Genomic DNA, 476,114 nt, shown 5'->3' on the forward strand with positions numbered 1-476,114 from the left:
GTTATAGTCACTGACTCCGAATGAGACATCAGAGTTACACTTGTGTTTTATATTTAAGGAGCTCAACAACAATCTTCTATCAGTTTTATCACTGCAAGCATTCAGCTGACTGGATGTGATTGTTGTGTACAGCGACATCTACTGGCCGAGGAGAATAATACTGCTGCAAGAGAATGACCAGATTAATCTGACATATATATAATAATTTGTTGTAGGGCTGTAACTTCTGATTATTTTCATTAACAATTAATCTATTGATTCAAAATAGCCCATTGTTATTTCTCAGAGGCTTGAAATTTGGTATCTTAGTTTTTATGATCCTTCTGTTTTGTATTTTATGCTATTGTTGCCGTTTCTGGTTTTTATTTTGTCTTATCTTTTTTTTCTTCTGGAAATTGCTGTATAAAAAAAGTGTACTAATTTTCATATATTACTCAATATAAATTACTTGTTTTGTCCAACTAACACTAAAAAAACAAATATCTAATTATCAGTGATAGCAAAATAGAGAAAAGCAGCAAATCCTGACATTTGAGAAGCTGAAATCAGTGAATGTTTGACATTTTAGCTCAATAACCAACTAAAACAATTATATTGATAATCAAAGCTATCTGTTGATTGACTTATTATTTCAGCTCTAATTTCTTGTGCAGCATGAAGATTAATGACACCAACACCATCACTTATTAATTTCACAACAAATAAAATTTATTCAATTATATATTACAAATATGTACAAGTCATGTAACAAGTAAATATTAAAATAGACATTTTTTAGAACTATCGTTCAAAAAGGCATTATGTTGAAAAAATAGGTTTTGTTGTGATCTCACATTGAAACTGTAAAAGTATGTGTTTTTTTATTCCCTTGGAAGCCACAACAGACTTTAATGTGCGCGAGACACAATGGACAACACATGAGGAGTGAGGCCGCAAAAAAGGGACGTAACACAATGGCGCAAAAAAAAAAAAAAAAAAAAGCTGGAACACTTCAGTAAACCTCACAATTAAGTCCACAGTACAGCTTTTAGGAAAAAAGTACAAACAACGCAACGCATGCACAGCATTTAATTGCCAAAGTCAAAAAACACCAGCTGTGGCGTGGAGCTCCAGATGAGGAAGGAAGAAACAGTAAAAACAAAAAACACAACAAAAGCCAACACATGCTTAAAGAGTTTAAGCCAACGACAACGAGAACATCACGGACGAAGAGGACACTTGATATAAAAACCAACTTTGGTCCATTAAAACAGGAGACAGAACGAGTTTACAATCAAAATATCTATTATTTTTTGTTTTTACAAGTTTAAAACAATAATTACATGACTATTTACAAATGCACAATTTTTATGTATAAAATAAGTTAAAAAATTAAGAGCACAGTCTGTACACAATGTCTGAACACTCACTTTGAAAACAATTGAACTCTGTCAGTTGCTGTTGGATGAGGAGCAGTAGCAGGTGGTTGCTTCTTGTTGCAGCTCCCTGCGCCGCCCCGGCCCGCCCCGCCGTTTGGTCTCTGCTCTCTGGGCTTCATCTGTGGCTTGGACCGCCTTCTTCTCTACGAGGAACAGTCGGTCTTCGCTCCTCGCGGTGGGCGCGCCGGTTTGGACTGTAAGAGCGCTCGAGTCAAATTGTCTCTTTTCTAAATGCTCTTTTTGTGTTGCCGCCACATTCTAAGTGCTTCACATTTTTCTTTCCTTTCCCTTGAATGTGTGGGCTGCCTCTCGTGTCTAGTGATACGGCCGCCGATGTGGCAAAGCGCGTCTGTCCTACAGCTCATATTGGGGTGAGGTCAAAGTCGTCGTTGACCTCCACGAGCGGGATGTAGAACTCGGAGATTTCGAAGATGCTGGTGGACTTGTTGGTGGCAGGGTCCAGCTCCTGCAGCTTGAGCTGCCACTCCAGACGCTGCACGGCGTTCAGGGCCGCCGCCTCGTGCTGCTGCCTCATCAGAAGACACGTCTGTGGAGGGAAAAAGGTACATTATTATTATTATTTCATCCAACCAGATGTTCTTATGAAGATCTAGAATGTTTATTTTCTAAAGGTAGATTTGGTCAGGAAAGGAGCACAAAGATGAACACAAAAATGTACAAAAGCTACCAAAACTAGCAGGCATCAGGAGAGCACAGTTTTGTTCTCCATCCTGCTGTTAGACCTCAAAGAAACCGAAATATAAAATTCCCTCTTTGTGTTTCCTTGCTGAGCCGCGGTGGAGGGATAGTAACAGAAAGAGGGAATTTCACACTAAAAAGGCTGCAACTCGACTAGAGATTTGTCCACTGCTGAAGCCTCCTACATTGATGAATATATTGTTGCTAGGGCTGTCAATCCATTAAAATATTTAATTTAATCTATCGTGTTCATGTTGTACCTGGTTTCATAACCTACAATTATATTTGATTTAGGGCTCTCAATCGATTCAAATATTTAATCGTGATTAATCGCAAATTAATCACACATTTTTATGTGTTCAAAATGTACCTTAAAGGGAGATTTGTCAAGTATTTAATACTCTTATCAACATGGGAGTGGGCAAATATGCTGCTTTATGCAAATATATGTATATATTTATTATTGGTAATCAATTAACAACACAAAACAATGACAAATATTGTCCAGAAACCCTCACAGGTACTGCATTTAGCATTAAAAATATGCTCAAATCATAACATGGCAAACTGCAGCCCAACAGGCAACAACAGCTGTCAGTGTGTCAGTGTGCTGACTTGACTATGACTTGCCCCAAACTGCATGTGATTATCATAAAGTGGGCATGTCTGTAAAGGGGAGACTCGTGGGTACCCATAGAACCCATTTACATTCACATATCTTGAGGTCAGAGTTCCAAGGGACCCCTTTTAAATTGGCCATGCCAGTTCTTCCTCGCCAAAATTTTGCCGAAGTTTGGAGCGTTATTTAACATCCTTTATGACAAGCTAGTATGCCATGGTTGTTACCAATGGATTCCTTAGGTTTTATAGTTTCATATGTTACCAGTATCTTCACTGTAACTTAAACTGAACTCGCTACAACCTTAAAAACCGTAAGTTACGTTAATGAATTAAAGAAATTAGTGGTGTTAAAACAAATTTGCGTTCACGCGTTAACTTTGACGGCCCTAATTTTTGCACAAAACCAAGACTGTAAATTTTGGCCCCCATCTTACGTTGAAACAGATCTCATTATGGCCAGTATGAACAGGAGGAATGATTACAACAAACTAAACCTGTATCTGCAAAAACAGCAATCATTTGTATAAAAAGGAACCTCCCAGTCGTAAACAACAGATGGACAAAGATATGTGAGGTCTTCCCTGAGGAATACGGGGGAGAACTTGGGAAAAATGGATCACCTTCTTGGCAAGCAATGAGGACGCCGTCCTATCTGGATCTGAATACACCCAAGGGCAATATGGACAAACACAGTAGTATATAGGTATAATGTAAACCCCGCTTGGTTCCCATGCTTTGTTTGTTTTCCTCCTTTCTTTTATAAAATATATTTAAATTGTTACAAATCTATCTCGATCAGGATATATATCACGACATAGCATGTTTTCTGGTAATTCAATAAATAAACAGTTTATATGAAATAACCACATGGTAAAGCCTATTTTTGTTTTCTCCTCTGTAACTTACATTCTTGACAAATGAAAGTACAAGAGTATTTTCTCAACATAACAGTTTTAAGTAAAAATTAAAGAGAAAAAAGAAAAATATAGACCTAGCCTGTATCGCGATAGAAAGGACAGAGAAATATATACAATAGACATTTTTTTATATAGTTTTGACGATGTATATCTTCATATTGCCGCCCTACTCTGAGCTAGACCATCGCAGCAGAATCTTATCAACTGTTCTTTGGTTCATGTTAAAGATCATGGAAATGTGGACATTTCTGATAAATCCTGTTAGAAGAAGCTACCAACCATACCGTGATTAAATCAAAGGAACATAACGGGATAACCCAATAATCTGTGGTATCCAGAGTGTTTACATTTGTAGAAAGGGAGGACCCCAGAGGGAATCAAACTGAAAACTCTTTCAGAAACTCAGTTTACGTGCACAGAGAACAACATTCGTTGTTATTTCTGTCTTTATAGTTGTCAAAATAAACCAGGGAAACTTGTACCTCAACTGTTGAGAGTTGAGATGTCTGTCTGAGGCAAATAAACATGCACTTTTGGTTGTTAATGTCTGAAGTTCAAACCTTCCTGTCTTCAAACTTTTCATCCATAGTTGTTGGATGTTTCCTGATGCCGAGTTTATTATCTGAGGCAACTGGAGCCTCCTGGCCTTCTCGATTCCTTTTAGCATGAAGTAAAATAACGAACGCTGTCCTCGACCAAAGAAAATTCTCAGTTAACTAACACTCATAATTTTGTTTGATTTAATCGACAGATCTGTAAAACTGAGTTTCTCGACAAAGAATCACACAAAAGCAGCACTTTAAATCTGGTGTTTACAAGAGATGTGCTCATTACTTTCTTGTAAATAAGTCATTCAGTATGAAAAAAAGCATAACAGATGACTAATCGTCTTAACAAATCTTAGTGGACGAAGACCAAAATGACAGATTAGTCGATTCATCAACTAAGAGAGAGCAGCCCTAGAAATAACTACATGTAAAAGTTGTTTATCAGCAACAGAAGAATGATTACTGCCAGAACTATTTCTTTTCTCTGTATTAAAAGCTCAGTAAGAGAAGGGCCGCACCTCTTCATACTTTCTATCAGGCTATGAGACACCACAGGTGGAAAGAAACGGCCTGAAATATCCCTGTTGAGTTACAAGACCACCAAAGGGTTCAAGTAAACAGCTCCACTTGAATAAGAACTTAGCTGGACTGTGAGGCCAAAAGCTAAATGAATCTGTGCAGGTAAACGCAGGTTCAGTGACTGCTGGGTATGAATTTTTAAACTCCAGCTACGGGGGCTGCAGCCTTCAGAAAATGAAACCGGGTGTTTTTGTAAATAAATTGCAACCTTTCATGCAAGAAATAAACAATTTAGCCGGGGGCAAAAAGGGTTTGGTATTCATTGGTAAACATCAAAGATCATTCCTTACTCTATAGTGAGTTTAAAGACGAATTCTTCACTACAAATACATCTCGTTGCTGAATGGAGGTGGAGAGGGAAAGCAGACCAACAATCACAGCGATCTCACCTTCAGTTTGTCGAACTTGTCGTCAACGTCTTGTAACCAGGACATAAACTGCCGGGCGTTGAATCGGTCTCTCACTGACGTTTTGCCATCATCATTCTGTGAACCAAACACACAACAACTTATCAATCTTACAGTATTTCTGCACATTGTCAATAGGAAGTGACTGAAAACTAAACACGGGACTGATGAAGAACCTCTCGGGTAAACAGATGCCACCTACCTGGACGTCTTGAGGCATGTTGTACACTTCAGCATCCAATAACACTGTACAGGCACTGAAAGGCAGAGTCTGATTGGCTAATGTTCTCGCTGCCCGGTAGTGGACTCGTAAGACTTCCTGCTCATTTGAAACAATCAGTTTTTCCTGAAGGGGAGGAAGAAAAATAAGTCCAATTAATACTGTAAATCCAATATTATATGTGGTAATAAAATGCCATTAAGTATGTTGAGCTCTGATATCCTTTTTAAGTCTTCAAGAGGGCATAAAAAACAAAACACACAGCTTCAAAATGTCAAGAGGCTTTCCAAAAAAGGGATTTTTTTCCATTTCAGCTGCTACAAGTAGCACTAAAAATGTCCACTCGACCAAAACAAAGAGTAAAACTACGAACCCTTTCAATGCTGTGCTGTAGTCGTAGCTTCATACGGACCACCTCTTGTTGTTTGAACATCTCTTTCAGCTGATCCGGTAATGATGGAGGTGGAGTTATCTGTTCAAACACAACAACAGTAGAGGGAGACGGGTTAAAACACTTTTTATCAACGCTGCAATGAGACGTCTGATGAGTCACCATGCAGATATCAGACACAAGGATAGATTCATTATGTCAGTTTAGTTTCCTTTTCTTTACTTTGGACTGAATATTTACATGACACTAAATAAACAGCAGATATTTCAACAGCTTTTGAAACTCCTAAGTAGATTTGGCTTCTTTTGTTCACTTGTAGCTCAGTTCATTTGATTCAGACAGAGGGAACAATTATATATTGTTCTGTTCACTCTGGGTTTTTACAAACAAAACCGAGAGGAGTAAACATGAAGAAATAGAACATTTATCCTGCATCATCAGTCCTACATGGACCCAGTAAGGAAATCTTATTCGGGTGACTGACAGCAGGTCATGCTTGAATTTACTGAGCTTTATGGGTTTATTTATCTTTCAATCAAAATAAACCTTTTGATTGTCGTGTCGTTTTGAATCTAACGAGCTAGAAAACGGCGCCAAAACAATAAAGAGTGGTTTCCTAACTTTAGTAGGGGCCAATTTATGTTGGTATACCATGAAACTAGGGCTGCAACAACTAATCTATTATAAAGAATAGTTGGCAACTAATTCCACTATCGATTGGTTGGGTCTATGCTATGATGCCCGGCACATGCTGCGGCAACGTCTCCTAAAGTGGGAGCAGTAAGCCAGCCAATGCGGCATCTTGTGTAGCTCACGTCATGAGTTACAGGAAATTATGCCGTCTCCTTTGTCTCTGGAGTAAACATTTAAAAAAACGGCAGAGGCAGAGACGATACAGCGGAAAAAAAGTGTATGACCCAAGTTGTCAAAAGTATGGGAGCACTTTACAGTAAAGCCTTCAAAGAAGAACGTTAGCTGCAGAATGTGTAAAGCTGATCTCACATGGCAGTAGGGCGGAAACTAACGTTTATTTTCATTGTCGATTAATCTGTCAATTATCTTCTCGATTAATCGATTAGTTGTTTGTCCTATAAAAATGTCAGAAAATGGTGAAAAATGTTGATCAGTGGTAAGGACGTCATCCAAAGCCCAAGATGACGTCCTCAACTGTGTTGTCCACAACTCAAAGCTTTTTAGTTTACTGTCATTGAGAAATAAAGAAACCAGAACACTCACATTTAAGAAGCTAGAGGCAGAGAATTATGACTTCTTTTTCCTTTAAAAATTACTCAAACTAATTAATCAAGTATCAAAATAGTTGCTAATTAATTTCATACTTGAAAACCAGATTAATAGTTGCAGCTCTAACTGAAGACTTGTAACAGGTTTTTGTTTTGAAAAAAATGTAGAAAGTGCTATGTGCACTTTATAAAAAAACTATATTTTTTTGCACTCCTGATGTAGCATATGTTTGTTTGTTTTTATTTGCAAGTTGTTTAAAAGCGCGCTGTACAAGAAGACACGGAATAAGTTTTGTTCTTTAAATAAAATGCTGGAAATAATTAAATGTCGATTTTTTATTTTTATCCAATTAATAATCGACAGATTAATTGATTATCGAAATCGTTGTTAGTTGCAGCCCAAATTGAGTTTTAAAAAGAAAAAGAAATAATGAACTCACTGTTGGTATGCAGAGCTTGCTGAGCGGGTTCCCATCTAAGAGGTAGGATCCGTTGAAGGTCACATATTCGTCATAATACTGCGGTGGCTGGGGGATGACGCTGCACAACACTTTGCGCTTCTCCTCGATCTTCCTTCGGATGTGCAGGAACTCGTAGTACGGGTTGGCCCTCTCCGTCTGGTACGGCTGAATCTCCTCCAGCTTCACCGAGTCCACGATGGCAGCCAGAGACTGCTGGCCTCTGTCCTTCTCCTGCTGAGTCGCGGAGTACGGCTGGGAGCCCGACGCTCTCGGCATCTTTCTCTTGCGTGGATGGGGAACGTGCATGTCCACTTCCTCGTCTGTGGAGCGGACCTTGACCTTAGCCCCCGAGGAATCAGAATCCCGGTCTCCAGATTGTGGAGAGGAGCTCCCTGAGGCGCTGCAGGTGCTGCTGCTGCTACTGCTGCTGTCAGTCTGAGCCGCCGACTGGACGGCGCTCTGACTCTGCTCTTCTCCAGCTGAAGACGACTCTGGTTTCTCATCGGCAGGCGTCACCTCCATCGGCTCGGAGTCGGCCTCTGCTGTATATTCAGAGGAGCCCTCTGTAGCCGCGCTGCCATCAAGTGATGAACTCTCAGCTGTAACAGAAGCATAAGCGCTACTGTTGATCTCTGAGCTCTGTGGGACGTCAGTCGTCTCTTCAGCCTTGTGTTCAGGGCTCGCATAAGACGATGCTGGAGGTGTACTGTCCTTTTTCTCCATCTCAGCATCGGGACCTGCAGTATCACCGGGAGGTCTGTAGTTCTTCCAGTCTTGGTCATTTACATCCATTTCCTCTTGAGGACATTTGGACTCAGTGCTCGTTTGGCTAAAGCCTGGTAAGGACTCCGCTGCAGTGGAGCTGGGAATGTTCGAACTGGTGGAGGGTACAGGACTTCCTCTACCCTCCGTTCTCTCCGTTTCCATACTCTCTTCTTCTGCTCCATCGGCGCTCTCAACAGGTTCGTCTTTAAGCTCAGGAACATGCGCGGTACCTGATTCTGTCTGCGGCGCGCTCTCCACGCCAGAAACAATGAGTGGTTCCCTCTGCTCTATTGTGTTTGTGAGCTCTGGCGGCTCAGCAGATAGACAAGCCGTAGGTGTCGATGGTTGATCTGAATCTTTGTTACTACACTCTGAATTCTCTGGCAGACACTGGGTGTCCGTCGCCACAGGGGGATCAGAGGAGGGAAGAGTTTTCTGCTCTGTTGACTCTGTTTGAGAGCTACTACACTCTGGAAGTGTCAGGCTTTTACTCTGAGGATCACCAGGAGGGCTCCATTCTCTCTCCGTGGCTGAATCAGGAACTGAATTCATACATTGTTGTTGGCTCTCCTCTGTTTCTGCCGAGCTCTCTCTTGTTCCCAGCTCCTCAGTGGGCTGGCTGGGTTTTGGAAGATTCTCAACAGCTTTACCTTCAGTCGCTGAGTTGGCATCCTCGTCCAGAATGGCCCTGAGGTACGGAGATTCGTGCCTGCTGGGCAGCAGCGTCCGATTACTTTGCGGCACATCTGGAAGACTGTTGCAATCTTTATCGTGAACGGACGGCGATCTGGTGGCTTGAATGACGAGGGAAGACTGGAGGAACGCGGGCTGAGAGTCGGAGGCTTCCAGGTTCATGTCAGAGTCGTACTCGGCGTGTCTGGGCGTTAATGTCGTCGCCTGACACGAATCCTCAGAGCTAGCGACGGAAACCAAGGACACGGACCTGGACATGAGTCCGCAGCGTTCACTCTCTGGTCGGGGCGATCTGGTCAGACAGTTTTCCACGGCTGACATGACCTTTGCGCTGATAGACGGCAGACTCTTTCCATCAAGCGACATTGTTCTGGGGCTGGCGCCGTCCTTCAGGGATTTATCTCTGCTGTGGACATCAGACGCTTCAGAGCTTTTTGAGCGCATGAGCTCCTTACTCAGGCACGGTTCGGCCTTCGTTCTGTCTTTAGGCTTGGACTTCCCCGGATCTGCCAGAGGCCGCTGTTTGAGCCTTTCCCTCTCTTTTTGTTTGATTTTCTCCAGGTGTTTGCGATGCCACTGCTCTATCTCCTGGTCCTTCAGGCTGAGCATGCGCTCAAAGCTGGTCTGCATCAAGTCGTCATTCACAAGCCTTTTCTCTTTGGGCTTGGCGTCTCGTGTCGCTGGCGAGGCTTTTGATTTGGCCTTGTCTGCATCCGTCTCGTTGGCTTTGGCCTTGCTGATTTTAACCTGCTGGGAGCGGTCTTTGTGCCGGTCCTTATCCTTGTGCTTATCTGAATCTCTGTCCCGGTCTCTCCGGTCGCGATCCTTCTCCGCTGTTCTCACAACTTCCTCCTTTGATTTTGAAGATAAGGACTTGCTGCTCTCGGACAGATAGCTCTTCTTCTCTTCTAGAAGTAATTTCAGATTGGAGTTTGAGGAAAGAGCTCCATCTTTTATTTTGTCTCTCTTCTTCTTGTCACAGTCCTTTTCTTTTGAACGATCAGATTTACTATGATCTGTGGTCTTCTCCAGAGGTTTTCCTTTCTTATCAGAGTTGGCGCGTTCCTTTTCTCTGTGATCCCCAACGCTGTGTTCTCTGTCCTGCCTCTCCCTATCAGACCGCTTGTCGAACTTATCTTTATTTTTCCTGCTGTCCTCATGCTTTTTGGTTGTGGATAAAGATTTCAGTTTCTCATTCTCTTTGTAGTTTTTATCTGCAGGCGAGTGGGAAGAAATGGCTCCTGTTCTTTCTTTTTCCTTCCAGCGATCCACTGAGTTCTGTGCTTCAGCTTTGTCAGCGTGCTCCGTTTTAACCTTTTTTTCCTTGTCAGGATGCCTTTTCTCCATTTTCTCCGAATCCTTCTCCTTTCCTGGGAGCCTCTTGTCAGTTTTCTCGCGTGAGCCTTTTTCAGAGAGCTCCAGCTGTTCTTGATCAGCTGTGATCCCACTTATGGGTTTCTCTTCTGTCTCTTCTTTCATGCTATTGCTCTGCAGCGACTCCTCAGGAATCCGCCCTGAGCCGTGGCAGTCCACTCTCTCGTCACGCTCACTCGGCTTTGAATCCTTTACCTTCTCCTCTTTACTAGCGGCCTCCTTCCGCTCCTTTTTCACGGCCTTGTCTTTTTCTCGCTCCTCTCTCGGCCTCTTTTCCTTGCTGCTCGAGTGCTTCTCCTTCGGGTTTCTCTCATCTTTGACAGGGGAGGAATCAGAGGTCTTTTGAAGTGAGCTATTGTCTTCACCTTCCTTTTTCACTGGCAGATGTTCATCTGTCTCATCACTTTTGAAGAAATTCTCTTTCCAGAACTCTCTGTCAAACTCCAAATTCCTGTGGCCGTCTTTCCTGGCTTCCTTCTGCCTGTGGCGGCTGCGCTCAGCCTCGTATTCCCTCCTGTGTTTGTCTTTCTCCTTGTGTTTAAGTTTATGCTTCTTTACCACTTTGCCGTCTAAGTCGGTCTTCCGTAAGGCACCTTCAGCGCTGTCTACGCTGTTTCCTATGCTGCCGTCTTTGTAAGGACTCGAACGGCCGTCGTCGCCATCTCCACTGGAGTCTTTCTGTTGATGTTTGCTCTTTTCCTTGTGCTTGCACCCCTTGGTGCTGGAGCCTTCAGTGCAGTAGTCTGCCTCCGTGTAGTGGTTGTATTTGACAGCGTCCACCGGACACGAGCTGTCACTGATGGAAATGCACATCTTAGTATTTTCCTGTTTGAGTGGCGTTTGTTTGTCTGTCAGGCTGTGGTTCAGTTTGGGAGATTTTATGGACGACAAATGGAAGAGGTGGACGGATGAGTCATCTTTAGGACTGAAAGACATCTTGAAGGAGTCTTCCTCCCGACCCTTTTCTGTGCTCTCGGACACGGTCGCCAGAGAGAGGACCAACGTTTTGCTGTTCTCTTTCCCATCCTCTTGGTTTTCCTTGTTTTTATTCTGGCTTTTGCTCTTCTTCTTGACTTTGCCCTTGTCCTTGTCCTTTTGCTCTGCATTCTCCTTTTTAGACCTTGTATCGGCCTTGAGGCTCTCTGAGCTCTGAGAGCAGGTGGGGGAATTCCTTTTCTCTGAAAGGCTCTCCATTTCGTCGCTGGAGGTATCAGAGCTGCAATGGACACGAGCAGTCTTCTGCTTCTTCGACTTTGAGGAGGAATCCCCTTTTCCACTCTGCTTCCCTGCCACGTGATTCCTATCTTTCTCCTCCTTCTCCCGCAGTTCCCTCCGGAGGATGTGTCTGTCGTTCAGGGCTTTACTGAGATCCTCCTCCTCTTCCTCGTCCTTGAACTCGTACTCGTCCAGCCCTGGCACGGACGATGACGCTTTCGTGGCCGGTTTGCCGTCTGAGTCCTTTTCAGTGTCAGAGTCCTCCAAGTTGTCGTCCACACTGGATGGATTGACAGACGGCGGGTCTTCAGACTCTGCAGGGAAGCGAAGATCAACTTTAAAATGAAACAATGAAAGTCAATAAAGCAGTTAATAATAGTTTAATACAACATAAGCAGTCATTGAAGATTACATGGTATGTGTAAATTCTCTGACAAGTTCAATTATATTATTTCTTTTCCCATGGTGGAAAAAGAAGAAAAAAGTACTAAACCGATAACATTTTTAGTAGACTGCCAAAACTATAATATATTTATGAAACTATATGTAGCTCCATCTGGTCCCTCTACACTGAAAACACATGTACACATCATGCAGTGAGGCGCAGCGGATAATAAATGTCTAGTAATATTAAAGTTAATGTGTTAATATGTGACTTTAAATGGGAGGTCGGCCAATCGCTCCAGCATTCTCTGCATACCTGAAGTGCTGTCTTCTTGGTCCGACAGTGGCACCTCTCCCTTTAATAGCTGCTCCAGCTCCTGAGAGTCTGCAACGTCCACCGGCCGCTCCCCGCACTTGTTGGCCTGGAAGGCGTTACCACCATGGCGTAGCAGCAGTTTCACAATCTGTGTAAAAACACAAGAATTAATATTGAGAAGGTTGTAGATGAACATACAAAACAGATATGGTTGGATGTAAAAACAGAGAAATTGGATTTGAAATTGTGACAAGTACTGTCCTTTATAGCATTCCAATTCAAACTCATTTTTGACACAGTGTGACCCTCAATATTGTTTCTACACTATTTAAGATCATTGATTGGCTCTATTAGAAGCTTCGGCCTAGAATGGGTTCAACCTGCAGCGCGCTCGCAGTGCTCCTCTGGTCACTAGCGGGAACGCCGTGACCAGAGCGATCACCGCCGCCGCTCTGTCTGCGCTTAGCGTCTCTTCTCCTCATTCATCCCTCTATGTGTGTGCGAGTGTAGACGTACCTCAAGGCACGTTTGCGGTCGCTCTACCCCTAAACGGACGCATTTTGAGGGTGATGTCTCTGCATATTACGCATCTCCTCTCCGGCAGAGCCCGGCTCCTTCTTGACAAGCTAGTATGACATGGTTGGTACCAATGGTTTCCTTAGGTTTTCTAGTTTCATATTATGCCAGTATCTTCACTTGAACTTTAAAACCCGTTGAGTCCGCTACAACCTCTGAAAGATCTACTGCGTTAATGCGTTAAAGAAATTAGTGGCGTTAAAACAAATTGGCATTAGTATCGGGTTAACTTTGACAGCCCTAATATCTACATTACATTTACTACATGTACTATGGGATATTTTCTATGTCCAGTCTGTAAAAATTTCAGACATGTCAAACCTGGGAAAAGACCTTCATCTGAATTTTTAAATGTGTAATTTACATTACTGCAGCAGGACAAACTTCAAGTGAGGCTCTTACATCTGTATGTCCGCTGCTGGAAGCGTCATGGAGCGGCGTGTCGTCATCCAGACCCTGCGTGTTCACCTCTGCACCAGCTGCTATTAAGACCTTGGCCACGTCGTAGTAACCGAGATTACAGGCTTCATGAAGAGGAGTCCAACCTGATGAGGACAGAAAACAACAACACCACCAGAGAGTTTAAAAAATTAACTAATTCAATTCAGATTATGATAGATGTTTTCTCAATTTTACATAAAATAGATTTATGTTGGGATCACGCAGGAAGAGAGATAAAATGAAACCAAACAAACCATGTGCACAGATGGTGGTAAGATGCACACTAATGTCCGTTTTTATTATCTCATCATGAGATATCACCTTCGAATAAGCAGCTGTTACTCAGCTGTTGTCGGCTTCAGTCCATTAATAGCCGCCCTACAGACACAATGAAAGCTGTTAAATGATCACATCCCGGGGTGTCGTACCTGCAAAGTCTTTGACGTTGACGTCAGCTCCCAGGCTAATGAGCTCTTTAACTTGCTTGGCGTCTCCCCGGATGGCTGCCATGTGAAGGGGAGTCTCCCCTCGCTCGTTCCTCTTGTTGACCTTGTCCTTCTGTCGAGACGAGGCGCTGCTGGGGACTTTCTTCTGCGCGGGGGTCGTTTGTGAGGGGTGACTGGGGGTAGAGTCTGGACACGGGCACAGAGAGAAAAGCACTTAACTGATGCTTGAAGCAGAAGCCTGTCACAGGTTGAGATAACTACCTGAATTAATGTGCAAGGCACTGGATTGAGCCTGGATTGAAAGACTGTGCTTATATGGGTCTGTGTGTTTCAGTAGGTAATTATTATAGGAACAGTTCAACATTTTGGGAATAAATTTGCTTGCTTGCTGAGTTGGATGAGAAGATCGATACTAATGACATATATGTAAAGTAACTTTGAAGCTACAGCCAGCAGCTGGTTAGCTTAGCACGAAGACAGGAAACCATGGGAAGCAGCTAGTCTTGGCTCTGTCCAAAGGTAACAAAACAAATAGTCCCACACAAAACCACCTGCAATTTTTGTACAGATTAAATAAACGAGATAAATCACTTTAATTAGTGAGCTTTAGAGGTGCCTGTAGGTGGATTTTGTTGCCATCTAATAAAGCCAGGCTAGCTGTTTCCCCCGGTTCCCGGTGTTTATGCTAAGCTAAGCGGCCACATGAGAGTGGTGTCAAACTTCTCATCTAACTCATTGCATAAGCCCATAAGCAAATGTGTTTATTTCCCAAAATGTCAAACTGCTCCTTTACAGAGCATAGCATTTCATTGAGCAACCACTTGTTTTACTGGAAAGCTGAAAACCTGTGCTTACATAACCATTGTGTGTGTACCGATTGTCCTCGTCTTACAACTACTCAGAACCTTATTTGGCCAAAAATGATGTTTGAATATTTGTTCTAAAAAACACACAGGTTCGAACTATTCAAATATCTGTTTTTGTGCATTATGTCCATGACACCGTGTCATAACTGGCCTGGTGTGACGCAGCACAACATTTGAACTCAACCTTTGTCGGACGCTGTTTCTATTTATTCCTGTTGCTCCCTTTGAAAGTGCCGAAAGTTCATCAAGTTGAAATGAGGAGTTATCTATACGATATCTCCTTATTTCACTACAAACACCTAAATAAGGAGGCAGCTGGCTGAAGGGAGATGACCAGGAGATCGCCTGAGAGTATCCTTATTGTTGGCTATATTGAATGTCATTTACGATAAACATCACAATATAAAACGTGTGTTTTCTGTTAACAAAGTACAAATGTCGGAATCTTTTAAGTGGTTACGTTTCTAGTCTGATCTCGAGCGCACAGCTGATAGGTATGTGGTTTGTTGACGTAACGTAAAGCTTATTGTTAGGATACGGTTTCCCTCTCTCTGGCCAAGGTCTCTGTCATCATTACGGTTGTTGTTGAATTATTCCTCGTTCAACTTGCCCTAACATTACATTTAATTTTGAATAATCAAAGTGACATTGTGTGACTCCCATCATGCGGTGCATTCAGTGCACCCGAGTGCTGCTTTTTTTCACAATTAAATATTAAGTTTCATTTTCAAATAATCTGTTTTTCTTACTATTCGAACATATATTTGAATTTAGAATATGCGTTGACAGCCCTAGCGGACGTTAATGCCAATTTTTAAGAAATTCCCTCCAGGATGAGATATCACATTCATGAGAATGGGTTTGTATGCTCCCGAAGGCTGCGCAATCAGTGTGTGAATGAGTATTTAGATTAGAACCATGATGAGCAGGTTGGCACCTTGTATGGCAGCCTCTGCCATCAGTGTATGAATGTGTGTGTGTGAATGGGCGAATGCTGACAAGTAGTGTAAAGCGTTTTGAGAGGTCGGAAGACTAGTTAAGGCGCTATATAAATGCAAGTCCATTCACCATTTGTATGACGGACAGACAACCTGAAAACATAATGCCTCCGGCCATGGTTATCGACCGCACTGAGGCATAAAAATTATCTCAACTTCCCTGGTTGCATATTTGATGGCAACAGCAATATCAAAATCTTGAAGAACAGCTTTCCTTCCAGTCAAGCAGCAACATTAAACATGACACACTGCCCTATTCTCAAACAACCTTGAAATATTAGAGAGCATGTTTGTCAAGACGCTCAGAGGCATGACTCATCCAACAGTAAATAAACTCTTGAGGATGTGGTTAAGGTGAGAGGGCAGGCACACAAACCTGGACTGTTGGCAGTCATCTGCATTAGGAGAGCCATCTGTTTGCGCTCTGACAGAGGATACCCAAACAAAAGGTTGGGAGCCTGGGACTTCTTGCCCCCGGCCTCCTTTTTCACCTTCTTCTTGTCTGGTACATCTTTTTCTGCAACACAACCAAGAAAGATTTTAGAGAACGGTCCAAAAAAGCCCAGCAGCAATTTCATCGTTACAGTGACACCGTTTTCCTCTTTCCCTTGTATCTGTTGAGAACGCGGAGAAACAGATGACAAGCATGAGGTTTGAGAGGGAAGACATAAAAAGACAGCATTCTCTTAAAGCCAGCCAAGTGCCCCCCCCCCCCGTCTCCGTCGTTCGTTATAAACACAGACATGCGTGAGCTGTTAACGGGGGGCAGATGCAGGGCGAAAACACACACGCGTGCATGTGTGCATGTGTGTTTACAGCAGCATAGTGGCGCAAAAGTGGGTGACTTGTAGAGGACACGGGGGCTGAGGATCGGGCTGCAGCGATTACCTGCGTATATCCTGCAGGGAGGCACTAATCTCTCTCCCCAGGTCTCACTCGACTGGCCTGGGTCTGAGTCATCTACAGTGCAAAGCAGAGAGGATGGGAGGGGGGGGAGGGGAGAGGAGGGAGGGGGGAGCAAGGGGGGAGGTGGAAGGGTGGGAAAGCACTGCATTAACGCTCACTCTCTCTCACCCTCCTCCTCTCACATGTACTCAAATACAGACAGGCACAAAGGCACACTCTCACTCCACGCACAGATTATGAGTCATGGCAACACAGGAGACAGGAGAGAAGATCCGACGTGGTCAGTGGAGTCGTTGCTTCCCCTTTTTCCTACAGCTGCTCAACACAGGACCTGAGAGGGAAAAGGCTGCTGGAAGGCAAAGACGCCCTCCACGCTAGTTTAGCTTTATAAACTGTGCGACATAAATTGAGTTTAAAATTGAGGGTTCTCGTCTGTTCGGATGACGCAGGACCACACAATGAAATGCTCTACAGAGGAGATGAAGGCAAATCTGCAGGACCTCAAACTGTCTGTAAAACACATTACTGTACTTCATTTACTGTAATTATGGCTCCATGATGCACTAACCTATTTTTACTTTCTTCGATCTGATGTAAACATACAGTTAAACTTCTAACTAAATGACAGAAGCAGAGTAGTTTATTTACACAAGTAAAGAGGTAAGATTAAGACTTCAAGTTCACAACGTCTCCGACGTGAAGCTGAGCAGTTGAGTGAAGCATTTTATCTTCAGCATGAGGAGTTACCAGGAACTCAAATAGAGCAGTTATCATCGCATATCTGTTCACAACTGCACAGACAATAACAGGTCTTAAAGGAGAAGGCTTCTGTTCTATATTTTGGTATTTATGTCTTATCATTTATGTCAACAAATTCCAGAAATAGACCAAAACAAACAAATGTTTTATGGTGCTTTCACACCTAATCCATCTGGTTCGGTTAAAACAAACTCAGGTCTGTTTGCCAGGTTAGTACTGTTCGTATTAAACAAACCAATGATAGGATTTTATGATAACAGATATATGATTATAGCATGATTTCAAAAGCTAAACTCTTAATAAATCCATCTGCTGATGGTGAAATCTGTTCAGGAAGTGATCTTATTGAGCTGTATTTAAAGCCATGTATAGAAGATGTTAAAACTGCTGTGCTTGTATCCGACTCAGTGTACTTTGTCAGTTCATTAACTCCATTAAAAAGTGTGTGATAGTGATGCCTCAGTAATAGACCTCATGCACATGTCCGTGCGCTCCTCGACGTTCGCACTATGCGTTTGCATCAGTCATCTGGGAGCGTGAAAACGGGCTTTTGTAGTCCTGTCTCCACCATTATTCATCATAACAGGCGGTCGATATGCAGTCTAATAATACTAATAATGCTCATAATCAGTTATTAATCAAAGATCATAAATATACACATCTCAGCTTCCAAGCTAAACTGGACGACAGCGGAGAGTTTGCCTTTAATACAAACTCTTATTGGACAACCAGACGGTAGGATAGACAGAAGCGTTGCGCTCGCCTTCTCCTCTTCATTGCTTCCAGTAGGTGCAAGCATACATTGTTATCAAGCTGTTGCTTGATTAAGAGCAACACAAAAATGGCAAATACTGCGCTGAACAGACGATAGATATCCATCTTCAGGGAGCTGATCAAACAAGTGATGTATTCATTACTTTTGCGCACATCACATAGCTGCTCCAATTAAATGCGTCAGCGTATGTAAACACCAGACTGCATTAGACCACATCCCAACAGTTGACCTGAAATTTTCAATCGGAATGATTTCAATCAGAATGAAATAAAGTGTGCACATAAGCGCTGCTATTGCTTTGTTTTTGATAGTTTTTGGACAACAATGGAGGTTTTGGCTGCACAGACAAAACTTGTTAGTGGGATCAATTCATTGTTGGTTTTGGCCTATTCATAGGATTTGTTGACGCTGATGAAAAAAGTCCTGTAACAAAGGGTTGGGTTTCCTAATTTTTTATTTTCACAAGAAAGTTAATAGCCACAACTTAAAACATGACTACATTTAGAAATATTTGTATCCATATTTCTGTGTTCCCATTTTTTTTTTTTATAAACACAACTTGCTTTGTATTTCGTTATTCAACACAACAGGCCACAAATTCATCAACACGGTCAGATTTTGATGCTGATACGAAACAAGTGGAAACCCGTTTGACCTATAGACAGTCCCTAAAGCGTTCGACAGCAGGCCACCAGGGGGCAGTGTGAGGACATGGCAGCCAGCCAGCAGCATGGCTGCTGAGAGAGGAGCAGGGAGGAGCAGCAGCAACAGCTCTTACCGGTGTCTGAGTCTCGCTCCTCGGTCCGGAGTGGACTGTTAGTAAAGGAGAGCTTGCGCTTCATGGAAGACTTGGTTTTCCCTTCCTTCCCCAGCAACTCACTCCGGTCCAGCTTCGGAGTTTTGGTGAAAGGGGACAACTTGTCTTTGCTCTGGCAGAGGGGAAAAGGAAATAAAAAAAATACAAAAATCAGGCATTTCAAACACAGCAAAGGTGTGGCCACATCTGTGACTCAAGTCTGTGTGTGTGTGTGTGTGTGTGTGTGTGTGTGTGTGTGTAAACAAAACAGTCGCTCCATTTAAAAAGCTCTGTTAACTACCTCGACAATAATAGGATTGAGCTTACCATGCAGGTAGTATTTCAGATGAAACTAAAGCTTCCTAAAACATGACACTAACCTAACAAAGTGCAGATGATTATATTACAGGCTCAGTGTGGTGTCTCTGCAACATACTGTTTTGGTCCTGCAGGCAGCAGGTTTGCCTGCATGACTCAGTAAAATCTTATTCCCAAGGCAGGGGCTATGCCAAGTGAAGAGTAGCAAATCAGGACTGACGAGTTTTTTTCTGTTTACACACAGAATAAAAATACAAAAGAGCAAGAAGTCTATTTCAATGGTAGGAAGCTTGTTGAAGTGTGAGATTTTTCACAACATTAATACTAATAGACTTAAATGGATGACTTCCCTTAGGTCTGAAAAAAACTATGAGACAGACAAGCTGCCCTTTACACTATTTTTTTTAAATTTCAAGTTGAAAAAACATGTCACACATACATTAGATGTTATGATACAGAAAAGAAAGCAGAAAATAAAGCTAACGACATATTGAGGATGACTTTGCAGGTCTAACAAATTCAACAGCGATTTCACAAGCCAACATTTAGTCTGTTTTAATCAAACTCTAGTGCGGTTCGTTTGGGCGGTTGTGAATGCAGTAGGGATGTCCATAATTAACCGTTTAAACGTTAACCGACATTAAGCATTTTAACCGATTAACGCTATCGGTTAAAACGGTTAAAAGAAATGTTAATAATTAACTCAAAAGCTGAGCAGCTCAGAGGAGGGGCTGGTCACTTTAAGGAGAAAAGCCGGTCCGCTAAAGTTCTGCCGGGCAGACAGACACACAGCTGACAACCTGCTAAACTAAACTAAATGTGCGGTGGAGACTTTTACTGGGAAAGTGGCTGCATGTCCGCGATACTACACGCAGCATCGTAGCTGCTAAGTTAACGCTCCCGGACGGGTGAACTGGGGACTCCCGTCAACGAATATCTGTTGTGCTCCTGCAGCTTGTACACCGCTGAATGCGAGGCACAAATCTTGTCGGTTAACGGTTAATAATCGGTTAACGATAATGCAAAATAAATGTATTATTTAGAAAAGTCATTGGAAATAAACTGGAGAAGGAATTTGTGCGCACAGCAGATCAGTGCCGAGTCAAAGTGAAAATACTTCGACAGCAATATATCAAAGTCCGCGATTCCCTGCATAGAGTTCGAAGCTCTTAAGACAAAAAAGATGAAATCCCTCTTTCGTAAACCCCCCCTGAGCAAATTATTTTTCTATTTGGTCCGCTTTAATTTGTGCACTGTGAACCCGAACCAGACAAAATAGAAAACAAACCAAAAGTATTAATTTCACTCTGATCCGGGCTTGCCAAACAGACTATGGCTTGTGAAAGCGCCCTAAGACTCTATAAGTATAATTTATAGGTCTAATTTACTGAAATAGATAAGAGGACTCACAATGAACTACATACACTGAACACAATCCTGTTGATACACAGAAGAACGCTCAATGCTAAACACAAGTTCTGCTACACTTAGGTTGGTTATTTTTCTTGTCTTGGCCATAATTAAGCTAAAAACACAACAGCTCCCACTTCACAAGACAGAACATGTTAAATTTAATCCCTCCCACATGCAGCTGCTATTTGCTTTTATGGATATAACTTTGTTTTTCGCTGCATCAATTAAGAATAGTTTGCATGTGCATGGATAGCTGGATTCTTCAGAAAAGACAAAAAGTAAGGAAGGGTGGGGGAAAAAGGAGGAAAATACGCATATGCCACCAGTGATAGCACCCACTGTATCAAGCCTAAACATCACACCAGTAATATCTGTATTATCACAATGTCTTATAATTTTAGTTACCGGGTTCTTGCACTCTGATTTGCAGACAAAGCTTTTTTCAGTACCAGCACTTTAGTGAGCTGCACTTTGGTGCAGTAAAATACATTTCTGGCAGGAGGAAAAATGTCTGCAGTGTGGTGCTTCTTTGATCTCAGTGAAGCAATGTGCCAGCTGTGCAAAGCTGAGGTGTCTGGCAGTGTTGAAAGTAGAGGAGGGTTAAGATGAGAAGCACTTGTGCCTTAAAAATAAAAAGCAGACATGAACTGTCTCTCATTTATGAAGAAAGGGATAAATAAGTAGTGTTGGTATAACAATATGGGAGATGTTTTTAGATTACTGGTGAATCACATCTGATCAAATCACATTAGCATCATTTTCAACATATACAATGTATGGCTGTCGGTGCACAGTGAGCTTTATGATGCAAACAGGTACAGAGAATAACGTAGCTCGGAGGTTAGATGTGCTCCCTGCCAGCACCCAGATGTGTGCATCTAAAACTCATCTACAAGTGTTACAGCGAGTGGATAATGAGTGTGTTTACAAGTCTGGGTAGGAAAACTTCACCATGATGAATCAAGAGGTGACCAGGTGCAAACTATCTGAGGGTAGTTCTGACTAAACAGAGGAAACTTGGTAAAAAAAAGTCAATCTGCTTTACCATTTTTGCATTTCGTAGCCCTCCATGCTAACAGTGACTAAGCCAAACTGCTAAAGTTATAGCCACTGTGTCAGGTAAATAATGACAAATCGTACTCATACTCAAACACAAGCCAAGGGTTAAGATGACGGATGGGGATCCAGAACATCTTCTAAATGAACCTTGAGGTGAGATTGTTTTTTGTCAATTGCTGTTTCCAAGCTCAAGAATGAACTTGAACCTCCATTTTTACCCCAGCATGGACAAGAAGACGTCTCTGAAGTGGTCAGAAAATTGGAAATCTTAACATCTACAATTAACCCTTCCCTAAGCCCTTACCTATAACGGCCACTGTCCAATCCTATGTTAGCAACCATAACTAGGCTCAGGAGATCTGTCAAGCTTTCAGCAGTGTGTATGGAACCTGCAAGACCGACAGCCGATATCCTCAAAGTTTAGAGGAGGATTCACTTTTGGAGAGATGTCGGATATGGATTAAACAGAGCGGTATAGATTAAAAGACCTCACTCTCATCTGAATCCATGAAGATCAACAAAAACTCCTTCGTTTGCTCCACGGTAAGACGCTAATAATGTTAGCTGGCTTAGCACATTAGCAAACAAAGTTGAAGGTTGAATATTAATTATTAAATTTGTGTGATGCAGCGTATGGATCAAGCACACATGTGTGAGCAATATCCTGGTGTGCTTTAAACAAATGGAAAAGTGGGATAATTTAGTTTTATATTAGATAATTTAGTTTTATATTAGGTAATGAAAGCTATAGGGAGTCATAACTTCGCTTGAAAAAACAATATATTGATTTACCCTGCTGTGCAGGAACATTGTTGTTGATTAATTTTAATGGCCTCTTCATTCACAATACTGCGCCAACAAATTAGCCTATACGGTGAATGTAGCTCTCAATATTGTAGGCCTTTCTGTCTTCTTCTGTCTGATATTACAGAATGAGACCATTATTTCCTTTGGAATATCTCTCACTGATATCATTAAGACTGCCATACTGAGATGCTGGGTGTGAAAGCTTGACAGGCCTAGCAACAGTAATGAAGTGGGGAGGGGCTTAGCGAAGGGTGAATTCCATGACAAATGATGAAGATCATGTGATATGATCTCCATCTACTAAAATAAACTGTGAGGTAAGATTATTTTGTCAACTGCTGGTGTCAAGATCAAGAATGAATTTTGAGCCTTGACCTGGGATCTCATGTTGCGCTACATATCTGTACAGTTTAGATCAGAATTAAAAGAAAAATAAGCCAAAATTCCATGGAGCTCTATACAGTAAACATTGATTATATTAATTTAACGTGGAAGGAGGGCAAAGTGAAAACACAAAAATAAATGTAGTACACTTCATGCTCCTGCTCAAGTGTTGTCTTTAGTGCTATTCTGTGTCTGTGCTCTCATACCTTCTTCCCCGCCTGCTTATCCACCATGGCTCCATCTTTGTCGCTCCCAGGTTTGGCCATGGTGCGGCACCTGACTAGCTGCGACAGCTACAGCACAGTAGGTTCATCATGCACCTGGAGACAGAAAACAACAGCTATGAGAAGGATTTCAACATTATATAACATCACGATCTGGGTGGATGACCGGCCGTAGTGTTTCTTTAGACGAGGCCTCCCCTCCTAGTTGATTAGTCTACTAATCATCCGTTTTAGACTTATTTAACTAAGATTTCTGTAGTCCATTATTCGTTATTTATGCTTTTTTCATGCTGAATGACTTATTTCTAGGGCTGTCCTCGACCAAAGAAATTCTTAGACGACTAAAGGCCCAGACACATCAAACCGACATCAGAGAACTAGCACTGACGAAGGCCGACTGTCGCGTTGCCTCACTTAACCATCGTCTTGGCCTAAAAGTTGCACTCGAACACACCACAAACACTACAGCCAACGGCCAACTACCACGTACGTTCTGCGCCTGCGTGAGATGAAATAACTCTCCATACCAGCAGGTGGCGCTCGTCTGTATTTGTCATTCAAAAAGTGAAATCGTGTATTGTAATGATCAGATGAGATGAAAATGAGCCCTCTGTGTTTGCCCTCTTGATTTTGCTCGTTGGCTTGCTTTCCTCACTTCCGTTTCTCTTCTTGTGCACTGATTCGCTTAAGCTGAACAGCCAATCTGAGTGATTTCTCTCACCGACCAGCTCCGTTGCCGATTCAACATGCTGAATCTGCTAAAAAGCCTCCGACACGGGCAGACTAGAGCCAACGGTGCGGGACACACCGCAAAAACTAGTCCGACAGACGCTCACCGATACCCTGAAAGGTGTGTCAGGGCCTTAACATTACGACTAATCAATTAGTTGATTTAATCGACAGATCTCCACAAAGAATCACCCAAAAGCAGCACTTTAAATCTTATGTTTACCAGAAATGTGCTCATAAGTTTCTTGTCATTCAGCTTAAAAAAAAGAATAAAAAAACCTGACTTATCGACTAAAGAAATCGTAGTCGACTAAGACCAAAACGACCGATTAGTCGACTAATCAACCAAGAGGGGGCAGCCCTACTTTGAACACAGGCAGTGACGCTGGCAAGAACAAGAGGCATGTTTAACTACAGGTACAATTAAATTCTTCTCAGAGTGTGTTTAGAGACTCAGCTTTCAGCAAACGTCTGCATCACAGAGGAAACAAGAGCCAAGTACAGAAAAATCACTTAACCCCAGAGAGGAGCGGAGTGGCAGCGCATGAAACGGCGCTGCTACAAAATGTACGTCAGCTGTGTCTCAGGATGTACGTTGAGTGGATCAGTAATCAGGGATTTTTATTGAAATTTCCATTCCACTTCTTAAGACAGACCCTGAAAAACAGGCAGGAAACAACTACACAAGGCAGCATGAATCACAGCTTTAGGGACTCTTAAGCTTCTGAGAGGAAACGCCCCCCCCGCTTGTTGTCACTATGGTCTACTCATCAGTGTAACCAAGCTTCTCTCTGATGTGGTTTGTGTCAGCGTAGTAACACACGCAGCAGAGTCAATGGGGGCACTGTGGGCGCCTGCAGTGACTGGAGAAAGTGTAACACTCAGCTGAACATGCGCATGAAGCCGACGATGGAATGTGTCAGTTATCTTGTCACATGAAGAGTTTTCAGTCACAAGATCCCCTTTCTCGTGTACTTCCAATGAACTTTCCCCGCTTCTTTTTTTACACACTCTCACAAACAGCATCTGATTTGACAGAAATAGCATTTCTTGAGCCTAATGAAAGTACCGCACACAGTAACCTGTATATTATTAGACACCTGAGAGCCACTGATATGTTGTGAAGCAGCCTCCAAAGTGAATGGGACAGCCCCATTTACATTTTTAGTATTACAATTATTCACACAGCAAACAGGATTTCTACTGGGGGTGATCCCCATTGCTAAAAAAAGTACACATTTTCCAAACACTTCAGGGGATTTCTTCCAATCAGTAGAGAGTTTCCTCTATCAGGGCTAAGTGCTGTTTTGATTAAATAATTGAAGTAATTAATTGATCCTTCGCTCTTCTTTTTCTTTCACTGGTTCCAGCTTCCAAGCCGATGGTTGGCCATCAGACAGTTTGGGGCTGTCAGTGAGCGGCCGCCGGCCTAGTTTTTGTGGTGTGTCCCACACTGTCCGCTCTAGTCTGCCGGTGTCTGAGTTTTTTCCGGACGATTCAGCATGTTGAATCGGAGGTGGCGCCCGTCGGTGAGAGAAATCACTCTGAGTGGCTCATCTTAAGCGAATCAGTGCACAAGAAGAGAAACGGAAGTGGGGAAAGCTTCTCATTTTTCATCTTCATCTCATCCAATCATTCCAACACACGGATATAAGTCATTCAATTTCATATAATTTAAGACAAAGGAAAGCAGCAAATTCCCACATTTAAGAAGCTGGAACCATCAAACTTGCTATATTCTTTAAAAACGCATCAATCTCCAACCCATTTTACCTAGCCAGGTTTCCAGAAACAGCCAGTGATCATCTACTGTTTATATCTACATAGGCAGCCATCCTGTCATTTGGGTCTCTGTGGCTACAACAGGGACTGGAAAGCAATAATCCTGTGAGGCTAACCTACACACCACACTACTTTATGTGCAGTACATGTAAGATTAGCAATGGGTTTGCTAACCAATGTAAGATGTAAACAAAGTATTTTCGAAATGGAACAAACATAAACGTAAGTGGTTGCTTTTCAATTCCAACTAAGACAGAAAGACTCAAAAGGGCAGAAGTACTGTTGCAAGCAGTTACTGGACTAAAATATAGAGCTTATGACTTGATAATCAAACATGCCAGTCCTAAAAACAGCAGTCAACAGCGACACACTACACTGCCGTGACCGTACAATCAATCCATATCCAAGTATGAAACAAAATCAAAAGCATACTGTTGCTGTAGCTAAATGGATCATAACAGACCGCAGGCCTTCAATTAAGAGATGTCATCAAGATAACAAGCACGTTCTGGCATTTCATGCACGTCGCCTTCACGTGAGGGACAACTATGTGGTGTATCGAGGATTTATGTGAAAGCCACAAGTCTTACAAGTTTAAGCAGCTAAAGCACTTCAAGATAAAAGGTGTTAACAGAGAAACCTGTTTTGCGGGTGAAAATTTTAAATGTGTGTACTGTCAAGTCTCAATTTAACTTCCTTGTGATTGTTGTAATGTATAAAGTAGGGCTGTCAACGTTAACGCGATAACAACGTGTTCACGCAAATCCTTTTAAACGGCACTAATTTCTCAATATGATATGAAACTAGAAAACCTAAGGAATCCATTGGTACCACCATGTCATACTAGCTTGTTGTGAAGAAGGCTAAATAACGCTTCAAACTTACACAAAATTTTGGCTAGGAAAAACAGTCATGGCCATTTTCAAAGAGGTCCCTTGACCTCTGACCTCAAGATATGTGAATGAAAATGGGTTCTATGGGTACCCACGAGTCTCCCCTTTACAGACATGCCCACTTTATGATAATCACATGCAGTTTGGGGCAAGTCATAGTCAAGTCAGCACACTGACAGCTTTTCGTCGGTGTGGAAGTTTTGATGTGAATGACATTAGGGTTAATGTGGCCCGGGAAACGAAAGTTTGGGGTCCCCTGTTGAAGATGAGTGAGTGACATTAGGGTGTGTTGTTGTATAGATATGTTGCACCTGTTTTCTTGTGAAACATGTTCGATAAAGTGGGATAAACAGCAATTAATTCTCAGTCTGATTTTATTTGTCCAGTAACCTGGAGCACTTTTATTTTGAGATTTGTTTGAGAGAGAAGGTTCTATAACTTGGTGCAGTTTTAGAGAAAATGTATGTTATTTAATAGTAGGGCGGCAAATAAAGATTATTTTCATTGTTTTTCATTGATTAATCTGTTGATTATTTTCTTGATTAATCAATTAGTTATTTGGTCTATCAAATGTTAGAAAATGATGGAAAATGTCTATCAGTGTTTCCCAAAGCCCAAGATGATGTCCTTAAATGTCTTGTTTTGTCCACAACTCAAAGATAGTCAGTTTACTGTCATAGAGGAGTAAAGAAACCAGAAAATATTCACATTTAAGAAGCTGGATTCAGAGAGTTTTGACTTTCTCTTCTTAAAAAAATTACTCAAACCGATTATCAAAATAGTTGCTGATTAATTTAATAGTAGACAACTGATCGATTAATCGTTGCAACTCTACTTAATAGTCAATGTTTTCTTATGAACATACAATTGAATTTCAATTTTTCATTAAAGAAAAGTTACAAAATGTTTGTGTATGCTGTCAATTATAGCTCTAAGAAAGAAAATTGGCAGGTCAGACTTTTAAAAGATCAGAATCGGCCAAGAAAATTGCAAACGGTGCATCTCTAGTTATTTTGTGTGACCGAATATGCACTTAATCATCAAGCTTTTGATATTTAAATACTACAACACTATTAAAATGATTCAACAGCTGGGCATATTTTAACAGTTACACGTGTCCTTAGCCTTTCCAGATAGCAGTTTTACTGGTTCTCAGAAGCTTTGACTTCTCAGAAGGAATCCAACATTTATGTTTCTTCAAATACCTTTACAACCTTTGCTGATCCTAAGTAATAACACAGTGTTGACAGGTATCGTTTTTCCAACACGCAGCCCTGCTGCTCAGCTGAGGCCAGTGAGAGGTCCATCATTAGTCAGCAGATAGCCGGTATGCAGCAGCACCGTCATTCAGGCGACTGAAAGGGAGAATTGAGCGGCCCACAGTGAACACGTTGGTGTAAAGAGGCTGGTGTAAGGGGGGTATTAAAGCGGTATGGACAGCCCGGGACCAGACCAGAAAACAAACGCTGACAGGACTCCAATCTGACCCAGAGACGAGGCGAGGAGGGTGTGACTATAATTACAGAGGTATTTGGGCACTCGCCAGTTTGGCATTCTCATTCACTGCCATTTCATGAGCAGCTCAGGGCTGAATAAGCCCCTGCAAGCTCTGCCATTAACCTTGGGCTGTTTCAAGTCTACATCAAACCCTGCCTTCATGACTACTACAGCTCACAGAGACTAAGATTAGTTTGACATTGGATCCCATACAGTTAAAAACAGTGATAGCAACATTTATCTAACCCACTCAATGAAGCAGACTATCAAACTGCAAATTTGTGCAAAAATCACGACCGTAAAAGGATGAGAGATGTACAACAGACGAGATGTGACACCAGAGACACTCTGGATGGCTGGTTGCCTTCGTCTCAACATCAGCGATGTGGTAAATAATTCAGCAGTCAAGGACAAGACACTGAAGAGACAAAACAGAATATAATAATAGGGCTGCAACTGATTATTTTCATTATTGATTCATCTGCTAATTATTTTCTCAACTAAAAGAAAAAAATGTGAATGTGGAAAGAATTGTGAAAAATGTCCGTTATGTTTTTCCAGAGCCCACGGTGATGTCTCCAAATGTCTTCAGAACATCCCAAAAAAACAAAGATATTCAGTTTATGATGGAATAAAAACAGGGAAAAGCAACAAATGCCTACATTGGAGATGCTGTGACCAGAGAATATAAAACATTAAATATCTAAAATAGTTGCTGATTAATTTTCTGTCATTTGACCAATCGATTAATAGTAGACCTGACACAATTAGTCAATAGATTCATCGATTTACAGAAAATTAAATCGGCAACTATTTCAATATTCGCTTATTCACAAAAGTAATTTTTCAAGCACAAATAACCCAATTTCCTTTGTTCCAGTTTCTGTGAGGATTTTCTGCTTTTCTTTCTCTTATGCGATAGTTAATTTAATATCTTTGGGGGGTTTCTTGGGCTGAATTGGATATCGGTCACAATGGGGCCGTTTTATTAAATTCAGTTCTATGTTTGTATACTATATAAACATTATATACTGGAATTTGAAAGTTTTGACCAATTTGTTGCTGAATTAAAAAAGTTTATTCCTGAATTGTAATTCATGTTAATTTTGAAGATTCTTTTGCCAAGTTATTGGTGAATTTATTTTAATGATAAATAACAATTCACTAAATGTATATCTATGTATTTATTTGTTGCATTTTGTTTTACAAAGTTAAGAAAGCAATGTTTAAGTCAAACCTGATATTGCCTTACACATAAAAGAATGATCCCAGTCACTTCCACACAGTGAGGCATACAGCTCATACACTGGTATCGGATTGGTACTTGGTATCGGTCGGTACCCAAAGCCCAGGTATCGCTATCAGGACTGAAAAAGTCGCATTGTTGCATCGCTAATTTCAATGATGTCACATTAAAATGTGAAAACGTGATGGGTAATTTAGAGACCAAACAATAACAGCATAATTGAGAAAATGAGATTAAAATTGATAGAAAAATTAATCATTAGTTTGCAGCCCTCAATAATAAACTAAACGTTGTAGCTCTAAAACATACTATCCTTCTGTCCAGGTCACTGAAACCACATGCCAGGCTCTGTTTGCCATGTAGCCACATTACTGTAACAGTTTGAGTGGATGGCCAAAACATGGTGGCCATCAGGGCTGGAGGTCAATATACTTTTCAGATTATGAGACTTAAAAATATAACACAGTTTCTAAATTATCCTCTTTAAGCCTGGACATGACAACCACTTATAATAAAAAATATGGGTCTGAATTTTTTAAATTATAAATATCCACCTGCACTGACTGTACTAAGTCAGTAAAATCCCAAGTTAAGTGTACTGGCTGCACTGCTGGTCCCTCTGAGAAGCAGATGTCTCTGTATTTATTTATAACCTGGTGCTCCTGCACTTTAACTCCACTGGTTCCTGACTAACAACAATAACAACCATTTCCCTGTAGTGCTGGAGCATGTTGGCCCTGACAGCAGAGCGGCTGCTTCAGTGCGTGTTCTTGCGTGAGTGTAGCGGTTTGGGGGTTTGTGTAGTTGGGGGTGGGTGGTGGTGTAGCTGGGATAGATGAAGAGCACACACAGTACGGTAACCTGATCCACAGACTGCATGATGGGACAGGGAGGGAAGGGGGCTAAGAATAGCACGGAGCCTGACACACAGAGCGCAGAGTACGCCACCACCACAAGAACTAGCAGCAGCAGCAGCAGCAACATTACTCCACTACAGCTTCCAGAGTACTGCCTGCTGTGAGCAGCTCTCACACACACCATGTGGAAAATGCATGTGATTTTCTCCTGGTCTCCCATGTGGCTGCACGTACGACTGCGCACACAAAGGAACCTACAAGAAAGCAAGCTCTGAATTCATCACTGTGTATAAAATGTTATAGACCAGTAGAAATAAAAACAAAGTGGATTATTAGCAAGAATATTTGAAATCTACGTTAAATCTAGAATCAGGTTTTCCTACAAAAGGAGGCAAATCCTGCAACGTATTCAAGGAGACGCACTATGCCTGCTGCGACAGTAAACACCCGGTCACGTGGTTGTGGTCCTGTATGCCGTCAGGCTAAATGATGGGGGAGGTCTCTCTCAGCTGCGCATCCACTTGCAGCCTTCGTCTCCTCCGCCTCCTCCTCCGACTACCTAATGAGTAGCAGGACAAAGCCAGGCGCAAAGGCCCCATTACTGACACTACGGGAGAGGGGCAGAGGAGGCAACAATACCACGCAAAGAGCCAGCCATCTTCAACATGATCACACACACAGCGACTAACAGCATACATGTTTGGACCAATTTATGTGCCTGCAATGTATAAATACCTCGCACTGTGTACGCCAAATCTGTTATGTGCCCTAGAAATGTCCAGTCCAATTATTTTCCACAAAATAAGAAGATAATCCTATTCATCAACATGTCAGTAATCCAAATTATTGTTAAAATCATGGAAAATGTATCAATTCCATTTTTTTAATGATGACTTATTCATTCAATTTATTTATCATGTAAAATCTGTTTGTTCTTAATGTCTTTATAAACTGAACATGAGGTTTGTGGCTGTGAGATTAAATAAGCAATTTTAAAACAATAAATTAAAAGATATGGTAACTTGTGGTGCTTTTATTTATGTATTTAATATTTAATGGAGCAAAAGATTTATTTAATAAAAGAATACTGGATTAATTACTGGTGGAAATATGAGTTATTTCCAGCAACAAACCCTGTCACTAACCAGGCCAGTTGTTGCTGTGCTTGTTACACTGTACATGGCATCAGGGCTGCATCTAAATATTATTTTCATTGTCGATTAATCTGTTGGTTATTTTCTTGATTAATCGATTAGTTGTTTGGTCTATAAAATTTCAGAAAATGGTGGAAAATCAGTGTTTCCCAAAGCCAAAGATGATGTCCTTAAATGTCTTGCTTTGTCCACAACTCAAAGATATTCAGTTTACTGTCATAGAGTAAAGAAACCAGAAAATATTCATATTTAAGAAGCTGGAATCAGAGAATTTTGCCTTTTTTTTCTTAAAAAATTACTCAAACCGATTAATGAATTATCAACTACTCAATTAATCGGTGCAGCTCTACATAGTATAGACCAGAGTACCCGAGTAAAATGCCCATAATAAAATGCACAATATGACAAACCTGAAAATTACTATTAAAATATACAACAAAAATAAACACACATAAGCCTCATCTATTTGTTTTATTTGCAGTCATGCAATCCTTCTGCCTTAACCACCTACCAAATTCAAAACATTTTAAAGATTGCATGCACAGAATGAGTGCAGCACTCCTCTTCCCATCACTGGGTCATCTGAACTGATTTCGACATGGACAAACAAACAGCAAGTGACACTGGATGCCTCAAGGCGTCTGTTCACCTTTCACTACCCTAACCCCAGACAGACGAAACACGCCTCCTCCAACCACAGTGTCTGGCCTTCGTTCCAGTGGTTGTTTGGTTGCATAAATGAGCCAGCCGTGTTCCTGGTAAGAGGTGGAGAGCTCTGGTTCAACCTCCCCCACATGGGAAAAGCATGGGCTACCATTGCCAATAATGGTGAGTAAATGTATGAACAGACAAGACAACTGCTGCCAAAATTTCACAGAAGCTGATCAATGTTATCAAGACACCAGCCACCCGTACAGATGGCATTTGGTGGTCAAAATTAAACCACCTGGTAAAACTGTCAAAATGGTCATTTTGATGAGAACATGCTGTCGCACAAGTGGACCAAATGGCTAATTTTCTGCCTGATCTGCCATACATCAAGCATATTCTTCAATTTAACTAAGGACAAATCATGTTAGTTTGGAAAAAAAATACTTTCCAGACACCCAATTTTCTGGCTTAATTCACAATAATCCAAGCATTAAGCTGTTGTAAGGCCCAGACATAACATACTTTATGTGTCCTAAATGTGTATTCTTATGTAAGATTGAGTGCTGAACTGTTTCACAGCCTTAGCCATCACTTAAAAGCTTCCATGAAAACAGGAATAGCCCTAAATTTACAAGGGAGAGGCTCAGGGCATGGCTCGCACACAAATGAAACGCCTCATAAAATAGCCTACTGTTTGTACGCGAGAGGCGTAAATAGGGTTAACTTTACTGGCAGGAGAATAAGGCTCAGCCCACTGAAACACGCCCATAAAAATTGGTCCGAGAGTCTTAAGAAGCCTTCCACCGCCGCTCTGAATGTAGGTTAATGATCAGATACCCAAGCAGCAGACAAGAACAATGAAGCCTTTACTGACGATTATGGGTTAAAACGGAGGGGAGGGGGAACGCGGGAGGGATTAGAGCAAAGGTTAGGACCTAGGCGTGGGTCTTATTTCCAACACCACGTCAAGCTCACATGACTGGACCAAACACTGGAGAACTGTTGCTGTTCAACTTCCAAGTAAACTTCGATATCAACAGCAGAAAATCAACAGTAGAAATGGAGAAACCAATTCATAAATGACGTGCTTATTTCATTCTATTTGTGTTATGTAAACAAAAAGCCTAATTTCTTAAAGCCCCCCCTCCAGCCAGTTTAACCTCCTGTTTTTTGGTAAATGTTCTTTCTCATGTAGAGCGTGGGGATGTGGTTAATAGTCAGGCGTAATTCATTACCATGACAACCAGATTGCATCGTTTTTCAACCCAGTTTAGTTAAATTTACTGTCTACCAGACCAAAAATGAGACAAGAACTAGCGCAACATGCCGACTCTCTCTCGCTCTCTCTCTTCTTTACCGTCTCCTCCTGTCGAGGTGGCCGCCTGGCTGCTGCTGCACTGAGGAGCCGCACTGCCGCACGCCGGCCACAGCGCACCGGGGGACGGATAGACATGGCGTTTGAAATGCAGTTTTGGGGGTGCTAACACCGACCGCTCTCGCCTCAGCTCCCAGCACCGACACCGCTCCGGGCTGTACTGTGATTCGTTTATTTCTCTAACGAGACCTTTCTCTTGAGCTGAAATTTATGTGCTCCCCGTTGTCCGGACCTGTTAGAAGCAGGCAAATCTCCAAAACGGCATCTGCTGCTTTCCGTTAATTTATCTCCAGCAGGAGGAGACGGTAAAGACGAGAGCGAGTGAGAGAGTGTGTTGTGATAATTCTGCCGGTGAAATTTCATGTGGACTAATCCATTGCGTTGATTGCACCCGTTCTCGGCACACACAAATGCCATGGTGAAAATAAACACACAAACTAATTAAATGAAAACCCTCAGTTAGCTAATGCAACAAGTTGGGCTAGCTAACTACACCTAACTAGCTAACTAGAAAGCATGAGTGCGCCTGTGTAAGTTTGGAGGATGATGTATGACTTGCAGCTTCTACTATAGTCATACGTCATATACCCATTTTAGCATCAACCTTCCTTTTCTAACTTTCAACACAAAATTAAGTTATTTGGCAAAACAATTTGGTTAATCAATTAGGAAATGATTCAAAATATATGAAATATCATAGAAATGCTAAAATACACTGGAGGGCGGATTAAAAAACTGGTCACTTTTCAACTCATGGACTGAGAAGAACACAAGCACCAATAAAATGCGATGTATTAACTCAAAAAAGTGATTTCATATCTTTTGCAGCTAGCGAATTAATACGATGCTTTGTCATCTTTGTCACTGAAGCCACCCACATGACTATACAACAAAACACATCTCTAAGGTGTCACAACCTCACGGTATACCCAATCTGCCGGGTTCAATATCAGCAACTAGCAGGCCTCGGTCTGAAAAATTAACCCATGGAGGGAAGTGTTGTCAGTTTTCATCATGACATTCAAGACATGAATCCATCTACACCTGCCACATCCTATTAGGTTTGATGAAATGTCGATCCGATCGCAGGCGCGACACATGGCTGCCAGAGCTGTGCAAAAACCACAGCTTTGCAGTGCCAGAGTACCCCTCGGCGAGGCCGGCGTGTAAAGGTTGACACAGCATCTCCGTCTTTAGACTGGAAGGAATACACTGACTACTGAGCAAACAAAGTCTTTGATCAGCAGTCATGCAGCATGAAGATTAGTAGCAGTTTCATTTCAGTGCATTCACCACTGGGCTTTAAGATAATGCAGATAAACAAGTTACACTCTCTACAGAGCACAGTCAGCAGGTTGACTTCTACTACTTTATTGTGCACATTAATAATAAAAATGTCAACACACGGGTTGAACTTCTCCCCGTGTTCTTGTTGCACAATGGTACACTGACCAAAAAGATCATTTGCCAATAAAAGAGTGTATGCTCACTACCAGGGAAGAAAACAAGAGGAAGGAAATTCCATTTTTAACTGGTAAATACCAGCCAAGCTCAGCAAGAAATAATATGGGCTGTATTTCTATAGCTTAGACCATTTAGTTAAATACAGTGGAAACCGCTTATAGTGATCACGTCTGTTCAGGTCAAATTGATCACTATAAGTGCTATCTAATTGACATTTGTATATTTATTACATAAATACAAAGTAATGAGGCGGACGCTTCGCTATTTACTGGCTCGCTTCTTGTGCCTTTTCCCTCACCACGGGTGAGGCGTTTCCGTTCTGGCCGACTCTGCAGCGCAAGCGTGCATGCAGATGAACGTTGCCCCTTTCCCGGGACTCGTTGCTCTCTCACCCGGTAGTGGCATGGAGGGAGACAGGCGCCGGTCTGCATGTGTGCCGCAGAGCCGGTTGAGGGGCGTTAGTCTAACATAGTTTTAAAATGTTTTTTCCATATGTTGTATGAAAAGACCCAAAATGAACACTGTAAATAGATTACTGGATTACTAAATAAATTATTTAAATAGCGTTTGTATAGGAATGATTCTGTCCCAAGTTTTTGATCCATATAAGTGGTTGATCACTGTAACCGTGATCACTATAAGCAGTTTCCACTGTAAAAAAGAAATGGTATAGAGCTGCAACTAATGATTATTTTCTTTATTAATTAATCTGCAGATTGTTTTCTTGATCAACAGATTAATAAATTTGTCTATGAAATGCCAGAAAAAAAGCTGATCACGAAGACATTCACAAAGGTGACGTTTTCTAATTGCTTGTTTTGTCCAACCAAGTCTAAATGTCAAATGCATCTAATTTATGATCCCAGATGACTAAAGAACCAAACATTCACATTTGAAAAGCTGGAACAACAGATTTTTTTCACTTTTGCTTAAAAAAAAGAAGACGATCAACTATCGAAATTGTTCCCACATAATTGTGTGTCAATTAACGAATCGATTAATCAACAGATCATTTGAGCTCTACTTTGGTAAATATTTGCTGCACTTCTAAATTTGTCCGGTTTGACACTACAGTCTTAATGCACAGGAAAAGAGGAAATAGTCCCTTGCCCGGAGGTAACAAATCATTCGCAGCAGTCATTTCCAGCCACACTAGCATTTTAGAGTTGATGTATTTCTATAGTCAGCACTGCATCAGAACCAGCACAGTCATATCAATATCTCTATATTGATTTGGACTCTCAGGTATTATAGAATATCACAGCTCACATTTAACACTCAAGTGCACTAAGTGTATGGAGACTCAATAAACCCCATTTCAGATACACAAGTAACCTCCTATTTTATTGTAATTTAGATTATGTATTGCTGAGATGGCTGATAATAGCAAACACTAATCTATCTCAGTATACCACCAACCCTGGTCTAAATATATGGCCAAAACACTATCAAACTGTAATAAGTAAAAACAATTATAATACATGACTTAGTAACTAATTGAACTGGAGGGCTTTTACTGTGACGCAGCTGCAGCCATGAGTCATACCGAATTGTTAGGTAAACATAGCCACTAAGGCTAACTCTGTTCTAACTAAATGTTGTTCCAAATCTAGATTTGAATATTTTCCAATGCCTTTTTGTCAGGAGGGAGAACAGGCCAGAAACAAGAGGAATGCTCTTATCTGGACATGAGAAAAGTAAGACCATTGGGAAATAACTACTCCTACGTCATGCAACAACTAGATTAGCTGATGCATAAAGATGCTAAATGGTATTTCAACATCATGTTAATAATAATAATATCATACAAACATCACCTAAGCTGTTGTCTCTCTTTCAACTGCTGCATTTTGCACTGCACTGACAACATAAACTCCTGTTTAAGAATATTTTAAATCTAGCTGAGATCTGTCAACATCCAAGATATCGGTTCATTTCAACTCCTTTCTGTGTGAACTTTAGAGCCTGTTTAATGTTGAGGAGTTCTGATTTCATTATATTATATTTTTCATATTAAACTTTCAATGAAACTAGAATATTTGCATTCCTCTAAACTGAATAGTAATATGAACCCAATCAACAAACGCGTTAAACACTGTTTCATTTATTCAGTCTCTTAATGTTTGTTTATTAAAGTTTAAATGTTGGTAAAAAAACTTTGAAACTGTCATGTGTATGAACTGTGATACATATTAATACATTTCCCTAGCCTTACTACTACTACATATGGATTAATAACATCTGAACAAAAGATAATACTGTAATGTCAAATGTTTTAACTCTGTTCTTAATAATGGTTTAAGTGGCAATAGACAGCTTTTTTGCTTCAACTTATCATTATGAAGTGAACGTTGACTGCACAGTGTAGTGGCTATAGAATAATGACACCATCTGCATTTAGATTGGTCCCTTATAAGCCTCGCTTTCACTATGCAATTCCGTCTGCCTACGGGTACGATCTCCCGGGAAAACGAAGGCTCAATTGACGGCACAAAGGAAGTGCGCCAACCATTGCGCAACCAAAACAGACTGACCTTCAGTTAGCGGCTGTAGCAATTTGAATTCAGCCAGTGCAAAAAAAAACAGCTACGGGCGTAACAGCAGCGCTGGGTCCATCCTACAAAAAGTTTGCTGATCCGGCAAGGAGCGGCCCAGGATCAGCAAACTTTCTGTTGCTGCCGTTACACAGGTTACACCCAGCGCTGCCATCTCTGAATTCAGAAGCAGCAGCTGCTTACTGGGGTGTTTTACTCTGCCTTTATCATAGCACTGAGATCTGGGTTTCTAGTTCAAGTTAGGATTTTAACAATTGTTTCTTGCTTTGGACATTAGCCAGGCTGCTAGCGGTAGCCCTGTTGCTAACTCTAATGCCAGCAGCCAGAAAAATTAATGAAGAGCTACAAGGAAGCCAGGAACAGCCAGAAATAAACCTCTATGACTGATTGTCCGTTTGATAATCTTAACAAAGAACATGTTTTTTTGCAGTGGCCTTTCTAAAATGAGCAGTGGTGGAACTTACTGTATACAGTATTCATTGTATTTTCACTTGGAAATAGCTGATAAAACACTGAGTCTAAAAGCAAATAATCTAAAATGTATTCTTAAAACAAGTTAAACTTGCTTTCTTTCTTGATCATGTACGCAACTGATTTGAAAATGAACTATTCATAGATGTGACCGTGCTGTTTTTAGTAACCCATACCACTGGCAATGATTAACAACATTTCCAAAAAAAAAGATTCCAGTCAAAAGGTCAGAAATGTTCAATTCTACACAGAAAGTGGGATGCAACAAATCCAATGACATTCACAGAAATCGTCCAAATACTCATTAACCTATTTTGCAGCAGGAGGGTCCTTGGCCCTCAGAAAGCATAGTCACTGTAACAGCCCGAGTAAACAGGATATGATCGCTTTCTTTGGCATCAGTAAAGTGAAAGCAGCACAGCAATGAAGAATGCAACCACATGCTCATTATCAAATTGTCTTTTTCCCCACTAACTGCCAAGGCACACACTTATCTCTCTCACTGCTCATTCATAAAAGGAAACTTTAAGGGCTCATTAATAATCAAAAACCTAGAACATTGTAATGTTACAACCCAGTTTTTCCTTCCGTTCTGCAGCGTCACGCTGTGTCTCCTGCAGGAAGGTCACAGGCTCTCAAATTGTCAGTCCTTAAAAGCACATGGCGAATTATCGAGGAAACATCAGCCATTACACACCGAGATACTGCATTCAACGTCCCAAACAAAAACAACGCTCTACACGCATTCAGCTGCTAGCACATGTTGTGTAATCAGCAGTCTCTACACACAAACGCACACTTGCTGGGCCTCTCGGAGAGGCAGATACTCGGCTGATGGAGCCAACTGCAGATGCCGAGCTAGAGGCACTTCACATCATCAGTCTCGTTTGAACTGCAACACAATAAATGTTGTCTACAACATGAAGTAAAAGTGATACAGAGCAGAATTTTAAGCTGTCTGGAATAGAGGAAACAGATTATTTCTGCCTTTGGCTCTCTGTGTTGTGGGATTTTTTAAATTTATTACAACCTTTCAAAACCTTCAACATAACCAAGTTAGAAGGAATCGTCAACAAGAAAAAGAAGAAGAGTAAAACAAAAACTCTGACAGTTTTGGGGGCTTTCCCAGAAGATACTGCCCTGGGGTGATCACTCAAAGCAAAAAAGAGGAACTACATTCATATTATGCTAAAGGCCAATACTTTCACAGCTTTATTACAGCCACAATTCGTAACAGGCCAGTGTTGCTGATGAATTGCAGCAAGATGGCAGAAGGATTAGACCTAGAAGACACAATAGAAGTCCAAACATCTCAAAGCCAGCTAGCCTCTCATGAGAGGTCTTAAGCACAAAGGGCACCAACTTTAGGAGTCATTATGACTCCTCTCATGATTCACTTGAAAAAGAGCCCAAATATTCAGTGAGCTGAGGCCCACGCTGGAGGAAATTTGTTTGTCCACGATTACTGACTTTAATTTGTGTAATTTCATAAGCATTTCTTTCTTTTTCAGGTAGAATAATGATTACTAAAGACTTTTTTCCATTGCACTGATCTGAATTTATACCCCACCACCTCTACTTCATTGTGAAGGGCATTTTCCTACCCTGCCACCTCTTATTTTCCTTTTCTTAAATTACCTGGGTTTTTCCTGCATAAAGAAATGTTTGGTTCCCCCAAAGAAGTAAAAAGAAGTAAATTTTCTCTGAATGTGTTTAAGAAATGTAACAGCCAACTAACTGATGGTTAAAACTATAAACCAGTGCAAAAATTAACATTACCAACATAAGCCATCATGTTCTGAACAGAAAAATTACATTACAAATACTAACGCATTACAAACACTAACAAAAAGAAACACTTGCATTTTACTACTTTCAACTAGTCCAGTATTCGGACTAGGCAGGCATGATGGGAAATGTGGGCCGCCCCAATCGCTACAATACTCCGCACTGGCAGAGTGCATATCACAGCCAAAGAACGTATATTGCCAAGAAGTGAACGTAAATTTTTCGTTCCATTGCAAGATCAGCGTCCAGCAGCAGACCTACGCCTCCACCATTTTGGACTGAAAGCGACTACCGGACGCCAGTAAAACATAACCTAAAAAGTGCCATACAAAAGTAAAACAAAATTATATATATATAATATAATCATGCCCCTTCAACCAGCATGTTTGCTGCGTTAGCGAGGTACTGTAGCTAGCCAGCTATAGTTTGACAGTACAGTCAGTCAGGCCCACTGTGTGTTGTGCTTGTGCCGGCTGCGCGCTGGTCGCTTCTGCCCGAATGCTAAATCGACATCTACAGAGCAAAATCGCTACCGGCGTTCGGGAGGAGCAACCAATGCCGTCTTGCGGAGGTCAAAGTAAACAAACTACGACGCATGCTCCCAGTGATGCAAGAGGTCAAGAAATTGTTGTTAATTTTTCATTTCTCTCTTCTTTTCTGAGCACCTGACTTTTAATGACTGTACATTTTCTAAATCTATAGTTATTTATAATTATTTAATTCCCAGTGACGCTTACTATTTAAGTGCACTGATTTCATTTTGGACAATAACGTTTTTCAAACTGTAAAATATCCATCCACCATTACATATTTTTGTCACAAGTGTTTGCTAACCACATTGGAGGGATCATTGCTAAAAAATGTGTGTGACTGATCATGCTTAGTGTTGTGCGTAGTCACCCCCCAAAGGCCCATTTGGAGCCAGGAAAAACCATGATTACTAAACTCTGTTGAGGTATGCGACAAACTAGTGTTATACTGGACACAAAGGCAAATGAATAGAAATTATAAATAAAATGGCAAAGCCTGTTATGTCTTATCCATCCTGAAAACTGAAAAACAAATCCATCCCTATGAAAAAGACAACTCCTAAAGCAGAACACAAGGGAATACTGTATGTCCTTACATAATTGTTCCTGCTTTATAGCACCGTGGTCAATACCCTATTCTCTAACTAAGAGGCTTAAAGTCTGTCTGGAAAAGCTAGAGCAGCCATGGTATGGTTTCCCCAGTTACATATACAGTAGGTCCTTTCTGAGCCAGTGTTTACCAAGCCAGGAAATCTGGAAAGGGTTCAAAAATTATTTAGCGAATTTGTCATTTTAGAGTTCCTAGGGTGCTAGGGTATGCAGCAATTTACGAAAAATCATCGACTAGTTCCCAGTGATTATTGAATAGTATTTTTGCTTGGAATGCATGTCCCTAATAAAAACACACAATTCAAATGATTAGGAAATAAATGACTATATTTTTATTTAAATATTTGCTTTGATAAATAAAACACTTAGCATTGGTAGTTTTAATTATGGATGGTAAGCTGCTTAGAGCTAGTAGGACATTAAACAGGTCATAATTCCCTCTATTTTATATTGCTGTGAAAACATCTCCTTCAAACAACTGTATTTATTCAAGTTTCTTGTAAGATCGCATTTGAACACATCATGATAATGCTATAATTTACCTTCGCCCAATACTCGAATACTTTACTGAATAGAGCTTGAACGCGTCATAATGTAATTCAATGGAACCCTGTTAACGTTAGCTGTTAGCTTTGTTATTTAGCCAAGCAGGACTGTCCTGTCCTCCGTCTGTATAAATCCATGAAGCAACCATATGTGCAGCTCCTGACCAGTGAACGAGGTGGGACCACACTGCACACATACATGTTTGTTGCTCTCAGCCGCATGCATGAGAGTATTTAATAATAAGTATTTAATAACGATCTCCCAAAACGCATATTTTTACTGAATTTTAGCCGATCAATCGGAGCATCCCTAGCTGTAATGGCTGTGTTAATGTTATATACTTCCCATCAAACTGTCCATTATGCCTCTCTTGGGGCTGTATTGCTTTTTCACACTCTGTCCCTCTCTCTGCTTGTATGAACATTTGCCTGGACTGCATGTGTATAGCTGATGTGACTGCAGACCCTCCCCTCATCTGTATTTCACGATCTGGCAGAAATTAGAAGAAAGTCTGATTATTGTGCATCCAGACCTGTCACTCAATGCATCCCGGTGAGATCAGAGGATGAATGTTGGCGCTGAATGTCGCCAAGATAGACGAAGAAAATAGTACTTCAAACTGACCAAATCGACTCCCTGTCTGAATGTCATGAAGTTCTTCAGATTAGCACCATAGCAGGTCTGCAACAAACAATTTTCCATCAGTATTTATTATTTAATTTATCCAGTTTTCAATTAATTAAGCTAATATTTTGAATACTGTAAAAAATACTATTATGTCAAGAACACAAAAAAAAATGCTTTCAAAATTACTCTGTCTAACTAGCTGCCTAAAAACTAACTATCCGCGTAGAAAAACAAACTCTTAATTTCACTGGATCATATTTTACTGGAGATCTTGTCACGATCGAGTGGCTGGTTTCTGTATATTAAAATCCCAATATTGATCACGTAGCTATGCAATCTCATTTGTATATGTAGACACTAAAAGTGCATTCCCGTGAGTGGGGAGATCCTTCCATCAAACCAAATGCTCCAAATTTCTCTCCAAGCTGCAGCAACAAATGATAAGATTGTGACACCATGTGACAAATTGTGCACACAGGCACTGTGAGTAACGTCTGAGGGAAAGACAGATGGATAATAGTGAAAGAAAAAGCTTTGGGGGAGCAGCAAAAACAAGATCAAAATGAGTCAGTCAAGGGAACCCTTCTAGAAATGATGAGGAAGAGGAAATTAACATATCCAACACCAATTCAGACAAAAAAACTGTTGCTTGTGAAATTGCCAGTCAGCAGTCAAGGTCACCCAATATCTGGCTATTGACTGTTGTTACATTTACCCTTAAAATGTAGTATAAATGGAGATTTAATGGTGGCATTAGCCAGTTGTCCATGACAGTCAAAGGCACATACTTTGAAAGCAATGCTTTGCAGTAGTTGCAGCATCACATGACACTTCTTTTTGTAATATTACATTAAAATACAATATTATGATAAAGTTATGCAGGATACTGAGGCCTAGTCCACACATACACGGGTATTTTTTTGTAAACTTAGCGTTTGCTATACATTTTTGGCTTTTTGTCCTCACCCAAACAGAGTTTCTGGCTTGTAACGTCAGAGTGTGCGCCGTTATCTCCTTTGTGAAGCGTCACTAATGAAGGAACATGTCGTACAACGGCGGCATAAATGCATCCAGCGCTGGAAGTGGTCAATTAACCTTGCTAACAGGACTTTTTACATGGATATATGATACATTAGGGCTGTCAATCAAATAAAATATTCAATTGCGATTAATCACTTGATTGTCCATAGTTAATTGCAATTTAATCAAATTCTTTTATCTGTTCAAAATGTATTTTAAAGAGAGATTTGTCTTATCAACATGGGAGTGGACAAATATGCTTGCTTTATGCAAAGGTATGTATATATTTATTATTGGAAATCAGTTAACAACACAAAACAATGACAAACATTGTTAAGAAACCCTCACAGGTCTTGCATTTAGCATAAAAAAACATGCTCAAATCATAACATGGTAAACTCAAGCCCAACAGGCAACAACAGCTGTCAGTGTGTAAGTGTGCTGACTTGACAATGACTTGCCCAAAACTGCATGTGATTATCATAAAGTGGGGATGTCTGTAAAGGGGGTGACTGGTGGGTACCCGTAGAACCCATTTTCATTCACATATCTTGAGGTCAGAGGTCAAGGGACCCCTTTGAAAATAGCCATGACAGTTTTTCCTCACCAAAATTTAGCGCACGTTTGGAGTGTTATTTAGCCTCCTTCTCGACAAACTAGTATGGTTTGTACCAATGGATTCCTTAGGTTTTTTCTAGTTTAACTTGATGCCAGTATCTTCACTCTAGCTTTAAAGCTGAGCCCTGTACAACCTATAAAAGGCAATTTGCGTTAAAGTAATGGCAGACAGTGGCAACCACCCAAATTAACTGGACAAGGCTTCAATGTTTTGGTAGCAGCCTCCATGTGGGTTCTAGCTGAGCTGTGTATTCAAAATGATCAATTTCAAGGCTGTGCCATAGCTAAGCAATATGTTTTACTACATTGGTCGTGTAATAAATACTACCTTTGTCAGAGAATGGTTTATCCATTAAGTGTGACACACCAGCCATGTAGTATCATCCATTTGTCGTAGAACACAGCGGATGTGCCATACAGATGGCAGAACTGGTACTAATACGGTAACCAGAATGTGCTGTATCATGACTTAAGTATTGTGATAATATTGTATCGTGGGACCTCTGGAAATCCCCATTCCTAATTTAAAATAGTTAATACCAACAAGGAAAAATTTCGCAACAGGAGTGTACCTTTTCTGTTGAGCGAAGTTGATCAGTCACTAACAGATACTGTAGTTTGTTTAACCGGTGTCAAATATGTAATATATAATATAATAAAACCTGTGAGAGAAAATGTGACAGATACATAGGTGTAAGATGTACCACAATATTAGCAGGACTTTAGAGTAAAATGTACCCCTATAAATGCTAAATTAAGTAGAACGGAATGCCATACTATTTTTCACTGCATTCTGAAGAGCTTTCAGTTCAACAGAGATTTTTATAGAGGTTTAGAGACACAGCCTTTTCTACAGACAAGGCAACATAAACGTGCCATTGTTTCAATGTCAAACATCAATAAGCTGGCAGAAGATTGAAGTGTCAGAAAGCATAACATTCAGAGAGACTGCAGAAAGTAAAGGGATACACCTCGGCTTCAATGACGCAACAAAAAAAGTACTGCGGTACTGATGCTAGAGTACCCATAACACATTGCAAGAACTCTATGGTGATGTATTGAAATATAAAACACTTGTCCTTACCCTATTCTCACACAACACTGTGGGACTTCTCATTCATTCTCAGCCAAATCACCATCTGATGCATTTTCAGCTGCCAAGTACACTTGCAGGATCTTTATACATTCTTATGTCCTTTTTATTTTGGGACTGTGCTTGGATATTGAGATATTTGCACAAACTTATCACGGACACTAAAAGAATACGGACTGAGAACGGCCCAAAAAACCTGTTTGTTTGGTAAAGTGGGAGAATCTGATTACACTGGAACATTAACAAAAAGCTTGCTAATCCCACCACATAAAACTAACTAAAACTGGCTGTGGAGACCATCAACCCTGGTAATAGACACTATGCTTCCACCTGATACGCCATTATACTAATAGGAGAAGAATAAGACACATTTACAAAAAGCAGTGTGTGGTCTCTTTACTGCCAGGGCTATGACAAGAAAAATTTTTTATTGCAGTACTAAAACATCAATTGTTAGCGAACAGGTGAATAATGGATTATTCACTGAACTCTCACCCTAACATATATTATGTATTACTATGTCATAAACAGTGTCCGAAATTAACGTTTTGACTCACCGGCCTAGGGGACTGGTAGATGAAAAAAATCCACCGGTCAAGAACATTTTTAGCAGACAAAATAACGTTTGAAGCAAAATTATTTAAATATATTGATCAGTGGTTAATCAATTCAAGCCTGAATACAACTCAAGAAGTCTTGATCTCAAAATTCTACGGAAGTATTTCCTATTAAATGTACTTAAGGCTCAAATTGAGACTCTCAGCATAGTTTTTTATTACATAACTATTTTGGTACAAACATTCACCCGCCAGTATAGCAGATAGCCTTCCGAGATTTACTTGCCAAACGTAAAATGTACCCACATTTCAAATTGATTTGATTTCAGACCCTGGTCATTACATAATTTGAAGCTTTGGTCTCCTCAAATATCTTAATTGTGGTTTGAGTTTCAGAAACAATACATACATATCAAATTAACAAGATTATTTCTAAAACACATTGTAATTACAGCACCTGTGATTGACCTTTCCTGGTCATCAAGGACTAAATCTGACAGGTAGTAAGTCTTGTGCTTTAGATTATTGATGCCAAAACTTGAATGATGTGTCATGGAAGACTGAAAGTACACCGGTTGTCATTCAACTCTAAGTACATCACCACAGTATCGATTAGTTCCTCCTCCCTGGTTTAAGGTATGATAACGAGTGAAATGACTATGTGTAGCTTCTAGTTTTAGCTGAAATGAAAACCTGCTAAACTCTTCCATGGTACTTTGTTTGACAACCCTGTCATACAGCTTTTTAAAACAAGCTTATGCAAAACTCTGTGAGAACACATGGTGACTAATTAAACAATAAAACAGACTGATGCAACCACCCAATCATCACACAATACATGGGGTGACTTTAACAATAGCAAATGGCCAATTATTAGTGGGCTTTGATGATTTTGAAGCCAATTGGCAATTTTCTTTTGAAATTATGTGGAAGATCTGTTGTATTCAAATACCCCCTGTGACTAATAATGCCTTTAGTGACTGAAAAAATGCAAATTTTACATGGGTACAGGTTAAGATTTTTTTATTGTTGCCTTTTTTGTGGTTATAAGCAAATATTTTTTATGTCAACGTAACTAACTTGTTCTCTTGCGATCATTGAGTTAATGAAATAATCCTTCCACGATCTTGGCATGTTTTCAGATGTACTGTTGACATAAGCCTTTTCTTCTTGAGCGTAATCATTTTGTGATCACAAATAGTGCTTGACATCAGAAAAGCAAATGTTCTCTTGTGATCACAAAAGGAACAAACCGTGTAATGTTGAGATAACAAAATATTTGTTTTAGGGCTGTCAAAGTTAACGCGATAAAAACTCTTTACCGCAAATTTGTTTTAATGCCACTAATTTCTTAAGTGCATTAACACAATCGATCTTTCGGAGGTTGTAGCAGGCCTAGTCAGCTCACTGACAGCTGTTCTTGCCTGTTGGGCCTGAGTTTGCCATGTTATGATTTGAGCATATTTTTTATGCTGAATGCAGTACCTGTGAGGGTTTCTGGACAATATTTATCATTGTTTTGTCTTGTTAATTGATTTACAATAATAAATATATACATACATTTGCATGAAGCAAGCATATAGCCCACTCCCATGGATACAAGTATTAAATACTTGACAAATCTCCCTTTAAGGTAAATTTTGAACAGATAACAAATGTGCAATTAATTTGCCATTAATCATGGACAATCATGCGATTAAATATTTAAATCGATTGACAGTCGTAATTTATTTTTGTACATTTTTTGGGGGAAGAAAACATTATAAATAGTAACCCCTGCCTTCCTATTCCTGGCAATACCAGCATTGTCGTACATTTTTAGGCCGTCTCTGCCTTTGTCTTACAAAGACATTTGACAAGTGTATGTATTTAGCATCCTATGTTGATAAAGTGTTTTTACTGGCCAAATTATCTACAATTTGTTATTATATTGTTCATATATTCGTATTTATGTCAAATGTATTATAACACCATAGCACAAATAGTACCCCCCCCTCTCAATATTAATAGTACACGAATATATATGCATGAAATTAATAAAATACTGGCAATCTTACCACGGTCTAATACTGCTTGTGGTGTATAGGAGGTTTACAACTATCATTTAAAGTGTGTATAAACGCTGTCTCTAGGTTGTTTTTAATTTAAGGTCGACGTTTTGTTGCTTCAGAGCGGTCGCTGCACGGACAGCCATCTAAAAAACAGCCAGCTTTTGTATCAGGCAACACACCCCCAAGATGTCAGAGCTATTGGCTGAGAAGGCGCAAAGCTATGCTAGTTCCTAGTGCGAACTAGCAATACATAACTATATATATGTACACTAGATTTATAATAGTCATTATCCAAAACAACTGTGTAAATAAACGGTGGCGTTAGTTTTAGATCATTGCAGACACAAACACCACCCACCTCACGATACTGTCGTGTTTGCCTTCAATGCACACCCAGTACAGTATGTTATTGAGCGCTTAAATGTTCCAACTTGGTTAGTAAACATAACGTTATGTGCTGAAATGTGTTGCACAAGCACAATGTGCTGCACTCTGTGGCCAACATAGATAATATTCCATGTTTTAATGGCAATATTTAACAGGAGAGCACAGCACAGCCTGAGACAAAAGCCCACTGCAGCCCCCTTCCTTCACTGCCCTCACAACGATCCCCCCTCCCCAGCTCAGCGCTTCATCTAGCTAGCTAGCACAGCTCGTCTCCAGCCTGACACACAGCCTCCTCTCTGGCTGGCTGGCTAACTAACCCAGCTCCGACATTTTCCTCTCGGCTTTCAACAGTCCTCTCGCTTCAACAGGGTTATTAAACGCAGTGAAATTCCAGTTAGCGAAGTACTTAATGTGTTGTAATAACACACGTGGCATACAACTATACCAAACCCACGCAGACACACACACACACAACATTCACACGCAGTTTACTTCACGTTAGCTAACCGTTAGCTTAGCTTAGCTAGCTGTAGCTAAGTAACGTTAACTAGGCTTTTTTTACTCCCTTTACGACCCGAGGCAGTCAAACAAACCTTACCTTTAAAACTGGGTCTCACGTATCCCCACGGACTCATTCAAGGTTGTGCTATATGTGAATATTGCGCAATATAAAGAGTTATTTCCTAAACGCTGAACGTTATAACCGTAGCCTACGGCTGTGTGACGTTCATCGCTGGGGTTTGAAAACATCGCAGCCGTTCGTCGCCCGTTGCTCCCTCCGAGAGAAGAGCCCAGCAAAACATGCAAGCGGCGCTCTGATTGGTCGAGAGAGGAGTCATGTGACCTGCTGAGCCTCCACCGAGCTTATAAGGTCTCCGTCTGCTCTAGTGATGGGAATTACGGCTCTTTTTAGTGAGCCAGTTCATTTGGCTCAGCTCAGAAGAGCCGGCTGTGGCTCAGAGGGTAGAGCAGGTTGTCCACCAATCGGAAGGTCGGCGGTTCGAACCCCGGCTGCTCCGGGTCACATGTCGTTGTGTGAATGAGTATTTAGATTACATCCTGATGGGCAAAGCTGGCACCTTAGCAGTGTGTGTGAATGCTGACATGTAGTGTAAAGCGCTTTGAGTGGTCCAAAGACTAGAAAAGCCCTATATAAATGCAAGTCCATTTACGGCTCTTCATTTTACCACTCCTGCCTTTTATAATTCAGCAAAATATAGCGCTGTTTTGTGTGCACATATATCACTTAAATTATTCAATATAATTATACTAAACCATATAATTTCCAGAATATCGTAATTTTACATGCCAAATTTTATTTTGAAAGATTCTCGGGAGTTTCGAGAGGCGGCGAGTCGCGTCGGACGCTCGTGATTTATATAAAGTAGACTAGCCCCCCAACTTTATGAAAATAAGAAACGGGCGTCGTGACGCTCCGTTCCTCAAATCGCGCCGCCACGCTACCAGAATGCATTGCGCGGCTGCTTACATAGACAATGAATGGGGAGCGTGGAAATGACGAAGCCTGTGGACACGTACCATTATCGTTCACTTAAAAGAGCCGGCTCAATGAACCGGCTCGTTCTTGACCGACACATCACTAGTCTGCTGGATAGACTGTATATATGGGTATGTGTGGAAAACCATTTAAACTCTTTGTTTTTGTCGATGCTGTGAGTAAATCCGCACCTTTAACGTTAAGAACATTCTCTGCGCTTTCACATGTTGTCGGCTTGTGGCGTGTATAACGTATAATTGATGTTTTTTTAGCGACTAAAGAGAGGGAGAAGAGCAGTAATGGGCACTTGACGTCATCTTTTCCGCTGCTGTGTGTGTTGCGGTTAGTGGGAACTTTCTCGAAGAGATCACGGCACAGTGTGAATGGATGTTCCTGTCTTTTATTGTGAGCATGGCTGAATATGTTGCTGTCAATTTCATTACATTAACTGATTATATTCGCCCCGTTTTTAGCCCGCCACCTCATTGTATTAGCCATGTTTGAATTGGTTGCGCAGTGACATTTGCATCATGCTGTATGTGTTGCGCGCATGCGTCATGGTGCATCATATAATATGTTGCAGAGCCTGAAGAGAGGAAGCACGGGGTGGGGGAGGGGCACCGGCACCGGGACCGGCTAGACACCGGAAAACACGCCACCGGGGCGGGATGGAAATGACAGGAGACGTTGTAGGCATGGGGCTGTGTGTTGAAGAAGGGGGTTATCATTACAATAGATTCATTTCAAAAGATATCTGGAATTCATGAATAAGTCAAAATATTAATTCAACATGACTATAACTAAGAGTTTGACTTGTCAAAGTGTTCATTTATACATTATAAATTATAAATAATAATTTGCTTATATAAGAAAAAGATAACAAATAGTCAATATGATTAAGTTAAATATGTAAGTAATTGGTATTGTGATTATAGTTATATTATAAGTAATTAATTGGTATTCTGGATTGATAATAAATGTATATTTTGATAAGGATAATGATATCAGTAATTAATTTATATTTCTGTGTGACACAGATTAAAGGTAATAATTATAGTTTATCATTATAATAGCTTAATTTCAAAAGATATCTGGAATTCATGAATAAGTCAAAATATTAATTCAACATGAATATAACTAAGAGTTTGACTTGTCAAAGTGCTCATTTATAAATTATAAATTGTATATTATAAATAATAATTTGCGTATATAAGAAAAGATAACAAATAGTCGGTATGATTAAGATAAATATGTATGTAATTAATTGGTATTGTGATTAAGTTGTATTATAAGTAATGAATTCTGGATTGATAACAAATTTATATTTTGATAAGGATAATTATAACAGTAATTAATTTATATTTCTGTATGACACAGATTAAAGGTAATAATTAGTTAGAATAATTATAAATAATAATTATAGTTTGATAAATTTAGGAAAATGTAATTAGAGTTTATGTATGGCTCAATAAGGTATTCTACATGTTCGAAATACATTTTGAAATGAAATGAAAATTTAAGATACCAGTAATTGGGTGTTTCACGGTCACTTTTGACTCTCCCAAATTAAAAAAAAATCAACCTCTATGAATTAAAATTTTGAACCATCTGAGAATACATATACACAGGAACACAAAATTACATATAGTGGTTAAGATTTGAATCGGTCATTTTTTTAAATGGTTTTCATCACTCGTTCTTACTAAATGTCCTTACTGCAATATTACAATAACGTTCATTTTATACATTTTCCTTTTTTTAATTTCTATAATATTTTTTTAGACATTTACATAACGAATCTAAATCTATATTTATCAAGCATTGCACTGCACATTTTAATAAAAATCCCAAATTTCATAGCTGGGACTTTAAAAATGCCCATAGTTGCAGAAACACCCATTTACATTCTGATTAGTAAGAGAGTCTTAAGGTACTTTTGCCATTAAGTTGTATTAATAACCGCATTTTTGAGAATGTGAATTGTAAATATCATTTAAGTCAATACTAGTTGAAACACAAATTCAAGATAGCCTACCTCCAATTTAGTTCTGATTTAGGGATATTTTAAACTAGGATGATAGTCAAAAATGGCATTGGTAGTCTTAAATGAATTGCAGAAAGCCTACCTGTAATATGAATTCAGTCAAGCTAATATGTGATAAATTTACTTGATGCAATCTTTGACATCATCATATTAGGAATTCTGACTAGAAATATCTATTTGATTTGTCTTCCTTTTTGTGACCAAGTTTGATTTCAGTTTTTGGGGAATGGACCAGTTTGTAAACACTTTGTGCCACAATGGCACATGATAAATGCACAAGTCTTCAAAATGCATTCGTATGTATTATACTGTATGATTGATAGTCAAGTGAAACCCTTTATAAGCTTGTCAGAGAAAGCTGTCACTAAAGTAGCATTGACAATTGAAACTGCGACATAAGCTTATATTCTTTTACAGCACAGCATCATGTGGTAAATGTAAATAGAATCATATTTTTCTCTAGACCTATACAGTACAGTATGTTAGATGTAGATCATTTTTTGTCAGCTACAACAGTCCAGTGCAGAAAATGGCATCACTAAACTGCAATAATACACCAGGAAAAGACATGGCAGAATATTAATTCAGGAAAATACCATATTATTTATGATACCAGAAAATACCTATTAGAGACCTAGTTTCAGTCTTATGTATTTATATTTCAAGCTCTATTGTCAAGTGTGCCTAATAGAGCTGTAGTTGTTGTCACAGTATAAATCTATAATCTGTACCATTAATTCAGTTATATTACCATGTCATTGTTGGAATCCTGTAAGTGACACCACGACACTTAGAGCACAGGTATATGAACAATTTATTTACACAACGTGTTTGAGTTAAGCATATTATCAGCTTCAGGGACAAGTTGCCTTTGATAAAAGCAGAGGGTGGCCAAAAATGTCTACAGGTCCGCTCTTACACCAAAGCCTGGTCCTGTAGGAGGCTCTGTCAGAGAAGTCAGTCCACCTGCAGGCTCACAGGAGAAACGGCCGTTCCTGTAGAAAAAGGAAAAGAGAATATGTCTTAACGTGCAGTCAGTGCAAATACAATGTTTGAAACAAATTTCATTGACCAACCAGAAAAATGTAATAATTAATTCATGATGAAGTTGTATGTACCTGGGCCCGGGTGGTGGGACTCTGCCTGCTTTAAGTTCATCAATAATGTCCTCAATGTCCTTCGGTAAGAGGTCCTCCTGGAAACAGGAAGAAAGCAGGATAAATGAGAAGAAAGCAAAAAAAAAAGTGCTGGGTCATTCCTGTTATGCAGAAACATTTCCGTCCCCATGAATAACTTCCTCATATTTTCTTTAAAGTGAGTCAAATATTTATAACAAATAGCTTGAATTATAGATTAAAGTCTTCTTTATAACATAAAGAATAATGCACACTAAAAATACTTTTTTTTTTACTTTACATACACGTACTCGATTTTACCATGTCCCCAGTGCAATGTAATCATCTTCTACAAGAACTATAAGCCTACTGCTTTTCTTTGCTAGTGGTCTCGTGCTGGATAATTAAGGTCTTAACAGTTTTTCACATCCTTCAACCTGTATGAGCACCTTCTTACTCCTAATGGAGAGAGTGGGGAAGGTTAGGAGGCAATACTTGAAATACTACTTTTGAAATATCGCAAAGAGCTTATAGGGATTATAGCTAATTCTAAAAAAGCAATAATTTATTAGATAACATCTTAAAGCAGGTTTTACACAGTCAGTCAAATTCATCAGACTTCCTAAATAATCAAATTTCAAAATAACTGTTGTCGGGCGTAAAAGGACATGCAGAATAGTTCTGCCCTCTGATGCTTTTTGCTTCCAAAACTGAATCAGATATAGTAATAGTCAGAATGTCTAAATGTTTATGTTCTACAAAAGATGATGAAACTGTCGGCTCAAATCCATTTCATAAGATAACGTTATGGTTTTCCTAAAGTCAGTGGTAACGGCAAATTCACACCAGGCAGCGGCAAAATGAGGCTCACCGCAATAATTCGTTTTTTCTGCGACCGGGAGGCGTATTCATGTGTTTCAGGTGGGAAGAAATTCTTTTGTAACAAAGGTCAACATGTCACAGGAGTCACAGGATCTTTTTACTGATTGGTTGCGGGTCTTCTCTGGCCACACTTCGCTAAAAGTTAAACTTTTATTTGCCACAGAGTTTAACGGCCACAGCTCGCTGAGCTTGGGAGCGGCTGCTGCAGCTTTTCATAGACATTGCATGGCAGTTCGCCGCAGGCCGCACTTCGCCACTGCTCTGATGTGAATTCGGCATAAAGAATAGCTGAATAACTGAATGACTTGAATTAGTTTATTAACCCAGCTAACCAAAGCAGGGCTGGTTATGATAGATTGTTTTTACACCCAACCAAAATCACACATGTTGTGTTCTTATTAACAACACCAAAAAGGGCTCAGTAACTGCATTATTTACTGTGTTAAGGTGCATAAAGACTGAATCAGACATTTACATTGAAAAGCAAACAGACAGGCTGTCTGTTTGCTTTTCAATGTAAATGTCTGATGTTTATCAGGCGTATCTGTGCAGCTGCACTAACATTGCCTCACTTCTTTCCAGGTTTAGAAGCCCTAAACAACCTGACACACGTGCTTGTTTAAAAACTGTACCACCTTGAATAAAACTAAATGCATGCAATTGATGACAGAATTAATTAATAATCAAAGACTGCGTGTTAATTATTCACATAAAATGCTAAACTCAGTACCACCTTGCTCTTGGTGTTAACACATTGTGTCTGTTCTGCCTCTAATGATCACACCTCAGCAATTTTAGGTGTTACAGAAAATTCGTCCTCTCTCAGTCGCATTTATTTTAATTGGGTCGTTCAGTTGTGCTCAGCTTGCAATAACTAAACTTCCCATGGCAATTGAGTGCAGAAATAGTTTCACATAATGTTCAACCACAAATCCAAAGAGCAAGCTTTTCATATCACATCTGACTCATAAAGTTCATCTTTTTCCAAACTGAGGTCATGCACAAGACAAAGTTGTTATTCCAGCCATATTATTATTCATTTAAGATTATTTTCTGCAATGTTTTCCATTTCCCGTTTATTTGTTTTGAGCCTTAAGGCCTTTAACATACCGTGGGGCGTTAATTTTCATGCAATTATTTCACCTGACAATATATTTTTCCAAACTAATTATTTTTCCAGAATTCACTCAGAAAATTTTGCTTAAAGGGAACTCAATAAAATAGCTTATAGTGGCTTGTAGGCTATACAACAATTTACCTAAGACAGACTGACAGACGCTGCTCTGGGTCAGTAGGATCCCGGTAGTTGGTCGTCTGCCTGCGCAAATCTATTCGAACCTTTTATTGAAAAAGTGTTGCAACTGTCGCAAATTCTCATCGCTGCTGGTATGAATAGTTTTGATGCAAAATATTTGCATTTTCTAGTCATTTATTCATCAAACTCCCGGTGTGTAAAGGCCTTTACAAGTGCCGATTGCACCACACCTGAATCGTCTTCCAAAGAAAAGAAGGTAGCACTCGTGAAATGTGGCTGAGAGATGTTTTTCTCTGCAGACATTCTTTTCAAACTCATTTCAGGCTTTAACCCAATTCTGTTAATTTAGTTATAATGTTCAGTAAAGAAGCCATCTGCACAGAGTAGTCAAACACTCACATAATAGTTGTCATTGATCTGGACCATTGGGGCATTCACACAGGCACCCAGGCATTCCACTTCTATTAGCGTGAACATCTTGTCTGGAGTCGTCTCTCCAACCTTGATACCTGTGGAAAAACAAATAAAGACATGCTTTATATTTAGCTAATCTCCCCTGACAAGCTGCAGATTATCTTACCGAAAGAACAAATATGTTTAACTCAAGCAGTGCTACCTGACATTACACAGCTGTAAGCAGTGCTCAAAGTGGGCTGGCACCTCTACATTTTACTCCTTGGCGTACAGTGACTTTTTCTTGTGAACTGGCTCTTCTCTGCCCTCTCCATATCAGTTTCTCAGGGAGATTCATAATCGCGATTCATAATGGTGCAGCAGCATAGGGCTGGGCAATATATCGATATTATATCAATGTTGTGATATGAGACTAGATATTGTCTTAGATTTTGGATATCGTAATATCGTTTTGTGGCAAATGTGTTGTCTTTTCCTGGTTTTAAAGGCTACAGTAGGGATGTAATTTTCTGAACTTACCGGACTGTTCTAGCTGTTATTTGTCTTTTACACTTAGTCATCACTATATATATCCACATTACTGATGATTATTTATCAAAAATCTCATTGTGTAAATATTTTGTAAGCGCGCGACAGACAGTGAAAGTGATCTATTGACTGTATATTGACACCATACCAGCAAGATTACTACAGTGTCAATGTCTAGACATCTGTAGAAAATTTTACGGACATGAAAAAAGTAAAGATTTATTTTTAAGTCAACACTTCTTGCTTTCATTTAAAAATAAAAACCCTCAAGCGTTTTTTCTGTGGACAGAATTCTTTCATTTGTTAACACAAGGCTGTTATTCTGTAATATTTGCAGGACAATGTTCTAGAACATGCAGTGACTTGCAGAGCTCCATGAATGAATAAAGTACGGGGTTTTAATTGTGGATTATTATTATTATTTTCAAATTACCACACGTTTCTTAACCTTTCTCTGTCTAAAATAAATGGAAATGACATTTATAATGAAATGAAATGGCCATTATAAAAGGTAAACAGCAGCTGCAGCAGCAGAAACGCAGCTGGTCTGATCACCCGACGCATGAATCATGCAGCTGCAAACACGCTGTGCAGTCTGTTCAGGGCGTAACAGGATGAGCTGACGCGCGGCTCGGGGGAGGGGGGTGAGAACGAGGGTGCTGTAATGTATCGATACAATGTTCTCGTCCTTTGTGTAAAATAATTAGTGAAATATTCGTCATAACCTTTTTAAATTTATGAACAAATATAATTAATGAAACTATTAATTACTAATTATTTAAATGTTTTCTGAATCTGCACTTTTGATTTATAGATTATTTTACAGGACAAACACTTCCAGAATTTTAAATAATAAAGTAATAATTTAACTAGTAATAATAATGGTCCAAATTTATGTGAAATTGCATAGTTTTAAGTAAAAAAACATAGAATTTTCTTGGGGGAGGACCCCTAAAACCCAATATCTTTTAGTATCTTTTATTCAATCTAGAAATTGAGAATGAGTCTCTTTATCCTGCTGCATAATATGTAGGAGCATCCTGACTGGGACACTGCTCCTAAAACCTGAATGATGCCCAACTACAGGCTACAAATAACACAAGAAATCACTTTAACTATTAACACTAAACACACCACCATAACCCTATAATGTTCCAGTTGGAATATTATTGGAGTATTATAGGCCTATTATAGAAGATGCATGGCCCAAGTATAATAATATTGCAATAAAACCACAGCTGATTATGACTGACACAGTATAACATGTTTAAAGAAATAATAAATAAATAGGAAGAAGTCGCCAGAGATTGCTGTTACCAGCTGATACACGAGCCAGCATGTGAATAAGAGCAGTACTGGCACTTAATTTTTCCACTTTAAGCGCTGGCTGTAAGGAGAATTATAACACAAATTATAGACTCATTCTTTTGATTGAACAAAGAAATATGATGGTGCTCTATTAAATGCCGCACAGACTGAAGTAGGTTAGCAGTCGTCTGGCTTGACATCAGTATTGTATGTCTTCTTGTTTGCTGCTACAGCTCACTGTTGTTTGAATTGCAGAGACAACTGTATATTTACATGTTTGTTCCCAACCTCTGTTTATCCCAAATACACACAATAAAAAAAATTGTGATGATTGTTTTCGTCTGCGTTTTCATCTCTTCATTGGTGTCCCACCGTAAAATGGAAAATGTCTCTCTTACCCAGTTTGGTTTGGATGGCCTCCAGGATGCTGTCTGAGTTGCAGAGCATGCAGGGTGTTGTCGTACAGATCTGAATGAAGTATTTTCCCACGGGCTGACGCAGAAACATTGTGTAGAATGTCGCTACTTCATACACTCTCATCGGAGCGACTTCCAGCACCTCAGCGACCTGAATGAAAACAATGACAAATATTCAATGAGGTTCCCTTGCATGACACACAAGACATGGTATTACTTTTCGTAAAAATGTTGTCCAACGGATTCCAATTGGCAACACGCAGCTGTAAAACAAATTGCAGATGAATCACTGTACCTTGTTCATGGCGGAGATGGGGAGCCATCCATGTTGCCTCTGGGCTAAATCCAACACTGGGATGGTGGCGGCTTGCTTGTGTCCAGTGGGGTACATTGAAATGATCGCCTCAATCCTCTACAGGGGAAAATACACGTTTTACCATGAATGTGCAGAATAAAAGTAGTTGCATTCATCTTCTGTATTTAACAATTAGACCAATTTAAACTATCAAACGGTTTTCATACAAAATCATTACCTGCACAGATATTTAGAAGAGATCCACTGTAATGTGAAGTTGAATGTAACCAAATAATCCTTGTTTTATCTTGGTGATAATGACAGGGTACTCATGTTTCACTGTCCATTACAGTGGTAAATGCTAGGGCTGTCCCAAATACTGTTTTTTGGTCTGTCTGTCTGTCTCATCTCCCTCGTTTCAGTGCTGGAGACAGCGGCGCTGCCGCATTACTGTACACACAACGAACAGCGATGTCCATCTGAGAATAACTAATAATAATTAATGTTGAATATGAATAGTGTTGTGGGATTATTCCTTATTTCATGGACTATTTTGGGATTTATACATTATCATTACATACTTATATTTAAAAAAAAACGAAGCATTCAAATATTGGTTTGGAGGTTGATTACCATGGCAATGATCGGAGCTTGAAGCATTCGGGTCAGCCCTAGTAAATACCTTTTTAACAAAATATGGATAGAAAACCCCATTTCAGCTTTTTAGATAAAAAAAAAAAAAAGATTTAAAACAAGGATAAAATAAATTGTCTGACTGAAACTAGTGAAATAGTTAAAAGGGGGGTGAGACATCTATACAATTCTATAAAATACTTCATAACAGAATAACATTGTCATGATCATAAAAAACTAAAGATAGGCATGTCTGAAAATTTGTATTAAAGACTTAAATAGACTCTAGGGATGCACCAATCTGACTTTTTCAGTCCTGATACCGATACCGATACCTGGGCTTTGCGTATCGGCTGATACAGAGTACGGATCCGATACCAGTGTTAAAATTAATCAGCTGTACGCCTCACTGTGTGGAAGTCACTGGGATCATTCTTTTATGTGTAAGGCAACATCAGGCTGGACTTAAACATTGCTTTTCTAACTTTGTAATACAAAATGTAACAAATAAATACAGAAATATAAATTTGAACTGAATTGTTATTTATTTTTATTATAATAATAATAAATCATACACCAGCAACTTAGTAAAAAATCTTAAAATTAACAGGAATTACAACTCAAGTGTAAACTATTTTAATGCAGCAACAAATGGGTCGAAACTTAAACAGGAATTAAAACTCCAGTATATAACGTATATAGTATATAAACATAGAACTCAATTGAATAGATCAGTCCCATTGTCACCAATAACCGTTCCAGCTATTTGAGACAGTATCGGCCTGATATCGATATCGGTGCATCTCTAATAGACTCATATCAGCACTGACCAATACAGGTGGGGAATTATCAGATATTGGACGTCACAGATGTCAACCTTACCTTTATGTTCTCCGCAGTGAATTCAAAAGGAATATCTGGGTTGTTGTCAGGAGTATCTCTGTGCTAAAACAGAAAGACCACAGTGTTAAAGGACAGTTAATATTGTTTTCACCAATGATATAATTAATTATCTGTAGTCATATATGAATAACATTTATCAGCCAAAAATATATTTGAATCCTGTTTCAAAAATGGGAAGTTGCTATCCTTTTGACAAATATTGTACAAAATATGATGCCTCCTGGTGAGGCCGTGCATATATTATTTATTTATATATGTCATATAAATTCAATCAATCAATATTACGGATGGATTTTAACTCAACAACCGACCTTTAAGTGAGTAACAGGCGTATGTGCAGTATATGATAATATCTGCTCAAATATGAATATCATTTACTGTAAGCCCACAGGGCAGAACAGGTGCTGCTATCAGGCCGTTGAAAAGACTCAACACAGATAACAATTATTTCAGGTTCTGCACATACTGCCCCCTTGTGAGCAGCAAATATCCTTTGTGTAATTAAGAAAAAGAACAACTTGAAATGTAATGGTGTTTGAAGTTAAAATTGTCAAAAAACAACATTCCCGATTAAAGAGGAGGAGGTTCAAAGACAAGTCAGCCAAACCGATTTTCCTCCAATCACAGATCAAAAGCATCTTTACTATCAAGGGGGCAATGAAACCATGGCATGTTTCCATTACATGACTTTATCACATGGGATGTTTTTGTTGCACAGCGTGGCTCTAATAGGCTCTGAAGGCTATCTGAAGGATAAATTTAGACTGTTTGGAAAACTGATACCTTTGGGATTATTTCAGCAAAAATGGAGCATGTTTCTGAGTCATGCATTAATCACATTTATACATTAGTTTTATTGCCTAATTAATTTAGAAGCGAATACAAATAATATGACCACCTGTAAATAATAGGTTAATGAAGTTTAGGAAACTCAACTGACTTAAGTTTGTGGTTTTGAAAAATGTGTTTATGTTGGTAATCTGGTAAAACACCTATCTCATAAAGAATGATTAAGTTAGATGAACAAGTTAAGACCTCAAACTATCAAATATGGGACACAGATTGAAGAAGAAAAAGATGATTCTGATTTACTCCTGTTGTTTAATCCTGTTTCGTGGGATTCGAGTCCCACATCTGTTTTGTTTACCCATTTAAAACTTGTAAATCATTTAGATTAAATATTGTATATATATATATATATATAACCCAATCCGTAACGTCACAAAAATAAAGAAATAATGGCCTGATGCTTTCACATAATACAAAGGTTATGTGCATGGTCTCTAAAACAACTGGGCTAACCACACTGATAACAAGGCCACAGAGGTCAGCAATAAGGACAATTAACAGATCTAGATCATAATACTGCATATTATTCTGAATGTTTTAAGTCTATATCAGCGGTCCTTCAGTGTTGATTTCAGTTCTCCCTGGTAGCTCAGTGCATTCCCTGCTTTTCCATGTAAAAGAAGTCCCTGATATAAGAGCTAGAATGAAATCTGCCTGACAGAATTGAAAATCCCCCCATTAACCAAACTTTATGACCATTTATCTCACAGACTCTGGCTGAAGCACATTGACAACATGACAATTATTCTGATAATTCTCTATTAAGCTGCTGATTCATTGTGACGCACTATGTCCAGTTCAACACTGAAAGCTAATTGTGAGGTGTTCAACAGGCATTGAACAATTAAGCCTGACAACACCGCCCTCTGTGTCCAACTTCTTCTGCACATCTCTTGACTTTGGCAAAGAAACTGTAACTCACCACATAGATGCCACCAGCTCCAGCGCGTGCAGCAGACCGATGCAGACTCCTGACCTGCCTGGCCTGCAAATAAAGAGAGAAAGAAGACAGATTAAATACCTGGTAGTATGTGAATTCATACTTCAACTTCCCAAGAGAGAGACTTCTGGCGGGTATGTTTCGCTTCAGACTATCTGAAAGAACTGGCAAATGGAAAAGTTATACAAACTAGTAACGTTGTCATTGTCTACCACAGAGACAGTGTGTCAAATCCTTAATTTTCCGTAATTCCGTACTTTTTAAAGCTAGAGAAGAGCTAGTTTATGTCATTATATGTAACTCTTTAAAGCTTCAGTAGGCAACACGTTTTTGGCATCATTGGGCAAAAATTCCATAATAACCTTTCAGCATATTGTAATTCAAGTGTTCTGAGAGAAAACTAAACTTCTGCACCTCCTCATGGCTCTGTTTTCAGGCTTTAAAAAATATCTGACCCCTGACGGGAGACTTTGACCAATCACAAGTCATTTCAGAGATAGGGGTCCTGTTGGCTGTGCTCCAGCTGGGGGGCGGTTCTTGGTATTTCCTCAGAAGATCTCAACATGGCTGCTGGCCGGGTCACAAACTTTTTCATTTCACTGTCAGGATATAGTGACCATTTTATAAAAATAACTTTTTTTTAAATCATATTTGCTCCATTTCTACCCACTGCTGCTTTAACTGTAAGAAGCTTAAACTATCACAACATGGGATACCCTTACATAAACATAGCTTGAGCACTAAGTTGTAAAGGTATGTGTCTAAATAAATGATCCCCCACAATTACACAAATGTGTCTGTTTTCATTGACATTCACACATTTCAGGGGTAGAAATACAGGTCATAAATAGTAATAGTTAAATACATCCTTGATGTACTAATTTGCATCTTTATGTGGCACTCATAATAGGTATAAAAGTAATACATAAAATGAGATAATCATAAAGATTCGTTTCTTATTACTTAAGAAACCCAGGTGGTGTAGTGCAAGCGAGCTGTTCTGTAATGCAGGTGTCAACACTTTCCAGGCTCTGTTGAGAAACCTGATGTATAAATGTATATGTCGGCTAAATGATTCTCAGAACACCATTATCATGCTACTGGCAAATCCTTGTTTTAGTGTTATACGATACCAGTCATCCATGTGGAAACACTAGTATAACTGTCTTTTATAAAAAGTGGCAGTTTCTATTTTAATGTATGTGTTGTTGTTGTTGTTTGTGTTGTATGTTTTGGACTTCGAGTCTGTCAATAAAGATGAATTTAATTGAATAAAAGAATATATGGCTATTGCTGGTTTGTTAACTATCTTTCTTAATATCATCTTGTAAATGTTTAATCAAACCAACCTCCAAGTCCCCAGAAACCACACAGCGTGTAGAGAAGTCTGACATACCAGCAGTGACTGGTATTGATTGATACTAGCATATTGTACAACTAGTTAACAGCATCAGGACACACAGCTAAGCTAGACTTTGATGTTACATCTAAAATCAAAGATATATAATAATAATAATAATACAAATAATAAAGCCAATTGTAACAGGTAGCCTAATTGATCATGTCCAGAGCTACTTCTCTTCATATTGCTGTGTTTGTCCAGAGATCACCTTGGAAACGTGTAAAAGCAGTTATCTAAGTTAGCTCACATGCTAACGCTAGCTGAGCGGCCTGCACGGTTTGCCCTTGTGAGGAGTCACAGCATTTTGTCTCCAAATTATCCTAAAGAGCATTTAACATTTTACCCAGAACCATAAAGATGATCACAAACATACCGTCTGCGATACTGCAGAGCGAATAGCAGCAGACAGAAACATCTTGTGGCTGGATGGAGGTTAGCCGGTCTGTTACCAAATGGACGAGACAATCAACACAAGCGTTCTCACGCTCGACTGAGCGGGTCTGACGTGAGACGCTTACGTCAGACGTCAGTCGCGGCGCAACTGAATCGATCCCAGATTGAAATTTGAGATGAAAAACAAAGCAATGCCAACAACCATTTGGACATTTGTTATGTAACCTGAATGAATGGTAGTTCACGTTGCAGGTTTACTAGCGTTTACTGGACAAATATTACAAAGCATAAAAGAGCACATATTTTGAATTACATATTATTTTTTTATTTATTTATTTTGCACAATTTAAGACTATACAACATAACAAAAAATAAATAGACAAGATTTAATATAAAGAAATAATATGACTACATAATAGTGATAACAAACAATTAGGACAAGATATATATAATAACAAAAATAACAATACAGTAAATATATCAAAAATTCATCAAAATTATATCTTATAATAATGACATGTAATAATCATTGAAATGATAATAATTTGTATTTAACACTTTTAAAAACAATACTATAAAGCGCTTCTTAGTAAAGCAAGGATAAAAGCCAAATTGTAAGACATAAAAGCGAGATGCTAATTGACAAACGAGGATAATATAGATAGGCCTTATTCAGTGGACAAAATTGCATAAAATAAAAATATATTTTTAAGATTGCAAGCAATTTAATTTAATTTGTAATAGGTATAAAAAAAAAAAAAGCATATTCGCTATTCTTTTGTCATTTGATCATTGTTTTTTCAGTCAAATTAAATTGTCCAATTTCTGTCATTCATTTTTTTTAATAAAATATAATGTGCAAAAGGTATTAAACATGGTAATGATAACATATGTAAGTCAGAGAATAAAAGCTAAGCAAGGGTTATAATTTGATACGGCCTAAATAACTCATTAGCAAATATGGACCTATAAAATACTCCAGCTACTATTCCAAGAGCATTTATAGAGACAAAGCCTTGAGGATCAGGGATTTTGTTTACTGGCTGTTAGGGAAAAATGCTGTTTCCTCTTTCTCTCTTTCATCAGAGCACCCATCACCCTCCCTGTCAAATCAAGCCTCCTCACGCCTGCATGAACCCCCAGCATTCATCATGCTGCTGCTGCACACTTCCTCCTCCTCCTCCTGCTGCTCCTCCACCTCCTTGCTTGGAAAAATAATGCGATCAACAGGCCAGGGAGGGCTCATCCAATGAAAAAGTGGGAGTGCCGAACCCTGCGAGCCGATTGGCTGCCCTGGCCCTGAGCAGACTGTGAGAGAGGCTGCAGCTCAGGGATTAGAGGTGTGTCTATATGCATGCTGATTTGTGTTGCCTCAGTACAAGAGGCCTTGTGGTGTTCTTACCTTACTCAGGAGGATCCAGACAGATCAGCAGTGACTCCAGATTAACCCATATTCTGACTCCTCAGATGATATAGGCCTGTCTGCATCTGTCCTTCCACAATGGTTGTTCCTGAATCCCAGGACAAAATGTACTATCCTCCTGATGACCTGAAGAGGGATGCTCATGTGCCTGATTTTAACTCCTATCTGGCACTGTACAGGAAGTCTCTTGAGAATCCAGAAGGTAGGTCAAACATGTCTGTATTTTTAGTGCAGCACTTGCAGAGTTTCCTTGCATTCCACCTCCCTCTGAGCATGACTGCATATGCAAAACCTCTCTGTGTTTATCGGCCCTGTCTGCAGCCCATAACACTGACATGAAATATCACTTTGTTTTCAGCTTTCTGGAAAAAGATTGCTGATGAGTTCTTTTGGAAGAAGCCAGCAACGGGACCAATGCTGCAGTACAACTTTGATGTGACAAAAGGGAACATTTATGTGAAATGCATGGAAGGGGCCAAAACCAACATGTGCTATAATGTCCTGGACAGACTTGTGAGGGAGAGGAATCTTGGTGAAAAGGTTGCCTATTACTGGTAAGCGACAATGTCTGTCTGCCATGAATGATGGCTTTGATGGGATATACTGCATGGAGTTATGCCAGGTATTCCAGTCAGTAGCAACTGTTGTCTGTGTCCCCTAAGCCAACCCCAGTGCACCAAAGCAAACCTCAGCCGGTACAACACAGCGTCAGTGCTTCAACGTTTCTATTATACCAAGAACATTTAACTGGATTTGTTGCAACATTTACCTAGATTTCATATGATTTGGGTATAACACATTTTACAATCTAGCATTACAGTAGATTTTAACTAGCCCACACTCGTAAAAACAAGTTTTTAGATGTTTTATTACAGCACTAAAGTCGACTTCCACTTGAATCTTGCCAAAATCTTCCAATATCAAAAGTCCAATAAGAGCCTATTGGGTTGTTTTCAGAATTCAACTGTTTTCAGTTGCAATATTTTGGATGTAAGCTCATAAATGTTCTCACTGAACTCTTTCAGGCTTCTGACTTCCACTAAAGTCTTTAAATTACTTGTTTAACTTGCAGTGGTTTGCTGCTTACAGTAAAGCCTCCCACCCTCGACAAGTCACCATAAAGGCTCCACTTTATGTTGTTTTGACTTCACATTATGGCACATATTTGCTCTGTCAACAGAAGAGGCGTAGCAAACAACAAATAGTGGTTCTGCAAGCTCAGCAATAACAGGGGTTCAATGGAACTGGACACAGCGGAGGCCAGCCATCGCCCACACAAGTGTCTTAACGCTGTTTGCACTACATTAGAGCACTTATGTAATATGTCTGTGCGTTCGCCATACTGGTTCGAGCATGCCAGATGGTTGTTTTGACGTGTTAAACATTTATATGACTTTAGCTCACACCTTATCCAAACAGCATTTGCAAAGCTATCTCAAATGGTAGGACACTGCAAAAAAGTATTCAAAAGTCAAATGTGTGTCCTTTGTTTGACTTCACTTGTTAATGCAACTATTATTTGCAGCTACAGTATAGAGTCTGATTGAGAAGGTATGACGACAGGTGTTCCGCGGCTGAAGTGTCATCCTTTGAACAATCATTTGTTTTTAACAAAGAGGGTTAATACCCATTCTCTATAGGTTTCTTAACCCTTTCAAGTGCTTATAGGAAGTGGTTTCAGCGTCAACAAAGCTCAACAACACATTTTCTGTCTCATTGGGTGAGTGATAGTAGTAAAAAGAGAAACATCCTGTATTGAATATTAATGAAAAATTAGAGCCTTAGAGGGAATTCATCAGCGGCTTCAAAATGCCCTTTTGAATTGTGAAAGGTTAAAAGCAACCGTTCCTATTAGTTATGCATTAGCTGCTATATCTGTAAGCTGCAAACAAAACAAAACATCTCAATGTCAGGTTTGTCTCAGTGTCATTTTCTTTTTTATCTTTCAGACAAAGGTAGGCAAGGCAACTCTATTTGTGCAGACCGATGAGTGCATCGCATAAGACATCGAGACTAAAATAATAAATTACATAAAATGAATCAAATACAGACAGAGAGAAAAGTCAAGAAAATGAAAGAGCATAATGAAAAAAGACTGAAATGTATGGTGCACAAACTACAACAACAACAGCAACACAAAGTCCAGAGGCAATGGTAAACAACAACTGCAGTGCCGCAGCTAAAAGCAGCTTCACCATGTTTGGATTTTATGAGCGGCGACCTCAGAGGATCTGTGTAGATACTGTCGCGCAAGTAATTTGTTAATAAATCATTTGGTGATTTACAACTGGTTTGTATTAGTTAAACATTCTTTGAGAAGTAGAGTAATGTGCTCAGCTTTTTTGGACTTTTTTATATTTTAAGCAGCCGCTTTTCTGAATGAGTGACAGCTGTCAAAGAGCTTTTTTAGAAAGACCTGAGAAAATCCTATTACTGCAGTCCAGCCTGCCAGAGATAAAGGCCATGGATTAGGTTTTCTAAATCTTGTTTGTACGTGAATTCTATAATTCATGCTATATTTTAAGGTGCTAATAGGCTACTTGTTATTGTTAATGGCCATTAAGATTTAGGTTTGACTTCCTGATTTCTCCTTTGGGTTTTCAGCAGCAGACAATAATGAGGAACACCCCTTTCAGTCATCTTTAGCACGTAAAAAAAACTAGAAATAGCTCCTTGTGGTTGTATTCCTCCGATAACCAGTAAAGTTGCAGTTTACATCCATGTCTGTCCAAAATGTCATCACTTCATCATTTTATCCTTTTAGACATTGTGTGAAATTGTCATAGTTAGCATATGAATTCTTGAGTTGTGTCCAAAAACATGTTTTGTGAGCTTTTTTTGACTTTTGACCTCTGATCACCAAATTCCAATCAGATCATCCTTGAGTCCAAGTGGACGTTTGTGCCAAATTTGAAGAAATTTGCTCAAGGTGTTCCTGAGGTATCGCATGGTTCACATGAATGGAGCGTACGGACAACCCGAAAACATAATGAATAATTGTTTTATACTTTATATTTACAATGTAGGAACTTTTGACACATCCAAACCTTGCTTTGCTCAATGGAGCATTTAGCAGTTGAATTAAGGAAGTCCAATGATTGACCCCTGTGGAACTCCATGTCTGATTTGGTTGGCTCTGATAGATATTTGCACAAGAGGCACAACATGGTATGTAAAGACCTAGACCTGCAGAGTTTCATCACTGTTATCAGTTATTTCACTATCATCATGGTGATAAGGTTGATGCCAAGTTTAAGAGTGTTCTGGCTGCTAATATACTGCCCGCTGACCTGTCAAACATTGTGCCACAGTTTTCCAAACAACTGTCCTGACAAACATCCAAACCTTATATAGACCCAGCAGGAACAGGTTCTCTCCCTGTGAACTCAGAGACCTTACAGGACGACTTCATGTTGTCTGACAAGGGACATTTGGAGGAAACAGTGAATCTGGAGGGTTTCTGACAGTAACATATTTGGGTTGTGTTTCTCCTCTTGTATGTTGTCCTCTCAGGGAGGGGAACTCACCTGACCACCACATGACCATCACCTACCGCCAGCTGCTGAGCCAGGTGTGCCGCTGTGCTAACGTCCTCAAGCAAATGGGTGAGAAATCGTACATCTAAACAACATTACTTAAAATATTAATTTCCTAGTAGCTAAAAATAAAGATGATCCTTAGAAATGACCTGTAACAGTCCAAAGTTTACGTAAAAACAAGAAAGACATGAACACATGCCAAAGTCATTGCTTACATACAACATGTGTCAGCTTGTGGTTTCATAAGGGAAGGATGACATAATGGTAATAACCAGCATGCCGCAACACACCAGATACGGCTCTGTGCGGTATGCCAAATGCACTTCAGACATTCAGTACAGTATCTGGCATCAAAGCTACATCGCCATTGCTGGTTTGAGAACAGGCCTAGATGTGATGATATTGTGTTATCCGAAACATTAACTCTGCTTGTTTCCCTGTTTAAAAGGTGTAAAAAAGGGAGACAGGGTGTCTATCTACCTTCCCATGATCCCAGAGCTGGTCTACACTATGTTGGCCTGTGCAAGGATAGGTGCTGTTCACTCCATTGTGGTAAGTAGTATGATGAACGGCCTCTTTCATGATGCAAATGATGTTTGGTTTCTGTTTCACCCACTTTGGTGAAGCAGACGAGTGGGGTTTACTAGATAAAGATGGAGCATTATTTAAAGTAGAACAGTAGAAGAAGTAGAGGTTGCGAACCGGAAACAAAACAAGTCTGCTCGGCCATCTAACCATCTACGAGAGAAAAATGGAGAGAGGTCTTCAGGAATTTGTTTAAATTGGGCAAGTTTTAATAGTTCTTTCATGTCTGGCCATGTTTCATGCTGTCTGGAGATGAAGACAAGCATTCGCGTTATGGGAATATCTGAGAAGACAGCAGAACCAGCTGATTAGTCATGTGAGATAAATGTTCGCTACGTCAGAATTTATTCGGCAAAGGCATTTCCATAATCCATTTAATGCATCAACTCTTATTCGACAAAGGCAAAACCAGTGAGCATAAAAAAACGTTTTTCACAATTGAGTACATTTTATCGAACTTTGCCATTTTCATACAGCTTTGCTTCAAAATGTGAATACAAATATGTGAATGGAAACACAACTACGGGCTGTAGAGAGAGCCTTTTGCGTTTTTACATTACCTAAAGGCCAACGTAGTTCCACGACACGCTTGGGAAGGGAGGGGTGAGCAGAGGGATATTGAGATGGTTGCATATGCAACCACACCACTAGATGCCACTAAATCCTACACACTGACTGGTCTTTTAATGTCAGCATGTTGTTAAGATTTTATTTCTCAACTACTGTGAGAAACTTCACATTCTCTGGCGCTCCAAACAGGAGTCAGTCAGTTGTTTTATGGTACTATTTAGCCATTTAACTCATATCTGGCATCATGCATAAGTTCCATTCTGTCTCCTCATTCCATCTCAGTTCAAATTAAGTCATTTTTGCATACAGTAGGTTAGCAGTGTTTGCCCTGCTCCTGTAGTTATCAGCTGTTCTCTGTGTGAACACAACACTGACAGCACCTGCACTCAATATATGGGTCAGACATTAACTGGCTGTATCCAGCGTGAGAAGGCATCAGAGCCTTTGCAATTTTGCAAGGAAGCCAACACTATTTTAGCTCAACCTTCCCCATCCACGCAGAGGTTAGTCGCCCTGTTAAAAATATCTCCAGGCTGCTCCAAGACTGGTTCGTTTCATGACTTGCAAAGGCCTGTTTTTGGCAGACTTGAGTGTAAGTGACCTTGTCTGTGTGCTTGGTCATTGTACGTTTTCCAACTCAACATATTTGATATGAACGTCACTTAGCAACATAAGGATCTCTGGCATAGCTCCAGCCTCTTGGATTCTCATGTGACTGTTAATGTTAATCATAAATTAGCTTGGCATGAAATTAAATCATAGATGGAGCCAGACAGAACAGCAAACGCCGCTCACGCAGTGACATTTTGCTGAGTCCAGTGTCCTCAGTGTCCTGATTCATAATGCTGTCATCAACACTGAAACTTAACACTTTGTGAACTGTTAACCTCGGCCACAACACAAGCGTCTGGCTGGGGACGCAGCAGATGGCAATCATATGAAAGAATTATTATAAATATCTGGTTCATTATGTAAGATTGAACAAGGTGACTCCTCTATACATGGCAATGAGAGGGAATCAGACTGTTTGCACTTTAAAGGGAGATTATGTAGCTTTTATTGAACTACAGCCATTTGTGGCCACAAGTAACAATGATAGACTGTATATAAGAAGTGGATGTAGTTACCGTGATGTCTCACATTGGTTTGCGGACTGCTGGTTTGAAGCCTTTAGCTCGGCATTTTGGCCGCCACCATCTTGGTTTTTGATTGACAACAAAAAGTGACACGAGAGGGTGGAGCTAAGCACAACATAACGCTGAATAAGACATTTCTAGGCTACTTAAATGTTCAAATTAACTTTCAAGAACTGAAAACACACTGTGAAAGGGTTAAAGTTGTAAGATGAAAACATGGACAACTCCCAGACCGTACAACACTATGGTAGTGACCTGTCAATCACAAGGTAGCCACGCACCTAAAGCATCCCCTGCTTTATGGTCTATTTGACTCTAAAGGGGACCATCATTTACTAAATGAACATCATGCATTGAAGAATACTTGAAACTAGTGATTGAGACCATAAACTCATGTTTACAATGTTTACTGAGGTAATAAATCAAGTGAGAAGTAGGCTCATTTTCTCATAGACTTCTATACAATCAGACTTCTTTTTGCAACCAGAGGAGTCACCCCCTGCTGGCTGTTAGAAAGAATGCAAGTTTAAGGCACTTCAGCGTTGGCTTCACTTCTCAGACCCCAGAGTCGCGCGCTGGTGAACAACCAAGGAATAATGGTAAAATCTAAAACGTAGTATAACAGTAAGTAGAGAAGTGATGTGAAAAACTTGTACTTCAGGTCAATCTTCACTTGTATGAATAGAACAAACTTGGATGAGCCTCAGTTGTCCTTACTTGAATATATAAGTTTAAGACAACACATATTTGATATCAGAGAGGATCTTGGTACAGCATGCATAGACACAGTCATACTAAAAACTTAGTGTAACATAAGATCACTCAGCCTCATACAGTACGTCCCATGTCATACAGAATTACGTAAACACACTACCTATAGGAAGCAAAACAAGTTGTGTTTAACCCTTGGGTCAGTATTCTCTGCAAGGTCCTCATCTTATCTTAACCTCCTCACATAAGGCACGCCAAGCGCGAAGGGCTCGGAGGCCTTTCAAAATACCAAACAGATGAAAATGAACATATAATACATTGATGATGATATTCAAATGTCTTCATGTTGAATAATTTTACGACTAGAAGAGACATAAAGTCAAGGGTGTGGGTTATTCATGAATGCAACTTGTGTTTGTGCGACGAAGAATGTGTTAATTCTTCTTTCAAAAGCTACGTAGTCTCACTTTAAATGTAAGTTATGAGTCATATCTGAGACAGCAGAGCTTGATTTTTTGATTTTGGAAGAAAGGGTGCATAAACTTTATTGGATTTGACAAATTTTTGCTCAGCGATCTGTTAAAGCAAGTTGCAGCTGTTGGGCTAAAGGTTCAGTCTAGTTTATTACAATTTTGGGCTCTTTGTTGTAGATTTTGGCCATCATTAATATTAGTAACTGGAGTCCATCTTGTGATGGGATCACACCAGCCGTGACGCCAAATCGGAGCAGGGGTGTAAAGTGTAGGGGTACGTTTCCCTACTTCCTACTAGGGATGTAAAACCGAACCGTAAAAAAATATCCGTTCAATGACATACAAACCGAACTATGAGCTTATTGAACCGTTGCACCACTATCAAATACAAGCCTGCTAATTATTTGATGACGTGCCAGAGACATAGAGGAGGCAATTATCTGAAGATAGGCCTACTTGACCATTAAGTAGCCTGCCTTATTTTGTGTATAAAAATCTGAAAATCTGAAACTTCATTCATTACTATCAATCAATCTATTTAGATATTTTGGAGTTCAAACACATTGGAAATGGTTATGTTTTTCCTCTCCCTAATGTGCAAAACAAACCAAACTGAAACCAAAACCCTGACCAAAAACCTCAATAAAACTGAACTGCAGGCTTGTTGAACCGTTGCACCACTACTTCCTACCCCCTATTTCCAGCGCCCTTGCTCGGACCACACCCATCTTCGAACTCAGCCTTCATTTTGATCTCAACTACACACCTGTAAAGTTTTGTGACTGCATCTTGCACGGTTATGACGCTATCGCAGAGACAGAATCTGTCAACAGACATAATAAACACCTGGAAAAGTACTCAAAGTACTTCCGTGTTAGTTCCCGCTACAGTAGGTGTGTCCAGGACCACATTTCGACATGATGACTCACACACAGAGGTGAAAACAATACCAGCGTCATTGTTGTGGCTGGTAACAATACAACATTGTACTGACAAAAGAACACAATGACATTGCTAAAATAATAATGATGAATTTATTTACATAGCACCTTTACAAACTGAGTTTACAAAGCGCTTTGACAGACAAAGCAAAGTAAAAGCAGAATACAAGGTAATATAACAACAGAAAGCTAAACAGTGAGGCCAAACAAAAGCAAGATAAAACTAAAGTAAGATTTAGACACAGATAAAACAGTACAATAGATAAAACAATAAATCCATCTATCTATTAAATAAATACAAATAAAAAACAATAAAAAGACGATATAAGGACGACACCACATAAAAGCCAGTCTATAAAAATGGGTTTTAAGAAGTGGCATCTGACAAGAAACATGAGCAGTTGGAGGATCAAACATAACTTCACATTTAAGGCGAAACGAAGGCAAATAAAATCACTAAACCAACTATCCATTGTAAACAGGGTTCCTATGCAGTATGGAAAAATATGGAATTTGATTTTAGTAATTTCCAGGTCTGGATAAGTATGGAAAATAGAGGAGAGAATGGAAAAATATTTGTGTTTCCAGACTATTGCCCCTATTCCGTTTTCTAAAATTTAGAATTTCCTAAAAATAAATTGATCACACAAGCAGAGTGTTTTTTCATGTTTGGAGCAGCCAGCCATAGAAAACACAGCCTGTAAAACAGCTCTGCCCAAGTGCCTTATAACTACCAAATCTGGACATACGCAACCAAATTAGTTTGAGAACAAGGGTGCTGTCATTTATGATTCACTTTTCATGACCTTATTGTGCTTTAGATTTGCTTAGGTTTCCAAATGGGAAAAGAAAGCTAGATGCAAACTTTGTGTAAAATCGTTCGACGTCTCCAACATGAGGGAGGCGGCAATTGGAAGTCATTTGCAAGGTCAAAAGCACAGTCGTCTTGTCACAGCAGATGTTAAATATGGTCTGAAAAATCTAGCGAGAAGTCTGGAAATTTGAGTTTGGAAAAGTATGGAATATTGAAATGGAAAATGTGGAGGAACCCTGTGTAAACATCCATCACAGTTTACAGACTGATTTACTGGTTCAAATTCAACCTAATGTGTTTACATTCTGGTTTAACCTCCAAATAAAAGGGTTTAGATAATCTGGTAAACTGTTGCCTTGTTTACAGCCTGTCATGTTTCTTGACCTGTTGGACTTTGTTGCCCATGTTGTTGTGTCGTCCATGTTACCAGATCTCAGCAAATACTTTGATGAGTGCAATGTTATCAATAGAAATGATGAACAAAACTATGACATGAAGACCCAAGTTGTAATAAATCAGAATTATCCTCCTAAAGGTCTTGTCTTCTCTTTGCATGTTCAGTTTGCAGGTTTCTCCTCTGAGTCTCTGTGTGAGAGGATCATGGACGCCCAGAGCAGCGTCCTGGTGACGGCAGGTGGGTCCGGCAGCACCAGGATGTGATGCGTTTTAGCGCTCGGGCCGCCGTACAAATGTTTTTCAAGTTGTAAAAAGACATCAGTGTTTAAATACGCCTCTCCCTGCTGGTTTACATCATCTCTCCCTCCATCCCTCTTTAATATACAGACGGTGTTTACAGAGGAGAGAAGCTCATCAACCTGAAACAGATTGCGGACGAGGCTCTGGAGAAGTGCAGTGAGAAGTAGGTCCGGCTGAAAGGCCAAAAGGTTCACAGTTCTCAGTAACCGCCCTTATTTACTCTAGCTGCTTTTAATGGAATTGAACTGCTGGCATATGAGTCACTGGACACACACACGCACGCACACATGCACTCACGCACATACACACAGCAAAGCCCTATCAGCTGTTATCAAGGATGTTGAGGAAACACACTGCCCGGTTTCCAAATTATGGGGTTGCCGGGCAACATGGGGCGCCTAGATTCATCAGGGAAGCCCAAGCCTCTCATGTCCCGTGGCAACATGAGCCTGGGAGGGATGTGTTATCAGGGGTATCATCTCAAAATAAAACCTGTAGTGATATTGTCTATTATAACAACGCCTCATGTGGCAAAACAAAAGTCGAATTCAAATTTTTGACTCAAAACCTCACATTTTCTATATGAAAGAGTTTTCCTGAAACTATTTAACCTTTTTAATATTATTAATTTTCTCCATATTTCACTTCTGCTACTTCGGTCTGTTTTAAGAGGGATCCCTCCTCTGTTGCTCTTCCCGAGGTTTCTGTTTTTTGGTGGAGTTTTTCCTTATACAAGTCAAAGCATAGAGGGTGTCATATTTTGCTCAGATTGTAAAGAGACAAATGTTTCATCTATATTATGAAATTGACAAGTGCAGTTGAAAAATATAGGGAAAAAGATGATGGAGAAAAAAAAAAAGAATGCTTGTAAATTGGAAAACTGTCAAATGAGATGTCAAATTAAACTCTGGTTGGTCCTATGGGAGAACAAAAACATGTCTTAAAGGCTCACATGACATTTGGTATTTTTTAAAATTCATGAAAAGCAGAGCAACACTTTTACTGCCTCTCACACCTTTTTATTTATTTATTTCCTCGCAGAGCGTCAACTAGTGTCACCAAATGCCTCGTCATCAAGCACCACGCACTCAAGACAAAAAGCGGAGCTGCGTGCAACAAACTACAGGTAGATATTGTTTTAAAAATGACCACCTTATGTTTAAAGTGAAAAACATGTTCTGTTCCAATTTAGGGGTCAGAATATGCCTCCAGGGTTAATTACAGTAAGTTTTCTAATTGACATGCTGTGTTGCTGCTTGTATTTTGGAGAATTATTCGAGCAGATGTAATGAGTGATTTTATGTCTTGTACCCGTCGTGGTGCGTTCAGACGCCCTGGGACTCAGACTGTGATGTGTGGTGGGACGAGGCGATGAGAGACTCTCCTGAGGAGTGTGAACCCGAGTGGCTGGATGCTGAGGACCCGCTGTTTATCCTCTACACCAGCGGCTCTACCGGCAAACCCAAGGTAAGACATACAGGTGTAGGTTGAACTAGGGATGTAAAACCGAACCGTAAAAAAATTACGTACAAACCAAACCGTTGCACCACTATTAAATACGGGCCTGCTAATTATTTGATGAGGTGCCAGAGACATAGAAGAGGCAATTATCTGATACTTGACCACAGTAGCCTGCCTTATGTCATATATAAAATCAGTGTTCGAACCATGAGCTTGTTGAACCGTTGCACCACTAGTAGAAACCAGTTGCATATAATAGAAACATCCTAAGCCTCTTTCCACTGCAGGAACTTTCCCCTGGAACTAAGAACCTTTTGAGGAACTCATTGCGTTTGGACGGCAGGGACCGAGGTCTAAATTAAGTCCCGGGGACATTTTATGGGGCCTTTTTACTTCCAAAAGAAGAACCTGTTCGGGAGGTAGTACTTTCTGAAAGTACAGTAACTTTTGGAGGTTAGGCTTTGCTGTAAGCTTCCTGACTCATTTTAATAAAGACCGAAGGAGAAAGAGAGAGAGAGATCACAAGGGCGAGCTGAGAGGGCGAGCAGTAGAAGTGAGAGAGACGTAGCGCGGCGGTGCCGTGAATATGAGAGAGAAGAGAAAGAAGTTATTTTCAGATTGTTTCACGGTGGTTATAAAGCACAAATGAATAACTATCAAACACTCATGATGATTTACTGTGGAGACAAACGCTGATAGTTTCATTTTCCTCCTCTGCATTTCATTCATTACATCCAACCTGCATCAGTAAATACATGCAGCAGTAAATGTCGTCGCAGTAAGGTTTATTTTTTTCCAGCGTGTTTTTTTCAGATGAGACAGGCGGACACACTGAACTGCAGGCTGCAGAGTGTGTTCACTGCTGTGACCACCAGCAGCTCTCATCATGTTGCTTTTTCAGACGTCAGCAGACTAATTTGCCTAATCTTCACAGGTCTTTTTAAACTGCGGTGGAAATGTAGACAACAGTGGGCTGAAGGAACCGTTAAGTTCCTCGAAAAGTAGTTCCAGGAACTAAAAGTCCCAGGAAATTTTGGTGGAAACCCAGTAGCTCAGAAAAAAACAAGCGTCTAATTTTCTGCTTGTAAACTCTCAGTGAAACCACATCTTTTATCTTTGTTTTTAAGATTATTTATTGGGCTTTTATGCCTTTAATGGAGAGAGGAACAGTGATAGTTATGAAAGGGGGAGAGAGAGAGGGAATGACATGCAGCAAAGGGCCACAGGTCGGATTCAAACCCCGGGCCGCTGCGGTAAGGACTCAGCCTTTTGTACATGGGGCGCCTGCTCTACCAGCTGAGCTACCAGGGCACCCGAAACCACACCTTTTAAATCATAGCATCTTATGTTCTGCTCTGATAAGCCTGTAATGGTGTTAACTGTGCTGGCTTTGACATAATCTGCGGTCTCTGCTGTGAAATAGTGAGAATCGATGGTTTTCTAATGCTAAAGGCATGAATGCAACCCTAGAAAGCTCCAAAATTGCATTTGTGTTTTGTATTTTGTGTGCATTATATGTTGTTATTACACAAAACATGATGCTGAGAGCATCAGATGGTCTGACATCATCTGTCTTTGTCTCTCACAGACACACACACACCTACATGCACGTCTCTTCAGCCCCCTTATTTTTGCTGCCTGCTGTCTTTGTGTTGACCATTTACCTCCTCCTTCATGTCTCCGTCCTTGTGCGCGGTACAGGGCGTCCTCCACACTGTTGCCGGGTATCTGCTCTACACGTCACTGACCTTCAAGTATGTTTTCGACCATCACAATGACGACGTGTACTGGTGCACCGCCGACATCGGCTGGATCACCGGCCACTCCTACATCACCTACGGCCCCCTTGCAAACGGCGCCACAAGTGTCCTGGTGAGTCTGAAAGAGATTATTTTATTTTATTAATAAAAAAATCACCATTATAATACACATAGAGGACCCCCTTTACGACCCACTTAGAGATGCATGTGTGCGTGTTTTTTCTCCAGTTCGAAGGTATCCCAGTTCACCCTCATGTCGGCCGGTTCTGGGAGATCATTGAGAAGTACAAAGTGACCAAGTTCTACACGGCTCCGACAGCCATCCGCCTGCTGATGAAGTACGGGCGGGAGCCGCTGCAGAAGTAAGAGCCTGCACTACAAGTGTATCTTTACAACAGGGTTTCCCAGCTTTCATAATGGTAAGGTGAAGAAAGCAAATTTTATAACTGATGATGTGAGTGATACTGAACCTGCCTTTTTTCATGCATTAACACTAAATTGACAAGAATCCTGAAAGGAATATTTCACCCCCAATATGATCATTTGTATATCAATTACCAACCCTGTGTTACCTTGAATTCTTGAAGAAAATGTTTCTCGCATGCCTCCACAGTGAGCAAAGAGTCAAAAGACAGAGAAGAGTCTTTATGAATTGGAGTAAATGGGGGGCCGCGTTTAACAACAAAACTATATAAAAACAACCGTTTACAAACTCTCACACAACTCGTGCAGCATAATCTATAAGTCTCATTTATCCAGTCGTATGCTCACTACTTCCCAAACACATGCATTTTTTCTAAAACAGGCTAAAACAGGCAGATGTGCTCAGGGCTGGCTCTAGCCCTTTTGGTACTCTAGGCAAAAATTCGGCGCATATTTCTTTTTTTTAGAGGGCGACTAGCGCCCCACAGAAGGTGGCGCCCTAGGCGACCGCCTATATGGCCTATACCTTAAGCCGATCCTGGACGTGCTACTCATCCAAAATGCATACGTCTGAGACTTGGATTAAATGAGACTTGGATTATTCTGTATGAGTTGTGTGAGTTTTTTAACAGATGTTTTGATAAAGTTTTGCCATTGTTAATTTAAATTGATTTAATTCATCGCGATTTTCTTCGTTCTTTTTATTCTTCGTTCACTGTGGAGGCATGCGAGTAAAACAAAGTTTTCTTCAAGGATTCAAGGTGACACAGGGTGAGCAACGGATATACAAATGGTCCTTTTGTGGCTGAATTGTTCCTTTAAAATCTGTCAAAAAAACAACTTCAAGGAAAACTCAATTTCTTAGACTGTCAACACTTCCTCCAAAGGTTAGAAGCTTTGAAAAAAATTGCTTTTGATTTCATTCAGTCAAAATCTTCACCAGCTTGTCAGTACAACATAAGAGCTTGGCAAAAAAAACAACAACCCTATCTTCCTTTTTTAAATCTGTTTTGCTTATTCCGGCTGACAACCACTAACCGGAAATGTCTCATGCAGCCTTAATGGAATTTTATGGAAGAAAATTGAAGGGAATACTGTGACATTTTGGGAAATATGCTACCACTCTCTTGTCTGTATACTAAATATGAACCTGGAGCCAGCAGCCAGTTAGCTTAGCTGAGCATAAAAACTGGAAACAGGGGGAAACTGCTAGCCGGGTTCTTTCGTGGAGTCTCTGACAAGACACCAGGAAGTCACATGACCACAAAACAAGCATAGAAAAACAAACACCCATATGGCCAATCAACCAACAATCCATGCAACAAATAAAGTCAATATAGACTATTAAAAGAGTCATAGAACAGTGACCAGTACCACGTAATGATGGAATATATAAGATATCTGAGGGAAGTTTTCTCACCTGTCTCTACCAGGTACGACCTCTCCAGCCTAAAGATTCTGGGTACTGTTGGTGAGCCTATCAACCCGGAGGCGTGGCAGTGGTACCACGAAGCCGTCGGACAGGGCAGATGTCCCGTGGTCGACACCTTCTGGCAGACAGAGACCGTAAGAGATCAGCTGGCATTCAGTTATTTTTCAGAGTCATGATTAGAGAATATCCATTTCAGTCCATGCACTGTTTAGTTCAGAGGAAATACTTTAAAGTTACAGGAAATTGGATTTAGAATCACGTTTCTTTCATATGTATATAAGAATGCATGTGATGTAGTGTGCAAAGCATCTGATGTTACTGAAAACATCAAGTAAAGACTAAGACCTTTTGATTTTTATCATTTTTCTCACGGAAGACTAGATGTCAGGACAGTATAGATGCAATTAAAATCAATGACGACTGCGGACATGACAAAGCCTTGTTTTGTAGGTTGCAATGACAGGTAACGGAGAAATATCCCAGCCATAAATTGAAAATTAGACCAGGATGAGCTGACAACAACTAGAACTGGAAACACTGTAGAGCAGCTCCATCAAGTTCAGACCAACAAGAAACCAAATTAAATACATGGTGAAAGTTTTAGGATGAAAAATCCTCCAAATGTACACCTGTAACAGTCGTGCACTGTCCAACACTTCACAGAAATACACTAACTGCACTAATAACTGTCAACCAAACGGCTTAAAACCCTGCATCTCAACCAGGAAATAAAGATAATAACAAGTCCAATAGCAACAATTAGTTGATGGCAGGACAACATGCATAATTATTACCTACAGACGAAGGCAAAGTTGTTGGTAACGTTCCGTTAAAGAGAGAAAAACCCACAATGGTCACTGAAATAACTTGAAACTGACAAAAGTAATAATAAATAAAAATTCACTGAAAATTAACTAATGAAAATCAGATATTGTTTTTGAATTATGGTTCAGCAGAATCATTTAAAAAAACAAACTAATGAAACTGGCCTAGACAAAAATGATGGTAACATTAACTTAATATTTTGTTGCACAACCTTTTGAGGCAATCACTGCAATCAAGTGATTTCTGTAACTCTCAATGAGACTTCTGCACCTGTTGACAGGTATGTTGGCCCACTCCTCGTGAGCAAACTGCTCCAGCTGTCTCAGGTTTGAAGGGTGCCTTCTCCAGACTGCATGTTTCAGCTCCTTCCACAGATGTTCAATAGGATTTAGATCAGGGCTCATAGAAGGCCACTTCAGAATAGTCCAATGTTTTGTTCTTAGTCATTCTTGGGTGTTTTTAGCTGTGTTTTGGGTCATTATCCTGTTTGAGGATCCATGACCTGCAACTGAGACCAAGCTTTCTGACACTGGGCAGCACATTTCGCTCCAGAATGCCTTGATAGTCTTGAGATTTCATTGCACCCTGCACAGATTCAAGACACCCTGTGCCAGATGCAGCAAAGCAGCCCCAGAACATAACCGAGCCTCCTCCATGTTTCACATTAGGTACAGTGTTCTTTTCTTTGGATGCTTCATTTTTGCGTCTGTGAACATAGAGCTGATGTGACTTGCCAAAAAGCTCCAGTTTTGTCTCATCTGTCCAAAGGACATTCTCCCAGAAGCTTTGTGGCTTGTCAATATGCATTTTGGAAAATTCCAGTCTCGCTTTTTTATGATTTGGTGTCCTCCTCGGTCGTCTTCCATTAAGTCCACTTTGGCTCAAACAGTTACGGATGGTGCGATCTGACACTGATGTACCTTGACCTTGGAGTTCACCTCTAATCTCTTTGGAAGTTGTTCTGGGCTCTTTGGTTACCATTCGTATTATCCGTCTCTTCAATATGTCATCAATTTTCCCCTTGCGGCCACGTCCAGGGAGGTTGGCTACAGTCCCATGGACCTTAAACTTCTGAATAATATGTGCAGCTGTAGTCACAGGAACATCAAGCTGCTTGGAGATGGTCTTATAGCCTTTACCTTTAACATGAAGGTCTATAATGTTCTTTCTGATCTCCTGAGACAACTCTCTCCTTAGCTTTCTGTGGTCCATGTTCAGTGTGGTACACACCATGATGCCAAACAGCACAGTGACTACTTTTCACCCTTTAAATAGGCAGACTGACTGATTACAAGTTTGAAGATACCTGTGATGCTAATTACAGGACACACCTTAGTTTAATATGTCCCTATGGTCACATTATTTTACATCTTTTCTAGGGGTACCATCATTTTTGTCCTGGCCAGTTTCATTAGTTTGTTTTTTAAAATGATTCTGTTGAACCACAATTCAAAAACAATATCTGATTTTCATTAGTTCATTTTCAGTCAATTTTTATTTATTATTACTTTTATCAGTTTCAAGTTATTTCAGTGACCATTGTGGGTTTTTCTCTCTTTAACGGAACGTTACCAACAACTTTGCCTACGTCTGTATATCAAGCTTCAAATACACAATTTTGAGTTTACTGTTCCTTTAAATGTCACTGTATTTCTCCACAGGGAGGTCATGTTCTGACTCCTCTGCCTGCTGCCACGCCGCTGAAACCAGGCTCTGCTGTAAGTGACAACATTGATTATCTCATACTCTGACATTTGCATGTAAATCTTTAAACACAACAGCATCACCTCTTAGGGTTGTACTAAACCAATGCAGAAGATGCAACTGTTTGGCTTTGTGTAGATTATTATCCAAACTATGATCTGAAAGAAACATACAGGAGCTGTTTAATGAGAGAACACAGTTCTCTCACATTAAATCCTCATCTCGTGTTTCAGACCTTTCCTTTCTTCGGGGTCGAGCCCACAATCCTCAACGAACACGGAGAGGAGCTGGAAGGCGAGGCCGAGGGTTATCTCGTAAGTTTCAATTTAATTCTATGAAACTTTATTTATACCCACGAGGGCACGTGTCTGCAGCAGCTCCCCGCCCAGATCAATAGATACACAAAGACACAGACATTCAGAGGCTATAATCTTAAAAAAAAATATATGTGGAACTGATAATAAATACATTAAAGGAACAGTGTGTAACATTTCAGGGGCTCTATTGGCAGAAGTGGAATATAATATTCATGACTATGTTTTCGTTAGTGTATCATCACCTGAAATTAAGAATCATAGTGTTTCCGTTAGCTTAGAATGAGCCCTTCATATCTACATAGGGACCGGGTCGTCTTCACGGAGTCCTCCATGTTGCTCCACCATGTTTCTACAGTAGCCCAGAACGGACAAACCAAAATCTGACTCTAGAGAGAGCCTTTCACGTTTTTACGTTACCTGAAGGCCACCGTAGTTCTCCAACAGGCTTGTGAAACTGCATTAACGTGAGCTGCAGAGTGTAAATCTGTGATACCACCAGTCGCCGTCTGACATCCGTTGCTCCTAAAGTAGTGTTATTATGTTAAAGACGGCCTCTGAGAGAGGTGAACGGCGTTAACCACGATTTTGCACTCGGCGGGTCACGTTACCATAGTCTTGGAAAGGGAGGAGTGAGCAGAGGGCTACTCAGTTGGTTGCAATCTGCAACCACACCACTAGATGTCGCCTAATCCTACACACTGTCCCTTCAATTAATAAATATAAATGATAAGCACCCCAGTTTCATTATCATTGGCTATTCAAACTTTAGTTTTTTTTTAACTGAACAGTGACTTTTTTTTGTAGATTTTCAGTTTGAAGCACCTTTATAATATTTTTTTTAAATGATTAGCATTATAATTAGTTAAATAGGAATATAGATGTGGTGCACTACTAGTAGTTATCTGTTTGAAATTGTATTTTTTTAAATTGTTTTATTGCATTGTCTGTAATATTCTTATTTGCCTGATTTGATTTAACTGTAGTTTTGAATCCTGATTTCCCTATGTAAAGCACTTTGTTTTGAAAGGTGCTGTATAAAAATGTATTATTATTATTAATGGTAACATTAGTATCTTATGTTTTGTAAGTATTTCCTGTGTCTTGTTACAGGTATTCAGGAGGCCCTGGCCTGGAATAATGCGCACTGTGTACAGAAACCACGAACGCTTTGAGAACACCTACTTCAAGAAGTTCCCTGGCTTCTATGTGACTGGTGACGGTATGCAACAAAAACTTATATTACATCTACTGTCTGGACACACAGATTGTATGTCAGAAGAGTCTAAATACCAAAAATGTCCTTGATTTCTTACAAAAAAATACCAAAGAGCCTCTTGATGCTATAAAAACTCTTGTTTAGTTATGCAAGTTGTTCTCTCCTCTCTCTCTCAGGCTGCAGGCGGGATAAAGACGGCTATTACTGGATCACAGGAAGAATAGACGACATGCTCAATGTGTCAGGTACTGTACTGGGTTACTGTCTGATAACACAGCTGCTTCTCAAAACGGTTATTATTAATAAATTTTTACTCTGTTATGTAATATAACAATAACTTCAACCAACATTTGAACTTGCAGCCTTTTGAGATCTTTCATTTTCCTCCCCAGAAACTTTGGGCTCCTTCCTCTCTTATATGTTTAGTCTCTTATGAGTTTGTGTTTCTCCTCCTGTGACTTTCAGGCCACCTGATGAGCACAGCGGAGGTGGAGGCGGCTCTGACGGAGCACCCAGCTGTGGCGGAGGCCGCGGTGGTGAGTCGGCCTCACAAGGTGAAGGGCGAGTGTCTGTACTGCTTCGTCACCCTCAAAGACAGCCGAGAGTTTAACCACACGCTGGTGGAGGAACTCAAGAGACAGGGTGAGAAAAACATCCACTCAAAATGATGGATATTGTGCAAAGATTTGCACTTTTCTGCTTTTCTCTGTTTTATAATATTGTAAATTAAATATCTTTGAGTTTGGGACTGTTGGTCAGACAGATCGACAGATTAATCGATAGTGAAACAAATCATCAGCTGCATTTGCAGTTGTTTTTGTTTTCCATCAGATGTTTCTGTTCTCAAATAACAGAAAAGAAAATATGACTCAATTGATCCCAGGAGGGAAATATTAATATATATTGAAATATCAGTTTATCTCATTTACAGCCTAGTTTATATTATAGTATCTATAGCTGCTACACGTAAGCGGCTACTTTTTGTCTTTTCTATCGCCCTACACTTTGGACTTCTGTTGCGCCAACAACGGACTGTGATCTGGTTTCTCTCCCAGCCTGGCCTTATAGTTCTCACCGTCCTAATTATGTTTTTATCTTAAAGTTTTGCCAGATTAAACAGATTTTAACCTTCGTCTAATATACACAAATTTTAACTGTTAATTAATGACCGTGATCAGTTTGTAACTGTACACACCGATGCACAATTTTAAAAATTAGAAAAAGATAGTAGCAAAATAAAGCTCAGAGAATCCCCGATGTTCATAAATTAGCTGCTCCTTTGAATGAAAGCAGTCGGTTTTAACATTTAACAAGAAGTTATGTTTTAATTTAAGTCCGGCCGAGCTTTATTCTGATTCTTTGTCTGCATTCTGTTGTCAGTGAGAGAGAAAATCGGACCAATCGCCACGCCAGACTTCATTCAAAATGCTCCGGGGCTCCCGAAGACTCGCTCAGGTAAACACCTCTTTAAAACCAACATCCTCCTCCACCTCTACTCTCCTCCTCACTAACATCTGCCTCCTCTTCCTCTGGATCCACTTTAGGGAAGATCATGAGGCGAATCCTCCGGCAGATCGCCCGCAACGAGAAGGACCTGGGCGACCTTTCGACCCTGGCCGACCCGAAGGTGGTGGAGGAGCTGTTCAGCCAGAGATATGAAGCTGCAGCCTGAACAAACACCACTACCACCTCTCTTTCTCTCTCTATCTCTCTCTCTATCTCTCTGTTCTTGCTATGCAACGGTACACATGAAGACAATCACAAACTGCTGGTTCTGGATCAGCGTCTGTGAACTCTTTGGGACTGAATGAAGGGGCTGGGATCAGAAATTTATATCGCTGACACCGAGATGTTTAAATTGTTGTTTCATGTGAAAAGAAAGTGAAATCAAATGTCAGTGGCTGCTGATATATGGGGCTGTTGTTGCTTTGTGTTTGGGCCAAAATGTCAAAATTAGACACAGAATCACTATCTTTTATATTTTCTTAAAAGTATTTTAGCTCCGTGTCTCATATCGTTATGAATCTTGAAATAGAAACATCAGCTTTGCACAGCTTGTTTGTTTGACTGATGTATATTTTCAATCTGTGATACATTTCTATGACCTGAGAATGAAGTGTTTAATCTGTTGGTGCTGTTGTTGCCTTTGTCCTCCCCTAAGCTCAGCAGCTGATTGGCCCCCTCATGTGGCAGGAACCGTCCTCTACAGCTGCTATCTGATGGTTGACTGTAGAAGCCTTTTGTCTTTTAATGATGCTCAGAGGGCTTTGAGTGCAGCAGCTATTAAGGGGGGACAGAGATCGAGAGATGCAGAGAAGAGGAAAAGAGAGGGTTGTTTTATCTTAAGTGCACTGGATTCTTTTGAAATTACAAGCATCAGTGGTCTTAAGAAGGAGGAAAACAGATGAGATTGCAGCAGGTTGTTATGAAAGTATCTCAGAGGGACTGCTCTCTTATCGTACCGTAAACGTTGGGTCATGTACAGTCAGTCTGTGGACTTCCTTTGTTTTATGTTATTTGTCTCCTCTACACCATCACATGTCACATGTGTAGGTGGGGAGGACGAGGAGAAAAGAGCCCAGAAAAACAGCAAATGGGTAATATTACATCATCACCCCCAGCAGCAGAGGAGGGGTTACCATGACAACCTCTTTATCCCCACCTCCCACCTTCTCAAACCCCCTCCTCCTTCCTCTGACCACAACAGCAGTCTGCAGATGTTTTGTAACCCGACGACGTTGACTTCTTGGTTTCACGCACACACACACAAATGTAAAGGAAGGTTTCTGCATCTCTTGACCTTCTTGATGTCATTAAATCCAACAACTATTCTTTTAAAAAAAAGGCAGTCATGCACCATAAGAAAATGTTTCTGTCTAAAACTGTTTTAGAGAGATGTTCATTCAACTATGTGGTCATTTAAAAGGGCCAGTGTGCAGGATCTGGCGGCATCTAGTGGTGAGATGAGGATATCGCAACCAGCTGAAGCCTCTCCGGTTTGCCAAGCGTGTTGGAGAGATATGGTGGCCGACGCAAAAATATGAGCGGTGCTCTCTAGAACTATCTGGAGTAGAGCCATTGCGTAGAGAGTGTGTGTACGTGGGAAGTGAGTGGTGAAGCAAGAGAAAGAGAGCGGCGGCGACGGTTGCGAGTAACGTTATTGACTCCGGCTTAAGCAGGAAAAGTTAACAGAGTATGGTTTGTCCGTTCTGGGCTACTGTAGAAACATGGCGGACTCTGTGGAGAGGACCCGCTCCCTATGTAGATGTAAACAGCTCATTCTAAGCTAACGAGAACACAATGATTCTTATTTTCAGGTGATTATACACTAAAGAAAACATACTTATTAATATTATTTTTCATTTCTGCCAATAGATCCCCCTAAATGTTACACACTGGTCCTGTAAGAGGATGTATAAATGATGCCGTTTATTTATAGATCATTATGCTGAGGAGTTTTTTCACTCTTCTTTATTTATTTATAGGTCACATTTCATCTTCCATATATCAAGAGATAGCCTATAAAATCAGAAGATTATACAAATCAAAACGTCCATCTGAATCCCTACTCTCCACCACAAGAAAATGCTGCTGCAATGAAATAAAAACAACAACATTATGGAAACAAATCAGAAAACACACACATGCACACAGCTTTCCAGTCTGAGACACTAACAAGCCTCCATACATCTATATCCACCATTTCCACAAAAAGTCTCAACAGTTTGACAACACTCAGATCCTTCTCATACAAAGTTCTTTCAAAAATAAAGGAAAAAGGAACTGGTGCCAAAATCAATTCAAAAATAAAGGAAAAAACTACAAAATCAAATATTAGATGTCACCGCGAAGAGTAATAATCATAAACTGAAATATCCTAGAACAAAATACGCTTGTCCTCACAACTAAAACATTTCCACATATGGTAGGAAAAAATGCCCCAAAACATGCACTCACAGTTTTGCTTCTGCAGAGTTAATTTCACAACTGTGGTAACTGATCAGAGAATAACTGAACCTTTTCCTTCCACAACAACAATATAGATACATTTGCAATGTAAGTAATGATATTCAATTATACAGTATAATGATTCTCCTACTGTTAAATGACATTTAAAATATATACTGAGAGGTGTTTCTAATATTTTGTCCAACATATTTCTATCATTATAGATGGATAGATCGATCTTTACGATGCTGGAGCAGTTTATCAATAATTCATTTTGTGTCATCCTGCTCTGATGTGCTGCGTGTCACTTTGTCAGGACTGCTCTGTCAGCAGCGAGCAGCTCCTCCTTCCAGCCATCGATGCGTTAATGTCAGAGTTTGTGAAATTCAATCTCCTTAATTCAGTTACAAACACAAAATCGCTGTGTGTGTTAAACTGATACCTGACGCCGATATTTGGTTGTATAAAGTAGAACAATTGATATCATATATCTGTGTTGTCCCCATTTGATATGATAGATGTGATGTGGTTTTGTTGATTAGACTGTTATCGTGGAATTGATTCATATTTGGCAACACCGGCCCTCAATTCGATTTTTTGTGTTATTTTCTGTTTGATTCTGTTTTCACATCTCAAGACTAAGAGATTGAAAGTCATTGCGTTGGGGAGGGGGGCTGAACAACAGCTATTCAACACTATTCTTTTTTCCATTGAATATCCAGACGTGATCAAATAATTTAAGATGTTGTGTTCCAATTTAAAAGGTACAGTGTTTAGGATTTGAGGCCATCTAGTGGTGTAGTTGCAGATTGCAACCAGCTGAGTACCTCTCTGCTCACTCCTCCCTTTCCAAGACTTCAGTAACGTGAGCCGCAGAGTAGAAAACCGTGGTAACGCTGTTCGCCTCACTCAGAGGCCATCCTTACCATAATAACACTACTTTAGGAGCAACGGAAGTCAGATGGCGGCTGGCGGTATCACGGTTATGCACTCTGCGGATCACGTTACTGCAGTTTTACGAGCGTGTCGGAGAACTACGGTGGCCTTCAGGTAACGTAAAAACGTGAAAGGCTCTCTCTAGAGTCAGCGTTTGGTTTGTCTGTTCTGGGCTACTGTAGAAACATGGCGGAGCAACATGGCAACAATCTGAATATTTTTTTAAATGACCATTTTTGCATAAAAGTTTTGGAGCAAATTCTCTACAAAACACAACATATGTGGAAAAATGGAGAATATTGCAAATACATTTCAACATTTACATGTTTCTGTACTAATCTGGAAGGAGAAGCAGAACGTTATTGTGTGTATGTGAAGCATTGTAACTCCTCTCCAACCTTCCTCAACCCCCGAGCTGCCGGAGGATTACGGTCTAAAATCCTCCGTCATTGTTTGTGTTGTGGTATCACAGCGGCTCACAGAGTTGTGGGACCCGCAGGTTTCACCACTATACATCCTGGCCTGTGTGGAGGCAAAGCCCCACTGTGAGTGACACAAAGATGTGAGCTGTGTGTGTGTGTGTGTGTGTGTGTGTGTGTGTTAGAGGCATGTCCAAAGCAAATTACACAAACAAAAGAGGAATCAAGGAGGCACCAAATGAATGCCGTCTTTTTGTTTTTGCGTTTCAAAAGACAGACAGATGGTCTAACTGAACTTGAATATTTGAAACGGTAGTGTTGTTGAAGAGGAGGCCTTTGAGGTAACCTGGTGGAGGTCAATCACAGGTCAAAGGTCAGCCAAATAACAAAGCTTGTATACTAACAATACTGAACAGAGTGCAACAAATATGGTGCATTTCTTGTATATTTTGAGTTTCCATTGGGAATACTCAATATTATGCTACTTTATACTTCTTCTCCACCGCACTTCAAAAGGAAATATTGTTTGTTTTATTCCACTACATATATTTGGCAGCTGTAGTTACAAAATACTCTACAGATTCAGACATTCAAAAATATGAGTTTATACGTTTGTAAAATACAATGCATTTGTAAAGATTATCTGGTTGGGGCCCCTTGTCATATTATGAGTTGCAGGGGCGTAAGTTTGCATATGGACGGCAGGGACAAAATCGCTTGTTGAACAGCTGCATATTGCAACGCTTCTGGTCTTGTCTGAACCCGATCCCTTTCCCCTATTACCTGCACTGCAGCACACATAACGGTCTAAAGGAGATACTACCATATCAGTAGAGCGCAGAGCAATAACGTCATTCACAGCAGAGCAGACTATAGGGCAGGTCGATTTGTTCTTAAAATATCAAGACTTTATTCTCAATAAATTATGACTTCGTACTTTTTTTTTCAAAATATTAGGCTATATGATTTGTCAGAGATATGCGGGAAATGTTTTGAATGTGCAGAAAGTTTTGAACATGAGCAATCATGTCATCAAAAATGTATCAGTGAGATGAAGAGGTGTCACCAATGGCGTAGCCCAAAAATCAGATGCAGAATGAATTTTTAAGTTATAGCTTTACTAAAACGAGTTACTATTACAAAACAGAACAACCACCACTATCCACCTGCAGCCGTTCTATATTTCTACTAGTGGGAGCTGGTAACCCTACACACACATTTAGAAGGAAAAAGAGTCATGAGCAGTCATTGCGTGCGGCCGGGGCCGGTAGAACACGGAGCGGCAGCTGGCAACGTCACTATTTGAAAGCAATACAGAATGCATGGGAGCCTTACTGCATTATATTCCATTATATTTTGTCACCTGCCACCTGAATTTTGTGTTTTCCTTTACATAATTAAAGACATTTCTATAAATTGATACTGAAATATTCACAGAACGCAGGAAATTAAGTGTTTGAAGCTGTGTTAACAGCTCTTTGGGAATACGACTGCATATGTGAAAAAAAGTTGTATAAAGCCTTTTGTTGCTCCAGAGGGAGCTGTGTGTCTGTGAGTCTGATAAACTGCCTCAAGTGATGTCACTTGAGTCGGCCTCGGTTGGGGCAAGCAAAGAAACAAAACTCTGGTGCTTTTTTGACAATGTCTGCTAGATGGCGCTGCGGTAGCGCTGCCGCCATAAATCAACTTCCCAGTAGAACACTTAAATAACCCTCATTTAAATCTAAAAGTTGTAAAATTCACTAATAGCTGAATCCAGAGTTATTTTCCTCGGCATAATGAACGTGTATCAGACCCACGGGACTGCAGCGCCCCGCAAGCTCATATGACATATCCGGTTCTGCCAGCTTCCTGCTAGCTGTATGCGGCTGTCATAATGGATATATTGGCTGTAATTCATAACTTTTATTATCTTATAATTCACCCATGGGCTGTATGCTGTCAGCCTGTTTCGTGGTGGATGTATTAACGTCTTTGTTCCCAAACAACAGGCTATCAGCCAGTAGCTAGTAGTGCTAGTAGCATGACATAAACACAATTTAATGTAGTTGTAGGCTATTTACGATCACACAGGGCAAAAGCACAGGACACAACCTCTTATACATCCATGGTCTGTGGTCTATTGGACATCGATTTTGAGGTCCTTGACATGAAAAAGATTGAGATTGCTCTCAAAATCTGTGTGCTGGATTTTTCTAACTTCCATTTATGTCCATCGATCACTTTATGCTCCTCTGGGAAGCGGCCGTGCAAAAAAGTCAACAAATAACTAAGTAAGTAAGTAAATAGTTATAATAGTATGCATATTTATAACATTTCTATTGTTCAACACAGGACATTTCAGTAGAGACATTACAATTATGACAATAGAATAGACATGACATGTACGGCACTTTGTAGGCGGACGTTTTACTGGTGTACGGTAGTCGCTTTCAATCTAAAATAGCGTAAGCGTAGCTCTGCTGCTGTGAGCCGACGCTGCAATCGAACAAACTATTGACTTTCACTTCTTAGCAATATATGCTCTTTGCTATAAATTTGAAATGAAAAAAAGAGAAAGAAGATAGAAAGAAGCTCACCAGACCTCTGTAGCTCCTCATCTCTACTCTGATAATACATCTGTACTTTTACTTAAGTATAACTCTAGATACAAGATGGAGTATTTTTAGATTGTTGAATTAGAATTTTTACTCCAGTGAAGGATCTGAGTTCTTCCTCTACCACTGATAAATGTTGAGCTGCTCGTATGTTCTCTAAAAATGTTTCCCTTGCTGAACATATTGTTTGTGATTTGACGCCAGCCTGAGCGACGGTCCTGCTGGTTTAGATCAGGGTTCAAACAGCCGTCACACTCTTCAGCACAATGGGACTGTCTGTTTACTGGCACAATAGTGCATTTCTTGTGGAGCTAAAATCCAACAACAACAACAACAAAAAGAACTTGACACCCAGCCTCTGCCACAGTTTCCCAGCTTGAACACACTGGCAGCATCCAGCGCTCTGGTCAGCGGGCGTCGACAGGAAGCCTTCTCCTCGAATGAGTAATGATGTAACAGAAAGTGAAGGGCCTCCGGGGAACGCTCTCGCTCAATATGAATACTCCTCTGGGCTCCTGGTCGAGCGTGGGGCTTTTTGTATCGTTGGCATGACAACCTCTCAGCTAATGGCACAGCCAGGCCCATTGTGTCGCTCATTGTCTGGTGGAGGCCTTCGCTCACAGCTGCAGGCATGTGCAATTTGGGTTCCAATTTTTTGACAGACTGCACGCTGAACAAGGCAGCGTGGAGCCTCAGAAAGGTTAATTCTGTCAGCGGGACACACGGTGAACGAGGACAGTTTAGTAAAATTGATTAAAATGTGTCTTTATCCATGTCAGATTGTACATGATGGTATTTAACCGTCTGGACAGCCGACCGCTTTATTTTTAAAACGTTTAAACAGTGAACAAAGGATTCATTCACTATTCAGAGAGGATTCATGTATTCTTGATGTTTTAGTTAAATTTTCTAGTACGGTATACTCAACCTGATCTCATGGGAAAGCGTGTAAATAGATATTTTAAGGACATCCCGCATGCCATGATAATACATTTTTTCGCGTATCATTTATACGCCACGTAGTTACTGTCAAATGATCACAGTTAGATTTAGGCAAGAAAATCACTTAAGTTAGGTTTAGGAAAAACATCATGGCTGGGCTTGAAATAAGTACAGAAAACAGGTCACTAACATAACTTCAAAATAACTCAACACTTTGGGAGACGAACACCGGTCTCCTGGTTAAAAATCCTATGTTTGTTGGATTGGATGAAAAAAAACAATGTACTAAATGACAATGTGACAATGATAATGTGGTCTCTCGTAGTAATCATACAACGGTTAGTACGATTTCTTACGAAAAGTTATTTCTCATTTTTTATGCATTTTCCTACGAATGTCCAGCAACACGTGTCAATTTCTGCTCGTTACATACTGTACAGTCTTTTCAAAATAAACTTCCGTCTTCACAGGAAACATCTTGGTTATGTTTAGGAAAAGATCGTGGTTTTGGTTAAAATAACTACAGAAGTGGCATTACTTAAGTATGGAAGTTATGTACAAAATAAATCAACGTTGACTTCTGGTTTCACACAGGGCATAGACATCGGTCTCCTGGATGAAAGTTCTGTGTTTTTTGACCCACCCTCCACCCCGACCTCCTCCTTACGCAGCGTTTGCCACTTTTTATACTTCCTGGTTCACGTGGATTACACTCTAATGGATTTCGTGGCATATATGCGAATTACAGTGCATTACTTTTCGTAAGTACTACTCCTCGTAGTGCTGAACCTACAGAGAATTATCACCTGAATCTGCAGCTCTCCTCGGCTTTACGGAGCTTTATAGTGAGTTTCCACTCATTGTTTAGCTGCAGCTGCAACTTCTTTTTTGGTTCACTCACCACTCTCATAGTGCTGTTTTTGGTTGCAATTTGGAGTTGGTAGAGACCAAAAACAGAGCTAAAAGAGAGTGACTATTGGACTGACATTCGTCAAGTGGACACAAACACGACTCCAAATGAATGCTAATGTTGCTCTGTGACTGCTGGATGTGTAAATAAGCAACTCTTTGCTAACAAGTTTGCAATATCATCTTAAAAAGTGATGATATGTCAATGTTGTGTTCACAACTTGTTTCTACTGCCCCCAAGTGGCCAAAAATCACTTATTCCAGGTTTAAGGTGGTCACAATACATGTCTGTCCAGCAAATATTTGCTCCATCTCCCATTCACTTCAATTGAAAGGGAGAATGTGTCAACATGACACTATATTAACACCTTGGTGAAAGCAAGAAACAACTGTTTTTAAAAGGTTAATAAACCTCGAATTTTTCTGATATGAATGTCATCTTCTTTGTGGTTGGATTGGAGGTGGTAATTTAAAAAAATGGCGGGCGTCTTCTGCTGTAAGACAGACTTTTGCTCTGAAGTCAAAACTTTCAAGGCGACTTACCCTACCAGATATTTTGGTGTCAGGAACACAGAGTCCTAATAAGGCTTGATAGGACACTCTTCTCAGCTGTATAGTCTAAATAAGAGGGTGAATTTCTACATATGAAGTCATGCTTTCTGCTGCTTTTAAACCTGCAAAAGAAACACATCTGTCTAGCTCTACCATGACCACAGATTGGTGTGATATCCTCTGGACTTCCACCCTGCACATCGCTCCCCAGTGTTCAGATCCAACCGTCAGCTGAGTCCTCAGACAGCAGCTGCAAACTCCACAAAACGAGAGGCTCGTCTCATCTGTTTAGTCAAACACGCAAAGATTTGGGAACACGATGGGGAAACTGCTCTTAACAATCTGACAGAGACGCCCAGACAGCCGCTGCTGCATTATTCATCATCGCAGCCAGAGAGAAAAACACCGTTCTTTTTATCTTTTTCAATCACAGTCAAATGGCAGAGCAAATATTCAACAGCAGCTTCATTTAAAGAGCTTGTTTAATGCTGAGGGAAGTCAGACACTCACAGTTTAACTCTGTATACTTTAAAACCCCACCTGAACAAGCTGTCACCTCAGTTTTGGCCAGAAAAAAAACGAATTTATATTGATTATTCTGTTAGAGTTTTTCCCAACAATGAAATTAGATTTTGTCTGCAGTGTTGATTTATTCATGGATCAGCATATTTGGATTTCAAACTGTTGGCTCCTCATGACTCAAAGCAGTTAAGACAATGCAGCGATCCATTAGAAAGTTTCTACAGGTCTGAAACTATCTTATAAGACTTTAAGTGACTTTATATAACTGGTGGTGTGTCCTGTCAAAGACACAACAATCACTTTGGATCAGGAGACATTTGTCCCTGAATGTCCTGACAAACATCCAGTAGCCTCTCTGATGCACCACTTATTTTTCTTATCAGTTAATTGGATCAAGTGACTTTATAAAGTAGTGTGAGTCAACTGTGAGGTGATCAGACATAGGATGAGAAATCACAAATATAATCCTATTTTTATTCCATTTTGCAGTATTGAATGGTATTTAGAAATTTAGGACCATGACATGTGAAGAAGAGGAGGTGACGGCGTAAAACTGAAAATCCTTTTATCAGTTCAACAAAGATGGTGATGGGATGTTAGCGCTTTATTTTGTATTTATCCTTTAATCAAACAGCACTTGTTGTTAGATATAAAATACGTTTGGAGGAGAGGGACTGACCAAACAGCAGCACAAAATAATTGAAGTTGGCACATAAAGAAGATTAAAAATGATATTTGTTTTACATGTTCATAAAGAAATGTTGATTTCAGTACTAAATATTGTGGATTTATATGTTAAAACAGTGATTGTGCAACTCATTCACGGTGCCTGAGAGAGCTCAACACGCTGCTTTACTTAAGAAAAGAGAAGCAAATGAAGGAAACATCTTTACCATATGTCGCATTTAAAAAAGTAATTATACACAAACCAAATTAAGAAACACATTCGCCAATTTGATAATGAATGCACAACACCACTAAATGCTCTGCAAATATAAAAATGCTGCTGTATTGTTTGGACCAAAACAGAGTTACAACACAGAAGAACTTTCCAGGGGAAACTAAAATCTGATCAACATGTGTTCATGTAAAACTCGTGTGCCACACAAGTTATATGAAGCTTTAATCAGGCAACCAAGGTCAAAGGAGCACAACCAGGCAGACAGACGTAGAAAACAACTAGACAGAAAAAGCGATAGCTGAGACAGTCACAGTAGAAAATCTAACAGAGTGCTATGGCTGAAGGGGTGGTATTATACTAGGACTACTACTGGAAATGGAGGTAATGATGAGTAAAAGATGCCAAAAGGTCATGGCAATGACATGTTAGTGTTATTTACGTAGTTTAAAGTGCTTTAAAGTAGAAACATGGGTCAAAACTCCAGCAACACTTAAAGAACTTTTGGTTTGTGACCATCGGGGTCTTCCAACAACAGATACATTAAAACAACAACAGACTAAAGCACAGAAAAAGACTAAATATTCAAGCAGAAGTAGGACAAAGTCTCAAGTCTTGGCCATAAAGTCCAGAGTCAAGTCCGAAATGAAGTCCCAACTTAAGACCAAGTCCTGAACAGGTCATAATGAAAGTTGGAACAGTTAGGCAGTGTTGTAGTCAAGATCACCTAAACCGAGACCAAGTCATTACCAAGACCAGAGTGTATCAAGACAGAATCTATACTTTGAGGGGTTGGGAGTGAGACCAAGTCAAGACCAGTGCGATTCCCACTGTGCACGACACACTTAAGATAAAATGTAGAACATGCAAACCATAAGCACTCCGTTCTTGAGTACTGCTACAACACTGCAGTTGTAGTACTGCAACACAACTAATTTTACTACTGGTCATCCATAAATGACAGATAGCTAACATTAGAAAACGTTTATACAAATATTATTTATACAACACTTAGGATTTTGCGAGTCAACACGAGTCAAGTTCACACTTATACATACTGTATATGATTAACATTTGAAAATCATGTCTAAAATAAAATACAAACCCTAAAAAAGTAAGACAATTAAGGAATACTTCTGGAGATATCCTGTATTTTTCTTATTATGAACAATCCCATAAAAACAACAACAATAAACTGATCCTTTATAACAAATACCGTCTGTGTATCCAAAGCCTGATATATCTTCTTCCTCTGTGTCATAGAGTTGTAGAGAGTCACAGACTGTGTGTTAAAATACATCAATGAGCCACACCGTTGCACTGGTTGACATTTTGCTACGTTACAATGAAAATGGGCACAATGGGTAGTTTATTTTGAGGTAATCCCACATACACCATCCTGCTGCTGTAAATACTGACTAGAGCACCAAATGCACCATTTACACCTGTCTGAGTAACATCTGCTAAAAACTACAGAACCCTATAACAATCAGCATTCATTTTAAGCCTAGTTACAAGTAAAGTTCAAGGGCTACTGTGGTACTAAGACCTGGTCAAGAGAGGCCTTTAAATCCCTTGTGACCCCTCCACAAGAAAGCACTAAGAGGAAACTTAAAGGTGCTAAATGCGAGATTGGGAGCACCTCTATTGCCTCTGGCTCTCAACATGGCGACAGCTGAGCCGGAGACTCGTAGCGAACAGTATAAACCTGGTGGGGAACAGGAGAATGGGTGCTACGCATCCGTCCCAAATACTATTAACTGGAGGAATGTCCACTGGATTATCCACAAGATTTTTCCAACTCAAAAACTGTCTTTCAATGCGACCAAGGAGCTTATATCCAACAACAAAAAAACATGTGCTCCCATCAAAATGCAGAAATATAAACCAGGAAAAAGCAATGCATTGCAAACAATAATCTCCAAAAAGTAATCAAACTCACCGGATGTCGGGTTGAGAAGAAATAATCCGGCCTTGGCTTGGTTTGCTGCTCAATCTTTCTGGTCCTCGTTCAATACACGCTGGTTTCCCTGCTGTCTTCAGTCGGTTGACATAAAACTGAGCTAAATGTGGTTCATTTCCCCAGAAGGCTTCAAACTTTTGGTCCTCCCTCTGTCTTCACAAAGTAAACCAAAATTCCCTCCACAAACAATTCTCCTTCCCTATGTTCCCGGGCCACGCCCCCTACACACCTGATGAGGAAACCAACACCTGACCAGTGATAAACTGTGGGAGGAGACACATTAAAGCAGGGGAGAGAGGGACACAGTACACCAGAGGTTTGACCTGGCAAGGCTTTTTACCATTAAACCCTCTAGAGTTAACACACACATGTTCTTCCCCTCACATCCGTGCAGGTGTCACAACTCAACTATTTTACTGAGAAAATGTAATTACTGAGCCTTTTCAAAATGAAAAATAAACTACACATTTGTGACCTGTTTTTAAAGATTTACAAAGGACTATTTCATAAGCTTTGGTCTTTCCAGAGTGTTTGTCGATTTCTTGATAAAATAATTCCAGCCTTAATTTTGAACAACAGAAAACCAACAAAAAACAAAAATCATAGTTACATTTTAAAAATATAAACACTTTTAGCTCCCCTCGGGTCCTCCAGTGGGCGCCAGGACTTGTCTGTTCTGCGGTTGTCAAAATTAGATTTGCTCAAGTCATAAATAAAATCATAATGACAAACTTACAGGATAATTTATACAAAAGTGTATATAAAACTATTTAAAACAATTTTTTTGCTACTTAGCAGCAAAATCAAATGAAATATTCTGCTTCAATCCGTATTTGTTGGCGTTTAGCCTCTCAAAAACAACATTTTCACTGCGGTCAAAAACCTTTAATGCACACAAAGGGAGGTACGCACCTGTAATAGTGGGGCGGTCTAGCAGCAATCTAACAACACAATAAATTACATTTATTTAACCACAAAAAAAATATTTTGGCTCTTCACATTCGTTATGTATCTGCATTTGTAATCCGTCAAGATGTCATTACTTCATTTATGTCGACGAAACTGACGAGTTATATTCATTAAAGAAAGTTGATTTAAAAAAAAAGACTAATTTAATATGCTGAATCACTTTATTACAATTGAGGATTTTGTTTGAGAATTTATAATTTTTTTTAGGGTGATGATGTCGCAGGGGCTTTTCTTACATACAACTAGAAAATAGGTTGGTAACCAGTGCTCCAGACTGTTTCAACACCTCAAAGGCTGAAAGCTAAAAGCTTCCTCACTTCACCAAAGCTTTTACTTCATAAACAGCAGCAGTGCCACCTACAGAAACATTGATTTCTGAAAATGTCACACATTAAATTTAAAGTGGTTTAAGACTTGTCCTTCTCCATCTTTGCCTCGGGACATCTACAGTATTTGAGCGTGACTTCTATCTCACAGAGGTCACACCCTTCCTGCTTCAGACATTATAAAAGCAGAGTCCAGTGTTTAGAGAGCAGCAGTGTACTGTATGTGTGTGTGTGTGTGTGTGTGTGTGTGTGTGTGTGTGTGTGTGTGTGTGTGTGTGTGTGTGGAGGGACTTCAGGGCTAAATAATTCAGCAGTGGTGGGTTTCTCTCGGGGCGGATGGAAGTAAAAGCAGAGCATCTTCATCTTCTTCCCTCCGCTGACCTGCTCGGTGCCATCAGCCGCTCCCAGAGTGCAGCTGGGCCTCATTAATTATTCATCGTTATAACTCTGTGAAAGGTATACGGAGGCCTTCAGCTCTCTGCGTCTTTATCGCTCCCTCTTTACCGCTCTCCCACAATCAGCTTCCTCTCCCTCAGAGCCAATAAAAGCTGTAAAAGCCAACAGTTTTAAATTTACAGATTTAATTCTTGTGCCGTATTTTCTGCTCAAGACGTGAAAAGCTGAAAATGAGCAGAATAAAGCAAGACTGTGATATTTGTCTCTATTAGCTGGCAGCAACATCACACTAAAGAGGCTGCCGCACCTTAAACATATTTTTTTTCTTTTTATTAAAGGGTTAGTTCACCTAAAATACTTTCATTTACCTCTAGTGGTATCTAGCCATGTAGATAGTTTGGGGTTTTATTTGTCCAGGTATTGAGATATCCGTCTTTTGGACAGTGTTGACATGGGCCTTTTTTGTCTAAAACACACTTATGAAAATTTTTTTACCTGGACCCTATTTTCTAATCACTTCCTATAAGTTTATTTAGACTAAAATCTGGTCTGGGTTCTCGATTGTACCAACTTTTGTACCAACCCTGCAGAACCAAAGGACACGGTTAAAACAAATCTAAAACTGTTGTTTCAACACACTGATTGCATTCACAGTAATGACATTTACTGGTAAAACAGATGACTAATAATCATAGATAGTCATGCTTTTTTCATGTAAAGGAGAACAAAATAGTCTAAACATTATCAGGTCATTGAAAAACCTAAAATTAAAGGGTCAGTTAGCTCCAATTTACAAAATGCACATTTTTTCACTTACCTCTAATATCCAGCCGGGCAGATCATTTTGGTGTCATTTTCCCAGTTTTTTTCCCATGTTGTTAGTGATGCTCAGTATTGACTCATTACGTCAGAAAAACTCAACATTATCTTATCTTTTTCGGCCTGTAAGGTCAGTGGTTATCTTGAGTAATTAAGACATTTCTAGACAGACATGCTGCTGTTGAGCTTTTTGAAAGTTAGTTTTCATGTCTGTCCTCACCATCACCAGGAAAATGACAGCTGTGTTTGTTTTTTTTAACTCTTAAAATGACCGATATTTACGTTTTTCTAACATGTGACCTCTTGTGGTCGTGCAAATAATGTTGTAAAAACCTCTTAGGGAGGAAGTCATGGGGAGGGAGATCTGTTACCAACAGTCAAATTGGTTTCTTTTAACCACGCTCATGTCCATTATCTTTTGCCAAACAATATGAGGTGGTCGCGCACATCCGTAGTATAGGCTGGTGCTGGACCAGTAGAAGACAGCAATGAAAAATGTAGAAGATCCGCACACTGTAGCTCCCTTAGAGTGCAATTTATTAGCACACCTTCGTAAGTGACGTTTCGAGCCCAAGCGTCACTTACGAAGATGTGCCAATAAATTGCACTCTAAGGGAGCTACAGCGTACGGACCTTCTTCTAAGTTTCTCATGATCTCTTCCCAACCTTAAAGGGATACTTTGCCGATTCTCAACCAGCTTTGTAATGTGCTTGGTATACGCAAACTAACAGGGTTGAACTTCCCTCCATATTGACAGAACCCAAGGGAAAGATTTTGCTGGCTCTAGATCTGTTTGTTGAAACTACAGATTGTACTTTTTTGTACGCCTGCCCCCCCACGGCTTACAAAACAACCTGTCTGCCATATTAGTAGTTTTACTTGCTTAAAAATAACCAAACATTAACCCTCAAGGTTGCAGACAAAAAAAACTGTTGATAAAATGTTATTTTGGGAAGGCAATAAGACTTTTTGGTAACATTTTTCAATGCCTGATAATTGCATTTATCTTTATATGTATTTTCACAGCAGACATTTTGATATGTCAAGTAGGAAAAGTACAGGTGTAAATAATCAAATTAAAGATGGCTGAATTCCATTTACCTGCTTCAGGTTCAGGGTCGTTGTAATGCTGACTCACCGTCACACTGTCATGACTCACTGAGACCCTTGAATGAAACAGAGCCATCGTTAATGTCATTAGTAACACCTGTGCATTTCCTACAGCAAAATGTCTGCAGTGAAAAACATCTATTGGCAGATGTTTTATAGGCAGATACCCAACAATTTCAGCACATAAAACCACAAATATGACATAAAATAGCATAATATATGGACACAACTAAGGGCATATTTAAATAAACTAGTCTAGATTTATTTCACTGATCTTTATCTTGCGTGACAAGCTGAGTAACACGAGTAAGGTGACACAGTTATGACCATGATGCAACAGGATTTCACTTCTGGGACGACACAATCTTCTTACTCACATTCACTGTGTGTGTGTGTGTGTCCCCCTCCTGACCCACTGTAATCCTGTGGTCTGCACTGTAATCCACACAGACACACACGCACACACATACGCACACAAACACACACACACAGGATCAGTCTCTGCCAAGAACACAAACTCAGGTCTAATGAAAGAGCGTATAATCTACGATGAGCTGCATCTAACCGTCATCATGGAGAGATACGTTTAAAACGTGACAAGCAGACGTAAACCAGAGACTTTAAATAAGAAGTAGACGTAGTCACTGTGACGTCACCCACTGGTGTGTGGACTACCGCTTTGAAGCCTTGAGGTCAGCATTTTGGGGGTCGCCATCTTGTTTTTTTGGAACCAGAAGTGACTTTTTTTGGAGAGACGGTGGAGTTGGAGAGGAGCGAGGGCCAAGTACCATTAGCAGCTAACGCTAGCTTGGTTAGCAAGGTGCAGCTGTAATTCAGACACGTTCTCATCCCAACTCGTCACATAGGCTACTGACGCTTTGTCGGACCCCTTGGCATCACTTTTTGCTTGCCGTTAACACATGCTTAATGTTGTGAATTAAACAAAAACACTTGTTTAGGTTTAGGAAAAAACGACCCGGTTGTGTTTAAAACTACGTTTTTTACAATGCAAATGTGACTTGACGTGAACACGGGACACGAACGATCAGCTGATTGTAAAGTGAAAGTGAAACGTAATGCACGGGACATGAACAACGATCTCCTGGCTTGTTTTTTGTTGGACCCGTCCAATCAGAAAGTAGCCACACCCTAAAGCATCCCCTGCTTTATGGTCTATTTGACTCTAAATGGGACCATAATTTACTAAATGAACATCATGCTGTATTGAAGAAGACTTGAAACTAGCGATTGTTTACAATGTTTACTGAGGTAATAAATCAAATGAGAAGTAGGCTCATTTTCTCATAGACTTCTATACAATCAGACTTCTTTTTGCAACCAGAGGAGTCGCCCCCTGCTGGCTGTTATGAAGAATGCAAGTTTAAGGCACTTCTGTATTGGCTTCACTTCTCAGACCTGGATGATGATGCAAACACACACACAGAAGAGGATATCTTGTAAATACACATTCATGTTTATTACCATTTAGTATTTACATAAGACTATAGATCGTTAGACATTTTTGATATAGACTTTTCATTTAAAACATTCATATTTTTTTCCACAATCCCTTTTTCTTGTCAAAAGAAAAAGTAATTCATATCCAATAGTAACAACTGTACAAAGACAGCCTGGTAGGTACAATAATTCACTTAAAAATTCTTCTTATTTTAGTCAATGCAAATCATGTGACAACGAAAACAACAGCTCAAGAGTTCCCATCACGACAAGTGTTTTCTTTACCCCCCCAACAGCGGAGCCGAGTGATCACAAATGACTAGAGCTCGTATGTACATGCACTAAAGTGCTAGTGTTCAAAAGGCATGCAAATATTTGACTGATATTTGTACAACTGCCTTCCAAATATGCATAAGGTTATTCATTTTATTTGTCGTCACCCATCTTCTACATGTTTACAGAGCCAAACATTCATCCCCACCTAAAAATAAATACATTAGCATCAGAAATGACATCATGTGTCTCTGCTTCAGACCCGATGAAGCAGTTCCTTTTTTTGTTTGTTTGTTTGTTTGTGTCGACTTTCCTCTCCTTGAAACTAAACAGAAAAGTCAAAGCTTCAAAGGCTGGCAACAAAAAAAACAGAAGAAAAAAAAGTAGCTTGAACATGAATTGATGAAGGACAACGTAAAAAAAAGAAAAGTGTAAACAGATGGTGTAAACTTCATACAAATGCAACAGCTGATATACAGTTTTCACCTGGAAAAAGGTTCAGAACTGTGACTAATATATATATGTATGTATTAAATACATATAGACACATGTGGGGTGATGAGTAACTCAAGTGTGTGCAGGCACCTCTTATGGAAATGTAGTCTTTAAATCTTTTTTTTGATATTACAGTACATTCCAGGTTCTTCTAAAAAGAAGAAGTTCTGGTTCCTCGATGGTCAGCTGGTGCTACTGGGTGGATCCCAACCCCCCCGTCAGGCTCCGTCTCTCGGGAGTCTCTAGATCTGGGGGGGGGGGGTTCTGAGGTACTGGGTCTTTTAGGCTGAGGTGGAGGAGGGTGAGAGGAGGTAGAGGAAGGCCTCACGCTGGCTCCTCGCCCTCCAGGATGGTCTTCCGGTATCCCGGCGGCGGGAAGGTGAACCTCCTCTTCGTGCCCTCGCTCCACTTGGGGGAGGAGGAAGGGGAGCGGGCGGCCCAGCGCGAGGGGGGGCGGCGGTTGGCCGGGCGGGCCGGTCGCAGGAAGCAGGAGTCCAGGGGTGGAGCCACCGGAGAGCGAGGCAGGTCCTGCCAACGACAAGGAGCTGTCAGTGAGGGGGGGCGGGGAGCAACGAGGCCAAAGAAACAGGAAGTGACTTAAACTGAGAAACATAAATAAAAGCAAGTGAAGAAGAGTGAGAGGGGAAGATGTATAAATTATGCTTACAAAAAAAATAAATGATTACTCTTCCACTTTAAACAAAAAGACTGAATGTGTCAAAAAGAAGAATAATGTCAAATAGGGAACTTAGTAGCTTTTATTTTCTCAGGCAATTATTAGACTCCTAATAGTATTTCTATTGTTGTTTGTGTTTTACCAGTCTGTTTACAAGCATTGTTTTAAATGAGTGGAGCACCAGTTTATTAGGTCCACCTGTAAAATCAGTAGACCCTGATGAGGATTATATCATATGGCCGAAAGCACCATAACAAACGGTATGAGTATGAGTATGTGGACCTTGACTTCAGATTGTTTTGTCTACTGCTGTTTCCAAAGTCAAGAAGGAACTCTCTAGATCAACTAGACTGGATGGTAAAAAATAGGGGGAAATCGATACAGCATAGTATCGCGATATTTTGCAATATCTTTTATTATATAAATGATTAACCGGCTGCTATTCTGTCTTTCAGAGGTTGTCGTGGGCACAGTCTTAAAGCTAGAGTGAAGATACTGGTATCATATGATAACTAGAAAAACCTAAAGAATCCATTGGTACCAACCATGTCATGTTAGATTGCCGGGAAGAACGCAAAATAGCGCTACATTTTGGAGAGGAAAAACTGGCATGGCCATTTTTCGGACCTCAAGATATGTGAATGAAATCTCTGAGACGAATGGAGTGAAAACTGTATCTTATTAGGTAAAATAGAAGTTGACAAACTGCATAATTTGCATTTGAGAAAAAGGTAATGAATTGCAATATATTGCGATATCTTATCGCAATACTCAGCATATCGCAAAATGTTTGACTATGACTTTCCCCAAACTGCATGTGATTATCATAAAGTGGGCATGTTTGTAAAGGGGAGACTCGTGGGTACCCATAGAACCCAGAGGTCAAGGGACCCCTTTGAAAACAGACAGTTTTTCCTCGCAAAAAATGTTGCGCAAGTTTGAAGTGTTATTTAACCTCCTTTGCGACAAGCTAGTATGATACCAATGGATTCCTTAGGTTTTCTAGTTTCATATGATGCCAGTATCTTCACTCTAGCTTTAAAATTGAGCCCGCTACAACCTAAAAATCGCAAGTTGCATTAATATGTTAAAGAAATTTGTGGCGTTTAAACAAATTTGCGTTAAGGCGTTATTATCACGTTAACTTTGACAGCCCTACTATATATATATAACCATTGTTAAAACATAATTTCACTGATTAAATTGCAACATTTATTTATGGCGAATTCAATATAAAACCTAAAAAACTTTTACTTTTCAAGTGACAAACATCTTTTGACCTTCAATCCACCAAATCAATACTTATTGGTAACTTTTGAGGCTGCAGTTCCTGGTGTAGTTGTATTTCTAATGTTCTGTTCCCTTAATGTGGGACAAAAGACTAGAGACAGCTTTAAATACAGGTAGTGCAACGCAACGGCTGTGGATGAAACTGAAGAAACAAAACCAACAGCTTCACAAATGACCACACAGCTGAATCAACACTTTTCTGTCATACAGGTGTGCAAAGCTGCTGTTAAGAGGACACCACATGACTGAGATGTACAACACAGAATAATGCAAACACAGGGGTTTATAAATCTGGTTCAAGACTGTGTATGATGCATATTTCTGCTGCACACAGATTAATGGTGAGACATTTATGCATCTGTCCCCCGGATGAAAATAGAAAAAGTGAGAAAAAGAGGTCGATCAGAAGACAGAAACGTGACTGTGGGTACGTTTTCTTTCCCCGTCAGAATGATGTCAGAGTGTGATTGGGTGAATGATCACACCGGGACATCACACCACTGGCCTGCTTCATAAATAGCTCATCTCCAGGCTGAAGGATGGGGGACATCGAGCCCGCAAAGCAACAATCTAGTTCTGCTAAAAATACACGGCGATGAGGCTGCGGTGGCGTGAGAGGATGAACTGAAGAAGAAAATAAGTCAGATGGATGGAAAGACAGACAAACCGGTGACTGCGCGCACACACACATACACACGCACACCGGAAATACAGAGAAATCGTTGGTTAATGGCCGTCTTGTGGGTTAATACAAGATTTCCTTTGTGATGCTAATACATCAGATCACACGACGCCACAGATCATGCACCAGTAATGTGAACAGGAAGTCAGTGAACAGGAGCGGCTGCTGAAGACAGCAACGTGAACAGCTTCACATCAACTCAGTCGATGCTTCCACCTTAAAGGAGAAATCCACCGTAAAACACTTTGGCACTGTTAAAACAGATCATGGGATTGCATCTTTGTGGGCATGTTTTCTTTTTTTTGTCACCATGGATACTTTTTATTTTTTTATTTTACTATTTTATTCTGTCGACCATTTGACTCTCCAGGTACACACAGGGAAGAGTGTGAACAATTGCGCCTGTATCGTGTGTACATACGGATTAATACAAGCAAGCAAGTACATCACAAGGCTTCAGAGGCTTTTTCTTTTTTCCCCAGAAAGAGTCTGCAGCATTTAACATATCAAGTTTGACTGACATTAAAGGATAACTGAAGTATTATTTGACCTGTATCCTATAGAGTGCTACGGGAATGAGTCCTAAAACCAAAGAGGGTTAAAAGGGGAGAGGTCACGCGTCATATCTTTGAGGTACAACACATGCACAATTAAAATCTGGTTTGCACTCGCCGAAATTGAGCCAATCACAACGCACGAACGCAGCTCGTATCCCAGCCTCTCTCAATAGGCCTCGGCTAAAACCCAGAAAAGAGTTCGCTCTTCTGGTTCCCTCGTTTGGAAGTCAGTGTTTTTTTTTAATGTGTTTTTAGTTAGATGCCTGAAATAAGGTCTGTGGTTTACACAAGCTGAAGAGATTTGAACGTTTTGTTCTAAGACATCAAATACATCAGTTAATAATCCATTCATGAATTTTGAAGCCTTTACGTGTCTTAAAAAAGGCGGTTGCTAACAAGTGGCTAAATGAGCCGACTAAACATCGTCACGCCGACTAAATGTAGTCACGCCGACTCGTCAGCCTTTACAGCCTCGTCGTGTATACTCGCGTTCATGCAACCGTGGTGTAGTTCGTTTATAGCCTAACGTTAGCTTTTTACTTCTAGCGATTGCAGTAACGCTTCAAAAATCATAAAAGGGGTGTTCATTTGTGGAGATTATCTTCCATCCATCCATCTTCAACCGCTTATCCGGGATCGGGTCGCGGGGGCAACAGCTCCAGCAGGGGACCCCAAACTTCCCTTTCCCGGGCCACATTAACCAGCTCTGACTGGGGGATCCCGAGGCGTTCCCAGGCCAGAGTAGAGATATAATCTCTCCATCTAGTCCTGGGTCTTCCCCGTGGTCTCCTCCCAGCTGGTCGTGCCTGGAACACCTCCCAAGGGAGGCGCCCAGGAGGCATCCGTGCTAGATGCCCGAACCACCTCAACTGGCTCCTTTCGACGCAAAGGAGCAAGGACTCTACTCCGAGTCCCTCACGGATGACTGAGCTTCTTACCCTATCTCTAAGGGAGACGCCAGCCACCCTCCTGAGGAAACCCATTTCGGCCGCTTGCACCCGCGACCTCGTTCTTTCGGTCATGACCCAACCCTCATGACCATAGGTGAGAGTAGGAACGAAGATTGAACGGTAGATCGAGAGCTTTGCCTTCCGGCTCAGCTCTCTTTTCGTCACAACGGTGCGGTAAAGCGAATGCAATACCGCCCCTGCTGCTCCGATTCTCCGACCAATCTCACGTTCCATCGTCCCCTCACTCGCGAACAAGACCCCGAGATACTTAAACTCCTTCACTTGGGGTAAGGACTCATTCCCTACCCGGAGTAGGCAAACCACCGGTTTCCTGCTGAGAACCATGGCCTCAGATTTAGAGGTGCTGATTCTCATCCCGACTGCGTCACACTCGGCTGCGAACCGATCCAGTGAGTGCTGGAGGTCGCAGACCGATGATGCCAACAGGACCACATCATCTGCAAAAAGCAGCGATGAGATCCTCAGCACACCGATCTGCAAACCCTCCTCCACCCGACTACGCCTCGATATCCTGTCCATGAATATCACGAACAGGATTGGTGACAAAGCGCAGCCCTGGCGGAGGCCAACCCCCACCGGAAACGAGTCCGACTTATTGCCGAGGATCCGAACACAGCTCTCGCTTTGGGCGTACAGGGATTGGATGGCCCTGAGAAGTGCCCCCCTCACCCCATACTCCCGCAGCACCCCCCACAGTATCTCCCGGGGGACCCGGTCATATGCCTTCTCCAAGTCCACAAAACACATGTAGACTGGATGGGCATACTCCCAGGCCCCCTCCAGGATCCTTGCGAGAGTGAAAAGCTGGTCCGTTGTTCCACGGCCAGGACGGAATCCGCATTGTTCCTCTTCGATCTGAGGTTCGACTATCGGCCGAACCCTCCTTTCCAGCACCTTGGAGTAGACTTTACCAGGGAGGCTGAGCAGTGTGATACCCCTGTAATTGGCACACACTCTCTGGTCCCCCTTTTTGAAAAGGGGAACCACCACCCCGGTCTGCCACTCCTTAGGCACTGTCACCGACTTCCACGCGGTGTTGAAGAGACGTGTCATCCAAGACAGCCCCTCCCCACCCAGAGCCTTCAGCATTTCTGGGCGGATCTCATCAACCCCCGGGGCTTTGCCACTGTGGAGTTGTTTGACTACCTCAGTGACTTCCACCAGGGTAATTGATGATGGTCCCCCATCAGCTTCCAGCTCTGCCTCTACCATAGAGGGCGTATTGGTCGGATTCAGAAGTTCCTCAAAGTGCTCCTTCCACCGCCCGATTACCTCCTCAGTTGAGGTCAACAGTGTCCCATCCTTACTGTACACAGCTTGGATGGTTCCCCGTTTCCCCCTCCTAAGGTGCCGGATGGTTTTCCAGAAGCACTTTGGTGCCGACCGAAAGTCCTTCTCCATGGCTGCTCCGAACTCCTCCCACACCCGCTGCTTTGCCTCCGTCACGGCAGTGGCTGCTGCTCTTCGGGCCCGTCGGTACCCTGCAACTGCCTCCGGAGACCTCCGAGATAACATATCCCGGAAGGCCTCCTTCTTCAGTCGGACGGCTTCCCTGACCACCGGTGTCCACCACGGTGTTCGAGGGTTGCCGCCCCTTGAGGCACCTAAGACCTTAAAACCACAGCTCACCGCCGCAGCTTCAGCAATGGAAGCTTTGAACATCGTCCACTCGGGTTCAATGCCCCCAACCTCCACAGGGATGCCAGAAAAGCTCCGCCGGAGGTGTGAGTTGAAGATCTCTCGGACAGGGGCCTCCTCCAGACGTTCCCAGTTCACCCTCACTACGCGTTTGGGCTTACCAGGTCTGTCCAGAGTCTTCCCCCACCCTCTGACCCAACTCACCACCAGATGGTGATCAGTTGACAGCTCCGCCCCTCTCTTCACCCGAGTGTCCAAAACATGCGGCCTCAGATCAGATGATACGATTACAAAATCGATCATCGACCTTCGGCCTAGGGTGCTCTGGTACCACGTACACTTATGAGCATCCTTATGTTCGAACATGGTGTTCGTTATGGACAATCCATGACTAGCACAGAAGTCCAACAACAAACGACCACTCGGGTTTAGATCAGGGAGGCCGTTCCTCCCAATCACGCCACTCCAGGTGTCTCCATCGTTGCCCACGTGCGCGTTGAAGTCTCCCAGGAGAACTATGGAGTCCCCTACTGGAGCCCCATACAGGACTCCATTCAGGGTCTCCAAGAAGGCCGAATACTCCGAACTGCTGTTTGGTGCATACGCACAAACAACAGTCAGAGTTTTCCCCCCCATAACCCGAAGGCGTAGGGAGGCGACCCTCTCGTCCACCGGGGTAAACTCCAACGTAGCGGCACTCAGCCGGGGATTTGTGAGTATCCCCACACCCGCCCGGCGCCTCACACCATGGGCAACTCCAGAGAAGAATAGAGTCCAACCCCTATCCAAGAGTACGGTTCCAGAACCGAGGCTGTGCGTAGAGGTAAGCCCTACCAGATCCAACTGGTAGCGCTCCACCTCCCGCACAAGCTCCGGCTCCTTCCCCCACAGAGAGGTGACGTTCCACGTCCCCAGAGCCAGCCTCTGCCGCCCGGGTCCAGAGATTATCTTGCTGAACAAAATGTGTAAGCATCATAAACGTGTGTTTGCCACAGATCTTGTTTTCTGCAATAATCCAAAAGCCAATGGAAAAATCCCATTGGCTTTTTGTTGAGGGAACCAGGGCGATGCTAACTTCCTGGTTGGCCTACCGAAATACCTCATCCCTGGAGCACTCTATTACGTCAATTACACATAAAAACATGGGAAAATAGGGTCCAGGCTTCTTCCAAGCACTTGAACTCATCATCATCAGTTATAAATAGAACAGAAAAAGTCTTTGCTCCACATCTGAATGCAAAAAGCTGCTTTTGTTGCATATTTTGTTTTTGAAAGGTATTTTGCATAATGTGGGAAATCACTAACTGTACTAAGAGTAGGCGAGGGAGGCACCAGAGGATCCAGAAAACTAACTCATCAAAAAAATGCCAGGCTGATAACATATTGTATAATAGCGTAAGAGTATCTGATGGTGGATTCCCCCTTTAAGCATGCGAAATGGACCAGAGTAAGCAGTTAATATCCACCATAGAGTATATAGAAAGTGATGAGTGTTAGCAGCGGTCTTCTTCAGTTAATCTTTGGAGGACTTGTTAGTGTGAGAGGAAATGGCTAGTGGGACAACTGTAAGAGGGAAGAGGAAAGAAAACACTGTATGAACAGAAGGGTGAAAAAAGTAAAACATCACACAAGAAAACGTCACAGTCCATCCAGTCGCACACATGGTGACAAAAAGAGGAGCACCTGGTAGAAACACAACGTTAGAATAATCCAGATGTTATATTATCAGGGCCGTACAGGGACCCAAAAAACAACCTGCGCTGAGGAATGTGTGAAAAGAGTTGTTTGTGTCATGTTTACTGGTTCACGTTATATGATCAGTAGTCAAGACACAATCTGAAGACTCTTTGAGTCACATGGACTGAGTTTCCTTTAAAGGACCATACCGGCGCTTTTGCAGGATCCATCCCATTAATGTCAGATCATATATAATTTATTTAATTCATTCTCTGTGTGGTATGACAATCAACTTTCTGAAACTTGAAAAAAACTGCTTCAGAAGCGTGCTCCATTATAGTTAAGGTTACAGTTTTTTGTCAAGTAATGTTGTCATCACAGTAGCGTATATAAACTGGGAAAAGAAAGTTCGGAAACTTGTGTTTGGTCGATTATTTCTCTGTTGTTACAATGCTAATTGGCATTGTATTTTAACTTGTAAGGATCATGCATTTGTGGGATGAGCAGCACAGTTGATTATGTGGGTAGCGCCCAAGAAAAATTTGCCAAAATGCTCTGCCAATTGCAGGGATGGTACTGTACCGACTATAGCACATTTGCCATTCTGTAGTGTTGTTCAAATGTTTAGTGAGAATTATTAATCACCATAGTGGACTGAAATTATCCCAAAATGCAGAAAGAGCTAACCAGGATTTAACTTACATCATACATTGTAAAGACAAAAAGAACCCTGATGTACGCTTATCATCATCTTCCAGGTTTGTCTCTAAGAAATAGCCTTGGATAATGTCAGCAGCCTATGTTAGCTATAGTCTGCTCGGCTTACGCATGCTGGCTAATTTAGTGATTTAGTTAGTGATTTTTAACACTAGAATTTACTGCATGAGCAGTGAAAAGTGAACGAGTTCATATCTGACATACTTAACTACCTGTCAACATAGTTTATGACGCTGTAGGCAAGAAGAAGAAGATATATCAAATTAGTTGCTGCTCTCAACTGCAATGGACCTAACCAATACAAATCCAGCTTAAAGGGATAGTTGGGTGTTTTGAAGTGGGGTTGTATGAGGTTCTTATCCATAGTAGGTTACTATTACTTACAGTTGATTACTTACAGATGATGGTCGGCACGCCCCCAGTTTGGAGAAACAGACAGGAGTACCGACACCAGATACATTGATATCCGTTTAAGTGTATGCTATATATAGAATATTTTCAGATCTTTATCTTGCCGTCAGACAGCCGTAACATGGATAATATATGTTTTTCTGCTGTCCCCGTCCACAGCACTGTATTGCTTTGCTCCGGTACTCCTGTCTGTTTCTTTATGCTGGGGGCACGTCGACCGTCATCTGCTGTAAATAATACACCTACCATGGATCATAAGTACCTCATACAACCCCACTTCAAAACACCCAAGCTTCAATGAATGTTCGCTGTAATTGATTACCAACCTCATGCTAGTCTCCTAAAGTTGATTTTCATACCGTACTGGTGGAAAATTTTATTTAAATCTAATAATCTCAAAAATGTATGGTATGACATTGGAAAACAGTAGATGTGATTTATGTAGTTAATGAATTAAAACATGCAAAAAACACCATTATGGTCCTTTAAAAAAAACAAACAGATGATCTATAACAAAGAAACGGAGCATGCGTGCGTTAACACGAAGAAACAGATGCATGGCCGCCGCACAACTTTTGACACCACTCCGATGGCTTCACACACTGTCACTCTGCCGTCCTGTGAAGCATGCAGTAATGAAGAGGGTGAGGAGGAGGAGGAGGAGGAGGAGGAGGAGGAGGAGGGTCTGCAGGGTGTGAGGTGAGAGGTCCGTGTGGCTGGTGAACCCACCACCAAAGGTTCGTAGAGGAAGAGGAGGAGGAAGAGGAACTTACATCACGGAGACAAGCAGAGTTACAGTCCCCAAGGAGTTGTTAGTATGACAGTGTGGTTCTGGATCAGAGCACAGCGGACAGGGAGGAAGAGGAGGAGGAGGAGGAGGAAGAGGAGGGGGAGATAAAGCCCAGAGGGGAGGAGAGAGGGGAGGAGGAGGGAAGATAGAGCGGGAAATGTTAATTGGTCAAATAGGGCAAAGAGGAAGTCTGATAAAGGTGACATATCAAAGGCAGAGAGGTTTACCAGAAGAAATAAGGTGGCTGATTTCAGTTTCAGACCACACAGAAAGTAAACACACACCCATTCACTTTAGACCTGGAAAAAAACCACTGGGACGCTGACCTTCATGTAGACACACACAGGTCAGTGGGATAGTGTTGGAGATAACATTCAATATGAACGGCAACAAATAAACCAAAGTTAAGATAAGATAAGATAAGATAAAGTTTTGTCTACCAGGAGAGATTTTCCAACACTGACTACGTTTACATGCACAAAATATTCTGTTTTTTGTTAGAAAAAGACAATAATCCTACTAAGCTGCTAACATGGCTAATGAAAATTAATATTACACTAATATTCCCATTTACATGCAGCCGTGCATACTCTGATTAACTCTAATTTTTTCAACGTTTTCCAACAGTGGCATTCCTTCGACCACCTTCTTGAAAAGGTCGGCGTTGTGATATTTGCCCGTATCCAAAAACCTGTTGATATCCAAATCTTTCATAATGTTTAAAAGTAGGTGCCTTCTAATCAGAAACGTCAACATTTAAATGGTATATTTTCCTTCCCCCCACTTCTCTGTTTGTATTTATCCATTATGAGCACACACCAAAAAAGCAATATATGACCCGTACCCAGGTCTATATTACGATATTAACATGTTGCGTTCTAAAGTACCGTCGCAATCCATTATTTCAGTCTGTCACGCACAGAAGGCATCACTCAGTGAATGACTGGAGGAAACACACACTCCACTATCATCCATAAAATCACATGTCAGACTCTAATCTGTCAGCAGATGGTGAATGCTTCATGTTAGTGGACACATTAATCAGCATATGTGGGATTATGTTGCTCACTCTTCATGGTATGGTTTCAAATATACAGTACGTCTTTTTGGTACATTGTTTTAATGTACAGATTCAATACAGGATGACCTACTTTTCTGTAGTTTTAATCTGTTTACAGCGGCGTGCCCTTACATACAGTAAACTGAATGCATTTTTCTTTCGGTTTCATCACTTAAAGCTGCGGTAGGCAGAATGATTTTGCATCATTGGGCAAAAGTTCCATAATAACCTTTCAGCATATTGTAATTCAGGTGTTCTGAGAGAAAACTGGACTTCCGAACCTCCTCATGGCTCTGTTTTCAGACTTTAAAAAATCTAGCCCGCGACAGAAGACTTTGGTCAATCACAGGTCATTCCAGAGAGAGCGTGTTCCTATTGGCTGTGCTCCGGCTGGTGGGCGGTGCTTGGTATTTCCTCAGCTGATCTCTACATGTTTCACAAACTTTCTCATTTTACAGATAAACCGTGCACTACAAGATGTTTCTGATAACATTTGAGGAGAGAAATAGGCATTACAGTAACAAAATATTGGTTCATATTTGATCAGCGCTGCCTAGTTTGACCGTTTGGTCGGAGTTCGCGAGTGATTGACAGCTGCCTCCGTTGAAGGAACAACCAATAGGAATGCTCTCTCTCTGAAATGACCTGTGATTGGCCAAAGTCTCCCGTCACGGGCTAGATCTATTAAAGCCTGAAAACAGGTGCAGAAGTCTAGTTGTCTCTCAGAACACTTGAATTACAATATGCTGTGAAAGGTTATTATGGAATTTCTGCCCAATGATGCCAAAAACATACTGCCTACTGCAGGTTTAAACATGACCAGAAAGATGGTATTGTGTGTGTCATATTTTTCCCACAGGTCAGCTGAATGGGTGGTGAAGAGGACCCGACCGACATGTCAGATTTCATTGAATAAAAAAAACAAACTTTTCTTGGTTTATTTGGAATAGAGGAAATCAAATTGCTTCAAAAACTGGAGCCACTTACAATACTGGCTGAACATTTAATTGGAGAGTTGCTGATAATGATTATAACTGTGATCTCATTCAGATCATTAACTTCACTTCTCCAGTTATCAGACACATAAATCAGGTGTCGGTCGGGCCTCGGTGGAAGTTAAAGCACAGAAATAATAGACAAACTACAAGAAAGTCGCTACAGTGAAGAAGAAAGTACAGAAGAAGAAGACACCTTAGAGAGCGTCTACATACAGTCATGAAGCAAAGTTCAGTATTTGTGAAGAGGGTTAAATATTTGACATTACCATTGCATCAGTCAGTGCTTTCGATCTGAGAAAAAAGCAACATTTAGTGATATTAACACGGAAGCTTTTTCTCTGATTAAAGTTTGTCTTCAACCATTACAAGGAAAATCCAAAGTCATAAATATTTTTGCGTCATAAAACATGGGCCCCAGATCAAATGAGTGATGAAGCGATGGATCCAGTGCGTCTGCATATTTACCTCCATACATCCAGACTGTCCTCTGTCTGAGTCGGCCGGCCTGCTGCTGTCTCTGCTCGGTCCTCCGGCCTGCTGCCGCCTCTCCTCCCTGAAGTTCTGCTCCTGCATCTTCTTATTAAGGATGCGGGCGGCGTTTTCAGCCAGCGTGTAGCCCGGCGGGGCCGACAGGTCCTGCCGTATGCTCACCACCTCTGCGTTTTTGTCTCCCTGCGTCTCCACTATCAGCTGCACGGGGCTGGGCGAGCGCCCGCGTGCTATCCGCAAGCACTCGCTCCTGGGGTCGGCGGTGAGGGCCCCGTGAGCGGGGCTGGGCTCGGTGGTGGATGGAGGGGTAGGGCGAGAGCGACTGGGGGACTTGTTGAACTTCTGCATGGCCTCGTAGCCCATGGGGGTGTGGTCGATGATGTTGAAGAGGCTGGAGAGGCCGTCGTTGATGGTGGTATGGACGGGGCTGTCGCGGGTGGTGGTTGAGCGGGCCCACGCCGACTCACTGTTGCCCTTCTGCGGTGTGGTGGGGGTGGGAGCGCGGACGGCGTTGGGTACCTCGGCCTTGTTGGATGTGGACAGTTTGCGCTGAAGCTTGGGCGAGCCGTACTTTGGCGAGCAGCAGGGTCGCTCAAACTTACTCTGGATCACAGGAGAGTACTGAACCTTCCTCAGGCTGCGTGACGGGGAGGAAATAGGCGTGCTGCCACCTTTCGGGGTGAGGCAGCGGTGGGGGCTGCTGGTCAGGTTCCTCAACAGGTCCGTTTGGAGACCCACACTGATGGTCTGGGTGGTCTGAGTGCCTCGCGTGGTAAATCCGTTGGTCTGGCAGGCATTGTCCCGGACGACGGGCCCTGGCGGTGAGCGGATGGCGTTCCTCACAGAGATGGCCACCTCCTTCATGTCGTCACTCATGTTTCTGGAGAGCTGAAGCTCCAGAGAGGAGGTGTAGCCCACCGTGGGGCAGATAGGAGACTGGCTAGGAGAAGTCCTCAACCCCCCGCCCTCCAGGAGGCCACATGCCCACCTCCCAGTGCTAAACACCTCATCTGACCCGCTGGCTCCCACCCCGGCCTCTCCGCCGCCCCTGGCTTTGGTCCCTTTGGCGAACAGGAATTCCGGGTCTTGGGCAGTAGGGCGCTCGGCTGCCCCGTGTCTGGTGGGGCTGTGGAGCATGTGAACCAGTCCCACCCCTGCTGCCCCCGCTCCGTTGCCCCTCAATGGGGACTTGTGGCAGTGCTCGGGGCTGCTCAGGGTGCTGGTGGTCAGGGTGGCGCTGGTGGTGAGGAACCAGGAGGGGGGCTGGAATGGTTCAAGAAGGAGCTCCCCTCCCCGGGCTTCGGGGGGCTTGTCTGTCCACACTTCCTGGGCAGGATCCACGCCGGAGGCGGATGATGGGAAGTCCCAGCCCTTATTGTTGAACTCCTCGATGTACTTGAGGTCGTCCGGGGAAAGAGGCGGGGTTACGTCGTCTTGGCCCAGATCACCGTGGCGAGTCTTGTCGGGGAGGAATGGCGAGCTGTCCATCAACCGCTGGAAGTCGCTCATGGAGCACACGGACTTGGCTCTGGACAGGACACACACACACACACACAAACAGTTCATTAACTTCAGCTGGGACACTGAAACCAAACATCCCATCCCAATCATGATTTCATCTCCTTTAGATTCCCGCCGCAGTAAACAAATCCTAAATATGCGTTTATGTTTTTTAAAAAGCAACTTAATGCTTTTCAATGTTTTAAAACCGTCTGAATTATTTAAAAGCACAGCGAGCTGGATCACTTCCTCGCCATAACAGAAACTTTCAGGGAAAAATCACCGGGGGGAAACTCTCTGTCACTTCAAGTCACAGTTAATAGAATCAACAGCGGATCTCTCGAGGGATCGATGTGTATGTATGAGCAACAAAGATGCCGCAGGAGGCTGAATAATCTGCAGCCAGTCACACCGGTTCTTGGTGATGTATTTACCGTTGACATCTATTAAAATGCAGCAGCTTTTTACAGAATAGTTTACCCGTTAAAACACTCTTTGAACTCCGTTTGACTTGAAGCTTTCTTTCATGTTTTTACCTGAACAGACTCCCGCCGCCCATCTCGTCATCTGGGTTTGCAGGATCATCTTCTCTCTCCGAAATCTCATTCAGGGCCTGAAACACAACAGATAGTTAAATCATGTGGAAATGCGTTCAGTGTAAGATGATTTATAGGCAGTAATGTCAGGAAAAAAAAACTGTAGTTTATTCTAAAATGAGTGATATATGAAAACCGGGAAACCTTCTATAAAAAACAATGAATAAAACCAATTTTTATAATGTTTTGGCGCCATACGAGCATATGATCATCTGATTCAATAAATGAAATTTTCTCGACTGTTCTGGACTAATTCATTCATCATTTCGTCAATAAAATGTCACAAAATAGTGAAAAATACGCCCGTTACACAATGGCTTAAGAGCAATACATAACTTCCTATAGCTCAAAGTGATATATTGAAATTAGGGCTGTCAAAGTTAACGCTAATAACGCCACTAATTTCTTTAACGCATTAAGGCATTCGTTTTTAGGTTGTAGCGGGCTCAATATTAAAGCTTGAGTCAACATACTGGCATCATATGAAACTAGAAAAACCTAAGGAATACTAACTTGTTGCAAAGGAGGCTAAATAATGCTGCAAACTTAAGCTAAATTTTGGTGAGGAAAAACTGGCATGGCCATTTTCCATAGGGTCCCTTGACCTCTGACCTCAAGATATGTGAATGAAAATGGGTTCTGTGGGTACCCACGAGTCTCCCCTTTACAGACATGCCCACTTTATGATAATCACATGCAGTTTGGGGCAAGTCATAGTCAAGTCAGCACACTGACACACTGACAGCTGTTGTTGCCTGTTGGGCTGCAGTTTGCCATGTTATGATTTGAGCATATTTTTTATGCTAAATGCAGTACCTGTGAGGGTTTCTGGACAATATTCGTCATTGTTTTGTGTTGTTAATTGATTTCCAATAATAAATATGGACATACATTTGCATAAAGCAGTATATTTGTCCACTTCCATGTTGATAAGAGTATTAAAGGGACTGTTAGTAACTTTTTAAGCGTATAAATGTACCGGGTCGGGACACATGCGCGCTCGCGTTTGGCAGGAGTCTCTCCTCCTCTGCTTGCCTTCACTCAGACAGGGCGCGGTGTTCTCGCGTACTCGCTCCACCTCTAGACGTGAACGCGTGCTCACTCCACACTGCAGAAGAGTTAGTTTAGCTCTGAGAATATCTAGTGAATGTACAGTGGACGTTTGTGCAGAAATAAATGCTGCAGCTCCTCCAGACCAACAGAGGTTTTCCGTGTCTTGTGAAGTGACGGGGCTCCGCAGCGAGTTACTTTATCGCCTCCTCCTGCGCCCGCAGGGGGACACCGGGAGCCGTTGTCACGGTTCACGTTTCTCTCTGCGGAGCCCCGTCACTTCACAAGACACGGAAAACCTCTGTTGGTGCGCGCTGTGTCAGTGAAGGCAAGCAGGCAGCGGAGGAGAGGCTCCGGTTGCCGGTGTCTCCCTGCAGAGCCCCGGCAGGAAAGGAAAAGCCAACACTAGGATCAGATCTAAATCATGTTCATGGAGAGACCTTCGTCTGCTCAGCTAACATTACTGCCAAGCAGCTGAAATATAGAGTGATATTGTGGTTTAAGCTGACGTGTGTCGTCTCACTGTTTTGAGCGATGCTCGTTCATGTCTATTTAGAGCGAGCACAAGCGCGAGCTCGACGCTGACTTTCGTTGACTTAACGGCCACAGGTGTCGCTGTTAACAAGCATTTCTGAAAGTTACAAATAGTCCCTTTAAATACTTGACTAATCTCCCTTTAAGATACATTTTGAACAGATAAACAAATAGTGATTTATTTTGCGCTACATTAATAACAGTGACTTGTCTTGACTTGACAGATGTTAGCGTGTTACCTCCTTCATGCAGGGGAACCTCTTCTCACTATCCAGTCTGGAGGGTGGAGGGACCTCCAGGCTGCTGAGGGGGTCCAGAGACAGCGCGTCCAAGAACAGGTTCTCCGTCGGGCCTTTCAGCCTCATCGCAGCCCCCTGCTCTTCCAGCACGGCCTCGGAGTCAGAGTGGGAGCGCATGGGGGGAGCGGGGATGGGGGTGGACGTGCAGGGGGAGCGCGGCAAGCGTGGGGACCGGGGCGACCGGGGGGCGTTGCAGGGACTGTCCTGAGGAGAGAACACGCCTCTGTGGTCCGAGCCACCATCTTTGACGTCGATGCCCTCGCCTTGCCTCGTGTTCAGCTCTCTCTGCATCTGCACAAAGAATGACACATACAGATATGAGGTGATCAGTGAGAGAACTTACATTTAAGTTTACATGTCTAAAGTTTTAGCCGATTATACACAAAGTGTTTACACTTAAAGACGTCAATAAATCAAAAAAAGTTTTTATTTTTGTTTTGTTAAAGGGATAGTTCCCCGTCGGAAAGGGCTGTCTGATGGTGAGGTAAAGCAGTGAAAATATTCTTAATATTCACCTTCAACCTTTCTTTTAGGTGGCTAAAATATGCTTTGCTGTACACAGCAGTACATTACTTTGGTTCCATTTTGGTACTCCAGTCTGTTTCTCCAAACTGGGGGCGTGCCGACCGTCATCTACTGTCGGTAATACACTGACTATGGATAAGTACCTCATACAACCCCACTTCAAAACACCCAAACTATCCCTTTACTGGTCTAAAACAGGGGTTTTCAAAGTCTGAGACTGTGGGCCTCCCCTCAGACAAAGCTTGGAAAAAGGTGCCTCATCACCCCCCCTTAGTTTACTTGCTTAGTTTTGCTGAATTCCTGGATGCCTAAGGGATCATGATTATGTTAGTTGATCCCACAGACACTCAAAAATTGATGGTTGACATAAATTCAGACTACTCCTAATACATTAAAAAGGTCTGTTCTAAGGCGTTTATTTGTTTCTGACTCCGGGAAAGTGGGAAAAAAGAGTAAAATTCCCCCAAACTACTTTATCTCTGAACTATCTTTAACCACATCTTTATCATATCACACACATTTAGGCTATTCTCTGTGATCTTCTTTTGTAATATTTTTTCACTTACATTCACTGAGCCTCCCCTGAAACGATTTGGAGCCTCCCCGAGGAGGCCCCGCCTCACACAAACTCTGATCTAAAATATTACAGCCTGGACTGATACTGGATTTATGTGGCCAATACTGATATTGATATTTAAGAGTTAAAATAAAATTGGATTACAACATATCAGCCAATTTTTAACATAAACAAACATTTTGATAAGGATCCCTGAAATGTTTCAGTGCTTTCTAGTAGCAGTTTATGTGAAACCTCTGATTCTAAACAACCTAAAAGATAATCTTTGGCATTTCTGTACTGACCTTTCTTGTTACTTATTGGTACGCCAGTACAGATATAGAAACATATCGGCCGATATATTGGTGCGGGGAATTTATTTGTCCCCTAGTATGGTCCTTTATATTAACAGTATGTTTTTATTTATGCGGTGGCTTTCGTCACATATGAACGCCTTGTTTTCCTTTAAAATAACAAACTGTATTCCTCGACTGTGAGCCACTGAGTAATCCACCTGCACCATCTGAGGTTAAGAGCCTTTCTTCAGGCTTGAGGTTAAAGGAGAACAACCACATCACTCATTCACTTTCACCCTGCAGGCTGAGCAGTTCAGCCGGTGACCTGTGCTTTATAGTTTGCAGCATATGCATCGCTGAATAATGCATCTCTGCTTCCTGCTCTGTGTCTCTACATTCAGCAGCGCATCAGCAGTTTTTTTTGTTGCTGTTTTCAGAGTGTTATTATTCCAGTCCCTGCTTTATATGTTAATACTCTCACACTCATATCATATTAACCAGCTCATGTTCCTATCTCCTGCCCTGAACACCACACACAAGCGAAGGTGAGATGCTGCAGTTCCTCTAATTAAATCTCATCAATTATTCAGTAATCCTGAGTATTCATTGTGTCGAGCCTCAACTATCCTAAAGTACCAAACAACAGAGAACTTAATCGCCTTTGGGTGCTTTGTCACTCCTTCTCTCTCTCGTATCTAACTGAACACACTACACACAAACATGCAAGGCTTAACAAGCAAAGACTTTACATCTTTAAAGGGACTGTTTGTAACTTCTTACACGTATAAATCAATCCGGGTCGGTGTCCCATGTGCGCTCGCGTGTGCCTACGCTGTTCAGACAAGACTCCAACACAAACTACACGGAAGCACCAAAACCACAAAGTTCTATCTAGTGAAGCCCGTCTTGCAAAACAGTGTTGGCCGCGGTCGGAGGACACGGGGGAGACCGTAGCTTTGGTCTCCAGGGCCGGAGTCTCTGCTGTACTCTGCTCCTCTGCTCCTCAGCCTGCCTGCTTGCCTTCACTCACACACACCGCTCGTTCTTGCTCTTTCGCTCCACTCTTACATGCATGTGTGCACACTCCACACTGCAGAAGAGTTAGTTTAGCTCTGAGAATATCTAGTGAATGTACAGTGGACGTTTGTGCAGAAATAACTGCTGCAGCTCCTCCAGACCGACAGAGGTTTCTCGTGTCTTGTGAAGTGACGGAGCTCCACAGCGAGAAAGGTTGTCGTCTCCGACCAAAACTCCGGTGTCTCCCCTGTTCCCTCCGACCGCGGTCAGGAGGATGAGGCAGGAAAAGCCAACACTAGGATCAGCAGTGATTCATGGAGAGACCTTCGTCTGGTCAGCTAACATTACTGCCAAGCAGGTGAAATATAGAGTGATATTGTGGTTTTAGCTGACGTGTGTCGCCTCACTGTTTTGAGCGATGCTCGTTCATGTCTATGTAGAGCGAGCACAAGCTCGAGCCCGAGCAACAGGACGCTGACTTTCGTTGACTTAACGGCCACATAAGTTAACAAGCAATTTCTGATTCTTACAAACTGTCCCTTTAAGTTGTGGTGTATTTTTCCAATTTGATCTGTAAAGTTTGCAAAGAAGTTCAGTTTAAAGTGGTTTCAAGGCTGCAACTTCAGATTATTTTTAATCATCTGTGTTTTTGTTTTTGTTTATTATTTTTCGATTCATCGCTTGTCAATAAAATGTTAAAACTGTTAAAAAATTGTGAAAGAAAGCCCATTTAGGTACAGTGTGTAGGATTTTGCAGCATCTAGCGGTGTGATTGCAGATTGCAACCAACTGAGTACCCCTGCGCTCACTCCTCCCTTTCCAAGACTGCGGTAACATGAGCCGCAGAATGCAAAACCGTGGTAACGCTGTTCACCTCGCTCAGAGGCCATCCTTACCATAAAGCACTACTCTGGGAGCAACGGAAGGCAGACGACGGCTTTGCACTCTGCGGCTCACGTTACAGCAGTTTCACAAGAGTGTCGTAGAACTACGGTGGCCTTCAGGTAACGTAAAAACGTGAAAGGCTCTCTCTAGAGCCAGTGTTTGGTTTGTCCATTCTGGGTTACTGTAGAAACATGTGGAGCAGCATGGTGGACTCCGTGAAGAGGACCCGCTCCCTATGTAGATATAAACGGCTCATTCTAAAATAACGAAAACACAATGATTCTTAATTTCAGCTGATGATACACTAATGAAAACATAGTCATGAATATTATATTCCACTTCTGCTAATAGAGCCCCTGAAACGCTACACACTGTTCCTTTAAGGTGATGTCTTTAAATCACTTGTTTTGTCTCATCACCAATCCAAAAAAAAGTACATGATGAATTATATTAAACAAAAAAAAGCAGCAAATCCAAGCCCGAAACTATTAGTCAGTTGTCAGTAAAGTGATTTGATAATCAATTCATAATTTTCTGTAAGTCTTAACAAGCAAGAAAGCCAAACATTTGATGGTTTCACCTTCTGAAATGTGAAGATTTGCTGATTTTCTCTGTTGTATTTTACTTTAAGGACTTCTCGACTTGGCTTAAAGATTGAAACTGAAAGTTCATTTTTGACCTTGGAAACAAATCAAAATCGCCAGAACAGCTACTAAATAGACCTGGAGGTGTGATTATTTGGTCAAAAATGAACTTTCAGTCTCACCTTTGCAGCTAACATGGACGAGAAGTCCTTAAACATGCGAAAAAATGGAAATTTTAACATTTAAAACTCCATGACAACTGGGCAAACTCCATCTGCTGAGGAAGATCATGTGATACGATCGAAGGCTCCAGTACAGCTATTAAATGGACCCTGTGGTGAGACTGTTTTATCAAAAACGGCTGATTAATTTCCTACTGACTGACTAATCAGATGTCTAGTGAGTGTGAGTCTGACCTGACTTTATCCTTCTCATTCTTAGCATTTTTCTCTGCATCTCTTTCTCCACCTCTTCCTCCTTTTTTCTCCTATAACTCTTCTTTCCTCCATCTCTTTCCACCCCCTCCTCCTCCGTCTCTCACCCTCTCCATCTTGCGGTGGAGCTCCCTCATGCTGCCGTCCCACTCCTGCCGTTCCTGGTCGAAGCGCTCCATCAGTTCGCCCCTCTCACGGCCCCACCTGTTCTCTCCGCTCTGCAGCTTCCAGCGGAGGTCCAGGGATGTGCTGTGGCTGTCGGCCAGCAGGCGCCGGTGCTCCTCGCGCTCCAGGTTCATGGCCCACTCGGGGTCTTCGTCCGGTTCCCCTTCACCTCCCTGAGCTTCACCTCGCACCTTGCCTTGAGCCTCCTCCTCCAGCTGGTCAAAGAGCAAAGACACAGGGATGTTGGGTTGATTAGTCATTATTAAGGTATTATTATGCAAAGAATTAATGAAGACTTAGAAAAAGCAGTGTTAGGAAAAACCACAATAATTAACATGGTTCCACTTAAAGGGTTGATTCACTCAAATTACAACGCAGTTTTTATTTCAATTGAAATGATCCCTATGAAAACAGTTTGCAGTAAGAGTTGTTGATCATACACAGTAACTAGGACGCCGTTTTTGGAAAGAGATGCTGCTGTTAATTTTGCAATTTTCCCAAATTCTATTGTTGGTGTGGAGGTCTAATACTCAAAACCTGGGCAAATAAAACCCAAACTATCTGCATAAAGCTGGAGGTATGTGAGAAAATATGTTTTTTGGATGAACCTCTGCTTTTATTTGAAGGCGCAAACATTTTCAAAAGAAAGAAAAAAGACGACAGTAAACAGAATTTTGCAGACGATAAAAAGAGCCTCTGCCAAACTGGTTTTGCTCCCCTGATGGATCAATATGTTTTTTATAAGTGGTGAGATGCGTCTGAAATATTGTACCCGACATACTAACAAACAATCTTTTGCTCTTCTGATCTTTACTTTTTGATCCTTTAATCTCCTTTAGTCTTTTTGAGTTCAATAAAACTGAAAACAGAAGAAGTCAAGTGTTACTAAATAAATTAGTGTCAAAGCAGATTAAAGAAAACAGCAGAAAACGAGTAGCTTATTATTCTGTGCAGCCTTCTCATGATACCAAACTAACACAATTTATGAACAAGCTAATGATGAAATGGCTCACTGGGTCTGTTGGCTGTAAATACGTATAAAGAGAACCAATGGAAGGCTGCGTTCAGACTGACTTTAGCGGGGAAACGTTTTGACCAGGCTCAACTTTTATTGCAACGCAATATCAGCTACAAGGCTCTACGTTGGTCAATCAAATACATGCAAGCACACATTCCTGGTAGATCAATACGTAATGTGAAAAACGTATTTCTACAGTTTTGTTTGCGAATGGTGTGACAAAAGATACAATAATTGCTGCCGCGATTACTTTCAAGAGCTGTCCTATAGAGTGCTCCAGGGATGACGTATTTTTGTAGGCCAACCAGGAAGTTAGCATCACCCTGGTTCCCTCCACAAGAAGCCAATGGGGTTGTTCCATTGAGTTTTGGATTATTGCAGAAAATAAGCTCTTTGGCAAACAAACATTTATGATACTTGTATGTTTTGTTCAGCAAAATAATCTCCGCAAATGAACACCGCTTTAATGATTTTTGAAGTGTGAATGCAATCGCCAGAATTAAATCACCAACGTGCTATAAACAAACTTGGGCCCAAAAAGAATTTTCCCAAAGACTTGAGACATCTTTTTTTTTAGGTAAATCAACTTCCCAGTGTGAACACTTGAATAGCCCCTATTTAAATCATTAGGTCATAAAGTTGTAAAACGCATTAATAGCTGAATCCAGAGATATTATCCTTTCTCCGTTCCTTTGAATGAGACCCAGACCGCGGCTGGACCGAGGGCTGGGAGGCGGGATTAAAGGAAATGCTACTGCGCCTGCTCTATGAGCTCCATGGATGCGGAATATCGCCGGAAGATCCGAGTACTTTTATTTTATGGCCATTACGGGGGCCCCGCCTCCAGTTCTCTTTATACATTCATGCTTCCAACTTGTAATTTGATTTTCATTCGCTTACCTCTTAGCGTGACCTGATCTACTGTAGCTAGTGGTCATGGATGTGTCAGTTGGCAGTCTCAAAATCTAAATCTACTACTCGGAAAGTTTGAGTTTGAGTATAAACACAACGAGGCTGTAAAGGCGGACTAGTGAGTAGACGGGTTTCTGTGTTCGGTGTGATGACGCTTAATGTCCCCGACAACCTCTGTAGTCTCATTTAGCCACTTGTTAGCAACCACCTTTTTTAAGACATGTAAAAGCTTCAAATTTCATGAGTGGGATATTTACTGACGTAATTCATATTGTGGAACAAAACGTCAAAGTCTCTTCAGCTTGTGTTAACCACAGACCTTATTTCAGGCATCTAATCAAAAACCCATTCAGAAAACCCACTGACTTGGAGACGAGGGAACCGAAAGTGCAAAAATTCTAACTCATTACCGGGTTTCGAGACTCATTCCTGCACCACTCTATGTGCAAACGGATCTGTTACTCAAACTGGACTTCCTGAAGCAACACACCCCCGCCAACGCAGACCTAAAATTCTCCTATTCACAATTTAAGAAACACAATGAGGTCAGGAGAAGGTAGCACAAAGTACCAGCAGTTGTTTTGTAGCTGACAGAGACATAGTTGAAACTTGAGCGAGCGCTGCCCTCCTAAATTTATATTTCAAACCAGTCGCTGGTGGAAGGACATGAACCGAGGATTCAGACGCGCTGCAGAAATCTTCAAAGCTGCAGAGCGACAGAGGGAAGCTACAACAGAGTAATCTTCAGACGGGCTTTGATCCCTCAACGTAATGGTACACACTAGAGTCTTCAGTACTGGAGCTGTGTGAAGAGCAAGCCTTCAAACATCAGATTACATAACTCCCATTCAGTCTTGTTTACTTTTATATTGGGTTTTGAGAACTGTCTGATTGCATACTGGAGAGTGTACAGTAATAGCTGCTGACTGAGGAGCCAAGATGTTAGACATCATAAATATAGACCGTTATTTAAGAGGCGTGACGCGGTGCCAGTGACCAAAGCAGAGACGGAAACATGAGCCAGCCTGATAATAATATCTCAAAAAAGTAATCCACATATAAATACACAGGTGAGGGTAATTTCCAATTTTGCACTGCTCTGCTGGGCTGTGTAATAACCAGGAATAAAAAACCAGCAGCTTAGGGGCATATTTCTGAAGTCTTAATCAGGACAAAGCACAGAGGAGCAAGAAAAGAACTCAACACGGTTTTATCAGAGGAAACTAAGTAAATTAGTTCTCGTCGAGGCCCTCAGCGACCTCTGCTTTGTGGTAGGATATGAACCATGTAAAAGATGTTCAGAGATTTAAAAAGATAATCTTCCTCCTATAAATCAAACCGCTTAATTGGTTCCCAAAGCTGTGGTTTACTTTTTTTTTTTTGGTAATCAGCTATAGATGACAAACACTGCTCTGCTACTGTCGGTTTCAAATTTTATCTTCCAATACTGCGGTCAAGAAACAACATATTCAACATCCTCAAATTGATTGTTTTTCTTTTTTTCCACATTGTTGGCCACCTGTCCTGATCGTGTGCTGCCTCTCAGAGGGAAAGAAAATCTCAAGTTGAAACCAGACACAGCAGACAATGAGGCTCCAGCAGCACCACAAAACATCATGGACTCAATATCCCTCTGAGACACACTGGTGTACCTCTCCTCCGAATGCAGTTGCTCTCACAGCAAGCCTAGTACTGATCTTTTCCTCTACTATGAAATTCAAATCCAACCCAGATAGCATGTGCTAGTGCTAAGTGGAATTGGGGTGTCAGGATACTGAGCATCTAACAACAGGTATCATCTAGCTGTGGTGCAAGAAGTACTCACTTTATGTAAAAGTTGCAATATAACTAAATATATAGTTATATATAGCTATAGCCATATTTCAGAAAAAATATGAACGGTAGTCGACAGCGAGAGACAAATATTTTTTTGATCCTGTTTGAATCCCACATATGATGTTTGTCAATTTAAAAGATAATTTTCCAAGTCAAGAAAGTCTGTTTTTTGTAAAACTCTGTTGTAAGACTTTGAAAATACATAATTAGAAAGACTACACACTCAAAAGTTGCACAGTGACGTCTCTCTCTCTGAAGCTACGATGCCTGTGTGTTTCGTACTTCTGTTACAAGTAAAAAAGAGCACTTCAACAAAGCATTTACTGTGAAGTATAATCCGAAAATGCATTGTTTAGCAAAAATAGCAAAAGTTCTATATACAATTTATATTATGTTTGGGTGAACTACTCCTTTAAGTAGAGTACTTGAGTAAAATGTGCTTTGTTACCTAACACCAGTGTCGTCTAGTCATGATGCCCACAGCCAATATAATAAGGTTAGTCGGATCCTGAACACAACTACATACAGTAAAAACAATCTGTAGCTTTAAACCTAAAACCAAGGTTTTGGCATTTGATAAAGGCGCCGTCTAGAAGGTAACCCACGAGTTGGGAAACTCTCACAAGATGGTTAAGGTAAGGCATTGACATAGACTAGTCAAACTCAAACTGGCCTCTCTGGGCCGAATTTCATCCTCTCAGACCCCTGTGTTCTTTAATGTTGTGCTGGTTTTGGTCAACGAAATAGAATTATTATATTAGGCTATAAACTATTTTATTTCTATAGGGTTGCGAAAAAAAACCCAACCAAAAGTAGAAGTACATTCCTCTATTGCAGGTTTTGAATTAGCATCAGGAGGAATGTAAACAGCAGCAACAGAAACAAAACCAGTGAATTCTCTGGGCGGATAATATGGCTGGCATCTTAACATTAAAAATTCGACATTGTCCATTAACTTTGACTACATCTTAGCTCCAAGTATCACTGATGCAAAGACAGAGTCCCCCTCCCCCACCTCGTCCCACCGGAGTGAACCCTTTGGTCTGAACCCTTAAAAAAGGTTATTTTCCTGGGTGCCAGTGATGAGTTTTAGTATCCCACAATGTTGTAAATGCTATTTTATAAGAAGTTTTTGGGAAAAAACAAATCTTGGAGGCCTTTACTTTAATTGCGAATTGAAATATTTTTGATGTTGACACAAACATCAGTAGCCTCCGTATAAAAATAACTGATATGAGCTTTCATTTACTCTTATTAGTTGAGATGAAGACACTCTGTTCCTAAACTACCAAGAATTTACACTCCCATTAGGAATATAAGAGAGCTGTCTTCACTAAGAAATGCTTAGAGGCATATCGAACAATTAGGAACAATGCTGGATGAATTAGTTTGCACAGGGACAGAATATGCTCATTAGTGCCAAGCAGGTGATTCATCATTTTCTTGTCTTATTGGAAGCTGTCTTTCCTTTTTTTAATCTAATTGTTAAGGGGTGATTATAAATTGAATTCTGTCCATTTGTTTGTCTCTTGAGATGTGGATAAAGACACAACTTCATGTCATTGCTGCACTTTCAAAATGACACTGCTTGGCCCAGGGGGGTAGTTAGAGAACCAAAAAGATTTGTTGTTTTTGACTTGTTAGCACTTTGCCCTGAGTGGGGTTTTTCATCCGTGGAGAAGGCAACATGTTTACTGTCACCTTGCTGCTTGTTGAACGCCCCGCTAGTTTTCTACACCAGATTGTGTTCTGTCCCTTTAAGGCGGGCGCTGAGACGCCATCTGTACCTGGGCGAACTGGCACTTCATCTCTGCCCACTTGACCTCCCAGGCAGCTTTGTCATTGGCGTAGGACTGCTGCAGTTGGCATCGCCGCGTCTCCTCCTCCCGCAGCTCCTCTCGAAACTCCTCCAGCAGCGTCCGCAGGGCCTGCAGCACATGCCGGTTCTCTCCGAACTGCACCGAGAGGATTCACACAAAACAATCATTTAGGTTACAGGTTAATCCAACACACTCAGACACACATGAGCATGGCAAGTTCAGCAAGCTCTGTCCTTATCTTGCTTGTCTCTTGTTTTTATCTGTCCTTTGTGTCTCTTTAAAGCACTTTGGGACGAACCTGCTTGGTAAGTGCTTTTTAAATCAATTTGACTTGAACTTCTCCATCCGGTTTCCCATCTGACTCCTGCTCCTTTTTTATCCTTGTCCTTTCCCAGCTATCCTTCCTTGACCCCTGTCATTAAAGAACTACAATACTGTATGTACACATGGATGGGTGTAAATTAGGGCTGTCAATCGATTCAAATATTTAATTGCGATTAATCTCATGGTTGTCCATAATTAATTGCAAATTAATCATACATTTTTATCTGTTCAAAATGTACCTTAAAGGGAGATTTGTCAAGTATTTAATACTCTTATCAACATGGGAGTGGGCAAATATGCTGCTTTATGCAAATGTATGTATATATTTATTATTGGAAATCAATTAACAACACAAAACAATGACAGATATTGTCCATTAACCCTCACAGGTACTGCATTTAGCATAAAAAATATGCTCAAATCATAACATGGCAAACTGCAGCCCAACAGGCAACAACAGCTGTCAGTGTGTCAGTGTGCTGACTTGACTATGACTTGCCCCAAACTGCATGTGATTATCATAAAGTGGGCATGTCTGTAAAGGGGAGACTCGTGGGTACCCATAGAACCCATTTTCATTCACGTTTCTTGAGGTCAGAGGTCAAGGGACCCCTTTCAAAATGGCCATGCCAGTTTTCCCTCGCCAAAATTTAGCGTAAGTTTGGAGTGTTATTTAACCTCCTTTGAGACGAGCTAGTATGACATGGTTGGTACCAATGAATTCCTTAGATTTTTTTAGTTTTATATGATGCCACCATCTTTCCTTGGTGCTTTAAAAGTGAGCCTGCTTGACCTAAAATTCGCAAGTTGCCTTTGTGGCATTTGTGTTAATGCGTTATTATCGTGTTAACTTTTACAGCATTAGTGTAAATATAAATTTCCGCTCAAAAATCCTAACTTGAAATGAAGTGAAATCCCAGTGAGTAATGCAGTAATTAAAGCTGCAACAAAAACCTGTTGGACGTCTACGGATTTATTTTAGTCCAATTATGATGCAGGGGGGGTTTGAGACAGGGAAGAGAGAGGTGTGTGTGTGTGTGTGTGTGTGTGTGTGTGGGGAGCTGTTTGCGCCTGGTGGTCCTGCTGTGGAGAGTCTTCAGGTCTTGGCAGGAGGCAGTGAAGCACAAAGGAGTCTGTAAGTAAAACATCACCTCGAGGTATCACTACAGCGCCGCCGGCTCCGCCAGCCTTGGCTGAGAACATGATATGAGCTCAGGTGCTAAAAGGCCAGTGCACTTCAATCCAGTATAACCAGGAAACAAAGGGAACTCCCATGAATCATTTTTTCTCGAGGGCAAATACAACCACCTTTATTTTTCTTCTTGTTCTGCTGTTGTGTATAATTTTGAGGTACTTGTACGTTACTTGATTATTTCCATTTTCAGAGGGAAATATACTTTTTTCTAAGTCCTCCATTTTCGCCATGATCCGCGTCTTTAGAAAAATTTGGATGTGTGCCGACAGGCGAAAACCTGCCGCACGGAACCCCCGTGAAGGCCGTGTCTGATGGTGTGACGTCACTTTGGCTGTGCTGACACTTGCGTCCCCGGATGTGGCAAGAATAAATGAAGCTTTACCCTAACCCTAACCAATCTCACTCCTCATACCTAAACCTAACTAATCCAACCAACGAAGGCAGCGAGCACTTGCCAATCAGCGGCAGAGTAGGGCGGGCCATGCCTTCGCTATAGCAGGATTCGTAATTTAGCCACTGGGACGCCCCAAACAGCTAGCAGTCTTCTTCTGTGAGGGTTAAAATCATTAAAAAATAGCTCATTAACGCCACCAGTGGTCAAAAAGCTCCACCGGGTGCCTTTAATCTAAAGGCATTATGTGTACACTACTATAGGGTGAACATATTTTCAAATCCCCAAACCGAGACACTTAAGTGTACCGCATGTTCATGCACACGCATGTATGCGCTTACGCATCCACCAAACCATAGTTTATTTAAAAAATGTATAATAATAACACTAATAAACACAAAACGGATAAACACAAGGTACAGTATTTGTCAGTGTGCACAGGCGCAGGCTGCCGGCTAAATGACCAACTGTGACACATTCTCAGAACTTGATAAACGTCTATGTGAGTGCTGAGAACAATAATATCAATGTTATTATTTATTATTTTAATTGTGGCGAAAAAAACGGGACATTTTAGTGTTTTACAGATATTTGTCGGGACTCAAGACACCCAGCTTGAAACCGGACACACAATCCCAGACAAACCGGGACGTCTGGTCACTACGCTACTACAGCACATCAATGATTAGTCTGGCTGTACTAAATCTTCACAGGGTCTGTCTTATTTATTACAAACAAAAACTAATGCCACCAGAAGATGCTATGATCACATTGTTATATCTTTCCCCGTGGGGATTTCATCCTCTGCGACTCTTTAGGAGCAGCTGTCAGCACCCAGGAGCTTTGGCAAGATGCACTGACACAAGTATTTTTAATAATTCACATGCACGTCTTTTGATGTGGGAGGAAACCAGAGTACAAGGAGGAAACCCACCATGCACAGAAAGGTCCCAGTCCCTCTTGCAGTGAGGTGACAGTGCCAACCAGTGTGCCGTCCAGCTTAATTACATTTTTCCATGGAAAGAAAGTTGTTCCAGATATTTCAAGCTGATCTGAGAACTGTTATGTCACTGTGAGGTCCTCACGTAACCTGTTTGGAGTAACGCTACTTTACATACTGAGTTCCCTACACCAAAATGAGATGAAAGTTCACAACCATTGTGAGGAAAAACATCTCATCTACAGTATTTAAACATACTTACGCACTAACAGTATAATACACCAGCAGCACCAGAGGGAATAATTCTGGATTTTTTCCTCACCGACCTGCCAAACTGCCTAAATCATGTCCAAGTCTTCACTGAAAACTTTCAATAACCTCTCAACGGCTTAACATGCTATTATCTCACTCTGGCTGCACGAGTCATCATCTGCTCTCTGCTGTAGAAGCCATGTGTGCAAATGCTTACTAAAGCAAGTCTGCATTTCTGCTCTCATGCACAAAGCTTAATATAGTCTACTGGGCACGCTTGTTAAAACTGCAAAACTGCTCACAGAGTAAAGCAACAATGTCAGATCACCGTACAAACCACTTTTATGACGTTGTGGAAAAATCAAAACATGGAGACGAAGTAGAGCTCTTAGGGCTGCTTAATAATGCATCCAACCCAAAATGTTTATGTACTTTCTTTAGTTTTATAGAGGGGCAAAGTGAAAGCAGATCTCAACACACGCTATGTCTGGGTAAAAACATTCAGCAGCCTGAAGGACAGAAGCTCCTTTTGTCTCCTTTGCGTGTAACTGAGAGTCCATGTTTCTGTTTCAACAATAAGCACAAAACTGGGTGTCCTCAAAAATAATTACTGCCTCTAACTAGTTATCTAGGCCAAAACTCTCATCTGCATACTGTACCATGCCAAAGAGCTCTAATGAGCGGCTGCCAACATTTGAACACAATGAAAATGAACGAGAGAAATATAATTAAAGGCTAAAGCTAAATGTCCAAAACTCACTCGATACACCAATTTACTAGAGAAAATACAAGTTACTACATTTATTTGTACTACAACTTAACAGTTATAGTGTTCATTATGTGTGTGTATCTACATATGTATACTGTATATATGTTACTGTATATCTCTTTTGTAAATACAGTATAGTATTCATCCTTGCTATTACTGAAATGTTTCTATTGTATTTTACTTATTTTTTTTCTATTTATCATTAATTAGGGCTGTCAAAGTGTAACACGATAACGCAATAACGCAAATTTGTTTTAACGCCACTAATTTCTTACAACCATGTCATACTAGCTCATCGTGAAGGAGGCTAAATAAAAAACTGGCATGGCCATTTTCAAAGGGGTACCTTGACCTCTGACCTCAAGATATGTGAATGAAAATGGGTTCTATGGGTACCCACGAGTCTCCCCTTTACAGACATGCCCACTTTATGATAACCACATGCAGTTTGGGGCAAGTCATAGTCAAGTCAGTACACTGACACACTGACAGCTGTTGTTGCCTGTTGGGCTGCAGTTTGCCATGTTATGATTTGCCATATTTTTTATGCTAAATGCAGTACCTGTGAGGGTTTCTGGACAATATCTGTCATTGTTTTGTGTTGTTAATTGATTTCCAATAATAAATATATACATACATTTGCATAAAACAAGCATGTTTGCCCACTCCCCTGTTGATAAGAGTATTAAATACTTGACAAATCTCCCTTTAAGGTACATTTTGAACAGAAACAAAATGTTCGATTAATTTGCGATTAATCACGATTAACTATGGACAATCATTTGATTAATCGGGATTAAATATTTTAATCGACTGACAGCCCTAGTTGTCATGTATGAAAATGAACCCTGTAAGCAGACTACTTGTTTACTGTAAGCAAATTGTTTAAGCAGCCTTTGTACAGGTATGATTCTGTCTTTTTGATCCATATAAGCGGTTTCCACTTTATATCGTTTCCAAAGCACGATGAAACAAAACTTGTTTATCAGAGCACGGGAAGCAAAATAATGAGCTGGTTTTAAGCTGTTGGAAAGCCGTGTGCAGGTTTTTTCTAAATGATAAGGACCCTCTTATCTCCGCCGTGTAGTATTTTTCACCGTAGGCTCAGGTTAATATGAGTTCATCTATCTGAAAGCTTCTAGGCTGATGAACTCAAAACTTTACTCATGTTAAATAATGCTATAGTGAGTTTATCTTCAAAAATCTATTTAAAAAATAGACAGTGGAGTCACTTTTGTCTTAATACAATCCAGCCAACAACCAGTGGAGGAGCTGAATACCTGTCTGTGATGCTGCAGGTGTCGATCAGGTGACGGCAGAGGGATGATGGGACCGGGGTCGGGGACGTCCCCTGGAGTTTGTGGCAAACACAGTCTGTCGTCTCGATCCGCCTCCGCCTCCGCCTGCTCCATGATCACTCCCAGCTCTGGGATGCCCTCCAACTTCTCAAACTGGAACAGATGATACGGCCATGAAAAGCCTGCATTTTGATTCATGCACTCGTTTTTTTTTTTTGTACCAACACATTCTGTTTCAGGCTTACAGTCGCTGAGCCTTTCCCAGCATGCAATGGGCAGAAGGCAGAGAAACACCCTGGATGAGTTCTACCAGTCCATTACAGGGCTAATATCCTCCATAAACAACCTGTAACATTTACATTCATACACGTGTACTGTCACACATGTATTTAGTATTGGTTTCTTTGGAATAAATGAACCTGCAGTCAAGTCTTGAAGCAAAAATCGTATTTGTTTGTAATTAGATACTCTACTCCCTGTAAGACAAAGGTCAGTAGCTCTCGATTTGTCTTTAAAGAGATACTTGTGAGCCACATATGACCCTCTCTGTCAGTTAGAAGAGACTCCTTAGCAGTGTTATAGTACTCGAGACCGGTCTCAAGACCACTTTATAAAGGGCTCCGTCTTGTCTCGGAATCGATAACATTTCTACTTGTTCTTGTCTCGGTCTCAGACAAAGAGGATTTTATTTCAAAACCGGTCAAGACCACGACTGCGGGGACCAAAATGCCTGTTTATTGTCTGATTTATTTGTTACCATCATTACTGTAATTGCTCATAGAAAACAAAGGAACATCCCACACATAAAATTCACCTCTGCAATGCCTTTATATTATTTTATCAAGACATTTCTCTCATGGTTCACTTATACATACACATATATATGCAGTATATATGGCATTAAACAAGGTGAATGAAGAGGATCTCTATTTGTTTTCTGTGGGTATTTGTATGGGCATGTGGATCTTTCAGATCAGTTTGTGCCTGTGGTCTGCATGTTCCACATTTCATCGTAAGTGTGTCATGCAATGTGGGACGCGCACTGATCTTGACCTGGTCTTGTTCTGTCTTGTTCTCCGTCTCAAGCACAGACTATACAAGAAGTGGACAAAGTCACCGCAACTTCACTCATTGGTTTGTGGGCTAGTTTGAAGTTTTGCCTTTTAAATGTTTTTCTTTACTCTGACAGAATAAATTGCAGCAGAACATTTAAGTTAGATTACTTGAATTCTTTGACTGATTTAATTTATTTTGTGTCAACTTCCATTTCCATTTTATCCAAATAACCAATAGCTGGATTTTTACTTTAATTGTGCTGCGTACACAGAAAGAGTGAGCTGCTCTCATTAGATTACCCTTTATAAATAAAGGTTGAATGAATGAAACTTGTTCTCTATAGCTTTTCCCCTTTTTGTGTGTGTCTTTTATTTATTTCCGATTTCCTCTGACATCTCCTTTAACATCAGAACATTATGGTAATTCTTCCAAGCAAGTCAGCAGAATTGCAGACTTACAGCAAATGTCCATTAAACAGCGGGACGGACCTGAACCCTTGCAGACTAATCAGGAACCAGCATCAAAGTCTGCGAGTCCATTTGAACTGTGATTCTCTCTCATCTTCACCTAGTTTATAAAACTGTGAGACATCGTTTTATTTCTCAATATGAGCAGCATTGTGAAACTGGAACGGTGATTAAGGGCTTTAAAAATAAACCCGACTTGAGAAAATGTTCTGTTGGGATTCAATGTCAAGTCAAGGGCGTGAGGTAAACATCCCGCAAGGTACACGTGGGCTGCTCACTGCTGCACCATCTGCAGGCGCAAATTAGGTTTCACCACAAGATGCTGCATGAATAAACCGATGAGTCAGGACAGAATCGAGAGAAACTGCATTCATTTTAAAATGAAGTCATATCGAATTACATAAAACGTGTAATATTTCACAACAAAGCAAAGTGATGTTTATTGATGATTTGACAACCACAAAAGTAGTTTGTGTTGTTTGTTTAGTATAAACAGGAGGATCTGGGTGGACCGTGTGTCTCAGTCAACAGAAAAAGACTTCACAGTGCCGACCAAACTGCTCTGTTGTCTCTGGGGAAGTGCAGAACTATGAATAATTACCATGTGAACAAAACAAAAACAGCGAAACATAAATCTCACAAATTACGAGTTTTATCAACCGGAAGCACAAGAAGATAACAAGAAAAAGTGAAGCATCGACCGCTGAATCAACAAGCTGAACAAATGGAGTTGCTCAATCAGCCGGGCGACTAATTAACTATCCATCAGTCCGGCAGCCTGGTGGGAAGGACAGGACTGAAGGTGGTTCAGGATGAGTCACTTTTTGGTGTTTTAAGTGTCCGAACCTTAATTATATGTCACACATGTCGGTCTCCTATATTCTGTGTGACATTTGACACACTATCTAAAACCCAAAGTACAATTCTTTAAAACAAGAACCAAAGAAACAGAGGTATTACATCCTGGAATTTAATCTACCATCCAACGTATCCACTGCAACCATTAAGACAACATGGGAAAAACGTCTCCTTTTAGTATCAACTAGAATTCTTTATGGAGGTAGAAACTAAACTGATTAATTCTAATATCACAATTATTTTTATCAATCCTCGATATGCATATATGTCAATATGGAAACTCCCCAGAATCATCAGCAACAACTCATCTTCAAATGATATTTATCGCAAAAGTTCATGTTTCCATGCTTTTCCTTTATTCCTCTATTGGTAAATTTCTGCTATTTTTTCCCCCTCTTTTATCTTCTGCCTCACTTCTGCTTTCCCAAAGCTATCAGAACTCCTCTCATTCACTAATTCTTACATCATCATATCCGGCCAATCTTCTTTCTGGCTGTGTTTCTTGAAACGACACAGACAGAAAGTTGATTATCCAGTTGATTAAAGAGCAGCGGACCAAAATTGACAACATTTTAAAATCAAACTGAAAGAGCTTTTAATAGGTAATCAAAAAAAGCAGGGTTTGGGGTGTGTGTGTGTGTGTGTGTGTTTGTTGGAGGGGGGGGTATGCATTATATATATATTTATTACACGGCTTTGTTGAATACTCGATTCTGATTGGTCAATCACGGCATTCTACGCTCTGTTATTTCTTTAAAGCAGACCGTTGCTATGTATAACAGACCGTTGCTATGGGCGCAGTTCTGATGTCAGACTCTGGCGGACCGTTTTTGTGTCAAAATATTGATTTCTTCAGTAAGTAGCCGTGTAATAAGCTAGCGGGTCATTGTTGTGAAAGAAACCCAGACAGGGCGATGCCGCACCCCGACGCGTCTCTCATCACCCTGAAGGGGTTTATTTCACAACAATGACCCGCTAGCTGTACATTATCCCTTACATATACACACACATATACTGTATATCTGTATGTGTACATACTGTATATATGAGTATGACACCAAGTCACACTGCTGTTCCTATAAGGTCAACAAAATGTTCCACGTAGTTTATCTGTCTGTGAACATGTTCTATATTTGTTCAAGGCCCTTCTAGGGACGTGCATTGGAAATTAGCAATAACTATAAATGCTGTGATATATTGCGTTGGATAATTGTTGTGCAATTCTCTATGTATACTGTATTTGTCACAATCAAATAAATATTAAATGATGTGAAATTGTTTTGATGCTGCTCTTTCCTGTCTTTCTCTCTTTCAGAGTGACCACCAGATCGTTCAGAGGTGATTAAACTGAGAGGTTCTATTGTGCTTCACCTGGCTTTACTCCAGCACCACCAGCATGGATGCTGTCTTACTTGTTGGCTTCATGTTACTGCTTTTAATTTGTGGGTTGTTGGTCTAGAGGTATGATTCTTGCTTCGGGTGCGTGTGAGAGTTCCCGGGGTTCAATTACTGGACGAGCCCTAAAGGCAAAAGCGTGACCTTTTGCTCTATTATTTTCAGTACAACCCTGAACTCGTGGGTACATGTATTTATACTGCTTGCCTCAAGCGCACAATCAAGTACAGTAATTAAGAAATAGCTAAATGTGCCTCCAACTTATTAAACCTCAGTGACTTTGAGTCAATACTTAGTGTAAGTTATTGACTCACCTCCGGCTGCACCGTCTCCTCTCCGGAGTCGTCCTTGTGGCCGAGCCTCCAGTGCGTGAGGATCCACCTGAGCTTCATGTAGAAGACGATGGTGTTGCGTCTGAAGAGGCGGACCTCTTGTTGCAGCATGGCTCTCTCCTGAGGCCAGGGCACCTCATGAGTCTGAAGTCCCTGCAGCTCCAGACCGCCACGCTGGGCCTCCAGACGCAGACGCTCGTCTTCCTGCTGTAGGGAAGGGACATTCAATGTCATTCACATAGTCAGTAAAACTGTCATATTCAAACACTTATTAATGGTAAGTCAGTAGGTGATATGTGAGTAATGTATCAAGTCATTTTTATATATAAATTTGGATATGCTGCTTCATGCAATGTTTGAGTAGGTCTATTGGTTTGAGAGGGACTTTACCAGTCATTATTTAAATAATACATATATTTTATGATAATTCTTTGGTCCAAAAATGTCAGAAAATAGTAGAAAATGCCCAAATTAAGATATTCAAATCGCTTTTTTTTGTCTGACCAACTGTACAAAACCCAAAGATGTTTAGGTTAAGAAAAATAGGAAAATATTTACATTTGAGAAGCATGAAACAGAGAATTTTTCATATTTTCGATTTTAAAAAATCAATTATTTGACTAATTATTTCAGCTTTAAATGATGCTGTATGTTTTTGTGTGCTTGAAATGACAAAAAGCTCATATTTCAAAACATAGACCATACTTCTACATGCCATTTCTGTTTTATTTTGATTAAAAGGATCATTTTGTAAGAGTAGATATCAGAACTTTATTAATCCTGAAGGAAATTCTTGTGCCAGAGATTGCTCAAAAATCACAACATAAGAATAAAAAACAAAAGACTGATTAATATAGTATATAAGAAGTAATACTACCAGCAGTTCCTAATATAATAACAATAAAAGTACAATCAATTTAGTAAAATATGTAGACTAAAATCGAAAAGTCATGATATGCATGCGCATGATATATGTCATGTTGCGAGTGTGAAAAAGAGATTTAGTGTAAATTATGCAACACACTGAAGACAGTGTAACATCAATCTAAATCTAACACTAAATGCAGGTGTGGATATTAAAGCTGAACTTTCTTGCCTCTCCAGTGGTGACACTTAATTATAAATCATGTTCAAACTTCAGCAAAGATAGCAGAACGAGTGAAGTGTGATACCGATGGTCTTGTGTTCATAAATCTAAAGGCGTTCGAACATGGCGTGACTGACTGCGTTATTGTACCTGAGGCAGAGAAACGACAGCTTCCCGCTCCTCCGTCGCCGCTCTCAGCCTTCGTTCGTGATCCAGACGAAACTGGATGTCAGAAGCAGGCGTGTCCCGGAGCTGAACCCACAACAGCACACAGTTACTTTACTGACACTTTGGATAAATTATATCACATATTGATATCTCACTCTCATTCTGTTTAATCACAAGGATTTGTGTATGAGATGATTACGCTTGATTATATTTGTTCTCTTCAATTTCCACTGCAAAACTAAATCTCCCCGAGCAGGACTGAAAAACCTCAAATGAGATCTGACTTTCACACAAGTGGAAACCCATTATACTTTCTTCTGCGAACGTCTCAGGAAGTTATTATAATTTAATGCTGCACATTTTCGATTTGGACTAGAATATTTATTCATTTAGAAACTTCAAAGCTTTTTGATCGAACCTCGAATGCGAGTATATAAATAAAGGAATAGTCCGACATTTTGGGAAAGAGAAGATCGATAGCACTCACATGTCCGAGAGTGGTATCAATCTTCTCATCTTACTCTCGGCGAGAAAGCAAATAAGTGAATTCTCCAAAACTATTTCTAACTCATTAGCGACCTCTTTTAAATTATCAAAAAGTGACTTTAACCTTAATAGAATAGTGACTAGAAACTGTGATGGGAAAATGATGCGGTCACTGTATAAATACTGTACTCTACTAGAGCTGCACGACACCGACAAAACATCTGACGAGTTTCACCTAAATCATGGTTTCTATCGCCAAAATAAAACGTTACTAAAATGTTATTAGTTGGCTTGTGATAGGTATTATTTGCAAGAATGCACTTTAAGAAATAAATCATAAAATGTTATGTGCCAAATACAGCAATCGCAATAGGAACTGAATGCATGTTTTTTTTTACTACAGGTGAAAAAATGCTCGTCGGGAAATGAGATGCTTATGTTTATGAATGTAATGACTCTTCAACTGGTTTTACAAGACATCCCTGTCTGTCCTTCTAAATAAACTCAAAGTGCAGACTTTGACAATATGGAAAGCGTTTTTTAATGCGATTTCTTTCTTCTATCCTGCGTGCGGGGCGTTCACTGTACCCTCCGACAGTAAGTTGAGCTGTTCAGTGTGTTCTGACCCTGGATCACCTCCCTGTCAGCCCAATGTCAAATGCAAATCACACAGGCCTACAGCGCAGCGCTAATCCTGCCATATCCGAGCCGATTTCCCATTCATTCATTTCACCTCACAGATTACACTGCGGCAGAAAGCACAGGGACACACACAGACGAATGTGCTATAACTGTAACTGTAACAGTAATGTGTCACATCACCGCTGCCAGCGATCTGCATTATGTAACAGCGGGCAATTTCTCTATGAACACAAGCATGAGGCAGCGATTATGAATCACAGTGTCCAGCGATTACACAGCCGGTTTATTAAACAGCCGAGTCACTGAAGGGGTTTAACGGATCTGTGCTGCAGCAACGTTACCACTCGCCTCTTTGACTTTAAAGTGTATTGTGACACTTCTGTGTGAGCTGCACTTTTGACATGCGTTTAATCTGCTGAGTCGAGTCATGACGGTGCAGCCGGTAGTGATGAACCGTAAATCACTACAGAGTGCAGACTCAGCCGTGATACACTGAGTGCATACATGCGCCTAACAAGTCGATATGCTGTAGCTGTGCATGGCTGCTGTCTCATTTAGAGGGCAACAAACTGTCCACCAGCAGATATATTTTCTATAACACAAAATACAAATTGCCCTTGAATTTCAGAACTTCTCTGAACTCTGGAGATCTATATGTCATCTACTTTCTACTTGTTTCTTTGAAATCAACCACAAAATGTCCAGGGGCACATGGTGTGAATTTAAAAAGCAATAAGAAAATGTTAAACAAAAATAAATAAATAAAGATCAGTGGCTGTAGGAGTGGATATTTAGTGTGAAAAACAGAGTGAGTGAATGGAGTGAAATTGTGTTCAGCATTAATAAAAAGTGACTGTGGCTGGAGTGTCACTAGACATGCTGGACTGAGCGGCCTTCTGATCGGAACCAATCAAATTCATAATCAGCCAAATTTATAGTTTTTAGTGCCCAGAGACACTTTGTATATATTGGTAGAGATGTGAGAAGGCTCCTTAAGGCACAAAAAGCATCTTAAGAACTGACTTTAAAGTAGGGCTGTCAAAGTTAACGCAATAATAATGCGTCAGTGCAAATTTGTTTTAACGCCACTGATTCCTTTAACGCAATAATGCAACTTGCAGTTTCATATTTAACTAAAAAACCTAAGGAATCCATTGGTACCAACCATGTCATATTAGTTTGTCGCAAAGGAGGCTAAATAACGCTTCAAACGTACGCTACATTTTGGCGAAGAAAAGCTGGACATGGCCATTTTCAAAGGGGTCCCTTGACCTCTGACCTCCAGATATGTGAATGTAAATGGGTTCTATGGGTACCCACAAGTCTCCCCTTTACAGACATGCCCACTTTATGATAATCACATGCAGTTTAGGGCAAGTCATAGTCAAGTCAGCACACTGACACACTGACAGCTGTTGTTGCCTGTTGGGCTTGATTTTGCCATGTTATGATTTGAGCATATTTTTTATGCTAAATACAGTACCTGTGAGGGTTTCTAGACCATATCTGTCATTGTTTTGTGTTGTTTATTGATTTCCAATTAGAAATATATACATACATTTTCATAAAGCAATCATATTTGCCCACTCCCATGTTGATAAGAGTATTAAATACTTGACAAATCTCCCTTTAAGGGACATTTTGAACAGACAAAAAAATGTGCAATTGATTTGCGATTAATCACGATTAACTATGGACAATCATTTGATTAATCGTGATTAAATATTTTAACCGATTGACAGCCCTACTTTAAATATATATACAGGGAAGTACAGTATATAAACTTAATATACTTTGGTGAAGTAATCAGAGATTTTTTAAAAATCTTTTTTTTGTTTTTTTTGTATCCAGTAAATAAACTATAAAGTCAAACTCCTCAGGATTGACCTGTACCTGTAAATGTTGCTTCACTGTAGGGCAAGTTAAGTCTTTCTTACCATGGTGCACTGCTTCTCAGGCCAATAAATAGTTCAAAAACAAACCCCAGAAGCGCCCTAAATAATGTATTTTTCAGTATAATGACCCTCATTCTGTACCAACATTTACTCCGTTTCATTTAAGGTGTGACCGTGAGGTGACAACATTCAAAATGCATTTTGTAATAGCATGACTGTAGATTATTTTTATTCATATATTTGCCTGTATGAAAAATGTAATTAAATTAAAAACGGCATGCTTTTGGGGGCGTCTACGGGCCCTGCAGAGCTGTATTTCACATCCATGGGAAAGAAAGGACTTGTCGCTCCACAGAGAGGAAACCAGATTTGTCTTTGAATCAATTTAAATGATTAGAGAATAGAGTCTAGGTCGACAGAAGGCCTGTGTATGGGGCTCACAGTTGAGCCAGTGTCAACTCAGTCCCACAGGTGGAAGGGAGATGGAGGAGGGAGTAGGCACTGACCTCTGCTCTTAAAGCCAGGGGCCTGTGGTACCTAGTGAGTCCCGTGGCTCCCCTGCTCTGGGCCTGGCTCTGGGGCTCCACGCCTCGCTCCTGTCCTAGACGCCACTCCAGCTCATCCCTCTGACCGGACTGTGAGTGACGTGGGGTGGGGAAGGGGAAGGGGAAGGGGAAGGGGGGGAGGGGGGGTGTGGACGGTGGGTGTAAGGGATTAGGGGGATGGGTGACAGGTGCAGGGAGTGGTGGTGGTGGTGGTATTGGGGGAGATGTGTGAGGTGGATTGTGGACAAAACAGACAGAAGACAACAAACAGGGTGAGGGGACAAGGAAAGAAAGCGGGCCGGGTAAAAAAGAAATAAAAACAAAAGAGAAAATGGGTAAAGAATATAAGCAGAGAGGGGGAAAATTAACTAACAGACTACACGGTGTGGAGAAGAACAAACGGACTAGAGTATGAAGAAAAGCGCAAAGAGAAAGACCAACTTAAAGATGACGGCGTATGAGAGAGATGAGAAGAGAACGAGAATGAGGATGAACAAAATCATGGGCTGAAACATCTGGCGGGAACACAAAGAGGAACAAAGAGAGGGAGTCGGGGGGAGTCGGGGGGGAAAAGAATGCAAAACACTTGTTATGAAGCGCATGCAATGAGGGATACATGAGTCCAAACCAACAGCTGAGAGATACCACGGCAAAACTGCAGAGCGAGAGCTAGCACGCTAAAGTTTTTCCAACACATGCCTGTGCACAGCCGTGTGTGTTGTAGAAGCAGTCAGCTAAGGAAAGGTGCATCTTGTTTTCAGACATTACAGCATTTAAAAGACACCGGAGAAATTTGAGGCTTCAGTCGAGCTTTAAGATGCCATGCTCTAGTTTTTGTAGCAGTGCCCACGTTTTATTTCTGAGTGAGGATTCTTCCTAGCTAGCAGGAACCATAATGCTTCTGGGCCAAAAAGGTATCTACAGAAGTGTGTAGCATTCACTAAGGGAAAAAAATTGGAGACATATTCTCATAATTATGACTTCCATATCTCGTATTTACAACATTAAAGTGAGAACAAGAGTTCGACAAGACTGCGAGAAAACGACTAACACTTTACGAGATAATAGCAAAATAAAAATCTTGTAATTAGTGTGCACGATTCTTTGGTTTCTTCGCGATCAGCATCTTGTAATTGTACGATGAGTTTTGTCACAATTACATGGTACAGAATTCATAATAATTACGAAAAAAGATTTCCAACACTTCACAAGATAATTACAAAATTAATATCGTGATTAGAAGATATAGAAATTGTTATTATGTGTTGTATTTATAATTTTATCGCATAATTATACGATCCAAATTTTCCTTGAAAATATGGAAAATATTGAGTATCGCTAAATTATGTTTGGTGATACTGTATGAATTCTCCAAAACAGTGTATGGATTTTTTATTAATAGTTTACATGCAAAGATTAACTCAGTCAATACTTTATTTAATTTGCAAAGAGATGCACCCTCTCAGTGTATGTGACCTCTCAAAGTAGTGATGATGTTGTATGTTACAGGAACAAATGCAGATCCCACTGTTATATAGTAAAAAAGTTAACTTTTTTTCAGATTGTATGCATATGGCAGTGTGTTCTTTATATTAAAGGGACTATTTGTAACTTTCAGAAATGCTTCTTAACAGCGACACCTGTGGCCGTGAAATCAACGAAAGTCAGCGTCGGGCTCGCGCTTGCTCGCTCTCAATATACCTGAACGAGCATCGCTCAAAACAGTGAGGCGACACACGTCAGCTAAAACCACAATATCACTCTATATTTCAGCTGCTTGGCAGTAATGTTAGCTGACCAGACGAAGGTCTCTCCATGAACATGATTTAGATCTGATCCTAGTGTTGGCTTTTCCTGCCTAAGTGCAGGCTGAGGCAGCGGGGCTCTCCAGCGTGTCTCCCTGCTCTCTCCGCCCGCAGCCGGAGAGAGCAGAGGAGACACCGGCACCCGGTCGGTAACGAGAGGGTAACATAACTATCTGAAGAGCTCCGTCACTTCACAAGACACGGGAAAGCTCTGTTGGTCTGGAGGAACTGCAGCATTTATTTCTGCACAAACGTCCCCTGTGCATTCACTAGATATTCTCAGAGCTAAACTAAATCTTCTGCAGTGTGTAGTGAGCGCACGTTCACGTCTAGAGGTGGAGCGAGACAGCGAGGACGTGCGCGCATTCTGAGTGAAGGAAAGCAGGCAGCGGAGACGAGGCTCCAGCCACACGGGGGCGCGCATATGCGAACGCGCATGTGTGGCGACCCGCTACATTTATACGCTTAAAAAGTTACAAATAGTCCCTTTAAGACAGTTTTCCTTAAAATTAGATTTTAAAAAATTGCAATATATCGCCTTGCTTACAGTATCGCAATATTTTGAATCTTAACCAACCCCTGGATCACGATACGTATCGCCAGATTCTCGCCCTACTCAAGATCCACATCTTTTAATTACGAGATACAGAAGTCATACTTACAAGAAAACATTTCCTACAGTTTACAAAATAATTATGAGATAAATATCTTGTAATTGCGACACACAGCTCTCATTGTTATGAGTTAAATATAATAAAATTATGGGACTCTGAGGAAATAATTGTGAGAAAACATCCACATTTTTCATCTAGTGAAAGCCCTTCTGTACATATTTAATTTTTTTTAAATGGATTATATATACAGGCTGCTCTACAACTTTGATCATCTTCAACAACTCTGATGGACGAAGGCCTTATTGCTTTGAGCAGGTGTGAGTTGTTAGTAAAGTGGTTAGCATTGACTAAACCACCCAGCTTCACCCAGACTAACCAGCGAGTCCTACAGGCAGAGGAGCAAAGCAGAAACAAGTCATTGGATAGAATCAGAATGGAGGCAGCTTCACTCGATTATCTCTACAAAGCAGATTGGCTTCTTGAAGTGAGCAATGTTTGCAGAGCTGCTTGTTCTATTCCAATACGGCGATTAGAAAACCCACCCAAGAAAGATGTCTGCCTGATCATGCAGTACAGAGATAATGAACCTGCTTTGGGAGAGCACACAGTATGTTGACATGTTGACTTACACTAAGCTGCAATAAAACAGGAACAGAAAGCAGGAAGCCAGCCAGCGAGGTTCTTCCACTCACACAGCAGCGCCATGCAACTCTTTTTCTTTTTATCCAACAGAGGTTATTTTAGACAGTGCACACATTTTTATGGTTCGTCTCCTTGGCAACACCGTGGAGTAACCAATCCCACGTGCGTCTGTGTGTGTATGCGTGATGATCTATGTGGTTCAAACATTATAGCTACACCATTTTTGTGTCGTAATGAGTCACGTACGTGATAGCATGGTGTAGCAAAGCTGTAGAGAGGGAAATATTTACTAAACTACATCATGCAGCAGTTCACTATGTCAGGAAAAGCTTTGAATCGAGCCAAATGGAGGAAGCTGCATTTAGTGCTCCATTCATACGAAGCACCCTCTCAAGCACCCTCCTAAGCACCCTCCCCTGGCCCTGGCTGACTGGAAGCAGGGCAGCTGCAGACAGTGAGTGCAGGGAGAAGGAGGCAGGCGGGGCCGCTGGCTATGAGGATGTGCATGGAGATGCAGATGTGAATGTGGCAGCAGCAGGAAGCGATGGTGGATCAGGGGAGGGGTGGCGGTGGCGGTGGTGCCGGTGTGGTAGAGCTGGGTGGCTCGTGTCGGAGCGGGGGTCCTGCTAAATGTCACCCTGTGCTGGCACTGGACCTTTGGAGTCTCTCAATATTTCCTCTTGAGGCTTTACATGATAGGTTTGGATGTTTCAAGTCTATCTAACCTGTCTCATGATGGTCTAATCCCAGCTCACTTTCTCTACAAGTGGGTGACCTGTCAATGCTCGGTGCTTTGGATTTTCTGCTTCACATTGATTAGAAAAAGCCAAAGCTGAAGGATCAAAAAGCAGCAGCACACAAGCCAGTTATCCCTGTGGTAGCTCTTCTAAAACCTCATACTTAAAACCCAAACAATCAGAAGCATCATGAGACCCCGATTTCACGGTCTCTTCATCAAAATCAAGATCAAGCAAGCCTTTGCTCTTCTCCTCCACGGGAGGTTTCTGTCCTCCAGGAACTCGCCTTAGGACGCCAGCGTTACCATTTGACAAGTGACAACTCCCCACCTGTTGTAGCTCGACTCCACTGTAAGAAATGGGGGGCAAAATCTACTGTCCTCGCTCTGCGCAAAAATGCATTTTTAGCCAAGGTTAGGCCAAGGAGTTAGCCGAATGAAGTCAGACATCTCAGAAAGGAAACACTGGGGATTCTGTACAAAAAAGACTTTTTGTAAGAAACTCACTCAGTTTGGCCAACTCACACTACTAAAGCCTCATTTTTACATTGCACTCCTGTAACATTGTCAGACTTGTGATGAACAGTTTTAAAAAAAAGAAGAAGCTTAAAATCAATGCAGCAGAAAAACCAAAGATAGTCTTTTTTTTATTCCATGCATTCTTCTTCCTGGTCAAAACCTGCCACCTTCATTACCCACAAGGCAACTCAACCTCAAACAGTTTGGTCAGAGATTCAGGTGTGTTTTGTTGCATTCACATGGAAACAGGCTGATGGCAATCTCAAAAACCCGTCAACAGATAAGTCTCTGGGGGTAAGGGGTTATATTTCTGGGATTCTGGAATAGCCAGTGATGTAATTTTCCGTGCGCTGCTCATTGTTACAGTCCGATTAGCAACTTGAGATGCGAGACTCGAGTTGGAATTGAGAGACGGCATTTACGACCGAATTGTTTCACAAGTAGCCAGTTTACAAACTCATTTTAAACCAATTAAACGCTCATCATGATCAGACGATGGCCAGTGAGTTCCGAGGTTGCATTTCGGCCAATGTGTTCCGCCTCTTTTTGCTCTCCACACGGACTGTTTACCTGCATTCAACCAAAGCCTGCTCGAATGTGATTGGACAATACTACTCAGACGACAAACAGAAACCAGAACGCTTCCGAGGCCAAAATCGGATGTCACGTTAGTGGATCAGAGATGGATGGTAAAATTAGGTGTGTCTGTCAGAGAATACTGGCAACGGTAACGGAATTTACAACCGAACGTTACGTGGCTCCCTCACACCGGAGAAAGTTGTTTAAGTTTGCAATAGAATATTAAGAGAAAGCCGCATTTTATAGCTAAACGCATTACTAGAATAATTACATTAAATAGTAGACACAAAATCATTTTAAATGACATATTTTAGTCCATCACCATAGCAACATATCATCATGCATGTTTTTCGTTTTGCCGTCTTGCCATTTCGTTCCCATGCCGACCAGAAGGTGGTCTGCAGTCTGCCATCTGCCTGATTCCATGTGAATGCAGCATTATGCTAGTAGCGGCTAACGTAGCCTCGAGCCTCAAGCCTCTAGCAGGGATGAGGAGCTACAGAGGTCTGGTAAGCTCACTTCTTTCTAACGCCACATCAAGAGATTTCTTTTTGTAGTCTTCAGCTCCGACCAAGCTTATCCGACTTCCCACAGCTCCCTCTGGAGCCACAAACGTCTTTATATAACTTTATTCACATATGCAGTAGTGCTCAGACACCTGTAAACACTCTTTGATGAGTAAAATCTGCGCACTTCATACATTTTTTTCACAGAATGAAGACTTTCTCCCCTATTTCTTACAGTGGAGTCACACTGCTGCCACTATGGAGAGGAGGAATGATTACAGTGAGTGACCATCAACTCTCTCAACATACATACGGGCACGTGGATATTGCATTAAGATAGACTTGAAAGAATCCAAACCTAATATCCTAAAAGCTACATTTGCCTACAGCTTAATGAGATTCCCATTGACAGGCCCGGCTGTGGATCGTATGTGTTCTGCTGAAGATGTACGGCGCTGCCACTGTCTTTAATTAGAGTTTTTGCACACAGTGCTGACTGAGGATCTCATTTAGTTTAGTTTGGACTTAAATGGTTGACTAATGACTGCACGCTAAGGGCCATTTAAATCAAACCTAAATGAATTCTCACATTAATAAACACACCAGCGGGTTTTCCCGTGGCTATCTGCTACTTGACAGGATTTTGCAGACTGAAGATTTCTGTCTACTGCTGGTTTAAAGCAATGAAGCCATCTGGTGCGATATTGTTTTGTTTTCAGTGTTTCTTTCTTGCAACGTGATATCGTCTGGACAACCAAGTGGGATGCTTTTGAGGCTGGATGCTAATTAAAAAGTTCTTTTGAAAGATTTTAAATCTTGTTTGCAATGGTCTTCAGAAAATCCCAAGTATTGACTTTTTCCCATCATCTTTCTCCCTTATTATGGATTTTTCTCTTTTTGCAAAAGAACCAAGCAGCGACAGAAAGGAAACATCTAAACGTACAGAGAGGTGTCACCTTTAAAACAGTAGAAAAGGCCACAAGAAGTTCATTGAACCTACCTGGAAGTCCGTCACCAGGTCTCGTCCAAAGGTGCCAATGGGAGAATCCCGGGACATGGAGGTGACTGTGGACAGGAAGCTGCTGGACTCTGTGAGGTTCGGCATGGGCGACAGATCGTCTGTCCTTTCTCTCAGCCCCTCCCCTACATGGTCCAGCTTCTCCATGAAGATGTGCAGCTCCGTGCGGAAGGCCTTCATGCGAGTGTTGATGGTGTCCAGGACCTGCGTGTCTGGTTTGGATCCAGACTCCTCCTCTCCTTCCGGGCTCTCTCCTGTCGTCACCAGCAGCCTGCCCTCAAAGATCAGACTGTCGGTGTCCGTGATCAGCCGGTCCACCGTCTTCCCGAGCCTGTCCGCCTCGCGTTTCACGTTAGTGAACGACTCCCGTTCTTCCCTCCTGCGGTTGGCCAGTTCGGTGGCGCTGAGCTCGCTGCCGTCTGAGGGTTTGATGCTTCCGAACCCTGAGGTGGTTGTCGTTTTCTCAAACAGGTCTTCGGAGTCGCTCTCGCCCCCAATGGGGCCCTCCCTCTTGGGGTGGAGGAGAAGAAGGCGTCCTGCCTCCTCTTCCTCAGCGGCTTCTCGCCGGCCTGCGTCGCTCTCTGCGTCGCTGTCTCGAGGGCTGCCGGTGCGCAGGCCCAGGTGTGCAGCCAGGTCACAGCGCTGGACGTTGGACATGAGGACTCGATTCTCGTACTGAAGCTTCATCACCTTTCCACTCAGCTCATTGATCTGCATCCTGGCTGATTTAAGCTCCTCCACCATTATCCCGCTGCCGTTCCCCCCGTTACCAGGTTTAAATAATCCTCCCTCGCTACCCTCCTCGCCAACAGAGCTGCTGCTGCTGGGGCCGAACTTGAAGCGATTGAGTTCAGATGTCAGCTGCCTGTTGTGGTCCTCAATCTCAGAGATGGAGCGGCGCAGCAGCTCTGCCTCCTCCTCCACAAATTGTAGATGGCGACGTAGCTCACTTGCCGAATCCAGCGCATCACCACCGTACGGCGACGAGGGCATGCTGGAGAAGGGTTCCCGCCCAAAGCAGTCTCTTTCATACTGACAGCGGATGTCTTCGTTTTCCGCCCGCAGGCTGCGGTTCTCCACTTCCAGCTCCACAATCTTCCTGCCCAGGATGTTCGCCTCCTCCTCCACCAGCTTGAGCCGTAAACGCAGCTCCGCCTCTCGAGTGGTGTGAGGACCGCCGCCGGAGCACTCGGCCAGGGGAAGGGGACTGTCCACGTCCCCGTAAACTGACTTGTACTTCTGCAGCTCCTGCTCCAGTTCGTCCTTCTCCCGGCCCAGCTTCGCCATCTTTTTTCTCATCAGGCCGGACTCCTCTTTGGAAAACTGGAGCTGGCACCTGAGGTCTGCACTGTCCTCCTAGCAGGGCGATAAGGATGAGGATAATGATGCAATTAAAGACTTTAAGGAATAAAGCTGATGATATGTCATACTTTTGTTATTGTCAACAAACAGCTAGGTACCATAGTTTTTAGCAAACATTTTCAAACAGTAAAAAGTGCATTTGTTGGGGACTACTTCCAGTGGTGGATTAATCAACCCGATTCGACTGTTATCAGGCCATTAAATAGGTGCTATAAGCACCATAGATGTGGGTCAGTAGGGCCTACTATGTTGTAAAAGTGAAACTTTAAAGCAACACGTTCTAACATATTGTAAAACTGAATGAAACGTTATGTTTTGAACACAATCGAAAAGGCTTCTTTAGGTTTAGGCAACAAAACCACTTAGTTAAGTTGAAAGTGAAACTTAACTCTTGAGAATACAAAGACATCTACACATTGTTGGTTGCTCACGGGATGCGAACCCCGGTCTCCTGCGTGGAAACCCTGTGTATTGTGACCCATGTATTGCCTCTGACCTCCACCCGATAAGAATTTCACACAGTCTATACTACAGCGCCTGACTTCTGCTTCTGTCATAATAACGAGGGTTGGTAGAGGTCACTGTCGTGTTCCTTTATTTCTTATGTCAGTGATCTACCATGTGAATAGATGATAAAACCTAATACTGGGTGTAGTAGGCCCCTATTGACCCACATCTACGGTGCTTATAGCGACCGATAACATCTATTTAATGGCCTGATAACAGTCTAATCGTCCACATTTGGCTGTAGTGAGTATTTACAGTAGCAAGACGGTGCATGTGGGATTGAGTCAACATAAACAACAGTTTGTGTTTTCGTGGTAATGAAGGGACATGTCACCCAGTGCAGTTGTGTGGCTCACTGATGTGTTTCTAATAGTTTTTGGACAACAATGGAGCTCTATAGCACAGAGGATGTATATTAAAAAGAGAAAATATCTCAGTTGTAAAGTAGTAAACCACAGGTGAATGCAAGGTGCTCTTTATCTTTAACTATAGAAGACAGGAAGCCCCTGGGTTTACTCAAGGCACGAGCTAAGGATGTAGTTAAAATGCCTTTATTAGGTTAGGGCATATCAAAGTTAAAAATACAAAAGGAGAAAGGCGATTTCGACACACTGGGTCTTCCTCAGGGCTTGGCTGGAAAGAGAAGTCAACCTGAGTGGAATGTTGTGATTCCTTCCTTTGCGACCCGGCCGCCATGTTATGAAAAGTCAAGCCAATACCAAGCACCGCACACCGGACAGTGCAACCTTTCTCATTTTAAAGCCAAACAGTACACTACAAGATGTTTCTGAAAACATTTGAGGCGAGAAATAGGCATTAAAGTAACAGAAAATAGATTCATATTTGATCAACGCTGCCTAGTTTGACCGTTTAATCAGAGTTTGGTGAGCAGTGATTGACAGATGCTGCGGAGACTGCTCGGCTCTGATTGGTTGTTTTTCTTCGGCGCTGTGAAATCTTGCAAATGACATTAGGAGCACTAGGAGGAGCAGAGGAATATGATTTTTTTTTCACAGATAACCTGTCTCAAGCATTACTTTCAGGATATAATGACAATTTTATACAAGTTTATAAAAGTTTTTTTAATCATATTTGCTATAATCAGCTTTAAGACATGGATACACCACAGCATCAAATTTAAAAATCCAATATGTCTGTCTCTGAAGTAATTTATTAAGATGATCGCCACCTCTGATAGACTGCTCCACAAACTCAATACTCTCCACTTTCCAATTTTAAACTTTGATATGCCCAAAACGAATAAAGCCGTTTAACTACATCCAGTTCATTGTTGGTTTTGGTCTTTTCATGGGATTCATTGACAATAATAAAAATATAGAATATCAACGAGATTATCCTTTAATGCATTTGGCATTCAATATTTTATTGAAGACTTTGAATTTAGAGGAAAAGGACAGAACAATATCTTTTTTAAATGTTTTACCTGACTCGTAGACTTCTTGTCTTTAAATGCTTCTCTGCTTCCTCGTCTCCTCAGTGCAGTCTGTAAAAGAACGAGGAAGAAGGATGTAAAACATGTAATCATATACACCGTTTTTTTAAAATTCTTATGACATTCAGTGGTGCTTCAAGAGGAAAACAGAAAAATTATATAAACCAACACGCAGCACACCGATAAAAGAATTCAATAGTGAGGATCTCTGCAGTTTCTAAGATGCTATTGATATTTCCATACATCACGATGCCAGTGTTTATACAAACAGCCATAATAATGATGGTGCTGCATAACACTGGTGCAGTGCATGTACGCCAGCGCCCCTGATGTGAAACAGACTCTGCAAAAGGCCAGGACGAACATTAATCTACATGGATATCTTACATAACATTTCCATCATCAGGTCAAAAGTCTAATAAAGAAGTATTTACTCTAATGCAGACTGCAGATCATGTGACACGATTACTGTCTGATTCATGCACGTAGTAACGGTAATGGCCTGTAACAGAGGCCAACATCTGGTTACCATGTCAGTCTTACTGCGAGTGAGTGGATGGGCACAACTACTACTGATTTACATGTTGTAAAGTAAATCGTCACTCAGGCAATTCTGCTCAACATTAAGACCAGAAAAACTTGAGAGTAGAGATGATGAGGATGTTCTGTCGTATGATGCACCAGGGCGCTTTAGATCCCATTCAGAGCTCAGTGTGACAGACGTCTTATCCCGGCTCAGATTCAGTGACACATGGCGCTTCCACGGCGCTCTGGGGGGAAAGCATCTGTCTGTCCAGTGGGGAAATCTGTCCGGTAGCTAATACTGTGCTAGGCATCGCACGCAAAGCCCGGATAAAACCGGGTCCTCTGCACGCCAGCTTAGTCTTAGCGACTAATAAAATCATTCATTTTTATCAAGTCTGTGCACTTTCTCTCGCCATCAGCTGCAGCTCTATAAGACAGAGACAAGATGAGAGAAAGGAGAGGTGAGAGGAAATGAGGAGAGAGGGAGAGGGAGAGGGAGAAATCCCCCTCTATAAATGTAGAGTGCAGAGCTTTCAAGTGTGAACCTTTTTTCCAGGAACAGATTGCTGCCCTGTCAGAGTTATTTAAAGGTTCAGATGATCAGTTAAGCCGCCCTCCTTTCTAGGAAGCATAACTTAATATTTCTGATGTCAGGGTTGCAATCGTATTTCATAGTACTCTACAAATCATTTGTGATCATTCTACTAAGGCTGCAGTGAATGATTTTTTAAAATATATTTTTTGGGATTCATTGTTAAAAAATGCAACAAAAAAAGAAGTGAGAAACATCACAATTTGCCAGAGCCTAAAGGTGATCTTCAAATGTCTTGTTTTGTCTGACCAACAGTCCAAAAACACAAAGATATTCAATTCACAATGATATAAAACTGAGAAAATCAGCAAATCATCACATTCGAGGAGCCGGAAGCAGTGAATGTTTGCATTTTTGGTTGATAAATGAATGAATAAATTCTCATTGCATCCCGACAGCAATCAACAAATCAAATACTCTTACGAAAAAAAGAAAAAGGCCTGTAATAAACCCATTGAATCATTTCATTTGGCACGAATGAAATGATTGCACGGGCTACCTGCCTTTCTGCGCACTCTGCCTGGCACTCATTGCGCATCATCGTAGTCTTCCACAAGCTAGTAGCTTGACGGATGTGAGTACTAACAAGAGCCACGTTTGTTGTTCACGTTGATCATGATAATTTTCTCTCTAGATTTAGCAACTTTTGGAGCTAGTGCTGCTAGCTACTTTCATTGGAAGAGAGTTGGCAACACTGGGCTCGTTTGTTTTGGCTGGATCCTTATCAATATCGATATTACCAACCCTATCTTTAAAAAGACTAATGATTATCAAAATTGTTGTTGATAAATCAATTATTTGACTTATATGTACGTCTTTTATTTAAAGCATTTGAACTTTAATTTCTTTGCTGGTTTATATCCCTTTGTCAAAAGGAACAGAACTGATTGTTAACTCTATTGATCCCTTAAACAGATTAATACCGAACATGTCCCCAAAACGGCACACATGAGTATCGTGATTGGTTCGCATGCTAAACGCAAAAGAATCCCACGTGCTGATCCGTTAATGTGACAGCATTCATTTCAGGCATGTATTGTGATTAAACTGTTATGGGAATGTTGCTGATCTGACCTCGTAAGACTGCCATTGTGACTTTTAAACTGCCACTTGAGGGATGAATGAAGTATTTTGAATAGAAGTTAATTCTCTCCAGTAAAGACCTCAGTCAGTGAACAGAATAATTATTATTCATCAGTGTTGCAGCTGCTGCTGTTTAAAAATACAACGGTCTTCTTCTACCTCTCTCTCATTTTTTTAAACTTTGTATAAAGCAAACTCTTCACTGTACAAGCTCTGTTACCAGATAAAATAGACCAGTAGGACAGTGTGAATCATTCATGGCCAGACGGATGGAAAGTGTGAGGGTGAACCTGTTTTGCCCGGAGCAGGAATGGACCTTGACTCAGTCGCTGGCTCTGCGACAGGAAGGGAGCGCCCACTTAGAAACAGCAGCAAAACATGAACATAACCATGTTGTGGGCAGTCATAGTTACAGAAAGAGATGATTTGTGCCTTATTGCCCAGCTCTGTGGCACATTTTACCTTGGATTTTTTTTATGATAAATTCCCTGGCGCACTTAAGGCAGCTTTCTTTTGCTGCTCAAAAGACCGTAGTTCTCTGCTAAAGTGTGCTTAATGATCAATATTTTCTAATTTGCCTTTCATCTACATGTTACTGAAGAAAACACAGAATTTCTGACACATACAGAGAAGAGTTTCAAGCGTCTCTTTCTGCCCTTTTGTTGCCTTCACAGTCTCTTTTTGAAGTTTCTGTGTCTGATCCAAACTCAACCTCTCTGCTGGTACATTCAAAGGCAGCAGTCCACCAGGAGCTGAATGCAGAAAGGTTGATAGTACATGGTGTCTTTTGGGGCAACTCTTGCCTAGCATGGATTACATGATGTGTTTGAAGATTAGTGAGATCTCGTCACGGAACAAACTACCTGGTTTTCCCTTCAAAGGAAAGTAAACAGATATGTCTGTTACCATATGTAACTTGTCAATTTACATTTTTTAGGGTGTCCCAAATACAATGGTGCAGGAATGAATCCTAAAACCCCAAAATGAGTTAGCATTTTAGCACTTCCGGTTCCCTCATCTCAGAGCCACTGGGTTTTTTGTATGGGTTTTTAGTTAGATGCCTGAAATAAATTCTGTGGTTAATACTGTACAAGCTGAAGAGATTTTAACGTTTTGTTCTACGATATAGAATACATCAATAAATCTTGTAACAGGAGAGACTTCAGAGACCAGGTCCAAAGGACACTGGAGCACACGGATTTAAAGCAATCAACTTTATTAAAGACTAACGTATCGACACCAACTTCATCAGAGTCAAACCGATCTGAGACTCACATTCTCTTGAATAACCTCCCCTAATTGGGAATTGATTCAGCATAGGCTGGAAAAAATATTTAAGAGAATGTGAGTCTCAGATCGGTTTGACTCTGATGAAGACGCAGTTGGCATCGAAACGTTAGTCTTCTAATAAAGTTGATTGCTTTAAATCCGTGTGCTCCAGTGTGCTTTGGACCTGGTCTTTAAGTTTCTCCTGTTACAAGATTGCCCTACTCAGTGAGCACCGTACAGGCCTACTATTCCTTGTGAAACGGTTGAAGCAGATCTAACCTCCTTTCTTCACATCAATAAATATCCCACTTGAGAATTTTGAAGCCTTTACGTGTCTTAAAACAGGCGATTGCTAATAAGTGGCTAAATGAGACTACTAAACGTCATCTCACCGACTCGTCCGCCTTTACAACTTCGTTGTGCATTCTTGCATTCTTGCGTTCATGCGACCGTGGTGTAGTTTGTTTATAGACTAACATTACCCTTTTCCTTCTGGAGATTGAATTTACGCTTCAAAAATGATAAAAGTGGTGTTCATTGGTGGAGATCATCTCAGAGAACAAAATGTGTAAGTATCTTAAACGTGTGTTTGCCACAGAGCTTATTTTTTGCAATAATCCAAAACACAATGGAAAAATTCCATTGGGATTTTTGTTAAGGGAACCAGGGTGATGCTAACTTCCTGTTTGGCCTACAAAAACATGTCATCCCTGGAGAACTCTATAGTTACATGTCAAAATGACATGACATGTTGTTATTGTTTACCTTATGGCAAACTGCACCAATGCACCGATTTCACTTCAACCTCGGGAATCCTTCCAATTGTTTTTATTTGATGATGACAGACTGTAATTCACGTTTTACTCCAGTTATTTGTTATTTGTTGCTACAACAGACGTGTGAATCCACGCCCGTCTCAGCTCCCCTCCCCTCCCCCCCCTCTCTGGTTCAGTCTCAGCTTTGTGTCTGTGTCAGTATCTCCAACACCAGTCGTGGTTTAATTCCCAGCCCTGGTGACAGAGCTAATCTCTCTGGGGAGACAGCGGATTAGACGGCATCTTGTGCAAAACTCCTCACAACCAGGGAACCCTGTTTACTGTATGCAGAAGTCAAACAACCGTGTGATCGGAGAGTAAAGAACACTGATCAAATCGTTTGTCTAAGCCAATTACCTACCTGTAACTCAAAATGTTCTTAAAGCTACCATTTTATGAGTAATGTGGCTGATATGGATATATATGTGGACCTTTCATGAAAAACTCACGTTTTCAGTAATTGTGCACATACATTTGGGTATCTGGTGTGCCTACCAACCCACAAACTGTGAAAGCAATTTGAAAATGTGCATGATGTGTCCCCTTTAAAAATGACAGAATTCGTGGAAGTTACCCTCTTAATTGTTTGTTATTAATTACATCTGCTGTCTACAACTTTCATTGTTTTTAGAAACACACTGATATATAGGGAAATCCTTGAAAATAGAACTGCTTGAACACATCGAGCATATCATTGTCTCCTAATGAACTTAAGCATCAGCTATAGCTACACCAGGATGCAACCTTCAGGTCTGAGAAGTAAAGCCAATGTGGAAGTGCCTTAAACTTGCATTCTTTCTAACAGCCAGCAGGGGGCGACTCCTCTGGTTGCAAAAAGAAGTCTGATTGTATAGAAGTCTATGAGAAAATGAGCCTACTTCTCACTTGATTTATGACCTCAGTAAACATTGTAAATATGAGTTTATGGTCTCAATCGCTAGTTGTCCGTTTTTCGTCTTACAACTTTAACCCTTTCACAGTATGATTCGGTTGTACTTAGCTCCACACTCTCGTGTCACTTTTGGTTGTACAAAAACTAAAATGGCGTAGGCCAAAATGCCGAACTCGAGGCTTCAAAACGGCAGTCCACAAACCAACAGGGTGACGTCACGATGACTACGGACACTTCTTATATACAGTCTATTGATTGGACAAGTTGTTACTTTATCAGTTGTTGAAAGCAAGCTGCTAAAATTGTCAGTCATGCTACTGGGAAATAATGTAAATGCACACTAGAGAGAGTAGATTTGAGTTTTAGTTGAGCAACCCACTCATACACCCACAGTCCTAATCACAGTGTACAGGATCAATAAGATTAGCATTAGCACAAAGCGGGGTCACATAAACACTGAAATAGGAGATACAGAAGAGCAACAGAGAGGTTCTAGCTGCAGGGTTACAGGTCTGATCCCTGTAACAGATGGTGTGTCTCTCCATACTGAAGAGCCTTAAAGCTAAACACTAAACCTCAGCCTCCTCCTGAGTCACCACGACCCTTTGACATCGCTTTTTGACACCAATTGTATGGTTATTTTTTCCTTCCTTTCCCTTTATTTCCCTTAAAAGAGAACTCCACCGATTTAGCACTGCACTCCTATAACGCTGTAGGACTCACGATGTACAGTTGGAAAAATTGCACTCCTGTCAGATTTGCACTGAACAGTTAAAAAAAAAGAGATTAAAATTCATGCAGCAGAACCAGGGATATAGTTGCTTTTATTCCATGCATTCATCATCCCTGTTTAAACCTGGCGCTTACTTTACCCACAATGCAACCAGACCGCCAACAGTTCTGTCAGATATACGGGGGTCGTGTCTAGAAGGTAACCCACAAAATCTGATCTGAAATCTGCAAAAACCGTAATGTAACCTAGAGCTGTTAGCTACAAGCAGAGATGAGGAGCTACAGAGGTCCGGTAAACTCACTTCTTTCCATCTCTACATCACCAGATTTTTTTCATTTTCAAACTTGTTGACTTCAGCCCTAACCGACGCTGATTAAAGTGACATCACTTGAGGCTTCACACAGCTCCAATAAAAGGCTTTATACAACTTTATATACAGATTTTAAGCGTAAAATCAGAGGAGTTCCCAGGGATCAATATAAAATAAAATGCTAAATAATCAACTGGATGTTCAATGCAATCAAAAAATGCTTTACAAATAAAAATTAAAAAAACTGATAACTCATTTGTTAGCTTTTAATTTCATTTTGCTTGGGATAATTCATTTGGTCAATGGAATATAATCACGATACAAGATATTGTCAATAGTGCTCGATTTTTACAAATTTTGATAATTAAATGATAATTTCAGTCACTTATCAAGCAGAAATGTAAAACATTTGCTGCTTCCAGCTTTTCAAAATGTGAGGATGATGCTTTCTTTCTATTCTATATAATTGAAAACTGATAATCTTTTTGGGTTTTTGACTGTTGGTTGGACAAAAGAAGGGATTTTTAAAGGATTTTAAGGTGTCACCTTGGGCTCTGGGAAATTGTGATGGGCATTTTCACTATTTTCTGACATTTCATAGACCAAATGAAATGAAAAAATAATGAAGTGATTTATTAATAATTAAAAATAATTTCATACTCGTTAGTTGCAGCCCGAACTGCACAACACTACCAGCTACTGTGCATGACAACTGCTCCACATATTGACGTGGAGATTTCCCTGATTTGAACACACACACTCACACATTTATTTCCCTGTTCCTTGTGTGGCTGTTTTTCTTCCACTTTAACACACAATTGCACTCATGCACACCAACAAAAAGCACTCAGGCACAAACATCCCTCTTCATCATCATCTGAATGCACTGTTCTCACAAGCCTGTTAGCACGGGTTATTGGCAACCAGTCATGCAGTCATGCAGGCTGGCAGGCGGCTCCAGCTGGTGTGGGAGCTGGCTGTAGTACTGGTGAGGCTGGTTTTTACTCCCCTGGGCCTCTGCCAGCCCGCGGGATTAGCAGATTGTAGTTATACAGTCGTTACCCTGCTGGGACGGAATGAACTCGGTGCTGTGGGCCCCGACTGACTGACTGACTGACTGACTGTATTCTCTGGCCTTCTCCTGCACCTCCTTCCTGAACCCACACCCCTTTCTACTTGGTTTTATTCTCCCTTCGTTCACTCTCTCCTCCGTTCTTTCACATTCCCATCAACATGTGACCCGTGACGGACATCTGAAATGTAAGGGGGCGTGTGGTTCTGTCCTTCTGAGAGACGGAGAGACGGTAGTGAGGTCATTGTAGCCACCGAAAAACATCTTCAAAGGCCTCACTTATGGTGAGGGTTATGGTTGAGGGTTAAGATGAGAATCAAGATTTTATTAAGTTTAAAATTGAGGTTGAGGTAGATTTAAGCTTTGAATTTGGATGCAGCAACCCGGGATACAGGTGTCAATTCTGGCACATTACATGCATACGGTCCTTTCAAAATAAACTTCCATCTTCACAGGAAACAACTTGGTTAGGTTTAGGTAACAGGGTACGAACAGCCATCTCGAGTATGGCATTTTTTGACCCACATATCCAGCCCGACCTCCTCCCTTTGTGACGTTTGTTGCTCTTTATACTTCATGGCATCACCCCAATAATTTCTGCAACAACTTATAAGACATAATAGAGCATGTGGATGGCCATCAGATACTTCTATCATAATGTTCTAAGCCCTTGTACACTTTCATAATTTATTTTAATCATTTGATCCATTAATTCCGATTAATGACTAGAACAACTTGACACACAGTGCTAAGCTGCATCTCAAATTAATCTTCAGGTTCCCAGTGTTCAGATGATGTACACCTCTTCTATGTGACATGTACTGTTGACCTGCTATCTCCCCCTAAAGAACCCCTGTGCCCCCCTAAAAAATACAAAAATGAGTCTATGAAAAAGAGGGGTGGAGTGGAAAAGGTAAAATCGGAAATTAGGATTTTGTCTTGGTTAAAGTTAAGTTTAAATTAAAGGTAAATTCAGGGTCAGGATTTGTCTTAAAGTTGAAGGTTAGTAGAGGTGGTTAAGGACGAGGTAAGGATTAAGTTTAGGTACATCAGGATGAGAACATCAGTTCCCACAAAGCCACAAATGTGTATGCATGTGTGTGTGTATGTGTGTGTGTGTGTGTCCGTGTTTGGGTGTGTACAGTATGTAGAAGTAAAGCAATCAGACGGTGACATCTGGAATGTGCATGACGCATTTGACAATTTGTTCAACAATTACCTCCAGCATTGTTCTACTCTGCACCACAATTAGTGTGGTGTCACAAGCCATCCATTACGGTGTGTGTTTGTGATTCCGACATCCATTAGTGTAACTCGGGGGAATATATTCAACAGATGAGTAAAAGCACATCGTTCAGTAGGTGACGTTCGAGGCTGAAAAGCAGAAACATGCTGCTGCAACAATCTCACGACATGATCTTGGAAAGACTGGTGTGTTCACGAGGGAAAAGGAGAATATTGTGTACTCTGACACGCCTGTTTGCGTAAGACACTGAGGCATTTTTGGAATAAGTGCTGGATGACATCGCCCAGTGACATCACCAAAACAAAATCCCCTTGTGGGGAGGAAAAAAATATTTCGGGGGTGGAGGATGAGTAAGAATGGGAACACAGCGAGTGTATTTTCGGCAGCATCTGTACTCAACAGCTTGGCCTATTTATGATTTTGCTCGAAGACCGTAACACAGTGCAGAGAGCGGCGTCTGGCTCTGGTAATGGGATTTAACAGGAAGTGTGGTGTGTGACCAGTGAAACGGGGAGGGATGGAGGGATGACGGGGGGATGGGGGGGAGGACTCGAGCACAAAAGGAGCTGCGACGGGCCGCTGGATGCAGATAAACCCCTTCTCAGCCCTGACAGAGGAGCCTAAGACTCCAGCACAACAGAATAAATATTGCTCACCCGGCGGGAGAGCTCAGAGAGATAAGTCGCTATGAAATGTTTAGAGGCAGATTATATTAGTGAGATCTGGGTGAATGAGCGCTCAATCTGGACTGTAATCCGTTCCAATAAATTAATTAATACAGCACACACACTTGAATGTGTATAAGTGTCACACATGCTCTCATTTTATCATTTAATTTAATTTAATTTTTTCTCCATCCGAGGACACATTTGAAAGCACAAGCGATTTCTTTTAAAGCTCCATGATTTACGGCGCAGTGTTATTTTTATAAGGATGATCAATCTCTGGCTTGCAGCACCTGCAGAAGACCTCTGTACGGTCTAAATATACAGCGTCTGGATACGCTCCATCAGCCAAACATGAACCATGCAACCAACTGGAATTCAATTTGATGTTGAAAATGGTGCACAAACCCTCGTACAGGCTACAGCGAGGCTACTGCGAATAGCTGTGGCAATGATATTTCAAAAAGCCCTAAACCAATCAAAGCTAACTGAGTTAAAGTAATCCAGTAGAGTGCGCTGCTCAGCCGGCGTGCACACGTGTGTTCGTGTGCACACGCGTGTATATCCGCAGCCATCAGTCTCCCACATGTGTCTGAGAACGTGTGGGTGCATGGTTTGCAGTGCCTACTTTATAGTCCTGCTGCATGCGTGTGCGAGGCTTATAGACGTCTGCCAGTGTGTGCATATGTTTGGCAGTGAGACAGGCTGAATGCAGCACTCTCTAAGATCACTCCAATGTCAGGCCATCCCCAGCGGATATGAGCTTCTTGTAAACAGACTCTGGCCTCTCTATCGCCCCTGCATCTTGACATCAATAGCTTTCCAGAGATCGCTTTCCACCTCTCTGGTTAATGTGAAATCCTTATTGTTAGAAGAACCAAGAGAATTATGTTTATGAATGCAGGAGCAGAGCTTTGGACAGGAAGCCAGGCCAGCAGGGACTGCACATCAAACTTCCCACATATCAAATTTTAAGGTTCTCTATACAATATCTAGAGTATTAATATAGCAGCAAACAACTATTTGCTGTGTAAAGATATAGAGGAGTAATGTCTACCTGAGCAGAGAATGAAGTCACTCTTAGACATCACATAGATCCTTTGCAGATGATCTTAGAGCTGCACTAATCAATGTTTTTATATTAACAATGGATCAAATGACTATATTTAATGTGAGAGGGTCTACATAGCTCTACGTAGCTTTTTTTTAGCATTTCCAAGCTCATTGTTTTGCAACATGACCGATCTCATCGGTGTCATGTTTTGTCTGTTTTCAGTGAAAGGCCCAGATCAACCCACTGTATAGCAGACAAACAAAGTTAGCAACCAGCTGGTAAACATAGTGGAGCATTTAGCAGCTAAAGAAACAGATGTTTCCGTCACGAGTTCGTAGAGACCAAAAACAGAGCTAAAAGGAGAGTGAATAATCAACCCGATATCATGGCAAAGCATGTAATAGACCCACCACGTTTTGCCTCGCCGAGGCGTGAATATTACAAACGTGTAATAACATGCAGTACCAGCATGGGACAACATAACCACTCACTCAGGTTTAGGTAACAAAACCACTTAGTTAGGTTTAGGAAAGACGTCATGGTTGAGCTTAAAATAAGTACGTAAACTAAGTAAAATATGTAAGGAAACAAGGTAACATTGGTATGAAAAACATGTAATAAATGTCACTAAAATACCCGTCACAAACGTCACCACAAAACTCTTCACAAACGGCACACATGTAACTTGCAAAACAAAACACCGGTCTCAAACACCGGTCTCCTGGTTGAAAGTCCTGTTGGTTGGACCCATCCACCTCAACCTCCCGCCCACCATAAGCAGGCGTTCTCCCCTTTTATTCTACATCATTACATTGCAGTCAGTACAGACTACATGGCAGAAAAAGACAGGGCTAAAGCATGAACGGCGTTCGTATTACATTATCGTGTCATTCACACGTCTTTCCGTGCAACCGGGCTGTAATATTAGACCTACATTTGTCAGGTGGACACAAACACGACTCCAAATGAATGCCAATGTTGCTCCGTGTCTGTTGGTTGTGTAAATAAGCAGATATTTGCTAACACGTTCGCCATATCAACTTTATAAGGTGATTGGGGTGAGTGTTATGTCTACAGTTTGTTCCGCTGGCCCCCCAAGTGGCCAAAAAAAATCCACTGATATAAAGACATTATAGCTAAGATTGATTTTAACTGTTGCCATATAAAGACAAAAATCCCTCACACTTGCAGTATCTGAAGTGCTCATTTTTGTAGAGACAGCAGGAAGATGAAGCATATTGGTGTCTTTGGTTGCTAGATATCCTCTGATTTATCCTATTTTCAAAGCAATTTATGTTAAAAAGTAGTGTTATTTTATTTTTCTCAAATCACAAAAGCACTCAAGAATTTTTGAGTTTAGTGGGAACAATGAAGAACATCATTCAGTAGTTAGACCATGAAACTAACTCTGCCTGCATTGAACAGTTTATAATGGAAGGAGTCTTTGTCTGTATGTTTGTCCTTCAAGTTTCTCAACAACCGTTCATCCGATCAACTTCACACTTGGCAGGTGTATCGCTGAGCACCAAAGGACGTGCAGTGATGAATGTGATCTTGTTTGGATGAGTGGTTCTTGAGAAAGCTACAAGCAGCAAAACTGGAGGCCAAGCAAATTTACAAATTCCATTTAGATCAACATTTCTCAATAGCAGAGTGTGGAGAGTGTTTCCAACCATGGTCAATGTGCTGGTTTGTGTGTTTTAAGATACCCTACCACATGAAATGTTTAGAAATTTAGAAAAAGTTAATGCATCCTTAAAGTCCCAGTGAAACGAAAAAAACATGTTCCCAGTTTTAATCCTGTGTCCCTGTGTTAATTCATTCATTCATTCATTATATGCCAAATATACAGTATGTCAAAAAAATCAGTATCAGAGTATTTTTCTCATCAAAATTCACATCAAATCTGTGTCTTTTCTCTTCTAATAACATATACAACTGCACTTCACCGTTTGTGGATTGTAGTAGCTAACAGAACAATATGGAGAGATATGAAGATATTTGTGTTTGGATATTAGTGGGTAAAAACATTGTTTTACCCACCCTCTGTAGAGCCCAAACAAAGCTTCAACCAACCTTTTTTATCATTTGTTGTTTAGGTTAATTTGGTTGATAAAATGAATTTGTTTGGGAATTAAATTATATACAGTCGCTGGTTTAAAAGTCCTAGATGTCAGATCCTTCTTCCAGTCCTTGAATGCAGCATAATATTTATGGCTGAAATGTGATAATCATATAATATGGGAAATCCATGATCCGTATCATCGCGAAAATCGAATTAACTGATTGTTGGACTGAGAACTATCTGTCAACCATATTTCAGACAAATTGAATTATACGTTTTCAAGATATCTTGATAACAGAGAGGTGAAAACAGCTTGTTGATGGACATAAAAAAAAAAAGAAAAGAAAAAAAGACCTACAGTACAGTAAGAAGCACACTTGCACTGTAATATACAACAAGCTTGTTGCTGCTTTTGCAGTAAACCTGTGGCAATTATCAGGTGTTATATGAGGTGGCAACAGTGCTGCTATTCTTGGTTGCCCACTAGAGACCTGGAGGCCCTATAGCACATTGAGAAAACATGAATTCTCTCAGGAATCGACACTGGCAGCTATAGCGACCGATGCTGACATGCACAGGTTATACATCATCCTGTGCTGCAGCATGCGCACAATACGTCCGCCTGTGTGTGTATAATTTGATGTGTGTGTATGTGTCTGCAGGAGGTTGTGTGTGAGCAGCGGAGGGTCACTCCCATACTGTTCCTCTTCACTAAGCCGGCCATGCCCTCAGTCTGAGACCCGACATGCATTAAAGAGCAACACAATAGAGCTTTTATGGGGCGTGTCACTCACGCTTTACAAATCTCCCTGAGCAACCCGACAGCTTGGCATGCTGCTCGCAGAAAACACGATGCCACGGCGCCAACTGGCGCAAACCAAACAAGACACAAGATTGAGACAATGTTTAGGTGAAATAAATTGTGAGAAATTCAACAGGAGTTTTTCTACTAATCCCTTGTACAGAACAGAGCAGTTTTGTTGTTTCATGCTGACTTAAAATGAAACAACAGGACACGGTAATTAGCTTCTAATAATAATTAGCTTGTTTAGATCATAAAGACTAAACAATTCAGTGTTCAACAGTGAGTCAGGTTTAACACAAGACCAGCCTTTTGATTAGTCATTCTGTGTGTGTGTGTGTGTTGCACACATGATACATTAACTTGCAGGCAAACTGGTTCTCAAATGCCTCAAGTGCGTAGTGCTGAATCGGCAGATCCCACGGTAAGGAGGGGGCGGGAGGGAGGCGAGGCTACACTTCAGTGAGTGCTCCCATTAGCAGGTTTAGCTCCTCTGAAATGTATAATTACAACCGGCTCCACCTCAAGGTCCCACTATGACACACACATTCATTTTTGTTCTGTCATTTTAACTAAAGCTCTGCCCAATGTGTGTTAAAGCAATCTGCATATTCTGCATATAAACCAACATAATAAATGATGAGGAAAAGCAACACTCCTGTATCACAGTGCTGTGGTGATATATTTGGGACTCTTCCATGATAAGCAAGCAGTAGAAAAAAAGAGGATTAAATAAAGCAAAGAGAGAGGTAGTGAAGGCTCTGTGTTATCTTTGTGAAGATAACAGCATATTAGACCAGGTGGAGACAGATAAGAGGGAGGGCATGTAGAGCCCTCTTATATCAGCCTCAGGAGTGTGCGACCCGCACACATAACTCAGCCTACACTAATAAGGAAAAGAAACGTGTGACAAGCAGCTGTTTCTGCTGCCAACACCAATGAATAATTCTCTCTTAAAATCATGGTAATCTTATAATCCTCAGGTTATTATTTCTTCAGGTTTTTTTTTGCTGATTATTATTATCTAGCCAATGGTTATGAATTCTTAAAATTAAACACTGTCTACTTGCAACCCCTTGTCACTGTTGCATATGTTAATAATGTGATTTTTTCTTCTCAGTAGGGGTGTAAGAAAATATCAATACTCTTGAGTATGACAGTATCACTGTATAGATTCTTGATTTTTAATTAATAGTTTACATGCAAAGATTCATGGCAGATAGTGGTTCATTTTGTGTTGAGTTTTGATGTTGGATGTTTTAGGGACTGTGATAAATGCAAATGCAGATCCCACTGTTCTGATTACATGAAAAAGTTAACTTTTCCTTATTTTCTGTTATAAGTTAGTTATCTTTCCATTCAGTCTTTTACTTTGGAGATTGAAGAAGCTTCTCTTTAGGTGCACTTATGCATGATACACTGTATGTGTTAAATCGGACAAGACGAAAAACTCTTCTATGTTTAAAACTATTATTGAAGATCGTTGTTATACCTTACCTTTTTTAATATTGCAAAGCGTATGTTATTTTGACATTCTCTTATCATTGTTGAAAGATGTCACTAATTTTGCACTGCCTGACTAGGCCAGGTATTTTTATTTTTTATTTTATTCTTTTCATTTTTTATGGGGAATTTGTGACTTTGGGGCTAAGCCCAAACTATTTGCCATGCACATGTACCTTTTATGGCAGCTAATGTTACTTCAGGCTGTTTCTATATGCTAAGACCAAATAAATATTCAATTGCTGCTCAGGAGGGCCTTAAACTGGTCCTTCAATGTCATTATAAACTGCCATGGTAGAGCCCATGATAGAGACGTTTAAGCCAGCTACGCTCAGCATTTGTGTCTCCTGTTTTTTCCTTCATTTTTTGAATAAATACATTTTTTATGCATATGATGGTGTGTTCTTTATACTAGGACAGTTTTCCTAAAATTCAATTTTAAAAAATTGCAATATGTTGAATGTATCATGATACGTATCGTATTGCCAGATTCTTGCTAATACACAGCCCTACTTCTCAGTGTTTGATTTTAATACTTTTTAGAAGCCTGAAGAGGTCAAAGTATCAAGATATTCACAAGAAACGAGAAAATATTTGATTAAAGTCAGAAAACATACAGTAATTTTGTGTCTTTCCTATCCTGTAAATCATATTGAGACCGCCTCTGGTGTATCTTGTGACCCCTTGGAGGGCTCTTTATTAATGCTTCTTCTGCTAGTGCACACATTTTTAGTAAGTAGACCTCTGTGTATAAGAAAAGTCAGTATTAATTAAATACAAATGTTTTTGATCTCAGGTCGGTAAAGATGTCTCTGCTGGCTCGCAGTCAGAAGCTACACTGGTTGGTTGCCTTGTGAACAGTAGTAAAGCAGGAAGTCTCCTCACAGTAATTAATGACCCATCGCCTGGCTGGGCTGCCCATCACTGGCTGCCATGGTAATGGACGGTTTGAGGCAAATCGAAAAATCTGACCTGAGAAAAGACGGACTGAGACGAGGAGCGAGGGCTTCTTTAACACAGAGGATTGAGAAATTGATTCAGTGTTGTTGATACGGTTACATTTTAAATAGTACAATGACGTTAACATTTCCTGCTCTTGATATTCTACAAACAACTCAACTTAATTTGCTGAAAATCCAAGGACAAAAGATACAACACTACTGCTCTGGCACTGTTTGATTAACAGATGTTGTCTGTTAAGTGGAGTAAAAAAAACCCACCAATTTCACAAAAATAAAAAGTGATTGTTACAGTTTACCATTTTGATAAATCACAATTAATGCTTCGCTAAGCTTTCCTTTCACGCACAGCACACATGCAGATTACAAAGATAACGATGGCAAATTTACCATCGAAATTCTCAGTCATTTTTTAAACAATTTTATTTTAGATGGAGACAAAAGCAGGCTTCCCGTTTCCAGCCGTCAACATCGCCGGTTGCTGAAATGACAAGTGTTGTTGGCGGATGTTATCAGCTAGCTAATTAAGCTTGCTAATTAAACGGTGGGCTGACAACGCCGTCTCAGGCTGACTTTTTAATGCTTCTATTTGTTTTAAAATGCAAATCCTGTAAAAGGGATATTTATTATGCTCTTGGCTGCTGCATACATGATAGTCCTTTAGCCTAAGTATAATAATAAACGCTAGAATTACAGCCTCACAGTTGTATGCCTTCTCCACCAACCTGTAAAGTTGCATTTTACATCCATGTCTGTCCAAAATGTCATCACTTCATCATTTTATCTTATTAGACGGGTGAAATTGTCATAATTAGAATTCTTGAGTTATGGCCAAAAATGTGTTTTGTGAGGTCACAGTGACCTTTACCTTTGACCACAAACTCTAATCAGCTCATCCTTGAGTCCGATGTTGGTGCAAAATTTGAAGAAATTAACTCAAGGCGTTTCTGAGATAGTGTGTTCACGATAAGAGAATGGGATGGACGTGAGGTCACAGTGACCTTTGACCACCAAAATCTGGTGGACTCCTCCAGTCCAAGTGAACGTTTGTGCCAAATTCTAAGAAATTTCCACCTGGCATTTCTGAGGTATCACGTTCACGAGAATGGACTAGACAAACGGACGGATGGACAGACAACCCGAAAACATAATGCCTTGCTGGCGTGGAGGCATAAAAACTCTAACTTGAGTAACGTTTGCTGGAGCGTAAACTTCCCCAAATACAGCCAAGAGCAGAACAGGGCTGCTAGCATTAGCCTAAACTACGATAGCATCCACACAATAGGGAAATACTACTGGACACTACTGGATGTGCTAGTCATGAACTAGAACCCAACAAACTAATGTAGTTGTTAACGATGTGTTCCTTGGCCTTGGAAGTAATTCTTGGTTAATACTGTATGTAAGCTAATTAGCTGGTCATGCTAATGATTGCAGCTTATGTTAGAACAGATCCATTCCTTGTACTCTTATTCAGTTTTTGGGGATTTGAAAAGGCCAAAAAAATACACCAAATCTCAAGCACGACTGGCCGTTGTCTCAGCCAATTAGATGGTTAATTGTGATCACTACTCAGGCAATTTAACTACAAACCTGTCTTGCTGCTATTAATCATTTTGTTAACCATATGTAATATATCATCCGATGAAATGAGATCTTTAGACTAGACAAACAGACGAGATGCAGCCACGATAAACAGTGAGCTGCTGTGGCTTGATTTAGCCCTCTCGCTGATGTGGAGGGTTGACAAGTGCAGAACTGGCAACCTCTCTCCCCCCCGTGGCTCTATGAGGGAGCCGGTGGTGGAGTCTAACAGGGAGACGGGTCCCCGACTGCTAGGGGCCAGAAGGGGGAATCGGTGATTGATATTTCTGTTATAAAAGGGACGTCAGGCGGGATGAACATCTGTAAACAAGTACATTGTTATCCGACTTCCAGCCCTGAGACAAGAAGTATTTCCAAACAGCTCCTATTATCTTTTTATAAAGTGTTGGCTGTACTGCATAGGTGGGGTTTCCTGTATTGTGACACAGTGTACTAATTGTAAATATTTTAACCAAACTATTTTCATGACGAAATGTTCAAAAACATACTTGTAAATTAACGTTAGCGTTTCCCCTTGATTTCTTTTATTTACAGGATGGAAAAGCATCTGTAAAAGCATTTAGACCATCACATGAAACCAAAACGTAAAAAATGGGGGTTTTGGAGGTTGAAGCAAGTTTAACAGACTGACACACCTGGAGCTATTTCTGTAAAAACAGCTAGCCTGGCTCAAAAATACGCCTACCAACAGAAAAATGTAAAGAAACTTTGCTGGAACTACAGTATTTCTTGGTGAACAGACTTCCCGAAGTTGTGTTTCCAGTCTTTATGCTATGCTAAGCTAATCACCTCCTGGCTGTAGATTCATATTTAGCGCTCAAATATGACAGTGGTATTCATTTTCTTATCTAACGCTCAGCAAATAAGCATATTGTCAAACTTACAGTAAGGTACAGTGTGTAGGATTTGGTGGCATCTAGTGGTGTGGTTGTAGATTGCAACCAACTGAGTACCCCTCCACTCACTCCTCCGTTTCATTCCATTTCTGCTAATATATCCCCCCAAAATGTTACACACTGTTGCTTTAAAGACCAACAGAGGCTTACCAATTTATCAGTAGGAATATTATGAACCCTCCTTTATTCTCACTGTATAGTCCTGGTTGGAAAATCCTGATTGTCTGGCCCTCAAATGAGGCACAAAAATAAAACAACAAAGATTAACTCTATTAGATAAAAGTGTGGTCATTCATTTTAGTCCAAAGTGACAATAAAAAAAACGTTTAAACTTTATACTATATTAGATTTGTCATATACTGTACATACATACATACAGGACAATACATGAAATGTGACCTCTGCATTTAACCCATCCTAAGCATCCGGGGAGCAACTTGGGGTTCAGTGTCTGGCTCAAGGACACTTCGATATGCGGACAGTAGGAGCCGGGGATCGAACTGCTCTACCCACTGAGCTAAAGCCGGCCCGCAAAAGAGTAAAAGTGTAGGTGGCAGCAATAACCTAAAGGTAAGAAAAGGATAAAATCAACACTGAAACCAAGAAATATGAATGAGCAGCCCGGTTTCCCCTCCACAGACATCACATAGCCCTTGGTGAAGCCGGGAGACGGTAGTGGGCAGCTCCCAGGTGGGAATGTGTGTAGCTATGAATGAGCTGCAGGACGGTGCTGTAAAAGAACATGCAGACTCGGCAGAACGCTTCCCAAGGGAGACACAGGTGACGAAAAAAAGACCGATAAATTCATCTGAAAGGCATTCACTCCACTGCTCTGTCTGGAGGTCAGCTAAAGCACATCTACTCTAAAGAGCTCCCAACAACAGTTCACACCCGTGACTCTAAGTGGAGGCTATAAAAAAAACTAATTCAATGTGTCACGAGAGTCGTCCCGTTGGTGGAGCAACACTAACAGCTATAAATGACACTGTGGCTCAGACAGGCCAGGAGGAGGGAAGAGCTGCCGTGTCATCTGCCTGCAAACTCCGTAGCAGGTCCGCCGAGTATTCTGGGACGGCAGGCTGGCAGCGAGCCAGTGGTGTGTAATGTGCAGAGATAGAGTGAGAGAGCCATGTGGTGAGGGCGAATGTCGCTCTGCTCTCATCATGATGTACAGCGGTGACGGATAAGATCGGAGAGTTGCACTTGACTGGAGCCCCCGGGCAAAATAATGCTGACAAATCACAAGTGGAAAGAGATACTACATCGCCCATGCTGTTCCTGTCATAGCAAATATCACCGGCTCAGACATGTAAAGAACACGGATAAACTCTTTTTTCATATAACCTGTAGCTGGTGCAGCTGAGATTAAGGAGACTTAAAGGATAAAGATGGTGTTATTATATCTTAAAATGTATTTGATTTGACAGATGATTTTGTCCAAAGTGACACACAATGAATCTCTTTGTTGCTGTTAACAAATCCTATGAAAAGACCAAAACCTACTACTGAGTACTACTACTACTAGATCAGTAGGATGGAATGTGAGTGATTGCTGGTAGCTGCTAGATAATCGGCTTTTGCCTCAGTAGACTGTTGGACAATTCAAGACAATGATCTCACACTAATTCACCTCAGTGTGCAACTGTTTTCACTGAGTATTGTCCTCTTTTAATTTGCTTAACTCTGTGTATTTCTCTGTATCTCCACATCATTGCAAATGAGGGAAACCTCAATGATTTCCGAGGCTTAAATAAAGGTTTGAATGAATGAATGAGATGTGTGTTGTGGTTAGAAAGTGAGCGAACGTAAGCATCGTCAGTGACAGTAGCGTCTTCGTTTGCTTATTTCTCTTTACTGGGGAGTTAAAGACGATGATATATATGACCTTAACGTGTGTAGAGAAATACTCAAGATTTGAAGTTTTCATGGGCTTTAATCAACAACCTTGTTTGTAGTTCAAGGCGTCCTGTCAACAGTTTTACAGACGTCCCTTTTATAATGGTTGTCTATGGGGAAAATGTTTTTTGGGCCGCAGGGGGATTTTTTGATGCAATACTGCGAGTGGTCACTTGGCAAAATTGGACGCAAGGCTGAGCAGCGGCGCCGTATCCGGGTCTTATTATACATCCGGGGGCTGATCACACCGAAACGCATTGCTAGAAACACGTCAGCAGAGAAACCCTTGTTTCCCTATGGTATGGCGCGAGTGCCGTGCGCTGTGTTTTTCTAGCGGTTTTTAGACGTTCATAAAAGTTCAAATATTTTCAACTTTTCAGCGCCAGGCGTTGAGTCGCACTGCTCGTCAATGTCACACTTGGCCAAGGCATCCAAATCAAATCAAGCAAGAGGCACGCTTCACTATTTTACCACTGGCTTCCTGTTTTGATGCCGGTAGATGTGGCTAGCTAGTAAGCTAGCTACGGAGTATGTGAGAGGGAAGGGGGAACTCATATCTCATGTCATGATAGTTTCATGTAGGCCACTGTCTACAGAGAGAGAGAGAGAGAGAGAGAGAGAGAGAGAGAGAACATTTTTCTGTTAATCATATTTGATCGCCCAGTTGCACACGCAGCCACGCCCCCAGGCGCACCTCGCTGTTTTTCCCCAACGTGCTTTGCAAAGGCGTTTTTGAAGTGGCGGCGCACGTAGCGACATGCCTCGGTGTGATCAGCCCCTTATCAGTAACATTACCATGACAACATAACTGTTGGCATAAAGGATAAGGCTGATGATATTATACATTTTTATTATTGTCAAAAATATCCCATTAAAGGTCCGACAATCAGTTGGTAAATGGACTTGCATTTATATGGTAAAATGGTAAATGGACTTGGACTTATATAGCGCTTTTCTAGTCTTCCGACCACTCAAAGCGCTTTACACTACATGTCAGCATTCACCCATTCACACACACATTCATACACTCATGGCAGAGGCTACTAAGGTGCCAACTTTGCCCATCAGGATCTAATCTAAATACTCATTCACTCACCGATGGCTATGCCTTCGGGAGCAATTTGGGATTAAGTGTCTTGCTCAAGGACACATCGGCATGTGACCTGGAGCAGCCGGGGAATCGAACCACTGACCTTCCGATTGGTGGACAACCTGCTCTACCCCCTTTCCAGTCTTCTGACCACTCAAAGAGCTTTACTCTACATGTCAGCATTCACCCATTCACACACACATTCATACACTGATGGCAGAGGCTGCCATACAAGGAACGCCATCAGGATCTTATCTAAATACTAATTCACACAGAGATGGCATAGCCTTCGGGAGCAATTTGGGGTTAAGTAAGATGCTCAAGGACACTTCGACATATGGACTGGAAGAGCCGGGGAATGAACTGCCGACCTTCCGATTGGTGGGCGACCCGCTCTACCTCTAGCCACAGCTGCCCCGACTTGATCTCATTACAAGTATTGTCTGTGCATCCAAAACATGATATAGTATATATCTCAACAATGTCAGACCTTCAGACATCCCATATAAGAAGCAGAGGTCAAATATCTTGATAGAATCATAAAGATCAGACAATTGAATTCACTGGATCAAATCTCATTCCAGTGTAACAGTGCAAAACACAATAAGCCTATTTAGTTTGTTTCTGTAAACAGCCTTACATGATGGCTGCCGGGCTTTAATTAAGCCTTTATCTTCAGTTTATTATCCTTCAGGCCGTGATTAGCATCTAGCTAGGGACTGCAGCCATTTCTAAGATCATTTGCTGTTGTTAATTAGCATGAGCCAAGTTGTTTTTCAAGAGTCTGGAGTCTCCATTCTCTGATTGTGAAGTAGGTGTCTATGGTAACAAGGCAAGGATAGATAAAGCCTTATAACCGTATGATCATAAACTTCTATCTGGGACTCTGCAGAGGTAGCCTGGATCCTCCCTCGGGGCGCTGCTTGTTTCTTCTGCTCACTAATGGGAACCAGACAACAGAGCATTATTCTCTTCTGCGACAGGAGCTTGGATGGTGGAGGAGGGTTGGAGGAGGGTGTGGGAGGGGGGATGAGGGTTAAAGGGGGCATATGAGTGGACGGCGGGCCGTCCAGCTGGCTGATAATGAGGTCTTCCTCACCCCCGCACTTCCCGCAATCCAGTACTTCACTGTCCCCTTGTGTGTGTCAAAAGGTTCACAATAGGTTGGTAATAAGAGGGAGGGACCCTCGCCTCTGCACACATGCTGTCTTTTGTGGCTTGAAAATGGTAGGAGGGGAGCCAATAAAGGATTTGAAATATTGCGTCATTACCAAAGCCCGGTGGCGGACCACCGAGCCACCACAGAGCGCTGTAACAGATAACGAACTATGAGCCCAGGTGGCAGCGGAGGCCCACAGCAATCTAGAGGCTCGTTACCTAGACTTGTTATCAGCCCAGATGGAGGGTCATAATATCATGGGGTTTGTGTCCGTAGGTACAGACACCAGGTAAAGTGGTGTTTTCGAAGCTGTGGAGGTTTTCCTCCCTCAGCTGTACTGGATTTCCCGCTGAGAGGAATCACAGGCGTTAAGGAAGTGTCCAACGTTAAAAGGTGCCTCACAGATTCTCTCAGTTCAATGGAAGAAGAAGAAGAAGAAGAAGAAGAAGAAGAAGAAGAAGAAGAAGAAGAAGAAGAAGAAGAAGAAGAAGAAGAAGGCTTCTTCCTTTTCAAACATATAATACTTATTGATTTTATTTGTTACATGTTCAGAATAAATCTAATCTAATCTAATCCTACTTTTGCAAATGTTTTTATTCGTTCTTTTTGTATATATACACTAGTATACCAACGTTTCAATAAAAATTGTTTGAAAAGCGAAAAAAATCACCCACCAAATACCATTCACTAAACTGTTACTTTAAAGTAATTATTATTAGTCATGGTAGGGATTAGTGGTAGGAATTCTATATTATTAAAAAAAACTGGTGATGATAACAAAGAAGAATCGAGACACATCATGACTCATGTCTGCAAAACATAAAACAATAAAGTTTAAGATTCAGGCTGATTTACATGTCTGCAGAGTGCAAAATATGTAAACACAGCAGCACTTTTAAATCTATCTAGATGAAGCTCTTCTCTGGTAGAGTGAGTGAAATATGCATTTTAGTCTTCAGAAGTGTCTGTAATCCTTTTGTAAAGCAAAAGACAATGGACAATGGACAAAGTACCCCATAGCACAATGCAGTCCAATATGATAAATGGGTACTGCAGACAAAGGAAAAAAGGTTCATGAGTGTTGATTGATAGATAATGTAAATGGGTATGTTGTCTGTTTGTTTTTGCATACATTACAGCTCCATATAACACAGTATAACATGTTTTAACATTTTACAAAAGGAGTAAATGCTGCATGTGCTATATTTACACCATATTATCCCAAAACATGCATCATTTTGTGATATTTTAAATGTTTGCACACATTGATGATGCCACTATCATCCCCTATCTGTAATCCTCCAGGCGTGTAATTGGTATTGCTCCCGGTTGTGACCCGGGTCGTATCTGAATCGTCACGATGACCAGGGATTAACCTGCGTTGACTGGCTTAGTTTGAATTGAACATGGGTCAGATAACCCCCGTCAGGCCATGGTCACAGTGTGAAAGAGCCGAGGTATAAGTGTCAAAATCATACGCTATGTGACCCATGAATGATCCTTTAAGTGAGAAGTGGGAGTGCAAGAGATTTTTAAAAACCTGTATGATAGTATAACAGAGACGAGAGAGACAGGAAGAGGGGATTATTGTTCAAAAGAAAAGCTATTGAGAGAGAAGCTATTGCTGTAGTCATCATTTAATAATGACTGCATGCAACGTACAACCCCACAGAGCTGGGAGTGCCAGCATCTGTCTGCCTCACCAGCATTGACTTCTTCTTCTCATCTTCTATATCGAGCAAGCTTCACTTCAAACAAAAGCACGAGTCTATATGCTTCCACAATGCTCAAATTCATGCTGCTACATCTACTTCTATGGAGGAGATGCTCAGGGGATTTCCCTGAGCGTTGGATATTACCCAAAATAGAGCACTTTGAATATGACAGAGGACTCATAGGGATACTGCAAGCTTGACCAAGCACAGCTCTGTGCTTTTTTCAGGGAGCTTATGTGCTCCTAGATTGTAAAAAAAAAAGAAAAGAAAAAAAGTTAAAAGCATGGTGAGTTGTTTGTTGTTTTTGCCATCGTGTGTAGAGCTGGGTATTGGTTTAACATTTCAATACTAGTGGTGGTACCAGACGTGAGTTTCAGTATTACTACCAAAGTAGTAGTTTGATACCTCACTTCCAGGAATGTAAACATGTTCTGCAAAAATATTTTTTTCATTTAAAGCTATACCAATCTCAGAACCCATCGGCTATCGGCCTGACGACAGATAAGCCTCTGGGGGCAAGAGGCAATATTTCTGTGTTTCTGATGTAGCCAGCGGATATCCAGGCAGAGGCTTCCTGCTCATTGTTTACAGTCCGATTGGTAACTTAAGATGCGAGACTGGAGTTGGAGTTGAGAGACGACGTGTACAACTGGATTGTTTAACAAGTAGCTAGTTTACAAGCAAATTTTTAGGTAATAAAAAGCTAAATTATTGCAGACGATAGCCAGTGGGTTCCGCGATTTGTGCTGTATTTCGGTCAATGTGTTCCACCTCTAGGACTGTTTACCTGCATTCAACCAAAGTCTGCTCGAATGTGATTGGTCAATACTACTCGGACTACAAACGGACTACAAACAGAAACCAGAACGCTTCTGATACCAAAATCTTGTCCCGTTGCCTACAGATAGAGATTAAAGCTATACTACTCAATAATACTTCATATTAACAATAAAAAATGTACAATGTTTTAGGTGAACGGTGTCACACGTAGTGACGTGTCCATAGATAACAATCACCTGCTCTACAACTCCCCTCAGGTCTAATGAGCATTTTAGCATCTTTCAGCTCATTGTTTTGGTTTAATGGCTGGCAACTTCACTTTTTTGGTTTACTCTCACCGCTTTCATCAACTGTATTTCAACAAAAAAGCTCCAAAAACCCATCTAACACTACCTGTCCAGCCCCAAATGACAAAGTTATAAACTAGCTGGTGAACATAGTGGAGCAGTTAATAGCTAAAGAGGAGTTGGTAGAGACTAGTGGGCAACCTCCGGTCCTGAAAAGTGAAGCCAATGCGGAAGTGCCTTAAACTTGCATTCTTTCTAACAGCCAGCAGGGGGCGACTCCTCTGGTTGCAAAAAGAAGTCTGATTATATAGAAGTCTATGAGAAAATGACCCTACTTCTCACTTGATTTATTACCTCAGACAACATTGTAAACATGAGTTTATGATCTCAATCGCTAGTTTCAAGTCTTCTTCAATACAGCATGATATTCATTTAGTAAATTATGGTCCCATTTAGAGTCAAACAGACCATAAAGCAGGGGATGCTTTAGGGCGTGGCTACCTTGTGATTGAAAGGTCGCTACCATGGCGTTGTTAACCCTTTCACAGTGTGTTTTCAGTTTATGAAAGTGAATTTTAACTTTTTTTGGTTGCCTAAAAATGTCTTATTCAGCGTTTGGTTGTACTTAGCTCCAATCTCTCCAGTCACTTCTGGTTGCAAAAAAACAAGATGGTGACGACCAAAATGCCAAACTCGAGGCTTCAAAACGGTAGTCCACATACCAATGGGTGACGTCACGCCGACTACGTCCACTTCTTACAGTATATAAAGTCTATGGATACAGTCTATAGTAGAGACCAAAACAGAGATAAAGGAAAGTGAATATTGGACTTATAATCTCCGGGTGGTCAGAAACAATGGCTCTAAATGAGTGCTAATGCTGCTTCGTGACATGTCCGCTGGATGTGTAAATAGGCAACTGTTTATTAACACGTTCACCATATCAACTTTATGAGGTGATATTATGTCAGTGTTGTTTTCACAGCTGGCCAAAAAAACCAAATGAATGCATTAAACACCAGCTTTCTGGACTTATTAAGAATGAAAAAAGAAGTGGTATTATGTGTATTTTTGATGTATTTTTGTGCCGATCATTTCTCAGCCGCCGCCTGCAAAGAATGTATGGATGTGCCTCCTGATGATGTTCAGCTTTCAGTACAGTTTTTAATACTTGGTGCAACAGACACATTTCATTCAGTACCAAAAAGAGTACCATTTTGATCTCTTGACAAAGGATGTGATATTCTCCTGAACTAGACAGCCTGTAGGATCCTCCTTTAGTCTTCTCTGTTGACGCAGCCCTGTTATCTCTGTGCTGCTGTTGGCCAGAACATGGTGACAACCCTCTGTGACTCAGACCGCCTCTGACCCCTGCCACATCAAATGAACTCTGTTAGTCCATCAGACTACAGAGGACCTCACTGACTCCACACACACACACACACACACACACCCTGCGGTCTCATCTATCAACAGGGGTACGCACACTTTTTGACAGAGAGAGCCGTGGGCTGACACTGAACATGTGACCAAGCCTGGATTATTTAGAGATCCAACAAGTGGTGCCTACGTCATCATAGTTTAGATTTAAAGAAGTACTGCTATTAGTTCTGAGGCATCCTCAGAAATCCTGACGATGTACAATATTCAGAACATTAATATAACAGCAAACAACTATTTGCTATGTAAAGACATAGAGGAGGAGTAATGTCCACCTGAGCAGAGAATGAAGTCACTCTCCCTCTGTGTGTGTTATAATCAGACTTTCTCCTTGCTTTGTTGTCATAGCCAGCCACACATGCTTTTAGTGCATTTTCTGGCATAGCGAGCGTGCCCCACTGGCTAGCTCAGGGCCGCTGGTCTGCACTGCTCTCATACGGCGGTTACAGCTGATAACACTTTCGCTGTTGTTTTCACTGTTAGCACCGTTAGCTGTGAGCTGCCGGCTCGCTGTCGCCATGTTGAGAGCTGTGTTGAGGCAATAGAAATGCTACCAATCCCACATTTAGCACCTTTAAAGAAGTTACCAAAAGGCTCTTCTCACGGCCTTTTTCATGTTTTTTTTCTGCATTTTAAAGAATAACCAATTTCTTGATTAACTGCCAAACTTTTCAGCAGATTATTTGATGATGAAAATAAACCCTACTTATAATATTAAGTCACCTCTCTATAGGAAACGTAAAGCTGCATTTGTTTGATTTTTTTGGGCAATAGGGGATAGAACTCCAGAAAACGCTAACAGACAAACAGTCCTGACATGTTATGGCCGTAGAAGGTAATTACGACTAACATGTTAGCAAACAATTGACTCTTTAGAGTCCACCTGATGAATGTAAGTCCAATATTCACCTGACCAACTCCAGAGAAAACTGTCTGGCTCTTTAGCTGCAAAATGCTCCATTATACATTATCAGAAAGTTGCTATCTTTGTTTGCTATTTGAGAGAGTTGGGTGATAATTCTCTGTTGGTTTGTCTACAAGTGATCGCTTTCGCATTACACATTAGATCCATTGTTAAAATAAAAATATTAATAATAGTTTTATTAGGACGTACTTCCCCTTGTACCCCGCATTCGTAGAAATCCCAGTAGGTAGCCCACAAGTGATTCCAAAGTCTTTCCTCATAACTCAAATCAAAACCGACATCTTCCCTCTGCAACCTTTGGCGAGGCCAAAAACTGTTTTGTTGAGGATGACTATATTTCACTGAAGCCCTCAACATACTATTGGGAGCTGTATTTTTTCTGATGGCCTGTCTGTTCCTTGTGTTTGGATGAGAGGTGAGAAACACAATGACTCAGTCTGACTTACAGCCTGCCAAGCTGCTGCCAACCTCCCTAAATATAACTGCTAATACCATTTGATACAGTGAAGAAGAGAAGTATCCAAGAAACCAACGCTGGATGGGCACCGTGCTGTTCTCAGATTGAGGTTAAGCTGAGCAGCGTACTGTGGGATAATGAGATAACACTTTTTTACCCATACTAAATATATTGCCAGTTTGACCACCACTATTAAATAGATTGCCATGATATGTTGTACAGACATTCGTGGTCCTCGGAGAATGAATCCTACTGACTTTGGTGAAAAAGACTGCTGTGAAATCTATCTATGAAATATTCATAATTTGCCATCAGGATGAATTACAATCACTTTGGTGATTTAGATTTTTACATCTAACGTCACCATCCGTTTAAAAATGTAATGTGTCCAATACTTTAGTTCATGACAAAATAACTGCAAGACTAATGCTATTCCCATCAGCCTCGGCTGGACATTAGTAATAATTAGCTAATGTTAGCGTGCTAACACACTAACCAAGATGGTGAACATGGTAGAGCTGCTTACCATCTGCATATAAGCACTGTAATTTTGAGCATGTTAACATGCTGACATTAGCATTTATCTCAAGCACCACTGTGTCTAAGTTAGCATAGACTCTTATACAACTGTATACTGGAATAAGACTTAGTTTTAGGCTGTCAAAGTTAACGCGATTATAACGCGCCACTCAATTTCTTTGAGGCATTAAGGCAACCTGCGATTTTTAGGTTGTAGTGAGCTCAGTTTTAAAGCTAGAGTGAAGATACGGGTATCATATGAAACTAGAAAACCTAAGTTATCCATTGGTACACAAAGGAGGCTAAATAACGCTCCAAACTCACGCTATATTTTTGGCCAGAAAAAACTTCTTTCAAAGGGGTCCCTTGACCTCTGACCTCAAAATATGTGAATGAAAATAGGTTCTATGGGTATCCACAAGTCTCCCCTTTACAGACATGCCCACTTTATGATAATCACATGCAGTTTGGGGCAAGTCATAGTCAAGTCAGCACACTGACACACTGACAGCTGTTGTTGCCTGTTGGGCTGCAGTTTGCCATGTTATTATTTGAGCATATTGTTTATGCTAAATGCAGTACCTGTGAGGGTTTCTGGACAATATTTGTTATTGTTTTGTGTTGTTAATTGATTTCCAATTATAAATATATACACACATTTACATAAAGCAGCATATTTGTCCACTCCCATGTTGATAAGAGCATTAAATACTTGAAAAATCTCCCTTTGAGGTACATTTTGAACAGATTAAAAAATGTGATTAATTAGCGACTAATCACAATTAACTATGGACAATCATGCATTTAATCGTGATTAAATATTTTCAATTGGCAACCCTGATTTTATTCTTTCTTCTGCAGCAGATTAAATGCATATGCATCACCTAAGAGCAAAGCTGGATTATCTTTGCCTTGATGTTTTCTTTTGTTTTTTTACCCTATTTTTAACCATAAACATCTCCACAACGGGACCTGAGAAGGTGGCAGAAACTCTGAACTTGCGGGAGTCATGGACCCAATGCAGGAAAGAGAAATGTTTTTGGGTCTCACAGGCAAGACAAGCATGTAGAAAGCAGCTCCCACGTGTTTGGTGTTTGCTTCCATACACCATGATTCAATCTCAAAATTTGTAGGTATTAAAATAAACCTCATCTCTATATTTACTGTAATTTAGCACGTTATCATAGTTTTACTACTTAAAAACAAATATCTTGACAAAAAGTCAAATGGATATAGAATTTTACCAGCTTTGATACTTTAACTAGTGCTTTAAATCAAAATGAAATGGGAAACACGGTCAAAGATTGTGAAGATTGTGTTTAAGATGACTTCGAATGTGTTTTTTGAAATTGCTTTAAAATGTCCCTTGATGTGTCTGAAGACATTTAAAGACACTTTGATTGCTGCTGCAGCGAATGCTTCAGGATGTTTTATGATTATAAAGTGGCAGCTTTGATACCTCCGTAAATTAGAATACTTGCAAAACATGTTCGTACGGAGGAGGAATTTCATTTTTCATGGGTTTTAAACTTCAAAGGACAGCGCTTGAGAATTATAACACATCACTCCGGGGTTTCATGCAGAATTGATGATTTCTCCGTTTGCTTTGTGTCTATGATAGTTTGTCTTTGGGGAAACAGTCATTGTCTCTAAAATGCTTTGCGACACATCGTAAAGGTTTAGCCTATTTCAAATGTCGTCAAATTTGAGAAAAAGGAATCAACTATTATTATTTTTGTAACATTTTGACAACACAGGTCTGACCTTTTAAACTTTTAATTCGAGTAAAAACATGAAAATCACCTTGATTAAAGTTGTGTGGTGTCAACCTGAATACCAGTAATATTTTATAAGACACCTTCTCCTGTCTATTGTGTGAATGGAGATTTCACAGCACAGCCGCTGTGTGTCGATAAGCTTCATATGGATGCGTGTCACTGCAGCAGATTTCGACTTACAGCAGAGTCCCTACGCGATTCCTCTCCTCACGCCTGCTCTTCTTCCCATTGGTGGAGTCAGACACAAGATATTAACTAGGTCAATGAGATTCCTTCACACTCTTCCAACAGGGAACCACAGCGGAGGAGAGGAGTGAGGGGAGATATGAAGGAGAAGTGAGAAGCAGAGATGAGAAGAGGAGAATCTTCCTCAAAGCCAACACTGAGAGAGAGAAGAGCTCTGACATGAAACAAATCATGCCTGCAGTGACTCTCACTGAGCGTTGTTGACGCCACTTATGAAGAATGCAGGCATTCCCCTCTCGTACCTTTGTAGTAGTGAAACACAGCAACAAAAAACTCGAGGTTGAGGTAACTCTCGGAGATGCCCTCGATTCCTATTTTTACATGCGTGAAAAAAATGCAAATGCTGCCAATACTCTGTTAAACACAACTGTGCTAGCTGACGTCTCAGATGTTTAGAGGATGGCTATTTTCCACGAGAGGTGTTGGTAGGCGGAAAGGTTTCCAGTCCTTATGCAAAGCTAGGCTAACTAGCTGCTAGGTGTGGCTTTATATTTACTGTAGAGATATAACAAAGGTGTCAATTAGAGCTGCAAACCAATTCCCTGGTCCATCTTCTCAAATGTGAAGTTTTTTTTTTTAGGGCAGCAACAAACTATTATTTTCATTATCGATTAATCTATTTTTATTACTATAATCAATTAGTAATTTAGTCTAAAAATTTCCCAGGGCCCAAAGTGTTGTCTTGAAATTGCTAATTTAGTCCAATTAACCCAAAGCTATTCAATTTACAATGATATATGACAAAGAAAAGCATCAAATCTCATTTGAGAAGGTGGATCCTGAAAATATTCAGAATTTTTTCACTATTTTTGGTTAGAAAATGACTGAAATGATGAATTGATTATCAAAGTAGTTGCCTTTTCTGTTGTTTGAGGAATCCATTAATTGACTAATTGTTTCAACTCTACTCTGTTTTAAACATGTTTAGGAGTTAGTTGGACAAAACAAGCAGTTTTTGTAATGTGTGTAATTATGATATTTTATAGATGTTGATATATATTAGTATTAGTTGCAGCCCTATACTAACCATGCAAAAACATTTCTTATATAATTTCTGATTTCTGCCTCCAGGTGAATGAAGTTTTGTTTTGTTCGTCGCACCGACGCAAAAAAATAAAAAAGTAAAAAGTTCAACAATAATGTGAGTTTCCAGAATCAAAGTCCTAGTCACTCAATAATCGTCAGACCTTGCAGTTTTCTTTGGAACTACTTTTTACCAAAGAAATAGTCCCTATGAAAGCTGTCTGCGTGGCTAGATACCACTGGAGGGACATATTTTTTGTAATTTGGGTAACTACTCCCTTTATAGAAAATGATTGACTGCCTGCAAAAATGAGGGTACTCAATACGTAATAATGTAATTGCAGCTGCTTCAAAGAGGAGCATAATCTTACTTGGCACAGTAAAATACTCCTACAACTCCATTGCAGGAGAGCGCCTCCAAAATGTGTTATAAAATATGTTGACTTTGTCTTTTGACTGCGTGCTGTTCTCATGAGATCTGATGTCAGCTCAGTGCTTCTGTATGTCAACAAGCAGCACAAAGGATTATCATTCTGCCGTAATGAAAGATGAACTTATCACGGGGACAGAGAGCACCTAATAAATCACCTGATGCTCGTGTTATGCACGTTGACGTTTCATTAGTTCCGTTTCATTACACGTTATCAGTGGGCCTTTTCTTCAAATGTCAGAGGAATGAAAAATCTCTCCACTGATCGTTGTTTTCCTTCATACTGACCACACAGACGCAGCAGCAGCAGCAATTTGCTCCTCGGGCCGATATTGTAACAACAGAGGGTCTTGTCAACCCGCCCTCCTAAACTGTTTAATATCAGGTGTGTAAGCTGTGGAGCTGTGGTCGTATCGCAGGCAGACAGGGCCTACAGCCATCTGATTACAGCCATTCTCTGCCACTCTGCCTCTTTGTTTTTTTCTCTCTTGCTCTCCCCTCCCATCAGAGTGTGCCGAAACACGCCAGGCTGTTTTATAACAGGCCTTCTTGTTGGATTAATCCATGCAGGGGTGCCAATCTCTGGGCTGGAGTCACAGTGTGTAGCCTCTGATAGCAGAGAACAGGCACAGGCAAAGGGAAGAGATGGGCTTTAAAGGCCAGAGATGTCTAAACTATCTGGGGTCAGTTGTTCTTTTACCAATGTGGTGAGAAAAACAGGAAAATTAACTGACGAAGCTTTTTGTATTCTAAAAATGTGTTACCACTTAAAGCAGCAGTAGGTAGAAGTGGAGCAAATATGATTAAAAAAAGTTATTTTTATAAAACAGTCACTATATCCTGACAGTAGTGCATGAGACAGGTAATCTGAAAAAAATGATGTGCCAAATCTGTGTCCTCCGGTGCTCCAATGGCATCTGCAAGATTTCACAGACCGGAGGAAAACAACCAATCAGAGCCGAGCTGGGGCCTGCCGTCCAGCTGCCGTCTCTGAGCAGCTATCAATCACTCGCGAACTGCGATGAAACGGTCAAACTAGGCAGCGCTGATCAAATATGAATCAATATTCTGTTACTCTAATGTATATTTCTCTCCTCAAATGTTTTCAGAAACATCTTGAAGTGTACTGTTTAGCTACTGTTTAGTACTGTGAACGTTTGTGACCCGGCAGCTATGTTGAGATCAAATTGAGGAAATACCAAGCACCGTCCACCTGCCAATAGGAACACTCAGTAGGAACAAAATGACCTGTGATTGGCCAAAGTCTCCCGTCACAGGCTATATTTATTTTTTATTTTTTTAAAGTTATTTTTTTGGGGGCATTTTCCATTTTATTGAGAGGACAGTGGATAGAGTCTTGGAAAGGGGGGAGAGAGAGAGTGGATGCGGAAAGGGCCACAGGCCGGATTCGAACCCGGGCCGCCGCGGTCAGGACCAAGCCTTGATACATGGACGCCCGCTCTACCAACTGAGCTAACCCAGGCGCAAGCTAGATTTTTTTTAAAGCCTGAAAACAGAGCCATGAGGAGGTGCAGAAGTCTAGTTATCTCAAAACAGACTAAATTACAATATGCCGAAAGGTTATTATGGAATTTTGGCCCAATGATGGCAAAAATATTCTGCCTACTGCAGCTTTAACTGCAGTGGTGATAGTTAAACTTATTCATGCTTTTATTTCAAATAGATGAGACTATTGCAATGCTCTTTTTTCTTGGCCTTCTGAAAACAGTCAATTGAAAATTTTCAACTGATTCAGAACTGCGCTGCCAGCTAGACTTTTAACCAAAACAAGGAAGAGAGAGCATATTACCCCGGTTTTAGCTACACTCCATAGGCTCCCAGTATCTATTAGAATAGATTTTAAGCTTCTTTTACTTGTTATAATCCTTAACAAGCTCTCAGATCTTTTACCGATGGGTTTTTAAATACACCCAATTACTGTATATACTCAGGAAAATAGGCAGCGTATCTTTTTTAAACTATGCTCCATAATTATGAAATACCCTACCAAAATGTAAAAGAGGTGCGGGCTCTGTGAACATTTTTAAAAGACAGCTGAAAGCCTGTTTAATTAATTTGGCTTGTAATTAATTCCATTATATTTATTATTATGTATTTTAATTATTTTTTTACTAATTGTCAAATTTCACTAATGTATTTTAGCATCCACTGTCCTCTTATTGTCTAATTATAATATTGCCTATCTGTCCTTGTCTGACTGTGTTGCATTTGTATTTTTACTTTGAGCTACAGCTCCTGTAAAAAAAGTGCTTTATAAATTACGTTATTATTATTATTATTATTATTATAAAAAACTAAATGGAAGAAGACACAGGTGCCTCAGGTGTAATTAAGAAAAACTAGTAAAAATCCAAAGGAGTGTGGAGAGTTTTCTGCTTTTCACTGCTTTACATTAAACCTGGGTCACGATTTACAATGCCTTATTAAAACAGGAAGGGAAAGCAACAACCTGTCAGTCCAGTTGAACCACATTCTTATCAGTGAAACGTGCTACTTCCCTCTCCTACGAGGTTTATCTCTGTGACTGAGCAACTCCAAGAGCAGAGGGCAGATTCTTACATTCATTCATTGAAATGCATCCCGAACTAAATGTTTGTAAATACTCTTATCATCCCCTGCTACCAACAATAAAAAAGAATAAACAGGTCACCCGCTGTGCATTATGGATTTCACGGGAATTACAGACAAAATGACTACATGGTGATTAAACTACAGGAAGAAATCCCAGACAAAGAAACTGTGTATTTCCATGCAACAAAATGAAAATATTGGGGTGCTGCATTATAAAGCGCGCCTCTGGTAAGGACTGGGGGGAAGAGACATGGCGTCACGTGATGTCGAAGTGCAGATTCAGAGACGGCTTGTGTTTTTCTGGGACAAACCTCGGGGGAACACGAAAAAAAATCTGCAATCATTTGGAGCATCCGCTATCTGAGCCTCTCTCCGACTCCCTCGCCTAATTCTCTGTTTACAACAGAGTCTGTGTCATCCTTTGTATCGCAATACTGCTCAGAATTAAGGGTCTGGAGCCACCACCAGTACTGCAACTGCTGCAACTGCTGTGCAAATTAAAAAACTCCTCATGTGTAGCGTCCTCTCACTTCAGCCTTACAATCATTTTCTTCCGAAAGGTTACGAGTGTCGAGCGACAACAACAAAAACCGGAGCTTGCATTTGCTGCATTAGCACATCTGGAACTAGAATATGGATTTTCTGTCTTCGTCCGAGCACATGCAGCTCAGTCGGGGGCTGATAAGTCGCCTTTAAAAACAACAATGTTGCAAACACAGATAGTTAAGGTCATAAACTGGCTCAGAGTATAGATTTTCAACCAGCGGTAGACCTATTTGGAGAGGCATGTATCAGAGGTCACTGTGGCACAAGCTGGCAATCAAAGCGGCAGCACGTGGGACGATACTAAAAAAAGTATCCAGCTGCCAAAAGAAAGCCACATCTCCATGCTGACTGGTGTGGTATTAGCCTACTTTCTCTCTGCTGCCAGACAGCATGTTACCTGCTGTCAAAATCGATTTAGTCTAAGCAGCTGAACCCTGGCAGCACTGAGAATAGCCTCCGCTCATCTCATTACCTGCAAGAAGACCTTACTCCAAATACTCTCCACTGAGCAACATGAGAGTAACGATGATACAAAAGCTCATAGAGAAAGGTCAGAATTCTACAGCTACACTGTTAAACAGGGGTGCAAATACCATCAGTAGCTCACTATACATATACTGAAGACTCTAATGCCAATTTAATTAATCTGATATGTTTGAACATATTAAAAACAACATGAATTGGAAGTGTGTCTGTACATCCATAGTTACAGTGCAAATTATGATTTTCTATGGTGCAGATTAATCAAAATGTAAACAAATAAACAAACAAGGCTAAAAAATGGGGCTCAGGTGTATCTAAATATCTAACTTTATGACTCTATGGTAACATTGTACTTCCTGTAAACATCACCCAAAGCAGGATGGGAGCTGTGGCAAAATCCATTAAAATTAAAATACTATAAGTACATGTTTGATACTAAATCTCTTATCAAAATGGTTGTTATATCACTGAAACACTGACATTCTCTGATATCATATCAACATATGAAACTGATTTGCTGTCTGTTGAAAACTTTTGGACTTGCAGCCAAAAAAACAACAAAAAACTGCATATATCTTTTTTCATAAAAAGCGTCCTGGATCGTGTATTGTACCACTGAGATACCAATAAATGGTTAATTGATTTCTGAGAAACCTAAATTACTCTGAAAATAACAATATCAAGCCCTTATCCCACTGGAAAATAACCAACTAACACCCACTAACATCTGGCTTTTGTCTTTAGTGGGAAAGGTTACAATCGACATTCATTCCAGGGACAAATTACTCTGCAGTAGTGACGGGTATTTATCGGCTCTAGCTCCGATCGGCAGTGATGGAAACATGACGCCCGGGTGGACACGCTCATAAGATGCTATGTGACGCGCGGTGAAGTGAATATATAATAAAATCAATATAAATAAAATCAACAGGGATTTGGACAATTATTATAATTATGATCACTGTACAAAACATACAATTAATATGCGGTCAATAAAAAACCCTATTTCACTGAGATAGATGTGAAAAAAACAGCCAGTATATTCACTTCTCAAAGCTACCAGACTCCGTTGACAGAAACAGTAATTTCACCTCGCTGATCTATCAAAACACACTTCATTCAAACTCTACAGAAACAAAATAAAACTCATCAAAACTGTCTTTGTTAGACATTCCACTGTTTCAACAATCACCAACTCTGATTTGGTCGGAATAAACCCTTAATTCACAGAGTTAGATGTGACAAGAAACAGACGTTATATGCGCTTCTCAGAGCTTTGAGACTTCATAGACTGAAACAGTTATTTTACCTTGCTAGTCATTGTAAAACACATTTCATTCAAACTCTACAGAAACAAAATAAAACTCATCAAAACCGTCTTTGTTAAATATTCCACCGTTTCAACAATCACCAACTCTGATTTGGTCAAAGTAAACCCTTAATTCACAGAGTTAGATGTGAAAAGAAACAGACGTTATATGCACTTCTCAAAGCTGCCAGACTCCATTGACAGAAACAGTTATTTTACCTTGCTGGTCATTGTAAAACACATTTCATTCAAACTCTGCAGAAACAATATAAAACTCATCAAAACCTTCTCTGTTGGTTTTTCCACTGTTTCAACAATCACCGACTCTGGTTTGAGAGTTTGAAAGAGAGACTGAATAAGCGACAGAAATATATAAAAAAAAGAAGTAACCACCGCAACATTTTCACTGTTTGCTATCCCGTTTGTCTCATCGAACATGACACAGCAGAAAAAAAAACATAAAGTCACACTTGTCTACTGGCAATGGGAAAGGAGGTTATTGCCTATTTTTTAGCAGGTTTTCCTGTGTTTAAAAAAACAACAGATACCAACAGACTGACTGGCTGAATTCACAAAGTATTTGTAAACTCTTTCATTTTGCAGAGCTAAACGGGTGGAAAGAGTCTTTGCTCGAGGGAAAGCTGCTGAACTTCTTTCCAGATAGACGTTTATGGGAACTGACTGGATTTCTTTTTTGGCCTGGAGGTTACCTCTTAAAAACACCTCAGCTGTGAGTGGGAGGGGTGGTTTGCAGCTTCAGGTATTATTGTGTAGTACTTTAGCTCTATCTGAATATCTGTAGTAAACGTGTAGTACTTCCAAAAACGCATCTAACCCACCATTTCTTCTGCAACTATTCTACCAGAATTAAGCAGTAAATAAGGACATGTTCATATATTGTTGTAAGGTGTTAAAAAATAACGTGCATCATTGCACAAAGCAATTGTTTTGAAAGGGCTGTCAAGGAAGTGATTGATGGAATTAATTCACTGCAGTGACCCTGCTGATCAGGCCGGTGATCAACATTGATCCCCTTGTTTATATGCAGGAAGTTAAGAGGTCACAACATTGACGAGTGTCTCGTGGTAGGCTGGAGATTCATCCTGTGCAAACGGTTTCACTGCTATTCTGATGATTACCACAGCTCACTCTCAATACTCTCTAACCAGTATCATCATTCACCACTAGGCCCAAACAGATTCTCAAGATTACGATATTTCTGTGTAGATCTGGACGATTAGCATCTACGGAGATAAAAGCAAATGTTTCCCCACGAGCTGCAACAGCCTCTCCATCATCATCCTCTCACCTCTTTGGTCCTCTCCAGCTCGTTGTGCAGCGCCTGTTTGGAGATCTCCACCTCGATGATATTCTGTCTGAGCAGCTCGTTCTCATCCTCGGCTCGGCTGCGTTTGTCCTCCACGCTCTCCAACTCGTTGTGCAAACGCACCGACACATCTTTGGCCACCTGAGATCACAGGGACGGATATGTTGAAGGACAAACACTTAAAGTTCAAACAGATGATACAAAATGGATATATAAATACTGAATGATATGTGCCTTTAACACACACAATACACTATTTATATATTCATATATGGGCTCAGATCTAAACACCAACACATATGCATGCCCGCTACGGTTAGACCAATTTGGAGACGTCACCTTGGGACTTGTATTAGACAATTTTAACTATTTATGACATTTTATGGACTAAAAGATAAATGATTCATTGATAATGAAAATGTTCGCTAGTTGAAGCCCTAAACTGTCGGAATGAAAAGTTATCTAAGCATTTTTTTTTTATTTCAATTTGGATTTATTACAAATTAATTACTCACTTGGAGCCATCCAGTTTCCTATAGTTTTCCCAACACTGAAAAGTTTCTGTACTCTACTTTAAGAAACTTCTAACCCAGTTAAAAATATATAAATATTTCATTAGTCTGGGTTGAGGGGAGAGCTTTCATGTCTTTAAGATGCTGTTTTAAAGCTTTTACAGGTTGCAATGATACAATTCTGGGGGAATACTTTGCAATACCAAATCCAAATTTATACGAAGATTATTGGTCCGATATGTGGCAAACTCACAACAAGAGCATGCTCAGACTCTTCTGACTCCTCGCATGTTTTAAACAGAGAATACCAACTTCTGCCCTCCAACAGGCGATTTAGAGTTCTTTTATACATGAGTTTTACCTGTTGCTAAACCAAAATCAGTGTGCTGCTAAATGAGATCTGAATCCAGAGGATTTAATGTGATATGTTTAATCGTCACAACTGTTTGAGTGTGTTTTGTAAGTCTATGAGTGTCTTAGCATCTGTCTTATGTGTCTTAAACTGTGTTTAACCTGTATGTCAATTTTTTTTAACTGAACTGCCTGAGGATGTAAAATGAATTTCAGTGTAAACTGACAATAAAGTTATATCGTATCGTATCGCTTCGTATCACATCATATCGCATCTTATCGCATCGTATTAGGGATGAAACTAACGAATATTTTTCATTGTCAATTATTTTCTCGAATAATCTATTAGTTGTTTGGTCTAAAAAGGTGTCCGAAAATGGTGAAAAAATGGTGATCAGTGTTTCCCAAAGCCTAAGATGACGTCCTCAAATGTCTTGTTGTGTCCACAACTCAAAGATATTCAGTTTATTGTCATAGAGGAGTAAAGAAACCAAAATATATTCACATTTAAGAAGCTGGAATCACAGAATTTAGACTTTTTTTTCTTAAAAAATGACTCAAACTGATTAATCGATTATCAAAATAGTTGACGAATAATCAAATACTTGACGGCTAATCGTATCGTTTAGCTTCGCACCATAATTGTATCGTATCGTATCGTTTTGCTTCATACCGTAATCGTATCGTAATCGTATAGTATTGCATCATATCGTATCGTATCTTCTGGTATGAAAATTGGACAATCTAAAAACACTGAATAAAAGAACAGTGAGTAGTTGGCAGTTGTTACTGGTCAATCCTTAATACAACGACACAAACACTCTCACAGACCTTGAGGTCCTGCTCCAGACTCCGGAGCATATCTCCGTCCACGTGGCCGGTCTGTGCGACCCGCAGGCTCTTCTGCTCGGTCTTTCGCAGGCGGTATTGCAGGATGCGGCAGTTCTTGTTGGAGCGGTCCAGGTCTCTCCGCAGCTCCTGCAGCTGGTAGACCTCCTCCTCCAGGTAGCTGTCTCGCACCTCCTCCATCTCCGCCCGCAGCTCGTCCACTTCATCCTGAGAGACAAACAGAGGAATACAGAGATGAAACATAAATACCACCTCCACACACCACGATAATAACGTTGATATCCAACATGTGTGACCAGTTTTCTTTCTTTTTTCACATCAATGAAAGTTGACATTCTCTGCTGCAATTAATGCGGACTCTCGTGTTATCATTCTGTTTTGCAAACAGCAGCAAGTACTTTTAAGTTTTCTGTGTGTAAAGGTCAAAGGTAAAGATGGGTTTATGTTTGCAGGAAATATATACATTTAAATGCCAATACTGTGAATGATGTACTGTTCAATTCTGCAGCAAAAATATTTCTGTTGGTACGCCAGAGAAATATTGTTTAGCAGCTCCAAAATCTTTGTATTTGTGAAGCATTTTTGGTACAAAAAAGCATTTAACCTAGCCAGAAGTGGGTCAAAAGGAGTGAAGTTTTTCCTGAGGGTGGCGTTACAGAAAAGGCTACAGAATCATCAACATCAAAAGCAATACAAAGATAGAAAGTTATCTGCATCCACATATTGAATTATGATATTTTAGCTCCTTCTGTCTATTTCCATGTATGTCTTTGCGTCCTTGTACTTATGTATTTATTATGCATTTAAAAAAAAGATATATTTGCGGTTGGCGCCAGAGGAAAGCTAATGGAGTGTCCAAAATGTTCAGCTTCTAGGGAGGACGAATGATAATAATTAAAATGAACATTTCTTCTGTACAAGTTTTGACTTGAAGTACCTTTAGATGACCAAATTTCCTGTCTACAAATATCTATCAACGTCATGGAAATCCATTAGTTTTAGGGTGTCATGGGCAAAGGGGTTGGTTAAATCTGACTGACAGTGATGCTGGACAAAAACTCAAGGGGGTTGAAAAAAGACTGTAGTACATCTTACTGTTGGAAGAACAGACTGACCAACTGATGTAGCTACACCACTGGGCTTAAAAGACCAGTGTGTAACATTTCGGGGGATCTATTAGCAGGAATGGAATATGATATTCATAACTATGTTTTCATTAGTGTATAATCACCTGAAACTAAGAACCGTTGTGTTTTCGTTAGCTTAGAATGAGTCCTTCATATCTACATAGGGAGCTGGTCTTCTCCACGGAGTCCTCCATGTTTCTACAGTAGCCCAGAATGGACAAACCAAACACTAACTCTAGAGAGAGCCTTTCACGTTTTTATGTTACCTGAAGGCCACCGTAGTTCTCCAACAGGCTTGTGAAACTGTGAGCTGCAGAGTGTAAATCTGTGGTACCGCCAGCCGTCTGACTTCCGTTGCTCCTAAAATAGTGTTATTATAGTAAGGATGGCCTCTGAGCGAGGTGAACGGCATTACCATGGTTTTGCACTCAGCGCCTCATGATACAGCACTGTTGGAAAGGGAGGGCGGAGGGGTATTTAATTGGTTGCCATCTGCAACCACATCACTAGATGCTGCCAAATCCTACACACTGCGCCTTTAAGAGTGGCCATGGATATATCAGAAATTTGATTTTTGTTTTTAATTTGTAGGGCCATTTTTAGCCTTCATTGACTTCTTAAGTTCAAGAACTTTAAACAGTAAACAGGAAATGAAGATTCTGCTCCATGAAAAAGTAATGCGGTTTGCAGTTTGCCTAAACAATAACAGCAGAGGGATGATGTACATATTTCTAATTCAGCGACATAACTTCAAAGAAATATTAGGCATTTCAAGCATAAAGCTAGTATAGAGGAGATGCAATATAATATACTTTTGTCCATTATACTTTCATATGATTACACATACGAGTTCCAGTAAAGCAAGTACTCTGGTGCTGATGATGTAACATCAATAGTTGGCTCTAAGCATCTTATCTCTTGGATTGGATCATTCCCCATCAACATGAAACAACCCAGCCTTGATGGAGGTAGAGAGGGAAAGATTTATCTGTAGTACTACGATAGTTTGTTCGGTAACCTCGAGGGTTTTCTGCTTCTCTCCATCCTGAGGAATCAGTTTGCTCTGTAGATTTCCCCTGGGATGGGTATTCAAAGGGTTTGACTGGCACCTGATGAAAAGACAATTGTATGCTGAGGGGGTGCGGGGGGTGGGTTGGGAATTGTGTGTCAATTAATGAGAAAACTAAATCTCTCCTCATTTGGAAAAGCACAGAGCCCATTGTTATCTGAGGAGGGCCCTGGAGGAAGGAGCGAATGACCTCGCACAGGGTCGGCCCAATCGATGGCCAGGTTAAAATCAGAGCAGCATCCTGGGAGCAGGTATATTTACAGAATATCACTGATGTTTATGGGGAGGGTGTACGCCGAGTCATCACCGGTACTTAGTCATCTCTTTAAGGGTTTTAAGTGTGGATATCTTAATTGATCTATATGTACTCTGGGGAATGTCAAATAAATTGTGAAAAAATCCTCACGATTTCACAACCCAAGATGACTTCTTCAAATAAATTGTTTTGACCAACCAACAGTCCAAAACTCAAAGACAATCTATTTGCTATCAACTATGACAAAGAAGAGCAGCAAATATTCATATCTGAGAAGCTGGACTCAGTGAATGTTCAATAGAAAATTCAAGCTGCAATAACTCATTAATTAGTCATTTTTTAAGGGAAAATACCAAAAATTTGCTGGTTCCAACATCTTAAATGTGAAGTTTGGCAACTTTTCTTTTTTTTATGTGAAAGGAAACTAAATATATTTTGAGTTTACGTCACATCTGGGCTCTGGGAACTTGCGGGACATTTTCATTTTACATTTTTTTGACAATTTAAAGACCATGCAATTACTTAATTACTTGAATTTAGTGTTCAGCAGATTAATCGCTCATGAAAATTAGGGCTGCGACACACGATTATTTTCATTATTGATTAATCGGACGATTATTTCTCAATCCAGCAATTAATTGTTTCATTCTATTTTTTTTAAAACAGTTAAAAAAGGAACCCAAATCTGAGTGTGACATATTGAAATGTTGTTTTGTCTGGCCAACAGTCCAAAGATATTCAATTTACAAAGATATTAAACAGAGAAAAGCAGACTGAGATTGATTACCAGAACAGTCAACAGTTAATTTTCTGTTGATGGTCTACTCGTTTTATCGACGAGTCATTGCAGCTCTAAAGGAAATTTGTTAGTTGCAGCCCAAAAAATCAGTTTCTATGTATTTTATGTATACTCAATAAGACAGGTTAAAATCCCCTTCATGACATATTTTCTCTTCATGCAATCAAAAGAAGCAAAAACACCTAATAATATAATCTAAAATAAAAGTGAGAGGTTGAAATAAATGTGATAAACATGTTTTTCAATGAGCAGTAGTGAAGTAGCAGCGGTGGGGACTCCCAGACGTTTTGGGGGCATGGAGGGCGGGAGGGGGAGGTAGAGGAGTTCACCTCCGAGTCCCAGCTGGCAGACTGACTGACTGACTGACTGAACCCCACACACATGGGACATCTGACTGTTATCAAGTCCTGTGGGATAAAGCCATTACAGCCAGAGCCAGCAAAGCTGATTAACTCTCTTGTGTTTCTACCGAGCCAGAGAGAGAGAGAGAGAGAGAGACACAGACATGCGTGATCAAGTTTGAAATAATACTCTGGGTAACATGCAAATAAACCTGTCTGCCATCGGAAAAAATAAATAAATAAACCTGCGAGATTGTTTGCCGCATTATCTGTTTGCCCCCCCCTCTCCAATTTATGGGGATAGCCTACTTAAAGAAGTGGGGGGAGAGGGAGAGGGGGATCCTGCATGAAATCTTCAAGCAGGATCTTCATGCAATATGTAAAATACAACAATGAAATGTTGGAAATCTGATTAAAAAACTACTGTGCATCCCTGACTACAATCTGTTCACATCATTACAGGAGATGATGTTACTCTCTGTGTCCCAGATGCAACATGAGGGGGGGGGGTGGGAGGGCGCAAAATGTGATGTTTTTCTGTCAAAATAGACTTTGGGGAGATGTCAGCAACACTATTATAAAGAAAATAAAGTCTAGGGACACATCAGGGTGAAGCCACTATCAATAAAAGACCCATCAATAAAGGTCAACCCCACAGGGAAGCCCGGGAAGGGTAAAAAAGACGACATGATGGATGGAGAGGCGACAGAGGGACATCATGGGGATGACAGCTGGGCATTAAAGGAGAGGCGTTTAGATTTTTTAATCATTTATACATTTAGATTATGCTTTCAATCAGTGAGCAGGTGGAAGTTGCTCAAGGACACTTAAAAAAAAAAGCAGGTGATGGTGGGGATTGAACTCCTGTAAAGGAACTGTTTGGGGTCCTCTTTGGGGAAACAGCTGGATAGAGATTAAATGGGGCAACAAATCTTTTAAATGTAGATTTTGAATTATGTTGTTTGTTATATAAAACATATGCAACAAATAGTATTGCCTGCCGTGTTAACTTGTTGAGATAAAATAAGATAAGATAGGATTAACCTTTATTAATCCCCGGAGGGAAATTCAAGTGTCAAAGCAGCAACATCAGCAAACAGAGTGAAACACAGGAGAGGTAAAGGTATACAAAAATTATAAAAACAATAATAGAGATATAACAGATACAGAGTGAATGGGTGAACATAGTGTGTGCAGTCCGTCAATAAATAAATGTAGTATGTGCATATGTGCAGTCTATAAAGTGGTATATAGGATGTGTAGTGTAAAGTAAGTGTAAAGTGCGCCAGTGGTTAGAGTCCAAGATGGTTGCAGATAGTGCATGTTTAAAGGCAGATAGTGCATGTGTAAAGGCAGATAGTGCATGTGTAAAGGCAGATGTGCATGTTTAAAGGCAGATAGTGCATGTTAAAAGGCAGATGTGCATGTTTAAAGGCAGATCGTGCATGTTTAAAGGTAGATAGTGCATGTGTAAAGGCAGATAGTGCATGTTTAAAGGCAGATAGTGCATGTGTAAAGGCAGATAGTGCATGTGTAAAGGCAGATAGTGCATGTTTAAAGGCAGATGTGCATGTTTAAAGGCAGATCGTGCATGTTTAAAGGTAGATAGTGCATGTTTAAAGGTAGATAGTGCATGTGTAAAGGCAGATGTGCATGTTTAAAGGCAGATCGTGCATGTTTAAAGGTAGATAGTGCATGTGTAAAGGCAGATAGTGCATGTTTAAAGGCAGATAGTGCATGTTAAAAGGCAGATGTGCATGTTTAAAGGCAGATCGTGCATGTTTAAAGGTAGATAGTGCATGTGTAAAGGCAGATAGTGCATGTTTAAAGGCAGATAGTGCATGTGTAAAGGCAGATAGTGCATGTTTAAAGGCAGATAGCGCATGTTAAAAGGCAGATGTGCATGTTTAAAGGCAGATTGTGCATGTTTAAAGGTAGATAGTGCATGTTTAAAGGCAGATGTGCATGTTTAAAGGCAGATCGTGCATGTTTAAAGGTAGATAGTGCATGTTTAAAGGTAGATAGTGCATGTGTAAAGGCAGATGTGCATGTTTAAAGGCAGATCGTGCATGTTTAAAGGTAGATAGTGCATGTGTAAAGGCAGATAGTGCATGTTTAAAGGCAGATAGTGCATGTTAAAAGGCAGATGTGCATGTTTAAAGGCAGATCGTGCATGTTTAAAGGTAGATAGTGCATGTGTAAAGGCAGATAGTGCATGTTTAAAGGCAGATAGTGCATGTGTAAAGGCAGATAGTGCATGTTTAAAGGCAGATAGCGCATGTTAAAAGGCAGATGTGCATGTTTAAAGGCAGATCGTGCATGTTTAAAGGTAGATAGTGCATGTTTAAAGGTAGATAGTGCATGTGTAAAGGCAGATAGTGCATGTTTAAAGGCAGATGTGCATGTGTAAAGGCAGATAGTGCATGTTTAAAGGTAGATAGTGCATGTGTAAAGGCAGATAGTGCATGTTTAAAGGCAGATAGTGCATGTGTAAAGGCAGATAGTGCATGTTTAAAGGCAGATAGCGCATGTTAAAAGGCAGATGTGCATGTTTAAAGGCAGATGTGCATGTGTAAAGGCAGATCGTGCATGTTTAAAGGTAGATAGTGCATGTGTAAAGGCAGATAGTGCATGTTTAAAGGCAGATAGTGCATGTGTAAAGGCAGATAGTGCATGTTTAAAGGCAGATAGCGCATGTTAAAAGGCAGATGTGCATGTTTAAAGGCAGATCGTGCATGTTTAAAGGTAGATAGTGCATGTTTAAAGGTAGATAGTGCATGTGTAAAGGCAGATAGTGCATGTTTAAAGGCAGATGTGCATGTGTAAAGGCAGATAGTGCATGTTTAAAGGCAGATAGTGCATGTGTAAAGGCAGATGTGCATGTTTAAAGGCAGATAGCGCATGTTAAAAGGCAGATGTGCATGTTTAAAGGCAGATCGTGCATGTTTAAAGGTAGATAGTGCATGTTTAAAGGCAGATAGCGCATGTTTAAAGTTCTTAAAGTCCTAATAGTTCTCATATGGGGGTCAGATATCATCGGCCATACCTTGAGGTAGTCGTTTTCAGATCTCAGATCCTCCACCTCCCGCAGCAGCTCCTCCTCAGTTACATCCTTGGTGCCTGGCAGTCGGAATTGTGCTCCTGATGAGGGTTTCTCCTGCTTGTGTTTCTCTCCATGCTGAGCCTGAGACATCATGCTGCTGCTGCTTCCCTTGGCGGCGGCGGAGGAAGCGTCGCTTGTGCGCAGAGGAGCACCAGCAGCTCCGGTAGCAGCAGCAGGAGGAGCTCCGGTAGCCGCTCCAGTCAGCGGATTATCGCCTCCCACCTGATCCCTGTCACTGGAGCCGGTGCCGGACTCGGCGTCGCTACTAGCGGCCGGTGCCAGCTTCTGCTCGTCCGACAGCGGCTCGGACGGACAGTCGGACAGGTCGGAGCTGCTGTCAGTCTGGCTGACCCGAGAAGAGCCGAGAAGAGGCGCTGCTCCGGTGGGTACCCGGATCGGGGATCCATGGCTGAGAGGGCCTTGGGGGGACCCCGAGGAGCCTAGTCTCCCCTTCTTGCCTTTAGCGAGGACAGGACTGCTGCTGGTGGAGCTGCTGTCCGGCTTAATGCTGCCGGCTGCTGCTGCATGCTGGAGCACCTTGGTGGGCTTCTTCGCCACAGAGGTCTTACTTTTCGCCGTGGTGGCTGATGGTTTCTCCTTCGCTCCGGTCGTGTTGCGTCTGGAGCTGCGGTTCGGATGGGCCAAGGGCACCGAGGAGGACTGCTGCTGCTTGTTGAATTTGGGTGATTTGGGTACGATGGCAGGTGGCTTGGTGGAGCAGCGAGAGTGCACATCCTTGAGGAAAGGTCTGGCCGGAGAAGGCACTCGGTTCAGTCTCTTCTTCTCCAACTGGTGGTTCTGGTTCTGCGGTTTGGTTTCGCTGCCAGAGCCATTGGAGCTCTCCATCATACACCGACACCACCAGGAGGGCGATGGAGGAAACGATCAATCCACAACAGCACCACCGCGGAAAATCTCCTCTGACATGCGACGGTGTGAGAAAAACAGCCAGCAGGTTGCTCTACTACCTTCTTCTTCTTCCTTGTCGGGCTGTGGATGATGCGCATCCTGCGAGGTGCTTATTGCTTTACTCCATCTCTCCGTGTGCATTCACCAGGTTGTCATTGTAGTCCCCTCTGCTGCCTTGAAGAAACGCTGCAACACAGAATGGGATTACTGGGACGGATGGGGATGACAGACAGGTTGCATCCGCAGACTCGTGAGGCTCCAAGTTAGAAAGAAAAGAGTCAGTCTTAGTCAGATCAGCCCTCTTCTTCTTCTTCTTCTTCTTCCTCTGCAGACCGGCTCTCCATCCCTCTGTGAGTGTTGGGCCCCCCAGTCTCTCTCGCGTACCCCCTTCCCACTCCCTCCTATCTATCTGACATGTAAGATCTGCAATCGCTGCTGCGGTGTGGTGTGAGGAGGGGAGGAGAGGAGAGGAGAGGAGAGGAGGCTCGACGCCCGTGATTTCCTGCGAGGCGCATGCGCTGCTGCCTCCTCACGAGCAACCAGAGCAAGCACACCCCTTATTTTCTGTGGGACCATGCAGGCGGGACCAGGTCTGACACGCTTTGGTGCGCATGCCCTAACGACACACACACTCTGTTGGCTATTGGACACCTTCACATGAGGTGCAACGATGGACTCAGGAGGCACCATCACCTCTTCCCTTTGGGAAACCTTAATACCTCTAAATCACATCCTCCAATCAATTGTTTTTATCCCCAAGACCCCAATCTAAAATATCTTATAATTTTTTTTAATTTATTTAACCTTTATTTAACCAGTAGTAAAAACTCATTGAGATTAAAAATCTCTTTTCCAGGAGTGTCAAGATAGGCAGCACCACAGTTACACGGTTGCAGACATAAAACCAATCATAAGGTATCACAAAACATTCATCAAAATTCAAAACATCTACAGCCAGATGTGCCTGTTTCCAAATCATGAAATAAAACATCACTTCTGCATCATCTTCCAATGATTTGAACCTCTGAAGCGAAAGAAATGCCATTAAAACTGAGAAAATTATCATTTCTGTGTTCCTGGAATCCACTCAAGAACCCCTGGGACGCCACGCACACGCGCGCACGCACACACACACACACACAGAATAAAATCAAGACCATAATCTGGTAATAAATATAGATATCTTTAATTGCATTTCATTAGTTCAAGAATGCCACAAGTTATAAATACCACAAATCTGCTTTAAACATGCCAAAACTGTTTCAAAAGACTTAGAACAGGTTTAATACAAAGTACAGTCTTCCATCTTTAAAGGATACACATTTTCAAATAAAAGCATTTCTTAAAATGTATATTTAAAACACTGAGTAGTATAAGGCGTGGCTATTAAAACAGAGACCACAGGGTTAGTGTCGAATGCTAAAGGGGGGGACAAATGAATAGGTTTCATTCCACGAAACGATATCAAAAGAAGTTTGTCATTTCAAAACGCAGGTGATGTATGGTGGTTTGCTGGCGGATGATCTTATTGCAAGATGTGCTTGGATGTCAGTGACTGTTTTGTTAGCAACATTGTTTTGTTTTGGTATGAAACTATTCATTTGTTAGAATACATAATGTGCCAGTTTAAGTCCACTTTAACATAAAACTTCAACAAAAAAAAATCAAATAAACCAATAGCACGTCAGTTTAGGTCATTTTAAATCAGCTACTCTGAATGGGCTCTTCCTTCCTCGCCCTCAGACTTTAACTTCAATGTGTAAAAACAAAACAGAAACACGCACAGTGCTACAATATTGCATTAATTTAACAAAACAAGACGGAAGAATTAAATGATTATTAATAGCTATGAACACGGAAGGGATTAACATGCATAGCCTAGTCTTTTTGAAAATGTGCAAGTAATGGGATGCACCCCATACTGGTCTGTAACAAACTGCCAAATCATAAATTTAAAAACTGCTGATCTCTTCTTAAAAACACAAACGTCCCCCGTCAAGCAGGATTTTATATGAAGATCTTTCTTCATCAATTTGTTCACAATGTTATGAAACTCAAATCTGCAATAAAAGCCTGTCAAAATGAGCAGATATGAGCCGATCAAAGTTTCCTGAGTCCTTCAAATACTAAACAAACCTTCATGCACCTTTTCCTCCCTAAAAGGCAGACTCAAACATTCTTCTCTATCTGAATTCAGAGAAAAACAAAACACTTTGCAATATTAGTAACAGAAGCAAAACAAAGGCTAAAACCATGTGTGTGTGTGTGTCTACTGGCTACTTACTGTCTGTACTTCCTCTAAAAAGCCAGTAACACACGACACATGGAGAATGCCTTTGTGAAAACACTAATCCCTCAAAGACTACATTACCCATCTCTCCTTGCATCTCCATCCCACTTTAACAGTGACAGTTCGGGTACTTTGAAGTGGGGTTGTATGAGATACTTATCCATAGTCAGTGTATTACCTACAGTAGATGATGGTCGGCAATTGAAGCTGTTGTATCCATCTATGCTCTCTTCAAAACCACCAGACTCCATTGAAAAAAACTGTAATTTTATCTCGCAGAACACTGGAGTTGCTCGTCTACCGTTTCCTCAATTGGATAGTTTATTTGTGCTATTGTGTGACTTTGGTGAATCTGAACTAACCAAAGTCACACAATAACTCAAGCAAACTAACCGATCGAGGCAGCGGTAGACCAGCAACTCCAGTGTTTTGCGAGGTAAAATTACTGCTTTTTTCCAATGGAGTCTGGTTGCTTTGGCGAGAGCATAGATAACAGCTTCAGTCAGTCCCTGTCGGAAACATAGACTGTATAGCTGTCTCACAGCAAGGTAACCCGCTGAAAATATTCTAAATATAGCGTACGCTTAAACTGATATTGATTTTTTTAGGTGGCTGAAATACATTTTGCTGCCGGCCCGTCCACAGCAGGTAACTCCTGTCTGCTTCTCTAAACTGGGGACGTGCCGACCGTTTTCTACTGTAGGTAATACACTGACTATGGATAAGTACCTCATACAATCCCACTTCAAAACACCCAAGCTATCCCTTTAACTGTGAGTTCAGAGTGGCCACCACCGAGGCAGCATCGATCTTTACTAAACTACAAGTCGTGTACTTTCTGTCTTGTCAGCTAAACTATAAGATGGATTGTAGTGCAAAACATTACAATTTATACAAATGTGTGAAATAAGCCGTTCCAGCCACTTTAACACTTTAAGGCAAAGGAATACAAACTGATATGATCCACCACCACACATCCACCTACTGCTGGCCGCATAAAATCTGCACCTTGTCCAGTCGTTACAGCAACACGCCATATTTACATCATGTGCTTTTGTTTACCTCAAGTCAACTCGTCACTTGGTAATAATACCAATTAATAAGAATATAAAACTACTGTACCTAGATCCAAACTAAGCTGAAGAGACGTGAGATATTGTTATCCCTTTTTCTGTAAGCTAATGCAGAGATACCAAACCGTCGGGCAACTCAGACAAACTTAGTGTACAATGATGAGTTTTCATCAGGAAGCTGTAAAGCCCTCAATAATCATCCTCCTTGTAAAATGTGCAACTGCTACCAGAGGGCTCTCTACCTCGAAGGCACCTGCGGGGCACAGCTAGTCTAACGGTCCGAGGAATGAGGTAGTCTGGGTCAAATGTAGTAGACAGAAGGGGTGGTAGGAAGTGGGTGATTCACCAGGCCTAAGTGTTAGTGTAGTTCATGTCATAGTGTACAGTTACGAAACAGGAGAAGAAAGAGGGAAAGATAATACTGGTTGTTGAGAGAGTCCATGCATCTTACATCAGCAGCCAATAACTCCAAACTGCTGCTGTTTGCTTCCCCCTGGTGACCAGATTGGTACTCTGCATGTGTGTGTGTGTGTGCTGTGAATGTGTGTGTGTGTAGGATGGGGGACCACTCGGACTCTCAGCAACAGCGCATGCGAGGAGGCGGCAACTCCGGAGGCACTTCCGGTTCAGGCTGCAGAGACAGGATGCTGTTGGAAAGCTCATTGTTGGGAACTTCCAGAGGCATCTGTTGTATCAGGAAGAAGAGGACAAGTCAGGAAACACAGGGTTAATGCACTTAAAATTCAGGCAGTGTGCTTAAGTTGGCATCCACAGTGACTTATTGAGTGCAACGGGTGAAGAAGCTTCAATTTGTAGAAAAGAAAAATAAGCATTAAGGAGCAAAATAATCACAGTGTCTTGACGATATTCCTGTGGCTGTATGAGGTTTATGAAACAGAGAAGTGCTCTGAAAACAAGTATTCTAGGCAGAACAAGAGCCACAAAGAAATGTGTGTACAAAGAACGGTCAAGTAAAAGTGTACTTTTACTGTAATAACTTTATCTGATGAAAATTTAGAAATGCTGGCGGAAAGTGACGAATTTAGACTTCTCATTTGGATAGAATATTAGCCAATCTGATGGGCTGATATTAGCTCATCACATATGTATCAGTATTGGCACACGTCGACCAATACGTCACAAGAAAGTACAGCACGGAAATGTTAAAGATACGTTTGTTTTGTAATTTAGAAACAGTGTCGCTATTACATAGTTTGTCCTGTTTAACTAGAAAATGTCCTGCTCCGCACATATCTTGGTCACAATTCTTTCATAACCAAATCTAAGGAATCTTTAATAAAAATGGTTGTTCATATTATGCTTTTTTTGTTAAAAAAATGAACATCGACTATGTTTACATGCACAAACTGTTCTGTTTTTTGTCCTTATTTCAAAAAAAGACAATATTCCGACTATGCTGTTTATGACTAATGAAAATGATTATTCTACTAATATTCCTGTTTGCGTGCATACTCCGATTACATATTCAAAAACCTGTTGATATCCAAGTCTTTCATAATTTTTAATGGTAGGTGTGTTTCTCAGAAAGAGACATAACTGGTTGCTCTATGTACTCAACCGTAAGGCAAAATGTGTTGGGTACTCTTAGAAAAAGGGGAAAAAAATCAGGATAGACAGGAAGGCAATCCAGGCACTCCAAAATATTAAAACAAGTGGCAAATGAGGAAGGTAATATATTAAAAAGCCTTTATTATAGTGGCTAAATCATTTATAAAGTTCGTCAGAGAATTCACCCGTTGAAAGCCCTGATGAAGACCTACAGTACATGCCACTATAAAAAAGGCTTTTTAATACATTTCCTTCCTTGCTTGCCACTTGTTTTAATATTTTGGAGTGCGCGGATGCCTTCCTGTCGATCCTAAGTGTGGTTCTCCTTCTTTTCTTTTGGGCATACATCTCTGCTTGGTTTGTGTACAACACACAGAGCTTGCCGTAAACAGGCAAAAGGCCGTGTGTCGTAAACTGCTGTAAAAACCCAGACTGAGACACATATTCTGAATGCGCTTTATAGATGTCCAAAGAATGCTCCTGAAACCTGAATAATATCAGCATATCCCACAGGTCTTAATTGGAAAAAATGCTCCATTCGGAATGAGGCATATGAAATATATATGAAATATTGGTCTATTCGGAATAATAGTGGAATATTAGTGTGCATGTAAATGTGGTCACTGACTAATTCATCGTTATCAGATATTTGGTCAGGCTCTACTGATGGCAAACCCACCTTGCTAAGGATGTCATCCACAAGCTTCAGGAAGATCTCGTCCACATTAAAATTATCCTTGGCACTAGCTTCGCAGAAGCGCATTCCACTTATTCGAGAGCAAAACTGCAACACAAATAGAGAAAAAATTATCTTAACGTCAGCAAAACAATCAATCACCACAGGAGCAGAAGTGAAGCTGAACAAAACAGCTGGAAACTTCATGAAAAAGTCTCCCCTTTAGATTTAATGGAGTTTTTGGATAAGCCTGCTGCTGTGCTACACATAATGTCAGTTCCTGGAGGAGGGCATCCGTGTTATCAGTGTGTCTTTGAAGCACACAAAGTCTATGTTCAGACAATCAACTGGCACACTGAAAGCATCCATCTGCCCTACATTCCGCATTATTTAGGATATTTTAGTTTTATTTCCCTGCAGTCGTAAATTGTGACTGAGCTTTCAAGATGCTCTGCTCATAATACACATTAATGCATCTATTGTTTGTATTACTGCATCTTCTTTTAGAGAATTTGATATCAAATTTATAGAAACAGAGGATGTGGTTTTGTCTTATGATGGTGAATGGGAGCGTTTGTGTGCCGGACCCACCCTCTCTCCCTGCTGTCTGGAGATGATACGATCAGTCTCACAGTCCAGCTTGTTCCCGACCAGGAGAAGCTCTGCTTCCTCTGAGGCGTACTGACACAAAACAGAAAGCAGAGAGGGGACACGTTAGAACGTCATCAGCCTCACATTTTATAAAGGTCAAACTAGATTACTGCAATGAAATGTGTTCAGCATACTGTCCCCATGAAAACTGGTTCTGCAACTAAAAGAGAACTTCACAAAATTGACACCTCGATGTTGTTATTCTAAAAAAATAGACATTTTCTTACACATGGGTTTGTCAACAATTTTATGCAGTGTGATTTAGCAACATAACTTGGAATACAAAAGTTCCACTTTGGTGAATTTACCTATAAAGCTACAGCTGATACATTTTTGTGTGATGTTTGTGTAACGTTCAAAATGAATAAATGCAAGCGACTCGAGACTACAAGTTCTGAATTGAGACTACATTCCAACCGATAAAATGACCATGCTGATATAAACATATCAGTATGGGATATATAACAAGACTCTCTCTTTTGGCTGTTTATGTATCCCTGTACTTGTATTCACTTGTTCTGTAATTACTTTATCACACAATATATATATATTTTTTATTATTTAAAAAACGAGATACTGAAGAACAGAAATGACAAATATATGTTTTGAGTATCACCATTCTATAGTTTGTCCACCAAAGAGAGGTGGCAAGTTTATTTTTCAACTGCAAAATGTCTTTCCCAGTACATTTCTTGTTCACAATTGTTAGAAAAATAAAGGGAACACTATTAAAAAAGTTTACTTATGTTATGAATTGTGTAAAGAAAATTTATATTTTTAAATTCTCAAATATAATATTGGTATTGGTTTAAAAAATCCAGCATCGGTCAGGCTATAATTGAAATATTTTTTCTGCAAAATGACACATTAAAAAAACACCTTATGGCTTTGTACCTGCTGCCAGTGCAAGACAAAGGTAGAACTGAAGGGTCAATATCAGGGGAGGTATGAGTGGCATTTACATTTAATTCTTATGTAAATCTTTAGTGCCAGATGCTTGAGAGAATCCAAGGAATGGTTTTGTCACCGTACGAGCGAAGAGTGTAGCGTTTTAACACTTTCTAACATGTCAGGAAACTGGCATATGATAATAGCAGAAGAACACCCCCAAGAACTACCCAGAAAAGGCACATGTTACGTAATTCCAGCAGTCAGACAGTTTGTTTACCTTGTCTATCATTTTCATCCATTTGGGCAGGTCGTCAAAGGTCTCCTGCTTTGTGATATCATACACTAGCACTATTCCCTTGGCGCCTCTGTAGTAGGCTGATGTGATGCTGTTGAATCTCTCCTGGCCGGCAGTGTCCCTGGATGACATGAATGAAACCCAATATAATTAAAACTCTTGTCTGAATACCAAACAGCTGATTGATTTGATTTGATCAAAGGTATTTTTCATTCTTTAAAGATGACTATGATTAATAGGCCGAAGTTTAAAAAAGAAAAACTAAGATAAACGACAAAAGGGGCAAGAAGAAGCAATTTTGTGACAAGTCATAACTAATTCAATGTCATTAATCAATATGCTAGCAATACATTCATTAGTTAGTATGTACATCATTCATTTTAAAACACTGAATCGTTGAAACATTGTGTGGCTTAAATCTGGTATCCACATTATCATCAGGTATATAGCTAAAACAAAATAGACATCTGAAGAGTTATGTTCCAAAATGAGATGACATCCCATGTACAGTTATAAGCAGTATACAAACATTTCATAAATGTTTACGACAAATTATAATGTAAGCACATACTGTATAAGTGTTTATTAATGTATTTGTCAACAACTAGAACTCCTCCTGTGGGCACCAATACGTGGAGGCTGGTGTATATACAGAAAAATTAAATACAATATAGTAAAAAAAAAAACTGTTGTAGTAATGTTGAATATATTTTCAGAGGAGTTATAATTGATGAAAAAACTGCACATTAATAAACACTTTAAAATGTCCTTATATCTGCTAACAACTACATTATAGTGTTTGCCATTACCATTTATTAAATGTTTAAATACTGCTTATTAATGCTAAGAGTGTTACCATTAACTCAAAATGAGCAGCTATTATAGCTTGATCAATAATTACAGGCACTTGAAATTAAACCACACTAAATAAAGTGCATTTTGAAAATGAACTCTTCATTTTAACAATGTAAAGTGAGCAAAAATATGTTTCGATCTATGTTATGATCAGCTGATCATGTGAGTGTGTGGGTTAGCAGCAGCATGATAAGCAGATTGAGCTGCACTCACAGTGCAGTGTTACTGTACCTTCAGCCAGCTAGTCTCTCCCTGTTCCCATTGTGAGTCACAGTCAGGCTTATGAGCAGAAGAGCGGACAGAGACACAGCAGCAAAATGGCGGGTTAGGTAAGGCCGGGCGTGGTGGCAATGATGGAGCTTGATGTGAGCAGTTCAACGTGAGAGACAAGACACATTGAGGACGGACATCTTGAACGGAGAGGTCGCAGGGCGGGCAGAGGAACGGGGGTAAAACGGGACGTGGTAAAGGGTAGATGTGAAGGGTGGATGGGGTGTTAGTGAACAGGACAGATGCGTTAGTGAAGTAAGCGATGAAGTTCCCACGTTTTAGCCCAACACAATCAATGCAGTCAAACACTCAGTCAGTACAAAAGCTTTCCTAACTGGAACTTGTGGCATGTTAATCGTTGGACAAAAACTCTAGACGTTTTCAAAATGTAATTAAGGCCTAGTTAAAGTCACAAGACACAAGACGTAGAGCACAAGACTTTTTTTCTGGGAAGGATAAACTCTTTTAACATTTCTTCTGAGATCATGACTCTCTTTTACAGATGTTTTATTGACTCTGTTTTAACCTTTAGTATTCTTGATTGGTTTGGAAATCTAAATCTGTCCAACAAGTAAAGACTTGGAAGTTAAAATGGCCAGTAAGATTTTGGAAAAAAGATGTGGAAAAATATCAGTAAAATAAGTATCATGTGTGTTTTCATATATGCGTCTACTTGTAAGTCATTAATACAAATCAGGAGAAAAAGACTAAATGAAAGAACAACAGTACCTGATGTAAGCCAGAATAAAGTGATGGCCAACATATGATAAGAACATGGTGAGCATGATCATGTGCTGCTGCACATGAAGTCATATTCCCACTAAAGCCTCATGTTTTTAATATGGGGCTTCAGATAAAAGAAATACCTCGTGGCAAAACATGCAATGATGTCGTTATTAAAAAATATTATTTACACAAGACATGCTTTACTGTACAAAGCTGAGAGGCAGCAGTAGTTTTTGTTAAAGCAGGCTGCAGGGCGACAGAACAGACACAGGAAATGCACCATGCTGAGGAGTAAAGGAACTGGAGACTTCTGTCCAATTACTCACCATATCTGTAGTCTGATCTTCTTCCCTCTCAGCTCCACTGTCTTGATTTTGAAGTCAACTCCTATGAGGGGAAATCAGAAACACACATGTGGACAAGTGCAAGTACAAGCATTTCCTGTGTTTGTTGTTTTTTTAAGAACCAACAGCATGAAAAAGAAATTGACAGTAATTCATTGAAAAATGTAATGGTTGGTAATTGGTAATCTGGTAATCTGTGATCAAAGTAACACAATATCAGTGACGAGCGGTGTCACTGGAATGACAGGGGACAAAATGGAGCTCTGCCATAGCAGCTGCTTGTGTGTGACTATTTTGGGATTGGATACTATGACTGACTGACTGTTGTTTTGATCACGGGACTGTTTACCCAATTCTCCATATGTAGGGTTTTGAGTATTTTAAGCTGGCAGCATCTCTAACCATGGCACAGCACTTTGTCACATGGCTCTCTTGTTTTCAATAAAAACAAATAAAACCACTTTATTAAAGTGATAATGTGCTTTTATGTGGTAATATATGTAATGTGTCAGCTCTTAATACACAAAAATGGCTAAACATAAAAATGTCTGTTCAGAAATGGAGATGGCATTCAATGATGGCACTTGATGGGATAAGACTATACACTCATTCTAAAGTAATACAAATCTATTTAAAATATTATTGAAAGAACATCTCCTAGCTGAACAGCTCTCTGTGTCTGCTGATATTTAGCCAACATCAAATCATAAAAGGTTTAATGTTGGATAAATACAAAGTCCCGTTAATATTTATGGTAAAAGAAGTTGTTGCTTGTTCTGTATTTTGACATAATATGCTATGGTCCAACCAATAAGGAATCATATTAACCTCTATACTCTGTGAATAGTAATAACTTGAACCTAGGTCCTGTGTTGTGTGTTGGGTTGTGTCTTGAACATTGTTGTGTTTTGTTGCGTTTGATGTTGTAGTCATTGTTGGTAAAGACTGTAATGTGATTGTGTCCTGAAATGTAGCCTAAAACAGTTCAAAGTGATTTAAGTGGACTCCAGGAAGAATAGCTGGGCTTCAGCCACAGCTAATGGAGATAAGAATAAAAGAGAAAAAGAGAAAGATTCTCATTTAAACTAATAAAACAGGCTCATCACCAGCAGTAAATTAAGTTAACTGCAGCTGTCCAGTAAATTAGTTAACTTAATTTCAAGTAACTGTGTTGGGGCTCTAAAATCCCTGCTAGACATCCCATCCAACAGCCTCAAATATGCAACATCCACCCAAAACACTCCTCCTAGACTCACATGTGTTTGTCTAGTTGCTTCATTGCAACATAGTTTACTAGCTAAGACAGTTTAGTTAGCTAGAACAGTGTTGTTGTTACAGTTAGCTTAAGTTAGCTAGCTCCAGCTAGTAGTGTAACCTCTGTTCAGTCCCATTACAGTTATATATAACAATATGTTTATAACGTCTCCAGCTGTTGGTAGTTTATCTCCTCCAGTAAATAGACAGAGCCCTGCTGCTACATGCTGTCAATACAAAGTTGACACAAACAAGTCCCGTAAATGTCTCCTGTCCTCACCTACGGTCGACTTGCAAGCTTCGCAGAACGTGTCGTCGGTAAACCTCTCCATGATGCTGGTTTTACCGACACCACGGGAGCCAATGATGATGATTTGCAGTTTAAAATCAGCGGGTCGTGGAGGCATCTTCCTGCGGCGCGACTGCGCCCCCAGAGCGGGGGACGAGTTGTTGGAGCCGCCGCTGACACCACCACCACCGGCGGCCCTCCGCGGGATGTCATACCTCGGATCCATCAGTAACTACACATTGGTAATCACAAGAGAAACACACAAACTGCGCCTATACTGTTACACAACCGAAACTACGAGCTATTTACAACTTTCTTTGGTGTCAGTAGAAGTTGGTGAAAGTTTGCTCCTCAGTGCCGACAGTTGTTGTTGTTCAGCCATTAGAGACAGGAGCCCTCATGACGTCATCCACCACGTCACTACACACTTCCGCTTCCGGCGCTTCTTTCTCATTTTCTTTATAACTTATCATTATTTTATAGAACAAAAAAAGATTCGTGGTTTGTAGTGATTTTAGGACACATGAGCTGTGAGAAGCACAAAAACAAAAACTTATAAAAAAATTAAATTAAAAAAAACTGACAATAACCTGGTATTTTAATTAATTAATTACTTAATTCATTCTCACTGTGCAAAATCATTTTCCACTTGTGCAATTTTGTTAATAGTCTGTTTATTGTCAATACTGTATATACTGCTCCTATATTTATACTTCCTTCTATTTAAATGGTTAATATTTTTGTTACACTATGTTTAGCTCTTTTTTTACTGTGTTAGCTGATGCTTCTTGTTTTTTACACTATCCCTTTTGCTGCTGTACACTGCAAATTTCCCCACTGCGGGACTTATAAAGGAATATCTTATCTTATCTTATCTTATCTTTAAAAAATTTAAATATAATCTCTCCACCTAGTCCTATATATATACATATATATATATATATATATATATATATATATGTATATATATATTAACAGAGGTACAAACAGAATCTTAAAAGACAAAATCTCAATTGCTTTTTTTTTTAAATATTGGGTATGATGGTGCTATATTGTTTGAATTCATTAATAAAATGCAGGAAAGTTGGCTTCAGACCATTTTTTATTGTGAATATAAAATTTTACAAAAATAATAAATAATTGTATTATATACAGCATGTTATTTCCAATTGTATCTTGACTAAAATATATCATTACATCAAACGTTTCTTCCAACATTCATCTCAAGTTTCTACCGTATTTATCACACATTTTCCAAGATTTCTCCCACTTTATATCCTCAAATGAGGAAGACCAAAAACATATACTGTAGATGAAGGGACAGAAACATAACTGAGTGTATTCCTAATATGTTTGTGGGAGCACTTATCTTTCACTATAGGTCCCACGTGCCACCAGGTTGAGTGACAGCCCTTTCATTTGCATAATGAGGCAGAAATGCATAAAGAAATGTAAAAGGAAATGTGTGAAGAAATGTCTAAAAAGTATGGGTATATAGTATATAAGTTTGGGGAAATACAGAAGTGGTGCAAAGGAAAAATCGTGCATAAATAAATAAATGCATGAAGACATAAATAAATGCATACATTTAAAAATAAATATAAAATGAAAAATAAATGCATACATAAATAAATAAATAAAATTAATGCAAGAATAAATGAATCAAAAAAGTAATACAAATATATACATAAATAAATTAAAGTAACACTTAAACAGAAAAGTAAGTAAGCTGGGGAATTAATATAAAGATAAATAAATAAAGAAGCAAACTAAACCAAAAAATAAAATTATGTCACAATTTATCAATTAATTAATGGCTACATTTATTTTTTATATTATTTTTGCTACATTTAAAGGGACTGTTTGTAAGAATCAGAAATGCTTGTTAACAGCGACACCTGTGGCCGTTAAGTCAACGAAAGTCAGCGTCGGGCTCGCACATGCTCGCTCTACATAGACATATTAACTGTGAGGCAACACGTCAGCTAAAACCACAATATCACTCTTTATTTCACCTGCTTGGCAGTAATGTTAGCTGACCAGACGAAGGTCTCTCCATGAATCACTGCTGATCCTGGTGTTGGCTTTTGCTGCTTCGTTCTCCCGACCGCGGCCGGAGGGAACAGGAGACACCGGCACCCGGTCGGAGACAATAACGTTTCTCGCTGCGGAGCCCCGTCACTTCACAAGACACGGGAAACCTCTGTTGGTCTGGAGGAGCTGCAGCATTTATTTCTGCACAAACGTCCACTGCACATTCACTAGATATTCTCAGAGCTACGAAGTCTTCTACAGTGTGTAGTGTGTGCGCATGCACGTTAGGTGGAGCGAGCTGAGTGAAGGCAGGCAGAGGAGCAGAGTACAACAGAGACTCCGGCCCTGGAGACCAAAGCTACGGTCTCCCCTGCGTCCTCCGACCGCGGCCAACACTGTTTTGCAAGACGGGCTTCCCTAGATAGAACTTTGCGGTTTTGGTGCTTCCGTGTAGTTTGTGTTGGAGTCTGAGTCTGAACAGTGTAGCTACATGCGAGCGCGCATATGCGTATGCAAGCGCGCATACGCATATGCGAGCGCGCATGGGACACCGACCCCGGTGATTTATACATCTAAGAAGTTACAAACAGTCCCTTTAATGACATATTTATTTATTTATCGAGTCATTTATTTATTCATTCATTTACTACTGCTTGAAACTGTACCATAATTCTGTCATATAGTAAATAATTAGTTGGGTCAAGGTTTTTTTTGTTATATAGCCTAAAAACAAATATCACAACAGCCAGTGTTTCGCATTTCTTGGTTAGGGTTAGTTGTATTTTGTCTTCGGCGGCACCCGTAGCCTGCGACATTGGATGACGTAGCGCCCGAGGAGGAGTTTCCTGCTAATCCAAACATCGACGAAGCAACATCACCTATCCATCTCTGTTTATCGATACCAAATCACACCTCATCGAGCTACCTAACAGCATGGCTGCTCAGAAGATAAACGAAGCTCATGAGCACATAGCTAAAGCTGAGAAATGGTAAGTTATGTTATATAATGTCGCTTCTTTCTTTCCCCGGAAGGAAGAACAGTTTGTTGTATTCCTGTTGCTACAGCAGCTAGCTGTAACGTTAAAGGCCACTGTGGTATCTATGCGACACAAACTCAGTGTTTTCTGCAGCGTCAGTTCATTATAGGTGGATTTAATACGCTATAAATGAGCCACAGTGTTTTCCTGTTTTGTAATAGTCAATAAGAGATCTCAATTAATCATTTTTTATGGGTATTTTTAATACCTTTTTTTTAGCCTGTGTTCACAAAAGGGGTCATATACTGTGACAATTAACCAATAAGCCACTACTGTAAACCTTCAGGTCTGATCACTTACAGGTTGAGAGGGAGCAAAGATAGCTTTTTGTCAGATTGACCATGATCCTGTTGTTTGTCAGTGATGGTCTACTATTTTTTATTCACAACTCATTTGTCTTATAAACAAGATTATGCTTTCTTTCATTTCCACTTTGTAAATAACATTTGTACAGGACATGTTGTCATTGTGCTCTGCTCCAGCCGGTACTAATGATCCTCCTCATCATGTTGTTGTAGCTTAAAGACAGGTCTGACTAAGTGGAAGCCGGATTTTGACAGTGCTGCGTCAGAATACGCCAAAGCAGGTAACCTAAAAATGAATTATTCCTTAATATGAAGTAATCATTTCATAAATATCCCACAGTTTTGTATCGCTAACTAACTGTCTTATGTCTGTTTTGTAGCTGTCTGCTTCAAGAATGCGAAGCAGTATGAGCAAGCAAAGGATGCTTACCTGAAGGAAGCTGAATACCAAACAGAAAACAAGACGTATCCTCTCAGGACTCTGTCCACAGTTGCATGACATTACACTGCTGTCTGTTTTTGTAGTTTCCTTAACTTGTCCTGCAGGCTTTTCCATGCTGCAAAGTAAGTATATTGTGTTGTAACCGCTAGTATTAAGCCAGCAGCAAACATTAAAAACACTATTTTATTCTAACTCTCCTCCTTTTTCTTCAGGGCTATTGAACAGGCAGGTATGATGATGAAGGTGAGAGCAGATTAAACATTGAACTCATTAACCGGTAAGGCTTCTGCAGCAGAATTGTAACTGGGCTGTGTTTGCATTTCAACAGGAACAAAAGAAGATGCCGGAAGCCATCCAGTACATAGAGAAAGCCTGTATGATGTACATGGAGAATGGGACTCCTGACACTGCTGCCATGGCTCTGGACCGGGCTGGAAAGTAAGAAATATTAGCCCTTATTTTCTACACTTAAGGAAGTTTGCTTCGATTAATGAAACATTACTCAGCAGTTAGCTGTTAGTCTTATTATCTGACATTGTACCTTCTAGTTCTAATGAAAATCCTGCCATTAAAAAGGGAATACTGATGCAGTGCAATATATTAAAAAGATTTAGATTTTTCTTTAATCTAAAAGCACTTTCTTTCATTATTCACCAGACTGATAGAGCCTATAAACGTCGAGAAAGCTGTGGACCTGTATCAGAAGGCAGCTGGCGTGTTTGAGGTGAAATTGAGCTTCCAACAAACCCCGAATGAATCATTTAATTGATACTGATTTTATTTCTTTTCACTTAATATAACCATCCATGTTTTCTGTGTGTAGAATGAGGACCGCCTGCGTCAGGCAGTTGAGCTGCTGGGAAAAGCCTCCAGACTTCTGGTCAGGTTAAGAAGGTAAAGGAAATGAAGATACGGTGGAGGGGACGCTGATACTAGTCCCCTGTGCTGCCAAACTGTAGGTGGTGGTTGATAAAACACAGCATCAGTTATAGCTGTATATTGTGCTGTTTTTAGCAAGTTGAAAGAGAACTTTTGTTCAGAAACCCCACTTAGATCTCTCAATAATAAAGCTCATTCAAATAGTCAACTGCCACTGTGACAAATGGACACAACAGCCCCAAAGCTGTTTATCTGAGTCTATAAATAATGTTAAACTACAGACAGTACTTGGTTCCTCACGGTGTACTCGTCCTCCTCACCAGGTTGGATGAAGCGTCAGTCGCTCTGCAGAAAGAGAAGAACATGTACAAAGAGATTGAGAACTTCCCAATGTGTTTCAAGGTGGGTTGTTGTTTTTAAATTCTCTGTGCAACTTAATCAAACTGAATATATCATCACAGTCAGCTAGAATTTCCAGTTCGGCAACGTTGTGTTGTCTCTGCGGGGCATAAACGTTGACCTGCAACCTGTATTCCTGTCAGCTCATCAGTTTACCACAGCAGTGTCAACACAGCACTGTTGTTTCAGTTTAAACTAAACATATTGAACTTCTGGACATAATTGTTGGAATATGTCTAGAGTTGCAATGACTAATCGATTAAGTGTCAACTATTAAATTAATCTGCAACTATTTTGATAGTCGATTAATCAGTTTGAGTTATTTTTAAGAAAAAATAAGTCAACATTTTCAGATTTTAGTTTCTTAAATGTGAATATTTTCTGGTTTCTTTACTCCTCTATGCCAGTAAACGGAATATCTTTGAGTTGTGGACAAAACAAGACATTTGAGGACGTCATCTTGGGCTTTGGGAAACACTGATTGACATTTTTCATAATTTTCTGACATTTTATAGACCAAACAAATTGATGGATTAATCGAGAAAATAATCAACAGATTAATTAACAATGAAAATAATCATCAGTTGCAGCCCTAAATGTTCCAAAACACAACAGTATGGCACTTTTTTGAGCTTTTGGACGATTATGGAGTTTTGTGGCCGTAGTTGTTAGTAAGTTGTTTTGGTCTCATCAGGGAAACCATTAATAATAGTAAAAAGTAAAAATACTGAGCAGCAGGCTGGAGGTCCTACCAGATGTTTAGGGGCTGTTCTGGAGCTGAACCTGACCTTTCACCTCCTCTGAATGGAAACTCATCAAAATGTAATAAAACATGATTTATTAGTTGTATATTAATCATACATGTTGGTCTGCGCTTTTCATTCTTTAGAAAACAACTGCTCAAGTGCTGGTTCATCTTCATAGAGCGGACTACGTAGCAGCTGATAAATGTGTCAGAGAAAGTTACAGGTATGTTTTTCTTTATTATCACATTGACATTTTTATAATCTGTGGCCTGCTGGAACTACAAGGAGCCAAAGTTTTGTTATGCATGGCATTAAAACTCTACCAGCAGACAACTGATTTCCTAATAGTAGTCAAACAGTAAACATTCCTGCTTCACAGACAAAAGTCGATCGTATTCAAAGGCTCTCTTGGGAGTTTGTTTACCCTTGATATTTCCTCATGTTCATGGTGTAACACTTAAACTGAGGATCATTACATGGAGTGCTGCTTGGTCCCCACCAGTCTGCCCGGGTACAGTGGAAGTGAAGATAGCGTTGCCATGGAGACGCTACTGCAGGGCTATGACGAGCAGGACGAGGACCAGGTCTACCGTGTGTGCAACTCACCTTTACTGAAGTACATGGACAATGACGTGAGTATTGTTGACTCATAATTACAAATAAATGTGACATTTTTCTCTCAAAAGTCAAATTATGAATGAAAAGAGTAGAAGGGAAAAGCTGCTCTTCCTGTGGAAAAAACTCAGATCCACATTAAAATACAAGGAGGGATTTAAATTACTATCAAGTTCACTGAAAAACAGTAAGGTAATTGCAGCTATAATTATTACTGGGGTGGGGGTAAAAAATTACTCCCATGCGTGCTCCGAATGGGATTAAAATCACTGACCAGCGCAGGTCAAAGTTAAAGGGAAAATTTTCCACCTTTTGTGGATGTCCAATCAGTACTGATGGTAAATGTGGTCAAACAATAAACTCGTCAGTGTGTGCTATATTGACCGAGAAAGCTGAGTTCTCCTGCTGACAGAGCAGTGCCAGCAGTGGCTACATGTACCATGATGCATTGCACGCGAACTTCTGATACCCGGAGGGTCTCCGCCGGCCATATCTTCTTGCAGGGCCTCAGCGTCTCTCCGCCCAAGCCCCCATGAAGTGTGCCGGGCTTTGAAGCAAATTTTCGTAGTGGCCAAACGGTAGAATTACAACTTCTGTGTCCGTCACGTGATGCCATTGGGCCCAAAAGGACTTTTTCCCATAGATTTATATTGGAAAGAGACGTCTGTAACTCGGCGGATACTTTTTTTTTTTTGGTAAATCAACTTCCCAGTATGAACACTTGATTAGCTCTTATTTAAATCATTAAGTCCTAAAAGTTGTAAAATGCACTAATAGCTGAATCCAGAGTTATTTTCCTTTCCTCCGTTCATGTAAATGAGACCCAGACCGAGGCTGGACCGAGGTCTGGGAGGCAGAGTTAAAGGAAACACTACTGCGCCTGCTCCATGGGCCCAATGGATGCGGAAGATCGCCGAATGATCCGGGTACCTTATCACTCGGCAGTCGAGCCATTTTGGCTTCATGCGCCACTGATCAACTCTCATAGGAATGAACGGGAGCCCGCCTACAACACTGTATCTTGTTCTTTTTTATACATCCATGCTCTCTGCTGCATTTCTTTTTTTTTGTTTTTAAACTTTATTTACACAGTGGAACTAAAGTTTAGGAAGTTCAGTTTTTGAGTGGCATTTTTGAGACTAGAAATCCAAACTGAAATAGCAGCTTGTAGTTCTTCCTTGCATCCAACTACATCACTGTCACTTCAAATGACAGTGCTGGATGCAGGAACAACAGACTTTGCAGCTGCAAACTTTCTCGGTCAATATAGCACGCACTGAGGAATTTATTTGTAGAAATAGAATAGGAGCAGGGCGGACATTGAGCTGTGTGCTGTGATCATTTGACTAGTACTAGGGCTGTCCCGAATACCATTTTTGGGGCTTTGAAGCTTCGCTGAGAAATATTTGAATGTATTCGAAGCTTCGAGGAGCAGCGCAGCAGGCCGACATGTCTGTCTGTCTCCATCTCCCCCGTTTCAGTGCCGCACTACTGTACACACACCCACCTCTACACACAACAAGCAGCCATATCTGTCTGAGAATAACTAATAATTATTAATGTTGAATATGAATCATGAATAATGTTGAGGGATTATTCCTATTTCATGGGCTATTTTGGGATTGATACATTATTATTACGTACTTGTTTATACATTTAAAGGGACTATTTGTAACTTTCAGAAATGCTTCTTAACAGCGACACCTGTGGCCGTGAAATCAACGAAAGTCAGCGTCGGGCTCGCGCTTGCTCGCTCTCAATATACCTGAACGAGCATCACTCAAAACAGTGAGGCGACACACGTCAGCTAAAACCACAATATCACTCTATATTTCAGCTGCTTGGCAGTAATGTTAGCTGACCAGACGAAGGTCTCTCCATGAACATGATTTAGATCTGATCCTAGTGTTGGCTTTTCCTGCCTAAGTGCAGGCTGATGCAGCGGGGCTCTGCAGCGTGTCTCCCTGCTCTCTCCACCCGCAGCCGGAGAGAGCAGAGGAGACACCGGCACCCGGTCGGTAACGAGAGGGTAACATAACTCTCTGAAGAGCTCCGTCACTTCACAAGACACGGGAAACCTCTGTTGGTCTGGAGGAACTGTAGAATTTATTTCTGCACAAACGTCCCCTGTGCATTCACTAGATATTCTCAGAGCTAAACTAACTCTTCTGCAGTGTGGAGTGAGCGCGCGTTCACGTCTAGAGGTGGAGCGAGACAGCGAGGACGAGCGTGCATTCTTAGTGAAGGAGAGCAGGCAGCGGAGACGAGGCTCCAGCCACACGCGGGCGCGCTTATGCGAACGCGCATGTGTAACGACCCGCTACATTTATGCGCGTACAAAGTTACAAATAGTCCCTTTTAAAAAAAAAAAAGTTAAACGAAGCATTCAAATAGTGATTTTGAGGTCGAATACCATGGCAACGGCTGAAGCTTCGAAGCATTCAGGTCAGCCTCAACTAGTACAAAAGAAAATGGCAATTCTTGTTAGTTGTTATGGTGACATCACACGTCAGTGGGGCTGTAAAAGTTTGTTGCTCCGCCGCTAGGCCAGCAGCGGAGGAGTCACAGAGCCGAATCAACGTCTGTTAAGGCCAATTCATTCTTTCTTACTTACTTATAAAAGAGACAGACGGCATGGTGGGAATACGCCCACACATACACATAACAGAAAATGTGGTCAATTGTAGTAAGAAGCTGATGAAGAAAATACGTTTTCAGGGTCTTTAAAATCTGATGACTCACTTTATTCCCCGGTGCCTCACACAGTACGCCAAGCTGGCCATTTCCCTGAGGGTACCTGGAGGAGGAGGAAAGAAGAAGAAGGCTGCTGCTGCTCCACAAGGCGGCGCTGATGGGGCGCCAGCTGCCGGCGAGGACGAGGATGACTATGAGGGAGGGTTGTGTTAGCCTTCAGCCTGTTAGCATCTGCTGCTCCACCACTACACCCTCTGTGTACGAGTTAAAAACCTCAACAAAACCCTTTCAGCTCCAGATGTGTGGCTGTTTAATCTTTATTGTGCAAGAAATAAGAAAAAATTTAAATTAAAAAAACCAACAACAGTTACAATCGGTGTTGCAGAAGAGTCGACCCGAGTTTAAGCAGCCTTTTTAATTTGTGTTTTTTTATTTTTGGTGGAGCCTCAGTGTAATGAAAAATCTTCAATATTCAATAATATATGAAAGCCTGTTGTATGTAAATGTCCAATTATTTCTTGTCTCTGTGACGCTGTAAACTTTGCGCTTATTGTTTGCGAGTAGAGTCTTAAGATTGCTATTATAAGTATATTAAAATCAGAAATACTCTAAATATGTCTAATGATCAGTGTATAGGTGTTTATTTGTACAGAGTTAAATTATTCAGTATTCATGGCTGCAGCCTGTTGAAAATACTACTGGAACAATATGCAATCACTTTGTTAATGCATGTTTGAAATAAAGTAATGGTAAATCAAAATCAAAGCTATGAATTTGTGAATATCAAGGCTTGACAATATTGACACTTCAGCATCAGCGCTTATTCAAGTTGTTCAAGAAATTTAACAACAGTACAATTCCTGATGGCGCAGCTTGTAGCCAATTGTGGACTGTTTTTAAGGTGTGTGTGTTCTTCACCTTAAACCAAAAAAAATAGTTATGGTCTTTATTTCCAATTTCCACAGTACAATCATCCAATTAAAGCAACTAAACATAAAAAAGGGACCATGCATTCCCCACTGATTTCCTCTTTGATGCTGAATTTGTGATTTAGCTTATCGCTCATCCTGTAAATGTGAGAAGTTTATTGGGGACAAAATCATTTACATGCCAATTAGAATTATTCTGATACCACATAACTAAAAAGGTGATAAAGGGATTGTTTACATTTTTTATTTGTGCTGTTGTTGCCCACTTCTATCTCCAAAACTTTGCACATGCATCAATAAACATTTCCATTGTGTGGCAGTTTATGGTCTCTGTGCATTTCCTTAAACGAGTTAGCGGAGAGATTTTCCAGACTAACGGCGGCTGCAGACGTCTGCACCAGAATGGCCTCTGACAGACATGAAATGACTGTAGCTTCCCTATGGACCTATTTATCTGTGATGAGGCTAATGCTCTCACCCTGTTAAGCAATATTGAATGCACACACACATTCATGCTTCTTTTGTGATGACCTCTCATTATCTGCGATGCATCTGTGCATTAGCAAGATCAAAACTGGGCTTGAGTGTACATAAACGTCATTGTTGGTGAAAATAATAACTGTTCCTTGTTTGGGTTATTAACCCAATAGATAGCTTAAAGTCATGTGTACAGTATTTACGAAAGACTTCATTAGATCAAGCAATGTGTAAGCTGACATTGTACAGTAGCAGGTCACCACTTTATAATGGTTTATAGTGATAAAATAGATTTGAGGCGTCCTTTCTAGAAGGCCCTGAGGAAAGGGGAAAAATCTGTTTCCTTCAATAGAATATGGATTTAAAAAGTACAGGAACTTAACGAGATGGAGCAAAAACATGCACTAAGGCACTGGTTCCGGTTCTGGTACAGTAAATGAAATTGTTATTTTTAGGATTAGTATTTAAGATATAAACAGGATAAGGTTACGGTGAAGACATGAACACAAGTTATATTCAACGAGGCTTCCCTCTCTGCTAAACAGCCTCGTCCTGCATTAGAAAAGAGCTAACGGAACAATGGCCAAGCGTCAGGGGAAGAAAACATTCAATTTGTCAAAAAAGAAGCCTATTACAGCTTCAGTAGGCAGAATGTTTTTGGCATCATTGGGCAAAAATTCTATAATAACCTTTCAGCATATTGTAATTCAAGACTTCTGCACCTCCTCATGGATCTGTTTTCAGGCTTTAAAAAATGTAGCCTTTGACGGGAGACTTTGGCCAATCACAGGTCATTTCAGAGAGAGTGTTCCTATTGGCCGTCACAAACTTTCCTATTGACTGTCACAAACTTTCCTATTGGCTGTCACAAACTTTCTTATTTTACAGCTAAACAGTACACTACAAGATGTTTCTGAAAACATTTGAGGCAAGAAATAGGCAATACAGTAACAGAATATTTATTCATATTTGATCAGCGTTGCCTAGTTTGACTGTTTAATCGGCGTTCGCGAGTGATTGACAGCTGCTCAGAGACGGCAGGCTCCAGCTCGGCTTTGATTGGTTGTTTTCCTCCGGTCTGTGAAATCTTGCAGATGCCATTAGGGGCACCGGCGGACACCGGAGGACACAGAGGCACATGATTTTTTCTCAGATTACCTGTCTCATGCACTACGGTCAGGATATAGTGACCGTTTTATAAAAATATATTTTAAAAAAAAATCATATTTGCTCCAGTTCTACCCGCTGCAGCTTTAAGTATGTGTGATAACAGGAAAACTCCTCTCTGATGTAATATTCACAGGAAGTAATCTGCTAAAAATTCATCCAAATTGCTTGTTTTACACATACTTCCTGCAGTTATTGCGTGGGTTAATTGTACAGTTTCTCAGTTGTTCTGTACTGTTATTGTTATGCATTGAATATAATATGAAATATACATAAAATATGTCACATAGTCGGGGGTTCTCAGTTTTCTCAATGGTAGAAAAGGGGTTCCTTTACGGAGAAAGGTTGTGAACCACTGCACTAATGTTCCTAAAGCCCAAATTTATAAAAACGTGAAGTCCTGTAATTGTCCTGTCAATGCAACTCATCCTACACTTTCTTAAATACTTACATGCCATTATTGTTATATAATGCATTAAAAAAATGATAGCAAACAAATAAGAGAGAAAATGATGTTAAAATAAAAATAAAGTATAGTAAAGTAGTAAAGTAAGTAAGTTAAAGGAGCTATAAATGAAATTCAGAGAAATTCTGGGCTGGGATTGCCTGCACACGGCTCTCACCTCTGTGACGTCACAAGCACACATGGAGGTGGCTGAGCCGAAATGGCACAGCTAGCAGTGCTAACAATGGTAACAATGCTGACAGATCTAACAGTGTTAAAGAGACTGTTTGTAACTTTTTACAGGTATAAATCTACCGGTCGGTGATGCGGCTCGCATATGCGCGCTCGCATATGCGCGCTCGCATATGCGCGCTCGCATATGCGCGCTCGCATATGCGCGCTCGCGTGTGGCTACGCTGTTCAGACCGCTCCTCTGCCTGCTTGTCTTCACTCACACACCGCGCGCGTTCTCGCTCCACCTGACGTTCATGCGCGCACACTACACACTGCAGAAGAGTTAGTTTAGCTCTGAGAATATCTAGTAAATGTACAGTGGACATTTGTGCAGAAATAAATGCTGCAGCTCCTCCAGACCAACAGAGGTTTTCCGTGTCTTGTGAAGTGACGGGACTCCGCAGCGAGAAACTTTATCGTCTCCGACCGGGTGCCGGTGTCTCCCTGTTCAATCCGGCCGCGGTCGGGAGACGATAACGTTTCTTTTCCTGCTTCAGCCCCGGAGGCTGAAGCAGGAAAAGCCAACACTATGATCAGCATTGATTCATAGAGAGAGCTTCGCCTGGTCAGCTAACATTACTGCCAAGCAGGTGAAATATAGAGTGATATTGTGGTTTTAGCTGACGCGTGTCGCCTCACTGTTTTAAGCGATGTTCGTTCATGTCTATTTAGAACGAGCAAGCGCGACCCCGACGCTGACTTTCGTTGACTTAACGGCCACAGGTGTCGCTGTTAACAAGCATTTCTGAAAGTTACAAATAGTCCTTTTAATGGGGGTTAACTCACACTTACCAGGGCGGAGGGAGGGGAAGAACAGTTGGGAGGGCCAACAGTTTCAAAGGGAGGGAATCACATGCACATGCTGCCGGACCGGCTACCAAAACAAAGAACAGAGAAGCTCTCATTACAACACACAGAGAGGGAGAGAGTAGAAATTACTCCTCTATATCTTTACATAGCAAATAGTTGTTTGCTGCTATATTAATGCTCTGAATATCGCATAGAGAACCTTTAACAAAACAGGGTTGATGCAGCAGGTTTGGTCCTTGGTGGTGGCCATCTTCAAACCAGAGGGTCTCAGGTTCAGTCAGCTGCAGCTGTTTTCCATTAACATCCTGTTGAAACACACAGATTCTCCTCCTGCTCACTCTCAGTCCTTCCCCACAAGCAAACAGCAGCTGAATGCAAAACTCAACACCTTTCCAGATGTTTTATTTGCAGATCTCTGGACCTTCTATCATACCACATTGTCTTAAACATACAGGTACAATTTAACATTTCATTCCACCGTGACCTGTCCCCCTTAAAGTTGTATGTACATGTAATGAAAATTAGTCATGGCAATATTGAAGTTTTTCTATCATGCTACAATGTCCTCTAATGCATAGTTTGGACCATAGGGCTTCGTGTTTCAGCCCTTCATGTGAGGAATCTTTTTTTGTGTCCGCTCGTTTCTTCTTTGATGACTGAATGCACACGACGCACCACAGTGTTCATGAGTGTGAATGTTAAAAACAGCGAGAGGTTCACTAGTGATGTGCAAGAATGCACCACCGAATGCACGTTACCCTGATTCAGAAACAGCCCTCTGCTGGTCTCGACTGAAGCCAAACTGTAGATGATTCAGAACATGGATGATTGGCAATTAATCTCTGTGAGGAAAACAGTCCACAGCGCTGAATGTACTTTCTTAATAGTCTTTCCTGTGCAGTAAACATACTCTGTATCAGTCCATTTGAACAATATCCACATTAAATTTCATGCCATTTAAATAGCTCTCATCTTTTTCTACAATCTCATATTCTTTTAGATCCATCAAAGCCTACATATTATAACATATAACTCCTACAATGAATATCTGTGAAAACAGCTCTTCCTGAGAAAGATATGTAGTTGACAAGAGTTCTTCTCATATAAACAAAATAAGGCAAGTAAAGATTGTCTGATAATGTTTTCTGCGTTGTGTCTCTCAGGAGGCTCCCATGTGGCTTCTGACCTTTAAAAAAAAAAAAAAAGGATGGTCTTTATGTTCATGTTTCTTAGCTAGAACCGGTCTTTTCTCTTGGTCCACATCCTTCAAAAACGTGGAGGAACAAGAGCTCAATATTGCACAGTCCCACAGTCGAAGCGTTCCGGTTGGGAGAAAATATGAGATTGTGCTCATGTGGTCATTATTGTGCACTTATTTGTTGGTGGGAAGCCCTTAAAGATTAATGCTGCAGCCAGTTTCTCTCCGCCTGCCATGCAAACTGTGAAAATGTTAGAGGCAGGCGTGAAGAGCGATGAGGGCATTTGTGTTTAAAAACCTACCTTTTTGTTAGGGATAAGACTTTTAATAACTTAAGAAAATTGTTCTAAAAGATTCCTCCGTCCCAAACTGGACACCAGCTGCTTATTTTATCCACTGGATGCCAAACTGAGCCAGGTTTCGCGAGATAAATACAGCACCGGCAAATCTGTCCTCAATTGTTAATAATATGACTGTTGTTTTTCCATCAGTGAATAGTATAAAAGTTTATAACTCAAGTGTTTTAGTGTGGAGCTAACACTGTCTCGCTGCTATCAGAGTTCAGTGGAAGAGGACAGGGTTGGTCCTCAGCTGACCTGAATTGGCTGCTCACACCGTCAGAGCGACCACTTCCCAAATGAGCGGCTCCTGTCTGAAAATGTCCGACCTTCATTAGTTTACGCTGAGTTTCACTGAGTTTTCTCTCTGGTCCACTTGATCATGGTCTCTGGAGAGCGGTAGAGGAAGATGAGTTTGGAGTACATGTCCTCCTCCAGGTCCAGCTCCCCCGTCTCTCGGACCAGGAAGATGTCGGTGCACAGCTTGAGGATGCGGTCCACGTTGGGCAGCTCCTCGAACATGATGGTGTGGGAAATGCCGCTGAAGAACTCGCGCACGAACTTGCCGATGACGAGAACCACAGAGGCATACAAGCCCATGATCCTAGACAGGAGAGAGAGAAGGGAAATTAAACAACATATAGAATTTGGATTTCTTTAAATGTTACTTATCTAGCCAGTAGATAGCAAATGAATAGGGAGGACGAAACCTGCCAAAATTAAAAATTAAAAAATAAATAAATGACTCAATAAATAACTAAATATGCCATTAAATGATAAAATGTGACATAAATTTATATTTCTGTTTTAATTGGCTATTTATTTATCTTTGTATTACTTCCCCTATCTATCTAATCTTTTATTTATTTTTATTAACTTTCTATTAAAGAAATGTATAAAGAGAAGAATACGTCAATAAATAAGTTTGGGGAAATATATACAAGGGGATGTGCAAAGGGAAAATCATGCATAAATAAATAAATGCAAAAACAAATACATACAATTTAATAATAAATAAATACATTTAAAAATAAATCTAAAATAAATAATAAATTAATTTAAAAAATAAATAAATAAATAAATGTAAAAGTTAATAAAAATGAATAAAAATGAATAAATAAAAGGGTAAATTAAATAGAAGTGTAGATAGATGGGGGAAGTAATATAAAGATAAATAAATAAAGAAGCAAATTAAAACAGAAATATCAATTTATGTTACATTTTTATCAATTAATTAATGCCTACATTTATTTTTAATATTATTTTGGTTCATTTAATGGCATCGTTATTTATTTATCGAGTCATTTATTTTTGATTTTGGCAGGTTCCGTCCTCCATATACGAAGGCTGTGAGCCAGATTTGTACCTACAGGAGATGCTGCAAGTACAGGGTACATGTCTCAAACTGCTAATCTGCTAAACTGCTAATAAACAGGAGGCCTCGTCAGGCATCATTAGTAAGAGTTAAAATCTACAGCATCAGATACTCTTTTGACTATTCTGTATCAGAGTTTATTTAGTTTTTTTAAATCACCACGATACCACATATCACCACATATCACCACATATCACCACATATCACCACATACCCATATCCAGCCAGAAAGCCCAGACTGGGCGGGCTGACTTGGTCGCTGAATACGTAGAGCTCCAGGCCTTCGCCCTTGCTCTTCGCTATCGGGCCGACCTCGGTCTGTTTGACGAGCCACCACTCCTGGATCTGACCCCCGGGCGTATCTTGCATCAAGGTCAAGGTTATGTTCAGCATCTTATGGTCTACAAAGGTAAAGAATAAAATTATGTGATTTAATAAGAATAAAACTGAAAAAACGTTTTGTTAATTTTGAAAGAACACAACAAACACTTTCTATCATCCCCAGTAACAAAACATTGTCGGTAAAAAGGGAAACTTAACAAGTGTATAATCAAATATAAATAAGAAATTTCAAAGGAAAAGAAAATTTAAATATATAGACTTTATAGACTTTATTAATAAACATTATCAGTGTATATGCAATATTTTAAAAACAGCTTCTTCTTTTTTTTAAAGCCATTATGAGTCAAAATATGATTGTGATATTAAATATTATTCTGATGCCACAGGTTTTTCGTTGTAGAGGCATCCATTCCTTTCTGAATCTGGGCCTTTTTTGATACTGCTACTCTGAATATAGTGGCTTTAAATAAACGTACAAAGATGATTCAGTGCTTTAAGAATAGGTGTTTTGAAAAGCTGCATTTTCACGTTAAATAGAGTCTTTTAATTTTCCTTTGCTGTCACAAAAATCAAGTAACAGCTGAACAACTAAAAGTCAGATCTACACAGTGATAAAGATGGAGACGTTTACCTTTATAAAGATGATCGACAGATTTGGCCTCTGAGTCACTGGGGGCTCGAATAAAACGAGGGAAGATATCTACTAGGGTCCTGCAGAGGAAGAGAGGCTGTTACTGCAGTAAAACACAGTTAATGTTACTTAGTTTCTCAATATGTTGGAGCATAACAGTAAAAAGATCTCTTCAATTTTGCTAAAAGATATTCAGGGTTTTATATTATGGTATGGTAGAACTTTATGTAAATGACATGTCAAAAAGAGGAAGCATGTATCTCGTCTTATAGGAAAATTTAAATAATAAATGATAATAGTACATTTTATTTGGTGACACCTTTCACGACACCCAAGGACACCCTTACAAAGATAAAATCAATACTCAAACAGATAAAAACAGCCAAACACAACGAAAACACCAGCGGAGCAAACATAACAAGAGACATTTAGGCAGACACGTATGAGGGGGAATAAAACGAATGACAATGTTCATTTCATTTAGTTCTTGATTATCACATCACAGTGTGTGAAGTGCAGAGAAGAGAGTGAACAGCTGATGTACTCACACATCGCTTTCAGTCCTGTTGAGGATCTTTATGAGCTTCTGCTTTGTGTCTTCGTCTAAATCCGTCACTCGTTTTCCTGACGTTGTTTCTGCCTTGGCACCTAAAGTGATGTTTCTGAGATCACATGAGGAAAAACATACAGAAATTAATCTGAAGGACTTTTTCACCTCATGAAACTCCACTGTTTGTAAGCATACATTTTTTTACTTGACATATTCATTGCTTATTTAGACTAGATTAGATTGACTTTATTGTCCACCTCTGTGGAAATTTGTCTTTGGCTTCTCCCAAGTACAGCACAGGTACATACAATACACATAACACAACACATCCATAAAAACACACAAATATACAGTATACAATATACAATAGTGCAAATGGGCAGGTAAGAGCAAATAATTTATATAAATAATAAAAGAGAGCACATCTTATAAGTGTTTCCTGATGCAGTCATTCTGAGTTCAATGCCTGTATGGTATAGGGAATAAAAGACTTCTTATGCTCCAGCTGGCTCTCGGGACCCTAAATCGCTCAAACTCTGGGTGTAGTGGATGTGAGGTATCTGCAGCCTTCCTGTGTACAGCTCTCTCAAATAAACTGGGAAAAAAAAGTTCGGAAACTTGTGTTTGTTTGATTATTTCTCTGTTGTTACAATGCTAATTGGCATTGTATTTTACATCGTTGGAAAGCCTGTTTATTTACCTTCACAATGATGTCCAACTTGTAAGGATCATGCATTTGTGGGATGATCAGCACAGCTGATCATCCCACAAAAAAATTTGCCAAAATGCTCTGCCAATGGTAAACAGTGCCACAACGCCACTGATTTCTTTAACGCGTTAACGCAACTTGTGATTTTGAGATTGTAGCGAGCTCAGTTTTAAAGCTAGAGTGAAGATACTGGTATCATATGAAACCAGAAAACCTAAAGAATCCATTGGTATCAACCATGTCATAGCTTGCCGTGAAGGAGGTTAAATAACACTCTAAACTTAAGCTAAATTTTGGCGAGGAAAAACTGTCATGGCCATTTTCAAAGGGGTCCCTTGACCTCTGACCTCAAGATATGTGAATGTAAATGGGTTCTATGGGTACCCACGAGTCTCCCCTTTACAGACATGCCCACTTTATGATAATCACATGCAGTTTGGGGCAAGTCATAGTCAAGTCAGCACACTGACACACTGACAGCTGTTGTTGCCTGTTGGGCTGCAGTTTATGATTTGAGTGTATTATTTTATGCTAAATGCAGTACCTGTGAGGGTTTCTGGACAATAATTATCATTGTTTTGTGTTGTTAATTGATTTCCAATAATAAATATATACATACATTTGCATAAAGCAAGCATATTTGCATATTTTCCCCACTCCCATGTTGATAAGAGTATTAAATACTTGACAAATCTCCCTTTGAGCTACATTTGAACAGATAAAAAATGTGTGATTGTACTGGGAAAGTGGCTGCATGTCCGCGACACTACACACAGCATCGTAGCTGTTAAGTTAACGCTCCCGGACGGGTGAACTCGGGACTCCCGTCAACGAATATCTGTTGTGCTCCTGCAGCTGGTACACCGCTGCATGCGAGGCACAAATCTTGTCGGTTAACGGTTAACAATCGGTTAACGAGGGTCGGATATCGGTTAAGAACATTTTTCAAAATGAGCATCCCTAGTGTGATTAATTTGCATTAATGATGATTAACTCTGGACAATCATGAGATTAATCGTGCTTAAATATTTTAATCGATTAATCTTAGTTTATATGTATATGATTAATTGATTTGGCCATACATCAGTCTGCGCAAACAGCCACTTCTAAAAAAGTTCTACAGGACAGTTTATTTTCACAACATCAGTTCACGACTGAAATATAATCCTGAGGGATTTTTCCTGCGGGACCAGTTGAAGATATTTTGTAATCCCATGAGCCAAATGTTTGACATGACCTGGTAATAAAAGCTAACTGACTATACGAAGACGTGGGACCAAGTCACTGTTTTACAAGACCAAGTCCTAAACTTTGAGTTTAGGCGCTCAGTAACGTAACGTTAGTTCTTCATGGTTTTCTCCTGCAATTTGATTGGATGCTGTCGGATTGGTTCAAACAAAGTGGATCTGAGGAATTAAGTGTAAGTGCAAGTCCCAAAAATATTCAACAAAAATAAAGAGTCCAGAGTTCAACAAAAAAAACACCACTTTTCGGAGATTCGGCAATAAACAACAAAAGATTCAGAAATTTGTTCAGTTCAGTTTTTCCCGCACGAGTAAATCCTCTTCCCAAACAAATCAATAAAGTATCTCTCAAAAAGTAAATAAACCCAACGACTCTCCGAAGACTTACCTCCCATACCAGGCAGTTGAGCGTCCTCGTGCACACACTTTTTAAATAACATACTTTTGAATCTTTTGGCTTGATACCTTTATCAAGTATTTTCAAGTGAAAAGGCTCAAGTCCAAGTGAAGTCACGAGTCAATGGTGATAAAGTCCAAGTCGAGTTGCAAGTCTTTTTTTGGTTTTGTGAAGTCGAGTCTAAAGTCATGTGACTCGTGTGTCATCATCAAATAATGTGAGTTTGAGGATTACATATTACATAGAGAGGGAGAGGTATAAATAAATGTTTCCCTTTGAGATGATCACTGACTATAGATCATAATTCTCCCACATTCTTCTCACAAGCATACATGGTGAATGGACAACATGAGGGAGGCGTACCTCTGCACAGACCAGGACAAAGTGATGGGGAATGACTCATTAGAGGCCAACATGATCATCAGGTTGTCTCTGCTGGGTGGACTGATGGTCCACAGAGAGTTGGAGCTGTCTTTCAGCTCTGCGATGACCAGGTCCGGTGCCGTGTAGCCCTCCAACCACTGCAAGGCGTCCTAGCCGCGGCACGAAAACACATAGTGGGAACATTATTTAAAGGTAAAACCCACCGTGTGTGGAATTCTTAACCCACCACAAAGCGGAGTTACTCCAAGTAGTGCTTTTGGTTCAGAGTGAAATATCTCAACAGCTATTGGGCTGGATTGACATAAACAGATATTCATGGTCCCCAGAGGATGCAGTCTATGACTTTGGTGACTTTTCCTCTGCTGTATTTTGACAAATATTGCATTGACTGATATTCAATTTGGTACAGACCTTCATCTTCCTCAAAGGATGAACTTTAATAACTTCCAATACTTTGTTTTCATTTGTTTACTTTGAGCAGATTAAACTAGTTGATTAACTGAGTAAACAACTGACAGAAAAATACAACTAATACAACTATTTTAATAATAGATAAACTAAGGGATAATGTACAGCGAGCCGGTCGTTGTTGTGAAATAAACCCCGACAAGGTTGCTGCGGCACCCCAACGCGAAGTTTGTGTCGCCCTGAAGGGGTTTATTTCACAACAATGACCCGCTAGCTGTCCATTATCCCGCTTATTACACGGCTTGTTACTTAAGAAATCAATAATTTGACCTTTAAATGGTCTGCCAGAGTCCGACATCAGAGCTGCGCCCATAGCAGCGGTCTGTTATACATAGCAACGGTCTGCTATAAAGAAATAACAGACTGTAGAACGCTGTGATTGACCAATCAGAATCGAGTATTCAACAAAGCCGTGTAATAATTATTAATTAATCAACAAAAATGCTGAGGATCCCCTGATTCCAGCTTCTCAATCGGAGGATATATGTGATAATAAACAAAAAAAATGTTTTGGTCTGTTGCTAGCAAAAACTAGTATCTCATCTCTTTGGTCTTTAGGAAATTGTGAAAAGTATTTTTCACTATATTCTGAAATTTGACAGACTAAACAAAGCCAAAAAAACCCTGCTTATTAGCGGGGTTGTTAAAGTCGCTAAAACTGAGAGGTAAACACGACAAACATTACCTGCTAAACAACACGTTTGTGAGCATGTTAGTGTGCTAATGTTAGCATTTAGCTTAAATCACTGCGTACATCGCTGTATACCAGTGTCTTTTTTGACACTACAACTAGAGAGCACCAAAGATGGATCCTTTCAAATTGTACACATAGCGACTTTAAAAATTGGTTTGCAAAAGGTGTAAAAGTTTACTTGGTCGTACTTAAGAGAAAAAAAGTAACTGGATTATGTAATCAATGTAATCTCTACTACTCTTTTTCAATAGATTGAAAATAGGGCAGATATAGATCTTGCATTTCTTTTACTTACATCGTTTTGCTTATAGGTGTTCACAAAGCCTTTATATTGCTCTTCTGTCACATCCTGCAGTTGTTTTTGCTGAGCGCTCATGGTGAAGATGGGCTGTGAGAAGAGGACATTGTTTGTTTTTAGTAATTGCATTGAATCTCTCCCAGACACAAGATCAAACATTAAGCCCTGCAGTCAGAATAGAGAATACTCAAACAACAACCTAGAAAACATGATCACAATCCTCCGGCTTCTCTCTCACAAACTGATCAAAAAGTGTCATGTAAATAAAGACCAGGCCTTAGAATGAATAACAGATTTATTTACTTCTACTACTCAAAGGAGGTAGGGATTTTATTTCATTTTTGAAAGGATTTAGCTTTGGGCAGAGTTTCTTGCTTGTTTCGGCTCATATGATTTGATAAAAGAAACTGTGTCCACACCTGAAAGCCAGCCAGGGTGATTTCAAACGACACATCCAGCGGTTTGTTGACGACTCCGGCTACGGACTTCACGAGGGACATGAAGAGCAGCGGGAACCAGACGATACAGATCAGCAGCGCTATTATCATCCCTCCCATGCCGTACTTCACCACCCTCTTCTTCTTCTGGCCTCGCGGCTGGGGATACCTCTGCAGAAGGATGCAATAAAGGACATACATGTTTTCTAAGTAGGCCTTAGATATATGTATATCTATCTCGATAAGGATATATATCACGATATAGCATGTTTTCTGGGAATTCAGTAAATAAATAGTCTATTTGAAATAACCACATGGTAAGCCTACATTTGTATACTCCTGCGTGAATTAAATACTTGACAAATTAAAAGTACTGAGTATTTTCTCATTTAAGTGTAAAATTAACATAATGGTTTCACAGAAAAAAAATGAATACATATTTCCAGCTATACACTGACTATGTTTACATGCACGCACACAAATACAGAGTAATTAGATTAATAGTTAGATTTAACAGAGTTTAATCAGATTTTCTGAGAAGTTTGAGTTAGTATGGGCTTGTTATTATCCATTTAGAACGTAATTGTGTATCACGATATCTCGATATATGCCTGGAGTATTTTTTGTAAATCTATTCGAATTAGGCAATTAATTGGACCACGGTTATAAAAGTAAAGATGGAACAAAAACTTGCAGACTGACCCAGGGAAGACTGCAAGAGTGCATTATTTACTTTAGTGAGGCATAGAATAAAGATATTTCTAGTGCACTTTTGGGAATATTTTGCACCGCAGACACAATATATCCTTGTTATCTAATACACTGGTTCCCAACTTGGGACCACTAGTGGTCGCAGAATCTTCACGGGGGGTTCCGAGGCCTTCTTGACTTTTAGGGGTGTAAGACAACTATTTTTATATATATATATATTATATATATATAATATATATATATATATACAATATATATATATATTACAGTTGGCCTATATCTCATTTATTTTTGTGAAAAAAACTAAATTAGATTGTTATTTTTAAAGCTTGGATTATTATTTAAGATATAAACAGGATGAGGGCACAAGTTATATTCACAGAGCCTCCCCTCTCTGCTAAACAGCCTCGTCCTGCATTAGAAAAGTATGCAAAATTCATCACAATCACTCATTTTACACAAACTTTCTGCAGTTATTGCGTTCTCTATTTGGGTTAATTGTACAGTTTCTCAGATGTTCTGTACTGTTATTGTTATGCATTGAATACAATATGAAATATCAATAAGATATGTCCCTTAGTCAGGGGTCGTCAGTTCACTAAATGATAGAAAAGGGTTCCCTTAAGGAAAAAGGTTGGGAACTACTATACAACTAATATACAGCTGGTTGCAGAAAGTGAGAGCACAGCTAATCTTCAAATTACAAAGAAGAAGATCCACTTCAACAAATCACAAAAGTGAATTTCAGCATGAATTCCAACATGACAGACTTTAGGCTCTGAGAGCGATTCTTCTACTGATGCCACAATGATAAACACCTTCTCCGACTCTCTCCAGCATTTGAGGATAAAGATGTGAGCGTAGATGTCCTCCACGCAGATCCAGCTGGACAGAGACAGCGAGGTGTCAGTCCAAACCCAGTCCATCACGGCTCGCAGCTCCGTCAGGAACGGCACCAGACGGAAACTACAAAAACAAAAGAAGAGCCTTTATTTATTATTCTGGTAAAATATGAGACTGAAATAAAATCAGATTCAATATCTGCGTTCAGAAAATCGCGCACAGGGAAGTGAAGGGCAGGCATAATAATATGAGCTATGGCTTCAGCCCATGTTTTTGGTCATTGCTATACATGTTTTCAAATAATGATTTAATATTTATGACAGTAAAAGGAAGACTATAAATGATCTTTATATGTTATATGACTGAACAACACTGACTATTGGCAGCCACTACACGTTTTTACATTATCACTTAACAGCCCTTATTCTCTTACAAACGTTTATATAGCCAGACCTCTAGTGCACAAATAGTCTGGAGAAGTTCAAGCACAAAACTGGTTAAAATGTTAGAAAACACAATGGTCTGTGGTATTCATAAAACTATAAAAATTATATATTATATATGCTGGAAAAAACTTATTTTTACTTTAACCCCGAGACCGACGATCCTGACCGACTTTCCGTCTTTCAGAGGCTGTAGCAGATTCAGTTTTAGAGCTAGAGTGAAGTTACTGATATCATATGAAACTAGAAAACCTAAGGAACTAACCATGTCTATGTCTGTGTCTAAATAATGCTCCAAAGTTGGTCTAAATTTTGGCAAGGAAAAACTGGCATGGCCATTTTCAAAGGGGTCCCTTGACCTCTGAACTCTGAAAAATTGGTTCTATGGGTACCCACGAGTCTCCCCTTTACAGACCAGAGCTTTAGACCTTGTTTGTCCAGCTGGAAGAAATTATACTTTACCAGCTTAACTCACCCTTGAAACAGGAAGAGGTTCATATAATTGTGGCTCTTGGTGAGGAAGTTTCCCAAAACGCGGGTGGGATAACCACAGCGGATCTGATAGGCTGACAGCCCGAAGTAGATGCACTTGACAAAATACCACATCTGAGCGACTATGTTCTCGTTGAAACGCCTAGGAGGGGAAGAGAAGAGAAACAGTTTGTAAAATTAAAGGATGAAGGCTTTTTTTTTTTTATTTATAGTCAGAACAAAGACTCAAATATTAAATTTTTTTAGGCTTTGCAAACAAAATAACTTGATTACAAAGAAAAGTATGACTGAACAAGTTCCTTTAAGCTGTAAACCATTCATAATCAAAAGTTTTGAGATGGAGAACACCTTTTAAAGATGCTTTTCTTTATTTGAATAGTAACAGACAGAAGAGAGAGATGAAAAGCATGCAACAAATATCCTAAGCCCTATTTTAAACCAAGGATATTGTCACTAGGGCACCTAAAATATTGAACTTTAATCAAATGAATGCTTTTAGATTAAATGCCAAACATATCTACATAAACATATCTTACTTGTCTGTGACTCCTGGCAGGATAAAGAACATCCAGAATTGGATGCCAAAGACTAGGATGACCTGGAAGATGACTTTGCCCATGACAGACTTTCTGAGGTAGAGGGCCCGGTCCACCACCATGGTCCCAAACTGGATCAGGACCATGACCAGAAAAGGTCCCGGCACCTGATCCTCCGACAGGGATGATGTGATGTCTGCAGCCGAGTGTTTCTAGAAGAGGTGTAAATAAATGTTAACTTCTGTCAGAAGTGATTTTGTTTATGGATTTAAATGTTATTTTAAAACTTACACCGAACGCCCAGAATCCAAACACGATGATGATGAAGTCGACTGTGTCAGCGAGGAACATCAGCACATAGACGTCTGTGACCGCGCTGTACTCTGGGTGGATCAAGTTATAGAAGAACTGACGCATAGGAAGGTAGATCTCCATGAACCTACAAAGAAAATCAAAAGAAATTTTTTTCTTTTGAGCAAAGAAACAGGTGAAAATGGTCCAGGTTAAACAGATAAACAGTCAAACAATAAAATCTGTCAACAGCTATGCTCTTCATTCACAGGACTCATTCAGGTTCCTAAAGTCTGCTCTGAACTGGTTTAAAGAGTTTTTAAGTGCAGTATGCTGGTCCTAACATTGCACAGCAACTGGATTCTCGCAATGTCACAAGATCACGTGAGAATTGCGGGATGACAACTCGCACGAAAATCCATCTTGTCAGGCTTCAAGTAATGCATTTGTGTCCGGCAAGCCAGACTACGGACCAATCAGCAGCCTGTGAGCAGCTACTGGCAGCTATGGGCGTGGCTTAAGTGTGTGAGGCAACATGGAGAAGCAACTTTTGGCTGTTCTAAACAACAACAGATGCTGCAATAGCATCAGTTCTATCAGAACTGGAGAGTATTTCTTCATTGAAAGAAGAGCAAAGAACGGCACTGAAGGCTTTTCTTGTTGGAAAAGATGTTTTTTGTTCTTCTCCCGACTGGCTTTGAGTTTGACTGACAGATGGTTCATCCAATCACCTGCCTAGTATCTATTGAAAGTGTCTGCCCTTTTCCAAACAGTTTCCAATGACGGCTTCTCAGATTGTTCTGTGTAAAAAAACATCTGGCGGGTCGGATTATGATGGTCGCTCCAGCTGGAACATTTCTGCAGTTGATCTAAAATTTGGTCCCTCTGTGAATTCAAGTCATTGCAGCAGAAACTGAGACCTCTCTCTTCTGGCTGATGATATTTTGAGGTAATGATGAAAAAAAAAAAAAAAATTTAAAATGAGAACGTTTGCTCCAGCCGGTGGGCGGTGCTTGGTTTTGGCTCAACTGGTTTAAATATGGCGGCTGGGTGACAACCTTTCTCATTTTACAGCTAAACAGTACACTACAAGATGTTTCTGAAAACATCTGAGGCGTCATTACAGTTACAGAATATTGATTCATATTTGATCAGCGCTGCCTAGTTTGACCGTTTAATCAGAGTTTGCGAGTTTCGTGAGTAGTGATTAATAGCTGCCCAGAGACTGCTCGGCTCCGATTGGTTGTTTGTGTTCTGGCACAGTAGAAATAAAATGCCATTAGGAGCACTAGGAGGAGGCAGAGGAACATGATTGTTTCCACAGATTATCTGTCTAATGTACTACTGTCAGGATATAGTGACCATTTTTGTAAAAATAACTTTTTTATCATATTTGCTCAATGTTACCAACTGCAGCTTTAAGTTGCTGTTTTGTATTGGTCTTTGTTATTTGTATGGTTCACAACAGCCTTTGGGTTGTTTTAAGGCACCATTAAGATTGTTTTAGCATTTCTGTTCATTAGGTTTTTATTGCATAGTTTGTCTGATCTTGTTTGCCTGTAACACATTGTTATTGCGGCTTATCTTAGCCCGGACAACTTTAAAAAGGTAAAAGAAATACTTGTGAGTTGTCTGTCTTATTTTGAGAGAAAATATAAACAGCTGAAGTATCTTCTCGATGTTTACTGTTCTCAACGTAATATGTCAGAAACCACTTGTTCCATCGTGATTAAATCTAGAACAATAACATGTTTTGATCGTCTTTTGCAGCACTTACAAAAATTACACTGACTGGCCTAACGGGAATGCTGTAATTAAAGGTCTAAATTTAGACCTTTGAAAGGTTTTCAGCTGCTCTTTCACCGATATAATTTTTCCATTATTCATCTAGAATACTCGCTGAGCACAGTTCTCATCACTGCCCTCATAAAGTTACACACTTTCTTGTATAATCACAGTCACGACTGTCGGTCAGTGAGCAGCCATGGGGTGGAGACAAAAAAATACAACTTTTATGAAGCAGCTATGCTTCATTGTACCGTTTTATGATGAAAGCTTTTCCTTTGAGGAGCTGCTCCCTCAGCTTCTCCATGATCATCTGTTTGCGGGTCTTCTGGCGGACGCTGGCCTCGCTGCCGTCCTTGTGGCTGCTGTTGTGGGAAGCAGTACTTCCTGTGGAAACAATTTACATTTTGAGCTGTAAATGAAGCATGACGAGGCGTTGAGTCACTCATACAGCCTGAGATAAAGAAAACACAAAGACTTAATCTAAAGGTAAAGACTAAAGACCACAAGACATGTTTTTTGTCACACAATCTGAGAGGATTCCTTCTATTTATTATTGTTGTTATGATGATAATTGAGCTTGCTACAAAAAGACATTACTCTCAGGGCTATTTTTAAGGGAAGAGCTTTACTTGTTGACTTTCCTACATTCAGTCTCATGTTTTGAACCACTTGTGTAGTTCACTGGTTCCCAACCTGGGGGTCCCGACCCCCACTAGGGGTCGCCAAAGCTTCACAGGGGGTCGCGAGGCCTTCTTGATTTTAAGGGGTGTAACAACAGTCTTTTTTAAAAATATACAGTTGGCCTATATTTCAGCATTTCAATCATTTCTGTGAAGAAAACTAAATGAAATTGTTATTTAATAGGGCTGTCAAAGTTTTTGCGATAATAACACGTTGACGCAAGTTCATTTTAACACTACTAATTTCTTTAACACATTAACGCAATCGATCTTTCAGAGGTTGTAACAGACTCAGTTTTAAAGCTCGAGTTAAGATACTGGCATCATATGAAACTAGAAAACCTAAAGAATCCATTAGTACCAACCATGTCATACTAGTTTGTCGTGAAGGAGGTTAAATAAAGCTCCAACTTACGCCAAATTTTGGCGAGGAAAAAACTGGCATGGCCATTTTCAAAGGGGTCCTTTGACCTCTGACCTCAAGGTATGTGAAAATCGGTTCTATGGGTACCCACGAGTCCCCCCTTCACAGACATGACCACTTTATAATAATCACATGCAGTTTTGGGGCAAGTCATAGTCAAGTCAGCACACTGAAACACTGACAGCTGTTGTTGCCTGTTGGGCTTGAGTTTGCCATGTTATGATTTGAGCATATTTTTTTATGCTAAATGTAGTACCTGTGAGGGTTTCTGGACAATATTTGTCATTGTTTTGTGTTGTTAATTGATTTCCCAAAAAAAAAATACATACATATGTTTGCATAAAGCAGCATATTTGCCCACTCCCATGTTGATAAGAGTATTAAATACTTGACAAATCTCCCTTTAAGGTACATTTTGAACAGATAAAGAATGGACTATGGACAATCATGTGATTAATCGCGAATAAATATTTTAATCGATTGACAGTCCTATTAAAAATAAACAAAACAAAAACATAATACAGACAAATAATTGTATTAAAAGTTCCTAAAAATAACAGGAAAACTCATCTCTGATGCAGGATTCACAGGAAATAATCTGCTCAAAATTCATTCAAATCGCTCGTTTTGCACAAACTTCCTGCAGTTATTGCGTTCTCTATTTGGGTTAATTATACAGTTCATCAGTTGTTCTGTACTGTTATTGTTATTTTTTAATGTAATATATATAATATGTAACATCAATGAAATATGTCCCTCAGTCAGGGGGTCGTCAGCTTACTCAATGATAGAAAAGGGGTATCTTAAGGAAAGAGGTTGGGAACCAGTTAATAGACAATAGAAAAAGATCCTCACCTCTCTTGGACCTTGCAGAAGAGTGGAGAGACCGGTGAGAAATGTGTGAGCCGCCACTGGAGCTCTTGCGACGCTGGTAGGTCTGCTGTTGCGGGAAGTGCACCTGGACATGTCCTGAATCAATGGAGGTCCCAAAGTTTATGGATCTCAAGGTGTGAGTGGAGCCTCTCCCCTCACTCATCAGCGAGGAGGCGTGTTCAGACCCCTTCTCACTCTCTGCCTTGTCTTTTTCCTCGTCCTCTGACTCACTCTGACGAGAGGGCTCTCTCTTGTCTTTGGTGTCGTCGTCGTCCCAAAGACCGTGGCACTGGAAATGGAAAGAGGAGGGAAAATGCAGGGATTTGTAAAGACCATATCATATTATATGCCCAGATTAACTGAGAGTCTGATACAGGGAGTGCAGTTGCATTCAAACATTTCACAGCACATCCCAAACTATTACAGTCACAGTGTTTTTTCCCATAAAGGGCTAACAGTGCACTCTACATATATTCTTTCATTTGTTGAGCAGGAAAACTGCAGAGAAACCGATGAAGAGAAATGCTCTAATGTACCAAGATTAAATCTCTTCGCAGGAGGGACACACACATCTAAATTGGGTCAATACTGGCCTTTTATAGCCTTTCAGGGGTTCCTCTTTGACCACAGATACATAATCAATCAGAAATATAATTTTCTTTGCAAATTTTACACATTTTCCTTGTGGTTTTCTGTTGTCTATAAATTAATTCATTATTAATCATTAAGGCAGTAATGTGTTGCAGTTTCCCTACAATTAAATAAGGGGTTAATGTACATCAAAGCCGGTCATTGTTGTGAAATAAACCCTGACAGGGGGATGTGGCATCCCGACGCAAAGCAGAGGGATCTTGCTAAAATTCATAATTTGACACAAAAACGGTCCGCCAGAGTCTGACATCAGAACTGCGTCCCCAGCAACATCTCCAATAAAGAAATAACAGACCGTGGACGCCGTGATCAGAATCGAGTATTTAACAAAAAGCCGTGTAATGAATAGATATAACCACTTAAAAAACATTTCATTAGCGATTTCATTTTTCGATGTGTCCAGAATGCACGTACATGACACAGAATTATAGTAATTTTATGGTATCACATATTTCAAGATACTGAATATCAGCTCAAGGTACTGTATATTTTTGCACAAAAAAGTACTGTGAATGTTGTCCCCCATCACTTAAAGGTACAGTGTGTAGGATTTGGCGACATCTAGTGGTGTGGTTGCAGATTGCAACCAACTGAGTAGCCCTCTGCTCACTCCTCCCTTTCCAAGACTGCGGTAACATGAGCCGCAGAGTGCAGAGGCCATCCTTACCATAATAGCTCTGCTCACTCCTCCCCTTCCAAAACCGTGGTAACGCCGCCCGCCTCGCTCAGAGGCCATCCTTACCATAATAACATTACTTTAGGAGCAACAGACGTCACACGGCGGCTGACAATACCACGGTTTTGCACTCTGCGGCTCACGTTACCGCAGTTTCACAAGCGTGTCGGAGAACTATGGTGGCCTTCAGGTAACGTAAAAAAGTGAAAGGCTCTCTCTGGAGCCGGTGTTTTGTTGGAGCACCATGGCGGACTCCGTGAAGAGGACCCGCTCCCTATGTAGATATAAATGGCTCATTCTAAGCTAACGAAAACACAACGATTCTAAGTTTCAGGTGACTATACATAAATAAAACATAGTTATGAATATTATACTCTATATATTTCTGCTAATACATCCCCCAAAATTTTGCACACTGGTCCTTTAAAGGGATGGGGAACAATATATAGCCTTTATAGAACAATTATATCTATGGGAAGCACTGACAGCCTGATTGTGTTCAATGGATAAAGCTGAGAATATTCTAGATTTTTCTTGAGAACAAATTGCATGAAAAAACAAAAACCAACAATGTGTGAGTCCATTTCACAACACTTTCCGACTTCCCCGACTGGTCTGTGGCACTCATTTGTTTCTACTGAAGAGGTAAATCTTTAAAAACTGGTCTAAAATATCTAGTTTCATTTTTATAAAAGGCTAAATAAATAAAACAGCTTGGTTTTTAGTAAATGCAGGGTTCCCACTCTTTTCAAGAGATTTTTTTCAGGACTTATTCAGTGATGATCTAACTGGTATGACAGACAGGGATCACACCATTCACGAACATGTTCATCTCTGTGGAAGTATCATTTAAAAGACGTACAGTCTATGGCATTGCCTTTGAAGAGACAATACGAGTATTTAGCCGGTGTTTTGGGCTCCCATTCATTCTTTTGACACCGGCTTCCCATTCATTATTATCCGACTCTCTTGCTAAATCTATCACAACATCAGAAACGTGTTTTATTAGCCGGCCTAACAGCCATAAAAAAGATGCTAGCATTGCAGAGTCCTCCACATACTCTCACAAAATCCACAGTGGTTATCTATTCATCTTGATGATGTAAGTATGGAACTTTCAGTTAGACTTGTATGTGAAGATTTACTCAAGATAGACTATAGGGTTCATGTTCATGGTATTAAAAGCAACATTTGCAGGAACCTTCAGAATGGATCTGTGGAAGAAGAGAGCCAGTAACTGGAGCAGGTCGTAGAGGACGTAACCGTCCTTCTTCTCCACTCCAATGATGTTGGCAGGGTGATATGGTTGAGATTTATGGATATTTCTGTTTTGGTTGTGTTCCCAGAAGCCAAACTGGAAGAGGTATTTGAAGACGATGGTGACCTGTAGGGAAAACAAAATGTGTGTCAGGGAAGCTGTCAGGATTAGTCAAAAGGAATTCTGATTTATCTTTTACCTTTTTGTACCTGGGAAATGTTCCTAAAGGTCTCAGTAAAAGCGACACATACCTTTTGAAGATTATTATGGCTGCTAGCAAGAAAACTATAACAAACTGCCCTTCTTACCAACATTATCATTGTTAAAATGAGATCACAAAATGAGATACCACCATAACGTCACCAACACTAATACAAAACTTACATCTTGAAGGATAGCCAACAACATAATCTAATGGTTGACAAAATGATACCACCTGCAGATGTGATTGATCAGTTGATGTTTTGGACATCTTCGTATTGAACTGTACCTCAGTATATATGATGGCAGTCATCCAATATCGCTTGCTGGGCCGGGGCACTGACAGCATGGCCCAGAGGAAGATGGTGGTGGGAAGGACCAGGGTGATACAGGAGGCAGATACCATGTGGTTGATGATGATGACCAGGAAGCACACCATCTCTGAGTGAGCCACCAGCATGTTGTAGAGGGCGTAGCAGAGCTGGAGGATCAGAGGCTGTTTTTGGTAGAATCTCTCTGACTGATCCAGCTCCTCATCATAAAACATCCTGGACAGACACAAAGAGATGGGTTGATTTGGTGTTTGATTATTTTTCTGATTCTAAAATATTACAGAAACAAGAACAACTGGGTTTATAATTGTCTTGTTCTGTCGCTTTGCATTATTCTAAACTTGCAGATTATTCTTGAGTCACAAAAATGCCTGCGAGCATGGATGGATTACTGAACGGCCGAGGGGTTTAAGATATCAGGGGGCCTGTGGGCTTCACTTGCAAAATGACACTGAAACACACAAAGAGATATAAACAACCATATGAACACAAATAAAAAAGCAAAAAGACGCAAAATGACTTCAAAAAGATGCAAAATATCTACAAAGAGATGCAAAACAACAACCAAGAGATGCAAAATGACCACAAAGAGACACAAAACGACGACAAATAGATGCAAAATGACTACAAAGAGACACAAAATGACAACAAAGAGACACAAAACAACCACAAAGAGACACACAATAACCACAAAGAGAAACAAAACGACCACAACGAGACGCAAAATGACCACAGAGATGCAAAACGACCGCAAAGAGATGCAAAACGACCACAAAGAGATGCAAAACGACCACAAAGAGACGCAAAACGACCACAAAGAGACACAAAATTACCAAAAATAGATGCAAAACAACCACAAAGAGACACAAAATTACCAAAAATAGATGCAAAACAACCACAAAGAGATGCAAAACGACCACAAAGAGACACAATACGACCACAAAGAGATGCAAAACAACCACAAAGAGAAGCAAAACGACCACAAAGAAGCACAAAATGACCACAAATAGATGTAAAACAACCAGAAAGAGACACAAAACGACCACAAAGAGATGCAAAACGACCACAAAGAGACACAATACGACCACAAAGAGATGCAAAACAACCACAAAGACTTGCAAAATGACCACAAAGAAGCCCAAAATGACCACAAAGAGATGCAAAACAACTACAAAGAGATCCAAAATAATTCTTTCAGTCTGGGCGTCTTGTTCCGATGTATGAGGGGTGATGGGTCTTTAACATGTCTGTGCCCAGGGGCCTGTTGTCCCATAATCAGTTTCACAAGTGCTCCTCAATCACAGACTGGCTTAGGGAATAGGACCTGAAAGTCTGGATCATATTGCAGTTATCTTTGTTGTTGTTGTGGGATGTGCAGCAGTTTATTTTATTATAATACAATCTAGGTACTGTAGTGAAATTTTAAAGCTGCAGTGCAAGAGGCTACAACCCCAGTGTACATGTATGGTGTAGCTAAGACCATTTGAAATTTTAAGATACCAGTTCCAACAGCATAAAGCATTCAATGAAAACACTGACAGTTTTCGAGACTCTGTAATACAGAAATATTTCAGGAAATACTCTGTAAACTACACAAACATACAACTTTAAGGATGAACTAGGAGCTATTTATTTAAATTAGATGAATATGCAGCAAAGAGTCTGAGACAAATAACTGTGAGGCTTCATGCTAAACAGGTATCAGTTGTTTTTGGACTTACTTGTTGAGCAGCAGTTCGCTGGCAGTCAGGTCAGTGGTCATAGAGGGCAACATGATGTCTGACCTGCTGTCTGAGCGGCTGTCAGAGGTCATAGCCATGCCCCTCCTCCTATCCCGGTCACTCTCGTCATCGCTAACTTCCAGACGGTCGAAGCTGACGGCTTTGCTGTAGCTGGGAGGAACGTCAGCGTCAGACGCTTTGGAAGCATCTGTATCAGGGGTGTAGGAGAGCCCTGCTCGCCCCTCTGTCTGCATGAAGTCCTGATGTCCTCCCCCGTCCTCACTCTCAATGAAGTCCTTCTCCAGGGCAGAAGGGGCAGACTCTGTCTCCTCCAGCCTGAGGGAGGGGCCCTCATCTGGGCCAAAGGAGTCCCAGGGAGCCTCTTCTCTCTCCTGGTCCTCTGGTACCTCTACTCCCTCCTCACCTTCCAGTCTCTCTTGGTCCTCACCCTCCATCTCCTCCGCCTCCTCCTCTTTCTCCCTGGGTTCTCCATCACTCCAGCCACCGCCCTCGGCCTCCTCACTCTCGTCTAGCTGTTGGGATTCCCAGAGAACTTGCCGCTGCTTGTCTTCTCCTTGATCCTGCTCATCCTCCACTTCTTCTATGGTGTCTGTGGTGCCCTGTCTGGAGTAGAGCGTGACGCACTGGGTCGCTTCACTGCAGGGGGACAACAACAGCAGGGATTGTGTCAATCTGCGCTCACTCCTATCTATTCACATGGAAATTAAAAACACTGGATGTCTGAAATAGAATCAGTTTCCTAATTTATACAGACTTATACAGATTTTTATTTTTAAATGATCTGCTCACTTGCCTTCCTCAGTAGGTGCCAGGTGTGCCGATATGCATTCTTATAATGTACCAAACAATATCTATTAAAAGGTGCTGAATGCGAGATTGGGAGCATTTCTATTGTCTCCACACAGCTCTCAACATGCAAAATGCATGTGTGTGTGTGTGTGTGAGCTGCTGGCTCAGCCGCGCCAGCAGCTCATACACACACACATCGGGAAGAACAGACCAGAAGCGATACAATTGCTTTCCATATCAAGGTTATTGGGTGTATTTCAAAATAAAAAATATTTTTTCTGGTTATCTTTGGGTTTTTGACAGGATGTAATGAACAAAAGGGTTATAGAAAAGACATGCAATGGTTCAGCTGAAGTGTAAAATCAACAACAAAAAAAGGATCTGGAGAGATATTCTGATAAAACAGGAGTCAGGAGATGCAATGATCTTCTTCATGTCAGTGACAATGAGAAGTAACACAGGTGGTTATATGAGTGATGCAGAGGCCAGGCACCTGGACACAAAGCTGCTGCCGCTGTCCATGGATGAATTGGACACGTCCAGGCCAATCATCTTAACCAGTTTGGGCCTGGCGCGCTCGCTGGTTTTGAGAACGCACTCTGGCATTCCATCCAGGTCCTCCAGGGTGGATTGGCGAGAAAACAGTGTGGTAGCCTCGGTGAAGGCACTGAGAGATGGTGAGAGTGACATATGGAATGATTAGTGATGAGACGGATGAGATGGATCTATGTTAGGTCATAAAGACAGGGGATTCCCCATATATTGTGCAATAAAAGCATTTAAACCAAACTTAACATTAAAAATGAGCAGGACTATGATCTTGTTTACTTCCGTCACATGATCATTAACATGAGATGCAGCAAAGAATGAGGATGAAATGACTCAATGTGATGTTACTGAACAACCTCACTGCTATCAATGGCTGCCTTAAAGGGTTGGTTCACCCAAATGGCAAAAACTTAATTACCTCTCTGGGTAACTAGCCATGCAGAGAGTTTTGGTTTTATTGGTCAAGGGTTTGAGATATCTGTCTCGGAGATTTTTGTGTCCAATATAATGGAGGTGAATGGAATATTGTTTGCGGAGCTCACAACTTTGACAATGACTTTTTAAAAAAATCAACCGCAACATCTCATTCTAGAAACAATGTCCCGGTTCTGTGTACCTGGATATGCTGTCTCTGGAGGCTGTGGAGTCCTGGCTCTCCATGGGGTAGCCTCTTCGCCTTCTTCGGACCCTGGTGGAGCCCGAGCCTGACTCGTCCTCACTTAGCTGATCCATACTGGCCTGCCTGGACATGTTGAGCCTCATGGCCTTCTGGTAGTAGACGTGGATGCTATCTCTGGACGGCACGTTGCCCTGGAAGGAGGAGATGAGTTAATCATTTACCGGTTCTCTTCATCATCACACTAAAGTACTTCAATTATAAATTGTTAAAAAAACAAGACAAATCCCAATTTAAATACGCACCTTTTTGACCTCTCTGGTCAGCATGCAGCGCTCTATACGCAGCACCGTGGAGATGTCGATGTACTCCCTGCACATGTCATTCATCCACCTGGTGAAGCTGTCCACCGTCGTCTGGAAGAGCACCCAGGTGAACTTTATGATGTTGAACACTCGCTTGATGATGTTGTCTGCCACGACACAAAACACTCACATTAGTTAAACCTTTTAGGCTGCACTAAAGAACTTGCAAATTGGTGGCTCCTTATGTCAGCGGGAAATAGTCACAGCCAAAGAAAGACAATAAAACAAACATACAATAATGATCAACATTGTATGAAGGTTCTTTGTGATTATATTCCTAATTTAATATCTCTAGTCCAGTCTTAGAGCAGGTTAAGACTCCAAGTCCATCTTTTCTTTCAAAATTTCCTAAAACTATTTTCTTGAGGAGAAACCAACCTGGACCACTAGACTTGTCCTCATCTTTTTCTTGCCCATCGGAGGGCTCACCAACATCTACGGTCACATGACCTGCTGGAGTACAGTAAAGACATCTCATTATAGTCGGAAGTGAAATTCATTGCTTCATGTGAGTTTTGTTTTGTCTCTGGAACTTGCTTACCATCTTTCTTGCTTTTTCTGCGTCTAACTCCTTTGGTATATTTTTTCCAAAATTTGCGTTTCTCTTTGCCTCGTGCTCTCAGGGCAGCTTTGGGATCTGTGATCCAGGCGTGATACAGAAACTGGAGAGCAGAGAGAAGAAGTTTAGTATCGATGAAAGGATGTGAAGAAGAGGAGTCACTGACTATGCAAGAGCAACAGAAACAAGAATTAAACATCAATTTAAGGTGGTTTTGCACGTTTTAGTCTATCAATTACAAACCGTGTACGCATTATATTACTACAGACCACTTTCAAAAACATAACCGTAACTTTTAAAATTATTTCAACATAACACTTCAACATAGCTCACAATGCTTCTCAGCAGGCGACTCTTACATAACTTCCTTGAACGCACCAACAAGAAAGCTTTTTCAAAAGAAGTCCATTCAAAACTTCAATAAAACAACAAAGATGATCTGCTGTAATATTCCCCGTGATCTATGTCTATCACAAGCACGCTTTTTATACTGCAGTCTTTATGGTGTGCACAAGAAAAGAGATGGCAGTATTGTCAAGGATTACTTTTTTTTCTGTTAATGCACTGAAACATGCACCAACACCAGTATAACCCAAAACACAAAAAATGTCTTTCATCAGAGGCAACGCCCAAACGTTAACTGCTAATACTGTTCACTGACCATGATAGCTTACGCATGCTCTAAACTCACAGCAGTACACCACACAAAAAGTTAAAAACAGACAGGAAACACTTAACACAACCAATTCCATGTCAGAACGAAGCGTCAGTTCATGCAACCCACTTCAAGCCAATCAGCCAGACGTGACGTATATTCGTCAGCCAGACAACAACATGCAAAAGCATTTCTATTCCAGTTTGTGTTTGATGATTTATGCCAAATCACATTTGATGGTGATGTGGATAAACTCATCTCTCACAGTGGTGTGTGAATCTGTTCATTATGTGGTTATTTCTGCTGAAGCAGAACACCAAACATGAGCTGGAAAGGCAGTTTACTGGCAGTTTAACTTAAAGTGGCAGATGTTCGTACAGAAAGCAAGCTGAGTTAATTAGTTCTGGTGGTGAGTACCTTTCCTGCCTTGACCACATACTGCAGTATAGTTTTAGGCAGCTTAATGATAGACTTGGGCAAAGCCAGAACTGCAGAGATAAACTTCCCAATAGCTCGCTACAGAGAGACAACAGAGGGGGAGAGGATTAGTAGGAAATGATTTCAGATTATTAGAAACAACAGAGGTTAAATGTGTTAGGAGACAGCGAACAAGAGACGATTTGGGTACTGTGCAGGTGAATGAACATTAGTTATCACATTCTCCTAAATGTTAGTATTCACAACCTTTATACTTTTAATCCTTCGTAAAACTAAATAGCAATATAACAAAGTAAACGTCATCCATGAAAAGTCACAAATTCTAAAATGTATTTAAGAAAACTAGAATTAACAGTAAAATTTACACAAGTTTGAAAAGCTAGGTTCACACAAGAAATGTTTGTCTTAGCAATATGCTGTGCAAGAAGTATTTTAAACTCTAAAAGCAATGCTTCCTGTTCTTTTAGTTCATTGAATGTTTAGCATATAATATTTCAATCTGCATGACACTAGTAACTACAACCATCGGATACAGTCGGCGGTGGAAAGTAACTCAGTACATTTACTCTTAGATTATACTTCACTACATTTCAGAGGGAAATAAAATTAAAATTTGCTTTTTACTCCACTACATTTATTTGACAGCTGCAGTTAACAAATTACTTTTCAGATTAAAATTACATTTAAAAAAAACAAAAAACAGCCCGTTCTCACTCCCAAGTCTTGAAATATGGCAGCTTGGTCAGTGGCCCCATGTGTCAAGATGGGTCAAAACACAGAATTTTCACCCAGGAGACCGCTGTTCATGTCCTGTGTGATACCAAAAGTCAATGTTGACTTATTTTAAGTTACGTAACGTACTTAACTTACAGTACGTCACGTACATAGCCTACTTAACGACGTAACACTAAACCTAACCAAGTAACCAACTAAGTGGTTTCCTGTGAGCACAGAAGTTTATTTTGAAAATACATTGTATGCATGTAACAAGTTGAAATTGACATGTGCAAAACTGATTCTAGAGGGGTACGTAGAGCGTCATAGTTTGAAGCGTGGGGCGGCTGACCAAGACGAGTGTGGAGTGTGAACGTGTTGGAAATACATGATGAACTTATAAAATTAAACAGTCAGGGCCTCTTGTCACTTTTCAGATGTCTATGAGTTGTTAGCAGTTCCACCAAAGAGACATTTCCCCTTTAACCTTCTCACTTTAATAAAGAACTGTTTGAGGCCCAAATAGATAAAATGATCTAATATTTCACAAAAAAGGAAAGATTAGACAAAAGTCCTGCAAAAGAATACAAATTTGTGTATCAGAACTTTGTATTTCTTTCCTCTCCCATTAATCAGCTCACGACCCCTTATCTTTTATTTTGTTATCCTTTGGAGGGGCCGGAGCCCTAGGTCGGGAACACCTGGACTAAACTACCTAACTGTATATAAAGCAGATAAAAGTAGCTCCACCTCGACCGGCTACAACAGTAAAATTCTGCTGACATGTTACAGTACAGACTCAATACTTTTACTTTGATACTTTAAGTACATTTAACTGATAATACTTCTGTAAATTACTTAAGTAGGACTTTAAATGCAGGACTTTTACTTGTAATGGAGTATTTTTACATTGTTGTATCGGTACTTTTACTTAAGTAAAGGATCGTCTTCCACCACTGGATACAGTAAATGTAATGGAGTAAAAAGTCCAATATTTACTTACAGTATTGAATACTGTAAACATACTTTAGTCTTTACCTCAGCTGAATGTAACATCCTAATCAATAATAAAAGAAAAACGTAATCAATCCATTAAATAACTGTGATGGAGTCAGAATCACACTGAAACTGATGGAACAATTAGCCACTACTGGAAGTCACCTGAAACGCAGACTTCTTTGGCTGTTCATCATCTTTTTTCTCCTCCTCCTCGTCTTCCTCCTCACTGTCAGTTTCAAACAAGTAATAGTCTCCACTTCTAACCACTGAAGGGGGCAGAGGGTAAAGTGTAGTTACATTCAGTCAAACAGAGGCTGAAGTCATTCATCATTTCTCAACAACATTAAAATGAGGTTCGGAGAAGGTTCCCTTGCTGAAAGAAGATGCAGGAAAATCAAACCACTTACCGTTAAATTCTATTTAATTCACTACATATTAATCATTTAACTGAGTGTACAGTAAGTTACGGAAGCCCTGAGAGGCAAGTGAGAAAAAAAAAATTCTGGTGATACATTTCCTAAGTCTGATCTAAATAGTTTTCTCTCCTGCGTTTATCACTTAAAGATACAGTGTGTAGGATTTCGCAGCATCTAGTAGTGTGGTTGCAAATTGCAACCAACTGAGTACCCCTCCGCTCACTGCTCCCTTTCCAAGACTGCGGTAACATGAGCCGCAAAGTGCGAAACCATGGTAACGCCGTTCACCTTGTTCAGACGCCATCCTTACCATAATAACACTACTTTAGGAGCAACTGAAGTCAGACGGCGGCTGGCGGTACCACGGTTTTGCACTCTCTGGCTCACGTTACTGCAGTTTCACAAGCGTGTAGGAGAACTACAGTGGCCTTCAGGTAACGTAAAAACACGAAAAGTCTCTCTCTAGAGCCAGTGTTTGATTTGTCTGTTCTGGGATAACATGGAGCAACATGGTGGACTCCGTGAAGAGGACCTGCTCTCTATGTAGATGTAAACGGCTCATTCTAAGCTAACAAAAACACAACTATTCTTAGCTTCAGGTGATTGTACACTAAAGAAAACATAGTTATGAATATTATATTCCATTTCTGCAGGTAGATCCCCTGAAATGTTACAAACTGTTCCTTTAAGAATCCCTAAAAAAAAAAAAAAATTCATCTGTGAAACAGGTGAGGGAAAAAGTCTTTGTTGTTGTAATACTTATTTTGTCCACAAGAGGCTGAAGTGCACCACTATCCCATGTTCTAAATTAGATTAAAAGCATTCATGCTTTCTTCCAGGTGAGTTTTACAAATGTACCGAAATGAGTATTACAACAACAAACAAAAACCATTCAGTTTTTTTGCACGTAGTACAAATGTGTTATTTTCGCCTATTGTAAAATGGTGTATTTCAATATTTCTGCATACTGGGGTCCCTAAACAGTCTTGTAATAACATGAAAATACATAAATATATCCAAATAAATCCAAACTCTTGTGGATCCAATGAGCCCAACTGTATTCATGTGTGATGATGTTAGTGAGGCCATTTTTGTTTTAAACTTTACCTTACTGTATAAAATTACCTTTGGTGACCTCTAGGATAATCACAGCCTCATGAAACTTTACAGCCACAAACTACAGACCTAGAGCATTCAGAGGATGGATGGCTTTCCTAGGTAGCTTGACAATAAGGGGGTTTCTGAGCAGTTTCCAGAACAGAAGTGCTCGCCATTTAATCGCCGAAAAATGCAATTCTTGTAGAAATCTCCAAATGTCAAAAGATTTTGAAACCAAATCACAGCATGGCTTTTTCTAAGTTGTTCCTCAAGGTCTTGATGTCTTAATTTTGGAGGGATTATTGATTATTTTATCAATTCTTGAGTAAAAATAAAAGGTTAAATTTAGCACCAAATCTTTGTAACCAATGGTATCAACTCAAAAATTGCTGCAACAACTTATGAAACATAATATAGCATAGGAATGGCCATCACATACATCTATCATAATATACTAAACCCTTATACAGTTTCACAATTTATTTTAATTAATTAATTAATTCATGTTTATTTCTGATTAATGACAAGAACAACTTGACACACAGTACTGAGCTGCATCTCAAATTATTTCTTCAGATTCCCAGCTTTCAGATGATGAACATCACTTATATGTGACATCTACTGTTGACATTTTATCTATCGCTGGACATCCCCTGTCCATCACCCTTAACCCTCTAAAAAAGAGGGTGGAATGGTAAGGGGTTAAGTCAGAAACACAAGAGAGAAAACGATTTAGAAAATGGATCTCCAGTATATTTTTTTTTCTCACTTGCCTCTCAGGGCTTCCGTAATAAGACGCGATATAGACACATTTAGAAATATCAGAGTCGCAAGAGGATGAAACAGAAAATACAGAAAACGCACATCAAAAACATTAGTATGACTGATATAACTATGAGCACAAAGCACAATGAAGGGTGTCTGTTAGAGACTCTTAGTCCAGTAAGCACAATCGCTTTTAAGCAACTCGACAGAGCAAGTGACTCCTGTCTACGGTAGTTAAGTGGGATAGACAAAGCTGACTTATGTCCTTGAGCAGAACCGCAGTGGGCGGGAGGTGAGGGAGGATGCTGGGATATGGAGATGAAACATCAAATGACAAAGAGATAAAATGGAGAAATAATTTGAAAATGTCATGTGGGGGTGGAGTACAACATGAGACATGAGTTCAAACCAAACAGGCGACCACTGTATTGACTAGGAAAGATGCTAGTATTATATCTTTTAAATTTACCACAAAGAAGTTGTCGTTTTATATATTCAATCACTGGTCCAATCTGCTGCTTTATTTTCTCCTGTTTGGTGACCATGTCTACAGGCAAAGAATGAACAAGCCCTTCATCCTTTATTCCAGTACTGAGAATAAAGGCGAGTCGACTTCATATCTTTGCATGAAAATGTTTTACAATGAGTGATTCTCTACTGTGGGCTCTTTAGGTGAGACCGATGATGATGTTTTAAACAATGTCTAGTACAAACCCCAAGACAATAGTCATTTTCTCTTGCTCTAACGTCTCACCGTGTCTATTTAAGGCGACCCTGCTCTGCGCCGATACTGACACGGTTTTATAGATCGTCTTGAAACTGAAGTGCCTCTCCACACAGAGTGTACACGAGAGCTACAGGTAGTAACAAGGGCCCTTAAATAGAGACAGAAAAGGACTAAAGTCTGAATGGAGCACTGTGTGTTGGTGCCTTCAGAGCCCAGGGGCAGTATGGGAATCCTCAGCGTTCTGGTCAAGGACACAAGGGCCACTCAGAGTGGAGGAAGAGAAAAAAGAGGGTTGGGGGGTCAACCTACTGGAAGCATGGTCAACCCACGGCCTCCACCACTGCTTTTTTTTGGTCTTGGCTTTCGTTCGCTGTGCTCCTAAAATTTCACAAATACATCAATGCAACATTTCATAAGAAAATTAATTCTTCTGCAAAGATCAAGGAATATTTTTGTTTTCTATTAAGTTGCTCTTTTGAATCAAATACTAATGCAAATATCATTACACAACATATGTTAATGAATTCAGGCACTACTAGCAAACATATAACCTCAACACCAACTTTTCTAACATCGACTGCACAGAGAGAGAGGCCCCGGCAGCCGTCGTCATACCATCATCATCATCCTCCTCGGGCTGGACCAGGGTCTGTCCTTCTCCAGACTCCTGCGCCATGCTCAGCATCCTCTCCTTGCCCCTCTTAAACTTTTGCTGCCTCACCTTAATGCGCTCCATCCTGATTAGATCAGAAAGGCAGTGAAGAGACACGAAGTATCGACACAGAGGAACATCACTAACAGACTGACCATAAACATCTCTAGGCTTCATATACAAATTAGTGTACGTTATGAAACAGCGGAGTGCTCATTAGACTGAGTGAGTGGATGTTATCAGAGCTTATGAGTAACTCCTGAGGTACCTGTAAGTGGTGGGAATACATTGACTTTATGTAGTATGATATTCTGAGCGATGGCTTCCTGGAAACGACTGAGCCAGGAGCCGCTTTTAATACAGAATCTAAATGGCTTTCTGAATCATGTCTACGTTCTTATGGACTAAAATGAGACTCATCAGAGATATTCATCAATAGATTTAGTGTGATTATATTCTACTGTATGTTTTTCTTTTAGTCAACAAATCCCGTAAAAAGACCAAAACCAACAATGAATTGATTCCATTAACAAGTGCGCTGTGCCATCGAGCTCCATTGTTGTCAAAAAACTATTAAAATCAATGAGACACACTGTTGCAGTGAGGCATGTTTCTTCATTATAATGAACACACACACACACTGTAGTTTATTTTGAGTCGATCCCACATACACCATCCTGCTGCCACAAATACTCACTAGAGCATTAAATGTGCATTAATCAGTTTCTGAAAGACCCTAATAAATGCACACCATGTTCAGTAACATTTGCTATAAACTACAGTGTCCAGCTGTTTTGGAAATTACTGAGCCTGACTATATATTTGTGACCTTTTTTTAAAAGCACATGAGTAGGTTTTTCTTCCAAAACAATGTATTGACTCGTACAAAAATGATCCCTCTCAATCATCACCTATGACCCACGAGTAGGGATATCACAATATCAGAAATTTAGTAGTCGATACCAATACTAGTTCAATTCCCAGAGTCTCGATACCAATTCGATACCATGGTAAAAAACAAAAGTAAAACAACAAATCCCATGTACTTAAACATAAACTCCTTTATTACCATTTGATACTGTTTTTTGTTAGGAAGTTAAACAGGTCATAATTCCCTCTCTATTATCTATTTTATATTGCTGTGAAAACATCTCTTTCAAACAACTGGATTTAGTCAAGTTTCTCGCCAAAAAATAAATTTTACAAGATTACAATGGAACACATCATGATAACCCTAATATTCATTTTTACTGAATAGAGTCTGAACACATCATCATGAAAATGGTAATGTCAATGGCACCACCCACGTTGAAATCGGCAGGACGAGAGCTAATTAACGTGACATCCCTACCTACTAGTGTGTGTGGCGGTGTCTGTATTTGCCCTCTGTCTGTATTTTCTTATTTTGCTGTGTTCGGGGCATTTCTGGGTATCAACCTTTATTAAAATGTAGCAACCAGGTGCCAGATTGTAAGCACGCATCCCAGAGGGAACTACGAAAATGGCGGACACAGCACCAAAAACACCCCCGCAAATATAGCAAGGTGAAACAGCAAGCGGAAAAAAGCTTGTTCCAAAACGAGAGTGAATCTGGGGTTGACTTTCACTCGCTGGAAAGCACTGTACCCCTCGTTGAGCTGGGGAGGAGGGGCCAACTTTGAATGTTGTGTTTACAAACCACAACCGACAAATCCAACTTATCCTGCCTTTTAGATTTACACCTCCAATGCCACAGACAGTCGAAAAGTACTGAGAGAGAGAGACTAGCACATTGTTTTGGTCTTTTCAAGGGATTTGTTGAAAACATTACAACCACAGAATAAGGCCAGCCTTATCCTTTAAATGAAAGAAAATCAGCCAATCCCAATAAGAACAGGGCAGCACAGAAGAAAGCTATTTCAAATTACAACACAAAAACTGCAATAAATCAAATAATCTGAAAATGATGATGAAAAGTGTCTTCCAAAGAGTGTATTTAGAATTTGTCTTATCAATAAAAATCCTAGAAATATACATATTGTTGCTTTATCTGACTCACTGAGATCATGGCTTTTTGTGCATGCTCTTTGGCCTCTTTCAGACACAACTCTTATCTTAATTGGTCCTGGTGTACTTCTAAATAACTGTTTAATCTAATCCAAAGAAAAATATAAATTTCAAAACTTCCCCCAGTATTGCATATTGTACACAAAAACACAAACCACAGCATTGCACCACATGGAGTAAGTGAAATATTTGGAGTCTCACTGTCTCTTCAGCTGCTCCACAGATTTGCGCTCCTCCTCCAGTCTGGCTCTCACCGCCTTCACTATCGTGGCCTGGAAAAGCTCTGCCCCTCTGAAACACAATCAAATGTGTCAGAGTGTGAAGGTTTGATCCTACTTCATTATTTACTGACCAAAAATATATTCCCTCCCTTTGGAAGCTGAAACAATTTCACACAACGGGTACATTGATTCCATGTTTATCTAATTATAACTTCACTATATTGAGAAAGTCAGTCACAAAAGGAGCCAAGTTGAATTTTTTTTTAAATACCATAGTCATGAATTGCACATTTCCTCTCAGGTATGCTTCTCATTATTACTGTAGTTTCTGTATTTGCAAATTAAAAATTCTTAATGTGGAAAAGACACATATTTTTTCATCCTACTAACATGCTTTACATGTTGTTTGCTCACTGAATTAATCTTGCAAGCCTTCGTCCTTATAGCATCAGAGTACTTGTGTCTGTAACATTCTCAAATAAATCAGATTCATAGACCCTTTTTCACAGCAGACTTTTTTAACATGTTACGGGAGGAAAAGCCGCAGCGTTGCTATGTCTAAGCCAGCTCAGAGTCATCTGTGTACCTGCACGCGAGGATCTGCGACGCTCTGATATCAGCCACCACGTGGAGGAAGTAGTAGCTCATGAAGACTCGTCTCTGCAGCAGCAGGAAGGCAAAGCAGATACTGTCCCAGATGATCCCGGCCTCGTCTTTGGGCAGCTCACAATCCTCTAATGACGGGTGAAAGTGAGAAAATGTATGAGTGTAAACTGCCTTCCTCCCACAGTCCAAAGACATGCAGGTTAGGTTCATTGTTGACTCTAAATTGCCCGGAGGTGTGAATGTGAGTGTGAGTGGTTGTCTGTCTCTACGTGTCAGCCCTGTGATAGTCTGACGACCTGTCCAGGGTGTACCCCGCCTTCGCCCAATGTCAGCTGGGATCGGCTCCAGCCTTCCCGCGACCCTGAATAGGGTACGCGGTAACAGATAATGGATGGATGGATGGATGGAGATTCTCATGGATGTTAATGTAGACTGTTAGCTACGGAAGCCGTGAGAGGCAGGTGAGGAAAAAAAATTCTGGTGATCTTTTTTCTAAGTCTGATCTAAATAGTTTTCTCTCCTGTGTTAAGAACAGGTGAAAAAAAGTTTTGGCAGGTGAAATATTTTTTGAAAAGTGAAACTGAAAGTATTTGTTGTTGTAATATTCATTTCGGCCACAAGAGGCTGAAGCCCACTACTACCCCATGTTCTAAATAGGACTAAAAGCATTTGTGTTTTCTTCCAGGTGAGTTTGAATTTTTCCATGGGCGCCAAACACAAAGTATATATATATATATATATTGCGTGTTAGCAAGCTATGTAACATTACTATACCATATAATCAACAAAAGTAAACAAACAAGCAAACAAAAAATCAAAAAGCAAACGTAAACATGAATTTCTGGAAGAAAACATGAACGCTTTTAGTCCTATTTAGAACATGGGGTAGCGGTGCACTTCAGCCTCTTGTGGCCAAAATCAGTTTTACAACATCAAACACTTAAAAAAAATTATCCTGACAAAAAAATCCCGTTTCTTTTTTTTAACTTTTTTTTCACCTGTTTCACAGATAATTTTTTTTTTTAACCCATATGTGCCCACAACTGAAATTTTTAATTTCCTTCGGAGGAAATGTTCTCTGGGCTTGCCTAAGCAAAAATGTGAAGACATTTTCAAAATCGATCAATCCGTTAGGCTGAAAAGTGAGTTTTTCTTATCATACTATATCTAGCCTTTGGGCACATGGGCCCACTGTTTTTGCAATAGACTTGGAAAAAACAGTCGTCCCATATGCCCAAAGACTAGTATGATAACAAAAATGGCTGTATCTTAGAAACTACAAGGAGCACAATCAAGTATTTGGTATCTATCAACTCATAACAAGTTGAATATCAAAGATATACACACATATGCAGTGTAAAAAAACATTTCATATGGAAAACATTTAATAAACAAAATGTTAGTGTTTTTCTTAATTTTTCAAAAATCCTGATTTTGACTATTAATAAAAGTGTGATTTTTGTTGTACTGTTAGATACTTGTCCAAACTATGTCCGTACCAAATTTACAGACTTTTGACCAATCAAAACTAATTTTTCCTCATCATACTAAATATAGTGTTTGGGCACAAATTGGTTAAAGAACTAAAGATCATCCTGGCAAAACCTTTTTTCACCTGTTCTTAAGTCATAAACACAGGAGAGGAAACATTTTAGATCAGACTCAGAAAATGGATCACCAGAAGTTTCTTTTTTCCCCACTTGCCTCTCGGGGGCTATCTGTATTTTCTGATTGTGCATAAATCTTATTGTTTCACTGAGTATTTTGTCAGTGTTTTGTATTCACTGTAAATCCAGTAAGATTAACACAAAGACGGCACTGAGCTTAATTGGCCCTGAGAGATAGGCCTGAAAAATAAACAAGGGTGTGGGTTTAATTTCAGCTTCTTTGGAAACACAATCTGAAGCAGCAAATCAGACCGACGTGCTTTGACTAGTAGTTGCAGCCAAAATGGGGATTTGTGCTCCTCGTAATACTGAAGAGGATATCTCACCTTCTTGTAAAATGTAATCGCAATCATAAAATGCACAAAAAAGTAAAATTTTGAGTCCACTCACTCAAGACTGCACCGAGATCGCCGTTGTATTTCTTGATGGTGCAGGCCAAACTGAGCGACTGGATCAACCAGCACTGCTTCTTCTTTATCAGAGTGTCTATGTAGCCACAAGCCAGGATCTAAGAACAAGAATCCTTTATTATATACTTATACAATAACTTATTTTATATATTATATCTTAAAATATCTTTCTTAACATATCTGATTTCACATAACACACAGGCAGTGTTGGTATAAACTCTGCATGCTGAAATACTGAGGACAAAAAAGTTTATAGTGAATGTGCTCTTCTTTCATGCAGCCAGATGTTTTAAAATCTAAACACTATATCGTCTCATATGTATATTATGTAAGACTTGTCTATCAGTGATCTTGATATATATAATTTGAGATCGACAACTCACAGACAAAACGTTCTTCATGGTGATGACAAAGATGTTGTAGGCGATGAGGAAGTCCCAGTAGTGGAGGATCTTTTTGATTGGTTTGAGCAACAGCTCGCCACCAAAGATCAGGAAGTAGAAGCAGGCCACCAGGTAGCCCATACAGAAGACGCTGATGCGTGTGGTCCCCGTGATGAAGATGATGGTGAGGACAAACCAGAACAAGTAGCTAAACATGATGACCTTCAGCATGTCCAGGTAGGACCTAGAGGACAGTGGTGAAACATAATACGTCAGTGCTATTTTTTTTTTTTTTTTTTAAAGATGACAAATTCAACAGATAAATTGTTTTTCTGATGCTTCGGAAGCTCCAAATGAAGGTTATAGTCGGAAAAAAGTGATCTTCAATACCCAGAGGGGATCTGACATCAGTAAACGCAACATACAGAGAATCCTCGTGCTGCATTCATGCCATGTCAGCAGAAAGGGAATGTGTTCACACATTATTCACATATTAACTTAGCCTAAATTAGCTGTTTAACAAGGCATAAACATACTGTGTATTCTATGTAGCTCCTTTTAAAATATCTGCATTGCTGCTGTAACACATCCGTGGTTCTCCTTCACATAAGAATTCAGAAATCAAAAATTCACAGTTTTCCCGGCTGACTTGTACGGCTTTTTCCAACCAGCCGACGTATTCACATTCTGCGTGACATAAAGTGAATACAGCATCCTGTTTACAAACTTGGCTGGTCTGTGAAGTAAACGTGAAGTTTTAGGAACACTTAGGAAGAGGATTGTATTTTGCTTGTTTATTTTTCATGGTTACTTCTTGTGGGTAGAGAGCATGGTATGTAACAAAGTACATTTACTCAACTTCGGTAAAATTTTAAGGCACTTTTTTTGCTATTTCAATTTTATGCTACTCAATTTTATAGCGTGAGATGTGGTTGAAAGCTTCAGGAAAAAAAGCTAGACAGTGGCCCTTGAGTTAAAGGAACAGTGTGTAACAATTAGGGCTACTGGCAAAAATGTAATATAATATTAATAAGTATGCTTTCTTTAGTGTATAATCACCTGATAATAAGAATCGTGTTTTTGTTACCTTAGAATGAGCCGTTTATATCTACACAGGGAGCGGGTTCTCTCTCCACAGAGTACGCCATGTTGCACCGCCACGTTTCTACAGTAGCCCAGGAATGGACAAACCAAACTCTGTTAACTTTTCCTGCTTGGGCCGGAGTCGATAACGTTACTCGCTCCCGTCGCCGCCGCTATCTCTCTCTCTTGCTTCACCACTCACTTCCAACATACACACACACTCTACACGCTTGCTCTTCTCCCAATGGCTCAAGAGAGGGACATTAGCGTTTTCGCGTCGGCCGCCGTGGCTCTCAAACACGCTTGGCAGACAGGAGAGGCTTCAGTTGGTGGCAATCTCCTCACCTCACCGCTAGATACCGCCAGATCCTACACAGTGCACCTTTAAGAAACTACTCCTCCCAGGGTCAAGAAGGCACTTTCATGCCCACTCTCAATTAGTGCAGAGAAACAGACGTATATTTATAAACCTAAACATTTTGCCAAATGTGGCTTTATTGTTTACGTTTAATAAAAACTTTATTTTGCGTCATTCGACTCATTTGAGATGGAACAAAGTTCACGGGCTGATTTTAGTCACATGAAGCTGGAAGTGAACAGCATGGAGCCCAGCCAGCTGAGCTAAGTCACTAATAAGGATGCATGCTTACCACATAATAAAAGCAAAACAACGTTTCAGCTCATTCTGTAGCTATGTGCATAATCCTCCCATCAATCACACTTAGTGTATCACTTAGTGTCAAGCACACCGGTAAGAGTCTGATCAATGAATGTGAACCAGGGCTGAAACCCGACTCCTGTCACTCAGCACAGGTACATGTACACTCTGCATGACCTGTCTGTGTGTCTAACATGCTAAAAGCATACGTGTGGATCCTGTGTTACCATTAATATGATGTGTGGAGTGCAAACATAGGAAGCAACGTGCATTAATTTGATGGGCCAGGGGAAAACACGGGACCACAACAACAGCTGCACTGTTTAGGAAGCAGCTCTGATGAAGTGGGTTTGGATCGGACGACACGCATTGATGGGCCGGAATAGCTGAGTGAGTGTCCTTCTTCATCAGAGGGAGAAAATACCTTTTCCCTACTTAAAAGCTATTTATTGAGTTAGAGTACAGGGCAAAAGCGTCTGAGTCGCGGAGTGACGGACAGAGTGTTTTTGTGGATTATGGATTTCTCCTCCACCCTGTATCCGTAATTCGATCCTGGAGGGAAACGATGGAATAAGTGCAGAGCTGCTGTGGCGTGGACAGACGGGCTGTACAGCTCTCTTTCTCTCTACTAGGGCTTGTTGATGGACACAGAGTGCGTTAATAAAAGACGTGTCCACTTTGCGCATCAAAACAGTGGAATGTGAAGAGCACATAATCAATGACTGTGGACAGGTCAGGATGCTCTCGCTGTCTTTCTAACTCGCTCTCTATTTCCCTGCCTCTCAAAACCCTCTCTTCACTCTTTTTATTGTGCAAAGTCAGTATCTAGCTCTAGATTCAAATATCGGACGACAGCCAAAATTGTGAATTATGTATACGGCAGGTGTACTGTCATCTGCCTTACCTTTATTTATCTAGTATAAGGGATTTGCTGAGCGAGTATGTTCTTATTCAGCACCGCTCCACTTGAGATTTCTACAGTTACACAGTTAGCAGCCAAGTACAACAACCGTTTTTTCTACTGAGTTGGCCTCTGAACAGCTCGACTGGAGAGGTAAGCGTCTCACTCAACCGTACCTCAGTGGTTGACGCTAAAATTGGGGAGAATGATACCTTTTTTTTTAACTTTTCTAAATTTACCCAACCAGTGAGGGGACTCAAACCTGCAACCATCTGTTACTAGCCTGCACCACTGCCTTTTAGCTAGGACTGCCCCCTCTTAGTCAATTAGTTAACTAATTGGTCGTTGTGGTCTTAGTCGACTACGATTTATTTAGTCGATCGTCATTTTTGTATGCTTTTTTCATGCTGAATGACTTATTTCTAAGGAGCGTATGAGCACATCTCAAACACAAGATTTATAGTGGTGCTTTTGTGTGATTCTTTGTGGAGAAACTCAGTTTTACAGATCTGTCGATTAAATCAACCCGATTACTCGACAAAATCATATGAGTGCTAGTCGACTAAGAATTTCTTTTGTTGAGGACAGCCCTAGTTTTAGCCCAGCAGTGAGTTTAAAGCTCTACTTGGTAACTTGGAACAAAAGCGGTACCCTGGTTCGCAATTGGAGTCTGTGACTCCTTCGCACTTTTTGTTTTAAACAGGCATTAACAGATTTTTTTTGAGCCACTTGGGGGCAGCAGAAACAAGTTTTGAACACAACATTGACACATCACTACCTTTTAAGCTGATATGGCAAACAATTGTTTATTTACACATCCAGCAGTCTCCACCATCTCCTGAGAGAAAGACTGTATCTGTCTCTTGAGCTGCTAAATGCTCCACTATGTTCACCAGCCAATGACTTACTGTTGCTGGTGCTGAACAGGTAGTGTACTGTACAGTGGGTTTGTTTTCACATTGTTATTTCAGACATAATTGTTATTATGAAAATATAGATAATGGCCGCTTTAAACTTTTTATTTTAACAGAACTTTTAAGGAACAAAAATAAAATCTGACACATTTTGGCTGCTAGATCCCAGTGGATCCAGAAACAGATGGAAGGTTAAGATCATTTTTTTCTTAACCATTATATATAGCATTTTAGAATTTAAATTAGTATTAGCATCTAGCAGGTCTTTAACATCTGCCAAAGAAATAAAAAAATGTCATACCTGTGTGCTATCCAATAAACCATAAATCAAAATAGGCATCTCTGCATTGGGAGGACTAAATCACAACAATGGTAAAACATTAAAGGTAATGTTTTACTCTTAAACAAAGCTTTAACTCCACTACACAAGTCTTAATGCTTAAATCCAAACTGCTGCTCCATATTGTGGGATGTAACCCATATATGATACAAATATAAACAGTTTTTAGTAGTGCTGCCTGTTTTGACTTAATTGTCGGCATCTAATATCATTAAGCATCAATTAAGACGGCTACTTCACTTCCTATCCATTTCTGTGTCTTGTTGTCGTCCAAGTTAATGCCGCTTCTGTCGAGCTCTGAATCTGTTTCAAGTGAATCTACTGTAAAATCTAATGTAAGTGTTGAAATACAAGCCTGGGATCCAGTGTCATATACTGTCTCCATGTGGCCCTAAAAGGAATTTAAATGTAAATGTAGTACAACATTAGTATAAGTTGCTGTACCTGCAGTGGATGAAGTCGGGGACGGGGTTGTGGACGCTGAAAGAGGCTGCGTCCAGGTCTCTGCAGATCTCCACGTTGTCTCCGGCCATGATGCGGACTGCCGCCTTGTTCTCATCATCAAAGACCTGCCTCTGGAGAGAGGCACACAGCAGCAACATGAAGTCATCTAGAAAACAAGAGAGGAAAGGAGAAATATAACATATGCTGAACAAAACCTTGTTAATGCTAGAAATTATAATGACAATCATCAGTATCGTAACCACTACATATCTACAAATCAGACCACGTACAGATGAGGAACGATGGATTGGGTTGGGTGCGGAAATCTGGAACATAAAGCCACATGACCACTTTGGAGTCTGTAGTCGAGTTGGGAAACCTCCAGGGATAATCTGAAATGAAAACATGCACCATTATCATCGGCACTATACATATATGTATAAACAACATATAAGTGTCAGGTTTATTTGTGGAGCACTTTTACCAGAACGGTAATACTTTATAATAACCATCATAAATATTGTTAATATAATAAAGTTGCAACTGATGATTATAATACCTTGTTAAATGATTTAATAAATACTTTGTAAAGCATCTATAAACATTATTTAGCTAGATAATTAATACTTTGTCAAAAGTTAATAATTGTTTTCTGGTCCATTAGTAAACATTATGCGTCGAAAGGAGCCAGTTGAGGTGGTTCGGGCATCTAGCACGGATGCCTCCTGGGCGCCTCCCTTGGGAGGTGTTCCAGGCACGACCAGCTGGGAGGAGACCACGGGGAAGACCCAGGACTAGGTGGAGAGATTATATCTCTACTCTGGCCTGGGAACGCCTCGGGATCCCCCAGTCAGAGCTGGTTAATGTGGCCCGGGAAAGGGAAGTTTGGGGTCCCCTGCTGGAGCTGTTGCCCCCGCGACCCGATCCCGGATAAGCGGTTGAAGATGGATGGATAGTAAACATTATTAATTATCATTTCATTGTTTGTTAACAGTAAAATAACTATTAACTAAAGTTTGATTAACTATCAATTTACCATTTATTAATGATGGTTATTGTAAGTGTTACCCTGTATAATAATACTGATACTAATACAATTAATAATAATACAACAACAATAACAATAACAGCAATAATAATATTAATAATAATAATAATAATAATAATAATAATAATAATACACTTTATTTACCTTTCAAAACAAAGTAACAAAGTGTTAACATGGTTAAAACAGGAATAAAAAAAATGCAAGCATGAATTGGAATGCAGTGAAATAAAATCAGTCTATTACAACAAAACAAGTTAAAATGGAAATAAAATACCCAAAATGAATAATAAAAAATAGAAGGCAAAATATTAAACATTTGTTATGGTCACCTTCTCAAATGTAAAGATTTTTCTGTTATTAATATCATTATTGATTCAATGCTGTGGGTTTGGGACTATTGGTCGAACAAAACAAGAAATTTCGAGGATTATTTGGGAACTTATTTTTCACCATTTTTTGACATTTTATAAACTAAATGATTACTCAATTGACTGTAAAAATAAATTTTAGATTAATCGATAATGACAATAGTTATTGATTGTGGCCTAAAATAATAGCAATAATCTGGCCTAGTCGTCACACAAACCTTTACAGGCTGCTGGTGGGATCCCGATGCAGACAAAGTACTGGAAAGTCAGCATGCAGGCCAGGAAGAAGCAGTACTTGGGCCAGATCTCAGCGATGGCTTTCCTCCTGCGTCTGTACATGACTGCGATCAAGGCGAAGGCGTGAAGCATGGCGAAGAAGTCCATACGCTGCCCGATAACGTTGACCCCCAACAGCAGGCACGTCTGAGTGAAAAAAACGAGGAATATACACATGAAGTAATGGTTTTCAGGTAAAAACAGACACTTTTAGCTCTTTTCACTCGTCTCTACCTCGAGTCCAAACTTGTAGAAGAAGTAGTTGATGAAGTATTTGATGAAGCTGATGATGCCGATGTCCAGATGCTGCCGTGTGATATCATGGAAGATAATTCTGGCGGCGGGAGTAGACAGTTTGTTCCTCAGTCTGAAGTATTCCTGATGACGGTAGATGGTCACCTCGAATGCTAGCAGAGCCAGCATCAAGAGGTTGTTCTGCATAGATGGAGAATATCTTTAAATATGTATTCCCTTTCTTGAAAATACATGCTGAGAGTTTAAATAACTGATTGGTTGATTTTAAACATTCAAAAAACATTTAAACTTTTTTCAGTTTCTCAGTTTGAATATACTGTAACCAAAGTTTATCTGATGTGCGTCTCTGATCTTAACAACATTTTCACTTTTTTAACATAATATTTGAGGCCCTTCTGTTGAAGAAAATGCTCTTTCCGCTGATGAATGTTTCCCCTCCTCACCCTGAGGTAGCCCAGCAGGTCAGCAGACTTCTCCAGGCCAACCCAGTTGGCTGGATCCACCGGCCCCTTATACAGCAGAGAGTCCTCCATCTCTTTCTTCTGGTCATCAGAGTAGCTTCCTGGCTGTGGACAAAAAATATAATTGTATAAATGTAGTAAAAATGAATCCTTAGTGTAAGGATAATGTTGAGCAGTATGTTGTGAATACAATGAGTGTCAAAAGGCATGTTCTGGTTATATTCACCATATCGCACTCCTTGGAATATTCTGTGGGGTCTATAGACTTCAGCTGGTACAACATTTTACATACGATGATGACACACGTCCAGACAGTGCAAACACTGGAGGCAAGGGGCCGATACTTGCTGTAGGGCAGAGCGAAGGCCCAGGACGCCAGGAACACATAGTTGAACAAAGACACCTGCACAGGAGACAATACAGGCGATGAGGACAGAAAAAACAGCTCACATAAATCCCTTTTCCACTGACATCCTTCTCTTCCTCATCCTCCTCTTACTACAACAAATAGTATTAATTAAGGCTGTCAAAGTTAAATCAATAAGAACGCGTTACCACAAAGTCGTTTTAACGCCACTAATTTCTTTAACGCATTGCAATCGATCTTTTGGAGGTTGTACCAGGCTCAGCTTCCAGTGGTACGAACCATGTCATACTAGCTTGTCGCAAAGGAGGTTTAATAACACTCCAAACTTACACTAAATCTTGGTGAAGAAAAACTGGCATGGCCATTTTCAAAAGGGTCCCTTGACCTCTGACCTCCAGATATGTGATTGAAAATGGGTTCTATGGGTACCCACGAGTCTCCCCTTTACAGACATGCCCACTTTATGATAATCACATGCAGTTTTGGGAAAGTCATAGTCAAGTCAGCACACTGACACACTGACAGCTGTTGTTGCCTGTTGGGCTGCAGTTTGCCATGTTATGATTTGAGCATATTTTTATGCTAAATGCAGTACCTGTGAGGGTTTCTGGACAATATTGGGCATTGTTGTTAATTGATTTCTAATAATGAATATATACATACAATTGTATATATATCTGAGTATTAAATACTTGACAAATCTCCCTTTAAAATGTGCCATTAATTTGTGATTAACTATGGACAATCAAGTGATGAATCATTAATCTAAATTAAATATTTTAATCGATTGACAGCCCTAGTATTAATATTTTCTTTTGTGTTATATGTTTGAAAAGACTTTTAAACAGCACTTTTCATAAAAAGAGGGTGAAAAAAGTAAAGAATAAAAAAAAAAAGAAAAAAGAATGAACAAATAAAACTTGAGGTCAAGAACCATGAATAAAAGATCATTACATTACATAAATCTAAGTCTATAAAAGTGAGGTTTAATAAGAATTTAAAAGCGTGAGCAGGTTATCCAGGCTCAGTCAGTTTGTTCCAAACTCAAAGAGCTCTGATGGCAAGAAAACCCAAGACTTTTGTTTCCATCCCAAAAACTGTAACAGCTTCACCCAAATACCCCCAGACTATTATCTGGCTCGTCTGTGGTGGGAAAGACAATCCTGGTTCATTTCAAATTGGTTGAAGTTGGCTCAGTGTTGCAAGAGATCAACTTATTTTATACAGCGTATGAGCAATAAAATTAACTAAGAAAATGTGAGCAATGGCCAATGAAACTGTATTTGTGATTATTAATTCAATAACTTCTTGCCTCAGAACTGTATTAAATGAACATAGTTATAGAAGATCGTGACATGATCGTCTTTTATTTACAAACAAATAATTGGCCTCAGGATGCCGCTGTCATTCATTTTACTTGCCGCAAAAAAAAAACATGAAAAAATCTTGGCAGTGTAGCATGTGGTACAATGTAAACCAGATGATGTGAAATCCACTTGGAATCATAAAAAAACACCTTTCATCTACTGTTCAAACATCGGTAACTACATCTAGCATGCACCAAAAAACCCTTCACATCAAGAGCGAAATAAGCAACCACTAATATAAGTAATCTACGTACAAATAATACATGTTGTAAGGTTTTTCCATTTTGGGAGTAGCACAAGGGAAACAGAACGGTGAACTTGCACTTGAAGTTTTGTCTTTAGATTATGTCTTGGATTTAACAATGAAATAAAACAGAGAGATTATAGCCTGATCAAAACTGGATTTTTGAGGCTGATACTCGGGAGTTTAAAAAACCTGATAACAATATATCAGCCGGTAGATTCAAGGCCAAGAAAATGAATTGCAGCACCATCTGGAAGACTTCTATGTATACCACCTGGGATGACGTGCATGCTACAGTGGAGCTAACCAGTGAAATCAAAGTCAATCAACTCAAACATGATTGATAAGTGAGTGTGATTCCCTGCTGTTGTTGTTGTTGTTGTTGTTGTTGTTGTTGTTGTTGTTGTTGTTGTTGTTGTTGTTGCAGATACTGAGCTTTCATACCTCTGTGACAGAGACCAGGACAATATAGCAGGACACGATCTTGATGATGTGGATCTCCAGTAACCACCAGATGAACAGCTGCAGTTTGTGGAAATACTCCAGGAACTTGAGGAAGAGCACAGTCAGACGGTCGACCACCAGGTGCCATTTATTCTTCAGATCTGAAGAAGAAGAGACAACAAAAAACAACAAGACTGAAGAGGTACAGCAGTATGTCCTCTATTTATACACATTATTCCTCAAAGCCTGATATATCTAACCTCTATTGCTGTCCAACAATTAATAAAGGCATGATTCTTCATTACCATAGCACAGCCACAGTAGTTTGTTCTGAATCAATCCCTCATACAGTTCACTGTCCTGCTGCCATAAATACGTATTAACCCACAGGTGAAAATAGACCAAATGTCTATACCAAAATAGACCAGCTGTCATACCAAGCTTCATCTAGAGGTTGTCAGAGAAACATTTGATCACAGTAACCATACATTGTAAATACAAATCAACAATGAAACGATAAGTCCATCAAAAGATAAAAAGCCAAAAATGACAAAAGCTCAGTAATACCAGCTTCTCAAATGTTAATTATGATCTACGCCAGGAGATTATGCGGCGTGTGTGTGTGTGTGTGTGTGTGTGTGTGTGTGTGTGTGTGTGTGTGTGTGTACATTTCTGTCTGTCTGTCCACAGCTAATCTCACATAAACTATCGATTAGCAAATGACAAACTGAATCGAGCGCTGACTACAATGGAGCGTGTCTTCTTATGCCCGTTGGAGGAGAGCTAGTTAGTTGTTAGCAGCCGGTGGGAGTCCTACGGTGTGTTTGGCTAGCAGAGCTAACAGCTAACAGGACTAATACAGCTAACAGAGCTAACAGAGCCAACAACTAACGTAACTAAACACACAGCAGGACTGTCAGTTCCTGTTCAGAGGAAGCATTAAACAGTCAACATGAATCGTTACACAGTGAACTGCAGTTTAGCTGCACGGAGCCGCTGCAGACAGCTGCATAGATTAAAATGAGAGCATATCTGTTGCGTGAGACATGCGAGTGAACGCGTCTGATGCTTGCAGTGTAGACGGGGGGCAATTATGATATGTATTCATTCAATTAAACGTAACAGCAGTGGTCGTTGCAGACATACCTGGGGGAGACCTACACTACTGCACTTTTCTAGTTTTTTTTCTGGTTTTCTTCTTCTATTATACTAAACTCAACCATTGGGTTTTGTGGTATTTATTAGATAAAATTAGATATCTGAAAATCTCACCTTGGCTTTCGGAATTATTATTTGCAGACATTTTTAGAAGCCAAAAAATTAATCACTTAATCAAGAAATAATTTGTATTCGATGATGGAAATAATCAGTAGTTGCAGCCCTACAAATCCTCTCTGGTTCATAGGAAGTATTCACATTAAAATCCAACCAGCAAACATGCAAATTAGGGAAGAATTTAGGTTTTTATTGTGTGTGTGTGTGTTAAATATTAAAATGGGAGTGATGTGTGTGACAATCTGCATTTTAGTGAGGGAAAGAGAAATGGTTTACCATTTTATGGGGTCAACGTCACGGCTAAACATGTGTTTTACATGTATTGTGAAACTGTTAAATGTTTGTTCATGTAATCTTTTTCCCATATGCATGATGTCAAGATGTATGGAAACACGCCTAAAATCTGTATTAACAAGCAAATTCCAAAGTGTTGCTTTAATTACCTGAGATTGAGGACTTAATATTTGGTTTTATATTCTCACAAAGAATATAAAACCTCCAGCCACAGTTTGGTGGTGGGTGTATGTTTTACAAAAGCCGTATTATCTCAGGTTTTAATAGAGGCCTCATTGTTTGGATAAGAAAACTCTGAGAGGGCATAGTATAGCTCGCATAGTTCGCAGCTCATTATAAGCTGAGAGGCCCTGCAGGGTTGTGTTTTATCACCTATTTTATTTTCTGTGTATATAAACAACAGTTTAATTTAAGACCAGTGTGACTGTCTGCGTAAATATGCTAATGGTGCAGTGTTAGTTGGCTTTAGCAGGACGATGTAATGGGTGAAAGTGACCACTTGAGCTACGCTCTGTGTCAGAACAGAAAAACCAGAGGTAAATCTTACTGAACCCCAAAAATCTGCAATACAACAGATTTTTACAGCTTTACTCGGGATGATTAATGGCTGGCTGGTGAGAGTGCAGGCGGCAGATACTTGGACAGCAGACTGAGCTTCTCTAACAGAGCTTTGGCCTTTAAAGATTGTATGCAACATATGTCTTCTGAGCAGACTGAAGAGCTACAGAGAGATCCGAGAGAAAAGGTCTCTGCACTCGTGACTGAAAGTGCTCTGTAGCCGCTACATAACAGCACAGTTTCAGCTTTAAACACAGTGAGAGGAGTAAACATGGCCAGCCTGGCAATGAAGGAAGCTTTAATATTATTTGGAGGAAAACACACAAGATGCTGAAGTACTTAAATACAAGACTGCAGCGTGATCAGCCACGCAGCCTCTCTAGATGAGCAGTTTTATTATCTTATGAATTTGTTTGGATATTAGTTGTTCTCAGGAACACAATTTAGAAAAATTGGGAGCGAGAGTGATGATGTGCAACACATTCAAACCCACATGTTGGCGTGATTACATGATATAGCTGCCAAGTAAACCATCAGGGTGCCTCAATGACACATTGACAGCCGGTATAAAGCGGGTTCTCATCCCTGCTCGTCATATTTTGCCGCTTGGGCAGAAGCGGAGCAGCCTTTCAAGCGTACTATCTTGACGTAGAAGGCTTGTGCGCATGGTTAATGTTATAAAACGGTTGCGGTTAATATTTTAACATGTGTTTAACGCTGTGAAACAGTTGAACAAAAGTACTTGGTTAGGTTTTTAAAAAAAAAAGATCATGTTTTGGGTTAAAATAAGTGTGCTTGTTACATAACTTAAGATATGGACGTAACATCAGTAAAACAACTCAACTTTTGGTTTCACACGGGAAGCAAACACCGGCCGTCTGGGTGAAAGTCATGTTGTTCGTCATATTTTGCCGCTAGGGAAGAAGTTTCCGGCCTCACTTTAATGACGCCGAGCGCAGCCTTTTGCATAGTATCTTGACGCAGAAGGTTTGCGTGTGGTTAACGTTGTTAAATGGTCGCAGGTAGGTGTTGGCAACAAAACTACTTGATTAGGTTTATAAAAAAGATCATGGTTTGGGTTCAAATAAGTGCACTTGTTACGTAACTTAAGCTACAGACGTAATGTCATGTGACACAGTGACGTAACGTCACGTCCCCTGGGTTAAAGTCCAGTGTTTGTTTGACCCATCCATCAACCGTCCCTCCCACTCTTAGTATACTTTCTTGCTCTTAAAGGTCCCATATCGTGCTCATTTTCAGGTTCATACTTGTGTTTTGTGTTTCTACTAGAACATGTTTACATGCTATAATGTTAAAAAAAACACATTATTTTCCTCATACTGTCTGTCTGATTATACCTGTATTCACCCTCTGTCTGAAACGCTCCGCTTTAGTGCATTTCAACAGAATAACGTTGCTAGGCAACAGTTTGGGTACATGTTTGCTTCCTGTCAGCTGATGTCATTCACATACACCGTGTTTAAATGTTTACATTTAAAACCGTGTAATGGTCTAAATATTGTATATTTGTGACATCACAAATGGACAGAAATCCTAACGGCTTGTTTCAAATGCGCAATTATTTGAATACGGGTTGTGTGTGTTTTTCCGTATATTGAGCGTTTTGATAGTTTCACAGTATTTATAAAGCACTTAAAGCTGCTTTATAATATAAAAGACATCTCACTTTTTACAATATGGGACCTTTAATACTACATCTGTTGCTCTGAGTGTCTCATAATGACGCAGATGGGTTTATATTGGACTTTAAGTTGGATACCTGGAGTGTCTCACACAGACACTAAAGGGTGCCTTGTGCGTCGGTATCAAGACGCCGAGGACCACTGCCCAGGCTTCGGTATTTGACGGGCTGGGAGTGAGACCAGGTGTTTTATGTACGAGACAACTGGACAATGACGTTTCTTTCAAACAGAATGCTATTCTAAAGGCGCACTAATTAGTATAGTACCACACTGGAGGACATTGTTTGTTTTTTAGCCCAGAATGCTCAGTTGCTACTCAGACAGCACAGCTAAAAGTGCAGCAGATTCCCATTCAAAAACACAATGCACAAGTACATTGTTTTTGTTACTATTCACCATCTGCTTCTTCATCAAACAGTGGCAGAGGAGGTGTTGGGCATGACGGGGAGAAAGGTAGGACTAGCAAGTTGAGCTTCTAATATAGTTGAATATTGTAGCTTTAAATTACACACTTTGCCATGAATAAAAGCTTTGCATTAGCGTCGGTATCAAACTGATGTCTTGTCTACAAGTTGTCCACTTCTAAGAATTATAGATCTGTAACACGGAAGCAGATTTTAATAGATGGTCTGATTGGTCAATTGATTAATCAAGAAAATACCTAACTGATAATGAAAATAATAGTGAGTTGCAGCCCTATCCTGTATATTCAGTGTCTTGTTGGAGTATGTGGACCTGCTGTGTTGCAGCTGCTCAGTACCTGAGCTCTGCTCGGTGCTCGGCTCTGGCTCCGTCCCCGCGCTGCAGTGTTGGCTCTCCTCCGTGCTGGACTGCCGATGGTCGGAGAAGCTCTTGGGCTTCTCGCCAGTCATGTCAGTGTCATACATCACCACCACCAAGGCCTGCTCCTTCTCCTTCTCCTTCTCCTTATCCTTCTCCTTCTCCGACCTCCACTCTCCCTGCGGCTCCTGCTCCTCTCTGGACAGCGTTGCCTCCACCGAGCTGCCGCTGAGCATGGTGAGGTCTGCCAGGCTGCCATCCTGGTGCACCAGTCTGAAGACATGTGAAGAAGTCATTATTACAAACAGACACATGCATGCAGACTCGCACACACATCTGTACCTCGATACTTATGAGGATCTTGAATGACTTTTGTTTTTTTTACCCACTTGATGTTATTTTTAGGGGCAATTTTTGGAACTACTGAGTAGCAGTTGACAAAAATCTCACTGTACAGATCCATTTAGTAGCTATTCTGGAGATTTCGATCATATCACACAATCTTCCAGTAATGACTGAAATAAAATTAGAACTGGAGAAATGATTGGTGTTGGTGGAAGGGCCTCTAATTTCAAACTTCAGGACTACTTCCTAAACTTTCAAGGGCTCTATTGGTTTAAGTGTCTAGAAACGTCTGACCCTGTCTTCATTTTAAAAAAGTATTCAAGTTAAGTGTTGAGCTTCTCAAGCCTTTTTTAGAGACAGTGGAAAGACGATATGCAACAAAGGTCCCCAGACAGCCTTGAACCAGAGACGTTGCGGCTCATTTTGTTTCATGTTAAAAAGTGACCTACTCCTTTATCATTGTGACTTAGGCCTAGTCCACACGGAAACGGGTATTTTTGTAAACATGTTTTAAAAAAATCTCCGTCCAGATAAAAACGCAAAAACGCAATTGAAGCGCTGTCAAGGCCAGTGGACAGGTTGGGACACACGCACAACAGCAACAGGGTATGTAACGTGGGAGTGTTGCATTGGATAAATAGCAGTGACCTCCGTAGCGCATTCTGACACCTCTGTTCCTCAATGTAGTGGAAGAGTAACTGTACATTTATGTGTTAACATGTTAAAAGTCCTGTTAGCAGGTTATTTGACCACTTCCGTCACTCATGGATGCATTTATTCCAGCGTTGCACAACATGTGGCCTCATTAGTGACGCCTCACAAAAGAGATAACGGCGCACACTCTGACGTTACAAGCCAGAAACTCTGTTTTCGCAGTCCACACGTCAACATTGAAATCAGAGTTTCTGAAAATCTTAACCTTGGCTGGAGTTTTACAAAAGCACCATTTTCAGTGACTTAAAACGCCATTTGTGTGTGGACGAAAGCCCGAGACGCATAGAAAAAGCTACGTTTACAAAAATACCCGTGTACGTATGAACAAGGTCTTAAAAAAACAAGTCCTCCCACCAAAGCAACTTTAACTTTAACCTTACTATAAAATCAATCGGAATCTGATCGTAACGTTAAACAGCAATTTAAAGAAATCAGGGCAGGGAAAAAAGCCACATATGTAATTCAATTTATAGATATAATTTATCATATCTAATCTCCTCACATTTCTATATTTTTGAAAGCATTCTGTCCCCATAAGTATATAAATACAACCCACACTCATACACATGGTCCAGGTGATTGTCAGAAGGCTCCGATGCAAATGTTTGGATGGGAATCATCAGCTCTGTGTCCGCTAACTGAACAGCAGAGCAGCGTTTCATCAGGCATTATAATCGATAAGCAGTGCACATTCTTTCTGCATTCTTTAAAAACAATCAATGTTGTTTGTTTTGTTTTTTGGTGTCTGAGGGATTTTTCTTCTTGCAGCAGAACAATGGTAGCAGCTGAAGGGAGGAATTAATCCTTTAAATTCTTCTCAGGCATGGAGCGAGGTCAAAGGTTGGGTTTTGGCTTGCATGAACCGGCCACATATCAAGGCAAGCATTTCGTTATCCAGTGGTCACACTTACTTGCTCTGTTGAGTGGGAATTTTTTGCTTGATGCTGCTCAGAACAATAAAGTTACACAGAAGTCAAGATGAACAAGTGAGGAGAGAAACCGACAAAGGCAGGCTGAAACTGACACTTGAAATCACTTAAAAACGTCCACGTAGTTTCTATTAAAATGCATGAAAACTGGCCAAAAGGCTCCTGTGGTTTGGGGTAGGCGAGCTTTTTCAGGAAGGGGGTAATTTTCTGGGGATCAGTGCAGAAAAGTGGCAAAGATACTGGAAGGGAAGAACAGTTCATTCAGATTCAAACATGCTTGTTTGACAGTTTGTGAAACTCTTGGAGAGACGTAGAAGGATTTTATTGGGGAAAGGGCTGGGCTGAGTTTGGAGGGGGTTTAAAGATTCAGAAAGATAACAGAGAACCCAAAAAGAGTAGGCTACAGGCAAAATAATAATACACAAAACCTGAAAACGAACACCATTCATGTCAGTAAAACACCTCCGGGAGTAAAACATTTCAGAAGATCATCAATGTATCATCATTGGCAAAAACAGGGTAACAGGGACGAGTCAGTGTGGGGGGAAAGGACGTATTGCAACAGGAAGAGGAAGTTGAGATTCAGAGGTGAACTGGGATGGTGATGGATGCGACATAAAGCGAGCAGATACCCACCTATTCATGATCAGATGGACACGATCATTGACTTTAGCGTGGCTGTGTGAAAAGAGTGTGGCAGAGGAGAGATGGCAGCAGGTCACAGAGAGGAGCAGAGACGAGACGAGAAAAGCAAGCGGCAGCGAAAAAATAACGGAAACTTCACAACAACACGACCATAAAGTTAAACACACACCACAACACAGAGTGTGAAAATGTGAACGTTATAACACGGAGGCACACAATGACAGATGTGTGATGAGAACAGAGGTTATAATGGGTGTTTAACAGGGTGTGTTAAGTGTGATTATCCAGAACAGTGTGAGATGAAAGGGGATGAATGTTTTCACCTCACGCTCAACAAAGATCTGTTAACATGCATACACTGTCAGTTACTATTCTTCAGTATTATTGCTTATCAACTTTCCATGGCGGAACCATGTGGTGATTCAGTTTGTGCCTCTCACATAGTCTTAACAAGCATGTGATAAATTTAAGCACATTTTCCTGCATATTGAGAAAAAATATCTTAAATCTTTTCTTTGTATCCAGTCAAATGTATTTGTTTTTAGTCTGGCTGAAATAGTTTTAAGATTTTTTCCTTTTCTGTTGGCAGATAATTTTGCTTAATTTAAGTAATATTTTCCCAATTTTATTGCTTTTTGTCTTTTTTTTAAGAGCTGATTTTTTGCAGTGTATTACATTTGTGTCACAGAGGGAAGCCGCTGTTTTGATGCAGTGGCTTCTGACTGCATGTGTTGCACACTTTATTGTGTTATAGATGATTAGAGATTTTATACAAATGAAAGATTTCATATTTTGATCTTTGAAAAAATCCACAAGGTTGTTTGAAAGCTATTAACAGGATCATCAAGGAATATTTTGTCTGATGCACAATAAAAAAGATTCTCAAGTCATTTCTCAAATTGCAACAGTATCTTTTATTCCCTTGTTTTTCAAAGATAGCCAGGAATTTATTTCTCAGAAAAACAAAAGCTCAGCTGTTTGACTAAAATATAATAATTCTCATCAGGTATTTTTACATTGACTCAAATGTTAAGACACGAGAGGCACAAACTGGAGCTAATTGTGATGATGTGATCATATTTTATTGTTCCACAGATTAATGATTACGAGCAAGTTGTAATTCAAAACTAACAAAATGAGTTACTGAACTTCTCATTTTAATCACAGTTTGGTCTGATGTATTGTATAACATTTTGATAATTTTATATGTAATTTTGCACACGTTTGCCATATTGTGGAATCTATTTAGTTGCCGAGTGTTGGAGATATAAGACAAAGAGATGTCTACCTTCTCACAAATATAATGGAACTAGATGGCACTCGGCTTGTGGTGCTAAAAGCGGCAAAAAATACATTTGAAAAACTCAACAGCTATGTCTCTTTCTCTTTCTGCGCGGTGATACGGTAAGCGGTTGATAATTTCTGGATGATTTCTGGAAAGAGACGTTGGTGTTAACTATTTTTAACTATTTTTTACCACAAGCCGAGTTCCATCTAGTTCCATTATATTGGAGAGAAGGTAGACATCTCTACAGCTGATATCTCCACTACTCGGCAACTCAGACCAAAACACCCTAGATTGATAAATAGCATTACAGGTAAGAGGAAAAATATACATTTTTGATTTTGGGGTGAACTGTCCCTTTTAAGTGCCTTACATTACAAACATAACCAGTGGATAATTGTAGCCTGGTCCATATTCAGCTGTTTGTTTTCAAACATCCAATGAAACAATATTATTACTTCCTCAATATGATGTATTTTATTTTGAAACAGGATGTTGGGGTGTGACATCACAGAAGACAGCAAGGGATCGAACCAATGGCCTACTTGTTACTGAAGGTCAAATGCTCATTTGTCAGGATTTTTAACACCAACCTGACTGTAGATAAACCTTGCTAAACAAAAAAATGAAGTGACTGGAATTAGATGTGGTTGTGTATGAACAGCCTCCCTGTGGGGCCATCTTACTTTTGTTCAAAATACGCAGTTTGTTTGTAATTCAGCTGTATGAACTTAAACAAATTAGATACAAAAGAACAAAAAGTAAACTTCTCAATGATGGTTTGGACCGAAGAAAACAAACAGAAGGCGTCTCACCTGTAGATAGTGCTCTGCTCTTTGGCCACTACAGCCTGGAGGTCGGTGAGCTGGAGGAAGCGGTCGTGGAAGTAGTGCAGGTGGAGGATACACACCAGCAGGAAGGAAGCGGGAATGAAAATCCTTGTGAACAGCATGGAGACATTAAACGTCTCCAGGCCCAGGTCGTCCAAGCTGCATAGATGGAAAAAGATAGAGGAAATAGGAAAAACATGAGACTTGAACTTAAATCTTTTATGAGGTAACTATGAATGAGGAAGCTCTCAGGTGTTAATGTGTATAACTGATTCAGTGAAACTAAGATTGATGATAAAAGATGAACAAAAAAAAGGTCAATAAAAGTCTAAATTCTCTGAATAATTAAAGCTCCAGTCCATAACTTTGAGCAAATATGATAAACAGTTATTTTTATAAAACAGTCACTACATCCTGACAGAAGTGCATGAGACAAATAATAAAGTAAAAAAAAAAAAAACGTGTTCCCCTGCCTCCTCCTGTGAGGTGTGAGAACAGAAAACACAGCTCTACTTGCAAAAATATAAAAAAAAAAAACTTATCAGTATTCCTATAATGTAGGTGATTCAGAGCAGCTCACCCCGTTTGGTTCATTTTCAACATATTCATCCAGAAGGGCGGCGAGTTGTCAAACTGGAAGGTGTAGACCAGGATGAGGACCAGCATGGTGTACATCACCACTGACATCCAGAAGTACTTCAGGATCCTTCGCCACCATTCATAGTGCACCTAGATAAGAATAATTGTGATTATTATGTTTCAGGGGTTATGAATTCTGTGACATTAACAGCTATAATGCTTTAGAGGACATCTGGATTTAGGGTGACTGATCTCTGTTTACCATGGTAGGGGTTATAAAACAGTCAAGAATACACTTTGGATTATGAGCTTGCTGTACACAAACTGTATGACATACTAAAATTGTCAGCACCTTCTGTCTTTGGGAAATTGAATTTGGAAACTTTACAGCGTCCCACCCATATGCTAAGTTTGGAATAAACACATACAGTACCGCTTAGCAAACAGCCTTTAACAGATGACAGTACTTTTTTGAATGCATCCAATTTGGTTTCAAAGGGCTTTTTAAAAAGCAAAAGAGGTCATCAAACATTTTTAGTCTGAAGATTTGGGCAAATTAAAGAGAATTTATTTTATTTTATGTGAAATGTCTGGCCAGCTCGACAGTCAGGGAGCAGCCGGGATTTCCCTTGAACAGCTTCAATCGTGTGCTTGTAAACATTTTTGAAAAAAATGTTTAACACTGAAGATAACTGAGGGGAAACTTCAGAGAAGCATGTGGGAATGTGTGGCTACATACAGTATGTGTACAAGGCATTTACAATCACCGGCGTGTTTTGTTACCTGGTAGAGCGCCACACAGGAGAGGAACAGCATCATGTAGAGGATCTTGTACATGACGATGGTTCCCTCGAAGCTGACAAAGAAGAACATGCCGCCACAGATGTAGATCCAGTATTTGACCAGCATAGCCATGACCATATTGCCCAGAACCTGCATGATGTCCTGCTCACCGCCCTCCTCGGAGTCCTCTTCCTCTATAAAACACAGCAGCCAATCAGAAACCTCTGCACTAACTGACTAATACTGACTACCTTTCCAGTCAATCAGTCAGCAGACCTTCCTAACTAGCCTATATATACACACATACTGTATATACACATAGTAAACAACCTGTAGTAGGAGGCTGAAGGTGTTTACAAAGACTTTTCCAAAAAACTGAGAACAAGAGATGAAGATGAACACCTGGCATTCATTTTGACCAACAACAGATGGCAACTATAGTTATATTATTTTTATAAGTAATTTTTCTTTTTAAGTTTTGGTGACACTTTACTTACAAGCAGTAGATAAACATTTAATAGAGGGTTTATAACACACTAAAATGTAGTTGTAAGCACATAAAAGGACATTTTCAATTGTTTTAATTGTTTATTAATGTACAGTTTGTCAACAATTATAACTTCTCCTATGAAGGCATATAATATATTATTATTACAACTATGTTTTACTATTTTGTCATTCATTATCTGTTTATATAAACCCTATTAAATATTCAAATACTGCTTATAATTGTTAATTGTTGATGGGTGAAAGTTAAAATAAATATAAAAATAGAGCCTCTATATCCGAGTGTAAATTTACATTTTCCTCGGGTCATCTCAGCCTTCTACAAAGCCTTAGTGGAAAGTAGAGGAGTCTATACATAAAAAAACAAATGAAACAAAAATATAGAAATTTCAGACGGAGAATAGCATAAAATGTGTTTGACACGGTGTACTACTACTAATGGGTATGAAGAGAGTTTGGTTGGAAGAATCAAAACACCCCAGATCAAAAGCAGACAGCTAAAGACCCAGCAACCATGTTGGAGACTCGGTGGCAACCTGGAGGCCAAACATACTGATGTTTTCTGGAGCTGCACTAAACTAAAGCTTTTCTACAATAATGTAAATACAAGTGGTACTTGGATAAGTATTTTTAGTTTTAGTTTAGTTTATTTGAGAGAAAGGACAGAGCAAATTAATAAATACACATTGTATAAAATAATGCCAGAATTAGCCAAAAGACTATTTTTCATTTATAGTTCCTGGCCAAGGCTTCCTAAAATACAATACTGTCGCTGGCACGGAGGCATAAAAAGCTATAACAAGAAACTGGTCTAAGGCTGAGCCTCCAGGGAAAGAACAATGTTTTGAGATATCTATTCAATGGAAAAGCTGACATATCAACTAAAAGTTTTCTTCAACAAGAACTGGGAAAAATAGATAATTTACATGAAACATGATGCCAATAACTGAGAATGTATACATGTCCGAACTGCCCCTGACAACTGTTTTCATTATATTTGTTCAATGTTGTATTGTTTGGTGTTGTACAGTACAGATGCTCATGATGTCCAGAACTGAAAACGCAATACATTTGTTTTTTAATTTTCAGAAATTGAGATTTGTTTTCGGAACATAATGGAAGGTAAAAATGTGTCGACTGCTTGGTAGACTATGAATGAACAACTGAATTTGTTTTGAAAGAAATACTGAAAAGTCTTATCTGACCTTGGCCTTTAGCCCTCATGAACAGGGAGGGTAAAATCTGGATCGCATCAGCATTCTTTCATCATTATGAAAAGAAACTAAAGAGTATAATGTGAGCAGTGTGAACTAACCCAAATAAATCTGAAGGCTTCCAAACAAAGGCCAGATACCTCAATCTTTTTTATCCACCATCTACAAATGTTGAAATAAAAAAATCACCAGCCACTCTCATAATTTCACCAATTTGTGTTAGTTCAGATACCTTTCAAATGATAGTTGTATATTTTCACACGTACAGTACGGGTGGAGCTAGCAGCTTATACTGTAACCTATAATATATTATATACCCATCTTATTTCTACTATAATCAAAACTATAAATAAAAGAAGAGACCAGGACTTACCCTTCTTCTTCTGATCATCCACATGAACATCTGAGAGACCAGCACTGTCTTCTTCTTGTTTTTCCAATCTCTCTGTAAGCGTTTGTCTCAGCAGCAGCCAGAAGCTCAGCAGACACAGGACCTACACACAATAAATAAAATGTTTCGACCAACAAAAAAGAAAAGATGACCTAATAAATCATTGGCATTTACTTTAACTTGCTGAGATCACAATATGGGTGGTCAAAACAACATGAGGAGACATATACATACAAATTAGAATTGAGTTTCTAAACTTTCCGGCACGTGTTGCCTTCATCTGACACTTAAAATAAACTGTAAAATACAAATTGACCCAGGTGTGAAGTATAATTGCATCCCGACACATGCACTGTTTAATAAAACTGTAGTATGAGTGATAATAAACACACCACTGCAAGTCTGTGGTGACCGACTGGCAGATAAAATGGCATTCTAGACAGTTAGGTATTTGAGTCATCCCAAAACATGTCAAAACACTACAAAGCTGACCTTTACATTGAGACTGCCATCTCTTATTTAATGAATTGACTATTAAATAGACACAGTTTGACAGTATGTTCCATTAGCTGCATACAGAGCATATCTATTGCATTAGAAATCCTTGCACATATTAAATCACATTTGTGTTTTCAGATCACAGGTCGACCCTCAATCTAAAGGTCTGTTTAAACGACAGCATACACAGAACGACATGGCGATGGCAAAAACAAGAAAGTTATCGGTCTTAAACTCCCAAACCTTACCTTGGATGAAATTGAGTGGAAAGGGTTGTTCTTCTTGACAAAGAACCCAGAGACTTTCTTATAGTCCATGTCCTCAAAACTCCAAATGTACTGCAGAACTATCAGCAGGTTGCCGTAGGCCACCATGAAGGGGGAAGAAAGCATGGCGTAACGCCTCCGGTCCCTCACCATCCACAGCATGCAAGACCAGAGGAGGAAGACAAACGTCAGCCAGCTGACGTACGTGATGCTCCACGCCTGAAGAGAACAAATCACAGAACATTTAAAACTCTGCTGTTGATGAAGGATTAATGAAGGTAAGATACAAAGATGTGCGGGCTGACTCTTGGCTGTGTCCGCTCAGTTTTCACTCCCTTTATCTACAGAGGCACAACATGATGTATGACATGTCATATATTCCAACAGTAGTGGAAGAAGTATTCAGATCCTTTACTTAAGTAAAAGTACTAATAGCACACTGAAAAATACTCAAATACAAGTAAAATGCCTGCATTTAAACCTCACTTAAGTAAAAGTAATCACAAATTAATTGCACATCGCATCTGTTCAAAATTTACCTTAAAGGGAGATTTGTCAATTATTTAATACTCTTATCAACATGGGAGTGGACAAATATGCTGCTTTATGCAAATATATGTATATATTTATTATTGGAAATCAATTAACAACACAAAACAATGACAAATATTGTCCAGAAACCCTCACAGGTACTGCATTTAACATAAAGAATATGCTCAAATCATAACATGGCAAACTGCAGCCCAACAGGCAACAACAGTCAAGTCAGCACACTGACACACTGACAGCTATGACTTGCCCCAAACTGCATGTGATTATTATAAAGTGGGCATGTCTGTAAAGGGGAGACTCGTGGGTACCCAGAGAACCCATTTTTGTTCACATATCTTGAGGTCAGAGGTCAAGGGAAAACGGCCATGCTAGTTTTTCCTCGCCCACATTTTTTTTCTAGTTTCATATGATGCCAGTATCTTCACTCTAGCTTTAAAACTGAGCCCGCTACAACATAAAAATCGCAAGTTGCGTTAATGCGTTAAAGAAAGTATTATAATAGGCATTAAAACCAATTTGCGTTAACGCGTTATTATCGCGTTAACTTTGACAGCCCTAGTAAACAGTGCTTTGTTTACGTAGCCGGTCTGGCCATGCATGCATGTTAGTGCATATAATATCCAGTGTGTGACCCACTGGCTAGTTAATCGCCACCGTTCTGCACCGCGCTCATACCGCAGTTTTGGTTGATAACGCCATCCCGACCCATGGCCTTCTCACGGAGGCTAAGCACCCACCCTCTGGTTCCCACTCATGTAAACACTGTTATTTCTGTCAGCACTATTGCCATTGTTTGCACCGTTAACTGCAAGCCGCCAGCTCAGCCGCCTCCATGTTGAGAGCCGTTTGGAGGCAATCCCTCAATCATAAAGTGTCTGTGTGTTACCAAGTCAAAGCCAAAGTCCAACTACAAAACTCAGATGTATTTAACTATGATTCATCCAGGAATATTAATTTCCAGTAGTTCTACTGGAGCAGAGGGTTTAACGGTCTTGCTCAAGTGTATCTTAAACAAAGCTGATCAAGGAGGCAGGAGTGTTTGGCATTTACTTACCATGCCAGCAGGTCTGTGGGTTTGAATGTGTTACTTAATAATGTTAATAATGTTCATGTCATGTCAAATTAAACTGTAAATATAAAACGCAAGCTGGAAACCAACAATCACATCTTCATTGCAATGGTTTTAAGCAAGAGAAGGCGTTTAGGGGATTTTATTTTACGTAAATTACATTCCCACTAACAGCCAACTCTACTTAAAGAGAGTCATTTCTGGAACAGTTTGTTTATGGTCAATTTTACATACACAAATGCAGCATAAGCCAGCTTGTGTAGCTCCCAGGTTACACCATCTGCGGGCTGCATTACTCACCATCATGGCTATGAGAGCACAGATGTAGCTCTGTTTCATGACGAAGTGGAAGATTTTGACCATCGCACTGACTCCTCTTTCCTTCATCCCATCCTCTCCTCCCTCAGACTTCTCCTCTCCTCCCTCCAGCGCCGATTCCTCCGGTGGAACACACACCTCATACACACACTCCTTCTTCTCTGGTTGGACACAGAAACACAACTCGCTGTTAGAATAGTGTGGCATATTGAGTTAACCCATGAGCCTCACTTTCAAAAAAGTTACTCTGGTGTCACAAAAACTGCCATAAAAATATTATATATTAATATCATTTTTCAGTTAAATTTTTAACCAACATCAGCCCTGATCATAACTACCAAATATTAATTAATTTTCAGAATTTTAACTCTTTAAATGCAAGTTTGTTAACATAATGCCACCGTGGTTTTTCATGAAAAAAAACAACAACCCACAACCAAGGACCATGCTACTAGCATGGCTAAAAGTTTGTAGTCTCCAAGCCCAAAACAAGACTTTACAAAGCTCCTACAGTAACAGAAGACATTAAACAGCTGGATACACAAGCTGTCAAGTGCCCCCCCACCTCCAACCCCAGGACTAGTAAATTGACTGTGACATGTAAAATCAGTGAAGTGCCCCTTTAAGACAATTCTGTGAATTCAGTGGCAACAAAGTAAAAGTACAAAGAAAGAGTCAAGATAGTAAATGTTGTACAATCAAAAGAAAGCAAATGTCTTTTTAAATACACTATTAATGTCAAAATACAACAAAAAGATGAGAAGACAAATGTTCGTTTAGTTTTTTTTATATCTTGTTCTGTAAAGGTTAATGTCACCCTTCCAGAAACTCGGAAAAACAGCCAAAATGGGAGTTTTGAGTTTATCCACCGGGTTTTAGGAGTTTCTAAATGTGAGTCTCAGAGTTTGTCTCAACCACATAACCTTTGAAGTAAGCAGCTTACTGTAAAAACAACCATAATATGCGTTACGAAATTTCCACATGGCATCAGTGCTACTCTAGGATGTAACATTTCTCTATATTGTGCTTCCTCATCATGTGCCACATGTCATATTTAATTGACGTTGCTTTAAAATGACGGCTCTGAAGCAAGGATGTCTCATTTGTTAAATGCCTGTTGCCTCGACTCCTCTCTCCTTGTGTCTCGTCCTCGCCTCCTCCGCTTGTATCCCTAGTGGGAGGGACTAAGACGCGAAGAGAGGAGGCGAGGAAAGGAATTGAGGATGTACAAACTGAGAAATGCCTGCTTCAGTAACCTCTACGTTATACCATCTGTAACCTGAGAAGAATCTGCTGTGATTTTATCATTTTCTAGTAATTTAGTTTTTTGTATTCTTTCTACAGTAGTTCTACTCTATTTTCATGTCATACAATTTCATCTTTTCAAGGAAATTTAGAGGGAAGACGCAGCTCACCTGTACCATCACTGGGCTGGTCCAATTTATACTGGGGGGTGGAATACAAGTCTAGACAGACTGGTCCGTTCTCAGTTGTGACGAAATCAAAGGACGTCCCGTTGGGCACAGCCTGTAGATCATCGTCACAAATTACAAATAAAAAAGTATCTGAGGAACAGGTTTGTTATGGGATCACACTACTGTACTGCATCCTGCCCCACAAAGGCAAACAGGAGTAACTTAGCTTATGTGTGATCAAATGATTCACCAACTGGGTATTGATTTTTCACTAGATAATCAGCAGGATTATAGATGTGGCTTTTTGTTTCAGTTAGTTTGTTAGCAGCTTAGCTACAACACGTTGGCTTTGTAGGGCAGTACAGGGATTTCTTCTACTTTTCACACTGCACATTCTTTATTTTAACCCGGCACAACCTGCCTTATAACCCAGAGCTAACAAGCATTTTATAAAATAGAAGTCCAAAGGGAGTTACTTGGATATGTACTCTACTTTTCTGTTGCTTTGGTACATATGGAAAATACAAGCTACAGACTTAAAACTTGTTGGGGGTGCCTCAGACAAAATTTGGACCCATAAAATTTAGACTTTTTACTGACTTTTAAACACACTGGCAGAATGACCATTTCATCCAAATCTGTCCTATATTCACCAGATATGTTTCCCTCATTAATGTGTTGCAAAACAATTACAGGTAAGAACATTTCCTGCAGGAATGAGTCCTAAAACCCGGAAATGAGTTGGCATTTTGCACTGCCAGTTCCCTCGATTCCAAGTCAGTTTAAAAAAAAAAAAAATTTGAATGGGTTTTTGGTTAGATGCCTGAAATAAGATCTGTGGTTAACACAAGCTGAAGAGATTAAAACGTTTTCTTCTATGACATAAAATGTGTCAGTAAATATCCCACTCGTGAATTTTCAAACCTCTATATGTCTTAAAAAAGTTGATTTCTAACAAGTGGCTAAATGAGACTACAGAAACATTAATTGTCATCACACCGCACACTAGTCTGCCTTTATGCTGCAATTCATTGTACTCGGAACTCAAAAATAAATGACCTCTGACACAGAAAGGTACAACAGAACGGCCATTCAAGTCAGAATTCCAAGTCGGAAACTCCGGCAACATTAATCTAGTTTGAGGTCGCCGACATAAACGCACCTGACGTCACATCAAAATGGCGGCGAATTTGAAAATGAATTTTTTGCTTTATGTACTGTTTTATGCAGTGTTTGTGTTGTGAAAAATGCTGTAATAATGTTGTAGCTGCTATTTCCATTCTCATTCAGTTGATTTGTACTTGATAGAAGTCTTTGTGAGCATGCGGTACTAGTCAACTCTTCTCGTCTCTTTAAACAGGGTTCCCGCGGATCCTTAAAATGTTATAAATTAGATCAATTAGATTAGATTCTCTAGTTGTTAATTTAAAGATGGTTACTTTATATGCATTACTCTTCGCTAATGGCGCTGTAGTAATTGATGTAGGTCTTCTGTAGATGCTTGTAAAGCTCAGACACTAACATACATACATACTTAAACACATCCAATCATCAATTTGATGCGGGCGTCCATGCACTGGGACGCATTAAGATTGGAAGTCGGAAATACCGACTGGGAATTATCGACTTCCGACTTGCAATGGATTGCAGCATTGGCTTAGTGGTGGTGACGTTGAAGTCATGTGACCGTGGTGTAGTTTGTTTATTGCCTAACGTTAGCTTTTTACTTCGGGCGATTGCATTTACGCTTCAAAAATCATAAAAGTGGTGTTCATTTATAAAGCTTATCTTGCTGAACGAAACATGTAAGTATTGTTTAAGAACGTTTGTTTGCCACAGAGCTTATTTTCTGCAATAATCCAAAACCCAATGGAAAAATCCCATTGGCTTGTTGTCGAGGGAACCAGGGCGATGCTAACTTCCTGATTGGCCTACAAAAATACGTCATCCCTGCAACACAAACAACTTTTTTTTAATCTTCCTGACATCCTTCCTTCCATGTTTCCTACTCTCAGGCACTTGAGCACAGTGGCTTTATGATTACAGCTTGACACCTGAATAGGTGTAGTACAGTATATATACAGTACAGTAGCTCTGGGCTGACAGACACAGTGGGAAAAAATAAGTTAAACATGAACTTTAAAACTCAGGGTTAAGGATAACTCTGTTCAATCAGTGTGCAGTGTGAAAAGCATTTTGCAGTGATTCCTTTTCTTGCAGCAAGACTGAGGGTTGAAGGGCGGTAAGATGCACAGATTTAAGACACATCCAGAGCAGCCCCCACCTCAGTTGTACTGAAGCCATCCAGGGTGGAGAGGAGCTATGGAGGAGAAAAGAGCATACAAGGCAAGGTGTGTTATCGATGAGCTGCTGAAGTCAAAGGCCTCCTTGTTCTTTATAGTCGCTGATAAGCAGGAACAAAGTCGGGCAGCACTACTCTGTAAATCGAGCCCATCACTCATCTGTGTCTGCACACCCTAAAAGCTTTTAAACCTCAGGAGGTGGCCGGTGGAGACAGACTACGGACCTTGATATGGGAGCAAGGTCAGAATGTGTGTGTGTGAGAGTTTGTGTGTGTGTGTGTCTGTGCATTTCCAGCTGAAATCTTTCCAGGGATGAGTCTATTACGAAGGTGAAAGCTCGGCTAAAACAAGATGTGAGCTTGTGAAAACAATCAACAGCTACAGCTTGAGTTCACAGTTTAACAAAGAGTCAATTTTCATATTTATTTCTACTACTATGACACTAAAATAATACAGGACTGTTCCATTCCATCTCATTATTGTTTAACAGCTACACTGAATCAAATGGTAACACTTTCTATGACACCCATGTCTATAATGCATTATAAACATACGTATAATCTGCTTATAGCACTCTATAATTATAGTTTTATATATATATATAAATATTCTAAAATATATATAATATCTATTCTAAAATATTATATATATATTATATATTATATATATATATATAATATATTATTTATAATGAGTTATAACAATAATCATAACACATAAAGAATGTTATAATAATTTATAAGGTCAGGTATCATAATGCTTCATAATTGCTGCTTTTTTTGCAAGGATCATAGTGTATTATAAATCCCAAAGTTGTAATAAATTATTTTTTTTATAATTAATTATAATTGCTGTTATAATGCATTATAGTGTGATTATAAGTTAGTGGTCATTGTTTGATTTAAGTAAATTGAAAAAATATTTTTAAATTTATGCACAAACAACACACAACACTGTAAAATATATTTGACTTTACTTAAAGCAAACAATGACCCCATATAGTAACTTATACTCACATTATAATGCATTATAACAAGATTATAATGTATTACAACTATGGGAATTATAATACACTATGATCCCTCCAAAAAGAAAAATGTCAGTGAGTGACCAGCAATTATGAAGTATTATGATACATGAGCTTATAAGTCAAAACAAAATGCTTTATAATGAGTTATAATTATTGTTAAAAAGCATTAGGGATATTTATTAGTGCTTATAACTATAATTATACAGTGTTATAAGCAGATTAAAATGCATTATAAGTATGTTTATAATGCATTACGGACACGGGCATCATAGAAAGTTTGGGCCCGATTCCCCCCTCCCGACAATCATCAGCAAAGCCCTGACTATTTGATGGTTCTAAAAATTATCTTTCCAGATATTCCTGTCGTGAGGTATGTGAAGAGTGTTTTTTACATCCCCCGATTGGCTCGGAAGTCCATCCTGGCCACACAAATTTCAAATATTAAACATGTTCAATATTTACAATTGGATATCCTGTTGTATGTGTGTGTGTGTGGGGGGGGGACCCCGAGGACAGACGATGACGCAGTCACGTGCGAAAGAATGATGAGTTGAGAACCAAGCTGGCAGAACGCAAAGCATAAAGTAAGATGGACCTCAGGAATGGAGGACCGACTTGTTGATTTGTGGCAACAACACTAGTGTTTATTTAACATGTCTCCATGACTTCATCCATCCATCCTTCCTTCGTGAATATTCAGTACAAAGTAGAAAAAAAAACTAACATCACTAATTCTCTCTGCCTGTCGTCCGCCATGTTTGTTTACAGTGAAGTCACGTTTTTTATAGTCGGGACTCTTGTGTTCATGAATGGAATCTGTTAGTGTGTGTTGTGCTGTTTTGGTCAAATCGTTGCCCTCCACACACTAAAGGAATAAAACTGTTAAATTTAACATAATATGTTGTTATGTGTGGGCTCTCTCACGTTTTCAACATCTGTTAAGATTTGAAAATTCTTTTAGTGTGGGCCAGCCTTTACCCATCAAATTGTTCCAGGTCAACATTAGTTATCAGTTGTAAGAACGCAACAAGGAAATGTGTTATTTGGCATTTTAGCAGCCAAGCTTGTTGAAAAAATAAAGCACTTCAGAAGTTGAAGAAAAATATTCTCAACAGATCTTCATGATATTTTTAAGTCTGTTGCTTTTGAAAAACAATTTCTTAAGCATGTATTCATGTTTTTTTACAAAGGGATCCTGTATACGTGTAGTACAATGGTATCCTAACCAAAGGATGATTACTTCATGACCTGTCCAATGATTAATACTTTGTGAGTCATGTGTATGTGTGTTAACCCTGACGTACGTTTCTCTCATCTGTGCACTGGCGTGACTCCCACCACTTCATCCTCTTCCCGTTGGCCGAGTTATTCGTTCTGATTCCATCCGGATCTTCCTCCTCATACATATCGCCGTCCTTGCAGTCCTGAGAAAACATAGATAAACAGTTTGGATGATACGTATCTTCACCACTAGACTATGAGCTCAGTCCACTATTGTGTAACAGAGATGATACTGTCAAGAACCAGAGTTTTAATCAGCTTCTACTAAACACTGTTTTACAGAGTAGGAGTGCCGTAGCTGAGGAGGAGGTGGGTGACCTTTTAAAAGAGGAAATGAGGTCGTTTTTCTGTAAATCCTCAGCATTTCTTACCATAAATGTTCTGTATTTTATTCACAGTAATATCAGACTATCATGCTTTGAAGTTCAAGGATCTAGTAGAGTACAAGATGCACAAATTATGTACAAAACAAGAAGTAATAAACTTCTTTGCCACATACAGAACATGTTGTCAGACAGAGAGGGGTTATAACCTAAGAGGAAAATGTAATCTAACCACTAGGAAGAGCCTGTGTACACTGTATATATTTTTAGGGTGAATTTATGTAATGTGTTAGATTAAATTAAGTTCATTATTTAAGTCATTTAAGTTATAGAAAGGGGTAGGACCTTATAAATGTTTACTTCTGCCTACTCCTCTTTGAACATATGATATTTATTTAGAATTTGCTGCACACGTTTACTGTTCATTTTATTGGTTATTCTTGTTTTGTTTTCTTCAGTGCTGGAAGAAGTACTCAGATCTTTTATTTGAGCAAAAGTAGCAATACCACAGTGTAGAAATACTCTGTTACAAGTGAAAGTCCTGCATGCAAAATCTTGCTTTAGTAAAAGTACAAAGTAGTAGCATTAAAATAGACTTAAAGTACAAAAAGCAAAAGTACTCATTTTGCAGAAAGGCCCTTTTCAGAATCATATATATCATATTATTTGATTATAATTAATGTGTCCATCACTAAAGTTGCAGCTGGTAAAGGTGGGGCTAATTTGTATTACTTTATATACTATTGGATAGCTTAATAATTTATTAGTTGATTTATATTTTGTATTATTAATTTGAATCTGCAAAGTAGATTGTAACTGTAGATGCCATATAAATGTAGTGAAATTAAAATATTATTACAATAATAATATATTACAATATTAGCCTCCAAATTTTAGTGGAGTAGAAGTATAAAGTAGCATAAAACGTAAATACTCAAGTAAAGTACAAGTATTGCAAATTTGTACTTAAGTACAGTACGTGAGTAAATGTACTTTCTTATTATTCGTTACATGTTCTATCTATCATCTTGGCAGTGTCCAGGTGGCTCAAATATCACAAAATACTGGAAAGAACTGCACAAAAAAGTTATTTACTTGCAGCCTTTAAGACATATTTTCTTCTTAAATTCACATTGGAAAGAGAATTCCACTTGTTTTCAGTGCAATTTCCCGTGTTTCAGGAATTTTGAATGTCAGACAGAATAATGCTGTACTAAAAAACAAGACTCGATCCAAAAAAATTAAAGAAAAAGAGTAAATTGTAAAATATTAGGGTTCAATAACAGATACTTTTTTTTCAATTTTTCAGTAAAATGAGAATTTGATTTAATAAAATCCGTTCATACACTGAAACTTATGCCTGAAGAAGAATTTTAGTTTTCATTATTGGCTGTAGTTGTGTTTCTAGTTCTGGTAACGGTGAAGATATGTTTTCCTTGTGGATTCAACATAATTATTTGTTAATAAAACAAACATGAAGCCCAGACTGCACAATCAAAATGTTTGCTCTATAACTAAATCATTACGCTGACGCTATTATGCAATCGCCATTTTTGCATGTCTTTGTTTTCAGTCTGCAGTCAGATATTGATTCCTCGTGTCTCGTTACTTTGGATACTTTTATTAAAATATGATTAAACTATTCTGTTTTCACAGTTTTTACAGCATTGGCGAACTAATGCTGAATAAACACAGACGATGAACTAAAAGTCAGGCATTAAATTAATTGAGATACTGTAACAGTGCATCCAGCTTTTTCCTGTCTTTTTGGCAAAGACGAGATCCATCATAATCTGGCATCTTCACTATTGAACAAACCTGTCAGCTGCTGATTTATGTTGTAATCATGTTTTATTATTAGCGTCGTCTAAAGTGTAAGAGTAGGTGAAATCACACACACACACACACACACACACACACACACACTCCTCTGTGGAGAGATCAATAATGCATACAGCCCCGCAAGTTTACAGGGAAGTATTGACCCCTCTATAAAAACACTAATCTATAACTCCATTACAGGGCAGAGGAGCTGAGCCTCGAGCTCTGAGGCGAAGGAAGACGGGTTGAATTCAGGAGCGAGTGTCTTCATGACATTTCCCACATTACATGACATTTCATTGAGAACTCCACTAGCTCCACTTCAGCAGTGGGAGTTGAGTCTGTATCAAATAAAGGTGAAGTCTTCAATAACGATTGGATACGTCTTGAGCCAATCAGTTATGAGATACAACAGTCTTTTAAAGGGTCAGTTCACCTAAAATTAAAAAAAAATTAAAATAATTTTGGTATTTAATCAGGCAGATCATTTTGGTTTAATTTACCCAGGTTTTGATGTTGCTGCCACCCCAATAAAATGGAGGTGAATGGAATTTCATTATTTTATGTTAAAAAATATAAAAAAAATGTTTTGTCATTTGTGTGAACTGGCCCTTTAAGTTCAATCAAAATCATGTGACACTGCAGTGGTTATTCAGAGTTAGTGCTGTCACGATATCAGACTTTCACTACAGTTACACGGTTATCGTGGTGGAAAAGAATTCACGATAACGATACTATTGCGATATCTATAGAAAATTAAAAAAAATAATAATAATGTTATCAGTCAAATTCATCTTTAACTTTGTTTATTGTGCATTTTGTCTCTTTTTTGGCAAATGAATTACACTAAAAATACAAATATAGGGAGGTGGATAAAGAATCTGTAACAATAGTTTTACTTAGGTGTGATTTAAGAGGTGCTGGATTATTTACACAATATTATCATATGTGTATTATTAACATGATATAAATATTTCATTTCTAAAATATCACCAATTCCGGTATTTCACCACACACCTATTCAGGGTTTAAAATGTTTGACTGTTGAGTGATTTGACTAACTACAAGTAAGTTAATGAGTAAGTTAATTACAACTCCCTCATCAGGTCAATTTGTGTATATTTAACTCCAGTGTTAATTGTAAAAAAAAAATCAAAAGTCCCCCATACTGTCAATCACTTGTCCTGACTTTATTAAAGGACATGTACACATTTTTTCAAGTCTGTCTTAAAACAATAGTCAAGTGTCCATATGAACACTGAAACAGGTTTTGTTTCTTGTAATAATTCCTCCTGTTTATACTGGCCATTTAAAGAGCCATCCCCAATGTGCTTTCAATGGAAGAGATGGGGGGACAAAATCCACAGTTAAAAAGAAAAATCTAAATTTGGAAGATACTGACTTGATTTGATTTACTCAGAACACTGAAACCTCATACTAACTTCAGATAAGAGTGTATTTTTACTCATGGAGGTGGATTTTGTCCTCCATCTCTTCTATTGAGAGTGTGTTAGAAGGGGATCTTTTAAAGGTGAGTGCGAACAGGTGTAATGATTACAGCAAGCAAAAACTGTTTCAATGTACATATGGGCACCTGAATATTGTTTTAAAACCGACTCAACAGGATTAATTTGACCAAAAACTGTTAATAAAATGACTACAAGTGATTGACAGTGTGTGGGAATTTTAGTTTTTTCTTAGTCAGAGTTTACAATCTGATGCGTCTGTCAATAAGACTTTCTAGTATAAAACTTTACAGTAACTGAACCCAGTTTTAATTAAAATTATAAATACGATGTCACATTTTTAGATACAGAGTGCCTCATCTACAGTGAGTTTCATGTTTTAACATTTGTACAACTACCAAAAATGTATCAACGCTTCATAAGTCGTCAAATTTGGACCAGTGGCATCTGAGTTGTTATGTAACAGTTACATTTACCCCTATAGAAGAGCACTGGAACATGGTGCCAAGATGCATCCTGCCTTCATGCTTTGTCAAAATTAGACCACCAGTGTCTCAGATAACACCTGAGCTACGGCGGACGATCCAGCCAACGATCGATCGTCCTGGAATCTTCCATCAATACAGTTTCTCTGATCACGAGGCCACCTGGCTGCCCATTTAATTCAATCTGCTTCTATTTCTGTTCACTGTCTGGAATTTACTGAGGAGCCGTATGGGGGTGTTGTGTTTGCCGAATTCATCTAGACATCTCTGATTCCCAATGACTGCCTGCATCCACCCAGTTTTACATTAACTGCAAATCCAGCTTTCTCCAAGCAGGAACTCAATCAAGTTTAACAGCACAAATAATAGTTAAATCACACAGTGTTGGCGGGGAGAAAGGCTGAATAATTTTATCTGGAGGTGATAATCTAGGTCCATTTCACTTTTCTGTTTCACTTCAGGGTTGTAATTAAATAAAAGCCCACCCTCAGATGCACTAACTCTTATTCACTTTAGCTGTGATTTTGTGTTTAAAGCTGCAGTCGGTAACTTTGAGCAATAAGTTCTTTTTAGTTATTATATCCTGACAGTGCATGAGACAGATAATTCCTCTGTGCTCCTAATGGCATTTGCAAGATTTCACAGCGCGTCTTGTGTTTTTCCATGATACGTTGGCTAGAATCTTTTGTAGGTGAAGTTATACAAGTAATTCATTATTATTGTTGTAATGATTATTATGACTGTTTATCAATTATTATAATTATAATTATATTATTATTATTATTATTATTCATTATATTAATATATACATTTTGTTATTCAGTATTTATTTATTTTCCTTTTTTCTTTATTTTTTTAGTTACGCATTTATTTTTGAAGAGTGTTCTTCTTGTGTCTTTTGTTTATATGTTTATATGGAAAAGAAGCACAGCAATACTTTGTTCTGCTATCTTGGAAAAATGATGTTTCACAATAAAAACATTTGAAACAGAACAAAGATTTCACAGCGCTGATGGAAAATAACCGAGCTGAGCAGACTCCACGGCAGCTGTCAATCACTGCTCACGAAACTCGCTAACTCCAATCAAACTGTCAAACTAGGCAGCGCTGTAATGCCTATTTCTCTCCTCAAATGTTTTCAGAAACATATTTTGGTGTACTGTTCAGCTGTAAAGTGAGAAAGTCTGTGACCCGGCCGCCATGTTGAAAACAAAAACCAAGCACCGCCCACCAGCTGGAGCAAACCTTCTCATTTTACAGCTAAACGGTACACTACAACATGTTTCTGAAAACATTTGAGGCTTTTGATGGCTGAAACGAGAAAAAGGTGTCATAAAACAATATTGCACATCACAAAACATCAAAAACACATTTTTAAATGATAAAGTCAAAGTTTCTAGGACACGTTTTCCCTTTAAGACCACCTTTACCTCCTGACTAAATTTTCTAGTTATAGTTCTGTTTGTAGGTATAAGGGCTGACCCGAATGCTTCGAAGCTTCAACCGTTGCCATGGTAATCAACCTCCAAATCAGTATTCGAATGCCTCCTTTTTTAAAAACAATATATATATAATTATGTAATAAAAAAGTTTTAATCCCCAAATAGCCCATGAAATAAGGAATAATCCCAAAACAATATTCATATTCAACCGTAATTATTTATTTGTTATACTAAACGGATATCACTGTTTGTTGTGTGTGGAAGTGCGTGTGTGTACAGTAGTGTAGCAGCAGTCCCTGCAGTCCCTGTCTGTCTGAGACAGACAGGGACAGAAGAACATGTCAGCCTGCTTCGAATACATTTAAATATTTCTCTCCGAAGCTTCGAAGCCCAAAAAATGGGATTTGGGACAACCCTACAAGGTCAATCACGTGATTGCTTTTCAGTCAAAATCACCTAATATAATGAAACTGTAAAGCCAAATTATTGCCATACATTATATCACAGTAAATGTCACAAAGCTGTAAACTAAAATGGTCTACTGTCATGTGCTTTAATTGCATTTCTGTCTGCTGTCCATACCGTCAACTGGTCGATGGGTTCCTGCAGCCAGAGGCGGATGAGCGTGGCCAGGGTGTAGTAGAGAATCAGCAGCATGATGGGATTGACAAAGTAGTACCACTTACGCCCCGGGTGCAGAATGATCTTCCATGTGTAGGAGCAGTTGCTCTGAACAATGGGGGAGAAGCCAAATACACTGCAGAGACAGACAGACAGACAGACAGGTATATGAAGACAGGAACTTTTGCCAGGATTTGAGTTATAAAATCAGGAACGTTTAGTATAAATTAGCAGTAAACAGTATACATATGCATATGTTATAGAGGTCAACATTAACAGTCATTCTGCCCTAAGGATGTGATTTCTAAGCAAGATCATACAACTTTATTCCCAGTAAATATGTCTCTGTTATAGAGCTGCCACGATTGAGTCGATTAATTGGTTAGTCGAGCGACAGAAAATTAATTGACTACTTTGATTTTTGATTAATCGTTCATGTTCAAAGTCATTTTTCATGCCAATAGGCCAATATTTGATGGTTCCAGGTTCTAAAATGTAAGAATTTTCTGCGTTTCTTGATCTTACTTTGGGTGTTTTTGGATCAAACAGTTCTGGGGACTCCCTTAGAGGAACTACCCACTGGAGAGCTCCCCAGAGAACTACAAAACTTCAAGGGATTTTTTACTGGTTGCATTCACACCGCCAATAGGAACGCTTAAGTGAAGTAGGCTGGCCGGCGCCAACAAATTCATTACGTTCATTACAAGCTCTTAGCTTTTTTTTTAGTAAGATAAGAATCAGGGCTGTCAAAGTTAAGGCAATAATAACGCTTTAACACAAATTTGTTTTAACGCCACTAATTTCTTTTCAACTTGCGATTTTAGGTTGTAGCGGGTTCAGTGTTAAACAGAGTGAAGCTGTAGAGTGAAGCTGATACTGGCATCATGTGAAATTAGAAAAACCTAAGGAAGCCATTGGTACCAACCATATCATACTAGCTTGTCGCAAAGGAGGTTTAATAACGCTCCAAACGTACACTAAAAACTGTCATGGCCATTTTCAAAGGGGTCCCTTGACCTCTGACCTCAAGATTTGTGAATGAAAATGGGTTCTATGGGTACCCACGAGTCTCCCATTTACAGACATGCCGACTTTATGATAATCACAAGCAGTTTGGGGCAAGTCATAGTCAAGTCAGCACACTGACACACTGACAGCTGTTGTTGCCTGTTTGACTTCAGTTTGCCATGTTATGATTTTAGCATTTTTTTATGCTAACTGCAGTACCTGTGAGGGTTTCTGAACAATATTTGTCATTGTTTTGTGTTAATGAATTTCCAGTAATAAATATATACATACATTTGCATAAAGCAGCATATTTGCCCACTCCCATGATGATATGAGTATTAAATACTTGACAAATCTCCCTTTAAGTTACATTTTGAACAGATAAAAAATGTGCAACTAATTGGCGATTAATTGCTATTAAATATTTTAATCGATTGACAGCCTTAATAAGAACAAATAAACAACTCTACATGACATTATCATATAAACACAAGCAAAATAGCCACCAGGAAAGTACATTTTGCGATTTCATTTAGAATCGGCTTCTTCAGCTCAGTGGTTGGACTTTGTGCTCCTGGGTTAGCTCGTTGAGCAGCGACTCTCACTCCTTCTTTGGCTCAGTGGGTGTGTGTTTATGAATGAGTTCATTTCTGGACTTCACTCTCGGCCCACTGTTTTCTTCCATTTTTAACGTTACGAGCTGTGGTTTGTGCTTTGTGTTGTCTGTTGTTTGCACGGCTGACAGGTTTTTAAAAATGACGGATGCCAGTGCTGCATTGGCTCATATGTTCAACCAAACAACATGCACTTACGTCACTAATGGTTCCTCTTGTGCTGGGAGAGCAACTACTCTGAAATAGTAGCTAAAAAAGTCCCTCAAAACGGCGAAGAACTACGATCAATCCTAGTTCTTGCATTGTGGGCACAATAAAAATGGGGGTTCTTAAAACTATGAAAAAGTTCCTCTTGTCTGAAAACGCCTATTATATTGGGTTTGGAGTGCTGGTTAAACAAAACAAGACATTTGGAGTTGTTACATTGGGCATTTTTCACTGTTTTCTGATGTTTTACAGACCAAACAAATAATTGATTAGATAATAAGCAGAATAAGCAATGATAAAAAGAAACTGTTAGTTGCAGCTTTACTCTGCTTTTCTCACACAGTTTTACTCTCCAACATAAATAATGAGGCTGCTTTAGACTTTATATGTGACAAAAAGTAAAACCTTCGTTCCTTTAATTTGTCCTTGAAGGCGAGTTTATAATTTAACTTAAACACATTTTAAATCTAGAAAAATAGATTGGCTTTCTTGAATTGTGTCCTCCTTCAAAGGCCATTAGAAGAAGCTAAAAAGACATGAATACTCATCCTTAAATCTTCTGTGAACTGGCCCAAAGTCATCAATCAGTGGACTCTTCTCATCGAGATAAGTGTATTGTTCAATTGATTACATTCAATTCAGTGGAGGAGGCCTTGAGTTCTCCATCTTTAAAAGTAATTATCGATTCCAGAAACAAAGCCAGTTTGGATGAGTTGATGCCAACGTTACAAAAGACTGCAGAGTCATGCTGTCTGTGTGCTGGGTGGCCTATATACCAAACATCAGTGGTTCACAACCTGGGGGTCGGGACCTCGCAAATGGCCCCGAGAAAAATCGGAGAGGTGCGAGGATGATTGAAGGGATGAGAAAAAAATCCATATATTTTAAATTATGTTTTATTTTTATTTATTTATATAAATATTTATTAAGTTTTTACTTTTTTCTTGATAAATGCCAGATACTTTCTCTTCTTCAGGCCTAAAAGGAGCCTTTACATCAAACAATCTGAGATGGAAAAGTCAGTCTCATGTCTACACTTAGGTCATAAGCTGTGATGGGGGGGTTAAAAGTAGATATTGTTTCATTCTAAAGATTCACAAGCTAAAAAAGGTTGGAAACAAATGCTAAATACTATCAGACCAGGGTCGAGCAGTTTGTCTAAATAATTTGTGTTGCTACATGTAGTTTGAACCTCATTGGATGATCAGAGTGAGTGAAATTCCCACCGTCTCAGGAGGTGGTTCAGGCATCTGATAAGAATCTCTACCTGGGGTAGACCCAGAATACGCTGAAGAGATTATATATCTCCTCTGGCTTGGGAACGCCTCAGGATCCCCCAGGAGGAGCTGGAATACACTGCTGTGGAGAGGGATGTCTTGACTACCTTGCTTAGCCTTTCAGCATATACCGTATGTGCACATTCTAATTTTTGTCATTTGGATTGTCTATACTGTAATTTTATTATGTTGGTTATTCTGTACACACGACATCTATTGCATGTCAGTCTTTCCAGGAAGAGAGATCCCTCCTCAGTTACTCTTCCTGAGGTTTCTTCCGTTTTTCCCGATAAAGAGTATTTGTGGGGAGTTTTTCCTTTCCTTCCTGTGTCAAAAGATAAAAGGTGTTGTATGCTGTACAGATTGTACTGTAAAGCCCGTTGAACTACGACAAGCACCCTGTATATGTGGCAGAAAATGGATGGATGGAGCTAAGGGTAAGTCCAGTTTTGCTTTTATAATAAAAGGTGTTGCCTCTTTAGATCATTCTTAAGTGTTATTCTTAAAAGTTTTATAAATACGGGCCATGATGTTTGTAATTGGTGGTATATTACGATGATATACACTGGAAATATCAATCCATCCATCCATCCATTATCTGTAACCGCTTATCCTATTTAGGGTCACGGGGGGGCTGGAGCCGATCCCAGCTGACATTGGGCGAAGGCGGAGTACACCCTGGACAGTTCTCCAGACTATCACAGGGCTGACAGCAGGGTCGGCGCCAGAGTGTTAGGGGCAGAAGGGCAATCAGCTTTGACAGGGGGGGCATTTTGTTCACCTCATATAGCCTTTATTAAGTGTATCTTTAACATTATCATGTTTCATGAAAGAAATAAACTGACAGAGAGGCGTATACATACTGCCATTTATGCGCACAGGCGCGCACGCACGCATACACATGCTGTTATGTCCACAAAAACAGGTTATAAACTAACACCGTGTCCAAAGTGGATGCGAGCGTCCGACTATCGCGCTGCATCGCGTAGCATCTGACGCTCTCTGTCCACAATCCGTTAAATCTGCACTTCTGTTACATCATGTAAACAAACCAGGAACATATCAGCTGTGAGCTCCAGATCAGACTGGAGCTGAAGACGTAAAAGATGGGTTAGTAGTACTTGTCATCTTCCTACGTTCGTACTTTTTTTTTTTATCAGAAAACACACGTTTTATTTTGATATTTACTGGAAATAACATAGCCAAGAGCAAGTTGGTTGTTATCTAGTGATCTTCTCCAGCCAGCTGCCACCTTATTATGGTTTCTGTAGTGAAATGAGGAGGTACTGGAGGCTACAGATAACTCCTCAGGCATGCCCTGCGTCTTGCTAGTGCCATGGTCAAAATGTGCACACACACGGGTGCCGAGATCCAGTAAACAGGGAGTTAAACAACACATTAATCTAACAGTCTGACTGATTTCTTCATAACTATAGTTTAAGTTAATAAAGACTAAATGTGAATGTTTCACTCACCAGTTGTTGTCCCTGCTCAGCCTGCTGTAGTGTAACATTAGTCCATTGTTTTATTCCATACTGAACAGAATAATCCAAACAGGTAGAAAAAGTAAGATGTGAGAGGAGCACAGGATGCTTTTTACTCTCTTGGTCCTAATTGTGCTTTAATGCACCAGGTTTGTAGGTCTACATTCTCAAATTTTTTTCTATTGAGCTAGATTGATAAAAAAACAAACAAAAAAAAACACGCAAACGGAGCGGATCAAAACGAGGCTTCTTACTGAAATATTGTAGTGACGGCTCATATTTCCCAGAGTTTCCATAGTTGTATCTTTGCGCTGTGTGTTCGTGTTTTATTTGAACCATTAGTGAGGTGGCTGTTATATTTTTTGACAGGTAGCTCGTAATAAAGTTTCACTAGTGAACTGTATTACATATAACTGCGAGCGGCAATGCCTGTGCTGAACGTGTCAGTAATCAAGTTAATATTTTCATTTACATCTGACCCGTTTTCTCGGCTCATTTTATCTAAACTAATCAGCCGTTCCTCTCAATATGAGTGACAGGATAAAATAGGAACCGTGTATCTGATAGAAGTTCAGACAAAACGTCACGCCGCGCAGCGCCGTGTTGCTGGCACCCAGTTAGGACACTCCAATAGAAAACAATGTAATCGAGCCCGAGTACATGTCCTAGTTGTTTCCTACATGCAAAACTATCACTGTTTTGTGCTTTATTTTGCATTGCAGTGTTAAGTCCTTCCATTACCAAATTTTACTAATAGCTTAGCTGTTATTTCAGTTTAGTTTTTTGTCAGGAGAGAATTCAGCTGAGGGGGCACAGTGACATTTTTGGACGGGCCTGGACCCCCATGGCCCGCCCCTAAAGCCGACGTTGGCTGACACATAGAGACAGACAACCATTCACACTCACATTCACACCTACGGGCAATTTAGAGTCAACAATTAACCTGCATGTCTTTGGACTGTGGGAGGAAGCCGGAGAACCTGGAGAAAACCCACACTAACACTGGGAGAACATGCAAACTCCGCCGCCCACTGGAAATATCAACAGGGAAAATTCACTGTGTAAAGCAACAGCTGACTTGCCCTCATGTTAACAGCTTCAGAAAATATTTGTTGTCTCTGACTTTCTGTTTGATGACATTCCTGCAAAGAAAAATTTCCTTCCGGCCGCTAACCTTGTAATCCAAAGAAAAATGCTCTGAGGCTAAAAATCTGTTTGTACCACAAAGGATGACTCACTCCTCTTCCTCTGAGCAGAACAAAGATCATCTACTCAACAGGAAGTGCGCTGACGTAATCCCAGTGACAACCACACAGATTTAGATGTCTCCTGAGTCTTTTCTGTCTATGCCATGTGGAGGAGAACATCCCCCTCTGACCCCATCACACTTCCTGAAGGGTTTCTTGTTGCAGCTGGGGGAAAGCCCGCTGGTCACATGACTGGGGACTTCCATTGTAAGGAGGGGAGGCAGGAAGTGGAGTGGAAGCCAGGCCTCTCAACAGTCTCACTCAACACGGAGCCGACAGCAAGGCCGAGTCAACTGTCAGCAAGCACAATTAGGGCAGGCACTGAGGTGGCCTATTGTCCAATGAGGGCTGCACGTATTTACGTCCGAAAGCGTTTCCCTCAGACCGCCTGAGGGTGTGCAGAGAGGCCACATCAAAAGCAGAGCGTGTTACTTTTATTATCACATTGGGCCTCAGTTTTCACGCAACGGCGGACATAAATACCTCCGCGCTGTGGAAAGTCAACAACACACGAGGACACGGCGGATGAGGAAATAGTTGGCCTGTTCATGTCAAAAGCTATCAAAGAAGAATCAGAGCCGTGGTAAACTTTCCAAATTTAGGACTTCAAATAACACAAATGAAGAGCCGTTTAATGAAACGACACCCACTCTCCCATATTTATTGCTGGGAACTAAATTAAGCAAATTTACAAGTTAGTATTGAAGCTATGAGTCATCTTTGGTGATAATTGAGCTTTTTACCAGCCGGGACAGCGTGTGGCTGGTATTGTTTTCACCTTATGAGTCTGTGCGTGAGTCATCATGGCAAAATGTCATCCTGGACATCCCTACTGTAGCGGGAGCTACCACAGAAGTGGTTTTGAGTGCTTCGCCAGGTGTTTATACAGTATGTCTGTGGACAGACTTTGTCACCGCAATAGCGTCACAACGGTGCAAGATGCAGTCACGAAAAAACGAAGACCGAGTTTGAAGAATGGGTGTGGTCCGAGCAAGATCACCGAAAATAGGGGGGTTGGAAGTGGCCCAATTTGACATTGTGGCTGCTGTGATCCCATCGCAAGATAGTCTCTTGTTTGGTAATATTTATGTACCAAGTAGTTTTGATCAAATTGTAAATGGACTTACATTTATATAGCTCCTTTTTTCCAACCACTCAAAGCGCTTTACACTACATGTCAGCATTCACACATTCATACACACATTACAGTACATTGATGGCAGAGGCTGCCATGCAATGTGCCAACCTGCCCATCAGGATCTAATCTAAATTCTCATTCACACACTGATGGCACAGCCTTCGGGAGCAATTTGGGGTTCAGTATCTTGCCCAAGGATACTTCGACATGAGGACTGGATGAGCCCGGAGGGATCAAACCTGATTGGTGGACGACTTTCTCTACCTGAGCTGCTAGTGGCTGCTAGATCTGCTTCACTCAACCAGCCAAAAAAAAACAATGGTAGTATATTGAGCGGCCTTATGACCATTTAAAATGAAGCAATGTCCATCTGTAACCCCTTATCACAGGTTATGGCCTCAGGGTGGTGATGGATTATGAGCAGCGATTTTTCCTTTTTTGTCTCATTTCAAAGATTTTTAGTATCCTATTTAACTAGCCTTAAGGACTTTTAGAGGCCTTAAGCGGTAAAAGTGTCCACTATTTTACTAACTTTAAGGACTTTTAGAGGCCCGAAGAGGTAAAAGCACCCAGTATTTCACGACAAAAAAAGCAAATATTGTAACATTTTCTGTATAAAACAGTTTTTCATTCTTTTAATCATTTGGGGCCCCCTCCGATTTATCTTGGAGGGTTTTGACACGATGGCTGGAAACCACTGATTTAGACACTAGGAACTCTCCTCCTGTATAGTTACTACAGCATGCACAGTTTAAATAAACTACTACTGACTGCGCAGATGGTGTGAGAGGGGTCCATTCATTCTAATGAGTTTTCTAACAAGAAGTCCGTCAATGCAGCACAGTAATTACACCTTATCTGCCATCTGAACCAGGAGAAGGATGGGGAGTACACGAGGTGTGTCCAAGGCAGCTTCATCTATACATAGCTGTAAATAGCCTCGGTCCTGACACGCAGCAGCACAGCTTTCAAATGAGAAACCGTGAAATCAATAAAACCCTGCAACACCAAGGGCACTGAGACAACAGCTACACAGAGACAACAGCTACACAGAGACAACAGCTACACAGAGACAACAGCTACAGTGCTACTGGTCAGGTTTTAAAGTAGGGCTGTCAAAATTAACACGATAATAACGTGTTGATGCAAATTCGTTTTAACACCATTCATTTCTTTAACGCAATCGATCTTCCTTTGGTTGTACCGAGCTCAGTTTTAAAGCTAGAAGATTGTGATAGTGTGATGTGAAGATAGTAGCATCATATGAAAGTATAAAAAACCTAAGGAATCCATTGGTACCAACCATGTCATACTAGCTTGTCGTGAAGGAGGTTAAATAACGCTCCAAACTTGTGCTGCATTTTGGCGAGGAAAAACTGTCATGGCCATTTTCAAAGGGGTCCCTTGACCTCTGACCTCAAGATATGTGAATGAAAATGGGTTCTATGGGTACCCACGATTCTCCCCTTTACAGACGTGCCCACTTTATGATAATCACATGCAGTTTGGGGCAAGTCATAGTCAAGTCAGCACACTGACACACTGACAGCTGTTGGGCTGGAGTTTGCCATGTTGTGATTTGAGCATATTGTTATTTTTATTTGAGCAGTTAAAATGCAATTAATCAAGATCAATCATGGACATGCAATTAATTGTGATTAAATATTTTAATTGATTGACAGTTTTTAGTCCCATTTTTCACTTTTTCTCAAAACTGTCTGATGATATTTCAATGACATTTGGTGGAAAGTTAGGCCACTGACTAAGGAACATACTGTAGAAAGTTTTTTTATGCAGACATTTTTTTAATAGTTAATAAGGGGCATCCCGGTAGTTGAGGACTGCTCGTGACTCTCTGTACTATCTCCCTATCTAAATAAACGGAAAATGCAATGTAGTAATAATGTGAGAAGGGGCATGTTTTACATTTTGTACATTAAATTTGACGTTATTACAATTTACTCATGAACATATTGTACATGCATCCCATTATTGTTTATCACTGGGGTTATTTTGCAGATTCAGACCCAAATTTAGATTAAATATTAACATTGTGTACTGTTACAGTAATATAACATTTAGATGATTGTTATTCGCTTAAGTTTTATGACTTATTTTTGCACCATATTGTTTCAGTGAGACTTTCATATTAAAATAAAAGTAAATAATATACATTTATCAGTATTAATAAAGAGTTTATGATTTTAAATTATTAGAACTCTGTAGCATCTCATATGGGTAAATGTTCCTCTTTTCCTGCTGTAGCAGAAAATCACATTTTTGTCATACACCTAGGGTGGTAAGTCTTGATGTGTATTTTTTTAGTAATTAGTAAATAAACAGCATTCTTTGCATTCCAGGTTGTCAGTCAAACAAAGTGAGCTTAGTGACTCGAGGTACTTTCCACTACAGAGTTTGTATTCATTACAACTGTGACTAACGTATGTTGGCAAGATGTGCAACGATGTGGCTTTACTCCAACCGCAGTGTTTCACCGCTGCAGCCACAGACAGCTGATTGTCTCCTTTCTCATGCATAATAAAACAACACTGGTTGATGTGAAGAGCCTAAAAGCTCTGCTTCTGATATTGATGGGCTGTGAGTAGGAGTTTGATATACGTCCCCTCCAGCTGGGTTTGCCTTTTCCTTTGCCTTCTTGTTTGTAACAATAGTAAATATTTATTATTCGTTTAAACAAACTTGCCATGGGCGCAATAAATATCTTGGAGTCAAAGGAGCTCTGGCAGCTGAGCGCTGTCATCACGTCATGTTACTTTCACATTAGTAAGGAGCCAGACAGCATTTGAATGGGCTTGTGCTGTTTAACTAGAGAACGACAATTCATCAACGAGACAGGAGATCTAATGCTGGCAAGTTTAACTTTCTCTAGACTGAGCCATTGCTCACTGCTGTTTGGGAGACAGTTTGTATTTTGTTCTCAAGGTTTGATTCATCTATTTCTGTAGGTAGAACAGCCATCAAGAGTACCAACAAAATCTAATATGGGAAAATAATCCAGATCTACGGCATCTCAGTAAACAGAGATATAAAAAAAAAGGAAGTTTTGATTAAGACTAATGGAAAAATAAGATGACCAATGTTTGAACCTTGAACTAGGCACAAGATTCTGATTTAAAACAAACTAGGTACAGTTTCAGTGACTGGATTCTGTGTCTGTTTTTCTGGGTGTTAACTCTGCATGTGTCTCACCTAATGTATGCATCGTCCGGTGGGATGGTCTCTTGAAAGAACTGGAACTGGTAGAGGTAGAGGACAATGAGGTGTCCAGCGCTAAAGATGGCCATCAGGACGCACATGCAGCTGAAGATGAGTGTGTCGAAGGTCCGGCAGAGGGACCACCAGGTGCACAGGAACAGGAAGATGAAGAAGTAGACGGCCGAGGTCAACGAGGGCAGCATGATACCTGCAAACAGAAAAACAAAGCATACAAAGTCAGAGACAGGGACTGTGGTTTATTTATCAGATCAGGATGATTATTAAGTATCAGCTTTTGTTTTGACCCGAATAGATCACAACACTTCAGTGGTGGTTGGAGGTAAATTGTTAAATTGAGAAAAGTTAACTGAATTATTTTCCCTGATTTCCTAAACCCTACAGCGCTAAGCTTTGTTGACTCTGGCAAACCTCACATATGTAGTTCAAGAAACAAGTTCTAACAATGGTTAAGAATTGAAAAAACTGAAAATACTGTTTGACTCAAATTTGTTTGTTATCCATCAAGCTGGTTTTGCATGCTTTATCCAAACTAAAAATCAAACATTTTTTTTAAGCACAGCAGTGGTTTCCAACATGGGGTTCTTATTTCTTTAAACATTTCCATGTTTATTCATATTTCTGCACACTTGCAGATCAAGATTAGGCTACATTAATATTATTAGTATTATATTATTTGTAGAATTAGATTCCAGTGGCGGCTGCAGAGTGCTGTAAAGTCCAAACATCAAAATTCACAATATGTTTTTATCTAATTTACCTTTATATACATCACATATTTTACAAACTGTTACACCTCTGTCTATATATATACATATTTACTACTTATCTATACATACTACATTCCTGTCTACATATATATATATATATATATATATATATATAAATATATATTTTTAGAACTTCATTATTACATACTACATTCCTGTTCACACCTCTGTGTACATATATTACTTCTCATGCATATGCATACTATATCCTGTTTATATTCAGTTTTCTCATCTGAAATACAGTCTTCAACAAAATTACAAACTTACAAATTTACATTTACATTACTATTTTATATTTACTTATGTTTATATTTATTTTAACTGCACTATTGTATGCCTTAGATTATCATTTTGCTTTTGCATTTACTTGTGGGATTTCCCCTTTTATACAGTATATACTTATTTTATGAGCTTTGTTGAAGGAACCTGAGATCAAAGATTTTCATTGCCAATAACTGCTGGAATTGACATATGACAAATAAAGAACCTTGAAACTTGAATCTTGAAATATTCTGCTTCAATCCATACTTGTTGGCATTGAGTCTTTCAAAAACAAACTTTTCCCCGCGGTCAAAAAACAGTTTGCTCTCCTGCGGCGCACAAATGGAGGTATACACTGATAAGTTATATTCATTAAAGAAAGTTGATTTAATAAAAAAAAGACAAACACTTTTCATCTGATGAATGACTTAATTCAAATTATTTTTTTTGCTTCTTACAAAAACCTCAATAAAAGCTTTGAATGTTAAAAAAATGACATTCAGTACAGCACTAACACATTGGCTTGTTTTAAGTGAACCACTGCAAAGCATGTTTTATTTTGTTTTGCATGTTTTTAAGTCATTTGACAGAAAATACTTGTACTTTTTAGCATTATTGTTTCGTAGCACTGCTTATGAGAGCAGGTTATGTTTTAAGAACACCTTGTGTTGTGTTCAACAGATTGTGGAAAACTGTGAAAAATGTAATTTACATATTTCTCAACTACAGTCTGCAAATCAAACCAACACGACAACTAAGAAGCAGACTTTATGAATAAGATAATGCGACTTACATTTCTTACTTTTTGCAGCTGACTCATGTTTCAACTGAATACTTTTAGAAAACCTTCTGCTTTCAGAACTACACAATAAAAACAACAGTATCGCAACTGAAAAATGTGCCAAAGCATACACTGTAATACTCGATATTCCGATGGTACGGGATGCTATAAGATGAAGGTGCAGATTCACTGTAAAGCATCCAAAGCTGCTCACCTGTCATGCCCAACAAGATGGTGACCACCACCTTCCCCGCAGTCGTGATCAAGTTCCCGATAATCTCCTTCACCTTGGACGCAACCTCCTGCACGTGCCGCAGGATCTTCCTCTTGGTGCTCTCCTTTGCTTCCTCCTCCTCCTCCGCCTCCTCTTCCTCCTCCTCCAGCTCCTCCTCCTCTTCATCCTCCTCGGCCTCGTACCCCGCTTCAAAGTCCTCCTCAAGCAGGATGTTGTCTTCCAGGCTCAGCTTCTCCTCTTCTTCCTTTGGGTGAGATGGATTATAGCGACAGGTTACATTTCAGTGTTGAATGATGAATGGTGCAGTTTGGAGGTCAGAGCTCTCCATGGTGCTGAAAACAGCCTCCTACAGGTAGGACTTGCCATGCAACCCCTGTGCATACTCAAATTTAGCACATCTAAATGTATACTATATATGGTCTGTTTGGCTGCTTGAGACATGATTAGCGAACCATGGCAGACGTTTTCCTCTGGAACCACATGTTGGCTTGAGATCTAATCCAGTCACTTCTTCCTATCTAACCAACTATGTGTCGCTCTTTTCCTACTGTCTCAATAAAATAGAGACGTAATAACAAGTGAGCCATTCACTGTGATTTATATTGAACGCATACGGCACTACACAAAGAAAGTAGCAGGTGGTACTCAGCCTGTTTTGAATCAAACAGCAATTTCAGCTGAGATGGCCCACTGATGGAAATAAAAGCCTGAACACAACGCGGGGCTCTATAGATGAATTCCTGGTGTTTCTCAGTAATGGCGAGCGATGCCATCTGTGCCAGCGTGAGCAGCACAGTCGAAGTGAAAGTGAATGTGGATTTAATTAACACTAAGTCATAAAGAGAAGGGAGGACTTGCCAGCGGATGGAGGCTGCATTCCAAGTCATCAACACTTAAAGGGAACTCTCTATTCACTCAGTTATGACTCCCAAAAGGTGCTACTTCTTTTTTTTCCCTTTGCATACGTTAAGTCCCAGTGAACACACATCGATGTCATGTAACACCTGTCACAATAACTACTTTTGTTGGACGATATTCAGTATTGTCCCAGAAATAATTGCGAGAAACAATATTATTGTCATTTTAAGACTATTTCATGTCACTGATAAAATGATAATATAATAGCATAATAATGCAAGTATACCCTTTCAAAGAGCAATAAACATTTAGTTCTTAAGAATATTCAGATGTTAGAATGTGAAAAATATATAAAATATCCTAATGAAATATGAATAAGATAAAACCATGCAATCAAAACAATAAATAAAATTGACTCTCGGACTTTGTTAACAAAAATTCACATTGTCTGCATAATGCCAAAAGTCTTATAATGAAAGGGAAAACCCTGCTGTTTATTCTGGCAACATGATGCCTAAATTGTTGGTGATATTCTTATGAAAAAAAACAAGCATGTGAACACAACGGGCATTATTGAGGTCAGCAAAAATGATCTAGGTCATGGCCATATATCGTACGATAAGTCGATAGTGTCAAAATGATCGAGGTCATGTCTTTATATCGTATGATAAGCCGTTAACATAAAAATAATCAAGGTCATGTCCATATATCGTATGATAAGCCGATAACGTAAAAATGGTTGAGGTATGCCCAAATATCGTACGATAAGTCAATAATGTAATTATTGGGACAGGCCTATCAATTACAAATATGAACACTCAGAGACCTGAACTGCAGTCTGAAAATGTTGACAAGCTCGTAGTCTGAAAAAGAATTTGTCTTTTCCTGGACCTAAAATCAGTTTGTATAAAGATGTTTCCATTGGGATTTGTGGCCACATTTCCTCTTTATATTTGCGAGAGCATTCTCATTAATAAACCTTTTACTCCTTCAGTTTAGTTTTACGGACATAAAGGTATTCTTGAACACAGTTTTTTAGATGTTTATCCCAATACACACCATTACCCCTTCACATCCTTTGCTTGTCTACTTCAAATTAGGGCTGAAACAACAAGTCAATTAATCTATTAGTGCAGCAGTTTCCCAAACTTTACAAAACCACAACACCCCCCTTTTTTTCATGGCATCCCCCCTTTTGGATTCTCTCCAGTGCTTTCTCTGACAATCACTACTTCTGACTGCTGTGCACCTGGAAAACTCCCACGCTGGAAACCGTGTTGTGTTACTGCCAACCACCAACCGTGAGCGGTCAAGTCAGTAATCTCAGCTTCAGCATAAATGCACATTTACTGTAACAGGGGTTTTAATCATTTCAACGGTAATTGCTTATTTACATTTTAAAATGTATACAGTAAAAGACCAGCTAATGTAAGCAAATGTTGCTTATTGTTTTTAAATGTGGTGAAATGTTATCCACTTATCCTTAAGGCACATCACTTTGTCAAAAAAATTTTTTTTTATCAAGGACAAATACTATGTGCTACAAAATGTGAGGATTTGCTACTTTTGTCTGATTTATGTCATTATAATTTAATATATTTGAGTTTTGGACAGTTGCTTGGATAAAACAAGTTATTTGAAGACGTCACCTTGAGCTATGAGAAATGTAAAAGGCCATTTTTCATACGTTTTCACGTTTTTTAAACAATTAGTTGTTAAAATGATGGACAGATTAATCATTAATATAAATAAACATTAGTTGCAATCCTACTATACTTTACTATATTACTAATAAATAAAGCAATTATTTCAGATAGATAGATGGACGCAAAAGTCAGACACTGTTTTCAGGACATAGCATGTCACCACAAATGAAACCCACTTGTTCCTCTGCTTCGAAGTCGGCGTTGTCCTGGGCCGAGTCCTCAGGCGGCCTCTTCTGGACCAGACTGCGACACAGCAGCCAGATGGACAAGCCGGCCACAAACATGCCGATGTCAGGGATGAACACTCGGATACCGTTCCCCGCATCTGCACCAGTCACACTGGGGACAAACAGGAAACAGAGGACACCACACTGACAGAAAGCAGACACTTGTTTCCTCAAAGCAACAATGAATCCCACTGTCTCCCAAAAATTGTGATTTGGTGCAATCTTGTAAGCTAGGGTCGCAACCAAATGATGGAAAATGGGCCGGAATACAGCAGACTTTACTGTCCACGGACGATCACTTTTAATATGAAACAGTTTTTCTAAGGAATCCTGGGACTTGTGGTTGTTCGTTTAGTTCACTTGGATAAGGCCCACAAATAACTGTACTGTGGTGTGTTTGATTCTGGCCTGGGATATCTGTCGCATGTTACCACCATGACTCTCTGACTATTTAAAGCTTGCAGAAGTTGTCACTCAGCATTATTTCCCTATAATCTGCGTCCATGCAGACTGGAACTGCACTCAAACTCATGAGAATACGGATATTATTGTAGAAATTATACTGCGTCCGAAATTCCACACTAACATGCTATTTAGTAAAAAACAGTATGTGAGATTTTTTATAACAGACATTGACGGACAGCTCTGTATCGTCAATAACGTTTCAATTTAAAGCTTCAGTAGGCAACAAGTTGTTGGCATCGTTGGGCCAAAATTCCATAATAACCTTTCAGCATATTGTAATTCAAGTGTTTTGAGAGATAACTAGACTTCTGTACCTCCTCATGGCTCTGTTTTCAGGGTTTAAAAAATCTAGCCTGTGACGGGAGACTTTGACCAATCACAGGTCATTTCAGAGAGAGAGCGTTCCTATTGGCTGTGCTCCGGCTGGTGGGCGGTGCTTGGTATTTCCTCAACAGATCTCAACATGGCTGCAGGGTCACAAACGTTCTCATTTTACAGCTAAACAGTAAACTACAAGATGTTACTGAAAAAATTTGAGGTTAGAAATAGGCAGTACAGTAACACAATATTGATTCATATTTGATCAGCACTGCCTAGTTTGACCGTTTGATCGAAGTTCGCGAATGAATGGCAGCTGCTCAGAGACGGCAGACCCCAGATCAGCTCTGATTGGTCGTTTTCCTCCGGTCTGTGAAATCTTGCAGATGCCGTTAGGAGCAACGGAGGACACCGGAGGACATAGACGCAAATGATTTTTTCAGGTTACCTGTCTCATGCACTACGTACCGTCAGGATATAGTGACCGTTTTATAAAAATAACTTTTTTTTAATCATTTCTACCAACTGCAGCATACAATGTCACTTTGCTAGGTGAAAATTAATTCCGACTTTGATTCTCACAAACCGTTGTTTTGGTCACATGACGTTTGCACAGGTTACCATGGTTACACGTCTCCAGCCCGCAAGGAGGCTCTCAAGAAATGTGTCCAAAAAGATACACACTACTGTTTAATCACACTAAAGTATGTTGAAGGTACACATATTGGGTATGTAGTGCATAGTTTGCGATTTCGGACGAAGCCTGAATCTTTCAGGAAACTCTACCTGTTCACATGGGAATCTGGATTCTTTCCATGACTCAACTGTTCTTTTAATATGTGTTGTGTTGAATTCTTCAGCTTTTATATGGAGTACCACCCACTTTAATGAAATCAGGCTTGCCGGTTTTAAACGGATTGCCGTTAACAAGTGAGTGAAATTCCATTCAAACAAAAAGGCCATGAGGGAGTGTGGGTTTGAAGTGCGAAAAACATGTTTACTCCCTTGATAATTGCATCCTTTGTTCATAATAAGGTGGTGTGAACAATAAGCTCTCTTTTTCCTCATTAAACTGCATAAAATAAAATGAAATTGCTTGAAACCACTTTAGATTTTCCAGATTTAATGTGTTGCTTAAGGTATGATGATGCCTATTGACATTTTACCTGACTCCAAACACTGTGTGCAGATTAGAATAATTTATTACAAATAATATTTACCCCAGGCCTGGTCTACACACTGTGTGCTTTTCATTAATCCACTGAAATATGACATTGTTTATCTTGTGGTTATATCGCTGTGAGCAAACAAAGCTTTTGTAACATTTGCTATTTGATTAGCCTGCTCACCTCTAACTAAATACCAAAAGGCTTGTTCAAACAGGAAGCTAAACAGTGGCGGCCGACTGTTGTCATGACAGCTACAGTAACGCCAGGCTTCAAATGATCCAGTGAAATGAATTCATGCGGCCTGAGGACAAGTTTTACGAGGTGTCATGATTGCATGTACAATTAAAGCAAATAAAATTGTCCTTGAAATAGCTAGCAGGTTTCAAAACCATTAAAACTCAACTTTTATCATCCAAACCAACTTCTATTCCAGTTTTACAGCAATCACACCTACATCCTGTGTTTGGCCACCAAAGGGTTTGCTTTACATTTCATGCTGAGCCCCGAGTGTAATTAAACTGTTTGTAATAAACAAAACATACTGGTGGTGATTCTGCGGCGTAGGCTGCGGAGAAAAAGCTGACCAAATTATTGGAACGAGTTATGAACCAACTGGTCACTTCAAACAGAACCAATCTCATTCAGGCCTTGAATGGATGCGAAGCTTATAAAAGTTAACAAGTTGAGCTAATCAACATGATGGAAAACGCACACTAGTGCACATAAATAAATAGTCGGGCCTTTGGCTGCAAGTGTAATCTAATCAAGGACGTCTGTTTCCATGTGCTTTATTGTTGTGAAGCTTTGTGCATCCTCACGTGGAAGAAAGAGATGGAAACCGTCAGAGAAGGTTGAGCCAGCAACTGCAATGACTCCTACTTTCCCCTGCTTATCATGTGAGAATATTACAATAACATCATCAGTGCTAAGTCCTGTCCTCACTCGGGCTGCGGGGGTAATTACTCATGAGGCATCGGTGAAAAACTACAACTACGGAGACCACGAAATATGTTCTAAACCATATAAATATTTGGTATTTATAAAGGATTTGAAAAGGTCAAGCTTGAGGAAACCGACGGATCTGTCTGGGTGAAAAGACACACAACTCTGCATTTTCCTCCACACGGGCCGTAAAAGGGAGAAAGCATCCGCCCATGCAGCTGTAAATATTGTATATACTGTATATGATCCCCAACACAAACAGGTAAATGCAGGCGGGATAAAATGTTTATGGCTCTACTTCCGCCACTTACAGTATACTATCCACCGAGGGCTGTTGAGTACTGGAAAAAGGATGTGGCTGAGTTTGGACATTCCCGTACTTAGGAAACCACATCTAACACGATCACGGGGGTGTGAGGAGACAGACGCAGCGGCAAAAGCTTTGAAAAATAGGCCTGTCAACTGATTGTCAGACGTAACTGGGTTTAGCGTTCATCAAGAATCCACACAGGGACAGGTTAGGAGCATTTGTAAACCTTGTCAGATGACGGGCCGGTGCGGCTCAATGCAAAAAGTGGTGTTTAATGTTATTGTGGGGTTGCTATATTTAGGACACTTTGCACGGATGATGCAACCTTCTCCAGTGGAAGAGAACCACATGTCTGATTTTTGACAGGTGAGATAAATATTTTAATTTGAAAGGCTTTAGCTGTTGATTCTGAATTCAGCAAACAGTCCTATCTCTTCCTGAGAAAAGCATCTGGATCGCCCGAATGAGAGAAAGATTCATGATCAGTTAAACAAAATCGACACTTGTGTATTTTATGATGCATGATCGTCAGGAGAAATGTGATTTAGAAACTATTTTTTTGGACTTATACTTAAAGGGATTTATATTCTGAATCTCATCAAGCTTGCTATATGAATCATAAAATTAAAAAAAATATGTCGTCAAAATATAAAACAGTATTTTAGGTGTACATGTCACTTTAGTAAATGCATTTTGTGGAAGTGTTGAATTTGTCATCATCTTACCTCTCGAAGCCAATTTGTCTTATGGATTTCTCCAACGGGGAACCTGGACAAAAACATGAAGTCAGTTAGTGAATATTGATATTTTTTGGCAAAAAAATACACCTTTAATAACATTCATTAAAAACAAAATGTTTTTGTAACAGGTCAAGCAGCTGTTATACAAAACTTTCACACAAGCAAAAAATACTGTATCCAGTATATATCTACAGCTAATACCTGCAGTTTATTATTCACAATTACTATAATATAGAGAATGAAGATCTAGTATGTAAAAGTAGTTTTTATCCTCTGACAAAACCACCTGCTTTAAATCATTTGTAAGAATATTTGCTGAAATATTTTTTTCATGTAATTTTCAGGTGAAGGAAAATAATAAATCTTTCTGTGCTCACACAGAAAATAAAAACATTTCATGTGAGCTTTGTTTCCACAGCTTGGACTGGTTGAAGTGTTCCTGAACGTCACTCCAGCGCTCAAAGAGAGATTTCCAGGTATTCAAACGGCACACTGAGAAAAACTGCCAAAGGCTGACCGGCCTTTGTTCTACTGCCAGAGAAAACAGCACATCAGCTTGTGACTTGAGGATCTCGACTCAATGGCATATCGATATATCCGGCTGTTTTGCCGGAGTATTAAGCAACTAATTAGGTGCTGAAGTGCTGCGGTGCTGAAGTTTCTGGTTTATGGAGCACAGCGAAGAGAGTGAAGATGTTAAAACACACTTCAGTTACAGTAACTCGAAACAGACAGCAGGGAATTACTTCATCTGCTGAGTCACCTGTGTGCAAACTGCTTTCAGGAGGTTGTTAAGCTTAAAATGTGATTTTAGAAAAGAAAAGAAAGACAACTAAACCTTTATTTCAGGATGATGATTCAATATCTCTAAAAGGATTCAGACTATATCAAACATTTTTCTTTTTAAGTGTTAAAAATACTTTCAATCGTTTGCAATAGCAGGTGTTCCTTTTTTAAAAGTAGGTGGATACAGGATGGAGGATAATCGATACAGCGAAAAGCAGAAAACAACTGTCAAAAGATTAATAATAAAAGACTTTTCTCCTAAACGACACACACACACAGCAAGTATCCAGTAAAGGAATGAGTCACACTGTTAGGCACAGAAGCAGGAAACTCTGCATTCCACTCAAGGTGAATAAAACGGTAATGGACTGCCAGTGCAAACGCCGGTGTTTCTTTATTACTCATCAGTGAATAAAATAGCTGCAAGGATAGCTTCCCAACAAAGATGTTACGTGTTGTGTGGTCGGGTTGATGTCGAGGAGAGGAGTGTGAGTGAACTGAAATTTTAGAAATAAATTCAGAAACCATCTGTGAAGGGAGGAACCCACACGACTAACCCCTGACATGACCTCTGACATCCAACACTTCAATCACAGTCGTCCCCCGACTGAACTGTTAAAACACTAAGAAACACATCTACTCCCATTTTAATGTGCTCAGTGACTGAACTGTGCTGCAACACATCCCACACTAGAAGGTCAAAACAACAAATACAGTTCATTCAGTTCAGTTATTATTCTGTGGGTACAGTAATGCATTGTGGGATATTATCCAGAGCTAGGTGATATGACCAGAGTATAGAAGCAAAGATACGAAACTCTGATGTTTTTTTGACAACAGCCGCTGTCGTCATTTTGGACTGAGAACGCTTATTACATTTATAATATTTGATTGTTCAAAACAGGCCATTTCGTAAGAGATATTAAAATGATGACAATAGAATAGAAATAATTTGGTTTTACTTTTGTAAAGCACTTTGTAGGTGGACGTTTTACTGGCGTCCAAGTCCCTTTCAGTCCAAAATGGCGGAAGCGTATCTTTGCTGCTGGGCGCTGGTGTTGCGATGGAACGAACAATTGACTTTCACTTCTTGGCAATATACATTCTTTGATATGCGTTCAATTTAATATCACGATTAATTCACAAATTCACCTCAATGACAAATTTCTTTAAACCCTGATGCCACTTAATTCTAACATCACAGATCATTATTACATATTAATATATATTAATTATAGTTAGGTTGTATTGCATTATTTAACGAATGAAGTATTGTAAATTAGGGTATTCTTTTCATTTCATCACATCTTTACGTATTAAAACAATTTAAGAAAATAATTAATAGAAAAATGATTAGTATTCTTTACTTGATTAAGAATGAATCATATGACTCTGTGTAATGTAGTAGTCGTTAGTAATCCCAAACCCGCTGAGAATTAACACTGAATTTGGCATCTATAAACATTATTTATCTGCTTTAAGCTCTTTGTTTTTGTTTTACAGCCTGCACACAGACTACATTGTTTGGTCTCACTAATCCTCAACCCCAAATTAAACCCTGGGCAGTAAACAATACCAGACAAGACCATTAAATACTACCTGGTGGAGACTGGTGAGGGAAGTCAGCTAGCAAGCTAAAGACTCAGGTGTTTTTCTCAGGAGTTGGTGGAGGCTAAACCAGAAAGGTCAGGAGAAATATGACTCCAATTAAATGGGCGTATTGTTCAGAGTCTGCTGGATGTTTCTAACATGTTAGCCATTGTTTGTCTGTCTGTGGACAGATTTTGTCACCGCGATAGCATCGCAACCGTGCAAGATGCATTCACGAAACTTTACAGATGTGTAGTTGACATTAAAATGAAGGCAGAGTTTGAAGATCGGTGTGGTCCGAGCAATGCGCCGGAAGTACGGGGGTAGGAAGTGCCACCCCCTTACCACCACTTTACGCCCCTGAAAACAAAAATGGAAAGCATATAGTGAACACACTGACCTAAACAAATTGGGGTGGCGGGAGCGAGGGATGCAGTGATACAGATACCGGATCGGATATCGGGCCGATACTGACTCAAATGGCTTGATCGGATATCAGTGACAATGGGGCCGATCTATTAAATTCAGTTCTACGTTTATATACTCAATACATTATATACTAGAAGTTTGATTCCTGTTTAAATTGTAACCAATTTGTTGCTGCATTAAAAAGATTTACACTTGAATTGTAATTCCTGTTAAATTTGAAGTTGTTGGTGTATGATTTATTATTTTAATAATAATAACAATTCACAAAATTTCTATCTATGTATTTATTTGTTAGATTTTGTTTTAAGAAGTTAGGAAAGCAATGTTTAAGTCAAGCCTGATCTCGCCTTACACAAAAAAGAATGATCCCAGTCACTTCCACTAAGTGAGGCACACTGTTTACAAATTAAAGACTGGTATCGGATCGGTACTCGGTATCGACTGATACCCAAAGCCCAGGTATCGCGATCAGTATCAGGACTGAAAAAGTCGGTGCATCCCTAGTGGGAGCTGTTTCAAGCATCAGTGTCAATAAATGTAATGCCATCCAGTTGTATATTATATTAACTATGCACTAAACAGTTTTTGGGCCAAACTAAATGGTAATTTTAAGTGAACATGAGGCACAGGAGATAAAGTTCACTGATGTTGTAGTAATGCCCAATAATCACCCTCAAAGGTTGATAAAGCTCATAGATTACTTGATGCCCCATTTAAATCTTCAGTGTAAAATGTCCCAGTGACCACAGGCAAAACAGAGTCTGTTTCAGTAACTCCCAAGTCCAAACATCTGCAACACCTAACTTCACCCAGCCCAAACTGAGATCACAGGTGTAAGAGGAAACCGATATCATACACGAGGAATGCCAGAAGGTAAAGTCAGGCCAGTCTGACCTTTAGGATGAGGAGAGGGATGCTGTGTCATACAGTTTGAACTCAGCATGGAGACTTCTGGAAAAGAGTGTGAGACTTTCTGCCCGTCGAGGCGAGGCCGCTTTCCACCCCAGCTGAGCACCAAAAATACCTGTCCTCAGACTTTATGTGAACATCATAAAACACCCTTTGTACTTGCTGGGCCGTTAACCTCTCAGCACAGCATTTCTTTGCACTCTCTCTTCTATCTCTGGGGCCTAATGCCAGTTGCCCTTTTCCGCAGAGACTATGAGCGTCAACATTTCAGCACGCCGCGACTGTAATCGGACAATCAGTATGTGGAGAGAGAATTCGGTAAATGTCTCACATTTGGGGAATGGTGGGCAGGGTATGTGTGGATGCGGAGGGCGGTAAAGGTCAACAACGGCGTCTACGGGACTTAATGAAGACTATCCCTGAGGAACTGGTCACAAAACAGCCATTCAACAGGCCATTTATTCCTTATGAGCATGTGAAATATCCATTGCCATCAGATATGAGCCAAATCAAACTTGCAAATCCTTTTTTTATGGTTTGCTTTAACCTTCTTAATCTCCAGATGGGTGGGCGTTGCCACTAAGCACAATGACTGCCAAAAAGTTTAGACAATCACAGGAAAGTATATGCTATCTGGTGGTCTTTGACGGTTAATACAAATGCTCACGACTGTGCTGACTCAACACGGTGGGAACTGCATTTACAAACACAGGAATGACAGATGACTCCAAAGGAAGCCGGCCCCGGCTCATCTGGCGACCAGTCGCTGACCTGCTCTAACAGCTGGAGGTGTTCTCTTTTTTGGAACGGTTTTCTCATTCATACTCAACTCAGTTTACTGCTCTAATGGCGTATTTGGCTACAGCGAATAGGGGAAATTATATGAAGTTATCTGGAGGGAGGATAACCGCCTCACCGCAAAGGACGACTCCTTGTTTATACTTGGCTGCCAAAAGGAAAAGGGTGTCAAGGGGCTTAATGCCAGAAATAGAAATCTGAGATAAGGTATTTACTCAGAATGTAGGCGGCGGATAGACGGGACAAAGAGTAATGTTTGACTTCCTGTTGCATATGCAGCCCAAAAATAAAAATAGGATGAAGCAATATAGTATGTATACAAATCATCACAGCGGTGAAGTCAGCAAGGTGCTGTACAAATGTTACCTTATAAAACATATTGAGATTTTTTAATGACATTCTTTAGAGTCTCTTTAGCTCCATATGAAGTTTTTCATCATGAGCGTGTGACGTTATACTGTATTGTTTCTCCACCCGGTGCCTCATTAATTGTCAAATGACAGCCAGGACCCACCAGCTGTTCACTTGAAAGCAGTTCCTGAGCAGCCCAGCGCTCACACAGGGACTTTGCTGTTAAATGTTGCAGATAATGACTCAAGATGGTATTCATTCAAGTGCCAATGGAGCTTCATGGTATGTAGTCGAAAAATCCTGACTGCTTTGACTTACAGATAGATAACCACAGGCAGGAAAGGCAGATTCTTTTAGTCATAAATATGTTTGTTAGAGCTAATATGGTATTAATGGGAATTTATTTGATGCGACAGTCAAGATAGATTTTATCTTAGTCTGAAAAAATAATAATAAGCAAGGAATCTCTGTCTGTCTGTCTGTCTGTCTCCTGTGAGTATGTCCTTCGCATATCTCGAGAACTGTTCATCCGACCTACTTCACCCTTTGCTGGTGGATGCTGGATACTATTCTTCACTTCCCTGGAGTCAATGAGTGATGAGCGATTCTCGACAATGCTGCAAGCAGTACTTCCTTGGAGCCAGGCAATCGGCCCGCTCCAAACGGCCACATCACCAACGAGCACTTCCTTCACTAGTACATAAAAATCAGTGAACAAACCAATTAATCAATTGGTTGACTGGTATGAAAATTAAAGCTTTTCAAAGTACAAATAATGTTGCAAAGACTCACAAAATACATGAATTTGTTTTACAATGTTAATCTAAGTAACTATTGTTTTAATACAGCAGACAGATAGGAATTTTAATGGTCTCATCACACCAGGGTTTGATCTGCCAAAAACGGCCACTCTTTAGTAATAAAGATTTCCTTGAGTGAATATTTAGTCTACCCTCTCTGAACAGCTCTGTGTGTTTCTACCTGAGGCGATAAGGTCCGTTCTGCTCTCTGAGCAAAGTTGGCTGGACTTCGACGGTGGAAAGCGAGTTACCTCCATTAGAAGGAACAAGTCATTAGAACACAAGGTCAGGGTCTGTCCCGTCTAGACGCATTCAAATTTTACAGTTTGATACACAGTTTCATGAGAAGCCCAAGGCCAACTATTAACACCTTCCCGACACTGAGTCAGTAGCTTACAGTGTTTGCTTTACTGGCAGCAAGAATCTCTTTTTTTCTAAGTCGCCATATGGCACAGGGAAGCTAATTACATTGAGGAATGTGTAACATTCATAAATCTTCATGATGTGACAAAATGCAATAAGAGTGAAGATAATTCTAGAAATTGTGAATCGTTATTAGAGGGCATATTTGACCTTCTCCTGCAAATGGAGCTAGTCTTCACTTAGCTTTTCTGGATGGAAACTTTCCCTCTTCAACACTTTCTCTGGTGATATACAACTCTGTGACACTGCATCAGCTCAGGTCAGAGTTTAAGCACAAGACGGCCTGTGTGATGGATGGGACACACGTGTGCACACAGTCTGTCATAAACATGTGGCCCAACAAGTAGAGATCTCACGGTTTGGGTCTCACATGAGTTCTCAGACTGAGTGACTTGTCAGGGATAGAGGGGGTTGATTTTTTATACAGTATGTACTCAACTGTCCAACCCTTTCTCCTACAAATTAATACTAGGGCTGTCAGTCGATTAACATATTTAATCGTGATTAATCGCATGCTTGTCCATAGTTAATCGCGATTAATCGCAAATTAATCACACATTTTTATCCGCTCAAAATGTACCTTAAAGGGAAATTTGTCAATTTGTAATACCCTTATCAACATGGGAGTGGACAAATATGTATATATTTATTATTGGAAACCAATTAACAACACAAAACAATGACAAATATTGTCCAGAAACCCTCACAGGTACTGCATTTAGCGTGAAAAATATAGCCTCAAATCATAACATGGCAAACTGCAGCCCAACAGGCAAGAACAGCTGTCAGTGTGTCAGTGTGCTGACTTGACTATGACTTGCCCTAAACTGCATGTGATTATCATAAAGTGGGCATGTCTGTAAAGGGGAGACTCGTGGGTATCCATAGAACCAATTTTCATTCACATATCTTGAGGTCAGAGGTCAAGGGACCCCTTTAAAAATGGCCATACCAGTTTATCCTCGCCAAAATTTAGCATAACTATGGAGCCTTATTTAACCTCCTTCAAGACAAGCTAGTATGACATGGTTGATACCAATGGATTCCTTAGGTTTTTCTAGTTTCATATGAGACCATCACTCTACCTTTAAAGCTGAGCCCGCTCCAACCTTCTAAGATCGATTGTGTTAATGCATTAAAGAAATTAGTGGTGTTAAAACGTAACACATTATTATCTTGTTAACTTTGACAGCCCTAATTAATACATGTAAATGAAATGCCACGTGGATAACGTTATTTATTGACATAATGGGGAGAGATTTTTCATGAATGTATCTGAAAAAGTTGCAAAATGTTCATACAACATATCTGTAAAACGTTGACCGACAGCGATTTTATTTTTTTTTCTCCAAAATATCCACTAATGGCAACTAAAGCATGGTTGCATTTGCAATGTTTAAAGGAATACTTCACCCATTTGTATATCAAGTACTCACCCCGCGTTACCTTGAATTCTTGAAGAAAACTTTTTGTTTTACTTGCATGCCTCCACGGTGAACAAAGAATTAACAAACTGATTAAAGTCTTATTGAGTAGAAGTAAATGGGGGGCTGTGTTTAACAACTATTTAAAACACTTCGGACTCATCCGGATTCTTACAGACGAGTAGCTGAGGTTTTTAGTGAAGATGCGTGTGTTTGGGAAGTGAGTATACGACTGGATAAATGAGACTTGGATTATTCTGCATGAGTTGTGTGAGAGGTTGTAAACGGATGTTTTGTTATAGTTTTGCTGTTGTTAAACGTGGACCCCAATTACTTCAATTCATCAAGACTTTTTCTCCTTTTTTTAATTCTGCATGTAAGAAAAACAAAGTTTTCTGCAAGAATTCAAGGTAACACGGGGTGAGTAACTGATATACAAATGGTAATTTTGTGGGTGAAGTATTCCTTTAAACTTCATTTATACTTCTGTGGGACTATGGTAGCTACAGATTTACCACGTGAGAACCGAAAAAGAACTGTGATTGGTCAGTTTGAGCTGCCTGTTTTCTCTGATGCCAGTAGAGGTTGTTAAGAGTTAAGGCAACATGAAGCAAGTTGAAAAAAAAAGGTGAGTCATCTTCTTCTTTTTAGTAACAAACATCTAGCAAAGACATTTCCAAGGCAAACCTTCTGCTCACTAGTATTGTCGCTTTCTATCACAGTGAATGAATCAATGCAAATATGGCAACCGCACACAATAACCTCCTATTGAGACATGAAACAAGGCGGACCAGCACTACCACTGAAAGAATGTTCACACAGTTACTATTAAAGGACGATATGCTCCAATTAATGTACAGTGCAATCATCTAGTGTTGTTTGGGTATAAATAAAACTATAACTCTATACCTATGCCCTCGGGATATACGACGGGACTGCCTTCATTTCCTTGCATCAATTATAAATCCAGCTTTAAGCTTACAGCACTTGATTAAAGTTAGGGAAAGAGGGCGATCTGGTTTAAATATTGTTTAATATAACCGTGCATTCCAATACCCATACTACCATACTGTTTAGTATGAAAGAAAAAGATTTAGTATGACCCAATACATAGTATGTCAAATGCAGTATGCCAAAAATACCAGTATGTCCTACTGCATCTGGTCGTATTTTGCAGTGCGCAAGCCAGCATGCTTTTCTGGTTATTCTGACCCACAATCCTCTGTGCAGCAGAAAATATAATATAATCTATAAAATAAACAAGAGAGAGAGCGCAGACAGATGACCGCTGCCGACAGCTATTGACAGCCGATGACAGCTCACTGACAGCGAATTAACAGAAGCCACAATGACAGACATTCAAGTGTGTGTAGGCTACTAACGTTACATATTTTTGTGACTCGTGTGCATAACTCTAATTTATACCTTAATATAGGCTGCGTTCCAAATCGCATACTTTTTATTTTTATTTCAAATTTCACGCTACGGAATGTGACGGATATATGAGCAAGAGGGTGAAAGGTCATAAGTTCATAAAAATTACTAAAATGTGTCTAAAACTGATGAGCATTTTCCTTTTTAAGACTAAGACTAAATCTAAAATAGCTGCCAAAATGAACACTGGTGTCTTCTTTGGATTTCTTTCAAAAGGTTTGCACAGAGCAAAAACTGAAATCAATCAACTCCATTCTGCACCTTCTTCGTGGATTCTTGACCTGTGTGAGCCGCTTTGATTTCAACATTCACAACAAACATCACCACATTTAGATTCTGGACCATAAAGGCTGCAGTGTACTGTACTCACAGCTGAAGTTGGAGTAGCTATCGTCCACGGCCAGGCTGTTGATGGTAATCTGAAAGATGATGTGGAGCAGCAGGAAGGACATACTGGTGAAGCAGAGGGACTGCAGCAGACGCCCTGTGTGGCCTGGAGGAGGAGAACAGCTACAGTGAGTTCACCACCACCGACACCAACACCACTCACTTTAAGGATTTCCACATGTTATTTCTGCCGTTCATGCACTGAAACCCAGAAAAGGTCTCTTTGCTGGTTATTTTTTTCAAGGCACAGAGAACTTTGTCTGACACTAAGGTGAAATTTTAATACTTTTTGAGTTGTGCAACATTAAAAAGTGCCGGGTTTTTCTGAATTCCCAGTGGTGTTAGAGCAGAGCAAGGAGAACAATGATCCATATTCATGTGATCAGCTTGGGAAGTCTGGATCTGTTTTCAATGAATTAGTAAAAAAGAAAAAAGAAAAGGTGAAGGTGACTGGGAGAGCACCCAAGGGGGATTTTCTGTGGATCATAATACATATCCTGGTTAAGAGCTGGCAACACGACTTTACAACAAAGCTTATTTCTGTTGAAAAGTCAAATAAACATTCTGGTGGACCACAAGACTTCTAACTCTCTCTAATTCGTCGTAGAAGGAGCAAAACCAGCTTCTATACCTGATTTGATTCTTTGGTTTCTTGGCTTTGGTGGCGGTTCATGGTTGCAAGAAATGACTTGGCTGTCCAAGACGATAAGAACAACATATAAGTAGGTGTTGGCTGACAAAGTGTCTTTCTTTAACCCTCTGAGAGCGGCCGACTTTACTGTCTTTCAGGGGCTGTAGCAGGCTCAGTGTTGGAGCTTAGCTCGTCGAGAAGGAGGTTAAATAATGCTCCAAAGTTAAAGCAAAATTTTGGCGAGGAAAAACTTGCATGGCCATTTTCAAAGGGGTCTCTTGACCTCTGACCTCAAGATGTGTGAATGAAAATTAGTTCTATGGGTACCCAAGAGTTTACAGACATGCCCACTTTACAATAATCACATGCAGTTTGGGGCAAAAGAAATTCAATTTTTTTGCATGCAGTACAAATGCTTTACTTTCGCCTATACTAAAATGGTGTATTTGAATGTTTCTGCATACTGAGGTTCCTAAACAGTCTTTGAATTACGTAACTTGAGTATCACTGTAAAGCTGAGACTCTTGTGGATCCAATGAGCCCAACTGTAGCCATGTGTGATGATGTTAGTCCCCATAGGAGCCATTTCATTGTAGTGAGACCATTTTTTTAAAACTTGACAGCACTGTATAAAATGACCTGTGGTGACCTCTAGGATGATCACAGCCTCATGAAACTTTACAACCACAAACTAGAGACCTTGGGGCATTCAGAAGATGGATGGCTTTCCTAGGTAGATTGACAATAAGGGGGTTTCTGAGCAGTTCTCAGAACAGAAGTGCTCGCCATCCAGTTGCCTAAAAATGCAATTTTCACAGAAATCTCAAAATGTCAGATGTTTTTGATACCAAATAAAAAATGTTGTGGTGCTCCTCAAGGTCTTTGTGTCTTAATGTTGTATTTTGGAGGGACTTTTGATAATGTTTATCAATTCTTGAGTGGTAAAAAATTGTTAAATTTAGCACCAAATCTGTGTAACAAATGGTATCAACACAAAAATTGCTGCAACAACTTATGAGACATAATAGAGCATGGGGATGGACATCATGTACTTCTATCATAATGTTCCAAGACCTTATACACTTTCACAATTTATATTAATTTATTAATTCATATTTATTTCTCATTACCTGCCCCACCCCCTAAAAAAGACAAAAACTGGTCAAAGTGGGTCAATGCAGGTAAAGAATACAGCTGTAAGTGGACATTACTGATCCTGGGAGGGAAGGATGAGAGCAGTCTGAGGAGCTGCCACAGCTGTTCAACACATGGCCATTTTATAGTGCACCTACAGGTATTTGGGATAATTTCAGGAGTTGTTATGGTGATAGTTCTCTACAGTAGGATTTCTCGGACCCCCTTGTGTTTGCGAGAATGAAAAATGTTCATCCTCAGGGAAGAACTAGCTTGATGGGACTCTTCTTCGTGACTGTAATGCCCCTTACTGCATCTATTATCAGCCCCTTAAACTGTCCCACACATACGCACGGTTGGCTCCAGTGGTAATTCACGGGGCAACATCTCCATCTCATTAAATTTACTGCATCCTTGCGGGGAACACATAACAGTTTTACTGTAGTGTATTGCACAATATCCTGGCTAAGGTGAAGCACTACTGCTGAGCCTCCAGCCATCGAGGGCTAACCTTATCAAATGTGTGCAACAACAGACCATGGCAGGCAAATTAAATATGGAAGTGAAAACAGTTTGTGCTAATTTCCCATTGTTAACTCCCTGGGTTTTCACAAAGAGGGAAAAGAATGCTTGTAAATACGGAGGTATGAGGACTGTTGGCGAACCTCTGCGTCCAAATGGGTCCGAAGGCTCTGGACAACGCAACCGTTTTGGCTCCGTCACCTTTTTTTTTCCTATTTGTAACACAGCATTTTTGTTGTGTGACGGGCGGCCATCTGTCTTGGTTGCCTGACGCTCATCTTGAATTAGTATTTCGTTTCGTTTCATTATTCATTCTCAAAGCGCCGTCCCAGGAGTGTTTTTTTTAAAGGTTTCTAAAACAGAGCGCATTGTTCAGTTTTAACAGTCGCTGCTTTTTCCCTAATCAATCAGAGAACCGTATCCATTTGACAACATTAAGACCTGATTTAACCACATGCTGTTGCCAAATAATAGTGTCAGAGAGGACCAATGAAATGTTTCCATGCAATCATTTGGTCTTTTTGACAAGTCCCTGCCAGCAGTGGTGGAATGTAACCAAGTACATTTACTCAAATACTGTACTTGAGTACAATTTTGGGTTATTTGCATTTTACTTGACTATTTCCATTTTATACTAATTTATACTTCTACTCCACTACAATTATTTGACAACATTAGTAACTAGTTACTTTTGTAGATTAATACAAAATATAAATCAATAAATAAATGATGATGTATTATTATAGATTAAGCTGCCGGGTAGTAAAATAATTGAAATTAGCTCCACCTTTACCAGCTGCAACATTAGTGATGTTTACACATGAATGCCTCACTAATTATGACCCAGTGATATTATATATATTATATAACATGTATTTTTTAATGGGCCATTCTGCACAATGGATACTTTTACTTTTGGTACTTTAAGTATATTTAAAGTATCTTTATACTGTGGTATTGCTACCTTTACTTAAGTAAAGATCAGAGTACTTCTTCCACCTCTTACTGCCAGACAAAACAAAGTAGAAAACTATGTCAAGTCTTAAAAAAGTATGATAAAGATGGATTAAAAAAACAAAAAAAAGCCGAACTCGGAGATGCGTTAAAGCCAGACACCCTCTTTTAGAAGTCTACTAGCTAAAACATAAACCTGATAAATCATCCATAACATCAAATATTTATACAAATTCATGCAACAGTACTAAAAGACTCCCCAAAGGGAAATTGTCATGTCCGTGCCCATCCAACGAGGCATATAGCACCTACTGTAAAGCCTCTTAAAATGCCTGCTGCCCATATGAGAGCAACTGTTTAGATTTTGTTCACCTCCACTGAGAATTGAATGCCTTCAAGAGGATGTGGAGCCAAATACTGCAATTACGACATTAGAGAGTAAATCACAAACAACAACAACAAGTTGCATAAGATACTGTTGGTCTCCTGTTAGGATTGGAGGATTGTATACTGACATATCCTTGGGCACGCCGCGCTGCTGTGGCTTTTTCAAGCAAATTACACCTAATGAATTATTCATGTCCAACATTTGGTTTAAATTAACTTTCCAGATTTAACTGCCGCATGTCCTTTAAGATTCAACAGACAAAATGAAACAGACCATCAAAACAAAGCACTGAATTTAGCTCAATCCGTCTCCTAACTCCCTCTGAAACAATTCAGAAATGTAGAGTGTGTCTCTTTTCGGCACGATGAGATGTGTTTTTTTGTAAGTTTGGACTGTCAGTGTGTATTCTGGATGGTTTTCATGCATTAATTAAGTGAACGATTTAAATGCCAGGAGGAGGGGGATAACTAACGCTGTAACTCTACAGATTCTGATAATCTGCTCAAGATAATCACCACATAGTAATTACTTTAAAACTACTTTTAAACCTAAATGTATACAATCTGAATTGATAATTTAACAGAACAAATAGCCTGAATGTTGGCAATGCTATCACAATCATTCTCAACCATAACCAGCTGTTATTTCAAATTCTATAAACTGGCCGGGCGCCCAAACTAAATCCCCTTTTCCTTCAATAATCTGACAAATATTTACCTAAATGATTATAGCTTCCAATAATTTCATAATCAACCAAAAGTAATCCTGTTATGAGACCCTGCTCACTGAAACTTCCTCATCCTGCGGCTCTCTCAGCCTCCCTGATGACAGACAGGTGAGGCAGACAGATGTTCTGGCAGGTGTTGCACTAGGAGAATAACTAATACGATCTGCGCCTGAGGCAACTTACATGTGTAATATTCACTTCTTTTGTGTTTCTGCTTCTGTACATGATCACTGATACGGTAAACATAACAGTTTCAGATACCAGATGGTTACCAGATACATAAACATACGCTTTTAAAAAGAACACGAGTGGATGAGCTGAAGATTTAGAGCATTTAAGAGGTTGTTCCGTTGTGAGTTTGGTCAGCGTTGCACTAAACCGCAACTATACTGGAAATATAAAACACGTTTACTGGCAAATAAGACACATATAGCCAAGTGAATTTGTTTTTATTATACAGCAGCCTTTTAATAATTAGCATACAGGGGTTGCTTTCTTTCTGCTGATTTCATTTTGAAACTTGTGCCACCTGTTCTGCCAGGAAACATCTGTTTGGGGGAAACCCCAACTTGCTAAATGCATTCATGTATGCATTCTCAACGCGAAAATGCAAACTTTAATTGAATTACTGTGGACCAAAAGGAATAATGACAACCCCAAGAGGTCGGCCGTGAGCAGCCTCTTTTCAGCTGTTCGCTTGAGATAAATGAGTCTCTTATGTTCCTTATTCAAAATGCAACATCTTTGTTATTACATTATATTATATTATAACACAAACTGGTTATGTGGAAATAAGAGATGTAAACCAGTAAACACTGAAACAACAAATTTGGACCAGATATGTAAATAACATCAACAGTAATAGTGCTAAAACAGAACGTTTGTAACTTTAATGTTGACAACACCAAAATCCACAAAGTTACTGGAAGGTGTTAACGCCTGGATAATCGGAGGGTCTGTAACCATAGGAATGAAAACAGAGCAGAGTATAACATTTTGTTCAAATGTCAGAGTACAACAGGGTTTCATCTGCATAGAGAATTACAAGGCGGACGCCTCCATCAAATTTCATTGCATCTCCAGCTCTCGACAAAACTCTGACGGGTGTCTTCATGGATAACACTATTTTTTAACAAGCGTTAAGCATTGCTGTAAGCGACATTACGCTGATGTGGTGGCGCTGTATCCAAATCAGCATAGTGAACTGGGAGTGGCGTTGCCAAAGCTGTCAAAGGAGAAGAAAAGAGCTGTCTGGTTTTGGCTGGACCGCTGTAAAATGGGAGCCAACCCTATAAACGCTAATATATACTGAGCTAGTGATTAAATTACACCATCGGTTATCACGCTTTCAAAATGAGAAAGGCGTCACAGTGTTTCCGCTGGTGTCTTTGCCACCAAATAAAAAAAAATCATTTAAGAAAACCAAACACTCCATGCTTAATCATGGAAAGCCGACCTGCTGTTCAATGTATTTTTTATAGTTTTATATCACCAGCTGGCATTTATGGACATGTGTGCCTGAACGCCGTCTTACAACGCCAAGGAAATTAAGTTGTTTATTTATTTAATCAACTTTTTTCCCACTTTATTGAATACAAAAGTTCAAACAGACATCTGTAAAACATGATAAAAGCAAATAATTTAAATCAGGAAGTAAAATAATCAAACAAGTTTTTTTAAAAATGATAAAAGTGTCTTGTAAAAGTAAGTGAGAGGAGATTAAATACAAGAGGAGATTTACCTCTGTGTACATATTATTTTTGCCGGTAGAATGAAATTGTTTTAACAAGATATTTAGTATATCAGTATCTGCGGTCATATTCTCAGTCTAAAACAGCTTAACCATGTCATATGATATGCTAACAAATATTACTGAGACCACTACAGAAAATTGCAGATGAAAAGTTAATATCCAGGGAGTCACATTTTTAATAAAATACACTTGATACATGAACTCCTAAAATACGTTTGGAAAAAGTGTTTGCTTGAGCCAGTTGAAGGCATGGTACACATGCACGTGTGTGCACATGATAAAGGCGGCACCACCTCTATCTCATTTGATGCCAGGAAATACCCTGTACAAGCTTAGTGAATAATATAGAAAATAATTTGCATAAGTATTCTTGAAACCATTTATCTATGTCTGTCCGCGACCCAGCCCCAGATAAGTAGTGGAAAATGGATGAATGGACACAGTCAGATAAACCAAAAGGTGCCTTCTTGAAGATTTGTTCCAGTACTTTCTTCCCTTTTATTCTATCATTCCTGTTGGGGGCCATTATGTTGTGCCATATTTAATATGTTGTTTGTACTCTATACCATGTTAACATGGTTCAAAGATAATAAAATCTACCCACGCAGTAAAACCTCATGCCTTCCAATGGGAGAATGAATGGGGTTCATACTGTAAATGACTTTGAAATCTAAATACACACTGAAATAACTTTTATGTGAAATATAAAGTCTTATAACAACATTAAAGATTATTTTTAAGGCTAGAAACATCTTAAAAATGAAAATAAAAATGTTTAAGCAGCCTTAGTTCCACTTGAAGTTTGATTTGTCATGTCTTGTTGGTGTTGAAGTGACTATAGCCCCCTTTACATCTGGCATTAAAATATGTCTCGTGTCCAGATTGTATCTAGATTCAACCTGAAAACATTTACACCTGGTATTAATATGTCTCCAGTGTCCACATTGAGATCCGATCGCTCTATCTGAAAAAGCTGAGAGGAAACACTGGTGGCTGCACTACGCACGGGCTTGCAGCCGGGTACTGACGGAGAGGCGGTGTATGGTCAGCCTCAAAACGCCATCGTTTAGGGAGCAGGGCCCGCAATGTGGTCAAGCACTATACGATTGCAATCCGAAAATTAATTTTAATGCCAGGTGTAAAGGTCCAAAATATATTGAAGCAAGACTACGTTATCTCAATTATGGTTGACACATGTTTGAAGACAGCAGCTATGAGATACATGAACACTGAGCTTTACTAGAAGACTTCTCTCTTTAACTATTGATGAGAGTGTAAGTGGTCCACTTTCTCTGCTCCCTCCTCTCCCTCTCTTCCTCCTTTACATCCTGATTGTTATTTCAGCTGGAGACGAGCAGAGACGGCTCTCGGACTGGATGTTGTTCCCTCCTTCGATATGGGTTTATGTATTATTAAACGCTGCATGTGGTCTCCTACAGAAACCCACATTACGTGTAGTGTTTTGCGGTGAGGGGAGTGCATAAAGGCGCGGCTGAAGTTGGCGACCGCAACGGTCACCTCAGTCTCATAAACCTCAGCCTCAGAGGTCCACTGTGATTTACATTTCTTTTCTTGAACTCTTTTCTAAAACCAAAATACCAAAGAGCTTAAATACCGACCTTCACATCGGCCGAATTAACGAATGACACTTGTCAAATGCACGCAGATCATGGTATTACGAAATTAAATCCATCTTAAGGAATCAGTGGAGCCTTAGGAGCAACTTTTATATCCTCTTTCGATAATTAAAGTGGTTAGCCATTATCAAAAACAGCCCTCAACTCAATTTTCTTTTTCTTTTCTCTAAAGGATATTTTACAGGATTTCTTTTCACAACAGCACAGCTTGTGTCAGTTTTTGTATAATCTATATGGGCATTATCTGTACAAATAAGCCAGACCTAAGCCAAAAATGTTAATTTTCATCAAGTGGATCATCTGGCCTTGATGGATCACGTCTTTCTATCTCAGATCTAGCTGGTCGTGGATCATTTTTATTATTACAGATGGACTCATGCCCGCACTAACCGATATTACCTTTCATGGGCTGAGCTGTGTGCCAAATCCATCCTCATCTCAAGGAAATTCAAGTCCCCTGGAGAAGGGCTGGTTTACATTACAGAGAACACTATTGCAATTCAAACTGGAGGCTTTTGGGAAACAGTCAAGTTTCTCCAGGCGATAGACAAAGCCAAAGCCACTGAACGTGTGAATTAGCAAAGAGAGTTACACTATAGATCTTCTTACCTTGCATTGTTGTGCTTGAGGGCTCTGCGAAGAGTGGGATAAGCAGGAGATAGATGAGGTAGACGAAGGACAGGGCATTGTACCTGAACAGGCAAGCTGCAGAAACAGAGACACAAATGCAGATTGAACAGCAAATCCATCTTTTGATCATAATAAACAACAATCCATTGAAATACCACTAATTCAATAGTGTCTTTATTGCTTTGTGTGCATTAACGTTTTACAGTAAATAAAGTGCAGAAGCTGGCAGTGGTTAACAAGCTGCCTGATCAGGAGTCGTCACTGAGATTAACTAAACGCAGATTTGAGAGAAACATGTGGTGAAACTCATTAAAATGTTCCTGATGTAGAAAAGCTGCTTTTAGTCATGAAAAACCAGTACATTCCTATAACCATACTTTACACTCACAGGCCTCATTATCTGTTCGTGTGGCCTGCATCAAGAAAAGAGCCTGAGCTTAATTTAGTCATTCAGGGAATTGACGTTTGTTGTGAAGTACAGTAATCACCCAATAGTCCTTGGGTGTAAAGAGAGACAATTAACTGACTGAGCAGCCTGCGGTCAGCTCCGCTCTTCCTGCTGTGTAGTGCCTCACAAAGGACAGCTTTATATCATATGGGAAGATTTCATTTTACAAGAATCTCATAGCCTTCCATGGACTGTGAGCATTATTGAAACTGGATCCTTTTTTATGATACAACTCCACCAAAAAAAATCTCTAAAAGTTTTGGAGCAGAGTGGCGTCACGCACCAGATGTCCTTAAAATGCATGATGGAACTCTGAGTTTTGAAAACAGGAAATGTCACGACCAGTGTCTGAAAATAATTCAATGTTTGGTTTACGCAAATTTGTTTTAACCGCACTAATTTCTTTAATGCATTAATGCAACTTGTAATTTTTAGGTTGTAATGGGCTCAGTTTTGAAGCTAGTGTGAAGATGCTGGCATCATGTGAAGCTAGAAAACCTAAGGAATCCATTGGTACCAACCATGTCATACTGGCTTGTTGTGAAGGAGGCTCAATAACGCTTCAAACTTGTACTCAATTTTCAAAGGGGTCCCTTGACCTCTGACCTCCAGATATGTGAATGTAAATGGGTTCTATGGGTACCCACGAGTCTCCCCTTTACAGACATGCCCACTTTATGATAATCACATACAGTTTGGGGCAAGTCATAGTCAAGTCAGCACACTGACACACTGACAGCTGTTGTTGCCTGTTGGGCTGCAGTTTTTCATGTTAAGATTTGAGCATATATAATAATAATCATTAAATCTGCGATTAATTTGCAATTAATCACAATTAAATATTTTAATTGATCGACAGCTCTAATTCATTTTAACTTTTTGTTATATTTTCCCTGTAATTTTTGTATTTCCTACATTCCCTTAATGGGTTAAATTTCATTTAATTTAATTTGTGTCATTTCTGTTTAATGCAGAATTTTGTGTAAGTAAAATATAGACACTGAAACAAACACTACGCTATTTTCTCAGTTCTTTAGTGATTATTTGTTTCTTTCATCAATTGTTTTTCTTTTAGAGCTGCAACAATTAGTCAATTAATCAAATAATTAATGAGCAACTATTTTGATAAAGGATTAATTGTTTAAGCAAAACATTCTCTGGCTCCAGCCTCTCAAATGTGAGGATTTGCCACTTATATTTTATTGTAAACTGAATATCTATGGGGTTTAGACTTTTAGATATGACATTTTCACTGTTTCCTGACATTTTATAGACCAAACGATTAACCAAGAAATAATCAACAGATTAATCTATAATGATTTATAGATTAGTAGCAGCCCAAGCTTGAATTTAATGCACATTTTCAGTATTTAGGATGTGTTACTACACATGATGAAAGTACACTGAATTATGTAACTCCACACACTCACCCTTTCCCGAACACTCCCCCTACACACAACACACACACACACACACACACATATACACACCCCGTGGAGACACATGAAGGAAGTCTTTGAGCTCATGATGAAAGTTAAAACGCTTAAGTGCAAACATGACTTCCAAAAACCATTAATTGATGTATTGATCCGTAACGCACCTCATTTCCCAGAGTCAGACTGACCATCTGTCCTCATCGGTGGCTTTTACCAGTTAAACGGCTCACACAACCTGCTGACTGAACATCAATTAACGCGTCCATAATGAACCGCACTGTAGCAAACACTTACCCATTTCACCACTGAATCCTATGCATGAAGCACAGTTTGAGTTTAACAACCTGAGCTGGAAAATCAGTTCAAATACTATTTCAAATGACATTTACAACTCACTAAAAGAAGTATGCACAAAATATGTAATCGGCCCCCTTCCCGCCTTTCTTTGAACATTTTTAGGTCAGGAGGTAGCGAGGGAACGGAGGGAAGTACACTGTAACCTTGTACAAAATGTGGACACACAGTCTGACCTCCCAAATTTCTCTTCGCGGTTAAATCCACAAGCACAAAGTTTACAACCAGGTCGTCTGCATGAGTTACCGTCTTAGTCACAGAGATCGGCCCGTCTGGGCGGCTACTGGTCTTGAACTACTGAAAAATTACTCTTAACTGTTGAAAGTGGTGCTTTTATTTATCTTTGTGCACTCAATGGACCTATTCATTGACATTTGACTTGGCTCTGACTTCTCCCTTGCTGCAGCTCTACAGTAACCTGGTTTTCTGTGCTCAGATACAGACCAATGAAAACTAACAAAAGTTAATACATGTTATGGGGGGCTGTCATCTCTGAGAAAACCACCAACATCTGTAGATTATGTGATTAAGTTTCAAGTGTGCATGCACAACTGCTTGATATGCCAGATAGTCCAACCACCAATATAACGACATAAAAAATAACTTTTTTCTCCCTTAAGCTGGGCACACATGCACTGTACGATTTTAGAGACGTTGTTGTGTAATTCCTACTCCTACTGTATTAGTAGATCGTTTGCGATGTAAAGCCAAAGCTTATGATTTATGTGCTCACACTGTACGGTCCGATCTTCAGCCACGACCTGAGTGCTCACGCTGTAAGTGTAAAATAGAAGAAAAAAAACACGGCCCGTCGGCCCCTGGGGGCCGTTCTGGCTGTTGACAGTTATCAATAAAGGTTGGTTTGAAGGCTCTGAGGCAGGTAAAGTTAGTTTGCTAGCAGAGGTCTGTACGGGTCACAATGCTAACAAGGCAGAAACGTGCTGCTTTGATCATCTGTGCCATCCTGTCTGCTGAAACGTCTAAAAAAAGAGGCGCCGGCATATATGGACTCACAGGTGGCGAGGAGGACGTGTACAGTATGGCTTGTCCATTTTGCAGAGAGAAGCTAGCTACGTTTTACTATATCTATTGTAAATTTTTTTATTGATAGCTACGCTCTGCTTACTGTAAAAAGAAAAAAGCCACTGACGTCGTGGCTCTGCTAGAAACTGTGCGGGAGCCTGTTGTCGGCTGACCAAAATTTCTGACTTGTCAGAAATTCATCCGACTGTCCGGTGGCCGGTCGGTAGGAGTTAATCGGACCTCAGTCCCCCCTGTACACTTCACGGCAAACGACGCCCGATGAAGCTGAAATTCGGTCCGACTCTAAAATGAGTCGTGTGGCTCACAATTCAGGCCAGAAACGGGCTAAAATCGTACATTGTATGCTCAGCTTTATCCGCTGCAAGGGTCCAAGTACAGAGGGTGTTGTATACTGTGAACAGATTGTAAAGCCCCTGAGGTAAGTTTGTGATATTGGGTAGTATACATAATATTGTCTTGTCACTTTATCATTATTGTTCATCATTTTTTTGTTTCCTTTTCAAACTTTTTCAACAAGTACGTGAGTTCCAGCCAAAGCCTCAGGGGTGAATGACTCACAATCCTTCATTTTTGGTCTCCCACTCAGCAACATTACTATCCACACCCACTTTGTTTTATCTTAATGTAGCATTGAATGAGCTCTAAACCTTCCCATGTTAGCAGCCCAGAGCCTCATTATTCATCTGCTCAGAGTTACAAATCTCAAGAAGTCCTTTTTTATCTATGTGTATCTTTTGTATCTCTATCTATAATCTATCTGTATGACTCTGCTCCCACTGCCTGCAGACACTTGACCGCAGTCTTCCTGACCATTTGCCTTCGCTCTATGACTCACCATCTGAGGATTTTTACGGAGGGAATGAAAATAAACTGCCGTTGTTTTCAGACATCAGATTACTGCGAACCTCCCAGTAAAAGCTATTATTACAGCCACACAAAGCGTACTACACACAAAAGAAGCAGGCCAGTATTAAAAGTGAAATCAAGGCCAACTGATTTCAGAGTTTGAGCCCGAAAACATAAATGTCATGATAGAAGATAAGGTGGTTCGGTGCCTGGCTGGACCAAATACTAGGCGATAACAGAGGAATTTAAACCCCTTAAAAGAACAGAATTAAGAGCATATCAAGGCTATTACCACCACTGTGAGGAGCTTTACTCAAGTTCAAGTTGATGTCTTCATATGCCTTATTTCAGTCGATTAACTATCCAAAGCCCAAAAATGCTCAGGTTACTATCATAGAAGAGTAAAAAATGATTATTTTTATTTGATAGGCTGGATTGTACCTTAAAAGGGAGATTTGTCAAGTATCTAATACTCTTATCAACATGGGAGTGGACAAATGCTTGCTTTATGCAAATATATGTTTATTATTGGAAATCAATTAACAACACAAAACAATGACAGATATTGTCCAGAAACCCTCACAGGTACTGCATTTAGCATAAAACATATGCTCAAATCACCTATACTCCTAGGAGTACCCATAGAACCCATTTTCATTCACATATCTTGAGGTCAGAGGTCAAGGGACCCCTTTGAAAATGAACATGATTGTTTTTCCTCGCCGAAATTTAGTGTGAATTTTGGAGCGTTATTTAACCTCCTTCCCGACAAACTACTATGACATGGTTGGTACCGATGGGTTCCTTAGGTTTTTTAGTTTCATATGATGCCAGTCTCTTCTAGCTTTAAAACTGAGCCTGCTACAACCTCCAAAAGATCGATTGCGTTAATGCGTTAAAGAAATTATAGCCGTTAAAACGATTTTGTGTTAACGCGTTATCACGTTAACTTTGACAGCCCTAATTTTACGTAACTAGACTAACTACACCAAAACTAAATTCCTACAACATTTTCAGAGGTAACTGTTCTGTTTCTGCTTGATTTACAAACTCTAATGTGGTTTTGATTGAAAGTTTTTTTTCCATGTAGTTAGACATTAAAATAGTTTGTTATCACGAGAGACAAGTATGATTTCAGTGGATTAAAATCACTATTTTTACACAACCACCTCTCCTCTGGAGCATCATGATGGCACCATCTGTATCAAGATTTGTAACGTAACAACACGCCATGTACAGAACAACGTTTGTACACATTTATTTTGTCTTATTAAGTCCAAATAAGAAAGCATTATGATTCCAGAGATGCTTCCAGCATCTTTACATCACCTCCCACCTCTGTTTGCTTCGGTGTTCAGTGCTTTACTCTGCTGCAACCTGCCCGACTCAACACATCTGACCTGCAGCTCCGTCTGTACATTCACAATGCCAAGTTTGATATCAGATCAGACACTTGGGAAAGTGCATGCTCATAATCATGTTCACACTCCAAACTCTGCCAGTAAACACATAAACAGCGGCCTGTTTGATCAGCTAAACTGTGGCTGTGTGCAAACGTGTGTGTGTCTGTGTGTGTGTGTGTGTGTGTGTGTGTGTGTGTGTGTGTGTGTGTGTGTGTTGGGTAGGTGGTAGAGGAGACTGTGTACACATGGGCCCAGCAGCTCTGTGCTTTTCAATAGAGGTGCTGTCAGATGGCCAACAGGAAACACAGACTATGTAACGTCAGCGGACAAGTCTTTCACTGGGACATGAGAAAAGAGACGATGTGCATATACATACTGTATACTGCACAGAACATATACAGTAAGGGTAATGTGTATGGAGTCAGATAACATCTGCTGTGCTGCAGTGTGTTTCCTCTCTGTTTATTCAGAAATGACAGGCCAAATAATATATTATTTTTGCCCCAAAAACGCATCAAAGCTGAAAATCTGAAAATATGGACCACAACAAAAAAACAGAAAAGAAATGAAACCTAAAATGATCTTCCAGCCACAAGTGTTACAAACAATAAAGAAAAACACAATAGCTGATGGGTTGACGGTTATTGATTCACATCAGATCCATTCAGCTTTAACTGAAATGAGATCTTTGACTGTCAAACAGAAACAATACAGGAAAGTAAGTCGCTGATCAGCTGATGCTGACGGCAGAAATAACTTCTAACGCCGTCCGTTCCTGTGTACCTTCCCTTCTTTCCATTCTACATTTCCTTCATCCTGTCAGTTGCTGTACAGAGCTAGAGTGAATGACAAGTGCTCATTTGCACTTTGAAAAAACATAAAATATTAAAGGTATGTTTACGATAAAAGGGAAAGGCAATTCTTCCCTCCCTCACAACCGCATTATTAATTCATACTGTTAAAACGACTTTCCACGAATTAATGGAGACAATGCATGGGCCTCACAATTGCTTTTGGAAATAAAGGGGCCGTCGGGCTGTCAAGTGATGCATTATGGTGGTACTGAGTGGGTCTTATCTATAGAAAGCATGCTGTTAGCTTTAAAAGTACCTCAGCCCCATAAGTCTTACACAGACACCACAGTGGAACCTCAGTGGCTGTTGGACGCTAATTATTTTTCACTTGTGGCCTACCACAGACTTACAGCTTAAAGCACAAAGTGAACTGCATTTAATAGAGTCTGCGATGTGTGATCACGCCACCACAAACTCTAAATCAGCGCTTCAGTGTCGTCTTCTTCTTCAGTGAAACTAGTAATATCTGAGACTTTTCCAGTCTGTTCAAAGCTCCTCAAAGTCACTCCTAAATCCAAATAAGCTGACTGTGAGTCATCTCCTAAATCTGCACAGTAAACGGAGAGAATCAAACAAAACATTCACAAACACAGCAACAATAACTTCATCTGTGTAGAGCCCAAATCTTAACAAAGTTACAAATGCTGTAAACAAACCAAAAACCCAAAAGCACCGCTGAATAAAACTCAGAGGGATGTGAAACAACACAAGACTTTTAGCTGTAACACTGTCAATGCGATTTAAATGTTAATTAACAGTATTAACACTACAGCCATATAGTGTATGTCCGGTCAGCAGCTAAACAATCAATAACAAGACTGATTATCATTAATAGGCAATAAGCTAAACTCAGAAACCACACTAGAAACCATAGAAATTAATTTATAACGCTATAAAAAATATACATAACACACTTTAACTGCAATTTTATTTGCTGTTTGATCCACATGGCAACCTAACAGTAAGGAATTGAATAAACTAAAACAGAAAACTGGTTTGTGATTTGATTATTTTAGCATTTCAAACTTTGAAAATAGAAAAAGACTCATTTAATATGTCTGTTTTTTAATATACATCTAAACTAAACATACAAACTGAGACATAAACACTGTGCAGCCTGAGGTTTGTTTCTGTAGTGACTGGATGTTCAGTTGTCGGCTGTGTTTCCTTTAACTAAATCCAATAAAAGGTGACAGCTCGGTGGAGAACAGTGCTGGTACACCACTGCTCTGGTTTATATTTTATATATCATAGCTGGTGTATTAGTTTTATATATGCAGCTGGGCTCAGTTTTAAAGCACACAGCAGTGATGATGAATGAATGAATGAATGAATGAATGTGACCTCCAGCATCAAGAGGTCAATCATCATTCAAAAAAATCTATTACATTTTCACACAATCATTCATTTGATTTCTGCTCTTAAGATACTCAAATACATGAGTTTGTACCTCATATTTTGAATTAATGTCACAGATTTTCATATAAGTGTGGAATTAAACATAAGCTACAGCCTTCCTTAAACGTCACGTATAAGTATTATGAATGAATAAATGAATGAATGTGACCTCCAGCATCAAGAGGTCAATCACAAATCATCATTCAAAAAAATCTATTACATTTTCAAACAATCATTACTTTGATTTCTGCTCTTAAGATACTCAAATACATGGGTTTGTTACGTCAGATTTTGAATTAATGTCACAGATTTTCATATAAGAGTGGAAATAAACATACAGCCTTCCTTAAACGTTACATTTAAGTAACTGATTTATAGGATCATATCAGATTATTAATTGATCAATCACCCAACCCCACCTGACCGCACACACATAGCAACACTATAGGCCAATTAAGAGGAGTAAAAAAAGTGTGGATTAATGACGAAACAGTCCTGGTACACCACTGCTCTGGTTTGTATTTTATATATGATAGCTGGTGTATTAAACTCTATTGCTTTTGTTTGGGCTCAGTTTTAGAGCACACAGCAGTGATGATGAATGAATGAATGAATGAATGTGACCTCCAGCATCAAGAGGTCAATCACAAATCATCATTCAAAAAATCTAGTACATTTTCACACAATCATTAATTTGATTTCTGCTCTTCAACATACATCCAGCTATAAGAATGATCATATAAACGTTAAAAAAAATGTTCATAGTGTGTGAGAAAAGAATCGTTTATATTTTATACCTGTAGTGTAACACTTCTGTTTATATTTATTTATTACATCTACTTTACCTGCTTTATTTGCTTTATAACTGTGTGTGTTTTACCTGTTATATGTTTTACCTGCCTCCTTTAGTCTTGTCAAGTATTTGTTTTAAAGCACTGACCAGAAGTGGCAACTGTGAATCTCGTTGTATTTAATACAATGACAATAAAGCTTTCTATTCTATTCTATTCTATTCTTAAGATACTCAAATACAGGTTTGTACATCAGATTTTGAATTAATGACACAGCTTTTCATATAAGTGTGGAAATAAACATAAGCCTTCCTTAAACGTCACATTTAAGTATAAGTAACTGATTTATAGGATGATATCAGATTATTAATTGATCAATCACCCAACCCCACACACAGAACACTATAGGCCAATTAAGATGAGTAAAACAAAGTGTGGATTAATGAGGAAACTCACCAGCTGCAAGACACAGTGGCAGCAGCAACCTGAAGACCAGCCCGCACACCACCTCAGAGGCCATGGCTCCGGGTTGGATCCAGAGGAGAGTAGCCGGTGGATTATTGTCTCTCTAAGGTTTCTGTTGCATCCCAACAAACTCCTGCCTGCTCTCACTCAAATCCCGGCTGACATCAGACTGATGCGCTCCTCCAGACGGCCACATCAGCTCTCCCTGAGGATACCTGGACTCCGGTGGTTACTCCACAATCACCGAGGCTCACCGTGTCACCGGCAAGTAGTGTCACCATGACTGTTTAGTTGCTCAGATGCGTTAAAGTCATGTTGACGCTGCAGGACTCAGGTGCGCAAAACAGCTGCGCGTAAAAATGCCGGAGAGAAAAGGAGCCAACAAGTCCTCAAGTCCAATTAACCTCCTTTTTTCTTTTTTTTGCACACTACAAAACCACATTAATGAGAAACGTTGACAATATAAGAAAGTGTAATAACACTTGTTTACTGTGAAGGACTGACAGGAATACTCAGAATAACCGGATCGTTTACCTCTTCCCTTTTCTGTCCCCTTGGTGGTGAAATTTGACTTTCTGACTTCTGGTGTGTTGGAGTGAATTCGCAACTAGGAGGCTACAGGATGAGGCTGTGATTGGCAGCAGACTGAGCCAATGAGGAGTCTTCGTGTGGTGACCGGTCCAGCCCACTGGGATAATTGGGAGGTGGGATGCGGAGATGGATGCAAATACCACAAGTATTAAAAGATAAAGTGTCTCAGAAATCCAGTTTTTGTTTAATATTCAATAAAATGTTCTCTGTGGAACAAACTGCTTCTCCACATCAGATCTGCTCCCTCTACAGAGTCTTTCAAAGCACAGCTCAAGACCCACCTCTTTTCTTTGGCTTTTGAATGTACTTGAATTGTGATTACTAATTGGCCTTTTTTTAATGCTCATTATAACAGTCTTTTACTCATGGATTTTATCTTGGTCTCTGTCTGTGGATGTGTGAGATTTTGTTGTCTGCTCTGTTGACCTGTTTTTATTCTGCCTATGTCTGTAAAGCACTTTGGTCAGCTCATGTTGTTTTAAATGTTAAATGTGCTATAGAAATAAATTTGACTTGACTTGACTTGACTTCTCATTATTTAATCTGCATCTTTAAAGAAACAGGATCGCATGTTTTTTATAAATGCCATGAGACTTTCCCTGATCATTTCATCACTCCAGGTCTTCTCTCCAGCTGTCCATTAGTGAGAAACAGCGACGCCTACTGGTTTGAAACCAGTCTGCACAAAGCAGCACAGCCACTTCAATCTAATCCTTGTTACCACAAAACAGGCCTGTCATATTTCTCCTTGCAGGCAGGAAAAAATATTTCTTTTTTTTAACCAAATATGTTTTCAGTTCTTGAAATAATTAAGAGAATTGTAGCAAAAACATCTTTGATTGCATTTAATCCAGTTGTATGTTGAGTAAACAGACGTGTATCATGACTCAAACCTCAACCCCAAAAGTGCTCCGATCTGTTTGTCAGTTTCCAAATATTGGGGACATGTAAATTGATTTGCATCATTGCGGTGTTAGACGTCAGTGGGGATAACGTGCAGAGGTTTAATCCCATCGACAGCTGCTGAAGTGTCCTTGAGCAAGAAAGAAACTGGATCCCATTCAACTGCGTGGGTCCTGCTCTGCACCTGAGCCTGACACCCAAACTTACTTTTCAAGACAGCAGGTATAGTGAGAAAAATGTAGCCTATCCTTCAGGTGCTCATGTTTGTGCATGAAGTATGGAGCTATAGGTGCAGGAGGCGATTAGCCTAGCTTAGCATAATGACTGGAAGCAGTGGGATCAGCTAGCCTGGCTCTCTCCAAAGTTCACAATGATGCCTGCCATAGCTGAAATGTCTTAACAACTATTGATTGATTATAATGCACGGCGCCCAGAGGATGAATCCTAATGACTTTGGCGATGACCTGATGTTTTTTTTTAGCGCCACCAGAAAGTCAAATATATCACTTTTCCAGTGAAATATGTCGACATTTACTTTTTTGCACAGATGTTCTTGGTCCCCAAAGGATGAATCCTAATGACCTAGTGATCCTTTGTTTTTTAAGGAACAGTGTGTAACATTTCGTAGGATCTACTAATAGAAATGGAATATAATATTCACAACTATGTTTTCTTTAGTCTATAATCACCTGAAACTAAGAATTGTTGTGTTTTGTTAGATATACATCGTTTATATCTACATAGGGAGCGGGTCCTTCTTCACGGAGTCCACCATGTTGCTCCGCCATGTTTCTACAGTAGCCCAGAACGGACAAACCAAACACTGGCTCTAGAGAGAGCCCTTCGAACCGTCCGAAACGCTTGTGAAACTGTGGTAATGTGAGCCGCAGAGTGCAAAACCATGGTACCGCCAGCCGCCATTTGATTCCGTTGCTCCTAAAGTAGTGTTATTACTTTACTCTGAGCGAGGCTAACGGCGTTACCACGGTTTTGCACTTGGCGGCTCACGTTACCACAATCTTTGAAAATCTGCAACCACGCCACTAGATGCCGCCACATCCTACACACTGTACCTTTAAATCTATGGTAAAATGCCAGCAGGAAAGATGCCTGACTCTATACTGAGAACCGAAGTAACATTTACATGAGCTCAGTTTTAAAATAATGGGAAGCAATATGTGCCAACATACATAGAAATTTTATATTTTCTAAAGTCTAAAGGGACACAAATTAATCTTCCGCCTTACAAAATATTCTGATTTAAGACATTATGTTTTTGATAGTCCCGATTGCTGTAAAGAGTATTAAAGGTAACCACTACATTTAAACGGAAAAGAATATTGCAAAGGGAATATATCAATGCCTATATTACTGTAAATGTTTTTCCCCTTATTTCCCAGATATCAAAAACACTTAAAACTCCACTTAACATTATTTATCACAGCTATTAAAAGAAACTGCGTTCAAGAAGTCGAGGAGCGCTGACCTCATGTTTACTTGTTGTGTATATTATAAAGAGGAGCTGCCAAGTTTTAGCTGGAGCATTAACATATGATTAAAACCAATCAATTGTGCATGCTTTGATATGTTTAATGACTATATTGACAAGGAAATGATCCACGATGTTTCCTCTGTGTCCTCTGAAGTGCATTAGGCAGGAGGAAAGCAAAGCATGATGGGAGTCGTCAGGGCCGAGCCAAATGACCCTCCTCTGCCTCTAAAAGACAGGGCACTTAAAGCAGCAAAGGTCCTGCCTGGGATGTGATGAATCACCGTTTGGCCTGATCACCGAAGTGGATTTAGTTTATAAAAATAAGAAAATAAACAGCTAAATGCTGCAGAGGGGAAAGCTGACTTTGAGAGTTCATCAACATGCTTGCCGCCAACCTCTCTGCCCCGAAGCCTCACTTTTCCCTGGAAATCCAGACCGCCTGGACGCTCTGCTGCAGCGGTCACGTGGGAGCAGTCAGAGTCACCCTGAACTGCAGCCAGTCATGATCAATAACCAACCTCAAAACATGGCAGCGCTTGATTTGTTTCTGCTGTTTGAAGTCCGGACCTGCTGATCTAATCCCTCAGATGGATGAGAATCTTAAGTAATATTTATCTTTGATCCATTATTCATCCGATTCTTGAGAGGGAGTTATTGACAAATCGTCCAAATGGACACAACAGTTTTATACGGTTTAGTGAAGGTTCAGGTAAGTTCTTACTGGCTGACCTGCCTCACATGAATCTTAGAATTATTATAACAGCAACAGGAATTATTTGTGTGGCTTTATATTAGATCCTTGTTCTTTTGAGGCCTCCGTGGGCATTGTATCGACAAGGGCATGTTATCTTTGGTCTAGGGCAGTTTTCATGTTAATGCTGCAGCATACAGTTTATATTAGACAGTAATGCTATAGTCAGTTTCGGGAAGTCCCGTTGCTGTTTCAACATGACAATTACCCAGCGCACACAGCCAGATCAATAAGGGAGTGGTGTGGTTGCAGATTGCAACCGACTGAGTACCCCTCCGCTCACTCCTCCCTTGCCAAGACTGCTGTAACGTGAGCCGCCGAGTGCAGACCGTGGTAACGCATTTTGCCTTGCTCAAAGGCCGTCCTTACCATAATAACACTACTTTAGGAGCAATGGAAGTCAGATGGCGGCAGGCGGTACCGCGGTTTTGCACTCTGCAGTTCACGTTACCTCAGTTTCACAAGCGTGTCCGAGAACTATGGTGGCCTTCAGGTAACTCTCTAGAGCCAGTGTTTGGTTTGTCCATTCTGGGCTACTGTAGAAACATAACGGAGCAGCATGGCGGACTCCGTTGCATGAAGAAATTGTACATGGTAAATGGACTGCATTTATATAGCGCCTTTTTAGTCATCCGACCACTCAAAGCACTTTACACTACATGTTAGCATTCACCCATTCACATTCATATACCATGCAAGGTGCCAACCTGCCCATCAGGATTGAAGCTAAATACTCATTCACACACCGATGGCACAGCCTTCAGGAAGTATCTTGCTCAAGGACAATTCGACTGGGATCGAACCGCTGACCTTTCAATTAATGGGCGACCCGCTCTACCTCTAAGCCACAGCCAGAGGACCCGCTTCCTATGTCGATAGGGAGGAACACAACAATTCTTAGTTTCAGGTTATTATACACTAAAGAAAACATAGTTATGAATATTATATTCCATTTCTGCTAATAGATCCCCCAAAATGTTACACACTGTTCCTTTAAATAAATGGTCTTCCCAGTTTGGTATGAAAGAAGTTGAGCCCGACCTAAACCCCATCCAATATCTTTCGGATGAACCTGAACGCTGACTGCAAACCAGACCTGATCACCCAACATCACTAATGCTCTTGTGGTTCAATGGGAGCAAATCCCTGCAGCCAGGTTCCAAAATCCAGTGGAAAAACTGAAACCAGAAGAGTTGAAGCTGCTCATAATCACATCGGTTTAATATCTGGATGTCTACATACTTTTGGCCATATAATGTACATCAATGAGTGAATGTTTATTGTGGAGATAATGCAGGTCTCATGAAAATAGTCATTATTTTCCTGAACAGTGTAGGAATCATTTCTTAGATTTGTAAGATATTATGGAAAAAATATTATACAGTTATACACTTCCATTCCAAAATGAGATGTTTGGAAAATGAGTTACAAACGTATTGATAGCACATAAGTAAAATGTATTATTTGTATTATTTTTAATCCTTTACAAAAGACAGTTGGTAACCTAATCAATGCTGATGAAATGACAGCAGCACTTTTACAGACATGATTCTCTAAAGTTTGGAAATGCCTCTTTGATCTTTAAAGTTCACCTTAGAAACAACAGCTGACAAAACAATTTCAACTGAAGGTCAACTTTCAACTACATCACACATCCTCAACAGCAGATTGATTGTTTTTTAGTTTTTTCTCAAAGATGGTCCTTTCTGTCTAGGCTGTCACAGAAACCCTGCCGGCCTAAAATATTCATGTGACTTTGTGAAAATCTTTTCTAAATGCTGAATGTTTTGTAATTCCCCACACTGATCCCACTCCACCAGTCTGCAGCAGCTTTAGCCAAGAAGAAAACAGAAGTGCAAATGAGATTAACGTCCAGATTGCTTCAATATTGATCCGCGAGTGAAATCCAAACTGTGTGTGTGTTCAATATTTACATGGATGCACTTTCCATGCACTCTAAAGGTGCCTCTGCTTAAGTGGGCTTTTTAGTGTCTTTCTGTGGTGGCTGTGGGCAGATCATCTCTTTTGGTATTTATACAGATATACTGTACATCGCTGTACATCGTCTGAAAACCTTGTAACTCCAGTTTGGGTGATGTTCAGGTTTTGACTGCACGCGTTAATTAACCTCCCGTCGGTGTATTCTGTGGTCTTTCTGTGGTCTTTGCACTCATGCAATAAAAATGATGTCAATTATATTGGTTAAACATAGACATACAGTACGTGGCAATCAGGCTGCAAACAAGGCAGTTAATTGTTTAAAACATAACAGTGTTTCTTTATAGCCATTATGTTCGCTAGATGCTAACATTAGCATGCTAACAAGCTCACAATTACAATGCCAACTTGCTAATGTTTAGCATGCATTTGCTAATTAGCACTAAATACAAAGTGCAGCTGAGGCCGATGGAAATGTCATTAGTTTTGCAGGTATTTAGTCATAAACCAAAGCATTGAACAAATTGTAATCTTGACTTGATGGCGCTAGATGAAAAGTCAGGGGATCACTAAAGAGATTACAACCAATCCTGAGGGGGACATGAACGTCTGTACCAAATGTTATGGAAGTCTGTCCAATAGTTGTCAAGATATTTAAGTCAAAACCACAAGTTAAGCTCGTAATGGTGCTAGAGGAAAAGTCAGGGGAACACCAAAGTACGTGGGATTTATCCTCTGGGAACCATGAATGACTGTACAAATTGTCATGGCAATCCATCCAATGGCTGTTGAGATATTTAACTCAAAACCAAAAAATACCAACCTCATGGCAGTCTATCCAATAGTTGCTGAGATATTTCAGTCTCATAAGTGGTGGACCGACCAACATTTCCAAACCCCAGAGCCAAAAAATCTCTAAAAACTGTGTTTTTTCCTTGATAAAAGGATCTCCAAAGAGATTGCAATCAATCCTGAGGGGACCATGAATGTCTGTACCAAATTTCATGACCATCCATCCATTAGTTAAGATATTTCACTCGAAATCACAAGTTCGGCTCATGGTGGCGCCAGAGGAAAAGACAGGGGATCACTTAAGTCAGTGGGATTTATCCTCTGGGGACCACAAATGTCTGTACAAAATCACATGGCAATCCATCAAATAGCTGTTGAGATATTTCAGTCTGGACCAATGTGGTGGACCACCCAACATTGCCAGCCCCAGAGCCAATTTTTTTTTATAAATATTAATTTAATTTCATGGAAATCCATCTAATAGTTGTTAAGATATTTAACTCAAAACCACAAGTTAAGCTCATGGTGGTGCTAGAGGAAAAGTCCGGAGATCACCAAAGAGATCACAATCAGTCCTGAGGGGAGCATGAATGTCTGCACAAAATTTCATGGCAGTCCATCCAATAGTTGATTTTTCACACAAAATCACAAATGTCAACCTCATGGCAGCATTAGAGGAAAAGTCAGGGAACACCAGAGTCAGTGGGATTCATTCTCTGGCAAAATTGAATGGCCAGTTTAGTAGTTGTTGAGCTATTTCAGTCTGGACCGATGGCCATTACCGTCAGAAGAGCCAGGTTGCCAGCTTAAAAACTCAAGCTTCAACTCTCACTATTAAACTGTCCTCACTTGATCTTCACTTCAATCACAAAGAGCAGCCTCTCCATCAATGACAGATGTCATACCTGACATTTAGAGAGGCAAGACAAATGGACAGAGTATTTATCTGCGACGACTGCATGTCTGTCTGGATGTAAGAAACCAGCTTTAGAAGCTATTTTATATTGCAGATTGAAGAAGGATAATGGCATTCATTAACTGATGATTGAAGGTCTGTTTAGTGGTGTCATCAAGGCTTGTATCGCCTCAGCATTAGCAGACAGGAAGATGCTCATGTTAATGCACACATCCAGGATGTCGGCCTCATCATAAAGATAGGTCTTGTATTACCTCTGGGTTGTTTGTAACGTTACATTTACATCCTGAGAGAGTTATAGCACTCAGAATTGAAGAGCAGCCTTATGCTGTTAGGCCATGTATTATTGAGGACTGTTTGTGCGTCTGAAGAAGTCCCAAAGCAGGGATGAGGTTGGCTTTTAACGCTGTAGCAATAACCTAAGAGGTCAAAGGTCATCTGGACTTCATTCCTCTGGTCCTGCAACAGACAACGGTCGCTGTGTTTCACAACACAATGGATGTCTTAGGAGGAGAAGGCGGCGTCTGTTCTCAGAGCAAACACAGACTAAGTGATTTGAGGAGGACCGCAGAGTGTTCCTGTAATTAAAATACAGTTTATAATATTCAGCCCAGAATTATAGCTGTTTACTTTACGGTCTTAACAGTTCATCTAGCAGTTAGTGTTAGGGTTGTTTGGTTACGCTTTCAGAAGCTTTAAATGCAGACTAATAAATTATTAGAGGTTAGCGACTCCTTCTGGGAACACTCAACCTCCCCGTCCTCACTGTCACATATATCATCATTTTCTGATATCCAGAGTCATGATTCAGTATTTGCTCTGTGATGAAGTGATGTTTATGTTTACCTACTTTATCTCAACAGACTTGTACTGAAACCAATGACTTCCTACATTTCTCAGAATTACCTTCCACATCCCCCGGAATACATTGTTTTCAGCTGTGTGGCTTATATGTGAAGCTAGAAAGAGCAATAGCAAAGTAATGGCTTGTAAGCCGGTTGTCAATTCCTTTTCTTTGTTTAATAAAAAAGGCAACAACACAGCATGAAGAATGCTTAATTGCAAGCAAAGGTCCAAAAGTAATATGTACTCCCTATCCAGAATGCCCCCTTCAGAATGGTGTATTATTACACATATTATTATTATGATTGCATTGATGTGTAAGCAGCATTTTAACATAGTTGCTAAAATTTTAACTACTTTATTTGATACGTTTATTTTTATCTGCAAACTTAAGTAACTATCAGCCATAGCTGTCAAATAAATATAGTGGAGTCTAAGTACAATATTTTCCTTTCCTTTTATGATCAATTTCTCCCCTGAATAATGATTGTTGAGTGTCTCTAAACATATACATCAATACATAAACACTTGGTCTTTTATTCCGAGTGACTGACACTAAATTGTAGGGCTGTCCTCGACCAAAGAAATTCTCATCTCATACGATTTTGACGGCTTACTGATTTAATCGACAGATCTGTGTAACTGAGTTTCTCCACAAAGAATCACACAAAAGCACCACTTTAAATCTTGCATCTACCAGAGATGTGCTCATAAGTTTCTTAGAAATAACTGAGAGGGGGCGGCCCTACTAACTTCCTCACCAAGCTGGAAGATTTCGTGATACCAATCCTTATTATTTTTTCAATTATGATTTTTATTGTTTCCTTCACAGACATCAAAAAGGCAGTCCAATGTGTTAATCAATTAATTTAAAAATGAAATTCTCATCTATATAAATAATGATATATAATATATAAATACTCACCTTTTTAGAACTGATTTAAATGTGTGATTAATGTTGTGTGTTTTATATATTATGTCCTTGTTTTGAGTAGCGACATGGAGGAGTGACATGAGGAGTGAGTTGTTGTAGCGACATGGAGGAGTGACATGGAGTAGCGACATGGAGGAGTGACATGGAGGAGTGACATGGAGGAGTGACATAGAGGAGCGACATGGAGGAGTGACATGGAAGACATATAGAAGTGACATAGAGGAGTGACATGGAGGAGTGAAATGGAGGAGTGAGTTGGTGGAGCGACATGGAGGAGTCACATGGAGTAGCGACATGGAGGAGTGACTTGGAGGAGCATTTTAGCTCTGTAAAGTGTCTGATTTTCTTGAAAAGCCCTGTATAGATAAAATGTATTATTAATACTACTACTAATAATATTGATAATAAAAAATGTTTATTAAAAATATAAATAAATAAATAGACAAAAACAGCAGGTATAAATAAACTTCATTATTGCTGGGCCAGACATATGTTAGACCAACAATATAAATAATTAAAACATAATTCAACAACGAAAATGACCCAGAAATGTACTGAAAGTGTCAAATGTAAGGTTGTAATTGAGGTATGCGCTCAATAAAGATTTTTAAGGAGAACATCTTAAACCAAATTGTCACTTCTTTGTGTGTTTTGTTATTCGCCGTCACACCCGTCCATCCTATTTTAGGACCCAGCAGAAAGCATCTAACTGACATCAACACATGAACATCCTTTCCTCTTACTGCTCAGCAGCTTTTACATGAGCTGCTCAGCATCATCGTCAATCTGCAGATGGATCACACAACAAATAACAGGTGAGAGATTTATCTCGTGTTCCTGCTGAGGGTTCATTAGGTGCCTAATGCACGTCTAATCTGATTCTAGTTTTAATCATTAAAAGCACAAACAATAGTGCTTCCCCCTCACAAAGACAGACCTTGATTGAAGTTGAGCCTCACCCTGTGATATAATAACTTTGTTAAGAGCAGCATATTATCCTTGAAAACCATCATCATAAGGCCCTGCATTAGGTGTAATGTGATTGTGACTGGGAACTGAGTAGGTTATTTAAAAGTTTCCTGCTGACCCTACAAAACCTGCACCTGTTCTTTATTTAGAAGACATTTATTTATTGATCACTGTGGCGAAAAGCAAAAAAGAGCCGAGGCAAAGAACTATAAGCACAAACAGTAATATGAAAAGAAGCAGAAATACTTGAAGGAATGCATTATTACCTCCGCCAAGGCCGAAGACCTAGGAAGGGGGCAACGACCTACATGAAACCTGCCCTGGAGGAGGTCTGCGCTCTCCGAGTGCACTTCTAGTTACTTATTTGATTGTCACTGACATTTAACACGGTTAAAAGTGGATTTCAAATGTTTGGGGTGCAAAAAAAAAATCTTTACACATAATTTATATGTGAATAGGTGCAAAGCTGTTGCTTTTACATGTATACCTGGAAAAAAAAAACATTAGCCCATTTCCATTTTCTAGAAAATTTCCAGATTTGATGTTGAATCATGGTCATCATCCTTTGTGTGCATATAATGTACAGGCACCAAATTGTACCTAAGTATCTTCTAATATCTAAGTATATAGTAGCCAGGTTGGACTAATTCATAGTAGGGAGTTACCTATTTCTTTATATAATCTGCAAAACTACTACAAACTACAGCAGTGAGACAAATGAAGTGGAGAAACACAATATATTCCTCTAAAATGTAGTGAAAGAGGGAGAACGGGAAATACTAGAAACAGTTTCAAATATTACTTGAGTATTAACCCTCTGAGACCCAACTTTACTGTCTTTCAGAGGCTCTAGCAGGTTCATTTGTTGTAGAAGGTTGAATAAAATGACCTGTTTTGACTTCTAGGATAATCACAGCCTCATGAAACTTTATTACATTACAGACTTGCAGAATCAAATTATTATTAACTTTATTTATAAGTTTTTCAACAAAGTGACACATATTCCAACAAACACACAACCCGGCACCCTCCCCAGACACCCACAAAGTAAACTACATAAATAAATGTAAATACATAAATAATTAAAACAGTAATAATAATGATAATAGTAATGATAATAAAAAAATAAGTATAATAAGTATAATAATATATAGTAATTACAAATAAAAATAAATACATGTAGAAAATATGGTTAATTACACTTGTATGAAAACAAAGGGACTTGGTTTGTTGTTACAATTAGAACCACCATTAATCTATTATAAAAGCATACATATATACAGTATATTCACATGTGCATATAAAGACATACACATCCACATGTTTCAATACACATATTTAAATATAGACGGACATAGCTATGTATATATTGTACTAGTAAACGAAAAGACGGGCTCACCGACAATGACCTGACAATCACCTGACATATGTCACATGAATATGGTACTTACTCCAGCTCAATTATCCGGCATTTAACATCACCTATTCTCGATCGTAATATTCAGAATAGAAAGGGTAATTCATTCAGATTCAGATTATTAATACAAAATATAGTCAACAAATACAATATGGTGTATTATTATGGGTCCCAGCCCAACAGTAGGCCTATAAATAGTAAAAAAAAGAAAAAAAAAAAAAAAAAAAAAGCCCCACACTTACCAGCTACAAAAAGTAAAGTACACATTAATATAATGTATTTTTTTTTTCTGAAATGGACCATTCTGCATAATGTGTACTTTAAGTATAGTTTGATGCTAAAACTTGACTTTTACTTGTGACAGTATTTCTACATCATAGTATTGCTGCGTTTACTTTTAAGTGAAAATATCTGAGTACTTCTGTTATAGAGAGTGTCAGTAGATGGAAAAGTCAATGCTCAAGTCTCACACTCGTTTGTTAGGCATTTTAGTTGATGAAAAATTAAATTGGAAAAAACATATACATTTTATTTGTAATAAAACTGTGAAGTCACTAGGAATCATCAGCAAACTAAGAAGTTTCATAAATGTTTCTTGTTTATTAACCTTATATTATTCCATGATTTATCCCTATTTGATTTAAGGTAATATTGTTTGAGCAAATACATACCGCTCCAATCTTTATAAACTTTATTTGTTGCAAAAACTATTTGTAAGATTGGCAACTTTGTCAAACTCTAAGGAGGCTTCTGCTCCACTGTTCAGGAAACTGAACATTCTTTCAGTTTATGACATAATGGATTGTTCAATACAGTTTTTTTAAATGAAAAAAACCCAATATATGAATCCTCCCGAGCCTGTGTGATGTGATGTGATGTGATGTGATGCGATGTGATGGTGTGCTGGTGTCCAGTGGAGGTGTTCTCAGGTGCCGACAGGGGGCGCTGTGGGAGCGTGCTGCGTCACATGACGGCAATAGAGATCCAACATGGAGTCTTTAACAACAACCCTACCGCTGCTGTTTTGTTTAGCATCGTTTTCTTTGCATATCAGCTCCTGCAGACTTTTATCTGAGCCTTGTTACAAACCCATCAGAGACGGCAGACCAGACTCTGTCAAGTAAGTGACCAGAAAACCAACATTTTGTTCCAACAGAGACACAGTTTAGAGATTAGGACTCTTTGTTTACCTCCTGAGTGAACTAACATCTGTCTGCAGCTGAGATGTGAGGAGAGACACTCTCTCTTATATTACTTTATTTACCTAACTGATACCCGTGTTTCTTTCAGCATATTTGCAAGTACATATGTACCGTTTTAATAAAGTATCTCATAGACTCATTCAGTGGTGATTTTATAGTAATTAGTCAGTTATAACATGTAACTATCTACACTTACTCAAGTACTGCACTTAAGTACAGTTTGCAGGTACTTGTACTTGAATATTTACATGTTATTCTAGGCCTACTTTATACTTCTACTGCACTATATTTATTTGACAATTAGTTACTAGTTATTAGTGATGCTTACATATTAATGAATCACTAATTAGCCTATCCTGTGATATAATAGCCTGTATTATTCTGAAATGGGCCATTATGCATAATTAGTCATTTTACTTTTGTTATCTTTTATTTATATTTTAATCCTAATGTTTAATTTGTTTTTGTATTTATTTGACCTTTATTTAACCAGGTTAGTCCCATTGAGATTAAGAACCTCTTTTCCAAGGGAGAACTGGCCAAGACGGTCAGCAGCAAGAGCACAAAGTTGCAGACACATTGACACAAATAGAGATAAAATACAATTCACAAACACTAAAAGCACTCAAATTTGCATTAAAAGAGAACTATCTAAAATCAAATGGGTGGACAAAAAGGAACTTTTCTGGGAGTCAGCTGTTCAACAAGGGGGCTAAAAACATTGCCATGTCATAGAGTTTGCTCCTAAAGCCTTCATTTTAGATTTAAACATATTTAATGATACCAGCTCCTTGATATTTAGGTCATTTAATACTTTTGAATTTGCAGAGTCATTATTATTAATGTGGAAAGGCCCATTAAATGTGTGAAAAGTCCTTTCGGTGATCATTACCATTACCTGTAATTGCACCAAATTAAGAGAAGGGTACTCAAAGCCAGCAAATAATTACAATAGATTAAAGGTACTTCATCACTTTATCTATTCATTTCAACTTGAGTCAAGATGGAAGTGGGTCACAAGCTGGCTCAGGGAATGTGATGGGGGGGGGGACGAGTCCACGCAAGGTTATATTTAAATACCAATACATTTTATGAAACTACAGTTAACACAAAACAATGGCATGTAATTAGCAAAGTGAGTCATGAAAGCCATGCATGACTGTGCGTCATGTTTGCTGTGTGGAGCAATTTAAGGATGAGAAACTAGCAAAGAGAAGGCTGTGAATTAGGAAGTAAAAGTCACATGACAACTAGTGGATATGAGACAATATAAAAACAGTACCCACCTCAAAATGCAAATCTGTTTTTTTGCAGGAACACGTGAAAGTGAGGAGTATATTGATCTCAAAATCAAGTGTCTTAACACATCAGAATCAGGTTTATTTGCTAAGTACATACAAGGAATTTGAAACCGGTTTAATGCATCTCTCTCAATGTACTTACACAGAAATAGAAATAACCGCTAAGAACAAGAACAAAGCTGGACAAATAAAGGTGAGGACATGGCCTGCAGCTAGACAAAGCAAACTCACAATGTCTTTACAAAGCTACCAAATGCACACAAAACTGGAATTACCATAAGCGCTACACCAAAGCAGCATACCCAAAGGTTCCTCTAAAAGGCTCACTAGCAAACCAAGTAATCCAAAGACAAACACAAAGAGGAAACCTAGCTACATGAACAAAGCTCAAACAAAAACAAAGCATGAGCTGTAGCGCATACTACCAAAGCTTCAGACAACATTTAAGGAAACTATGTCTTCACATCAATATCGTAGTTCCTCACCTACCAAACCAAATTCTACCATGAACCCATCAACACCTTGAGGCGTGCCAGACTCAAAATCAAGTTAAATCAAAGCCACCACAGAGCCCAAGCTCCCCAGCCCTATCCAACTAGTCACACTTACTCGCCAACTAGTCTTCGGACAGATACTGGTGGTGGCTACTTATGCACTGATTCCACCAGAACAAAAAAAAGTAACCAGAAGCTGGTCGACCATCCAGAAACCAGGGAAATGCTCCCAGACATTGTCTTTACCCACGTTCTCCACCACACTAAGTGATAACTGGTCAGCGTCCTGTTTGAAATCAACCACTTCAGCCTACCAAGGGGATGCATGGCTCCTATCAAACAAGACGTGGCCAAACACTTCCTATTGCAAGCACCAGTACTTTCAAAACAAATTGGTTTGTAAACCAGACAAGGTGGGAACAAATGCTGGTCCATTTGAACAGCCACCAAAATTAACTCCACAAAAGTAATCTAACAAAAAGTTCTTGTGATACTCTCAAATCTCAGTCACAATGCTAAACACCAAAGACACTTCAATCTGTACTCCTAAACTTAGTTTAGCATTAACAAACCACAAAGGTCACAAATCAGATTGGTCAAACAACAATAATCAAGTCTCCTTTGTCACATGAAGGCTAGATTTAACCTGAGCAAACAGGTTGTTATCCCAGACGAGCCCCCATTTGTCACAAACTGACTCAGGGAATGTGACAAGGAGGGAGTCACACAATTTATTAAACTACAGTTAACACAAAACAAACAATGGCGTGTTTAGGTAAGCAAAGTCAATCATGAAAGCCATGCATGGATGTGTGTCATGTAGACTGAGTGAGCACATGGACCAACTTTTATAGCCGGGAAGGGCCCAGGTGAGCTTAATCAAGCTAACGACAGCCCTCCCATGTCAGCTGACAGCCACCAAGACACCAGACAGTGGGAGGGGCGTCACAAATGTCAAATCGAAACAGGATTTTTCTGTGATATTATGTGTTTCTACATAAGCTCTATGTTTCTATATTCACGACAAGAATACTGTGGTTCTTCTTTGTTCTGATTCCTCATGATAATATTAATCTAGATATGAGCCTCATCCTTTTACTGTTTTCAAGACTATTGAATGGAGGCTGGGACACGGTCTTGAGCTATGGGTTATGACTAGGGCTGTCAATCGATTCAAATATTTAATCGTGATTAATCGCATGATTGTCCATGATTTATCGCAAATTAATCACACTTTTTGTTTATCTGTTCCAAATGTACCTTAGAGGGAGATTTGTCAAGTATTTAATACTCTTATCAACATGGAAGTGCACAAATGCTTGCTTTATGCAAATATATGTATATATTTATTCTTGTAAATCAATTATCAACACAAAACAATGACAGATATTGTCCAGAAACCCTCACAGGTACTGCATTTAGCATAACACATATGCTCAAATCATAACATGGTAAACTGCAGCCCAACAGGCAACAACAGCTGTCAGTGTGTCAGTGTGCTGACTTGACTATGACTTGCCCCAAACTGCATGTGATTATTATAAAGTGGGCCAAAATTGAGTGCAAGTTTGGAGCATTATTTAAACTCCTTTGCATACGATGCCAGTATCATCACTCTAGCTTTAAAACTGAGACCGATACGACCTCCCGAAGATCGATTGCGTTAATGCGTCAAAGAAATTAGTGCTATTAAAACCAATTTGTATTAATGCGTTATTATCACATTAACTTTGACAGCCCTAGTTTGGCAGCCGATATACAATAGAACCTCCAGAGTATTCCTCCAGGCCGTCGGTGGCCACCAGGGCACAACTGGAAGACAGAGTGGAGAGTTTCTGAAGGCCTTTAATCTGCTTTTTGTTTTCTTTTCACAATGTTTTGAAATGTGATGATGAGTCATAGAAAGAGCATTTCTATGGGTTCAAATAAGGGTCAAGGTGGTCCAAGGCGGTCCTTTCAAGCTGTAAAAGAACGTCTTCAAATAGAAAGCATTTGTTTATAGTCTTTTATTAAAGATCTTTTCAATAAATAGAATTGTAATTCAGACCCATAAAGGCTTCTAATGACACCCTCCCTGCAGACGTCTCAGTGAAACGAATCAATCATCCCCATGTTCAATGATCGTGCACCAGCTAGTGAGCCTTTCGTCAAGTGCAGGCCAGACCTTTACTGCGCATGTGTTGTACCCCAATGATATGGCGCCATGACATCTCCTCTTTTAACCCTCTTTGACTGTTTTCAGGACACATGCCCGCCCACATGAGTATGTGAAGGTGTCGGACCTTCCTCCGTCCTGGGACTGGAGGAACATCGAGGGGAAGAATTATGTGAGCGTCACACGGAACCAGCACATCCCCCAGTACTGTGGGTCCTGCTGGGCCATGGGAGCCACCAGTGCACTAGCTGGTAAGCACGGGGGGGGGGTGGAGGAGGGAGGACACAAGATGGGATGGATGTAAAATATGTTATATACAGTATTATCATGTGTATTTAAAATAGACTTAGTACAGAGTTCGCTCACACAATATATTGTATAGATATTAGTTTTTATTGACTACACAGTATCACATTAGTGTGGCATAGTGAGCATGGAGAGCAGTGTCCACCCTGCAAGAGAAAGAGAAGACCGTGATCCCGTAGTTTGACCATTTCAACATTTGTTATTGTCATTTTTTTGTCCAAGACCGCATCAACATCAAGCGTGGAGGCGTGTGGCCGTCTGCCTACCTGTCAGTCCAGAACGTGATAGACTGTGGAGGGGCGGGCTCTTGTTACGGAGGAGATCACCTGAGAGTCTACGCCTACGCACACAAGAGAGGCATTCCTGATGAGACCTGCAACAACTACCAAGCCAAAAACCAGAGTATAAAAATATACAATTTCTACCTTTTTTGACTCTGATCACTCTGTCTGCTGTTAAATTTCCACTATATGATCTAAAGTATGTAGACCCCCTGGTCTAAGGCTATCTTTTTGTGTGGGCTACCTCTGGTTCTGAAAAGTGAAGCCAATGCTGAAGTGCCTTAAACCTGCATTCCTTCTAACAGCCAGCAGGGGGCGACTCCTGTGGTTACAAAAAGAAGTCTGATTGTATAGAAGTCTATGAGAAAATGAGCCTACTTCTCACTGGATTTATTACCTCAGCAAACATTGTAAACATGAATTTATGGTCTCAATCGCTAGTATCGCATTTGTTGGGGACTATTTTCAGTTGTGGATTAATACCCATTGACGTGTTTTCGATGTTGTTTTCTTTCTGAGCTCTATGGAACAGAATATAAAATATATTAAAGGCAACATAAAAGATATTTGGATTAGTTAATTGTAGGGCTGTCAAATTTAATGCGTTAATGCAAATTCGTTTTACCACCACTAATTTCTTTAACGCATTAACACAACTTGCGATCTCGATCTTACGAGGATTGTAGCAGGCTCAGTTTTTCAGGAATCCATTGGTACCAATCATGTCGTACTAGCTTGTAATGAAGGAGGTTAAATAAAGCTCCAAACTTATGTTACATTTTGGGGATAAAAAACTGGCATTGCCATTTTCAAAGGGGTCCGTTGACCTCTGACCTCAAGATGTGTGAATGAAAATGGGTTCTCTGGGTACCCACGAGTCTCCCCTTTACAGACATGCCCACTTTATGATAATCACATGCAGTTTGGGGCAAGTCATAGTCAAGTCAGCACACTGACACACTGACAGCTGTTGTTGCCTGTTGGGCTGCAGTTTGCCATGTTATGATTTGAGCATATTTTTTATGCTAAATGCAGTACCTGTGAGGGTTTCTGGACAATATTTGTCATCTTTTTGTGTTGTTAATTGATTTCCAATAATAAATGTATACATATATTTGCATAAAGCAAACATATTTACACACCCCCATGTTGATATGAGTATTAAATACTTTACAAATATCCCTTTAAGGTACATTTTGAACAGATAAAAAATGTGGGATTAATTTGCGATTAAATATTGTAATCAATTGACAGCCCTAGTTGGTTCACGTTACACTGTAACAGTACACTGGAAGTTTAAGATAGAAATTGTATAGAGTAAATTGATTGTTGCACTGATCTGATAAATAATGTTGTGTTTCAGAGTGTGAGCAGTTTAACCAGTGTGGCACCTGCTCCTTCTTCGAGTCGTGTGCTGTCGTGAAGAACTACACTATGTGGAGAGTGGGCGACTACGGAGAAGTTTCTGGAAGAGACGAGATGAAAGCTGAACTTTACACCAACGGTCCCATCAGGTAGAGTAAGTCATCCTCCCCAGTCATTTTCTAATTATCCATCCACCTACAGTACGCCCTCCGTGTGAAGTAAGAGATCCAGCCTGAACTTTTCACAGAGCGAGTCTTCATCATAGTGAAGTTTTTATTAGTAGTTACATATTTTATCATTCTTAAAACCTTTGAGAAACGTAGCAGCAGGAGTGTAATTTGATTTCACTCATAAGTCTTAAAATACAGTCATTTATATGCATTTTAAAGCCTTTGAAGTACCTTATATCTTACATACAGACGTATTCTTCACCGTGTAGCTACTTTAATAAACACAACTGAGCTTTGTGTCACTTAACAATTTTTCTTTTAGTAAAGTTCTGGCTCTGACAGCTTCATTTTGTCTTTAAATTAAATCCATGCAGTATTAACAAGGTCTTAAAAAGTTCTTCCATCTGCTTTTTTTAATACCTGCAGATATGTAAAAGCTTTTCCATGAGCTGTCATTTGAAATGTATGGGTTAATAAGAATTTCAAATTGCATGAGAAATTTAAGTTTGACATTGAGCAAAAAAAGATGACTAGTTGAGAAAAAAACTGAAAATGTCCGTATATAATTTGTACATTATACTGTATCAATTAAAGACCCTGCGGGGGCAAACAACAGGTATGACATCTGAGTGCAGAGTCAGAGCAGAAAACTTACTTTAAACCTGCTTTTACAGCCTGAAAGCACCGCCTTGACCCTTATTTGACCCCATAGAAATGCATCTTCTATGACTCATCATCACATTTCAAAAATAATGTGAAAAGAAAACAAAAAAGCAGATTAAAGACCTACAGAAACTCTCCACTCTGCCTTTCAGTTGTGCCCTGATGGCCACCGACGGCCTGGAGGAATACTCTGGAGGGATCTTCTCTGAGTTTCACCCGCTGTCTTTGCCCAATCACATTATCTCTGTGGCTGGTTGGGGTGTGGCGGAGGACGGGACCGAGTACTGGATTGTCAGGAACTCCTGGGGAGAGTTTTGGGTTGGTCTCTCTCTTTCTCTTTGTCTGTAACACACCCTGGCTATGAATCAGCTCTCTAGCTAAAACGTGCACACCTCACTACTTTACATTCGACTGACTTTGTGTTTCCTGCATGCAGATTAAATAGTATGTATTTTGTTTTGTTTACAGGGAGAACACGGCTGGGCGAGAATAGTCACCAGTGCCTATAAAGGAGGAAAAGGCAACTGGTTCAACCTGGGTATTGAGAAGCACTGTGCATATGGAGACCCTATTGTAACATAGGTGTCTAATTAAACTGATAGAAAGACTCTAATTTTGTCATGGCTCTGTTTTTTTAAACAACTATACATTTACAACAACTAATTTTGATCATTTGGAGAATTAAAGGAATAGTTCAACATTTTAGGAAATACCTTTTATTTGTTTTCTTGTTGAAAAAAATGACAATTATTTGTGTCACGAAGCGGGTTTTTGCCAAATATTTCTTGGACAGGAGCACCAACTTCCTGGAGTCTTAGCTGGTTGCCAGGCAACTGGTTCAAGCCATGAAACAGTTTGGCACACGACTCCCAGTAAAACCACAACGTGTCTTTTGGTTTTGTGCATAGTAAACAAATTAGAGACAACGTGTTAATTAGTGGATTTCAAAGGATGTATTTACCTTTGGACAGAGCCAGGCTAGCTGTTTCCCCCTGTTTCCAGTCTTTATGCTAAGCTAAGCTAACAGGCTGCTGGCTCCAGCTACATGTTTACCATACAGACGTGAGAGAGGTATCGAACTTCTCATCTAACTCTCAGCAAGAAAACCAATAAGGTTAGTTCCTTAAATATTTATTCCTATTCCTTCAAGTTAAAGGAGGAAAGATTAGCTCCATTTTGATGTGTCAAACATGTAATTAGAGCATTCATTTTTCATAATTCACAGAAACACACATGGAAAACCTTGTTATTACAGATTTTGTTAGACTAAGTAAATACAATTTTAGAGCTACATGTATCCCCATACATTTTATAAGCTTAACCACATTCAGACACTGAATTTAAATAGATATTCTAACACAGAATAATACTAATAAATCATTTCTAATGATCTGCTCTTAAATTCAATTTTAAGCTCAAAATGACTCATCCTAATAAAACCCCAGTGTGTTAAAACTGCTGCTTCTTCACTACAGATCCATTATCACACATTTCTAAGGAAACTATTTATTCCTTCAAATGACAGGCAAGCTGAGTCTCACATTTAAATTCAGCTGTGATGAAGCAGCGTTGAAAGGGGAGCTTACGGTTACATTTTTTCTTTTGACCCACGCTGCATAACATCTGCACAAACAGCTAATTTAACATAAATCAAATCTGGTTTGGACACACAGAGAAGCAGCAGATACTTTATTAACCACTTCCCTTTAACACGAGCGGGGTGCCCTTTTTCCTGACATGCAAAACTGACTCATGGAAATATCTTTTTTCTGGCCTTCAGTTGTTGCGTTAATGACAGCATGAATCTCCGTTTCCTGCTGATTTGAAGAAAAGAGGGTAACTGAGGATACTGAGGTCATGACCTTTGTTTGGTAACCTGAGGGAGACTTATTTTATAGACTGATTCAATTATTTTTAGACTCAGATGTTTAATTTTTCTCGATCACAACTTTTATTTCTGTACATGAAGATCTAAATGTTTCAAAGCCTTCTCCACAATGTCAGGAATAAAGTTCTGGTGTTTATTTATTAGTTAATATTTGATAAGGGTTAAGGCTGATGAGGTTCTATTTTATCTGTTCAAAATGTACCTTAAAGGGAGATTTGTCAAGTATTTAATACTCTTATCAACATGGGAGTGGACAAATATGCTTGATTTATGTAAACGTATGTATATATTTATTATAGGAAATCAATTAACAAAACAAAACAATGACAATTATTGTCCAGAAACCCTCACAGGTACTGCATTTAACATAAAACAATATGCTCAAATCATAACATGGTAAACTGCAGCCCAACAGGCAACAACAACTGTCAGTGTGTCAGTGTGCTGACTTGACTATGACTTGCCCCAAACTGCATGTGATTATCATAAAGTGGGCATGTCTGTAAAGGGGAGACTCATGGGTACCCATAGAACCCATTTTCAATCACATATCTTGAGGTCAGAGGTCAAGGGACCCCTTTGAAAATGGCCATGCCAGTTTTTCATTGCCAAAATTTAGCATAAGTTTGGAGCGTTATTTAGCCTCCTTCACAACAAGCTAGTATGACATGGTTGGTACCAATGGATTCCTGAAAAACTGAGCCTGCTACAATCCTCGAAAGATCGATATCACAAGTTGTGTTAATGCGTTAAAGAAATGAATGGTGTTAAAACAAATTTGCATTAACGCATTATCGCGTTAAATTTGACAGCCCTACAATTAACTAATCCAAGTATCTTTTATGTTGTCTTTAATATATATTATATTCTGTTCCATAGAGCTCCATTGTCCACAAATTCAGGTGGAGAAATACTGAATCGTAGCCTAAAAAATTATATTAGCCTAAAATTTGTGCAATTTGTTAAAGGTACAGTGTGTAGTAGGATTTGGCGGCATCGACTGTAGCGATGTGGTTGCAAATTGCAACCAACTGAGTACCCCTCTGCTCACTCCTCCCTTTCCAAGACAGCAGTAATGTGAGCCACTGAGTGCAAAACTGTTGTTACGCCACTCAGAGGCCATCCTTACCATAATAACGCTACTTTAGGGGCAACGGAAGTCAGACGGTACCACAGTTTTGCACTCTGCACTTCACGGTAACGTAGTTTCACAAGTGTGTCGGAGAACTACGGTGGCCTTAAGGAAACGTAAAAACATGAAAGGCTCTCTCTCTCGAGCCAGTGTTTGGTTTGTCCGTTCAGGGATACATGGCGGAGCAACATGGTGGACTCCATGAAGAGGACCCACTCCCTATGTAGAAGCTAACAGAAACACAACAATTCTTAGTTTCAGTTGATTATTCACTAATGAAAACATAGTTATGAATTTGATATTCCATTTCTGCTAATAAATACCCTGATCACTTGTTACACACTGTTCCTTTAACTAGATTTTAAACTCCCCCCCTACAAATTCTCAGAAAACCTACTGGGAATGGTAGCGGAGACCCTGACTGTGAATAAGAGCATGATTTGTAATAATAAAGAGTGTGAATTGTGATTGTCACAAAGGAGAGTCCTTCCAAATTAGAAATTCAACTCATTGCTGTGGGTTTTGTTGGTATTAGTGAATCTCTCAGTGCTTTTCTCCTTCAGCCTTACAGGACAGCTTTTGTTAATCAGTTTCAGGGTTTAAATCAAAGTCGTGCATTTTGAAGGGCAGTTTACATTTTAAAGCAAATACTCTTCATGTCGTCAAAGCCTGTTGTGAGTGGAGCAAAGCCAGGCCGAACATCTGGAGGGGAGCAGGGTTTTGAGTCTCCACCCTGTTTTTGGTTTCTAGAGACTAAAATGATCACAAACAAAGTCTGAAAACTGAGATGCCTCTCCCTTTAATCTTGCTGTCATGCGTCGGTTTCGTCTTTGTGCTGCTGTTGCTGTGCTCCACTTTCTCACTTCTGCAGCTTCCTCATTCTGCACGAGTCAAATGTTTCACTGAACGCCTGTGTCTGCTGCTGGAACAAATAGCTGTAGTGTCAGAGAGGGAGAGGACAGGATGTGAGTGAAGGGGCCTCTTTATTGCATGAGTGAGCAGAAACATACCAGGAACATGCATAACTCAATGCAAACCAACTGGTTTAGCAGGTAACTGGGGGCCATAATTAGAGCAGTTTCATTAGAGCAGCTTCCTGTTTGGATCTAACTCCTCTCTGGTTGTAGTTTCAGAGCTGCACACACTAGCAGTCTCCTGCTGATGAGATTTCTGCTCTTAATCACTTAATCTCATTTGTCCCATAGTTGTTGGCTCCTTTCCATCTGTTAGTATTTGTGTGTTTGTGTGGATAGATGCCAGCTTTTCTTACCACTGATCACATTTATCAATAGTTTTGTTTCTAGATTGATAACTTTTTAAATAACTTTTAATTTAAGTGTTTTTACTCTCTCTCTCTCTCTCTCTCTCTCTCTCTCTCTCTCTCTCTCTCTCTCTCTCTCTCTCTCTCTCTCTCTCTCTCTCTCTCTCTCTCTCTCTCTCTCTCTCTCTCTCTCTGCCAACCATCATCCCTCCACCTCGCCACAAAGCCACCGTCAAGCTGGCAGGTGTGAGCAACAGAAATACCGGAAGTTGGCCGATTTGCGTTTAAATTGAGTTCAACTTGCCACGTTTGGGAGGAAAAGGTGTTACTTATTAACAAAAAGTAAAAGATCCAATTAAAAAAAATTAAATTATATGAGTGTAAATTAATGTTTGTGAGATTTTTTTTTTTTTTCAGGCAGGCCATAGAGACATTTCTTCTCTTTAATATTTATTTTTGTTCACCACAAACCAATGTTTGGAAGTTTATTTTAAATAATAATAAATAATGGTGTGTAAAACCTTGAGCCATAAAATAAATGTAGTGGAGTAAAAAGTACAATATTTCCCTCAGATATTTAGTGTAGAAATTATCATAAAATAGAAATACTCAGGTAAAGTAGCCTACAAATAGGCTATCACTAAATTGTACTCAAGTACAGTATCTGAGTAACTTGTTAAGAACAATTTTGAGGTACTTGTACTTTACCTGAGTATTTACATTTTATGTTACTTTATAGGCTATTCTTCTCCACTACAGTTTGGAAGGTAATATTGCACTTCTTACTCCACTACATTTATTTGTCAACATTACTTTGCAGAGTCAGATTATCAATATAAAATATAAATCAGCCAATGAATTATGATATATTATTATGGATCAAGGTACCCAGTATATAAAGAATGTAGCTAACATTAGCTCCACCTTTATCAGCTGCAACATTAGTGACTCTTACACATTAAAGCAGCAATAATTGCAATCCAGTGAGTGATATATATATATATATATATTTGCAAATCTGTTTTAACACCACTAGTTTCTTTAACGCAACTTGAGATTTTTAGGTTGCAGCGGGCTCATTTTAAAAGCTAGAGTGACGATACTGGCGTCATATGAAACTAAAAAAAAATAAGAAATACATTGGTACCAAGGCAAACTAGCTTGTTGCGAAGGAGGTTAAAGTAAGCTCCAAACGTACACTAAATTTTGGCGAGGAAAAACTGCCATTGCCATTTTCAAAGGGGTCCCTTGACCTCTGACCTCAAGATATGTGAATGAAGATGGGCTCTATGGGTACCCACGAGTATTTTTTAATGCTAAATTTGCATAAATAAAGCATATTTGCCCACTCCCATGTTGATAAGAGTATTAAATACTTGACAAATCTATATTAATATACAAATATATATACAAATATATATATATATATATATATATATACACAAATATATATATATATCACTATTACAATTATTGGTGCATTAATGTATAATCGCTGTATAATATATTTATTATTCTGAATTAAGATTTTGAATGCAGCTGACTTTTACTAGAAACCACTGGTAACCCACAACAAATTTTATTTCATTACAGTTTTGATTCTTTTAAAATAATTACACGTTGGTTATGTTTTATAGATTTTAATTGTCTGTAGTTTCATATTAAATGTGCCCAAACTACAAACAATTACACTGTGCTATTGGCTACTTTTACTTTTAAGTAAAAATGTAAGTGTTTCTTTCACCCATGCTCAAAACACATCATTTTAATATAATTATATATACATAATCCTTATGCTTTGTAGCTTTATTTAGAAAGTACCACCGGATGTGTTGTTTCCAGCTTGACGTGTGGAGCAGAGAGGAGAGGACAGTAGATCTGGTTTTGTTCCAGCGGCAGGCTGCTGCTCCTCTCTGTCTGTCTCTCTCTCTCCACCAGCAGAGGACGGTTTTAACTTTTTATCTGATATTTTTTAAATCAGCTGGACTCTCCACGGAGCTATATATATATTTTTTTTGTATTATCTAGTCTCAGCCTTCAGATCAACTTGCCATGAGGAGCATCCCCCGGCTGCAGACCTGAACAGTCTGTGTACTGGAAGAGAGAGGTAAGATGCCTGATGGACCGCTCCATCACCGCCAGTGCGCCACTTCAGGGCATCCCGAACAGCGAATAACAAAGACATGCCGAGGTTTAGCGCCAGATGGATGGTCGCGCTGCTGCTGATCCTGCTGGTCGGAGGAGCCTTCTTCTACTGCGAGTATCTCATCTACTTCCCCACCATCCTCAAGTGCGCCTGGCCGAAGATCAGCCATGCCCGGGGCGGCGGAGAGGGCATCGACGGCCGGCCGATGGACTCCACGGTCCGGGCCATGGTGCTGTCAGACACACACCTGCTCGGAGCCGTCGGAGGACACTGGTTCGACAAGCTCAGGAGGTAATAAAATCTGCTTTTTCTTTTTTTTTTTTTTGTGAAGCAATCCATCACTCTTCCTCTCCATCTGTGCTCTCTGCAGGAGTGTAAACAAAAACAACAAATAACGCGTATACTTGTTGTGTCTCCATAACGCACAGGGAATGGCAGATGGAGAGGTCTTTCCAGACCGCTCTGTGGCTGCTCAGGCCTGAAGTAGTGTTCATTCTCGGGGATATCTTCGACGAAGGCAAGTGGAGCTCGCAGAAGGTAACAGAGAGCTCCCTTTTCTTGCTTTGTCTGCAAACCCACAGTACTGCTGCTGGTGCTGATGCTGCTGATGCTGATGATGATGAAGAACAGTATGTGGATGCAGAGCAGAGGCCGTCTCTGTTCATCATCATCATCATCATCATCTTGTACCATCCAGGCCTGAGAGGCTGCAGGTTTTTTTGAAGAAAACACCAGCAGCAGCATCAGCTGCAGCAGCCTGCCTCCTCTCAGCCCTCCATGGTACATCATCCATCCTGCTTTAGGAAAAGAAGAAAAAACACCCCTCTGGGAAAATTCTCACACATCTATTACTGGATTGTCAAAAGGGATCCGTCAAGTCAGATAGAAGAAAGATGAAGTGTTGAGCAAGTGCAGCAACCAGAGGGAAAGCCTCATTAAAACAGGAAAAGAGAGCTTGCAGACTGTTAAAAATCTCTCCACTAATCTACTATATGTTTCCCCCACGTCAGCTTGCTCATTCATTTTCACACTTTGGTTGGCACCTCTCCTGTAATTTGTTGGCTGTTTTTGCAAGAGGAAGGAGTCAAAGCTTTGAATTTGCAGAAGGAGAAATTGTGAAAGTAGGTCTGCAGCTCGAGATTTTTTTCATTATGGAGCAATTATTTTCTTGACTGATTGCTTTAGATGTCAGGAAACACTGAAATCTGTTACTAGAAGCCAAGATGACATCTTGAAGTTGCTTTTGTCTGTAATAGAGCTGCAACTGATGATTATCATTGTTGATAATCTGTCTAGAGCCGCAACGATTAATCAATTAATCGATTAGTTGTCTACTATTGAATTAATCGTCAACTATTTTGATAATCTATTAACCAGTTTGATTCTTTTTTTTAAGGAAAAAAGTCTAAACTCTGATTCCAGCTTCTTAAATGTGAATATTTTCTGGTTTCTTTACTCCTCTATGACAGTAAACTGAATATTTTTGAGTTGTGGACAAAACAAGACATTTGTGGACGTCATCTTGGGCTTTGGGAAACACTGATCGACATTTTTCACCATTTTCTGACATTTTATAGACCAAACAACTAATCAATTAATCAAGAAAATAATTGACAATGAAAAGAACAATTAGTCGTAAGCTAAATCTGTCAGTTGTTTTCTTGATTAGTTGATTAGTCGTGTGGTCGACACGTCATAAAATAGCGAAAAATAAATGTAAAAGTAACGTCTTCAAATTGCTTGTTATGTCTGAATTATTGTCCAAAAGACGTTCTGTTAAAGATGATATAAAACACAGGAAAAAGCAGGAAAATTGTCAAGTTTGTTGAATATGCAGGAGCAATCATACTAAAAGTATAGGGCTGCAACTAATGATTATTTTCTTTTTTGGCTAATTGTTTGATCTATAAATGTTCAAAGTAACCATCACAATTTCTTAAAACCCAAAGTGACGTCTTCAAATTGCCCTGTTTTGTCCAAAACACAAATTTAAAATCATATAAAACATGAAAAAAAGAAGCAAATCTGCATATTTTATAACCTAAAAACCAGCAAATGTTGTGCATTTGTGTGTCTGTCAGTCTGCCCTAATTCAAAGTAGCATCAGAGAGTCATTTAGAGACTCATCAGTAGGAAAAACATCACGTAAACCCACAGCGCTGATGTAATTAAAGGCCTCCTGTGTGCCGCTTTGGCCCCTGCAGGTGCAAAAATTGAATCTGGAGTCTGAATCAAAGGCGCCCGGCTCTGCCACCCATGGGGGCCGCTGGGTGACCCTCTGAGATCCCATTAACTCTCATGAGCTTCCCACGGGAGTTCAGTCTTATTAAAGGCGTGTACTGAAACCTGCTTCAGCTGCGTGTTTGTGTTGTTCTCTTTCTGCCTCTCCCTGCAGCACTGGGAGGACGACGTGCGCCGCTTCCACAGGATGTTCAGACACTCCACTGACACTGAACTGGTTGTACTGGTTGGCAATCACGACATCGGTTTCCATTACGAGTAAGAACAAGCTTTACAGCTTTGTAGTCCAACCTTTAATCCTGGATACTTCCCCATCAGGTTCATGTTACCTGATAAAAGATGTGCAGAGTTCATTTAATGAGTCACGATAAAGTAAGGACTTTGATTTGACCTCAGAATACCTCAGTTTGATGATACTATTGGTGTTATTATTCAGTTACGGACATATCTGATGACAGACTTTGACTCTAAAAGTTTTTATAACAAGAGAAAACGACTATCTGCTGCCAAAAAAATGCAAATAAAAGCCTCATACTGTTACATTGCAGAGCCATCAAACACTTAGAACAAAAGGACTTTGTCCACATTGCTTAACCTTTGAGGAAATATTTGATCACGAGCCAATTTTACGGAGATATACTGTACAAGGGTTGGACCCAGTAAAAGCAGTCAGGGACGTGGATATCTGCGAGGACACCGAGGTCATGTCTGATGTCGATATATCATTCATATTGTCAACAAATCAAAAGACTTCATTGCAGTGTAGACCTGAAAGAATCACCTGCACAATATAATGCAAGACTTGTATCACACTAAACAGGTCTTTATGTTCATTTATGAGCCTGCATGATTGTATTGGATTGCATTGGATTGCAGAGATGTTGCGTTTATTGTGTCCACCCCCTGTATGTAACGCTCTTTTTGTTTGAAAAACTTAATATCTCAGGGGAAGAAGCGGTGAAATACAATGAGATGCATAAAATCATCCCACAGTTTTAGTATTTGAAGCCTGTGCGATTCAGAACTGTGGGATTATGCAGAAACACAGCGGCTCATATGTGCTTTGATTGGACGCGTGCAGCAGGAAGTGAGACGGCACAGCTCTTATGTAACAAACAGCGTATGACAGGCAGACGGAGCAGCAGGTTGGGTATTTTTGTTGCCGTGTGTGATGAGCGTGTTGTGTCTGTCTCCCTCTGCAAGGATGGACTGGTTCAAGCTGCAGCGCTTCGAGAAGGTCTTCAACGCTTCCTCCACCAGGATCGTCACCAAAAAGGGAGTCAAGTGAGTGACGTGAGGATGAAACATACATGATGAACCCGCAGGAATGTGACCCAGCAGGATGGAAGGTCACAGGTTTAATCCTCAAGAGTCAGTCTCTGACAGAATAAAGTGCTTTTTAACAAGATAATAGAGCAAACTGCCCCAGAGATCTTAAATATCTGCTACGCCAATGACAATTACATTTATGTTTTTACACTGTGTGCCGACGCAACAAGCACTGCAAACATCTGCTTCTTATCAAGCCATTTTAGTTGTCTAGTGGGAGTCCTAAACAACTTTAAAGTTTGTCCTTGTTTTTATGAAGACAAGTGAAAAAGAAGTATATTTCATTTAGTTTCCAATGCAAATCAACTAGTTTAAGATCCAGACATTCATTTCTTTAAAAAGAAGAAAAAAAGGGGGTTCCTATTTAAAGAGGACCTATTATGCTTTTTTTACAGGTTCATATCTGTATTTTGGGTTTCTACTAGAACATGTTTACAAGCTTTAATATTCAAACAATGCTTTATTTTTCTCATACCGGCTGTGCTGCAGCACCTCTTTTCACCCTCTGTCTGAAACGCTCTGTTTGAGCTCAACCTCCTCCCCTCCCGAAAAGCTCTGATTGGTCAGCTGGCCCACTCTGTTGTGATTGGTCAACCGAACCAAACTCTTCAGACTCTGCACCACCTCCGCCCTAACTAGCTTTGTTTGAGGGTGTGGCAAACTAGCCGATAGGCAGGTATTACGCACCTATTTATCACAAATCATATCGCAATTGCAATATCAGTCAAAAATAGTCTCAATTGGATATTTTTTCAAAATCGTTCAGCCCTAGTTAAAAGTAAAATGTATTTATATTATTATTTAACATATATTGAGAAAGAGGGCTGCACGGTGGTGCAGTGGTTAGCACTGGCGCCTCACAGCTAGAGGGTTGCAGGTTCGAATCCGGCTTGGGACCCTTCTGTGTGGAGTTTGCATGTTCTCCCCGTGTTAGCGTGGGTTTTCTCCGGGTACTCCGGTTTCCTCCCACAGTCCAAAGACATGCAGGTTAGGTTAATTGTGGACTTTAAAATTGCCCGTAGGTGTGAATGTGAGCGTGAATGGTTGTCTGTCTCTATGTGTCAGCCCTGCGATGGACTGGCGACCTGTCCAGGGTGTACCCTGCCTTCGCCCAATGTCGGCTGGGATCGGCTCCAGCCCCCCCGCGACCCCTAACGGGATAAGCGGTTGCAGATGGATGGATGGATGGATATATTGAGAAAGTCATGTAAATAAATCTAAAAGAAAAATAATTCATGATGCACGGTAGACTACAATACTTGTTACTAACATCCAAAATACGTGCAGATTATTCACCAATCAGGAGTGTATGAGGGGTATATGCTGATTACCAGGTCCTCTGGATGTGCAGTCAGGAGTCCACTTCAGCTGTGATTTATTGTAGACGCAGGTGGTAGGGCAGGTGAGGCTGGCACAATCAATGCTGATTTTATCTAAACAGAAAATATATACCATGTATTATTAGTCCAACTTAACATAAATAACCCAAACATTAAAGGTGCAGTGTGTGTCGGATTTGGCAGCATCTAGTGGTGAGGTTGCAGATTGCAACCAACTGAGTACCCCTCCGCTCACTCCTCCCTTTCCAAGAGTGAGGTAACGTGAGCCACCGAGTGCAAAACTGTGGTAACGCCGTTTGCCTCGCTCAGAGGCCATCCTTACCATAATAACACAACTTTAGGAGCAACGGAAGACACATGGCGGTACCACAGTTTAGGACTCTGGGGCTCACGTTACCGCAGTTTCACAAGCGTGACTTCGGTGGCCTTCAGGTAAAGTAAAGAACGTGAAAGGCTCTCTCTAGAGCCAGTGTTTTAGTTTGTCCCTTCTGGGCTACCATAGAACATGGCGGACTCCTTGAAGAGGACCTTCTCCCTGTATAGATATGAAGGACTCATTCTAAGCTAACGATAACACAACGATTCTTAGTTTCTGTTGATTATTCACTAATGAAAACATAGTTATGAATATTATATTCCATTTCTGCTAATAGATCTGCCAAAATGTTACACACTGTTCCTTTACTGTACTGCAAACATAACTGTATTAAAAGCAAGAAAACTCACATTTCCACTCAAAACATTGCTGCCAGTAGAGTCCAGGGTTAGAGCTGATGGCTCACACCTGAACCCAATCCCACACATATAGGCTCTGATCAGGCCAGGCTCCTCCCACTTCCTGCCCCGCCTCAGACAGCTCCACCTCCAGACCTCACAACGCAATACGCTTTCATTCCAAAAAAAAGCCAAACCAAATACTTGTTATAAAACTGGATATTTATGATGAAAATATTTAGTATTAATCCCCATTATAAAGACATGTATTTTAACAATACTGTCCATAAATGCCTAAAAAGTAAATCCAGTAAATACATAATTTGCTTTCTGCAGCTGTACTGTAATGAGAATAGACCATTGTGAATATTGTTATGTGTTGCATTTGAGGATGGTTGCATGCAGGTGTTGATTTTCCAGAAAAGCAGAATTTATTCAGACCGGACACAAAAAACGAAAACAAACCGTTTCATTAGCTTTATCATTCAGGGTTCTCTGCAGACAATTAATGAGAAACAAACCTTTCAATACACAAAACATTAACCTTCATCCATTTTCCCGCAGAGTGAAAAAACTGTTTGTTGTCTTCCAAGGACCTTTTCTACCCTGTCACCTGCTGTCTGTGGCCATCAGGGAGCATCTCTGGAATTAATGGCACTTTAAAGGGACTGTTTGTAACTTCTTACACGTATAAATCACCCGGGTCGGTGTCCCATGCGCGCTCGCATAAGTTATATCTAGTGAAGCCCGTTTTGCAGAACAGTGTTGGCTGCGGTCGGAGGACGCAGAGGAGACCGTAGCTTTGGTCTCCAGGGCCGGAGTCTCTGCTCCTCTGCCTGCCTGCTTGCCTTCACTCAGCTCGATCCACCTCACGTGCATGCGCGCACACCACACTGCAGAAGACTTCGTAGCTCTGCGAATATCTAGTGAATGTACAGTTGACGTTTGTGCAGAAATAAATGCTGCAGCTCCTCCAGACCAACAAAGGTTTTCCGTGTCTTGTAAAGTGACGGGGCTCCGCAGCGAGAAACGTTATCGTCTCCGACCGGGTGCCGATGTCTCCCTCCGATCGCGGTCGGGAGGCTGAAGCAGGAAAAGCCAACACTAGGATCAGCATTGATTCATTGGGAGACCTTCATCTGGTCAGCTAACATTACTGCCAAGCAGGTGAAATATAGAGTGATATTGTGGTTTTTAGCTGAGGTGTGTCGCCTCACTGTTTTGAGCGATGCTCGTTCAGGTCTATGTAGAGCGAGCCCAAGCGTGAGCCCGATGCTGACTTTCGTTGACTTAACGGCCACAGGTGTCGCTGTTAACAAGCATTTCTGATTGTTACAAACAGTCCCTTTAACCAGGTGGCATCAATCTCCCCTCATTTGGAGCCAATTGGTCATCAAATATACTTTGACAAAAGATATCAATCCAATGCACCTTCCCAAGATGCATAAGCAAAACATACTTATTGTTAGTGAAGTAGAGAAACAAGTTAACTTCCTTTCTTTGGAACTGACTAACATCGCAGCAGGGAAATTACCCACAAAGGGGAAACTCGCTCCTTCTTAAAGGGTCAGGCAGGTCAAGCAATTAAAATCCCCGTACAGAAAACCTGTGCGAGCAGAAAGACTGAACACATTAGAAGTATTTCTCAAACATCACAAGGTCACGGCTCATATAATATATATGTTGAGCAGATGAGTGAGAGGAATGTGTACCTTCCTCTCAGCAGACAAACCAACATCAACTCAAGTAAATTACATAAACATTCTGACATTCTTGTTTGATTCATACCAAAGAGACTCTATAACTAAGATGATGCATTACAAGCTCTGCTTATGGTTTGAAATAGTATACACTTCCTGTCTCCTAAGTGGGCGTGGTCATGGCATGTTCGCCTATCCCCCCTTCCCTCCACCTCGTTTGGAAGTGTTGTGAACGTTGTGTGGATAGATGAGAGCAGATTGGGTTATATTTGCATAATTCAGTGGTTCCCAAACTGGGGGGTGGGACCCCTAAGGGGGGCGCGGCAAGGTTAAATATTAATAATGGCATAATTTATTATGTGTATAACCCAACTTATTTATATTTTATTTTGCTAACGTTAGATATTTACACAGCTAACCATATTTAGCATCACAAAAATGAGTTAGCCAGGGCGTTCGCGGGCGTTAGTTGCCACATCTCATGAGAGTGTGTTGCTGAGACAGAGAAAGGTCTCGAACAAAGTTCATTTTCTCCTGATTTGTCCGTAGTGTCTGAATATTTGGAAGAAATAGGCTTGTGAAAAATGGGTCCAATATTTTCGGTGACTATGGGGCGAAATAATCTGAGTTCACGTTCACTTCTCCCATTGGATTTAATAGACTCAGGACCTGCTGCTAGTTTCCTAAAGGGGCGGGGCAATGGCGTAACCCAGATACAGAAACAGGAAACTGACTCTCAGTGCGCCATCCCCTTTCTGAAGCGTCTCTGTTCATACCAAACTGCAACCGGACAAATAACCTTATTCGTACAGCAGTGATGTCGCGTTGTACTGGTGTACAACGCGACATCACTGCTTGGTGTGGTCTTAAAGCGATGCTTTGCTGATTATCTCCAGCTTTGTATCATTACAGTGTTGGGAATATATGCAAATGAACAATGTTTAGCTTCCCTCCATGTTGCCAGCTCCCAGAGCTCCCTGCTCATTTGCGGAAGTACAACCTGTAGTTGTAACAACAGCCCTAGAGCCGGCAAAGCGTCATCCGGTGGACTTTTGCTGGCAAATGAGCTCTGGGTTCCGGCAACATGCATATACGTATGCAAAGCTGGTTGGAAATCGTCTCCTTTTAAGTACACGAGACACCACACTGAGCTGTTATCATGGCTGGTCAGCAGCTCAACAGTCCACCTTTAAACCCAGAGAGGTCAGAGCAGCGATGCTTCATCCGCACCAGATTTAGTGTGAAGGTAATTTCCTGAAAGCACCCAGAATAAGAAGATTATAATATGATGTATTCATGCCAGAGTTACTCATCTATTTTTTTCTCTCTCTTCAGTTTTCTGCTGGTGAACAGTGTGGCCCTGCACGGCGACGGGTGTCCCATCTGCCTGTCGGTGGAGAAAGAGCTGATCAAACTCTCCAGAGACCTCAACTGCTCTCTTCAGGTGGGGAGGAAAAACTTTCACGCTGTCAACCAACACACTCTGCTGCTTACGAAGTGTGAAAGACTCAAGTAAAGTGAGGAAGAAGGAAAAAAAACACCCTTCTATCCAAAAGTCAGTCGTATACCTGGAGCAGGTGTTTTGTTCTTTTTAAACATGCAGCGTTTGTAGATGTTAAAGGTAGTGGCTGATTGTTTTCTGCAAACAGACAGACAGAAGTATAGCGGAGCGGATAACATCAATGTTTCAATCAAATCGTGCAAATAGAGATACAAGCACCACGTTTGGCATGATGATTGCCGAGGGTCCACTGAGCAAATATAAACGATCGGCCACTTGAAAATCCAAGATTTTGGCGGCCATCTTGAAAAATGGCCGCCGAACTCACATGCTGATAATGGTTTCTCTTATAGAAGTTAATCTACCTGATCAATTTGAGTGATCTTGGTGTCAAGTTATGTTTTCTGGTATGCTGGATGTCATTTGATAGTTTTAACAATTTTTAACTGCAATATGGCGGCCATTTTTCAAGATGGCTGTCAAATTTACTTGCGGAGAATGTTTTTTCTTAAAGAAGTGCATGTACTTGGTCAACCTGAATGATTGTGATGTAGAATTAGATGTTTTCTGGTATGCTTGATCTAATTTTTTACAGCTTTAACATCCTCCAATAAGTTTTCCTTACTTTTCGGCTGTCCGTTGAGTCTTTGCTTTGTTGTGTTTGCGGCTTGAGAGTCCACAGTTCAAGTTCTGGCACCTGGTGTTGGATATGGAGCTTGTCATATTCCTGCTTATCCGGTCTTTCGGGGAAGGAAACTTTGGACTCTACCGTGAGGCAACTCTCAGAACTGATCCCTTACTTCGTCACAAACATCAACTACGCCCGATGGCTTCCAGTTCACTTCAGAGACATCACTCAAATCGACCAAGTAGATGGATTTCTTTGAGAGAAACCATTATCGGCCGATCATCTTGGATTTTCAAGTGACCAATTGTTTATATAGGTGTCCCCTCGGGAATCCTCATGCGAAATATGGTGCTTGTATTACTATTTGCATGGTTTTTCCACTATCCTCTCTTCTAGTAGTGGAGGGATATGAAACAAAAAGGATGTTTGAGGACGGGTTGGGAGCTTGTGGTCGGACAAGACGGCTGATGATTTCTTTGTCACTTTTCCGCAGAACTCGCAGTCGGGCGGCGGAGCGATGGACAACTGTGAGGGCTCGCAGCTCTATCCTCCCACACCCCCCGTCATGCTGCAGGTAAACTCCAGGTGCACTCTGCATGTCGTCTCTTATCTGTCTGAAAACACGAAGCAGACGAGGCTCCACTCACTCCTCCTCAGTCAGGGAAAGAATTAGTTGATTTAAGGATACGTCTGTCTTGATAATCTCAAACTCATATGTACAAACTGGCACACTTTCACTATTTTGGGTATCTTCCAAAGTTACTGACTTTTGAGGTTGAAATTCCCTTTTTTTCTTTTTCCGGGCTGTGTTTCCTGGCTGATCTTCACAAGAAGGATAGTCACTCTAATTTCACTCTAAAAAGATGCAGACTAGATTTAATCATCACATTGCTGAAGCTTTGTATTATCTTTGAGGACTGGGGATTTTTGTCTCCCATCATTTACATTAGAAGGGATCTCTTCACAGCCAGGATGATTACTAGTAACTGTTTCAGCGTACACATGTGAGCATGTGAATATTGTGTAAAGAGAGACTTAAACATTTCCAAACTCATCCTTTAACCCCCAGAGACATCCCGACCGACTTTACTGTCTTTCAGAGGCTGTTGCAGGTTCAGTTTTAGAGCTAGAGTGGAGGTACAGATATCATTATGAAACAGAATCCATCGGTTCTAAACATGTCATAATAGCTCGTTGGAAAGGAGTGTAATGAGTGTAACAAATGATGTCAACCCAAATTTTCTGCAACAACTTATGAGACATAATAGAGCATCAGAAAAGCATCATTAATTCCATCATAATGTTCTAAACCCTTATACACCTATTCATTCAAATTAGTCTTCAGGTTACCAGCTTTCAGATGATGTACACCACTTCTTTGTGACATTTACTGCCATCTCCCCCTAAAGACCCACTTTACCCCTTAAAAAAGACAAAAGCGGGTCTATTGTGGATCTCAGAGGATTAAACAATTATTTAATTGGCAGAAATGTAAGCAATGATTTATTGTTTGAACTCATTTATCAAGTAAAATGCGTCAGAACATTAGCTGGTTCCTATTTCTAAAATGTGACTCCCCTCGGTTTCACGTCACTATAAATCACATTTAATTACAGCGCCATCATTTGGCAGATTTTGTCTTGAGCAACTTACATTTTTCCTTCCTACGTTGTGATCAACTCTATAATTATTAGCCAACCCGCTCTACCAGCTGAGCTACGGACACAACATTTGAAGACATTTGTCATTATTTTTATGACAATTAACAGATTAATCTAAAAGAAATTTATCAGTTGTTAGTTGCAGCCCTAAGAAGTTAAACCCCACTGACACACACTGTATCCAATTACTGTTCAAAACCCACAGAACTTTATTTATAATCTTTGTGAAGATCCAGAAGTTTATAAAGATAACACACATGTCAGGCTGAACGTTGGAGAAATGTCTATAAAATCACAAGACATGTAGAGCAGTGATTCTCAAAGTGGGATCCGTAGCACCTTGTCAGGGGGTCCGCGAAATTATTTTCTATAAATTATAAAATTGTACTTTATCATTGAAAAGTGCATATCTACAGATGGGGACCATTTGTGCCAAATAAAACAAGCATATTGTGTCCATTACTCCCATCCACGTTAGCTTTAGGCCAACAGAAACTCTGATATGATTGTGACACACAGCAATAAGTTCATTATTTATAAGTTGAAGCATTTACTGAAAGTCAGCGTTAGACTGGTCATTATAAACATCTGGATTTATTAGGATTATGCCGGTCTTGCTACTGAAACATTCAATAACATTACAAATTTCCCCGCTGCGGGACTAATTAAGGATTATCTCATCTTATCTTAACATGATTCAAACTGAAGGGTGTTTCTGTTTATCAAGTATTTAGGTTGACAAATGTTAGAATATAAATAGTTCTAATGAAATCTAATGGTAATAAGCATTATGCTTAATCAGTGTTAGGATTATGAGGGCGTCCTTGGAAAACATTCTCCCCTGTAAGGGGTCCGCGGTCCCTAAAAGTTTGAGAAGCCCTGATCTAGAATATATAATATTATTACATAATTTGATGGAAAGCTACAGCCGTTAACACTCATTAATCCACTAATCCAGTAATCACTCAGTGTAAACATCATACTGTAGGTTTAAAGAAGAGCTGGAACAGAATAAATATAGATATATATACACTGTGATACTATCAGACAGTAAAGCTACATAATGGAGAAAACCAAAAGGGCTTACAGAAAGTTAAAATTAACAAATTGCCAGCTCTAATGATTATTTTCATTGCTGATTAATTTGTTGATTATTTTTTCATTTCATTGATTAATCATTTGATCTTTGAAATGTCAGAAAATAGTGAAAAAGAGCTCAAAATAATGATAAAAAAAGATATTCAATTATATAAATCATACAAAAGCAGCAAATCCTTACATCTGAGAAGCTTGAACCAGGAAACATTTGTTATTATTCTTTGATAAATGACTGAATGAATGACTAAGTTGGCTATCAAATTGATTGGTGATGATTCATTTTCAGTCGATGGACTCATTATTATTTTATTTAATTAATTTAGCAGGAAGTGTTAATCCAGTTTTCTTGTTATTGTAGCACAATATTTGGTCTAAAACCATCCCACATAAATGTCAATCCTTTCTTTGAGATATCAAAATTGCGACATGTAATTTAAGAATAAAAAAGCTGAAGTGGTGTAATAATAATCCTCCTGTTCTCCCTGTCTTCCAGCACTATCCTCTGTACAGAGTGAGCGATGCCGGCTGCACAGGACTGGACGCTGCACCGCCTGAAGAGCGACACCTGCTGTTCAGAGAGAAGTATGACGTGTTGTCTAAAGAGGCGTCACAGAGGGTGAGCATCTCTGCAGTCTCATCACACTGCCGACTCTTAAAGCACCTCTGGAGCCTCTGGAGCTCTTTCATCTAGTTAAAATACAGTACAACAGCCTGCTGTCAGAAACAGTCCCGTATACTGATGATGATGAAACTGATGATGTAAGCCAGCAGCAACCGGCCTCTTGATAAAGATGTTGGGTTTTTCTCTCCTCAGCTGCTGCAGTGGTTTAAGCCCCGCCTCATCCTGAGTGGACACACCCACAGCGGATGTGAGGTTCTCCATGACAACAAGTACCCAGAAATCAGCGTGCCGTCCTTCAGCTGGAGGAACAGAAACAACCCCAGCTTCATCCTGGTGAGTCCTGCTTTGTTATTCACAGATGATGTGATGGTAGTGTGGGGGAGTTCATTCTTTGTGTGTAAAAACAAATATATAATGTGTAAAAGGAGGACTTCTCACAGTGATGAGCCTACAGAGAATTATCACCTGAGGTTCAGCTCATTGTTAACTGCTTTGATTCACTCTCACCGCTCTCATAACGTTGTTTTCAGTATAAAAGTTCTGATAAACCCACTATACATGTACACTACCTGCTCAGCACCACACGCAAACAGAGTTTTGGGTCACAATGATATTTTGATAGATATATAGAGATATTTTGTAAAATGAAGGTCGCGTAGACAGATTTTTTTTTTTTAAACGGAGGTGAAAATATCCATTTTTAAAAATATCTGTTTACGTGTAGACAGGGCCACAGTCAGCAACTAGCTGGTGAACATAGTGGAGCATTTAGCAGCAAAAAGGACAGATATGTTCCTCAGGAGTTGGTGGAGACCACAAACAGAGCTAAAAATCCTTATCCTCAAAAATGTGTTACTGTGAAGACGATGAAACAATAACTCGGCTATCAAATTGATTGTTGACAATTCATTTTCGATCCACTAATTTTTTATAATTGCTTTAGCACAAGTGTTCAGTTTTGTGTAAGTTTCTTGGCTGCATGTTTGTTTTTGTGGCACAATATTTGGACTAAACTACTCCAGGATCTTTGCTGCACATCATCACTCATGTCAATCTCCATTTATTTAATTTTTTTCTGAGCTATCAAAATTGCAAAACATAATTGAAAAATAAAAATAATCCAGATATTTCCCTCAGGAGTTGGTAGAGACAAAAAACAGAGCTAAAATGTGATATATACGAAATATCTGTTATTCATAATAATCCTAAAATATGCAGTTAAAAGATCAGTTTTTACCTTGAACAGGTATTGTGAAAACAATCTCACCACGAGGTCCATTTAGTGGTGGTTCTGGAGCTTTTGACCATATGGAGGAATGTTTTCTGGGCTCTTCTTGTCCATATTGCAATATGAATATCTACAACAAAGATAATAAGTGATATAATGGAAAGCTCTAGAACAGCTGTTATTATGCCAATTTTGAATATCACCATTGAATTTTCAGGGATTGTATCTTTAAATAGCCAAATTCATTTTTGATTGTGCAGCAAGGAGCCAAATAAAAGTTCACATTGGAAATGTTTGGAGGCCCCCTGGTGGCCGAGGGGCCCCTAGCAGCTACCTCTACCAATATTAACACTGATTATCACCTCTAACCCATTGATCTTCCTTGTTTCGTCCCTCCCAGGCGTCGGTGTCCCCCGGCAGCTACGCTCTGTCCAAATGTTTCCTGCCAGAGGAGAGCACTGTGATCGGCGTCTACTGCTCGGCCGGCGCCTGCATGCTGCTGCTCTTCCTGGCTCACTGTCTGTGGATGAAGGGCCTGCTGCAGTGCCTCAGCCTCTGCCTGCTGGGGAAGCACAAGTCCCTTTGAACCACGTTACCCAGAGTGCACCAGGGCACAGAGCCATGAGAGCAGAGTTCACCAGACTTGGTAAATACTTGATGTGAGGATTTTTTGCAAAATGTGACATTCTCTCTCTCTCTCTTCTGAACGGGTCGAAAAAATCTGTTCGTACAACCTCGATTTGTTTGTCCAAATGTTTTCCGGCAACTGTGAAGGACACAAGTGTATGTTTTAAATCAAAGTTTTAAATCATCACTTCTGATATTGATCATGTGATTAGAGCCTGTGATGATGTGGGGCCAAATTGTTATTAGAGATCATCACTGGTGTTTGTTTTACCTTCCTCGGGGTTGCCAGACGGGTGGAGCTTATTGCACCAGGAAAGTAACCGTCACTGACTTTACAACAGAATTATTAGAGTAGTACACACACACGTGGCATTAAGTAAGACAAATCAAATGAGTACATATGTAAATACTAACTGTCCTGGTCTGATTTAAGCTGGTAAAGTCAGATTTATGTCTCTTCACTCTGATGTTAACTGTGATCTGATGCATCATTTCTCACACACTGTTTGTTTCTGTTGTTGACGTCCGATAATCCACCCGGGTTCCTTGTTTTTATTATGCATATCTGAATATATTTATTGCTGACTTTCTGTGCCAAATGTTTGTGAGGGTTTTTTGCCAAATTGTTGACATTGAAATGTTTCTGATGATGAAGTGTACATAATAAATCAGAATCTTAAGCTCTGTTTTTAGAGAGTTGTGGTTTAAACTAGAGGTTGATAATCATTATTAGGAGGTACTGTATAATCAACAACTAAAGCCATGTCATTCTATGGATGAAATGCTTAATATCATGGGATGTTGACTTTTCAAAACCTGGAAATTGGCTGCAGAGATGGACACAAAGTCATGGTAACAGAAATTAATGTGACTGAAACACAAATGTGTGTTTGCAAACGCAAAATCATGTCAAATAAAAAGAGCAGTAAAAGAAGGACAACATATTTGGGACATCTTCCTGATACTGAGACACAGTTCACATTTGTCTATTTACCTTTTCTTTATGGCTGGACAATATGAAAATGTTTTATAACGTGGTGGTGCTCACTGTAATATCTCTGTTTCTCAGATGGGGGTACTAAGACCTCTAGTGGTGCTTTGGAGTACTGCAAAGGGCATGTGATATCTTTTTTAAATGTTAATTAAAAAAACATATGAGACATGCATAATTCCTAAAATAGTTTTACTATAATACGTTCAATAAAAATGTAAATGTAACTTCAATAATTCATCATTTTATATTAAATATTCCTGTTTTCAATGCAATCATCAACTGCCGCAACAAACAAATTATTTTTTTGTACCAAAATATTTTGCACTGGTTAGGGGGTACTTGGCTGAAAAAATATTTCAAAGGAGACACGTTATTTGAAAAAGTTTGAGAAGCACTGTTTCAGGTCATATTTAGTAATGTCACAAATCAAAGAGCAACAATATTGGATTTTATATGATTTTTGCATCAATATGATGAAGTACCTTAATTTATCAGGTGTTTAAATAACTGGATTCTTCATTATAAACCTTTTCATTTCACTTCTGTTGCTAGGAAACAGCTTTGGTCCAAGTTTACTTCCTGTCAGCTATACTGCATTAACAGACATTGCAACAGGAAATATTCCCGATATCAATTGTTTAGTCTATAAAACGTAAAAAACTGTGAAAATGTGCGTCACAATTTCCCAGAGCCCAAAGTGACGTCTTCAAATTACTTGTTTTGTTTGAGTAAAGTGATATAAAAACAGACTCCTGACATTTGAGAACCTAATAATAAAAATGTACTTAAACAATTCATTATGGCCAAATCATTTTCTGTCAATCAACTAATTGAAGCAAATTATTTCCTCAGCTTTAGTCAAGAAAACAAAAAATCCTGTCCGGTTCTCAATTCATGATCAGAAAATTGATGATGCATGTAGTTCTATAAAATAACAGACTTGTATCCATATTGCCCGCTCCTAACCTCCTTTGTGACGGGGACAGATTTAATCAGTAAAAGATATTCACCTGGTTTCACGTCATCGGTTCACTCCATGAGAAGAGCACAGGAACGTTTTCTACACTCACTTTAGTCAAAGTGACATTCACTGTATCAGGAATAAAGTAATAAAACGTACAATCAAACTATTTTTTAAAATATAATCCCTAGTTCTTTCTAAAGCCTGTGAACACCCACTGGGGTGTCTTCAGTTCGTCTGGTTGATCAGACCTCTACTCAGGACTGTGTGGGCGTGTCCACACTAATTGATTGTCATCTTCCTGAGGCTCCCGTTAGCTTTGTTGCACCTGTTGGGGCGGGACCAATTACACCTTTTTCATTCTTATTGGTAGATGAAGATTTGTGACCTAATAAATTCCTGTCAAAGCTCCACCCACCTTCAGCCTGAGCAGAGGTCTAATCAACACCTGTAGTGGTGTACAGAGGCTTTTAAATCAGACTGAGGGCCGATTCCAAACCAGCCCAAACTCCCTACCCACTTCCATTCTGTGCACGTGAAGGGTCCGCCATATTAAGTGCCATTCCAAACCAATTCACGGGAAGTGGAACTGAGTTGCCCCATCCGTGAGCTGCCCTTACTGGCGACGCGCAACGCCATTTTGTGTTCGTCACAGAACACGATCCAATGTACGTTCCGTGCGACTACAGGTACAAACATTTACTGTAAACTGCTCAAACTGATTTATTATGTGTGTGTATATATATATACATAATTGATTCTACTTTATTGTCATGCAGATGTCAACAACATAAAGTAAATTGATTTTATTCAGGATCAAATATACCCTTATCCAGTCTAGAAAACAGTGGACATGTTTATTAGATTGTATAATGTGTGTATATACAGTATACTGTATACATATATATTTGGTACCCCTATCAGGAGCTATAACCCCATCATTTATTATATCTTCAACTGTGCAATACTGACTTAACAGTGCAATAATTCAGCTGTGCAATAATCTGGTTTACTCCGGCATTAACACTGCATTCATTTATACAGAACATTTAAACTAATATTCTTATTTTACACTATTCTTGCATATTATTTGCATAGGTCCTATTTTTCAGCATTATTATTTGAACTGTTGTTATACTGTGTATATTTCTTATTTATATTTTCGAATGATTTCTCTATTTCTCTATTTCTAGTCTAGAACGGGAGCAAAATGTAACTCAGTTTCTCCCCCGGGGATCAATAAAGCGCTGTAAAGCCGCTGTATTGATACCGTCCACCTTAAAGAAGGCTGCTTCATTGAGCTGTGAGTGGGACTACAAACAGAGTGGGAGGGTGTGTAGGGGCCGGAATGGAATTGGACCCTTGTTTTGTATAAAAGGCCCTGAACACCTGCGCTACACCTGCACAGGTGATTTCAATGAAGTGGTTCGATTAGACCTCTCATCATTGTTTATCTGACGTTTCCCTGATTCTCCTGTGAGCACCAGAAACTACACTTTCGTCATATAATGCACATGGGAGTACTGGGAATAATCCCCAGCATACAGTAGCTCTGACCTAAAACTGAAAACACCTGTGGGGGGCCTTTAGATCAGAATAAGCATGTTGTGTATATCAGGATATATCAGGAGATCTCAACAGGCCTTTTTCACAGCAGATACGTGTCACAGTAGGAAAAGCACAAGTATAAATAGTCAAATTAATGATGGTTGAGTTCCATTTAGCTGCTTCAGTTTCAGGGTCCTGGTATAGTCGGTTTCAATGGAATTACGTTGCTAAGCAAAAGCTTGGGTCCATGTTTACTTCCTGTCAGCTGATGTCATTCACATCCACTGCAACAAGGCCTATTGAAAGAGGCTGGGACACGGGTCATGGGGTATAACACGCGTGCAGTGTAAGTGGAGCTGCGTTGCGATTGGCTCAATTTTGGCGAGTGCAGACCAGATCTTACTGCGCATACTGAGACACATTTGGGAGGTAGTGGCTAGAAGGGAACCAGCAAACTGGGGAAACTCTTGCGAGATTGTTAGGTCAGGCATTGACCTTGAAAAGTGTAGGTCAGGATAGGTCGTCGGGCAGCAAGTCTCGCTGGAGTTTTCGTACGTTTTTGCAGATCTCAGATCAGATTTCGCAATTTGCGGGCTCCCTTCTAGACACGACCCATTTGGGGTGTTTACAACTGTGAAATGGTCCATTTTGCACGCTGTCACCATAAATATAAAACACTGTCATTCCTTTCAGGGACACTTGAATACAACAGAGCCATCTTTAATGTTATTAGTAACACCTGTGCTTTTCCTACTATGACCAGTCAAAATGTCAGCTGTGAAAAAAAAGGCCTATATTTATACCAAAACACAATAAAGATACTGAATGTACCCGGCCCTCCTCACCCACATACTGTACTGTATCTAGCACTGCAGCATCCACAAAAACAAAAAGAACTCAGCAAGGTAACAAATCTGGACACAACTGGACACCAAGATGGAAATAAAGCAAAGTCCTCTAATGTGCCTCTTTATTTAAAGAAAATAAAAATGTCATTTAATCATCCTCCCAGGCCAAACAAGGTTTTTGCACCTCCAGTCAGTTCACTCTCTTTTGGGGATAGACGTGTACTGTAGCAGAAGAAAAGGCTGATGCTGTTTGTACAAGGAGAAGAGCTTGTCTTGTTGGGTGCTGCTCACACATTCATAGTGCCTGTGCCATTGGGTATGGCTCCAAAGGACCAAAGAATTACTAATATTGCACGCTCTCATTTATTCATCTCCATTCTAAACATGCTTTCCTATGTGTGTATGTATACATATTTACCGTATACATACATAGGTATGTACACCTAGGCACACACATAATTAAACATGTATAATTGTACATATATATTTATATAGACCTATAAATTTACATGTACATACATTTATAAAATTTTACACACAACGCGCACTCGCCTCTCGCTCGCACACACGCACGCACGCACACACACACAATGCGTCTGTGAGTCTATGTTTGTTTTATGTACACATGCGCACAGGCACGCACATCAGTACAGATCTCAGACACACTTCATATCGAAAAAACGTTGGTTCCTATTAAAACAACACCAGGTTGCAATTTGGACACTTTCAATGGATTTCCAATGTTTTGTTTAAAGCTGTGAAATTCAAAAAGAAATCAAAAATAATAAAAAGGAGGAAAAATAAAACCAACAAAAGAAAGAAAGAAAAAAAAAAGGCATGGCGCTGCAACATCTGGTCTTCACTGCAGGTAAGTGGTTAATTTGCATAATGTATACAGGTTTTTAGGATTTTTTCCCTATTTTTTATTTTTTACTAAACAGCATTTCCTTTTTTTTTATAAACCAGAAAAAACTAAACTCTACAGAGAAAGTCCCCTACCCGCAGTCTTCCGCTGCTGATAGAGATTGACATCAAGCTGTACAGCGCAGTCGAAAACATACTTACATCTGAGCTCATTTACAGGTACAGCCATAATCAAGGCACAAAGATCTACAAGTAGATTTGTTTTTCTTTCAATTAAGTTGTACAAAATAATATTACATTTTACAGTCTGTACAGGATAATTCAACCTTGCACAGTGTACAAGTTAACAAAAAAAAAAAAAAAAAAAAAGAGAACAATACATTTTTCTCTCCCGTCCCCCCCACCCTCCCCTCCCATCAGTATCTCTAAGCTAAAAGGATGGTTTGTGTGGAAAAAGGAGGCAGGTCCGAGTCCGTGGAGGCAGCAGGGCTAAGGTGCAGAGAGCTCAGTCCCTTTTCCTTCATTTAAATCCTTCTTCGTGTCGTCGTCGTATTTCCTGCCCCCCCCCCACCCCTCCCAACTTTAATCTTTCGCTCCACATGTCTCTCGGCTGCTCGGTGCACCCTGCAGCTCGGCAAGCTAACATCGTGACAGGGTAATAAATATTGTGATGCTACATTGTGTGTATGCTTCCTCTGGAGAAAAAACAACAACAACAAACAAAAAAGAAAAAGAAAAAAAAAGTTATTAAGGAACCTGATGCAAAGTGCATTTATCTCTTCATCCACTCGGTTCCCCTCCGTCCACTCCACCTTTCCTCTCCGGTGTCGTCCAGTCGGCGTCCACGCGGAGAGAAGAAGCAGCTCAGAGGGGGTGACGGGGCAAAAAAAAAAAGGGGGGGCAAAGGTCATGGTGGTGATGCCGGCTTTGACCGGCAGACAAACATAAACACACACACATGCGCTCGCTCACATGGCATTCCTCCTTCTCTTCATCACACACACACACACACGTTAACACACACACACACACACACACTGCCTCTACACTGAGGTCCTGTCGGTGTGTTTTATGTATCCACACCCACCAGTCCAGGTCCAATGACAAAGCCAAAAAACAGAAGGACACAAAGGGGCAAAAAAAAAGAAAAAGAAAAAAGGAGGTAGCCCAAGGCTTAGTGGAATGACAAAAATCAAGGCATTCAAAAGGAAGGATTAAAAGAAAAAGAAGAAAACAAGAAGCGGCACGCAACAACTTTGTTCCCCAACCTTCCTTTCACATCGGTGAAATGGGGATGAATCGGTCTCAGAGAGAGAAAAAAAAAAGAAAAAAGAAGTACAAAAAGCTAAGAAGTTAAGAAGAGGAAGAGGATTTGACACACTTCAGTAGTACTTCATAGTCCTCGACAGGAGGGGTGGTCAGGGGGGTTTGTTGAGGGTTTCTTTGGGGGAAGAGGGGTGAGGAGTAAGGGTGAAGGAGGAGTAGGAGTAGGAGGAGGAGGAGGAGGAGGAGGAGGAGGAGGAGGAAGGGTTCGTCAAGGATGCAGAATGGTGGAGAAAAACACAGAAGGCTGACGGAGGCGGTCTCCCATCACAAGAGTTCGTACTGCCGCAGGTGCATTCTCTGGATGATGTCCCGGCAGTCGTTGAACACCCGCCGGATGTTCTCTGTGTCCACGGCGCAGGTGAAGTGGGGGTAGCAGTAATGTCTGCCGTCGCCACTCGCAGTGCTGATCCGCTGAGGACAAGAGGAGACGGGACAGAAGACGTTAAGGGGATGAAATAGAATCTGAGCCGGGTTCAAGCTCCTCTTGAGGCCACTTTCAACCTTCAACTAGTCTCTGAATTCCTTCAATTCCTTAAGGTGTGCTTATAGAAATAAAATGGGAGCAGAACGGACACTGAACGGTTTTCCGTGGTCATTTGACTAGTTGTGTCTAGAAGGTAACCCACAAATTGCAAAATCTGGCAACAATTTGAAAAAACTCTCGCGAGACTCGCTGCCCGACGACCTATCCTAACCTTAATCATCTCGCGAGAGTTTCCCAACTCGTGTGTGACCTTCTAGACACGACCTATTTGACTAGTACAAAAGAAAGTGGCGATTGTTGTTAGTCGCTATGGTGATAACACACGTCAGTGGGGCCGTAAAGTGTGGTCGCAGCTCGCTGGGAAGACGGCAGACGCAACTCCAAAGACTGATGGCTGGCTAGTTCGCTTGTCCTCCTCCAGAGCGGTGGGGAGTGAGGCGGAGGGACCACTGGCCATTGTTTCCAACCATGTCATACTAGCTTGTTGCAAAGAAGGCTACATAACGCTCCGAACTTGCGCTAAATTTTGACGAGGAAAAACTGTCATGGCCATTTTCAAATGGGTTCTATGGGTACCCACGAGTCTCCCCTTTACAGACATGCCCACTTTATGATAATCACATGCAGTTTGGGGCAAGTCATAGTCAAGTCAGCACACTGACACACTGACAGCTGTTGTTGTCTGTTGGGCTGCAGTTTGCCAGGTTATGATTTGAGCATATTGTTTTATGCTAAATGCAGTACCTGTGAGGGTTTCTGGACAATATGTGTCATTGTTTTATGTTGTTAATTGATTTTCAATCATAAATATAAATGTATTTGCATAAAGCAAGCATATTTGCCCACTCCCATGTTGATAAGAGTATTAAATACTTGACAAATCTCCCTTCAAGGTACATTTTGAAAAGATAAAAAATGTGTGATTAATTTGCGATTAGATATTTTAATTGATTGACAGCCCTAGTTCAGACTAAGTCTGTGATATGTGTAAATAATAAAATAATCATTTGACTAGCACTAATAATGGTCAAAAATGATGTAAATAAATAACACAGGAAAGCACTAACTATTAATACTATGGGTAAATATACAAACACACCACCTTAACCCTATAATGTTCCAGTTGGAATATTATTGGAGTATAAATGGCCTAATATAGAAGGTGCATAGTACAAGTACAATAATAATAGCAATAAAACCCCAGCTGATTATGACTGACACGATATAACATGCTTAAAGAAGTAATGAATAAATAGGGAAGAAGTTGCTAGAGGCTGATACCGGCCGATACACACGCCAACATGTGATTAAGAGAGTACTGGCACTTATTTTTTTCCACTTCAAGCACTGCTTGTTGTGGCACAAATTATTCTTCAGTGTCCAAACGAACAAACACACAAATACATTCATGCAACAATCCCAGAATCTCGCTGGGATGTTTTTCCAGGCAACAGGAGCAGAATTTGGCAAAACTTTCTAGGAAATTCACCCCTCCTACTGTCCCTTCTAGAAAGTGAGATAACTGACCTCCAGGGACAAACAACTACGACCCTTTGTCAGACTAAATGAAACAATGTTGGTTATTAAGCTAAATCACTGGTGCCATTATTATTCCAGTATGAAAGAAAAACACTGGCCAACTCATGAAGGGACAGAAGGGGAGGACATGTGACAAAATATAGACGTAACATCGGGCTTTTCTCAATTAAATGTGATTCAATTTAAGCGTCGGAGTTTATTTTTGACCTTAAAACATAAACCGCGGCGGCGGGGGGCCAGAGGGGCCGTGGCCCGGGTGACTTTTGGAGTCTGATATAATATTTTTATGAATAAAAGCCTGAATTGTATCTGTGTTTTTTCTGAAAAAAATGTACTTCAAACAAACGAAAAGATATTTGTCACCGACACCCACTGACTGCTGCAAATCATTTGACATGTATCTACGTTGTTTCGCAACCATAGACCGCGCTGTTAGCGTGTAGATGATGCGTGTGTAGGTGCGGAGGAGATTTGATAGGCAGAACACGGTTTCTTAGTTCAGTTTCTTATGCTGCGTTCACACTACGAGCGACAAAGCAACAGGCTACCAGTCATGTTCAATGGAAGCCGGGACCTAGAAGCTACACACTGACGCCCAACGTGCTATATATAAAGTTGAGCCTGTCTCAGCTTTTTTCGGCGCTCCAATGACGCGGTGAAGCGTCAGCCAATCATAAGCTTTTGTTTCACCCTGTTCCGTTCCATCTGAAAAAAAAATGCCATTAGCCAGTCCACAGAGCTATTTAACGATATAACTACGTCAATAAGCGCTTGAACAACACTTCAGTGGCTACTGGCCACGCTTGGCCGTTTGTTGTTTTTGTCGCTCCTAGTGTGAACACAGCTTTAGACTACACATCCACACCAATATGTTTAAACGATCTCCATCCAGACAAGTGTTTTAGGGTTGTTTCAGAATGAATCTCCGTCCATACTACCACGCCTGAAAACACATATCACATGACCATTCACCTACACTGGGCATGCGCATACGCCGGTGTAAACAGGAAGCAGCGCTGGACACAGGAATTAATGTGAAGCGCTCGAATAATAGCTTACCTCCTGCACATGTGGGCAGTAGTTGCATTATAAAATGCTTAATTTAACTGCATAACAGCTGCTAACATTGACAACAAGGTCAGCAACGCTTGTTGTTCAGAAGGTGCAGCAGTTTAACCAAAAGCATCCCCTCACCAGCCCATGCATTGATCACATGCACGGACCAATAGTCTGTGGCTTGGCGCATGGTCTTCACATGATCAGAGAGTGCTGTTATTCCAATCACCTTCTGCGCAGATCGCAAGCCTCATTTGTCCTCCAACTCAGCTCAGTATCAGTGTTGCACCTTTCTGGACTCTTTTCTATTTATTATTGATATGGTCTTTCCTGTGCGTCCATGAGAAAGTGAGTATTTGTTATAGTTGTCTATTGTTTAGTAACTGCATCGTTATAATAATTCTAAAGTCACCTGTATCATGTTATAATACTCATACTCGTTTGTCTATAAGAGTTTGAATGATAAGTTGTGTGTTTATGTGTCAACATCATTTAAGTTAGAACAGCGCAGTGAACGGGCATATGCGGCCGTCATTAAGGGACCGTCGCACAATTACTCATATCACCCTCTGTGTGCACTCTGCTCATTGTACTGCCTGAGAGCCTGAGTCTGCTATTTGTTGACGCTCCCTTAAAGTTCAGAAGGCTGCGTTCTCTTCCTTTTATTCCTGTTTTAAACTGTTTAGCTTGCATTGTATTTCATACAATACTGTTTGTTTATTATTACTTCATGTTACTAATACCTGCTCATGTTTTCTATTTTATTTTCTGTATTTAGTAACCACTATCCTCACTATCCTCACTATCCACACTATTCACAAAAGGATTTAAAAAACCCATCTTCAATCAATAAATGAGTGGTATCAAAAAGAGAGTGTGTGTGACCTGGACTAATTGATACATCGTCATCATATTCATGTTCTTACCGGACAACCTGTGGAGATTGTAAATGACATTCATAGAACCATCATCTAAGGGTTCATTCACTCAGCATCACTAAGGTCACGAGTTTGGTATCCATTACACCAACGCCTATTTTACACTTGTAACTCGTTATCCAGTGTTGAAATTAACCACTGGTGGCCGAGGTTCATGTGATGGGGCGTGACGAATCAGGGAAGGACACGTCATGACTGATAAAAACCCAATCAAGAAGTGAACGTGGGTGTCTGCATCATCGTTTTCAAAAGATCTCCGTTTCTGTCCATCCAGATTAAAAAGCAAGCCCGGAGTTTTAAAGCTAGAACGAGGTCAGCAGCGTCTCCGTTTTAGAAGCTCGAAAACGCCGGAGTAGTGTGGACGCTATAGCATAAATTAAGCAAATATGCGTTTTAAAACGAAAACGCATTTGTGTGGATGTAGCCCAATGGCACATGTCCACAGGGGTGTTTTTTATCGCGTGGAAAGGACAGAGGCCGTGGACATGTACCATTAGCATGCTTGCTTGTCGTGACTGTAAAGAGAGAAAGAGAGTCCCGCAAGCTACAAACAGCTGATTTTGAAAGAGAATATATTTATCTCTCTGGGAAAGTGTTTAATTCTTATGCAAGTGCTCTTAATAATCAATATATTCTTTGATTTTGAAACAGTAGCCTTATGTTGTTGTTGTTTTTATTTAGTCTTTCTGGGGCTATTGCATGGTTAAATCAATTGATTTTATTTCATGAAAAAAAATTCCCCCCTCGCAATTTTCAACAGCCCCCTCAGTCACTTCATCCTGGCGGCTGGGACTAAAAAAGTGTTATATAGCATTATTCAACACTCACATATCAGTAACATAGGCCGATGTCTGTTTCAATGCATATGCCCTCCCCTTGTGCATGCTTTAGAAACCGTTTCAACATGTAATGTAACAGTAAAACAACCGTATATCCGCTGAGGAACACCGTGAGACAGCTCCAGATAAAAGCTAGTCGGTGGATCTTGGGTTATAAGATTATTTTGCAGGATGTACAGCAACATGACTGGCTGCTAAAAACTATTGTTCTCCAGCAGCTCATCTGCAGACGACCTGTCCTCGTGGGAAAGCAACAATCAGCAAAAGTGTTTTATCAAGTTCAAAGCGACATAAAATGCACAGTTGGCATTTGTGTTTGGCAGAGTGTAAAACACTGAGTTATGAATTAACGGGCTATTCACGGCTGGACATTCATTAACTTCTCACTTTGAAAACAGTCCAGACGTTCAGCGATATACTTACAAGAAACTCGTCTCGGATGAAGAACTTAGCTCTCGTCACTCTTGGGTCTTCACCGGGTTCAGGAGTTGCTGAAATAACCAGAGAGTGACAGTTTAACGCTGACCGACGTGAAGAGAAAAGAACTCCATTAGTACGCAGGGTGTTTCGGTGGGGCACAAACCTTCATTTGGTATGGTGTAGCGAGCATATTCGGGGAAGTAGTCTTCAATTTTGGATTTTCCAGCTAATACTTTCTCAGCCAGCATGTCCTGCTTGTTCAGGAATAATATGACCGATATAGTGCGTAACCATCTGAAATACAACATTAAAGAAACAGTGTTAGCACTGCATGCAGAGTCAGCGTGGCTCCCAATAAAGCAACAGTTCATTCAAACAATAAATACTTTTTTTTCATGCGTGTGAATACATGAGGAGGGAAATGATGCGGTTTTGCATTTCAACAGAATAAACAACACCTGAATTAAGTTGCACAGAATATTTAGACATAGACCCCCAGTCAAGAGATGGAACAACGGCCCTTTGAACATCAGTTTAGTTGCTATGTCATCAGGTTGTGTTGATTATCGAAAGAGGTGTTTCTTTTGTATTCAAATCCAAACATTGACATTTTGGTCAAAGTATTTATGTTTTAGCGTCAAAATTATATTTCCCCCAAGCCCTTCTAAAAACTTTTTCCAACTTGACCGGACGTAGGTTTCTGCATTGATGACGCTGCTATATGTACATATACTGTACATCCTTATAGTGAGTGTATTAATGTTACATACAGTAACTTAGATGGCAGTCGGCACGCTCCCAGTTTGGAGGAGCAGACAGGAGTACCGGCACAGAAGCTAAGCAACGTACTGCTGTGGAGGTCGCGGTAGTTCCGATCAGAAAAGTCACAACTCCTGCGTTCTGTGAGGTAAAATTACTGTTTTTGTGAAAGGAGTCTGGCGGCTTTGAAGACTTTGATATAACGGCTTTAGTTCTCCGTCGGAAAAGGCTGTCTGACGGCGAGGCAAAGTGGTGAAAATATTTTAATTAAGGCGTACACTTAAACTGATATTGATTTTTTTAGGTGGGCCTTTTGTTAGGCGGCTAAAATGCATTTTTCTGCTGCTTTTGTCCACAGCCACTTTACCTCGCTATCAAACAGCCATTTCTGACGGGGAACTGAAGCCATTATATCGCTCTCTTCAAAGCCGCCAGACTCCATTTACAAAAACAGTAATTTTACCTCCCAGAACGCAGTATACCTACTTCAAAAAATCCAAACTAACCCTTAGTTATTTCCAAACCTAGCACAGCTAACCTTGGCTCAGCTCGTGATAGCATTCATAACGTTATTGATTAGCTTCATGATTAGCTTACTTTGGTAACCTACGTCATTGCGTTTTGCTAACGGCTGAGTGGGCATTTCCATTTGAAAAAACAGAAAAGAACACAGATGGACCCGCCCTTTAACACAGCAGAGAAAGCCCTCCAGGACCCCGACATGTGAATTAACCACTCGGCTCAAACTTCATCCATGTTTCTGACTCACCTGTTGTTCCAAATACTGCGGAAGAGGTCCAGGGCTTCCCGTAGCCTGTTGGTGTTATTGTCTTCCCTTATTACCATGTTGTAGCTGCTGCTGGCCACCACGAAGATGATAGCAGTGACGTCTGGAAGGAGAGGAGAGGAACTACATGAGGACAGCTCTCTGACATCACTTGTTTAGGCTTAACCCCCAAAAATAAGAGGTGACGTGACGCTGAGGCTGGCAGAAAATACTTTAAGAGAGACGAGATATGATAGGAGGAGAGCAGTGTGGCTATTTGATGAAGAACAAGAAGAAAAAGGCTGAAAGTCTCACCGTTAAAGCACTGGATCCATTTTCTCCTTTCATCTCTCTGGCCTCCAACATCAAACATGCTATGGAGGAGACAAAATACTGGGTCAGATTCAACAACACACTCGCTGCTGCCCTCTTTAATCAAAGAGTTCACATTCTAGTGGGACGTCAGGTACATATTGTACTGCAGTTGGCTGGCCTGTGAATGCTTATATTCCACTTTTATTTTTAATGATTATAAGGGTTGTCAAAGCTAACGTGTTAATAACGCGTTAACGCAAATTAGTTTTAACGCCACTAATTTCTTTAATGCATTAACACAATCAATCTTAAGAGGTTGTAGTGGGGTCAGTTTTAGTTTTAAAGATGGTATCATATGAAACTAGAAAACCTAAGGAAACCATTGGTACCAACCACGGAGGTTAAATAACACTCCAAACTTGTGCTAAATTTTGGGGAGGAAAAACTGTCATGGCCATTTTCAAAGGGTTCCCTTGACCTCTGACCTCAAGATATGTGAATGAAAATGGGTTCTACGGGTACCCACAAGTCTCCCCTTTACAGACATGCACACTTTATGATAATCACATGCAGTTTGGGGAAAGTCATAGTCAAGTCAGCACACTGACACACTGACAGCTGTTGTTGCCTGTTGGGCTGCAGTTTGCCATGTTATGATTTGAGCATATTTTTTATGCTAAATGCAGTACCTGTGAGGGTTTCTGGACAATATTTGTCATTGTTTTGTGTTGTTAATTGATTTCCATTAATAAATATATACATACATTTGCATAAATCAAGCATATTTGCCCACTCCCCTGTTGATAAGAGTATTAAATACTTGACAAATCTCCCTTTAAGATCCATTTTGAACAGGAGAAATGTGATCGTTTTGCGATTAGTCACAATTAACTATGGAAAATCATGCGATTAATCGCAATTAAATATTTTAATCGATTGACAGCCCTGATGATTATTCATATAAAGAAACATTTTTTTAGATCATCACAAACGATCTGTTCTCTGTCCTGAGCTAAATCTGCTCCTGATCTCGAGTCCTGGATTCTAATGGGACCAGTCTGGATACATGAATAATCAATTAATGAATAAATAATATGAAGAACAGCATTATTTGCACATATTCCGTATCCTGCGTGACCCTGGCTGGATGTTTGGAAGTCATCAAAGCTGAATAATGAAAAAGGGAAGTCATGTCCCAGGGCTTTTATATCAATCATTCAGGATGATATAATTTGATACAAAGGCCCGTTTCAGATGGTAGAATAAGTCTGTTGTGTCTGCGACTGCGGAAATGGGTCATCTCATCTGACATCATCCAAACAGTTACAAAACATTTACTGGCTGCTCTTATAACAACTGCAACCGATGGTCAAAAACTTCCAACAGGCTCAGAAATCACACCGGACGATCACGGAGGATTCATTTAACGTTTTACTGTTCTTTTCCACCTCAGCTTCAGGCCGCCGAGCAGGTTGGGGTTCAGCGTTTTGTTCATTATTGTTATGAACTAATGTCATTTCAGACACGAGGCCAAGGCATACACAGCAATAACACCCAAGAGGGCACTCTTAACTGGGATTACCGGTACAACAGTGATGCAAAAGGAGGCACAGTTAAATGTTTTCGTTGTCTCAATAATGATTTGACGATAAGCAGAAGCTGGAAAACCTCCTTTTCAGGGATGGCTAAGGGAGTTAGGAGAAGCTGCCGCATATGAAAGAATGTGGACAGGACTGAAGATATTTCCTTAGGCAAAAACATTGCATTTCATGCACTGATCAATTTTGAGATTTCGGGCTTTTTTTGCTTCCATAAAATGTCTCCTTTCAGACAAGTGGAAGGAAAACATCCAAAATCCACATTTAGGTGTTTATTTTTACTACACGTTGTCTATTTGTGTCTGTCGATTTCTCCTAAATTCACCCAAAGTCAGCATTAGAGAATGCCTCATTTGCATATATAAACATAACATTTCTGAAAACTTGTAATACAAAAAATAATTGCCTTAATGTAAGTAATCAACTGGGGAAGTTTCATGGTGATATCTAATACATGTTTTCTCAAAATTAGGTTTTTCTCAGACTCTGAGTCAGAAATCTCCACCTCAGTAGCACTTACATTCACCAAACTATCCAGTTTCATTCCTCTCTATATTCTGAAGGTTTTTACAGAGAGGTTTGTTAAAAATCATTCATATCCTGATTTATATAATATTGTATTCCTTAAAACATGGCGAAAATGTTTTTGTTTTTTTATGGCTGTTGACAGTTTTTCTGATTTATGGAGTGATAAAAAATAAATATCCAAAATCCCCTTTGTAAAAACCTTTGACTCTAATCTGTCAAAAAAATGAAACAAGAATTTGTTCAGATTTCTGTTCTTGAAATGTATGCAAATTAGCGCATATAAGATCATTCCTCATTTGCATATTTAAAGATAACATTTCAGAAATACAAAAAATAATTGCCTGAATGTAAGTACAGTAAGCAACTGTGGAAGACTCATGTGATATATATTAGGTAAAATGTTTAACCCTAGTCACCTGTGTCGGTTTCTTTTATAAAAGGCGGAAGTAAAAGGATTAAGTGAAGCACATTGATGCTTTTGGACTTTCTCTCTTTTTTCTTTTTGTCTTTATTTCTAAGAAATCTACTTCATATTTTGCCAGACCCCTCTTGTTCCTGTTTGAGTAGGAGGTACTGGGATATTTTGGATGTTCTGTGTTTGGAAACAAGCTTTAATTTTCTCTGATTTCTCTGAAATCGTATGCCATAAAGAAGTGCGGCTTGTTCTCCAGAGTTTTTTGGGGAACTTATACGATAACAAATGTATGTAGGCAGTCTTTTTCTCAAATTAGTATAGAAGTTGCTAACAAGCTAATTTGCGAACCAAAAATGTTATATAATTTGTTTTACTTTCGGAGAAAGAGAGTCTTTGACCGTTGTGCAAGAAAGAATAAACTTCAACAAACACACCAGCAAAGGGAAAACACGTCTTCATCCCGTGTGTTTCATGTCCGAGTGAAAGCTGAGCAATACTTACTGAAAGTTCACTTTGTCTACTTGGAACCTCGTCTCGAAAATCCCTGAAGTTAACACTCGGCAGCGTAGCAGGTCCTGTGAGAACATGGAAATAAATCCAACGTATCCAATTCAGTAAAATTTAAGACAAGCAAGCTTTTGGAGGAGATTTCCAAACTATAAACTGTGCACATTGATGTGAGAGGACTGACCTGGTCCGTTGGTGTGTAGTCGTTCTGTCTTACAGAGTCAATTCTGTCCAGGAAACTGTAAAGAGAGAAACAGAACAGACTTAGATTTTTGCACTAAGGTCTATCTGTTTCTGTATGCTGCGGAACATGAAAGTTATTAAAAGCAATTCGGTGTCACTGAATATAAAAACTAGGATATTAATCAGATTAGTCTCCGTAAATACTGATTTCTAAACCAAATAGGCAACCAGAGCTCGTCTCCCAAGGCCACTTTCACCAATCACAACACAATCTTATCGGTTTATTTCAACCTGCAATCTTCATACCATAACTGTTATATCATTCATTAAACACATCTCTCGTGCTGTCTCTGTTCAAACAGTGATTTAGACGTTCATGTGAGCTACACTGGATGCTGCAAAAGGCGGCCGCCATGTCTGACTCCCTGTAGAGGCTCGGCAGGCCGGTGTTAAGGCAGCTGGTTGCCACAAGAGGGCAGGGCTGCTCAGTCTGGGCTATTTTGGTCTGTCTCTAGCCAGAGTGATTACATAAGGCGGTTATTGTGGAGGTTAGACAGCTTGCTGTTGCCGTCTCTTCACTACTGAGAGAGCATGTGCAGCAGCAGCAGCAGCAGCAGCAGCAGCAGCAGCAGCAGCAGCAGCAGCAGCAGCAGCAGCAGCAGCAGCAGCAGCAGCAGCAGCAGCAGCAGCAGCAGCTGGGCCTCTCTGCAGCACAGCAGGCTCAGTACACCGAGGCTGGGGACACACGGTCACACAGGCCCCTGGATGGTCTGGATCACACCATTAAAAGACTCAAACAATGCTGGTCAAAGGGTCATAATGTATATAGACTTATATAAAAGCACTGCTGTCGGGAAAGCACTATACAGGTATTTAAGGTACTACATTATGATACATACTGCATCCTTTCTGTTTTCTGAACTGACTACAGGAGCAACGGCGGACCACACCAGAGCTCCCAGTTAACCAGGGCCCAAAGCAAAAAAAAACCCTTGACAGTACTAGTGGTCCAAATATGTTTGTTAGCATGAAATGCAAATGTGTTGCTCTAAAAAAGAGCCTTAATACTTTTAAAAGTCACAGAAAGGAGGCTAAACGTCTCTCCTGCTCTCTCTCTGGTTGATCACTGGAGCTGAAGAGATTACATTGTTAGATTGTTGATTCATTGATTACTAGTCAAACATCTATTTTGAAAATTGTTTAATTGTTTTGGTCATTTATTTTAGTCAAACGTTTGATGGTTCCAGCATCTCAATTGTGAGAATTTGCTGCTTCTCTTTGTCTTAAATTATAGAAAGATTGATTATCTTCGGATAAACCAAAGAATGAATTGATCAATCAAGAAAATAATTAACAGTTTAATTGATAATGACAACAAATTGTTAGTTGCAGCTCTATTTGTTACCCCAGATCAGTGGTTCCCACCCTCTTTCCGTAAGACCTCTTTTCTACCATTGAGTAAACTGACGATCCCTTACTAAGTGACATATTTTATGAATATTTCATATCATATTCAATGCATAATAATAACAGTACAAAAAAAGTGATGAGCTGCACATTTAACCCAAATAGTGAACACAATAACTGCAGGAAGTGTATGTAAAACGAGCAATTTGGATGATTTTGTGCAGTGTATTTCCTGTGAATATTACATCAAAGATGAGTTTTCCTGTTTTACTTTTAATACAATTCTGTCTGTATTATGTGTTTTTTATTTTTAACAAACTTTCATACCTAATACAGGCTTCTTTTTTGACAAATTCTTTGTTTTCTTTTGTTGTTTTGACTGCGTACTTTTCTAATGCAGGACGAGGCTGTTTAGCAGAGAGGGAAGGCTCCGTGAATACAACTTGTGTTCAGGTCTTCACCGTGTCATTATCCTGATTATATCTTAAATAATAATCCAAACCTAAAAAATGACAATTTAATTTAGTTTTCTTTACAGAAATGAATAAACTGCTGAGATATAGGCCAACTGTATATTTAAATATGAAAAAAGTGGTCTCACACCCCATAAAATCAAGAAGGCCTCGCAATCCCCCATGAAGCTTTGGCGACCCCTAGTGGAAACAAGTGCCCTAGATTATTCCTAAATTAAATCAAAATCACTTCTCAGTACTACGGAGTAGTCCATAACCATGATTGTGACAGCAACACTATTAAACAACAATAAATAAAATGCAAAGAATGGTACAAATGAAATAAAAGACACAGCAGATGAGATAAAGGTGCGTCAGGTATTTCCAGAGGAGAAGAGTTCCAAGCCTAAAGCTGAAGTTGGTGAGTGAATCCAGTATGTAGGACACAGATGTGGACCAAACAGCCCATCTCATCATTCTTCATTTTTCACCCAAACCACCTGTAGCTTCAGGAAGTCACACGAAAGTCGACACGGCTACAAGAAACCTGATGCACGTAAGATCAGGAAGTCAGGTCTTCAGTCGAAGATGGTCTTAATTTTAAATGTAACCCCTAACCCAGCACACCTCACACACCCATGTAGAGTGAATGCTCCATTATGAACCATTAGATAACAGAGACAGCGCTCGTGTGCTCTGACAACGTTTTCATCACACCGACTTCATTTCTGCCTCACACAAAAGGAGAAGTAAGGCTATTTCTGAAAGAGCACTAGACTTTCTCACCCAGAGTGGATGCATCTACTGTATCAGCAGACGTAACAGTAGGGAGGAGAGGAAGGGAGCATTTAAAATTGATTCCCATGAGGAAAGGTTATGCAAAAATGATCTATTTATAGTTTTTATTGACTTGTTGATTAAGTTTTTACAATGTCACAAAAATGACAAATGCACGCCACGTTACCACGGACCAAAGTGGCTTCTAAAAATTGCTTATTTATTATTTTAGTGCACGCTACGCTATGTACTTATTAACCAGACGAGGTATGTGTGCCAAGTCATCTCCCCAGGCTGATCAGGTCTAATCCAGTATGAAAAACATTGTCTGTAACTTACAAACTGACCTTTGGACGGTTGTTACTTTCATTCTGAAGACCTTTGACACCTAAACCTGGAGCTTAAAGACACCCTGATGACCACTAGTAGCACTGCAGAGCAATGTTTTAATAACAGGTGCTCATATTTCTTATATCTCATGCTCGATCACAGTGGTTTCCAAACTTTTTCTGCTTGTTGTGACCCTTTTAATACAAAGCAATATCTCCTTGTCATAATTGCTAATCTACAAGTTCAATCGAAATTTGATATCCCCCCTCTCAGATTGATTCAAGTGAATAATTTTAAGAGGTAAAACTATTTGTATGAGAATTGAGTTTTTTTCTTATTTCTCATCTGGGCAATCCTCTCATTAAAACACTAGATTCAACGTTCCCAACACCCAGGTTAACATGCTTTATACTGACTCTAGAGGGCAGTAACAAATAAATACAGTTGGTGCCCCCACCACATTCAGCAAATCACACCATTAACTGTATTCCTTTTTTCAATTAGTGCTTCCCTGGAACCAGGGCGAACACATCCAGTAAACCCATTAAACTGCACCGTATTTGACAATGTTGAGTATCACAAACACTCGTCTCCCCTGAGCAGACAGATTCACACACAACAACATGAGCAAAACCTCCAAAAAATCTCCAGCTTTCACCCCATCACTGCAACAATGTGGGAGTATTTTTAGTCAGCCTTCCTTGCAGAAACCTAGCTAGGTTATAATTACTGAGCGCTTTGTGACTGCCATGTGACAGAAGTACTATTGGTAGAGCACTGGAGAGCCAAATATAGAGCTCATCATACCCAGCAAGGAAAAAAAGAACAAGGGTCGAGGAAAAAAAACCCCAAAAAAGATAACATTGATTACCGAGTGGCCGTCCGGATAACAGCTTATCAAAAGGTTTGGGTGCAGTTTTCAGCGGCTACGGCTGTTCTGGTCGAGCGCTACAAATAGACGAGCTTGGTTTTCAGGTCTGGTGTTGGTTTCTTCAATTTCCTCCCAGAACTGGCATCAGGGATCGTTATGTGATGTGGTCGTTTTGTCAAATTTGTGGATTTGAGGGATAACACGCCACCGGTTTTTCCACTTTGTTCTTAGTATGTGTACAATACACATATTATGGTTTATTATTTGCCATTCATTTGTTCCTTTTCCACTGTAATGTCTGTTCAAAACCACATTAATCCAGCTGTAACTTCTTTCAATCTTTTACTAGTCCATGACAGTTTGTTCTTAATTGGCAGGTTGAATAAAAAAGGGAACTTACTGCACTACTATCTTGTCTATTACAGTCCCTCTCTTTCTGTCTGCGGGGCTGGGTTGTCTCTGTATTTAGCCAAAACACACTGTACTCGTCCTGCGGGCCAGTCTGTGTTGCTATGTATAGGCTTTGTTGAGGACAGTATCACTTGACTTGGCCTGGTCTTTCTGTGTTGTTGGCCTCATCTTTCCATAAAACACAGACACAGGCATGAATATACACACACACACAGCCAGAAGTACCGCACCCACACACACACACACCAATATGTTGAGGGACAGTTGATGCGAGGGGGGGGCCTCAGGCCTCAGCTCCCACGTGGTCCAGGTCACATGTTGCTGCCCATTGAGCAGAAAAAGGGGGTAGAGGGAAGATGGTGGTAGTGGAGAGGCGGGGGCATTAAAACGCTTCACACCGGGGCTCGGGGACATGGGTCACCCAGCTCCACGGGGGCTTCTCCCTGATCCAGAGCACTGATACAAGCTCCCGTACCATTAGGGTCGCATTCGGAGAGCCACAACAAACAAATAAACAAACAGGCCTAAATACAAATAAACCTACAAAGCAGCCAACTGGTAAAGAAGTGAACCAAACGGCAACAATTTCATCACACAAACTGTATGCATCAAGACAACGCATGTCCAAAAACAAAAAAAAGACAGTTGTGTACAAAAGTAAAAAGACACCGCTGGAATAAAGACTGGAAAAAAAGTCCCCTCCAACAGGCCGTCAACCTTCACACCGACCAACCGCTCCCAGCCTCATGTGCTCATTTGATAATTGGGTTGACTTTTTACAAATAGTGGACCATCTTTAATTAGCAGTGCAGAGGGTCCGATCAATAGTTTCCATATTTTGAGCCGCTCAGGCCAGCGCTCAGGCCAGCATAATGGACTTTCACTTTAGTCTCCAACCGACTGGTGACAGCGCTTTAAAGTACTGCTGGACACGGCAGCAGCAGCACCACCACCACCACCATCACACAACTTCTAGCTGCTAAAGCTTTATTTAAATGGTTTAGTTTGTGCCTATATTTATTTTCCGCTGTCGTATATTTACTGCAGCTCCGTTTTTTATGTTTATTTTGCCATGACCAAGGAGAAGGATTTAAAGTAACAATACATGACATTTATTTTGAATAAATATGAGAGCAAAAGGAGTATGAGCAGCAATATTCAACATTGCTCATTAAACAGGACACACTAAATTAAAACAGGATCACAATATCAACTCTAAGGTTGCATCTAACAATTCCTTTCCTTATTGATTTTAATCGGCCAATTATTTTCTTCAACTTTCGTTCTGTAAAATGTTTGTGAAAATATATATATTTTAAAAAGTAGAGATGCACTGATCCCACTTTTTCAGTCCTGATACCGATATGATACCTGGGCTTTGGGTATCGGCCGATACCGAGTACCGATTCGATACCAGTGTTTAATTAACCAGCTGTATGCCTCACTGTGTGGAAGTGACTGGGATCATTCTTTTATGTGTAAGGCAACATCAGGCTGGACTTAAACATTGCTTTCCTAACTTTGTAAAACAAAATGTAAATTAACAGGAATTTCAATTCAGGTGTAATGTTTGCAGCAACAAATTGGTCAAAACATACGTATACAGGAATTAAAATTCCAGTATATATTATATATATATTGTATATACATATAGAATTGAATTGAATAGATCAACCCCATTGTCACCGATACCCGATCCAGCTATTTAAGTCAGTATCAGCCCGATATTGGTATCAGTTCATCCCTATTAAAAATCACAATACAACTTCCCAGAAGCCAAAGCGATGTGTTCATATGTCTTGTTTTGTCTAACCAACAGTCCAAAACCCAAAGATATTCAGTTTAAAATTATATATAACTAGCAAATCCTTGCATTAGACAAGCTGTATTCTTGCTTTTAAAAATGACTGAATTAACAAAATAGCTGCTGATTAATTTTCTGTCAATCAATGAATCAATTAAATGGCAAAAAAAAATTCAGCACTACTTGTATCATTCCTAAAATGATAAGTCTGTCAGACTGTAATCTAATATTTCAACTTGAGAACTCTTCCTTCATGTTTCATCCGTCTTGCCTCGCAAAACACACCCAGTAGTATCCCAACAAAACCAGCAGCACTACACATCCTCCAACACAGACAGTCGGAGCACTGAGCTGGTACAGCAGCACACACACACACACAGAGCCACGTGCAGCAGGACAAAGTGAAGGTGGAGCTGTGCAGGATCCCGGTCACCTGGTGGAAAGATCTGAGCCCGGGGTTCAACTCATCCATCCAAACAGGAACACTGTGCAGTTTGGGAGATGGATCTGAAACTAGACAAATCCATCAACGGCTCAGTGGGTACTTCCTAAATATAGGAGCAGGAACGGAGACACTCCTGAAAGTCAAACCAAATCTTGTGTAAACAAAAGTGCCTGCTTTATCTCAAAGCCGCCAATTCGCCTTCCAGGGCCGCATCAAGTCATGGTTTTGAAAGGTGTTGTATAAAAATGTGAAATACATTGTAATGCCCTTTTGTCTCTGCTCAGTGTCTACGTGGACCATTACATTACCGCTCCTTAAAATAGACTCAGCCCCCAAATTCAAGCTACAGTGGGAACACAGGGACTCTGTCAGGTCTGAGCCGCGTCCCATGTGGAGCTCCCAGCTACAGTTCTCACAGTGAAAATTGACTGATGGGTTTCTCTAAATAATGTTGAGGCCCAACATCGATACGCTATCTGTCAGCTGCTGAATTAGTCTGCGCCAAAAATAGAAAACAAAATAAAAATAGTCTAATCAACAATATCGAGTAGGTTTCAATGCTCTCGCCTGTAAACAACCGCAGCCTCCATGTCAAATTAGTTGTTCCGCTTGGAAGTCAACCGGTGACCCAGTGAAAATGAGCTTTTCCTCTTTTCCCCTAATCAAAAGTCAATAACCAATGATTAATAATATCAGACAGGGGAGTCTACAGTATCAGTGCAGGTTGCATAAGCCTGAACAGAGCCGTGCTGGCTGAACCGGCTGGTGATTAGAAATTAAATCCACACAGAAGGAAATACATTATCCATTTAAAAAAAAGAAAATTAATTTCAACTCTTATTTTAAGATTTTCAATAAGCAGATTCTCCATCAGAACTCGAGCTGTCGAGGCCTGTGTGCTGTTTGTGTAGTTCCCAAACTGGCCTCCAGGTGGCATCCCTTCCTCCTCCTGCACACAGCCTCTCTTCCACACTGACCCTGCCTGCTTTTAGCAGCTGGGTTCCCATGGCAACCCCAGTCGGTCCATACCACTCCTCTCTCTCTCTCTCTCTCTCGTTCTCTCTCTATCCCCCCGTCTCTTCCTAAGCCAGGCCGCACTTGTATCCTTCCATTCCCAGACTCTCCCATACATCAACACAAAGCAGAGCCGTGCTCTGTGCTAGCTTTCTACATGGTATGTGTGCCACTCTGTGTGTGTGTGTCTTTGGTGGGAGGGCACAGCAAATTTAGGCTTATGAAGACAGATTATTTTAGAGTGCCACCGTCTCGAGCACACAACCCAAAATAAGTCCCATTTTCAGTAAAGGGGAGGAATGTACTGTAGTACGTAAAGAGACACAAAGTCTGTCACAACATGACGACACGGTGCAGTGTCAGTTGTGATAAATCAAGACGCACAGGGTTATAGAGTTGAGAGCTGAACCGTGGGGATAATTGATAAGGATGTTACAAGTCACGGAGCAGTTAATAGGAGTCCCATGAGATGGGCCCGGTTACGGTAATGCACACTGGAAAATGACTCTTTATGGTCAAGTGCTAACTGCAAACTGTGGTGATATTGTGACGGCTTTGTAACGACCCTCCATGGAGAAAGCAACACATCCTCCAACCCCCCCCCCAAAAAATTTTTTTTTTTTAAATCACAGCATTTTTTTTATGCACACTGGGATGCAGCTAGTCAACAAATTACCATGGTAGTTTCTTCTGTCATTTCTGTTACAGCAGCAGATCAGGGGAAATGGATTTGGAGTGATTTGATGTGATGGTGATTAGTGGGATATCTGTACAGAGTAATGAGAGTACAGTGTCATTACTTTGCCAACGAACAGGTGAGAACAGCAGGGTCACATCTTGGTCACCTTGCTATTTAGTAACTTCATATATATAAATTACGCCTAGCAAAGTGAAATCTTATACTTACAGTTAAATTGAAGCACTATGGGCATTACAGAGCTGTCCGTCAATATCTGTTATGAACATGTCAACACTGTTATTGTCATCGCTACCGCATTGCATTGTGGGATATTTATGCCGCCGTAGTGTCCAGCGTTTGCATACTGTAATTTTTCACCAGAAAATAATATGCAATTCATGTACTATTGGTTTTATACTAAGGTTTCGGACGTACTAAAAAAAATCTCACATATGTTTTAAGGTACTAAATAGCATGTAAGTACGGAATTTTAGACGCAACCTATGTCAAACACACCGAAATCTTCTAATTAAATTTGAGTGACATTCCTTTCAACTCAAAATAAACAGGTCATCTCTACTTTCTGATTATACTGGGGTAGAAATCTTAATATACGGGGCTAGAAGTCTGAATATACTGGTGTAGAAGTCTGAATATACTGGGGTAGCAATCTGAATATACTGGACTAGATATCTGAATATATCTGGGTAGAAGTCTCAATATACTGGGGTAGGAGTCTCAATATATTGGGCTAGAAGTCTGAATATACTGGGGTAGAAGTCTGAATATACTGGGGTAGAAGTCTGAATATATTGTGGTAGAAGTCTGAATATACTGGGGTAGAAGTCTGAATATACTGGGGTAGAAGTCTGAATATATTGTGGTAGAAGTCTGAATATACTGGGGTAGAAGTCTGAATATACTGGGGTAGAAGTCTGAATATATTGTGGTAGAAGTCTGAATATACTGGGGTAGAAGTCTGAATATATTGTGGTAGAAGTCTGAATATACTGGGGTAGAAGTCTGAATATACTGGGGTAGAAGTCTGAATATACTGGGGTAGAAGTCTGAATATATTGTGGTAGAAGTCTGAATATACTGGGGTAGAAGTCTGAATATACTGGGGTAGAAGTCTGAATATATTGTGGTAGAAGTCTGAATATACTGGGGTAGAAGTCTGAATATATTGTGGTAGAAGTCTGAATATACTGGGGTAGAAGTCTGAATATACTGGGGTAGAAGTCTGAATATATTGTGGTAGAAGTCTGAATATACTGGGGTAGAAGTCTGAATATATTGTGGTAGAAGTCTGAATATACTGGGGTAGAAGTCTGAATATACTGGGGTAGAAGTGGCACACCAAACACTTAGTCTAGAGATGCAGGTGGCGTGGGTTTCATGTGTTAGTAAATGCTAGTGGAAGCCAATGAAAGCATTAGCATTAGCATCTTCTAAGTCAACAACTTTTTGTTTTTTTACCATGAGAGCTTTATTTGAATAAACAGGGTGACAACAACATATATGTATGCTGCTGGTTTATATATATTATGGTCAACACTTAATAGTTTGGTCAGATACAGTATTAAAAACAAAACACACAGTTTCCATCATTTCATTATTGATCAATCAGACATTTGCTTCCTTGTGTGGTCTATGTAAATAGTGACAAATACCCATCTCAATTTGCTAACGCCCAAGGTCATCAAAGTCCTTACTTTGTCTACAATCACATACAACGACAAAAAAAACACCAAATCCTGACAACCTAGGCATCGGGACAAGGGAATGGTTGACACTTTTGGCTTGAAAAATCACATAAGTGATTTGTTTGTTCTCAAAATAGTTGCAGATTCATTTTCTGTTGATGGAATAATCGATTTGTTTTAGCTCAAGTTTCCGGGTGTTTATGCTCCAGCGGACACAGACAGACAAATTAACACAAAGGGAACATGTAAGTACATTACGCCTTTGTTTAACCTGTGGCAGCTGTAAAAACACAATAGGTGTGGACTGGAATTACATTTCTAAATAAATATTGTTTCAGAGTCCGGTATCACTCTGAAGAACCACAACTGCATATGAAGAGGAACCGGATGTTTCCTCTGACACAGCACACTGTTTAGTCAGGGACACTTTAAGATGGGCACCTTATCTATGTAGTCGAAGCTGCAGAATCTCAGGTTAAGAATGCCTACGACAATAAATCATCCAACCAAAACCGCCCAACCACGGCTTGAGCTGGAGTCAAATGTTTACTCAAGTTAGCCTCGGAGCTACCTCCTTCAGCCTGGCCTGATGAAACAGCCAACAGCTCAAACTGTCTAGGCAAACAAACCGCTGTGACAGAAAAATATAAAAGGTTTCTATAAATAGCTTCGAGCCCCCCCCCTCCACTCCCCCTAACCACATTCCACAGGAGGTGAAAGTTGAGGCTTGTTTGACTAGTGGCCGAGGTGGAGGGAGACCTTTTCGCCTGGGTGTGGCTGGACACTGCTAACTGCTAGCCTCATTGCTAGCCAGGCCTACGGGCTGCACAACCTGAGCTACATACAGCACACAACCAGGCCAAACTCTGAGCAGAGCGCTGAGGGTATGAAAGCCCCCCATGTGATACAAAAACATGCTAATGTCAATGCTAAACACACGTGGTCACGTGCTTTTTGATGGATTGTGCACGGCTCCAAGTCTGCTCACTCTGATAGGCCGAGCAACGGGGAGAGAGTGTGGAGCTGGGAGCCCCTGTCATGATTAGACAGCAAAATGTCTCCTCGCGTGTCAAACCCCGCTTTGATCAATTCAGCCCCCACCCACCACCACCTCTCTGTCTCTAGCAGTGGCAGAAATGTGCGAGCTGTGTGTGCGTGTCTGTGTGTGTGTGTGTGTGTGTGTGTGTGTGCATGTGTGTGTGTGTGCAGAGTAGGGGGAGACAGAGCGAGACAGAGCGAGCAGGAAAGCATATGGGTGCATTCATACGCTCGCGATGATTTGTTTTATGTCAGGGCATTAAGAGAAGAAAAGGTATGGCCGGGCAGTGCGTAGTCGCTCACACACGCACACACAAAACCAACACAGAGGCGTTTTGTGTCTCACCTTCTGCTACTGACCTTCCCTTTGTTTACAGCGCATTGCCGGGATACTCCCTTTGATTCGGCTGCGCACACGTGACCCTCCGCCAGTTTCTGCTCTGCAGTGCTGCTGCTAAAAATAGCCTCAGCTTGCCCTGGCTCCACAGCTAGTTTACATAAGCTCTAAGGGGGGTGGGGGGGGGGGAGAAAAGGGAGCGACAGAGGGGGGGGGAGAGAGGAGGGGGAGCCTCAGTGAAGAGAGAGAGAGAGGAGGAAGAGGAGGAGGAGGACGAGGAGGAGGGGGGTCTATGGACGACCATTCCACAATCTCTGAGCAGGGAACCTGCAGCGCCACTGCTGTCCTCCAGCAGTCTGTGCCTTTACACTCCTGGTCAACAGCAGGGTGTGTGTGTGTGTGTTTGTGTGTGAGAGAGAAAGGTATGTGTGTGTGTACTGTACGTGTATGTGTGTGTATTCGGCACACAGTAACAGACTCGCAGATATCCGCCATTCACCAGCCTCGCTCTGTGTCTCTGTCTGTCCTTTAAAATGGACGCACATTTTAACCCAAAAATAAAAATCTATTTATAGATCCAATTCCCCTTCTTTAAGTGGAACATAAATTCCCATTTCTCTCTGCAGCAGCACTTCATATTAAAACATTCAGGGATACAAAACTAACAATTAACACACAACAATCTCAGAAATGTTTCTAATTTGATATGTAAACTGAGACAAAAGTTACTCAGCATGTTTAGAGATACAGCTGGTGTGGCTTTCATGTGTTAGCAAAATGCTAGTGGAATCCAATGAAAGCACAATTAGCATCTTTAAGTTAACAACTGTTTGTTTTTTTTGTATGTAATCGAATTCACAGAGTGACAACAACATATATGTATGCTGCTGGTTTATATATTTTAAGGTCAACACTAGCAAGTTAGCTACTTGCCAACTTAATTTAGCTAATGTCAAATAGCAACACGCTGGGTGCTGGTCTCTTTCCTTCAACATGGTGGATGAAACCTTCCATGCAGTTGCTGTATCTCTCTTTACAGACTTATCTGCCCACGTTTGATTGTTTCAATACTTAGCTGGGGTGCACAAATCAAATATTTGGACCACTTTGACAAAGCTAGCTATCTGACTAACGTTACTTTCCGTGTTGGTATTTACCCTGTGCATGACGTAAATCATACCCCCGTGGGGGCTCGCTCATGTGATTGGCTGAAAAAGGAGGGACACATCTGATTGGCTACAGATGATTCTCTGTTGGAAAAAAAATGCATTTGAGCATTGAGCAACGTCAGGGGAGTCTTCAAAAACCCACACACAAATGCAATTAAGTTCACAAATGGCACGATGCCGGTTCAACAGTTTGTATATAAATGTAACAACATCCAAATATGTTTTTGATCAAAATTGCAAATACTTTTAAAATACATATATTTGTGAATTTCTATTACATTTATTTAAAACAAGAACTATTTGTGTTTGCATTAGAAAATATTTGTGAACCTTATTTTTTTTAATATGTGGATATAATGTGAATCATATAATGTGAAAAATATATAGGTTTACATTTATATACAATGATAACCGTTTTTTGTGTGCATTGAAAAATATTTTTGTGGAGAGTCATTTATATATAAATCACAAAATACATTTGTGAATCCTTCTGTGTGCATGTGTTAATATTGAGACTGGTCTGACTCCATATTAGTCTGGCATAGTTTGGCCAGACACAGTATTAAAAACAAAACAAAAAACACAGTTTCCATTATTTCATTATCGATCAATCAGAGAATTACTTTCTTGCAGGGTCTATGAAAATAGTGACAAATATTCATCTAAATTTGCTAACGCCCAAGGTCATCGAAGTCCTTGTCTTGTCTGACCAACACTCAAAAACCCAAATATGTACTCAACATCGTCACAGGAAGAAAAAAAGGCAATAGTGATTTAATTGAGTTTTTCATACAGATTTAGATTTTAAATATACTATTCAGAATGTGTTTTTCAACAGAGCAGTGCCCTGCTTTCAAATGTGATCCAACTCATTGACTAAACTAAATACAGGCTGTCAGAGCCTCTGGTCTCTAGAAACAAAATAAAAACACACTGGCAGTGTAGCTAATCTTGTGACACGTAGCATGCTATGCTGGGCAGCTTTAGGCTCTCTTAACTGTTTCCAAATGCCCAGGCAGGCTGAGAGCTTTCTAAAAAAAACATCTACAACTTTAAACTTCAAACAACATCCACAGTACTTTAAAACACTTACCTAATGGACAGAAAAAAAGCCATTACAATTACAGTAACACTACATCTCAGGCCCTACTGTTAAAGACGTTGGGTTTACACACACACATACACACACACTTTGGAAAAGGCTTCATATAGGGAACAACATGTGTTCTGCAACATCCTCTGTGCTGTCGCTTTCTGGCCTCGAGAGAGGACTGAATAGATTGACAGAGAGAGCGAGAGAGCAAGAGGGAAAGTGGGAGAAAGAGAGAGAGAGAGAGTCAGTCCCACAGGGGGCTCTAACAACCTTAAGGACAGTGGTTTGTGTCGACGGAGTCCCACTGAGCTTCCAGTAGATCAGATTCTGCAGTTCAGCTCAAAACCACTCCTTCCTTTTCCTCAGAAATCATGCACACACATCCACAGATATATTCAAACACACACACACACACTTCCATAGTGCCCTCTTTGATTATTCCCCAGTCAGCTGACAGCAGGGTCATCTGATTTTAGCAAGCGACACAAAGGTTTTTGTTAATCTGGATTAAGGCATTTTGTGATTCTTTTTATGAAGAAAGTATTTTTTTTTTTTTTTTACGATTGGTGTAGTTATAATTATGAATTGAATCGCGCCGTAGTAAACTTGTTAAAAGGCTAAGAAAAAGCATAATTTACTAGAAATATAAACTGAAACCATTTAGGCTATTTGTATGAGTTCTTCGAAGTTTGAACAAAAACACACGAGGATACCAAAAAATATACACAAACATTAATAGTTCAAAATGCATTTAAAAGCACTTTTCTAAATAAAATTAGTGCTGTTGCACAAACATTTTGAGGGTTGGATCTGAAATAAGGATATATTTTTACTGGCTGTAACTTTGCATAGTTATGTGTTTGAATTTTGTTCTTTGGAGCTTTGTTTGACTTTTTGGAGCAAGTTAGTCAAGCTGCGACATCATCTATCCTTTTTTTTGTTTTTGTTTTGTTTGTGATACTTAATCCAAAATCACCAAACAAATAAGTTGCATTTGTTCTCTCTTTAAGCCGCTGAAAGGCTCATATTTTTCATTTTCATCCTCTGCTCCATACCTGGCCATCACTGTCTTTGTGTTTAGTTTAGCTGTTAGCCGGTATGGAGCTTTCTGATTGTCCCTACAGACTGTGCAAAATTTACTATAAAAAGATGAACTGAAACCATTTAGGCTATTTTTAAGTCTTGTTCGAAGTAGCTAAAACATTCAATAACTCAAAGCGCATGAGAAAACCGAATATTAGATATAAACATTAATAGTTCAAAATGCATTTAAAGACCTTTTCTAAATAAAATTGGTGCTGTTGCACAAACATTTGAGGGTTGAATCTGAAAAAAGGATAAATTTTTACTGGCTGCTTAGCACTTTGCTTAGTTATGTGTTAGAAGTTTGTTCTTTGTTTGACTTTTTTGAGCAAGTTGGTTGAGCTGCGACATCATCCATCATTTTTGTTTTATAACCAAAGTTTGTGATATAATCCAAAATCGCACCAAACAAATTATAGGTTGTTTTTCTTCTTTCTTTAAGCTACTGAAAAGCTCCTCTTTCTCATTTTCTTCCTCTGCCACATACCTGGCCATTAGTGGTGGGAAAAAAATTTATTCACCTATGTATCGCGATTTTATTTTTTACAATTTTGAAATAGATTTTTTAAAGACAGAATCGATATATCTGCTTCATTTGAGTCTACGTGGAGGTAGAAGGAAGTTACCGCTTTAATTGTTGTAGTCTGAGTGACGTGACGTCATATCCATTCCTTATGCGTCAACCCAAACAAACGGCTATCAGCCGCAGTGAGCTGATACAAGATAGTAAAAAAACAAAGGTCCACGTAGATACGACCTGCACCCTCACATGTTAAATCCAAAGTGGTAAACACGGCACATCCAGTAAAGTATGGAAACACTTTGGGTTTCATACAGTGTCAAGAAAAGCAGAGCTAGACATCACGGCTAAAGCTGCATGCTAACTCTGTCATGGACAGGGAACATTATCGTATTGCGGTAACGTGCGGTCAAGCCGGCCGTCACTCTCATCTCCGTGGTCAAATCAGCCGACGCTACAACTATAGAGCACCCATATACTGACATTTATGTTAAATGCATTCAAGTGGCCCCGATGGAGCTGACCATGGATGTATAAAGAGAACGGAGCTGACGGGAGAGCTAGCGACGTACTTGGCGAAGTCAGTGGAAGTATATATGTGCGATTACATTTGGTTTTCAAAATAAAGTGTTAACAAAGGGAACTGTATACATATATAGAAATAAGATCGATTGGATTATATTCAACAGAAGTATAAAACATTACATATCCCTTATATAAAAAAAATACCACTAATTTGTGAGGGAAATGTGGTTATTCTTTGATTTTTGGGTTGCCTAATAATGGCTGAAATGACTGATATATTAGACATCAGGACATCTCTGACTAAATATATGCTGAAAATCAAACATTTTTACTGTGTCAATTTAGATATTTTCCAAAGTAAAAGTAACTACAAGTGTATGATTCAACTTTTTCCCATGGTCTAGTGTTAAAAAGTAAACAAAAATCGCAATAAATCCTAATTTGTTAGCCGGTATGGAGTTTTCCGATTGTCCCTACAGGCTGTGATTGTCTAATAGATTCTCAGCCTCGTGTTTTTAGATGCATAAATTCAAAGTGGGACTTCAAATTGAATTCTCAAACTATGCAAGCCTTAAATAATACAGTCCATGAAGGTTTATCACAATTCCAAATGTGTTAAAAAAAATACCCTGATAACCAGTCTTATTACATAGAAATATAAACACAGGGATCAGTTGAGACATGTAAGACGAGCCCAGTCCGTGTCCCAATCAGCCTCATCTGTAACATCAAAGCAGCTAAAACATGAAGAAATGAAGCAACTTATTGGTGACAGGAAAAAGCAGCAGTGACATGCAGCCGGTGTATAAATATCGCTCTCTCGGGCTCTTCCGTGAACAGAAGAGGCTCCTTATTGAGGAGATCCACTGTTTGCGAAGCGTAGCCCCTCTGTTTCTGTAGGCCCTTCAGGGGCCGGGGCTGGCTGACAATGCCGGCCATTCTTAGCACTTTACTGCCCCAGATGACTGTGTCAGTGGCCCCCAGGCTGGTGACAGAGTCCCGTGACCAGCACTACACCCCAGCCCCAACCCCAGCCCCAGCCTACTGTAAGCCAAGGCCCAGCCTTGGATGTGTCTGTCCACAGTCCCATCTCCGGGACCCCTGCAGATCCCAGCTGTACCTCTCAACTCCGGACCATCTACACCACATTACATCCTAACCTATGATGAGCCTTGTGAATTTGGGATGCACTGAGTTTCATTAGGCAACAAAATGCATTAATTATTCTTTTTAAGTTGAAATGTTTAAAACTTCCTATTTACAATTTTTAAAACCGTGAGATGAACAGATGAAGGATTTGGAAATACTAGTTCAATTTATTTAATAAAAAAAACACTGTGTAACTGTATCTGTCAAATAATGGAAATTAAGTCCTTTAGATGATAAACAGAAGGGGAATTAGCAACTATTTTGATAATCAATTAATTGTTCCTGTCCCCTTTTAAGCATCAACTGTAAATACTGGTTATGAACTCTATTCCAGCTTCTCCACTGTGAAGATTTGCTGCTTCTCTCTGTTTTTCAGTGTTAAATTAATATATTTAGGTTTTGTCCTGTTGGTCAGACAAAAAAAAGATATTTAAAAGACATCGCCTTGTACTCTAAAGCTGGGGACACACCAAGCCGACATCAAAGAACTAGCAGCGACGAAGGCCGCCTGTTGAGTCGCCTCGCCTTTGTCTTGGCCAAAAAGTTGCACTTGAACACACCGCAAAGACTACAGCTGACAGCCAATTACCACGTACGTTCTGCGCCTGCGTGAGTGGAAAAACCTCTCCACACCGAGGACGGCGGTTAACAAGCCGTTGTTATGATACGTACATGAAACAAAGCGGCGTTTGCCGACCATTTTCACACCACTCTCACTCACTACTTAGCTTCATTCCAGATGGCCATGTCGTTGTGAAAATATATAATAAAAACACTGACACAGTCAGACAAGAGCCGACGGTGCAGGACACACCTATGAAACTAGGCCGACGGATGCTCACAGACGGCCCAAAAACTGTCAGACGGCCAACCGTCGGCTTGGTGTGTCAGGGCCATAAGAAACTATGATGGACATTTTTCACTATTTCCTGACATTTTATATAATAAAAGATCAATCTATTGATTGAGAAAATAATTGGCAGATTAATCAATACTGATAATATAACCATTAGATGCAGCTCTACTGTTTTTCACTAAACGTTTTTAGCATCATTTGTGACATTTAAGGATTAAGATAATGAGATTCTCATTAAGGTCATAGCACATTTCAGACTTCAGATGTCCAGAAAGTTGCAATTTACCCATTGTTTTGCATGTCAAAATGTTGCAACTATTTCAGTTCCAGCAGGAGTCAGGACATGTTGATGTGATTAACATCTTTTCGAAGTGTGTGATGATGACACCCATTCAGTCAACCCTGAAAATCCCCTGCTTCTTTTCAGTATTTGATCTTTCCCCCTTCTATTTTAATCCTCGTTAGGGTCAACGGCTGAAGCAAGAACAATCTGATATTTGTCTCAGTATGAAGGGTGAGTCAGGGCCAAGACTCGTCTTCCTGTATTTTTTCAATTCATGTGTGTATTTACTGGTGTGTGTGGTGTGATTACCATAAACTCTAGAAGGGGATTGTGTGGATTAATAACTGTAGAGGGATGATCTTTTGGATTGAAAACACAGGGACGTACAAAAGTATGAGTAACACTTTGAGTAGGTAAGGCAAGTAAGCTGCAACTAGCAATTATTACTAATGTCCAACACACTTTCCTAAAGCCCAAGATGACATCATCAAATTGTTTGTTTGGTCTGACCAGTTGTTAAAAACCTAAAGATATTCAGTGCATCATCACAAATGGCAAAGAAAAGCATAAAATCCTCACAACTGAAAAGCTGGAACTACAACATGTTTGGCATTTTTTTTGTTTCAAAAATGACTTTATAGAATAAATAGTAGTAGTAAATAGTTGCAGATTGTTTTTTGTCGATCAACTAATCAATTAGTTGAATAATTGTTTCAGCTATTATAATTGTAGTAGTATAGTATTTCAGTTATTATATAGCAGCGTGTCCACGTAGATTAACAGCTATTAAATTCATTCAGGAGGACACATGAAACTTCTGCATCATATATTTCATACATCAAAACACTGACAGCACACTGGGAACTACAATGACCACAATGCACTCTGCCTTAAGGCCCTGACATCAGTTTTGGGCCATCATTGAGTGTGTGTAGGCCTAGTTTTTGCTGTGTGTCCCGCACCGTCGGCTCTAGTCTGCCCATGTTAGAAGCTTTTCGGACGATTCAGCATGTTGAATCCGCGGCGGCGCCCGTCGGTGAGATATATCACTGATTGGCTGTTCAGCTTAAGCGAATCAGTGCACGAGAAGAGAAACGGAAGTGAGGAAAGCAAGTCAACGTGTAAAGTTAAGAGGAAAAACACAGAAGGCTCTTCTCATTTTTAATCTTCATCTCATCTGATCATTTCAACACACGGATTTTCACAACGACATGGCCACCTGGAATGAAGCTAAGTGGTGAGTGAGAGTGGTGTGAAAATGGTCGGCAGATGCCGCTTTGTTTCATGTACTTATCATAACAACGGCTTGTATATCCGCCGTCCTCGGTCTTCCAGCTTCCCTTTTTGAATGACGAATACAGACTACCGCCGCCTGCTGTTGTGGAGAGTTATTTCCTCTCACACAGACACAGAACGTACGTGGTAGTTGGCCGTTGACTGTAGTCTTTGAGGTGTGTTCCAGTGCAACTTTTTGGCTAAGACAAAGGCGACGTGAGGCGACACAACAAGCTGCCTTCGTCGTCGCTAGTTCTTTGATGTCGGTTTGGTGTGTCTGGGCCTTTAGACAAAAAGCATGGTGTTTCCTAAATAGCCTGTGGTCTTTTGACTTAAACTGATCAAAGGGAGGCTACGGTTGGCAACTCAATATGTTTAAATCTAATTTAAATCACAAGAAACAGGAATACCGCATGAGTACTACAGGAATGAGTCCTAAAACTCAGGAAAAAAAGTCAGCATTTTAGCACTTCCGATTCCTACGCCTGGAAGTCAATGGGTTTTTTGAATGGGTTTTTAGTTAGATGCCTGAAATAAGGTCTGTGGTTAACACAAGCTGAAGAGATTAAAATACATCAATAAATATCCCACTGGTGAATTTTTAAGACTTTATGTGTCTTAAATAAGGCGGTTGCTAACAAGCGGCTAAATGTGACTACTAAATGTCATCACACCGACTCGTCCGCCTTTACAGCCTCGTTGTGTATACTCGCGCTCATGCGACCTTGGTGTAGTTCATTTATAGCCTAACGTTAGCCTTTTACTTCTGGTGATTGCATTCACACTTAAAAAATCATAAAAGTGGTGTTCATTTGTGGAGATTATCTTGCTGAACAAAACGTGTAAGTATCATAAATGTTTGTTTGCCAAAGAGCTTATTTTCTGCAATAATCCAAAAGCCAATGGAAAAATCCCATTGGCTTTTTGTCGAGGGAACCCAGGGCGATGCTAACTTCCTGGTTGGCCTACAAAAATACGTCATCCCTGGAGCACTTAAAAAATAACTTTACAGCATCTAAATGTGCCTAACCCAGCATCAGCGCCATCTCCGTGCTAGGCCTCATTCTCACTGCAAGAATAAACCCAAGCTGCTGTATCGCTCAGCTGTTTCATAGCCTCATTTCTTCAGTTACACTCCCAGACTCCAGCTCCATCCAGGGCAGCTCTCCTCTGGCCCAGTCCCTGCTGCTACAGCCACACCAACACAGAAACAGCTCCATACACACCAGCCCAGACAGCATCCAACACTGGATAACAATCGTCCACTACGGTAAGAAATACCTTAGTGTATGAATTATGTCATGAATTGTGTCATATTTGCTGGGGGACTGCAACAAACACTCACCACAGAAAAAAAAGCAGGAGGCCTGGGAGTCCAGATTTGCGTGTGAAAAAGTGTTTGATTTTGCCGTTGACACATCCAAGGCATTGCAATGGAACCAGCCCGCCGCAGCTGAAAATAGCTCATAATCAATCAACTGGCAGACACATATCTGTGCTCTTAAAACGTATAAATGTGCAATGCAGAGGGCGGATCAATGGGTGACAGGATTCCACAAGCATCGATACAGACACGCTCTTTGGCATAACAAGCGCTTGCCATCGGCCCATACTTATTTCCTGTGCCTCTGTCCAATGGGCAGTCCAGCGTTAGGCCTGCTGGAAAAAATATCTGCCAGTGTAGCAAGGTCTGTGAAGGACAACACAGATGAGATGGCAGAGGTATATAATCTGCCTTCACACAATCTAAATACGACATATATCTAATCAAATATTCCTCCGCTGTGATCTCGTTTGGTGCTTTTACGACAATATATCTATTGTGTTTGACTGTTAGCATGTAAGGTTGCTGCCTGCCAATCTGTTCCTCCCACAAACAGCCACATGTCGGCCAACTTCCTCTTTAATTTACTCCGAGTGACTGAGAGCACCCTTATCACATCTGTGATCCAAGACGTAGCCTACAACACAAACACAAATCTGTGGAAGTTCAGTACAAAAAAATAAGAGAGAGCAGGTGTAGAGAAGAAAAGTAGAAGATGAAATGAAAGCTTCCTGTACTGATTATAAGAGCGGGTTGGGTCGGTATTAAGCTAAAAAGTAGCTAGATAAGCTAACAGACAGGCCCTTATAGTCTTGAACTTAGAGGAATAGCAACACACAACATTCTCCAAACAATTTGTTTAAATACAGCCTGAGTCCAAAGTTATGACCTCTGCTCCCTTCCTTTCAACCCAGTTGGCTGCTGCAGCCGTCTGCCAGTGTTTCACTACTTCCAGGAGAGTCGCTGAGAACAGCTAGTGTAGTTTAGTGGTAGCAACAACAATAGATGTGTGTGTGGGAGGGGGGCTTTACACACAGACAGGTCTGCAGCCATGTAGGACAGAGTATCCATGAATGCCCTCCATGCACATAGTTCATACAGAGGTTAAAACTGAGAGAGGAAGTAAGTGAGAGGCCACGCAGTCTGACAGATTCCAGACATCAATCAAACACACTGACAATAGAGGCAGATTGTGATGTTTCACTGAGATTTCTAAATTAATTACAAATGTGAAAACTGCTTTTTTTCCTGCTCCAAAAATCACTCCTATAGACGAGGAAAAGCATCGAGCAACAAAACACAACAGCTATCACACAACTGAGCTGCCATTCAAGCAGGAGAAACACAAAACTACTGACAAATAAAAGTAAGAGCCAGCACACTAGGGCTGCATAATTATTAACTACATCAAAACTGAAATCTCAGTTTGTACACTAAACCCCATATAGCTGTAACTTATTATGATTGTATCTATTTCCTTTACACACCAGTAAAATAAATTTGTTAGCTTGATGATGATTTATTGGCCAAACATACAACAGCTCACCAGCTGTTAACCAATCAGAAGCAGCAGCGTAACAGAGAGGCGGCGACAGGAAGACAGCAAGAAGGGCAGGAGAGAGAAGCAATCAAAAAATGAATGATACTGAAGAGGAGGAGGGTTGGAAGCAGGGAGCACAATTGGGACTTAAAATAAACAATTAAGCCTCAGAGTAGATGTATCATAACTTCCATGTAAAAAAAAAAATACTGGCTACTTACAACATAAGGACAGAAAGCACAGCGACCAAGTTCAAAACCAATAAATGCACTGCAACACCAGAGAAGTACCACTATTTAAATACTGTATGCTTTTCACTGTCTTCATTTCTCTCTGTTAATATTTACTCATGTCACAGGACAGCTGTATTTTCAGTGCTTCAGCTAGTTGCAAGCCTCAGTGGTTTTCAGTTATCACAACATTGAATGTGCTTTCTCATTTCAACAGTCAGAAGTAGGGATGTCACGAGAACCGATACTTCAGTACCAAGTTGATGCCAAAATTCTTAAAAACTTGTTTTTCTACAGCCAAGCAAGTACCATCAGGGTTCAAGACGGCGTCCCATCGTCCCGGGGACAATAGACAATTTGTTTGGGACGCAGGGAGAGGAGGCAAAGAACGTATATTGCCAAGAAGTGAAAGTCAATTGTTCGTTCCATTGCAACATCAGCGCCCAGCAGCAAAGCTACGCTTCCGCCATTTTGGACTGAAAGCGACTACCGGACGTCCGCCTAAAAAGTGCCGTACAAAAGTAAAACAAAATTATTTCTATTCTCTTGTCATATTCTACCGAAATGGCCTGTGTTGAACATTAAAACATTATAAATATTTATATTTATCTTCTATACTCTTTGTGGTAGGTGCCATTGATTTACATTATGATGCGTTCATAATAATAGTTGGTTATAATTCAGTAAAAATTTGTATTGGTCGAAGGTCAATTCTAACGCTATCATGATGTATTCAAATGTAATCTTGTAAAATATAGTTTTCGGCGAGAAACTTGAATAAATTCAGTTGTTTCAAGGAGATGCTTTCACAGCAATATAAAAAAGATAATAGAAAAGGAATTATGACCTGATTAACTTCCTAACAAAAACCAGTATGCAAACGATAATAAAGTAGTTTATGTTGAAGTGTATGGGATTCATTGTTTTACTTTTGTTTTTTACGGTGGTATCAAATTGGTGTCGAGAATCGTGGAATTTCACTGGTATTGGTATCGTGACATCCCTATTCAGAACGCATTCACAGTGTTGTAACAAGGACATTAAGAAAGAAGATTTGAAATGTTGATGACACCACAATATTATGATATACTGGAATACTGACTAAAATAAACACAAGATACTTTTTTTGCATATTGTGCAGTCGTACTGCACACAGTCACTGACTCAGAGCAGCAAAGACAAACACAGGCCTTGGACTGTAACAGCTCCACCTTACAGATTCATGTGACTCCTCCAACCATCACCTGACTATCTCTCTCCTTTCTATGGAAGCTGCTTTCAGGCAGGGCAACCAGGGGAAGACTTGACCCGAAGTCAAATTTATGTTCAAGGAACGGAAGATATTCAGGAAGGGAGCACAGAGACTGTTTGTCTACGTGCTATACCATCTTTAAAACATCTCGACGCTACATCCATGTTACGCGGTGCTCGCAGATCGCTGACAAGACAATATCTCCAGTCGCTGATAAAGTGTGCCTTTGACCGAACCCCGAGAGATAAAGGGAGCCAACCTTTGGGACGGGAGGGGACAACTTCCAGCGGGCTGCACTCCTGAGTCTGTACCATGTCCTCATATTTACATGTGAATCCAGAGGTGAGTCAGAGAGGAAGCAGAAGGAGAGCACTGTAATCAGTGAGTCACTTTGCATACCCAAACTTCCTTTTACAGGCAAGACAGGGGCCTTCCACTGTGTACAACCAGCACCCTATGGTGGCCCAAGGTAAAGTAGGAGCCTTCCAAACAATCTGGGGCACCGTGCAAAGAGGCATCAGTTCTGCGCCTTGCCACACTGCTGCAGTTATCAGTATTTCCTAACTACAGTATCTGGAGTACAATTGGTATTAGGAAAAACTCTATACAGATTGTAGCCAAAATCAAATCATGACCCACATACAGTAGCTTTTGTCCAGCCTTAGAGACCATGAAATGTAGTCTATCAACTCCACAAGTAGGTTGTTACCATCACCAACACTAACATGAGCAACTTTAACTACAGCATTATTACATGTGTTTACAGTCACACATAGTATACAAACACAATTCCAATGAATTGGGCATTTTAATACAGGTCAGACCAGGCTTTGCATATCGCCATGGTGAGATGTCAAACACACCGACACGAGGAGATATACGTATAATTTTCGAAAGGAAGAATACAACTGCTGCTTGCCTCGCCACACCCAGAGTAAACATACCTCAGCCATATTCATATATGACATGACACCAGCACACACCGCAGAGCGCTCACCTCAAACATGACACAAAGAGGATGTACAGAGCAGGGATGTGACAATAGTTTACAGGCTGTAAAAAAAACACTGCACTCGTCTTGTTCTCATTACAATGTAGCTGCACAAATAACTGATTACATAATGTATGCAGTCATAAACAATCTTTTGTGAGCCTGCAAGTATCCAAAACTTCATAAAACATCTTTAAATGTTTGAACTCACTATTGTGCACAGTCGATGAGCTGGTACTCGTTGGACCTCTCAAAGCACGCCTTCACTCCCTCGTCGTCCCACAGCTTCTTTGCATGATCAAAGAACTCCTGAGGAAAAGAAAAAAAAAAAACATTAAGAAACAGACAATAACGTATATTGGACAACAAAAAGACTTTAAGGCAGGGTGGGCGATCTTGAGAAACTAGCAAGAGTACACTAGACTTTTAAAAATGATCCAACTGAAAAAACCCAGCCCAGTGCTGCCAATTCTTTTCCAATAAAAGTAGCTAGCAGCACTAGCTCCAAAAGTCGCTAAATGTAGCAAGAAAGTCGCCAAGCCAGCAACATTGACAGTCCATCCCCTTCAGGCCTCCCTCCAAAGCCACTCCCCCCACTATAGAAAAATATCATGATGAACGTGATTGGCAAACGTGGCTATTGTTAGTACTCACATCTGTCACGCTGGCAGCTTGTGGAAAACTCCGACAGAGTGCGCTCAGGTAGGTACGTAGGCAGGCAGAGAGACAGGTAAACCGTCCAATCATTACATTCGGGCTGAATGAAATGATTGGACCGGTTTATTACTGTCCTGCGACAGCCTAAGATACCAATTTTTTTTATTTTTTTTGTCAGAGCATTTGATTTATTGATTGCTGTCGGGTTGAATGAGAATTTAAACTAATATGACAGAAAGTGTTTCTAAAATCTTTACCAACCCTGCCTTTAAAGTATAATGTCATGATGGGAATGTCAGCGGTCTTGAATCCATTTATATTGATACTGTTGAAGCACACTGCACAGGGTAAACCCACCTAAAGCTACTTTACCAACATAAAGATCCTTAAAAGTATAACATGATCTTTTCCAGAGTGATAAAATGGTCATTAAAGGATGTTTACTTCATTTAGACCTACACACAAAGGACAACAACATGCCCGCTTTACAGACTTTTTGCATACATACTGTATAAAATACAGGTGAGTATTAATAGGCAAGTATGACATGTGTTCAGTAACTGCAGACATTTGGCAAATCTGAACTGTACTTTTAAAAAGTGACTTAAAGTTGTTGAAACTCCATGACAACTGGATATAAACAAACTTCTACTACAAATTCTATTGCCCATTTTATATATACACCGATCAGCCATAACATTAGGACAGCATGGGTCACCCTGACCGGTCTGCGGCTACGCAGCCCCATACGCAACAAACTGCGATGCACTGTGTGTTCTGACACCTTTGCCTTGGACCACTTTTGGTAGGCCCTGACCACCAGAGACCGGGAACATCCAACAAGAACTGCAGTTCTGGAGATGCTCTGACCCAGTCGTCTAGCCATAACAATTTGGCCCTTGTCAAAGTTGCTCACATCCTTACGCTTGCCCATTTTTTCTGCTTCCAACACAAAGTTCAAAGTTCAAAATGCTCACTTGCTGACTAATATATCCCACCCACTGCCAGATGCCATTGTAACGAGATAATCAATGTTATTCACTTCACCTGTCAGTGGTCATAATGTTATGGCTGATCGGTGTATATTTATCCAAAGAGAACTAATTGGTCAAATACACAGTTTCTCAACTTCACCAAGTACCCCCCTTACAGTTACACACAATACACACATACCCACATATGCCCACGACAACCACTGTCTTCTACTGGTGGTCACAGAGCTGTTTAGTTAAAGCAGCTTGGTGTCAACGACTGCCGTTCATTAGTAAAAGAGCAAAGGCAGTAGTAGAATATCTTACTCAACAAGTATTAGTATTTACTTAAAGGCATAGCTCAACATCTTGGGAAACACGCTTATTTGTTTTCTTAACAGGATGGCAGCCTGCTTGTAAACTTTCTGTTATTCTGTGTAAACAATCTACCAAAATCTACTTCTGAAAACATTTTAAGCCAGAAATAGGCTATGCCACTGCTGAATCTCGTTTTATTTTAGAACTAGATCGCCTAGTATGACAACTTGTCAAAGAGCCGGACGTGTCGCGCTGAATGGGTTCATTTGCATAAAGGACTGTTCCCCGCCTTTTCATTTTGAAAGCGCAACGGCCAATGAGGAAACTCCAACACTCGGCCGACCAATCCTGTAACTTCATCACTCAGTCAGTCACTCAGTGACAGACATTTGCGTTTGTAGGGCTGGCCCTCTGTGGTCCAGCCAAAAATATGACTACCAACAGCTGGGCACAGTGCTGTGCACAACTTCCCAGAGTCTTGTAGTCAAAATGAGGTTGCCAGGTTTGATACTGTACCATTGAGCTTGTACGGGGAACTACACTAAAACCTGAACTCACAGACCCAATCTAGCAATCTGCACTACAGCCAGAGACACAGCACAAGCATGCTGGTGGATATATAAACTGTTCGTCAAGAAGTAGTTCCAGCATGTAACTCCCCCTAAAACCACTATTTTTTACATTTTTGTTCTGTTGTGTACGAATTAAACAAACAAGATACAAGCTCCAACAGCTATGTACTTAATGCACAGACATTCATTGATATAAATATAAATTTTCTCCTCTCTTAAAGAAAGCAATCAAGCTTTATTTCCATAATGATCAAGCGTTCCTTTAACATTTATCATATTATTTGTCATATTAATCGTAGAGGTAGAAGTATTTGTACTGAAATCTACTCAAAATACAAACCAGAACGTGCAAAGACTACAGTAACTCAGTTACAAATGGTCATATGAATGCTCTTCGTAGTGCTGCCCACTATTTCTTCATTTTGACAGCTTCTCACATGTTGTCTATCCAAGTAAAAGAGGGTCACATCAAACTTAAAGTAATATCCTTCTCATTATGCCATAACAGCATAATTGTAGGCCACTCTGTAAACAAGTATTCGAATGTGAAAGCAGAAATACTGATTTTATATTTCAAAAAAACTTCCCAAAAAAAGCTATTTGCAGCAGCAGAGGGAGGTGATTCGAGTTCTCATTCACTTCCTTGATACAGAATTGAATTTAAGCTCATGACTTTCTCACAAGCTCTCTTCTCTGCACTGTAACCTAAAGCAACAAAGGGTGGTACACTCGGAGGCCATAACTGTGATCAAATTCAGATAACACTACAGAAAGAGTTCATTACATCTCCTAAGATATACAAATATAACTTCTCCACTTCCTGCTGCGCAAACTCCATCCATATGATGCTGTAAATGACGATACATGGGGAGCACTATGGGGGGAGCTCGTCTTATCAATGACTTTGAGACATTTCCCAGGACTCTCTGTATGCCCTAAACTAAGATGATTGGGCTAATATCCCTCGTCCGTCGCCTCCTGTGCACATGTCTCTCAGATGGGCTCCTCCTCTAGCCTGGAACCACCACATGACTCTCTGCACTCAGCACTGGCTCTGCGCTCTGACTGGGGAGAGGGTGAAAGTAGCCCCGAACCAGAGCGAGGGAGAAGGAGCCTGATAAATGATCACATGCTCCGGGAGATCTCCTCTCGGCAGATCCGGTGATTAAGTTCAACATGGAAGAAATCCACTGAAGTCTCACAGAGAAATAGAGATGTTAACATTTGTTTACTTTTTTTTTGTTACAGATGAATATAGGCTCACACTTTAGCTACAAGCATAACCTAAACAGGGATGCCATCATGTTAAGGGTGTTTACGTACATTATAGCATTATTTTTAATTTTACAACCATGGTTCAGGTTTGCATTTACCTGCTACACCAAACTCTTGATTAACAAAGAAAATGAGGCCATGTTTGCTTTCTTGCCTGTATTTGCTTCCACTTCTGTTGCAGTCAAACTTTAACACCCACCTCAACTACTATCAATAAGATTCAACAGCGCTGATTACATTCTTCTGTTATTAGTTCTGCAAGTCTCCACAATTTTTATTTTATTTTTTTTAAACCAGCAGACATCGAGGGGCTTGAAACCCAGAAGAAGGGCCCGACAAAGCTAGCAAGCTGGATGGAGGAAGGACGAGGGGTAGAGGGTGGAAGGGGCAGAGAGTGGAGAAAAAAAAAAAGCAGAGTATGGTCCTCAGGGCTCTTTTCCACAGAGGCGTGTGACACTGGGCCTTTGAATAAATGCAGTGTGTGCTGCACTGCCCTACAGAGGAACTGATAACACAGAAAGACACCAGGAGGGAATTTGCTTTAACACAAGCTTTTTTAACTCTTCCCAGTCCACTCCCCCCTCCATCATCAGACATGAGATGCTGATCCTCTGGTGGCTCTGTTAGGACCGACTCTCAGTTCAGCCTCAGTTTCAGTGTTAATCAAGTTGTGTGCGTGATGTAATATTTCACTTGAATCATATAGGTCAGGCTGACACAGGGAACAAAATGGCCTAAATCTGATTCGACTTAGCAAAACAAAGTTGTGGAGCAAATGGCTTGCATCTTCCGTCGCGAGGGGACATTAGAATTCCTTTGGGTAAAGAGACCTTTGGCCTTAGAGCAAAACGTACAGCCACTAATCTCAAATCCCTCCATACATAGCCAGCTAGACAACCAGCTAGCTCCGGCAAACCATCATTTACTGGATTTGAATAGAATAGCTGTGTTAAAGAACAGTCACACAGCACAGAGACCTAACTTTCATGGGTTACACACTGGAGTACAGACTACTTTAGCTAAAAAAAGAGAGCAAAGGAGAGAGGGAGCGACTGTTCGAGACTGTTCATCTTTCATAACACGGTTCCAAAAAACGGAGCAGCCCTTCGTGCTACCCTTTGCCCCACATCATGGATCTTCAGGTAATCAATTTAAGGAAAAAAAAAAAAACTTCCAGGACTGAAGCTGTTCATCATAAGCAGATCACCACGAAGCTAACAACAAGGGAATGCTATAGAGGTGCTACCCTTCACGGCTGTAGTGAAGAACAAAAGCGGCACAAAGCAGGTCACGTTCCTTAATAGAGAGTCGTAATTATGGGTTGGCCTGTAAACTGACATCAGACAACATTAACTGAAGTTACACTGACAGTTGCTGATGTAGAAGAAGATTTAAAGCATTCGTCGGTACAGTAATTCTGCATCCCCAACACAAAAATAGATCAGTTCAACGATGGGTGAGGCTGAACTTAATATGAAGCTCACTTTGCACAACACATGGTAATTCATACCTTAAAGAAAAAAATCCCAAGAACAAACTTTTGTGGGGCTAATCCTTGTCCTTTTGTTGAGAGTGTATAGAAATAACATTGACAGGTCTCAAATGGTACTCAATAGTTACAGTGACCTGCTTCCTTTAGCATCAGAAGGACAGGATTGCATGTCTGATGGAGAGAAAGCTACATGGTGCAAAAACAGTGGGCTCATTTGAATTTGCTCCACTTCAGTCGTCGGACGCTGTCGGGTGGCTAGCATAGCCACCACAGTGGCATTTGTTTCCATTTGCATAGACGACCGTTTGTGTCGGTGCTTTCTTTTCCATGGGCCTACTGTTATCCCAAGCTACTGCAGGGAAAGCTTTTACAAAAAAAGGATGCTTTGATGATGAAGGCCAGCAAAACTAAGCATGTCGATTTACATATACGACAAGGGGAAAAGGTTGTCTTACAAGTTCCCGAGTGTAGCTAACACTTTCAGGCCTATTTTGTTGTGTTGGAGGCATGTATTCTTAATATTCATGTTCTATCTGTACCATAGATCATGTGATTTTTACGATTTTACGCCACCATACAACAAACATACAGGAAGAAATCCATCCCATTATCATGTAGAAGAGACACCAACATCTCCACCAACAGTACCTTCTAAAGACCATGATGCAATGCAGCCTTAGTTATGTCGCTCTTCGCCTTCCTATTTGACCAACCAGACACTCCACACTACAACATTGTTCTCAGATTAAATTAAATTGACGGGAAAAACCTAACTGCACTATCACGTCAAATTACAATGCCCAATAAAGTTATATAATTTGATAAACAACACTATTATTTCAATCGCTACTGCAAAAACCAACAACTGTAAACACAACATAAGGGTGAGTCCAGACCTTCATGAAAGAAGGTAGAGAACACAGCAGAGATAGATAGGAGATTTTAACCTATAATGTGCCCGAGTAAATGAAGGCTTGATCTACCTCAGAATGCCTGAAGAACTTTTCCTTTCATTTACCAAAGTACAGAGATGCTTTGATTAAATCGGTTTCAGAAAATGTTCTGAGCAGAAACAGATTAGAACGAGTTGGGAGTTTATTTTTGAGGAGTCGCAGCCAATAAAAGCTAGTTTAATGACTCATCTCCATGGTCACCACTATGCAGTAAAGCATTTTAGTGATGTGTGAAGACTTTCATATTGTCTCAGTAAGGTACGTCATATGACTAGGTCACTTTGAGCGTGATGATTGTACTGTGAAAATTAACACCAAAACGTTTGGTTGAATAACTGATTGAGAAAATTCTGGGCTGTTGGTCAGAAACAACTAGAGCTGCAACGATTACTCGATTAGTTGTCAACTATTAAATTAATTGCAAACTATTTGAAGACAAAAAAGTCAAAATTCCCGATTCCAGCTTCTTAAATGTGAATATTTTCTGGTTTCTTTACTCCTCTTTGACAGTAAACTGAATATCTTTGAGTTGTGGACAAAACAAGACATTTGAAGACGTCATCTTGGGCTTTGGGAAACACTGATTGACATTTTATATACAACTAATCGGTTAAATTGAGAAAACAATTGGCAAATTAGTTGATAATGAAAATAATCCTTCGTTGCAGCCCTGATAAAAACTTTCTAAATGGTACAACCAAAGCTACAACCATCACTCTCTCCACCTTTACATATACAGCATGTCATTCAGGGAAATGTAGGACGTCAAACATTATTAGCTAATTTGTTTTTCCATCCACGTCAATAACTTATCACAAAACAACAACTAAAACTGATTGACGTGCGCTTTGTTAAGAGAAAGTTTCCCTTAAAGATGAATGGACATGGTTCACCATGACATCATCCCTCCAAAAGTTTCCAGGTCAAACATACTTCCACTTTTCACAACGGCGCCAACAGGTGAAAGCCACAAGTTACTGATTGGCCGTGATCCTGCGCTGCTGTATTGGATATCATGCCTGGTGGCACTAAGTGACAATGTAGTGGTGACACTGACGGCACAAGTGAAGCCTGAGACCGATGACAAGCACAGACAGTCCAAACAGAGCCATGTTGTTCCCTTTGGCCTGGCCGGGCCTGGGAACTCAACGCCGGCTCTCCCCATGGCCCTGGCCCTCACACACAACACAACATCACAGCAGCACAGGCTACTGCTGCCCTGTTAACAATCACTGTGGGCCCTGTCGGGAAATTAACATCCAAGATCCTTCTACTGGATATTCCTGTGATGTAGCATTAAATAAAGTTGCTGAGGGAAGCTGGGAAACATTGTGCAAAGATGTAAAGAAAACAAAGCAGTGAAGTAATGGATAAGACAGTGAGTAGTAGTATCCTCTCCACAAGGCCTGAATATTAGCTAGATTTTGAGGCCTTGTTGCAAAAGTCATATGCCATATTGTGGCTAAGAGATAAAACACACATGTGAAATTCATTCCTCAAAATCTTTTTATAAGGTGAGCAGCTGCGGACTTGATCAAATATTTCCCAAAGATAAAAGACGCTGGGCTGCAACTAACTATTATATTAATTTAGGGCTGTCCTCGACCGGAGACATTCTTAGTCAACTAACACACATACGATGTTGACGACTAATCGATTAGTTGATTTAATCGACAGATCTATAAAACTGAGTTTCTCACACAAAAGCACCACTTTAAATCTTGTGATAACCAGAGATGTGCTCATGGGTTTCTTGGAAATAAGTCATTCAGCATGAAAAAAAGCATTAAAAAAATGACTAATCGAATAAAGAAATTTTAGTTGACTAAGACAAAAACTACCAATAAGTTGACTAATCGATTAAGATGGGGCAGCCCTATTTTCATTATTGATTAATGTCAAAATAAAAAATGTTAAGGCTTCAAATGTCATGCTTTGTCCGACCAACAGTCCAAAACTCAACGATATTCCTTTTAAAATGATAAAAGACAAATATATGCAGCAAATCGCCCACCAGAGAAGCTGGAACTTGGGAATCTTTGTCATTTTTGCTTGAAAAATGACTTAAACGATTAATCAGCTATCAAAATAGTTGCCAATTATTGTTCTGTTGATATACTAATCCATTAATTAACTTGTAGTTTCAGCTCCCTCAACATGAATAGCGATGACCGTCAACTCCAATAAAACCAAAAGAAAAATGTGGGTCAATACACCAAAAGGAGACTAACTCTGTACTTGATTCATAAATAATAACATGTTAATACCTTCATTTGGTTCCTATAAAAGTGTATCAACAACAAAAAAAAGAAAATTCAGACCTCTAAGAGTTCACTGTTTTGCTGTTCTGCACAGCCGGTGTCAAACAAGGAACACTTTCAAAATTATGTAAAACATTATCCACATTTCCAACACATGACCAAGCGCTATCAAATGGCTGATCACACACTGAAAAGAATCCCATGTGCTCCAACTTGCATCCAAATCCACATCCAGTACATCTGGGAATCAAACCTTTGACAAGCACCTGAACCGACCATTTTATACAAGTTAGCTGACATTTCCATTCATAACTTCATATCTCCTAAGGGAAAAACAATGCCCTTAGCTTTGTTTTGTTAAAATAAGATCCCACCACATCATAAAAAGGAGTAAATCAAAGAAGAGAATTAGATCTGCTATAGCAAAATGACATTTGACAACACTGAGCTATATCAGCAAGATCTACATTGTTGGCAATAAAAAAACAGCAAATGCTCTCATCACATAGCATCCAACACCCACACAAACACACATTAAGAAAGACAAAAAAAGCACATATGTACTGTACAAGTCTCTCTCACACATATTCACATCTGCACACAAACTTTGTGAACGTCTTACCTGTGAGTAGTCAAAGTCGGAGAGGGGTGCTATGCTTTTGATGTATTCGATTCTGAATTGGTCCTCTGGGTTGGCTAGCGGGACTGGGGGTATTAAAGTGCTCATCGCAGACACTATAGTCTACGAAACAGAAGTTGTGGGAGAAAAAAAACAAAAAACAAGCAAGCATTAAACAGGATGAATACAGGAAAAAAAAATCTAAATCGTAAGCCTGTATAATAATAATAATAATCAGTAAAGTGGGATTGCATTGCAACAGAGCCATTGAGCACATTTTAGAAAGCGATACAGATGAAAACTCACCACTATGGCATCCTTCACGTTTTTCCGAATATCTTGGATTTTCTGTTTCTTTTCTCTGCATGGGAATAGACGTGTGGGGCAAGCGGTTACGAAAACATCAACCACAGCAGACCACAAAAGATTTATCATCAAGGTGGTTATGAGTAAGATAGAGGTTACAGCCAGGTTAGACTGCATTCTTAATACAATTATACTTATGGCACAGGTGTCGAGGCTGGGAGAGGTAACAGTGAAATGCAGGATGGGGGGTAAAAGTAAAGGGATGTTGTAGTCATTTTGTTAAATCTTTAAAAATGCAAGATTATGCCTTCTATTGTCTAAAAAAAAACAGCCTCCACATACACACATCTAGTGTATTTTCATACAGTTACAGGACTCTTGACATGTACTAGGCCTGTTTAAAATAGACCACTGGTAAGATCAATGCCATGCAAGGCCTTGCAGCAAAACAAATCATCAATAGGCCTGGTGTCGATCACAACCTTTCACCCTCTCTCACATGAAACAGGAAACGGGGAATTATTTGGCATCTGTGTGACACCGAGATCATCACATATGTATGATAACTGTACATGTACACGAAGAAAAGGAGGAAAAGGCAGAGAGAGAGCGAGAGAGAGAGAGAGAGAGAAGGAGGTGGGGGTAAAGATATTAGCTGCTTTGCATGGGATACTGGGCCCAACAGGCGCTGCAGTGCCTGGGGAAAATCCATTCACAGGCTATTCTGGCCTCCACAGTGTTATTCATTAGCAAGAGAGGCCATACGAATAAAGCATTAATATGATGTTTTTAAGGGCGTTAATGTGGCTTATTTAGGAGGTTATATAGCAACTCACTCCGCGTTGAAGCCGTTGACGTGTAGGATCCTCATCTGCTTCACAATGGTGCTTTTTCCGGACTCTCCCGCACCTTCGGAGAAAATAGACCCACAAAAACACATCAAAATACCACCGAAACGAGCACGAACATGGGCATCCAGGTTAGCGTGACAACCATACGTGTTTTTGGACATGAAGCACAGTTAATTGTAGGCTCTGTGGAGCTTCGCTTTCCATCAATATATATATATATATATCCACCCCCATGACATATTATTGCAAAGCGCTGCTGCTGTCAAACGGAGGGGCTACGTGTTCGCTAAACGACAGGGATTAGCTCACATTTAGAGACAGAAACAACCAGCCTTACCCAGTAATAAGAGCCTGTGTGTGGCTTTATACGCTTGTCTTTCCTTCTGCAGCTGTTTCTCTATCTTTTTATTCGCCTCTCGTTGTGCCTTTTCGTCGATGCGTTGATCTTCAGTCTTGCTGTTGCCCAAACAACCCATCTTCCGTCGCCCTAACCCTTCCTTGTGGTACAAAATATAGAAAAATAACAACCCCGGGATGATTTGTGTGGGGTTTAAAAACACACACAGGAATCTACTGTAAAATAAAAAAAGGAAGAAAAATCGGTGCGAGGCTTCTCTCCGTCGGAGGGAGGAATAATATATATATATATATTTATATAAATATATATATATAAATATATATATATATATATATCTGTTCCCCCGTTACTAGTCCCGCTTTAGCCGCAGCCAACCGTCAGCCAACCGTCATCCAACCGTCCGTTAGTGTACAAACCAACGGAAGAATAACGACGGAGAAATATCAAAAATACATATAAATAAGAGGAGAGAGAGAGGGTTTACAATGTCTGGGAATCCAGTCAACTGTTCCTATCGCGGCTCCAACCCCTCTCTTCTCTTCTCTTCTCTCTCAGTATGTGTGTGTTTTTTCTATCTCTGTCTCTTTAACTCAGCACTGCCTCTCTCTGTGGCACCAGGAAGTAACCGTGGACCGTGAGGAGGTGGACAACAAACCCGCGTTAAACTGTAACATTAACAACCTGATAATACAGCCGGTTACAACATTAACAACCCAAAGCACCGCACTGATACGAGAGCAGGTTATAACTGGCGTGTGGAAGAAGGGAGAGGAGCCATTCCTGGTTTAGTCCCGTCGCTGTGCTGATATCAAACTATTAATCGGTAGAGAGAGGGTGGAAACCCCGGACGACTCTCTCTCTCTGTCTGTCTGTGTGTGTGAGAGCTGGTTTACAGAGAACAGAGGGGCTGGGTCTCTTCTTCTTCTTCTTGTTGGCTTCCAGGCAGTGAGGTGGCCCTGACCCAACCTGGCAACCCATTTACAGTCTGTCTGTGTGTGTGTGTATGCACTGCTGGGCTTTACCTATCTCTGTAGTTTAAATACAATACAGCCCTGGGGGCCATCATTGTAGTCCTTGTAGAGAATGAGGACCACTAAGACCATTAAGATCATTTACTAAAAGTAAAAGTAGTAATACTCAGTGGTGGAGGAAGTATTAAGATCATTTACTAAAAGTAAAAGTGCAGAAGTATAAGCATTCAAAATGACTTTAAAGTATCAATAGTAAAAGTACTCATTGTGCAAAATGGCCCCTTTCAGATGTTTATACTGTATTAGTATATATTTTATACAGTGGTGGAAAGTAACTATGTATATTTAATCAAGTACTGTACTTGAATAAATTTTTTAGGTACTTGTAGTTTATACATTATAGGCCTGGAGGCCATTATTGTAGTCCTTGAGAGACCACTAGTACATGGTGGAGGAAGTATTAAGATAATTTACTAAAGTTAAAAGTGCAGAAGTATAAGCAGGAAAATTAATTTAAAGTATCAATAGTAAAAGTACTCATTGTGCAAAATGGCCCCTTTCAGAGGTTTATACTGTATTAGTATACATATTATACAGTGGTAGAAAGTAACTGCATTTACTCAAGTACTGTACTTAAGTACAATTTTGAGGTACTTGTACTTTATACATTAGAGGTCATCATTGTAGTCCTTGTAGAGAATGAGGACCACTAGTACATGGTGGAGGAAGTATTAAGATCATTCATTAAAAGTAAAAAGTGCAGAAGTATAAGCAGAATTTAAATGAATTTAAAGTATCAATAGTAAAAAATGTGCAAAATGGCCCCGTTCAGAGGTTTATATTGTATTAGTATACATGTTATACAGTGGTGGATAGTAATTAATTGCATTTACTCAAGTGCTGTAATTTGGAGGTATTTTTTAGCCTATTTTATACTTTACAAGCCTAGGGTCCATCATTGTAGGCCTCGAGAGAATGAGGACTACAAGTACATGGTTGAGGAAGTATTCAGATCATTTTACTAAAAGTAAAAGAAGTGTAAGCTACAAAATTAACTTAAAGTATAAAAAATAAAACTACTCTTGCAAAATGATCCCTTTCAGAGGTGTATACTGTATTATTAAACACCACACACACACACACACACACAGTGGTAGAAATTAAATAAGTGCATTAACTCCAGTACTGTACTTAAGTACAATTTTGAGGTACTTGTATTTTATACATTACAGGCCTGGGGGCCATCACTGTAGTCCTTGAGAGACCACTAGTACATGGTGGAGGAAGTATTAAGATCATTTACTAAGAGTAAAAAGTGTGGAAGTATAAGCCGAAAAATGTATTTAAAGTATCATTAGTAAAAGTACTCATTGTGCAAAATGGCCCCTTTCAGAGGTTTATACTTTTGTTTGTGCAGTTTCATATATGTGCAAATAAATACAAATACTGTATTAGTATATATTTTATACAGTGGTGGAAAGTAATTAATTGCATTTACTCAAGTGCTGTAATTTGGAGGTATTTTTAGCCTATTTTATACATTACAGGCCTGGGGGCCATCAGTGTAGTACTTGTAGAGACCACTAGTACATGGTGGAGGAAGTATTGAGATAATTTACTAAGAGTAAAAAGTGTGGAAGTATAAGCAGAAAAATGAATTTAAAGTATCAATAGTAAAAGTACTCATTGTGCAAAATGGCCCCTTTCAGAGGTTTATACTGTATTAGTATACATTTTATACAGAGGTGGGAAGTAACTGCATTTACTCAAGTGCTGTACTTAAGTACAATTTTGAGGTACTTGTACTTCATACATTAGAGACCATCATTGTAGTCCTCGAGAGAAGGAGGACTACAGGTACATGGCTGAGAAAGTATTAGGATAATTTACTAAAGTAAAAAGTGCAGAAGTATAAGCAGAAAAAATTAATTTAAAGTATCGTTAGTAAAAAGTACTCATTGTGCAAAATGGCCCCTTTCAGAGGTTTATACTTTTGTTTGTGCATTTTCATATATGTGCAAATAAATAAAAAATACTGTATTAGTATACATTTTATACAGTGGTGGAAAGTAATTAATTGCATTTACTGAAGTTCTGTAATTTGGAGGTATTTTTAGCCTATTTTATACATTACAGGCCTGGGGGCCATCAGTGTAGTACTAGTAGAGACCACTAGTACATGGTGGAGGAAGTATTAAGATAATTTACTAAAAGTAAAAGTGCAGAAGTATAAGCAGAAAAAATGAATTGAAAGTATCAATAGTAAAAGTACTCATTGTGCAAAATGGCCCCTTTCAGAGGTTTATACTGTATTAGTATACATTTTATACAGTGGTGGGAAGTAATTAATTGCATTTACTCAAGTGCTGTAATTTGGAGGTATTTTTAGCCTATTTTATACTTTACAGGACTGGGGTCCATCATTGTAGTCCTTGAGAGAATGAGGACTACAAGTACATGGTGGAGGAAGTATTTAGATCATTTACTAAAATTAAAAGTGCAGAAGTATAAGCAGAAAAATGAATTTAAAGTATCAATAGTAAAGGTACTCATTGTGCAAAATGGCCCCTTTCAGAGGTTTATACTGTATTACGATACATATTATACAGTGATGGGAAGTAACTATGTATATATTTACTCAAGTACTGTACTTGAATACAATTTTTAAGGTACTTGTATTTTAAACATTACAGACCTGGAGGCCATCATTGTAGTCCTTGAGAGAAGGAGGACTACAAGTTTGTGGTGGAGGAAGTACTCTGATCCTTTACTAAAAGTAAAAGAAGTATAAGCTACAAAATTAACTTAAAAGTATAAAAAATAAAACTCTTGCAAAATGATCCCTTTCAGAGGTGTATACTGTATTATTAAACACCACACACACGGTGGTAGAAATTAAATATGTGCTATTAACTCCAGTACTGTACTTAAGTACAATTTTGAGGTACTTGTATTTTATAGTATTATTACAGGCCTGGAGGCCATCACTGTAGTTCTGTAAATAAGGAGGACTAGAATTACGTGGTGGAGGAAGTAGCATACTACTTTATACATTCCAGGCCTGGAGGCTATCATTCCTTGAGAGAACTCAGATCCTTCTCTAAAAGTAAAAGTAGTAATACTCAGTGGTGGAAGTACTCTGATCTTTTATTTAAGTGTAAAACTACTCTGTGATTTTTCTCAAGCAAAAGTACAGAAGTATTATCAGCAAAATGTACTTAAAGTAACAAAAGTAAAAGTACTCATTGTGCAAAATGGCCCCTTTCAGAGATTTATACTGTATTATTATACATAGGGCGGTGGAAAGTAACTAAGTGCATTTACTCAAGTACTGTAGGCTACTTAAGTACAATTTGCAGGTATTTGTATTTTATAGTATTATTACAGGCCTGGAGGCCATCACTGTAGTTCTGGAAATAAGGAGGACTGGAATTACGTGTTGGAGGAAGTAACCTACTATGATCCTTTACTAAAAGTAAAGTATATAAGTATTATACAGTGGTGGAAAGTAACTTACAAAGTAAAATTCTGAGGTACTTGTACTTTACTTAACCAATTCCATTTGATGCAACTTTATACTTCTACTCCATTACATTGCAGAGGGAAATATTATACTGTTTGCTCCACTACATTTATTTTAAAGTAACTAGTTACATTTTAGATTCAGATTATTAATACAAAATATAATCAAAATATAAATGCTGATGTTTTATTATAGATGAAACTACCCAGTAGTATATAAAGTAGTCAGAATTAGCTCCACCTTTACCAGCTGTAATATTGTGATTCGTACATTAATCTATCAATGATTAGAATCCAATATAATATACATTATTCTGCATAATGAGTACTTTTACTTTTGCTACTTTAAGTATATTTTGACGCTAATACTTGTGTACTTTTACTTAAGTAAGATTTTGAATGCAGAACTTTTACTTGTAACGGAGTATTTCTACACTGTGGTATTACTATTTTCACTCAAGTAAATGATCTGAGTACTTCTTCCACCACTGATTACAGGTCAGGGGGTCATCATTGAGAGAATGAGGACAACTAGTATGTCGTGGACAAATAAAATACAAATAAAAGTCCTGCATTCAAAACCTGACTTGAGTAAAAGTACATGGCATCAAAATATACTTAAAGTACTAAAAGTAAAAGCACCCATTATGCAGAAAAGGGTAATTTCATAATAATATATATGATATCAGTGTTGCAGCTGGTAAAGGTGGCGCTAATATCAACTACTTTGTGTACTGCCAGATGCCTTAATCCATAATAATACATCAAAATGTATCAGTTGATTTATATTTTGTGTTAACAGTCTGAATCTGCAAAGTAACTAACAACTAAAGTTGTCAAATTATTGTAGTGGAATAACAAGTACAACATAATAGACAACTTAATAGTGGAGTAGAAGTATAAAATGGCATAAAATAGATATATTATTGTTCACCTGTATGTTCATTATACGTGGTCCCTGTCAAATAAACTTGTAAAAAATTAACAAAATCAGGAAGAAGAAAAAACATATTATTACTTTATTATTAGACTTTCCTCTAATCTTTGCTTTTTCTACCTCTTCAAGCCTCTAAAAATGATGCAAAATAAACAATCTGAGAAGGAAGAATCACATATTAATTGGACTGCTGGTTATAACTTATGGACATTAATAGTGACAAGAGGTGGCAAGTATACATAAATGGTTTGGAAACCATTGCAGTAGATTATACATCATGCAAAGGCTTCCCCAAAAATGGATTCAATCTTTCATCTGCTTATGAACCACTCTGGCAGTGTCAATGTTGTGAGCATTGTCTGACATTTATGTTTAGCTTGCTGTGGCTTCCTGTAAACTAGGCCAACATGGGGTGTGGGTTTGTACAGGTTTGACTTTACAGTAACCAACACTGCACTTTACACGTACGCTGTGTTACCTGTAGCTAGCAGACATATTTTTGATGTCTCTGTCAGTATGTGTGAAACAGAAAATGAAATCTTTCTCATTCAAGAGCAAAAAAAGTTGGTAGGCCGGCCTTAAGGTTGAGCTAATGCTAGGCTAACATACAATACTACACTGTTGTATTCAGGTCAGGAAAAAAAATGACAAATGTACTGTATGCTTGTATTAAAAAACCCTCACTCTAAAGCATGAGGCAGCCATGAATGATTATTTGTGTACCATGCAACAAGGAGTGTTCTGTTATTGTCTCCATTATGCAAACACAATGCAAATGATAGTCTCATGTAGTGAAATAAGTGCAACAAAGTTGTGCGGCATGCAAATCGAAACTGGAATTCTCCCTTCACCTATATTGGTGTGAAATATTACAACCGCCAGCCCCCTACACCCTCATCAAAAAGGAAAATAAAATCTCCCCACCTCAGAAAGCAAGGTCAAAACTAGTGACTGGCCCACATCACTCTCTAGTGGTTAGAGGCAGCACCGCATACAGCTCCCTAGCAATGATACACAAGCAGGTTTTTACAGCATGAAATGATCGGCCTTTTTTAGGAAGTACTGTGTGATATTTGTCTGTGGCTTCCTCCTAACTAAACTGTAAAGGTTAGGGTTCATATCATTTTAAATTCATCTGCCGGAAATGGGAAAAGTTACTCTGTGTCCTCCTTAAATCTGAGTTGAAGACGTGGACATTTGAGCAGGATTTTTTGACACTACAACCAGCTACACAAATGTATTTTAGAAATTTGGAGCATCCAGTTCACATATACTGATAACTGACTTATCAGTGAAGTAGGAGGAGACATCTTGTGTCCAGCAGTTAAACTTATATGAACAATATTTGCATCAGGGGTGTCGCAACCAAGGTGATAATAGTTTAGAATTTTCAATTAATTGTTTTAGTTTTGACTTTTCAATTTAGTTTCAGTTTTTCAGAAATATTTTTTATACATTTAGTTTTTATATATTCAGTAGGGCATAGTTAATTGCAATTAATCGCAAATGATGCTGCTTTATGCAAATATATGTATATATTTATTATCTGAAAACTATTAAGAAAACAAAACAATGACAAATATTGTCCAGAAACCCTCATAGGTACTGCATTTAGTGTAAAAAATATATGTTCAAATCATAACATGGCAAACTGCAGCCCAACAGGCAACAACAGCTGTCAGTGTGTCAGTGTGCTGACTTGACTATGACTTGCCCCAAACTGCATGTGATTATCATAAAGTGGGCATGTCTGTAAAGGGGAGACTCGTGGGTACCCACAGAACCCATTTTCAATCACATATCTTGAGGTCAGAGGTCAAGGGACCCCTTTGAAAATGGCCATGACCGTTTTTTCCTCGCCTAAATTTAGCATTAATTATATAATATATGGTATAAATTATATATCATAAATAATATTTATTATATAAGTATTAAAGCACTAGCTTTAAAACTGAGCGTGCTACAACCTACCAAAGATCGATTGCGTTAACACGTTAAAGAAATTAGTGGCGTTAAAACGAAATGACAGCCCTAATTATAATAGTTTGGAATTTTTGAATTAGTTTTTATTTAGTTTTAGTTTAGACTTTTCAATTTCATTTCAGTTTAGTTTTAGTTAGTTTTCAGCATGTCTGCTGGTTTTAGTTTACTTTCAGTTTTTCAGAAATATTTAGTTTTAGGTTTATATATTTAGTTTTAGTTTGTTTTTGTTAGGGCCAGCTATAATGTCTCAGAAGTAGATACATACACATACAAAATACATGGTTGGAGAATTGTGCAGGAATGGCCATAATGTTTAATATTTAATCTTTGCACTAATTTAGTGTCCGTTTGTGGCATAGTGCCATCTCCTGGAAGGTCAAGTCCGTTCAGTTTCTGTGGTTCAATGTCACGAGAGTTGAGGGAAATTCATGCCGTTTCCTTTTTTCGGTAATGATATATTATTATAGCTAAAATACTAAAACTGAAATTAATTTATGTTAATTTTTATCTTATTTGTATTAGTATATAACCAGGAATTATAGTTTTAGTTTAGTTTTTCTTTAAGGATTTAGTTTTTATTTAGTTTAAAAATATTTTACACTGATTATTTTCATTTTAGTGTTAGTTATTATAATAACTAAAATAACCCTGGTCGCGACATACTGGTGTTTGACAATAACCTGATATTTAAAAATGAAATATTGATATCATGTTAATAATACACATATGATAACACTGTATAATGTAAATAATCCAGCACCTCTTAAATCGTTTTATATGTACAGTTATGGTTACAGACCTCTCCACCTCCCTACACTCGTATTTTGAGTGTAATTAATTTGCCAAAAAAGAGACAAAACGCACAATAAACAAAGTTAAAGATGAATTTGACTGATAGCATTATTAGAATTATTTTGTATTCTCTATAGATATCGTGATAATATCGTAATCATGAATTCTTTTGGCCCCGAAAATTGAAAATCTGATATTGTGACAGTCCTAATTTGCATATTCATTGATTGTGGATTCTTCAATGAGAAGGAAGGAGTAGAAGTAATTCTTAACAAGGTAAGTGAACTTTTTTCGTGGTAAAACCACATCAGATACAAATCATTATTCAAAGCAGATTATTTTCATGTCTTCCAACATGTCTGGAGGGGAGCTTTAAACTATCATTACGATATTTGTAAGTAATAGCAGCAGTTATCTTCTATAATGTCAGTATGTGTACATGTGCAGTGTTGGAGTAGTTTTCATATCCTTTGCTTGAGTAAACGTAGCGATACAACTATCTAAAAATACTCTATTGTAAGTAAATTCTGTTTTCAAAGTCTGACAAAGATGTTTTTACTATTTTCAGACTGATAATGGAGCAGTACTGGAAAACTGGCAACCACAAAGGCCCTTAAAAATAGCTGCTAATCAATGACCAACGCTCAACAATGCACAGTTTCATTTTGAAGACTGCAAAATTATTGCGCTTAAATAAATAAATGAATTACAGTCAAATGCATGGGCCTTCTGGCTGGGTAAAGAGTATACCGGTCATTGAACTGAATAAACCTAATCTGACACTATATAAATCTTCAACACTTATTCACTAGCCCGGACTGTAACTGAAGCATGGACTGTAAAAACGAGGCACACACCCAAATGATATCCAGCTAAAATTAGCCTCCCTGGATTTTTTTATTTTTTTATTACTAAGCTGGAAAGAACTTAGCGCTCTCTTAAGAGGCAGAGGCTCTTGATAAAGTCTAAATTATACAGTAAGCAAAAACGTGGAGAATAAACAGAGTCCAATGTCCTTCTGCTGTGGCGTGGCTCACTTTGATTCAGCTGATTCTGCTATCAGCATCATAAACATGACAATAATTCATACTCCAGTACGTCCTGTTGCTCATTGCATTAACTGGGAAGTCAGTTTAGTAGCAAAGTTCAGCAATGGTCAATGAAAAACCCATTTAGACTGAAGCAAAGTTCACCTGGCTCTGCTGGGAATTAAAGGGGAGGGACAACATGAGTGAGCTTTTTTCCAAAATATGGCTTCACAAGCACAAAAAAAACAGACAAAACATGACAATGAGTGACTTTCAACAGGCTATTCATTGGCCTGCCTGCCTCAGTTCGGCACTACATTGCTAGCAGCCTGTTGTTCAGGCTCATGAAGGGTGATAAGGCTGAGATATGAAACAGCCAGTTAAGGACATCTAGGAAAGCTGTAGCAGATATTATCGCAGGCCTGTACAGAATCTGATCCAAGAGACTGAACAATAAAGTCACTTCCTTTCCAAGAAATAATCGGAACTGGCCTTCCAGTTCCCATCGCTGTATTCCTGCACTGAAGTATGAAGTCTGAAAGAACTCAATTGAAGGAATTCAGATTTTCTGAATTGAATTATCAAACGTTTTTATTGCATTTTTACACGGCGTGAGACTAATAAATAGTGCCTTCAAATAGGACACAAGAGGAGTCCATATTAAGTTTGATACCTTTCATGACACAAAATACATCATGTATTTGACTTCACGTGTCTAAAACACAAACTCACTGATCAAGGGCTGTACCGATCAATTGATTTGTCAACTATTAAATTAATCGCCAACTATTTTGATAATTGATTAATCAGTTTGAGTATTTTTTAAGAAAAAAAATTGTCAATTCTTGGATTCCAGCTTCTTAATGTGAATATTTTCTGGTTTTATCTTTGAGTTGTGGACAAAACAAGACATTTGAGGATGTCATGTTGGGCTTTGTGAAACACTGATTGACATTTTTCATAATTTTCTGACATTTTATAGACCAAACAACTAATCGATTAATCGAAAAAATAATTGACAATGAAAATAATCATTAGTTGCATTCCTAATGCGATGCGATACGATTTAAAGCTGCCATGATTAATTGATTTATTAATTAGCTTTCAGCTATATTAAATTAATTGCCACTATTTTGATAATCGATTAATCGGTTTGAGTAATTTTTTTAAGAAAAAAAAATCTAAATTCTGATTCCAGCTTCTTAAATGTGAATATGTTTTGGTTTCTTTACTCCTCTAAGACAATAAACTGAATATCTTTGAGTTGTGGACAAAACAAGACATTTGAGGACGTCATCTTGGGCTTTGGGAAACACCGATTGACATTTTTCACCGTTTTCTGACTTTTTATAGACCAAACAACTAATCGATTAATCGAGAAAATAATCAACAGATGAATCAACAATGAAAATAATCATTAGTTGCAGCCCTAAATTGAAGGCGAATAATTTGAACTCTGGTAGTCACATCACAACTCTTTCTTATTATGATTAACATAAACCACCTTTCCTTTAACAGATAGCTGAACTACTGATCTATTTCACATAGAGAAGCTTCTTAAAGACTTTTATAGGAGCCTGCAGCCACTGGGGACATAGTCAGAAACTTTTTGGGAATGTAACCTGAGATTTATTTCCTTTCTATCTTGTTCTCTCATTCTGTTTGTATCAAATGTATATATATTATTTTTGTATAAAATACCAAAAATTGCAAATACATGTAAATATATTGGACATTTTGTGGTTGTACTGATTCATGATTGTATTACAATAAAAGTATTTTAAAAAAGAGAGATTTATTTCTGTTACATCATTTTAGTATCTATTATTCGTTTACTTTCTTTATTAATCGACAGGTTGTTGGTCTATAAAATGTCAGAATATAGTGAAAAATGACAAATGTTCCCTAAAAGACTAAGAAATCAAGCAAATATATTTAAATTTGAGAAGCTTGCACCAATAACGGTTTGACTTTTTTGCTTTAAAAGGACCAGTGTGTAACATTTAGGGAGATCTATTGGCAGAAATGGAAGATAATAAGTATGTTTTCTTTAGTGTATAATTACCTGAAAATAAGAATCGTTGTGTTTATATACGTTATATTACGTATGGAGCGGATCCTCTCTCCACGGAGCCGGCCGACATGTTTCTACAGTAGCCCAGAACGGAAAAACCAAACACTGTGTTTTCTTTTCCTGCTTGGGCTGGAGTCGATAACGTTACTCGCTCTGCATCTATTTCTGTACAAACTGCAACTTCCACTGTACATTCACTTGATATTCTCAAAGCTAAACTAACTGGTCACAGCAGTGTGTGGAGCCTCTCAACTCCGAAAACGTTGGAGCAACTTCTCGATTCGCCTCCAATTTTATAAAACTGGCAATATTTGAAATCGACACAGTTGATTTCTCACCTCAAAGATTTGTAGAATTTAGTGATGAAATAGCTACGAAAAAGGTAAAAAACGTGCAGTTTTTGGATGCTGTTGCTGTGACCATAGATTTGCCGTTCCAGCGCTTAGTATTATGGGATACAATAGTCGAGGTAGACTGGTCCGATGCATACTAGAGATTTTTTCTAAATCAATACAACATCTAGGTTGATTTTTGGCATACTGTAGATTTTGCTTTTTTTTTTTGCATACTACATGCTATATTTTGGGCACAGTGGCCACCGTAGTTTTTCTACACGCTTGGCACACGGTCCAGGTTGCAATCTGCAACCACACTGCTAGATGCAGATGCACTCTGATTATCAAAATATGGCGTATCCATTTCCTACAGATGGACTAACCGCTTAATGGTCTGGTTGTTTAAAAAATTTATGTATAACCCTGTTGGAGCCATGTACGGTTTGTTGTACTGTCAAGCCACGTCCTACAAAATAAATCAGGCCACTTTACTTTGAACTTTGATTCATAGTATAAAGCTTCAATTCAGCAGGTTTACTGCCCCTAAATTGAATTAGAGCAGGTGATATGTGTGCATTACTTAAACAGCCCTGTCTGTCAGAAACGAGAATTACTTTTCATATTCAGTATAGGGCTGCACAATGAATCGAAATTTTATCAAAATCGCAATATGGCCTACGGCAATTTTCATATCGCAGGAGAAGCAATATTTGTTAAAGGTGAAATGTGTGTCAAAATAGCATTTTAAATGAAATATTGTGGTGCTACATAGATGTCTTGGCCTACACACATCATATTCTACAGACTTAAGAAAACATTTTTGTTTGGTACAGATCCCCGCAAAAAATACACCATAATTAGTTTAATATGTTTTTCAATGAAACTGAGAACAATGATGTTAAAATCTGCAAATCATATCGCAATTGCAATATCAGTCAAAATAATTATTTTTCAAAATCGTGCAGTCCTAATTCAGTAAATAACTATACATTTAATTCATTGTGGTATATTTCCAAAGCATCAAGAAAAGCTGTTTTGTCATTTCTGAATTTGAACTGTTCTATATTTAATAACAAAACCTCATGCAATGAGACATCTATGATCAATAATGTATTTCATATTTATATATTTTATAAAAACCTACCCAGAATTTGAGAGTTGAACTATGTCTAAAATTATACCATAAGATACCAAAAATGTGAATCCATATGATGAAACATTATAAAATAACTATAAATATGACTCAAACTGGTGGATTCCAGCTCCAGCACAAGCTGAACACGGCAGCCCGCTCAGGATAAACATTAGCTCCTTATGGCTATCATTATTCAACTAAATACCTGCAGCAAATACAAACAGATAAAGTGACCCAGATTAGCTAGCATACGTTGCCTTGAAATGTAACACTATTTGAAAGGTGTCCACTTTCAGAGGAACACAAACCACCTCAGTCCTCTGGCATGCAACAGGAGTCCTACTGGAGACCTGGAGGGTATAAAGTCCCAAAAGGCCTCTTAAGGAAAAACCAGAAGTGGCCTGTGGCTGCTGCTAAGGCTCCTGGGTGCACCAGGACACACAGATAATAAATGTGATTCTATTGTGGTGAAGAAAGCCGCCCAAACCATAATGACAAGCTGAAATGACACAGGTCTCACACACACACACTGTATTCAACACAGTGGCTCATGGAAGAATGTATGACACTTCCCTTTGTGACTTCATTAGGATGAGCCATTTCTTCCTGTGTGTAATTAGTGGGAGCTGTTTACTCAGGAAATTAAACTGGGAGTCATTTATTATATAGAGTAACGACGCAGCATTACACTGTTTAAAGTAAAGCAAATACATGCAATATGGTATTAAGTTTGCGCGTCAAAACTGAAAGTTTTTAATGTAAATATGTTGTTTTCCTCATCAGAGTAGCTGTGATGACACTTAAAGCTCCTGTTCCTGATCAAGACTTTCTCTTTTGAAAGTGAAGCATTGACCTTTATGAAAACGTAAGTACTGTGTTAGCCTACATGTACAATATAGAGATGGTTACTGGTAAAATAACACTCTAAATCTAAATACAAGTAAACAACAAAGAGGTCTGGCCTGACACTCCATCAACACCTCCATCTAGAAACACACTGAATTTTCTGGGATGCTGCTCACCGATATTTCGATTACATAAACTATGAGATTCCAGTGAGCTACTAAAATGTATGACCTATTACTGATATAAGCCCTGTAATCTATATGGACACAGTTAAACCGATAAGGGTTCAACTAAGACACTTTTATTATGAATTAATCAATCATATAGCAGCAGAGGAAAGAAACTCCATTTACATTAAAATGCATTAAAAGAAAGCATGTGTAAACACTGCTGAAAGAGAAACATTAAAGGCCATCGAAAGAGCTGCAAACCAGGTGATATACTCTATGTAAAATGATTGCAGATGTATATTTTGATATTTGGAAGAGCAAGAATGAGGGGTACACACCTATTAATTTGCATGTGAATAGATAAAATATGATGGCAAACAAAAAAACTCAACCTATAATATATGTAAATATTTGGGCAAGGGGATGGCTCCTTGAAACTACAATACCCAAGGAATCCATTGGTCCCAACTATGTCATACTTACTTCCTGCGAAGGAAGTTAAATAACGCTCCAAACATATGCTAAATTTTGGCAAGGAAAAAGTGTCATGGCCGTTTTCAAAGGGGTCCCTTGACCTCTGACCTCAAGATATGTGAATGAAAATGGGTTCTATGGGTACCCACGAGTCTCCCCTTTACAGACATGCCCACTTTATGATAATCACATGCAGTTTTGGGAAAGTCATAGTCAAGTCAGCACACTGACACACTGACAGCTGTTGTTGCCTGTTGGGCTGCAGTTTGCCATGTTATGATTTGAGCATTTTTGTTATGCTAAATGCAGTACCTGTGAGGGTTTCTGGACAATATTTGCTATTGTTTTAATAAATATATACATACATCTACATAAAGCAAGCATATTTGCCCACAACCATGTTGATAAGAGTGTTAAATACTAGAAACATCTCCCTTTAAGATCAGTTTTGAACAGATAACAGATGTGTGATTAATTTAGGATTAACTACGTATAATCATGTGATTGATCGCGATTAAATATTTTAACAGATTGACAGCCCTAAAAAAAAAAATATATATATATATATATATATATATATATTATTTGTGCAAGTTTAGCATGAATAAATGTTACCTTCCGCCTGTGTGTTTACATTATTATCATTTGATATAACTTTTTAAAATGTAAAAACTTGCTTATTTCATGCCATAATTTGTCAAACGGCCTTTATTAGCGCACCGCGGACTGCGGTAGATCCTGAAATTAGCACCCTATGTACTGAATCGCGAATCGATTCTGAATCGGGAATTGATTTTGAATCGAATCGTGACCAAAGAATCTAAATCGAATCATGAGACACCGAAAGATTCACACCCCTATACTATGTATAAGGGATAATGTGAATAAATCGATAACTTGACACAAAAACGGTTCGCCAGAGTTTACATCAGAACTGCACCTATAGCAACGATCTGCTATTAAGAAATAACAGACCGTGATTGACCAATCAGAATAGAGTATTCAACAAAGCTGTGTAATAAATTATACTATACTATACTAAGTGGCCTCATAAGAGGAGATTGCAAAGCTATTCCATCAGCCTGGTTCAAGAGAGTGGAACATCATTCCAGTTCACATCAGACAACTAAACACTTCAGTAACCGATTAATACACACACACATCAGCACTATACTCACTTTGCTGCTGCTCTCTACATGTCCTGCTTGTCTGCAATGTCGTTCTATATGTATCTATATGTCACTACAGCTTCTACTGCTTTTAACAACTGTGTGTCCTTTTCCAATCTTTAAACTGCATGCCCTGTTCTTTGGTTTTTGCTCTGATGTATTTTAGGAAGCCTTTTAAACTGCATGCCCTGTTTTAGTTCTGTTTTGATGTATTTTAGGAAGCCTTTTGTAACACCTTGTCCAGGGATGAAAAATAGCCTTTTGGTTAATTCTGGCATTTTTTTTTATAGCATGTGTATTTATTCATTTGCACCGCTCTTCTCTCAATTAAACTAAACTAAACATATTTGTATACTATAGCCTGTTAAACAATTTATATTATACTATACAAAAGTATACTGTACTACACTACAGGCCACTATACTAAACTGTATTACATTTACTTATTGAAAAACCATACTGTAAATGTGCCACGGTTATTCAAACGCTTCTGTTTTATCTGTAGCCCCTCGACAGATGTCACACCACACCATAGGCCGCTATACTAAACTATACTATACTATACTTTGCTGCACTGTACTATAATACAGCATACTATACTATATTCTGAACAAACACAGCCCTATAGCCAAAGCTAAATGGTTTCCATAAGTACATCATTGTACACTAAAGCCTACGAAACTGTACTTTACATTACACTATACAACATACTACTATACTTTACTACAGGCAATTATACTACAGGCCTCACTATACATTTATTTATTGAAAACCCTCACTGTAAATGTGTAAATGTTTCAAAATGCTAGCTCTCATCTGTTGTCCCTGGACAGAATGATGTCACACTACATAAAAGGTCACTATAATACACTATATTACAATCTACAACACTCTATATCTACTATTCCATGCTGTACTACATTATATTACCAGTATGTTGTTATCCATAGCAAATGTGGCCCCGGGTGTTCTTTGTATACTAAAACCAACTAAACTGTATTCTACATTACAATATTCAACACTCTACTATACTTATATTTCAGGTCCCTACACTACACTCTAATCTAGGATATATTTTGATTTATTTGAAAAACTTTAGTCCGAAGTCCCGGACACTTACACTGTACTATATTATGCTAATTTTCAGAGAAAACATGGCATTATAGCCAAAAGTAAAGTGGCCTCCATACAGCTTTGTATACTAAAGCCAACTAAATGATTTTCTCTATAACACTATACAACACTACAAGCCACTATATACTATACTCTACTATACTATGCCAATTGTCAGAGTAAACAAGGCCCAAAACCAAAAGCTAAGTGGTCTCTACATATTTTAATATTAATGCCTACTAAATTATACTCTCTTTAAAACTATAGGCTACAACACTCTACTATGCGACAGGCCATTATACTCTACTATACTATACTACTTTTATTTTATTACTGTAAATATGCCACAGTTAAACCAAAGTCTATTTTTTCATCTGTAGTCCTGTACTCTATACTATACACTATGCTATACTTCCCTACACTACACTATACTATACTATACTATACTATACTATACTATATCATATTCAGAACAAACATAGCCCTGTAGCCAAAAGCTAAATGGTCTTACACTAAAGCCTACTAAACTATACTTTACATTACACTCTACAACATACTACTATACTATAGGCCACACTATACATTTATTTATTGAAAACACTTCATGAAAAATAAAATGTGTAAATGTGTCAAAATGTTAGCTCTCATCTGTTGTCCCTGGACAGAATGATGTCACACTACATAAAAGGCCACTATAATACACTATATTATAATATACAATACTCAATGCCAACTAAATTATACTCTATATAAAACTATAGGCTACAACACTCCACTATGCTACAGGCCAGTATACTCTACTATACTCTACTATGCTGCAGGCCACTATACTCTGCTATACTACCTTGTAGAGAAGAATTACTGTAAATATGCCACAATTAAACCAAAGTCTATTTTTTTGTCTGTAGTCTGGTACTCTATACACTATACTATACTTTCCTACACTACACTACACTACACTATACTATACTGTGCTAATTTTGAGAGTAAACAAGGCAAGCCCAATACCAAAAGCTAAGTGGTCTCTACATATTTGAATATTAATCCCAACTAAATTATACTCTCTATAAAACTATAGGCTACAACACTACTATGCTACAGGCCACTATACTCTACTATACTCTACTATGCTACAGGCCACTATACTCTACTATACTCTACTATGCTACAGGCCACTATACTCTACTATGCTAAAGGCCACTATACTCTACTATGCTACAGGCCACTATACTCTACTATTCTAGACTATGCTACAGGCCACTATACTCTACTATTCTCTACTATGTTACAGGCCACTATACTCTACTATTCTCTACTATGTTACAGGCCACTATACTCTACTATTCTCTACTATGTTACAGGCCACTATACTCTACTATTCTCTACTATGCTACAGGCCACTATACTCTACTATTCTCTACTATGCTACAGGCCACTATACTCGACTATGCTACAGGCCACTATACTTTACTATACTCTACTATGCTACAGGCCACTATACTCTACTATACTCTACTATGCTACAGGCCACTATACTCTACTATACTCTACTATGCTACAGGCCACTATACTCTATGATACTCTACTATGCTATAGGCCACTATACTCTACTCTACTATACTCTACTATGCTACAGGCCACTATACTCTACTATACTCTACTATGCTACAGGCCACTATACTCTACAATACTCTACTATGCTACAGGCCACTATACTCTACTATACTCTACTTTGCTACAGGCCACTATACTCTAAGATACTCTACTATGCTACAGGCCACTATACTCTACTCTACTATACCCTACTATGCTACAGGCCACTATACTCTACTATGCTACAGGCCACTATACTCTACTATACTCTACTTTGCTACAGGCCACTATACTCTACTATATTCTACTTTGCTACAGGCCACTATACTCTACTATACTCTTCTATGCTACAGGCCACTATACTCTACTATACTACAGGCCACTATACTCTACTATACTACAGGCCACTATACTCTACTATGCTACAGGCCACTATACTCTACTATGCTACAGGCCACTATACTCTACGATACTCTACTATGCTACAGGCCACTATACTCTACTATACTCTTCTATGCTACAGGCCACTATACTCTACTACACTACAGGCCAATATACTCTACTATGCTACAGGCCACTATACTCTACTATGCTACAGGCCACTTTACTCTACTATACTCTACTATGCTACATGCCACTATACTCTCCTACTACCTTGTTGAGAAGAATTACTATAAATATGCCACAGTTAAACCAAAGTCTATTTCTTTCATCTGTAGTCCTCTATATACTTTCCTAAACTATACTATGGCTGTCCTAATTTTGAGAGTAAACATGGCCCAATAGCCACAAGCTAAGTGGTGTCAGTAAACCTGAGTGTACTGGTCAATTTTGATGGCCTACATTATGTTTAATTGTTCTTTTCCTTCTAACCCCAAATGTGCTCCTAACAGTGAGAGGGCAGCAGGCCCAGCAGTGTCTCTACACGTCCATCTTCATCATGTGTCATTGCCAGCCGCAGGGGGTAGTAGTCTCCACAGCCCAGCCAACAGATGTGGCAATAGGCCTCGCCAGAGACTAGTGACATAATGTGTGTTAAGGCCAGTAAGGCTTTGGTTTCTAATAATAAAACGGCTTCCTAGTGGAACAACAACAGACAGACAGAGAGAAAGAGAGAGGCTGAACCTACCGAGCAGCAGCAGCCGATGTGTCTGCTTGTACTCCCGCTTCAGCTCCTTCAGCGCCCTGTCAATGTTCTTACTGACTTTCTTCGCCTCCTTCTCGGCCTCCTTCTCCTCCACCAGCAATTTGTCCCAGTTTTTCTGCTTCTGGGTGCTGGTCTTTTGCAGCAGCTGTAAGCGTCGGCCGCGGTCCTTCCCTGTCCCCTTACCGCCGCTACCTCCACCACCACCACCTCCTCCTCCACCTCCGTTTTGTATGAGCACACCGTCGGTGCCGGTGCCGGTGTCTCCCCGGCGGTGCTCCCCGGCGGCCGGCAGCCTGGCCGGGTCCCCGGGGCGCACCGGGCCGCCGCCTCCTCCTCCGCCGCGTAGCGACGAAGTCTCCCCGGTACCGGTGTCCTCCTGGCGGGCTCCCACGGCGCGGGTCGGCACGGCGGCGTCCGGAGGCTGGTCCGAGTCCGAGGTGGCGTTGGAGATAGACCCGCTCCGGTCCCCGAAGAGCCGGGGACGCAAACTGTAGCACAGCCCCATGTTGAAACCAATATTTGTCTGTGAATGTGATTTTTCATAAATTAAAAAAATATCCCCAAAAAAAATCGCAGTTGCGCCACACGAGAGCCCCTAACGAGCCATCGTCACACTGGAGCTCCAGCGGCTCAGCGAGTCAAGTCCGAAATTCAGACGAAAATGTGAATGAATTATGCTCCGACATTTGCTATATGTCATTTTGCATTTTCCCCAGTCAGCCTTCGCTTCGTAGTTAGTGGATCACCTGATCCTTTAGTGGACACTGCGGGTCCATCTTACCGTAAGTAACCAAAAGCACAACCTTGGAAAAAAAGCGCGACTATCCGCTGCGCAGCTAGGCAACAATCTGACTGCACAGTTGTTAGGTGCAATGCACGGCGCGTCACGCTACTACAGTATATGACCATCTCCAGGATGCTGGGCATGACTCTCATTCCTCACATAACATGCCTGCATGCCTAAAGACACCTACTGCAACCTGCTCTTTATTATCACAATAATCACACACAAATGCGCTTTCTTTTTATAAATACTAATAAATGTGCCAAGACTTTTGGAAATATCCAAAATAATAAAGTAAAATTTAAAAAAAAGTAAATGATATTTAAACTTTTTAAACAGTTTTTTTTTTTTTTTTTTTAGTTGATTCACACAGATAATTAAAATCATTGAGGCATTATTATTATTATTATGTTCCCATTGGGATTTATTACCAGCCTAATTTACACATTTCGTTACATCAGCCTTTTTATTAATTATTCTAATCAATGTGAGGTTTTCTAAATTTCCATAATCAGTGTGTCATTTATCAAATCTCTAAATATAGAGGATCTATTTCGAGCCTCAAAACAGTTCAAGTGTTCCTGTAAATATTATGGGGATGAAATATCCGGTGTTCAAACTGGGGTCCTGGGACCTTTCAAGGGTCGTTAGGTTGGTCTCAGGGGGCTCCGCAACCAAATAAGGAATTCTTTCATTTTGCAATCAGTAAAAACGTACAAGTACACACAATACAGTCTAAGATATAATTGAATCCTTTGTTTAGTCTCCCAACAGCAGTCTCCTCACCTGCACTTTGTTCAACACATTGTTTCTAGGTGAGGGGCCACTGGAATTAAGTATTTACCGATTGTGGTCCTTTGTGACAATGTATAATAACTTAAAAGCAGATTTTTGTTTCTAACCACATTATAAATGTTGGAAAATAGTTACTGAAAACATGTGCAAAGACTGTGAACATTGTAGTACTGGATTGTGGAGTTAGAAGTCAGAAAAAGGTGAGTCTACCTGGGTTATAGGGGCCAAAATCACAATCAGATGCAGGGTTGAAAACTAACCACTAGATGGAGCACTTGTAACATAATACAATACAGTATCTCAGGTAAATTTTCCTATAACTGCAACAACACAAGCATATGTTGGTAAAGTAATAGTTCAGCTTTTGGGTCAAGTAGTAAGCCCCATGTAATTTTAAAGGAAATGGATTAATAGACTAATTTGCACTATATAACCTAAATACAAGGCTGGATTGGCAACTGACCCTCAGACACCCTAAAACCCCAGGTTCATAGCATGTCACTTGACTTTTGATAATGGAATCAATTATGCAGAGTACAGGGCGCCCTGGTAGCTCACCTGGTAACCTGGCTGTGTCTTTGCCGCAGTGGCCCGGTGTTCAGGTCCGACCCATGGCCCTTTGCTGCATGTCGTCCCCTCTCTCTCTCCCCCTTCCAACACTATCACTATCTCTATCAAATAAAGCCAAAAAGCCAAAAAAAGAATCTAATCTAAACATCAATTAAGTATTATGAGTGAATTAAGGATGATTGGGACAGTGTTTGAATTTCCGTCTTTAAGCTTTCTTGCCATAAATAAAAACAAATGCCCAACACATGATACATTCTGTAATATTGAAGATGTTACCTATCCATTTGAGGAGGAAAGAAGGTTCTATCATATTCCAAGGAGGCATGGCAGTCATACCCCTTTGTGTAAACTGACCCAAAACTTTTTCTTTTTTTTTTGTAACATTTGGGTGATTGGGACAGCACATTTTATCATTGATTTAGGCTAGTGGGAGCACATTTATTGCACAATTTAATTCATACTTTCACATCATTTCACATGCACATTTAACATTTCCTGTTCATCATTAAGAATTAAGACTCCATGTTCATTTCTGTTAAACTTTATTACTGAAGGTTTAAAAATCCGTCGACAATTCATGCAATATAAAGCTGCCTCTCCTCATTGTCACAACAACCCACTCCATCCCTTAATTCTCTCCCCCCAAATTTCATTGAATACATTTAATTGAGGTAAAACAAAAATGCTTAAGGTAAAAAATGAATTGAGTTGATTTTGGCACATTCCATGCCCTGAACCATAAGTGTGTTCCCTGCCTCCACTATCCTTTTCAATGGCTCCCTTCATCCCGTCCTCACTCCACTTGTTGTATTTTTTCCTTGTTGTTAGTTTCTTCTTTTATTGTGCTCTCTGTTTTGCTGTATTCCTGCATGTGTCTCCCTGTCTTAATGGTGCCTCTGCAATAGATTTATCAGGATCAGTTAGGGAGGGATTAAGAGGTCAAGGCTAAACTTAGTGATAAGTTTGGCTTGGTTGGTGTATTAGGCTTTGTGGTTGTGGTTGATTAGGGCAGTGGTTCTCAACCTGGGGGTCGAGACCCCAAAGGGGGTCACACATGAATTTCTGACGGGGGATTTCCGGCAGTCAGGGAGGAAAAAGGGGAAAAGTCACATAATGCATCAAAAATCCAGAGTGCCTGGAGCACATTGGACAACGCCTAGGCGCTAGCTGTTAAAACTAAACAAAACTAAACTCTGGGAGTCGCGAACACCAACTTGATTATTATTTTTATTTACAATAGATACCCAATAGCAATTTTTTAACCATGGGCCCACTGGTTAATACAACCGAAACTACAACTTCTTTAGGTTTAGGTAACAAAACAACAACCTCTTTAGGTTTAGGTAATAAAACTACAACTTCTTTAGGTTTAGGTAACAAAACAACAACCTCTTTAGGTTTAGGTAATAAAACTACAACTTCTTTAGGTTTAGGTAATAAAACTACAACTTCTTTAGGTTTAGGTAACAAAACTACAACTTCTTTAGGTTTAGGCAACAAAACTACAACTTCTTTAGATTTCTTTAAATTTAGGGAAAAACATTGTGTTTTGGGTTAAATAACTATTAACACAAAGACAATCACACATTGTTGTTTTCACATGGGACGCAAACTCCAGGCTCCTGGGTGAAAACCTTGTGTTTTGTGTCCCATCCATCGTCCCCGACCTCCACTTATGGAGTTTCACACTGTCTACACTACAGCGCCTGACTTCTGCTCATGCTCCTGTCATAATTACTACGGTAGTTAGAGGTCGCTGTCATGTTCTTTTATACATTCTTTCAGTGATCTACCATGTCACTAGATGATAAAACCTACTAGTAGACATAGTAGGCCCCTATTGACCCACATCTATGGCGCTTATAGGAACTAATAACACCTATTTAATAGCCTGACAACAGTGTAATCAGCTGACTAGTTTGACTCCTCTGACCTACAGTATTATGTCATTGTAAATGCCCTAATTTGTTCTGTCTGGCCACGGTGTTCTCTCAGGTCCCACCCACTGGAAAATGTGGGTTAATTGGATTTAAAAGAAAAGCAGGAGGCGAGCATCGTTGTCAACAGTCAGTTCATGGTTCTTTGGTCAAAAGCATTTTCCAAATGACAGTCAAGTTGTTTTAGATATCATTCACACACCTCTCTAGACCACAAGATCACCAGCGATGTTACTGTGCTTACAAGGACCAACTGTTGGACTGTGTGGGACTGTCAAGGCACCTCGGTGAAGGAGAGGCTGGGCTCTCTGTGGATGATGAACCGCTACACCACGCTGAAGCAGCTGGGGGACGGCACGTATGGCAGCGTGATCCTGGGAAAGAGCAACGACACAGGGGAGCTGGTGGCCATAAAGAGGTGAGTGTAGCTCGGGTAAGCATGCCAGGTTCGTACTGTGTGTTGTTTTGTCTCAAAGCATTAAGCTGATTAAACCCTTAGGGACTGCTGCAAGGTGCTTCACGGCTCCAGACTCAAACATGACATGTTTGAGTCTAGAGCCGTGAAGCACCTTGCTCAAATATTTAAGTCAAAGGTTTTGCCTTGGTGTGCATCATGTATAGGCATTTTAGAGTAATAAAGCACCTGGAATGACAAGATTTAGGATCATTTTGAGGTGCACAGATGCTTTTTTACTTACTGTATATTGTCACAAAGTCTTTATTTGCCTGTAGACCACATTTTAAAGGATGAGCTGTTTAAGATCTTTGGCAAGAAATTAATAATGAATGTTTCACGAGGCTCCTCCAGGCACTGTTTGTAAATGTAAGGTTATAGTGCAAGCTGATACTACTGATGACAGTGAAAGGAGTGAAAGCACACCACATAGTGTTGACCCTAGAGTATGGGAAGAAAGGTTAAATCAGGTCACACATGTAAAACATTTCAACAATGTAGCCCAGGACGCTGTTTTTACTACTATGTAAGGGATAATGTACAACGAGCTGGTCATTGTTGTGAAATAAACCCCGACCCGGAGTGGAAGGGTCTTGCATTGCCCTGAAGGGGTTTATTTCACAACAATGACCCACTAGCTGTACGTTATACCGCTTACTACACGGCTACTTACTTAAGAAATCAATAGTTTGACACAAAAATGGTCCGCCAGAGTCCGACATCAAAACTGCGCCCATAGCAACGGTCTGTTATACATAGCAACGGTCTGTTATACATAGCAACGGCCTGTTATACAAAGCAACGGTCTGCTATAAAGAAATAACAGACTGTAAAACGCTGTGATTGACCAATCAGAATCGAGTATCGAATATAAGTCTGGGGAAAAACATCTTGTTTTGGGTTAGAATAACTATGAACACTAAGACAACTACACATTGTTGGTTTCACAAGGGATGCAAACTCCAGTCTCCCCGGTGAAAACCCTGTGTTTATAGCGCCTGACTTCCACTTCTGCTCCTGTCATAATTACTAAAGTCGCTACATGTCGCTGTCGTGTTCTTTTATATCTTTTTTTCGGTCATCTACCATGTAAATAGATGATAAAACCTACTAGTAGGCATAGTAGGCCCCTATTGACCTACATATATGGGGCTTATAGCGACTGATAACGCCTATTTAATTGCTTGACAACAGTCTAATCAGCTGGGAAAAGAGGCTAATCACCTTCAATATTAGTGTCCCAGAATGTCAACATTAAAACATATAGTCATGCACATCTGTTTTTCTTTTTCAACAGGATGAAGAGGAAGTTTTATTCTTGGGATGAGTGTTTGAATCTCAGAGAGGTGAAGGTGAGAATAATTAGAAATCTCCACTAGTTGATAAAGCAGCTTTTAGATACAGTATATAAGCGATAACTGACATATTTGGCAATATTATCATTTTAAACCACCACTCTTTCTGCTTGATTTTGCAACATTCATATATTAAAGTAATAAATAGTAATAAATCAAGTAGAGCTATTAGGACAGCTAATTATATCTAATATACATTATGTAAGGGATACTGTACAGCATCGCCCTGACAGGGTTTATTTCACAACAATGACCCGCTAGCTGTACATTATCCCACTTATTACAAGACTACTTACTTAAGAAATCAATAATTTGACACAAAAATGGTCTGCCAGGGTCAGACATCAGAACTGCACCCATAGCAACGGTCTGTTATACATAGCAACGGTCTGTTATACATAGCAACGGTCTGCTATAAAGAAACAACAGACGCCGTGATTGAACAATCAGAATCGAGTATTCAACAGAGCTGTGTAATAATTGCCAATGATATATTTTTGCTATAATTGATATTTAAAGGCCCAACCAATGGTTTTAACCATATAATTAACAGATATATTAACATATTATTGAGGAGTTATAAAAAAGATAAGTTATAAATGAGCATTAGTCCTAACTCTAGTCTTAACTTGGTTTTGTTTGACAGTGAAAACACGACAATAAACGAAGAAGATGTCACGCTTCAAAATGTTCTCCTGTCATTTTGAATTCTGTTGCACTGCATGATAAATTACAATCTTTATCCACTGCATGAGTGAATGAGAACGATTTAGATTAACAATACCTGAGTTATAAAAAAGCAATCAAACTATTCTTGGCATGTAATGTCTTTTGTACACCAGCCTTTTTTAGATGAGTGAAAAAGCTGATTTCAAACACTGTGTTCAGGCTTACATAATGAGCAGATTCTTAATGACTCTATTGTCTCCTAAATACTTTGTGTTGTCAGTCACTGAAGAAGCTGAACCATGCCAATGTGGTGAAACTGAGGGAAGTTATCAGAGAAAACGACTGCCTCTACTTTGTCTTTGAGTACATGAAAGAAAACCTCTATCAGCTCATGAAAGAAAGGTAAGAGCACATCATAAACAAGATATTTCTGTGATATACTGTAATTCTGAAGTGTATTTTTTTTATTTACACTGGGAATGTGAGAATTATTTGGGTCGGATTGAGTCATCATGTGCCGGTCGGTTTTTGCAGAAACAAGTTGTTCCCTGAGTCAGACGTCAGAAACATGACATTTCAGATATTACAGGGACTGTCCTTTATTCATAAACATGGTAGGTGACTTACAGCACAGACTGAAGAAAAACTGACTCTGGCGTCTTTTCTGTCTGATAAAATGTTGTGTTATCAAGCTGAAAACAACATATCTAAAACGGAAAGTGCTGGACGGTTGATAAGACATCAGGCATCACAGGATTAAATGACTCACTTCTCCTGTGAGAAGAGGAGGTGTGAGTGGTACCAAAGCTTAACTCAACTAGTTTTTCTCTCTTATCAGGACTGGTTTCAGTGTTAGTGGGAGCTGGTGCCCACTAATAAGGCATGATTGTTTGTTGATAATGTTTTTTTCTTTATCCCTTCTTTCTTTCTTTTGTCTTTTACTATGTTTGCCGCTGCCAGGGAAGATAAGATGTTTTCTGAAAATGAGATAAGGAACATTCTGTTCCAAGTATTGTCTGGCTTAGCATTTGTGCATAAGCACGGTAAGAGACTCCTGCTGTCTTTCGCTTCACTTCACTGTGCTTTGTCCGGTTAAAGGTACAGTGTGTAGGATTTGGCAGCATCTAGTGGTGTGGATGCAGATTGCAACCACACCAACCCTCCGCTCACTCCTCCCTTTTCAAGACTGTGTTAACGTGAGCCGCCGAGTGCAAAATCCTTACCATAATAACACTACTTTAGGAGCAACGGAAGTCAGACGGCGACTGACGGTGCCGTGGTTTTACACTCAGCAGCTCACATTAACGTGTTTCACAAGCGTGTCAGAGAACTATGGTGGCCTTCAGGTTATGTAAAAACATGAAAGGCTCTCTCTAGAGCCAGTGTTTGGTTTGTTCGTTTTTAAAAAAAAAATTTAATCGATTGACAGACCTGGAATATTATATTCCATTTCTGCTAATAGATCCCCCAAAATGTTGCACACTGTTCCTTTAAAACATTTTTTTTTTTGTCAGAGATGTTTTAACTCTGTGTTTCAGATCAAATTGTGATATGCATCACTACAGTCATGTAAAGTGGTAGTGGTTGTGATAGTGGTAGAAACTTAGAGGCAATAACTATTCAGTTTGAGAAAATAATGCGAATCTAGACAAACATCAGCATCAGCACATGTTTACTTGACGGTCTCTTGTCTTTCAGGGTATTTCCATCGTGACATGAAACCGGAGAACTTGCTCTGCATGGGCCCAGAGCTGGTTAAGATTGCTGATTTTGGACTAGCCAGGGAAATCCGCTCGCAGCCACCTTACACTGATTACGTGTCAACACGATGGTGAGACTGATTTATCTACAAGATGATATCAGAGCAATGTTCAAGTGATTCATGTATATGATCTACAGAATGAGCTGTGATCTGCAGTCTGACCTGAGTCAAACTTTTGACGCACACTTAGCATGTACCTTAAAAAGACTCTTAGATTAAATTGCTGAATGTATTTCTATTTCTTTCTTTAAAAGTTAGTTTACCCAAATTACATAAACAAAAAAACATATTTTCTCACCAATTATTAATATCATAGAGGTGAATTGGAAACACAACAATCCGAATTGTTTAAATATAATTTATAAATGCTGTGAGCACCACTCACTGATATCTCAGAGACAAACGTCTTAAAACCTGGACAATTCAAACCAACCAATACTATCAATGTTGCTGGATACCACCAGGGGTACGTGAGAAAATATGCTCCTTTGTTATTTGAGTGAACCGATCCTTTAATTAATAATCGACGCAGTAGCTCTCATTAGTTGCTAGTAAGAGACACAAACATGTATTCTGTGTAAGATAAGAAGAAATCAAATGGAAAAAAAGAGTTATTTAAGCAAAAGTAGAGTTAAACCATTGCATGCAAATGTTCGATAAATCCGCCCGTGCTGTTCTGACAGGTACCGAGCTCCAGAGGTTCTGCTAAAGTCAAACTCCTACAGCTCGCCCATCGACATCTGGGCCGTGGGATGCATCATGGCGGAGCTCTACACACTCAGACCCCTGTTCCCCGGCAACAGCGAGGTGGACGAGATCTTCAAGATCTGTCAGGTGCTGGGAACCCTGAAGAAGGTGAACCATCACAACAAAATGTCACATGATGTGGTTCTGCTGTCGTGGTGGACGTAACCAACCAGTATCTCTTATATCATGGTGACATCCTCTCTGCTTTGGGCCCTTTTCATTCTACGATGCTAACATCAAACTATTTAATCTGTTGTTGTTGTTTTCTCTCATCACATCAGTCAGACTGGCCTGAGGGCTACAACCTGGCCACCTCAATGAACTTCCGCTTTCCAAAGTATGTCCCCACCAGCCTGAGATCGCTGATCCCCAACGCCAGCAACGGGGCGATCACACTGATGAAAGACATGCTGCAGTGGGACCCCGAGAAAAGACCAAGTGCTGCTCAGGTACATTTAAAAACCCATTAACTTTGAATGTAGATTGTTTGGAATTAGGGCTGTCAATCAATTCAAATATTTAATCACGATTAATCGCAAATTAATTGCAAATTTTTTATCTGTTCAAAATGTACCTTAAAGGGAGATTTGTCAAGTATTTTAATACTCTTATCATCATGGGAGTGGGAAAATATGCGGCTTTATGCAAATGTATGTATATATTTATTATTGGAAATCAATTAACAACACAAAACAATGACAAATATTGTCCAGAAACCCTCACAGGTACTGCATTTAGCATAAAAAATATGCTCAAATCATAACATGGCAAACTAAAGACTTGACTATGAGTTGCCCCAAACTGCATGTGATTATCATAAAGTGTATCATAGAGTGACGGGGGTTAACTCCTGAGCGAGAGACATTATCGACTCCGGCCCAAGCAGTAAAACGTGGCGGACTCCCGCTCCCTATGTACATATGAAGGGCTCATGCTAAGCTAACGAAAAGACGATTCTTAAGTATACATTCACATTCACAATTATACAGTAAAGAAAACATAGTTATGAATATTATATTCCATTTCTGCTAATAGATCCCCCGATATGATACACATAAAAAACAATGTTATTGAGGATATTTTTCCTTTGTTTTGTACTGTTTGTGTTTCAGGCTCTACGGTATCCATACTTCCATGTGGGCCAGGCGCTTGGTGCTCCTCTGAAGTACTCGGAGCAGCACAAGGCTCAGGCACCTGCAGAAACAAAGCCTCTGTCCCTCTGTAAGACGGACCTAGAGTCCGGCAAGCCAAATAGGACACAGACCTGCAGCCAGTCTCTCACCCAGCAGTCCCCTCAGCAGATACTGCTACCTCAGGACAGTGTGGAGCGAAGCACAAAACCAGCAATGTGTTCCTCCACGCTGACAGAAGGGCAGCAGGAACCTCTCAGCCTGGTGAAAAACAGGCAGCCGATGAGCTGGCAGGCTGTAGGTATCACTCAGCTTCTAAATGTCACTATCGGACCTTCTTGGGACTTCATTTATTCTTCTTTGTATGCATGTTCATTTTAAAGCCTCCCACAGGAGCAGAGAACATGACTGGAGTGAGGACAGGACGTCGCCGATTGGGCCAGACGTCTTTCAGGTCCGTTGACAGCTGGGACGACAGTGAGGATTCAGACGCTGGAGTCTCCATCTCCAAAAAACCCACCATCAGCTCTCTGAAGGACAGGGCACTGGACGGGCCCAGCTGTCGGTTAGATCTCTTAATTTTCATGCAAAACAGTTGTGGAAAACAAATAGAGTAATTAGGGCTGTCAAAGTTAACGCGGTAATAACACGTTAACGCAAATTCCTTTTAACGCCACTAATTTCTTTACAGCATTAACGCCATTTTTAGATTTTTAGGTTGTAGCGGGCTCAGTTTTAAAGCTAGAGTGAAGATACCTGTATCATATGAAACTAGAAAATCAAAGGATGTATGGTCTATTGGTACCAACCATGTTATACTAGCTTGTCGCGAAGGAGGTTAAATAACGCTCCGAACTACATTTTGGCGAGGAAAAACTGGCATGTCCATTTTCAAAGGGGTCTCTTGACCTCTGACCTCAAGATATGTGAATGAAAATGGGTTCTCTGGGTACCCACGAGTCTCCCCTTTACAGACATGCCCACTTTATAATAATCACATGCAGTTTGGGGCCAGTCATAATCAAGTCAGCACACTGACACACTGACAGCTGTTGTTGCCTGTTGGGCTTGAGTTTACCATGTTATGATTTGAGCATATTTTTTATGCTCAATGCAGTACCTGTGAGGGTTTCTGGACAATATTTGTCATTGTATTGTGTTGTTAATTGATTTCCAATAATAAATATATACATACATTTGCATAAAGCAGCATATTTGCCCACTCCCATGTTGATAAGAGTATTAAATACTTGACAAATCTCCCTTCAAGGTACATTTTGAACAGAAAATGTGCAATTAATTTGCGATTAATCGCGATTAACTATGGACAATCATGAGAATAATCGCAATTAAATATTTTAATCGATTGACAGCTCTAATAGTAATACATTTTTTCTAGATTTCCAGAGTCCAAGAACAACACAGGAGCAAAGCTGCTGAGCAACAGAGCTGACTCCAGCACCTTGTCTGCCAAGCAACACTACCTCCGCCAGTCCAGATATCTGCCTGGTGAGAAAAAATTATCGATTGTTGAACAGTTTCCTCTTTATTTCTTCTGCCTCCCCAAGGAGTGATCTAAATATGGCATAGTTCCATCAGATGTGGGCGAATTAGTGTGATAGCTCAGGTACAGTGAGTTCACTCTTGAGTTTGTCCTTTTCAGGCATAAAACCAAATAACTGGTCAGTAGGAGGCCTGGTTGTCGGCAGAAACTTGTGTGGCAGCTCGTGTTTCACCAGAGGACAGATGCTGGACTTTCCTCTAAATAAAGGTAAGAAAGACTTGGACTCTTTTTTACCACACTGGTATACATTCTAAACCAGCAGTGTACATTTTCTGGTTGTTCTGACCTGATGCAACAAACTATGAAGGGTGGAAGTAACACAAATTTATTGATAAAAATGGAGGTGATGGAAATGGATGTGAAATGAAAAATGGAGTGGTAAATTATCAAGTGGTTTGATTCATTTATAGCCAATTTGACTAAAATAGTCGTGATATGATGAAAACAGAGCCATGTTTCATCATTTTCACCATCTTACATTCATCATTCACAACACATAATTGCCATTTATCATTTAAGGAAAGTGGCCTCAAGAGTGAACGTAACAAAAAGGAATTGAAGAAAAGGAAGTGATGAAAATGCTTACGAATTAATAATGGAGATGATGAAAATGTATGTGAATTGAAAAATAGAGTGATAAATTGTCAATTGATTTGATAAACTTGATTGACAATTTGAAACAGTGTTGATCTGATAATCAACTGTCGACCGTTCATCATTCACAACACTGTCATTTATCGTTTACAGCACGCAATCTTTGTACACTTCAGATTTCTTATTTTATTATTATTATTTTTCTTGTTTTAGACATTAGTCTTCCTAAACTAACAGATAAACAGCCTCTAAAAGAAAAGACCCTGGAGGATCTTGATCTTTCCAAAGGTATCTCTCACATTTAGGAGGAAATCACAGAATTACAGGCGGTATTTGTGACTTATGGGGATGTGTCTCTACCTTTCTGTCATTTGGAGATTATTGACATTGTTGAAATCTCAAGATGAAGCAATTAAAAAGTAACTAAGTAATTACATCTGAGGAATGGATGTCATCTCATTCTTCATTCATTGTCCTTTCCAGACTCCTTCATGAGCAACTCCAATGACGCAAACAAGACACACATGTCCTCTTCTCAGAAGCCTGAAACAGGATCAGCTCGACAGAGGACTGCACTGGCACCGATAGGAGGCACCTCTGCTAGTGAGTCACAACAAGAGCACATTTTATGGTTGAGTCAGACTTTTCTTGGTGCAGTGATGCTTCTTGGCACCAATCAGGCCCGGGTCAGATGGTACAGTAAGCTAATTCTTTGTGTTTGGAGGGCAGTTTCTTCATGACTAGTCTTTTCCATCATACTTTAGCAAAAGCGCCCCCTGGAGTTAGAAACAAGTACTTAAAGATAGAAGAGTCTGAGAGGATTGTCACTGATGAAGAGTCTTACTAGTGTCATGTCTTTCAACCTGAATTTTACCCACTTGTATCCACTCTTGTAGTTGATCTAAGAGTTGATTCGAAAATCAAATCGTCCAAGAGCAAGACCTCCTCAAATAAACTGCCGCTCTCAAACGAAGGTAATAAAAAAAATCTGCACTATGAGCACAAAAAATGCAGCTTTCCGAGTTTAGCCTAAACACACTTTCCTTCTCTCTCACACGATAATCTCCCAGAACATGAAGGGTGGAGGAACAGATCTCAGAATCCTCAGATCCCTGGATCCAGATCTACAGGAACAAACACATTTCCAAGGAGCACAAACATGCAGCCAGTGCACGGACGAGTAGACTGGACCGCCAAATACGGAGGCCACCAGTAGCACCGCAGTCCGCTCTGCTCCACCAGTGACTCATGGGAAAAATTCCCACTGCACTTTAGCCAGGAAATACAGACGTCAGAGGAGAAGTGTTTCCTAGTAGTCTTTTGTTACATTTGCCACGCTATTAAATATTGTTCAGTGTTGTGCTAGTGCCCCATAACTTCTACGGTCAGTATTTTTTATTGTAGAAAATGATGAGTTATTTTTTTTATTAAAGTGGGTGAATTTATTATTTTACAGCAGCAGATACATTTACAAACTTGTCACCAAAGCTTCGGAGCCCAAAAAATTATATTTGGGACAGCCCTAGAAAAACATCCCCTAAATGTATATGGTGTATGAAATCACATATTTTATATCACATTTTTTATACAGAACCAGACTGTAATATAAAACGAGGGAATGTTTGTGAATGCACAGTATGTGGGAGCACAAATTAGATTTATTTTTAAGTATCAGAAATATGTACAGTCACACTGAAAAGATATATTTAGATATTTTCAGGATTTATGTGGTTTCTTTAGCATTCCAGCGATGATCTTCACCAGCATCAGTCCACTGAAAACAAACATTTATATCAGGATATGTTTGAAAAAAAGGACTGAAAATAAATGTGTTCATTTCTGTTTGTCTCAGGTTTATAAAAGCAAAATATTGTAAAAATGATTATCATCGAAACAGTCCGATGGAAAGTGAATCTGTGCATTACCTTGCTAAAGTCATTAAACCAGCTGGCATGAACTTCCAGGAGTTGACAAATCTCAGTCCCATCACCACAGCCAGAGTTCCCGAGGTGCCTGTAGAGAAACAGTTGTAGCCATGTGTTTGTGAAAGCTGGATTTGGACTGTCACAGTTTAACAAACAAAACTTGCTCACCAAGTGAAAGCCAGACATTCTTCGGGTTTTGAGATGCCAGATAAGCACCGACTGCAGCCAGCAGGCCGAACAGGAGCCCTGCAGCCAGAGAGGTGACGCTGCCTGTAAAGTAAACACAGTTGGGTTTTATTTTGAAATCAAGAGTTGAATTCTCAACTCTCCATATTTTATCCAACAAACTAATTATCATTATTCCCAGAATGCCTTTTAACATCTCTTTTAAGGTTAAAACGGTGTAAATTGTCATTCCTAGAGGGTTATACTACATGAATGTCAAGTTGCCAGTTTATTAGGTACACCTGGCTATAATACAACATCCCTGTGGAGTCAGATCAGTTTCAATATTAATGAATGCACACAGAAGGATGCACAAATGCATTTTGTGATTTATATACAGTATAAATGACTCCACAAAAATGTTTTTCAATGCACAAAAAAAATGCATTTGTGGATCGGTGCACGTCAGGGGAGTCTCATAAAACCCACACAAATGCAGTGAAGTTCACACATGACAAGCAGTTTGTAAATGCAAGTTCAACAGATGTAACAACATCCAAATATGTATTTGATGAAAATTGCAAATCATTTTAAATACATATATTTGTGGATTTCTATTACATTAATTCAAAACAAGAAATATTTGTGTGTGCATCAGAAATATATTTGTGAACCTTATTTTTTTATACATGGATTTTATTTTACATTTATATACAACAATAACTGTTTTTGTGTGCATTTAAAAATATTTTTGTGGAGAGAGTCATTTATACATAAATCATAAAATACATTTGGGAATCCCTCTGTGTGCATTTGTTAATATTGAGACTGATCTGACTCCATATATCCCTGCTAAAAGTCCTGCCTTTATGACCTTTATGAAGGTTATAATGTTCAGCTTTTGTTGAAACTGTTTTATAGATGTGTTGATTAAACTTTGTGATTATTTTGGATGCTGCAGTTTGTGGTGCTGTTGATTTGTATTGTGTTATACTGAGATACTGAGTTCCTTATATTTTTTCCACCTCATTTATATCAAGGTCAGACTGAATATTAGAAACACTTCTCAATATAAAGCAAGACAATTAAACAGCACAACAAACTCCCAAGTATTATATCTTATTATTATTGCAATTAGCAATAATATGGATATAAAATTAATTTGCATTTTTCATGCAAAAATATTTCATGGTTCCAGCTTCACAAATGTAATAATTCACAAATAATTATTTTTAATTTATTTTTTCAAATAATTTTGAATTCTATAGGCTACTATTGGCACTATACAAACCAAACAAGCAACTGATTAATCAAGAAAATAATCAGCAGATTAATCCATAATAAAAAAAAGAATTAGATGCAGTCCGATACAAATAAGCTCCACCTCAACTAACTACAACAGTAAAATCCTGCTTTTATATTAAAGGTCCCATATTATAAAAAAGTGAGATTTTCATGTTTTTTATTAGAAAGCAGGCTCAAGTCCTTTATAAATACTGTGAAAGTATCGAAACACTCAATCCACAGGGAAATACAGACAGCCCGTATTCAGAAACTCTGCATTTGTAACAAGCTTTCAGGATTTCTATCCATTCGTGATGTCACAAATATACAATATTTAGACCCTTGACACAATTTTAAACGTAAACATTCTAAATGTGTCCCAGTTTATTTCCTGGTTGCAGTGTATTTGAATGTCATCAGCTGACAGGAAGTACACATGGACCCAAGCTGTTGCCTAGCAACGCAATTCTGTTGTAATTCCGTCAAAATGCGCTAAAACGGAGCGTTTCAGACAGAGGGTGAATACAGGTATATTCAGGCTGACAGTATGAGGAAAATAAAGGTTTTTTGAACATTAAAGCATGTAAACATGTTCTAGTAGAAACTCAAAATACTAGTATGGACCTGAGAATGAGCATGATATGGGACCTTTAATGCATGAGTAATAATAATCAAATGATGTATAACAGTAGATCAGTCACAGGGGACATGGTTCTGTTCTGTACGAGTATCTTTAAAGTGTCATATTAGGATCTGAATACTTCCTCCATCCACCACTGTGTAGTTAAGCTATCTTTATCTAAATACTAATGATGTCGGTGTGTCTTCCGTTACCTGCTTTCACATAACCAATGATTCCTCCTGCTGACACCAGAACAGCATAACCGAACCCGACCCAGTCTACAGCCATGATGTCAGGAGACCAGGAACACCTGGAGGAAATCACACTTTATTAGGAGGAATAGTCCTTTTACAGACACTTTAACACAACTTCTAACCAGTTCAAGAGTTCATAAAGGAGATAAAGAACTGGCAATTGTTTTTACTATCAGAATATCACACCAAACGTACTAAAGTAACCCAAACATCAGCCTTACCTGAGTTTTGTAAGAAGTATAAGCTAGAACCTTTTTAGCACCTCGCAACTTACGGACGTTCACTTGAATATGTCACTTCCTGTGTCATTTCAAAATAAAAGTATGCAACAGCTTTTCATTATTTTTATGTGTATGTATTTTTTATGTTTTCACCGGTGTTGGTTTGATTGCCTGTCTGTTAGCAGAATTACTCTGATGTCTAATTAACTTTTGATATGTTTAGATACATTTTCTTTTTTTTCTGTACTATTTTTTGTATGTATTTCATTGTTTTTTTGTATTGTTTTCCACTGTTTGGTTAGGTTTTTCTGCACATTTTGTGTACTTGTTGTTGTTGTTTAACTTGTTGTTTTTATTGTATTTTTAAAATTATGTTAGTTTAGATCTTTCTTACTTTTTTGTTATTGTTTTTTCTCTCCTGGGGTTGGGGAAAGGTCCTTTGTATAAGCCTGTGGCTTCTTGGCCTCTACTGACACATTTCTCGTTTTGTTTTTTTCATTGACTGGATTCTGTGCAGTTTTATTTATGTGCAAATAAATAAATAAATAAAAATATTCCAAAAGTTCGTGAGCGATTTGAATGAATTTTTTTGGAGGGGTGGGGTGCACAATGAACAATCCATTAGATTTTGGTGGCGATCAGAATCATGATGAATGTTTTTAAGAATTCCCATCAGCCTGAGAGATGAGATGATGAGTTGAAAGGTGTTTTAATGATACCAATACATTTATTTCTCATGTAAATACATATAAATTGTACTGTCAGTGATATACAGTAGGCCAGTAAGTAAAGTGTTGTTCTTGATCCCATTAAAAAAAAAAAGATAAAAAATTAAAAATGCGTAGTACAAATATTCAAATGTGTACGTTTAGTGTGCAGGTGGGCTGTGCAATTTATCAGTATAAAAAAAACCAACACATTTTAATTAAATTTTATAAATGCATTTTTATGTATATTGATCAACACATCATGTATTGTCTGTGATTATTGTGTTCTTTATTGTAATGTACTTACAAAAGCAAAATGTATAAAATGAACATTATTGTAATGTTGCAGTAATGACATTTAGTAATAACAAGTGATGAAAACCATAAAAAATAAACACATTACAGATTAAAATCTTAACCACTAAATATAATTTTGTGGACCTGTGTATATGCATTACATTCTTAGATGGTTAAAATTAAAATTCAGAGGTTGATTTTTTTTTACTTTGGGAGAGTCAAAAGTGACCGGAGTTGCAGAAACACCCAAATGCGTATGTGACCAAATAAGTCCAGATATAAAACAGTCCATGAATAATAATAAAGATTTTTTTATTTTCCATTTTATTTTCCACTGCCCTTTTTCTTCTTTTTGGGTTTGCTCTCATCTTCTAGAATAACTTCTTCTACTGCGATCCGGACTCTCTTTGTCTTTGAAAGCTCCTGAATGAGTTCTGTGGACAGAAGCAAACACATTTATTTATCAGGATTTTAGTGGGAGGAAGCTGAACAACCTACAGTGCATGTAAAGAAGTAAATTAAAAAAAGACCCAAAACACCAGCCTCAGTATTCCCGCTAATATACAGTACAGTATATAGCTCAAATCGCTTTCATAACATGGTGATGAAGAAATGCAACAAAAGTCGGTGTTTGCAGGACAACTACCTTGAGATGTTGTTGCCTCAGCTGCTGGTTTCTCTGCGGTCTGTTGCACTGATGTAGGTTTCCACACAGCGAGGCACGTCAGTCTGGCTGTTGTGTTCACTTCCCCGAGAAGAGTGGGAGACTCCAGCTCCTGTTGGGACAGCAGGAGTGCATTGCTAGATCAACAGCAGCTCGTCACTTTGCCAATCGTTGTTTTTTAGATTTGTTTATACAAAAGTATAAAAGTTTGTCTTGTAACAGAATGTTTTATTTTTCTATTTTGCTACTTATCTGAATGTCTTATTTTAGTTCTTATTGCTTGTAAAATAACTTGATTATTCTGCTTTGCAAAGCAGATGTATGTCAATAGGTGGTGACACTAAAGGCTCTTCCGTCAGCCGTCGGCCAGTTTGGGGCCGTCAGTGAGCGTCCGAATGTACGTGGTAGTTTGCCGTCAGCTGTAATCTTTGCGGTGTGTTTGAGTGGAACTTTCTGGCCGAGAAAAAGGCGACGTGAGGTGACGCAACTGGTGGCCTTTGTCGCAGCTAAATCTTTGATGTCAGGTTGGCAGGTCTTGGCCCCAAGGAAAAAAATATTTTAAAGGTGCGGTTTGAAGGATTTGGCGGTATCTAGTGGTGAGGTTGCATATTGCAACCAACTGAAACTTCTCCCATGTGCCAAGCGTGCAGAAGAACTACGGTGGCCGACGTGAAAACGTGAAAATGCAAATGGCCCTACCTAGAGCTAGTGTTTGGTTTGTCCGTTCTGGGCTAATGTAGAAACACGGCGGACTCCGTGAAGAGGACCTGCTCCATATGTAGATATTTAAACGGCTCATTCTAAGGTAACGAAAACACAACAATTCTTAGTTTCAGGTGATTATACACTAAAGAAAACATACTTATTAATATTATAATCCATAGTTCCTTTAAAACTTACACTGTCGCTGCAAATGTGGTTTGGTTGAAGTTACAAGTAAATGGTTTACACTCAAACGTTCATAAATAACACTAGAGACGTGCCTCTTTTAGATGGAGTTTCCACATTTTGATGAATCCGTCGTTTGAAGCCGTCACCAGCACGCAGTAATCGTCCATCATGAAACTGTCAACTGCTTTCACTCTGAAATCACAAAAGGATGCAAGTTTGTTCACTTGCTTCTCACCAATATGACAACATGATATGTAAAATAAACACATGTATGAGAGATGCAGATATTTTTAGCAATACAAATATCAGTAAGTTTCATAGCATTTAATTCACACAAGCTCCGTTCTCTTCTCATCATCAGAAATGTTTTTAGAAATACAGCTACAAATACTTTAATACATGAATCTGTTGTAAGAAAAACACTATGATTTTACCTGGTTTCATGAGCCTTAAACTCACACACCCATTTCTCCTTTCCCAGGTCACAAAATCTCACAATCTCATCGTCTCCTGCGACGGCCAGGATGGAGTTCTGAAAAACAAGCAGGATTACAACATCTATTTAAACTAGGTCTGTCAATCGATTCAAATATTCAATCAATTAATCACAGTTTTTTATCTGTTCAAAATCTACCTTAAAGGGAGATTTGTCAAGTATTTAATACTTTTATTAACATGGCAAACTGCAGCCCAACAGGCACCAACAGCTGTCAGTGTGTCAGTGTGCTGACTTGACTATGACTTGCCCCAAACTGTATGTGATTATCATAAAGTGGGCATGTCTGTAAAGGGGAGACTCGTGGGTACCTATAGAACCCATTTTCATTCACATATCTTGAGGTCAGAGGTCAAGGGACCCCTTTGAAAATGGCCATGCAAGTTTTTCCTTGCCAAAGTTTAGCGCAAGTTTGGAGCAAGTTTGGAGCGTTATTTAGCCTCCTTTGCGACAAGCTAGTGTGACATGGTTGGTACCAATGGATTCCTTAGATTATGTAGTTTAGTATGATGCCAGTAACTTCACTACCTTTAAAACTCAGCCTGCTAAGATCTAAAAATTGCAATTTGCATTAAAGAAAATAGTGGCGTTAAAACGAATTTGCATTAACGCTTTATCACGTTAACTTTGACAGCCCTAATTGAACTAGTTTTATCTTGGATTAATATCAGATACTAATCATCTCAACCACAACAAGCTCTATATCACATATAAATGTCATAGTAAGTGCAAGTTTTTAGTCAGAGAACTCACATTTAAGAACTTAATAGATGAGATCCTCTTTGGGTTTGTGATTGTTCCTGTCACAGAGGCTGTCTGCAGGTCGTAGATGTTTACTGTGTCGTTCACCACAGCCACATATTTATCCCCATCTGGAGACCATCTGACAATGTGTGCATCTGTTAAAAGTGTAGAGAAGAAAAAGTTACTTCAAACGTACTAATTTTACTAAAAGAACTTTAACTTCAAAATCCAAGAGGAGGCTTACTCTGTTTTATGTTTTTGATGAAGGCCGATCTTCCGTTAATTAGATTCCATGTTCTAAAAGGATAAAAAGATGCAACAGTCATTTTTGATTCCCTGTTAAATGAATCGTCTGCCTCACAGACTTTCCAGCAGAGCTGTGGAATCTTACCTGAGAGTCTTATCTGTCCCAACTGAGAGTGCAAGTTTCCCAGACGGATGGACGGACAATGATGTGACGTGACCTCTGTGGAAAACGAGAGGATAAAGCAAGTTACTTTGACTCGCCCCATCCAACAAAATACAAGACAACAATCACACAAACACAAACACCTCAGTGCTTCTGCAGCACCTCTCTCTCTCTCTCTCTCTCTCTCTCTCTCTCTCTCTCTCTCTGTGTGCTTACTGGTGAGCTCTGATGGTTTTCAGACACTCCCACTTCTTCTTGCCCCACACACATATGAGTCCATCTTCTCCTCCGCTCAGCAGATGAGACGTCCCATAAAACTCCAGGCAGGTGATGGTGCCTGTGTAATACAGAGAGGTTGAGGTCAGCTGTGCAGACCACAAGTTAGTGTCTTTAATTTCTTTGCAGTTTGACAAATGATGAAAAGGGAAACAGGTCAAATCTTCGATGATATTTAATACTTGTTGTTCCAGCAGTAAAGAAATTGAATAAAGTCCACGAAGCTGTCTGGATAAATGTGCTGGAATTCAGACCCCAACAGCCATTTCAAACTACAAATCATGAGATCAAATCAGTTTGCTACAATACCTACAGTATACCACAAAGCAGTCAAGAGAACCTGGCATGAAATAATGGGAGAGAAGGAAGAAAGCTACTAACAAAATAAATAAATAATGGGATTGCTGGGTCCTAAAAAACAAGAAACCTGAAAAACCCTGATAAACCACGCCAATGACGGTGTTTTAAAAAGCACCTGTTTTTACCAAAGATCAATTCTAAGGTGAAGATATAAGAGTAATTATTTCTATTTTAATGTGACTTTGTAACAAGCTAAGAAAAATTGCATAAAATTGGTACGTCGAGTTCAGAATGCAGTAGTTTTCTCAAGATCTCTAAGGCTACGTTCATACTGTAAACCTTAGTGCCAGATTCAGATTTTTTGCTCAGATCAGATTTTTTTGTTTGGCAGTACACATTATTTTTTAAATGTGGCCAATATCAGATTCCAGTGTGAACTGGTCACGGTTATGAACTTACCTGCATGCGCAAAAGACAACAACAAAGACACCACATGCTGTCGTGTGGAAGTAAACATGGGGGTCACTAAAATCAGCTTTTGTGGTTTAATCTATAAGTTGATGTGCAGTAGAAGCCAGCAAGGTCGTGAGCAGATGATAACAAGGACAAGGATGAGGAGAAAGAGAGCCAAATATGGCTTTTC

At 39.9% G+C, this 476,114-nt stretch overlaps 13 protein-coding genes and 2 long non-coding RNA genes across 31 annotated transcripts in view; 5 read left to right on the forward strand and 10 right to left on the reverse strand.

The window, feature by feature from the left end:
• Nucleotides 1-683: 683 nt before the first annotated feature.
• Nucleotides 684-48,311, reverse strand: ankrd12 (ankyrin repeat domain 12). Of its 4 annotated transcripts, none has more exons than XM_074651925.1 (13): nt 48,116-48,299; nt 23,000-23,113; nt 18,795-18,945; nt 16,465-16,536; nt 15,953-16,093; nt 13,695-13,898; nt 13,228-13,370; nt 12,250-12,397; nt 7,482-11,863; nt 5,783-5,881; nt 5,392-5,535; nt 5,172-5,267; nt 684-1,965 (listed from the first exon to the last, which is right to left on the reverse strand). In XM_074651925.1, the coding sequence occupies exons 2-13, from the start codon at nt 23,057-23,059 to the stop codon at nt 1,780-1,782; spliced, it is 5,826 nt and encodes a 1,941-aa protein (XP_074508026.1). In that variant the 5' UTR covers nt 23,060-23,113; nt 48,116-48,299; the 3' UTR covers nt 684-1,779. The 4 variants fall into 4 exon arrangements, with proteins under 4 accessions (XP_074508026.1, XP_074508025.1, XP_074508028.1 ...); XM_074651924.1 differs by having other exon boundaries at nt 7,482-11,884; XM_074651927.1 differs by lacking the exon at nt 16,465-16,536 and having other exon boundaries at nt 48,116-48,311.
• Nucleotides 48,312-51,855: 3,544 nt separating this feature from the next.
• Nucleotides 51,856-62,530, reverse strand: ndufv2 (NADH:ubiquinone oxidoreductase core subunit V2). Its single transcript, XM_074651928.1, has 8 exons — nt 62,373-62,530; nt 60,580-60,642; nt 58,788-58,850; nt 57,273-57,389; nt 56,960-57,128; nt 54,711-54,820; nt 52,178-52,254; nt 51,856-52,054 (listed from the first exon to the last, which is right to left on the reverse strand). The coding sequence occupies exons 1-8, from the start codon at nt 62,412-62,414 to the stop codon at nt 51,961-51,963; spliced, it is 735 nt and encodes a 244-aa protein (XP_074508029.1). The 5' UTR covers nt 62,415-62,530; the 3' UTR covers nt 51,856-51,960.
• Nucleotides 62,531-63,747: 1,217 nt separating this feature from the next.
• Nucleotides 63,748-84,547, forward strand: acss2l (acyl-CoA synthetase short chain family member 2 like). Of its 2 annotated transcripts, none has more exons than XM_074651930.1 (18): nt 63,748-64,017; nt 64,174-64,369; nt 67,329-67,420; nt 67,803-67,906; nt 73,146-73,218; nt 73,368-73,443; nt 74,322-74,406; nt 74,610-74,747; nt 76,443-76,613; nt 76,730-76,863; nt 78,358-78,490; nt 80,843-80,899; nt 81,119-81,199; nt 82,313-82,421; nt 82,595-82,663; nt 82,884-83,060; nt 83,799-83,873; nt 83,963-84,547. In XM_074651930.1, exons 1-18 carry the CDS (start codon nt 63,894-63,896, stop codon nt 84,088-84,090), a joined length of 2,022 nt encoding a protein of 673 aa, XP_074508031.1. In that variant the 5' UTR covers nt 63,748-63,893; the 3' UTR covers nt 84,091-84,547. The 2 variants fall into 2 exon arrangements, with proteins under 2 accessions (XP_074508031.1, XP_074508032.1); XM_074651931.1 differs by having other exon boundaries at nt 73,368-73,431.
• LOC141777560 (uncharacterized) lies at nt 68,137-96,334 on the reverse strand. 2 transcript variants are annotated; one of them, XR_012595921.1, is made up of 4 exons: nt 96,084-96,334; nt 78,345-78,474; nt 76,406-76,619; nt 68,137-68,222 (listed from the first exon to the last, which is right to left on the reverse strand). It is a non-coding gene; the product is annotated as an uncharacterized LOC141777560 (long non-coding RNA). The 2 variants fall into 2 exon arrangements; XR_012595920.1 differs by lacking the exon at nt 68,137-68,222 and adding an exon at nt 73,285-73,453.
• Nucleotides 96,335-101,178: 4,844 nt separating this feature from the next.
• mtcl1 (microtubule crosslinking factor 1) lies at nt 101,179-199,862 on the reverse strand. Of its 5 annotated transcripts, XR_012595923.1 has the most exons (17): nt 198,214-199,861; nt 191,558-191,782; nt 189,846-190,004; nt 151,767-151,826; nt 148,436-149,809; nt 141,996-142,124; nt 138,449-138,550; nt 137,194-137,418; nt 133,086-133,256; nt 127,902-128,069; nt 122,291-122,563; nt 117,827-118,177; nt 115,944-116,020; nt 113,884-115,435; nt 113,685-113,709; nt 111,344-111,401; nt 102,398-102,479 (listed from the first exon to the last, which is right to left on the reverse strand). XR_012595923.1 is itself a non-coding variant. In XM_074651944.1 (16 exons), the coding sequence occupies exons 1-15, from the start codon at nt 199,117-199,119 to the stop codon at nt 113,692-113,694; spliced, it is 5,790 nt and encodes a 1,929-aa protein (XP_074508045.1). In that variant the 5' UTR covers nt 199,120-199,861; the 3' UTR covers nt 101,179-102,479; nt 113,685-113,691. The 5 variants fall into 5 exon arrangements, 4 of the variants coding, with proteins under 4 accessions (XP_074508045.1, XP_074508042.1, XP_074508043.1 ...); XM_074651944.1 differs by lacking the exon at nt 111,344-111,401 and having other exon boundaries at nt 101,179-102,479; XM_074651943.1 differs by lacking the exon at nt 113,685-113,709 and having other exon boundaries at nt 102,345-102,479; nt 198,214-199,862.
• A 479-nt stretch (nt 199,863-200,341) lies between these two features.
• rab12 (RAB12, member RAS oncogene family) lies at nt 200,342-210,778 on the reverse strand. The gene is made up of 6 exons (XM_074651932.1): nt 210,354-210,778; nt 208,802-208,862; nt 206,607-206,745; nt 205,379-205,468; nt 204,791-204,895; nt 200,342-203,227 (listed from the first exon to the last, which is right to left on the reverse strand). The coding sequence occupies exons 1-6, from the start codon at nt 210,586-210,588 to the stop codon at nt 203,120-203,122; spliced, it is 738 nt and encodes a 245-aa protein (XP_074508033.1). The 5' UTR covers nt 210,589-210,778; the 3' UTR covers nt 200,342-203,119.
• Nucleotides 210,779-213,205: 2,427 nt separating this feature from the next.
• On the forward strand, nt 213,206-220,761 carry napgb (N-ethylmaleimide-sensitive factor attachment protein, gamma b). The gene is made up of 12 exons (XM_074651968.1): nt 213,206-213,385; nt 213,952-214,019; nt 214,119-214,203; nt 214,285-214,302; nt 214,393-214,423; nt 214,509-214,618; nt 214,838-214,904; nt 215,004-215,074; nt 215,383-215,461; nt 216,348-216,427; nt 216,707-216,836; nt 219,586-220,761. The coding sequence occupies exons 1-12, from the start codon at nt 213,330-213,332 to the stop codon at nt 219,724-219,726; spliced, it is 936 nt and encodes a 311-aa protein (XP_074508069.1). The 5' UTR covers nt 213,206-213,329; the 3' UTR covers nt 219,727-220,761.
• Nucleotides 220,762-223,949: 3,188 nt separating this feature from the next.
• piezo2b (piezo-type mechanosensitive ion channel component 2b) lies at nt 223,950-342,478 on the reverse strand. Of its 5 annotated transcripts, none has more exons than XM_074651938.1 (54): nt 341,877-342,478; nt 332,826-332,921; nt 324,454-324,576; nt 315,125-315,167; nt 311,145-311,307; nt 308,384-308,648; nt 306,334-306,547; nt 296,110-296,284; nt 290,014-290,133; nt 287,661-287,696; nt 285,377-285,488; nt 283,944-284,122; nt 282,005-282,241; nt 281,241-281,361; nt 279,147-279,340; nt 278,365-278,513; nt 277,770-277,943; nt 273,017-273,309; nt 268,427-268,587; nt 266,231-266,407; nt 265,987-266,109; nt 265,523-265,723; nt 265,231-265,435; nt 263,887-263,988; nt 263,597-263,762; nt 259,257-259,500; nt 258,854-258,971; nt 256,777-256,924; nt 256,171-256,260; nt 253,887-254,008; nt 253,581-253,649; nt 250,428-250,531; nt 248,532-248,630; nt 247,442-247,562; nt 247,279-247,350; nt 246,841-247,007; nt 246,536-246,729; nt 245,864-246,037; nt 244,561-245,217; nt 242,797-243,055; nt 242,250-242,432; nt 239,704-240,010; nt 237,996-238,128; nt 235,957-236,104; nt 235,666-235,877; nt 235,113-235,271; nt 234,170-234,317; nt 232,623-232,811; nt 232,201-232,293; nt 230,723-230,892; nt 228,008-228,121; nt 227,460-227,539; nt 226,701-226,887; nt 223,950-225,715 (listed from the first exon to the last, which is right to left on the reverse strand). In XM_074651938.1, exons 1-54 carry the CDS (start codon nt 341,938-341,940, stop codon nt 225,463-225,465), a joined length of 8,907 nt encoding a protein of 2,968 aa, XP_074508039.1. In that variant the 5' UTR covers nt 341,941-342,478; the 3' UTR covers nt 223,950-225,462. The 5 variants fall into 5 exon arrangements, with proteins under 5 accessions (XP_074508039.1, XP_074508040.1, XP_074508037.1 ...); XM_074651939.1 differs by having other exon boundaries at nt 247,279-247,353; XM_074651936.1 differs by lacking the exon at nt 248,532-248,630.
• An 11,904-nt stretch (nt 342,479-354,382) lies between these two features.
• LOC141777563 (cathepsin Z) lies at nt 354,383-361,981 on the forward strand. Its single transcript, XM_074651933.1, has 6 exons — nt 354,383-354,551; nt 358,671-358,834; nt 359,112-359,291; nt 360,534-360,684; nt 361,521-361,686; nt 361,837-361,981. Exons 1-6 carry the CDS (start codon nt 354,421-354,423, stop codon nt 361,948-361,950), a joined length of 906 nt encoding a protein of 301 aa, XP_074508034.1. The 5' UTR covers nt 354,383-354,420; the 3' UTR covers nt 361,951-361,981.
• Nucleotides 361,982-367,513: 5,532 nt separating this feature from the next.
• Nucleotides 367,514-383,164, forward strand: mppe1 (metallophosphoesterase 1). Its single transcript, XM_074651934.1, has 9 exons — nt 367,514-368,086; nt 368,224-368,332; nt 370,191-370,294; nt 371,240-371,320; nt 376,455-376,563; nt 377,742-377,822; nt 380,501-380,623; nt 380,822-380,962; nt 382,258-383,164. The coding sequence occupies exons 1-9, from the start codon at nt 367,833-367,835 to the stop codon at nt 382,441-382,443; spliced, it is 1,188 nt and encodes a 395-aa protein (XP_074508035.1). The 5' UTR covers nt 367,514-367,832; the 3' UTR covers nt 382,444-383,164.
• LOC141777565 (uncharacterized) lies at nt 378,696-384,756 on the reverse strand. Its single transcript, XR_012595922.1, has 4 exons — nt 384,489-384,756; nt 382,220-382,419; nt 381,867-381,987; nt 378,696-381,018 (listed from the first exon to the last, which is right to left on the reverse strand). It is a non-coding gene; the product is annotated as an uncharacterized LOC141777565 (long non-coding RNA).
• Nucleotides 384,757-386,943: 2,187 nt separating this feature from the next.
• On the reverse strand, nt 386,944-454,704 carry LOC141777573 (guanine nucleotide-binding protein G(olf) subunit alpha). Of its 4 annotated transcripts, none has more exons than XM_074651964.1 (12): nt 453,838-454,704; nt 434,194-434,266; nt 433,358-433,412; nt 433,055-433,174; nt 424,145-424,242; nt 399,374-399,428; nt 399,184-399,257; nt 396,142-396,200; nt 395,830-395,950; nt 394,465-394,595; nt 394,305-394,372; nt 386,944-389,436 (listed from the first exon to the last, which is right to left on the reverse strand). In XM_074651964.1, exons 1-12 carry the CDS (start codon nt 454,358-454,360, stop codon nt 389,290-389,292), a joined length of 1,524 nt encoding a protein of 507 aa, XP_074508065.1. In that variant the 5' UTR covers nt 454,361-454,704; the 3' UTR covers nt 386,944-389,289. The 4 variants fall into 4 exon arrangements, with proteins under 4 accessions (XP_074508065.1, XP_074508066.1, XP_074508068.1 ...); XM_074651965.1 differs by lacking the exon at nt 453,838-454,704 and adding an exon at nt 434,546-435,429; XM_074651967.1 differs by lacking the exons at nt 424,145-424,242; nt 433,055-433,174; nt 433,358-433,412; nt 434,194-434,266; nt 453,838-454,704 and adding an exon at nt 410,653-410,749.
• A 3,554-nt stretch (nt 454,705-458,258) lies between these two features.
• Nucleotides 458,259-467,616, forward strand: LOC141777165 (serine/threonine-protein kinase MAK-like). Its single transcript, XM_074651200.1, has 14 exons — nt 458,259-458,359; nt 459,693-459,747; nt 460,700-460,821; nt 461,380-461,462; nt 462,118-462,250; nt 462,865-463,036; nt 463,210-463,377; nt 464,041-464,355; nt 464,442-464,623; nt 465,458-465,567; nt 465,722-465,829; nt 466,700-466,819; nt 467,113-467,190; nt 467,287-467,616. The coding sequence occupies exons 1-14, from the start codon at nt 458,259-458,261 to the stop codon at nt 467,430-467,432; spliced, it is 1,893 nt and encodes a 630-aa protein (XP_074507301.1). The 3' UTR covers nt 467,433-467,616.
• Nucleotides 467,617-467,631: 15 nt separating this feature from the next.
• Nucleotides 467,632-470,772, reverse strand: LOC141777580 (transmembrane protein 14C-like). Its single transcript, XM_074651973.1, has 5 exons — nt 470,688-470,772; nt 470,425-470,522; nt 468,310-468,411; nt 468,142-468,229; nt 467,632-467,990 (listed from the first exon to the last, which is right to left on the reverse strand). The coding sequence occupies exons 2-5, from the start codon at nt 470,498-470,500 to the stop codon at nt 467,933-467,935; spliced, it is 324 nt and encodes a 107-aa protein (XP_074508074.1). The 5' UTR covers nt 470,501-470,522; nt 470,688-470,772; the 3' UTR covers nt 467,632-467,932.
• A 1,214-nt stretch (nt 470,773-471,986) lies between these two features.
• pak1ip1 (PAK1 interacting protein 1) overlaps nt 471,987-476,114 on the reverse strand; it is a 6,132-nt gene continuing 2,004 nt past the window's right edge. Inside the window, exons 3-10 of the mRNA XM_074651974.1 lie at nt 475,112-475,232; nt 474,878-474,952; nt 474,731-474,783; nt 474,496-474,641; nt 473,681-473,778; nt 473,339-473,438; nt 472,338-472,467; nt 471,987-472,125 (exon numbers count right to left, since the gene is read on the reverse strand). Of these exons, the coding sequence (XP_074508075.1) occupies nt 472,016-472,125; nt 472,338-472,467; nt 473,339-473,438; nt 473,681-473,778; nt 474,496-474,641; nt 474,731-474,783; nt 474,878-474,952; nt 475,112-475,232 (833 nt within the window). The 3' untranslated portion in view covers nt 471,987-472,015. The remainder of the gene's footprint in view (nt 472,126-472,337; nt 472,468-473,338; nt 473,439-473,680; nt 473,779-474,495; nt 474,642-474,730; nt 474,784-474,877; nt 474,953-475,111; nt 475,233-476,114) is intronic.

The sequence above is a fragment of the Sebastes fasciatus genome, chromosome 11, assembly GCF_043250625.1.
Source record: "Sebastes fasciatus isolate fSebFas1 chromosome 11, fSebFas1.pri, whole genome shotgun sequence".
NCBI lineage: Eukaryota > Metazoa > Chordata > Actinopteri > Perciformes > Sebastidae > Sebastes > Sebastes fasciatus.

What these genes read in the sequence shown, in the direction of transcription:
- ndufv2 (XM_074651928.1), bottom strand. Translation starts at nt 62,414, where the DNA reads ATGTTTCTGTCTGCTGCTATTCGCTCTGCAGTATCGCAGACG. An exon ending in GCTCTGCAGTATCGCAGACG is followed by an intron (nt 60,643 to 62,372) that starts GTATGTTTGTGA and finishes CTTTATTTGCAG; the next exon opens with GCCAGGCAGGTCAGGAGTCT. An exon ending in AGATCAATGACAACTATTAT is followed by an intron (nt 52,255 to 54,710) that starts GTGAGTGTTTGA and finishes TCCTGTTTCCAG; the next exon opens with GAGGACCTCTTACCGAAGGA.
- acss2l (XM_074651930.1), top strand. Translation starts at nt 63,894, where the DNA reads ATGGTTGTTCCTGAATCCCAGGACAAAATGTACTATCCTCCTGATGAC. An exon ending in GCTCTACCGGCAAACCCAAG is followed by an intron (nt 74,748 to 76,442) that starts GTAAGACATACA and finishes TGCGCGGTACAG; the next exon opens with GGCGTCCTCCACACTGTTGC. An exon ending in ACGGCGCCACAAGTGTCCTG is followed by an intron (nt 76,614 to 76,729) that starts GTGAGTCTGAAA and finishes TTTTTTCTCCAG; the next exon opens with TTCGAAGGTATCCCAGTTCA.
- LOC141777580 (XM_074651973.1), bottom strand. Translation starts at nt 470,500, where the DNA reads ATGGCTGTAGACTGGGTCGGGTTCGGTTATGCTGTTCTGGTGTCAGCA. An exon ending in CATTGGTTATGTGAAAGCAG is followed by an intron (nt 468,412 to 470,424) that starts GTAACGGAAGAC and finishes TTTACTTTACAG; the next exon opens with GCAGCGTCACCTCTCTGGCT. An exon ending in GAATGTCTGGCTTTCACTTG is followed by an intron (nt 468,230 to 468,309) that starts GTGAGCAAGTTT and finishes GTTTCTCTACAG; the next exon opens with GCACCTCGGGAACTCTGGCT.
- mppe1 (XM_074651934.1), top strand. Translation starts at nt 367,833, where the DNA reads ATGCCGAGGTTTAGCGCCAGATGGATGGTCGCGCTGCTGCTGATCCTG. An exon ending in GTCACCAAAAAGGGAGTCAA is followed by an intron (nt 371,321 to 376,454) that starts GTGAGTGACGTG and finishes CTCTCTCTTCAG; the next exon opens with TTTTCTGCTGGTGAACAGTG. An exon ending in CACCCCCCGTCATGCTGCAG is followed by an intron (nt 377,823 to 380,500) that starts GTAAACTCCAGG and finishes CCTGTCTTCCAG; the next exon opens with CACTATCCTCTGTACAGAGT.
- rab12 (XM_074651932.1), bottom strand. Translation starts at nt 210,588, where the DNA reads ATGGATCCGAGGTATGACATCCCGCGGAGGGCCGCCGGTGGTGGTGGT. An exon ending in CCAGACAGCAGGGAGAGAGG is followed by an intron (nt 204,896 to 205,378) that starts GTGGGTCCGGCA and finishes TTTGTGTTGCAG; the next exon opens with TTTTGCTCTCGAATAAGTGG. An exon ending in TGGATGACATCCTTAGCAAG is followed by an intron (nt 203,228 to 204,790) that starts GTGGGTTTGCCA and finishes CTGATACAACAG; the next exon opens with ATGCCTCTGGAAGTTCCCAA.
- LOC141777563 (XM_074651933.1), top strand. Translation starts at nt 354,421, where the DNA reads ATGGAGTCTTTAACAACAACCCTACCGCTGCTGTTTTGTTTAGCATCG. An exon ending in GGCAGACCAGACTCTGTCAA is followed by an intron (nt 354,552 to 358,670) that starts GTAAGTGACCAG and finishes GACTGTTTTCAG; the next exon opens with GACACATGCCCGCCCACATG. An exon ending in TACACCAACGGTCCCATCAG is followed by an intron (nt 360,685 to 361,520) that starts GTAGAGTAAGTC and finishes TCTGCCTTTCAG; the next exon opens with TTGTGCCCTGATGGCCACCG.
- ankrd12 (XM_074651924.1), bottom strand. Translation starts at nt 23,059, where the DNA reads ATGGCCAAACCTGGGAGCGACAAAGATGGAGCCATGGTGGATAAGCAG. An exon ending in GATGACTGCCAACAGTCCAG is followed by an intron (nt 13,899 to 15,952) that starts GTTTGTGTGCCT and finishes GCCCGTGTCCAG; the next exon opens with ACTCTACCCCCAGTCACCCC. An exon ending in CAACGTCAAAGACTTTGCAG is followed by an intron (nt 13,371 to 13,694) that starts GTACGACACCCC and finishes TGTCCTCATCAG; the next exon opens with GTTGGACTCCTCTTCATGAA.
- piezo2b (XM_074651939.1), bottom strand. Translation starts at nt 341,940, where the DNA reads ATGGCCTCTGAGGTGGTGTGCGGGCTGGTCTTCAGGTTGCTGCTGCCA. An exon ending in GTGGAGCAGCTGAAGAGACA is followed by an intron (nt 254,009 to 256,170) that starts GTGAGACTCCAA and finishes TGATCTAATCAG; the next exon opens with GATGGAGCGCATTAAGGTGA. An exon ending in GGACAAGTCTAGTGGTCCAG is followed by an intron (nt 247,008 to 247,278) that starts GTTGGTTTCTCC and finishes GTGTCGTGGCAG; the next exon opens with ACAACATCATCAAGCGAGTG.
- napgb (XM_074651968.1), top strand. Translation starts at nt 213,330, where the DNA reads ATGGCTGCTCAGAAGATAAACGAAGCTCATGAGCACATAGCTAAAGCT. An exon ending in CTTCTGGTCAGGTTAAGAAG is followed by an intron (nt 215,075 to 215,382) that starts GTAAAGGAAATG and finishes CCTCCTCACCAG; the next exon opens with GTTGGATGAAGCGTCAGTCG. An exon ending in ACTTCCCAATGTGTTTCAAG is followed by an intron (nt 215,462 to 216,347) that starts GTGGGTTGTTGT and finishes TTCATTCTTTAG; the next exon opens with AAAACAACTGCTCAAGTGCT.
- mtcl1 (XM_074651941.1), bottom strand. Translation starts at nt 199,119, where the DNA reads ATGATGGAGAGCTCCAATGGCTCTGGCAGCGAAACCAAACCGCAGAAC. An exon ending in CTGAAAACGACTACCTCAAG is followed by an intron (nt 191,783 to 198,213) that starts GTATGGCCGATG and finishes TTTGTCTCTCAG; the next exon opens with GATGAAGTGGACGAGCTGCG. An exon ending in GTCTGGAGCAGGACCTCAAG is followed by an intron (nt 190,005 to 191,557) that starts GTCTGTGAGAGT and finishes CTGTGATCTCAG; the next exon opens with GTGGCCAAAGATGTGTCGGT.
- LOC141777165 (XM_074651200.1), top strand. Translation starts at nt 458,259, where the DNA reads ATGAACCGCTACACCACGCTGAAGCAGCTGGGGGACGGCACGTATGGC. An exon ending in TGAATCTCAGAGAGGTGAAG is followed by an intron (nt 459,748 to 460,699) that starts GTGAGAATAATT and finishes TTGTGTTGTCAG; the next exon opens with TCACTGAAGAAGCTGAACCA. An exon ending in GATTACGTGTCAACACGATG is followed by an intron (nt 462,251 to 462,864) that starts GTGAGACTGATT and finishes CTGTTCTGACAG; the next exon opens with GTACCGAGCTCCAGAGGTTC.
- LOC141777573 (XM_074651964.1), bottom strand. Translation starts at nt 454,360, where the DNA reads ATGGGGCTGTGCTACAGTTTGCGTCCCCGGCTCTTCGGGGACCGGAGC. An exon ending in ATGGATCCAGTGCTTTAACG is followed by an intron (nt 395,951 to 396,141) that starts GTGAGACTTTCA and finishes CTCTCCTTCCAG; the next exon opens with ACGTCACTGCTATCATCTTC. An exon ending in CGCAGTATTTGGAACAACAG is followed by an intron (nt 394,596 to 395,829) that starts GTGAGTCAGAAA and finishes GTTGTATTTCAG; the next exon opens with ATGGTTACGCACTATATCGG.